The sequence below is a fragment of the Bubalus kerabau genome, chromosome 11 (genome assembly GCF_029407905.1).
Source record: "Bubalus kerabau isolate K-KA32 ecotype Philippines breed swamp buffalo chromosome 11, PCC_UOA_SB_1v2, whole genome shotgun sequence".
In the NCBI taxonomy this organism is placed as follows: Eukaryota; Metazoa; Chordata; class Mammalia; order Artiodactyla; family Bovidae; genus Bubalus; species Bubalus kerabau.
Window position 1 is genome coordinate 75,759,764 of NC_073634.1, and position 568,246 is coordinate 76,328,009.

The following is a 568,246-nucleotide window of genomic DNA, read 5'->3' on the forward strand; positions in this document are numbered from 1 at the left end:
CTGCATCCCCACTTTCATTGTAGCATTATTTACAACAGCCAAGATTTGGAAACAACCTAAGCATCCATCAGTGGATAAATGGATAAAGAAAATGTGGTATATATACAATATAAAAAAGATATAAAATAGAAGAAAATTCTGCCATTTACAGTAATGTAGATAGACCACGAGGGCATTATGCTAAGTGCAATAAGCCAGAGAGTGAAATGCAAATACCGTATGACCTCACTTTTATGTAGAATCGTACAAAAACTGAACTCATATAAGTACAGAGAGCAGATTGGTGTTTGTCCAAGGCAGAGGGTGGCATGTAGGCGCAATGGGTGAAGTGGTCAGAGGGTAGAAACTTCCAGTTGTAACATGAGTCCTGGGGGTATAATATACATCATGGTGACTATAGTTAACAACCCTCTAATGTAGATTTGGAAGTTGTTAAGCGAGGAGATCTTAAAAGTTCTCATAACAAGGAAAAAAATGATAAGTATGTGTGGTGGATGGATGTCAACTAAACCTACTGTGGCAATCATTTAATAATATATACATACATCAAATCATTAGAGGTAATACATATATGTCAATTATATCTCAATTTAAAAAAAGAAAAAAGATAAGAATGTTATTATTAACAACAGCTGGAATCCAGGTCTCCCTCTCTAATCCAGCCCCTCTCTCTGTTTTGATTTTCATGACTGTAGCTTGAGAGCAGGATGGCCTTGCTGGAGCAGACCGTGGGGACCACCTGACTTCCAGCTTTCCCTAGCCTTGGTGATCTCGGATGGCCAGCGCCCATGTAATCAGACCAAAGCCTTGGTCTGTCATTGAAAAGAAGTCCTGGCACTGATTGGCAACCAGTGGCCTTGCTGGGCCATGCATAGCCTTTGGGTGTTTGTTGCGGGGAGGAGAAACAGCCTTGATTCAGACGTGGCTTGAGGACAGCTGGTTTCCCTGGATCAGACTGGCAAGAAAGAGGAGGGAGGTGAGATATAGGGGGTGGGGGCACCAAGCTGTCCTGGACTGACCTGCTCATCAGCACCCCCATTAGTCACTTGTCAGGAGGGAGGCTACAAGGAAGAACCATGTTATTCCCCATATTATTCTGAGAATGGTGGAAAGGAAGGCTGGACTGGAAGGCTGTCGGAAAGCCTGGAATGGCAGCCTAAGAAATCTGCATGGCTGGATGGAGGCAGAGGGGGAATGTGACACGTGCTGGGGCAGGCTATTCCCTGAAGAGATCACAGCCCTCAGAGCCAAGCCTGCATCCCTTGGTGTGGGCTCCTGTCTTGTGTGATCTTCCCAGTCTGCCTCTCTGGTCTCATCCCCCTTGCTCTGCTTAGGGCTCTTTGCACCAGCCATTCTGTAATCTTCACAGTCCCTCCAAATGTTCCAGGCTCTTTCTTCCCTTTCTGCCAGAAATGCACATTGTGCCAGCTATAGATATGACCATACTTAGTGTTGCCCTTGGAATGGCAGCATTCCCACTTTACAGATGAGAAAACTGAGGCTCACAACAAAGCAAATGGGCTAAGCTCTTACAGGTAAATACACAACAGATTCAGTATTCAACCCAGATCAGTTTGACTCCAAATTCTGTGCTTTCCCTCTTTTGCCACACTCCCTCGCCAGAAAACGATTGAGGAAAGAGCTAGGCAGCAACAGGGCAATAGAACAAAAGGTGCTATCTACACAGAGACTGGCCCATGGCTGGAGCTTACAAATACTGGTTGAGTGAATGAATGAGCAGCTCAGAGAGGAAGGCTGTAGGTGGGGCCAGGACTCAGCACCTGGGCTTGTCTCTGGTGGGACAGATGCTTGACTTTGAGTAGGAAACAGGGCAGAACTGTGGATGAAGCCAAGTGGCACCAGCTTGCCAAGGAGCTGGGAGAAAAAAACAGCCATGAACGAGCTGGACTTGGTGACCGATCCCAGGTGGAGAGGAAAGAGGAGGCAAAGTTGTCCATGGCCCAACCTTAGCATGGTGCCCCAGCACCCAGTCCAGGCAGGGGCTCAGAAGGGTCTCTACAGCTATGCACATATTGAAGGATGCCTTTGAGGCTTTGATCTAGGTGTCCAGGAGAACAGCCACGTCTCCAGCGCATGGAACAATCTGAAGGGGAAGGGACCATCCCACCCCCTGGGTGGAGGTTGGTCCTGGTACAGGGTCACCGTGCACAGGCACAGGTGGGTTCCTGGGCTCTGTGCTGTGTGGATGTCAGGTGACACAGAGATGGCATCGTCCGGTGATCCATGGAAACCACAGCATGTCAGGGAGCTGCAGATCAGCGAGGAGGCAGCGCTTAGGCGGAAGGGCACCAAGACGTCGGGGAGATGGAAAAAGTGATGTCGTTAAGGAACAATGTGGCCAAAGGAATGAGCTGTAATTTGCTGGATCCAAAAGGACAAATGAGAAAACGGCTGCCAGAGGCCCAGGAGTGTCTGATGATGGCCTGACACAGTCTTGGGGGAGGGACTGAGCCCCAGCCCAAGGCCAGAAGGGAGTCACCCCGTAGGCTATGTGGACCCTAATACCTTGCCAAGCAAACCCTCCAGTCTATTAATAAAGGCTTGATGAATTGAGTCAGGACAAACCTCCTGGCCAGAGAACTCTACCCTCTTTGAATGGAGTGGATCTAAGGAGGCAGCTATGAGGAAGAGGAGAGACCATAGGTTCTTTTGGTTGTTGTCGTTAAATAATTTTTATTTAGTTTTGGCTGTGCTGGGTCTTCGTTGCTGCATGCAGGCTTTCTCTAGTTGCGGCCAGTGGGGCTGCTCTCTAGTTGTGAGGGCTTCTTGTTGCAGTGGCTTCTCTTGTTGTGGAGCAGGGGCTCGAGAGCACAGGTTCAGTAGTTGTGGTGCATGGGCTCAGTTGCCATGAAGCATGTGGGATCCTCCCAGACTAGGGATCGAACAAGTGTCTCCTGCAGTACCAGGCAGATTCTTAACTACTGGGCCACCAGGGAAGTCCAAGAGCATAGGTTCTGAGGTCAGCATGCCTGAGTGGGTTTCTACTTTTTCACTCTAGTCTAGTTGAGAACCTAATTCGCCTTGGGTGGGGCTCCAGCTCACCTGCTACCCTGTGGGGCCCAGTCTTCCACAGAAGGGTGTTCTCTCCTGCAAGTCTGGGGCCAGGGAACTTCAGGGTCTGATGGACTGGGATTCCAAGAGGTGACTGACCTCCAGGGACTTCACTGGGCCGTACGAATGGCCACACCAAGGCCTCTGTCCACCCATCAATGGTGAACCCAGACATATGCTCTCCTGTTTGCCCCCAAACTCAGTTTGAAGAGCATATCCAGAGCATGTGTGGTCCCATTGTCATCTCCATTTTTTCAAGGAGGCAGGAGAGCTCCAAGATCCACCTAGATGGTAAGTGGGGGAAGTGGGACTCCTGGGTGGCCCCCCACAACACAGTAGTATCTGTACATCTTCCTTCTCTCTCTGCACACACCTGTAAAGTCTCCCCCAGGGCCTGTGATTGTCCTCAGCTGCCAGGTCAGTTCTCCTGAACTCCTTCAACAGTAAGTCCCACTTCTTATCTCCTGTGTCTGAGCCCTTTCACTCCCAGGCTGGACCAATCTCCAAAAGATTGGGAGAGGGCTGCAGAAAGGGAAGCCTGACACCCCTGTATGGAGAAGGAAACACGGCACAGGGCTGGCCTGAGCCAAGGTCAGGCTCCAAGCTTTCTTGTCCTCAGGTCTGGCGAGAGCTGCAGAGAAAGGCAACAGGCAGAGAAACACTGTTCTGTTTTCTTAAGCTCCCAGCTGGGTCTGAGAACACCAAATCCTCTTTGAGAAAACAGAAAGGGGATTAAAAAAAATCAAGATATTAACCTTTTGAAATTGGACACCCCCCTCCATATAGAGATTAATTTCTCTCCTAAGCGGTTTTTTCATTTCTGTAAACATGTTGATTCATGCCGGCATCATGGCCAGCCTGGATTATGGATGGATGGAGAGACAGATGACCTCATCTCAGCCCCGTGCGCACCCAGGTGTCTGTGTGTGCACATGCACACACGCACACACACACCTGGAATAGCAGAGAGCCCTGGACAAGGAGTCGCAGATATTGGGCTTTATTTCCAGCTCTGCTGCTGAACCTCAGATTCTCATCTGTAAAAGGGATGCTTGGACCAGCCAGGTTTCTCAGATTCCTTACCAGCTCACTCTCTGGCTCCGCCTGGCAGTGTAGGTTGCCCCCTCCACCCTCACCCCTCCCTGCCCTCGGCTTCTCAAGGGCCCTGCATGTTTCTCCCAGGATTTCTCTGATAGCTTTCAGGCCTGAACAGCAAGCACAGGCAGGGCGGGGGAGGGGAAGCATGCACTTTGTTTCTGTGTGGGGCCAGAGCAGCTTTTATGGTTACTTCAGCTCTGCTATAAATGCAAAGTCACCTGTAAAACACCCAGCACGTGATCGGAGAACATGGTTGGTGCTTCTCCAAGTCGATTCTTTCCCCTTCCACTTCCTTTTTTTAGTTTACCTGGGTGCTCACACCCATCTGAGGCCTGGTTCCTTTCATCAGCCTCATCCGCTGGAGAAGCCACATTTTTTTCTAATTTCAGGTTCCCCTCGGCATGTGTCACGTGGCTCCAGGATGAACTAGTGAATGGTTCCCATTGCTTTTATGATGAAGAACTGGCTCCTCGGCGTGGCCTGCAGGGGGCTCTTGTGGATCCGCACTCCTAACTTCTCCAGGCTGGCCTGGCAGTCCTGCCGCTCTGGGCTTTGGGAGCCTCTTTCATATCCCATCCTGTCATGCTGCTTCCTCCTTGGCTCCACGTGAACTCTGTCTCCGCCCAGGTTGACCCCTGTGTCCACCTGGTGCACATACCCGCTCTTCTGATGGTCCTGTCTCCAGGAAGTCCTCCTTGACCCCAGGGAGGTTACATCCCTTCTGCTGTGGTCCTCTGTTCCCCTTTCCTTCCAATGACAAAACATCATCATAATGAAAAGACCAGTTGTACCTAAAGCATCAGATGTCTACCTTCCTCACTGGACCATAAATGCCAGGAGGGCAGGGACAGGCCAATGTGTCTGTTTGATTCAACACTGTCTCCCCAGCACCTGCTCAATGTCTGGGCTCCACAGTAAATGAATGAGTTCTAACTGAGTCTAAAATCACTCTCTTTAAACTCGGCTTAGAACCTTCCATGAGGTCCAGGCAGAACATTTCCTAAAATAGTTTCACTCTTCTCTTCTCTAACTCTGACCTCCACTAAAGGTTTTCTCTTTTCCCTACTGATGCCACAGATTCTCAAAACCTCAATTTCTTTTTAAACATACTTCCGACCTGCCTACACCAACAGCCCAACCAAGCAAGTTTTCGTATCCACATTTCAGTTCCTTCCACCTTCCGGCAAGCCCAATCATTTCCAAACCTTGGTTGTGTTCTGATTCTTGAGGCTGCAGCCAGCTGTGGTTATTCTCAACTCTTGCTGTCACGGGGGAGGACGATAGATGTGGGCTAGCCCTGACTCAGCGAGGACCGGGAGAGAGGCGCTGAGTGTCCTCAAGGGCCTTGGGTAGGGCTGGGCCACTGAAGTGGTCTGGTTCTGGCTGGAGCAGAGGTTATGTGAATCCCTATTAGACAGTCCTTTTGGCCAGTGTTCCTCAAAGGATGCTCATGAACAATGGTGCCTTGAGATGTTTTGCAAAAGAAAAATCCTGTGTTCCAACACATTTAGGAAATTCTGAGCATCATTCAGAGTTAGTTCTTGTTTGCAAGCTTCAGATGCTAACTCTGCTCATTTAAGCTTAAATGGGATTTCTTCTAAGAATCTTGGGTAGCTCACAGAATCTCCTGTGGGGTCAGAAAACCAAGGTCGGAGGCAGAGCGGCCAGGAACAATGCCCAAAGTCATATCGTAGCACTGGCCCCAGGAAGACCCCATGGTTGCTGATGCCAAGCTTGTGCTTTATACGGCAGCTTGTGCCACCGGCTCTGCCAACACCGGAAGCTGCTTCTAGAACTGCCACCAGCGTAGCCTCTGGGAACAGATTGTAACTGCTGCCACCACCCCCATCAGAGTGGCATCTGCACAGTCCCTGCTTCCTGGCATCACCGTCTAGGGCTGGAGTGAGGTCACGTGCCTGCGCCGTAGCTCGAGAGGCTGGGACGCTGTGAGTTCCATATTTCACTTTCTGCTTCTGTACTGGGAGGCAGCCTCTGCTTGAGCACACAGGGGGAATCCTCGAACATAGGAAGGGAGGGCAGATGCTGATTGGTCCAAAATGACCACTGTTCTCTACACTGTGGGCCCTGGCCACCTACCTCAGGAGTGTGCTGTGCTCTGCAGGGTCTGCCATTCTTAATACCATTGACATTTGGACTGGGCACTTCCTTGTGGTGGGCTTTCCTGGGCATCGCAGGATGTTGCGCAGCATCCAGGCCTCTACCCACTAGATGCCAGTAGCATCCCTCCAGTGGTGACAGCTAAAAGCATCTAAACACATTGTCATAGGTCCCCTGGGGAATGAATTTGCCCCCGGCTGAGAGCAACTGCTCTAGATGTGCAGGAAACTTGTAATATGTTTGAAGAAGCAGGATTGATTTAACCTGATTTCCCAAACTTATTTGACTATGGAAACTTTTTTTTTCTAACTCCCTTTGATTCTGTCTCATAGAACTTACTTCTTTGGGAAATGCTGAGTTGATAACTGGGGGCCTCATTCTACGTGTTTCATGGAGGTTGGAGGATTGCTTGTGGCCACTCCTGGTTGAGGTCCAGCTTCATGAGGACCCACTTTCTGGGGAGTTAGTTGTGACTCTCGGACACATCCCAGGGTCCAGCGAGGAGCCTGCAGAATGCCATTCACCACAGAGTCAGTCTTTTCCTCTTGGATGTGAACATGCCCTGCAGACACAATACTGCTCTGACCCCCAGGCACACTGCCCTAGGGACACACCTCCACCTGTGGCAGCCCCCTGGAACCCCTGCACTGTTCAACAAAGGGCTCTCCAGATTCAGGCTCAAACATGGCTGGTCTCCAACATGCTGGCCCAGCCTCCCTGCACGTCCACTGTATCCCCACATGTCCGCTAGGTCAAGGCCCACAGAATGCCCTGGATACACGGCCAAGTCTGCCCCAACCCAGGAAATACCCCACCACCATGTTGCAGGATGGGCTTCATAGGCCCTTGCAGAGAGAGGCCACCACTCACTGGCCTTACCTTTGGGGAAGAGATTTTGGAGCTGCTGCTGCCAGGCTGGGAAAGGACTGAAGGGAAGCATGTGTCCTTGGCAATTCAGGTGTCCGTTCTGGAGACTTCTGTGATCCACAGTTTCTGCATGTGGATGGCTCCGCTCCTGTGTGCAGCTTCACATTTGGAGCTCATTCACGTGGCTTAGAGTATCTCTCACTGACCTCGGTTCTTAACCTTGGAAACCTGGGGCTTTGGAAGTATAAGAGTGTCAGCGTTAGACAAATCTGTGTTTGATCTTGGTTACGGCTTAATGGTAGAATGATCTTGGCCAGGTCACCCTTCTTTTGGAGCCTTAATTTCATCATCCATGTAGATTTTTAAATAGCACTTTATCTGCTCCTACATTTGATCATTCTGGATTCTAGGCCCTAACAGGTGGCTCCTGGGTGAGTCTCACTGAAGCCTTCCTGAGGGTTTAGGGGCTCAGGTTCTGGACCCCAGGATGCATCTTCGTGGGGCAGGGGAGACAACGGGAATGAAAAACAAAGACTTGAAAATGCCTTGGATCCCAACCAGCCAGAGGATGCGCGAATGGAAAATTCCTGCTGTGTGTCAGAGGCCCACCTGGCCCGGGTGACAGCCAGCGAGCCAGACGCACAGGCCCCAGGGCGGCATGTTTAGACAGCAGTTTTCCTGCCCTGGTCGGAGTTCACCCTGCCCCCCACCAACGCTCATCCTGGGGAGTGGGGAGGGGTGGGGGTCCTCACCCAGGCCCAGGAAAGCTTCTTGTGTCTTCATATCTGAGCAGGGGCTGGGGAGCGGCCGTGGGAGCTGTAATAGGAAGAACGAGCAGCGGGAGGCCTGGGTTTGGCCACAGTCTGCTGTGAGCCCGTCTCTGTGACCCAGTCTAAGCCTCAGAGCCCTTGTCTGCGTGTGTGGGGCTGGACAGGGCAGTCTGCAGGGTCTCCAACAGCCCTGGCAGAGGCCTACCTTCTCTCGGAGATCCCACATCTGCCTTGGGAGAGGCCAAGTCCCCTATCAAGGGCAGGACCCGGGGGCAGCTCTCGGAAGCTGCCTCCACCCTTAAGATCACCATCCAAGGAAGTTGGCCAGGCCATGGTCTGGGGCTATGGGACCTCTCACTTTGCCAGCACTCTGAGCGCCCACCGAGGCTTAAGGGTGATCCCTGGGAGGCAGGCTCGGGCGAGTGTCATGAAATGGACCCACCCTACTCACAAACTGGGGGCAGAGGGGTGGGGATGGTAGACCAAGGAGAGGCTAAGAGGAGCCCCGAGGCATGGGGATGATGTTGGTCCAACACCATTTGGGGGAGAGTCCCTGAATCTGGAGACACTCCAGGGACAAGGCCTCATGCTCTAGTGTGGCCTGGGAAGTTCTCTGGGCAGCATCATGGCCAGGATGGAGTGGCCCTCTGACCTCACACACACACCACATACCCAGCCTCACGTGTCTAGGGGTCCAGGCCAGCTGAACACATTGGCCAAGGCTGACCTGCAGGTCCTGACTCTTGGGAGTTTGATTGGCAAGTTGGGCCCATGGTTTGGATCAGTTCTAAGAGCCTGACAAGTCCTGGACTGGAATAATGGTCAATTCAGTAGGGTCATGCCATTGGGAGGTCCCTTGATCAGTGCTGCTTGGCCTACTGGATCCCACCGTCCCATCCCCTTGAATTACCTCTTCTTAACTCAGATTCCTACAGAGAGAATCCCTCTCAGTGCCTTTTACCTCTCCCCTGGATGCCAAGAAAATGTGACAAATTTCCACCCAAAGACACCACTGCTTCTGAACTCTGCACATGCCCAACCTGTCTCGGCCCAGACCATCCCTTAGGCACTTAAAGGAAAGTGCTGGAATGACACTGCAGACAAGCTGGGGCAAGGACAACCCTGGCCCAGACGACAGCTCCCTCTGCCTGGCTGATTGTACCAGCTCACTGGAGAGGGCTTCCGGTCCTCGTCCTGGGCCATCCCTCCCTTCCTTTCCTCCATCCTTCTGTCTAAGGCCAGAGTTCTTTCTCTGAGCCCCCTGGTCACTCAGAAGGAGTGGTCTCTTTATCAGATCCCAAGTCAGCCCCTCAGCCCCAGGTCATACCTGCCTTCCCTGAGGTCCCAGCTGAAGGGGCTGCCAGGGACTCACTCCAGGGAAGCTGTCTGCACATACCACCCCCACCTCCCAACCCTAGGTCAGTTTCAGGACCCCTTCCACTCAGGAAATCCCTTCTCTTGTGTTTTGTTTCCTCACAGTTTCCAGCTTGTGTTTTTTCCTTCTGATTCTTTATAGGGGCTCCCAGGGATTTGGAAGAAAATCCTTGCTTGCTCCTTGAAAGAAAAGCTATGACCAACCTAGACAGCATATTGAAAAGCAGAGACATTACTCTGCCAGCAAATGTCCATCTGGTCAAAGCTATGATTTTCCCAGTAGTCATGTATGGATATGAGAATTGGACTATAAAGAAAGCTGAGCACCGAAGAATTGATGCTTTTGAACCGTGGTGTTGGAGAAGATTCTTGAGAGTCTCTTGGACTGCAAGGAGATCCAACCAGTCCATCCTAAAGGAAATCAGTCCTGAATATTCACTGGAAGGACTGATGCTGAAGCTGAAGTTCTAATACTTTGCCCGCCTGATGCAAAGAGCTGACTCATTGGAAAAGACCTTGATACTGGGAAAGATTGAAGGCAGGAGGAAAAGGGGACGACAGAGGATGAGATGGTTGGATGGCATCACCGACTTAATGGACACGAGTTTGAGTAAACTCCGGGAGTTGGTGATGGACAGGGAAGCCTGGCATGCTGCAGTCCACAGGGTCGCAAAGATTTGGACATGACTGAGCAACTGAACCAACTGAGGGATTTGGATCAGCCTTCCCAGGTGTCTCAGTGTGTAAAGAATCCACCTGCAATGCAGAAGATGCAGGAGACCTAGGTTTGATCTCTGGGTTGGGAAGATCTCCTAGAGAAGGGCATGGCAACCCACTCCAGTATTCTTGCCTGGAGAATCCCATGGACAGAGGAGCCTGGTGAGCTACAGTGTATAGGGTCGCAGAATCGGACATGACTGAAGTGACTTAGCAGGTATGCACCCAGGGATTTAGGTCACCTGGAAATCTCTTTCTTGCCTCTTGGGAGACCAGAGTCAATGTCACAATGTGCATCTCTGAAGTCCAAGGATGCTCCACGATGGAGATAGTCGGGAGTGCGTGCACATATATGTGTGTGTATGCGTGTGTGTGTGTGTAAATGCACATGATTTGGGCACAGACTGGGTCTGCACAGAGAGACAACGTCTGCCTCTTACAAAGGTGATCACAGACCTTCTGCTCCCTCTTTCCAGGTCAGCCAGGCCAGGTGAGGGCAGGTTCTGAGAGCTCAGCTGACTTCCCTTCTGAGTCACGCCACAGAGCAGGGCATGGTTTCCAGGAGTCTGAACCCTGCCTCAGGGCTCTTTCCATCCTGTGCTGCTTGGATATTAAGAGAGGGAGGTGTGAGCCCAAATATCTGTAGTGGGGGTGGTTTGGAAGGCAGCTTAACCCTGGGGAGGGGTCAGTCCTCAGTGGGGTGTGGGATGGTGTTTGGAAATGATCACCAGAGGATTCACTCACTTTTCCAGAGCACTCCTTTGGTCCCACAGCTCAGGGTGCATCCTGATTTATGAGGCGTGGGATTCCAGCAGCTCCGAACAGGGTTCTGGTTTCTGCTCGGCTTGAGCTCCCAGGAGTGGCAGGAGGGAGGGGCTGGCGCTGGAATGTTAGGAGTTAGGAGGTTGAGGGAGCCGAGCCTGTTAGAAGTTAAGCGGGCATCCGCCTAGGGTGGAGGGTGATTCCACCTGCCTTTGGCTATAGACCCTCTGGCTACAAAAGGAGGATGAGTGCCCCAAAGTCTTCGGGAAGCAGTGTCCTCAGAGCAGGTAGGCCCCCTGGACCAGCAGCAACTCCCCATCAGCCCCCCTGCGGGGGGCTGGTCACTTTTGCTTTGAGACTGAGTTATTTGTCACAAAGCATAAAAGTGTTGATTTGAGCCACCAAGAAAACTTGTGCACTGTGGGTTTTCTTCCATTTAACAGATGAGGAACTGAGGCCTTAGGTTAAAAGAAGCTGAGGGCTGCCAGGTCTCACAGCTAGAAAGTGGTCAAGCCAGTTTCCAAACGGACATCTTCTAAGTCCAGTCTCTCCACGAGCACAGATGCTGCCCCCTAGCCCACAGAAGGCGGGTGTTGCGTGGGGGAAGGGACCTGAGTGTTGAACAATCAGGTCTAGGTTCCCATCCCGCCCCCACTAGTACTGACTGTGTGAACGGGGCCATGCTGCCAAAGCTCAGTTTTCTCATAAATAAAGCAGAAGTAATCAGAGATGCACTGGAGCTGGCTCATTCTCCCTCTCAAAAGCCAACTGTGTGTATTTTTCAATTTCTCATTCAGTCATATGAAGCTGGTTAGCTTGAAATAGGCCACAGCAGAATATTTACACCAAAAAATCAGTTGCTCAGTCGTGTCTAACTCCTTGCAATCCCATGGACTGTAGCCCACCAGGCTCCTCTCTCCAGGGAATCCTCCAGGCAAGAATACTGGAGTGGGTAGCCATTCCCTTCTCCAGGGTATCTTTCCGACCCAGGGATCAAACCCACGTCCCCTGTATTACCAGCAGCTTCTTCACCATCTGAGTCATCAGGGAAGCCCAATTTACACCAAAGAAATGAGCAAACCTGCAAGTCAGGGCTTTGCTCCCCAGAGGGCTGGTGGTTAGCATGTCCCAGATTATCCCTGGGGACAATTCTTACCCTATAGGACTGAAGAGTGAATCAGATAAAGTCTGTCAAGTTCTTACCATGTCTGGATTGGAGCCAATACAAATGATCAGCAACAGTAAATGTCTTATCTTTTCTTCATCCTTATCATGTTTGATCCCTTTATTCACTCAGGAGAGTAATTTGGGCAAGAGGAATTTTCTTTCATCATATTGCTGAAGACACTGAGGCCCTTAGGGACTGAGCACAGAGATCCTAAGAGGTGAGTCTGGTTCTGAACCCAGATGTCTATGCTCCTCATCCTGGGCCCTGGCCACTACCCTTGGCTGCCTTACTGCATTGGGCAATTTAGAGTCTTAGAAATACTGGGATTCTAGAGCCAGAAGGAAAGTTAGAGATCATCTGTGGACAGTTCAGGTCCCTCATGTTACAGACAAGGAAACAGAGGCCCAGAGAAGGGAAGGACCCTCCCAGGGTCACTTTGCCAATTTTGGCCTAGATGGAATGGGGCTCCCAGATCTCTGGATTCCCCATCTACATCTCTCTCCACTGGACCCAACTGCCTGTAGACCCCTGAGCCTGGGTGGAATTGTCCTAGCCAGACAGCACGGCTGATGCCCAGTATGAAGGGGATGGGATGGCTGTTAGGGAGACGACCATGTATCCATTCTGGGGAGAGGGCATGTACAAATAATGTGATTTGTTCTGCCTTTAACATCAAGTTATGTGAAACTGTCCCATGCATGCTGAAGGACTGTCACTGACATTTTGCCAATCAGCAAACAGTGAAGAACCAGAGACTCCCAGAGGCAGGCAGACCTCTGGCCTCTGTGTGCAGCACAGTGCTGGCATTTAATGGACCAGGGCTGGACCTGGCTCTGTAATCCTCACTGCCCTGGTCATATCCTCCTTCCTCTTTCCATCTCTCCCTTCCTCCCTCCCTCTTGCTTCCTCCTTCCCTCCCTCCCTTACCTTCTTTTCATTTAACAAATATTCACTGATTGCTAGCCTTCTGCAAGGACCCCACTTGGTGCTAGGGAAGCAGAGATGAATGTGGCAAGGTCTTACCCTAAAGAACTGCACAGAAGAAAAAGCAGAAACAAACATGAGAACGAGCCACCTGATGGAAGCTGTCCAGAGGCCAAAGCGGCTCAAGGGGCACTGCGTAGATCAATTGTGTTTGTGGAGGAGGGGTGTGGAGGGGTGAGAAAGGACATTTCTTTGCAAAAAAAAAAAAAAAAAAAGCAGCTTCAGTAGCACTGAAGAGGTAGGAAATAGCCTGGAATGTCCTGGAGATTGTAAACACGAGCTTGGATTTACAGTGTAAGCTTTGGTCTGGAGTCGCACAGGCAGAGTTCAGAATCCTTGGCTATGCTGTGAACTGTGTCACTTAGGCAAGTCTCCTCATTTGTAAAACAGGATGATAATTTTTACCTCACAGGGTAATTGTGAGAATTCACTGAGATCATTTATTCAGCAAGGGATATTCTGGGTACCTACTATGTGCCAGGCACCCTTCCAGGCATGAGAAACCACAGGGAATCAGATGGGTCAGGTCCCTGCCCTCGTGGAGCCTATATTCTAGTGGAAGGGGATGGACTGTGAAAAATACATAGCATGGTGTCAGGTTCTTATAAGTGATTGAAAATAATAAAACAGGTGTTTGGGGTGGCTCCCTAGGTGCAATCCCCAGGAAAAGAGAATTTGTCAAAAGTGTGGTCTCAGAGTGCGTGGGGGTGGGGAAGGGAGGACACAAACAAAGTCCGACAGGGGTAGCCTCAGCCTGATCCCACGGGGCTCAGAGTGTGAACTCTGCCGGGAGGGGTCGCATTCTAGACCAGGGGACGATGCCGTGGGTTAGTATGTGCTTTGCTGGGGTAGTGTCTGGTGCACACGTTAGCCATGGAATGAATGCCCTGTCTCTAGACCCGCTCCACCGCCCCTTGCTGCCGTGTGATTCTGTGATCCACAGCAACCTGCGCTTTCCCTGTGCCTTCCCCGTCCTCTCATGCTGGGCATCTCTGCCCCTGCTGTTCCTTCCTAAAACACAACCTCTCCACTGTTCTCCCTGGAAAATTCTTAGTCATTCTTCAAGTCTCAGCTCAAATGCTGCCTCTATGTCTGTGAAGACTCTCGCAGGACTTCTTGGGGGCTTGCTTCTGTGTAACCTCTGTAATGGTCATGACCACCAGTGAGGCAATTGTTCAGTCGCTAAGTAGTGCCAGACTCTTTGCGACCCCATGGACTGCAGCACGCCAGGCCTCCCTGTCCTTCACTATCTCCTGGAGTTTGCTCAAACTCATAGCCACTGAGTCAGTGATGCCACCCAACCATCTCAACCTCTGTCGCCCCCTTCTACTCTTACCCTCAATCTTTCCCAGCATCAGGGAAATTTGCCTGTTCACAAGCCTGTCTGCCCACTAGGCTGGGACCTCCCTGACAACTCGGAAAGGTTTTTTTCAGTTCTGGGTCTCCAGAATGTTGGACATACAGTAGGGCCTCAGAAAATGTTTGCTGAATAAGTAAATGGCTCTGTCACTTAGTAGTTTTGTGCCCTCTGGTGAGTCAAATAATCTCTCTAAGGCTGAGTTTGCCAATCAGTAGTTATAACTACATCTAAATTATCGTGTCTTTAGGAGGCCAAATGAGATAATGAATATAAACTCTGAAGGATTATCCAGATGTGATTTTTTTTTTTAATAAAACGGTAGAAGAGGAAAGGTCCATTTTGGAGCTCAGCATCAGCTGCAGAGACCCAAATTGCTCCAGAAGCCTGTGGCTCAGTCTGGAAGACTTCTGGAGAACATTCCAGTAGAAGAGCTCTGAGCAGGTGTCAGATTAACACTTTGCCTTCTCTGACACTTTCTCTCCCATCAGCCAGGGCTTGAAACTCTGGTTCTGAGAAGAAGATATAACACCCATGAATCCTCTTTCTCTGCTTTCAGTAACTCAGCAATAATAATACACATGCAAGCCATTGAAATCAAGAAGAATAGGAGTTTCTACTCTTGCCAATTGGACACAGGACTCATCTGTGGTCACCACTGCAGATGAATCTTGCACAGGGATGTCTCAACTCTATAAACCTTGATCCAGCCCATATCCAGTCTCTTCCAAGGCTGTTCTTCTTTTCCTGACTCTCCGAGAAGACTGTCTTCCCTTACCAGGCCCACCTTGTTCTTCCATGTTATCTGCCTGATATGGAAGAACTATCCATTATCCTGGTCTCCAAGAAACCAGAAACAGGACCTTTCCTCCATTGTCCCCTGGCTTCAAGTTCTCCGGAATCCTCAGTGTTGTTTCCCCTTTGGTCCCATCTTGATGCCATCCAGGATTTGAAGGCCTTTATATCAGCACATGGAAGAATTTAATGTCTCCAGAGTCCCTCCCTCAGTCAAGTATATGGCCTAAAGTACTTCCCTTTACATATGAGATAGTTATTTATCCTTTAATATATCATCGTCAAACCACTCCTTAACTCCAGGTGGCCTGTCTTGCTTTCCCACCATTCTAAAATACTTTTCTTGCTCTTTCTAAGATACCTATGAGCTACACAGTTAATTATCTGGTACAGCCTGAGCCTTCAAGTTTTAGGCCCACTCCCAAGCCATTTAGCTAGTCCCCAATACAAATGAATCCTGGTGAAGATCCAATATTGTAGAGACATAAATTCTTTCCAAATTAATCTATAAATTCAGGGAAATCCCAATAAAAACTTAAGGTTTTAAAAATGGAAATTTACAAGCAAGTTCTAAAAGTCAACTAGAAGGAAAAATGAATAAGAATAGCCTGGTGAATTTTGACACAGTAAGAACAAGAAGGAAAAAGCTCTTCCACATATAAACATTTGTTATAAAGTGAGGCCCGGATTTGATCCCTGGGTCAGGAAGACCCCCTGGAGAAGGAAATGGCAACCGACTCCAGTATTCTTGCCTGGGAAATTCCATGGACAGAAGAGCTTGGTGGACTACAGTCCATGGGGTTACAAAGAGTCAGACACGACTGAGTGACTGACGTTGATAAAATGGTCAATTCAGAGTGATACTGATATATGAACAGATAATCCAATCCATGGAAGAGAGTAAAGAAATAGATGCATGGAAATCTAGTGTATGAGAAAAGAGCATTTTAAATCATCAGGAAAAGACTGAGTATTCAAGAATGGTTTTGAGACGATAGATCACCCACTTTGGAAGAAATTAAATTAGATAGTATATTGGGTTTTGGTTTTACTTTCTGAAAAGAGAATTCATTTTACTATTTTAAATCAGAAAGATATTTATGGAATCTATGTATAGCTGCCAGAAATATAAGGAGTGTTGGAGGAAAAGACTTTAGGATGAGCTTACCAGAATAACTTCCAAAGTCACAGTGCAGAAGTGAGCCACTGAAGAGATGTCATTGCTGCAGTCTGGAAGCTGTCAGATAGTAGTAAGTTTTTGCCATGGATGCTATTCTAAAACTACACCATCTCTGCCAGGATCTGTGCTAGTAAAACGGAGGCTGTGCTGCCTTTTTCTCTAGGTGTCTCAAAGTTTCATGTGAGCTGTATCTGCTTAGATCTTTTAGGAAGTAGACATCAAGATGGAGTTAGAAGGCCAGGGAATTTGTTGGGACAATGCATGTAAAAGATAAAGCCGAAAAGGAGCAGGAATGTAGGGAAAACCTTCAGAGTATAATTTAGATGTGACATCTGCGAAAGGAAAGGAAGAAGGAAAGAAGGTTGGGTAGAAAAAGCTTCAGACTTCTTCTAAAACTAAAATCCAAAACACTGACAACATCAAATGCTAGCGAGAATGTGGAGACATGGGAACTCCCATTCATTGCTGGTGGGAATGCAAGGTGGGGCAGTCATTTTGGAAAACAGTTTGGTGGTCTCTTACAAAGCTAAACATAGGTTATTGTACAATTCATCCATCCCAATCCTAGGTATTTACCCAAATGAGTTCAAAACCGCAAAAACCTGCACATAAATCTTTAGAGCAGCTTTGTTCATTAACTCAGTAACTGGAAACAAACCCTGATATTAATATCTTTCAATAAATGAGTGGATAAACAAACTATGGTACATCCTTACAATAGAATATTATCCAGTAATAGAAAGAAGCTATCAAGTCATGAAAGGACATGGAAGAATCTTAAATGCATATCGTTAACTGAAAGAAGCTACATACTATACGATTCCAACTGTATGATATTCTGAAAAGGGCAAAATTATAGAGACAGTAAAAAAAATCGGTGATTGTCAGAAGTTCTGAGGGAGGAAGGGAAGGATTAATAGATGGAGTGCAGAGCATTTTTAGGGCAGTGAAACTCTTCTGTATGATACTGTAATGTTGGATGCGTGACTTATGTATTTGTCAAAACCCACAGAACTATGCAACACAGAGAGCCAACCCTAATGTAAACTATTCATTTTAGTTATTAAATGTATTGATATTGGTTCATAAAGTGTCACAAATTACCATACTAATGCAAGATGTTAATAAATAGGGAGCCTTTCTGCTCAAATTTTCTGCAAACCTAAAACTGCTCTAAAAATAAAGTCTATTAAAAATTTAAAAATAATGAATATACTTGGAGAAATATACTTGGCAGTAAATATAACAGATCATATTATGGTGGCCAAACACTCTAGTTTTCTCAGGATGGCTTTTACAGTTAAAAACTTTGGCTCTGTTTATACCTGCTGTCATGGTGTCCCATCTGCTTTAGCATTTGTCAGTCTCAAGGTGTCTTCTTGGCTTGAGTGATACATTATGTGGTCACTCTAGACAAAAGGCTATTTTACATATATGTGTGTATGTATATATTTATATACATAATAAAATAAATATATAATGAACTCTTATAAAGCAATAAGAAGATACATTGCTCAAGAGAATAATGGGCAAGGTATATGAATATGTGTATATTCACATGTATTCATAGTCACACGATTATGTGTATATTGCTAACTCAGCCATAAGAAATGATCACATATGGGGTGGCTCAAACAGCAGAAATTTATTTTCTTGCAGTTCAAGAGGCTAGAAATCCAAGATCAAGATGTTGGCAAGTTTGATTTCTTCTGAAACCTCTTCCTTTTGCTTGCAGATGGCTGCCTTCTTTATGTGTCCTCACATGATCCTTCTGAGCACACACAAGTCTGTGTCCTAATCTCTTCCTATAATGACCTCATCTTACCTTATTTCTTTGAAGGCCCTGTCTCCAAATATAGTCACATCTGAGATGCTAGCGGTTTGGATTTCAACATATGAATTTGCAGGAGCAGGGGGTGGGGGGCGAAGGAACACAACTCTGCCGATAACAATACACAATTCACAAAAGAAGTATATATGTCCAATAAATAGATGTCAATATGTTTAATATTATAAAAAAACAGAGACATGGAAATTTAAAATAATAATAACTGACAACATCCTCCAATAGAATGACTAAAAATAATAAAATAAAATTCTATCTAGGGTTGCCAAGGAGGTAAGGAATTAGTCTTTGTTGGTGGAACAAATTGATACAGATTTTTTGGAGGGCAAATTGGCAGACTCCATCAAAATGAAAAAATACATATCCTTTGACGTATAAATTATACTTCTGAACTTGATTATACAGAGATACTCAAAGCACAAAGAGACATACATAAAAATGTTAATTAACAGAACTTTTTGTAGTATTTAAAAATTGAAAAAATATTTAAATTCCTATTAATAGTTAAATAAGCTATGATATATCCACATTATGGAATATTACACCGGAGTTAAAAAGAAGGAGGTAGACCTATGGTAAAATGAATAGCACATAATATCCTATGAATAACGTAGATCTATGATAAAATGGAATCATAAAACACAGTAAGTAGCTCAAAAAAGTGGAAATTGAGAACAAAGAACAGACAGGACACATAGAACTCAAGTAGCAAAATAGTAGATTTAAACTCAACAATATCAACAACATTTACATTAAGTGTAAATGGTCTAAATGTTCCAATTTAAAAATATAGATTATGAGATTTTGTTTAAAAAAAAGTATGACCCAATGGATATTGTTTAAGAAACTCACTTTAATTATATCCATAATAGGTTCAAAGTGTAAAGTTAGGGATTCCCTGGGGGTAGTGGTAAAGAATATGTCTGCCAATGCAGGAGACACCGGTTCAGTCTCTGGTCTGGGAAGATCCCACATGCGGCAGAGCAACTAAGCCCATGCATCACAACTACTGAGCCTGTGCTCTAGAGCCTGGGAGCCTCAGCTACTGAGCTTATGTGCTGTAACCACTGAAGCTTGCATGCCCTAGAGCCCGTGTGCTCTGCAGTAAGAGAAGCTACCACAATGAGAAATCTGTGCACCACAACTGGAGAGTGGCCCACTCGCCACAACTAGAGAAAAAGCCTGTGCAGCAACAAAGTCCCAGAACAACCCCTTAAAATAAATAAATGAATAAAAAGATTTTTTGGAAAAGTGAAAGGTTAGATAGATCAGATCAGATCAGATCAGTCGCTCAGTCGTGTCCTACTCTTTGCGACCCCATGAATCGCAGCACGCCAGGCCTCCCTGTCCATCACCAACTCCCGGAGTTCACTCAGACTCACGACCATCGAGTCAGTGATGCCATCCAGCCATCTCATCCTCTGTCGTCCCCTTCTCCTCCTGCCCCCAATCCCTCCCAGCATCAGAGTCTTTTCCAATGAGTCAGCTCTTCGCATGAGGTGGCCAAAGGTTAGATAAAGATATACCTAAATCTGTTAATACTAGTCAAAAGAAAGCTGGAGTGACTATATTAATATCATACAAAGTAGATTTCAGAACAAAGACTATTTCCAAGGATAAAAGGAGTTATTTCATAGTGATAAAGGGATTAATTCACCTAGAGAACATAGTAATTCTAAGTGTATATGCACTTCATAAAACTTCAAAATGCATGAAACGAAATGCAACTGCAAAGAGAAACATACAACTCACAGTTATAACCAAAATTGCAAATCCTCTTGACATTATTTCATAATTTCCTACTCTTATAATTTGGCCTTTCTTTATCACTCTAAACTCTTAAGTCACCATTCAGATCATTTTTTTTAGTCTGTAGTTCCTCTGGTGTTAATTAACCCATTTGTTGGGTCAGTGGAATATCCATCTTGGCACTGGATTTCCTCACATATAATTTTGTAGTTTTTGTCTGTGAGCTCATCTTTAACAGGGGTTATTTTCCACAAGAGTCCTGTAAGTGCTCCCTGCATTATTAAGGCTTCTCTTGGGGTGATTTCACTATTGCTTCCATCTACTCTTTTTGGGGTTTGTCCCTTCTGATGCTCTATGGCTTTAGGTTTGTGTTTCATTTCTAGTGTCTAGAAATTTTCTTTTTTTGCTTTTGAGTTTAGCTGTGCTTTAAAATAAAATTTAAAATAACTATGCAATGTTTCACTGTTTGGAGCAGGTCTGGGAAATTCCCACATCTGTTCATTTGTATGTTTTTATTGGATGTCTTGATATGGCTCCCTTGACAAAACTTTGAAATCAGTCTTCACCCAATCTCTTTCCTTGTTGTCCTTTGTCCTGGAATTATAAAATTACATTTTGTCCTGGAATTATAAAATTACATTTTATAATTTATAATGAGTTTATAATAAGTTGGATTTGCTTTTAAACTGGAAAAAAATGAAATTTTAGGATTGCAAACTACCTGTCTTTTAGGATGGAGATTAAAATTTGATTTATGGAAGATGTTCCTTTGTTTTCGAATGCCTAGTTGAGTAGGCCCTTTTAGCTATGCTAATACAAAGCAAAAACCTATCATTCTTGGTGAGAATGGGAACACACTTATGGGGCCCTAAAGGAGATTTCTTAATCTAAAATGTTAATACTCTTTAGTAATATACATTGAATGATTTGTAGAAGTCTGCCTCTGAGCATTGTTTTATTTAGAGCACCACCATCTCCTAATTTGGAATCAGACTACACTATGCTTGAAGCTGGTGTGTTCTTGCAAAGTGGTGTGTGTTACTCTGGGATCAGTTGTTTGTACAAGATAAGGAGCTGAGATGGAGAAGAATGTGGGAGAAAAGTGCTCACTTCTTCAACTTGGGCTGGAGAAAGCAACTGTACAAAGAAACGCGACCGGGCGGGCCTGGCGCAGCCCAACCTAGACCCGGGACTTGGCGTCCCTCTCAAAGCGCTGCATTAACCTGACCATTCTGACTTTTGGAAAGTGTTCTGGCAGATATTTTGTTTTGATATTCCTATTGCCAGTAATGTATAGAAGAGGCAAATTCTGGGGCAGGACAAGAGGTCTTGGGAGGCAGATCTTAGCTGGGAGTGAGAGGGAAAAACTACTTTCAAGAGCTGGGATGAGGATGGGGTCATTGCTTAGACCTGAATTCCAAGGAAGAGTGATACTTAGAAGGTGCCTGAGGGTGGGAGGAGAGTCAATTCTGAGGGCAGTGATAGGATGCTTTCTGGTATGTACTTCTCTTCCTCCCTAAGATTTCAGGCAATGCTGTTGACTTGTGTTTTGCTGTGATGTAGAGAATTAGGAACGGAGAAAGCAATGGCACCCCACTCCAGTACTCTTGCCTGGAAAATCCCATGGATGGAGGAGCCTGGTGGGCTGCAGTCCATGGGGTCGCTAAGAGTCGGACATGACTGAGCAACTTCACTTTCACTTTTCACTTTCCTGCATTGGAGAAGGAAATGGCAACCCACTCCAGTGTTCTTGCCTGGAGAATCCCAGGGACGGGGGAGCCTGGTAGGCTGTCGTCTATGGGGTCGCACAGAGTCAGACATGACTGGAGCAACTTAGCAGCAGCAGCAGCAACAGAGAATTAGAAAAGAGCTTAGCCCATGCATTAGGCAGAGGGACCAATATCTGCCTGGCTCTGGGTGTAATGGTAACTTGGGGAGAGATCTGGGCAGAGTGGTAGGAGGTGCAGCTGAGCAGGGAACCAGGGGCAGAGCATGAAGGGCTTTGTAAGTCATTTGAAGAAATTAGACTTTATCTTGTAGATGCTGGTGAGCCACTGAAGGATATTGAGCAAGATGGTGATGTGATCAAAGTTGCATTATATAGAAAAAAACCCAGATGCATATCTCATAAATTTGTAGTCAGCTGGGGTGGACTTGTGTTATTTTGTCTGGCCAGTACCTCTCCTATCCTCCTGTGGTAACAGACCCCTTCTTTCCTGTGGGGGAACCTATTCTGTTTGAGTAGGACAGAGCTGATTGCCATCTTCTAGAAAACAGAGAGTGTTCCACTCCTGAAGCCTACACAATCCTCTCTTTTACATGAACCAATATTTTTTTTTTCTTATTTAACCAAATATGCCACATTTCTCTTGCTCATAAGGGAGAATTCTCACTGATAGTTGTGTGTTTTCCCTGACTTTCTCTTCCTTAGACTCAATATCTTCATTTGACATTTGAGATGGTTTCTAGACCCCTCCCTGCAGGGTCTTCCTCCTCCAGAAGGAGGAAGTGTCCTCCCCACCAATGTCCCTGGGAATTCCCCCTCTCAGGGTTGTATTACAGTCTAGGACATGATGGAGTCTCCTCTGTAGAAATCAAGATAAAAGGTTGATACCCAAGGATCAGGTTCTGGGGGGAACTTTTAGGGGAGCCTGATCATGGCAATTCATGACTTGAGGCATCTACTTCTATAAAGAATGAAGCATCTTCCTGTCACTCCCCTGAATTCCCTGTCAATCACAGGGAATTCTCAGAAGCCAGCACCTTGAATGACTTCAGTTTCTAAGTGGAAGGGAAAATAGAAAGGAGGGTATCCTCCTGATTGCCAAAAGGATCCCAAGGCTTGCCTGAAATATAGATGGAACCACTCAGTCATCTTAACTGGCCATTAATGAGCCGATTCATAATTTAAAAGAGACTTCAAGAAACATCAAGGGGAAGAGTGCAGGGAGACACTCAGGCTAAATGTATCCATTTCATTATCTGAAGGGGTGTGCGTGTATGTGTGTGTGTGTGTAAAAGGAATAGTGAGCCCACTTCCTTCCAGATCTCACAAGGGTTTCCATAACCCTCTTGGTTACAGTGAGCCAAGGACCTTCCTTCAACAGAACAGGCTTGGATTCTAAACTCCTAGTTGACGGATCTTCTCAAGAGCCCTTTAGAGACTGCTTGAGCCCTCACCAGGCCCTGCTCAGTTTCTTCTTCCCCATCACTTAGTAAGTTACACACAAGATTAAAACTCTCTGTCTACCATGGTGGGTGTGCCCAAGTCCTATGGCCATATGGGGTCACCTGGCCTTCTTTTAAAAAAGTATTTACTCATTTATTTGGCAGCACTGGGTCTTAGTTGCAGGACATTCAATATTTGTTGTATCCTGCAGAAGCTTTTCGGAGAAGGCAATGGCACCCCACTCCAGTACTCTTGCCTGGAAAATCCCATGGACGGAGAAGGCTGGTAGGCTGCAGTCCATGGGGTCGCTAGAGTCGGACACGACTCAGCGACTTCACTTTCACTTTTCACTTTCATGTACTGGAGGGGGAAATGGCAACCCACTCCAGTGTTCTTGCCTGGAGAATCCCAGGGATGGGGGAGCCTGGTGGGCTGCCGTCTATGGGGTCGCACAGAGTCGGACACGACTGAAGTGACTTAGCAGCAGCAGCAGCAGCAGCAGCAGCAGCAGCAGGAGCTTTTAGTTGCAGTCTGAGAACACTGTTGTGGTATGTGGTATCTAGCTCCCTGACCAGGGATCCAATATAGGCCCCCTGCATTGAGAGTGTGGAGTCCCAGCCACTGGACCACCAGGAAGTCCTCACCTTGCCCTTTACTCTCCAAAGGAAAATGGATCAAACCCTCAACCCACAGTAGAGGGAAATTCAGGGTTTTCTGCAAGACTTTCAGGGGATTTGTTCCCAATCCCCTCTTATCAGTTTCTATTGAATTATTTATAATTCCCGTCCTTCCTTGCTTCTTCCCTCCTTTCCTTTCTCTCCCCCTCTTTCTCTTTTTTTTTTCTATTTTTGCCCCGTGAAGCTGTTTTCTTCTCTCTGCCCTGTGTCAAGACAAACCTGAAGCACAGGTACTTTCCCTTGATTTTCCTAAAGTAGCCCTAGTATAGGGTCTTTGCGACACATTTTCCTACAAGTGGTAAAGATCCAGCTGGCAAAGCAGGAGACTCGGGAGACGTGGGTTCGATCCCTGAGTCAGAAGATCTCCTGGAGGAGGAAATGGCAACCCACTCCAGTATTCTTGCCTGAAAAACCCCATGGACTGAGGAGCCTGTGGGGCTACCATCCAAAGGGTTGTAAAGAGTTCGATACGACTGAGCGACTGAGCACGCGCGCGCGCGCGCGCGCACACACACACACACACACACACACACACACACACACACACACACAATTGGGAGACCTGTGTTGCATCTTCTCACAGAAACCCCTTCAAGGTGAATATCAGATATTCCCTTGCTCTTCCCCACCCCCACAGCATCCATATGTTTCCAGCCTCACTCCCCCTCCGCCCCTCTGCCCTCCCACCCCGAGCCAGTCTCCCACAGCATCATTTCTCCTGGGAGCAGCTCACCCCCACCCTCTGCCCAGACCACCTCAGGGCCAATCTCTGCCTGCCCAGAAGACATTAAGGGCCAGTTTGGAAATTATTTTTTCCCTCAACACAATCAAATTATCAGTCTTAACTCCTTCCTCCGCTAGTCTCTGCAGGCAGGTAAAGATTCACCATCCCTTTGATATGAATTATGCCACCCCCTTGGAAGGCAGAAGGGCTGGAATAATTTCGTTGGTTGTTTAAATCACAGCTTTTGCCTTCCTGCTGCTCAAGTTTAAGTATAGCCCAGAGATGTTTTCATTGGCTCCACCTGCCTAGTTTGAAATATCTTCCCCCCTCTGGCTCCACCCCTCCCTCCTCAGCACCTCCTGAGCCCTATCCTATGACCCCGATACACGTGCTTTCTCAAAACAGCTCAGGCCTGTTTCCTTATTTCCCAGTGCTTGCTGTTTCCAAGTTGGAGAACCAGCCATGGGGACCATAGGAAGGCCCTATTCTCACTCCTCCTTAGAAGTCCTAGGATCCTTGCTGTATACTTGGGTCACTCTGTCTCTATGAGGCTGAGGGTTTCACAGTGTGCGATTCCAACCCAGGGCCCCTGCAACCTTACATGGCCAAAGAATCGTGAGCCCCAGCAAGTCTCACCACAGGGGCACCCAGCTGATGCGAAGTCTCAAGAAATGTTCACAGGTCTACATTAGAGCTCCAGAGCCTTCTGGATCCTGGAGGGAAGCAGTCTGAATGGAATTTGGTCCCCCAAATGTTACAGCCACATCCTGAGTGACTCTCCCTCCATCACGGTGGCCCAGCCACACCAGCCTTCCTCCAGCCCCTCAGAACCCCAGCATCCTAGACCACCAAGGCCAGGAGCCGGGACAGCCTCTGCCTCCACAGGTAGAGAAACGTGCATGGATTCAGGGTATGTTTGGAGGCAGAAATGGTCAGTTGTTGCAATAAATATGGCATTGGTGAGGGTGCTAAGCCGGCGGGAACCCTCTAGTCTAGTCTAGGGCCGTCCTCACCAGCACTCAGGCACTTCTTTCTGGCCCTATACATGTCATTGAGGCTCAGCCAGCCTCGGGGGAAGGATGGTCAGGGAGAATGAAGACTCGCCGAACTTTGCTACCAGTTTCAAAGACTCCCTCACAGTGATGTCAGAAGGGTAAGAACTGGCGGGAGCAGAGGGTGGGGGAGACCGTGGCAAGGGAGTGGCACTGGGCTTCCCCACTGGATCACTGTGGGGGTAGGACACACCAAATAGCAGTGATCTCCAGGCCCTGAGCCATCCTCATCAGCTGCCCCTTCTCTGCATCAGTGAGGAACAGCTCCCAGCTGGGCCCGCTGATCTAATTTCAGGAACCCCCTCTTCTAAGAGACCGTTCATACTCAGCTTGTTCTCCAACTCCCAGAGGCCTTCTGGCTGTTTTCCTGCTTCAGATCTCCACTGACCAGCCCCGGCAGGTGGGTGATTCAATTGACTGGGTCTTCCTGGCAGGAGATTGGGGGCACACTTTGGGACTGGAGAAGGAGGCAGGGTCAGGTGGGACAGTGGATGAGACAGAACACCGAGTGGGGGCTTGGTGTTAGAGGGATGGGCTATTTGCTAAATAAAATTTAAACCCTTGCCAGCTTTTCTGCCAAGAAGAGAGAAGTGGCTGATGAAAACCATATGTCTCTAAGTAAGTGGAAGTGAGGAGCCCTGCTTTGTTGTGCGAGTATGTTGATATGGCTCCTGGTCTCCCGTGCAATGGAAAATCTCTATTTTAAAGAATACAATGTTTAAGAGGCACTCTGAGACAAGCCACATTTCGCAATTAAGTAGTTTACAAGGTCAGCAAAGGAAGGACAAAATAAACCAGCTGAAAAAGGTCTTGCTCAATACCAAAATTTGTTTAAAAGTTCAATGCTACAGTCCGAAACTGTAATATAGGCTTGTTATAGAGTGTTACAAAAATAGCCCAAAAGATGAGGCTGTTTGTGGATGGAGAAACAATTAAAAATGTTTTAAGTATTGGTTCAGATACTGATTTCTTAATGTTTAAAAAAAGTAACTTAAAAATGCAAACTACATCATTTCTTTCCTTTTTTTTTTTTTACTTTTTCTAAACTGACCCTGGAGGCAAAGTAAACCCAGAGAATGAACTACTGTTCATTCTTTGCGGAACAAAATTCAAATTTCTTCATCCAGCATTCAAATTCCAGCATACTGTGGTTCCAACTGGCCTTCTCTGAATTTTTTGCACAGAATGCTGCCGCTGGCCCTGCCAGCCCCACACCCCGCCCTCCATCCTGTTTGCAGGCTGCCAACTGTGAGGTTTCACAGGGCACTTACCTGCCCCTGAGGTGCCCTTCCTTCTGGCTGAATGAAAAAATGTTAGCCGTTCTTCGAGGGTATTAGTTGCTGAATTCTATCCATGCCACTTTAATTTCCATTTGATTCTGGTGTATAGATTGCAGTTCTCTGGTGAAATTCTCCCTCTTGTAATCGATTTTCTTGACCATTTAAATCACAGTTATTTAAAAGTCTGTCAGATAACTCCACTATCTGGATCACCTGTGGGTCTGTTTCTATTATAGAGATACTCTTTTTTTGGACTGTGCTGGGTCTTTGTAGCTGCATGCAGGCTTTCTCTTAGTTGTGGCAAGTAGGGGCTGCTCTCTCGCTGTGCTGCACAGGCTTCTCACTGCAGTGGCTTCTCTTGTTGCCGAGCATAGGCTCTAGGAGCACAGGCTTCAGCAGTTGTGTTGCCCAGGTTTAGTTACCCCACAGCGTGTGGCATCTTCCCGGACCAAGGATCAAACCCCTGTTCCCTGCATTGGCAGGCAGATTCTTAACCACTGGACCACCAGGGAAGTCCAGAGATATGTTTTTGGCTCTGACCGATGTTGTTTCATCAGAAAGGATTTACTTCGGCTTTCTGGAAGGCAGTTCAAGCATTGGAAGGCCATCTTTATCCAGCCTGGGGATGAGCTGGCTTGAAGCTGGTGATCAGACTTTGAAGGCTGTCTGTTTCTGACTCACGTAGGCTCTTAGCGCTTCACTCTTCTGGGGTTCTCCCTGAGAATCTGGTTGTGTTTTAGAGTCCCTCCTCTTGGGTGGGCCTTTGAGTTCCAGTTTACTTCCCCAGCCCCATCTTACTGCCCCAACTCCATTCAGCTTTCTGGTCTCTCAGTCATGCCTCCCACTCAGCCTTCCCTGCTCCAGCTGATGCTGCTTCTGAATCGGCACATGCCTTCGGGGAAGAGGGACTGGGAACTGGGAACTAACCAACTGTACTTCTGTTCTCTTTCTCAGACATCTTGCTCCTCAAGTCCCACTTGCCTGGGTATTTTGAACTCCAAAATTTTCTCCTTACCCTATGAGATCTCCAAAACCTCTAATTCAAGTTCTCTAACTCAGTTCACCATCACTTACTGCTTGTTTTTAGTCTCTTGGCCCCATGCTGCTCATGAGCCAGGGAGACCTTAAGGGTAAATGTAGCACCGAATGTCACCTCCATATGCTCCCAAGTCTCTAGGATCCTGACCTTTCAAATCCCAACTGCCTGTAAGCAGATAGCTTTTGGATTTTGTCCAGCTTACTCTTGGTGAGAGAACCAGTCTCTAAAGAGCCACCCTGATGTTACAAGAAGTGCATCCTCTAATCGCTTCTTTATAATATAAGCTCCCTGAGGGCAGAGAATGTGTCTCCATCACAATTGTGGTCGCAGGAGGATCTCACTCACAAGATCTGAGTATCACCTACGCTGGAACATTTCCAAATGTCTGTCTCCAGCTCAGAGATCTGTTTTAAGCTCTTAGCCCCATGGACCAAACTGCCACTTGTCATCTCCAGGAAGCTGCTTCACAGAAACTCAAGACATCCTAAGTCACGTTCTTCCCCGACATCTGTTCTTCGCTGGGGCTCCCAGGCTCGGGAAGGGGGTGTGTCCTCCATCTACCCTGCTGCTTATGTCAGAATCCCAAAGGTCCCCACTGGCAATCCGCACCCACCTCCCGCCCACATCCAACCCCCCCAGTGCTGCTGATTCCACCTGAAAATGTCACACAAACTCATCCAGCTCTTTCTCGCCACTGCTGCCCTGTCCCAGCACTGTTCCCCCCTCCCTCGTTACTCAGGAGTCTCCTCACATTCCTCCACAGAGCCAGGCTGGCCTCCGTCCAGCATGTTCGCCAGCCACCCTAGGAGCAGAATGACCCCTTGAACACAAAAATCTGATTATGTCATTCCTCGGCATAACACCCTTCAATGACGTCCATTGCTCTGAGGAAAGCTTTGAAGATAAACCCTCATGGAGTCACCCACCCCGTGTGTTCAAACCCCAACCCCTCTCCCAGTCTTGCTTTGCCTGACTCTTGCCCTTGACACACATTCCACTCTTAAGCCCTTCTCAACTCTGCCAGCACCTTCTTGAGATCCTTTCTGCCTGGTGGCTCCCCTGCCAGAAGACACCCTTCTCGTCCCCTGTCTGATTCTCTTCTGTGCATCCTTCAGGTCTCTGCTAAATGTCCCCTTCTCAAAGGAGCCTCCCTGACCCCTAGAATTGGTTAGGCGTTGTCACTGTGTCCTGCACTCTTCGCAGCACCGGCACGGAAACAACTGCAGAGTTAACCAAGCGATTACCAATTACGCTCCTCCCCATCAGATGCCAATCTCCTTAAGGCCAGGGCTATATTTGTCTTGATCACCACCACACGCTCAGCACCAGCAAAGTGCCTGAGATATCTTAGAAGATTTGTAAATAATTTTTTGAATCAGGGAATAAAAGATAGAAGTCCGCCGGCACCCCGCCACCCCTACTCTGCCAGCCACCGAGCAGAACGCGGTGCAGGGAGAGAGAGGGAGGCTGGAATGGGGTTTCTAGTTAGCAAGTGTCTCTGAGAGCGTGACTCTAAAAATAAAGAATGCTAAATTGCTGTCTAATGCCTCTTCTTTTGCTGGGCTTAACGCACTGGCCTGGGAGCCAGTAGATTCGGGTTCCAATCCCAGGTCTGGCACAAATCATGACAAATAGCATTTTTATAATGCTTCACAGTTTACAAGACATTTCCACAGATAGGATCTCATTAAACCAGCTCGATGACCTCGGGCAAGCAGCTTTTAGAGGCCTGTTGGGAGGGAGGAGACCTGGGAAGGCGCTGGGTTCCAGAACCCACTCTGCCTCAACTCCCCAAGGGATCTCTCGAGAGTTCCCTGCCCAGCCCCAAGTCTACTGTAAAATGAAGGGGACCAGCGAGGTGATCTTTGAGGTTTGTCTATAGGAATTTAGAACTAAAATTTCAAGACGGCTCCCCAGTCAGAATGCAGAATCTTTGGAGTGTCCTTTTTTCTCATGTAGCAGGGCAGCGTCCCAAGAGGTTCCCAACAATGCCTTGAGTGTCCTGGCAAGGTGTCCTTAAAAGTGGGACTGAAACCAGCATTTTTGTGCAGTTGGTTTACTTGAGAGCTGATCCCAGGACACACGAGTGAGAGGCTGAGGAGATGGACAAAGAAGAAGAGCCCAGTTGGGAGTGTTTGTCCAGGTCACTCTGTTTCAAGGGCTGTGACCTCGACCTCATCAGGTCCTGCTGAGAAGCCACAGAACGCTTCCACAGCTGTCACCCAGCCATGCTGGCAGGGGACCTTTCTTTATCAGTTCCCACCTTGACTGGTGGATGGTCGTCCCCCGCCCCTTGGAGTGTCACCCTAAACTTCTGGGCTATGCTTACCCCAAGGCAGAGGAAGCTTCTCGTTAGAGCAATTCTTGGACAGAAAACAGAGAGTCCTTGAGGCAAGACTCTGAGATGGATCAAGCTCTTTTAGACCTGACCCCAGAGCAGCCCTGGAAGTCAGAGTGGGACCCAGATCACTAGGGCATCTGATACAAGTTGCAAAGGGGCAGGGGTGCCACTGTCCAGCCCCATGAAGGAACAGGAGCTGGGGCTTTCCTTACATAATCTTTCTCCCCAGTCCTCCACCCTCTTTTCTGCGAAGTTTTGTGGTGTCCTGGGACATTGAAAATAGGATTGGGAGTGTCTGTCGACCTGAGCAATTCAGAGGGGCTCAGCAGACCCTTGGGAAACAAAGTGTTGTTCTATTGGGCCCTCCTTGAGTGACAGCTAGGCTGGACCCATGGGTCTCTCGTGTGCCTCCTCCTTCTGGGCAGTGAGTGGTGCTCCCTCAATGGTGAGCAAACGCTTTGTCTGCAGGCTCGAGCTCCCCAGCCGTGGCAGTGGCAGTGGTCCCAGCCCTGCCAGATCTTTGCCCCACCTCCCTGGTGGCATAATACTTCTTCTCTGTCCTTTTATAAACTCTGGACTCTGCTTCCCTCAGCCTTCTTTTGGGATTCTCAAAAGCCTGATTTGTTAATAAGAAAAAGGGATATTAGCTGTTTCTAGCTCTTTTCCTCTACTGTAACAATTTTACTTTTCCCCCAGGCAATGTGAACGGGAGACTTAAAAAAAAAAGTCTCTCATGATAAGGTGGAAAAAGAACACAAAGATTTAAATTTCAAGATATTCTCTGTCCACATTCTTCCTCTGGATAAATCTGTTTAACCCCCAAATAAATGTCACTCTTTCTTTGGGGAGGAAGCAGTCTCTTTCTTTTCCAAAGACTGGGTCTAGTTCTTCATTTCTCTAACTGTACTCCAACCCACCCCAGATTTCCTAGTGTTGTGTAATAAAGAATTCAGATGGCTTATGTCCGTGGCTCAAGGGAGGGAACTACTATACTCTTCGGATTTCCCAAGTGATAGGAGTGTGTATCTTCGCTCTTCCTGAACAGGTGGGCTGTTCAGACCATGTCTGAGCTCATGCTAATGAGATGACTCAGGATGGGGGCTGGCTGTGCCAGAAAGACCAACCATGCAATTAGAGGGTTGGGTTTTGAGCCAGCTGATGTCAGCCCGACCTCTGCGGAGGAGTGGAGGGCTGGAGAGTAAGTTCAGTCACGTGCCTGATGATTCAATCAACCATGCCTACATGATGAAACCCCAATAAACATGCTGAACTCGGGCTCGTTGAGCACTTCCTGGTCAGTGTTACATATCAATGGTCCAGGAGGCGGGTGATGCGTCCTGAGGACACACAAGCTTCTTATTCGAGACTCTCTGAGACTTGACACTCACTCTGTGTCTCTTCCTTTGGCTGGTCCTGATTGGTATTCTTTATAATACTAGACATCAGTATACTGCTTTCCTGAGTTCGGTGAATTGTTGTAGCAAATCACCAAGCCTGAGGGGATAGTGGCCCCATAGTAGAAGTGCAGATGGCCTGGGAACCCCCAGAATTTGCACCTCATATCTGAAGTGAGGGGAGTCTTGGGGAGGACTGTGCCTTTCACCTGTGAAGTCGGCATGAACCCCAGGTAGTTAGAGTTTACCTGGGGCTTGTGCAGGCTTGCACTGTGCCCACACATACATACCTGCTTCCTCCCTCACCTGGGAAGCCTTGCTCATCTGTCATGGGGCTGCATCTTCTCCAAGCATAGGCCCATGTCCCAACATCATCCCAGAAGCCGGACCCAGAGGCAGGAGAACTGCCCTTGAGTTGAAGGTGACATGTGGTGTGGCAAACAGCCATCTTGCTTGAAGGCAGTGGGCAGTGTTGGGGAGTGCCTGTCCAGAATTCTACACTCTTCTCTCCTTTCTCCACTGCCAGCGTCCAGGCTCCTTCACTGGGCTGGTGAAGGTCACCAGGGCCCAAGGACCCCCCCTCAAGGCTGGAGCTCTCCCTGGCTTCCTAGGTCCCCTCCAGGCACTGTTACTTCAGTGTTCTTCTCCTGGCCTGGCCATAGAGCCTTTCCTGGGTGTGTGCAAGGTTGAGTTTATTCTCTGAAAAATCCCAGATCTTCCTCTTGGACTTCCATTCCCTAGACTTGCCATTAATCATATTTCAGTATCTTCCAAGTTCAATGATTTCTTTCCCATATAAATGTTCCATCTATTTGAAGACCTACTCTGTTTCAGGTCCCCCACTCTTCCATCCCTACATCAGCCCTACTGCCCCGCAGACAATGTAAATGGGAAACAAAGAACAGGTTTAAACAGTCTCTTTGGATGAGCCGGTCCCTCTGTGTAAATATTCAGTGTTTCAGTTGTGGTCACCCCTTTCCCTGGGTCCAGAAGATCTTCTAGAAGAGGGCAATAGCAACCCACTCAAGTATTCTTGCCTGGAGGAGCCTATGGACAGAAGAGACTGGTGAGCTACAGTCTATAGGGTAGAGAAGAGTCAGACACAACTGAGTGACTAGCACTTTCATTTTCTTCTTTCTTTACCCCGAGCTGTATCAGGGTGCTTGAGGCAGGCTCACTGGCCGTGGGGAAGAGTCCCTGTTTGTTCTGTGCATTTTTGCTGGGGCCCAATAAGGCACGACAGTCACCTCTAGCCTTCGGGGTAATGTGCTGACCCGCACTGTGGAGGTCCATGGTTTCCCATTGCTCCTGGGGAAAGTGCTTTCCTGGGCTCTGCATCCTGGCTAGGCCTTTGCCTGAACTCTCAGCCCTTCTGGTGGTCTCCTTAGGGCATGAGGGAGCTTCTGGGTCCCCTGCATGGCCAGGGACACCAAGAGCCCTGCTGTGGTCACACCTCCCCTGCCACTGGGGCACCTGTACTCTGCACTGTTCTGGGAATGGCCGAGACCATAGGCAGAACTCTAGAGACATGCAGCCCCACCACCCTCCCCTTCAGTGAGCTGGAGGAAGGGCGACTCGAACACCAAGATTATCAGCACCCAGGAGTCCTCACTACTTTCCTCATCCCTTCTGTCCCCAAGACGACAAGGGCAGGCCTTCCACCCTTTTTCTTCCTGCCTCCCAGGATGCCCCAAGGTCTGCACCCCCAGACCCACCTCTTGCCACACCAAAAGAATTGAGAAAGTCCTTTCTCCATGCAGAGGGTGACTGCAGTCTGCTCAGCTGTGGGGAATTCAAACAAAAACCTAGCTGATGTTCAGAACTCTGCAGCTTGCTCCAGCAAGATTTCCCCTCCTTGCTTCCAGTGCTGAATAACTACAGTGGGTGGAGCCCCCTGGGCCACAAAACTCTCAGCCTGAGGAAATGGATCCGAAACTATTCCAAAATCTTATGTCTCATGTATACATTCCTTTAATAACATTTATGGTGGGCCTACTATGTGCCAGGCACTGACACACTCCTTGAAATAGTTTTTAGTTAAAAACCTTATTAAGATCTAATTGACCTTCTATACAGGGAAGCCTGGCATGCTGCAGTCTATGGGATTGCAGAGTCAGACATGACTGAGTGACTGAACAACAGCTATACAATTCGGTCTACGTGTACAACTCGATATTTTCCAATGTATTTACAGAGTTGTACAACCATCAGCACCATCTAATTTTATTTTTAGGTATTTATTTTTAAGAGGAAACAAATGTAAACAATTTGTTTTCTCCTATAAAAGATGACTCTGATCTCTGGTCCTGCTTCACTTTGTCAACTTGGTGGTGCCAACTGGTTGTAAAATGAACTGTTCCAAACAGAAACAGAAAACAAGCGCAGACTGCATGATGTGCACACCTGTGGGGCCTGCATCCAGGCAGGTTCCAAGAGGAGGATGCTGGTGAGCCCCTGACATCTCATATCCTGGCATGGGTGAGCAGAGAGGGCGTCCCTGACTCTGGGGACTCACACAACTGTGTCCCTTTCCTTTATTGATTTATCTTTGTTTCTAACACTACATTTCTTAGCACCATCTAATTTTAGAATATTTTTATCATCCCCCAAAGAAATCCTATATCATTAGCAGTAAACCCTCTCTGCCATACTCCCCTCCCCCAAACTCCTGGCAACCACTAATCTACTTTCTGTCTCTATGGATTTGTCTATTCTGGACATTTTATATAAATGAAATCATACAATCTTTGGCCTTTTGCAAATAGCTTCCTTCATTTAATATAATATTTTCAAGCTTCATCCACATTGTACCATGTATCAATATGTCATTTACTTTTATTGTCGAATAACACTCCATAGTATGGATATGTCACATTTTATTTATATATTCATCAGTTGATGAACACTTGGGCTGTCTCTGCCTTTTGGCTGTTATGAATAATGCTACTATGAACACTCATGTGTAAGTTTTTTATGTGAACAAATGTTTTCATTTCTTTTAGGTATATACCCAGGAATGGAATTGGTGGGTTGTATGTGTTAAAAAACAAAATTCATCTGAGTAAGTTTTAAAGTTCTTATTGGCTTTACTTAAGGATTCATGTGGAAAAGGAAATGGCAACCTACTCCAGTATTCTTACCTGGAGAATCTCCATGGACCCTGGAGCCTGGGGTCGTAGGATCGGACATAACTGAAGCGACTTAGCAGCAGCAAAGATTCATGAGTCAAGTGGCATTCAATCTAGCAGGGAGAAAGGAGATCTGAGGAGCTCTACAAAAGGGAACATTTTTAAAAATATTTATTTTATTTATCTGGCTGCCCTGGTCTTAGTTGCAGCACACCAGATCTTTGGCTGTGGCATGTGGGATCTAGTTCCCCAACCAAGGATCGAACCTGTGAACCCTGTATTGGGAGTGCAGATTCCTAGCCACTGGACTACCAGGGAATTCCCAAAAGGAAAGACTTTTATAGGCAGAAGGGAAGGGGAATAAGACAGGTATAGTAGCAAAGTGTGGATTGCTGTGCTGCTGCTGCTAAGTCACTTCAATCGTGTCCGACTCTGTGCGAGCCATAGACCGCAGCCCACCAGGCTCCCCCGTCCCTGGGATTCTCCAGGCAAGAACACTGGAGTGGATTGCCATTTCCTTCTCCAATGCATGAAAGTGAAAAGTGAAAGTGAAGTCGCTCAGTTGTGTCCGACTCTTAGCGACCCCATGGACTGCAGCCTACCAGGCTCCTCCATCCATGAGATTTTCCAGGCAAGAGTACTGGAGTGGGGATTGCTGTGACAAGGTCACTTTTCTTTCAGGGATGCAGGGGTCTGTCAGCCTTCACTGGTGCTGATTCCTGATTGACAGGTTTAAGATTCCATTTCCGGGAGAGCTGAAACTGTAATTAAGTTTCAGTTTGGTGATGTGGGGCTTAGTATGAGCAACTCCATTTTGGGCATGTTGTCTTGCTTTTAACATATGGTAATTCTGCTTAATATTTTGAAGAACGGCCAAACTCTCTTCTAAAGTGGCTGCGTCATTTCACAGTCCCACTAGCAGTGTAGAGGACTCCAATTTCTCTACATCCTCACCATCCTAGTGGGTGTACAGGGGTACCTCACTGTGGTTTTGATTTGCATCTCCCTCGTGGCTGATGATGGTGAGCATCTTTTCATGTGCTCCTTGGCCATTCACATATTGCTTCTTTGGAGAAACATCTATACAAATCCTTTGTGCATTTTTTTAGTTGGGCTTTTTGTATTTTATCATTGAGCTGTTAGCTTTCTTTGTGTATTCTGGATACAAGTCCCTTCTCAGTCCTTTTTGAATTTGAAGAGACGTCTAAATCAAGGTTGGAGTAGGGGTGACCATTTTAACAGTTGGTGGAGTTCATTGGCAGGTGACAGAAACCTTGCGAAGAATTCAAGAATTCTTTTTATCCCACGCAGAGGATTCCTGCAGGGAGGGACCCTGGAGGGGAAGCATGCAGAACTGTCCGGGCAGGCCTGGGCCTGCTTTCTGTTCAGTTCAGTTGCTCAGTCATGTCTGACTCTTTGTGACCCAATGGACTGCAGCACACCAGCCCTCCCTGTCCATCACCAACTCCCGGAGTTGACTCAAACTCATGTCCAGTGAGTCGGTGATGCTATCCAACCATCTCATCTTCTGTTGTCCCCTTCTCCTCCTGCCTTCAATCTTTCCCAGCATCAGCATCTTTTCCAATGAGTCAGTTCTTTCCATCAGGTGACCAGACTATTGGAGTTTCAGCTTTAGCATCAGTCCTTCCAATGAATATTCAGGTCTGATTTCCTTTAGGATGGACTGGTTGGGTCTCTTTGCTGTCCAAGGGACTCTCAAGAGTCTTCTCCAACACCATAGTTCAAAAGCATCAATTCTTCGGTGCTCAGCTTTCTTTATAGTCCAACTCTCACATCCATACATGACTACTGGAAAAACCATAGCTTTGACTAGATGGACCTTTGCTGGCAAAGTAATGTGTCTGCTTTTTAATATGCCATCTAAGTTGGTCATGACTTTTCTTCCAAGGAGCAAGTGTCTTTTAATTTCATGGCTGCAGTCACCATCTGCAGTGGTTTTGGAGCCCCCAAAAATAAAGTCAGCCACTGTTTCCACTGTTTCCCCATCTATTTGCCATGAAGTGATGGGACTGGATGCCATAATCTTAGTTTTCTGAATGTTGAGCTTTAAGCCAACTTTTTCACTCTCCTCTTTCACCTTCATCAAGAGGCTCTTTGGTTCTTCTTCCCTTTCTGCCATAAGGGTGGTGTCATCTGCATATCTGAAGTTATTGATATTTCTCCTGGCAATCTTGATTCCAGCTTGTGCTTCATCCAGCCCAGAGTTTTTCATGAGGTACTCTGCATATAAGTTAAATAAGCAGGGTGACAAATATACAGCCTTGACATACTCCTTTCCCAATTTGGAACCAGTCTGTTGTTCCATGTCCAGTTCTAACTGTTGCTTCCTGACCTGCATACAGATTTCTCAAGAGGCAGGTCAGGTGGTCTGATTTTCCCATCTCTTTCAGAATTTTCCAGAGTTTGTTGTGGTCCACACAAAGGCTTTGGCATAGTCAATAAAGCAGAAGTAGATGTTTTTCTGGAACTCTCTTGCTTTTTTGATGATCCAATGGATATTGGCAATTTGATCTCTGGTTCCTCTGTCTTTTCTAAATCCAGTTTGAACATCTGGAAGTTCATGGTTCACATACTGTTGAAGCCTGGCTTGGAGAATTTTGAGCATTACTTTACTAGGGTGTGAGATGAGTGCAATTGTAGGGTAGTTTGAGCATTCTTTGGCATTACCTTTCTTTGGGATTGGAATGAAAACTGACCTTTTCCAGTCCTGGGTCCACTGCTGAGTCTTCCAAATTTGCTGGCATATTGAGTTCAACACTTTCACAGCACCATTTGTTCATTTGCACCCTTTTCAGAATCCCTGCCAAAGAGCAGTTTGAGAGATTTAACTGGCTGGAGGAAGGTAAGGATGCTGGTTGGTTAGTGTACTGAGGCAGAATTGCACGGGGATTTTTCTTTCTTTTTTAAGGAGCATGGGCTTTTATCTCTTGAGCAGATGAGATGGCATGTAGAAAAGCATTTTGGAATTACAAGCGATGCAATGCAAATGTGAGGTGACATTCTTATGGTTTCTATTGTTAATTGTAGGAACCAGTGAAAGCCCTTTCTAGGTTGAGAGCCTGTGTGTAGGGAGGGGCGGAGTGGGCAGGAGTTGGGAAAAGGGTCATGTGAGGGCGTGAAAACTAAAGGAGAGAGGAAGGTAGCAGAGTTTGCAAACCTTGGTTACCTGTGTGTGAAGTGAGGCAGAGACATTTTTGTGATTTCTGGCATATTTCTTCACCACCTGTCTAATTATTTACTTAATATTTTTCTTTAGATTGTCTCCTATTTCTTTTCACCAGGTAATATTTGTAAAGGGAACATATCACAGTTATATATGGCAAGTGAAAGTGTTAGTCGCTCAGTCGTGTCCGACTCTCTGGGACCCAATGGACTGTAGCCCACCAGGCTCCTCTGTCTATGGAATTCGCCAGGCAAGAACACTGGAGGGTTGCCATTCCCTTCTCCAAGGGATCTTCCGAACCCAGGGATTGAACCCAGGTCTCCTGCATTGCAGGCAGATTCTTTACTATCTGAGTCACTAGTGAAGCTTGCATCTTTTTCAAAGTGGAGGAAACAGTATAAATAAACGTAAGGAAAGCCAAACAGTGTCATTAAATTCTAGCTGGATGTCGTTGCTTTCTGGGTATGGAAAACTCCCCAGACTTAGCCTGGTTCCCTCTCCTTGTAGCTCAGGTCTCCACTCAGATGGCCCCTCCTCAGGAAACCTCTCCTGCCCACCCTTCATTCTTGCTTTATTTCTCTCATAGCCCTATCACAATCAAAGGGATTGTTAGTTTCCCTATGGGCCTCTGGTTCCACCAAGGTAGGGCCTTGTCTTCCTGGCTTAATCATTCTGTTTCATTGCCTGGCTCAACAAAGAGTTGAGTAAGTAAGCCACACCATGCAGCTTGTGGGATCTTAGTTTCCCAATCAGGGATGGAACCTGTACCCCCTGCAGTGAAAGTGCAGAGTCCTAACCACTGGACCACCAGGGAATTCCCTCCAGTGTGTTTTTGCTGTCCTTGTAGTGTGTACCAACCAGGTGTTAAGGGCACGTGCCAGTGCCTGCTGCCACTTGCACCTCCTAGGACAGGAGGGCTGAGAGAGACTTGAGAAGGAAGCAGCCTTCTGAGGCGCAGCCCGGCAGCTGCCCTGGCTCCCAGGCAGCACTGGGGAGACCCCCAGGCCTGCAACCTCAATCCAGGCTTCAGATCCTCCTTTGGCCCCTGGCCAGCCAAGTGACCCTACAGCATCACAGAACCTCACCAACTTCCATCTTCCCCAGGGCCTCTGTGAGGACGACAAGGGACAGTCACTATGGACACAGACTAATGAAAAAAGCTGCTCAATAAATGAGAACAGAAGCTCAGAAGGTTTACCAGAAGATGAGATGTAATTACTGACTGTGTCTGCTCACGTCCTACCCTTTCTTTCAGGCCCAACTTTAAAAAGTAATAATATTGTTTCCCCTTTAATAAGAATTTATTGTGCCAGGCACCTTTCTAAATTAGAGGTTTGTATATCTATCATTTAATTTTAGCCTTGCAATAATACTGTAAAGTAGAGATTTAGTATTCCCATTTTACAGAGGAGGGAACTGAGGCTCAGAGTAGCTTTATGACTTGCCCAAGGGGATGCAGCAAGAAGTGATGCAACCTGCCCACATTCTTAACTATGACATTGTAACAACCACCTAAATGCCACCACCTACATGAAGATTTCCTGCCTAGGGTTCTCCTCTTCTAAATACTCGTAATTCATATTACCTCTCTGATCACATCTACCCAATCTCCCATGGTGTGTGTGTGTGTCTGTGTATGTGGCAAATATTCATTTCTTGAAGGCTGAGACCACATTCACCCGTCTCTTCCAGAGTCAAGCTGAGCACCTGGCATCCTGTAGGTACTTCACTTGTGTCTGTCTAGTAAATAAGGATTGAAGGCTCCTGGGTTTCTTCTGCCAGTATCCATCTCCATGGAGGGCAGATGATGAAGAATGAGCAGCCACATTTCCAGAGATATAAACTAGCTCTATGAGAAAGTTTCTGAGCTGTTTACCTGGGAAAGTGTGTGGAATGAGGTGGGTACAAGGACCAGGAAGCTAACACTGGCACTGAGATCAGGAGGAGATGGCTTCGGAAAGATACTCCTGGATAGCAATACTGAGGTCTGTGCTAGACTTCATCTTTCTAGATTTACTTTCCACTCTGCTCTCCACCCCCATGGGAGATTGGAAGAAGTGGAGGGGATGGTGTAGGGGTACTGATTCCATGTGTGTTGGGCCAGGACTGGTAGCGGCTCTGTGGTTACTAGCCTGGATTCTGTGCTATCCTGAGTGGTTTCCATACACCCTGACCTTGTCTTTGGAGAGTCCCTTTAATAGACACTCTTTGTATCATCCTGATTTGATTGTGCCCTTGGCTTCTGCAGGGAGAGGATGGATGGGGTGGAATGCCCTTTACCGTGCTCTTTGGGCCACTTCTTGATGTCAGAGTATATGCTTACTCATCTCTGTGTTCCTGCACCTGGCATAGTCCTTGGGCCGTGGTTCTAACAGCTAACACTTATTGAAAGCTTATTATGTACAAGGCATTGTTATCTGTATTGACTCAAATAATCCTCATCACAATCCCATGACCATCATCCTCAGTTTACAGATGAAGAAACTGAGACACAGAGAGGCTGAGTGGCTTGTCCAGGGACACATGTCTTGTCAGCCTTTGGCAGATCTGGAAGGTTGGCTCATGACTCTTGAACCTGCTACTGGGCTGCCTTTCTGTTTGCTGTTTTGGGGATGATGTCCATTAGCCTCTGGAACCAAAAGAATCTATTTCTTTGCCCACTCAGGGACTCAGGTAGAATGGGCAGAAGGTGGAATGCAGGTTACCATGGCAACCAATTACTTGGTGCACAACTGGTGAGCTCTTGGGGCTGAGGTTCTGCTGCTGGCAGGAGAAGGGTGGGGTTGGCATGGGGCAATGTCTGAGGTACCAGATGCACTGGGAGGATTTGGAAGAATACCAGGTGGGTAGATCAGGCAGGAGATTCTGGGCAGTGGTGGGAGCTTCCTGAGGCAGGTGGGAGGGGTGGGAAAACTCTCACTGTGGTCCCTGCCTTCGCTAAATCTACATCCATGTGACCCAGACTGGCCCTCAGAGGGCCCCTCCCCATTTGTTTCCTGCTCCAGATCCCAGGGCTTTCTCCCTGTCTCCAGTCCTTTCTGCAGGCCTGTACCACTGTGCTCCCTCCCAAGGCCATCAGAGACGGGGCACTGTTTCCTCCTCTGCCACCACCTTGGGCATCTGCTGCTGAGGGCTGGGAGCCTCCATTCCCTGGTTGTTCAATGAGAGCATCAGCTTTTCCTCCCAACCCCTGAAGTTGCCCACTCCCCAGAGGGCCAGGGCAGGGCTGGATGGAGTGGGCAAGTCACCTGTCTGTGGTTTGTTTCAGGCCTTGACCTTCTTGACCAGGCATGAAATCCTGTGGTGAGTAGAGGGGGCCCCCTTTTCCTCCCCTTGGAACTGAAATCTTACCCTGGTACAGCCTCACTCTGGTCCCTGAATGTGGTCCCTGCTCAGAGCTACAAAGTCCTGGAGACGAGGCTGGCAGCAGACAGGCAGAGACAGACCGCAGTCCCGGAGGGTCCAAGGTCACGATTCCCAGGGCCCTACTACAGTGAAATGTCAGATTGTAGGTTGCTATGGGATCCACGGCAAGGTTTATTCATAGAACCGCAGAGGTGGACAGGGCCTTCCTGGGATGATGAGGACAAGGAGGAGAGGACTTAGGAAACAGGTCTGCAGCACATACAGCGAGGTGGTCCTCTATCTGGGTAAAGCTAATGCCCCACTGAATCTCTCTTAGTCCTCCCTTCCCTCCCAAGCTTCGCTTCACTGCCTCCAAGCATGGTGGGTGTAACAGTGCGCAGTCCACCCCCTGTTCTTATGCTGGTGATGGCCATAGAGGAAGGCTCCAGGCCAAGACAGCCAACACGAGGATCCCTCATGGGACCGCAGAGAGGGTAGACAGCATGAGAGATGTGAGAGCACTCAGCCTGGGCCAGGTGCTCATCAGAAACTCGTTAGAGGAGGAAAGGGGGTCTCTAGGGCATTGTTGGTGGGGTGAAGGGAGGTTGGAGTGAGGAGACTGCCCTGAGACCCACAGAACCCTCTCGCCTCTTTGTCTCTGCTGGACTCACCCTCCCCAGACAACACCCAGCCTGGAAGCTGCACTTCCCACTCAGGGTCCCAGGCAGGGCAATGATTCTGCCCCAAGCATGAGACTCTCCCGGTATGGGGGTGGGGGGCTGATGGATGTTCAGGGCACAGGAAGTGATGGAGATCATGGACAGTCACCGGGTTACATCTCTTTCCTTTTAAAATGAGTGTTTGCTCATTTTATTTTATTTTTTTTAAATTTTTTTAAAATTTTATTTTATTTTTAAACTTTACATAACTGTATTAGTTTTGCCAAATATCAAAATGAATCCGCCACAGGTATACATGTGTTCCCCATCCTGAACCCTCCTCCCTCCTCCCTCCCCATTCCATCCCTCTGGGTCGTCCCAGTGCACCAGCCCCAAGCATCCAGTATCATGCATCGATTTTAGAAATAAAGAAAAATATGACAAAACTCTACATCCTACTACTTACACATCTCATTGATATTTTCTAAAAAAGGAACACTTGCATAAAAATGAAATAAAAATTGAAAAGTAATATGTGAGCATGGCCAGAAAATTCAAATAGCATAAATATCCTAAAAGAAAAGTAAGTGTCCCTCTCCTTCCCAGGCCTTCTCCCTGATGATAACCCTGTTCACAGTTGGTTTCTCATCAAGGCTTCCAGAAAAAATTTTCATAGATAGATCTAAATAAATATCCTTCAAAAATTTTATCTCATTCACACTGCAGCATTTACCAATTTATAGTGTAGCATTATACTGTTCTGGACCTTTTTTCTTTTTAAGTTTTCATGTTGGCTATCTTTACATAAAGCACATAGAGATCTGTCTCATTCTATGATTATGGGACATTCTTTCCTATAGAGGAAATATCATTCATTTTACAACCTCCCCGCATAACATACACTTAAGTTGTTTATGACTTTTAGTTCTATCAATAACGTTATAGTAAACATTTATGTAAAAATAGCTTATTTAATTGATAAGCTTTTGAATTGTGGTGCTGCAGAAGACTCTTGAGTGTCCCTTGGACTGCAAGGAGATCAAACCAGTCAATCCTAAAGGAAATCAACCCTGAATATTCATTGGAAGGACTGATGCAGAAGCGCCAATATTTTGGCCACCTGAGGCAAAGAGCCAACTCATTGGAAAAGGCCCTGATGCTGGGAAAGATAGAAGGCAAAAGGAGAAGAGGGTGACAGAGGATAAGATGGTTAGATAGCATCACCAACTCGATGGACATGAACTTGAGCAAACTCTGGGAGATAGTAGAGGACTGGGAAGCCTGGCATGCTGCAGTCCCTAGGGTTGCATAGAGTTGGACATGACTTAGCAACTGAACAAAAACAAACCTTATTCAACAAGTGAAAGTAAATCCATAAGAGAGATTTCTAGCTGTAGAAATGGTGGGCAAAGGGTGGACATGTCTAAAATGTCAACAGGAAGGACAGGATTGTTCTGCACTAATTTATTCTCTCTCCACTTCAGCATGACCATGCCTGCTCCTCTTTCCATCTAGAAAGTTCAAACATTCTCAGATGGCCTTCTCTGGATCCCTAGGGCCCCTCACATGTACCCCATTCCCACCACCAATGCGGTGGTGGGAGTTGAGGGGGGGAAATCAGTCGAAAGAGAGGAGGATGGGAGGGAAGTCCTTCCATCTCGTGTGTTCTCTATTGGTCTTTGAGAAAGATGTTCTAGTAGGGAGCTGTCCGTAGGGACTCCTCTTTTCTGAACTGCCCACACAAGCCATGAGACAGCCCCTGCCTACCTCCTGTTTCACACTTTTATCCACCCCTATTGAAAGTGAGCCTCTCATGGGAGGGGCCTCACCTCATCTGTTTATACTGGGGAGGCAGGTCCCAGTGAGTGAGGCCAGCAAAGGCTCCACTTCAGCCCAACTTCTCTAACCAACTTCTCTCAAAGCCACCTCCCGCCAACCCTTTCTTTTGTCAATGCCATGCCTACGCATGAGGGCCTGGTGCCTGGCCCTTGGGTAGCCTCTGTGCATGAGACTTCCACCCTCTGGGCTCTAGAACAGGATGGGTCAGTGCTGGAGGAGGGATGGGGATGCCAATGCTCCAGGAAGGCAGAGAGGAGGTGCAGTGGCTGAGTGTCTACTCTCTTTGTGTTTCACCATCATGGAGACTTTCAACTGAGGCAGAGCAGGACTAGCATGAAGTGGGGACAAAAATGCTAAGATGTGTGGGGTGATACCAGGGAGAGCTCTTTGCTGCTTCAAACCAAGGTGAGCCTCCAGATTAGGAAGACCACACTCTGGGGAGCAGCTGAGGGTGTAGAACAGCTGCCAAGAGCTATGAAGAATAGAAGAGAACAGGGGAAGGACTGGAAGCCTGCTTCAGGACGGGAAAGGCACTTTGACCTGGCCATTGCACTTGAATCAAGAGGGCAGGGATGAAATAAACGTGGATGGACCCATCCATCCGTGGCACTGTCCTTAGAAGGAGAAGTTTAATGTTGGGTGTGGATTAGTATCTCCAAGGCATATTGTAAACTTAAAAAAGCAATGTGCCATAGTTTCCAGTGAATGTGGAGAACTGAGCATTTTCTTTTATTTATTTTCCCTACTAAAGGACAGCTAGGATTAGAAAAAGAGAAAGAAACCCATAAGGGAGAACTCAAGAGATGAAAGCAGATGAGAGAGAGAAAAAATTTCCAAATTGGAAAACAAAGAAATCCATGATACAGACTTAGAGCTGAAAGTTGAAAGCAGATTGCTTGAAAACAGGGATTGGGATGATGGAATCAAGGACCCAGAAAGGCTCCTTTCTGAATGCCAGGATGAAGGCTCAGGTGAAAACAAAAAGATGGCTTTATATGATTTCTCCTCTTGCCCTGCAATCCACTCAGCACCCCTTCCCCAGCCCAGCAGAGGACAGGAGCTCGCCATGTGGAGAGAGCTAGCCACGCAGGCTTCCAACTCAGGACCACCAGGAACAGAGATGAGCACAGATGAGCTGCCAGTCAGCTCATTACAGACTTGGCAATTGCACATGAATTGAAAGCTGAGAGACACTACGTATTTGAAGGAAAAAAAAAAATTGAAAGCCTACATTAATTTATTTCAGGACACCAGAGGTATTGAGAAGATCTTAAGAACGTTCACAGAGGAAGAAAACAGAATACATACAGAGGATCGGGAAGTAGAATTTTAGACTTGTGCTGGAAGACGGTGGCTAAACAGCTTCAAAATTCAAAGGAAAAAATTCCAATGTAAGATTAAGTCATAGCTAAACTATTAATCAAGAGCGAAGGTGAAACAATACTTTTTGACATGTGACTTCTAAAAACAATTACCTCATGCAGGCAGCTTCTGCAGTGTCCATTAAAATTATCAAGTAAACTAAGTTCTTCATTAAAATTAGTGAGTAAACTAAGAAAAAGAATTCCCTGATAGCTCAGCTGGTAAACAATCTGCCTGCAAAGCAGGAGACCCTGGTTTGATTCCTGGGTAGGGAAGATCCTCTGAAGAAGGGATAGGCTACCTATTCCAGTATTCTTGGTCTTCCCTGGTGGTTCAGATGGTAAAGAATCTGCCTGCAGTGCTGGATACCTGCATTCAATCCTTGGGTTGGGAAGATCCCCTGGAGAAGGGAACGGCTACCCACTGCAGTATTCTGGCCTGGAGAATTCCATGGACTGTGTAGTCCATGGCATCATAGTCCATAGCATAGCAAAGAGTTGGACACAACTGAGCAACTTTTACTTTCAAACTAAGGAAAAAAGAAGACGTAAGAACCAGAAAACAGAGGGCCGCAACACAATGGAATTTCAAAATGAGAGTGAAGAGAAACCCAAGGATGACAATGCAGCAGGCATGAAAAGCAATGCATCCAGATTAGAATTAAGGAGTTAGGAATTCCAGGAGTGATACCTCCAAGAAAACAAAATGAACCTATGGATGATATAAGGTATACGAACACACGAAGAGGAACTTCACAGTTCTGCAGAAAGTTTGAGAAAGAAATAATAATAGAAACACTGAAACCTAAGCAAAAGAAAAACAGTCTTGCAAGAAAGAAAATGTAATCATGTTGTACCAGGGAACTCAGCTGTGAGCAATGTTTGAATCATACATATATAATATGTAATAATACATACATATAACAATAATATAAATACTGAATTTTGATTCAGGAAAATCATTTTATTTTGGGATGTTAGGGGAAGAACTAGTATATATGTGCTGTGCTGAGTCTCTCAGTCGGGTCTGACTCTTTGCAACTCTATGGACTGTAGCCTACCAGGCTCCTCTGTCCATGAGGATTCTCCAGGCAAGAATACTAGAGTGGGTTGCTACACCTTCCTCAAGGGGATCTTCTCAACCCAGGGATTGAACCAAGGTCTCCCAATTTGCAGGCAGATTCTTTACTACCTGAGCCACCAAGGAAGCCTGAAGTAGGTTATGCTGCTGCTGCTGCTGCTAAGTCGTTTCAGTCGTGTCTGACTCTGTGTGACCCCAGAGATGGCAGCCCACCAGGCTCACCCGTCCCTGGGATTTTCCAGGCAAGAACACTGGAGTGGGTTGCCATTTCCTTCTCCAATGCACAAAAGTGAAAAGTGAAAGTGAAGTCACTCAGTCGTGTCCGACTCTTAGCAACCCCATGGACTGCAGCCCACCAGGCTCCTCTGTCCATGGGATTTTCCAGGCAAGAGTACTGGAGTGGGTTGGCAGTGCCTTCTCCATAAGTAGGTTATAGATAGAGATAAATACTCTCTTTTTTAGCAGTAAGAGGTCACAAAATAAAGTCTGCAATGAAAAAATACCAAGTGGCAGTATCAGCACCATCGCTAGAAACACTATGCAAATATTAAGTAAAAACCAAGAGAAATAGAAAAACATTAAAAAAAAAATTCAGCCTCTAGAGAGCAGGGGTAAAGAAGTGGTATAGAATACTGTGTATTAATAATATTAATTATAGTGCTGTTGGCTTTTAAAAACCTATTTCACTCTTTGGTAAACTAGTCTGGTACATATAGGGTGCTACTTTTAGTAAAATAAAGGGCTATACGTGCATGCATATGTACACACACACAGAATATCTTAGGAAGGATACACACACACATATAAGCTGATCCTAGGTTAACTCCTTGGAGGGACAGGAGCACGGATTACATTAGGGTTAGTGTCCATGCCTTGTCTGTAAAGGGAAGGGGCAGCTTTGATATGGGTTCCAAGCAACGCCGGCCGTGGCTCAGGAGGCAGATGGCAGTGATGCTCAGGGGAGAGAGCAGACACCCTGGGCTGCCAGGGCTAAATCGGGCCAGACTAAGCCCTGATCACTTCTGAACAAGTTTCCAACATCACCTCTGACACTGTGTTGTGATTTTCCTAAGAACGTGACAAAGAAATGTGGCTTGGATGATAGTACATCTGGATAGATTTAGCCAGTTGAAAAAAAAGTATCCAAGAGACTGATAAGCAGGGGAGCAGGATGGCTCTGCCCTTGTCTAACGCTTTCCCACCTCCTTATCTGTGACTTGCATGGGACAAAAAGGCCTGGCCACTGGATCCGCAGATGACACCTAATGGGAGGGGCAGACCACATGTGACAGCTTCTTCCCCATCCAGGGCTGCCCTGACTCAGCTCTCTAAGAAGGGGTCTGTCCACACTAAATGTCTAATCTGTGGGAGTCTTCTTTCACATCCCATTGGTCTCTGAAAGAGCAGGGTCCCCTTTGTCCTCAGCTTTCAGGTTAGTCCTCTCTGACTCTGGTTAAATTGCTGTTACATTGCCCCCGCCTTCCAGATGTCTCTATGGAATCAGTGCACAGGCCCTCTGGGGCCCTTATCTTCACCTGAGGCTCTGGACCCTGAGTCTGGGACTTGACTCAGGAAGGGCACATGTTGCTTCCTTTAGATCTCCATATCTGAGCCTGGGTCAGCCTGACTCAGTTTGAGAAATTTCAGGGTACATTATATTGCTCAGGGATGGCTCCTGACATGATCTTGGGCTGGATGTAGGTCTGGTAAATGGGATCCTGAAGCTTTGCCACAGTTCCTGCTCAGGCTAACTTGACCATGAGGCCCCTGGATCCTCTGAGCACCCTTGAGGTCCCCAAACCTGCCAGTCTCCATGCCCTGTCCTGGCTGTTAGCTCCTGGTCCACCTGGAGCGCCAGAAGGTCAGCAGACAGAGACTTGCTTCCTAGGAGTCAAAGGCCAGAGTCTGAGGCTCAACTTTTTCACTTACTTGCTGTGTGACCTTGAGTGAGTTTCTTACCCTCACTGAGCCCCAGTTTTCACACATACAAAAAGTATGTATTCAACCTAATTGTTATTAGGTCCGTTAGATGATCAGATCTGCACAGGAATTAAAGCAGTGCCTGGCACAGAGGTTGGTGCTGAGACTGTGGTAGCTGTCATTTTCATGGTATTTTCATCTCCTTTTTGTGAATGAGGAAACCAGCTCAAAGAAATGAAGCTATTTGCCCAAAGTCACACAGCTTGGAACCAGTAGATCATAGAACCAAAAGTTACCTTTCCAGGCTAGAGATGAGGCCATTCATAAAATACCTGCAGGCCACTCCGTGGTGAAAGGGACAATTGACCCCTTGGGATGGGGGTGAAGCCCAGGTCAGGGAGGCCAGACTGGGATAGAAGGGGTGTAACTGGATATTTTCACTGGAGCTGTGCTCTCAGTCTTACCTGTACAATTCAAACACAGAAGCATGTAGAACCTATAGGTGCCTGGGCCGACACTAGCCTTGAATGAGAATCTCTAGAGCTGATCCTTTCACAAGCTCCCTGTGTGCTTCTGATGTGGGACCCACCCAGTCAAAAAAGGCTAAACTGGAGTGTCTCAGAGGCAAGGGATGGACCGGATGCCAGAGAAGGGTACAGAATTCCTGAACTGGAGGATGGAGGGAGCTAACTGAGATTCACTGCACAGAGGGGACGCGGCAGACCCAAGGTCCTGCAGAGTCAGAGCAGTGGAGCTGGTCTCCCCCGCTGTCTCAACCTCCCCGCCCGCAGACAGCCTCTCCCCTCGTCTGGCTAGGTGTGGAAGGGAGACGCAGCTTGGGTTGCTTGCTTTCTGGCAGGCGAGATGTGTGAGCTTTTTAAATGGCTTTGACTTTTGAGTCCATTAGTGATTAATTCCGAGTTCCACTTAGAGCCAGCTGATCCATATTTGGAGGAGAACATTTTGTGGCAAGCCGAGAAGCAGCCACGATTCATCTGCGGGCAGCCCACCCACTCGGCGGCTTGGGAAGACACGAAGTCTGGGCAGGGCCCTCCCCACGGTACCCGCTCCCCGGAAGCCTCTCCAGGGCGGGGAGGAGGTGCTGAGAGTCTTTCACCTGGGACCCTTTAGAGGTGGGCAGCACAGCCTGAGGAGCCTGGCTTAGGGTTCAGACCCCCCTCGACTCCTTCCAAGCTGAATGACCTGGGGCAGACCCCTTCAACTCTTTGAGCCTTGGTCTCCACATCTATAGACATCATCACCCCTATATCTATCCCACAGGGTTGCTGGGAAGATTCATTGAGATAATATGGTTGAATGCACCAGGCACACAGAGCTTAAAAAACAAGAAGCGGGTGACCACGGCAGTGGGGGTTCCCTCTCTTCCCACCCCCCACCCCCCGCCCGCAGCCCTTCTGAGACCTTCCTCTCTGGGCTCTTGGGGAAAGAGCTTTGGCATCTGCAGCTCTGGCTTCACGCCCACCTCTGTGTGACCTTGGGCAAGGTGAGTATTTTACCTCCTCGAGTCTCAGTTTCCTTCTCTGTAAGGAAGAGATAATGGTCCCTTCCTTGCAAGATGGTTCTGTAGGTCCCACCAGAAATGTCCACACAAGTCGGCAGTGTGCAGCAGGCACTCCTAGTGAGGGGTCAGAGTGGGGGACACCCTGCGTGTCAACCATACAGGTGCCCAGCCTCAGAGAATTCTTTAAAATTAATAAAGATTACCCCACACTAGGAATTCTAACAATGACAGTGATCAAATGCTCCTTGGGGCTAGGGGCAGACCACTGCCAGCGCCCCCTCCCCTGGAGGGCACTGGACACACACCCCCCACCCCTGCCCTGGGTACGACGGCTTTCCTCTCCTCTTGCTGTCCTTCAGTGTCCCCACCCAATCTTTTCCTAGAGACTATCTGCCTTCGCCCATTCTACACCCCACTTTTCAGCTCCCTCCCCACTCCCTTACAAGGTTGATATGGTCCATGCTCCAGAATGTGGGCAGGGAGGGCTCCAGCATGAGGGCCCTGCTCTCCTGGCCTGGGGCAGAGCTCGCTCCTACCCTCTGCCTCGCAGCACCCGCACGGCCATTCATTTCCCCCTCTGCCTGCCTGTCCCTCATAAGCTAAATCCCCTGGAGCAGGGAGGAGGCCCGCAGACAGACATTGATTACTGGATCGATGAGGACAGTTGCTCAGCCCCACCGTCTGGGTCCAGCTCACTGGCCTCGGATGGCTGTGTGGGTTGTTGGCTGCTTGGCCACACCTATGGAGTGACCTCTTTTTCCTGGGATGAGGGTGGGGCTGGACAGATGGCTTGGGGTGGCATCCTGGCTTCCCCAAGGCCCTGCTGGTTCCTCCATCCGTAAAGGAGGGACTGAAGGAAGGGAGGGCAGAAGTCCTTTCCAGTGCACTTGTAGGTTATATTCAGGCTACAGAGCATATTGGCTTATCTTTGCATCCCCCACAGCGCATGCGCTGGGCACACTGGAGCCCCAGGCATGTTTCTGGAAGGGCAGGATGATTTATAACTACCAAATGTGTATCAATCAATCCTCCAAAGGGAGCCCGCAGGAGGCAGGGGGCCTGCTGGTCCCCACCTTCAGCCCACCCCTGCCTCTCTTCTCAGCATCCACGACTCCTTCTTGAAGCTCTGTCCCCCCGGGAAGTACTACAAGGAGGCCACGCTCACCGTGGACCAAGTGAGCTCCCTGCCAGCCCTGAGGGTGAGTCCAGGGGGTGGGGTGGAAGGGATGGGGCAGTGTCACTGGGATCTGCTGAGTCTCAGAAAGTGCTGGTCTCAGTGTGCTCACCTGTGAAATGGGTGGAGTGGCGGGGTGGCTGGGGTCCCGTGTGCTCCCTGAGGCCCGTGTACCCCCACAGGCTGTGCTTTGCTCCAGCCGTCAGTGCACCCCACTGCCAATCTCCTAGGGACCGTCCTTGAGCACTGGCTTCTGTTGTAAAAAGACCCTGCCCTTCCCCCAAGGCGCCTGGGAGAGCCCAGAGGTGCACAATAAAGGGCTCCTGAAATTTTAATTAAACTTGTGCAAAGAGGCAGCGTCATATGAACAAATCACAGCGGTGTCAGACTTGCTGATTTTTCATTTGGGTCTCGGCAGAATAATGGTTTGAAAGTGTCATTGTACAATGAAAGTCCATCTTCATTTCTGTCTGAAACAAAACTGGCTCTGAGCGCTGTGGGCACCTCTTTAAAGAGGGCCCCGGGAGGTGGGTGCAGGGATGGGAGTGGGAGGTGGTGGGATCCTGAGGAAGAGACCACAGAGGGGTTGGAAGGGAGGGGAAGGGGCGGCCCCTCCCCAGTGACAGACCTGTTCTAGGGCAGAAACAGAAGGAACACAGAGCCTGGGGCTTGCAATAGAGGCTGGAGCCTAGAAGACAAGGAAACCAAAAGCGAGGGAGAGGCAGGGGGAGGGGATGAGGTGAGCTGAGAGCAGAATCCTCAACAAGGTGACATCCCTGGAAAATGTCCCGGCTACATAGTAGGGAGCCTGTCCTCTTGGGACCCCTGACTCACACAGACACAGCCCTGCACATCCCCACACCCCCAAACACTCCTATTTGAGGTGGGGAACATCTCTCTAAGACCTAGACTATCCAAACAGGGAGCTGGGGTGAGGGGGCACCCAAAGGCCAGGCTGAATGGGGAGCTTCTGCCCTGTCATCCAGGATGGGGGACAGTGTCACGGGTCAGTCTCAGAGTACCCAAATGCTAGGCTTGGGGTAAAAAAAAGACTTGTAAATTGCCAGTCTAATCACTGTCAAATGCTCTCCACTGATTTTATCCTTTGGATAACTGAGTCCCCAACAGGGGAACAACTCACGCAGGGCCATGTGACACCGCAGAACCTGGAAAACAGACAGGACTTTGACCCCTGGGCCGGGCCTCCACTTTTAATCAGGGCTTGGCTCTGACATGTGCCTACGACTGCCAGGTGCCCTAGGGAGCAGCTGGCAAAGACCCGCCCTGGAGGGCTGGCACAGAGGGTGTTGGTGTGACCTGTGGCCTGAGCACTCTGCATGGACCCAGCACACCAGTCACGCCTAGGGGCTGTGATCTGAGCCCCGGAGGAGCAAGCACTGGACTGGATCAGAGGGCTGGGTCCAGGCCCAGCTCCATCACACTCCACGGATGACACATCTCTCCTCTAAGTTTAATCTCCTGTCTGTACAAACAATATGCACGCCCTGTGCGTGTAACAGACCTGGCAGGGATGAGCCATGGTCCTCTGCACCCTCCGTTTTGTTCCCCATCCTCTCCTTTCTTCCACCTGGGGGCTGGGCTGGGGCTCCAAGGCTGGAGAAAACGGACGAGAGGCAGATGGCAGGAGCACATTGGCCATGACCCCGGGTGGTCTGGGGTCTACTTGACCTCAGGCTCGTCATCTGTCAGTCAAGGGCTGGGCGCTGAGGCAGCAAGAACGTGAGACTGCTGTAAAGTGCTGCAGTGTGTGAGGGTCTGGGGACGGACCACCGCCCAGGGCCCAAGAGCCCCAGGAGCTTGTTCACCGAACAGTGGCTGGGAACTGAGTGGGCGGAGGGGGTGTGTCTTGGGATGTGATTACTTTAATTTGACATTTCTTATTTCATCCTTCTAAATGGTCATTATTTTATCCTATCCTACAAATAAAAACCACATCATTGCAGAAAAATTGGAAAGCACAGAGAGAAAAGCAAAGGTGTGATAAAAATCATCAGGTAGCCTACCTTAAAGAATGACCATCGTGACCATCTTGCCTTGTTTCCTTCCATACTTTCACTTTTAATGTGGATCTCTACGTGTTTATTGGGATCACATTGACTTTTTTTGTATATTGGTTCCCCCCTCCCATTTTGGATTCTTTGTTGCCTTTCCAACTGTTTCTGAACAGCCAGTACCATCTCCTGAATTGAGAACACTGAGCCTTTGCCACATGGAGAGAGCTAGGGCGCAGGGCGCAGGGCCAGGAGCAGAGGAGCTGGCTTTGAACTCGTTTGCCAGGCAAGTGATCCCAAGCAAGTCACTTCACAAGAGGAGTGACTGGTGGTGAGGGGGAGCAAATAGAAGTCAAAGAAGACTGGAAGGCAAAGGGTGCAGAAGGGAGCTGTTTTCCTGCAGGTGAAAGGGCTGCTTCTAGGGGCTCCCAAGTGTAGGCCTGGGTCCAAGGACGAAGGTTTCTCCACAATACAAAGTAAGCACTTTGTAATAATCAGAGCTGTACACAGAGGAAGTGAGCTCCCTGTCACAAAAGGACACCAAGTGGGAGCAGGCCAAGCCTTAGCTGGTGGTGTTTCGGCACATGCTTAGGTGTCAGTGGCCACTGGACTGCATGCATTGGTGCCCTTCTCACCCTCTGCGGTTCTGTTTCTGACCCGGAGCTTGGTCTTACTCTTCTTTGGGTCATCTATTACAATATATCTCAAACTCTGGATGTTCATAGTCCAGTGAAATCTGCTCCCCCTCCCAAAATTATTATTTTGTGGAAGGACTAGCTAGTGATGCTAACTTTCCAATTTTGTCAAGTAAGGACTTAAGAAAATATGTCATCCACAATCATTTCACTTTGTAAAGATATTAATTTTAGAACAAAAGTGTAAGAAGGATCTAATCCCAGAAGCAACAACTGTTGTTTCCATACACATCCCTTTTTCACTTTATTTCTCTCCCTCCATTCTTGGTTGTCAAGAACATTGTTGCTGATCATTTCTGGTTCTCAGACTAGCTTTGGGGGATTAAGATCCAGGACTCAAGTTTCTCTCTGTGCCTTTCTGATCTTGATTGAAGCAGAAAACTGAGTTTCCCAAAAGAAGCAAGGAGAGGTTTGATGGGAGGTAGGGACCTAAGTATCCCCGTGTCCTCTGTGGTCTGAAGGATGGGAGCTGGGTGACTCACCCTGTGCAGAACACTTCTCTGGAAAAGCTTGGAGAACAGGGCCCAAGGGAGCTCTGGGTACCGGTATTACTTGGCTCAGGGTCTTGAGTGATCTGGGAAGAAAGTTCTGTTTTCCTAACTTGGATACACTCGTGGAAAAAGGAGGTTGGCTAACATTGGGAAGGGTCTGCCCATCGTGGAGGGCAGGGCAGGAGCAGCCTGAGCAACAGAGTCCAGCAGGGACACAGGAAGGCCCTGCTAAGCCGGGGCTCACTGCCCCCTTTTATCCAGAAGTTTCTGGTTTTGTTTTTTGTTTTTTTTTGTCTGCTGCTCTGTTTGGTATATTTAAACATGAATTAGCTCAATGTTTCTGTTCTTGTAAATAACGATCTTCCTTTCTATAAACACTGATGAGTACTGGCATGGTGTGACCCACGCGGGTTTCTAGTTTCCAGGACTCGGACAGCCAGCAGCAGGACCTGGGGGAACATCTTGGGTTCTGGTAGAAGTACCAAGAGTCTGGTAGAAGCTCCCCTAATAACAGGGCTACCACATACCTCCGGCCTCTTTTCATCTCCCTTTCTGGGGTTCCTACAGGCAGGTGGTCTGGGCACAGCCTGATCCCTACTCGTTTTATCGCAGCATCAAATCTGAAAAAGCACCTTGAGGTTTGGGAACACGCCTGAGGTGTCAGGAGTTGCTCCAGGTGTGGCTTCTGAGGTTTCAGCCCCAGTGTTTCTGAGCCTTTCAGAGGCCTGCTATAGGCTGAGCCCATCTGCTTGAAATATGTATGTGTGTTAGTCTCTCAGTTGTGTCTGACATTTTGTGACCCAATGGCAACCCACTCCAGTACTCTTGCTTGGAAAATCCCATGGACGGAGGAGCCTGGTGGGCTGCAGTCCATGGGGTCGCTAAGAGTCAGACACAACTGAGCGACTTCACTTTCACTTTTCACTTTCATGCATTGGAGAAGGAAATGGCAACCCACTCCAGTGTTCTTGCCTGGAGAATCCCAGGGATGGGGAAGTCTGGTGGGCTGCCATCTATGGGGTCGCACAGAGTCAGACACGACTGAAGCGACTTAGCAGCAGCAGCAGCAGGACTGCCACCAGGCTCCTCTGTTCGTGGGATTTCCCAGGCAAGAGTACCAAAGCGTGTTGCCATTCCCTTCTCCAGGGGATCCTCCCCACGCAGGGATTGAACCCAGGTCTCCTGCATTGCAGGCAGATTCTTTACCGTCTGAGCCACCAGGGAAGCTTAGAATAGCTTGGAATGAACTCACTCCCAAGGCTATGGACAATGAAAAGCCCTCATGGTTATTCAGCCTCTCCAGAAACCACCAGAGTGGGAGGGGCAAGGATGGGATTGTGTTTTATTAATTAAAAATTATATATATACATACACGCACACATATTGAAGAAGGAAATGGCAACCATGCCAGTGTTCTTGCCTGGAGAATCCCATGGACAGAGGAGCCTGGCAGGCTACAGTCCATGGGGCTGCAAGAGTCGGACACAACTTAGCAACTAAACCACCACTATATAGTATTTAAATAAATTTTTTATGCAGGCTGAGAATCAAGTTGCCCTATGGGGACTGCCCTCCCCCGTTTCCCTTCTCTGGAGGCAACCATTTTCAGCCCCTTCTTGATAACTCAGCCTTTGATTTCTACCCCCGCACCCCCACCCCCAAGAGAAGAGGCTCTTTGTCACTCCCACACCCACCCTGCCTGTAACTCCCCCTTCCTCTGCCCTTCTAGTACAGTTACCTAATGATTTCAGTTCAGTCACTATACAGTGTTTCCATTATCATGGCTGAATGTGCTACTCAGAGCTGAATCATGAGACAGACTATGGTTAGTTTTCCCTTTTTGCACATTTTTTGTTGTCTTTCCTAGATTTAATCACTGCTTTTGCTTACTTTTCTATGTATTTATTAGTAAATATGACACCAACCCCCGGCCAATCATCTCAATCTCCTCTAAAGGCATTCAGAAGGGAGATCTTTTCTGAACATTCCCTTTTCGTGGCAAAATTTCTCTTGGAGTCCTCCAATCCACTCTAACAAGGGCTGGCCAGCCCTCTGGAGCCTGGTACTTGTTGTTGGTCTGGAATCTCCTTCCACAGTCGTCCGGCTTCTTTCACCTCTCGCTTGAATCTTCCATTTCCTATCTTTTCCTCTTTCTCTCTCTACTCCCTTGTTTTGGTGGAGCACATACTCTGGTAGCTTCCTTATGAAGGGTGCATGGGGGTAAGTGTTTTGACACCTTACATATCTGAAAATGTCTTTATTCTCTCTTTACACTTGATTGGGAGTTCAGATGGAGAATTATAGGTTCGATATCAACTTTGCTTCAGAGTTTAGAAAACATCAGTCTATTACATTTTCACTTTCACTGTTATTACTGAGAAGTCCAAAGCCCTTCTGTTTTCTAATCTCTTTTTTGTGATCTGTTTTTTTTTTTTTTTCTTTCTGAAAACTTGGAGGCTTCTCTTTGACACCAGTATTCTGAAATTTCCAGCAATGGGAGTTAGTGTGGGTCCTTTTCTCCCAGTACTGGGCATGCAGAGGGCCCATTCAGTACGGAAACTGTTCTTCCATTCAGGGACACGTCCATGAATTATTTCTTTGGTAATTTCTCCCTTCTGTCTTGTTCTCTCTGCAACATTCTTATGCTGTATATCCTGGGTCGGTCCTTTATGTTTCATCTCTTCTCTCATATGTTTCATCTTCATCCCTTTGCTTTTTCTCTGGGGAACTTTACTCAACTGTATCTTCACCTCCAGTTTAGTTGTTCACTTCTGCCATCATGCTTTTCATTCCCAAGAGCTCATTTTTATTCTCTGTTTATTTCTTTAAAAAAAAGTATCCTCATTTTTCCTGAATGTAATGTCTTCTCCAACCTGTAATCCAAGGTGCTGTTTCCCATTAGCTTTGGGTCACCTCTTTCACATCAGAGGCCTTCCTTGAATGCTTAGTAACTGTTTTCTCATAATTAAGAGTTGGGAGTGTTGCTGCTAAAAACCTGTTTCAGAGCTTGAGTCCCTGAGTGTGGTTTATTAACTCGGAGCTTCCCTGAAGGGGCCTTTTTTTTTTTTTTTTTGAATGTTCACAACCACTCTAATTGTAAGAACCAAAAACTAGAAACAACCCAAAGGGCCATTAGCTGGGTGGCTAGATAAACTGTGTACAAGGCAACAGTAGTCAGTAACATGTGATGAACTGCCGAAACGAGGGTCATGGCTGAATCTGACACGTGATGCAAAGTGGAAGGAGCCAACACAAAACACTAATCCCGCTTAATTCTGGGTACGTGGCCTTCTGGGAAAAAGAAGACTCTAGGGCTGAGAAAAGATCAGTGGCAACAAGGAGTTGGGGTTATGAGAACATTTACTGCAAAGGGAACTTCTGGCGGCGGCAGCAGTATTCTCTGTCTTGGTTGGAATGGTTGTGTCCAATGTCTAAACTCAGCGAACTGTAGTCTTTTTTTTTTTTTTAAATTTCAGCTATGCGGTCATAGTAGTTGTGGCACTCAGGCTTAGCTGTAACCTATAGGATCTTAGTTGCCCATAGGGATCAAACCCAGGCCCCTGGCTTTGGGAGCCTGCAATCTCATCCACTAAACCACAAGGGAAGTCTCCAAACTGTACTCTTAAAAAAAACAGTGAGTTTTACTTTATGTAAATTCCCTTAATAGGGGAGTTTCCCTGGCAATCCAGTGGCTGAGACTCTGCATTCCATTGCAGGGGGGGTATGGGTTCAATCCCTGGTCAGGGAACAAAGATCCCACAGGCCACACCATGCATAAAGGGGCCATTTCTTGAGGACACGCTGGAGAACAGAAGTAAGTTCTGGCTGCCAGGATTCTGGTGCTCAGTCAGGAAGAGAACTGCTGGAGGTTCAGACTCCAGCACATGTATATTGATTTAATTTCCAGTTCTCAGCCGTGGCTGACATCCCCAGAGCAGAGAGCCTCTGTTACACTCTCCTGGGAGAACAACCCTCTGTGGGGGGCTGGGGAGGGACAATCACCCCTCAGCGTCAAAAGCAAGGGAGGTCTAGAACTCCAACTGCTTCACAACACTGTCATCAGTCTCTTTTTAGCTAACATCTATTTCCAGAGCAACCTGACATTTCGAGGTCCAGAGCCTCTAGAAACTTCTGGGATGTAGAACTGGTTGGTAATGAGTTCCCTGCTGCAGTCTCAGGGTCCTGCCCTCTGGCATCTGCTGGGTCAGTTACCTCTCGTCCACCTGCCTCCTGAGTGTGTTGCTGAGGAATGGCTGCTATTTCCTTGTGTTCTCTCTGTTTTTGTGGGTCATGCCTCTAAAGACTCGTTTACTATAATTGTAGTGGGTGTCAGAAGGGAATGAAAACAGATGCGAGTGTTCAACCTGTCATCTTTATAAAGGATTGACACCTGCATTCCTGATATTCAGTAACACGTTTTGAAAACGTTTCAAAAACACCCTGTCCTCATTGATGCTGCCTCGGAATCTTCACACAGACAGCAGCTGTCCCCACACTTTTTCTCCTGCACTCTCCACAGCCAGCCTCCCAAATGCTCCGCTTGGCTGGTATCCTCTGAGCCTTACTCTCATGCTGTTCCCTCTCCCTTCCCACCCCCACACCACCCTCCATCCCAGGCAGGCTGCTCTAGGAGCCCCTTCCCTTTCCACAGACCCCTGGGAAATGTCATTCCTTGTCCTATCAATTACCAGAGAACAATTCCCATGGGTAAGGGACATTTTTTGGAGTCTGATGATAAGGGTTCTCACTCCTGGTCCTCAGTGATGCACCCTAGAAGTGCTTATGCATTTATCATATGTTGTACACTAAATGAGGTGTTGGGGGCTTAGAAGATCTTTTCTCAGCAAATTCAAGGTTAAGAACAAACAGGAGAATAACAAACCTTGGGGGGCTTTGCAGAGCTCTGATTCTCAACCCCAGTGCTAAATACTGGGACCGGGTGGTCCCAGCCTACCTGGTGGGCACAGTCCCTCTCAGAGATCCAGCCCCAGACCTCTTGGTCACGCTGATGGCATCCACTCCTAAATTCTGAGGATGCCAAGCGGCTTCTGGGGCAGCCAGGCAAGTCTGGGTGCAGCACCTCTCCCAAGGGTATGGTTGGGACCTCTCTAGTACCGTCCTGTGACTGGGCCAGGGTTAGTTAGTGTTCAGCCCTCAGGCACCTGCACTCAACTCTCCCGACAGCCTTCGGCTGGCTGAGTTATTATCTGCATTGACAGCTGGGGAAGCAGAGGGTCAAAGAGGGTAAGCAAGTCTTCCAGTGAAAACTCTATTATTATAAATGACCATCCTGCTTTGTCTGGCGGAGTCTCCAGCTGGAAGGGGTCCCAAAGGCCCTTAGGTTCTCTTTTTCCATGGGTGATGGCACACGGGGAGAATTTGAATCCACCTGTCCATCTGAGAAGAGATCAGGGTGCGAAGGACAGCAGTGACTAAGGGGTCTGGGAGTTTTCCTAGTGTACTTTTGGATCAACTTTGTCAAAGCCTGCCGGGAGCCGGCATATTGCATATTGAGTGCATATTGCATATTGAGTGCAGCACTTTCCACAGCATCATCTTTCAGGATCTGGAATAGCTCAACAGGAATTCTATCACTGCCGGAGCCAGCGTGAGGAACTCCGCCCATGACAAAGGTCATGAGGAAGGAGGCTCGGCATACGCAAAGGCGGGATCGAGCCTCAGGAGTCCCCCTGGAAATTCTCAAGCATCTACCCCCCAAAACCAGAGTCTGCCTACTTTCTGCTTTGTGCTTTCACCTACACCTCTGACTTTACGGGGGGCTGTCCCCCACTACCTCTCTCTGAAAAAAGAGTTAACTTACAGCTCCATGTTCTAAACTGTCTAAATACAGATTCCTTTGAGCAGTTAAAAGATTGATTAGAAATTGTATTGGTGAAGGGATTTTCACTTGTTGGGCCAATGTTTGCTGCTAAGTTTCCATATCCCTTACCTGCTGTATCCCTGGCAGTGTATTGATTAATATAATTGGTGTAAGTAGTAGCTTTAATGTTTGTAACCTGGACCCTTGAGTTAATTCTTTTTCTTGTTATAGCCCACCACACCTTTGCTCTGTAGGAATGCAACTTTATCTAATGCTTTTGGAGGTTGGCTCCTGACCAATCACCTTTAGAGAAAAATAAGTTTTCTGAAGAAAGGGTCTTAAAATGTTAACAGGCCTCTGGGCCGGAAGATGATGCAAATCACCTAAGCTTTTGCATATGATAAGTTTGCAGGAAGAAAGCCTGGCTTGCTGCATGACTCTACCCCTTCCCCCATTATCCTCTATGCATAACTTAAGGTATAAAAACTACTTTGGAAAATAAAGTGCGGGCCTTGTTCACCAAAACTTGGTCTCCCCGTGTCGTTCTTTCTCTCACCTTCTGGCTGAATTATTCAGCCTCTTTTCTCCACTGAATTTCCTCACTGAGCTATCCTTATTTCAGCCTCTTTTCTCCACTGAATTTCCTCACTGAGCTATCCTTATTCTATTACTCTTTATATCCTTACTTAAAGTTTAATTAAGCAGTTGTTTCCTGATCCTCGCCGACGCCGTCCCCGCTTCGAATTCCCTGGATCCACCGGGGCTGGACCCCGGCAAAAGCCTTCTCATGGCCACCACCTCCCTGCACCTCCCAAGGGCAGAGAGGCCTTGACAGATGAAAAAACTAAGGCCCACAGATGGGACATGACTGTCCAAGGTCAAGGGCCCATCGAAGCCCGAGCCAAGGTTGGAACACTCACCTCTGGCTTCAACAAAGCTTTCTCCACACTCCATGTTCTGAATTCCCACCATGTCCTCTGATGGGCTCTGTCTGAGGTTTGTTCCTTGATGAGGAACTAGTCTGCCTGCTCCTAACATTCACCACCTCTCGGCTCCCGTGAGCTTGGGGCTGTCCTCTGAGAGCACCAAATTCAGCCAGGGGACAGAGAAGTGGGCATGGAGGGAAGGTGGCAGGCTAGTGGTGGGTGGGGGTGTCTTGATAACCCCCGGCCTAGGCCATGACAGCTGTGCTCAGTGGTAATCTTCATGCCGTATTTAGGCCACTGCCCTGAACCCCTCCCTCACTCTCAAATAGTCTCCCTGGCTTGTTAAAAATAGCAGCAGATTGGATAGTTACAGCAATCCTACTTTCCAGCCCCAAATGTCCACTACCATTAGTCATGAACCTCACAGTTACAAGTCCTATTCACACTCTGCCTCATTGGCTCCTCACCAGGTCTGTGAAGCACAGACCTGCTCTACAGGTGAGGAAGAGGCATCTAGATTAAAAGCTCTACCCACAGTCCCACAATTGCAAAGATGCATTTGCACCCAAGACCTGTTTGTTCTTCATACTTCTCCATCTATTGGGGAGGACGAATTCAAGGCCTCCAAGCAGGCAACACATGTGGGTGTGTGCATGTATGTCTACCCGTGTGCACATGTGTGTAATAGGAGGAGAAAGGAGGATGGGAAGAAGCTGGTGGTCTGGACAGTCAGTGATTGAAGGGAGAATGACTTTCCCGTCTCTGGCTGGGATGCTCCCAGAACATGCCCTTAAGTGGCAGGTCACACACATGGGTCTCATGTGCAGGGAAGGCCTGCCCTTCACTCCAGCTCATTTCAGAAGGGCCCTTCCCAGAGTCCAGTCTCTCAGGCTCCAGTGGCAGGCCTGAGAATTGTCAGATTCCCTGGTCCCCAAGCCAGGCCCCACCCCTAGTGCCCAGGGTTCCCGCGTGAACAAATGTTCCACTGAGAAAGGAGAGAGAACAAAGGGACGGGACTGGCCTGCCAAGCGCCCCAGCCCAGCCTCCCAGGCTCCCACCCAAGGGCTCAATCTCGCAGGTCCTAAGGTCACTCTGAGCCTTTCATCTGTCCCTCCCAAGATAAATACTGGGGGTTGACTCGGGGCCTCCCCAAATGGAGCTGGCAGCTTCAGCTCTCTCTCGCCCAGGGCTGCAGTCAGGCCCACCCCTGTCTGTTCAGCAGAGTTCAGATCACTGGCCACTCTGCCCCACCCTCCCACCATCCCAGCCAGCCCTGAAATCTGTGCCCGACTGGGCTCTGTGCTGGGGCATTGCACACATAGCATCTCATTTAATCCTCAGAGTTATCTGCATTTACAGCTGGTGAGCAGAGGATCCAAAAGGGTCATACAGTTGATGAAAGTCAGCAGAGTCTCAGCCTCCAGGGCTCACACCCCCTCCAACAGTGGGAGGGTCCTGACTCCCTGATGTGCAGGCAGGGCTGGGAAGGCAATCTGGCAGCTGGCTCACTCCCCGCATTTTCAAGCATCATTAGATCTTTTTCTGACAGCTTCATCAGTTAGCAAGGCTCAGAATTGGCAAAAATCCTTATTTAGACATTCAGCCAAAGAATTAAGAAGTGGTTCATTTCAGAAAAAAGCTCAGTGATGTAGGATGCAGTCTCTGCTCTGGCCCAGCAGCAGAGAGACAGGATCTGGCCTCCAGCCTTGGCCACAGCGCAGACACGGCAGGCCTGGGCATGCCACGGCTCTTCCCGAGGCCTCAGTTTCCTTGTCTTCCCGGTGGATGTATAATGCCTCCCGCATAGGTAGTTAGGAGAGCCTGGACAGTGGGGAGAACTCTGGGTTCTGGTTCCAGCTTTTTCCTCCTCTGGTTGCCTGGCCTTGGGCCAGTTCCTTCCTTCTTGGTCTCAACTTTCTATGTAGACTCCAGGGCAAGGCACAAGACCTGTGGGTTTTAACTTGGGGCAGCAGGGCTGGAGGGAGCCTGTAGGATGGCCAAGGGCAGCCCGTCCCCCAGTGCATGCCAGTGGACTATGCTATACCTATAGCAGCCTCTGGTTGCTGCCCCTGAGTTCAGTTCAGTCACTCAGTCATGTCCGACTCTTTGCGACCCCATGGACTGCGGCATGCCAGGCTTCCCTGTCCATCACCAACTCCCAGAGCTTGCTCCATCTCATATCCATCAAGTCGGTGATGCCATCCAACCACCTCATCCTCTGTTGTTCCCTTCTCTTCCTGCCTTCAATCTTTCCCAGGATCAGGGTCTTTTCCAATGAGTCCGTTCTGTGGTGCCCCTAGTAGGGGAAATGTGGAGCCCTTCCATTGCTTCCCTGGGTGCAATCTGCTTAATCCATATTTCACATGGTAATGAGGGTGAGGTGTCGGGAACAGGACTGGAGAGACATTTGGCTTTCATTTGCACAGAGCTTGACCATTTCCCCACCATCTCACATGTCACATCTTGCTGGACCCAGCCAGTAAGTGGGAAGTGGCTGTGGTGGCTGTCTGCAGTTCAAAGCAAAATCAGAAACCAGGACCATTGACTGCAAGTCTTACTCACCTTGCTCCTTCTCCCATCGCTTACTTCTGAGAGGTGTTTCTCATCCAGCCACACCCACCCAGTCCTGTAATCACTTCTGTCAGTGACTTGTGTTTCTCTCAAATCTCCCAAGAGCACTTGTCAGGCAGTTGCCCCACCACCAGAGGGAAAGCAGACTTGGGAACCAGGTGGGCCTGAGTCTGAATGCTTCAGGGCGAGTCACTCAACTCCGCGGAGCCTTGGCTTCCTACGCTTTGAGACGGGAAAGACAAGCCAGTCCGCTTTTCAGAGCATTGGGATCCAGTGAGACGCGAGTCCAGCCCTCCCCAGGGGCACACACTGTCTCATTGCTTCTCCCCAAGAGGGTTACCTGGGAATCAAGGTGAGAATGACCAGCCCATTGCTAGATGAGGAAATGGAGGCTCTGGCAGGTGGAGGGCCTGTCCAGTGTGGAGCCAGGGATGGCCGGGCAGGGAGCAGGTGCCCTGCAGCACCAGCTCCCCTGGGCTCTGTCCACCGGGAAAGACATTCATGTGGCAGAGGTGGGAAGTGAACCCGGGCTTCCTTCCAGAGGTGGTGCCTCTTCCCTCCCTGCTGCAGATGACATTGATGGGACCGTTTAGAGTAGAGCTCGCACCCGAATTCCCCGGGGGCCCAGAGGGAACAGGCTGCAGAGGGCTTTGGGACATCCTTGTCCAGCACCCTGGTCCCAGTCCTGTGCTCTCAGAGCACAAGATAAACAAACCCCATCTCAGCTTTTCAAGAGTCCTGGTCCCCAGGGGCCTTCTCAGCTTTGCTGGCTTGGGGCTTTATTCTACTCATGTCTTTTCTGATAACTTCATTTGTGCCCCCAGAGACCTCAGGCTTGTTTAAAAATAGAATAAATAATGTTGTTCCTAAAGTGCCCCCTCCCCGCTTTGGGCCTCCTAATGAGGTGCTGGCTGGGCTGACTGGGGCTCTGTTCCCAGGATTTTCAACTCTCTGCAGGCCTCGGGCCCCTGCTGCCTCTTCTTCCCAGCCGCGTGGGTGTGGGGGAGGCCTTGTGCTGCTCGCCTGGAGCTCCAGGCCAGCACAGCTCTGCAGAGCTGGGGTGTGGGGACCCATTCACCCAGGTGGAAGGCCAGGCCAGGCCCGGGGCAGCCTCGACCACAGAAGACCCCGCGAGGGAACTTCCACTTTTCTCAGCTCTGGCCTCAGTCCCTGACAGAAAACAGGCCCCTTCTGTGTGCTGGGGCTGGATGATGCCTCCAGGTTGCAGGCCCTCAAGTCTCCCAGGCGCATCAGGCTTGTTGTTCCAAGTCCTGGACCAGAGTTTATATTTTGTATGTGGCCTCAGTTTTCCCTGCCTGAGAAATGGACCTATGGATAGCAGCCCCACCTACCACAGAGGGTCTGTGTGTAGCCTGCAGGAGAGGATGGCTATGAAAATGCTAAAATGCTCCAGGCGGCTGGATGTGATTTCAGGCAACATTCAGAGAAGAATAGCACCTGGAGGCAGGGAGTGGTTGTTGCCCTCTGAATGCTGGGACACTTCTGAGTTTGTTTTATTTTTTTAATTTTTATTTTAATTGATGTATAGCTAATTTACAATGTGGTGTTAGTTTCTGCTGTACAGCAAAGTAATTCAGTTATGCATATATATATTCTTTTTTATATTATTTTCCGTTATGGTTTATTATAGGCTAGTCAATACAGTTCCCGCTGCTGTATAGGAGGATCTTGTTGTTTATGCATTCTATATATAACAGTTTGCATCTGCTAATCCCAAACTCTGACATTCCTCCCCTCCCTGCCTTGGCAACCACGTCTGTTCTCCACGTCTGTGAGTCTGTTTCACAGATATGTTCACTTGTGTTGTGTTTTAGATTCCACGTGCAAGTGATATCAACATGGTACTTGTCTTTCTTTTTCTGACTTACCTTCACTTATTAATAGTATGATAATCTCTAGGCCCATCCATGAAATGCTGCAAAAGGCACTATTCCATTCTTATTTTATAGCTGAGAAATAGTGCTCTTGGGGCTTCCCTGGTGGCTCAGCAGTAGAGAATCTGCCTGCAATGCAGGAGACTCAAGTTCAGTCCCTGGGTTGGGAAGATCCCCTGGAGAAGGAAATGGCAACTCATTCAATATTCTTGCCTGGGATATCGTGTGGGCAGAAAAGCCTGGTGGGCTACAGTCCATGGGGTCACAAGGGAGTTGGACACGACCTAGCAACTAAATAATAACAACAATATTGCTCTTAAAATCTAGTAGAATTATCAGGAAAAATTAAAGTTGCTCACCACTTGTTAGTTACCAACCCACAGCTGCAGATTCATATTTTGGAATATATCCAGAAAGGTACAGGGAGAGACCATGAAATGACCTGGGGCCTTCTTCCGCTGAACCTCCATTCTCATGGAGCGTTTCCTGCCAGACCTTGTAGGAGAAGAGCAGCCCACAGCCTTTGGTCTGAGGGCCAGGAGCCCAGATCTTCCTGGAGTCCAGCCTTGGCCCGCAGGGAGCAAAGCAGAAAAGAGAAGCAAAGTCTTATATCTAATCGCTTTGGAAGAAAAGTTTGTTTGCTTTCTAGCAAATTTTCCCGGAACTTTCTTTTTTTGTTCTGATTTTTAAATTTATTGTTAAAACAGTATGTCTGCATTAAAATGCATTTCTTAAAAAGTAATTCCTTAGCACCCAACCATCCTAACAGAAGTTGTCATTTTCTGTTTTCTTTTGCCACCTTTTCCCCCAGGCACACTTCATTTTACATCGCTAGATAAACAGATACAATTTTATTTTGTGCTTTTTTCCATTAGGCATAAATGTTTTTTTCATGTTGCTATGTAGTCTGTGTTGGTATCATTTTAATGGCTGCATAATTGCATTGAGTTCTGATTTACTCAACCATCCTCTCATTGCAGGCCATTAACATTGTTTCCAGGTTTGGATATATATATTTTTGCTACTATAAATAATTTCTCAATAAACATCTTCATGTATTGCTTTCTTTGTTTTTAAAAATTATTTTCCTATTTAGATTCCCAGGTTCTCCTTGGAGGCATGAGCTAGGTAGGGCTGTCCACTCTGGAAATTTGAATTATGCAGCCATTAAAATGATAATTATATTGACTATGTAGCAACACACAAAAACATTTACCTCTTATGGGGGATGCATGCATGCATGCTAAGTCACTTCAGTCGTGTCCGACTCTGTGTGACCCCATAAACGGCAGCCCACCAGGCTCCGCCGTCCCTGGGATTCTCCAGGTAAGGATACTGGAGTGGGTTGCCATTTCCTTCTCCACTTATGGGAGAATAAAGGCACAAAATAAAAACTGGGCTCTTAAATATCCTTAAACCAAGTCAATGATAAAAGAGAGCCCTGGGACGTCTTTAGAGACCTCTCTCCAAGTTGACACAGACGCACAAAGATCACTTTCCTGTGCTTTTTCAGTAGGCACCTGTGCGTGTTGTCCAATCCAGTCTTCTGTCGTCCGTGAGGGTAGTGTGTGAGCGCTTCTCCAGGTGTGCCATGTGGCAGGGGCTGTAGAGCTCTCCGTGGCTCTTGTGACCCAGCATCAGCTCATCTTTTCCTACTCCCTCAACTGCCAGGATTCTCAGGACCCTTTTCAGCCCTCCTCTTGGTCCTTCTTGAGCTGCATCAGCACTAACCGTAAGCATGTTCTTCCCTCTCAGGCTCCACCCACATGCTGACCCAGGAACTTGACATCTCTGTGTGCATTTTTCCCCACATTGTGATGTAGCATCTTCCTGGAACACACTCCATGCCAGGAGCTCAGGTCTGAGGATCTTATTTGGTGAAGTTATTTAACCTTCCCACTCCTTGGTTTCCTTCATCTATACAATGAACTTGACAATATCTACTGTTTGGGTTGTAATGAGGCAACACATGTGCATGTGGTTGACATCACATCTGAGATACAGTTTAACAAGCACCAGTTTCTCTCCTTCCTGCCTGTCTCCTTGGGCCCAAGGGAAAGCGTGGATAACGTGTGATGCATAGAGGTCCGGCCAACAGTAGGTACTACTGGGAACCTACTAACAGTTTATATGGTTTTTCTGTGGAAAAAGTAAACAAAGTTCCAAATAGCCAATGTGAAAACACGCCAAAACACAATCTGTACCTGTACTTTAAAGGCAGTTTACACAAAGCAGGAAACAGTGACGGAGGCAATGAGGTCAGCCAAGGCAGACCAGGCAGCGGACAGTTTAGGGAAGAGCCCAGAACAGAAGCCACTCTGATGGCTAGGTGATGATGGATCATGGCTGGCTGGCTGGGTCCTTCAAAGTCAAGGGCAACTTGCTGGGGGATGGGGCAATATTCCCAGGATACGGGAGGAAGAGAAGAGTAGGACATTGGGGGTTTCAGTAAACCAAAATATCAGGAATTCAAATAATAAAGGACCTTTCAGTTGCTCCAGTTCAGACTAAGAGTCCCTGAGCATCACAGGAGAGAGAGAGTAGCAGCTGTGAGTGACACAGGGGCTGTGCTGTGAGCCCATTTCAGTTTCTATCAGTTGTTTCCAAGTGAGGGGTGAAATGGATCAACTGTTGTGGCTCAGAAGTATTAATAAAAGAAAAATTGTCATCTCAACGCAAAGACACACATCTTACAGAGTTCACAGGGGAACATGTTCCCAGGGCACCCAGGGTGAGTGTCCCCAAACAGCTGCAAAGCAGCCCCAACACCATCTGAGAAGCCCTCCTGCTTACAGACAGGAAGGCAGCTTATAAACTATGGGCCAGCACCAGGAGGGTGGGGGATAGGGCAGCGCTGCAGCTCCGCTCCCGTGAGAAGCAGAGTGGCTTCTGTTCTGGGCTCTTCCCTAAACTGTCCGCTGCCTGGTCTGCCTTGGCTGACCTCATTGCCTCCGTCACTGTTTCCTGCTTTGCGTAAACTGCCTTTAAAGTACAGGTACAGATTGTGTTTTGGCGTGTTTTCACATTGGCTATTTGGAACTTTGTTTACTTTTTCCACAGAAAAACCATATAAACTGTTAGTAGGTTCCCAGCCTGAGCCACAAGTGGACACTGCTCATGGTACAACAGCGTTGAAATTGAGAACACAATCCCACTGCAATACTCTCTGAGCCCTCATGCATCTGGGGGTCTCCCTGCCCCCTAAAATTGAGTTGAAGTAGTTGTGATCTACCCTTCCTCCAAGGAGTCTATGCCCTGTAATAGTACAGAGCTTCCTCCAGTCTTCTGTTCTTTTTCTGGGGGATGGAGCAGAGGGTACAGGGAAGAGGGACTCATGTCTTGCTTATGTCCCTTCTGCCTCCATCTCCTGCTCACCTGCTTCACTTCAAATTTACCCAGCCAAAGCCTCCAACCTCTTCACTGGTTTCCACAAAACCACTCAGGCCAAGTGCTATACAAATTTCAGTCTCACCACTGAAGGTTGGGGAGGAGAGGTCCTGGGGAGGGTCCCATCTTAGAGCATTTGCACCCCCCCCACCTCCTCTCTCTCCTCCCATCTGTCCTCCTCACTCTCTGTCTCCTGAGGATCCCCAGCTCCCTCTACCCCACACTAATCCCTCCTCTATTGGGCAGAAAGCTGCTCTCTCCCTCCAGGCTTCCAGGACCCAGGGCTGGGGGGTGGGGTCTTCCTACCTGCAGGACCCACCTCCCCAGATGCCAGCTGCTCTTGAGTGTCAAGAGCCATTTTTCCCTTGTTGTTCTAGTAATTCCACAAAATAGTAAAGCTGGGGGATTGAACCGGGGAGTCATTTTTTCAACAATAGCACTTTACTTGGTGCTCTGGGAGAAGTGGCTTCCATTAGACTGGTGAAGGCAGTAAATGGAAACAGTCCCTAAATAAATCTGGCAGAAATTGAAAGAGAGAAGTTAGACGGGAAACAGTTAAAGGACATGCTAATAGGAGAGACAGTTTGTCACAGGTGGAATTGCCTGTGAGCGATGAGAGAGCCGGAGAGGCAGCCCCACGTGGGCCCCGGTGATGTAACTTGCCACTCTCAGCGGAGCTGGGCCACAGCCTGTGGAGGGGAGGGTGATGGAGAGAAGTTCTAAGGAGAAGGAAGCTTTGTGAGGTTTCTCTGCAAGACGCATGTTTTGGGGCTGGGTGTTTGCCCTGGGGTGAGACTACAGGCTGTCTGCGCTGTACACCCCCATCCCAGTCTTTGCTGATGGGAGGCTGTGTCCCAGAAGGGACAGTCCAGGGCAGGGGAGGGGGGTGGACAGTGCCTGATGTCATGTCTCTGCCATTTCTTAGCACTGTGACTTTGACCAGGTCACTTAGTGTAGCACCTGGGCAGCTTACTAGGTCATAGATTCTTGGGTCCTGCCCCTAGAGGTAACTGACTCAAAGAGACTGGTGGGTTCAGGCAGGTAAATTTTGATTAAAGCTCCCTGTGAGACTCAGATGCACAGCTGGTGTGTTGCCTTCTCTGGGTTTTGCTATCGTCAACCACAAAATTAGGTTATGCCGAGGTTGGCACTCCACATGCTAGCCCTGTTCTTGCCTTTCTTCTCAGAGATCCTCTCTCCTTTGAGTTCCCTGAAGATTTCACACGGCAGTGATGCCTCTGGCTGCAGTTGACAGCTGTCCCTGCAGGCACCCATGGGGGCCCAGACCAACATTTCTGTGCCCATTGGCAGGCAGGGTCAGCTACTGGCAACATGTTGGCCCAAGTAGCAACTTTACTTGGGAGCTTTAAATAGACAGCCCTGCCAGTCCCTGGGGGTATTGGTGATGCACATGGAGGAGTACAATGAAGTTGGGTGGAGAGATTACTAATAGTAGTTAAAGTTTATTGGGGGACCTGCCAGTACTTGGTGTTTTGCAAATATGATCTCATTTGATCTCCATAAAACCCCATAAGCAAAGTTATGATTCTGCCCATTTTACAGATGGGGAAAAGGTGGGGGGGGTAGTTTTAATGATCTGCTCAAGTTCACACAGCTTGTCTTGTTATTCTTGTTACCCAGGAACTTGAATATTGTTTAATGTGCTGTAAGACACTGCAGAGCTGCTCTCAGCTTATTAAAATGCTAACATCCAAATGTGCGTAGAACCTTCTCTGTAATATGGGCAAGTCACACTATTGAAAAATTGAGATCATATAAACCTCAAAAGCTACAAGGAATCTTGTAGATGTCAAATAAAAAGTTGCAACTCTGTAGTCAGTCTGACTCCAGAGCCTCTGCTCCTTCCACTTCCCGCCTCAAGACTCACCCAGCACAATGCCAGGCCCCTGGGCCACCCCCACACCCAGGCCTGTAGTCCCCTGAGCATCTTGATGTTAGCAGGTGGCACTTCGAGGAGGATTTTTGGGGCAGTGGCAGGTACCCACGGGCCTAGAATCAGGGCAGAGACTGGTGGGTCTGAGCCAGGTCTGGGCCACGTGGTCTCATGGATGTTTAATAATATTTAACATTTTTACTGCCTTTCTCCCTGATTTGTTCCATTAGCGATGTGCCTCCCGCTGCCGGCGGGACGCATCCTCAGCCTGTCGCTGCCAACCCATCTGTCAGCAGGAGACAGCTCCCTCACGGGCCTCTCTGTTTTTAAACTTCAGGAAGGCTGAACATCTGAAACACAGAGACCGTGTCCGTTTCTTATAAACAACTCGTGGGAAGGACGCCTCCAGGGCTTGGCCAACAGAGGGAGTGCATTCACCTAAGCGAATTTCTCAGGTCCACACGCCCTGCCCCCAACTTCCCTGAAATGAAAATGCAAGGCTTCTCGCTACTTGCTGATGATTACGCAGGCCAGTCTGGGCCTCGAGGGTTCAGGGTCCAGGTTAAGCCCCACTGTTGCCCTCTCCTCCTCAGGAGAACCTGGAAGGGGAGGAGACAACTGGGGAGCCCGTGGAAAAGGAAGGAGCGGCCCTGTTTCCCCAGCTCACCTCCACCCACACTGTCTGCTCTGGCTCTGTCTCCTGGCTGGTTTCTCCTTCTCAGCCCTTGGTGGGTCTGTCTCCCAGCACTGTTCGCTTGTCCTCTCGCTTGTCCTTTCACTCAGCTTGTACTTGATTCAGACCTTCTTTTATCCTGCCTGAGAAAAAGCACTGTGGTGCTAGCAGTAAAGAATCCACCTGCCAATGCAGGAGACAGAAGAGACACAGGTTCAATCCCTGGATTGGGAAGATCCCCTGGAGAAGTAATTGGCAACCCACTCTAGTATTCTTGCCTGGAGAATCCCCAGGGACAGAGGAGCCTGGTGGGCTACAGTCCATGTGGTCACAAAGAGTTGGACACCCAACTGAGCATGCACCTACATGCCTGTGTCTGCAGATGCTTCTGAAGAGATCCGGCAAGTTCAGGGTAGTATGGCCGTAGACTCTGCAGGGACTTCTGTAAGCGCCTAGACTGAGTTCCGTAGAAGGCAGAAGTGATGACTCACTTGGGGGCCCCAGGACCCCGGTTCAGGGCCTGTTACCATGGTAACTCACATATGCCTTGCTCCTACGGCTTCAAGTTCAGGCCATGAGCCTGTGTCTCATCTCTAGCTGAGCAAGCCGCATCCTTCAGTTTGGCTGGTTTGTTCTCTGCGCAAACACCAACTGCCAGGTGCATGGGACTCAGGGTAATACCTCAAGCCCTGCCTGCTCTGTGTGTGCAGGAATGTGATTTTTGAGAACTTTTTTGGGGGAAAAAATGCATACCCAGTGAAGTCAAGAGTAGAACTGTAGACAAAGCATTGACTTAGGAGTTTGAGTCCTCCTTCTCTAGGCTTTAGTTTTCACTCTTTGCAAAACATAATATGTATCATACCACCTGCCTGTAACATAGTCACAACCTTACCTAACCACTTGTACCCAGTAGGTGCTCATTCATGTTAGGATTGAAAACTGACTGAATGACTCGACTCAACACTGCCACCTTCTGGTAGAGTTACTCTGGTGCTTGGGGGTGACTGTTTAGACCCAGAACTAGGAATTCCTCCTGGGCAGATGGGCCCAGAAGCTCCATCCAAGCCACTGTTTCTGGTGACAAGCTCATCCATTTCCTAAGGGGCAGCACAGGTGCTCCCCAGGTAGCACAGGGTTAGAATAGGCTCCATCATCCACTAGTTGTTAGACCTGGAATTCCTGATCCACTCTTCTTGTAATGACCAACTCCCGCCAAAGGGTGAGGGACTTTTTTTTTTCCATTTAAATACACATATAAGTCCTTTCTTTTTAAATAGAAGTACTTAATGTTGTTCATTTTTCTGTACACACTGCTTTCACTGTATACCACAAATATACAGTGTTGTGCTTTCGTTTTTATTTAGTTCAAATTATTTTCTAATTTCCCTTGTGATCTCTTTGATATTTCCAAGATATCTTTATGTTTATTGATTTCTAATTTAATTTTGTTGTGGTCAGAACATATTTTGTGTGATTTAAATCCTCTTAATTTTATTGAGACTTCCTTTAAAACTCAGAATATGGTCTATCTTGGTCTATCTAAATGTTCCAAGTGCACTTGAAGAAGTGTGTATACCACTTTGATAGAAGTGCTCTATGTCAAGTAAGTCAAATTGGTTTATAATCTTTTCAAGTCTTTTATATCCTTAATTATTTTTTTGTTGATTGTTCTGTCAATTACTGACAGAGAGATGTTGAAAATTCCAGCTACACATGTGGATTTGTCTCTTTGGAAAGGGCTTAAAATGAGAAAAAAAAAAAAAGATATTTTATGTCTTTTCAGATATTTACTACTTCCAGTGCTTTTCATTCTTTTGTGTAGATCCAAGTTTTCCTTCTAATATTTTTCTTCTCCTCAAAGAAGTTTTTTTAAAAAATATTTTTTGTGGCTCTGATCTGCTCGTATGAATTCTCTCAGCTTTTGTTTGGCAGAAGAAGAAAGTCATTTGCTTTAAGTTTGAAAGATATTTTTGCTGGGTATAGAATAATTGGATTAGAGTCTTTTTCCATTCTCTCTGAGAGTAATATTCCATGTCTTTTGGCTTGCTTAGTTTCTGATGACAAATCCAGAGTCATTTTTGTCTTTGTTTCTTTATGTGTATGTGTCCCCCCACAACACCTCCCTCCTCAAATATATTTCTCTTTATTGCTGGTTTTTAGCAGTTTGATTGTGCTGTGTTGTGCTGTTTTTCTTCAAGTTTCTTCTGCTTGGATTCTGTTGAACTTCTTGAATCTATGGATTTATCATTTTTCCTCATCATGCTTTCCTCTACCTTCTGGAATATATATGCTGCTGCTGCTGCTGCTAAGTCGCTTCAGTCATGTCCGACTCTGTGCGACACCATAGACGGCAGCCCACCAGGCTCCCCCATCCCTGGGATTCTCCAGGCAAGAACACTGGAGTGGGTTGCCATTTCCTCCTCCAATGCATGAAAGTGAAAACTGAAAGTGAAGTCGCTTAGTTGTGTCCAACTCTTCACGACCCCATGGATTGCAGCCTACCAAGCTCCTCTGTCCATGATAGCATATTTATAATTCTTGTTTTAATGTTTGCACCTGCTTATTCTATCATTGGTGTCATTTCTGGGTCTGTTTGTATTAATTGATTTTTCTACAGGTTGTAGATCTTATTTTTCTACTTTTTTTCATGACTGGTGACTTTTTTTATTGGAGTATTAACATTGTTAGTTTTACATTGTTAGGTGCTTAATGTTGTTGTATACCAGACCACTTGACCTGCCTCTTGATAAATCTGTATGCAGGTTAGGAAGCAACAGTTAGAACTGGACATGGAACAACAGACTGGTTCCAAATAGGAAAAGGAGTACGTCAAGGCTATATACTGTCACCCTGCTTATTTAACTTATATGCACAGTACATCAGGAGAAACGCTGGGCTGGATGAAGCACAAGCTGGAATCAAGATTGCCGGGAGAAATATCAATAACCTCAGATATGCAGATGACACCACCCTTATGGCAGAGAGTGAAGAAGAACCAAAGAGCCTCTTGATGAAAGTGAAAGAGGAGAGTGAAAAAGTTGGCTTAAAGCTCAACATTCAGAAAACTAAGATCATGGCATCCAGTCCCATAACTTCATGGCAAATAGATGGGGAAACAGTGGAAACAGTGTCAGACTTTATTTTGGGGGGCTCCAAAATCACTGCAGATGATGACTGCAGCCACGAAATTAAAAGACTCTTGCTCCTTGGAAGGAAAGTTATGACCAACCTAGGCAGCATATTAAAAAGCAGAGACATTACTTTGCCAACAAAGGTCCGTCTAGTCAAGGCTATGGTTTTTCCAGTAGTCATGTATGGATGTGAGAGTTGGACCATAAAGAAAGCTGCGTGCCGAAGAATGGATGCTTTTGAACTGTGGTGTTGGAGAAGACTCTTGAGAGTCCCTTGGACTGCAAGGAGATCCAACCATTCCATCCTAAAGGAGATCAGTCCTAGGTGTTCATTGGAAGGACTGATGTTGAAGCTGAAGCTCCAGTATTTTGGCCAGCTGATGAGAAGAGCTGACTCATTTGAAAAGACCAATTCTGGGAAAGATTGAGGGCAGGAGGAGAAGAGGATGACAGAGGATGTGATGGCTGGATGGCATCACCGACTCAATGGACATGGGTTTGGGTGGACTCCGGGAGTTGGTGATGGACAGGGAGGCCTGGCGAGCTGCAGTTCATGGGGTAGCAAAGTCGGACTGAGCAACTGAACTGAACTGAACTGAACTCCTGTGAGAAACAAATTTACCATCTAGAGTACAATGTTGGTTTATGGGGGTTTTGTCTTTAGACTTTCAGTACCCGATTGAAACATTATTTTCCAAAGTTGCTTGGTCAGTTCCTCTTTCCCAAATTCTTTCAGTGAGATTTTGTCACTTATTTGTACATAGTTACTTTTATTTGTCATGACCTACATTTCATCCTGAGTTCACTAACATCCTGCACTTAAAACATTTTTAATTTGTAGCCAGTAAACTTCATTCATTGTGGTATACAGTTCCATGGGTTTAAACAAACGTACTAAGGTGTGAAGCTGCTGTCACAGCTGCACCATACCGAGCAGTTTCACCGCCCTAAGCATTTCCGTGTGAGGCTTCTTTGTCATTAACTCCGTCCCCTTCCCCCACATGTTGGCAACCACCCAGCAGTTTTCCATCCTTATATCATAGTTTTGCATTTTCCAGAATGTCTTACAAATGGGCTCATACATTATATATTATTACACCTGACTTCTTTTACTTAGCAAAATACATTTAAGAATTGTCCATAGTGTTGCACGAATCTACCTACTGCTGAGAAGTATTACGTTGTATGGATGTGCCAGTGCCTGTTTATCCACTCACCTGTTGAAGTATATATTGATTGTTGTGGCTTGCCTTTTCACTCTTGTAATGATGTCTTTTGAACTACACACATTCTCAAGTTTAATATATTCCAATTTATGAAGATTTTCTCTCATAATCAGAGCTTTGTGTGTATTATTAAAGAATCTTTGCCTCACAGTTATGAAGGTGTTGTGCTACGCTTTTTTTAATTATCGGTTTTCCACATTGGATCTATGATCAATCTTGGAATTGATTTTTGTGTACAGTGTGAGGTAGGAGTCAAGATTCCTTCCTTCTGTGTATGGATATCCACTAAACCCAACATCTCTTATTGGAAAACCTCTTCTTTCCCCTACTCCATTGCAATGTGATCTTTGTTATACATGAGGCACCCATATATGTATGGGTCTGTTTCTGGAATTTCTATCGGGCCATTGATTTGTCTATCCTTGCATCAGTACCACCCTGAATTGATTACAAAAGTCTTAGCAAGGTCCTGATATCTAGCAGTATAAGTACTTCAGCCTTGTTTCTCTGCCTTAGGATTGTCTTGGCTATTCTTGACCCTTTGTATTTCCATATAAAGTTTAGAATCAGCTTGTCAATTTCTACAAACACATCAACTGGAAGACTTTAGAACCTTATTAATTCTGCAGGAAATTTGAGGAGAATCAACATCTTAATAATATTGAGCCTTCCAAGCAAAAAACATGTTACATCCAAGAGAAGTTTTTAAAGCCTCTAACATACAAAAGATTTTGCTACACACTTCTCCCAGGACACAGGGTCTGCTCACCTAGTCTTGCACAATGATGAGTCATCTTTCAGGCAGTGCTTCTCTCAGTGAGAGTCTGCTCCAGTAACCTAAGGGCTCCACTCAAGGTCTAGGAGGGGCTGGCTTCTTGTACAGACACCTCCATCCATGCTTCTCCTTGCCAGATGCTTTACATCTGTTTAAAATTTTAAAAATATGAACATTTGATTTACGAACATAGGAACATTTCAGATGAACATATCACTTGAAAATGATATGATTTATCATTTTTAAAAGAGTTGGCAGCAGACAAATGAGCAAAAAATAAAGCATTATTTAAAAAAAAAACCACAGTAAAAATTAAGAAAGATTAATTAGTAATGAAAATATCAAACGAAATAATGCTGTTTGATCTTTTTTAAAAAAAAAATGAGATCTGAAGAATCAAACTGTGTCAATGATGTCAATATTGAGTCACTAGTGTATTTTTGTGTGAATTTTTTTCCAGCAACTGCAAAAAGCTCTTCTTGACTATGTGCTAGCTGGAGGAATGGTGAGGAGATATTTTTAAGCTAAGTCCAAATATTTTCCCTCTGACTTTCATCTTCAAATCAAATCTCTTGTTCAATAGCTTTGAGAAGAGCTTTTATTAAAAACAAAACAAACAAAAAAAAAAACCTTAGTTTTTTGGCAGGGACTGAAATCTTTTTATTTACAAACTGTAGTTTCTGTTTCCAAAAAAATCCTCAGCGTTTGGAGTTTATTTTCACCTTCTTTAGTTTTGTCATGCCTGGATAGAGACTGTACTACCATTACCTGTATAAATTTCTACATTGACATGTTTATATTCCCTTGTTCAGAACACCTTCACACTAGGGTATATGTTATTCTTGAAATGGAAGCATTACTTTGTCAATTGTCATCTTCTTCCCTTGGAGGATTGAAGACTGCTAAATGAGTGTGAAATTTTATGCAGATAATAACTCTCTGGATGGGTCCCAAATTTTATTAGTTCAGATTTTAGATTGTTAAAGTAAGAGCAACAAAAATCTAGAATACAGTAAACTGGAACTGAGCTCATTAATGAGCCATGCTCCCTCTCCTGTGTTTTTCCAGCTGTTCTTCTGTCTGCTACTGGCTGGGCTGGGCCAGACCTGAGGACTCTGGCTGAGTTGGCTCTTGGCTCAGGGTGGAGAGATGAGAGAGGCATGGAGGCAGCTTCCCCTGGGCCTTTAGAACTCTCCCTGCAGCACCATCAGCAACCCTCTGCAGGGAGCTGCATGTGTGCCAAGGACACTTTGTCATGGGCAGTCTGTGTCGTGGGAACTCCCTTTGGAGAGTGTTGTGGAAGGGAACCTGGGGGGAGGGAAGCTGCCCTTCTGGACCATAGACAGGCTTGGGACACTCTCCTGGAAGGTGGCCCTGGACCTCACAGAGAACTATACCAGTTTAGAGCTATACCAGTGCCTGGCTTCCAGGGCCCAGACACAGCTCTGGTGACCTAGGTCTAGCCCTGAGACTAGCACCTGCTCTGCTCCTTGCTCTGTTTCTTTCACCATTCCCCAGCCTGATGGCCCATTGCTGCCTCCTTCCAACCCCCAGGGGTTCTCTTTTCTGTAGCGTTTGCTCCTATTGCTTTAGAGCTCTCAGAGACTGGGGGCCACTTTTTTGACTCCAATCTCATCTCCATTTTTGCACTTCTTGTAAAAAAAAAAAAACTTTTTCAGGTCATGCTTGGCCTCATTGCCACCATTCTGTTTGATAGTTATGTGGCACAGGCCACCGTGGCAGGAACAGTACCAGGCAGACTCAGAAGATCCTAGGCTGGGCTTGTTGGCTGAATGACCTTGGGAAAGTTGCTCTCCCCATTCCCCGCTTCCCCTTCAGGGCCTCATTTCCACATTTGTGATTATGAGGGGGTTAATCTAGATCAGAGATCTCCAGACATTTTTGATCATGCACCCTCAGCAATAAAATAAAATGGAGTACGTACCCATAATAGGCATATATTCACTTATAAACCTTATGCCTTTACTACAGTACTAAATGTTATGAAATAAACGTGCAAAATTAAAAGTTAAATATGTGAAATATATATATATATATATATATATATTTTTTTTTTTTGTCTGTACCACACTGCTTGTGGGCGTTCCAACCAGGGACTGAACCCAAACCCTGGGCATTGGACGTAGAATCTTAACCTCTGGACCACCAGGGAATTCCCTACATAAAAATTTTTAAAATAAATTCTCCTTTACTTTACATAACAAAATTTCCTCCTTTCACAATTTTATTGTTTGCTTCTAATTAATAACAGTGTCAGAGAAGCAATTGAATATGTTTCATTTCTCTTTGGAATCTTGCTTTAACACTTTGAGACAGAGAGCCATTTAGGAGTCTGGTTTAGCTGGGTTTGTTTTTAATGGCTAAAGTAGTTGATCCAAAGAAAAGGATGTATCACTAGCTACATTAAATTATGGTACTCATTTTCAACCCCAACCACCAATTAAAGACTTTTGATTGAAATTAAGCTGGTTGATGCCCATCTTCCGTTACATGAGTCAGCGGCTCTTATAAGCTAATTGGCAAGCATTGCATATTGTATATACACTTGTTAGATTTTTAACAAATGGACTGAATATCCACTCTTTACCTGGACTACTTTCAAACAGATTAGAAAAATAAGTTTCTAATATTTTCAGATATGCAGATAGAAGCATCTTTATAGGTGATCACAGGAGATGACAGGTTGTCAACAACAAAAATCTCATTTTCAAAAATCTCAGGCATTCTCTTCAAAGCATGGGTTTGAAGTGTTTGGAAAATCAAACACTTTCTCACTCAATATTATAAAAAGTCATCCTTTACCTTGAAGAGTGAGAAGAATTTGAGTTCATATTTTGGTGGATATCTCTGAGGCAGCAAACTGCAACAGCCACTTGTCCTCAGAAAAGGCTCACCGAATTTCCAACTCTTGTCTTTTTGTACAAGAATACATCCTCTTTAACTCTGATGACTCTTTTAAGTGCACTGCCAGAAGATAACCAACAAGCCTCTGGGTGGTTCAAAAGATTTTCATAGTCATTTTCCTTCTGATTATAAATCATTTTATAAGTTTTACTATATTAAAAAAAAAACTGATCACACCAATGCATCCCACAGCACTTGTATATATCTGGATTTGAGCTCTTGACTACAGTAGCCTGAAGGAAATTCTGCGGGGAGTAGTTTCACATGTATCAACATCCTTGCACCCCTACCCAGAATCCATTTTCATCAGGAAGCAGCCACTCTATCAGTGATTACACTCAGACAAATTTTCTCATAAATGATGTCTTTATTAAGGAAGTAATGTACTGTTCAGTACACATTGCCTCTTCCCTTTAGTGGCTCACAGAAATGTGGTTCCTCATGTGTTTCATTATTGAAACAGAATCTAGGAACACCATGTTAGAAACAGCCGCATTTTCTTCAACTATTTAATACATTTTGTGAAATTTGTTCTAATGCATATTTCTGTGCACCTTCAGCAAAATTTTCTCTGCATCTTCCAATAGAATCTGTGGTCATCATATTGTGTTCAAGTACTATTCTTGCTACCAGCAGGTACCACACCAACAGCCAGCTTCCCAATCTCTACGAGACAAGGTGTGTGTGTGTCGGGGGTGGGTGTGTGTGTGTAGGTGGATAATAGTCATGTGATACGGGTCTAAGGGGGAATGAATTGACTTCCTGGCAATTATTCTTCCTCCCCCATCACGCCCAGTAATTCCAGAAAAAACATCTACTTCTGCTCCATTGACTATGCTAAACAAGCTGTGGAAAATTCTTAAAGAGATGGGAATACCAGACCACCTTACTTGCCTCCTGAGAAACCTGTAAGCAGGTCAAGAAGCAACAGAACCAGACATGGAACAATGAACTGGTTCACTGGTCACCCTGTTTATTTAACTTATATGCAGAGCACATAACGCGAAATGCTGGGCTGGATGAAGCACATGTGAAATCAGGATTGCCAGGAGAAATATCAATAATGTCAGATATGCAGATGACATCACCCTTAGAGCAGAAAGCAAAGAGAAACTAAAGAGCCTCTTGATGAAGGTGAAAGAGGAGGGTGAAAAAGCTGGCTTAAAACTCAACATTCAAAAAACTAAGATCATGGCATCCAGTCCCATCACTTCATGGCAAATAGATGGGGAAACAATGGAAACAGTAACAGACTTTATTTTCTTGGATTCCAAAATCACTGCAGATGGTGATTGCAACTATGAAATTAGAAGACGCTTGTTCCTTGGAAGAAAAGCTATGACAAACCTAGACAGCATATTGAAAAGCTAAAACATTACTTTGTCAACAAAGGTCCATCTAGTCAAAGCTATGCTTTTCCCAGAAGTCACATATGGGTGTGAGAGTTGGACCATAAAGAAGGCTGAGTGTCGAAGAACTGATGCTTTTGAACTGTGGTGTTAGAGAAGACTCTTGAGAGTCCCTTGGACTGCAAGGAGATCCAACCAGTCCATCCTAAAGGAAATCAACCCTGAATATTCATTGGAAAGACTGATGCTGAAGCTGAAGCTCCAATACTTTGGCCACCTCATGTGAAGAGCTGACTCATTAGAAAAGATCCTGATGCTGGAAAAGATTGGGGGCAGGAGGAGAAGAGGACACCAGAGATGGTTGGATGGCATCACTGACTCATTGGACTTGTGTCTGAGCAAGCTCCAGGAGATGGTGAAGGACAGGGAAGCCTGGCGTACTGTAGCTCACGGGGTCTCAAAGAGTTGGACACAACTGAGTGACTGAACAACAACAATCCCCATCACTCCCAGTAAGGCCAAGTAGTAGGGGCAACCCCCAGGGAAGGGTTGGTATCTCATTCCACGTTGGATAGATGCTTAGGCAGTGAGCTTATTGATCTGAGTGCAGGAGAACAGAACGGGAGATGGGACTTCCCATTACATCTGATTGTATTCTCATTGTTTCTACCTCATAGAGAAGAACTCGCATTTTAAGTATAAGAGGTATCTGCCCTGACATTTTCTTGTTCACTTGCATTTGCATTGTAAGCATTATCTTCAATTGTGGTTTCCTTGCAGGAATCTTGTTAAGCCACCTATCCATTTGTGAGAGTAAATTTAGTTACAATTTGGCAAAGTAATCTGTAAAGCCACTTAGCTACATGCATGCGACCTGGAATACATCACACTAGATAGCTCTTATCAGGATCCATTTGAGGCAGGCAAACCAAGCTTTCTAGGGAGCATGGAAGTGAATGGACAGAGCAAACAGGAGCTAGTTTGGAAGACCTAGCAGCACAGTCCAGATTCACCTGGACTCTGGCCACTCCTGAAACAAATTTATGTATATATATATGAGATTAATTCTGTCGATTGAAAATCTTATTTACAATGCAGATTTCTCAATGTATTGGTTTACTAAGGCTGCCATCACAAAGTATCACAGCTATGTAGATTAGACAGAAATGTGTTGTCTCACTTTCTGGAGGCTGGAAGCCTGAGGATCAAGGTGTCTGCAAGCTTGGTTGCTTTTGAGAGCTGGGAGGAAGAATCTTTTCCAACCCTCTCTCCTAGCTTGCAGAAGTTTTCTGGCAATATTTGGCATTCCTTGTCTTGTGCCTGTGTCACCCAGATCTCGGCCTTCATCTTTATGTGATGTTCTCCCTGACTAAGTGTCTCTGTGTCCAGATTTCCCATTTTATAAAAACACCATTCATGTTAGGTCTGGGGCCCACCCTAGACCTAATATGCCCTTAACTAACCACGTCTGCAATGGCCATATTTCCAAATGAGGTCACATTCTGAGCTATTCAGGGTCATATAAAATTTGGAGGAGATGCAATTCAATCCATTATGCTGGGCTGTGCCTCAGATCTTCTAAAACAGGATCTCTGAGGGCAGGAGTTACAATTCATGTATTCAAGAAAGACCTCAGATAACCAGTATGCTCATTAAGGCTAGAGATCTACACAGTCATGGGAAATGACTCAGAATGTCATCTCTCCCATCTCAAGTGTATACACCAAATAGAATTAAACCATAGACTTTCATATTGTAGCTGAGTTCAAAAGAAACAAAACAGAAATATTCATGATGAATGTCTCCAAAGTGGAGACATTAAAACTAGAGAGCAAAGCGCTGGCTGAAGCTAGGGCAGCTCTGAGGAGTGATAGACAAGGTCATGGGCCCAGAGAGGCTGGGGCTGGGGTCCAGTGAGGGAGCCGATAGGGTGTGTGTGCTGTGGAACTACTCCTTTTGCAAGAGGCCTAGAGCCTTGCAGAGATACCTTATCAGACAAAGGGGACTAGAAAAATCAACTAAAGGTTTGTTTCCACTAATCAGAACTTTGGAAGATGGAGAAACTGCTGTGTGAAATTGCAGAATCAAATAGCTTTCTTAGTTGAGATGCATCTAAGGAAATGGAATTTTGGTTGATGAGAAGGGAGTGATCAGGGGTCAGTCTGGGACACCAGAAGCAAAGCTGGGATCTGATAAGGTCTACCAGCAATAGGGTGAGATTAGAGTAGACAGAGGCTGGATTTCTGAGCAATTGTGGGCCAAGGAGTCCCACTAGGTGGGGATAGATAAGAGACACAGAGAGCAGGAGGAGGAGAGTGCCAAAGATGAATATGTTGCTTTTAAATATTCCCAAGATTGTTCTGTGCCTTTAACTCTCCTTAAATCTGCCCATTCCCAAAGCCCATCCCACCAGCCCATTCCTGGGGGCTGGAGAGAGAACAGCAAGGTGGCCTTCATGAGCTGCCACTGAGCTGGTTGAGAAATGGCTTAGAATCTTGTGGTGCTGGCTCAGAAGAACCCTCCATGAATGACCCTGGCCAGGCCCACTTTAGAGAAATCAGGGTTTCTAAAATCACATGACACTTCCTTATTTGGGACTCAAATTTGAGAATTAATTGGTTTAAAAATGAAAACTGCTGTACAAATTATAATATCTTGTAGCAGTTGTATACCAACTTGTAATAATATCTTGTAGTAGTTGTATACCAACTTATAATAATATCTTGTAGTAGTTGTATACCAACTTAGAGCTACCATCTGTTGAGTGTTATTTATTATGCAACTTTAGGGTTTTCCAGGTGGGGGTAGTGGTAGAGAACCTAATGCCAATGCAGGAATGTAAGAGACATGAGTTCAATCCATGGGTCAGGAAGATCTCCTGGAGGAGGGCCTGGCAACCCACTCCAGTATTCTTGCCTGAAGAATCCCATGGACAGAGGAGCCTGGAAGGCTACAGTCCATAAAGCTGCAAAGAACTGGCCATGACTGAAGCAACTGAGCACACACACACATAAACTTTAAACCTATCCTGTTTAATCCTCACAACAGACCTATTAAGTAGGTATAGTATTATCCCACCCCATCTTGTGGATGAGAAATCTTAGGCTCTGAAGATTATGTAAAATGATCACTAGTAAACGGTGAAGCCAGGTCTGAAACCTGGGTCGGTCTGACTTCTACATCAATATGTTAATAGTAGTTAAACATGGAGAGTGAATCAGGAACAACATTTATCCCATTTTTAATATTATGGGGGGGGGTGTTTCCCAAATTTTACATATAAATTAATAAACATAAAAAAAGAATAACAACCAAAAAATGAGCCTTTGGGAAGTACCTGCAGGAGAAGGCAACAGTGGGGAGAGTGATGTTAAGTGTGGTCCTTCATCCTGGGTACGCTCCATCATGTCCATGATCCTGGCTCATTGACCTAGCATCTACTCCAGTATTTAGGTTGTTGCTCTTGCTTTCTTCCCAAACCCAGGACACTGTGCTTCTAATAGATTAATGAGGCCCTGGGAGGCGTGAACCTGACACTGACAAGCCTCCTGCCTCTTTCTCCTCCTCCACCTACAGGTCAACCCTTTCAGAGACCGAATCTGCAAGGTGTTCTCCCACAACAATGTGTTCTCCTTTGAGGATGTGCTGGGCATGGCGTCTGTGTTCAGCGAGCAGGCCTGCCCCAGCCTGAAGATAGAGTACGCCTTCCGCATCTATGGTGGGTGCTGTGGGGAGTGAGTGGTGGGACAAGGGCCATAGAGTAAATACCACATCTGGAATCCATCAGCATCAATGCATTGGTCTGATGCTGTTCGTTGGGGATTACTTGAGTATGAGGGGTATTATACTTCTCAAGTGCTGTAGATCTTTGTTTTTTTAAATGGTTGAGAAGTCCAGCTCTAATGGATTGATGACTTCCCTCCCATGTCACCAGAGAGAGGCAAATGGAGTCACTGGTGCTGATTTTCCATATAGCAGCATGGGCAGGCCAGAAAGAGAAAGAGAGGACTATATATGGGCATGAAGGGGTTATGCTTGTTCTGTAAAAGTTAAGAGATTTAAAACACTGAAACTAGCTCAGACACTAAATAGCTGAGAAATCTTGGGCAAATCGGTTTACTTTTTAGAGCCTCGGTTTCCTCATCTTTAAGGGACATCTTTAAGGGACATCTCTGAGGTCCCATGACACTTTATGCCTCTGATCTTGTCAGGGAGCCACAAAGCTCTGCTGAAGTTCTGCTCTTCAACGTCATGAACCCCTAGCACATCTGGGGTCCCGGAAATTCCCAAAAGGAACCAAAAGGAAAGAAACAAAGCCTTCAAACAGATCACGTGCAAGGCTTCAAGCTCATCTTGACAACCCCTTGGGCCAAAGGACTCGTACATTTAGGCTTGTGTAGTTTGTCATCTCGCCTGTCTTCCTTTTCTGCCAGCTCCTCCCACCCAGTCCCCACATGGTGGACGCCATCTTATTCCTGCCTCAGCCAAGCGGACTTGGATAGAATGGAGTGAAGGGGATTTAAGCCAGAGGGACCTATGAAGTCTCAGTGTCTCATCTCTCATGTAAAAGGGGCTTAATGATATTTTTGTATTTGATATGTCTTCAGGCTTAGTATCCAGTAAACGCATAGGAAATCATAAGTTGCCCTACAGAGACAAGCTGAGTAAGCTCCTATCATACTGTCTCTTCTGCAGAAAGCAACTATAAACTCTAAACAAAATGTAAAAATCAACTACCTCAAGGCACTGCATAGCCACGGAAAGCATAGATTTAACACTTGAAAAAAGGAAATGGTACTGAACGGCTTTCCACCCCCCTCCCCCAACTTTTAGTTTTGTACTTTTCCAGCCTGAAGGTGAGCTTCAGTAAGTGGCCTCATACAGGACTAATAGAAACCCTGATCTCTTTCTGACTTGAAAAATCAGAGAGTTTGGGACACCTTTCCCCTCAAAAGTGAAAAGAAGGGAGAGTCCATGAAAGAAAGCCAGAAGGAGCCAAATCTCATTCTGACCTCTAAACCACAGATACCAGGGTGAACTCAAAGCAACTCAGGTAAGGATGAAAGAACTGAACGGAGAATTGAGCTGCCATTGCATTTTACAAGGTCCCTGAGTGAGAGGGATTGTCCACTAGAATAGAAAATTCATCACTGTTTGGAAGAATATAACAGAATCCACAGTTTCTACATAAAACATTTATAATGTCTAAGATACAATAAAATTATTCAGTATTTTATTATTTTTTAAACAAAAAATGATGCATTCCCAAGAATGAGGACTGACTCTGATATGACCCAGATGTTGGAATTAGCTGATAAGTATCTTCAAACAATTATTAGAATTATGCCCAATGATATAAAAGAAAATGGGCTCCTAATGAATGAAAAGATAGAAATTCTCAGTAGAAAAATAGAAACTATAAGGATCAAATGGAAAACACAGAACTCAAAAATAAAATATCTGAAATAAAAATCTACCATTTGAGCTTAGCAGGAGAATCAAGCCCACTCCAATATTATTGCCTAGAGAATCCCAGGGATGGGGGAGCCTGTTGGGCTGCCGTCAATGGGGTCGCACAGAGTCAGACACAACTGAAGTGACTTAGCAACAGCAGCAGCAGCAGCAGGAGACTCAAGATGAGAGAGTCAGTAAACCTGGAGACTGATCAATAGAATATAATCTAATCTGAAGAACAGAGAGGAAAAATATGATGAGAATAAAGAGAAAGATCCTGAAGGACATGTAGGACAATAGGAAGGTCTAACAAATATCCAACTGACATCTCAGAAGGAGAGGAGAGAATAAACAGGGCAGAAAAGATATCTGAAGAAATAATGGCCTCAAATGTTCTAAATTTGATGAGACACAAATTTACAGTGAACTTTAAGCAGGGTAAGTACAAATGAAATCATAGACCCAAATTCAGTTGGCTTAATAGTCCATTCAGTATTATTCCTCCTTCCTCACCCCAAGTACTGCTGGGAGTCCCCAGGGATTTCCAGGCTATCCACAGCATTCTAGTTCATGAGCTGTGATAGTTTCGTCGGGCCTTCCACCACAGAGCACTTGCTGTGCTGTCTCTAGCCTCTTCCATCTCCTGTTAGTACTCTTCTGGATGGGCCAGCTCTTCCGGGTGGAAAATGCTGACCCAGACTAGGGGCTCTCGTCTTACCTGTGCAAGTAACATGAAGTTACCTGTGTAAAAGGCAACCGAGGAAGAGCAGCAGTGTATCAGTTTTCCACTGCTGTGTAATAAGTTACCATAAACTTAATGGCTTTAGATGAAACATACTTATAATCTCACATACTTATAATCTCACAAGTCTGGGCACAGCTTGGTTGGGTCCTCAACTTAGGGTTTCACAAGATTGCAATCAAGGTTTTGGCTGGGCTGCAATCTCACCTGAAGAATGAGAGGGGAGGAACCCACTTACAAGTTCACTCCAGTTGTTGGCAGAATTCATGGGCATGACTGAGTGACTGAACAACAACAACAATAGAATTTAGAGCCCTGGCCTTTTGTTGGCTACCGCCTGCATACTACCTTCAGTTTCCAGAGGGTGATCTATGCTCCTAGTCACATGGGCCTCCCAACATGGCCAGCTGCTTCTTCCAGGACAGCTAGGGAGTCTCTTGGGCCAGACTGCTGGCAATACAACATATTATATTATCGACATCTCATCTGTTGCCAAATCCTGCTGCTTAGATGTAAGTCCCCACACACACTAGATGGGTGTGTCGATTAGACAAAAGCATGAACACCAAGAAGAGCAGATCATGAGGGAAGGAAGGCACTAGAGTTTGTCCACCTTAAGCAGTGTGGAATCCATGTCAGAAGTGAAGCAGGCTTCCCGAGGGCCTCAAATGCAGCTGGACAGTGCTCAGGAAGCCAGGCAGCTCCTTTCTCCTTTTTTCTCTCTGCCTGCCTAGTCTCTTATCTCTGCTTCTCTCTGTGCACCTTCTCCTTCTGCAGATCCAATTTTTATGCCTCTGTGCCTATGGACCAAAGATGATTACCCCAGCCTTCACGTGACCTATGGGCTTCACTCTGACTGATGGGCCACAAGCATCTCTGTCTCTCATTTCCATTTTCTCAGGAGATGCTTATTGGCTCCTCGAAACCAGAGATCCAGCTGCCCTTGGGTTAGGTGACCAAGCTTGTCCAGTCATCCACAACCAAGAAGAAGCAGAGTCACATAAACAAAGGCGGCTTCTGAGGCCAATCACTGGGAGTTGAGATGCTGCTCAGAGATGGTAGGGTAGGCTGGGCAGATGTTCCAAAAGATATCTGTCTCAGCTGTCTTTCCATTGTTTCTAGAGCTAAACAAACAAAACCACCAAACCTGCAGGGAACTAGATGAGTAACCTCTAGACATGGGAGCTCAAACATCTTCAGCTCAAGAATGGGGGGAAGGTCCTCCTTCCTGAGAGGTCACGCAGTGTCCTCAGGTCACATCGAGAAGCAGACACTCCAGGCCCCTACACTGTCCTTGTATCTTCTCCCCTCTACCCTCCTCGAACAGTTTCCTTCCTTTTTGAGCTCCAGTGCGAAAGCAAAAAGCACAGAGCCTTCATGCAAATCAGTGGTGCAAATGGATGCCTCGGGACTCGTAAACTCCAAGGCTTCATCAGCTAGACTCAGGCAAATCTGAATTCTCTTCGGGCTCAGAAGATTTGCTACCTTACAGAGCTGTCAGCAGGATTGAAGATAGGACGTGTGAATCTCTGAGCCTGGTGCCTGGCCCGTGACGGCTGCTCTATAAATTGAGGTGGTAGTGGTAGGAATGAAGGAAGAAGAGGAGGACTAAAAAGAAGGGAAAGAAAAGAGAAGAGAGGATGATGATGTGATGGCCTCAGCAATCATCCTTAGCCAGTCTGAAGACCTAACTCAATGTTCTAACCCCTCATTATACCAGTTGTGGCCTAGATACCAGCAGCAGCATCAGTGCCAGAGAACTTGCTCGAAATGTAGAATCTCAAGCCTCAGTCTCCACTTACTGAATCAGAATCTACCTTTGAACAAGACTCCCAGATGATTCCACTGCGCCTGAAAGTTTCAGAAGCATGGCTCTAACCCACTGATTTTCCATCGCTGCCAATACTGGAATTGCTGTTGTTCAGTCGCTGAGTCATGTCCAACTTTGTGATCTCATGACTATAGCATGGACGACATTGGAATTACCCAAGGAGTTTTCAAGACCTACCCTTGGGCCCCAGGTGCAGAGACTTGATGTGATGGTGTTGGGTATGCCCTGGTTGGCACGCTTTTTGAAAGCGCCCTGCAGGATTCTAAAGTGCAGCAGGAAAAAAAAAAAAAGTGCTGAAGAGTTACTACTGCTCTGACCTACTATATTAGTTAGGACTGCATTCAGTTACTTGTAAGAGCATCCTTGTTTGGAAAAAAAAGAAATCCTGGATTCAGGCAGTCCAGAGCTGAGGTAATGGCTCCAGGAGGCAATCAAGGGCCCGGGCTCCTTCAAGCCTCCTAATCTCCCATCTTTAATGGGAGTGCCGTCCTCAGAGTCAATGTATTCTGTGCCTACAGGTATCTCGTCATCCCAGTCAGGGAGAAAAAGAGATGGGAGAGGGGATAAGGACAAAAGGGACATTGAAACACACCGACGACATCTACTCTTCTTTAACAAACTTTCTTGGAAGCTCCACCCAGCAAACTTTAGCTATAACTTCATTGGCCAGAACTGTTACATGGTCACACATAGCCCCAAGGGGGACTAGAAGGCTGTGTATTTTAAGCTGGACATAAACATGAATTGAATTCTGTTAGGAAGAAGGAAAGGGCAAATGGCTGTCAGTCAAGTCCAGCCGGCCAGCCACACTTACCCAGGACATACCTCCTGGCCTCCAGTCTCTGCTCTGAGGGACTGTCCTGGCCTCCACCTGATCCATCCTCTTCTCTCAGCGTCTCTGGGGAGACTTTCTACCTGTCAGAGACCAGCATCCCAGCACTGCTTTTCTGCTCGGGTCAGCACAGCTCCCACCAGCTGTGAATTACCCTTAGACAGGTGCCATAGCACCAGTGTCTGATCTTCCCAGCATCTGACATGGGGATGCTAGTGGCTGGGAGCGGTGAGGGAGGCAACCTCAGTTCCCGTGGGAATGGTGGTGAGGGCCTGCCTTACCTCACTCACTCAAATGAGCTAATCTTGTGAAAGTACTTTGTAAATTGCGAGGAGTAACATGACAGATCGGGATGATGACGGTCAGAGAGTTTGGGGGACACCTGAAAGCTGAGCCCATCAACTCGCTCATCTCCCTCTTTGCTGGGAAACAGCAAGAAGAGCCTTCCTCTCTCCCCAAAGTGGCCAAGAACATGGGTCATGAGGCTTCTGAGGCCACATGGGCTGCCAGGTAGCCCAGAGCTACCAGCCCTCAACCCTTACCCAGGCTGTTCTGCCCTGGCACCCCCAAAGGAGGAGAACTTTCCAGGACTACACTTTACTCCAGCAAATTATTCTCTTTTCAGATGGCTTGGGATCAAAGCCATGTTGCTTTGCTGCAGTCTCTGCATATGGGAACTAGGCCAGCAGGACCCCTGGAAACACTGCGGGGGGTGGGAGGAAGGCTCTCAGGAGAGGCTGCAGGGCTTCTCGCCCGCAGCGCAAGGTCACTGCGGGGCCCCACTCCCTCCAGTCCTGACGCTGGCCCCTCCCAAGCCCCTCTGCCTCTCCCCCACTGGCTCTGATCCATCGCCCATGGTGTGTCACAGCGGAGCCATGTAGGGAGCGCTTAGATGAACATCATGGGTTTTAGTGTCCAGTCCCCGTGGCTGATTACCATTCAGCAGGGGAGAGCCACCTGCCTAAAGAGTGAGGTGCTCAACTGGACCTTTATGTCCACACCCTTCTTTGGAGAACAGAGACCAAGGTCTTGGCTCTACCCCCAAAGGGTCCCCGTGGCACCAGCAAACTCATTCCTCCACTCTGGGCCCAAGTTAGCTCTAGCTGTCATTCTTCAATGTGGGATATTACACAGTTCCTAAGGTTGGTGTGTTTCATATTCAACGGTCATCATGTTGAATTGAACCTGCCTTCTGCTGCTGCAACTCCCCACACTTAGGCCTACTCCAGGTCCCCCTGAGTCTCAGGTTCTAGGCCCACCTGGCAGAGTTGGGCTCCTCGGGGCCTCCCAGAGGCTGGTGGGAGCCTGCAGGTTCCAGTCAGTGCCCAGGCCCCAGGACTCCCTTCCTCTGAGGCCCCGCCTCCTCTTGACAGATTTTAATGAGAATGGCTTCATTGACGAGGAGGACTTGCAGAGAATCATCCTCCGGCTGCTCAACAGTGACGACATGTCAGAAGACCTGCTGACCGACCTCACCAGCCATGTGTGTGCCCAGGGCTGCGGGGCGGGGCGGTGGGTCTGGCCATCACCGGAAGCCTCTTGATGGCAGACGAATGAGGGGCTCTGGTGGATGCACACTTGCTAGAAAAAACTACCCCCAGTTTCTGTCCTTTCTCCAGGATCATGCCTCCCTTCCTGGGTCCCCAGAGCAGTAGCCCAAGCCCCCCATCCAAGGGGCCCTCCCACCAACATTGTAGCCACTGCAGGCAGGTGGGCCAACAGCAGCACAGCCTCAGATGGACACGTCACAATGTCCCCTTCCCCACACTATAAGAGCACCACACAATGCCCAGATGGCCTCAAGTGACCGTCCAAAGGACACGAAGACAGCCCTGGGCCCATCTGTCCTAAGAGCACGAGAACTCTGGTCTGGATGGGAACTAGGAGCAAAAATAAAACCACGAGGGCTCCTGGCTGCATCCCACCCTGGCTGTGCACCTCGCAGGGCAGTGCCCCTGCCTGTGACTGGGTGACAGGAGCGGGTGGGGGATGTCACCCTGTCCATCACCCCCACATCCGTTCTCACTGCCAAGTTTGTGCTGGAGACACCAAGAGGACTCTTGCCCAAGATGAGCTCAGCCCACAAGGTCCCAGACAGCACTGCACATAACCTCATCTCTCTGCACCTCTGTGTCCTTGTCTGGGGAAGGACTGGGGGTGGGAGTGGGGGCAGGGAGCGGAGAACCTGCCCCCAGGGGACTCTAGGGATGCTAAGCACCGGGCAGAGAGCCTGGCTTGTGGTAACACTCAGCATGTGGTCCCTGCGCCCCAGCCCTGCACCCCCATCTCACTTTCTGATACTCTGCATTCTGGCTCCTTTTGCGCCCCTGTCCAGGTCCTGAATGAGTCCGATCTGGACAACGACAATATGCTGTCTTTCTCAGAGTTTGAACACGCGATGGCCAAATCTCCAGATTTCATGAAGTAAGGTGTTCTGGAGTGGGGGGGGTGCCCAGCCTAGTCGGGGGGACAGGAAGCTCCCTGCCCCCAGTCTCCCTGAGACAGCAGAGCACCTCAGTCTTCCCAATGAGGTCATGAGTTTCCAGGGCACTTTGCAGATTCTTTCAGAATCAGCAATACTGGAACTTCTGAGAAATGAGGTAACCTGGAAAGAGACAGGGCATGGGGTTTCAAAAGGCAAAGCGGAGATTGCAGTTCAGGCATTGCAAGCGATGCGGGTGGTCCAGACTTCAGGTGCTGTCCATCTCCAGCCAACGCAAAGCCCACTGGGCTGCAGGACTGACCTGGGAGTCCCCTTTGCCACTGTTAGTCCTGCTCCCCTCCCACTACAATCTCCAGTGGCCACTAGGAGCTGGGGACTGGCACCAAACCTGGGTGGGGGTGGGGCAGACAGTGACTATGCCAGTGATGGAGGTCAGAAGAACTCAGGTGGAAAGGGCCCATAAGGGTCATATCTGCTCCAGACACTTCTGGACAATTGGCCATCTCCATATTGGCTGTGTTTAACAGTTTCATTTGGGTCCCTCCAGCTGTGGGAAGTACACCACCACTGAAGGCAGCCCATGTCGGGAGGACCAGCCTGGTTAGGGCAGTCTTCTCGCACTGAACTACATGTTTGCCTGTGTCTGCTGTTCCTGCACCCTGTTCCGCCCTTGGTCATCAGCCGAGGTGACAGCAAGGACAAATGCCCCTTCAAAATGGTTTAACCAATCAAAAATGAACAAAACCAGCTAGGCCTCATGGAGCACCCGGTTAGGAGCCCGGAGTCTCTGCCTCTGTCCTCAGAAGCTCTGGTCTTTGCTTTACATGCAACCAGAAATCTCTGCTTTGCCAGGCATGAGACCAAATGTGGCCTCCCCACAGCGGTCAAGTTTATAGCTCTTTGGTTCCCAATGACTCTCAGTGAATGTCCCTCGGCTCTGACTGAATTCCCAGACAATCTGATTGGCCAGTCCAGGCAGGTGTCTGGCCCTCTTCCAATCACCTGGCTGGAGGAGATGGCCCTTCCTTCCAACATGGCTGCTCAGGGGCTCTTTTAGAGAAAGACGGTCCACACTTGGACCACCCTACTTGATCCTCTTCTTCTATAACAGCCCAGCACGCAACTGAGGCTGGAATCCTGTCTGCCTTGAGCTTTCCACTGGCTCCAGCATCACAAGGTTGTGACAGCCTTAGCATTCTGGAGCTGCTCAAAGGAGCTTTAAAGAAGGCTTTGGGGTGGCTTGGATTGCTGCAAGCTGACCATCGCTCAGACAAAGGGACACAGAGGTGTGAACCCAGGAAGTAGAGGGGATTTTCAACCTCAGGCTTGAGGTGGCTAATGGAATTCCTTCTTTCAGCTCCTTTCGGATTCATTTCTGGGGATGTTGACGTGAACACCAATACCTGCTCTGATGGCCTTGAAGGGGACCCCTGGAACTTGGAATTCAACCCTCTGCAGGCACTAAAGGAAATCTGACTAGAAGAATGACTTTGTCCCCATCCCTCCCTCACTTCTAGAATTTTGTTTATTCAATAAAGCAAAATTAAAGCTTTTCCCTTTTCCCATCAGTTCATCATATTTTGAATTGAGCTGAACATTATATTTTGAGTGCAAGGTCATATAGAAGTAACTTTTTATTAAGAACTGCTCATTCCAGGGCTTAAGTTTGCCAGTGTCTGAGATGTGCCAAGACTGAGATTGGCCAGTCTTTTTGAGGCCAACCCATGTCACAGCGGGGACCAAGCCAAACCAGATGAAATTCACCAGCAGAATATACATCTTTCCCTTACTTCCACTGGCCTCCCTTCAGCCTCTCTCCTTGCATCTCGGGTGCAGGCTGTACAGAGCTATGCGCTGAGCAGTCTTTCCAATTGGTGCCTGGCTTCCCAAGACATCTTGGCCCCACTTGACACCCCTGCACCCTTGGGACGTGACAGTATGTGACCAGCAATCAGGATTTATTTGCTTTGCCACTCAGCCAAACCCTTGAATTAATGTGGCCACCACAGGGACTCTCTGGAGCCCAGTTGGTTTGGGACACAGGAGAAGCCCCTTAGGGGGTCCATAAAAGCTGTCAGATGCCTACCTGATGGGCTTTTTTCTTGTTTTTTTTCTTGTTTACACTCTCTTCAGGGAGGAGGTGTCTAAAGACTGGCTTACAGGGGAAGGGCTGTGCTCACCTTCCCATGAACCTGAACCTGCTGTGGTCGCATTGTCTTTTGGGGAAATAAGAACCCATTTCACTCATGCAGGGGAACTAAGAGCCCTTTCTTAATGGAGTCCCTTGATCAGATCCAGGGGGTGCTGGGATGTTGGCATGCACCTGAGGCATGGGTACACACCTGGCCTGAGGTTGCTATCCTAGATCCTGTCTCTAAAGGAGTTCTTGTGACCTCTCCTGCAGACAGGAGGCCACCTAGGAGGTGGAGGTGGGGAGCAGCACCCTCCACAACCTGAGCCTCCACAGCCATCTCAGAATGTGAACCAGGAGCCCAGTGTCCACTCTGGGCTAGGGGCTCCTGACACACAGCGATACCTTAAAGATTGACTTGGCCTCAGGTCCTTCCCCTCCGTCACTTCTAGAAACAGTCCCGGGGCGATGCCAAAGCAGCCTGTTCCTGCCAGTCAGGGCAGGATGGAGAAAGTGGTTTCTTCTTTCAGACACCACAGGGCCCTCCGGGATCTGTGTCACCCCTGCCCCTCAACCCCCACTTGGACCACAAGTGAAGAGTGTAGGGGGAATACCAGCAATTGGGAGTCCGAAAGGTCTGGGTTCACATCCTGGCTGTGCCACTTCCCAGCTGCGTGAATTTGGACAGCTCTCTCCACCTCTGAGCCCCAGGGTCTTTATCAGTGAAGTAGGGACAACACCCCCTCTCTCCCAGGCTGTCATGTGAGTGAAAGGATGCTGAGCCAGGGCTCAAGTGGGATTTCCTTAGCATGTGACACCGGTGTGAGTGGTCCAGGACCACTACAACCTCATTCTCAGTCATGGCCTAACGGCCCTTGATTATCCCAGTGGAAGCAGACAGGAGGGCTCACTCTGCCTGAGTGCCTCAGGACCCCTGCAGTCCTCCAGGGAGAGGTGGGTGGGCCCAGCAGGGGGCTGACATTGCTTTTTGTTGGTGCTGACACCTGGGGGGAGCATCCCACAGGTCCCTCAGACCCCAAGCTGTGTGACCCTCAGGCACTGTCCAGCTGAGGCCAAGTGCTCCTGGGGCTCAGAAGAGAAGAACATGGGATGGTCATGGCTAAAGATTTTATTCCAGAAAGCCAACCTTGTCAGGGCCTTGGCTCTCAGGTGTCACGCTCTGAATTCAAAGTAGCAGTCCCGCCTCTGCCGCTCCTGTGGGGAGACCCTCTTCCCCGATGGGAATGTCTGGTAGGTCCTTGGGTTCTCAGGGGCCACTCTTAATAGATGCCACTTCTCCTTTGGGCTCAGAGGAGGCCTGGGGGGTGAGGGTGGAGCCAGTGTCATGCAGTGAGCCAGGCCACCAGGGTGGAAAAGGCCCATTTTCCAGCCCATGATGCTGGCTCTGCCGGCTGCTGGTCAGCTTAGCATCTGGTAAGCCACTCTGCACTCAAGATCAGAAGGACTTGTGTTTGCACAGAAGCTCAGTGGTTAAGAGCAAGGGCATCGGTGTCAGGAAGCTGGGATGGATTCCAACCCAGTTTCTGCTAGAAGTGTACACATGTAAGATGGACTGATGTTGGTACCTCCCTCCTAACTTTGCTTTGAGGAGTAAATGAAATAATGCATGCAAAGCACTAATAGAATGCTGAACAAGGAGCAAACACTCAACACATGTTCTAAGAATGTGCTGCAGCTACTGATGATGATGGTGATGGTTACGATGGCGATGGTAGTGGTGATGGTAATGGTGGAGAAGATGATGCAGATGGTGATGGTGGTGGCGATGGTGGTCATGGTGATGGTGATAACGGTGATGAAGATGATAGTGATAAACAGAGATGATGATGGTGGTGATAGTGATGAAAAGGACAATAGCAATGAACCTCAGGGAAGGACAGGGACGTTCCCCAGGCCACAGAGATGATCGGAGTAAAGGCTGAGTGCAAGCAATGACCCTCTTACTCCCAAACACCTCTTTGGTGCTCTGTGTTAGACATGAAGCCGTCAGCAGCAGCACGGGCTGTCAGGCAGTTGGAGAAGGGACAGAGCTAGGGCATCCTGGGGTGCCTCAGCTGTAGGAGATATAGATACTGTTCGGTGAGGTCTCAAGAGGAGACTTGTCCCCAGGCGAGGCCCCACAATGTCTCCAGGGATGGACTGACTCAGAGCCACCCCAAGGTGGTGAGATGGCCAATCTAGAATCTTAGCATTGGTGTTGGGAGATCTGGGTTCCCTCCGGTTCTACCTCCTACTAGACTTGCCATCTGTACAAGTCCCCGAAGCCATTACTAAGTCAGTTTCCCTCTTTAGAAAATGGGTCCATCTGTCCCACAGAGAAGAATCTGTGCATGCTAAGCTGCTTCACTCATGTCTGACTCTGTGCGACCTCAAGGACTGTAGCCCAGCAGGCCCCTCTGTCCATGAGATTCTCCAGGCAAGATTATGGAAGTGGGTTGTCATCTCCTCCTCCAAGGGCTCTTCCCAATCCAAGGGTCAAACTGGTGTCTCACGTCTCCTACATTGGCAGGTGGGTTCTTTACCACTAGCGCCATCTGGGAAAAATCTATAGGTGATGTTAAATTGTATCTTCAAAAACCATTAAACTCTATGGAAAGGGTTGCTGCTTTATCAGTAAACAACAATGGCAAGACTCGGGGCTCCTGAGGCAAGCAAAGGTCAGCATGGAGTTGGAAACCCAAAATCTGTCCACTAACCTTCCGATGCCCCCTACTCCACAGGACACCTCACATCACAGACTTCAGACCTCCCTGCCTGGGGGTCAGGAGGGAGATCAAGGAAACCACATGCCTGGGTTATCTCACAGGGCAGAGCTGGCCTTCCCTGGGAAAAGAAGCTCTCCCAATTAAAAACCGTGAGATACTTTCATATTTCTTAGATAGACTGTTGAGCTTTGAAAAAATATGGTCGAGTCCCTAGGAGTACCTTTCCTCTGAGTCTACACCAGGGCTGGAGATACAGTCCCTGTTTTGTGTAGTACTCTGTAAGTCCACCAGAGGGCAGCAGCTCCTTGCTGCACGGAGTGGCTGCGCCCGCGTTTGGACCAGTGTAGCTCCAAGGCTACCATGGCAGAGAAACGGTCCTGCAGATTCAGGCCAGCAAAGATGATGCGGTTTGCCGCCAAATTCCCAGTGCATCTGACCAGGCAGATGATCTTCCTGATTCCGCCCATTCAGGTTCCTGGCCTCCCCTCCTGAGGCTCACCCCCTAGCTCTGTTTAACTGTCACCCTGTGTGCTGCAGGAGTTAAAAGGTCTTAACTCGTTTCTCAGTCTGGGGGCCTGCAGTCCTGGCAAGAGCCGGTGCCCTGTGGACACGAGCTGGTGAATGCGCGGAGGAGGGGAGGGAAGGCACTCACAGGTCGGTGGGGATGGGATACCGATCCCACTCCTTCACGGGCAGCACGAAGTAGGGCACCCGGTGCACCAAGCCTGTCTTGTCTTGATAGTGCTCCCGATGCCGCTGCGCCATCTACAGTCCAACCAAGGAAGAGAGGACCGGTCGTTAGTGCGCGGGAGTGACCGCGGGCGCCTGCTCCCTCCCCGGCTGTACCTAGGCAGGGGCTGGGGTCGTCTCCCCTCATGCCCCCAGAGAAGAGTCCCCAGCTGGGTGCCTTCCTGAGCCCCAGTTCCTTGTCTGGCTCCTGGCGATAATGATACACCCCACACCAGCTGTGCCGGTCGAGTCAATGAGGCAGGGGACAGCAGAGGTGAGGTATGTGAGGCCCCACTCAATAGGCGGCCCAGGTAAGCTACATGTGCGCGCGCACGCGCGCGTGTGTGTGTGTGTGGGGGGGGGGGTCCGGCTCTTTGTGACCCCATGGACTGTAGCCTGCCAGGCTCCTCTGTCCATGGGCTTTTCCAGGCAAGTGTACTGGAGTGGGTTGCCAGAGTGGAGTGTCTCCCTTTCCCTCCCTCCTGGAGAGGCTGTGCTTTGTGAGCCAAGACAGTGGAAAAGGCCTTCCCTGGGCCCCACAGCACGGTTCCACAGCTCCTCAGCGTCTGACCCCATCAACCTGGCCATCTGTCCTGGGGAAGCAGCCTTCTCATGCCGTTCTCCACCCTGGGGACCAGGAGGCATCCGGGTCCCTGAAATCAGGCTAGGAGGGATGTTTGCAAAGATGCTGAGGGGCCATGAGGTTTCCAAGACCACAGCAGAGAGGGAGCCCTGGCCTCCCCGAGGTGAGAGAGCATCTGTGAGCCTGTGGCCCTCTGGAACCAGGTCTGGGGGAGCAGGATAAGGACAAAATGGGGGCATGGGCAGACACCCCTCCATCTGCCTCTCTTTCCCCAAGGGCAGGGGGGTCTGAAGTCAACTTGATGCGTTCGTATGTCCTAAGTCGCTTCAGTCAGTGTCTGACTCTTTGCAACCCTATGGACAATAGCCCGCCAGGCTCCTCTGTCCATGGGATTCTTCAGGCAAGAATACTGGAGTGGGTTGTCATGCCCTTCTCCAGGGCATCTTCCCCACCCAGGGATCAAACCTGCATCTCTTCTGTCTCCTGCATTGGCAGGCGGCTTCTTTACCGCTAGCACTGCCTGGCTCGGGCTCATCCTTAAAGAGCCCGTGAAGCAGGAGTTGGTGTTGGGTGGGCACTGGGATCTGGTGTACTGTGAAGAGTAGACTTGGGGCTGGAGCCTGGCTGGGGCTCTGCAGTCCTCAGTGTACGAGATTCATACTGTGGGTGAACCTTAGGGCTTTTGCTCAGAAAGGAGGTAAGTGAGGGCCCAGGAGGAGAGGTGACGACTGGGGGGAAGTGATGGTGGGAACACCCCAAAGGCTCCCAGCTCTCACAGCAGCAGGGGAGCAGGGGATGAGCCACTGGAGCCCCCAGAGTGGGGAGGTCAGATCTGGTGGGGGGGCGCAGTCAAAGAAACAGAGCACTGAGCCCCTCCACACTCTGGCTCTGCAAAAGCTAACAGAGGCATTCTGGAGGCTGAGAGTATCCCCAGGCCACCAGCCATCACTCCCTCCCCATGGCAGGGGAGAGGGGATGTGGGGGGAGTGGGGAGGGGGTGGCCGGAGCCCAGCCAGGACCACCCACCTGGTAGAAGTGCGAGAGCTCGGCCCAGCGGCTGCTATCCAGGTTGAAGCGGGTGTAGCTGGGGGTGTGCATCCAGCGGTCCCGGGTGAGGGCACGGTCCCTCAGCACTTGGGTGGGGTTCGGGGAGTAGATGGTCAGGAAGTGGCCGCCTCTGCTGAAGGCAGTGGAGCTCCTCCCCAGGGCTGCGTTGCGCTGGTCCTGGAAGTACTTGAGGGTGGCGGTGCCATAGGGGGAGCCGAAAGAGAAGGCCACGCCAGGAACGTGGCCTTTGTACCTGAGAGAGCAGGGCAGGGGGCGGTGGAGGGCTCCAGGCTAGTTCCTTAAAGACTGGGGGCAGTGGGCCCCGCTGGTCACCTCCTGGTCTCGAGAGGCTTCCTAAGGTGCCCACCCAGGTCAGGCCTCAGGGGAAGGACACATGAGAGAGATGCTGGGCCCCTACCTCCCCACAGAGATCTCTCCAGACCAGAGGCTCACAAGGGGTCCAGGACACCTGGGTCCAGTCCTGACCCCCTCAATGAGGCTGTAGACAAATCGCTTCTCCTTGACGGGCCTCCATTAATGGAGGGGTTGACTTGAAGGTGCGGAGGCCGCCTGCACCTCTGAAAAGATAGCGCTAAGCCGTGTCTGACTCTTGCGATCCCATGAACTGTAGCCTGCCAGGCTCCTCTGTCCATGGGATTCTCCAGGCAAGAATACTGGAGTGGGTTGCCATTTCCTTCTCCGCGGTTCCGAGGTTATGGCTGAAGGGGCAGGAGTCAGTGTGGTGAGGGCTCCAGCCTTCCAGCTTGCCTCCCAGCACCTCGGTCTCACGCAGCACCATCCACTCGGCCTGGAGAGCTCACCCAGCTTCTGGAGCTCTATCACCCTCTGTGACCAAGGGGGCCAGGGGAAGGGACAGGAAAGGGTGAACAGAGCCCCTTGGGGACACAGAGCAGAGCAGAACAGACCCAGCATGCTCAAGAGCCCTGGTTAAGGGAGACACACAGACAGAGAGCACAGAGACTCATTGGGGAGAGGGTGAGGAGAGTCAGTGACATCAGAGCGTGGGAATCAGATTTGGGGCAACAATACTAAGAGGTCAAAGCCTCCTCCCCGTGAGCACAGCTCCCCCAAATGCCCCCCCACCCTGGGCCCTCACCCTCAGAAACCTGGCCCTGTCCCCCTCCCACCCGGTTCTGTTGTTGGAGTCACTCTTGCGGAGCCGCTGATGGCCTTTCTGCAGCGCTGGACGCTGTGGGCCACTCTCGTCTTGAAACATCACTTGTGGTTTTTATTACACTGCTCTCTTGTTTGCTGTTGGTTTTCATCAACCTCTCTGTCCTTCTCATCATGTCCCTCCTCTGTCCACTTCCTCTGGGGTCTTCCTGGCCGCCTCCCCCCTACCCCGCCAAGTCCTCCTGGCGATGGCCCCCATGCCCTGGCCTTAACCCTCACTGGTGTGTGGAGGACCCCGGTCTACTCTCCAGCCCAGAAGCTCCCCCCAGGCTTCAGACTCCTGTGTATAGTTGCACACTCCACATCTCCCTGGGATGTCTCCCAGGCCTTACCTTCTTACCATCTTCACCTTCCCCAACACTCTAGTCCCACCTCAGTGAACAGCACCCTGCAGATGTCCAAGACCGAACAAGCATCCATCTCCCCCTGCTTCATCCCTCACATCCAATCAGCCGCTGAGCCCTGCAGCTCCAATACCTCCACCTGAGCTCAGGCTACCTTGCCTTTCACCTGGACTTCAGCAGGAACAGCCTCCCTGCTCTCCTGTCCGCTCTCATACCTCCAGCCCATTTCCCACACTTCAGCCAGACTTAGCTTCCTGAAGTCAAGTCCTTAGCGTGGCGTTCCAGGCTGTCAGTGACCTGACCCTTGCCTTCCTCTCCCTCTCATCAGCCACCCTACACCCTGGTTGTAGACAGCACTGCAGTTCCGAAGTGGAACTAGTCTCCCAGCTCCCTTTCCCCCTTTTCCTCTCACTCTCCCCACCGCCAGGGTCTTGCCCTGTGCCTCCTGCCATCAGGAATGACCAGCCTGCCCCTCATCCCCCTACCCCCCTCCCCCCACCGCTCTTTGCCTCCAGTACTGAAAGGTCCTTTAAGTCTTGTTGAAATGTCAGTTCTTTGAAGAAGCCTTTTCCTTGTCGCCTCTCCCAGGTGGGTCTGGGTGGCCGAGGTGGGTCCTGCTCCCTGTTCCCTCTGTGACCTAAACCCCCTCACCCTGTCCTGCTGCTGTCTGCTTACTTCCCATCCTCCTGCTAGACCGGGAGCTTCTCGAGGGTGGAGTCTGATCCCATCTTACTCATGTTTTATCCCCAGTTTTCAGAACCAGGTGAGGCACATGGTCTGGGCAGGAGATGTCTATTGAACTAACAGGTGAGTGGCTGACAGCCCGACAGAACCCATGACATTGGACCTACAGACACCAAAGGCCAGGGGCCACATTCCAAGGCCCTCTGGCGTGTCTCCTGGGGTCATTTCACTGCGATGCACCAAGTCTTACTTCCTCTCAGTTGAGCTCACTCCCCACGATGAAAACATTCACAGGGACGCCCTGGAAGCATGGGGAGGCTGCCAGGCCACTGCTACATCGAGGGCTTCTCCATTTCAGAAGCTCATCCTGCACCGGAGGCCAAAGCACAGTGAGACCTTTGAAGTTGTGCTTCAGTATGACCTCTGAGAGCTGCCCTGGGCCTCAGTCTCCTCACCAGGAGGATAGGTGTTAGCCTAGAGTTAGGCAGAAATGCATGATTGCATCTTTGGGTGAAGGGAGAGAAAGTTAAGCACGGTGATTACTGACACACCTTCCGATTGGCTTTCCAATCGGAAAGGTTTCCAGGTTCCTGGTCCTATCCATCCTCCGTGGCTCTACCTTCTTAGGGTCCTGCAGCATCTGAGGATGTCCCTGCCAGAGCAGGGAGCAATGAAGCCGCTGAACTGGAAGCAGAGGGGAGACACCCCCACTGGACTTGGGCCTTTCTCCAGCCTCGTCTCTCTTGTCCCTTGGTTTCTCTCTGCCCTGGGGTCCTAACCCTCTCCCTCCTGCTGCAGCGCCCTTCCTGCTGGCCCCACCTGAGTTCCCTGCTGGCAGCCATGTCTCTGGCCCTGGGAAGATGGTGGGGTGGCTGAGTGCTTGTGAGCCTGTGGGGCCACCTTGGCCACTTCCAGAATGGAGTCCTCCTCTTGACCCATGGCCTTCCCACTCCTGGGTCTGGAGCACCCCCTCCTGCCTCACCAAGGCCTCCTTCTTCCAATCCATCCCTCCCTGTCTCTCTCGGCCTCTGTCCATCCTCCCAGTCACCTGAGATCTCTCCTTCCTGAGCGTCTTCCCTTCTGCCTACAAACATGCAAAGCTTTGCCTAGGTTGCAAAACCCTACACTTGGCCTTGGTCTCTCTAGAGCTCTTTCTCTTCCTTCATTTCCAAATTTCTCCTGGGAATGCTCTGTACTTTCTGCCTTCATTTCTTCTGCTTTCATGCTTTTGTTGACCTCCCTCAGTCTGACTTCTGACCCCATCACTCACATATGAGCTTATACTTCTTCATTAAGGTCATAGAAGATCATCCGCTGGGAAGATGCATAATCTGAGGTACACAGTCCCTGAGAGTTCTTTGTTTTGTGTATGAAATGTAATAAAAATATCAGTTCAATCATCAAGAAGCCAAAAACAAGCAGTGGGGAGATGCTTCTTCCTTCATCCCGAGGAGTCCTTTGTGTAGAGGGAGCTCTTCCATGTTAGAAATGGAGGGGCATCTCCCTGGTGGGTGAAGCCCACTCTCCTTCCCCACTTTGCTTGGAAGCAAGGAAGCCCACCCTGCTCCTCCATGCCCTGTTTTGGGGGATGCACTCTGCCCCAGCCCTGCCATCTCATTTGAGGGTTCAATGTCAGCCCCATTCCCTAATGCCAGCTTCCCTCTTTTATCTTCTTTCCCAGGTGGTTCAGAATGCAGCAGATGAGAGGTGCTGTCCCCCACCAGTTGTTGCCAAACCCCAACACAGAGAAAATAAAGCAACAGAATGAAAATGAACACCCGTCTACAGCGTTCTGCAGAGAAGAGAGCACGACCCGAGAATATGGAACTGGCCAGCCCTCCAGGTGGAAAGGCAGCTGCGTGAAAGAACTCCGGAAATAGAGCTCCCAGCGCTCTTCCCAAGACAGTGTTCAGTGATGAAATCCTGCCAATCAGCGATGATTCAAAAGGGAAAAAAAAAAACACTCAGGAATGTAGAACCTCTGTTAGAATGACTGGTGGTTACTTCGCATCTGTTTAAGTGCAGAACTAGGAATAGCTACTAGGTGAAGGCTGGTTGCATAAAAGAATGTAAATGTTATAAAACCTGTCAAAGGAAAAAATAATTTAAGTAAGAAAAATTGAGGGGTGGGTGGGAGCAAGATGGGAATGCACTTAGGATTTTTAAAGCACAGCCAACCCATGGCATCCAAAATTGAAACACGTTGGTAAAAATAACATAATTACTCTAACCCCGTAATGGGTTTTATTCTCTCTCCCTCTCCTGTTCTCTCTGTTAGAAGAAACTTTTAGAAACAAATATCTCTTGTGATGAATTAGCATTTATCTAAAGTCTGTTCTTCCGTTTTACTTCAGTATCTTTCTCTTCAGTTGAGTTTGAGTTAGGTTGCATTTCATGCTTTTCATTTTAAAATAGTAGATATGTATGATCATCTTTTTATAAAATTGTTGTCTATCTTTCTATCCATTGTCCACACACCCATGCATTTAGCCTTCTTTCTGAATATATACGTAAAAAGAAACCTAAAATGAAGGTCAGGTTAATCCTAGGTGTTTGGGTTTGGGGTGATTTGTTGAGTTCCTCTTTACTTGAACAAGTAATATTTTTTAAGTGAGTCAGATGGCATTAAGAGTTACTCATGCAGCTCAATATCGAAACAACAAGCAACTCAATCAAAAAATGAGAAGACCTAAATGGCCATTTCTCCAAAGAAGACAATCAGGTGGCCAACAAACACATGAAGAGATGTTTAACATCACTATCAGAGAAGTGCAAATCAAAAGTAAAACGAGGTACCACCTCACACCAGCCAGAATGGGCACCATTAAGAAATCTGCAGATAGCAAACACTTAGAGGGTGTGGAGAAAAGGGAACCCTCTCACCCTGTTGGTGGCCATGTAAATTGGTACAGCCACTGTGGAGAATGGCATGGAGGTTTCCTTTAAAAACTAAAAATGGAACTACAATATGACCCAGCAATTCCACTACTGGGCATATGCCTTGAGAAAACCATAATGCAAAAAGACACATGCACCCCAATGTCCGTTGCAGTACTGTTGATAACAGCCAGGACATGGAAGCATGCTAGACGATGCATCGATGGTGAATGGATAAAGATATGGTACATATATACAATGGCATACTACGCAGTCATAGAAAGGAATGAAAGTGGGTCATTTTGTAGAGATGTGGATGGACTTAGAGTCTGTTGTACAGAATGAAGTCAGGAAGACAAAAACAAATATATATTCACACATATATGTGGAATCTAATAAAAAGTGGTACAGATGAACCTGTTTGCAGGGCAGGAATAGAGATGCAGATGTAGCGAATAGACTTATGAACACGGTGAGGGGAGAAGGGATGGGTGGGATGAATTGAGAGACTGGGACTGGCATATATACACGTGTGAAATAGACAGCTGGTGGGAAGGTGCTGTATAGCACAGGGAGCTCAGCTCAGCGATCTGTGATGACCTAGAGAGAAGGGATGGGGCGTGGGGTAGGAGGTTGGTTCAAGAGGGAGGGGATATATGTATACTTATAGCTGATTCACTTTGTTGTACAGCAGAAACTAACACAACGTTATAAAGTAATTATACTCCAATTTGGGCTTCCCTCATAGCTCAGTCAGTTAAGAAACTGCCTGTAATGCAGGAGACCTGGGTTCGATTCCTGGGTTGGGAAGATCCCCTGAAGAAGGGAATGGCAACCCACTCTAGTATTCTTGCCTGGAGAATCCCATGGACGGAGGAGCCTGGTGGGCTACAGTCCATGGGGTCACAAGAGTTGGACACGACTTAGCGATACTCCAATTTAAAAAAAAGAGTTACTTTATCAGGAAGCCACTGTGTGCTGGTGAGATGCTAGGTGTCGACAATGCGAAGGCTGCATCCCTCAGCCCACCTTCATCACTCCTACCCCTCACTCGGTGTTTATTGATTCCTGGAGTGGACGTGTGCGCATAGAGGTGGTCAAGGATCCAGCGCTATTAAACATGAGGAGGGAAGGCCCGTTCCCATGGGCAGGGGTGGGGGGGGGGGCGGGTGTTGTATGGGAGGAGAGCTGGTGGAGCTCCATGAAGGGGTCTCCATTGGCGGAAGCTTTGCAGGAAACCTCAGCGGAGGGGAGGACAGACCCAGATCTGCCGCTCTTCCCCTGCTCTTCTACTAGGCGCTGGTGTTGCCCCAGAGTCCTTTTCTCTCTTCGGGGACCCACTCCCTCTGGGAGAGCTCATTCTCATTAGACGTCCAACACCAGGGACACCCAGATCCATGTCTCCAGCTCCGATCTTTCTTCTGGCCACAGATCCACACATCCAGGTGTCCACCGAGGGCTTGCCCGGGGCATCAGACTCAGCACAACCAAAACTAGCCTGCTGTTCCTCCTGGCTCTCCTTGTCCTGGTTAACACCACCTCCATCTACAGAATCCCCCGGAAACCAGGCCTCACCCTACTAACTGCCACATTGGCCTCTCTGCCAGTCCTGCTTCTGCCCCCTCCTTAGGGATTTCCCACAGCCCTCCACCCTCCCAGGGCTACAAGCCCTCCTCTTTGCTTAACTGGGCAGCCTCGGATCTTGTAGTAAGTCCCCTTGACCAGCGGTCCCCAAACTTTCTAGGACCAGGTACTAGTTTCATGGAAGACAATTTTTCCACAGACAGTTGCGATGGTGGGAAGGGGGGGTTCGGACTGATTCCAGTGCATTTCATTTACTGTGCACTTTATTTCTATTATTATTGTATCACCTCCACCTCAGATCATCAAGCATTAGATCCCGGAGGTTGGAGACCCCTGCCCTAGACCCAGGCTCACCCCCTGCAGCCTGTCATCCACACTGATGACAGAGGGATGCTTCATCATGAGATCCCCGTGGTGCACCCCCTCTTCTCACTTTCCTAGAGGTGCCCTATGCCCTGGACACGTCACTTACATCCCTGGGCACCTGCATGCTCTTCAAGCTTTCACACACATTTCCCCACCTGGAAGGCTGAATCCCTGCCCAACCAGGTGGCTCTCACCCTCACTCTCAGAGCCAGGCTCCCTGTTGCCTTCCCTGACCACCTGCCTACCCAGCATCTCTGCCCCACAGAAGGATTATGACCCTTCATCCAGCTGGAGGTCCACATTAGCTCATCTCCTCTGCTAATGTGAGTTCTCCTTTACCCCAAAAACCTACAGTGCCCCTGACCCATGACAAGTGCTCAATAAATGTTCACTGGGAGAAGCATAAGTCCAGAAGCTGGGGGGAACCATGTCCTGGAACATCGGGCTTCCATATGCCAAAGGCACACAGGCACAGAGCATCCCGCCGGAGGCGGGTGTGCATCTCAAAGAAAGGAGCTTTAGAAAGGTGACGTGTCTTCGTGATTCTTCTCTCTGCCACTCTCCTCCTCTGCTCCCTGCTCTCCCACCTTCTCTGAATGCCAAGATATTTGCATCCCAATAGAAGAGAAGCCCTCTCCTCTGCAGAACCTCCTAAGGTTCTGCCTGGATTCTGGATTTGATTCAGCTCCTGCTGCTCTGGATGGGGTGTATGAGGTGTGCCCGTGCATGTGTGTGTGTGTGTGTGTGTGTGTGTGTGTGTACGCACACATGTGCAGGCATATGCACACGGTCATATTTATTTAGCTCTCAGGGGGTACACCTTGACCAGGTCTATGTGCCCATTCTCTTGCATTTGTGACCCATGAGCATGATCGCCCAGTTCCATGGTAGAGCCGCATTTTTGTGGAGTGTATGGTGGGCCAAGGTGGAAAGAACAGACAGGAATGGTATGTTTCACAACTGGGCATCAGATGGTTCCTACAGCACCGTCGCACCTCCTCCTCCTCCTCCATCCCTGCCCCTCACCTGCCTGCACACCACATAAGCTTGGAGACGGTGCTCAGCCTGGTCCACAGCACAGGCCTACTGTGGTTACTATGTGCACAGAGAGCCATCCCTCCCTCCCTCTTGAGACCACTGCTTGGCCCCACAGCTAACATTCAAATTAATTACCGTGCACCATCGGGGATCCCATGAGCAGTTTATTAACTAATTAACTTGTAACTGTTCAGCGTGTCCTCATTCCATGAGCACCCTCTTCCCCACATACTTCCTGCTGAGTATGGTTTTGATCAGATCCCTCCCCTGGGCAACAACCCTCACGGTTCCCCATCACCTGGGAAATGAAGTACAGACTGGGCCAGGTGCACAAGGCCCTGCTTGACATGGGCCCTGTGAGAGGTCTTTCCAGTCCAATCATCCACTTCCTTGTCCCAGTGTGACCAAGCAGGACCCTATGGGGCTTTCCTAGGACACAATCCCCCCACCTCGATCCCCCAATCAGGTCCTCTGCCTGCTATTGTCTGTAGAAAAACTGTAGCTTCCTAGGCTTTCCCCGAATTAAAAAGAAGAAATTTCATCAGAGATGTGAGAAAATGCAGAAAGAAAGGGAAACGGTCAGGCAAGACAAAAATAATACTAGTTCGGCCCTTAAACAAAGTCAAGCACCTCTAGTTCCTCCTCAAGGACTATAGATAATATTCTAAGCCATGTCCTGTGAGCCGTGGTACAGATACTGAAACACCCACCAGACGGAAAAAGTTAGTTGCATGCTGCCCACAAGTGTGTAGACCCCAGACTGGTTGGAACCAGAAGGTTGATGATGCTGACTCCTGATTACCTCACTACCAACCAATCAGAAGGATGCCCACAAGCTAATCAGGCACCCCACAATCCTCCTCCCTCACCCTGTCCTTAAAAGCCTTTCCCTGAAAACCGTCAGTGAGTTGGGAGCTTTTGAGCACTAGCTACCTGGACTCCTTGCTTGGTGCCCTGAAATAAACTTGGCACTTGCCTTCACCACAACCCAGGTCAGTAGGTTACCTTTACTGGGCACAGGCGAGCAGACATAAGTTAGGTTCAGTAACAGCTTTGCCACTCCAGGCAAATAGGCCATTTTTTGCTTTCAAAGCATATCCTGCTGGTACCTCCAGTTCCTGCCTTTCCCCAGGGCATCCCCTCCATCCAGAAGATGCTTTCTCCTCTCCCCAGATTCTGATCTTATCCATCCTTCAAGGTACTTTCATGTATCCCCCTTCCCATCAAGCCTCTTCTGACCCACCCATAGCCCATGCCCATCCCCACTATTGAACTGTCTCTCTTCTTCATGCCTCTCTTATGTCTCAGCCCACATTCTGCTGTGTTGTAAACATCTGTGCCCTGGTAAATTCTTCCTTTCTGAATTGCAAACTCCACGGGGAGAGAGGGCTGCACTACTCATACTTGCGTCCCTATATTCCTGGTACTCAGTAGGTGCTCCGGAAATATTTGCTGAATTGATTACCAGCTACCAGAGGCTCAAAAAAAGACTTCGATAGGGTCACAACTTCTGCGGCTGAGGCAGTCCTTGTCCTCACACACTTGATGCCACCAGGGTCCCCACAACCCAAGCAGCTGTGCCACATTCACGCTCAACCCTCACTGGGGCTAAGCTGCCACAGGCAAAAAAAAGCCTTGCGTCTATGTGCGCAGGGTTGCTTCGGTTGTGTTCAACTCTTTGTGACCCTGTAGACTGTGGCCTGCCAAGCTTCTCCATCAGTGGGCTTCTCCAGGCAAGAATACTGGAGTAGGTTGGCATACCCTTCTAGAGCACTGTAGTTCCTGCTGCCCTAGCTGCGAACTCCCCTGTGTAAGCTGCCAGAGCCCCTGCGATCTAAGGGGCTGCACCATCTCCACACCTGGTCCTCACTGGGGCAGACCCAAGTCCTCCAGGGCAGCCTCAGGAGCAAACCCCAGTGGACGACCCACATGCAGAGGTGGAAATAAAACCATAATTGAAACCCAGGGGCAGTGTGGCTAAGGAAGAAGACCCAAAACCTTCCCACCGGCTCTACAAGCTGCAGATTAAATCCACATGATCAACTAGGCAGATTCCGTGCCTATGGAATATATAAAAGGACATTGAGAGCTCCTACAAAAGAAAACACACTTGTTCTGATAGCTGTGGACATTAGAGGCAAGAACACACAGGAGCAGGACCAGATTCGAGTCTGAGCTTTCCCGACAGCAGGTCCAGAGACCAGCTCAGTGTTGGAGGGCATCCTAGGGAGATAAGGTGGACTATGACTCCCAGGGAGGGAAAGGATGCTGACAGCAGAGACTCAAGAAAAACATTTATTATTCTTGTGTTTTGATTTGTTCTGTAGTTTATTTTGGATTTTTTTTCTTTTTTTTTCCCTTTTTTTTCACTTTTATGTATTTATCAATTTATTAGCACTATGAAATCTAATTAAGCTTTTGAGCTTTTCTTTTAAATCACTTTTTATTGGTGTTATAAACTTCTGCCTCTACGTTGGCCTTTTGCAGTTCTGTGGAGTTTTCCTTTTCCTTCTTCTTTTTTTTTCTCTTTTTTTAATTTTTAATTTTTAAAATTTATTTATTCATGCTTGAAGCCTTATTTATGATTCACTTGTTATCACAATTTCTAGATCAATCACAGGACAGGGCACTCAAGGGAACTGCAGATAAGTGGTATGGATAGAGAAGCGTCCTAGGATTGCTTCTGAAACATGCAGCTTTCCTCCCTGCAATCCCAGACTAGGGGAGCTGTGGGGGAGGGTTAGGTTCCAACGAAGACCGTGGTGGGCTTAAGAAAAAAAACATATCAATGTATAAAATCAAATTTCATGCTAAACACCCAGAATATGTTGTAAATACCACTATCCAAGGCTGCAAAGACGGTTTTGAACTAAACCTGTATTCACACCAGACTGAAACCCATCCAGGGCAACCTCCCTCCCCTCATTTGTTTGTCTTAACCCAACATCTGGCCCATCCCAAGCACTCAACATGTCTTTATCAAGGGAATGCCCAAATGATTGTAAGGATTAATAGGAAAATTCTTATTCACCTTTTCTTAAGACACCAGGCTTGACTTCAGAAAACAACTGTGACCTCGTAAATCAGCTTTGCCAGATGGGAGCCAAAGCAGCTTTTGAGTTCCCCAAGAGCCAGGAAAGGCTCTGTCCACAAAGGGGCTGGCTTAAAGCTACAGCGCCTGCCCCTAGTCACTGTACCACCTCTGTGTGCAGAAATGACTTGAACATCACAGCTCCTCCATGTCCTGCTTATTCTGCTTCAAGACAATCCAAATGTCATCTAAAATAAACAGTGGGACCTCTTCTTGATTTTGTGGTTATTTAGTTTGCAGAAGAAAGCCTGTGTTTTTTCACCCACACGGAGTTGGTGACTGCAAAACTCTCAAGACATTAATTTCATTCATCCATTCGGTTGGGATGTGCAGACACAGTGCAGGTGGATTCTCAGAACCCAGCCCCCATCCTCAATGCTCATGTCGACTGGTAGGAGAGAGAAGACCGTCTCACACCTTGGAAAAGAAGGTCGGAAGTGGAAATCTCACTTTGGACCAGACAATGGAAGGGAACAGTCAGACTTGCACCTTAGAGGTTTGGAGTGTGAAAACATCGTGAGCAAGGAAAGGTAGGCTCGGCCCTGCATCCGACAATTCTAAAGGCCGGGAAGCTTTCAAAGGCAGCATTCTTCGAGGATTAAGTGAGATCAGTGGGAGAACCCACGATGTGTCCGGATTCTTTCATCTCTGCTTCCGGGTGCGCACCCGCAGGCATCCTGGATGCCCGCACGGTGCTGAGGGACAAAGAGCTCATTTCCTTCCCCAGGACACATCATCCTCTTGTTTCTGCCCAGCGTCTCCAAACACCAGCCCCACAGGCTGTCTTCCCCTCCTCTCCCGGATCCGGACCCCATTCGCTGTTATCCCGGGCAGACGGCATGGAGCCCGCTAGGTACGGACTTCCCACTGAAGGGTAACTGGAGAGCCCCTGCCGCACCCAGACACTGCATGGTCTGAGAGTGCAAGGCCCTGGGGAGACCACCCCACCAAGTGAAAACTTGGCCCAACCTGGTTCCTTCAACTTCAAACTCCGCGGGGGTGGAGTTTCGAGGCGGGAGGAGAGTTTTGTGAAGGGAGGAGAGGAGGAATGCCCCCAGGGACTCAGACCCCCAGCCCCACCCCAGGTTCAGGCGGGGCTGACGCGCGGCGGTCTTACCCGGGCATGAGGCCGGGGGGCACGTAGGCGGCATTGAACTCTGTCAGTAGGGTGCCCGCGCTGCGAGAGGCCATGATGGGGGCGGCGAGCGCGCAGCGAGCCCGGGCGCTTCGGCCCCACGGTCAACAGCACGGGTCACCCGGCAACCGTGCGCCTAGCAACGCCAGAGTGGGGCGTGCGTGTCCGGGGGCCCCGCAACCCTCTCGCTGTCCCCTTCTTGGAATAGCCACGCCCACAAGATGTCCCCCTATCTCCACGAGCTCTCTTGTGTGACCCCAGCAAATCGTCGCTCCCACCCAAGCCTCCGTTTTCTCATCCTTGAATGGGTGCATCTTGCGGCTTCACTGCCGGCCCAGATGCGTCATGCTACGATGCCAGTCCCAGACGCAGGTGGAAATGGCGCACAAAGCCGCAGCCGCAGCCGCATCGCTGCTCTGCCCAGCGCCCCAGTGGCCATGGGGACCCCAAGAGCCGTCGCATCCCAAGGTTGCAGGCTGCGCCTCAGTTCCATGGGGCCTCCAGAGGGGGCTTCAGGAGTGTGTTCTGCTTGACATGTTTGCCGAGGACTCTCTGTAGTGTAATGTGTGTGTGTGTGTGTACACGTGCGCGCGCACATACACACACAAACGTGCCTCAGAGTGAGGGACATTTTTCTCCTTAATCTCTTCTTTCTCCCTGGGAAGCTTCATCTCCTCTCTTTCCTCTCAAACTACCCCACAAGCGTGGTTTACAGGGGCAAAGCCAATAGTGAAAAGGTCTAGAGTGCGATTCATATTTGCCCCATCTCTACAGTTCAGTCCCTCCTGTGAATCCAGGGTTGGGCCTTGCCCCAGAGAGCAAAGCTTCAGAAGGCTGGGGTGAGGTTTCTCTGTTATAGTATCAGCCCCCACCACCCCGTGACTTTGGTGCCCCCACATCTGGATTTCTCCAGTGACCCTCACACAGCCCTGGGCCACATGTAGGGCAAGGCGGGGGGCCTTAGGTCTTTAGTTGGGGGTGGTGCTGCTGAGTGTGATGACAGACAGCCTTGAAGGCGCCAGGCTCTTTGCATCTCACCCCCAACCTGCTCCCCAGCTCCCCCTGCAGCAGGCCGGGAGTCAACAGAGAGTCTGTGGTTCTGCAGTTTAGCTCGTCCAGCACAATCTCACTTCATCTGTCAGATGAGAGGTGTTCCCTTCATAGTTCTACTCTGTCCATGGCAGCTAATGAAAATGTCAGCTTCCAGAATCCTCAGAAGGCCCTCTGGGACCAATGACAATGGAACTGGGGGCCCCAGGCTTCCAAGAGGTCCAAGAGCAGGAAACCTGGGGCCCAGGGAGAAAAAGGAGCTGAAAGGAATGAATGGTTGCAAAGGAGGTGGAAGAGTCTCCACCCATCCTCCAAAATGCAATCACATCTGTTGATTTCTAAATTCTCCATGCAGAATGTGGGCTATGATAAGAACAACATTCGTGAACGTTGTAAAAGAACAGCAATTGGTGTAAGGTGTCACACTCCAGGAAGGTGGTCCTAATGACCCCCACCCCCAGACAAGGTCCAGTGCCCACTCCCCACCTCGATTCACAGCTTCTGAGCTGATTCCGCCCGTGGACCCTTTGCCTGGGTTTTATGTGCCTATGTTCTCTTCCATTTATCACTTTTGCTTGAGGGCCAGTACCATATCATATGCACGTCTGAAACCCCCGCACCTGGTATTAGGAGTTCAGAACATGTTCACTGAACAACTTTTTACTAGAAAGTGAAAGTGCAAGTCACTCAGTCATGTCCAACTCTTTGCCACCCCATGGACTATACAGTCCCTGGAATTCTCCAGGCCAGAATACTGGAGTGGGTAGCCTTTCCCTTCTCCAGGGGATCTTGCCAACCCAGGGATCGAACCCAGGTTTCCCACATTGCAGGTGGATTCTTTACCAGCTGAACCACAAGGGAAGCCCAGGAATACTGGAGTGGGTAGCCTATCCCTTCTCCAGCAGATCTTCCCAACCCAGGAATTGAACTGGGGTCTCCTGCATTGCAGGCAGATTCTTTATCAACTGAGCTATCAGGGAACTAACAGTCAGCCCAATGGGTAATAGTCAGGAGAGTAGAAATTAAAAAGTGGGCTCTGGCTTAGGTATCAGAAGGGTCAGTGGCTCAGCTGACAAGTACTCTGTTCTGACCAGGTGGAATTGCTACAGCTTTATAGATATGGAAACTGGAATTCAACAAGGCTCCAGGCCTTGCTTAGGGCAAGTTCAAGGACTTTTTCCTAAAGATGCACAGGTCTATAGGAGGCCTCATGAAACTCAGCCCCTTCTTGAGAACCTCCAGAGGGCCTAGGGAGGGGATGGACATTTTTCCCCTGTAATGCACCTGCAAACCTTACAAAGATCACCTGTTAGCCTTCGGGCTGGAACATGCTAATGAATTTACTTTTTTTTCAAAAAGAGACATTCAACATCTATTTAATTAGACATTCACTTTTATTGCATAAATACAATATTCTAAAATATTTTTTAACTCAATATGACTGGATAAAAGTGAGAAAGGAGAAGAATTTGAGGAAGGGAAGAGAGAGAAGGAATTAGAACACAAAGAAATAGAAAAAATAAGATAGAGCAGGAAGGAAACACCTAGAAGGAAGGAAGCTCTTGCGACATCCTACAGGTCACTTGGACTGTAGAATTCGAAGGGAGTAACCTCTTGTCACATGCTGTAAGAATTTAATATTTCTTTGTTTTTAACTTTTTGACTGTTCAGTTAGGTCACCACGCTCACTCTTTTATCCTGTCAACAGTCACTGAATAGCCTACCATCCTCAGAAGACTGTGCAAGCCTCTGAGGCTGCACAGGGGCAGCGGTCCAGGGTCTCCCAGCTAGGGGGTCGGGGGAGGTAAGTGGAGCAGCTCAATGAAGCAGTGGATGAGAGGGGGTAGGGGCATCACAGACAAGGACCGAGCCAGCTCTGGTGCCGTGCGGCTGCAGAGGCACTTTCAGCTGAGTCTAGCCGAGAAGCTAAGGGTACAGCAGGGCATTCCATGCACAGCAAATGTAAGAGCAAGGGTGCAGCTGGCCTTGCAAAGGCTCCAGGCTCAGGGATTCCAGCCTCCAGGGTCCCTGTCCCCCTGAGCCCCTCCTGGGTGTGCTGCTACAAGAAAGGAGGGCCAGTTCTCCTTTGGTCCTTAGAAATTCTGCTGCAGACACCCCTTCCCCCACCCCTGGGAGCTGACAGTTCTTTCCCAGCACATCTTGCCACCCCTGACCGTAGGACAGCGTGGGATTAGTGCCTGGGACCTAAAGCACTGCCCTTAGTAAAACATAAGCCCTGGAGGCCTTCACAGTCAGGCATCTCCAATCACGCTGAGCCTAGCTCCTAGGCTCCCCAGAAGTACCACTTCCACCCTCCCGGATTCCAAGGAGTCAGGACTGGCCTCTTGGGGTCATAACCTCCATGAAAGCAGAAGGAGGAGAGCATTCGTCTCTTAGGGCTTCCCTGATGGCTCAGATGGTAATGCAGGAGACCTGGGTTCGATCCCTGGGTCAGGACGATCCCCTGGAGAAGGAAATGACAACTCACTCAGTATTCTTGCCTGGAGAATTCCATGATAGAGGTGTCTGGTGGCATACCGACCATGGGGTCACAAAGAGTGAGACATGACTGAATGACTAACACTTCTCTGAGGGTCCGGCCAGCAGGCACAGCCTGGATGTTGCCTGGTAGATGCTGGTTTTCCAGAGGCAGGGCCCTGGGCTGGGATTTCTACCTAGCACAGTGTGACTGCCCCCTCCCCCCGCCCCAAACAACCAGGCCTGCCCCATCCAGGCCCCCTGAGCCTGGTGGGCAACAGCAGCCTTGCTGGCCAACTTGACTGGTGGAGGGACAGCAAGGATCACCCTGAAACTGTGCAACAGCCTAGCTTCCGGTGCACAAAGGTCATCAAGTTCCCTCTCCTCCACGGGAGGGGGTGTTGCCCCACCCCAGTCTACCCCCTCATGCCCACTCCCTTCTGCCCACTCCTGGTGGCAGGAGAGCTGGCCTGGCAGGCCCTGCGGAGGGGTGGGCTGACATCCCCACTCCAGGAGCTGTGAGAAGACACCTGAAGCTGAGCAGAGCTTTATCTGGGAGCAGGCAGCTGCTGAATAATGAATTCAGACTGTCTGCACTGCTAGGCTGTGCTCAGGCGCACACAAGACACACACACACACACACACACACACACACACAGATACACACACGCTGGGCTGACAACTTGGAGGGGCGGGAGCTGGCAGGGCTATGAGTCTCTGTGAGTCGCTGGAGGGAGCCGCTGGGCTTGGTTGCCTTGGTCTCTGTGGGCAGCATCGGAGGGAGAGGAGGCGGCAGAGAGGAGGGAGGCGTGAGTGTGCTGAGTGCTCCATCCACAGAGCTCGCTCCTTCCCCGGCTGCTACCTCCTGGCGGTGCCGGGGCTCCCCGCACCAGCATGGCCCTGCTCGTCCACCTCAAGACAGTCTCCGAGCTGCGGGGCAAGGGTGACCGGATCGCCAAAGTGACTTTCCGAGGTAGGGAAGGCCCCATCTTATGGGGCCCCCCAGCTCTGGGCAGATGGGATAGAGCAGAGAGGGAAGGAGGGATTGGAAAACTTCTAGCATGCTTGGGGCAACAAAGCTTCTCATGGGCAGCCATCTGCCCCTTGCCAGGCTAGCCATTATGATTTCTCGAAAATCATAGTCCCCCTGTTTCAGTATCTGCGTGTATGTCTCTCCCTGCACTGGCCAGTGTGCCAGCCAGAGGATTTTAGAGTCCTTGGCCTACAGGAGGTCCTGGGGAGGCAAAAGCAAGAACCCCAACCCCAGGCTCAGGGGACCCTGGGCCCCCTCCTCCTCTCTCTCTCCCTCCTGCAGACTGGTTTCCTTGGGCACAGAGTGGAGGTGGGGTCCCAGCCTGGAAGACCCAGGCTCCTAGAAACCAGCATGATGGAGATACTGTTGGCTTCTTTTAGGTCTGTCTGTGGTCAGGGATCCTTTGAGCCCCACGAGCCTCTCTCACTGTCAGTTCTCTTCCTAGCCCCCTAGCATCCAGTCACCATTTACTATGACCTCTGTGCCACAGCTGGGGGCTGGGCATGACCCAGGCCTGGCCCTCAACGAGCCCACATCCAGTGAGACAGGAGGACCAGGGGACAGATAATAGGAGAGGTGCGTGGTACGATGAGGATGGGGACAAAAGTAGCATGCAAGCTACAGAAGCAGCACCCTGATGCAGGCTGGGGGCAGGGTAGTCAGGGAAGGCTTCCAGGAGGAGGTGACACCACAGCTGAAACCCAAGGGAACAGCAGGAAGGAGTAAGGTGAAGAGGTAAGGACACAGCAGACAGAAGTGACAGGATGCCCAAGGTCAGGAGAGGAGCTGGAACATGGGAACAGACCGAGGCTCCGTGAGCCTGAATCCAGAGTAGGTATGAGCAGAGCAGATGCGGCAAAACGGCCTTCACTCGGGGGACAGTGGGCAGTCCCTGAAGACCAGGAGTCCCGGTCTTGGCCCTTGGGCCACAGCCCAGCCCCCTGGGCCAGGAGCATCTCTGGCAGCCTTTGACCGAAAGCCAGGTGCTCCTCCCTAGACATGGCCCTTCCTACCCTGGAGAGGGGCCTGAGGGTGGGGACAGGGTGGGTGAGCAGAGGAGGAGCTAAACAAAGCCACCAGACTAAAGAGCAGAATGAGCATCAGGGCCCAGGCTGGACACACGTCTGCACCTGTGTCAGGAGGGAGAGGGTAGACCATGGGGCAGCCTTCCCAGGAGGTCTCCAGCAGCCCCCGGGATATCCATATCACCCCCTTGGTTAGGCCAGCTCTGGGCACCAGGCCCTGGGTTGTCCTGAGGCCTGCTCTCGTAGGGACAGGCAGAGGTAGAGAGGCTGTGGTGTCCCTGCTGACAGGAGGGAGAGAAACGGGGCCTGGCTGCCTGTTGCTCCCCACACTCCCCCAGACTGCTTTCTCTGCAGCTCCCTAGATCTCCATGTGCCACCTGCCGCTGGTGCTGCCTTTAGAAAAAGCAAGCATGTCCTCTCAAGGGTCCCTGTGTTGGACAGAGCACAGTATTTCGGCCTTAAGCTACAGGTTGCAATGTTGCTGCTATGGCAGGATAGTCCAGGCTGCACACACCAGTCCCATTTGCAGGCAGAGAAACCAAGGCATAGAGAGATCCATGTATCCTTGGTGGAGGCACCGAGGCATGGTGGGCCCAATCCACAAGTCCTCACCCCCAGCCCTAGTTCTCTACCCTCAAGGCCTCTTTATCCCTTCTGGTGAGCTGGGGGCGAGCACCTTGTCTGTCTGATGTTCACCTTTTTCTTTGGGCGGTGGGGCCAGTCCTTGCCTCAGAAACTAGCCTATTTGCAACCTGTACCTTCTGGACTGAGTGGAGGGTCCACTTCTGAGCTCTGCCTCTGGAGTGGGCTGTGGTAGGTAGAGCTCCCGAGGAGGGGGGTTAGGGCATCAGGAACAGACAGATGGCAGGTTTCCAGAATAAATCCACTGCAACAGAGATGCCCCAGTCATTCACCTGCTGCTGCCAGCAGTTGACTATAAATGCCCCCATAGACCAACACTAACTATAATTCAGAGGAAACTGACTCACTCTAGAATGTTCCACAGCACCCCCTGCACACAACCACTGGTGTCCAGGCAAGTGCCCGACAGGGAGAAATGAGAAGACAGTGAACAGTCAGAGGGAGGTGCTGGCCCTGAGCTCCCCAGATCCCTTGAGTAAAGCTCAAGGCCAAGTGGTATAAGGGAGCACCAGGTGAGTTATATATGGCCCTGGTACACAAATTGGTTGAAATACAGCTTGACTTTCTGTGCTGTGCCCTCTAGGACACCAAGGAAAGAGCTCTATGGGACTCTGGTAGAGAAATCTCTAGATATAGGGTCAAAAGCCCCCTGGGTCCCACCTGGGTCCTGCTCCGGACTTAACCTCTCTGAACCTCAGTTTCCTCATCAGTAAAATGGGCATGATAATAAAACTCATCTCATCAGGTTGCTGGAGAAGACAGTGGCACCCCACTCCAGTACTCTTGCCTGGAAAATCCCATGGATGGAGGAGCCTGGTAGGCTTCAGTCCATGGGGTTGCTAAGAGTTGGACATGACTGAGCAACTTCAATTTCACTTTTCACTTTCATGCATTGGAGAAGGAAATGGCAACACACTCCAGTGTTCTTGCCTGGAGAATCCCAGGGACGGGGGAGCCTGGTGGGCTGCCATCTACGGGGTTACACAGAGTCGGACATGACTGAAGCAACTTAGCAGCAGCAGCAGAGCACAGCTGGCTGTGGACATGGCTCCATGCCTCTGCGGGTCCCCTGAGGGATGTGTGCCTGCCTCCTCCACTCTTCACAGCACTCACAGGTGGGGGGCAGGATCTTCTCTGCCAAAAGCCCTTGGTGATAAATGCCCCCCTATGCCAACCCAGCCAGACCAAACCAGTGCAGACCTCGGAGAACAGCAGAGCATACTGGATATTGCCCAGGCCTCTCCTGCTCTGATGAGGAGGAGATCATTTTATGATGTTGAAACGACCATAAAATTGGCCTCTACTATAAATGGCCCTCAGCAAAAATGCTGCTGGAAGGAAATGTGCTCAAGATCAGACTTGCAAATAATTTCCCTGAACTGCAAAGTCTTGGTTATCTTACCCACGTTTACTGATAACAAAAAAGCTATATCCCTTCCACCTACTCCCATCTGGGTCCAATCTTTTTTTTCATTATTAACTTTTTAGAATGGAAAATCTCAAATAAATACAACAGTAGGAAAATAGTACAATTGCCCTCAGGTTCTCCCCATGCAGTCTTAACAGCTATCAACTCATGGACAACCTTGTTTCATCTGTACCCCTTCCTGCTCTCACCCTCCAAATTATTTGAAAGTAAATCCCAACACCACACTATTTCCTCTGTAAATAGTCAGTATATAGATATAAAAATTAAGGGCTAAAAACCCCACATATCATTCATAAAAATAACAATAATTCTTTAGTATTATCAAGTATTCAGTCAGTGATCAAGTTTCTAATTGTCTCATTGATGTCATAAACTCTTTCCCAGTTCATTAAAAGCTATATTTTAATGTGTTTTGTAAGTCAAGTATTTAGTCATTAGTTCACTCCTTTCATTCATCCAGGTAATAATATTCATTGAGAACCAATTATGAGCTAAGTGCTATTCCAGGCAATGGGGTGACAGCAGTCAATGAGACAGACATGGTCCTTGCCCTCAAGGGAAGACAGCCATTGTACAGGTCACTGTGAGTGTGATGAGTGTTCTGGAAAGGGAGGGACAGGTGCCAGGCAGCATGGGGCGAGGGAAGCCCACTCAGACCAGGAGCTCCCGAAGCCTCCCTAAGAGGGTGAGTCAATGAGATGAAGCTGGAAAAGCACACAGGCCCAGGGAGGAGATTTGCTGAGCAGGGGTTGGGCTGATATCTAAACACCCTTGAGCAAGGATAGTATGTTGGCAGAAATAACACTCACAAAAGGCCCCAGTGCAGGCAGAGGGGATACTGTCAGTACAGATATAATGGTGTGGAACTATGTCAAGGGCTTGGGGAACAAGGCATGCTGGCAGGGCCTGGGCTGGGAGTTGGTGGAGGGGAGGCTGGGCTCAAACACAGAGGGTGTTCAGCGTTACACCCTGGAGTTTGAACTTAGCCTTGTGAGTGGGAGTCACCGAGGCTCTTGGCAGGAGAATGGGGTGGGGAGATCTGATTTAGGGAAGCACACTCTGGAGGTCAGAAGCCCAGGGAGGGGCAGTGGCACAGGCAGAGGGTTGCACCTCAACAGGGGGCTGTGGGTTTGGAGAGAAGGGATGGCATTGGTTCAGAGAGGGGGCAGCTCTGGGGCTGTCAGTAAGCAAGAAGGCAGGGCCAGTGTGCCTCTGGATTCCATACTGAGTACCTGGGTGGACAGTGAGGCCATCAATGGAGCATGCAAGGAAGAGCAGGTTTGGGACACACAAAGAGGATGGGCTTGCCTGCAAGTCATTCTAGTGAGTATGTCCCCTGGGAAGTCAGAAATTTCACTCGGTACCCTGTATACCCAGGAAAGGGGTTGGAATCCAGTGGTTGGGAATCCAGATGGTAAGGTCTAGGAGAAGGTGAGATATGCTTGGTTCTTACGGGACTGCTGTGGGATCAAATGAGAAAGTTGATATACATGAAAGGCTCTACAAACTGTAAATTGCTGTGCAGCATAAGGATTATGCTAATTATTCCAGGGCCCCTCATGCTACAACCTTCTACAGAGAGAGAAAGAGAGTAGACTGTGACCCTGGGGACCCCATGCACCCAAGGATTGGTGGGGCAGGAGTTGTCCTTTGGACTCCTGCCCATTGTTGACACCCCAAATTCTGCCAGACATGAAGATGATGGGGTGAAAACACCTGGAGCCATGACCATCCTGGTGGGCTCCTCCAGTGCAGGTACCTCACCAGGTTCCCTGGGGCCAGCACAATGCACAGAACAGACCCCAAACAGGAGAGACAGGGAAGCAGTACAACTTATAGGTGCAGCAGGAGAAGCCAGGCAGTTAGCAGCGGGGGATACTGAGGCCCCGAGCCAAGCAGCACCCGTCAGTGATCTGTTTCCTCCACTGACGGTTCCAGAAAGGGCTCCTGAGACAGAGAATACCACGTGATCATCTCTACCTTTGACCTCTTACCTCTTCCCTGCCTGGACTGATCTACCCCCAAGAGGTTGGCTCCACCGTCATTGCTTCTATTTTTTTTTCTTTCTTTTTTTTTTAATTTCTAATTTTTTTAATTTTATTTTATTTCTAAACTTTACAACATTGCTTCTATTTTATTTTATATTTCTAAGCAAACAGGCTCATCAACTTAACTGGAGGTCAGTTTTCACTCAATGGCTTTTTTAAAAAGCCAAGGTTTAAGAAAAAGTCAGGACTGAAGTTTTAACAGTTTTACCCCATTTAAGGATGTAAAAAGAGTCACCTTTCCATTATGCTTCATTATCTTCCCAGTGCCTGACACAGGGAAGGTACTCTGCACAGCTTGTGGGTCACTGAGACCTCAGCCTCTTCCATCTGTAACAGAATGGGAGAACCTAAGAGGCACCAGTTGCTAAGTGTGTAGCTGGTTCTGTCCTAGGCGCAAGGGGAAACACCACACTCTCTCTACCTTAGTGCCTGGGTCTGAAAAAAATGGGAACCAGAGCCATCAGTCACACAGAAGAATCAGTGTGAGGCAGCACCTGCAAGGAAGTACAGGTACATCCCTCTGAGCCAGAGGGATGGGGTTTACAATCCCTGCCCTGCCCCTGCCTCTCAGGTGGATCCCTGACCTAAGCCTGAGTTACCACTGAGTCCCTGGGTGTTAATAGGGTGAGGGAAGGGGAAATAAATAAGTGGAGGTAAGAAATTATATTTGAGTAAGATTTGCGGAAAACAAAGGGTAAGGGGTAGATTAGGCCTCCATCTAACTGAGAAATGGGGCAAAGGAAGGGACAACCTTCCCTGCAGGAACCCCAGGGACTCTACAGAACCCAAACCTGGCTCTCTGAGTTGCTGGCGATCTTTGGAGAGCACACACTATTTAAGGAACTGAAGGAATAGCTGCTTTCCTGGAAATTTTTTTTTCAATAGAATTTCTTCATTCTACTGTACCATCAGTTGTCATTATAAAGTTCAATAGAATGTGTTCCTCATAGGTGAAGAAGTGTTATTACAGGAGAGAATCAGAAATGACTGAACAATAAAGTCCTTAGAGACATGGAAGTTTTGACAGCATCATCAAGCACTTCTAGAAACTGGCATTTCTAGAACCTTTCACTCCCAAGCTGAAAAAATACACATTCTTCTCATATGTACACTGAGTACTTATCAAGACAGGCCATATACTAGGTAATTAAAGTCACAATACATTTCAAAAGACCAACATCTTACAGAGTATATTTTCTGACTCCACTGGCATTCAATTAGAAATAAAACACATAAGAGATCTTTAAAAGTTCCAAATATTCAGAAATTAAATAATACCCTTCTAAATAACCTGTGGCCAAAGAGAAAACAAAAGCAAAGTTATGACATCTCTAACTGGATGTTAATGAAAATACAACACATCAACATTTATAGCTTTAAATACTTACAGTAGAAAAGAAAAATATATACAATCAATGATTTAGGTTCCTGCCTTAAGAAACTACTAAAAGAAAAGCAAATTAAACCCAAGAATAAAAACATTATGCTAAGTGTAGTAAGCCAGGCTCAAAAGACCATATATCATAGGATTCCATTTGTATGAAAAGGTCAGAATAGAAAAAATATATAAAGACAGAAAATGGATTAGTTGTTGCCAGGGGCTGGAAAGAGGATGAAGGGAAGTGATTGCTAATGAGTATGGGGTTCCTTTTGGGGTGATGAAAATATTCTAGAATTAGTGATGAAGGTTGCCCAACTTTGGAAGTATACAAAACTCACTGATTTGTACACTTTCAGTGAGTGAACTCTATGGTTTGTGAATTATGTTTCAATAAATAAAAATGCAATCTAAATTATTAAATCCACGGATAATAAAAAGAAGAAATAGAAGACAAACAACACAGAAAAATAACAGAGTTTTTTTTAAAAAAATAATAAAATAGGACCGAGGAGCCTGGTAGGCTGCAGTCCATGGGGTCGCAAAGAGTCAGACACGACTGAGTGACTTCACTTTCACTTTCATGCATTGGAGAAGGAAATGGCAACCTACCCCAGTGTTCTTGCCTGGAGAATCCCAGGGACTGGGGAGCCTGGAGGGCTGCCGTCTCTGGGGTCGCACAGAGTCGGACACAACTGAAGTGACTTAGCAGCAGCAGCATAGCAAGATTGAGCAAGAAAAAAAAACAAGAAAACACAAACTACCAATATTAAAAAGGAAAGAGGGGATATAATTACATTAAAAGGAAAATGAGGGAATATTATGAATAATGTTATCTCAATAAATTTCTACAACTCTCAGATGAAAGAGACAAATCCCTTGGAAAATAACTGACGAACACTGACACAAAAAAGTCCAGTACCTATTAAAGACATCAACTTTGTATAACAAGGATAATAATGATGTTGATGGTGGTGGTGTAAACTGCTTTTCCATAAAGAAGACTTCAGGTCTGGATAGCTTCACTGGTAAATTCTAAAAAATACTTAAAGAAAAAATAATGCTAATCTTACACAAACTCTCAGAAAATAGAGAAGAACAAACACTTTGTAACTCATTTTTGATACCAAAATCTGATAAAGATTTTGTACAAATAGAAAATTAGAGCCTAATATCCCTCATGAACAAAGATGTAAAAATACTTAACAAAATATTAGTCAGTTGAGTAGCACTATACAAAAGAGATAGCACATCGTGACAAGTGAGCTACATCCCAGGAATGCAAGGTTGGTTTAAAATTGTAAAAATAATGACTGGCTAGAACTCTAGTACCAATGTTGAATAAAAGTGGACAACCTTGCCTTGCTTATGATATGGATATAGAAATGGCCAATAAACACAGTAAAATGTGATCATCATTAGTCACTGGAAAAATTAAACTCAAAAACCAAAATCAATTACAACTTCACATGCACTAAAATGTAAAAGTCTGACAATAACCAAATGTTGGTGAGGATATAGAACAATTACATTTTTTTACATTGTGGATGGGATTATAAAATAGTATAATCACTTTGCAAATCTGTTTGGCAATTTCTTCCAAAGTTAAACATAAACATATGCTATAACCCAATGATTCTGCTATTAGATATTTCCCCAAGAGAAATGAAATGATAGTTGCACAAAAATACTTTTGCAAGAATGTTAAGCATCTTTACTCACAACATTTCATGACATTGAAAGCATTCCCAAAAGTATGAACAAGAAAATGGATAAACAAATTATAATCTATTCATGCTACAGAAATTGCTCAACAATAAAATTGAATGAATTAAGATATATGCAACCACAAAACTGCATTTTGGGTGAATCACAAAAGTATTACATTGACTGCAAGAAGTCAGACACACAAAAGTACATTTTGTATGATACCATTTATAAAAGTTTAAAATCAAAAGTTAGAAATCAGAGCAGTGGTTTACCTATAAGGGGTAGAGATTGATGGAGTTGGGGCAGGGGGCGGTGCAGTGAGGGAATGTCTTGAGAATTGGAAATGTTCTTGATCAATGTGTCTTGATTATATGGTGAGCACAAAAGTATATGTATTTATCAAAACTTATTGAGTTGTGCACTTAAGATCTGTGAATGCAATACTGTAAAGCAATTATCCTTCAATTAAAAATAAATAATTTTTTTCAAAATCTGTGAATGTAAATTTTACCTTGTTTAAAAAAAGAGCTAATCATACCTAAAATACCTAGACTTTGAAAAATATTACATAAGATAAGGTAGAAAATTGCTCCTGATTATATACTACTAAAAATAAGCTACAAAATGTGATTCATAATAGAGGAAACCATTTTTATATTTAAGACACAACTTAAACGTCAAAAGAAAAAGCAGGACTCTTTAGCAGAAATAGCCATCTTTTAATTGGGTAATGAGCTATGTACTAGGCGTATAAGCACTGTCATGCTCTCCATTTTATGGATGAAGAAACTAAGACAAAGAGTGTTTAACTTATTCAAGAGCATACGGCCAGCAAGTGTTAGAGCTGGGCTTCGAACTCAGGGAGCCTGGCCCACGAGCCTACCATCCCATGGCCCCTTGTGCTTGTAAGGGACTTGATGCTTTACTCAGACTTTCACAGAAACAATCTCTTGCTGACCCTCACAGTGGTTCCAGGATGTAGGGTTGTCCAGGTTAATTGCCCCCAGTTTAGAGATGATGGGCTTCCCAGGTGGCACAGTGGTAAAGAATCCACCTGCCAATTCAGGAGGCACAAGAGAGGTGGGTTCAATCCCTGGGTCAGGAAGATCCCCTAGAGGAGGAAATGGCAACCTGTTCCAGTATTCTTGCCTGGGAAGTACTATGGACAGAGGAACGCAGCAGTCTACAGTCCATGGGGTCACAAAGAGTCAGGCACATTAGAGATGATGATTCTGAGACCCCAGGGGTTGAGTAGCCAGCTCCAGGCCTCCAGCCTGAGCCTCAGTACATGGCCCAAAACCTGGGCTAGACTTGGCTCTTTTTCTGCACACAGGGCCCTGCCTCCCCACAGTCATAGAAGTAGCTAGCCTTTGAAAAGGAGCAGGCTGACTGGAACTGGGGGGAATGAAAAGAGCAGTGCCACCCCTCCTGAGCTGCTGTGGGGGAACAGGGGGAGAGAAGATTCTGGGGCCATCACAGCACTGTGATAGGGAATGGGGCCAGGCCACCCTCCATACAGTCCATACCAGGCAGTGCAGACGGTGATCAGATCAGATCAGATCAGATCAGTCGTTCAGTCGTGTCCGACTCTTTGTGACCCCATGAATCGCAGCACGCCAGGCCTCCCTGTCTATCACCAACTCCCGGAGTTCACTGAGACTCACGTCCATCGAGTCAGCGATGCCATCCAGCCATCTCATCCTCTGTCGGCCCCTTCTCCTCCTGCCCCCAATCCCTCCCAGCATCAGAGTCTTTTCCAATGAGTCAACTCTTCGCATGAGGTGGCCAAAGTACTGGAGTTTCAGCTTTAGCATCATTCCTTCCAAAGAAACCCCAGGGCTGATCTCCTTCAGAATGGACTGGTTGGATCACCTTGCAGTCCAAGGGACTCTCAAGAGTCTTCTCCAACACCACAGTTCAAAAGCATCAATTCTTCGGTGCTCAGCCTTCTTCACAGTCCAACTCTCACATACATACATGACCACAGGAAAAACCATAACCTTGACTAGACGGACCTTTGTTGGAAAAGTAATGTCTCTGCTTTTGAACATGCTATCTAGGTTGGTCATAACTTTCCTTCTAAGGAGTAAGCGTCTTTTAATTTCATGGCTGCAGTCACCATCTGCAGTGATTTTGGAGCCCAGAAAAATAAAGTCTGACACTGTTTCCACTGTTTCCCCATCTATTTCCCATGAAGTGGTGGGACCGGATGCCATGATCTTAGTTTTCTGAATGTTGAGCTTTAAGCCAACTTTTTCACTCTCTTCTTTCACTTTCATCAAGAGGCTTTTGAGTTCCTCTTCACTTTCTGCCATAAGAGTGGTGTCATCTGCATATCTGAGGTTATTGATATTTCTCCCGGCAATCTTGATTCCAGCTTGTGTTTCTTCCAGTCCAGTGTTTCTCATGATGTACTCTGCATATAAGTTAAATAAACAGGGTGACAATATACAGCCTTGACGAACTCCTTTTCCTATTTGGAACCAGTCTGTTGTTCCATGTCCAGTTCTAACTGTTGCTTCCTGACCTGCATATAGGTTTCTCAAGAGGCAGATCAGGTGGTCTGGTATTCCCATCTCTTTCAGAATTTTACACAGTTGATTGTGATCCACACAGTTAAAGGCTTTGGCATAGTCAATAAAGCAGAAATAGATGTTTTTCTGGAACTCTCTTGCTTTTTCTATGATCCAGAGGATGTTGGCAATTTGATCTCTGGTTCCTCTGCCTTTTCTAAAACCAGCTTGAACATCAGGAAGTTCACGGTTCACATATTGCTGAAGCCTGGCTTGGAGAATTTTGAGCATGGTCTGGCTAATTTGAAACAATGCAAAGAAATAGGAATGGCAGGTCTCAGTCACAAGCAGAGTGCTTTGCCCTTCTTCTCAGCTCACACAGGGAAAAGAATAATGTCAGGTGCTGACACGGCCCAGAGGGCTAGGTCCTGGGCAAAACTGCCATGTCCCTGAAGCTTGTCCTCAGCACATTCTCTTTCCCCTTAACGGTCCACTCCTCCCAACCCCAGGCCCTCTCAGGATCCCAGGACACCCCCCTTCACTCCAGGTCTTCCTTTAGGGGGCTGCTCCCTGAGGGAAGAGCCTTTTCATTCTTCCCTTCACCATCACTATCTCTTGTCCTGCATCCCGCTCCTTCCAGCTCCGTTGTCTGCTTCAACCATTCAAACCTTTGCTCACTCTGTTCTCTGCCTGAGTCCATTCTCTCTCCCTTTCCCTCAATCTCTCTGAATTTCTACATTCCATCTGACCTTCCAGTGTTAACTGCCCATACTTCTACAATGTCTCCCTTGACCTGCTAAGTTGAAGTCATTTTTCTTTCTCCTGTGTTCTCAATTTATTTTCACTTTTTTGCATGCCAGCAACCAAATTTTGCCTTATATAGTAGCCTTTTACATGCCCGACCTATCCTCACCTTTGGATAGTAATAAGGTTCTTCAGATCACATCCTGATTCTAATTATCATTGTGAAACACCTGGCCCACCCTCCTCCATGGCCAAATGACTGTGCTTTCAGCAGAACTAGAAGACCCTTTTGCATGCGAGAATGAGTGAACATACACCAGCTCACAGCCCAGTTGCTACACGCCTGCCTATTCTCAAGGTCTGCTCTAGCAAGGTAAACTGGAAGAGAGGGCTGTTTGGTACAGATGGGATGTTTCGCACCCTTAAGTCACATTGCATGAAAGCTAGTGCTCCATCCCGCATGACGAGACAAGAATCTCATTTAGGATAGTAGTGGCAGCGTGGATATTTCCAAATGTCAAATGATATACAACTTACTTCGATTAAGCTTTGGACTCCTGGTCCGCTCTATTTGGATATATCTGATGTCATGACACTCATTACAGTGTGATCACAGAGTCTGCTATTCAAACTTCATTTATTGACTCAAGGAGGATTTTATTTCAAACCAAAGAGCTCAGCTCTATCCCATAAGCCTCCAAAGGAATGAAGGATGCTGTTCAATTTTCCTCATCTAATCTCCTGCTCATTCTGTCCACAAAAGCTCTCGCCTGTAGGGAACAGCCATATCCTTTCTCTCAAGCCTTATTCTTGATCTCGGTGGCAACAATGGTGATTGCATATTGGGATTTTCAATGGTTTTGTCTGAAAGTCATTTAAAATGGAGCTGAAATGTCAATAAGACTGGTATTGAATAGACGTGAAGTGGAAATGAACTTGAAATGAGTGAGTAATCCCCACTGATAACTTGGAAAGGGGCTCTGCTCTAGTGAATAGAAAAGGACCACTGGCATGATCGCTGCCCCTGTACAAATCCTCCTAAAAAGTGAGTTTCCAAAACTGCTTAATGACATTCTCTTTTCTTAATAAGTTGTCCTTTACACTGTTCTGTACCATTGATTTGATTTTTTTTCCGGAAACTTTTTTTTTTAATATCTAGAGGCAAAATTTAGCTCATCCTGTTTGACAATATTCAACCACATTTAAATCCCCGGAGCCTAAGGCAATGAGGTTTTACTGCTTTTCGAAACAGAGTCCTGATGTTTAAATTCTGCAGTGGCTGATTTCATGGTATTTTATGTCTTTTCCAATGAGGCTGTAGGAAATAGACAAGCAGAGGAAGGTTTGAACCCTGGTGGCTTCAGGCATGTTTGAACCCTGATGGCATCTTGCACTGTCCCTCCCACCCGCCCTCACCTCTGGCTGGGTTGCTCAGTTTCACTCCAGGAATCCCTTGAACACAGCCATATCCAGGCTTCATTACCATCTTCCAGGATGAAAAGGCCTTTGATTATTCCGAGCAGCAGGTCCTTGGGGGAGCCCCAATGCACAGATATGCTCGCCTGATTCTCAATTTGTGTTGCGTATTGCCTACGGGAAAAATTAAAAGAGGCTCAGGTATCATCCTTCATGCTTCCCTTTCCTCTCCCGGCTGCCTTGGGGTTTGTCGTTGAAATTTTTCTTTTCAGTTTTTTGTTTTGCTTTGTTTTTGTCCCTGGTTAGTGCTAAAGAGTCTTTCTCTCCCATCTGCCTACTCCATATCTCTTTTTTTGTCTCTAGCTTTTTCTTTATAGCTTTGTCCCCATTATGAGATGCCCCACATGCCTCCCCACATGCACCCATCCTCCAAGTGCACACACACACACACACATACGCACGCGTGCACACACACATACACACACATAAACACACACACACACACACACACACACACACCCTTCCTCAGACCATCCACCTAGACACAAACACCCTGGCTGCCTCCTTGTCAGCTCCATTCTGAACTAAGACTTGCTTCTAAATTCTAAAAACCAGGCAAGCCCTGGAGATCTCTGTACCAAGCCTCATTACACAGATGAGGCCACCAAGGCCAGAGAAGAGAAGTGGGTCCCAGGGGACTAGGGCCCCCTCACTGTGGAGGATCAGAGGGCACTCACTCCAGCGCCTCTCTGGCTGGGTGCTGATCCTGCCAGGTCTCCAGGTATTTCCAGGGAGAGGAGCATGGCGTGCTCCCCCACCACCAAGTCTCATTTGAGTCCCCAGCCTGCCCACCAGAGACAACCCACACTAACCTTCAGAATGGGGCAGATTTCAACCTGGAAGTAGCGCTTCAGTGAAATGGTCCACTGGTTTAGGTTTGTTGTTGTTGTTCATTCGCTCAGTTGTGTCCAGCTCTTTGCGACCCCATGGACTGCAGCACGCCAGGCCTCCCTGTCCATCACCAACTCCCGGAGTTGACTCAAACTCATGTCCATTGAGTCGGTGATGCCATCCAACCATCTCATCTTCTGTCGTCCCCTTCTCCTCCTGCTTTCAATCTTTCCCAGCATCAGGGTCTTTTCCAGTGATTCAGCTTTTCGCATCAGGTGGCCAAAGGATTGGAGCTTCAGCTTCAGCATCAGTCCTTCCAATGAATATTCAGGGTTGATTTCCTTTAGGACGGACTGGTTTGATCACTTTGCAGTCCAAGGGAGTCTCAAGAGTCTTCTCCAGCACCACAGTTCAAAAGCACTGATTCTTCGGCACTCAGCCTTTTTTATGAGCCAACTCTCACATCTGTACATGACTGCTGGAAAACTGTGCCACCTGGGCAGCCCTGGTTTAGGTTGGTGGGGACTTGAAAGCATTCTTTAAGTTACAAAAGTGAAGCACAGTCACTGAAAATGTCAAACTCAAGTGGTAACAGTTAAAAAAAAAAAATCAAAGCATGATGCTTTCAGTATCTTCTCACTTCCCCTGCCCACTGATGACCACTTTTAATGGTTTGAGATCTTTGTCCATTCACAAATAAAAGAACAGTGTTTGGGGATTTTTAAATAAGCAATTTGCTGTCCAGGGAGGGCTGACTATAATTTCCTCTTTTCCCCACCAGGGCAGTCCTTCTACTCCCGGGTCCTGGAGAGCTGTGAGGATGTGGCTGACTTCGATGAGGTAGGAAGCCCTTGGGGCAGGACAAGTCCCTGCCCAGAGGGGAGCCAGCATCTCCCTGCTTCCTGGGTATGCACTGGGCCACACAATGGGGGTGGGGTGGGGGGGGGTGCTTAGGTGGAGGGGCTCCTTGCTTCCTGGGAGGAGGCAATGATGGGAGTAGTGGAGGCATCTTCCTCTCTCCTCCACCCAGACCCCTCTCAGGGACCTCTGTACAGGAGAGCCCCATGTGGAGTGACTGGCTCAGACAAGGGCCAACGGGCCCATTCAACAGGCCTAGAGCAGCTTCCCTTCCCATGTTCCCTGGGCATAGGAAGCCCTCGATAACTGACCTGGCTTCCCACAAGTACAGTCTCACCCAGACCTCACCCCTTCCTCTCCAAGAATCAGTAGACTATTTCTCCCACTGTGTCTTCCCAGGAAGTTTTTTGTATTCTTTGGAACCTGGGTCGGGAAGATCCCTTGGAGAAGGGAAAGGCTACCCACTCCAGTATTCTTGAGCTTCCCTGGTGGCTCAGATAGTAGAGAATCCACCTATAATGCGGGAGACCTGGGTTTGATCCCTGGGGTGGGAAGATCCCCTGGAGGAGGGCATGGCAACCCACTCCAGTGTTCTTGCCTGGAGAATCCCTATGGACAGAGGAGCCTGGTGGGCTACAGTCCATTGGGTCATGAAGAGTCAGACACGACTGAGTGATTAAGCACAGCACACAGTTATTTCCCTCTTTTTATTCCATATTTCATATATTCTTGTCTTCTCTCTGTTTTTCTTGGTCAGAAAGAAAGAAAATCTTTTGCTAAAGATTTGTTTATCTCATTAATCTTTATAAGGAACCAGCTTTTGGCTTCATTAATCTTCCCTGTTGTTGTTCTCCATTTCATTGATTTCTGCCCTTTTCTTAATTATTTCCCTTCTGTCTATTTATTTTATTCTACTCTGTAGCTCTTTTCCTAACTTCTTGAGTGTTAAGCCTTTATTTTTCACTTTTCTTGTTCCTTAATAAATGTATTTAAATCCTGCTCTATGTACAGTTTTAACTGTATTCTATAAACATTTACATATAATATCTTCACTATTACTCAGTTTTAAATATTTCTTACATTCCCTTATGATTTTCTTTTTAAACCCAAGAGTTATACAATAATATGTTGTTAGTTTCCAAATATATTTATGAAATTATAGCTCCTTATTTTATTCACTTCTAATTTTATTGCATTATGATCAAAGAACAGAGTCTGTATGATATAGATCCTTTGGAATTTACTGAGACTTTTATTATGGCCTTAACTTGTGGTCATAAATGCTCCTTTTGTTTAAAAGGAATTTGTTCAGTGTGGGGTTCTATCTGTAACTCAGGATAAACTTGAGTGTATATTATATAAGGTCAAGCTTATTATTAATATTATTCAAATTTTCAGAGGTCCTGGTTATTTTTCTCTGCTTGATCTATCAATTTCAATAATGATGTAATAAAATCTACTGCTACAATTATTGATTTATGTATTTCTCCCTGCAGTTCTATCAGTTGTTGCTTGATGTGTTTTGAAACTTAACCAGTTGCATGTTACATTCATTATGGCTGTATCATCTTGCTTACTTTTCCTTCTACCAGTATTTAATGGCTTTCTATGTCTTTTATGTTGTTTTTGCATTAATTTCCATTTTATCAGATATTCAAGTTGTTATCTCAGCCATTTTGTTTCGTTTGCCTGGTATATCTTTTTCAATCATTTTAATTTCTTAGTATGTATTATTTCATGCTCTTATTTTCAATCATACTATGTTTTTAATGGAGAAGGCGATGGCACTCCACTCCAGTACTCTTGCCTGGAAAATCCCATGGACGAAGGAGCCTGGTAGGCTGTAGTTCATGGGGTCGTGAAGAGTCAGATATGACTGAGCGACTTCACTTTCACTTTTCACTTTCCTGCATTGGAGAAGGAAATGGCAACCCACTCCAGTGTTCTTGCCTGGAGAATCCCAGGGACGGGGGAGCCTGGTGGGCTGACGTCTATGGGATCGCACAGAGTCAGACATGACTGAAGTGACTTAGCAGTTAGCATGTTTTTAAAGTCAAATGTGTCTTCTTAAGGCATATATTATTAGATCTTATTTTTTTCCTCCAATATGAGAATCTCTATGATTTAATTGATTAGTTTAACCCATTTACCTCTGAAATTGCTATTACTATAAGGCTTATTTCTACCACCATCTTATTTTATATTTTCCATTAACTATACTTTCTGTTTCTTGTTTTCCCCTACTTTCTAGCTTTCAATTCGGTAAATGGAATTTTTCTTGTTAATTGAAAAGCTATGCATTCTATTTTTGTTTTCAAGGTAGTCACCCTTCCATACTCATATTTATGTAATTCTACTGAGTGCTCAAACAAATAACTAATTATAATTTTTCTTAATGTGACAAGTATCTTAATACTCCCTCATGCTTCTTTGATTTTCCCACTTCAGCCCACATCCTCATGCTGATATTGTCTAGGTTAGAATTTTAATTCTAGTTTCTTAGGATTGTGTGTTCTCTTTTTCCTTTATTTGTCCTAGCCATCTTTGTTCTTTTGGAAGACAATAGTCTTCACCACGATACTTGATCACCTTTACTTCTCATATCTCTTGAAGTATCTCTTGGAATTGTTTTTCTTCTTATTTGAGTACCTCCTCCAAAAGCATTTTTAATTTGAACCTTTATGTAGCAAACTTTCTAAAGCTGTATAAATCTGAGAACGTATTTCTTATTTTTTCAAATTGGAATGAGAATTTCACTAGATATGAAATTCTAAGCTTGAAGTTCTTTCCTTCACAACAAAATATCATTCCCTATTACTGGTGGGAAATCCAATGGTCACTGATTCTTGTCTGTTGGTGGGTGATCTTTTATTTCTCTCTGGAAAATAAAATACATTTATCTTTGAAGTTCTTACGTTTTATTATAATGTGTCCAGTTGTGGGTTTCCTGATATTTCCTGTTGTGCACTATTTTGTGAGCTCTTTCAAATCTAAGGCCTTTCAGCTTTCACTTACCATGGAAAATTCCATCTCCATTATTTTTTTTCAAATATTCAGTTTTTATATCCTTGCCTCTTCAGTTCCTATGATCAGATGTCAGTACTACTTCTAGCTCCATTTCTTAGCTTTTCTGTTTTGCTGTTGTTCGGTCATCCTTTCCTGTTGTCTTCTGAGGGAGTTCTTCAGATGGATCTTCCAGGTTACTAATGCTCTTTTTTCTTATGACTCCTTAAACTTGTTTCATATTGCTGATACTTATTTTTATGGACCATTCATTCTAATGATTCTGCTCCAGCTGTACAGTTCAATGTGTTGTCTTTCTTTTATAGACGAGGTACTCGCCCCATCTCTTTACTTTGCTCTGTTTGAGCTCCCTCGGTATCAGCTACCCTGGCTGGTAATGAGTACTGAGCAGCCATCAGAGGCTGCTGTGTCAGTCTCTAGGGGCTGAAGGGCAGGCGAGAGCACCAGGGGGCCCAGTTACCACAGAAAAAGTCAGGGTCTCGTCTCTAAGACTTAAAGGAGAGACATGGTTGACAGAAGGCAGGCAAGACTTTTTAGCAAACTAGCTCTGGGGGTTCAATGAAAGGAGGTATGAGGCAGCTGGTCTATCAACAGCTATTTGTTTTAAACCTCATCCTAGTAGGGTTTATGTCACAATTTTATCAGTCAAGGAGCTATCAGCCGTTGCCCCAGAGTAATGCCAAGGAGCGATAAGAACAGAACTTGGGAAGACTTCCTCCAACCTGCTCTCCCACGGCTACTTCCCCTCTCTCTCCCTTCCCCCCAACTCATGTGTCAGCTCCACAGCCTTTGATCTCCCTGGGCTTCCCCCATCTGCCTGTCTGTCTGTCACTTCCTAGAATCCATATTTCCCTCTTGGCTCTCCAGTTCCTACAGGGTTGACTTTGGGGTGAGAAGCAGCCATCCTAAGTCACCATCTAGGCTCAAAGCAGAAGCTCCACTTGACCCCAGAACTTACCCCGTCTTTCCTGGTCTTGCCGCTCACATCTGGCTCTGTTTGGACTGGGCAAGGCCTTGTGGCAGCCTGTTCCGTTTGAGATTAGCGTTTAGCTAAGCAAACTCCAGGTGTGCTAGGAGAGCTGTTGTCTCAGCCTCACTCGGGGCCCATCCCACATGGCAAGCTGCTTCCGCAGTCCCAGAGCTGTTGGCACAGGGAGCACGGACTCAACCTCCCCACCAGGCTCAGGCCACCAAGGACCATCACAGCCCCCAAGCTGTACCCTCCCCAGTGAGAGCTCTGTCCTTCCCTTCTCTGCCTCCTGGCTGCGTGACTTTCAGCCTCACTTTCTAAGCCTCAGTGACCATATTTGTCAAACGGAGCTGATAATGAGTATGAAGTCTCTCTGTAAAGCCATGATCAAAATGAGGCATTATTCCCTGGTGGCTCAGATGGTAAAGAATCTGCTTGTAGTATGGGAGACCCAGGTTCAATCCCTGGGTCAGGAAGATCTGGAGAAGGGAATAGCAACCCACTCCAGTATTCTTGCCTGGAAAATCCCATAGACAGAGGAGCCTGGCGGGCTACCGTCCAGGGGGGTCACAAAGAGTCAGACACAACTGAGCAACTAACACACACACACACAAGCCTGGTGTCTCGGCCTCAGACAAGCCCCACCGTATAACCCCCTGTTCCTTCCCCTCACCCCCTCCTCAGGCAGAGCCCCAAGGTGCAGGGCCTGGTTGGGTTAGGATGCAGGCAGCCTGGCTCCATCTCTCAGCTCTGCTTCCCTAGGCCTCTGCCCCCCCACCCCACCCCCGTCAGCTGGGCAGAGCCTGTGACTCCCTCCTCACCAAATCTCCCAAGGGACATGTCCACCCAGGTCTCTAGCCTGTGAGCAACCTGATGCCCCGTCTAAAGACACTGTCACTCTTTTCCATTAACTGTACCCTAGGACACCTGAGCCCTGGGTATACCTGACATTCCAAGTTAATCACCATATCCTTCCTCCTCCTAATGCTGCCCAGCACGGGGTGGGGGCGGGGGAGTCAGTCCTGCTGCCCTGAGCCCAGGACCACATTCTGGGCACCTGGTGTGTGTGGGTCCAAAGAGATGCCCCCAAAAGAGAGAAGCAGATGCAAGAGCACACACAGATCCCTGCAGAAACCTGGGCACTGGGAGCCTCCAGGCCAGTGTAGAGACACCAGGAAGGGGTGGAAGCCAGGGAGTTATGAGTGAAAGTATGTGCCTGGATCAGATAGCAGCCTCGAGGTGGGGAGAAGTGGTTCTCACCTGGGGAAATTTACACCCACCCATGGGTCAACAGGGAAGTTGCCAGTTACTACAGTGGGGGCAACTGGGGGGCGCACTGGCACTTGGTGGAATGGGGCATGGATGCTAAGTGACCTGCAGGGCCCAGGCCCCCCCACACGAGAGGGACTTGCCCATCACTTCCCTGGTGGGCAGCCCCGTGGGAAGATCACAGCAGCAGTTTCCCACAGCAGCCCCGCACTGCGTCCTTAGCAAAGCCTCATCCATCCAGTCTCCACAGCAACCCACAGGTGAGGAAACTTGGGCTCAGAGAATATGTCTCCTTCCCAAGGTGACAGCTGTAAGTGGCAAAGACAGGGCTCTAAATCCTGGCTTAGATGAGTTTCTAAGCCCCCTCTGAAGGCAGAGTAGAAAGCTGCTTGGCCAGCCCCCCATCGCCCCTGCAAGGCCTTGCTGGCATCTCTCCACAGCCCTGCCTCCGTTTCTCCTTCTAAGAAACAGTTCGCAGCTTGGCTACCACTGGTCAGCAGAGCACACACAGAGCAGGGGAGGCTACCCTCCCACCTCCTGCTCAGGCAGAGCCCAGAGATCTCTCCAAATAGCCTGGACTGCACCCACACTTGGACCTGTCTCCCCATCCTGGAGTAGACAAGTCCTAGACTCTCCTGGCTGATTCCTGAAAGAACCGGCCTGTCAGTGGTTCCAGAAAAAGCTTGAGAAAGGAAACCTCAGCTGCCCCTTGCAAAACCTCCAAAGGCCTCTTGGCTTCCCAGGAACTCCTTTTTCTCACTCTGATTGTGCCCAGGGCCTTTGGGAACTGGCTCGGTGAGGTATAAACACATTGGCCTGGGAGTCATGAGCCCTGGACTTGATTAACACTGAGATCTTGGGCTGGCCACTCAACCTCTCCAAGCCTCAGATTCCCCTTCAGAAAAATAGGAACAGACTCCTTGCTCTCTCTGCCTTACAGAAATGTGGCATGGCTGAAAATGAAATGAAAGATGTGAAAACAGATGTCCCTCCCTCCCCTACTCAGAAAAGGATGAGAGGGCCCGTAGCAGGCAGGGCTGACGAGCCTGAGTTGGGGGACTGGGGGTTGACAGAAAGACAATGCCCTGTTCAACAATGGTGGAAATAGAGCCTGGACTTGGTGTCTTCTTTCCCAAAGGCTGGAACCTGAGATCCTACATTTAACCTACAACCATGGAGAAGCTAGAGAGAGAGGGATTATTCCCTGGTGGACCAGACACACCTGTCTTGTCCATTACTGGCCTGGCACAGGGCTCAGGGAAATGTTGCTGAGTCAAAGAATGAACAAAAGAATGAACCCAACCTGAGACTTGGGTTTAACTTTCCAAGTTAAAGACAGAGAGACAGCCTTTGTGCCAGGCCAGCAGCCAGCGGAGGCCCCTGGGAGGAGGGTGGGAGGGGAAGGGGCATGGCCACCCCTAGCCTATTTCTAGCCATCTTGTTTTGGCCTTAACCATGCTCTCTGAGGGCCAGACTCCCTAAGAGAGGCCAGAATAACAATAGTACTTGTAGGAATAAGAGCCCCTGTGATGTACTGAGCCAGGCTGAGAGCTCACCTGAGCCTTATATATCACTGCAATGCACTGAGTGGGCATTTCCCTAGGCAATGAGTAGCACATGAGGATTCGAACTGAAGTCTAATTCCAGAGCCGATGGCCACTTACAAAGTGGACAAGGCTCAGCCCTGCCCTCAAAGGGCTCAGTCCAGTGGGGAGATGGACCTAGAACAAAAGAGATACAGTATGAGCCTTCTGAGCCCAGAGAAGGAGAGGTCATCAGCCTGGGGGGCGTGGACGGTCAGATCTCATTTTCCCATTTTGCTTGTACCTGGAAGACATGGGCTGTGAGAAACATGGGTGAGGAACACACCTGTCTGTTCCATTACTGGCCTGGCACAGGGTTCAGGGAAATGTTGCTGAGTCAAAGAATGAACAAAAGAATGAACCCAACTTGAGACTTGGGTCTTTAACTTCCCAAGTTAGAGGTCTCTTTCCATTGCACCCTACAGCTTTGCAACGCATCCTAATATCCTCCCCCTAAAACTAGAGGACTGTCCCTTTAAGGACACTACCTTGCTGATTTAAGATGGTTTCAAACTTACTTGATGAAGCCCAGGATAACCCAGATCATTCTCCAGCCCACATCAGGAAAACCTTTCCGTGGAGTCCTAGATCGCTGGGGCTGATAGGATGCAGAACTCCGCCGCCCTGGCCATCACCTGCCAGGTCACGGCCAAGCCTAGAGCAGGTGAACTGGGTCACAGTTCCACACTCCAGACAGAGGTCCTCTTTCCTCGTGCGTGCATGCGTGCTAAGTCACTTCAGTCGTGTCCAACTCTTTGTGACCCTATGGACTGCAGCCCACCAGGCTCCTCGGTCCATGGAATTTTCCAGGCAAGAATACTGGAGTGGGTTGCCTTCCTCTGGGGGATCTTCCCGACCCAGGGATCAAACCTATGTCTCTTTTGTCTCCTGCATTGTCAGGCAGGTTCTTCACCACTAGTGCTCTTCCCTCTTCCCCACCCATCCCTAATGCTTGCCACCTTACTTCTGTCGATGTTCCCATCACAGGCTGCAATTTCAGGTCTGTGTCTATCTTCAGAACTACTCAGGAGCTCCCAAGAGACACCCCTGCTTCCCCACACACAGCCCAGCACAGAGGAGGTGTTTAGCAAACATAGAAGGTACTCAGCAAACATTGCCCCTGCGTGGGGCTTGCTGGCTCATGACAACTGGAGTGGCAGTATTTGGCTCAGCAACTACCTGGAGAGTTTGGAGGCTGAAATGAGGTGGGACCTTAGATGATACATGGGCTCCCTTGGCTGAGTCGCTAGGCCACTGATGTCAAGGCATCTCCCGAGTTAGCAGGTACAACCCTCCACGGCTGTGGCTACAGGAAGAGAAGCATGTTGGTGCTACCTCAGGCTGGAGAGAGGCTCTGTCCCCAGCAGGCCCATGCAGTCCCTGCAGTGTCCATCCCCAGGATGCCAGGCCTTATCCCGGCTCCTGGAAGGAAGAGTAGCACAGTAAAAGTCACTATAATGAGGCACCATGTTGATTAGGGTTCTGTGCCAATGCCTCACCAGCCTCACGGGAACCCCCAGAAGCAGTCCTGGGACGTCACCCCCACTCTCCAGAGGAAGAGGAGGAGATGTGGAGAGGGGAACTAGCCCAGCCATACCCTCAGGCCAGCAAGGACAGCCCTGCAGTCAAGGCAGCCGTGTGAGGCCTGTTTGTTGAGCACCCTCCATGTGGCAGGCTGAGTGCAGAGAGACCCCCCAGGGAGCCCTGTGGCCTCTGCTCAGGCCCTGAACAGCTGAGCGGGACAGTCACGCTATCCTAGGAATTCTGGGGACCGTGGGAAGGGAGGGGGCTGGCGTGTGGAGGAGAAGGCCCAGGCAGGAGCCACTGATGACAGACCTCCCCGACGTGAAGCCGCCTCCTGGAGAGAGCCACAGATAGCACGGAGGTTGTCACAGTCAGCGGGGGCCGTGCAACAAACCACCCCAACGCTCCGTGACTCGAATCACCCACATTTTCATGTTTCTCAGGCTTCTGTGGGTTGTCTGGGCTCAGTAGAGACTCCTTGGAAATGCTAAATGTGTTCCCTCAGCTGAAGAATTCCTGAAAGGGCATCCTGGTGGGCCTCCTCTGGAGTCTCACCTCCCATCAGGGCTCCCCAAGGCACCCCTCCGACCCTCACTGACTGCCCTCCTCTTTGCTCAGCAAACGGGTCCATGACGGTGGCCTGCTTTTCTCTGTCAGCCCTGGTGACCCAGTAAACTGCACCCTGACCACGAGGCAAGCCAGTGCCTGGAATGGGCAAGTGGAAGCCACAAGCTGTGTCCCCCTCTGGCTCCATTTTGTTTGAAATGACTTCCTGTTTCCCAGTTCCTCTGTGTGTGTGTTGTGTATGCTTAGTTGCTCAGTCGAGTCCAACTCTTTGGACCCAATGGACTGCAGCCCTCGAGGTTCCTCTGTTCATGGGATTCTTCAGGCAAAAATCCTGGAGCTGGTAGCCATTCCTGTCTCTTTGTATTCACCACGTCACTCTTCAACACCCCCTTTCACAGTTCCTTTTTCTCCCACCCCTTCCCTCCTTCAGGTGCCAAAATCCAACGCACAGACCCTCAGGTGGCTCAAACACCCATTCCCCTTTGTTCTAAGAAAACCAAAACCTTGGTGCCACCCCCCAGGCCCTCTCCTCCCTGCACCGTGGCTAATGATTAGGGCTTTGCCATGCTGGGTTATTTTTCTGCAGCCCAACAACAGCAACTTCATTAAGAAAACCACACCCTTGACTGAGTTGGAAGCCTCCAGATGCAGGAGCAAAGCAGCATAATGGGCTTGCTGACAGCCAGGTTGCCTCCCAGCCTCCCCTCCCCACTCCTCTTCCTTCTGTGTCCAAGACCTCCAAAGTCCTCTCCATACCCCTCTCAGAGCCCTCTCCCGGCCCACCCCCTGTCCCTTCCCTTCTCTGCTTCTTCCTCCCTCATCTGCCCGCTCCAACTGACCATGGGGGTGTCAGGGGGTCTCCCTGGGCCTTGGCCAGCCCTGGAGAGAGGGGACATGAAAGCTGTGACAGGCCCTGCCCACACTGGGCGGTGACCGGCCAGGCTGGCCTGGTCCCCTCCACCAGCCCCTGAATCCCCAGTGGAGAATGAAGAGCAGCTCTGGAGCTGTAAGCTTATGGGGTGGGCCCTCAGGAGCCTCCCCCAGCACTTGCTGGGCCACTAACAACAGCGTCCTGTTACTTCTCTGAGACCTCGTTCCTCTGGCTGTAGAATGGAGAACACGTGACCAGCCTCTTGGGTGGTTGTGATTACTCATGAATTAACACATGTAAAGCATTCAGACCCACATAATGAAAAGTTCTCTACAAATTATTATTACTATTGTTATTCTTTTTTACTAGCCTTTTGTGCATTCTGAATTTCGTGGGCTATAAAAATGAAACTTAAGTCACTGCTTTCCACCAGCTCTTGCCAAATCCCCCAAGATACCATCCGTCAGTGACACCTTGAGCAGACCTCAGAGCTTTCTGGTCGTTTTGTTATTCAAATCCAGTCCAGAAGCATTTACTGCTCCACCCCGGCTCCCTCTTTTCTCTGGTCGTCTTTCTCTCAGGCTTACAGCTCAAGACGCAGAGTGAGCCAGGAAGGCCTGCTCTGGCCTCCACTTCCTCCTCCTCCCACTCCAGCAGGGGACGGGGAGTGTGGCCTGATCTGATTCTTGGTCTCTGCTGTGAATGTGGCCCCTCCTGGTGGTGTGTCAACTTCTCTGCGTGCCGTGTGCTCAGTCGCTTCAGTCGTGTCCGACTCTGTGCAACCCCCTGGACTGTATGCAGCCTGCCAGGTTCCTCTGTCTATGGGATTCTCCAGGCAAGAATCCTAGAGTGGGTTGTCATGCCCTCCTCCAGGGGACCTTCCCGACCCAGGGATCAAACCAGCACCTCCAGTGTCTCCTGGATTGCAGGCGGATTCTTTACTGTTGAGCCACCGGGAAAGTCTGGCAGCTTCTCTAGTGAGCTCCAATCATCTCTGGAAGCCTCTGGACACATGGTAGGCCTGCTGTCTTACAGAACACCGGGTGAACAGGTGCTAGGGCTGGATTTCCAACCTACGACACCTGGCTCCACCCCACCCGCAGCTCCTGGCCCAGCCTCGTGGGAGTTGAGGACCCCTCCCCAAAGCAGGCCGCCATGGGTGGAGGGTCCACGGGCCAACTTGACCCTGACTTCTCTTCGCAGAACCCACTTGACCCAAAGAGCATAAGCCACATAGTCAACACACCCAGCAGTGGCATACCAGGCTCCTGCATGGCCACTGTCCTTGCCCCCAGGTGCTGCATGGGTCTCCTGAGAGGCTGAGGGGACAGGCCAGCCAGTCCACTGCCGGGGGCAGAGGTCACTGGGAACCCGCATGCCAGGCTCCCCTTCCCGCGCTACCTCCCTCTCTGAGTTGTTCTCCCAGGGATATGCCACAAAACACTGTGCCTGGGATGAGACACTCCAGCTTTCCCTTCCCGCATCTTGTTTTACATGCCAAGAAGAAGAAAACTGGAATGATGGCTGGGGTAGCCCACCTTTGGGGCAGCCCTAGGGAGGTGCCTGGCTTTGCCTATTAGTAGGAGAAGGCAATGGCAACCCACTCCAGTACTCTTGCCTGGAAAATCCCATGGATGGAGGAACCTGGTAGGCTGCAGTCCATGGGGTCACTAAGAGTCGTACACGACTGAGCAACTTCACTTTCACTTTTCATTTTCATGCATTGGAGAAGGAAATGGCAACCCACTCCAGTGTTCTTGCTTTGAGAATCCCAGGGATGGGGGAGCCTGGTGGGCTGCCGTCTATGGGGTCGCACAGGGTCGGACAGACTGAAGTGACTTAGCAGCAGCAGCAGCTCTCTTTAGTGAGTGGAGTACTTTATAACTTTTGGCCTCTGTTTTGGGCTCTCCTTGCCATTTCTAGGGCATCAGGGAAAAAAAATCTCACTGAACTTCTTGTTCATCATTGTGATTCAATAATTTAGTCAAGACACAAGTAGTGAGGGCAAATTTAGAAATGATGAATGGAGACCAGCTGTCCCCTCTTTGTAGGCCTGACCCTAATCATACCAACGTGCTAAAATCTGTCCCTGAAGTTAACATTGCCAGGGGGAGAGGGGGTGTGACCTGAATGGGGGAGCTTGGGACCTCCCATTCAAGGCAGGATCAGAACCATCTTGACAGGAGAGAGCCAAAGACTTACAACTTCCCTTGGCACACAGCAGAACCCAAACTCACAGCCCACCCTGGTTGCCTCATCCATGCACAAGTGCACCCAGGAGCTGGGAGGCAGCTGGGAGACAGTGGAAGGAGCTCTGGGCTGAGTCAGAAGCCCTGGTTGGCTCTGGGTTCTCTCACTAACCATAGGACCTTGAGAAGATTGTTGGACTTTACGAGCACCATCTTTGACAAAGGACTGGGCAGTACCCATGTGGCAAGGTGGTGCTGGAATTAAATGAGATTCCAGGTGTGAGCTTGGTCCCTGTGAAGCACGGGCTGATGCGAGGGGCTGTCTTAGCAGGGGCCCCCTCCCACTCCCCTCACCCCTCCCTGTCATTTCCACCCAAGGCCACAGCTGCCCCTCTCTCCCCAGACCTTCCGGTGGCCAGTGGCCAGCAGCATCGACAGCAATGAGATGCTCGAGATTCAGATCTTCAACTACAGCAAAGTCTTTAGCAACAAGTAAGTGTGGGCCGGGGTGAGAGAGGTGGGGCACTGGGGGGTGGGTCGGGGGAGAGGGCCCTTCCCTGCTCCTTGCACTGCCCTCTCCTTTGAGTTTAAAGGAGGACCCACATCCTGGCCTGGATTAACCTTCAAAGACCCCCCTCTCTGCTCCCTCATGTTGTCCTCAGAGTCCCCCAGCCCTCTCACAGCTTCCTGTCCCCTTTCTCAAGTCTTCCTCCTTCCACCATGCTGGGCAACAGTTACCTGCCTGAGAAAGTAATGATATCCTCCAACAGACCATCTACCTGTAGCCCTGAGAGTGAACTTGTCACACCTGCAGAGAACTAGAAGCTCAACGACAGTTTGGTTCAATGGTTTAGTAGTCAGGCAAGGCTGCTCTCAGATCCCAGCTCAGTTACCTACTGTGTGACCCTGGGCTGGTTGCATAACCTCTCTGAGTTCGATGTATGCATGTGTAAAGAGGCTAAGTACTTACTTCAAAGGGAAGCTGTGAGAATCAAGTGAGATAGATGTTCATTCATTCATCCAATCCCTATGTTTACTAAGTGCCTACTGTGTGTCAGGCACAGACTAAGTGCTGAGCATGGAAGGTTCTTTACCACTACCACCACTTGGGAAGCTTAAGAATACTGAAATACTGTAATGAGTTGCCATGCTCTCCTCCAGGGGATCTTCCTGACCCAGGGATCAAACCCACATCTCATGTCTCCTGCATTTGGCTAAATTTAGTACATGTTAGTACTCTTGCCTGGAAAACCCCATGGATGGAGGAGCCTGGTGGGCTGCAGTCCATGGGGTCGCGAAGAGTCAGACACGACTGAGCGACTTCACTTTCACTTTTCATTTTCATGCATTGGAGAAGAAAATGGCAACCCGCTCCAGTGTTCTTGCCTGGAGAATCCCAGGGACAGGGGAGCCTGGTGGGCTGCCATCTATGGGGTCGCACAGAGTCGGACATGACTGAAGCGACTTAGCAGCAGCAGCAGTTCCTGTCTTGAATTCAAAAGCCAAATCCTCTTATACAAGCTAGAGAGAGTCATGATTGAACCACTAAACATGTCAAAAAATGCAAGGGAGGATTACTCACTGAGAACTCACTGTGACTCAACAGTGAGAGAAGACTACAAATGAAAGAAAAGCTGACTTAATCCTGCTGCTGCTGCTAAATCACTTCAGTCGTGTCCAACTCTGTGCGACCCCATAGACGGCAGCCCACCAGGCTCCCCCGTCCCTGGGATTCTCCAGGCAGGAACACTGGAGCGGGTTGCCATTTCCTTCTCCAGACCTAATCCTAGGTCATATTAATAGAAGCAGAGCCATCAGAGCAGGAGAGATGAGGGGCGAGGGTTCCACTATTCCTCATGCTGATTGCAGAGAACATGAAGAGGCACTGCTTTGTGCCCGGGGGAAAGGACTTTAAATCTTGCCTCCTGACAAGAGGCTGAGAGCCTGGAGGAGAAAATCGCAAAAGACTTGTTCATCCATCCATCCTTTGTCCATCCTTTCAGTCACTCATCAAACATTCACTGAGAAACACTCTGTACCAGCCAGACACTGTGCTAGTCATTGGAGGTGCTAAGATGAGGGGTTAAGACATGCCTGCCCCTCAAGAAGGATTCCTGCCACGTGAAAGAGGAAAGATGTGTGCCAAGAAGCAGGACGAGGACCAGGCTGCACTGCCAGATGACAGCCGACTGCTGGGAGATCTGAGAGCTCTCCAACCAGTGAGCTCTCTTGGGAAGAGGGCTAGCAGAGAGTGGACCATGATGCTGTAGAGGGGTTTCTGAGTCAGGAAGGGCGGAACCACATGGATCCAAGGATTCTGTGGTTTTTATCTCAGGCCCTAGAGATCTCAGCTGAGTACTTGGAGTGGGCATTCCAGGATGGCTGGCTCAGGGCATCCCATCATTCAGGCAGCTGCCTCTGACACCCACAAGAAAGTTCATAAGACACTCTACCGGGGCCCCTAATGTAAAGCAGGATCTTCTTCCCTGGGATGAGCGACTGGGTGACCTGTGAGGACAAGAGAAACAGGAACACGCACAATAAGGTGGGTGTGGGGCAGGAAGCAGAAGCTGAGGACCGGCAGGGGCGCTGGGCCCCCCAGCAGGACCCACAGTAGATGGTAGAGCACCGGGGAGCTTTAGAGCTCAGTCGGAGAAACCCTCACTGTGCAGATGGGGAAACTGAGCCTCGGAGAGGAGACCGAGGCCACAGGGATAGACAGCAGTGGAGGGGGTGCTAGGATGCTGGTCTTCCCCCTCCTCTCCTGATCCTCAGACTCCCAGAAACCAGGCTATGTGAGCAGTGATGGTGGTCTTCCCCCTCCTCTCCTGATCCTCAGACTCCCAGAAACCAAGGACGTGGAAGAGACTGCTAAATCATCTAAACAAGTGCTGCTAGATCAACCACTGAAATGCTAGAAGCCCTTGAAAACATGAAAACTCCTGCTATAAACAAATCAGAAGTATTTGATAGATTGTTTAGGAAATTGACTACCCTCACAAAGAATATGCTGGAATACAAGGCCTCGATGAGTTGTTCTAAAAAGCCAGCAAGAGGGGAGACAGCAAGGGGAGTGCCTACTCTGATTCTCCTTCTTTCTTTCTCTCTGCCTTCCTTGCCCTCACCTAAGAAAAGGCAGGAAACCCCCACAAGGGGAGACATGGGCCTGGTAGAAGAGAGTCTTGCCATTCCTTAGAAAGCCTGGAGAAGGTCCAGGGAGCTGTCAGCGGCAGAGCTGCGGTGGGGAGGAGTGGCGGTCTTGTGGACAACATAGAACCCACCCTGAGACAGGCCAGCTCTGGGAGTCAGAGAGGTAGGGCGGGTACTTGGAGTCAGGTGGGACTCAGTCTCCCACCCTGGAGTCTGGGCTCTATTTCCTGAGCCAAAGAAATGGTCCCTCTGGTGTGTGCCCTCTGTCCCCACTGTGGTCCAGATCAGTCACCAGGCTCCCTCTGATGAGGGAGCCAAGCCTCTGGGGAGCCTCTGGGCAGAGCAACCAGCAAAGCCACACCCACAGCTTGGGACAGTGGCCCACACCCAGCAGACCCCCATTACTCTATGGAATGATTGAATGAATGAATGTCCCCTTTGGTCAGGAGGAGATAACGTACAGGGTGGGAGCATCTGGGAGCCCAAATCCAAGTGGCCCTTCTTCTCTGAAGAACTTAGGGTGCTCCAGGAACCCAGTCACCTGACTGGTGCATTTGGGAAAACTGAGGTAAAGGAGGCTGATGTGAGATTTAGAACCTTGGGTCTGATCCCATCACCCATCACAAAGAAGGGGACTTGCCCTAGAAGCAGAGGGCAGTTTAGGAGCTGGCCCCTCACCCAGCAGTTGTAGGGGCTGTGATTGAAGAAAGAAAGTGTCCTTGTCAGGGGCCAGGAGATCCTGGGTCTGCTCCATCCACCTAGAATGAGGTCCTGTTTTGAGAGTCTTGGGCTTCCCTATGAGGACTTAGTGAGTGTTGGATCCAGAAGATCTTGTACGACCCCCTCTGCCTGTCCAGGGCCCTGTGAGAGGAGGTTGGCCTGACCCAGGCACCAGTCTCCTGGGACTCCTGAATAATTCAGGAGCCAGGAGAGCAGTGGAGGCCCTGCCAGGCCTCGGGCACTTGACACCAGCTCCCAGGGGAAAGCAATGAATTATTGACAGGTCCTGGAGCCTGGTTGCAGCTCTGTTGTGGTCAGTCTGCGGGCCCAGCTGTGTGAAGGCCTCCTCCCTGCTGGCTGAGTACCCGGGGATCCTGCCTCCACTCAGCCTGCCCAACTGTGGGCCCTGTCGGTAGGATGGGTGGGAGGGGTACTCTCTTTGTGGTGGGTAACCCAGATGAGCTGCATAAGGGAGGCTGTCCAAAGATGGATGATTCCAGCTCCTTCACCAACAGCTCAGGGATAACTGAGGCCCAGAGACTGTCCTTGCCCAGGGTTACACAGCAGAGTCAAGGCAGAACCTAGTCTTCAACTCAGACCTCCTGACCCAGGGTTGGCACTCCTTCCTGAAGAATGGATGGCCTCATGCCTGCACCTTCCAGGGAAAGGTCCCAGCTCTCCAGGGACATGGGAGCCCACCTGGGCCCTCTCCCAGGCAACCCCTCCATGCAGACCTACCCAGAGGAGGAGAAGCAATAGGCACACCCTGCTGAGCTTCCAGCCAGTCCAGACAGAGGGCAGCAGGGGTCGGGGTTGGATGTGGTCTCTGGGGTCACCAGACAGACCAGACCCAAGGCTTCTTTCCTACACCAGCTCCTTCCCCAGAGAACGTCTATGGAAGGGGTTGAGGGCAGTGTTCTGCTAGAAGCAGCATAAGGGCATGTGTTTTGAAATTGTGTTTTCATAGCAAGCACCCTGGTTTTGCTTAAACAGTATGTTCCAGACGTGTGAAAGGAGGAAAGTTTTATAAAAATGTTTTTCTTTATTCTTTACATAAGACTAAGATCACATCAACTATCCATTTAAAAGAATGCTATTGCAGGACAAACTCTCCTCTGATGTCCCTTGCAAGACTAAACTCCGAAACCTTGGTTAAGCTGGAAGGCCAGAGCCTTTTCTGAGCACTGGTGGGGCAGTAGCCCATCCTGCCCCCTGCGGGTGTCTTGTCACACTGCAGCAGCTCTACAGCTCTCTGGGCTTCTTCTAGGGAAAAGTTGTGCTCAACTGGCCCTGCTGCTGCTGCTGCTGCTAAGTCGCTTCAGTCATGTCCGATTCTGTGCGACCCCATAGACGGCAGCCCACCGGGTTCCCCGTTCCCTGGGATTCTCCAGGGAGTGGGTTACTGGAGTGGGTTGCCATTTCCTTCTCCAACGCATGAAAATGAAAAGTGAAAGTGAAGTCGCTCAGTCATGTCCAACTCTTAGCAACCCCATGGACTGCAGCCTACCAGGCTCCTCCATCCATGGGATTTTCCAGGCAAGAGTCCTGGAGTGGGGTGCCATCGCCTTCTCCGCAACTGGCCCTAGTAGGGCCAAAAGGGCCTGAAGTTCCAGTCGGCTGTGGTAGAACAGGGATTCTCAAAGTAAGCTCCCCAACCTCCATCATCAGCATCACCTGGACACAGGTCAGAAATAGTCATTCTGCTAAGTCAGAGCCCCTGGCGTGGGGCCCACTCCCAAGGGCTGATGGTACACATCTCTCCCGACTCTGTGTTCAGTGAACTTCACAGGGGAAGATTGAAACTGACCTTGGTGGGGGTATTTACACCACGAAAATGGGCAAAAGCTGCAAGTCAGGACTGCCCTTCCCCTCCCTATTTGATATTTCTGTTGTTAAACAATGGCCAGCAAAACCACGGGTGGGTGGGTGGGTTCCAGCTGTCCGAATTTCAACAAGCCCTCCTGATGATTCTGTTCATGCTAAAGTTTTAGTCAGTTCAGTCACTCAGTCGTGTCCGACTCTTTGCAACCCCACTGTTTTAGAGCCTGAAGAGATGAGGCTGCAAAAGCCCAGTATATATGTTCATGCCTAGAGTCTACTCTTAGAAGGGCTACACAGGACAGAAAGCTAAGAGCCCACCTAAAGTTGAGACTCAGGGGCAGCGACGCCTGGTCTCCTGAACCCGGCCTGGCACTTCGGTCTGCACTGCCCAAGCTGAGGAGGGGCCAGGGTGCCGTGGGGGAGGCAGCTGCCAACGGGCTGGTCTGAGAAGAGTCTAGAAGCCTTGGTGGGCTCTAGAGTGGAGGAATAGTGTGAACATTTTCACCCTGAGGGAGGGTGGGACGAGCTGGCAGATGGAGCTCTGAACTTCAGAGGAAAGCATGCATTCTGACTGCTCCTGCCACTTCTTGCTCTCACACAGACAGGAGGCTTTTCTAAACAGTGTCTGCCCTCCAGAGCCCATCAGGAGGATACAAACATCAAACACATTAAAGTCAGATTCCACCTGATACCTCATCTCACCCAGAGTGGCCATTAAATTAATTGCATCCCTTCCTGCTTTCTCAGCCTCATTTTCCTCCCCTATAAGCCAAGAGCAGCACCGGAGGGCCCCAAGAGCCCCTCCTGTCTCACACCCTGTGGATGCCCGCCCCCCCCCGAGCTTTTGTCCCTTCAGTCAGAAGTGGTGTGTATGTTTTCATCTACCCAACATGGAATCACCATGCAAGAACATCTCTCTGAGTACCCTCTTCTCCCAGAGCAATAACCTTCAAATTGTGGGGCAAAGTGTGGGACAACTCGACTCAGTCAGCATTTATGGGGCCCCCACTGTTGTTCATTAATTCTAGCCAGTAGATTTTGAGATTTCCTGTGAGCCAGAAATATCAACTAGAGGCTGAAATAGGAAACAGACACTTCCTTGGAAAGGCTCACAGACTAATGTCAGCCCCTTGACAATGACCAGACAGCTTCCTGGAGTGCTGGCTTTGCACTAGGTGTGCTGACGAGAACTTGGTACAGAGCATTTCTGTTGGTCCTCTAAGCCGTAAAGTAGAGGTATTAGCTCATCTTAGGAGAAATCTGAGACTGAGTGAGCCCAAGTTCGATGCCCAGGTAGCAGATAACTCTCTAGTAAGTGTACAAGCTGGGCTTCCAATCCTCTCTCTCTGACTCCAGAACTGTGCCCTTTACATCACTGCCCTGCATCACCCCTCTAGGTACCTAGGGGGATGGGGAGCCCACAGTCAAATGGGTCCTTGCCCCAAGGAGCTTGCAGAATGCAGGTGTGTGGGGGCATCACTAATGATTCAATAGAGGATGAATGAGCCAGTGGTGCCAGTGAGAAGCAGAGATCTTGGTCGTCATTAGGGAAGTGGAAGGGGGTGGAGCCTCCAGTCCTTCCCCACAGCCTCCATACTGGGCATCTGGAAGCCGCTCTGCAGGGGCTGAGCTGAACCCCAAGACAGCACAAACCTGAGGAACACAAGCCCCACCAGGGTATCACGATCCCAGTCTGTGACCATCCCCCCTGGTGCTCACTGTCCTCAAGCTCTCCCAGGAAAATGGCTCTCATACATACAAATACACACAGTTGTTGGGAGTCACAGACCCTCCTGGACATGCCGCTCTGGCCAGCCCCAGCTCCTAGGCCACCTTCTCCAACCCCAGCTTGGAGCCCAAGCCAGCCCTCTCCTTCTCCAGCCCACCGGTGTCTTTCACAGCCAGTCACAGCCTCTTGGGATGTCAGCCTTGCTCTCTTGACCTCTCGATGTGAAACCATGAAGACCATGCCCCTCTGCCGTTCACAGGCTGATCGGGACCTTCCGCATGGTGCTGCAGAAGGTGGTGGAGGAGAACCACGTGGAGGTGACCGACACGCTGATGGACGACAACAATGCGATCATCAAGGTTGGGGTGCCCAGAGAGTCCCTGGACATGCCCATTATTGGGTCACCTGGGGGCCTGTTCACCCCTGCCCCCACCTGCACATAGCGTGGTCTAGGCTGGGTCTCCTCGTGGGTAGAAAGGTGCTGTGGGAGGAGGAGACTCAGGTCAGACTGCTGGAGGCCGTGGGGGGCTGTGGGGAAGCCCTTGAGGGTGGCAGACACTGGAGCCCTTTCTGCAGTGCGAGTACAAGTGATGGTGACTAGGGGGCTCCCTCCCTCCTCCATCAGGGAGCCTTCCATCTGGACCCAGCTCAGGGGTCACTAAAGAGGCATCCTCGTCATCTGAAAGCCAGCCCGAGCCCTGCTGGCCTCTACAGGGCATGGCCTTCAGGCCTGCCTTGGCATCTAAGACTAGCCATTCTATGAGGGCAGGGACCTCTTTCTATCTGTCACAACCCATCCCTGGACTTCCAGCAAACACACATGCACCAGTGATGTACAGCCTGCAGGGACTTAATACACAAGCAAACAAAGGAAGGAAATAAACCAGTCGAGATGCCCAGTCCCCAGGCTCTGCTCTGATGCATCTGTCCCCTTGAGCTCATTCATGCCCACCCCTGGGCAGCTGAGCCTAGTGGTGAGGAACATGGCTCCTGGATACAGACCTTCGCTAGACCACTCAGTAACCGTGTGACTTGGGCCGGTTACACATCATCTGCAAAGTGATGCAAAAATTAAGTGAACAAAATTATAGTATCAACTTCACAGGACTCTTCTGAGGATTAAATGGAAATGCACAGAAGGGGCCTGGGACAGTTAAGTATATAGTAAGTGCTCAGTAAATATTAGGTTGGTCAAAAAGTTCATTCAGGTTTTTCCATAATATCTTACAAACTTTTTGGCCAACCCAATAAGATCAGTAGCTATTATTTCCTGACCTCAGTTTATCCAGATGTAAAATGGGGCTGCACCAACCCTGGTCCCACATATGACCCTACATAGTGGTCAGCAGAGTAACCTCAGAAGTAAGACTGCAGCCACAGGGAGCCAGAATGGAAGGAACCCTCTCCGAAGAACCCCAAGGGTGAGGCAGAAATTCCCACAGTGCCATGGTGGCTCGAGAGACTTCCCTGCTGAGAACAAGGGGCTTCTCCACTTGGCCCCAAAGAGGTCGTTCTTCCACATGTAGGCATGGGCAGGTGTGGGGGGACCTCTTGAAATCAGGTGAGTTGGGGTCTCAGCAACCACAGCAAAGGGAGAGAGGGTGAAAAACAAGCTCCAGACACTGGTGGTGTGGAGGACTTGGAGAGGAACATGGATGTCCAGAGGAAGAGCATAGAATGTGAGAAGTAAAACATGAGAGAGAACTGAGGGAATGGGCAGGAACAGACAGACAGCACAGCCCGGGCCTTGTATTTCTAGAATCAGATGTAGGAATTCAGTTGAGGAAAGGACTTACAAATTATCTAACTCACCCACCACCTACCTCTGCCACCCATTCTATGGATGGGAACTCTGAAGTCCTAGATGAAGAATGGATTTAGCCAAGGTCAAACAGCTAGTCAACAGCAAAATCAACTCTAGGACCCCGGACCTCTGATTCCAAGGCCACCATTTTCCCACCATAACAGGCTTGGTCTCACCAAACGGACCACATTTGCTCAGTGGGAAGGATGTGAGGCTTGAAGTCAGCCAGGCTGGGCTCACATCCCAGCTCCGTCTCTTGTTAGCTGTGTGACTTGAGCAAGTAACTTAACCTCCCTGATGTGTTAGGTAGGGCAGGTTGACGTGTTGGGAAGATCAAATGAGTTTACATCAAGCATCTTACCATGATGACTAGCGCAATGAGGTTTCAGAAAATGTGTGTATCTTTCCCTTCCCAGGGGAAATGGAAGGCTGGCATCCCGAGGCCCACTCACTGAGTGAAGGCTGCCTGTGGGGGTCCCCGGAGCAAGCCAACTCTGACTTGGAGAGGGGGCAAGCATGTCTAGAAGATGTCCTAGCACCCATGTGGGTTGAGGAAGGGATTAGAATGAGTCCTCCCTGTGTACCAGGGAGAAACCAGAGCTGAGAGGAGGGCAGTGGCCCAAGGATACAGAACAAGACGCCTAATCAGGGTTCTCAAGTGCACAGCATGGGTCCAGGTTTGGGGCTCCACGCTCCCCTAGAGAAAAGTCCAGGGTTACCTGATGGTACCTCCTTTCCAGAGTAGGAGGGTAGGTGTCAGACGGGCAGGAAGAATTGCTGAGACCACGCCTTTGGAGGGTGCCCAGGGTCTGGGCTCCTCTGCTGAAGGGTTCATGTCATCACATCCCAACGATCATCAGGAGTGAGGGGACATCAGCTAACTTCAGGCAGACCACCCCTTGTCCCTGCAGGCAACCCTCGTTCTGAGGACGAGGGGGTGACCTGTGCCCTGGGGACACTGGAGGATGCCCTTGATTCTGTGCACAGTGGACTCAGAGAGCCCACCCCCAGCCCGGGCCCAGCTGTCCAAGTGGGGCCCCCACCCCCTACCTTGGGCACCAGGGCGGGAAGAGAGCCATGCGCAACGGGATCTGGAGCCAGAGCCCGTTCTGTCAACTGAGTCTGCACTTGTCAGTCTTTCTGAGCTTCTGTTTGCTCATCTGCAAAATGGGAACATAATGGGAGGACTGTCCCCAGCTCGCCCTCCTTCCATGAGTTAAGGGTGTGGAATGACCTTGTAAAATCATGGAGCAGCAGAGTCCACGGGATTACGATTGTTCCTGCCATCCCAGCCGCTCAGCACCCCTCTCTCCTCCAGACCAGCCTGTGCGTGGAGGTCCGGTATCAGGCCACAGATGGCACAGTGGGCTCCTGGGATGACGCGGACTTCCTGGGAGAGGAGTCCCTTCACGAGGAAGAGAAGGACAGCCAGGAGACGGATGGGCTGCTACCCGGCTCCCGCCCCAGCTCCCGGCCATCAGGCGAGAAGAGTTTCCGGAGGTAACAGGTTGGGCCCTCTCTCCCCAAAGACACAGGGAGTGTGCCTGGGCCCTAGTGCCCCTGGAAGGCCCCTCTAGGCCTGGCTGGGCTCGGAGCACAGAGCCGAGTTGCTGGAGAGTCAATACAAGAGGAGGGAAGGGGTTTCTGCAGCGCCCCCTCACCCACAACTCCAGAACTCACTGTGGAGGCAGCAGAGTATCTGCAATCAGGGCCAGAGGCCAGGCTTCCCCCTGTGCTGAGGGAAGCGACACTCTGGGAGGGCAGCGTCTAACATGAGTAGAAGAGGCTAGACCTCTGGCCTCCTCAAAGGAAGGGAAAAGTGGACAGAAGGAGGCCCTGATCTCTCTGGCCCAAGACCCAGCAGCGCCAGACTAGCCCCAGGCAGCCTGGCTCGGTGAAGACACAAGGGAAGAGCGGGGGTCCCTTCCAGCCGGGGTGAAGCCAGCAGTCCTGGTGGGGACCTAGCCTCTCTTCCATTGAGAGGATGGCATCCGGCACCCTCGGTGTCCAGGAGTCACATCTGCAAAGTCCAGCCACACACAGAGGACAGGATGCTGGGTCCAAATGCATTATGTTTCCAAAAAGGGAAGTGCAATTGTACCACTCTTAGGGCCCAGAGAGGCAGACGCTAGGCTGGTAAAACATTCTCCGCAGGTAACTGGAAATCATGTGTGAAACACAGGTAAGTCAGCGGTGCCTCAGAAGGATGGGGATGGGTTTGGAGAGAGGGGTTGTTCCCCTCCCACTGGAAACATCTCCCTCCCATTTCCTTCCACCCTGTCCTTTCCAAGTGAAATTTATTCAGTGCTTGTCCTGAAAAAGACACAGATTCTAAATTAGGGTAATGTGACTTTATATTTTAATTACATGAATACATTTTCCTTTTTTGCCCTTGGACCACTCACCCCCACCTGCACACAGACAGACAGACAGACACACTCACATATAAGCTTAAGACCCTGGGAGCCAAGTGAGGAGTAACAGTAATAAGATCAAAGGAACATGCCTGCGGCAAATGTCACTGGACCTTCGCCTCCAGGCCAGCCATGGGGTGGGCGGTATCACCCAGGCCACTTTGCAGCCAGTCCTCCTTAGACTCCAGGCTGGGTGGCATGGAGAGGACATACAATCTGGCCTTAGGAGACACAGGCCCGAGTCCCAGCTCTGCCATTTTCCAGCCTGTGACCCTTGGCCCATCACTGCTACCTCTACAAGGGGGCCCAGGACAAGAGGAACCCCTACCCTAGTGCTGGGAGAGCCAAGGGGTTGACGGAGGGTCAGGCTATAACTGGGGTGCCAAGTGCTACCCCACATGAGGGCTGGTGACAAACAGGTTGTTGGCTGGACAGTGCAGAGGGTTAGGAATTGGTCTGAAAATGGTGAAAAGAGAAGGGACCCAGTGGGGAGCGAGCATGGGGACAAGGACACTAAGGGTGCCATCAGGTCCCCATCTTCTGTCCCCTTAGAGAAAAGAGCTTGTCTGAGACTACCAGTGGGCTTTAAGAAAACTCTTTAAGAAAGGGCTTTCTGGGGACAGACTGGATGCCTCTCGAGGGCCATCAACTTCAGGGAAAGGAACGCTGGCTCTGAATCAGGGGAGCTGAGCCCCAGTGAGTTGCGTCCTGCTGCCACTAACTGAGTGACTTTGGGAAAATCACTAGCCTTCTGGGTCAATAACAACAGTGGGTTGAGCATCCTGGCCCCCCGCCCCCAGCTCCGACGTCCAGAGGGAGGCAGAGGTTCTCTGGGTCCTGTGGGGCGCACACATGGGGAGCCATTCTCCAGAGTTCTGGGCAGCCAAGATGGCAGCAGGGTTGCTGCAGCTCAGGCAGTGTTGAACGAGGCCCTCTCTCCGCCCACGAGTAGGCCAGGGTGCTGCTGGAAGGAGCAGTGAGACGATGCGGGCAAGCCTGCTGGGCTTTGGTCCTGGACCTGCAGACGGTCCTGGGCCCCAGGAATTCGGAGACAGAGGGTGTCCCATCCTTCCTCAGGCCATGGCCTGGCTTTCCCACCTCTCCTGACCCTCACACAGCCTCTCCCAGGGCAGTGGCAGGAAGCAGGAGTGAGAGGAGGGGTTTACCCTGGGGATTGGGAATGGGAAGAGGTTGATGACTGCAGACCTGGCCGGAGAACGCATGGCAGCGACACCACCCCGGGCGTTCTCAGGGTCTGTGCTGGCAGCCCCCCCGCGGCCGGAAATCCATGCTCACACTCACCCAGCCCCTCCAGTGCAGGCCGGTGGCCCCAGGAAGACCAGGAGCTCTGTCTGCAGTCGTCAACCTCTTCCCTTTCCCAGTCCCCAGGGGTGGGTATAGAGAACCTGGGCTTTGCTGCAGTTTCCTGTAGCTGCCTACGGGGGCCACTGGGGCTTCAGTCAAGAAGTGTGGGGTTCTGAGGAGAACCTGATTTTGGTCTCGCAAGCCTCAATGTGTCTCATCCTCCTTATGTAGGTGCCGGCCAGCCAGGCCTGTCAGCTGTGGGGTCTGGGAGGAAGCCACTGGCCAGAGAGCCCTTCTGAGAGAATGTGGCCAACAAAGGGACAGGGAAAAGGAAAGGATGCATGTGTCTCAGCTCTGCCCCCAAGCCCGCCCTCGCCTGCATCTGCCTCCAGCCCTCAGCCCCTCCAGGGAAGGCCCATCCCCTTGTAGGTCAAGGTGCCCAAACTACAGGGCGCCCCTCTGTTGTTTTCCCAACGACTCATTGCCGGCACTCAGCAGTGTCTCGCCTGGTCGTCTGGACCCACAAGGGTCTGGTGTGGGAATCCACTCCTCCCTGTTGGTCGTGGCTGGGTGGGGTGCAGGCTGGAGAGGCCGGGGTGGGGGGCTGTGGAGTGAGTGGCAGGAAACAGCCTCAGGCTCAGGACTGGTGGCAAGAGATATTTATTCCTTGGAGGGCAGAGACGATGATGTGGGGTCTTCTTCAAGGGCCTGGCTCCCCCTGCTGGGCTCCTGCCATCTCACCCTCCCTCCTGGAAGGGACCTCTGCAGTCACTCCTCTACACTGCCAAGGCCATAGGGATCTTCCTGGAAGTTCCTCCCATTGGACCTCAGGGAAGCAGCCGGCAGCTCTGCCCCCAGCCCCCAACCTATCACCACACGCACCCCTTGCCTCCTATCAACCCTCTCCTCCTACAGTCCATCAGTCCCAGGCCCTGGCCAGTCACACGCCCTCTGAGTCACTCCGTCTGCTTGTCTAGTCCCTGTTGGCTGACAGTGCCGGCCCATGGCCGGTGCTCAGCCAGGGTCCCCTTCCTTCCTCCTCCCTTCCCACAGTCTCCACGTCACCCCACCACAACTTGTTCTACCCCGAGCAGCATCTGACTTTTTGGCCCAAGATCCTTCTCAGATATTATCAACCCATCCCACTCCAAGGGCCCTACCAACAAAGCTGCCCACAGCCAGAGCTTCACCGCCGCCTGGGCCCCGGGCCGGGCCTCACCCACTCGCAGGGCTCCGTCGCCCCCTACCCTCACCTCCCTTGCCATCAGTGCTGCAGAGAGAGGGAATGAATTACTAACTCCAGGGGCACTTTGTTCTCAGAAGCAAAAAGTCGGGGTTCTGGGCCCCATATGTCAGTGTACACCTGCCCCGGTGTCTGAGGAGAGAGGAGACTTCAGCCCTGAACACACACATGTGCACACACACTCAAGTGCCTGAGTGTTTTCACACGCTTACCTGCATGTACGTTCTATCTCTGGGTGACACCAAGGTGCTGCATACGCCACCGGGTTCTGGTAAGGATCCCCTGTTAGAAAGGACAAACAAGGGAACCCAGCTTTAATCTCGAAGCTGCACTGCAGAGGCATATTCCAAGACTCTCCTTATTTTGTCCGCCTGCCTGGCCCTACGGCCCTCCTCCTGCCTACCGCCCTTCCTGGTGTCCCTGGAGATGTAGGGGTGCCTCTGCTGGGTCTCATCCTAGGGAAGGGGAGGGAGGGGGTCACTTTTCTTGTTCTCCTTCTGGGTCATTCTTCTACTCCAGTGGAGACCCATGGAGACCTCCCTCCTATGTCTGGGGCCAGGGGGCAGCAGGCATGTGTGCATGGCTGGGGGCTCTGACAGAGATGCGCATGAGACATGTGCCCCAGAGTGTGCATAGACGTGTGTGTGTGGGGGGAATCAGCACACTCAGCCTCACCCCCAGAGTGCAAGGTTCCCACGGCCCCTCCCCCCACCTCCCTCCACCAGACTGAGCTCCAGAGCTGCAGCCACTCCCAAGCAGCCCAGAGGAGCTAGGGTCAAGGCCAAGGTGAGATCTGTGGTAAAGCGGTGCTCAAGTAGACTCCTCCCAAACTCAGTCACTTCACCTGAGGTGGGGGTCCTCTTCAGCCCAAAGGCCACCGTTTTGATTCCCTACCCCCATCCCATGGTTGCTTCTAACTATGCAGACAGAGCGCTGGGGGTGGGAGCCTGAGGAAGAGGTGACTGAAACTGAGACAGAAAGAGAAAGAGCTTGTGTGTGTGTGTGTGTGTGTGTGTGTGTGTGTTGACTGAAGAACAAAACTTACCTGGCCACTCTGGAACACTAAAAACACAGTGTGGACTCTAGGAGGAAAGTCAGGCCTGTCCAGGGATTCAGGGAGGGGTCCCCTAGCAACAAGGATGACCATCCCCACCCTTGTGGGCTGAGTGATTGAGGGCAGGCCACACAGGGCTGTACAGTTACTAATATTAATGCTAGCTGTAGTCCCTAAAGTGGTTGTAGTAAAATCAGGAGAGTATTATTTTTCACAAAAAGAGGGGCTTTTCCCTTCTCCATTTCTACACTGAGAGTGTGGAACTGTGCAGGCCCCTTTGCCAGCCCAGAGGCCTGGAGTGTGTGCAGAGGGGTAGGGCGGGAATGTGTCAGCATCAGGGAAGCAGTGAAAGAACATTCCAGAAGGGCTTTCTGGAAGTCTCCCTAAGGAGGAGGCGGAGCCCTGCTCTGAACCCTGGACCCACAGCTGGCTTATTGCTGCAGACCCAGAATGTCCTGGGCCCCCCTTTCTTCTCTGAGTTCCTCAGAGCCTAGGAGCCCCTTACTCCATTGGAGGGGATCAAGCCTGAGGAAGACAGCCTGGTGGCCCGGGCATGGGGCATGGCCTGGCTCATCTAACCTTGTGTTCCCTCTGGTACCTGTGACCCACATCCTGAATTCACCAGACCCTGACCTGGGGCGGGGGGAGTTCCAAGGACCCTGAAGCCTCCTCTGTCACCAAGGCTCCAGGTTCTCCTGGGTTTGGAGGCCCACTCCTGGGAGCTCCTCTCTCAGAATTAGGATTACAGCCCCCCACCCCCAAGGTAGAGCCCAGGGACGTGGGACCCTTGCCCAGCAGGCTCAGGCTTGCTGACATGAGATGCTATGGGGTGCAGGGTCTCTGGGACAAGGAGGCCCCCCGGGATCGTGGGGGTCAGCAGGGTCAGGGACTAAGCCTGCAAGTGACTCTGGTTCACAGCCTCTCACACACATCCCCTTGTCTCCTCGTTTCTTCCTTCTACTCAGCAAAGGCAGAGAGAAGACCAAGGGAGGCAGAGATGGCGAGCACAAGTAGGTGTCCCAGGCCAGGTGGAGCCCGTGGGGCTCGTCAGAGGGAAGGGTCCCCAGCACAGGGTGCAGGTGGCGGGGGGCCCAGATCCGAGTGGAGACAGCACTGGGCAAAGGCAAGGTGAGGGAGGTCTCTCCATCTGGCCACGGGGGCGAGGAACACAGAGGTGTCAGGGTGGGGGCGGGCCTTCTGGTTTCCACTCCCTCCTCCCTCCTTTCCGTGTCTCGATTCCTCCTCCACTTCCCTGCATCATCCCCCGTCCCTGTGGGCAGGCTTTCCTGTGAGGGAGGGAGTAAGGACAGCCCATGAGGCCAAAAGCCGCCGCCTCCTGGTACCAAGGCAGGGGCAGATGGACATGTGGCACTGGGGCCCAAGGAGGACAAATTCTGGGTGCTGAGTGGCCACAGGGGGCAGCTGGAACATTAAGCCCAGAAAGCTAAGGAGGGACGACCCCTCTCCTGTGGTCTTCACTGTCTCCATTCCCCAGAGGGAAAGAAGGAGGTGCTTCCAGATGGGGAGGGGCCACCACAAGGTACTGGGAAGTCTCAAGGCCTGATGGCAGGGGGAGTGACAAGTGGGTCCCCCAGGCTCCCCCAGAGCTCGTGTCACCTCAAGGACCTTCTAGCATCACAGGGAATTCACAAGGGGAGTGGCAGTCAGGGTTGAGCACACTGGAGGGGGCCTCTGCTCCAACACCCATTCTTGCAGATGACAGATCTGAGCCCCAGAAGAGCAGCAGAGCTGAGACTAAATAAAACCCAGGGCATTTAACTCCTGACCCAGAGTTTACAGTAGGCCCAGGAAGTTTAGAGCCCTTGATTACACTCTCAGTTCTCCAAACACACCAACAAAAGCCAAAAAGCCAAGAGTGTGGTCTTTATTTTCCAGATAGGGAAACTGAGCCCCAGAGATGTTAAGAGATTTGCTCAGAACGGTGATCCAAAATAAGTTAAAAATCAATCGACCTGAAGTTAGCATGGCGACAGCAGAATTGTGTGTACAGGAGTCTGAAGTGATGAGCACTGATGGGGGCTTGTGTACTGCTTGCATTAAGATCCCAGGGACTCGCAGCCTCGTTTAATGAAAGCATGAACTCCAATTCCCACTTGTTATACATGAGCAAAAAAACATGATGACAAGGCAGCAGCACTGAGAGGGGAAACTCAGGCTCAGAGACCCGAAGGGTCAGAGAGTTTGCCAGGTTACAAACAAGGGAAGAAGCTGCAGGCTGAGCATGTATCAGGCTTGGAGAGGGAGCCAGGGAACCAGATCTTGGGGGCTGTGGGAGATGATGGCAGATGCTGAGCTCAGGGTCCCACCTAGGGAAAGGGCTCGGGCTCAGGTTTCTACATGGACAATTGGACATAAAAGGTTTGTATGAGACACACACAAGCTGCCAGCCCCCTAGCCTCTCTGTCTGAGATCAGCGATGCTCTAAGACCCTTCTTGATTTCTAGCTCTGCAGTCTGTCCTGGGCTGGACCCCAAGGGATTCAGACTGACCTGACCCCTTTGGCCACAACTGGACGAAGGGGTGCCTCAGTGAGAGCATGTAGTAGGCCCATAGTAAATGCTGGTTCCCTAGCACGACCCCATCCTAATGTTCTGCCATTTCCAATTCACATAACTGGCATTTATTATTCTTATCTTAATGTGTAGAGCCTTAGGGATTTCTAAAAAGAGATTAAATAAGTCAAAATTCTTTAGCTTGAAGAAGAAAAACTGTGGGAACTGTTTTAAATCTCTGAAAGGTTATTGTGTGGCAAGACTTGTTAGTTTCTGTCTCTACTGAGGAGAAATAAAAGGAAACCTCTATTTCCACAAATCCTGTGTCTCTTAGGTAAAGTTAGTCACTCAGTCATGTCCAACTCTTTGTGACCCTATGGACTTAGCCTGTCAGGCTCCTCTCTGTCCAGGGGATCCTCCAGGCAAGAATACTGGAGTGGGTTACCATTCCCTTCTCCGGGGGATCTTCCTGACCCAGGGATCAAACCTGGGTCTCCTGCATTGCAGACAGATTCCTTACTTTCTGAGCCACCAGGGAAGCCATCTCTTAGGTAGGAATTTGTTTCTCCCAATTTCCTGAGGCCTGAGCTAATGAGCTCAGCTCTGAGAGTTGGTGATGAACAGGGAGGCCTGGCATGCTGCAGTCCATGGGGTCACAAAGAGTCGGACACGACTGAGTAACTGAACTGAGCTGAACTGAGCTAATGAGCCCTGACAGTTCCCGCTGCAGGTGGTTGGAGGGCAGAAGCCCTGAAGAAGCCACGGCCTCAGTTGGTTCAATTCCAGTCCCACCCCTCTAAGTCACAACCTCCAGGATAACACAGACACCTGACTGAGTGGGACTCAGCTCACACAGTCTAGTTTGTCGAATGTCTCCAAGTCATCATTGAAGAGTTCCAGTCTCTCCCCAAGGAGCTTTACCCAACCACAAAGACATTCTTCTAGTTCTGAGCCATGGAACAAGCAAAGAGATCATTAGGTCCATAAATGAAAAAAAAAAAGTTTAAAATGAGTGAACTAACTTTAAAGACTTCTCTCTAGAGAGAACTAGCAGTCTAAATTGCGGGTGCATATCATTATGACTGCCATGAATCCAGTGATGGGAAAGCTCAGCTGTGACCACAAACCCTCAGAGGGTCCTGAGAAGCCCACCTCCCTGGCCTCCTGCTTTTCCTGTTTTCATGCAGCTACGAATAAGGAGCCACTTGGTTGCAAAGTGGTTGTACACCAAGTTGATTATTGGCTTGTTGTATTCGTCTGTTTCTGACCATACTACATCTTTAGCAATTGGAGAACCTTCTAGACAAAATGCAGAATTTGGAACAAACAAACATCAGTAGGTCAGTAACCTAACCAACAATTTACCTTTTTTGAAATCCAAATCTTTAATACAAAGTGGGTAATCTTTAAAATTCCCTGATTAAGTTAACATTTATTTGAAAAATAACCTTTACCCTTTGCCAAGAGAAACATGCATGCTGATTTCTGGGAACTGATAAGCAGAAAAAGCTTTTTCTTTTTTCAAAGCTTTTTTTTTTTTTTTTTAATTACTTCTTTGGCCTTGCTGGGTCCTCATTGCTGTGAGGACTTTTCTCTGGCTGTGGCCGGTGGGGGCTACTCTCTGGTTGTGGCGCACGGCTTCTCATTGCAGGGGCTTCTCTCGTTGCAGAGCATGGGCCCTAGGGCACACGGGTTTCAGTAGTTTCAGCACATGGGCTCAGTAGTTTCAGCTCCTGGGCTCTAGAGCACAGGCTCAATAGTTGAGGCACACCAGCTTAGTTGCTCTGCAGCATGTGGGATCTTCCTGGAACCAGGGATCGAACCCATGTATCCTGCATCGGCAGATGGATTCTTTACCACTGAGCCACCAGGGAAGCCCAAAAGCTTTTTCTATAGTGAATTATGATGTGTCATCAATCAGAGGATTACAAAGGGCAGTGATAGCCAATGGCATCCTGCTCTACTTCTCACAGTTCACAGGAATGAAAAGCAGGTCTAAGAGAAACAAATAGGTCCAGAGCCTACAGTAAGAATCTGGGAATTACACTTATCCTACACATTATGCATTTTTTTAAAGGATGTCTCCATTCTGAGATACTCCCAGACACATAGGAGTCCCATCAATGAGCTTATCCACTTGAGATAGTTAAAATTATGCAAGGTCTAGGGAGAGGAGTTTCTTCTTTGAATTGCTTCAGGGTCTAGTAGACAATAGTCAGGCTTCCCTGGTGGCTCAGATGGTTAAGAATCTGCCTGCAATGCAGGAGACCCCGGTTCGATCCCTAGGTTAGGAAGATCCCCTGGAGAAAGAAATGGCAACCCACTCCAGTATTCTTGCCTGGAGAATCCCAGGAATAGAAGAGCCTGGAGGGCCCTAATCCACAGGGTCGCAAAGAGTCAGGCACTGAGCAACTAACACTTTCACTTTCTGGTAGACAATGGTTGAATAAGTATAGTGTGTTTTTTTTTAAGTCTCAATGTTTGCTTCCAAATATGTTTGTTTTAAGAAATAAAATGACTTTCAAATTCAAGGGCCATAACTGCCTAAGGGAAGCCCAGGCCCTTTTCCACTTGGGTGGGTCCTTGGGATCAGCATCAGAAATCCACAATTCCCTGCCACCCAAACCTCCTCTGGGCCTCAGGCAGCAGGGCTAGATCCCACCCATCCCAGGATGCAGAGTAGCTGGCTTCTCCAGGCAGGGTCTACTCTGACCTGACACCTGGCTTTGACCTACCATCTCAGAGCACTTTCCTGGGGGACATTAAGGTGGGAGTGGGGTGGGGGATGGGGACTGTGTGGCTAGAGCAGACTGCGTGTGATGGCAGCGTGTAGGTCATACATGGACTGGGGCTGGGGACTCTGAGGATGACACAGCCCAGGAATGGCCAAGTAGTGATTGTACACGGTCAGCACAGGGCCCTCCAGGACACTCCTCAGTTATCCAGGAGAGCAGCAAGGCTGGGAGGAAAGGAAACCCAAACACTGATACAGGAAGCAGAGACAGGGCCCCACTAGGCTCATTTCCTGTTGCAGTCAGAGTACAGCTGGCACCCCTGCCCTGTAGGCCACCAAGGCCACCAAGCAGGGAGAAATCTCACAGGATGATGCGTTGTAAGCCAGGCAAGATGGTTCCTTTCTCACCACTCTATGACTGTTTTTAACAGGCTCATTGATCTGTTCAGTGTTAGGTCACTGGTGATTTAATATTTATAGCCTTCTCTCCCCAAAATGTATTGATGCTTAGATTATTTTTCCATGAGTCCCCTCTTTGTAAACATGGTCCCTGGGACTCTTCAAGATGACATCTTTCCTCATCAGCAAGCTATGCTGGTTCTTGGAGACTTTCAACCACCATTCCCAATGGTCAAAATGTGGGATTCGCACCCCCAGAGAAGTGCGACCCTACAGCATCAAGGATGCAGTTGGAAGTACTGCCGCCCTGGGAGACGGGAGCTTCCATCCCAACTCTCTGAGCCTCAGGTTTTTCATGGGTTGAAAGAGGAGAAGCATATGGCCCTCCCCGGACACATGGGACTGTAGTCCCTCCCAGGACTGCCATGAAGATGAAATCAGCAAACATCTGGAAAAGTCTTTGGCCCAGATTAGTTGCTCAAGGAAAGTTATATTGTCTCTTACTGGGGAGAAACTTTTAAAGATAATTCCAAAGGCTTTGGGTTTCTTTTTTTAAAGTGACTTCTCTCCCTCTCCTCCTGTTGATATGCCCCAGATAACATGATGCTGTAGAGTGCAAAGAGATCAGTGTTTCCCCAACCTTCCTTCACCTGCCTCATGCCTTTTTAGGAAACCATCAAGATGCCAGTGTTTCCTAAACTGTGAACTGGTGCCACATGAAGAAGTGGTTCTTAGTTGCTCTCCTAACACACTTCTCCATGTCTGGCTGAGCATATAAAGAGTAAAGAAAAGGCCTGTAGCTAGATTAGGGCCAGGTTTGGAGGATGAGATTGGCTCCCCAACCCTAAGTAGAGGGGCTTGAAGTTTCTAGGCCATCTCTACAAGGACAGAAGGTTTTCCAGAATCTCACATGACCCAACATAAAGAACAGGAGTTCTTGGGGAACCATAGCTCCACTGGGAGATGCCTGAGCCAAAGATGGGTGGGCTCTGCTATACGTGAGCTCAGGGTTAGAGTCTGCACCCTGCCCCACCTAGGGATGGGGCCCAGGTTGATAGGGGCAGAGCCAGGAGGAGGGAGAATGGGAAGTGCAGGGAGTCAGGTGTCCAGCTCATGCAATATTGACAGGGTAATGGAATACTGCACTTTACCCCCTGCTGGTCCTACTCCTGGTCCCTCCTGGAGCTAGGATCGCAAGCTCGGCTGCAGGGACATCACTGGAGGGACAGTAAGGACCCCCTGCCCCCTTTCGTCAGCTCTCCTGACTGCAAGGCCCTTCACCCGGGGTCACAAGGCCAGACCAACAGAGGAAGAGGTAGGAACTATGGAGCCTGCCATACATTCCTGGAGGTTGGCAGAAGGCGGTGGGGGACGGTGGGGGAGGGGGGGTTGCCTGGAGTGAGAAGGGACAGGCAAAAAGGGTAAAACCAAAGATAGAGACAGGAAAGGGCCCATCTCCTTTTCACTGGGGATCAAGGAGAATCCAAGGACACAAAGGCAGGCTTTGAGTACCAGGGCTGTCTGAGAACTAAGCAGCTAGTTTCAACCACACCTCCTACCTGCTCATCAGCTCTGCCCCTCTGAGTCCTGTTTCTGCCATTCTGTTCTGATGCTTTGTCTCTCGTTGTCTGACTTTCTTTGCATCCAGCCGAAGTACGGCCACGGTGGGAAAGGATGAGCCTTGCCCACTGGTGGAGCTCAGAGCTCTAACACTGAACTGAGGGGTCTGGGATTAGGACCCTGACAGGCTTCAGTTGAAACGGTTTTTTCCACCTGAAACCCACCTTCTTGTGGTCGCTGTCCCCAACCTGCTCCTTAATGGTGTGAAGGCATGGGGAAGGAGGATATGACGGAGGTTCCTCTGCCCTAGTTCTTCTTCAGGGCTCCCAATTTGGGAAGTATGGCCCCCAGGATATCTCAGGACCAGTAGATAAGGGGCTGGGGCTTGGATCTTCCTTTCCCTTACGAGTTCTCTCGGGTTTTACTCTTCTATCGTCTGTGTGTCTTCCTCCTGACGTCCATCTCCCTCCACCTCATTCTGGCTGCCCCCTCACAGAGCCGGGAGGAGCGTGTTCTCCGCCATGAAGCTCGGCAAGAACCGGCCTCACAAAGAGGAACCCCAAAGACAAGGTACGGATGCGTGCCCCTGACCAAGGTCTAGTTCACCCCGCTCTCCGCGCCTACCAGGGACGAGACCCCTCCGCTCCGCGAGCGGCCTCCCAGTGGGCTCTCCTGCTATTGGCCAGAGGAGCCACCTGGGAGAGGCCTGGCCTCCCATTAGTTGTCAGAGAAACCCTGTCCTGAGAGTGGTCCTCCAGAAGGGGGCGCTCCGAGGGCTGGAGGTGGGTACCACATTTCCTCCGCTCTAAAACAGCAGCAGCAGAGACCTCTGTCTAGTGGGCTCCTCCTGCCCTCTTGGCTTCCATCCTTCACACAGAAGCCTAGGAATTTTTAATCAGAGGAGGGAATAACAAAAAAAAAAAAAAAGAAGAAGAAGAAGAAAATTATTTGGCCAATTCCCTGTTTCTATGGGAAAATCAGACTCCTGAGAATGCCTGCTCCATGGCAGGACTCTCTGCCCAACATTAACCCAGTTCCCTCTGAGGGGGCTGCAGGGACCGTCTTGGGGGAGAGAAGCAGGGTGGGTATGGAAGACTGGAGTGGCCTGTGGCACAAGTGAGGGGACACGACAGCTGTTTAAGGGGAGAAATGGAAGTACAGCGGAGCTGTGTGTAGCTTTCTAAGCCAGGTCTGTGGATTACACGTCCACCATCCTCAGGGCTCCTGACTTCTCTCCCAGCATCCCCCATGTGGCCCACTGGTCCCAGAATCTCTCTCCTTATATTTTGCTCCCACGTATATTCCAGCTGTGCCTTTCTCCTTCCTAGATTGGAGAGGGTAGACCTGCTGGCTGAGACTCAAACCCATCATCCTTGGGTAGCCTCTCAGAATCATCATTCCTTCATCTCATTGGATTAATACACATCAGTACAGGGTTAGGTTCTGAAGTCCATCAGCTATTTTACAAAGATAAGTTCCTTCCTGAGTCTCAATTTCTTTGTCTGTGATGTGAGAATAGTACCTATATTGGCAAGATATGACTATGAAGATTATGAGAGCTAGAGATACGTGTATAAAGTGCCTAGCATTATGCCTGACATGTAGTAGCCACTCAGTAAATGGTAGCCATTGATAGAAGATACATAAGTATGGATTCTTTATTCCTAACCTTCTTCCACAAAGGATATTCAGTAATTGCATAGTGAATTGTGGTGGTGGTTTAGTCACTAGTCATGTCTGACTCTTGCAACCCCGTGGACTGTAGCCTTACAGGCTCCTCGGTCTATGGGATTTCCCAGGCAAGAATACTGGAGTGGGTTGCCATTTCCTTCTCCAGGAATGAGTTATATTCAATTAAAATTAAAAGGCAAGGCCAGATACAATATCTGTTAAAGATCAAAATTAGGTCAGAAACACTGCAGATAAGCAGACTATAACATTCTAAGTAGATGCCACCAAGTAAACCTGGAAATTGACTATTAGCTTCCTGGATGCCGAAGCCAAAGAGGAAACACCATCACTAGCCCACTATCCGGTCCACCTAACTAGTCCTCCCTTTTCCCCAGATGAACCAGCTGTTCTGGAGATGGAGGACCTTGACCGCCTGGCCATTCGGCTGGGGGATGGGCTGGACTCTGACTCTGTGTCGCTAGCATCCGTCACAGCCCTCACCACCAATGTCTCCAACAAGCGGTAAGTGGGCAGGAGCCTCGCAGCCCTGGTTGGCTTCACCAGGTCAGGCAGGCCTAGCTTGCTATATTTGGAATTGGGGTGGAGAAGAATCAGAGCCCATGGACAGCTCCTTCCTAACTTTGCCCCTTTCTTCTTTTCCTGGATATCTCCCTCACCTCCCTCCCTGCAAAGGCAGGGGGCTGTTCCCAGGTCATTGAATACCTCCGGGCAAAGGGAAATCACAGGGCTGCCCAACACTTGAATCTGTTGACCTAATGACCTGCCTCCTTTTACTTCTGCCATTGGTTAGTCCTCTCTATTAGAGCCTCTGAGAACCACTAATCCCCTTCCTGTTTGGCAGTCCTGGAGTGTTTGACAATCATGACTCTGTCCTCTTCCCTTCTCCAAGGTCTAACCACTGCCAGTGCCCTCCTCCCCTGCAAGCAGTGCCCTTACACCCAGCCTGACAGTACATTCTCCTTCTCAGGTCTAAGCCAGACATCAAGATGGAGCCAAGTGCCGGGCGGCCCATGGACTACCAGGTACGTGGCAAGAGTCCTCATGTCTTTCTGACTCTCTCGCAGGTGGTTCTTGCCAGATGAGTGTTTTAGACTCTGGAGGCATGGATATGGGGGGTGGGGGGTCATAAAGAACCACAAGCTGAATATAAATTACCAAGTTAAGCTTGTTCCTGGGAAGCACTGATTGTTGTTGTTCAGTCTCTAAGTCGTGTCGGACTCTTTTCGACCCTATGAACTGCAGCACACCAGGCTTCCCTGTCCTCCACTGTCTCCTGGAGTTTGCTCAAACTCATGTCCACTGAGTCAATGATGCTATCTAACCATCTCATCCTCTGTCCTGCTCTTCTCCTTTTGCCTTCGATCTTCCCCAGCATCAGGGTCTTTTCCAATGAGTCCACTCTTCACATAAGGTGGCCAAAGTATTGGAGCTTCAGCTTCAGCATCAGCCCTTCCAATGAATATTCAAGGTTGATTTCCTTTAGGATTTACTGGTCTGATCTCCTTACTGTTCAAGCACTGTGGTCACAGTGTCATAAGTAGAGAGATAGAGACCCAAAAAGGACACAGTGTCATAAGTAGAAGGGTACAGACCCAAAAAGGAGGGTGTGGACTCTGCTTATGCTGGTCAAAGGTCTCTTAGGCTTTTGTAATGGACTTTATAAAGTGAGAGGGACTTAGAAAAAACTTAAACAGACCAAATAACTTCACAAAAACATTTAAAATGAAGGCCTCTAAAGAAATATATAGATTATTTGGTGTGATTTTTTCCTAAATTATTGCTTTGTATTATTTTAATACCAGAAGTAATGTCAATCCTGGCTATCTATAGAAGCTGAGAATGGGGGGGGGGGGGTGGTTCTTCTTTTTACGTCTCTGTATTTTCTGAAATTAACACTTAATTTTTTTATTTGTATGTTTCTAAAACTGGAGACCAAATGGCTGAGATCTGGAGAGATTTGCAGCTGTGAGATTGCTAATGTGGCCACCAGTGCAAGTGGGATGGAGCATGGCTGGGAGCTATGGGGAGAGTGCCCCATGGGCAGAGGGCCCCCGTGCAGCCCTCCCAGCTCCAGGCCTCATCTGCAGCTTTGCAGGGCCAGACCCTCAATTTTGTCTCTTCTCCCAGAGTTGATTGGAACCTGAGAGACTGAGTTATACTAACATAACTCACAAAAGGCTAATGTAGAAAGCGAATCACCTAGTACTTATTTATAAACTGCAAACGAGAAGGGTCCAAGGACCATGCATTCCTCTGGACCCTCCCTTAGGGGCTAACAAGGCCCAGCTGCTGTGGAAGGCTGCTGGGCATTCCTAGAATTGAGTGAGAATGCTGGCTGGTCAGGGGAGTTAGAGCCTTCAGCAGACCCCACCTGAATGCCTTTGTCCATCCTGCCTAGGTCCAGTGCCAGGCCCCAGAATCAGAATACCTCTTCCTGTGTCAGGGTTTGATCTTTGACTTCCCAGGCCTTATGCACCTTCTTTAAGGGCAGCTGACCTCACCTCACTCAGGAGAGGATATTTAGGACTAGACACCACCTTTCTCTGTAGCAGGTACCTCTAGTCAAAGATCCTCAAGGACACACCTTGTCTCCCTGAATCCTTGCTTGGGTTTGTTTTCATCCAGTTGGCTTGAAAATTCCATCTTCCCAGGGGATTGAAAATTCACCCTGGGCCATGTCAAGCAGACCTGCCCCTGTGGTTTCAGACAGCATCACACCACTGAGCTCCTAGGACATTTGGGAATGTCACCTCCTCACCTCTGCCAAAACCCAGGCACAGAACATTCTAGCACTTCTGAGGGCTTTTCCAGGACACTGGGCTCAGGGTTATGCTCCGAGCTGAGAAGAGAAAAAATTCCAAAGAACAAAGACCCTCATAGTCAGATACCGTTCGCTCCACAGTGTCACCAGTCTGCCACATAAGGGCACATAGAAAATGGTGCCATTGTTATTGTTGTGACTAGTGTAACTGTTTAAGTTAATAAAATCTTAACAACCACCCAAACATCGGTATTGCTGCATTTCATTGGTGAGAACCTGAGGCGCAGGGTAGATAAGGAGCTTGCCCCAGGTTATGCAGTTATTCAAAGCTAGAAACAAGGGTCAGTCCTGCGGGTGTCCTATCCCATCGTCAGAACAAATAATTGAGGACCATCTCTGCCTCTGTTCTCTGTTCATCTTTACTGCTTACTGCATGCTTTCAAAAGCTCTCTCAAACTGCTTCTTGCCAGAGACTTTAAGTGGACCGGACAGTCTGCCTCCGAAGACTTTGTAAACATTCCAAACTGAACAAAGCAGTTGTATTCATGTTTAGCCTGGTAACACAGCATTCCCTGACAGATTGGTTCACATCTCAACTGTAAGTGTTAACATACTTGGAGAGAGAGCTGTGAGGGTGAAAATGTGGGATTATTCTTGTTTTCAATGAGTGCAATGCATAAAGCAAGAAAACCTATCGGAAAGACTTTACTCTCTCGGAGAGCTTGGCTTTGACGAGTTAAAAAGACCTCAGCCAGAGGAACTTAGCTGAACTCAGATCCAGAAAGGATCCTCAGGGCCGAGAACCATCCTAAAGATTGGGTAACTCTGAAACGAGGTCCCAAGGCCCTTTGTTTCTTCTGTTTCAGTTCAGTTCAGTTCATTCGCTCGGTCGTGTCCGACTCTTTGCAATCCCATGGACTGCAGCATGTCAGGCCTCCCTGTCCATCACCAACTCCCGGAGTTTACCCAAACTCATGTCCATTGAGTCAGTGATGCCATCCAACCATCTCATCCTCTATCATGCCCTTCTCCTCCCGCCTTCAATCTTTCCCAGCATCAAGGTCTTTTCCAATGAGTCAGCTCTTTGCATTAGGTGGCCAAAGTACTGAAGTTTCAGCTTCAACATCAGTTCTTCCAATGAACACCCAGGGCTGATCTCCTTCAGAATGGACTGGTTGGATCTCCTTGCAGTCCAAGGGACTCTCAAGAGTCTTCTCCAACACCACAGTTCAAAAGCATCAATTCTTCGGCGCTCAGCTTTCTTCACAGTCCAACTCTCACATCCATACGTGACTACTGGAAAAATCATAGCCTTGACTAGATGGACCTTTGTTGGCAAAGTAATGTCTCTGCTTTTTAGAATGCATGTTATATGTAAACCCTTTCCTGATTATCGATATCTCAAAAGCAAGAAGCCACAGCTTCCTCCCTGGGAATATGCAGTTTGCCCATCAGAATGGGCAAAGCGTGGCACTTGGCAGACATGTTCTTGGTGGGTCATGGAGTCTTGAGCTGTACCCTCTCTTCCTGGCACCAAGATCATATACAGTGTTACCTCCAAACATCTCTCCAGTTCTCATCCCCATGTCATCTCCCCAGCTCAAGCACAATGTGGCACCCACTTCCTATCTGGTCTCCCTGTCCTCATATTGCCTCCCCCACACCATCCTCTACACCACCACTGGAATGGTCTTCTCAAAATGCACAACTGAACATATCACATCCCTGTCACCTGGAGACAAGAGAAGGTAAAGGATGTTTCAGCAGAGCAGCACTAATCTCATCTCAAGCTCCCACCCATGTTCTTGCAGCCCTATCTGATCCCTCAGGGGCAGGTCAGAGAGCACCATGACTCATGGGTTCTCCCAAGACAGAGGTACAGGTTCACACTCAGCATTGTTCCTGGTGATGACTTTCATGAAGCCACCTGGGGATCGTGTTCTTTATCTTGGGATAAGAAGATGTAATAGCCAGTCACCAATAGTTTCCCTGGTTAGCTGGTCTGTTGGTCCCTTTGTGGCTGTAATTGCCTTCTCTTCCATCATGGAAAGACAGGAGTCCTCTGCTCCTGAAGAGGACGAGGGGGCAAAAAGGCCATCATTATGGCTGGGTCTCTGGACGAAAAACAGAGAAGCCAATCAACTTCTCACATTGCAGGGACGAATCTCCTGATGGCATCTCTTTAGTACCTTATTATGCCAACAATGTGTTTGTCTACTTCCTAGTCTTGAGTTACTAGTCTTGAAAATGTTTTCATTTTTTTATGGAGGAGAGGGGATTGGTTAGTTGTGGGGGGAAATGAAATTAAAAAAAAAAAACTCTTTGGTAAAAAGAGTTTCACAGAGTTTAAAATTTTATAAACTACTATGCAAAGAATGTTCTGGAAGGACTTCTAGTGTCTGTTTACTTTCTTCTCTGAGAAGTAAACTTCTCAGGGGGCTCTCTATTTTGCTTTTAGCTCCCTGAAGAAATGGTAAACTCCTTCAGAGCTCCATATTCTCAGCTCCATTCCCTTTAGAACCTCAAGTTCACATGCTTGCTTTCATAGTTCAAGTGTTACTTCAATTAGTAAATATTCAGTTTCTAGTTCTGTATACTTGCTTGGCAACGTTCTCGTTGTCATCAGGGTTTCTATTTTTTTAACATCATTAGTTTTAATGTGTGGATTTTTCTTGGCCTTCAGATATTTATAAGACTTTGATGGACGCAGTGGAAGATAATTTTCAAGGCTATTCTTTTTCATGAAAAGGGAAAATAATTCTCTTGAGTAAAAATCGTATTTAGCAGTTGCATCAAAGCACAGCAATTAAAATACCAACTTTTCAAGATGAGAAGCATAAAAAGCAACTCATACGGTTTCATTAGAAGAGTGCTGAGGGAAATGCTAATACTAGGTCAGCATAGGCTATTTTGTTAAAGTGCAAGTTCCAGAGACTTAAGCGTCACACACGACCCTACCTGCCTGGGACTCAACCAATTAACTGAAGGTAAGTTCTATTGAGAAGCCATTTATAACAAGAGCTCACAGCTTCCAGACTTTCTACAATTTACAAAGCACTTCAATGCACATTATCTCATTCAAACCTCAGGCAAATTTATGGATAGGAGGTGTCTCCACTTAAAGCCGAGAAAACTGAGGCTCATAGTCATTTCAGGAACCCCCAAGTCTTCCTATTTATCATGGCTACCCTAGTGGGGCTTGACACCTCCAGATTCAGCAACAACTGATGGCTTAAAATGAGAGTTCACAAAAACTATGCACACATGCATACATACTCACACGTCTCTCTCTCTGTTCAGTTCAGTTCCGTCCAGTCGTTCAGTCGTGTCCGACTCTTTGCAACCCCATGAACCGCAGCACACCAGGCCTCCCTGTCCATCACCAACTCTCGGAGTCCACCCAAACCCATGTCCATTGTGTCAGTGATGCCATCCAACCATCTCATCCTCTGTCATGCCCTTCTCCTCCTGCCTTCAATCTTTCCCAGCATCAAGGTCTTTTCAAATGAATCAGCTCTTCGCATCAGGTGGCCAAAGTATTGGAGTTTCAGCTTCAACATCAGTCCCTCCAATGAACACCCAGGACTGATCTCCTTCAGAACGGACTGGTTGGATCTCCTTGCAGTCCAAGGGACTCTCAAGAGTCTTCTCCAACACCACAGTATATGTAAATATTTGTCAAATGGATGAACAACTGAAAAATGAGTTGCTAGTATAGAAAAGTATGATTCCAGAGAGGTGGACACCACTGAAAAAATACAGACTGCACACAACATACAAGTATCAAGACAAAAAAAAAAAAAAAAAAATTGTGCTCCAGCTGGGCACCAAAGCCTTACTGGCACTCAAAGAAATTAAAAGAAGGGAAACCAGGAATATGGAAAGGGGCCAAATTCCAGAAATTAAAAAAAAAGAGATATCCGAGGCTTGCAGGACTCAAATGAAAAGTGCTGGAGTAGAAAACTAAATGCATGTTAATGGAGACTTAGAAAGCTTAATTCTTGAGTGCACAGAATCTTGGGGGGTGGGAGTGGGTTTGCAGCCCTCTGTGCGGCAGGGCCACTGATGCCAGTGAAAACGCTTAGAATCATCTGGGAGCTTTAAAAATACAGATGCTGGACAGCACTCCTCCATCCCCTCCCAAGATTGGGTTGGGTTGGTCTGGAGTGTGGTGTGGGGGCCTCAGGGTCTTTAACCACCAACCCCCGCCTCCTTCCCCTCCCCCTCCCCCTGGTAATTCTGGTGCACACCTGCTTGGAGGTGATCCAGTTCACTCCCTTCTTTATAAATGAGGGCACTGAGGCTTGGTGGGGAACGACCCAGGATCACCAGCAGATTCAGCAATGCTCAGACTGGTACCAGCCAGGCTCTGACTCCTGCAAAACCCGAGTTCACAGGCTTTCCTTCTCATTTCCCCTTTTTCCTGCCCGCAGGTCAGCGTCACAGTCATCGAGGCTCGGCAGCTGGTGGGCTTGAACATGGACCCCGTGGTGTGTGTGGAGGTGGGCGATGACAAGAAGTACACCTCCATGAAGGAGTCCACTAACTGCCCCTACTATAATGAGGTCAGCCCTGGGGCCCGGGGTGGGGAAGAGTCCTCCAAACTGTGGCAGAGCCTGGGCCCTGGCCCCATAGGGCCAATAGGAGAAGCTGGGACTCAAGAGTCACAAAGGGCTACCAGCCGGGTGACCTTGGTCCACCTGTTACAACCCCTAGCATGGTGAGTGCCACGGCCTCTGACCCTCCAGTCCAGACCCAGCCTGACCCTGGTCTGGCCAGGGTCACCCTGTGAAAGGAACCCGGCCGCTGTCCTCCCTAGTGCTGCTCCCACCAGTGCCAGTGAGTGAACCTCACACCTGTGAGGCCTGGTCCCAGCTCTTTCCCCAGCCAGAGCCCTGGGGCAGGGCAGCCTCCTTCCAGCCCTGGCCCATGGGGGGACTAGAACCATTAATGAGTGCTTGCTGTGTGCGGGGCCCTCTTCTAAATGCTTTAGGTGCATCATCTCTTCTGACTCTCACACTATCAGAAGTTGTCACCATCAATCCCGTTTTATACAAGGGACATTGAGGCTCCTGGAGAAAGACCTGGCCCAGGTGCCAAGTGCCAGAGTCAAGTTCTGTGTGTGCATGCTTTCTGCTCAGCTGCCATCCTGGGTGCCTGAATCTCTGCGAGGTCCTTCCAGACCACTGGCCATGACGCTTGGGGAGTGGGAGGGGAAAGGCCTGGTCCCCACTGCTGTTCATTGCAGCTGCCTGAGGCCACAATGAGGTTACAGAATCTCAGAGACCTTCTAGTTCAGTCTCTCCACCTTACAGAGGAGACTGAGGCCACACTATGAAAAGGGCTGAGATCACAGAGAGTATTATAGACAGAGCAGGGTCCAGACTGTTCTGCCTCCACGCACTGTGCTCTGTCATCTCGGATGGCCACCCCACCCCGCCGGACACAGCCTCTGAGCCTGGGCTCCAGGGAGGGGCCCATCTTAATCAGCTATGGTGAAGCATGGCCCTCAGATACATGAGCACACACCAGCCTAACCCAAAAGTCACTGACCTGGCCACTGTGGCCCTCCCTTTCCGAGAGGGGCCTCCAGGCTGCTTGTCAGTGGCTCCAGGCAGTGAGCTGTGCCAGGCTGGCCCTAGTGAGGCATGGGCATCCCGCATCTCAGTGTCCATCCTGGGTGTGGTGAGGGTCTGCTTCTCAGAGGTGGGGGCATCTCTCTGGAAACTGTGGGAGGCCCCAGCAGGGCACCTGCAGGAGTAAAACCCAGGCCTGTCTCTGCCCTTCACAGGGACCCAGCCTGAGGCCAGGCCTGACTGAAATCTCCTAAACAATCAGAGAGAGGCCCCACTCTCATAGCTGGTTTCCCGCAGGTCCCAGGCTGGGGACACTGCTGTTCAGGACCCCCTCGGCCCCATGTGACATCCTTCCCAGGAGTCAGGAAACTCAGGCTCGACATCTCTGACCTTAGGTCAGGACACATCCCTGACTGGAAAAGCCTCCGGCCTAGATAAGGTCTATTTTTCCCTAACAGATATGGAGACAGGGCCCCCACAGTCTTCCACGGTTATATGATAGTGGTGGAGGCCTGTCTGGCTGACTGGAGAGCTCACCTTGTACCAGGTCCGTGCACCTCATGTTTCATTCAAGTGGCTTCCCCCTTCCGAGGAAACAGAACTGATCTCCCCACTTGGTGGCTCCTCAGAAAACTCCTACTCACTCTGCAGAGCCCAGCTCAAATGTCCTTCCCTGTACTCTCTAGGTTAGAGGTCAGGGCATTCCCCTCTCTTTGACAATAACATCCCTGAATTCCATTCGGTCCTTCATATCCAACCCAGGAGGCTCCTGATCTCCTGCATCACTATAGCCCACTCCAGGGCCTGCCTTGTACTTGAAGGGCTTTGGTAACACTTTTCTGAATGGATATTTATCCAAAAGATGAAACAGAGATACACTGGGCCTCTGCTCTGCACCAGGCTCATGACTGGCAACATGGGAGCTGCAAACAGGACACCTCCTAGTTCCAGCCTAGAAACCATTTTCCAAGCTCTGTATTTATATCTGGGGCTTCCCAGGTGGCGCAGTGGTAAAGAATCCACCTGCCTATGCAGGAGATGCAGGAGACATGGGTTCGATACCTGGATCAGGAAGATTCCCTGGAGAAGGAAATGGCAACCCACTCCAGTATTCTTGCCTGGAGAATCCAGTGGACAGAGGAGCTTGGCGGACTACAGTCCATAGGGTCGCAAAAGAGTCGGACACCACTTAGCAACTAAACAGCAAGTCTTAGTTGCAGCACTCAGGATCTCTAGTTGTGGCATGTGGGATCTAGTTCCCTGACCAGTGATCAAACCCAGGCCCCTTGCATTGGGAGCATAGAGTCTTAGCCACTGGATCCCCAGGGAAGTTCCTTGACCCAGGTCATCATATTTAGATTCACAATCACGCCTCCCAGCAATGACAAGACCGCTGTCCCAGAGTAGTTCCACTTGGAGGCCCTGGTTTATTATCCCCCATCACAGAGGTGAAAACTGAGATTCTGAAAAGGAAGCGATTGGCCCAACAGTGAAAGCTCAGGCTTTGTGGCTCTAAAACTGCACTTTTACCCACAGTGATCTAGTGTGAGCCCCCAGCAACAAGAACAGATTCTCCTCATTTACTCCAAACACTTCAACATTTCTTCTGTCTCCCTGCCCATGAGTTCACCAAAGCAGCAGGCTTTCTGCTCACTGCCCACACTCTCATCCCCAGGGCCTGCACCCCGAGGCCAGGAGACGTGGGCAGGCACAGCACCATGAGTGGCAGCTCCCAGCTGGAGAGGACCGATCGTGCCCACAGCATTTGTGTTTATAGCAGATTAAGTTCATCAGCTCTCAGTTCTAAGTCTCAGCTTACTTTACATTTTAACACCTCCAAACTTGGGGGGCATTTTCTAGGCAGCCTTGTGGTTTAATGGTGATGTCTATGGGACCTACACAATTACAGTGTATCTTACAGTATCTTATATGTATCTCATCAAACCTCATAATAAGACTCTACGTGGGGGGTGTCATTACGTCCATTTGACAGCTCAGGATGCTAAGGTTCAGAACAATGAGTTGCTCAGGGCCACATGACTCCTCACTGCCCCTGAGAGCTGTGGTCAGGGGGACTAGTGGTTGCCCCTTCTACTTATCCAAACTTCGGGGCTCAGGGGGCATGGACCAGTGCAGACCAGCAATGCCAGGACAGAGGGGCCTGGCACTGAGCCTCAGCCTGCCGAGTGACAGCAGGCCTGGGTCTTTCCCCATCTAGTACTTCGTCTTTGACTTCCACGTCTCTCCTGATGTCATGTTCGACAAGATCATCAAGATCTCGGTGAGTGGGGAGCAGTGCCCAGCAGGTGGGGCTCTTAGCTCAAACTGTACTTTAGTGCAGCCTTGAAAAGGGCACCCTCTCTGGGCAGGCCAGCCATAGGACGGCACAGCCATAAAAAGATGCACAGCCAGCCAAGCAGGGCACAGGCTGGAGTTGGGCCCCTCTCACTCCCTTAGCCACATCATTCTGTGCAGTGTACAATCTGCTCACATGTACCTGGAAGCCAGCAAAACACTGGCGAGGCAGAAGGGGCTGATGCTAAGCCTCAGAGAGATACCCCTGCCCTGCCAGACACCCTCCTGCTTGACCTGAAACTCACTTCCCCACAAAGAGTTGGGGAGGGGTGCCCTCTATCAGTCAGCCCTTCCCTGCCCCATGGCCTCAGCCCCATCCCACCTGATTGACGGCTGGTGGTTCTGCCCGGAAGGTGATTCACTCCAAGAACCTGCTGCGCAGCGGCACTCTGGTGGGGTCCTTCAAAATGGACGTGGGAACCGTGTACTCCCAGCCAGGTGAGTAGCTGCGTGGCTGGGTCAGTATTGGTGCCCACGGCTCCAGGAGCACGGGTCATGCATGCAGCCCCTAACACATCTCACAGAAGCAAATGGGGACAGAGCCTTGCTGGGAACAGGTGTGAACTGTAGTTGAAATTGAAAGAGGAGTGGAGGGAAGAGGAAAGTTCTGAGTCCGGGAGATTCCAGGGCCCACACAAAATCAGAGGACAACATGCCCTTTGTATAGGCTGTGCTCGCAGTCAACCTGAAGGGGCAGACCCATCCTAGATTAGCCTCCTCCTCTGACATCTGGTCTTTCCTCCACCCTGTCCTGGGTCCTAGGAGCTTTGGGGGGACACTACTTGTCCCTGTCTCTAGGAGGCTTTCGGTCTGCAATTGGAGACAGACAGTAAGTAGATAGTCGCAGGAAACAGGAGATGTACATATGGAAAGGGGCCAGGATCAGCTCTTCTGAGGAAGTCAGGGAAGGCTGCATGGAAGAGGAGACACACCAACAAAAGGATTAGAAGTTTGAATAGGGAGCCAGAGGGTTGGGGCGTGGAACAGAAGGGATGGGTGCATCCAAGATAAAAGTACAGCAGCCACAGAGCCTTGGGGGTATGAAACAGCAATCTGAACTATTCAGAGAGGGGTCAACAGCTATACCTGGCAGGAGCACAGGGGAAGGGTAGGATGAACACTGGGGGCTAAGGAGAGCTGCATCAGGAGGCCCCACAGGGGATGCTAAGGTCGGCAGTCTTTCCCCCAAGCGCTGGGGAGCCTCAGGTGGGTTTGAAATGGGGAGTGAGAGAGGGAGGGTCTCTTTAAGGGCTTTGTCTGGCAGCCGTGTGGAGATTGGCTGAAGGGATTGGGGACAGGAGGGCTGCAGGCCAAGAAACCAGTCAGGACATTCCTCCATCTGAAGCCATACCACACATCTGGGGGCATGGCCAGAGCTGGGACCTTGCCTCGGCCACCCTTACTCAGGGACCTCTGCCTCCCGGGTCCTGAGGCAGGCAGCACTGTGGCCCCAGGGCCCCAGGACCTGATGACCTGGCCTCCACGGCCTGTCCCAAGGGTGGCTGCAGCCCTGAGTAAGGCCAGCCGGACAGCCCCCGCTTCTTGCCACCACAGAGCACCAGTTCCACCACAAGTGGGCCGTCTTGTCCGACCCTGACGACATCTCCGCGGGGCTGAAGGGCTACGTGAAGTGCGATGTCGCTGTGGTGGGCAAGGGAGACAACATTAAGACTCCCCACAAGGCCAACGAGACGGATGAGGATGACATTGAGGGGTGAGCTCCCATCCCTGCCCCGCCCCTGGAGATCTGGCCCAACTCTTCCTGGGGTGCAAAGGGAGCCCCTCAGGGTGGACTTGGCCCAGAGACCTCACCTTCCATCTCCCTTATCCGCCCACCCAGATGGCCCTGCTCTCCCTGGAAGGACTGAGGCCAGGGCCAGCCTTGGTGTCTGGGGACTCTCCTCATGGGGCAGAAAGGACTGGGGGAGAGTCGAGAGTGACAGTCATTTGACATGCACGCTGCCGACTATGAGAAACTTGGGGGAAAAGTGTGGATTCCCAGAGCTGCGAGGCCTTGAGTCTACACCCAGGAGAGCAAAGGGATTTTGTTTTCTGAAGCAATTCCAGGGAGTTGCCAGGGGCTTTTCAGAAATATTCTGGAACCTTGTCTGGATTCAGTGGGAAAAATCCAGGATCCAGTGGATCACGCCTTGCTTGAGCCAGGGAGAGAGAAAGGGACCACTGGTGAGGTTTTTGCATAGAAGACAAAAGATGTGACACAAAGTACTCATATATTTTCATCTGTTTGAGCCTTATCGTATCCATGGGAGGTGCATGTTATTATTCCCATCTTAAAGCTGGGGAAACTGAGGCTTAGAGAGATGGGGAGATTTGCCCAGGATCCCACAAGAAGCAGGTGCCCTGCACTCCAGTGTCTTCAGTTCTGCTATGGACCTTCTCAGCCATCCTTCACTTGTGGTCCTGGGCCCCAGAGGCATGGGGATGTCGGGGCAGGAGTCGGCCAGGTGTGGCCACCACAGCCCTAGCTGTTCATGCCGGCAGGAACTTGTTGCTCCCTGAAGGGGTGCCCCCTGAACGCCAGTGGGCCCGGTTCTACGTGAAGATCTACCGAGCAGAGGGGCTGCCCCGCATGAACACAAGCCTCATGGCCAATGTGAAGAAGGCTTTCACTGGTGAGAACAAGGATCTGGTTGACCCCTATGTGCAAGTCTTCTTCGCCGGCCAGAAGGTATCGGGGTGCAGGAGGCTGGGAGTGGGGTGAGGTGCAAGGGACTGGGCGTGGGGTCCTGGGGATGAACATGAGGCAAAATCAGAAGCCACGAGGCTGGCCTTTGATCACCTTGGCGCATCACCTCGAGAAGTAGGGAGAGAGAGATGAGGGAGTACAGCTCAGAGGGGCCGGGCTGGGGCCAGGCTGGGCCTTAGGGATTATCCCCCGCCCCCAGGTCACCAAGCACTGAGGGTGGGGGGCACTGGGAGGGAGAAGGGCTAGAGAGACTGGGGTGGAGAAGAGGATGGAGATAAGTACACACACGTACACACACACACACCCCACATGCACACTCGTAACACATACACACACACAGACATAGATGCACATGTGCACACTCAGGCAGGTACACGAATCCTGACTCTCTCTCCCTCCCACCAGGGCAAGACTTCAGTGCAGAAAAGCAGCTACGAGCCACTGTGGAATGAGCAGGTGGTCTTCACAGACCTGTTCCCCCCACTCTGCAAGCGCATGAAGGTGCAGATCCGGGACTCGGATAAGGTCAATGACGTGGCCATTGGCACCCACTTCATTGACCTGCGCAAGATTTCCAACGATGGAGACAAAGGTCAGCAGCTGGGGACTGGAGGTGGGACTTGGGGCTAAAGGGAGTGGGTAAAGGAGACCCCTCCACACACATGCGCGTGCACACACACACACACACACCACCACCACCACACCACCAGCTCTGTCCCACACCTCGGACTTAAAGGTGCCACCGGCCTTCATCAGTAGCCCTTGCCTCCAGGGAAGGGTCAGGTCTGCACAGAGTTGCCTGGGTCCACTGAGCCAGGCTGCCTGAATTTGAACTCCAACTCTGACAGCTAGAAGTTTCATGAGCTTTATACCTGTTTTGTCATCTGTAAAATAAAAATAATACTAATTATATACATATTATGCGGGAGGGGGGTGTGGGCGGGAGGTGTGCACGTGCGCACACATTCAGTCACTCCAGTCGTGTCTGACTCTTTGCAACCCCATGGACTGTAGCCCATTTGTGCCTGTGGAATTTTCCAGGCACGAATACTGGAGTGGGTTGCCATTTCCTACTCCAGGGGATACTCCTGACCCAGGGATGGAACCCACATCCCTTGCGTCTCCTGTATTGGCAGGCAGATTCTTTACCACTGCACCACCTGGGGAGCCCATATATGTGTGTCCTACCGCCATAGCACCTATCTATTGACTTGTAGGACCAGAGCATTGAGCTGGGGACCAGGGATACAGAGCAAGGGAGGAATCCATCCTGTTCTCATGATGCTCCCTGGGGATGAGGCAGACGGGTGTGCTACCAAATGCTCGAAACCTGAGACAGAAGGCACAAAAGCCACAGATTGTATGGTTCCGTTTGTATGAAAAGTCTAGAGGAAGTAAATACATAGAGGCAGAAAGCAGATGAGCGGTTGCCAGGAGGTGGGAAGAGGAGGGAATTGGGACAGACTACTGAGAGGTACGGGGTTTCCTGAGGGGGTGAAATGTCCTGGGTGGTTGCACAATGCAGTGAATGCCCTGAAGACCACTGAAATGTGTCCTATAAAGTGGTGAATTTTATGTTATGTGAAGTATGTCTCAGTTTTTTAAATGCTATATTTTTTATAAACTGTGGGCTTTCCTGGTAGCTCAGACGGTAAACAATGAGCTCCTGCAATTCAGGAGACCCGGGTTCAATCCCAGGGTCAGAAAGATTCCCTGGAGAAGGGAATGCTACCCACTCCAGTATTCTTGCCTGGAGGATTCTATGGACAGAGGAGCCTGTCAGGCTACAGTCCATGGGGTCACAGAGTCAGATACAACTCTGACTAGTTTTTTTATAAACTAAGCAAAACAAAAACAAAACACATAAGGCAGAATTGGATCCATGCTACACATGAGACACAACAAATCCTAACGGGAGAAAAAACAGTTGGGACTAGGAATTGGGGCAGAAAGCAAAGAACTAAAGAGCCTCTTGATGAAAGTGAAAGAGGAGAGTGAAAAAGCTGGCTTAAAACTCAGCATTCAAAAAACCAAGATCATGGCATCTGGTCCCATCACCTCATGGCAAATAGATGGGGAAACAATGGAAACAGTGACAGACTTTATTTTGGGGGTTCCAAAATCACGTCAGATGGTGACTACAGTCATGAAATTAAAAGATGCTTGCTCCTTGGAAGAAAAGCTAAGACAAACCTAGACAGCATGTTAAAAAGCAGAGAAATTACTTTGCCAACAAAGGTCCGTCTAGTCAAAGCTATGGTTTCTCCAGTAGTCATGTATGGATGTGAGAGTTGGACTATAAAGAAAGCTGAGCACCGAAAAATTGATGCTTTTGAACTGTGATGTTGGAGAAGACTCTTTTTTTTTTTTTTGAGGATGCAAAAAAAGATATATTCATACACTTGAACAATTGCTAAAAGTGGAAGTGGGGCTGTGGATTACATTATAATGTAGAAACCATATGATTTCCTGATGTTGGAGGCTATATGCTGGTTCTGCAGGAGAAGGCACCCCTTTTGGATAAAATACATAGACTATTTTAGATGATATGGCAAATGTGAGTACTTTTTCCCATTGCTAGGAGTTTTCCATACATTTTACATTACTGGAAAGTAAATTACGTTTCAAAACAACCATGTCAATACCACAAAAGAAATTCAGAGTAGACAGGCATGAAACTTTCTTGGGTAAGGCCAAGACTTACCCAGACGAAGTTCAAGGGAAGCTGTGATGCTCACTGCCCTTGAAGGAGTCCACATGGAATGAAGAAGTACTGTGGGAAGTCCACTAGTAACCACCATGTCTTGGGTCCTCTGGATGACCCGGCTCTTCTTGTTCCATCCAAGCAAAGCTGCTTCCATCAGTGTACCAGATTTCCTCAGGATTGGTCAGGGAATCTTCTGACAATTCCTCTCGGGGTTTTGTCCAGTGGTCCAAGGTTTCTGCCACATCCAGTTGCACCCTTGGCTCCAGCCCTGTGGTGGTTATCTGTGACAGGCGGGCTGCCCGGAGTGGGCCGTTTCAGTCCTCTTGAACAATCGTGAGGGTAGGCTTGGCGCTTGACCTTGAGGCTCTTGGGTCCTGAGGGCAGAGTGCCGCCCAGTGTCCCAGTTGACAGCATTTGTGGCAAGCCGTTCTAGGAGACTTGTCACGGTTTGGACACTTTTTGGCCCAATGCCCTGCCTGTCTACAGATCAGGCATGTCTCGTGCCTTGTCCTTCAAGGACTCGGGGTTTGCCATAGGGCTTCTCTGGAGGGCGGCCAGCATCTGGGCATGCCTTGTCTCTTTCTTTCTCTCCTTCTCCTGGGCCTTGGCCTCCTTCTCCTATTCTCTGTTATAAAAGGTATTGGTGGCTATCTGGACCATCTCATCTAAAGAGGCAGCAGGGTCCTGCTGTTGTAGATGTTGTAACTTAATTCTGATATCTGATGCACATTGGGACAGAAATTTGTCTTTTAAAATCACCTATCCTTCGTAAGAGTCTAAGTCCAGATTGGTAAACTTTTGGAGTGCCTCTTTTAGCCTTTCCAGAAAGGCAATGGGGTTTTCATTGGGCTACTGAGTTATTGCTGAGATTGGGCACAGTCCCACAAGTTATAGGCTTTTTTGTTTTCATGAGTGGACTTCCTTAGGGGTGAGTCTTTCTGGAGCTTATCCTACCCAGAACTGTTGCAACCTGAGAGCCAGGCGTGCCCGGGTCAGGGTGCAGATCCCCAGGCAGGCTGAGGAGTGACAGCCTCCTAGAGATCGAATCCCCGGGCAGGTGGAGGACTGATGGCCTCCCAAGAATTGGGTCCCTGGGCAGGTCGAGGCGTGACGACCTCCTGGGGCCCCTGGGACTAGTGGATCCCCAAGCAGGTTGAGGAGTGACAACCTTTCGAGGACCAGATCCCTAGGCAGGTCAAGGCGTGATGACCTCCTGGGACCCCCGGACTGGAGTTGGGAGTCCCCAAGATCTCCAGTGTGACCAGTACTGGGTAGGATTAGGGGGTCGGGTATTTATAGAGTATTTCCCTCCCAAAGCCAGCTATTTTCTGGTTGTCTCTCCAGAAGATTGTAGAGGCAACCTTGTGGGTCTGGATGGGGCTCAGGAAAAGAGCATGAAACAGGAGGGAAGGGGGCAGAGCACAACCTTAACTGGAGGTCTTCTGGAATCTGAGACTGGGCCACATGAGCTTTCTGCTGAGTTCGTTTATCGCTGTCCCGGTTTCCAGCATGATGGGCCTTCCCCTGCACTGGGTTTCGTCGCCTTCCGCTTCTAGCGTGGGAGCTTCCCTGAGTTGGGCTCCTGCTGTGCTTGGCCTCTTCCGCGCGGAGATTGTTTCAGCCAGGTTAAACCCGAGTCCGGCACCATAGATGTCACGCGAGTCTATGTTCCTCAGTTCTCTGTCTCGTGACAACAAAGATTTGGAGTGACGGACATTAAAGCCCTCGGCACATCACAGCTCTCAGGTCTTGGACAAATCGTGTTATAGCTCTTAGGCAAATCAGTGTTACAGCTCTATTTTATTTAGAAGATAGCAGGAGAATCCATCCTCGAAGCGTGAGGGCATGCCAACCCAAAGACTCGAAGAGAAGAGAGTGGGGGAGCATGCGGTGGGGGGCAGGGGAGAGAGAGAGAGAAAGAGCACCCACACGCAGGAGAGAGAGAGCTGGAGAAGACTCTTGAGAGTCCCTTGAACTGCAAGGAGATCCAACCAGTCCATCCTAAAGGAAATCAGTCCTGAATATTCATTGGAAGGACTGATGCTGAAGCTGAAACTCCAATACTTTGGCCACCTGATGTGAAGAACTGACTCGTTGGAAAAGACCCTGATGCTGGGAAAGATTGAAGGCAGGAGGAGAAGGGGATGACAGAGGATGAGATGGTTAGATGGCATCATCGACTCGATGGACATGAGTTTGAGCAAGCTCCAGCAGTTGGTGATGGACAGGGAAGCCTGGTGTGCTGCAGTCCATGGGGTTGCAAAGAGTAGGACATGACTGAGTGACAGAACTGAACTGAGGAATTGGGGGGAGGGGCACTTCATGGAGGAAGAGAGTTTAACAGGTAGAGACAGAGACACAGAGACAGAGAACCTCTCCTTTGGAGAGGAAAGGAGGGGTGTGCAAAAGCAAGTGACACCCCGGTGGAACGCAGGTCTGCACAGACAGCAAAGGGCTGGAAGGCCTTGCTGGGGAGCTAAGAAGGTGAGTTTGTCCTCTAGGAAGATCGTAGGCCACCCTGCAACAGGTACTAGAAAGCAGGGACCATGACTTTGCTCCACAGAAATGGATATGTGTGTATGTGGAGCCCCACCGCCAGCTCAAGCTCCTGCAGAGAATAAACAAACACAGGGAAGTGCCCCAGAAGTGAGACGGCCACCCCACAGCCGCCCACAAACAGCAGACACAGCTCGCCCCGCAGCCCCCTGTGAGCCCCGCAGCTGCAGGCCCTCTGCTGCCTCAGACACTTCCCTCAGCTCAGCAGCCAGGAGGTGTGGGCCGGGAGCCCCAAAACAGGTCTCTCCACCTGAGCGAGCCCTTGACCCCCTGCACCCCTGCCCACAGGCTTCCTGCCCACGCTGGGCCCCGCCTGGGTGAACATGTACGGCTCCACACGCAATTACACGCTGCTAGATGAGCATCAGGACCTGAACGAGGGCCTGGGGGAGGGCGTGTCCTTCCGCGCCCGCCTCATGCTGGGCCTGGCGGTGGAGATCCTGGACACCTCCAACCCTGAGATCACCAGCTCCACTGAGGTGCAGGTGGAGCAGGCCACGCCCATCTCCGAGGTGAGGCCCCGGGGGGCTGCGCTCCCCTCCAGAGCCCCCCAACCCTGCTCAGCGCCCCTTAACTCAATGCAGCCTGGGCCTGGGCTCTGCCAGTGTCCACCCTGCCTGCCTCAGGGGCCCAGACCCCAGGGTGAGGCCTCCCTCCCCAGGAAGCAGCAAGACTTCCATCCCCTCCCACTGCCTGTGCCTGTGCTCTGCCCATCTCTGCTCCTTTCCTAGCCACGGTTGTCCTTGTGCTGGACAGAGCAGCCTTTCCTGAAGGGACAGGCTGGAGGGCCAAAGGAATTGGGCCTTCAGTATCTGGCCTCCTAGTTCCACAGTTGGATGGGATGTCCCCCACCACTAGCCCCAAGGGCCTGTCCAGAGACAGAAAGAGGCCTGGCCCCAGCCTCAACATGCTGGTAAGCTTTCAGGGTGGCTTGAACCACCTTCCCCACAGAGCTGCACGGGGAAAATAGAAGAATTCTTTCTATTTGGAGCCTTCCTGGAGGCCTCAATGATTGACCGGAAAAATGGAGACAAGCCCATCACCTTTGAGGTCACCATAGGTGAGAGCTGGGCTCACAGAGGGGTCTTTGGGCCCGGGGACTACAGAGTGGTAACTGCTGGGCCTGCTGCACAGCTCTGGGGGGAGGGGGACTTTGACCACTTCCCTCGAGTGTCCTCAGGCGCCCACACAGCACACAGTGACTGCACATCATGAGTGCACACACGCCCCACAGGGTGAACCTTAGGGCTCAGCGAATAGGGACGTGAGAAGGAAACACATCCTCTCTGCAGAAGGGAGCAAGGCCCCCATAGGACTAGAGAGAAGAGTCCTGCAGGGTCCATGTCTGGGGCTGGACCTTGAGGACATGGCCCCATCCTCTGGCTAGTGTCCTATGGTATCTGAGCTCACACAGAGCCCAGCAGAGACCCCATTCCCTGACTCTTGCTTTTCCCAGCCACAGACCCCCTGGATTGGAGGGCAGGGTGGGGCCAGGTGGGAAAAAGCCTCTAGGCCCTCAGGTGCCCCCTTCTGCCTCCAGGCAACTACGGGAACGAAGTCGATGGGCTGTCACGACCCCAGCGGCCTCGGCCTCGGAAGGAGCCTGGGGATGAGGAGGAAGTCGATCTGATCCAGAACTTGAGTGATGAAGAGACTGACGAGGGTGGGGGCTTGGCCTCGGTCTCCTCCACCCCACCCATGCGGCCCCAGATCACCGACAGGTGAGCCAGGCGGGACAGGGGCCTTGAGAGGCCCTGCCCACTGCCTGCCATCCTCTGGTGGCCTGTCCCTTGCCCGCCTGCCTGGGCACCCAGTCCTCAGTCTCCCACCTGCTCCCACCCCAGGAACTACTTCCATCTGCCCTACCTGGAGCACAAACCCTGCATCTACATCAAGAGCTGGTGGCCTGACCAACGCCGTCGCCTGTACAATGCCAACATCATGGACCACATCGCAGACAAGCTGGTCAGGGCCAGGCCCGGGGTGGGAGGGGAACGGCAGAGGGGGCGTGCTGCTGAGGGCCTCGCCCAGCCTGGACACCGCCCCTGCCTCACACAAGGCCTGTCTGCCCAGCAGATTACCATGGGCATCGAGAAGGGACTGCAGAATGGCCCCAGCAGGTCCTGTGCTCCTGTCCCTGCCCCATTCCCAGGAGCAGTCCAGGGTCTGAGGGCTTCCCAGAGTGGAGTCTGGGAATTGTGGCCCGTCTAGTATTGGGTTTCCCTGGAGGCGTCTGGCCAATCCCTCTCTCTCTACCCCCTGCCCCCTTGCATCTGATCCTGGGCTCTGTCCGACCCCTGTGGGTCCACCAGGACCACAGACTCATGACCCAGAGATGGCTTCTTCCTCAGGAACCAAAGAGTCACGAGCATGACAGCTTCCGGGTTCTGAAAACAGAACCTGGAAATTGGTGTTTCTGGGCTTCCCTGGTGGCCCAGAAGGTAAAACATCTGTTTGCAATGCGGGAGACCAGAGTTCAACCCCTGGGTTGGGAAGATCCCCTGGAGAAGGAAATGGCAACCCACTCCACTACTCTTGCCTGGAAAATCCCATGGACAGAGGGGCCTGGTAGGCTACATTCCACGGGGTCGCAAAGAGTCAGACACGACCGAGCGACTTCACTTTCACTTTTCTTTATAATGGCGGAGCACTCCAGGGATGGTGCTCACGGGAGGTCTTAGGATACTAGCCCCTCATCCTCTTGATGAAGGAGGGAGATGTTTGGAGAGGCTGACGGGGGCTGTGGCTCACACTCCTGGTTCACAGGAAGAAGGCCTGAATGATGTGCAGGAGATGATCAAAACGGAGAAGTCATACCCTGAGCGTCGACTTCGGGGCGTCCTAGAGGAGCTGAGCTCTGGCTGCTAGTGAGCGGAGGGGCTGCCAGTGTGGGGTGGCAATGGGAGGCTGGCAGAGAAGGAGTCATCTCTGCTAAGCCCTGCTCCCACCCCCAACCCCAGCCGCTTCCTCTCCCTCGCGGACAAGGACCAGGGCCACTCATCCCGCACCAGGCTGGACCGGGAGCGTCTCAAGTCCTGCATGCGGGAGCTGGTGAGGACACGGCTGGACCACTCAGGGACAGAGGGAGGGTCTGGAGGTGAAAAGGGAAGCCGAGGTGGGGGGACATCCGTTTCTGAGGTCACGGCCCCCAGGGCCAGCCCCTCCATCACATGTCACAACCTGAGCCCTGCTTACACCACCCCCTCTCCCCACCTCGCAGGAGAGCATGGGGCAGCAGGCCAAGACCCTGAGGGCACAAGTGAAGCGGCACACGGTGCGCGACAAGCTGAGGTTCTGTCAGAACTTCCTGCAGAAGCTGCGCTTCCTGGCAGACGAGGTGTGCCCTGTGCCGGAGCACGGTGCCAAATTGACGCAAGGCGGGAGAGGGCCCTCCTGCTCTGACAAGTGTTGAGGGACAGGGCTGACCAAGCCTTTCATCCTGTCCCGGGCTCTTCCCATTCCATTGGCGGGAGGAGAAGGAAGACCCAGTATCCGGTCCCCTCCCTTACGGGGCATACTGGCCTCCCCCACCCCACCCTGTCCCAGCCCCAGCACAGCATCCCTGATGTCTTCATCTGGATGATGAGCAACAACAAGCGCATCGCCTACACCCGGGTGCCCTCCAAGGACCTGCTCTTCTCCATCGTGGAGGAGGAACTGGGCAAGGACTGCGCCAAGGTCAAGACACTCTTCCTCAAGGTGCCGGAAGGGGAGTGGATTAGCGGCGGGTGGAGGGGCTGGGGGCTGGGCTACTCTCAAGAGGTCATCTTCCTCTTGGAGGGAGCAGCGTCCACACCCCTGGGTCTGCCAGGCCTGAGTGGACAAGATGCTCAGGGAAGAGCTAAAGAGAATAGGAAGGGGGATCCCGCCCTGCCCATCCCCTTCTGTGCTGTGTTTCCCACTGCACAGCCCAGTGGGATGGCTGTGGTGGCGATGGGCCCCCTCTGACCACAGCTTCTTCAGCTTCCTGCCCCTTCCTCATCCTGCGGGCTCTGGCAGCTGACCCTGCACCCACCCCCCAGCTGCCGGGGAAGCGGGGCTTCGGCTCGGCGGGCTGGACAGTGCAGGCCAAGCTGGAGCTCTACCTGTGGCTGGGTCTCAGCAAGCAGCGCAAGGACTTCCTGTGTGGCCTGCCCTGCGGCTTCGAGGAGGTCAAGGCAGCCCAGGGCCTGGGCCTACTCTCCTTCCCGCCCATCAGCCTGGTCTACACTAGTGAGTGAGGACTCCCAGGTCTGGGTGGCCCCGGCTCTGAGCCCTCACCCGGAGAGGGCACGCTGGCTGGTGGCCTATTCCCCGAGCCTCATCCTGCTCTTCCCACAGAGAAGCAGGCCTTCCAGCTCCGCGCCCACATGTACCAGGCTCGCAGCCTCTTTGCTGCCGACAGCACCGGCCTCTCGGACCCCTTTGCCCGTGTCTTCTTCATCAACCAGAGTCAGTGCACAGAGGTGAGGGTCCCGGGGAGGAGCGGATGGCTGACTTTGAGAGCACTGGGGGGCCTGTGAGTTTCTGGGACCTGGAGAAACAGAGCAGCCAGTACCCAGATCCTTAGAGGGAAGGCTTGCAGATAGCTGCAGGACCACACTGGTGAAGGCTTTAATCGTAGTTACGTTCAACATAGAAGACAGGGAAGACGTTGGCGGGGGGTGAGGGGGGACGGTCATGAGCAGACCTCATAGCAGCCTTCATTTAAGATTCCCCGAAGAGTCAGAGAACATGGCACTCCTGCCCCCGAGTCCCCCAGAAACCACAGGAGTGACTGGGGGTGACTCCTGCTCCGGTATCTGCCCACCCACCATCACCCCTACCTGTTACCTGTCTACCCCACCCTGCTGCAGGTACTGAATGAGACCCTGTGCCCCACCTGGGACCAGATGCTGGTGTTTGACAACCTGGAGCTCTATGGTGAAGCTCATGAGCTGCGGGACGATCCCCCTATCATTGTTATCGAAATCTACGACCAGGACACTATGGTACGGGTGGGCTCTGGCACTTGAATTGCCACCTCCCCAGCCCACCCCCAGAGCCCCTTGGCCAGGGTTCTTGCCAGGAAGCCAGGGGTCTGGGCTGCTGACCAGGCCTTCTGCGAGACCCCAGGTGTCTTCTGCCCTCTCACTGCAGCCTGACCCCTCCTGATGCTGTGGGCCTCTGGGGTTTCAGGAAGGAGACAGGCCAGGGAGTCCCTGCCTGCTGCACAAACAGACCAAGCCCAGGCCCAGCCGTGCCAAGAAGGCATGCTGTCCCCAGCCTTCCCCCATCCTAGACCTCCCAACTCCCCCCATCCCTGTGTACACAGTCATCTGCAGCCTCATAGCTCTCCATAGGTGCTCTGGAGTGAGGGAGTAGAGGATTGGGGTGACCCCTCCAGAGCTGGGGAGCCACTTACTACAAGCCACCCCAGCTACTGGGAAGCCCTGAGTGAGTTCTGGACGAGCACTAGCACTATTTCTAGATCTGCATCTGCCATTCACTGCCAGCCTGGCCTGGAGCTAGCCTAAGACTTGGTTTCCCCATCTGTAAAATGGGGTGATCACACCTGCAACTACATGGAGCTATGGTGAAGACTGAAAGAGATCCTGGGTATGAAGGTGCCCGGTCAGTTCAGGCATCAAGAGGCCACCTTGGCTGTTTGTTGCGTCAGGGCAAAGCTGACTTCATGGGCCGGACCTTTGCCAAGCCGCTGGTGAAGATGGCCGACGAGGCGTACTGCCCACCCCGCTTCCCGCCCCAGCTGGAGTACTATCAGATCTACCGGGGCAACGCCATGGCAGGGGACCTGCTGGCCGCCTTCGAGCTGCTGCAGGTGGGGCTGCTGGAAAGAGGGGGCTGGGCCAGGGGCCTCTCTCCTCCCCATCCTGCTGTGAGGCTATTGGGACTGAACTGGGGGTGTGGTTCCTGTAGACCTGTGTTGTTTGGCCTTTTCTGTCTCCCTAGATCATGTGGCACCCAACTGGTGGGGGGAGAGAGCCCTCTCCCTGGGCTCACCAGGATATGACACTGTGTCCCCCATGCCCCAGATTGGACCAGCAGGGAAGGCCGACCTGCCGCCGATCAACGGCCCAGTGGACATGGACCGAGGTCCCATCATGCCTGTGCCTGTGGGCATCCGACCCGTGCTCAGCAAGTACCGGGTGGAGGTGCGTGACGGCTCCACCGGCCCTCCCGGCCCTGCCTTGAACAGGCCCTGCCATACTCCGCTTCCTGGTCCCCCTCACCCTTTCCCAGTCAAGGATTGTATGCACACCTCACACTGGTGGCATCAAACGCCAGGGTTCTTCAGCAACCTCAGGCCATGCCTCGTTTTTCAGAAAAAGACACTGAAGTCCCAGGAGGGGAGGTGACTGGCCCAAGGTCACACCCGGGAGCCAGCGGCAGACCCCAGCTCCCGCCCATCCCCTGCCCTTTCTGCACTGATTCACACTGTCCAGGACCTTTCCCAGCCTCCGTCCGCCCCCACACCCACCCTCACCCCCCACCCACAGCCCCTTCAGGACACCCTCCCTCATCAGCTCTCCCAGCCCTGCCCCTCCTGGTGAGTGGCCCCCCCACAGCCAGCGCCCCTGATGGAAGGGCTGTCCTCTCCCCCCATACCCCCACCCCACACACACAGGTGCTGTTCTGGGGCCTGCGAGACCTGAAGCGGGTAAACCTGGCCCAGGTGGACCGGCCACGGGTGGACATCGAGTGTGCAGGGAAGGGGGTGCAGTCATCCCTGATCCACAATTACAAGAAGAACCCCAACTTCAGCACCCTGGTCAAGTGGTTTGAAGTGGTGGGTGCGGGCCCAGGCGTGGTGGGGCAGGGCTGGGCGCAGTGGGTGCGGCCAGGGACGGCCAGTGCCTCTGCCCCTTCTCTGAGCTCAGGCTTCCTGGCCCCACCCCCAGGACCTCCCGGAGAATGAGCTCCTGCACCCGCCCTTGAACATCCGCGTGGTGGACTGCCGGGCCTTCGGCCGTTACACCCTGGTCGGCTCCCATGCTGTCAGCTCCCTGCGGCGCTTCATCTACCGACCCCCAGACCGCTCAGCTCCCAGCTGGAACACCTCGGGTATGGCCGCTGCCGAGGCCCAGGGCGGGGGCTCCAGCTCGCAGTCCAGACCACATGGTTCTCTCCTGGGGGCGTCCCCAGATGGGGTAGGGGAGGCCAGGAAGGAGGGTCCACCCTGGAGGGTCTCCAGGGTGGAGGGGCTGTCCAGGCAGCCCCAAACTAGTGCCAGAAAGGCCAGAGCCGAGGCGTCCTTAGAGGGCCCAAGGGCAGATGGCCTTCTCTGACTGACCCCAGCGAAGACTCTGCCCCCCGCCACCCGCCACATGGCCTCCACTGTGTCACTGAGCACAGCTCACACTCCTCTCTGGCTCACCTCCTCCCTCTCCTTATGCCCATCTTTTCTCCTCAACTGTCGAATCCCTCTCCCTTCCCCTCGGAAAGCTCCAGAATCAGGCCTCTGGGCCTTCCAGCCACTCCCACTCTCACTCTTCCTCCTGCTCCTCCCTGTCTGTCTGTCTGTCGATCCGTCTCTCTGTCCAGGCAGGCTCCTCCAGGGCCGCCGTGGGCTGTACAGTGGGGGCCCCTCATCTCGCCTCACAGGGGAGGTCGTGGTGAGCATGGAGCCGGAGGTGCCCGTCAAGAAGCTGGAGACCATGGTGAAGCTGGACGCGGTAAGGTGCCTGGAGACGTGCAATTGCGGGTGACACTTTCCCAAAGCCGGACCACCCCCATCCCACCCACCAGACAACACGTTAAGTCACTCCTCCTTCAGTGTGGGGTGGGCCAGGGCTAGCTCTGACTGCGTGTGCACACAGCCCTATCCTAGAGTGTCCAGGAAGGCAAGAATCTCAATTCTGCATGTGTGTATGTGCCATGAACATGCGGTGCACATGTTTGAGAGACAGAGCAGTAACGTGTGAAGCGATAGCCTGCCATTATTTTTATTCCAACAAATGACACCACAGGCAAGGACTCCTTGTGTGAACATCAGTGTTCTCTCCAGAGGGTCCGAGTTTTCTTTCTCAGCCTTTTACAAATGACCCTCCCCAGGCCGGGGTTGGGGCAGGAGTTCCAGGTGGGAGTGCCTTTACTCCTCCTGGCTTAGGACTGGGACTGTTGGTCTGCCAAAAGGGGCCCTGTCACCTGGGTGTTCAGATACGGACTTGGAGCCATCAGGAGAGGGTGGGATGGAGGCCGGCCTGGAACAGGTCATCCTGAGTCCAGGCAGGACTGAGAGGGCAGGAGGCAGGCTTACCTCCCCACTGCCTTCTCCAAATCCCTTTCCTGACATTGTGTGCTTCTCGCAGCCTGTGGCGTCTCCTAGCTTCTGAGATCTGGGCCGGGGTCTGAGAGGATCCTTCCTCACCCCATGACTCTGGTCCCCAGAGTCTGGGGCAGTGGCTGAGTTAGCAGAGGGCATATGGCTCATGGAAGAGGCAAGCAGTCAAGGCCTGGTACCTGGCCTGCAGGGCTGGGATTGGCACCACCAGGGGCTGTGGGGCTAAATCTTGAGATGCCACGTCCCCCCCTCGGCTCCCAGCCTCTGAAGCTCCTCCTGGGGGCAGGCAGCTAGCTTCAGGCCATTAGTGAACAAAGAGGACAGCACAGACCTGAGCTTCACCATCATCCCCATGGGCTCTGGTGGGGCCTTTTTCATCGGGGTCCCCTTCAGCTGTGTAAATGTGTCCACTTACTCATTAAGGCACTTGCCTTTCACCCAGCCAACATTACCAACCTCCAGCCTCATGCCATGTCAGCCTCCCCTCTTGACTCTGACTCCCCACTGCAATCATCTGTGAAGTTGACAACTCTCCTGATGCCCAGTACCCCACCTTGGACTCAGGGGAGCCCTGCGACGAATCATTTTTAAAAGCCCCCAGTAATTCTCATGTGCAGTCAGGTTGGCAAACCACCACCCTGGAAGTTCTGAGGAAACATCTCTGAGGCAGACCTTCCAGGACCACGGTCCTGGAATTGGCCTTGTGAGCACAGCACTCATGACCCAGGGACCAACCCTGTGTGAGCCCCTCCCTGCCCCCTCCCTGGCTGGACCACTGCCGCCACTTTCGGCCTGGTGGCTAAGTCTGTCCTTGTCTCCTTGGTTCCCCTCTGCAGAGTTCTGATGCCGTCATCAAGGTGGATGTGGTGAGTGGGGATACCGTTGGGGAGCTCTGGGAAGAGAAGACCCTACACTACATAGGGTATCAGGCCAAGGGTAGCAGCATCAGGGACCAAGCCACCCCACAGCTCCTGATGCTCCAGCCAGCGTAACCCCTCCTAAGAGGCAGAGGGAGAGAGCTGCTTGGGCTGCAAGCCCCTGAGCACCAATCCCACCTTGGCCAGGCTCATGCTGGTGGGTCATGACACTCTCTGGGCCGTGGCATCCACTGACATAAAACAAGGTCCTGCCCCTTTCATACTGGTGGCTTCACAGAGCTCCCTGGAACCCAGGGCTTCCCGGGAGCAGATGGTCATAATGGATGGGGGACCCCCATATTGTCCAGGGTTCTGGGAATGGCCAGGGTGCAGGGATGTATGCAGGACTCTGGACCTGGCCAACCCTGTAGGCTGATGAAGAGAAGGAGAGGAAGAAGAAGAAGAAGAAGGGCAGCTCAGATGAGCCGGAGGAGGAGGAGCCAGATGAGAGTATGTTGGACTGGTGGTCCAAGTACTTTGCCTCCATTGACACCATGAAAGAGGTGAGGCCTCCGTCCTAGGCAGGGGGCCGAGGAGGGACTGGGCTGGGAGAGGTGATGCCAACTCCACATCAGACCCTCCTATTCAGCTTCTTTCCTATACCCACCAGAATGGTCTCCCCACTCCATCAATATGAGCTTGGAACATTCTATCTCACAGCCTTGAAGTTCTAGCTCATCCTTTTCCAGTCTGCCTTCCCAGGCTTGGTTTTCTCAAGTCCTCATTCATTTATTCCACAAATATTCCTTGAGTATATAGGATGATGTACCACCAATGTAGGTGCTACAGGGGTCGAAAAATAAGATGCCAAACCTGCCCTGAGTGTTTACTGGACATGCAAAATGCACATGTAAATAGATACAGTACAATGTGATAACAAAGGCAATTTAGTGCCTAGGAGGCAGGGAAAGCCTCACAGAGGAGGTGACCTTTGAGGAAGAGGAGAAACGTGCACTCAGAGGCCAAAAGGAAACAACAACTTCTCGGTAGTACTTGCACATCTATTATCATTTTACATATTATGTTATTTTATTTTACATGTCTTGGTCACTGTTGCTGTGTGAAATGTTCTTCCCTTGTTGTGCACACACAGGTCTACTGAGTCAGACTGCAAATTCCAGAAAGCTCATTTCTCCCCTTCCTCATTTGTCTCTTGTCCACACTGCCAACCTAGCTCAGGGCAAGCACCCAAGACTGACCAACTGACCAGAAGGGACACGTGCCTCTGGTTGTGTTTCCTTGACCAAGCTGATCCAGCCACATCCTCTCCCCAGGCCCTTTCTATGACCTGAGTTGTGTGTGATGCTTACCATTCAGATTACAGCCCAGGCTAAGCTGCTGTAGCAGGTCAGATTGCTATGAACAAGAACGCTGATATGGTGATTCACTGGGGTCGGAGACTGATACACTGCCATCTTGTTACTGGCATCTATATGGTTAGAGATGGCTTACCATCACGTCCTAATACCAGTGCACAGGAAGGGTAAAGAGAAGAGGAGGCAGCACACTCCTTTCCTCTTGAGGGCCCAGCCTAGAAGCAGCACATAAGCACATCTACTCACATTGGCTAGAATCTAATCCCATAGCCACACTTAGCTGCAAGGGAGGCTGGGAAATGTGATCTTTAGCTAGGTGACTCTGTGCTAAAAACTTTTAGAGAGCAGAAGTGCAGATACTTGAGGGACATCTAGTAGTATCTTCTACCACCTTCAGGAGGTTGCCCGTTGTCTCAAATCTGTTCCTATAATTTGCACAGGCTGCCACCAGGCGGCAGTGGCACCTTGGATGAATCCAGTGTGTACTGACTGAAGAAAATAAACCATGTTTTCTTATCCAGTTATACTTTTAAAACAATAAAACATTAAAACTAAGAACAATGTTAAAGAACACATATTTTTCAATCGTACATAACTGAAAGAATCATAAAACTCCTAAGTACACTTAAGTCATATTTTACACTATAAACTTTTTTAACCCACTTAAGCAGAGCACATGATAAGTTTGAAACCCAGTGGGAAAGAGTTTCTGCTTCTAAAAATTTAAGACTGGTCTGAGACCACAGGGTGGGGTCAACAAACCCCGCCCTAGGAAACCTACCTTCCCTTCTCACCTCATTTTTTGGCAGCAAATTCGACAACAAGAAATCTCAGGAATTGACTTGGAGGAGAAGGAGGAGGTGGACAGCACTGAAGGTGAGCCTGGAGCCCTGGAACTCTGCTTTCATCTCCCAGCCCATCATACGAGTGGCTCCTCCACTCATCACAGCAGATGCTTCTCTTTCCCCTTCCCGTGGGTCCTCACAGCTGCAGCAGCGCACGGCAGATCCTCAGGCATCCCTGAGGCCCTTACGTACAGTGGCTTTTACTCTGACCAGTTGAGCAACCACAGTGATGGACAGACATTTAGAGCCTTTGAACATCAGAGCTGGAAGGGACCTCAGAACTCATCCCATTCTGTGTCTTCCAGACCTTTTCCATGGAACACTACGAATGGATTTTCTAAAGGGAAAAGAAGGTTCTGAGGCCAAATTGGTTAAACAGGTCCCTTGGTGCAGGATTCTCAGTGCCTTTAATATACAAATGCTATTATAATAAATCTCTAAAAGAAAGACAGAATAAAATATTTCCCCAATTTATTATATATATATAATTATTATATCATGCATATACATTTTATATATACATATATATATCCTTTCTCTTAAAGCATTCCAAGAACACCTACACTTAGTGTTTCACTGAATGCTGTTTGGAAAATGCTAATATAGAACAGTCCTCTTATTAGAGACCAGCAAAGTTAAATTAGTGAAGAGATGAGGTAGGTCTCCAGCCCTGGCTTTCCTACTCAGATCATTTCTGCCTCCTTGTCTATTTCCGGCTAGGCCTGAAGGGGCCGATGAAGGGCAAGGAGAAGGCAAGGGCTGCAAAGGAGGAGAAGAAGAAAAGAACCCAGAGCCTAGGCCCTGGCCAGGGGTCGGAGGCCCCCGAGAAGAGGAAACCCAAGATTGATGAGCTCAAGGTGAAGGTCTGGGAGCAGACCCCACCAGGGTGTGGGGGCGTCATGCCCAGGTCAAGACAGAGGCCTGTAGGCCTGCCTTACCTCCCCTGATGGCCTGGCTTGGCTCAGGTGTACCCCAAGGAGCTGGAGTCAGAGTTCGACAACTTCGAGGACTGGCTGCACACGTTCAACCTGCTTCGGGGCAAGACAGGGGACGACGAGGATGGCGGGACCGAGGAGGAGCGCATCGTGGGCCGGTTCAAGGTCAGGCGGCGAGTGTGAGCGGGGCCCAGCCCCTAAGACCTAGGCCCTGAGTCCTGAGCTCCCCCACCAGCTCTCCTCCCCACCCCAAGCCTGGGGCTGACAGCCAAGGGAAACTGTCAGCTGCCCCAGTGGGAAAACTATCAGAATACTTGCACGCTGAGTGATAAGGGGGATCTGCCCTGAACCCACTCCCCTACTTCAACCCCCACAGAATTGCCCCCACTCTGGCCACTTCCTCAAAAACCCCTGACTCTCTGTGACCCAGCAACTAAAAGATTAAGGCCCCAAACCCCCGCAGCAGGGTGCAGACCCTCAGTGCTCTGGGCTATTTTAAATGCCACCCCTGCCTATGCCCATGGGAACCTGCACCCTGATCCACACTTGCTGCACCCCAGGGCTCCCTCTGCGTGTACAAAGTGCCACTCCCAGAGGACGTGTCCCGGGAAGCCGGCTACGACCCCACCTACGGCATGTTCCAGGGCATCCCCAGCAATGATCCCATCAACGTGCTGGTCCGGGTCTACGTGGTCCGGGTGAGAGCCCCCTTGCAGCCTCTCTCCCCAGGCTCCCAGTTCTCCTGCCCAAGAGGGGCTAAAGCAGCCTCAAACTGATAGCCCCCAACTGGGAGACACCAGGGAGGGCAGCTGGCCTTGTGCCGTCCTTTATACAGGCGGAAGCCAAGGCCCAGAGTTGGTCAGGAACTCAGCCGGGGTCACACAGCAACTCTCTGGTCCAGTGCTCCTGCCCTGCATTATCATGGGACCATCGTGGGGTGGGGGAAGATGAGGGTGCAGGCACTCTGCTCAGGAGCGCCCCTCCCATCCCAGGCCACGGACCTGCACCCCGCAGACATCAACGGCAAAGCTGACCCGTACATCGCCATCCGGCTAGGCAAGACTGACATCCGTGACAAGGAGAACTACATCTCCAAGCAGCTCAACCCCGTCTTTGGGAAGTAAGGCCTCCTGGTGCCCCACCTCCACCCTGCCCGGACTTCCCAGCCCAGACCCCCTCCTGCCCCACCCTCCCCCACCCCTACCCTCAACCCTTCTCCCAACCCCACCGCACCAGGTCCTTTGACATCGAAGCCTGCTTCCCCATGGAATCCATGCTGACGGTGGCCGTGTACGACTGGGATCTGGTAGGCACGGATGATCTCATTGGGGAAACCAAGATCGACCTGGAAAACCGCTTCTACAGCAAGCACCGCGCCACCTGCGGCATCGCCCAGACCTACTCCATGTGCGTGGGGCAGGGTGGGGCAGGGGGGCTGCCTACTGCACCTTGACTTCAAAATCAGGATGCAAACCATGGGATTTGGGAAGGTGGACATATGGTTTCTGTCCCAGCCAGGCCTCTACCCCCACAGGCTCTGGGCTCAGCCTTCAGGGGCCAGGACTGAAGGTTCCAAGACAAGGAGAGAGCCAGAGAATTCCAGGACAGAGGAAACAGAGGGAGAGAAAAGCGGGCTGGGAGGAGGCAGAAGTGTGCTAGTAAGAGTCCACTGGAGATCTGGCCAGCCGGTGCCACTTCCAGGCTGTGTGACCCTGGGCCAGCCCCTTAACCTCTCTGGTTGTCAGTTTCCTCAGGGAGTCTTTGAAGTTCCAGAGGAGTGGACATAATAGGGGGGATGGTGCGGCTGCACTCGGGGAGACTGGATGCTCGTCCTTGAGGAGCATGGAGCATGTGGGGCCCGAGCCCAGGGCAGGAGGGATCAGCCTCCAGCAGCCCTCGTGTCTCAGCTGATCCTGGAGCATGGGGCAGAGCTCACTTGCTCACATGGGGCAACAGCCAACCTAAGGAATCTGGCCGGGGCCACTTACTACCTGGGGATGCCCCAGCCACACCCCAAGCCCCACCCAGGCCATGCGTCTCCTCTCACAGACACGGCTACAATATCTGGCGGGACCCTATGAAGCCCAGCCAGATCCTGACCCGCCTCTGCAAGGAGGGCAAAGTGGATGGCCCCCACTTCGGGCCCCCCGGGAGAGTGAAGGTGTCCAACCGCGTCTTCACAGGGCCCTCTGAGATTGAGGACGAGAATGGTAAGGGATGCTGCATGCAGCTATGGGGGTGTCAAGAGGCCATGGAAGGACCCACACATCCTTGTGGTAGGACCACCCCTCTGCTCATCACCGCAGCGTCCCCCTTCTGTCCGCTCAGCCTCTGCCCTTCCTCCCCATCCCACACCGCACTTGCCCACTTGTCCCCTTTCTCTTCCTCTCAGCCTCCCTGTGGGGTAGGAAGGTTCTTCCCCATTCTACAGATGAGGAAAACAAGACCCAAAGGGTTTCAGTGACTTGCCCAAGGTCACTCAGCTTTTACAAGGCAGAGTGAGGGCAGTGTATACCCAGCTTGTTCTGGCCCTCCCCACCCTTTTGCCCTTGTGGCCCTTCATGGAGAACCAGCAAATGTCTCTGCTGGAAGCTTGTGCCACCCACCTTCAAGGTGCTGGACAGGATGTAGGTTCTTCTCTTCCCTGACCTCGCAGCCCAGCGGGATTCTCGGGTCAGTTTCCCCCCAAGCAGGGAAAACCCAAGGACACAGACCCCTCCGGGGCCCATGAGGCACCTGAGAGCTTGGGCTGTTGTTGCATCTCCCTCTGAGCCTCAGTTTCCCCATCAGTAGACCGGACAAGGGGCCTCTGTATGCCCTTGAGCCCCTGGCCCAGCATAGGTCTCTTGTTCTGCTGAGCCCACATATGAGCTGACCTCTGGCACCCACAGGGCAGAGGAAGCCCACAGAAGAGCATGTGGCACTGCTGGCCCTGAGACACTGGGAGGACATCCCCCGCGTGGGCTGCCACCTGGTGCCCGAACACGTGGAGACGCGGCCGCTGCTCAACCCTGACAAGCCGGGCATCGAACAGGTGACTGGCCTGAGTCCGACATTTTTCGGTATTTGGGATCAGTCCCAACCTGAGTCCATAAAAAGAGATCTCCATGCTATTTGCTGCTTCCCCCAAAGTATTGGGCGCCCCATACACACACACACATCACGCCCTTCACTGTAACTACCAGGGCTCGTGTCTTGGCTTTGAGTGAGAATCACATCACCTCTGGTGGAAACCTAGGGTAATCTCCCTCAGAAGCTGCAATTGGCTGTTGGTGACATCATAGGGATTGCTGGCATCCAAGAATGAAAACTGATGAGTCCTGCCAGAACAAAGGTTGGGAGGGAGAGGAGAGCTGGCCTTGCTGGGTAGAGGAAGGAGTCACGAGACGTGCCACACCCCCTTCCTCAGGGCCGCCTGGAGCTGTGGGTGGACATGTTTCCCATGGACATGCCGTCCCCCGGGACGCCTCTGGACATCTCCCCTCGGAAGCCCAAGAAGTGAGCTGCTCGGGGCCAGCGCCCTTCCCTCCCTGCTCCCCAACGCATCCTTTCTGTAGGAGCCTCCAGGCCCAGGTCACCTTAGTCAGTCCCACATGGCCTTGTTGGGGGAACAGAGCACCCCACGAAGAGGGCTGTGGGGCCTGTCCTGGGGAGGTCCCCTTGCTGAAGCAAGGGGTCACACCCCCACTGTGTGGCCAGCAAGGACCATGAGTTCACACTGACACCCTCCCCGAAGCCTCTGTCCTCACAGACCCACTCCTCCACGGGCACGCGCTCGCAGGCAGCATCCTCCCTGGGTTCCCCCACACACATCCACAAGACGCAGAACTGCTGAGAGCTGCTCTGCCCCCCTGATAAAAGTGGTTCCCACTTGAGGCTGTCATTCAGCTCTGCCAAGTTTGATTAAAACTGATGAGATGTGCAGGGGTGAGTGCCCAGAACGGGCGGGAGGGTGGGAGAGTAGCCAGAACGCTGGATCATGAGCCAAGCCATCTGTCTCTGTTAGTTGACACTGGCCAGGTCACTTTTTCCTCCATGGTCCTCAGTTTTCCCATCTGTAAAGTGGCTGGACCAAGCCACTGCCAGCACTGGACTCGGTGCCTGCAATCAGGGCCCCACATTTCCATTTCACACTGGACCCCACCAATCATATAGCCCATTCTGCCTGGTGGGCTTTCTCAGGTGGCACAGTGATAAAGAATCTGCCTGCCAACGCAGAAGATGTGGGTTCGATCCCTGCGTCGGGAAGATCCCCTGGAGAAGGAAATAGCTACCCACCCCAGTATTCTTGCCTGGGAAATCCCATGGATAGAGGAGCCTGGCGGGCTACAGTTCACGAGGTTCCAAAAGAGTCTGATATGACTTAGCGACTAAACAAAACCAACTAATTCTGCCTGGCACAGGCTCCAGGTAGAACCCTGAGTGTGCTGTTCCATGGCTCGCCACCAGGGGACACCCCAACCCGCTGTGTCTCCAGGACTTGCAGTCCAGGGGCGTTTAGTCCAGCACAAGCCTTTGCAGTCGATTTTTAGAGGTTGACTACCTCATTTATCATGACAATTACACTTCAAGAGAAAAATCCCCTTTGGGGGCAAGGATGTAAAGGAAATCAGATTCCAGGGTGAGCCACTGCCAGCTGCTGGGCTTAAATGTACATTTCTATTAGAGCTGGAATGGAGCTTCAGGCCTCTGGGAAGGAGGGAATTCCTGACTCTGCAAGCCTCGATTCAGCCACGCCCTGAGCAGCCGGCCCCTGCCCCTCCCTGGGCAGCCTCCCTGAGACCTGAGTCAGCTCCCCACCCGCCTGCCTCATCCAGGAGGACTGTGCTCTGGGTCCTGGCCTTCTAGCCCAGCTGGCTCTCCCCGCCACCCCGCCCGGTCTGGCTTTTCTCTCAGTAGCCATGATGGCTGGGTGACCTCCTCTGATCCTGGGCCCACATCTCCCCAAGCCCTCAGCTTCTCCCCACATCGACTCTCAGCGCCAGCCTGGCCCAGGCCCCATGCCCATCCCAAGTCCCCAGAACTTGTCCCAGTCACCTCATCTCCAACCCCAGCCTGGTAACCCCCATCCCCACACCTCTAATCAGCCCCTAACCCACCCAGGTACGAGCTGAGGGTCATCGTGTGGAACACGGATGAGGTGGTCTTGGAAGATGACGACTTCTTCACTGGGGAGAAGTCCAGCGACATTTTCGTGCGGGGGTGGGTGAGAGGTCCCCTGGATGGGAAGGGGGCCGAGCTGGGTAAGCCCACCTTCCCAGAAGGCAGGAGAGGAGGGAGAGGACGGCGAGGGGGAGGGGGGTGCTGTGGGTGGAGAGAGGCCTCTGGGGAGGTGGCTGAAGGGCCACAGGTGATGACCCACAGGTGGCTGAAGGGCCAGCAGGAGGACAAGCAGGACACAGACGTCCACTACCACTCCCTCACGGGCGAGGGCAACTTCAACTGGCGCTACCTGTTCCCCTTCGACTACCTGGCTGCCGAGGAGAAAATTGTCATCTCCAAGAAGGAGTCCATGTTCTCCTGGGACGAGACCGAATACAAGATCCCCGCACGGCTCACCCTGCAGATCTGGGACGCCGACCACTTCTCTGCCGACGACTTCCTGGGTGTGGGGCTGGGACCAGAGCAGTGAGAGGTCCCCTGGGTGGGAGGGGGGCTGAGCTGGGTAAGCCCACCTTCCTGGGGAGAGGATGGGGGGGGCGGGGAGAGGGGGGAGCGGTGCTGTGGGTGGAGACAGTCCCCACCCCGGGTGTGGTCGCGGGTCTGGAGCAGGTGATGCTCCAGTGGGGGCGGGGGAGGGGGAGGCAGGGGCAGGGTGAGCCCAGCCCAGGGAACCCAGTGTCAACTGGACCCAGTGTAGGAGCTGACTCTCAGGTTGTCACAGGGGCCATCGAGCTGGACCTGAATCGCTTCCCTCGGGGCGCGAAAACAGCCAAGCAGTGCACCATGGAGATGGCCACGGGGGAGGTGGATGTGCCCCTGGTTTCCATCTTCAAGCAGAAGCGCGTCAAAGGCTGGTGGCCCCTCCTAGCCCGCAACGAGAATGACGAGTTTGAGCTCACGGTGGGCCTCACCACTGCTGGGCAGGGGGCAGGGGAGGGCCTGGCCTCTTTCCTGGGCGCCGGCACCATTCTGTTCCTCTCTGCAGGGCAAAGTGGAAGCAGAGTTGCATCTACTCACTGCCGAGGAGGCGGAAAAGAATCCCGTGGGCCTGGCCCGCAATGAACCTGATCCCCTAGAGAAACCCAAGTGAGTGCCCTGCATGCCAGTCCCCTGCCACATTGGTCCCTGGGGGCACAGGAACAGGAAGGAGGTGCCAGAACCTCTGGTCTTCTTGCCCCCACTCTGTGGGCACCTCTGCCCTCTCTGACCCTTCCTGGGCCACAGCCTCATTGCAGGAGAGCCTCCTCCCTCCTCCCCTTCCCCTCCAGGATCCACCTCCCCACTCTGAGGCCAGAACATGGGCTATAGTACAGGGAAGGCCCTGTTAAGCTGAGTTGAATGCTCTTCCTACTTTTTGACAGGGGCTTCCCGGGTAGCTCAACTGGTAAAGAATCCGCCTGCAATACAGAAGACTCTGGTTCAATTCCTGGGTTGGGAAGTTCCCCTAGACAAGGGATAGGCTACCCACTCCAGTATTCTTGGGCTTCCCTGGTGGCTCAGATGGTAAAGAATCTGCCCACAATGTGGGAGACGTAGGTTCAATCCCTGGGTTCGGAAGATCCCCGGAGGAGGGAGTGGCAATCCACTCCAGTATTCTTGCCTGGAGAATCCCCATGGACAAAGGGGCCTGGCGGGCTACAGTCCTTAGGGTCACAGAGTGGGACACGACTGAGTGATTAAGCACACAGTTTTTGACAAAGGCAAACAGCTGCAGTGGTGGGCTTTGGGGCCCCAGGCAGCCTTGATGGCTGGGGACGGGGCGCACCTGGAACCGTGTGCGCAGCTGAGAGCCACTTTCATTTTGGCCAGGGGCCCTCGCCACACCCCTGCCCTCATCCTCCATGTCCTTCCTCAGTGCTCCCTCTGCTCCTGTCGCTGCTCTAACCAGCCCGATACAAGCTTCATCTGGTTCTTGAACCCTCTCAAGTCTGCCCACCACTTCGTGTGATACATGCATCACTGGCTGCTTCTCCTCCTCGCCCTTTTCCTCTACTCCGTGCCTGGCTGCCTGGTCAAGAAGATCCCTGGGGTCTGAGCCCAACGCCTCCTGGGTCTCATACCCTCCCTTCCTCCTGGACCTAGGGCTATGAGCTGGCCAGCATGTGGCACACCCTCACACACACACACACGAGTGCACACATAAGGACAGCGCAGACAGCAACTTTGAAGCTTTCAAGTGGTATCCTAGACACAGAACTGCAAATGACTGTCTTGCATGTTTACATATGAGGCCAGAGAGGAAAAGGAACTTATCCAAGGCCACCGCCTAGCAAATCAGGGTAGAGCTAGGACTCAGCCTTGGTTTTCAAATGGCCCATCCAGTGTCCTTTGCACAATACCACCTGTTCTCCCAGCGACATCCTGGTCAGAATCGAACCCAGTTCCATTGGCAGAAAGCAGCTGAGTTATGGACAGGAAAGGGGAAAGGCTTTGACTGAGATCAGCCATCCAGCCCTGAAGAGATTCTACCAGCATCCTCCTCCCAACCCGAGCCCTTTCCTGCCCTGCATGGCAGTGAGTAGCTCCACAGCATTCAGTCATCTTGGTAACCAGCCTATGGGGAGCTCGGCTCAGTGCCAAAACCTCTCACGCATTTTCACATCACCCTTTCACCAAACCTGGAGGTGGGGTCTGCTATTAACCCCATGGTACAAGTGAGGAATCCGAGGCTCTAAGACATGCCTCACTTGCCTGTCACCACTGGGACTGGAAACCCGGTGCCCTTGCCCACAACCCCCGGCCTGCAGCCTTGCCTGCACTGATTGGCTCTGGAGGGTAAGGTCTACGTCCCCCAGGAGCAGGAAGAGTTTGAAGAAGCATGTTCAGTACTTTTGACTTTCTATCTGGACATTTTATAGAATCTATTGTTCTTGTCACACAGTCAACAGAATGTAAGCTCAACAAGCCCTTTTTTGGCTGGGTGGCCCTAAAGAAGGTAGAGTAGTGATCCAGCCCTGACGCTGGGCAGGTCAGGGGTGAGGGTGGCATGTACCCCGCCCTGGGGATCCTCAGACCCCTGGCAGGGCTTGGTGGGGACAGAAGCCTAAAGGGGGAACAGGTTGGAAACACAAACCTCACTGTGAACACTCAGCAAGTGCTAGACCATCCACAATGAACAGCTCAGTAGGGGAGCTTCCTATTGTAATAACCAGAACTGCCTGCAGCCCTGCAACAGCCTCCTTCAGCACTGACCTGCCCTCACTGCAAGTGTTAGGTCGAGGGGTAGCTGCCCAGCTGCCAAAATTGCCATCTAGGCCTCGGGAGGAGCTGGGACAACTGCGGTTCTCTGCAAAGACAAGGGGAATGCAGGCAGCTGGAGCTAAGTTCAGTTCAGTTCGGTCGCTCAGTGGTGTCTGACTCTTTGTTATCCCACGGACGGCAGCACGCCAGGCCTCCCTGTCCATCACCAACTCCCAGAGTTTACTCAAACTTATATCCATTGAGTCAGTGATGCCATCCAACCATCTCATCCTCTGTCATCCCCTTCTCCTCCCTCCTTCAATCTTTCCCAGCATCAGGGTCTTTTCCAATGAGTCAGTTCTTCATATCAGGTGGCCAAAGTATGGAGTTTCAGCTTCAGCATCAGTCCTTCCAATGAATATGCAGGACTGATTTTCTTTAGGATGGACTGGTTGGATCTCCTAGCTGTTCAAGGGACTCACAAGAGTCTTCTCCAAGAGCACAGCTGGAGCTGAGATGGGCTCAAACCCTGCCTCCAGCACTCAGTACTCTGGGGACTGGGACCGTGAAGGGGGCCCTCTTGGGGTCTAGAAGGGCTGTGGGGACGGGGTGTCTTGGAGGTGCCACCCTCCTGACCGAGGCTCTCCCTCCCCAGCCGGCCCGACACCGCCTTCGTCTGGTTCCTCAACCCCCTCAAGTCCATCAAGTACCTCATCTGCACGCGGTACAAGTGGCTCATCATCAAGATCGTGTTGGCGCTGCTGGGACTGCTCATGCTGGCGCTCTTCCTCTACAGCCTCCCCGGTTACATGGTCAAGAAGCTCTTGGGGGCGTGAAGGCCCTGGGGGCCCTCCCTACGGCTCCCCTCCTGGGCCTGCACATTTGCCCCGCCTCTGGCACAGAGGCCTCCAGTCCCAGGGGCCTTCCTCCTGCTGGCTGGGCCGGTGATGCAACAGCCCCCCCATCCCCCCTGCCTGTCCACCCCACCCCAAGCCTACTGCTGACTCGGTCCTGCCTGTCATGGCCCTACCTGCAGGGTGGGGAGTGTGGGAAACGGCGAGAGCCTGCCCCACCTGCCAGAGGAAGCCACCCGAAATCCTCCCCAGGCCTTCCAGCAGAGCACTAAAGCTTTAATGAAATTAACTGAGAATCGAATCATGTCGTGGGCTGTGCCCAGGGCTTTAAAAAGAATCAATGAGCAAGCAGCATCACCCTCCCCATCCCTAGACATAATCTTGTGAGGGCAGCTGCCATCTTGACCTTGCAGAAGTGATCCCAGATCCCTTCCACGAATCCTGCCAGGCGGCTGCTTCCCCGGGCCACTCCACTCTATCCAGGCAGCCGCAGTCTGGATGCACAAGCCCAGTCCCCGTCCAGCCTGCGGGTTCTGGTGGCCTCCCAGTGCTTCCTTTGCCCGGACTAGCCCTTGCAAGCCAGCACGCCTGCAGTGAACCCTGTACCCCACCCACCTGCCTGGCCCCTGATGGGCTCACACTTTCAGTCCTCCGGGGGCTGCCTGGAGTTTGCACTTGAAGGGCTGCCCACCTCCCGCCCCCACCGCCTGTGTGAGCTGAGTTTCTCTTGGCTGTTTCTCCTCTCTTGAGTGGTGATTTTTCTCTTAATAAAAGAAATCAAACCCTGAGCTGACAAGTCTGCAGTGGGTCAGGTGAGGGGACTGTGGGGAGGGGTGCACAGGGTTAGCTGGCAAGCTCAGCACAGGCTGGGCCCCTTTGGAGTGGGAGGCTTTGTGACCCAGGGTTCAAGGTGGGCCTGAGGTACAGGGCTGCCTGCCCAGGCTGCCCCAGGAGGAATGTCACACCACACCCCAGGGTCACAGCCTGGTGGACCCAGGGGCCCCAAAAGCTCACTAAAGCACTCTTAGTGACAGTCTGAAGGCATAGACCCTGAAATGGCCCAAAGCTCCCAGGTACCGCCTGTACCCGGAAACAAGAAGGGAGCCCTGAGCCACAGTCTCGGCCTGCAGCTGCGCGCCTGTTCTCAAACCAGTCTGAAGCCAGGGACAAAGTCCCCTCATGACACAGAGATGTCAGGTGGGGATTGCTCTTTAAAGTGATTCAGACACAACTTTTTAAGACTTTAATCAGGACTGTGGAATCCAGGTAACACCTCTCAGCGCCTTATTTCAACAGGCCTGACAACAACAGTTCTGGAAAATGCAGGGAGTGGGCCCGGGGAAGCCCCCGGGGGGTGCTGCCTCCCACACCAACAGCGATACCAGTGTTGGCCCTGCCGAGACAGGCTTTTCGAGGTCTGGCTCTATTTTGTGGGGACCCGGAACACCTGAGTCGGAGGAACTTGCAGTTCAGAGTTTATCTGGAAAAGAAAGAGTAATGGTCATTACCCTTCCCCCAGGGTCCACCTCCCAAGAGGCCTCCAAATCTCTAGGAGTACTTCTTCCCCAAAGACTTCCTTCCATCTCCTGGGCCAGCCTGCATGCACCCTGCCTTCCTCAGAAGCTGAGTCCTGGGCTCCCTGCCTGACTTCTGCTCCAGCGCACCAGCCTCTGGTAATGCTCTTAACCTTCCCCTCTGATCCACTTTCTAAAACCCTAACTTCCCTGCTTCACCTGCCCATCTGGCCTCGTTCTTCCATGCTCTTCCCCAGCCTTTTGTCCACTGTAGCGTCAAAGGAAGGGTGGCCCCTTATGGTTCCCAAATGACTGAGTCCTGTCTCGGGCCAAGAGGCCATTGTGACCCCCGGGCTCATTGCATGCGCTGCTCAGGTGTGGCCGGGAGCCTGAGACCCCCACAGGCCACACATCCCCAGGGCCTGGCATGTGGCTGGCCTCAGTTGATGACTCAGGAGGTATGCCCAGCCCAGTGTTACACCCTTAAGTGCCACATGAAGGATCCCACAGGAGCAGAGCAGAGCCAGCAGCTGCGCTGCCAATGGGCTCTTCCCAGTGGAGCAGACTGTGAGATCCCGCCTCCTGCTAAGACACGGGGAAGTCACCCCCGCTGTCCCTGGAGCAGGTCTGGGTAGGGGGCCGGGGGAAACATCTGCCTCGGTTGGAGTCCCCTTTCCAGGTGTCACATCCCAGGCCAGACCCCAGGGGCTGGCAGAGCAGGAAGTACCCGAGCTCTGGGCAAGTGACAGAGGCTCTGTGGTTTGATCCTCCTTTTTGTGAAAGGGGGAGAATCACTCCCGCCCTGTCCACTTCACAGACTAGCTGTTAGGACCAAAGAAGGAAATTCCTGTGGAAGGGCTCTGTAAGCTGTGAGGCCAGCACCGGGTGGATCACTGCCTCACAGAGCCATCCAACAACATCTGGTGCCAAAAAGTATATGGGCGTCAAAGTGACACTATGATAGCCCGCATCTCAAAGTTGCCTAGCCTCTGGAGGTGGTGGGGAGGGGACGTCCCTTCCCCACCACCTCCAGCGTCTCCGCCAGTCTCACTGCTGCCCCTCCCACCCCCGGCGCCCCAGTGTCCTGCCTCCCCTCCCGGGACCCACCTTGGTGTCAAGATACTGCTGCAGCAGCTGCTGCAGCTCTGTGTTCTGCCTCTCCAGAGAACTGTTTTCTATCAGCAGCTCAGCCCTCTGGGTCAGGACGAGGCTTTGGGCAGAAAAATTGGTTAGAGGCCCGTTGAATCCTCCTCCATTCTCAATCAAGTCGGAGCCAGGATCTCTGCCCTTCTACTCTAGTTGGAGGTGAATGAGGACCCCAGAAGCCTCACCCACCAGGGCAGCCCTCCAGCCCTGAAGGAGCCAGGCTACCCAGAACAAAACAGAGAGGGCGAAGCCGGAGGGATCGATCCCCCAACACTACACGGCCCCCCACCTCAGTTGCCAAAAGCAGCTTGACTCTCCAAGAGTTGCTGGGACGGGGAGGCAGCAAAGGTGGCCACTCCAAGCAGGGCGCTTCTCCTACCTGCCTGCCCTGGGCCTGCCCTACCTGCCCTCCTCCTCCTGAGCCATGGCATACACACTCACTGGTATTTCTCCAAGGCTGTATACAGAGCATCCCAGAGGTTCAGGGTGGTGGCAGGGATAACCGTGGTCAGGGCCTCCCAGTACTCGGAGTCCTTTGAGTCGTCTCGCACAGCCTTCAGCAACTTCACTGGCACCCAGAAGTCCCTGAAGGTCAAAAGCACTGGTATCATTCCCCTCAGCCTGGGTGTCCCCAGGGCCCCCAAGCAGTGCCCCTCACAGACTTACTGTCGCCTTCATCCAATCGCCTCAGAAACAACACCTGCTTATCCATCAAGGTTCCTGATTCTCTCTGCTGTTGTCACCGTTATGAAGGAGTGTCATCCACTCCCTTCCTCTCGGTCAGTTTACATCACTGGCTCTATAGCTCACTATTATGTCTATTTCTTCCATGGATGCTGCCAAGGCAGCTCTTAAAATCTGTTATCTCCTCTCCACATTGCCCACCCCCCTCCCAGGATAGTCTTCATCCAAGCTATCCCCTCCCACCTGGACAAACCTTCCCACTATGGTCCCTGAATCAGGCATCAGTCGGCCACCAAAGTCATCTTTCTAAAATGCAAATCTGCTCCTGGTTCCCTCATGGCTTAAGATCATTTTCTGGCTCCGATCCACCAAAGGGTAAAGACCAAGACCTTGGGGAATTTTGATAAGGCTCTCAAGATCCAGCCTGGCTCCTCTACCCAAGCTGGTCCCACTCCCCAGACCCTTGACACTCCAGTCATACCGCTCTGACATGATTCTTAAAGCAGGTCTTTCCCTGCACTGTGACATCCTGAAATGTCCTCCCCCCAACTCTGTCCACCAAGGAAAACCCAGTTCTGCTGCAATCTCCTCTTAAAACCCTCTCTGATGTCTCAGATGAAGGTGACCACTTCCCCTCTGAGCAGCCTGACACCTCCATGTGCTTTGACCACTGTTCTGATCACAAAGTATTCTCCCCACAAGGCCTATACACAGTAGCCCCCAACAGATGTTTGTTAAATAAACGAATGATGAATGAAAACATGCAAATCTCTTCTGTATCTATTTCTTTCATTGCAATGTCCATGGATTCCTCTCACCCCTCTTCTGGACATCCTTCTACTCACTTCCCCAAGTTCTGGCTCAGCAGCCTCTTGTCCCCTCCCTTGTATCTGCTGGGCCCCCATCCCATCCAGCTCCCCTCTCCACCCATTTCTCAGGTAAGCCCTCCAGCACCACAGCCCACCTGGGCTTCCTCAGACTCATGACAAAGGCCTCCAGAATCTTGAGAACGTCATTGGGATGGATGAGCTTGGGAGAAGGAGGGGGCTCCTTCTCCTGTGACTTCCCGTCCACAAGGCTCCCCTCCTTCTCTGCTCCGAGATCCAGTGGCTCCTGTAGTGGGTACACAGATGCCAGGAACTGGTGTGGACAAAGATGCAAGGGGAACTATGGTTGGAGGCATGCAAGCATGAATGTATGAAGACAGCTAGAAAGAGGAAAAATGGAGAAAATGTTTACAGAAAGTTACAGAAGTTTTGGAAAAGAAAGATGCAGACATTCACAAAAAGAAAGAGATAATGAAGGAAAAGAGTGGAGAAGAAGGAAGATGGGACCAGAAAGAGGCAAACAGGGAGTTTCATTACAGTGATAATGGGGGAATTCCCTGGTGGTCTAGTGGTTAGGACTCAGCACTCTCACTACAGGGGCCTGAGTTCAATCCCTAGTTGGGGAACTAAGATCATGCATGCTGGGCAGTGCAACCAAATGAAACACACACACATACACACACACACCAGTGATAATGTTCTAGTTTGGTATCCAGTTCACAGGTGTTCATTTTATTGATGTGTATAAAGCTTACATGATATAAATATCCTCTTGATTCATAGCACAAATTAAATTTCAATCTTTTAATTTTAAAAAGTCCTTCTACTCCTGCTGTACAGTTCATTCAGTTTACTTCCCACCAGTAAACCAACATTATCAGTTTCTTATATATCCTTCCAAAGAAATATATATCCATATAAGCACACACTTTGGAGAAGGCAATGGCAACCCACTCCAGTAGTCTTGCCTGGAAAATCCCATGGATGGAGGAGCCTGGTAGGCTGCAGTCCTTGGGATTGCTAAGAGTCGGACACGACTGAGCAACTTCACTTTCACTTTTCACTTTCATGCATTGGAGGAGGAAATGGAAACCCACTCCAGTGTTCTTGCCTGGAGAATCCCAGGGACGGCAGGGCCTGGTGGGCTGCCGTCTATGGGGTCGCACAGAGTCGGACACGACTGAAGTGACTTAGCAGCAGCAGCAGCAAGCACACACTTTCACTATTCCTTCCCATTTTTACATGAATGATATTCTACTATGTACATAGTAGAGTTTCACGTAACAACAAACCTTAGAGAGCTTTTCACATAAATACCTAAAGAACTTCATTGTTCTTTTTCACAGCTGCATAGTATTCCATTGTATAGATGCAGCATATATTAATCAATTCGTTAATGATGGAAATCTGGATCGTTTCCAATCTTCTGTCATTTCAAACGATGCTGTGATGAATAAGCTATGATAAACACATCATTTCAACTGTATTGAGTACATCAATAGGATAAAATCTTAGAAGAGGAGCACAGGCTAAAGTATACTATATGGTTTTACAGTTGATCCTGCCAAGCTGTCCGCCACAGAGGCTGCAATGGTTAACTATGAGCATGTGTGTTTCTCAAACCTCAGCCACCACTATCTGCTGTCCAACTTATGGATTTTTGCCAACCTGACAAGTGAAAATTGCATTTGAGCACATTTAATTTGCATTTCTCTAAATATAAGAAAGTCTGATTATATTTTCATATGCTTTAAAGTTATTTGTATGTCTCTTTTAAAAGGTGTTTGTTCATATCCCTTGTCTGTTCCACTGAGTGGATGTTTTTCTTATTGGTTTGAGAGTTCTTTATATATTGCAATTAGCCCTTATCTGTGATATGAATTAAAAATATTTCCCCCTCCTGTCATCTATATCTTACCTTTGCTTATATCGATTTTTGATCTACAGAACTTTCTTTTTGATGCAGCCAGTTTGCCCTTATTTTTTCTTATGGCTTCACAGTTTTGTCCCCTCAGCCAACTCTTTCTGGAAGCATATCAGGATACTCATACTCACTGTGACACTAAAAATACTAAAAACCTTTTTTAATTCATGTTTTTAATTTTTATATTAATATTAAAATTTTACAAATTTGTAACATGATGACTTCCTCAAAATAGTCAATTATGATCAAGGTAGTTATTAAAAATGGGACTTGCTTTGCAAGAAAGTATTATGAATCAAAATATTTAGAACTTGGTAAGCTCAGGTCTCACGTGGCTGAGGCCTGGCTTTGAAGGAAGGTCCTGGAAAAGACCCCTTGGGCCTCAGTGTAAGAACAGGATCTGATGGCTAGCTAGCCTTCCCTTTACAAATACAAAAAGTAACAACGCCAAGGGAAGTGCTAAAATCAGCTTTGATACAAAATCCCCACTACTTTTCCCTAGTGTGAAGGTGCTAGTCACTCAGTCATGTTCAACTCTTCGCAACCCCATGCTCTGTAGCCCACTAGGCTCCTCCGTCCACAGGATTCTGGGTCAGGATGGGGAACACATGTATACCTGTGGCGGATTCATTTTGATATTTGGCAAAACTAATACAGTTATGTAAAGTTTAAAAAAAAAAAAAAAAGAATACTGGAGTAGGCTGCCATTTCCTTCTCCAGGGGATCTTTCCAAATCACAAGTATTATTCAAAGGTGGCAGTGCCCTCTGGGGGATTCCAGGAGAATTTTGAATGCTTTTTTTTTTTTTTTTTTTTTTTATTACACTTCACCTTACCTGGCTGGAAGGTGAATGATGAGTTTGGTATTTGAGGAAGAAGTTAACCAGTTTATACAAGTCATCCTCATTTTCAATTCCAAGGGCCTGAGGAAAAAATAGAATGACTGCGTCAAATACCATATTAAGAAGTCCCTCGGCTCCCAAGAGCAGGGGCTGGCTCCCCTCAGCCTCCCTGGCCCCTACCATGACCCAGAGAACAGGCCTTTCAACACCAGAAAGCACAGTGAGTGTGGACACGCACCTCAGAACAGAGAAACAACACTCAGAACAGCCCCATACAGGCCTGGTGGGCAGGAGCATGCTAAAGGGGGCTGAACGCACCTCTGAGTTTAGGGGTGAAGGGGAGAACCTGTGGCTGAGAGTTGGGCCATGAGAGAGGGGCTGGCAGAGGAAGGGGTGGGATGGGAGTCACCAACGCAACTCTGAGGCCAATTCTTGGCATGGAGAGTAGGTAAAGGGAAGGATATGACAGTGAGCTGGGGAAGCCCCAGGAGCCCAGCAGCTACTCCAGGGCTGAGGCAGTGCTGGAAAACCCAGAGGGCTGTGTTACACTGGAACCCCCAACCCACTCAGCCTGGGGGGCACTCACCGAGAAGACAGCGTCCAGTCTCAGCAGGTAACACTCGCTCTTCTCCAGGGGCAGGAGTAGGCTCAGCAACTTGCTCTCTATGAGGAAACCCTGAGAAGAAGGGAGACGACATCTCCAGTAGGAGACGGGGTTCAGGACGAGTCCTGCAGCCCGTCCCCCTCCGGGCCACGAGCCAGGGACGACTCCTCAGAGCAGAAAGAACCCCAGGGCCGAAACATCAGGCAGCTGCCAGGCACCCCAGAGGAAGGCCTTCCCGGGATGCCTACAAGTCCTTCTCAGGGACGAAGCTGGTCCTCATGATGGACTGAGGTGTCCTCAGAAGGCGCTGACTCACCTGGCCTACAGACCACAGGGGCAAACACCTGAGCTCCCCACCACAGTCCAGATCTGATCCAGTCCCATTCCCTCCTGCCCATGTCACTTCACCCAAATGCTAGTCCCCAGATTCAATGGACATGAGTTTGAGCAAGCTCCGGGTGATGGTGAAGGACAGGGAAGCCTGGCATGCTGTGGTCCGTGGGGTTGCAAAGAGTTGGACACAACTGAGAGACTGAACAAGAGTCCCCAGACATCTCCAGGACACAGCAGTGGGTGCTGATCTGGAGGGGAGGAAGGCTGGAGAGAGATGGAGACACCGGAACAGAACCCAGTATCCATCAATTGGGACAGAGAGGGGAGAAGACTGGGTGCACCCCTGGAGTGGGAGCAACGCCTAGGGGAGGGCTCCTTGGACAGGAGGCTGCAGGCAGCAAGCTGGCGGACGGAGCAGAGTGTTGGTCAACTTCCTCCTTCAGTGGGAGCTGCCCTCAGTGGCAGGAGACCCCCCTCGTGCCCAAGAACTGTCCCAAGTGGACTGGCGCCTGCCAATCTTCATACCACTTCTTTCCCATCTCAGAAACGAAGATCTAAGTAAACAGCAATTCTGTTTGGGTACCATCAGACTTCTCGCTGAACCAGCTCCAACAAGATCGTTACACCAATTCCAGTGGGTTTTTTAACGTGAGTGAAGACATCTAAGGCCTAATACCCTCAAAGTAATTGCAAACTCAGCTCCCAGAGAAAGGCCACCATAGGTTGTGGCCACCCTACTGTCAGATGGATGCAAGGGGGCAAGACTGGGACCCTTTCTCTTGCAGATGAGCATATTTTAGCATTTAAAAAAAAAACGAATTAGCAGGGGTCCCTTGCTGGCATGGACCCACCTTGCTGACCCACGAAGGGAGGACCCCTTGGCCAGCCAGGCCAGCTCTGGAGCATGACAGCTTCTCTACAACCCCGTGAAGCCCGGGGGCGGGGGGGGGGGTGGTCCCCCCACAACAGCACTATCTTGTGGGCAGGTCCACTGCTGCCTCCAGACCACCTCTGGCCCGTCCAGTGTCGTCCAAGGCGGCATTCGAGAAGCAAGGGCAGAAAGTCGCAAAGCCTCCCGCCAGGTGCCAAGCCTCACCGACTCGTCACACAGGAGCATCAAGATCTTGCGGGTCGTTCTTGCTGAAACTTGCTTAGGCAGGTCCAGGTAAGTCTCTGATTCCGAGCTGTCCTCATCTGCCCCCTCCTTTTCTGCGAAGGGACATAAAAGAGACAGAAAGAGAAGGTGATTCCTCTGCCTGGTTCACTGTGAGGGACAGTCAAACCGCTTTCCTTGTGAAAATGTATACCTTCAAAGGCCTCTTCAAGGCACTAAAGTCACTTTAGCTGATGAAAACATATTATGTTGGGGGGAAAAAAATGGGAGGGTTGGGGTTGAAATAAGAGACTATCTGGAGAATTCTGGTGCTCCTGGCCAGCCAGTAATGCCTCACTTTTCCCAATTGTATCTACCTGGAAATGTCACACTCAAAATCCAGCCTTGACCAGGAAGTGGGAGAGAAACCGTGAACCTGTTTATTCTTAGAGATCGATCTAACACATCCACCCTATGGTTTCCAACCCTGCGTCAGTTTAGAAACAGTCAATGAAAATGTAGGGAAAGCAGCTGCTTCACAGAAGAATAATGTCAGCAAGAGCAGCTGAGCCAAAATTTTTCTTCACTAAAATTTACAAATGTTAAGTTTAAAGCATACATTCCTTGTCTGAAAACAGTACTAAAAATCATGGTACTACCCAGATTTTACCACTTGCTCAAAAGGTAAAATGAGATATACACATTGAAAGATTTTGAAAAGTGCAAGACAGCAGATTGCTGGTGGGAATACATGTTCTCAGAGGCCCCTCCACTCCAGCCTGCAGATGCTCTGACTCTGTTCCGGTCACCTGCTTCCAACAGGACTTCCTCTAAGATCTGTGTGGCGGACTTCTGCTGCTGCTGAGAAATTGGCCCCACGTTCTTTAGGAACCAGAAGTTGGGTGCCATCCAGGGGAGTCCTAGATGATGAGTATTGATGATTCTGTCTACATCGAAGGCTCTGTTTATCAGGTCCTTCGCCTCTTCTTCATTCATCAGCCAAATCTCCCGAAACCGCTTGTCATCAATGAGAGCAAAATGCCTGGGAAGGAGAGTTACCAATGGTGGTCAGCTGACACCAGGGCTGGACCAGTCTCCCACATGCACCCCCAGCTAGCGGTAGGGCAAGAACTGAGGCAGAGCTGGGGGAAACTCTGGACCCAGCCCCATCTCTGAGCCCGTAATTCTCACCTACGAGAACAGGCAGGTGACATGCAAGTAAAGGGACAGGAGAGACAGCAGAAAAGATTCTCTAGTGCCCTGGCCCAGTTCCCCAAAGTGGGCAATGCCACACGCGAATGGAATCACCGTCACTACCAGCTCAGCTCCCGCAGTCCCCCTCCCAGGACACATGCCTTGGGACCCACGTCCCTGAAATACCTCATGGCTTTCTGAAGCTCCTTGAATTGCAACACCAGGCGTTTGTAGTCTGAGGTTAGGGACTGGTTCTCCTCCTGAAATTGCTTGACCTGCTTGTTATATTTTGATCTCAGATTGTTAAGTACATCATGCAGGCTGAGTTGAAGAAGGGGGAAAAAAAGTTAGTCTACCGCTGAACTAAGGCTGCAATGTATGTTCCGTCCACCTGCTATCTACTCCACTCAGTTCTATAAAACCTAGGCTCAGACTTGTGGAAGGTGCAGGAAACCCTCCCAAATATTTTCCCAAACACAGCTACAACTGTGGTTGAGGAAAGGAAAGCAATAGGCGGTGATAGAATCATCCAGAACTAAATGCATTTGAAACTATCCAGAACCTCAAACCCACCAAGAGGTAGCCTCTTATTCAAGAGTGTGACTGAATCGTCCTCAACACAGCACTTGTCGGGGGCCACATCTAGTGCTGACCCACAGATTGAAATAGCCTCCCTCAACTTCTGAAACAAGGAAAACAGAAAGGAAAAACGTATACTGCACCACAAGCCTGTGATATACAAGTGCCCCATCCTGAAAGAGCTGATACTATTAACTAGTCCACTAACTCATTCATTCATTCACTCATTCATTCATCAAACATGAAAGGTCTCTTTTGTGCCAAGGATATGTTGAAATACCAAGATGAATACAAGGATATGTCTGAGTACACAGCTCTACCAGTGCAGCCAGAGACAGACAAACGCTAATTACAGAACTGTGTGAAGAGTGCTATAGAAGAGCTTCACACAGGGCACCAGGGGAAGGAGAGGGGGTTGGTCAAAGGTTCCAGCACTAGGAGAGACATGGCCACAGCATGACGAACACAGGCAGGCCACCGATGCCCAGCTCACTGCTAACAGGAGTTCTGTAACTGGAAATCTGTCACATGAAATAACACAGGCATGGCTTTCAGAACCCAGACCAGACTTCAGACTTCATGCTACTGAACAGTAGCCCCAGTAACACAGGAACAGGAAGGTTTGAGGACTGACATAGTTTCAGTTTAAAAATTCTAAAAATAAAACTTTCCCTTTCAAGCATTATTCTGAAGTTGTCAGAAGATCCCTGGGGACTTCCCTGGCAGTCTAGTGGTTAAGACTTGACCTTCAGTGCAGGGAAGCTGGGTTCAATCCCTGGTCAGGAAGGGAAGATCCCACATGCCTCGAGGCCAAAAAAGAAACAAAAAACCTAAAATGCAAGCAATATTGTAACAAACTCAATAAAGACTTTAAAAATGGTTCACATTTAAAAAATCTTTAATAACAAATCAGAAGTCCCCCATACACAAACACTGATCATTCCTATTTTCACATTCAAAAAATTAGACATTCTATAAGATAACTGACCTAAACTTTTGGTTTCACCCCCACCACACTCTCACACACATATATCAAGAGAAGAGGATACAATAAGTATATAAGCATCATGTAAAAAGGAGGTTGGCAGGTGGAAGGGTGGGGGGAATCTCATAGATCAGAGAGACTTAAGGAACTTAATTTAACAACGTGATGCAAATGCCTGGATCTAGATGAGGTACTAGTTTAGATAAACTCCTCAGTGGTAAAGAATCTGCCTGCAATGCAGGAGAACTGAATTCAATCCATGGGTCAGGAAGATCCCCTAGAGAAGGGAACAGCAATGCTCTCTAGTAGTCTTGTCTCGGAAATCCCATGGACAAAGGAGCCTGGCAGGCTACAGCCTACGGGACCGCAAAGAGTCGGACACAACTGAGCGACTAACAGTTTTCACCGCAAAAGATGTTACGTGCTAAGTCGCTCAGTCCTGTCTGACCCTTTGCGATCCCATAGACTGTAGCCTGCCAGGCTTCTCTGTCCATGAAATTTTCCAGGCAAGAAAACTGGACTGGTTGCCATTTCCTTCTCCAGGGGATCTTCTGGATCCAAGGATCAAACCTACAGTCTCTTAGGGTCTCCTCCATTGGCAGGCGGGTTCTTTACCACTGTCTTTGGACAACTGGGGGAATACGAATGTGATCCAGATATTTAGATGAGATGGAATTTGCTTAAATTAAAAGGTGGAGGTTATTGACTTTTTAAGAAGAGATTACAAAAGAGTTGTAGTATAATATCAAATCTGTATATTAATAGAGAGAGGGAAAGAAATATACTTAATCTCTGATAGTAAGAATATGGTATTTTTCTGTCTTTATCTTGGCTTCCCTAGTGGCTCAGTGGTAAAGAATTTGCCTGCCAATGCAGGAGCCACAGTGGATGTGAGTTTGATCCCTGGGTTGGGAAGATACCCCGGAGAAGGAAACGGAAACCCACTCCAGCCTTCTTGCTGGGATAATTCCATGGACAGAGGAGCTTGGTGGGCTACAGGCGGTAAGGTTGAAAACAGTTAGACACAACTGAGCACATATGTTTTTATCTTCCTTTCACTTGAGGTATTTTCCAATTTTGTATAATGCACATGTACTGCTTCTGTAATTACAAGTTGAGATTTATTCTCCAGATAGCCCTGCGCACACGCAAAGTCACACACTGACATAAGTACTGGGTTGGCAAAAAAAAATCCATTTGGGTTTTTCTGTAAGATATCACGGAAAAACCCAAAGGTCGGGGCGGAGGCCGGGAGGAGCTACCCCATGCCCCCACACCCAAGGCCAGGGGTGGTGGCCGGGAGGAGCAACCCCATGCCTGAGGCCAGGGGCGGTGGCTGGGAGGACCAACCCCATGTCCAAGGAGCAGTGGCTGCGCGGGCGCAGGAGGGCCTAGAGGAGCTATCCCATGTTGAACATCAGGAAGGGCAGCGGTGAGGAGATACACCTCGTCCAAGGTAAGGAGCAGCGGCTGCGCTTTCCTGGAGCAGCCATGAAGAGATACCCCACGCCCAAGGTAAGAGAAACCCAAGTAAGATGGTAGGTGTTGCAAGAGGACATCAGAGGGCAGACACACTGAAACCATACTCACAGAAAACTAGTCAATCTAATCACACTAGGATCACAGCCTTGTCTAACTCAATGAAATTAAGCCATGCCCATGGGGCAACCCAAGACGGGCGGGTCATGGTGGAGAGATCTGACAGAATGTGGTCCACTGGAGAAGGGAGTGGCAAACCACTTCAGTATTCTTGCCTTGAGAACCCCATGAACTGTATGAAAAGGCAAAATGATAGGATACTGAAAGAGAAACTCCGCAGATCAGTAGGTGCCCAATATGCTGCTGGAGATCAGTGGAGAAATAACTCCAGAAAGAATGAAGGGATGGAGCCAGAGCAAAAACAATACCCAGCTGTGGATGTGACTGGTGATAGAAGCAAGGTCCGATGCTGTAAAGAGCAATATTGCATAGGAACCTGGAATGTCAGGTCCATGAATCAAGGCAAATTGGAAGTGGTCAAACAAGAGATGGCAAGAGTGAATGTTGACATTCTAGGAATCGGCGAACTAAAATGGACTGGAATGGGTGAATTTAACTCAGATGACCATTATATCTACTACTGCGGGCAGGAATCCCTCACAAGAAATGGAGTAGCCATCATAGTCAATAAAAGAGTCTGAAATGCAGTACTTGGATGCAATCTCAAAAATGACAGAATGAGCTCTGTTTGTTTCCAAGGCAAACCATTCAATATCATAGTAATCCAAGTCTATGCCCCAACCAGTAATGCTGAAGAAGCTAAAGTTGAATGGTTCTATGAAGACCTACAAGACCTTTTAGAACTAACACCCAAAAAAGATGTCCTTTTCATTAGAGGGGACTGGAATGCAAAAGTAGGAAGTCAAGAAACACCTGGAGTAACAGGCAAATTTGGCCTTGGAATACGGAATGAAGCAGGGCAAAAACTAATAGAGTTTTGCCAAGAAAATGCACTGGTCAGAGCAAACACCCTCTTCCAACAACACAAGAGAAGACTCTACACATGGACATCACCAGATGGTCAACACCGAAATCAGATTGATTATATTCTTTGCAGCCAAAGATGGAGAAGCTCTATACAGTCAGCAAAAATAAGACCAGGAGCTGACTGTGGCTCAGATCATGAACTCCTTATTACCAAATTCAGACTTAAATTGAAGAAAGTAGGGAAAACCACTTGACCATTCAGGTATGACCTAAATCAAATCCCTTATGATTATACAGTGGAAGTGAGAAATAGATTTAAGGGCCTAGATCTGATAGATAGAGTGTCTGATGAACTATGGACTGAGGTTCGTGACACTGTACAGGAGACAAGGATCAAGACCATCCCCAAGGAAAAGAAATACAAAAAAGCAAAATGGCTGTCTGGGGAGGCCTTACAAATAGCTGTGAAAAGAAGAGAAGCGAAAAGCAAAGGAGAAAAGGAAAGATATAAACATCTGAATACAGAGTTCCAAAGAATAGCAAGAAGAGATAAGAAAGCCTTCCTCAGCAATCAATGCAAAGAAATAGAGGAAAACAACAGAATGGGAAAGACTAGAGATCTCTTCAAGAAAATTAGAGATTTTCTACCAAGGGAACATTTCACGCAAAGATGGGCTCGATAAAGGACAGAAATGGTAGGGACCTAACAGAAGTAGAAGATATTAAGAAGAGGTGGCAAGAATACACAGAAGAACTGTACAAAAAAGATCTTCACAATCCAGATAATCATGATGGTGTGATCACTCACCTAGAGCCAGACATCCTGGAATGTGAAGTCAAGTGGGCCTTAGAAAGCATCACTACGAACAAAGCTAGTGGAGGTGATGGAATTCCAGTAGAGCTATTTCAAATCCTGAAAGATGATGCTGTGAAAGTGCTGCACTCAATATGCCAGCAAATTTGGAAAACTCAGCAGTGGCCACAGGACTGGAAAAGGTCAGTTTTCATTCCAATCCCAAAGAAAGGCAATGCCAAAGAATATTCAAACTACCGCACAATTGCACTCATCTCACATGCTAGTAAAGTAATGCTCAAAATTCTCCAAGCCAGTCTTCAGCAATATGTGAACCGTGAACTTCCAGATGTTCAAGCTGGTTTTAGAAAAGGCAGAGGAACCAGAGATCAAATTGCCAACATCCGCTGGATCATGGAAAAAGCAAGAGAGTTCCAGAAACATCTATTTCTGCTTTATTGACTATGCCAAAGCCTTTGACTGTGTGGATCACAATCAACTGTGAGAAATTCTGAAAGAGATGGGAATACCAGACCACCTGACCTGCCTCTTGAGAAATCTGTATGCAGGTCAGGAAGCAACAGTTAGAACTGGACATGGAACAACAGACTGGTTCCAAATAGGAAAAGGAGTCCGTCAAGGCTGTATATTGTCACCCTGCTTATTTAACTTATATGCAGAGTACATCATGAGAAACGCTGGACTGGAAGAAACACAAGCTGGAATCAAGACTGCCAGGAGAAATATCAATAACCTCAGATATGCAGATGATACCACCCTGATGGCAGAAAGTGAAGAGGAACTAAAAAGCCTCTTGATGAAAGTGAAAGTGGAGAGTGAAAAAGTTGGCTTCAAGCTCAACATTCAGAAAACAAAGATCATGGCATCCGGTCCCATCACTTCATGGTAAATAGTTGGGGAAACAGTGGAAACAGTGTCAGACTTTATTTTTTGGGGCTCCAAAATCACTGCAGATGGCGATTGCGGCCATGAAATTAAAAGACGCTTACTCCTTGGAAGGAAAGTTATGACCAACCTAGATAGCATATTCAAAAGCAGAGACATTACTTTGTCAACAAAGGTCCTTCTAGTCAAGGCTATGGTTTTTCCTGTGGTCATGTATGGATGAGAGAGTTGGACTGTGAAGGAGGCTGAGCGCCAAAGAATTGATGCTTTTGAACTGTGGTGTTGGAGAAGACTCTTGAGAGTCCCTTGGACTGCAAGGAGATCCAACCAGTCCGTTCTGAAGGAGATCAGCCCTGGGATTTCTTTGGAAGGAATGATGCTAAAGCTGAAACTCCAGTACTTTGGCCACTTCATGCGAAGAGTTGACTCATTGGAAAAGACTCTGATGGTGGGAGGGATTGGGGGCAGGAGGAGAAGGTGATGACCAGGGATGAGATGGCTGGATGGCATCACTGACTCTATGGACGTGAGTCTGAGTGAACTCTGGGAGTTGGTGATGGACAGGGAGGCCTGGTGTGCTGCGATTCATGGGGTTGTAAAGAGTCGGACACGACTGAGTGACTGAACTGAACTAAAGACTTATGTTGGCATTATTTGCAACAGCAAAGTCAACAAAATGCACAGCAGTGTGGGCCTGGTTGAGTAAATCCTAGCATATCTATGCAGTGTTATACAAGACAGCGTAAGAAATAATGTGAACATTCTCTATGAACTGGTATGGAAACATTGTGAAGATACAGAACAATGTGTACAGGATGCTATTGGTTGTGTAAAAGCAGATGGGCATAAGACTTTGTGTTTGCTTGTATGTGCATAAGGAAATTTTGGAAAAAGGAAAAGAAACGAATCCAGAGGTGGGACAGAGGACCCAGACAAAAGACGGATGGGAGACAGACTTTTTGCTGTAAATTCTTTTCTTTTTGCTGTAAACTGCCTGTGGGGTCAGGAGGACAGAACCGGTTGAATGTATCCTGTTTTCAAAAGAAAAAAAAAAAAAAACCACCTCTTTTAATAAGAATTAGTTATGCGTGCATGCTAAGTCGCTTCCGTCATACCTGACTCTTGTGACCCCATGGACTGTAGCCTACCAGGCTCCTCTGTCCATGGGGCTACTCCAGGCAAGAATACTGGAGTGGGTTGCCATGCCCTCTTCCAGGGGATCTTTCAGACCCCAGGATCGAACCCGTGTCTCTTATCTCTTGCTTTGACAGGCAGGTTCTTTACCACTAGCACCACCTGGGAAGCCCTAAGAATTAGTTGCACTTCTAACAATTTCTACTCCTACAAAAGAGTACATACCCATCCCTCTTTTCAGTAGAGAAAGGCCCAGAAGAAAGACACTCTGCATGTGAGCTTACCGGTTGATCTTCCTCTTCTGCTGGGACTTAATCACTGTGCTTTCTTCGTCTCTCTTCTTCAGCACCTGGAAGTTGTACTCCAGCTTCTCTTGGTTTAGCTGATAAGTTGCTTTCATTTGCTGAAGCTGTTGCTCAAGAATCTAAAGTTTAAAAAAAATAATAATTCTAATTGGTCCTGGTACAATTTATTACACCCGAGGGTCCCTAGTCATTTGTTCTGAAGTCATATCGGAGGAACCTTAGGAACAAGTGTCTCTACCTGAATTCTTAGAAAATTTATCATTAGAGGCAAATTAAAGGTCTGGACAATGGCTCAGATGGTAAAGAATCTGCCTGCAATGCAGGAGATCTGGGTTCGATCCCTGGGTTGAGAAGATTCCCTGGAGAGCATGGCAACCCACTCCAGTATTCTTACCTAGAGAATCCCCACGGACAGAGGAGCCTGGCAGGCTACAGTCCATAGGGTCATCAAAGGACAAAACTGATCAACTAAGCACACAATGGCACATAATATTTTTATATTATAATTTACCATATGTGAAATATTTATCATATACCATGATGTTTTATTTCCTTATAGTATAAACATTTATACATGTACAAATACATTTATGTTGCTTTGATAATCTTCAATATTATAAAATAATGGTGGGAAGTACTGCATGTAAAATATTGGGAGTATTTTACTTTCTTACAGTAGATTCTCAGAAGTCAGGTTCAAAGGTTCTCAGTAAATTGATTCCCACAATTTATGGTTCACATTCCACTGACTGTGGGCAAGTACCCACCTCCCCACCTGTCAGCGCTCAGCACCATGCAGGGCAGGCCTGGCCCTTGGGGCAGGGGGCCTGGGACGGAGCAGGGAGCTGCCTGGAGCTGCACCCCACTCTTGCTGAGTATGCTTAAAGTTTCATTTAGAAATTTCTGACTTGACAGTATCCCAACGAGCCTATAGAGGATGCTGAAGGCACAGCTTCCTCTCAAGTGCAATTACCCAGGGTGGTTCCAGCCTGAGCCACTGCTCTGGGCCCTGCAACCTTCTAGGGATGGCTGTGTGCTATGTCCACTGGGGGAAGAGATTCTCAGCAGTTCTTCCAGCAAAGTCATGATGATTTATGCCTCTGTGCTCCAATCATAACCATTTCTGCTGCTTCAAATGGGACCAGCCCTGAACATTGGGGAGGCCACTGTTCAGCATAGCTGGCACAGAAGTCCAATAGAAAAGTTTTTTGTTGGATGGTGACAATCTGAGAGAGTGTGAACACTCAGAGAAGGAGGGTCTCCAGAGCTGCTCTGGATTTCGGACGATCATGAGCAAGCTCCAGGCTTTGCTGGGATCGAGGCATTGGGGAGCCCCATGACCCTTAGCATCTGGGTGTCTGCTCTAACCGTGTCCATGGACCTCCTTTGCAATGAGCCCCTGTCACTAAGACAGCATTTGCCAAACTTAGTTGGCCATAGAACAATTTTCATATTTATAACACAGGAAGAGCACGTAAGTTATAAATGCGAGCCCTACCATATGAATTCTGTGAATTTCATTCTGAAAGGCAGATTATTACATAATAATCATTATGTAAATATTTTTCCTACATAATACATCTTCAAAGGAAAAAAATACCACTGGCACCATTTTTTTGTTGTTGGTTTTGTGAAACCATCATCAATATTTCACCTAGTTGAACACAGCTTACAAAACTCTGAACAAAAGTAATTAGGCCAAGTCTTTTTCTTTGTGACCTGAAAGAACTTAGCACCACACACTAACCAACTGAGCTAACCGGCCAGTGGATGTGACCTAAAAACAGACCTTAAATCTAAGTCAGTTTTATGGGCAAAAATATATATAATAATAATAGTCTGTCACTGGATCGTTTTAATTTACAGTCTTTTGCTTGTGCGTGCAGTTGAATATTTATTAGCCAATTTTATTTCCTCTTGTTGAAAATATCTACTCCTGCTTTTTGTTAATATTCTTAGGGAACTGGGGCTTTCCTAGTGGCTCAGATAGTAAAGAATCTGCCTGTAATATGGGAGACCCAGATTGGATCCCTAGGTCAGGGAAGATACCCTGGAGAAGGGAATGGCTACCCACTCCAATATTCTTGCCTGGAGAAATGTCTGTGCTTATTATTCAATTATCCAAAGACATTTTTGCAAAGCTGTATCCTGTGTTCCTATATAGACTAATGGCAAAACATCATGTTTAGTTTGGAAGAATCATTTATAAAGATTATAATTTAACCTGTCACCAAAATCCTTCAGTGTTCCAAGGACTGTGGGTGTGGATCACCCTCCTCTTCTCTTTCTCCTGGGGCAGGAGGAGGAGCAAGGGAGCTCCTTTCTGAAGCCAACTCCTGCCCCAGGCTGATACTGGTAGCCAACATCGCCCCAGCAGAACAGAAATTTAGTACAGCCTTTCCCTCTGGCCTTCTCAGCTGGGCACCTTTATCACTGATGAAGAGACACCACTGGGCCTCTTTATCACTGATCTCAACCTGTGGGGGTGGAGGGGGCCCCAGGGATTCCGTTAGGCATTACAGACTCCACATTCCAATCTCTTGCTTACCCTTTTCTTCCCTGTCACCCACTCTTAAAAAAAAAAAAAATTGGCCTTTGTGGCCATTAACAACGAATATGAACTTATCGTTTTTTAGAATTTTTATTTATCTGTTTATTTTTGACCCGGCTGGGTCTTTGCTGCTGTGTGGGGTTTTCTCTAGTTCCGGAGAGTGGGGGCTGCTCTCTACTGGTGTGGGCTTCTCCTGTTGCTGAGCGAGGGCTCTAGGGCACTCGGGCTTCAGTAGTTGTGGCTCTCGGGCTCGAGAGCACAGGCTCAATAATTGTGGCACATGGGCTTAGTTGCTCCTTGGCACGTGGGATCTTCCCGGACCACGGACTGAACTCATGTCTCCTGCAGTGGCATTCTTATCCACTGAGCCACTGGGGAAGCCCTCATTCACTCTCTTAAACTACTTATACTATTCACGACCTTGCTTTCTAACTCAAAGGATTGTAAAGTCCTAGAGGACAGAAACTGTATCTTATTTGTTTTTATGCTTTGCACCAGGTAAGTTCACAATACTTGTTAAGTAAATAACTTGTATTTAATTTTTGTGATTAATATTCTGGCATTAAAGTTGTACTAAACCATTTTCCAATTTTAAATGAGCACGTAAGGCCTAAAAATAAAAGTTGCTTCCTACATCAAGGACTAAGTGTTCCTAGCACTTTTATTTTGGAGTGGTGGGTATCAGTGGTTAAATTGTTGAGTATATAATGTTTATAGGTTTCTCTTTGTTCATTGTTAATATGACCTTTCTAGTAGTAAGAACTGAAAAGTATACCTTCTTATTTTTACTTCTTGTACCTATCAAGCCAAACCTATAGGTACTGGATCTTCTATATTTTGGGGGTTTGCAAAAAAAATTGGTTCTATATTTTAGAAATGATACAGTGCAAAGAATTAGTGTTAGGAAGTGAGCTGCATGCCATATCTTTCTGACAAAAATTGATGCTATCTGACTTTATTATCATGACTACAGCTGAGAGGCACTATGATAAAATTCAATCTACTAAAATATTCCACATATTGCAATATGGGTAATCCATGATTCAACTACCTTTTCTCAGTTCAAGGGTAAAATGTGGTAAAGTATAGTCATTCTGACACAGGGAAGAACTGTTACACTGATGAACTGCACGCAGGTTCCCACTCTGAGAGTCTCCATCTGTCTCCCAAATACCCACACCTCACCACTAGTCCATCCAGACAGCGTGAGTCAGGACAGCCAGGTCTCCTGGGCTACCTGCCTCTCTGCCCCTCACCTCCCTAGTCTTATCTCTTAACCTCTATAATCTCCTCATGTCCCATGTCCTTCTTGGCTTCATTCATGTCCTTCAATAACTTCTTGACTTCATTCAAGCATTTGAACATTGAATTAAGAACATGAGGTTCCAAGCCTACAACTGAACAGCAGTAAGTTACTCAGTTAGGAAATGGGGAAAGAACCTGAATAGACATATCTCCAAAGAAGGCATGAGATGAATACTGGGCACATGAAAAGATGCTCAACATCACTAATCATCGGGGAACGGCAGATCAGAACCACAGAGAGATAGCACTTCACACCTATTAGGATGGTTGTTATCCAAAGACAAAGGACAGCAAGCATTGGCAAGGATCTGGAGAATAGAGAACCCTTCTACACTTAGCAGGAATGCAACCTGGTACAGCCACTATGGAAACAATATGGCAGTTTCTCAAAAAATTAAAAACAGGGTTACTATTTGATCAGGTAATATTAATATGTAACCTGAAAATTTGAAATCTGGAACTCGAAGAGGTATCTGCACTCCCACGTTCATTGCAGCATTATTCACTTCAGTCAAGATATAGAAACAATCTAAATATCTGATGATGGACTAATGGATTTTTAAAAGGTTCCCTGGTGGCTCAGGCAGTAAAGAATTCACCTGCAATGTAGGAGACTGACGTTCAAAGCTGAGCTGGGAAGATTTCCCCAGAGAAGGGAATGTCTACCCATTCCAGTATTCTTGCCTGGAAAATCTCCATGGAAAGAGGAGCCTGGCAGGCTACAGTCCATGGGGTCACAAAGCGTTGGACACGACTGAGCAACTAACACTATATACATACAATGGCATATTATTTAGCTTTTAAAAAAAGGAAATCCTGCCATTTGCAACAATAGAAATGGACATGCAGGACATTATGCTAAGTGAAATAAGCCAGATACAGAAAGACAAATACTGCATGATCTCACTTACATGTGAGATCTAAAATAATTAAAAAGAAGCAGAGAGGAGAATTTGCAATGAGGGGCGGTCAAGGGCTGGAGGCAGAGAAGGCAATGGCACCCTACTCCAGTACTCTTGCCTGGAAAATCCCATGGACGGAGGAGCCTGGTAGGCTGCAGTCCATGGGGTCGCGAAGAGTCAGACACGACTAAGCGACTTCACTTTCACTTTTCACTTTCATGCACTGGAGGAGGAAATGGCAACCCACTCCAGTGTTCTTGCCTGGAGAATCCCAGGGACAGGGGAGCCTGGTGGGCTGCCGTCTATGGGGTCGCACAGAGTTGGACACGACTGAAGTAACTTAGCAGTAGCAGTAGCAAGGGCTGGAGGAGGGGAAGGTGAGGAGGTACTAGTCAAAGTGTTACAAAGTTTCATCTGTGCAAGATGAATAAGTCCTGGAAATATAATGTACAACCAAGAGCTCATGATTAACAATACTGTATACTTAAAAATTTGCTAAGAGGGTAGATCTTTATTAAAGGTCTTTACTGCAAAAAGAAAAACAAAACAACAACAAAAAAGAATGTGAGGTTCCATTATTTCACTGTTAGAGACCAGTATGTACTTCTATCATGTAAATAGTCATAGAACCAAGATAACTTCAGAAAACTTAACTATAGCTATTTTCATCAACAGTGTAATGTGTACAGCCCACAGAAGCCACACTGCTTTTTCACAAAAGTCTACTGTTCCTTGTCAGTAACTCTCAGCTCCCTGACATTAATATTAAGAAAGGCTCAAGAAAATTGTCAAGACTGGAAAAATATTTTTAGTCTAATAGGATTTTTTTTTTTTTTAATGTTTAGGTCCACGGCAGTGAAAGTGCTGAGTCCTAACCACTAGACCGCCAGGGAGTTCCCTAATAGGGTTTTTTAATTTAATCTCATTTTAGAAAGCTACAAGAGGAGTTAAGAACTGAAATCCTACCAAAGGCTATGTGGAAAAACTGTAACATGGTTTTCTAGATGAAGACTGAAATGAACAGAACATGCTTGAATGTTAAGATGCAACCATGTTACATCTAAATATAATTAGGGATAATTTTTTTTAACCGATGTTGAAACACAGAATCCTAGGTTTGTACAGAACTTTAGAAACCAGAAAATCTAACCCCCTTCCCACTGCAGGAATCCTTCTTCTACACTGAAGACAGACACAGTCATTCAGCCTCTGAATACTGTATGACATAAAAGGACTCTTTGTTCTGTGGGATGACCCTTTTCTGTGTTAGACAGTTCCAACTATGAGGCAGTTCTTTCTGATGGTGAGTCAGAATCTGCCTTACTGCTATGTTCAACCAATATCAGGAGGCTGTTTGGAATACTGGGAAAGACAGAGGTTACCAAGGCACACAGAACTGGGTTTGAATCCAGGGCTTACCATTTACCAGATAAATAAACAGCCTTGTCTCTGAGCCTCAATTTCATGGCATATAAAATGACGCTAGTGATTTCTCCCCTTCGAGTTATTATAAGGATTACAGTTACTATAAGGAAACTGTGTGTTAAGTGCCTGGAGTATGGTAGGCACCCATCGCATGGTGGCCACCCTACCATTACCTGGCTCTAGAAATATTTTCCTTCCACCCAGCAAAAATGCACAATTCTCTCAATGATCCCTCACATGCCATGGTTTCCAGACCCCTTCAGCATCTTGGCAGTTTTCCACTGGTTTTTACCAGAAAGAATTCCTCCACATGTTTATTGTAAATAAGCTCCTTCAGATATGATCACTGAGAGCACATAATGAGTAAGTATTGGTTGGATGGACTAGCTCTAGAATATTATGGGCAGTTGCTAAGGTTGAGACATTCACAGGTGCTCCGTCTGCCAAGCCACCCAGACACCCTGGCAGAGAAACAAGTCACACCTGCACGTCCTGCTCCAGCTTGATCTTGATTGTGTTGTACTCTTCACAGTCCCAGATCCTCTGCTTGTTGAGCTGTTTCTCATAGTCCTCCACTTTCTTGATGCGGTTCATCAGATATTCCAGCTAAAGGCACAGGGAGAAAAGGGGAAGGACGGGCCCCATCCCTGTTCTAACTCTGAGGGGAGTCTCTCTGCTCTCAGAACCCCTGTGCCCCAAGGCTTTGAACTCAAAGGAAATGGCTTGCATTGCTTAACAGGGTCCTGACTCTATAGACTCTAAGAGGAGTGCAGACCCTGCCATCAAACATTTGTATTTCTAAGAAAAAAAAAAAATCTAATGGATTTTGGTCATATTATTTCTTTATGTCTCTGAAATAAATTGATAATCTCACATCCTTTAGAATGTGTCTTAAAACAGTTTCTTGAGCCACAAATACCCATGGCTAGGGGAGATACCCAGGAAACAAAGGAGAGAGTGGCAGGACCAGTGAAACCAGAGGGCTACACACGTGGTACCAACCACCACCACCACAAGAAGGGGCCATCCACGGGCCCTGCTGCTGCCCCGGCAGTCGCAGTCAGGATGTGGGGCTACAGCAGTCTTCCCCAAGGGAAAAAAGCTGGCAAATTCAGCCTCAGCAGGAGTCACTCCAGACTCTACGAATCACCACTGACACCCTCTCCGCCTCCCCCACAGGCCACTCCCTGACCTCTTTGGCGTTGTGAGCCTGTAAGGCCCGCTCCCATTTCTTCTTATTGCTGGTCAGCAGCTCCTGTCTCTCCATCTCAAATGCTTTCTGAGACCAGAAAGAAAAAGGGCTCTTGTGTCTGCTTTAATCAGGCAGATCCCACAGCATCAAAGAGCGCTCAGACAGCAGCAGCAGCATCGCATCTCCACCCACACAAAGTTGAACCCAAATGCAGACTTGTCAGGTTTCATTCACCCAAAGCACCGTGGAAGGAGCTGCATGGGGATTATTACAAAGCCTACGCTTCACAAGGATTGTGAAAGGAAGTATGCCAGCCGTCCTATGTCCAGTGGGGGACAGCCAGGGCCTAGAGGTCACAGGAGCAACCCTGGCTTGTATTCCAATGGGACTCAAGTGGGAGCATCGCAGTGGCTGGGGTTTCCATGAAGCAAAGGCAGCATGGAGCTTACAGAAAGGGGGTGGAGGGGGTGGATGGGAATGCAGAGAAAAGTCTGTGCTAATCCAAACAGACAGGCCCCCGCCTCTTGGCTCTTTTCCATATTTGGAAAGGTCTGTCTGGATGTCAGTCCTTAACATTTCAGGCCAGTCCAGAGTACAGGCTCCTGGATTCTGCTTGGCACGCCCCTTTCCCCTCCCCACGACTGTCATAAATACATCGGATAAGTGGCCTGATGTTCTGGAACACTGATCTCCCTCCTCTACTCCTCTTACTTTACCCTGTTTTATCTTCTTTCCAAGTGCTTATCACCGCCTGTCAAATTATGTACATAGTAATCTATCTGTCTATTGTGTAGCTGCCTCTGCTAGAATATAGGTCCCATCCAGGACTTTGTCCCTGGTTGTTGCCCCAGCCCCTGGCACAGTGCTTGCCATTTAGTAGACACTTGCATATTTGTTGGAGGAGGGAACGTATGAACAAGCAAATGAATGAAACCCTAGAGCAGAGACCTCAGTGAGAGCAGTGAGACAGAGCAATGACAGCAGCCTAGGGCCCTCCCTGGGTGGTTAGGACAAGCCAGCCTGCCCCCCAGGGGCCTCCTCCCAGGCCAGGGGGCAGTTGTCTCACACACCATTACCTCGATATTTTGGAGCTCCTGGCGAAAGGTTTTCATCACATTCTTCACCTGCTCTTCCATCCTCTCCAGAAGCAGGCAGATGTCATCTGACTGTTTCTTCAAATCCTTCACGTACTGGTCATCTTTCATTTTTAACTCCTAGAGAAGAGCACATCAAAGGTTGGTCACCAACTGAGACAGAAGCCAGAGGCTGCCAGCCCCCCACCCCCAGATCACCCTCGGACCCCTCCCATGAGCTCATGCACTAGAAAATACAGCTGCACAGAGGCAAGGTGCTGGATAGGCTTCTTCCTCGCCTATCCAGGGAGAAGCATGGGTCTTTGGAGCCCATGGGCTCAGCTCAGGGCAAAGCCTCAACGAGAAGCCCAGGATCAAACCCCGAGAGGACTACTTGCTGCAAATCTCCCTGCAGGCTCCCAGAAAACCCGGGTGGCTCCTGCCGAGCAACGAATGTCCATGTTCTAACACGGGCACACATTTACTGCAGACTGTTCCATTCCTTAACTAAGCACAGAAAGCCTGAAACGGCATTTACTACAACAGGACATCTTTCTCTTAGGCAGCCAATGATTCTAAAATGACTACAGAACTTTTTCTTCCATTCCTTAACTAAGCACAGAAAGCCTGAAATGGCATTTACTACAACAGGACATCTTTCTCTTAGGCAGCCAATGATTCTAAAATGACTACAGAACTTTTTCTTCCGGATATTGCCTGAGGGACTTCCCTGGTGGTCCAATGGCCAAGAATTCACCTTGCAAGGTAGGAGACACTGGTTCGATTCCACATGCTACCAAGCAACTAAGCTTGCACACCACAACTAAAGAGCCTGTGTGCCCCAACTGACACAGCCAAACAATAAATATATACTTTTTTTTTTAACACAATAATCTTTTAAAAAAAAAGTGTATAGCCTGAAACAACAAGGTCCTACTGTAGAGCACAGGAACTATATTTAATATATCCTGTGATAAACCATAATGGAAAAGAATATGAAAAAGAATGTATATCTATGTATAACTGAGTCACTTTGCTATATAGCCGTAATTAACACAACATAGTAATTCAACCATACTTTGATTAAAAATATTTTTACATACATACAATACATACATACATACAATACAGCTTGTATTGCCCAAGCTGTACCACGTTCTTGGTAATGAAGTAAGGCCTCTGCCTTTCTCCATTCAGGAAAAGCATGCATTCCCCCAGCTCCATCCCCTGTGGCGGGACCCAGGGCCAGGCTCTTGCCTGCTGTAACTCGCTGATCAGCTTGTTCTTATCTTCGATCAGCCCTGCGCAGTGCACCTGCTGGGCATTGAGCATTTCCCACAGCTCCTGAGGGATTGTCCGCTGCTTGCCCTCCTCCCACTTGACGGTGATCTCATCAAATTTGTCCTGGCTGGTCTTGACCTCGTTCTCCAGCTTTTCAAGTCTGCAAATATATAAACAAACCAGTTCTGGAGGCTGCTTTCCAAGAGTATGGGCTGATTCTCTAGGATCTGGAAAACAGGCCAGGGAACCAAGCCCTTAGAACCACTGCAAACCAAACCAGACTCTAAGAAATCTTCTTTTAGTTTAAAGCTTGACTGTAAACAACAGGCCAAATAAACAAAGTGACCCAGGACAAAAATGGATCAGCATTAAAGCTGTACAAACACACACACAGTTCGAGAGTCAACTGGTCATATCCTCTGAGTAAGACGGTGACTCTTGATCACAAGCACTTGGTCACAAGTCCTATAGCTTGTGTTCAAATCCTGATTTTGCTACTGGCTCTCAACTTTAGGCAAATTGCTTAACCTCTGTAGGCCCCATTTTTCTCAGCTATAGAATAGAGAGGGCGGAAGTATCTACCTTCTTGTGACCGTTGTCAGGATTAAACATGATGATTCCCAGCACAGTAGTCACTTAACAAATGGCACTCCTATTACTATCTTTTAATAATAGAACATACAAAAAGGAAATACCACCATTAGCAATGAAAAATAGGAGTGGTCTCCCAGAATTTCAAAAATGCCAAAGAAACCATGTGATGGAGCACACCAAGGAAGGGACTGGATAGAAGAAGGCATTAGGGCTGAGATGTGAGGCCCCTTCTGACCAGGACATGTGCCTGCAACACTCTCCCAACTTCAGTAACTGGTTCTTCTATGAGATCGTCCCCAAACAAGAATGCAAACTCCCTTAATGAAAAGAATTACAACATAAATATCTCATGATCCCTTCTCTCCTTCCCACCTTCCAAGCTAGGGCATGGAGGACATCTTATCATTCCATTAACTTTTTTTTTTTTTTCCCAAAACATGAGTAACAGCTGTCGGGTTACATTTCCAAAACCCACATTTATCTTACAGCCGCTACCCACGACCTTCCATTTCTTCTCAGGGGCTTCAGGAGAAGCCCGAGTACTCAATGGGGCCCTCAGGGCCTTTCCACAGTCACCCTGCTGGAGATCAGTCAGTTCAGTCCCCAGGCCTTGACAGGCAGTGGGAAATTTCAAGAATAAATTATATCAGGCTTCCCTGGTGGCTCAGGGAAGTGGTAAAGAATCTGCCTGCCAACACAGGGGACACACGTTTGACCTCTGGTCTGAGAAGATCCCACATGACGTGGGACAACTAAGCCCGTGAGTTGCAACTGCTGGAGCCTGCGTGCCTAGAGCCCATGCTCCACAACAAGAGAAACCACCGCAAGGAGAAGGCAGTGCACCGCAATAAAGAGCAGCTCCTGCTCCCCACAACTAGCAACAAAGACCCAACACAACCAAAAATAAATAAATGAATAAACAAATCCGGAAAAAAAAAAGAATAAATGATATCTTAGTGACAGTGGTAAAGCTGCTAATGGAGAGAACTACTCCAATACTTTGGCCACCTGATGCAAAGAGCTGACTCATTGGAAAAGACCCTGATGCTGGGAAAGATTGAGGGCAGGAGGAGAAGGGGACGACAGAGGATGAGATGGTTGGATGGCATCAACAACTCAATGGAGATGAGTTTGGGTAAACTCCGGGAGTTGGTGATGGACCGGGAGGCCTGGCGTGCTGCAGTCCATGGGGCTGCAAAGAGTCGGACACGACTGAGTGACTGAACTGAACTGAACTGAACTTATGTAGAACCAATGAAAATACTGTTGTGAAAATCGCACTGTGTATGTACCTGCTGAGAGAAGCAAGATGGCCCTGTGGGCTGCTTTTGTAATTGGACTATAGGTAAGGAATTCATTGAAGAACAAGCCAAAGAGGACCTCTGATCCTGATGTTATCAGTCCTCTGTGTGCAAACCAAGGAAGCGGAATCCTGCTAAGCAGCTTCTGTCTCCCTGTCAAGGAAGCTGAACCCTGGGAGGTAGGTGTGCCAACCACCCACCTGCTGAGGCCTGGAGCTGAGAGTTGGCCACTGAAGAGTTTCCATCATCCCCCGACCCTCTATACTTCCAGTCGTGGACTCCTTAACATGCTGCTTAACATTCTTTAACATGCTGCTACATTTGTACACAGCCTTCATGGGTCTGGTTTTTATGATTAAATGTCCAACTCTTTGTGGCCCCATGGACTGTAGCCTACAGGCTCCTCTGTCCATGGGATTTTCCAGGCAAGAATACTGGAGTGGGTTGCCATTTCCTTCTCCAGGGAAATCTTCCTGACCCAGGGATCAAACCTGGGTCTCCTGCATTGCAGGCAGATGCTTTATCCTCTAAGCCACCAGGGAAGTCCTAGTTTAAACCCAGAACAACTTAATCTACCTTCTCAACCCCATCCTTTTCTTCCACCACCCCTATACATCCCTCACTTTTATGCCATTCCCAAGCATCATACAATCTCATGCCTCTGTACAAGTTGTTCCTGATATGCCCACTCCTTGGTTCCTCCAACTCCTATTCATCCCTTATGGCCCACCTCAAATATCACTTTGCCTGAAAAGTTTTCTCTAATCTCTCCAGGGAAAATTAAAGGTCACCTTATACATGTTTCCATAACTCTTATACACAACTTTGTTATGTAATGTACTGTGTGTGCTCAGTCGTGTCTGATTCTTTGTGACCCCAAAGATTGTAGCCTGCTAGGCTCCTCCGTCCATGGGATTCTCCAGGCAAGAATACCAGAGTGGGGTGTCATATCCTACTCCAGGGGATCTTCCTGACCCAGGGATCAAACCCACGTCTCTCACGTCTCCTGTACTGGGAGGTGGATTCTTTGCCACTGCACCACACGGGAAGCCCATACATACCTTTGTAACGTGTGCTAGTCGCTCCGTCATGTCTGACTCTTTGTGATCTCATGAACTGTAGCCCACCAGGCTCCTCTGTCCATGGAATTCTCCAGGCAAGAATACTGGAGTGGGTAACCATTCCCTTTATTTTAACGCAAATCATGGTGGGGTGGAGGTTGCACATCTATCTCAACCAGACTATGAACATCAAGAGCAGAGGCCATGTCCACTCCTCTTTGTATCCACCAGGCTTGGAACACATTAGAAAGGTAACACTTGAGGAAGGAGGAGGGAAGCAATGAAGGAGGGGGAGAGGGAGGGAGGAGCAGAGGGAAGGGGGACTCAAAAAGGCCATGAAGTGGATCCTTCTAGACCAGGTTTGATAAAGAACTGGGAGAATTTGGGGACCCAGAGAAGAGACATTTCACATCCCCCAGGCTGCAAAGCCCAGGAGGTTCCTCACCTCTGACGCTTGATCTCCTCTTCCTCGACTCGCCTGTGGATCTCTCTGATATCTGCAGCTACCTGGATATTTGTCACCAACTCAGTGCCACAGAGCAGCAGTTTAGCCAGTTTCTGAAACCAAATAAGAATTTATAAAGCTAGAAACACTTGCACAACTGTCTGTAGCTGTGCGATCCAACCAAGCAGGAATTAAAAGCTGCCTGATGACTTATGACCAACCTAGATAGCATATTCAAAAGCAGAGACATTACTTTGCCAACAAAGGTTTGTCTAGTCAAGGCTATGGTTTTTCCTGTGGTCATGTATGGATGTGAGAGTTGGACTGTGAAGGAGGCTGAGCGCCAAAGAATTGATGCTTTTGAACTATGGTGTTGGAGAAGACTCTTGAGAGTCCCTTGGACTGCAAGGAGATCCAACCAGTCCATTCTGAAGGAGATCAGCCCTGGGATTTCTTTGGAAGGAATGATGCTAAAGCTGAAACTCCAGTACTTTGGCCACCTCACGCGAAGAGTTGACTCATTGGAAAAGACTCTGATGCTGGAAGGGATTGGGGGCAGGAGGAGAAGGGGACGACAGAGGATGAGATGGCTGGATGGCATCACTGACTCGATGGACATGAGTCTGAGTGAACTTCGGGAGTTGGTGATGGACAGGGAGGCCTGGCGTGCTGCGATTCATGGGGTTGCGAAGAGTCGGACACGACTGAGCGACTGATCTGATCTGATCTGATGACTTTTAAGAGTAGAAGCTACTTAGCAACCCGTTTCCATCAGGACACTCATGAAGCGACGTTACAGCTTTTGATCTACAAGCATTCTGCACTTCTGGATGTACTTCAGTTTTAGTGTCACTAGAGAAGGGACCAGCCCACCAGGACGAGGGCATGTGCTCTGGGCACATCTCGGCACTTTCTCCAACAGGCCTCTGAGTGATTGACACTGCCAGGGTCCTTTCTAAGAATCTCAGTTGGGGAGGTGAGACATATAATAATAATAGTTGTCCTGCAATGTCCATTTCCCCCCTCTCCTTTTAATAACAGAACACCCATTTTAGCTGGGCATTTGACCTCTCCAAAAAGATACACCTCCCAATATCCCTTGCAGCTAGAATGCACATGAGCAGCAGTGCCTGTGCCACTTCTGAATGATGCCTTGAAGGGGAAGCTGTGCCCTCTCCTGCCCTCTTTTTCTCTATCTCCCAGGCTGGCACGTGATGCTAAGTATGTCATGGTCAGCAGACAGAGGCAACCTAAGGAAGGGCGGAAGGAGCTGAGGTTCCCAACCTCGAGGAACCCCCATATCAGCCCTGGACTATGTCCACTCTGAGCTATTAAATGAACCAGAGAAATAAGCTTCTATCTTGTTTAAGCTAATGTTATGTGGGACCTTTGGCTAGAGGTGTTCTAACACAGGCGACTCCTGTAATTGACTGCACGACCCCTCCCTCAAAGGCTACTGGAACCCCTCTTCTATATTCCTCTTTGTAAAGTTCACACTCAGCATCTTCACTCCTGACTTTTTGGTGATGTCTTGATTTCAAGATAATACATCCTCTCAACAAAAAGTTCAGGTATCCTCAGGTTATGTCTGAGTTTTTCCAAGTCTGTTCTAGAACTTAAAAATTTTCCAACTCTCAGATCATTTCTGAATGAGGAACCTATAAATTTCTCTCCTCTGAGAAGTCACTGAAATGGTCAGAGACTCTATTTCCTCTCTCTCTTCTATGGAAATTTTGAAATGTGGCTTTAATGAATACATAACTGAACTTTAACCCAGATCTCCAGGGTGCTTCAGACTTTTTTAAACAGCTCCAGCCTTATCACTTGTGCCAAATGGTTTTAAATGCATAAGGAAGTATCGACTTCCCTGTAGTTTTGAGCAATTTTATATTTTCTACTCAGATAATGTGAACATCAGAAATATCTGAATCAAGTATTTAAGATCCAAAGTAAAACTGCAAACGTTGCTGTCACCAACAGATTAATAGACACATCCTAACATTTTTGAGACCCCGGGTAAGAGTTTAAATGAAGGTCCACATATCACATACATAAATATTTAAAAATTATAATTCAGTGTAATAAGCCATTAAACACATTGTGTCTTCCTACCTTGGTACCTTCATAACAGAAGTCCTGGTTTGAATTCATACTATGACTCGGAGCTCAACTCAGAACTTGGTGGCTAAGGGGGAGACAGTATCAGCCCCCAGCCTAGAGCCCAGCCCCTGGCCACCAGCCTGGAGCCCAGGCCATTCTCTTCATACTCCTAGCTCCGCATCCTGCACCATGAAGGGCTTCAGATGCCGGCATGTGAACGTCTCAGACCACACATGGGAGCTCTATTAAACCCTTTGGCCATCCCTAAGCAGAACAAAACCTAGGAAGCGGCTGATGCAGGCCTTGAAAGTGGGCTCAGAACCATTTGGACAGGGAATTTGGAGTTCTGTTCTCTTATGGGAGCACTTGGGCTCTGAATAAACTTGAGGCAAGTCTACTTGAGGGGACGCATCTGGAGGAGGGCCAGAACAGGACACAGGACTCTCCTCATTACCACTTTTATTCAATGGGCTAGAAGCATATCTAGTGCAGCAAAGCAAGAAAAACAAGTTTTTAAGTATCAAAATTGAACAGGAAAAGATAAAACTGTCATTTTCAGATGATACGATTATATGTTAAAAAAAGAACCCACAGGTTAACTCTGAAAATTAACAAGTGAATTTGACCACGCTGCTGGCTATCAGGTCAATATGTCAAAACCAATTATACTTTTACATATCAACAACAAACAATTAAACCTCGACAAAAAGTGTAAAACATTGCTAAGTGATATTAAAGAATACTTATATGCAAAATAAGGGATATTTTATACTCATGGGTTGCAAATCTATATTGGTAAGATATTAATTCTTTCCCAAATTGATCTGTACTTTCAACCTGATCTCAATTAAAATCCCAGCAGGTTTTCTGGTGGAAATTGAGAAAATAATTATAAAATTTATGTGGAAATACAAAGGGTCAAGAACAGCCAAGACAACTCTGAAGAATCACAAAGCTGGAGGACTTACTCTAGGGTATCAAGGGCTGCCATTTGGCTACAGTAATTAAAATAATGTGGAAGTGGCACAAAGATGGACAAATGACCAACAGAACAGAAAATCTAGAAAACAAACACACATGTATGATTATCTCGTTTGCAACAAAGGTGCATTGCAATGCAGAGGGGAAAGAATGATCTTCTCTTTAAATGGTGCTGGGTTAATTAAAGATCTATTTAGAAAACAATGAACCTGGGGCCCTACTTTTACACCACACACAAAAAATGGATTCCAGACAGATTATAGACCGAATGTAAATAAACAGTTGAACAATGAACTGTCTAAAAACAAAGCATGGAAGAATATCTTTATAAACTTGGAGTTGACCAAGGCAATGGCACCCCACTTCAGTACTCTTGCCTGGAGAATCCCATGGATGGAGGAGCCTGGTAGGCTGCAGTCCATGGGGTCACTAAGAGTCGGACACAACTGAGCGACTTTACTTTCACTTTTCACTTTCATGCATTGGAGAAGGAAATGGCAACTCACTCCAGTGTTCTTGCCTGGAGAATCCCAGGGACGGTGGAGCCTGATGGGCTGCCGTCTATGGGGTTGCACAGAGTTGGACACGACTGAAGCGACTTAGCAGCAGCAGCAGCAAACAGGAAACAAAAAGAATTACCATTTTTAAAAAAATTATTGATAAGGTACAGGGTCAAGGGCAGTGGCCCCTCCTGCCCAGGTCTTGGAGAAGAACTAGTTGTTAATGCCTTGATATTGAAAAAGGTAGTATTTTCTTTATAAACTGAAATGTATAAATGTTCTTTATACTCCTCAATGCCAACATGCATGTGTGCTCTGTCATACCCAACTCTTTTGCAATCCCATGGTCAGGGCCCTGCCAGGCTCCTCTCATCATGGAATTTTCCAGGCAAGAATACTGGAGTGGGTTACCATTTCCTACTCAATGCTAACACTCTTCACGATTTAAGTCCTAAGTGAAAGCAACATAGAAAAGCTGCTAATAAAAACAATATTCTCTCTCTGGTTTTACACTCAACTTTTGAGTGCTCAGGATGAAAAGTATTTTCAAGATTATATCAGTATCAACTAAAAGAGTATTTTCAAGATTATATACAATATTCCTTTTGTCCTACAGAGAAATGCTCAGAGATCATCCAGCTTTAGATAAAGTACCCTAAGTCCAAAGGGATGATGTGACATCTACTTCACAGTTATCAACAGATCTGGAACAAATACCCATTAACAGTTCAATATTCTTTCCACTACAACAAAACATCTTATCCTTGACCCAGGACGGTCCAGGTAATTCAGTTGTTTCTAGATATCTCTAGGCTCTATAATCAGACACAACTGAGTGACTGAACTGAAATGAGGCTCCATAATACTATTTCAGTAATTTGAATACTTTCTCTCAGTAACTGCATTTCAATTCCAGAAATGATCTCTTCTCCTCCCCACTTTTAGAAATCCCATCTATCTTTCTAAGACCCAGCTCCAATCCTACTTTCTCCTTAGAACCTTCCCTGACCAGGCCGGCTGGGTGAGCTCTTTTCCATGCAATTAATTAATTAAATGTGGCACTGTGCCAGTTGACGCTCCCTGCTTTGAACTACTGTTTATCCCTCCTGCACCTCTTGCTTCAAGTCCTTTATTACCTGTTTCAGGAGCCCTGTCATCACCATGGGACAGCGATTAAAGACTTTCTTTTAGTGTTCACTGGGTACAAGTTTGGCCCTACTCCACAGCCACAAAGAGGCCTTCGCTCATCTAGAACCTAACAGTTCCACTGGGGACCCCGCATGCACACACATTTGGAAAGTCCAGCAAGGCAGAAAATTGTCTATAGTGAAATAAATGAACGGTACAGACAAGAACGGTTCCATGTGTGACTTCAAAGAGTTTGACCTGTTTCGCGGAAGACATCGTGAAGAAGTTGGGCCGTGAGACAGTTTTAAAGTCTGGGAACCGAGATTGAGGAGAGGGGAAGAGGGAAGGGAGAGGACAGGAGGGAAGAAGAAGGGAGAGGCGGGGCATGGCATTGCCGCATCAAAGGCCCAGCACAGAAAGAGTGAAGCCTACTGGACTGGTGGGACCCATTTATACCCCATTTCCTACCAGTCTGCTTTCTTCTTTCTGTTTGTAGCTCTTGCTTTGATCTTCCTCACTCTCCTTCTTCCCATCTAAATATTCTCCAAGAGCTTCCCTGGGATGGAAAAAACATAGAGAAAATGAAGTTTAAATTCTAGGAAGTAAAATCTTTCACTCTTTTTTTCCTAACTTTGATTTTTGTTTTGTTTTGTTTTTTTAAAATCTTTCTGCCAGCAGTGCATGGCCTGGGGGATTTAAATTTAAATTTAAAATTTTCATAGTATATTTCACCATATACAAAAATATATTCCATAGGGATAAAAATTCAAATACTAAAAAGAACACAATCCAGGATTTCCTTGGTGGTCCAGTGGTTAAGACTCTGAGTTTCCAATGCTGGGGGTGCCTGTAGGATCTTAGCTCGCTCCCCATGGAACCTGCCTCCCCTGCATTGGAAGGGCAGAGAATTTTTTACCCCTACCCCCACCACCCGAGGGGCATGTGGGATCTTTGTTCCTCCAAACCATTCCCTAAAGAGCAACAAGGGTGATCTTAACATGCTTAGAAAGTTGAGAAATTCTCACACTAGGTTGTTGGCCTGTGGGTAAGAGCTATAGCCATATGGAAGGTCAAATGGACACTCCAAAACTGCACCCAAGTGCATAAAAAACAATACTGTAGACCAGGGCTATGGCAGGGATTAGCATCACCCTTACGGATCTCAAGGACTTCTCAGGTGGCTCAGTGGTAAAGAACCTGCCTGCCAATGCAGGAGACGTGGATTCAATCCCTGGGTTGAGAAGATCCCCTGGAGAAGGAAATGGCAATCCATTTCAGTATTCTTGCCTGGAAAATTCCACGGACAGAGATGTCTGGTGGGCTACAGTCTACAGGGTCACAAAGAGTTGGACATGAGTGAGCGATTGAGCACACAATACAATTAGGGATCTCACAGATGTGGGAGTGGTGGTGCCTATCAAATCTCCATTTAATTCACTGGTCAGGTCCCTGCAAAAACTGGATGGATGGAGCCAAGAAAATGATTGTCAATTACTGCAAGTTCAAGCAAGCAGCAGTTCTAATCGCAGCTGCCTTGCAGGTCCTTGCTTGAGCATATGAGTGTGGCGTTAGGTACCTGGAATGTGGCCACTGATTGAGCCAGATACGCTATTTCTACCTCAGTCAGGAAAAAGGATTAGAAAGTTTATATCGAGGAGGAACAGATAATACACACTCATACAGCCCTCGTACTTGCAGGGCCATGTCAATGCTCCTGAGCTGACAAACTAGAGTCTGGATAGATCAGGACCACTTGGATATCCCACAGAGAATCACATTGATCTGTTATCTCAGGGCTGACAAACTTTGGCTGATGCACCAAATCTGATTCACTTGCTTTTGTACGGCTCAGGAGTGAAGAATGATTTTTTTACATTTTCAAATGGTTTTTTTTTTGAGATCAAGATGAATAGGCAGAGCACAGGGGATTTTTAGGGCAGTGAAACTCTTCAGTACAATACTGTGATGGTAGATACATGTCATTATATATTTATCAAGATCTAACTGTTGTAACCAATGTACCATTCTGGTGAAGAATATTGATAGTGGAGGAGGTTATACATGTGTAGAGTGTGTGTTAGTCACTCAGTCGGGTGTGACTCTTTGTGACCCCATGGACTGTAGCCCACCAGGTCCTCTGTCCATGGGATTCTCCAGGCAAGAATCCTGGAGTGGGTTGCCATTTCCTTCTCTAGGGGATCTTTCCAACCCAGGGATCAAATCCAGGTCTCCCACATTGCAGTCAGATTCACCATTTGAGCCACCAGGGAAGCTTCATACATGTGTGGAAGTAGGGGGTAAATGGGAAACCTCTGTAGTTTCCACTCAATTCTTCTGTGAAACTAAAACTGCTATAAAATATGAAGTGTATCAATTTAGAAAAAAAGATCTAAAGATGAAGAATATTCTGTGACACATTAACATTATATGAAATGCAAATTTCAGTGTCCTTAAGTAAAGTTTTTGTTGGAACACAGCCACATCACTTTAGGGCCCTTGTGTCCAAAGGCTGGCAGACAACAAGAGAAGCACCGTCTTGGCAAGGCAGCTGACCCTGACCAGCAGGACGAGATATAAGTGCTGTTACACAGGGCGGGTGTTCAAGCGGTCACGGGTTCACGCAAATTCCCATCGGTCCCCCTTCTTAAGACAGGCCACAAAGTCTGTGAGTGGACGGGGGTGGCAACCCCAGCCTGAGAATGGTATGGTTATCAGCCTCAGACCCTGCAGGAAAAGGTATTTGTGTCACACAACCAGTTAAGCCACTGAGACCAACAGAAGTGATAGCCGAGGTCTGCTCTGTAACCCCTTGTGGAAGGAAGGCAGGCTGGGAGTCAAGGAGGAAAGACAGACCTCGGACGACAGGTCATGAAGCCCCAACATCTTCAGGTACGGCCCACAGTGCCTGGCGCAGCAGGCTCTCCGTGAACGTGCTGGAGGGATTCCTTTTCCATCTTTCACTTTACTAAGTGTATTCAGTGCTTTAATATCACATACTTTGTTTGAACCTTCTGGTAGAAAAGTTTTCTATCTCATCAAGAAGCAAGACCAGCTCACACGTAGGGCACGCGAGCCCCTCACTGCAGGGGCTCCGGCCTGGAGAAGCCACCACCTCATTTCAGCATCTGGGTCACCCGCACCCTGGGCGCTCCTCGGAAGAACGCGCCCAAACCCTGACTCACCGCCTCCGAGCTTCCAGGCGCGCCGCGATGCGCAGGCGCCGGGCCTGGATCCGCTCCTGAGGATTATCAGAATGTATGGAGGGTCCGAGAATTGGGGGGGCTAAATGTTCCTCCTCCTTCTCCTCCAGGACCCCCAAGGATCCCGGCGGATTCATGGCAGGTGCCTTCCGCCCCCCGGGCAGCCCTGCCTGGACCACCGTGGGACTGCAGCTTGGTTGCTAACAACAAAGCTGTTGCCAGGGAAATGCAGTCACCTGACCCGCACCTGGCGTGGTTGCGCGCGCAGCCCCTAAGGCCGGGCGCACTGGTGTTCATAGCGCTGTTGTCTCAGTTTGGGGCTTTATTCCTCTTTGCCGCAATTACGGTGAGGACTGTATTGAATCCCCCACTAAGGCTCAGGTGGTATTAACAGAGGCTGGAAGACTTAAGAGCTGAACCAAGTTGTGATTCATCACTTACCGACCTTCATCCATCAAATAAATAATCCTCAAAATCACCATATTCATCTAATGTAATTCAGTGTCTATTCTATGCCAATCACTGTGCTAGCTCCGAGGATCCAAGGGTTGTCCTTTCCTCGATGGAGGGGGTAGAATAATAGGTTCACTCAGAAATTCTAAACTAAAGTACATTGCACCCACCTGCCTGTCATCCATTCTTTTTTAAAATTAATGTATATAACTTTATTTTTGGCTGTGCTGGGTCTTCTTTGCAGCAGGGGTTTTTCTCTAGTTGCCACGAGTGGGAGCTACTCCTTGTTGCAGCGCATGGGCTTCTCATTGCGGAGCAAGGGCTCTGAGGCACAAGGGCTTTGGTGGTTGCTGCTCCTGGGTGCAGTAGTTACAGTCTCCAGGCTCCAGAGCACAGGCTCAATAGTTGCAGCACACAGGCTTAGTTCTTCCGTGGCATGTGAGATCCTCCCAGATCAGAGATCCAACTTTTGTCTCCTGCACTGGCAGGCAGATTCTTTACCACTGAGCCACCGAGGAAGCCTCGTCATCCATTCCTGTTTGAGCTCCTACTCTTGTGTACTCAGCCTCTATCGACTCTAGAATGTGAAAAACCCCTGCCATCAATAAATTTATATCCAACAAGAAACTGTTATCTTCTGTAGCGGTTTTCAGTAGGGTTACACTCCATCACTACCCGCAATCACATACAGAAAAAGGAGGAGAGCAGAGAAAAAAAGGTAGGAAAGGGAATGAGGCGGGGAGGAATGAAAGTTAAGAGCACAGAAGCACATTTAAACTTTTGAGGGAGCACTGTCCCTTGAAAAGCACTATTTCCTGGGTGTTTTGTACATGTCAAATGTCACATTGCGACAAAAAACGCACAGTGCTTATGTAGCATTAAGACCCATTCGAAAACAAGCAGGATAACATTTGATTGAACCTTGTCCCACTGGCCTGAGAGAAACTCGGAAAAGGGCACTAGGGTAGTAAGAAATTGCAGACAGGCCCTGCCACCTTGGGTATGGCGCAACTTACTGTTTTCTCACCTGTACTGCCTGCCTACTCAAATCACAAGCAACAGTGAAGCCAAAGAAAATAAGCCCCTTGTGAATAAGCCCTACCCAGCGGCAAATGGAGTTTTCTTTTTTAAATTATTTTTTCCAAGCGTGCAAGGGGTAGGCAGATTTAAGAGCACCAAAATCTTGGAGCAGCTAAGTCCAACAGCTGCCTGGATCCTTGTCCCATATGTAGCCAGGGTGAGGAGTCTGGAGGGTGCGGGAGGAGTAGGTATTTGCTTCTGGGCCTCAGCCCTCTGCCAGACCTCTCTCCCCTTTAGTTGTAACCTCAAGCATTACAATAAACTTCCTTGGGGCCAAGGAACCAGAGGGGCAATGCATAGTTCTGACCGCTAACTCCTCCAGGTCCTGGGCCAAGACTCCACCATCTGGGAGAAGAGAAACAAGTACCACTGCGTGTGCATGTCAACGGCTGGGAGTAGGATACCTAAGAAAGTCTGTGGGAATCGGCTGTCATACAAGAGATGGCAGAGAGCGCAAAGGTATCATAAAAAGTCATAAAGAGCAATCAATAGGATGCTTGGCTAAGAGCCAGCCATTTTTTGTGATAAGGATGCTGAATCTCTTTTTTGCTGTTTGAGCTTTTAATAAAAGGCTTGTGCCTTTTTTTCCCTTTGCTCCGTATCTGGGCAGCTGATTTAAACAAACAAACAAAAAACCATGGGAATTCCCTAGTAGTTTAGTGGCTCAGCGGTAAAGAATAAGCCGGCAGTGTGCAGGAGACACTGGAGATGTGGGTTCAATCCCTGGGTCAGGAAGATCCTCTGGAGAAGAAAATGGCAACCCACTCCAGTATTCTTGCCTGGAAAATCCCACAGAGGAGCCTGGCGGGCTCCAGTCCACGGGGTCGCAAAGAGTTAAACTGAGTGACTAAGCACTGACTGCCCTTAGTGGTTAAGACTCCACGCTGCTAAAGCAGGGGCACAGGTTTGATACCTGGTTGGGGAACTAAGATCCCACATGCCATGTGGCACAGCCAAAAGATAAACAAAAAACCCTGGGTGCTCCCTTCTCTGGTGGAAGGTTCCACCTGTGTGTGCTGGCTCTACCTTCTAACCATAGTAACACCCCAAGCCAGTGTCTTCTGGCTCTTTTTGACCATTTTCCAACCAGCTGGAAGGTCTTCACTGCTGTTACAGTCTCAATTATACAAATAACAAACCTTTTTCATAGGTGTGGAGGAAAACAATACTCTCATTCATTACTGAAAAGACATTTTAGGACAGTTTGCCAGTATCAATAGTTTAGAAGAGCATATGTATTGAGTAGGCAATTCTACTTAAAAGAATTATCCTTGAGAGATAATAGATCTAGGATACAACCCCACAGGGTCAAAATTACATGAGTAACTTTTTGAAGTTTAGATAGACCCAAGCTGGTTAGCCCTGCTGCCAGGCCCATTCTAGGTGTTTGAGGTTTGCATTCAGAAGGAAAGGGGTAACTGCTAAGGCAACCAAGACGCTGGGAGGGCAGGGGATTAAGAAAACATAAGCCAGAGAATTAGCCTGGGTTAAAATAAGGGCCTTTTCCTCCCTCACCTTCTTTAAACCTGCTACAGAAAATTTTGAATGCCCACTGTCAGAACTGGGAGATCCAATTCTGATGGTTTTAAAAAAGGAATATTTTCCTCAGAAGCAATGTTAGAAAATATGAGTTTTTATGAGATATATATATATATATATATATATAGAAGCAACAGTTAGAACTGGACATGGAACAAGAGACTGGTTCCAAATAGGAAAAGGAGTACGTCAAGGCTGTATATTGTCACCCTGCTTATTTAACTTATATGCAGAGTACATCATGAGAAACACTGGACTGGAAGAAGCACAAGCTGGAATCAAGATTGCCAGGAGAAATATCAATAACCTCAGATATGCAGATGACACCACCCTTATGGCAGAAAGTGAAGAGGAACTAAAAAGCCTCTTGATGAAAGTGAAAAGAGGAGAGAGAAAAAGTTGGCTTAAAGCTCAACATTCAGAAAACGAAGATCATGGCATCCGGTCCCATCACTTCATGGGAAATAGATGGGGAAACAGTGGGAACAGTGGCAAACTTTATTTTTTGGGGCTCCAAAATCACTGCAGATGGTGACTGCAGCCATGAAATTAAAAGACGCTTAGTCCTTGGAAGGAAAGTTATGACCAACCTAGATAGCATATTCAAAAGCAGAGATGTTACTTTGCCAACAAAGTTTCGTCTAGTCAAGGCTATGGTTTTTCCTGTGGTCATGTATGGATGTGAGAGTTGGACTGTGAAGAAGGCTGAGTGCCGAAGACTTGATGCTTTTGAACTGTGGTGTTGGAGAAGACTCTTGAGAGTCCCTTGGACTGCAAGGAGATCCCACCAGTCCATTCTGAAGATGAGCCCTGGGATTTCTTTGGAAGGACTCATGCTAAAGCTGAAACTCCAGTACTTTGGCCACCTCATACGAAGAGTTGACTCATTGGAAAAGACTCTGATGCTGGGAGGGATTGGGGGCAGGAGGAGAAGGGGACGACAGAGGATGAGATGGCTGGATGGCATCACTGACTCAATGGATGTGAGTCTGAGTGAACTCCGGGAGTTGGTGATGGACAGGGAGGCCTGGCATGCTGTGATTCATGGGGTCACAAAGAGTCGGACACGACTGAGAGACTGAACTGAACTGAAAGTTTAGGTGCACTAAATGTGGGTTATTAAGTTCTTGAGCAATTAGCCTGGAAAATTAACACCATACATTAGTACTGTTTATATGGGAAGATGGTTTCTGTTTTTAAACTTTATTTTGTATTGGGGTACAGCTGATTAACTGTGTTGTGAAAGTTCAGGCAAACAGCAGGGGGACTCAGCCATACATATACATGTATCCATTCTCCCCCAAACTCCCTTCCCATCCAGGCTGCCACGTAACATTGAGCAGAATTCCCTGTGCTATACAGTAGGTCCTTATTGGTTATCCATTTTGAATGTAGCAGTGTATAAATGACCTTCCCAAACTCCCTGACTATCCCTTCCTCCAGGCAACCATAAGCTTGTTCTCTAAGTCTGTGAACCTCTGTATTTTAAGTTCATTTGTATAATTTCTTTTCAGATTCCACATAAAAGGGGTGTCATATGATATTTCTCTCTCCCTTTCTTACTTCACTCAGTATGACATTCTCTAGGTCCACATTATGTTGCTGCAAATGGCATTATTCCATTCTTTTTAATGGCTTAGTAATATTCCATTGTATGTATGTAACACATCTTCTTTATCCATTCCTCTGTTGAGGGACATTTAAGTTGTTTTCATGTCTTGGCTATTGTAAACACTGCTGCAATGAACATTGGGGTGCATGGATCCTTTCAGATGGTATTTTTCTCTTGATGTATGTCCAGGAGTGGGATTGCAAGGTCATATGGTAGCTTTATTTTTAGTTTAAGGAACCTCCACACTGTTCTCCACAGTGGCTGTACCAATTTACATTCCCACCAATAGTGTAGGAGGGTTATGTGAAGATGTTTTTCAGTATGAAACAATCACCTTACAAGCTAATATAAGTGTGATTCAGTTATTATGAGAACAATAAATACTGCCTAGTATCCAGTTCTGGGAGGATCATAGCAGTATATTATGAAAAGCTGTTCCTGCCACCTTCTTAGTACTTTGCTCTCTGAAACAAGTCACAGGATTATAGAACACCCAGGAGCAAGCAGGCTGATCAAACAAAACAAAACCTTTTAAAATTCTGCTCAAAATTAACCAGTGATTCTCTGAGACAAGTGACTGGACACTTTTTCTTCCCCAGAACTCCCCTCCCCTTTTGCACCTACCAAGGAAAAACAAAGACAACAATGTGAAAATAATTAAAAGGATTTAAAAACCATTTACTCTTTACTTTTATTACAATAAATATTTATCCATAATAGAGTTAAAACAATTTTAAATTAAAACCTACTGCATTATTTTTGGGTTTCACAGCAGCAGAAATAAAACATAAATTCAGTTGAGAGCGCAAGGCTTCCAGAATCCAGTGGCAAGAAACACAGGTCTTGATTATGTGGGCGAGCAATGGGGACCAGGAATACCGATGACACAAAACGAATGGTGAAATGCACATCTGTACCCTGTTTGCACATCAAATTACCTAAGACCTCACAACATTCCAGCTAAGGAATTTAAGCAAGTTGTGACATCCCATTTCCCACAAAAGCTAGAGTTTTCCCCCATCAAGCCCAAGAGCACAACTGCTCCAAGCACTGCCTTCTGGCCAGGAATGGGCCCCACCATCATTCAAACCCTGGAAGCCTCAACTCTGGTGGAAGCAACCATCTTCTCACAAGATTTCTGACTCACACAATCCCCGGTGAAAGGGAAGCGGAAAGTGACATATGTCAAGGCCTTTCTTGGGGACTAAGATGAAAGGCAAGAAGGAAAGACTGGAGATGCAGATAAGGAACAGTCTTCTCAGAGTTACAGGGTACATGCAGATTAAGTCAACATGAAGAAACAGTCAGTCTGGTGAGGGCTTATCATCTTGCTGATAATCAAAAGTAGACTGCACATACATACGAATACATTATACATATATATGTACAAAGAATATATGTATACATATTAAAATATGTAGGCATCCACACACCACACATAACCAGATAAAATAAATGCTATGTTATCTGCTACAAACAAGGGCAAGTCCTAAGTAGACAAATTATAAACATGTTCAATTAAACTACTTGAAAGGGAAAATAACTTTATGTTCCTTTCAACTTCTCTCACATATTCCATTTGTAGCAGACACATTCCAGTTACTTAAGTGGTATTGTTTCTAGGTACCTGAGGGGATGGAAATCATCCTTCTGTTTCAGAATACTACAGAAAGCAAACTGCAATAGGACCAGGCTATACAAATCAATAATTGATTTGGCCGTGATTCCCGCCACCTATTCTTAGTCACAGGACATGAAACCTTACTCCGAAAAGCGTCAATTTCTTTTCCTACCATTGGCTACAAATTTAATCTATTCTTTTAGATGGGAGGGGAAAGGGAGAATGCAGGTCAAAAGGAGTTTACACCTCAGCAAGTGTTCACTGCCTTCCACTTTACCCAGAGGAAATACTACTTTAAAAAAAACAAACTCTGAAATTTAGAGTTTAATACTGAATTCTGCTTTCTTGGAACATTCCAGAAAAAGCAAACGATTACCTGTAGCTGGGTCTTTGTCTCCTGAATAGCTGCTCTAATGGGATAAGTTATTTAAACAAAATAACCCACCCAAAAATGTTCATACTGTGGGCAGTCTTAATTAGTACTTACTAAACTAAGTCTGATACAGAATGATACCAGTAATTCAAACAGATTCATAATGCAGCATTCATGGACCTCATAAAATTAAAACGGGCCCCTCCTATAATCTGATTAGTAACATGAAGTACTGAACATGGTTCTAGTCAAGAACTTACTCCGTGTATGTTTCAATAAAAACCAAAATCAATTCACCAAAATCAATTCCAATTCTGTTATCCATAGAAACTGCTTAAGAAAAGACTTTAGCCTAAGAGTCACAAGGCATCCACAGCATTTAGCCACTCTGTGGGTCTCCAAAAGTGTCTCTGGTTACAACGTAGCATTAGGTACTCCATGATGATGAACCAATTCATATGCTTTCAAAATAACACTACCCTGATTGAATCTGGTTTTCTAAGAATCATTCTATGAAAAGACAGACAATGTGAATGGCCTGTAGGAGACCAGACAATACTTCTGTGTCCAAACGGACTCTCCCTAAGACAAGCCCTTGTTAAAATATTCTAAAATCAGTCCATGTGCCATTTTGCAATTTTGGGAATCTGGTCTTTCTCTCCAAATGCAATATAACCCACTCACTCAGGCCACCTGTGAAAAAGGCCGCAAATGCCAAAACTTCTTATGCTACCCGAAATATTAGTTCATTTAAGATATGTCTGAAAAAAGAGCAAGTATCTGCTTAAAAACAATCGGCTAGTTTACTGTCTCTCGCATATTTATTAAAAAGGAAAGCATTACTAGCATGCAGTTTTAAAAGGTTGTTTATTGTGCACCACAGAAACAATGGAAATGAATTAGCCAATAAGTCCAATTCCCATGGCTCCACACAAAGGAAAAAGTAAACACACTGCCACTTTCTCTGGAAAAGCTAGACAACCATGATTTACCATATATCCTAAAGCAACTGTCTGCCAACATGTCAGGTATCTGTACCACTGTCAAACATGGAAAGTAAAATACACAAATCACATGGGTTACACAATAAAGGAAAATCTGAAAATTACTCAAGCTTCCTAAAATGTACAGGACATGATACTTTCAAGTTTCACAGTGATTAATTTAACACCATTTTACTGTTAAAACTGTCACTTAAAGGGTACATGTCACAGTGCTTCAAATGCAGCATGCTAAAAAATCTCCCTGGAAGTTTCTAGTGCTGGCAGCTCAATGAAGACTATCCACCCACAGGGTGTTCAAGAATGGACATGTGGCCTTACAAGCACACCGCATGGGGCAAAGAAAATTTCAATCTGATTTCACAAATTTCCTATAGCGTGCTCCAGCAAGTCCAGAACTGAAGTCAACATAAAGGCCACTCTAAACACAGGAATCAGCACCATCAAAGATTTCTGTATCTGTTTTTGACTTACTGGCGGACCCAAAGTCAAAAGATCTAGTCCTTCAGATTTACTTTGTTATCTCTGGCACATTCCCACTCCTTGCCTAGGTGAGAGATCTAAGGCCATCAAGGAAATCTGAATGTGGCAGGGTACAGGGGGCGACAAAGCAAGTGGAGTCTCTGTCCCAGGTGGTGGCTGGTTAAAGGGAAACCCAGGGGAAGAAGGAAGAGGAAGAGTTGCAAACAGGTTTCCTGTTAAAATATTAAGGGGAGAAGTAGTCTCTGATTCAAACACTTTCAGATTACTTTTTCATTCTCCACAGATTACAGAATCAAAGCCTGCTTTGGAAAGTAAGGTGAAAAGTGAAAGTGAAAAAGGCTCAGTTGTGTCCAACTTCGTAACCCCATGGACTATGTCCATGGAATTCTTCAGGCCAGAATATTGGAGTGGGTAGCCTTTCCCTTCTCCAGGGGATCTTCCCAACCCAGGGATCGAACCGGTGTCTCCTGCATTGTAGGCAGATTCTTTACCAATTGAGCTATCAGGGAAAGCAAGATGTGTTCCAAATGCCTTTGGACTGACTACAACATGAATTAACTCTTTGAAAACTGAACACTTAGGAAACTTTCAAATTCACATTTGAACTTGAAATTAATGGAGGAAGGACGACTTAAATTGTGAGTTTTGAACTGTGCACTGCAGTAGCATCACTGGGCACTGAAGTGATCTCTTCTTCCCCTTCAAGTGGACACCACCTATGCTTGCTTTCTCCTCTGCATGTTCCCCCAATGCCCAGGCTCCAGGTCATGATCAGTATTCTTTCAGAAACTATTCAGAACTGTGGCAACCCTAGACATGCACTCCTCTTCCCAAGAGCTCTATATTAAAATAGATAACATGTTGGTAATAGTACTGTAACATTCTAGGCCATAATCAGCATCAAATCTTCTTTTTAAAATTTAACCACGACATTATTAAAATGCCAGGGAAGACTATTTTACTTCTTGATTTGGAAGTTATTCACTCTATTAGCCTTAAGACCAAAACCCATGAATTACATCTGTTACACATTAAGGGAGGAATGTTGGTTAAATTGTGGCAATTTTAACCTGTATGTAGATTACACTAAGACCATGAATGTTATTAAAGGATCATAAAAGGCAACATGAATATACTCAGATATTTTTTAGATTTTTCTATCCTATGCCCCTCCTCAAACATAGGGGGATTTTCTGACAAGCATGAAAGGACATTTTTCATACCATAACCTGAAAAGAAACTTCCTACAGGTCTAGGTAAGTTTGGTCAGAAGAAACACAAAGCAAACCTCTGGCCTGGCTAAGGCACTCTGTTCTGAAATGGACAGAAAACACGCATGCATGACCAATTATGCCACTTGCTCCCCAAAAGGCAGCTCAGCATATGCTAGGAGAAAGGCTGGGGTGTGAACGCACCCCAAAATATCATGCATAAGCCTGAAATACCTTTTATACTTTGGGAATGTTATGATCACTGGCGATTATGTCAGTTCACAGAGCTCTTTGTAACCAAGTCCTGCTTCAGTTGCTAAACCATACATGACAAATAGGGGCTTTCACAATACACTTCAAGACAGCAGACTAAACCAAAAAAAGGAGTCAACAGTACACTAAAGAGTCGCAAGTCCACGTATTCTGAAACAGTTACTCACTTTTCATCTTTTATCTTCCTAACATCCATCTTTCTTTCATCTCATGATGCCAATGAAACTGACTACAGCATAATTCTTAACTACCACGGGGAAATACGTTATCAAGTATAGGCACAAAACAATTTTCAAATAAACCTGACTGCAACAGAAAAAGAGCAGAAACACACTTTGAGGTAAAAGAGACCCAAAATTACAGGACATGACCCTATGCCAGAAATAAAGGGTATTTTTCTTTTTTTTTTTACTATACTGTACAAAGTGACAAAAGCCTGTGGTCCAAATTTGCCATTTTATAAATATTTTTCAGCTCTTACATAATACAGATGAATCTCATTTTTGTATACAAAGTCAACAAAACAATAAAATGATTAGCTTAAAATCTTAAAGCAAAGCTTTGTTCCCGGCCCAAATTAACACTTTATCCAGTTCGATTTTACAGATGACACAGAACAAGGTATACAAAAAATAAAAGAGTTACTTTTACTTAATTAGTTCATTCTCTGACCTCCATGATGGCAATTTAAATAAACATGGAATCACTATCCATATTCTCCTGTGTTAATTTCCCAACTATTTTCGGTGTTCATTTTTGTCTTAGAGAAAGTCACGGAATATACCTCAACCTTTACAATTTTTTAAAAGTTGAGTACAGTCAGCTCCGTGATGCTTCATTTCTAATAACTTGATGACAGTGATTACAGTTCACAAATTTAAAAACTGAAATAATAATTACATGGTTATTTTTACAAAGTGGCAGATTAAAATCTAACAAAAGAATACACTATAATTAAATTTAATGATGGGCACATTTATAGATAAATAATGATTATGGTTTTAATTACATTATCAACACAGTGGTGCCTATTTTATCCAAGTGCAATCCGTCCAAAAAAAAGGGTTTAAGATACACTCTTCATTCAAGCACAAACTTCATTCAGTGGAAAATAAAAGAAAATCAGCCGGTAAATTTCACCACCACCAAATTAAGGAGACAAAATCAGAAAGAAATAGAATATCCACATTCATGAAAAGCTGTGATCATAAAACAATCATATGAAAGTCAAAAGAGATTTTTAAGTTTGTCAGTAAACCTCAAAAATTATTCCAAGTCATATTAAAGGGTGTAAATACTCAGTAAGGCATATATATCAAAATTTTTCTTCAGGTGGAGAAGTGAACGAGTTGGGGAAGAGAGAAGTTCTCTCTATGTCTTTATCTTGTATGAAATTAAAAAACAGCACTATTTCCTCCACAGAAATCTAGTTTCAGAGCAACGTTCACAGTAGTAATTTCACAGTGAGGTTCATGAGATTCCTAACTCCTAAGAAACTTTTTTTCTTATAAGGAAGTTAATCTATGTTCCTCACAAGTAATTATTCTAAGAATGGGGCTATCACATGCATTCATATGATCATAGTTCACAGGCACCAAATCTCAGCAACTTGTAGCTGAGGGGAAAAAATGCCACGTTTAAACACTGAACCATGCCAATGAGTGAGCCATAATTACAATCCATTCTCTCTTAAGTCTCAATAAAATATTTTTCTTTAAAAGAAAATCAAACCACTTATCAAGATCTGTTCCATAACAAAGAGAAACAGAATACTAGAGAATTTATATATATGTATATATATAAGCTCTCTTAGCACATGAGGACAAAAGGCATTTCCATGGGAAAGTGAAACCAGTATTTGGCAACTGTATATTGTTCTCTAATCATTTGGCATTCTTGCTGAAAGTGACTTGCTCTTATCTTTTCCCTATATTAGATTTGGGGTACTGATAGTTTCCACAGCTAAAGACTTACTACTAAGTACCAAATATGAAAACACATTGGGTCCTCTGAATGTTATCAGTGTTCCTAAACAAATATGAGGGTTTGAAAAATAAAATCCAAGCATCTTTAACTCTCTATGAACCAAAACATTATGGACTCCTAAACTACAAGGAACATTTTGCTGGGCTATTACGTTTAACCAAAACAACACATGGTTTTATAAAAAAGTAAGCTGGGAGTTAATAGGTCCAATATTCCACAAGTTCAGATATGTATCATTCCTGCTGTCCAAGTACCACACACACACTGAGTTCCCATGTCTGTTAAGCAGATCAGTTTAGTTCAACGGTGATGGATGAATATTTACAAGCATCTTATTTACAGTACTTCTTTCTGTAGATTACAGGCCAATATTCTTTTCTTCTACTCCTAGTCAATCCGAGTTTGGTTTTCTCAATGAGAAGGGGTAAATGTGAAAATGGTTGCTCAGCTGCTTTACCTATAGAAAACCAGAACATGAGGCAATGACAAATACATACATAATTTCTTTAAAGTGCATACAGAATTCATCCTCTGGAAACAATTTACTACAGCAAAAATCATTAGAAATGAAGAGGTCTCCCTAGACTAGGACAGCAGTAGAACTAGCTGGCTAAATGAGTACTAGAACTATCCTGGGAGAGTTAGGACTTACACCTGGGTCTGTCCAACTTCAAAATCTAGTCTTTACAGAGCCTCCCAGACCACAGAGCCTTACATTCAAATCTACTGCAAAACTATAGGGTTAGTTGATTTATACTATCTAGCAGATCAAATATTTACATATATGGTTAGAGTCAATGTTTACCTTCTTACAATGCTTCTAGGTAGTCAGATGTGTAAATTTTTGATGGTTTAAGCCATGTTAGTTAGGGTATCCCTACTAGAGGGTACGCAAGAGCAAGGTAATGTGCCAGCTAGCAAGTATTGTTTACTTAATACTTCTTAGTTTCATTTTTATTTTTAATATTTACATTTCAATAGAAGTAATGAATGTTTTTGTGTGGTTCATCAAGTTTTACCTTCTGGTCAAAAGTTGTAGAAGTGTTAAGAGAGTAGAAAGACAGTCAAAAAAAAAAAGATGTTCCTGGAATTTTTTTCAGTTAGCGTGTGATTTTACTTATTTTCCAGATTTTTAACAACAAAAATGTACTGCCTTTGTAATTTAAAGATAAACATGTTTTGGTTTGGTTTGGCGTGTGTATATGGAGTGTGTGTTTTCTGAAGATATACTTCTGAAGGATCATAGATAAAACAATTATGAAAGACACTGGCAACTGTATTCTACTTCATGCACATGACTGATTAATAACAGAATAAAAGCCTAAAAATGTTGATATAAAGCATGTAACACTAAATCTGCATGAGCAAAATCCTAAATGACTATGTCTTTGTGTCACAATTCATAGACTTATCATGGTTTTTTTTTTATCTACTTTGTTTCAACAAATATAGGCTACTTTGGGGAGAAACACTAAGGGAAGAAATATACACCAGGTATAAAAAATTATCAAACATGACAGGTGTCCTGTTTAAAACATATATAGAAATAAAGGCATTTTGTTTCTCAAACTGATCCACAGCAAGGTTCTTTTCAAAACAAACATATCAAATAGAAGTATTTTTAAAGCCATAAAAATATGAATATCCTCCACATGACCTAACTGCTATGAAATTATCCTCAAAAAACAAAGCAAATGAAGGAAAAAACATTATTACAGGTTGTTCACTCCAACTTTATTTGTAATAGTGAAAATCTGCAAAGAATCTAAATGATTAAAATAACTGGGTCATGGTTAAGCAAACTGACATTAAGTAATTTCCTTGACGGAACACTGTACAGCAATTAAAAATCATAAATACAAGACCATGCTAAGATATGTAAAATAATTACAAAAGAATGCTAAAGTGTAAGGAAAGAAGAAACAAACTGCATGGTTCTGACTTTCATTGTATTATATGGATCTTGGCCCATTTGTCCTGAAAGCAGTTTATTTTAGAAGAGAATATTAAGGTTTGCAGAAGATTTCTTAAATCTACTTTCTTCTATATTTCCTCTCATGAAAATGCGCCTAAAGCTAAAGAAGCGAGTTTAGAAATAGATAATCAACAAATGGGATTACTTTGTCCAATATAATTAAAAGTGCCAAAAAATAAATAAATAAAAGCACAGAAGAGCTTATAATTCTATTACTAAGGAAATGGTTTACAATTCTTCTCATTTAGAAACAAGAACTAATCCCTCACAATAATTACCCAGCTTTTAAATTATTTGTAGTTTAAAACACTACAACAATATCTGGAATCATACACCTGGATATTATCCAAAATTTAGAGAATATCCCAAAATTCTTCCAGTTACTCTAATAAGCAAGCTTCTGAAATTTTCTCTCACCTGCATTCCACTATTTAAGAACCAAATGAACCAATCCTGCCCTAGCTTACTCACCACTCGTACTCCATAATGGACGTGGGCCAAAGTGAAAGCAGCCGTTAGCGTAAACAGGAGAATGCTCTCAATGTAAGGGGTTACTCCTACATTCACCACCATGACAATCACAAAAAGAGGAAGCAGCAACCAGTTCAAAGTCGGGCACCGGGTACTGCTCATTTGACAAACAATCAGCTGACACTGGAAGTTATTTAAAAGAAAGAATAATAATTTAATTAAAGCTCTAGTCACTCCAACACTTAAAAAGCATTCAAATAGTTGAGCCAAGATATGTATTAAAACATTACATTATTGTCAAGTTCCATAATTTTCAAACGCTCAGGAGTTCAACTGGACAGCTAGCTACCCCAGCCTCCAAACCTGCAGACCCTCAGACTGGAAGATAATTCAGTAAGGATGCCATAGAAGGCATTCTCCTACTCGATTAACAATTTGGATAAAATAAAGTGCTCCCAATTTTAAGATTCTATGATATATATGAAAATAATTTTTTCAGAGCAGCCTCCCCAGCACCACACAACTCAATTTCTTCTAGTGATGAGGAGATGCTACCTCCAATTTAGTCATACTATCACAGAAAACACCTCAAAACCTCTTTGGCTCTCTCTACTTCAACACCTTACTCAAATATAGTTTTATTCCTTCAGAGATACTTTTTGTACAATATGTTTATGTTTTTAGATCTTTAGATGAAATCAGTGTGACCTGAGATAGTAAACACACAGTACAGACATAGAAACATAAACTTGGGGGCTAAGTTAAAAAATAAAACCTTATTAAGGACCTAGCCTGAGCTAGAGCACAGGCTTCCTGGCAGTTAGGACTACCAGGGTCTTTTCTCAACCCCTCCTGATCATCCCTCCCTGTCTGCACTCTTGCTGGGCTATAGCAGAGAAAGGGATTTTTTTTTTTTAACATATGCAGTATTTATTGCAAAGTTTTTATTCTATTTTCTTAATTTAAAAACCAGTTGATTAAAAAATATGTGGGGTATACGTGTGTTTTTTTCTCTGTCAAAACCCCCTTCCAAGCTCCCTAAATTAATCATTAGATCTCTGCCATTTCAACCACACTATTAATAATATTTAGAGTCTGAAAGGAATTATTCCATTAATTCTTCAGCAGGCAACCAAATCAAAAAATTTAAATGATGCCATGGTTCCAAAATACTACCGCGGTTTCCAAATCCTATTGGTTTTAAACAAATAAAATAACTTTCTGCATGTTCTGTATACTAACATGTTCTGCATGTTAGTAATTATCCTTTCAAATTTCTGACTATAAGATCTTTAAACTCTGCTTATTCTAATACTATATAAGATTTCTCAAACTATCAAATTCTGTCTAATATTTCTTTTTATGTGTTATGATTTTTAAAAGAAAAATCTTACTGTGCTGTTGGCAAAGGCTGTTCCAACCATTAAGTAGAACACTCTAGGGTGTAACTCTAAAATATCTGAAGGTGACAGGAGGATCCACGCTGTAGACAAAATGAATAGCAAACATGGAGAAAAGAAGGGAACCACAGCTTCATAGACTGAATTGTGTTTCAACGTGTTATTTTTATAGCTTCTGGAAAAAAAAATCAAGTAATACAAGAACATTATTACATATAAAACTCAATACTATACTTGTATCTTTATAGTTTTCAAAGTACTTACACACTTACTCTCTTATATTTATTCACAGTAACCTCACAGGATAGGTAGAACCAACATTATTAATCCCATTTTAGAGGCAGGTTAAGTGAGGATGTAAGAAGTTAAATTTACATAAGTGAAAGTGTTAGTTGTTCAGTCGTTTCTGACTCTTGCAACCCCATGGACTATATAGCCTTCCAGGCTCCTCTGTCCATGGAATTCTCCAGACAAGAATACTGGAGTGGGTTGCCATTTCCTTCTCCAGAGGATCTTCCCGACCCAGGGACTGAACCAGGGTCTCCTGTATTGTGGGCGGAGTCTTTACCATCTAAGCCACCAAGTTAATCCCATTTTAGAGACAGGTTAATCCATTTTAGGGCTTCCCTCATAGCTCAGTTGGGAAATAACCCACCGGCAATGCAGGAGACCCCAGTTCGATTACTGGGTCAGGCAGATCCACCGGAAAAGCGATAGGCTACCCACTCCAGTACTCTTGGGCTTCCCTTGTGGCTAGCTGGTAAAGAATCTGCCTGCAATGTGGGAGACCTCTGGGTTAGGAAGATTTCCCTGGAGAAGGGAAAGGCTATCTACTTCAGTATTCTGGTCTGGAGAATTCGGTGGACTGTATAGTCCATGGGGTTGCAAAGAGTCAGACACGACTGAGCAACTTTCACTCAATCCCATTTTAGAGGCAGATTAAGTGAGGATGTGAGAATTTAAATTTACATAATTTGGTACCAAGTGGCAGGGCCAGGACTAGAATGGAAGTCTTCTGATTCCCTAGTCTCATTTATCCACCTAGAAAAGTTTTATTATCTGGTCTGGATCCTATGAGATTACATTCTAATAGGAAAAACTAAAACGAACACAAAACCATACTACAAGAGTACCTCACAGGGCTGCTATGATACACAACTTAACAGTGAAAGACTCTGAACCGAGAGGGGCCACTGCATGTCTTGATGGCTCTGGGCACACAGGTGGTAGCACGCTCATACATGTCTGCTCATCTGAACTGAGCCCTCAGTCCTCATCCCAGCTCAGCCAATAATTACATAACCTTGGGCAAAACACTGCCCAATCAGGACCTCAACTTTAGAAGAATTATCTCAAATTATCTCTTAGGCTTTTAGAGCGTTACATTTTATGACTTCTATGAATGACTGCCAGTGGTCATAAAAAGGGAAGATTCAGAGAGACAGGATCATGCAAGACAAATCTGAGCACTGAAAAATGAAGTGGAAAGTATAAGAAAATGTTCCAAGCAGAGGAAACAGGGAGTGGAGGAAAGAGTGGGAGCAAAAGTACTGAAGAAAGAAAGAACAAAATACATTCAGGTCACAGAAGGAAACTGAGTGTGCTGAGCCCAAGTGGAAATGTGCATAAATCAGAGAGATGGAACTCCACCAGGGCAAGTCCCCTCCCAACCCCCACCCGACTCCTCAGGCACGCCCCACTCTTCAGGAAGTTTGATATGGTGCTCTTTAAGAAGAGTCAGCATAGCTCCAGGGTTTGGTCTTCAACTATACAAGTTCAGAAATATCATTTTATGATCATGCTAACTAAACTTACCTATAATCAATTTATTAAAACTTATAATCAATTCATAAAAAGAATGTAAACCTATGAATATTCCAATAGGACCATACTCTCTTCCAATTCACTCACCCCAAAAAATGACAAATTAGACTGATGAGCCTAAAACTGTTACCAAAACACTAGTTCTGAGCTAGTTGTGTAGTTGAATTGACTACACAAGCCACTACAGGCAGATGATCCCAATCTCATTCTAGATTCAAAATACAGCTTCATAACCTTTTCAAAATGCCCAGATTTCAAAAGAAAGATCCTAAAATTCACCTAAATAACAATTTCTAAAGATTTTCATATTTCTTGTCCAATTAAAAAATAAAATACTTACCTGAAAAAATTTAACAAACTCATTGGAAGAGTCACGCACAGTGCACAACCTGAAGGAAAGAACAATTAAATTATTATGAATTAATATTCAAGAGAGATTTTTATAATAATTAAATACATACAAAATACGTAATATTTTTAGATGCAACAATTTTCAAGTTCAGATTTACTTCAGTAATGAAACTCAATACATTTTTGAACAATATTTGCAACTGGAAGAGTGGCAGTAGTTTGGTGATTCATAGCAGAGACTCACGGAGCCAGAGTGGGTTGAATCTCAGTTGTGCCACCAATTGGCTATGGGACTTCAGGCAAATTAATTTTTCAGCGCCTCAGTTTCCTTTTTTATAAAATATAGATAATAATAGTAACAATACCATAGGGTTTTGAGAATTAAATGAGTTATTACATGCAAAGACTCCTGGAACAGTACCTGATTTATAGTAAATTGCACCGTGTATGTTATTTATTGGAAGAGGGAACCATTAATATTAACCGATCCTGCTGCTTCCTTTACACTTCTTTTTACCTCCCTGGCGTTCTTAATTTCTCCCCCTACTCTATACATTAATTCTTTCTCCTCAAAGCTAAAAAGACAGCCTTCCCAAGAAACATTACCATTGTTCCTGCTGTTCTCACTATCTGCTATCTTACTCTGCTATCTCCTACAACCCAACAAACTTAACTTGTCTTCAACTCCTCAGCTGCTGCTGCTGCTGCTGCTACTAAGTCGCTTCAGTCGTGTCCGACTCTGTGCGACCACAAAGACGGCAGCCCACCAGCTCCCCTGTCCCTGGGATTCTCCAGACAAGAACACTGGAGTGAGTTGCCATTTCCTTCTCCAGTGCATGTAAGTGAAAAGTGAAAGTGAAGTCGCTCAGTCATGTCTGACTCTTAGTAACCCCATGGACTGCAGCCCACCAGGCTCCTCTGCCCATGGGACTTTCCAGGCAAGAGTACTGGAGTGGGGTGCCACTCCAGTACTTCTCTGAAACTCCGCAGCACTCAACATAATTCTGCCTCCCTTCTGCAGAAACTGTACTCTTAGAAATTTATCAAGCTCTCCTACTCAGTTCAGTAGCTCAGTCATGTCCAACTCTTTGCAACCCCATGCACTACAGCACTCCAGGTTTCCCTGTCCATCACCAATTCCTGGAGCCTGCTCAAACTCATGTCCATTGAGTCAGTGATGCCATCCAACCATCTCATCCTCTGTTGCCCCTCTTCTCCTCCTGCCCTCAATCTTTCCCACCATCAGGGTCTTTTCCAATGAGTCAGTTCTTCCCACTAGGTGGCCGAAGTATTGGAGCTTTTTCAGATTTAGCATCAGTCCTTCCAATGAATATTCAGGACTGATTTCCTTTAGGATTGACTGGTTTGATCTTGTAGTCCAAGAGACTCTCAGTATCCTTTCTTCATTCCTGACTTCTAAGTAAGAAGACTCTGCTGACCACCCACTAACTGCAATTCTTTCCTCTCGGTCTTGGTGATCCCATTTGTCCGGTGTTCTGTCAGCCATCCAACCATTCAATGATGTCCTTTAATGGCAATCTACCTCCTGCATATTCCTAACTGACTGACTGAAAGTACATCTACTCTCCCTCAGAGAATCTTCTCTTACAGCTTTAACCATAAGCTCCCTGCAGTTGACCCCCAAAATCTTAATACTTTTGGGCAAATTAGACAATCTCTCTGAGCTTCAGAGAAAACAACTATACCATGAGGATGGGCTAAATGATTTTCTAGGGACCCCTGAATCTTAAATTCTCTGATTCTGTGATCTGTAGTGATATAAAGTCCTAATCTTTCTCTGTTTCAAACTCCAAACCAATACATGTGGTAACTTTTGCATGTTTCATTTGGATATTTCCTTGTCACTCAATGTATTAGCCCATTCAGGATTTCCAGTGACTAAACTTCATTTAGGGGTGGGGAGGTGTGTTGTCAATGCAGCTATGACATTAAGGAGCAAAGAGAGAAGAACATTCCTTCAAATAATTCCTAACACAACTTGCTAAAAACACATAGAAAAAAACTGTAATTCACCAATCAGAAATCTCACGTCAAAAGAGGAATTACTCTGCTACTTCCAAGCCCAACTGGAACAATGTTCCCAGATTAGAAAATCTTAGAGGGAATGGAAGGAGAAGACAAGATGTCTTCAATGTCCTCAGAAACTTTCAGTAGCTTATTTCATGTTAAGCTGAGGAGCACTGCTAGGGAGCAAGGCTAAATGTATTAACCCAGAATCACTTGTAGCTTTCAAGCACTTAACTAAGATAAAATCTTAAGCACAGTAAGCATGTAGGAAGCCTGAGCTCTATATAGGTTGCCAAAGAAAAACACTGTATTTACTATTTCTTCTCTAAATAGTAAATAGCATTATGTGAACCAAGAACTTTCAGATGTCCAAGCTGGCTTTAGAAAAGGAAGAGGAACCAGAGATCATATTGCCAACATTTGCTGGAATCAAACGGAATCAAGCTGGAATAAAGACAGATGGGAGAAACATCAACAACCTCATATATGCAGATGATACCGCTCTAATGGCAGAAAGCGAAGAGGAACTAAAGAGCCTCTTGATGAGGGTGAAGGAGGAGAGTGAAAGAGCTGGCTTAAAACTAAATATTAAAAAAACTAAGATCATGGCATCCAGCCCCATTCAGTTCAGTTCAGTTCAGTCACTCAGTCGTGTCCGACTCTTTGCGACCCCATGAATTGCCAACACGCCAGGCCTCCCTGTCCATCACCAACTCCCAGAGTTCACTCAAACTCACGTCCATCGAGTTGGTGATGCCATCCAACCATCTCATCCTCTGTCGTCCCCTTCTCCTCCTGCCCCCAATCCCTCCCAGCATCAGAGTCTTTTCCAATGAGTCAACTCTTCACATGAAGTGGCCAAAGTACTGGAGTTTCAGCTTTAGCATCATTCCTTCCAAAGAACACCCAGGGCTGATCTCCTTTAGAATGGACTGGTTGGATCTCCTTGCAGTCCAAGGGACTCTCAAGAGTCTTCTCCACCACCACAGTTCAAAAGCATCAATTCTTTGGCACTCAGCTTTCTTCACAGTCCAACTCTCACATCCATACATGACCACTGGAAAAACCACCCATTACTGTGTGGCAAATAGAAGGGGAAAAAGTAGAAATAGTGAAAGATTTCCTTTTCTTGGGCTCTAAAATCACGGCTGATGGTGACTGCAGCCATGAAATCAGAAGACGACTTCTTCCTGGCAGGAAAGCAATGACAAACCCAGACCATGTGTTGAAAAGCAGAGTCATTACTCTGCCAACAAAGGTCCACACAGTCAAGGCTATAGTCTTCCCAGTGGTCATGTACAGTTGTGAGAGCTGGACTGTAATGAAGGCAGAATGCCAAAGAATCGATGCTTTCGAACTGTGGTGCTGGAGGAGCCTCCTGAAAGTCCCTTAGAGAGCAAGGAAATCAAACAAGTCAGTCTTAAGGGAAATCAACCCTGAATACTCATTGGAAGGACTGATGCTAAAGCTGAAGCTCCAGTATTTTGGTCATCTGATGAGAAGAGCCGACATATTGGACAAATCCCTGATGCTGGGAAAGATTAAGGGCAGAAGGAGAAGAGGGTATCAGAGGATGGAATGGCTGGATGGCATCACCAATGCAATGGACAAGAACTTCAGGAGATGGTGAGGGACAAAGAGGCCTGGTCTTCTCTGTGTGCTGCAGTCCATGTGGTTGCAAAGAAACACAACTGGGCAACTGAACAACAACTCTAAGTAGTACTTGATGTACTTTCTATAAAGAGTATTTAATTGTTAAATACTTATCTAGTAAACTCTATATATGAGAATGATAGAACCCACACATATGCAGACCTGCTTTTATTATTACCATAGGAAGGTCTAGACTTCATAATATAGGAAGCATGGGCTATCGAAAAGTTAGAATTCATAAAAAAGGATTGAGTAGAATGAGATGAACACCAAGGATAGCATGATCACAACAAATATTCTGGTTCCTCATCAATGGTTCCTCATTTCTAGGCTTATTTATTAAATAAAAATTTCAATAAAAAACACCAAGACAAAAAATGCTTTAAGTAAAAAAAGACATAACAACAAATAAGAGGGAAAAGGTCATTTATATCAAAACAAAAGATTACTATCCCTAATAAAGTGCTTCTAAAAATAAAGGAAGTCATTAACAATCCTATAGCAAAAATTGATTAGAAAAAGATATAAATGACTCTCAAACACTAGGAAAGTTCATCCATAAGAGAAATGCAAATTAAAACTAGACAGATATATCATTTCTTATCCCAAACTGGCATAAATCCAAAAGTGTGACAACATACTACATTGGGAAAACTAAGTAACAGGTACTTTTATTTATGGGTGGTGGGAATTCAGTATCAGACAACCCATATGGAAGGGAACAGAGCATTTAGTGAAACTGCACACCTCTGCCCTTTACTAACAAGTCTACTTCTAGTGATCCCTTCCAAAATACCCTGGCAAAAATATGAAAAAGACGTGTACATGGACAAGATGATTTACTTCAGCAATTTGTATATCAGCAAAAAACTGGAAATAACCCAAATATCCATTATTGTTTGAATAAACAATTGCACAATCACGCAACGAAGTACCAGGCATTTGTAAGAACAACTGAGGAAGATGGCTACACATCACTATGCAGTGATCTCTAAGATACACTATGATGTGGAGGGAAAACAAGAGCACAGGTAATAAAATATGTATAGTAGGCTACCATTTATCCACAAAAGAGGGTGATAAAACTACACACGCACACTTACTTATAGTAACAAAAAAACAATGAAAGATTAAGTAAAAAATTAAAAACTAAGAATATGACAGAGACTAGACTTCTTTGAATATACCTTGCTTTATATATAGTACTGACTTTGTAATTATGTGAAAGGAAAAAGTAATCCCTAAAAATCAAAAGTAAAATGAAACGAACTTAAATGTACATATCCACAGAATAGGAACTTTAGACTATAATAACCCAACTGGGCATCTCCAGTGGAATAAACCATGAGGACAAATGGAACTGCAAAAAAATCAAAATCTTAAATGATTTTCGGTAATGATATCGTTGCTGATTTGGGTACTACATTCTGAGACTGTTATTGTTTTACGAAATAAAGCAAATGAATTTTTTGTGTCACTGAAAGCAAAGACTTTTGTCAGAGTTTAAAAGAAAAGCAAATATAAAATCAACAAAGTAAGATATCTATATTATCAAATTTGATTTGTATTTATTAGTATGAATTTTATGAGGTAGTTTATCAAAAAAACAAACTTTATTCCCTCACCTATCCACTGAAAGAATGGATTCCTAAGCAATGATCATCAGTATCTGTTATACCATTAGCTGAAGAGTTGAGGCAGAACTTTGGAACACAAGTACAAAACCTCAACCCTCTGGTCACTGTTGATACCATAAAAAGAGAGACAATTAGATACTATGTGCCTTCTAATGATACAATAGGTAGTACCATTACCTAACAAGTACTGTTGCCAAAAATGTATATACAAAGAGAATTGTAGCCTATTAAAGTATCTACTTAACATTCCAGAACTTACATATCAAAGATACCATTTTATCTCTAAATTAACATTTAAATGTAAAATGCAGAAATCTGCCTTAGGACAAGCTGCATAAATCAAAGATTCACTCATGGTAGCAGATGAAAAATAGCTAGCCTTTTCAAGGTAAAGAAATCACAGTTATACAGCCACCCAAAAATGAACATTTGGTAGATTACAGCAGGGTTCCTAAAATATCTGCAGTCCAGAGCGACAGAAAATCCCTAAACTAAGCCTTTTCTGAAAGCCAGTGCCTAATGCACCATCTTCTCGGCTGTTTCTAAGCCTTCAATCCCCACTCTGCAACCAAGGTTCACTGAGAGAAGGGGAAGGATTATTTTTTAGATAAGAGAACAGAGGAACAGCCAGTAAGTGTTTTTGTTGTTTTAACCCTACAAAGTTCTCAGTGCCACTCCTGGTGTCCCAAATAACAACCCAGATTCCTCTTCCTCTTTGCCCCTTTCCATAAAAATTTTCTCCCTGACTCAATTATCCTGTAGATATCCACTCTGTCTAAAATCAAAAAAGAAGCATTACCATGATCAAAACCTTTACTATGCATTCAGAGGCTTAAGAAAGAGTGTACCTGAGAGGAAAGAGGCTAAATTTTTGGAGTGGATGCATTATAAACACTGTGCTTTGTCATTCTATTTCCTCAAACTAATTATCTTTGATTTCGAGATATGCAGTGGGAATCAATACTGAATGTCCACCTAAATGAAGATCCTCCAATATCTAAATTAATTTGCATAGTTATTTTACAAGGTTTGTGTGATGTATTTTGGTATTTCCTTCTGATTAAATGCAGCTTGGTGCTGAACAAAAGCAAAACAAAGAAACCTTATTTTCCTTAATGGTTTGGTTGAAACCCTATAGGTTATAGGGTTGTTCTACTTGCTGGAGGGGAAAGAGTATTGTTGCTTGTTACAACCAAACACTGGCTTTGAAAACAAAGTGATGTTAAAACAGGCTTCAACATGGAGCTTCTTACCAAAGATCATTGCAGTGAATAGGTCTCTATATAAGAAATTAAACAGGAAAGGTTCATACCAGGCCTCAACTCCCACAACCGCAGTCACTATGTAGACAAAAGAAATAGTCTGGAAGGAAAATGCAGACAAAAGAATACAAAGCATTAACAGCTGGAAAGATCAGGCAATCAACAACGCTTTATGCAGCATAAGTCTAGGAAACAGTTTTAGTAACAGCAAAACATATGCCTAAATTTGATACTGTGGCAAGTCTTCTTGCCTTTAAATTTGGTTGTTTTTTCTTTAATAACTAACTTCTAGACAATGCAAGTGACTAGCCTCCTAAGGCACCTCATAAATTGGTTTAGCCACAGGATGATCCAATCTGCCCACCCAATCACCCTCTTCAAACACACTCCAACTTCTGATTCTTTACTGGAGCTTCAGATCAGATGGGCAAAATGGCGACACAAAAAGCTGGGATTTTAAGGCAGGGAGAGTTAATAGCAAGCCTTGGTAGTAAGAGAAAACTCTTAACTCACTGAAAAGCCGGCCATGAAGACAAAAAGCCAACAATTATATGTGCATAACTTTCTTCATAAAATCAACAGTTTAAATGAAGGTTTGTTAAGAAACTGTTCATTTTTTAGTGTAATAATGGCACTGTGTTTATATTTTTTTAAAAGAAATCTTACTACTTAAGAGATATACAGTAGCCTATTTATCATATGTCAAGATTGTCCTTTAAAATAATTGGGAGGTGGTAAGGTAAGGAAGAATATATATGAAATGAGACTGGTCATGTGTTAACTGCTGAAGCTAAGTAACAGGTACACAAGGGTTTCATATACATAAACTTTTGTACATATTTGAAATTTTCCATAAATAAGTAAAAATATATATAAAATAAAAAGGGGAAAAAATTTAAAGCACTCAGCAGCTCTAACCAAAAAAGCATAAGGTCAATAAAGAAGCAATGACAAACTCTCCCAAAAATGTATGGCAATGTTGAAAATTTAAGAACACATACTTACCACCTGGCTAATGTCATATCCCCATGGCAGGAAAAGAATCCCTGTGTTATACTTTTCCCAGTGAGACAGGATGAAAGAAAACAAAACTACCCATAGCAGGAGATAAAGAACAAAAACACTGACACCAGATGATCCTCGTCCAAAAATGGAATACACAGTGACAACAAAGTAAACACATGACCAACTATCCAGGCCATGGTCAAAAAGCTCCCCCAGCGGGGTGCTGGAATTGGTTCTGCGGGCTTGCTTTCCGTCCACACCATCTGCAACCGAAACACATTACACGGGGAAAGGTCAACGTCTGCACCAGAATGGAGAAAGTCATCTTTAATAAAATGGAGAGAAATGCAACAAAACATATCAGCATACCATAGAAATGTTAATTAACTAAAGTATAAACATAAGACAATACTATAAAAATCCAACCTTTAATTCCTACAATGCAAAGATTTCAGAAATAAAATCTGTAATCTCTCAAAGTTTAATCCAAAAATCAAAATGTTAAGTCACACTGAATGGTGTTTCCATCCGAAGAAACATTCTACTCTGAACTCTGAGCACTGAACTCTGAATTCCTCCAAATCTGCCTAGTAACTGAGTTGTTCCACTAGCCACAAATTCTGAACCCTCCAGAGAATACTCAGTAGTTGTTTATTATAATTTATACTCCTTGCTCTAGGATCCAAAAACACTCAGTACTTCAGTCATAACATCTGTTTCATTCTGTTACATATCACAGTCACTTCTTTACAGATGGACCACTTCCATAATTTTAAGTGTTTTCAGAAAAGGCTTTGCACATGGTGTTGAGTAATTAGAAGAATTAAATTTACTAAAACTGTACAACACACTATGGAGGGGGGGGGGGGCCGCGGTGCTGCACTGTGCAACTTGTGGGGTTTTAGTTCCCCAACCAGGAATCGAACACCAACCCTCGGTAGTGAAAGTGAAGAGTCCTAAACACTAGACCGCCAGGGAATTTCCACAATGTAGTATTCTTGTAGTATGGTGGCTCAGCGGTAAAGAATCCACCTGCCAATGCAGAAGACACAGGTTTGGTCCCTGGGTCAGGAAGATCCCCTGGAGTAGGAAACAGCTACCCACTCCAGTATTCTTACCTGGAAAAATTCCATAGACAGAGAAGCCTGGTGAGATACAGTTCATGGAATTGCAAAAAAGGCGGACATGACTTAGTGACTAAACAACAACTATTCTTGATGCTGTGAAGATTATAAAAATCTTAGCATAAACTAAGTTTGTACCCTCAAAGAGTTTACAGTTGAGAAAGGAGACAAAAAATGACAGATATGCTGATATGATGAATCACAAACCACAGAAGAGTATAGAAAAGAGACAAGTTCTCTTCAGGCTAAGATAAACTAAACTGGCTTTCCAGACAAGATGAAATCTGAGTGGGTACATAAAGAATGAGTTGGACTTCAGTAGATAAGAGATAAAGAAGTGTGTCATTTCAAGAGGAGGGAGTGTTCTCAGCAAAAACACTAAGATGGAAAAGCACATGTGTGTGCAGAGAATGCCAAGTAGTTTAATTCAACCAGAAATGATACATGAAGAGTGCAGTATCAAGAGGCTAGAAGGGAGATTTGAGCCCATTTAAAAGTATCAGGGAGTCTGAGGAGCTACTAAAATTATCTGAGTGGAGTAAGAAGAGTGAAAGCCATGCAGTGTTTCAGGAAGAGAGACCTGACATCAGCGTGAAGGACAGGATGGGTTGAGACGGAATGTGGTAGGAATGAAAACCTGGAGGCGAGCAAGATACTAAGAAAATAAAAATGACAATGCAGTAAAACAGAGTGAGACAGAAGGACAAGAAGATCTGGGTAACTAAGAAAGTGGTAGTGTTACCAGAAAAAAGAACATCTGAAGAAGGAGCAAGACTGATAGAAAAGATGCCGAGTACAATTTTATATGCTGAAATTGAAGTGCTGACAGGCTATCTACAGTAATGTCAAGCAACTCAACCTAAGGGTAATTTACTAGCAACTTAGAAGATAAATAAAGGCTAGATACTAACATGTGAGTCAACTCAATAGTGTTAACAATCAGGATTACCAGGGAATAACGAAGGAGAAAGAGAAAGCATGTTGGAACACCTTCATTTAGAGGCAGAAACAGAGAAGCCTGGGGGTATGGGGGAACGAACAGTAGAGGAAGAGAAAGGGATAAAGGAAGAGGGGAAGAGAGAGAGAGAACATACAACCCAGCCAAAAAGGAAGGCAAGAGACTGAATTATAAAAATTCTTCCTCCAAAGAAACAGTTTTGTTAATTAAATGCATCAGAATTAGACTAATTGTGGGGACTTTCCGGGTGGTCCAGCGGCTAAGACCCCACACTCCCAACACAGGTGGCCCAGGTTCATTCCCAGGAACTAGATCCCACATGCCGCAACTAAGGTTCTGCACGCCTCAACAAAGATCAAAGATCCTGCATGCCGCAGCTAAGACCCAAATTTACATACTGCAGTCAAATAAATAAATAAATACTCAAAATTAAAAGAAGTAAAGAATTAGACTAATTGCAAAGATTCAGAGTAAAGGAATTTAAAATTCCTTATCATTACTGTGTTTATCTAGCTCATCACAGTATTATCCCCAGTGACTAGCTCAGATTGTGGCAAAGACAGCCTTTAAAAATATTGTTGAGGGCCTATATGAAAGGATGAATCTCAAACTCCTGCCTGCACACTGATCTCTCTGTTATATAGGTTTGGGAGCTTTTTTGCCCCCAAGTAGCTAAAATATTTCCTAAAAGTCTTTTCTCATTATTTGCTGCCTTAATTTCCTATTCTCAGTGCCATTTCTGTGCAGTTACAAGTACTGAATCCATGAACTACGTAATGATTAGGTTTTTCTATGTCTTCTCATTGAACCCATTCTGGTTCCATACATCTGGGGTCTCATAATGTGTCATTTGTCTCATAATGTGTTTCATAATGTGTTTTCATAAAAAAGGCAATTCAGCTCCCATCCCATGTATTATGAAAAACCCACGAGAAAAATCTGGAGCAGTGCCCTGTGACCCAACACATTAATATTTCTGCAGCAAAACATAAGAACAGCCACATTGGTGGAATAAATGAAGATTATAAACTGTTAGTTCAAGGTAAGCTTTGCAACCAACAGCTTATGTTAGGTCAGGATTTTTGCCAGAATTGTGGCAACCTAAAACAGGTAGAGAACACAGTACTTCAAAAGACTCTTGAGACATGCTATGAAAAGCCAGAGCCTTCAGGCCACCCTCTCCTTGTCCCTATTCCTCCCGTGCAGTCCTTAGTAACCAAATTCTATAGCAAGAAAAAAAAATTTTTTTTGACTGTGCCACGCAGCCTGTGGGACCTCAGTTCCCTGACTAGAGATCAAACCTGGGCCCTCAGCCATGAAAGCGTGGAGTCCTACCCACTGGACAGCCTGAGAATTCCCTAGAGCAAAATTCAAAAACCAGCTTATCTTTAATAATGAATGCACAAAGCCTCTGTCTATAGAGTTTTAAAAAGAAAAAAACTAGTCTTTTGTCTAATTCTTAATTTCATTTTCTTCCTTCCCCACTCTTAACAGCTCTGGCCACTCACCACGCCAGGATTTAATCCCTGTACCAAATTATCCTGGTGTTACGAATACAAGTCATCTTTATCTGAAGAGACCTAAGCAACTTTAAGTCAGGGTCTGCTACTTCACGTTCATTTAAAAACCATATACTAGTGAGGAAGACCCTAGCGGTTGTGGCGCCCGGCTAGCGGAGCCGCTTCTGGCGCTCCTTGCCGTCCCGGGGCGGGGGCGGGCGCGGGAGGGCGCCGCTCCGGGGATGTAGTTGGTTCCCGCGCCAGGCAGGACCGAGCTGCAGCCCGGGTTCCCGCTCTTGAGCGCGAATGGTCACTTCCCCCGGGGAGGGCGATCGGGTCAGCTTTTCTGAGGATCGGGGGCCCGGAGAAGGGGCTCACCTGTCGCACCCGCACTTAGCGGGTTGGACTCGCCGGCGTCACCGCCGCGGACCTCGCTCTGGGCCATGATCAGATATGATTGGTGATTACAAGATCCCTGTATAAGTTAATTCCTGTCAACTGCTTGGAATTTGAGGAGAAAATGCCTGGTGTTATACCTAGTGAAAGTAATGGGCTTTCAAGAGGTAGTCCATCAAAAAAAAACAGACTTTCCTTGAAGTTTTTTCAAAAAAAGGAAACCAAGACAGCCTTGGATTTCACAGATTCTCAAGAAAATGAAGAAAAGACTTCTGAATATAAAGGGTCTGAAATTGATCAAGTTGTTCCTGCGGCACAGTCCTCGCCTATAAACTGTGAGAAGAGAGAAAACTTGCTACCATTTGTGGGACTGAATAATCTCGGCAATACTTGTTATCTTAATAGTATACTTCAGGTATTATATTTTTGTCCTGGTTTTAAATCTGGAGTGAAGCACTTATTTAATATTATTTCAAGGAAGAAAGAAGCCCTAAAAGATGAAGCCAATCAAAAAGATAAGGGAAACTGCAAAGAAGATTCTTTGGCAAGTTATGAACTAATATGCAGCTTACAGTCCTTGATCATTTCAGTTGAACAGCTTCAGGCTAGTTTTCTATTAAATCCAGAAAAGTACACTGATGAACTTGCTACTCAGCCAAGGCGACTACTTAACACACTCAGGGAACTCAACCCTATGTATGAAGGATATCTACAGCATGATGCACAGGAAGTATTACAGTGTATTTTGGGAAACATTCAAGAAACATGCCAACTCCTAAAAAAAGAAGAAGTAAAAAACGTGGAAGACTTATCTACTAAGGTAGAAGAATATCAGAAAGAGGAAATGAGTGATAATAACAGCATGGAGATGGACAATATGAGGCATTCTGAAGACTATAAAGAAAAACTCCCAAAAGGAAATGGGAAAAGAAAAAGTGATGCTGAATTTGGTAACATGAAAAAAAAAGTTAAAATCTCCAAGGAACACCAGTCTTCGGAAGAAAACCAGAGACAAACCAGATCAAAAAGAAAAGCTGCAGGAGATACATTAGAGATTTCTCCTAAAATAATCCCCAAGCACATTTCTGAAAATGAGAGTACAAGACCCTCCCAAAGGAAATCAAAAGTTAAAATAAATTGGTTAAAGTCTGCAGCTAAGCAACCCAGCATTCTTTCCAAGTTCTGTAGTATGGGTAAAATAGCAACAAACCAAGGATCCAAAGGACACTGTAAAGAAAATGAATATGATCTTGAAGAGGACTTGGGGAAGTATGAAAATGATAATACGACTAATGATTGTGAACTTGAGTCTCCAGGGAATAATGATATGCCCATTAATGTTAATGAAGTTAAGCCCATAAACAAAGGTGCAGAGCAAATTGGTTTTGAGCTAGTGGAGAAATTATTTCAAGGTCAGCTGGTATTATGGACTCGTTGCTTAGAATGTGAAAGTTTAACAGAAAGAAGAGAAGATTTTCAAGACATCAGTGTACCAGTGCAAGAAGATGAGCTTTCCAAAGTAGAGGAGAATTCTGAAATTTCTCCAGAGCCAAAAGCAGAAATGAAGACCCTGAGATGGGCAATTTCACAGTTTGCTTCAGTGGAAAGGATTGTAGGAGAAGATAAATATTTCTGTGAAAACTGCCATCATTATACTGAAGGAGAACGAAGTCTTTTGTTTGACAAAATGCCTGAAGTTATAACTATTCATTTGAAGTGCTTTGCTGCTAGTGGCTTGGAGTGAGTATTCTAAAGTTTTATTCAAAATACTATGATATTTACTATAAAGGAAAAAAAAGATCATTTTAACTCTTGCTAATATTTCTTAGACTATCAAAATCATTTTATTCAATAAATAACATAAAATATGTCTTAAAAAAAAAAAAAAAACCATATACTGAGTGCCTCCCATGTAGCAGGTACTGTTCTTAACACTGGGCACCCAATGAACTAAATAAAGCACTCACCCTCAAGGAACTTATATTATACACACACACACACACACAAAAGGAGGAGGGGGTACACCACACAACTTGTAGAATCTTAGTTCCCCAACCAGGAGTGCAATTCCCACCCTGTAAAAAGCGCAGAGTCCTAACCACTGGACCACCAGGCAATTCCCAAGGAACTTACATTTTAGAGTAGACAGACAACATACAAGTGGGTCATATGGTTTTAGGCACAATGGAGAAAAATAAAGCAGGGAAGGAGACCTGAAGAATGCAGGACAAGCCACGCCGATGATCCCAACTAAACGTACTCTTGGCAGACTAGATGCTGTGGCCTGACCCAGTGGACTTCCCTGACCACTGCTTCCACCAAACAAAAACTGATCACTTCTGCGTTTGTTCCCCTGCTGTACTCTATTATAGCACCTTTCTCAGTATTCTGCAACTATTTGACATGTCAGTACTGCTTCCCAAACTCATGGCAAAAATGATGTCTTATTCCAGAGTTGGGAAATATTTTTTGTAAAGGGTCAAAGAGTACATAGTTTAGACACTGTGGGCCAAATGGTCTCTGTTGCAACTACTCAACTATGCCTCTGCCATAGGAAAGCAACCACAGACATGCAGAGGAATGAGCAGTAAACCACCACTTACAGAAACAGACAATGGGCCAGATTTGGCCCACAAGTGGCTGTCTACCAACGCCTATCCTATTCTCCAAATTCCTAGCAAATGACAATATTCTTCACAGAGAAACTCAAGAATATATTTATCAAGTTAAACAGGATATTAATAAACCCTAGTTAAAATGAATTAAACATAGGAGAAAACGTTAATTTACTGGGTAGCTAACCTTGTTGACAGTTTTGCCAGCCATTGACTAAAATGAATATTTGCCAATTTCTTACCTAGAGTGTAGGCCATGAAGTTGAGGATGCCCACTACAATCCAGACCCAGTCGGGGACATGCTTGTGACCCGGTGCTGAAAGGAAAGCAACACCAGTTTTAATGCAGTCTAAGTACAATTGTTGGAACCATAGCCTATACTGTCAAAAAAGAAATGTTTCTCTTTATTAAATAGAAGCTGAAATACTTTATAGTGTATCTTAAATGCATAACTAGGTAAATATTAGACTATATCAGCAAACTCTGACAAAACCCAAGAAGTAACTGCCCAACCCTCATAAACAATAAGCATTTATTTTGAGCTTTAATCGTAACTGAAGACTGAATGTTCTTCTTTACTTGAAAATTACTTATGTGCCTAGAATGAAAAATGTTTTTGGAATTTAAAAAATGCTTGTGTTTAATCCGATCCTTGTTGTTTATGATTATACTACAAACATGTAAAAAGCCTCAACCTATACTCTCTCACTAAATTATTAGCTGAACAAAAGACCTTCGGATTTGGGTATAGATAAATCACCTCAACTGGATGATTTAGTCATCAGGATCATTCTGAAATGTCTGGACCTCACTTTTTCCCCCTAAGATAGAACAAGTGAGCTTCAGGAGGTCTGGGTTCTAGTCCTGGCTCTATAATCAACCAACAGTGTAGCCTTGAATATATTATCTAACCTTTCCTGATTTCCACTTCCTAAAAATACTGGGACTAGATAGTTCATCTGGTCCTTCAAGTTGTATGACTTGGGGAAATATATATATATAGTTACATATTTTAGAGCTAAGTAAATAATTTTATTTAGTCAAAGGAAATACTATTTCTAGTCACAAAGATTTTGAGGCTGTTCTGAGGATTGAAATACAATTTTTTTTTTAAAAACCCACTTAATATCAAAATCGTGCTTCATGAAATTTAATCTTTCACATGGTACTTTATGATATTCAATTACCATTTTATTGCACATAGAGGAGCAATGGTTAAAATTTTCAGTTTATCAAGTCAGGCATAGGTAGAGTTTCAATATTCAGAATTCTTATAATATCAAAAGTCATTAAATGTTTAAAACTCTAAATTCTCCTACAAACACAAAGTTTTGAGAGATTGTTAGTTTCTCTAGGTCAGTGCACAAAAGTCTGCTGAACCCATAACACAGATGAAATACAGTATTAAACTCCTAACTATATCATTTGTAAGTATTCTTATTGGAAAATATATCCTCTAACTTAGAATGCAAAAAACACTCATCTACCTCCATCTTTCTATTCTTCTCAACTTCATCCACCTGTTGAGCAATTAAAAAAAACACTGTCTCCCACATATGCCCTCCCCCTGCCCCAACCCCAAATACACTCCAGATTCTCTCTGGCCAGGGCAGAAGCTGGGTGTGGAAGGAAGAAAAGACCAACAGGTCTGAAAGAAGACACTGGGAAAAGGCTGAAACTGCCTCCAAAGGAACATTTTTCCTCTCCTCAGTAAGGGCCCAGACTTCTGTCAATAAATATTTAAGGTCTAACAACCATTTTCAGGGGGCTTCCCAGGTGGCTCAGTGGTAAAGAATCTGCCTGTAATGCAGGAGACCAGGGTTTGATCCCTGGGTTGGGAAGATTCCCTGGAGAAGGGAATGGCTACCCACTCCAGTATTCTTGCCTGGAAAATTCCATGGACAGAGGAACCCAGCAGGCTAAAGTCCATGGGGTCACAGTCAGACATGACTGAGAGATGAACATTTTCACTTCACTTTTCAACCATTTTCAGAGGAAACTGGGAGTTATTAAAGGCAAGTACAAATGCTGTGCAGAGGGCAAGAGAGATTATGTTCCCTCTATAAAAGGGGGACTTTTATTCGATAACTAGAAAGAGGGAAGGGATATTTCTGGTAGGTTTGTTGGGCCATGCTTATATTCTTTTGAGGCAAAACGTCACAGTCCTAATTTTCCATCTTTTTATAAATCCAATTACTCTTTATATACAAAAACCTCACTGCTTTTTAGATAGCATATCCAAATTCTAGAAGTCAAGTTGGTTTCTAGAACTTCTTAGAAGCATACATAACAGATTGTGAAAGCACAACTTAGCTTTTACACCCAATTCTAACATTTTATATACCCTCACTGACTTGATGAACAAATGCGTTTGAACAAGCTCTGGGAGTTGGTAATGGACAGGGAAGCATGGCGTGCTGCAGTCCATGGGGTTGCAAAGAGTTAGACATGACTGAGCAACTGAACTGAACCGGTAATATTCAAAACTTTTCAGAATTGCAAGCATCTTAACAGAATCAGAAAATAGCCATATCTTATTTTCTATTTAAGATTTTATATTAAAGCAATAATCATACCTGAAGCATAAAAGTCAGGATCAAAGTATGCCAAAAGTAGAAAATTGAACACAACCAGCAGAAAGCCAGAGAAGGTTATCAGATTTGGAGCCAGCCAAGTAGGAAATACCTATTTTTTTCAAGATAATTACAAAATAATTAAAGTAGTGAAATTTCTGTCCATTACATACCACAACATACAAATCTGTCATAATAAAAGCCATAAATTTGGATTATATGTAGGAGTTATATACATTAAATTGCAAATCATAATCTCCAGTTAATAGAAATAAGCATTTTTATTTTCTATGTTTTAAATAATTCTATAATCAACAAACTTTTATAATCATAACATTATATTTTAGAAGCATTTTATAAATATAATAGATCTAGAGTATAAACTTATACTTCAGTGATAAGATAAATCAAAAGGTATGTGACTAAGGGAAGGGAGGATGGGAGAGGCAGTTTCTCTAAGTGTCTTATTGTTACATCTGCAATACTCCATAAAACAGTTTAAAATATTTAAACTTTACTAAAACCCAAATGCTTATTAATCATCTTACCTTTACTACAGTGTTCCAAAATGGGTGCATGACATACAGAGAGAGTGGATTGGTATCCACAGCACTGTACTGTTAAGAAATGAAAGAAAATATTCAGTTAATCCTTGCATAACAGCACGCGGAGCAATATTTCTCAAATGAAAATAATAGTACAAAAATAACCTAAAGAATATATCTACTTATATGATGTCCTTATCTAAATAACAGAACTAGAAAAGCATGAATGGGGTAAAGATGGCCAAGTACAGCCAGATTTCTTTTTACTCAAATCAGCTTTTATAATATTACAATGTGGCAGCAGAAACTTTTATATTGCTTTCAAGTGCTCACCTACTATGCAGGATAATAAGCATCCTGTGCACTCACAAACAGGCCACTCAGGCAACCTCCTTCATCACTCTCAACTAATGACAATCTTGCTGCTTCACCCTTTACACCATTACTAATGCACTAACTAGTGGTACAATCTTGGGCAAGTTACTTAAATCCTCTTAGTTTTTTCACCTATAAAATTAGGATCAAAGTTTTACCTCAAATGATTGCCATAAGGATTAGATAAACTAATACCATACATGAAGCACTAAGAAGAGTACCTAGCCCACAGGAAGTGCTGTATGTATAAGCATTATGTGTCGTTAAGAGTGTTTTGAGCACCAAAAGAATGACAGATCCCTTCACAGCAGGAAAATGGATTCCTTAAATAAACAAAGGAAGAAAAGAACAGGTTACATTATATTCAAAGGTATGCCCCAACTGTTAAGCTATTTAGTAAAACTTTGAAAAATTCTAACAAAATATCTGTATCAGTTCAGTTCAGTCGCTCAGTTGTGTCCAACTCTTTGCGACCCCATGAATCGCAGCACGCCAGGCCTCCCTGTCCATCACCAACTCCCGGAGTTCACTCAGACTCACGTCCATTGAGTCAGTGATGCCATCCAGCCATCTCATCCTCTGTCGTCCCCTTCTCCTCCTGCCCCCAATCCCTCCCACCATCAGAGTCTTTTCCAATGAGTCAACTCTTCACATCAGGTGGCCAAAGTACTGGAGTTTCAGCTTTAGCATCATTCCTTCCAAAGAACACCCAGGGCTGATCTCCTTTGGAATAGACTGGTTGGATCTCCTTGCAGTCCAAGGGACTCAAGAGTCTTCTCCAACACCACAGTTCAAAAGCATCAAGTCTTCGGCACTCAGCCTTCTTCACAGTCCAACTCTCACATCCATACATGACCACGGGAAAAACCATAGCCTTGACTAGACGGACCTTTGTTGGCAAAGTAATGTCTCTGCTTTTCAATATGCTATCTAGGTTGGTCATAACTCCTTCCAAGAAGTAAGCGTCTTTTAATTTCATGGATGCAATCACCATCTGCAGTGATTTTGGAGCACCCCCCAAAAAAAGTCTGACACTGTTTCCACTGTTTCCCTATTTAATTACGTAATACTTAAAGAGTCATGTTTGAAAAAAAAAAAAAAAAAAAAGAGTCATGTTGATGACTTATTCATCAGAGATAGACATACTGGAGTGCCTGGCATGTAGGAAGCACTCACTACATTCAAAGAAGAAGGGATACAAAATTGGTAAGGAACAATTCTCATCCTCAGGAACTGGGAATATTACCTAATTTAACAAGCTGACATATAAAAGATGGCATACTAGTCAAATGCTTGAAAAAAGTTTCAACTGTGTTTTATACTTATGTTCAGTATGACTATAAAATAAGTAGTAAGCACTTCATCTGATTTAAAAAAAAAGATCATTAAAGATCAAAATTTCTTCCTGAATTTTTTTTTTGCCCCACTCCGGATCTTCCTTCCCGCCCTGCCCCTGCAACTTTAGCGCCCCCGAATCCCGCTCCCCTCCTGAACGTTTTATAGATATGCAGGAAATGTTTCCCATCAGTGTTTCAAGATTCAAAAGTGAGATGGAGCAAAAAGTAAATAAATAGAAATCATTTAAAATACTGCTCACAAAGAGTCAGCTAGGAAGTCAAATGTTTATTCAACAGAACCCATGTCTGAGTGCCTCCACTTCTCCAACTCATTTGGACAAAATGGGATAACTTAGAAGAAAATGATGAAGAAGAACTCTGTTCAGAGCGAGAAGCTCTGCAGCTGCACCCAGACTCTCAGAAGAAGCCCCCCTTACATGAATATTACGGTTTGTGCTAAAATCAACTTCTACTTGCACAGTTCTCTACAGTCTACAAAGCTTTTCCACATAACAGATACCATGACATCTGAACCTCTGCAAAATGAACATGACTGTAACTGAGAGGACCACCTGAATTTAAGTTTTCAGACTGAGGACATAAAACCAACATGAACCCCGAAAGCTGCCGAAGACAAAGCGGGAGGGCCCTGGCCTCCTCCGTTTCACCAAGGTCCAAACCCAGACCCACATGATGTAGTCAGCAGGTCACATAAGCGGGAAAACCAGACATTTCAAGTCTACCACCTGCTGCAAAGTACAAAAGTTGAATAAAGTCCAAATTAGAAGAACACAGTTCAAGACATCACACAAATAGTTAATACAATGTACAGAGTACAATGCTTAATTCAAATGTTTGCTGAATGCATCTCATTCAGCAGCTTTCCATAATTCGAACTTGGATCTAAAAGGTCATTTACTCATGGTATTTTGATTAGAAAAGCTCCTCTATAAATTTGGAGTTTTACCTCTAAATCTCTATTTCAGGAGAACAGTAGAAGTATGAAAAGATTACAAAACTCAATACAAAACGGTGTCTGCCTAACTGGATTTTTTACATTTAATAACAGCTGGTAAGCTCAAGTATAGCGAGAAAATTTAATATGAGATTACAAAAGGTAGCCAACAATAAACCTAAAGAGTGCTCTGCGGTTTAGCCTTACACATTTGAGTATTTTTTCAAGGTCACATATCACCTGGTATAAACAAAGAAACTCAAAACTGTCTTGTGAATCAATAGGAGGAAAGAAGAATGAGTCAAACCTTTCATATGCCTGAAACAACACGCAAAATGTAAACTTTTAAAGGTGCCAAACTAGATTCAGTTAATGCCTGTCAAATATATTTTTATTTTCTATTGGAATGATGTTTTGGTAGACACCAGAATATCTGAATCAGGTAATAACCCCTGTTAAGGCCTGCAGAACTTGCTTGATCTATTGGGTTGGCCAAAAAGTTCGTTCGGGTTTTTCCTTGGTCCCAAAGTTTTTGGCCAACCCAGTACAATCTGTTGGGCTTCCCTGGTGGCTCAGACAGTGAATAATCCACCTGCAGTGTGGGAGACCTGGGTTTAATCCCTAGCTTGGAAGATCCCCTGGAAGAGGGCATGGCAACCCACTCCAATATTCTTACCTGGAGAATCCCCATGGACAGAGGAGCCTGGTGGACTACAGTCCATGGGGTCAAGAGTTGGACACAACTGATCAACTAAGCACAGCACAGCACAAAACAATGTTAGGCCAGACGAAGCCAGTGCCCTGGAGAAATGCTTGCAAACCACAGCCTGAGTTTGAGAATCATTCCAAGGCAAAATCTCAGAAATCCAACAGTTCAGGAGGCGTGTAGTTCTCATGTGCCTGACTCTCACCTACGTGAGAGGTGAAAGTCATCGGGCCTCTTTACATTTTTTAATTTCTGGCCATGCCTCATAGCATGTGTGATCTTAGTTCCCCCACCAGGGACAGAACTCATACCCCCTTGCTGCGGAGTGCCAACCACTGGACTACTAGGGAAGTTCCAGGCCTCTTTTTAAATGCTTCTGGTTACCAAAACACTCATTACTTCTAAAAAGACCCCAATCCAATGTTAAAACAATTTTTCTACACGATAACAAAATCCTCCCCTCGCTCCATACTTCCTATCATGTTTTCAATTTCCCTTACACAGCTAAACAGATAAGGTTCTGATTTTTCTTCCAAACAATAATGCTTTCCATATTTGAAGATGGTTCTCCTTGTCGCACTAAATCTTCTCTTCACCTGGTTAAAAAATCTCACATTCATTGTGCTGCTCCTCTCTGGTCACAGTTTCATTCCCCTTCATCATCATAGTCAAGCTCTCTAGACAGAAGTTGGAAAACTTATTCTGGAAAATGCCAGAAAGTCTAAATATTTTAGGCTTTGCAGGCCATATGGTCTCTGTAATAAATACCCAACACTGCCACTGAAGCAGAAGGAAATCACAGAAAATAAGAAAACAAATGGGCATGTTGTGCTAAAACTTTATCCCCAAAACAGGGTGTCTGGGGGCTTTAGTCTGACAACCAGTGCTCCATTCAATCCATTTTGTTGTTAAACCAACACAAAAGTGTGATTCAGAGCAAAAGGAACATTTCAAGTGGTGCATGAGTACAAAGAACAAGAACTATTAGCCCTTCTTCCTCAATAACTTATTTCTCAAACAGGTGCTCAACACTGTATTAATTTCCCATGGAAACAAAGTCATTCTAAAGACTTAGACACAATTTCAGTCACCTGAACTCCTCTGACCTTTCTTATACAGACTGCAAAGCCACCTTTCTCTATATTCATATGAAGCTAATTATTGGATTCTAAGTGTAAGACCCTACATTCACCATTTAAACACTTCATCCTGCTAGAGATCACTCATCTTTCTGATCTCCTTGGGGGTAAGACTCAGTAATCCACATACTAACTATGCACCCCCAAATTCTTAGCATGTAAAGCTGGGCTTCCCAGGTGGCTCAGTAGTAAAGAATCTGCCTACCAAGCAGGAGACACGGGTTCAATTCCTGGGTGGGTTCAACCCCTGGAGAAGGAAATGGCAACCCACTCCAGTGTTCTTGCCTAGAAAATCCCAGGGACAGAGGGCCAGGCTAGTCCATGGGGTCAGAAAAGAGTCAGATGTGACCTAGCAACCAAACAACAAACAAAACTGTCATATTAGCAATGACTTCATCTAAGTCTCTATAAAAATGTGGATCAAGGTTGAATTTCTAAACAGTCTCCTCAAGATTGCTATTCACACATTTAGTCATTTTTATTGGGTATAGAATTCTGTACCGTCACCAATGGCAATTAGTCAACCTTGCCCACAAAGAAGTCTTAATGAAATCCAGAATTACCTTAGATAATATTTTGTCAAATATTAGAAAGTTGCAAGGCTTTTTTTCTTTTTACTTCAGTACAAGTCTGGAAATAAAGCAGGGTTCATTCTTCATTCATTTATTAAGTCAACAAATATGTGTGACTGAGTACCTGTGACTGTGCCAGGCACTGTGCTAGGCCGCCAGAAAGAGTGTGGTGAACAAGCCCAAAATGTGTCCTGTGTTCACCAAGCCCACAGTCTAGTGTGAGAAAGACGCTAAGCAGGAAAACAAGTCATAATCACAGCTGTGATCAATACCATGAAAAGCAATAAATGGGGTGCTGTCCCAGAGGACCAGGAATGTGTCTAAGGTGCTCAGAAAAAGCTTCTCTGAGGAGGGGACACTAAAGCTGAGTCCTAGAAGATAAGACAGGTAAAGAATGTACAAGATAGGACAGTGAGTCAAACAAAAGTGAGACTACTAAAGAGAAGATAGTGTTGAAGATTCCATTTATATGAATTTCAAAATCAGACAAAATTAATTTATGGCAAAAAGAGATAATAACAGTCTGATGAGAGGGACTAAATGGGGGCCCTCTGAGGTGCTAGAAATAATTCTGTTTCATGACCTGGGTGACGGTTACATGGGTATGCATAAATGCAAAAATTCATTAAATTATATACTTAAGATCTGTGCATTTGTATACAATTTATACCTTAAAAATAAGAGAGAAAATAAAGAATATATGTGTCACAGTATGCACGTGTGTATGTGTGTATGTGCATGCAGTTTTTAGGTAAAAATTGGGAAAGAGGGAGGGTACATGCCAAGACACCTTCTAAAGCAGAGAACAAAATGTGGGAAGACCACAAAGTGGAGGAAAGCCACTCCACAGCTCAGTGAATGAACAAGGAAGAGTGGTATGAAATAACACTGGAGACGTGGGCAGACAACACCCAAAAGGTCCACAGTGAGATTTATTTTATCATAAACCCGATGCATGTCCTGATTATATTTTTAAAGGAACACAAAGGCAAAAGTGCAAAACAGTTACAAGAGTGCTACCGTATACCAGGCCAGTGGCAATTATTGGTTAGGCTAGAAGCAGGACAAGACTCTAAACTACTTCTAAAATATGCTATTAAGTGCCCATTTTTGAGAAGGACACTAGAAATGTGAGTCTCCTCTTAATTTCAAAAGGAAATTGGCTCCAGCAAAAGGAAAACTATGGAACCACTTCCTTGTACAGGTACTGTATTTTAAATCTCTTCTGTAAACTGATAAGAAAACTGATAAATTGACACATCTCTTTGCACTAAATGCAGAGCTCTGACCAACTTATTAACCAGACTGAGGCTAGCGTCCCATCTAGTATACTTGCTTTGTCTTCTGATCAATATAAGGAAGAAGTCTCTAACTATCAAATGATTGCCTGTCTTTACCCACTTGAAAAATAAACTTTACACTTATAAAACATATTTTAGTTAACCACGGAACTCCATGAAGTATGGACTGAGTACAAGCTAATAATAGTTCATAAACCGCACTGATTGTTAATCATTTCAGATGTAAGCAAGCTCAAACTGATGTTTCTGACTTTTTAAAATTACTCTCCAAATTCCTGACTTCTACATCATCCATGATTTTAGGAATAAAAAGCAGGACAGTCACAAAGAACCAATTTTGATTCCCAACTGGGTTCACTATATTAAACTGTTTACTGCTCATACCAACTTTCCAGATATCTCTTAAATGAAAGAAACACATTATCATCCTTTCTTAAGAACTCAGGGGAGAGAAAAGAAATGTCAAGTTTCTTCTCTCAAGTGTCTGTGTGGTATTAATATGGTATGGAGGTCAGTCCCCTGCTGAGGGGTCTCAGGACTCAACCATGTTTAGCTGTAAGTCTCTATGAGGACAGGATCCGTTGTGGTCAACATGTGCTCTACCAATCCCGCAGCAGATTTCTTTAGCAATGGCATTCCAAGCCTCTGGGCAGTCACTTAAGCACAAAACATAAAACAAAAGATCCCAATTATTAAAAACTGTTAGTCACTCAACAAATATGAAGGCAATCAAAAGAACTACCTTCACATACAAATGTGGGACTCACCAGACAGTTGGCATTTTACAGTAACAGTTAAGAGAAGGGAGACGGCTTTCCAGCCTGATCCTGTCTGCATCTGTCACACAGTAGGAGCTCAATAAACAAGGCGAAGGAGAAAAGGAAAGATATATACATTTGAATGCAGAGTTCGAAGAATAGCGAGGAGAGACAAGAAAGCTTTCCTCAGTGATCAACGCAAAGAAATAGAGGAAAACAATAGAATGGGAAAGACTAGAGACCTCTTCAAGAAAATTAGATGCCAAGGGAACATTTCATGCAAAGATGGGCACAATAAAGGACAGAAATGGTATGGACCTAACAGAAGCAGAAGATACTAAGAAGAGGTGGCAACAATACACAGAAGAACTACATAAAAAAGATCTTCATGACCCAGATAACCACGATGGTGTGATCACTCACCTAGGACCAGACATCCTGGAGTGCGAAGTCAAGTGGAACAAAGCTAGTGGAGGTGATGGAATTCCAGCTGAGCTATTGCAAATCCTGAAAGATGATGCTGTGAAAGTGCTGCACTCAATTTGCTAGCAAATTTGGAAAACTCAGCAGTGGCCACAGGACTGGAAAAGGTCAGTTTTCATTCCAATCCAAAAGAAAGGCAATGCCAAAGAATGCTCAAACTATCGCACCACTGCACTCATCCCACACGGTATTAAAGTAATGCTGAAAATTCTCCAAGCCAGGCTTCAGCAATACGTGATCTGTGAACTTCCAGATGTTCAAGCTGGTTTTAGAAAAGGCAGAGGAACCAGAGATCAAATTGCCAACAACCGCTGCATCATCGAAAAAGCAAGAGAGTTCCAGAAAAACATCTACTTCTGCTTTATTGACTATGCCAAAGCCTTTGACTGTGTGGATCACAACAAACTGTGGAAAATTCTCAAAGAGATGGGAATACCAGACCGCCTGATCTGCCTCCAGAGAAATCTGTGTGCAGGTCAAGAAGCAACAGTTAGAACTGGACATGGAACAGACTGGTTCCAAATCGGGAAAGGAATACGTCAAGGCTGTATATTGTCACCCTGCTTATTTAACTCATATGCAGAGTACATCATGAGAAATGCTGGGCTGAATGAAGCACAAGCTGGAATCAAGATTGCCGGGAGAAATATCAATAACCTCAGATATGCAGATAATACCATCCTTAATGGCAGAAAGCAAAGGAGAACTAAAGAGCCTTTTGATGAAAGTGAAAGAGTTTAAGTTGGCTTAAAATTCAACATTTAGAAAACTAAGATCATCGCATCTGGTCCCATCACTTCATGGCAAATAGATAGGAAAACAATGGAAACAGTGAGAGACTTTATTTTGGCGGTGCTCCAAAATCACTGCTGATGGTGACTGCAGCCACGAAATTAAGACGCTTGCTCCATGGAAGAAAAGCTATGATCAACTCAGATAGTACATTAAAAAGCAGAGCTATTACTTCGCCAACAAAGGTCTGTCTATTCAAAGCTATGGTTTTTCCAGTAGTAATGTATGGATGTGAAAGTTGGAATGTAAAGAAAGCTGAGCACCAAAGAATTGATGCTTTTGAACTGCAGTGTTGGAGAAGACTCTTGAGAGTCCCTTGGACTGCAAGGAGATCCAACCAGTCAATTCTAAAGGAAATCAGTCCTGAATAGTCATTGGAAGGACTGATGTTGAAGCTGAAACTCCAGTACTTTGGCCACCTGATGCAAAGAACTGACTCACTGGAAAAGACCCTGGTGCTGGGAAAGATTGAAGGCGGGAGAAGGGGATGACAGAGGATGAGATGGTTGGATGGCATCACCAACTTGATGGACATGAATTTGAGTAAGCTCCAGGAGTTGGTGATGGACAGGGAAGCCTGGTGTGCTGCAATCTATGGCGTTTCAAAGAGTTGGACACATCTGAACGACTGAACTGAACTGAAACATCTTTGAATGTTTGCACATATGGATGAATAAATACAAACTACTCTGCATGTTTACTTAAGTGGCAATATACAATGACTCCATCAGTGATGAGAGAAACAATTTACCTCTGGAAACTAGTTCACAGCAACTTGTCACTTCACAAGGGAAGTTGCTCTTACTCTCCCCCTATTAATAATACCATGTCTCCATTTGTATGTATACAGTCTCCAAAGTACAATTATACCTGTTCTCTTATTTGATATTATAAGATAAATAAGGTAGATTATTCCACCCTATTTTACAGATGAAGAAACTATAAAATTCAGGGATTAACAGCTAATAAGCAGGAAGGCCTAAACTATAAATCCTTTATGAGTCATCTTGGAACATTTTTGTGAAATGGATCACTTTGTTTTAAACCAGACTATCATCTCCTGGCCCAAACACAATCATGGGCTACTTATTGATAGATCCAATATACTGAAATTGTTATTAACATAATGTCCACCCTCCAATACACCTTTTTCTGTCTTCCAGTTGGTGGCAGACATATTCTAAGGTAATTAATCCCCAATGAGTCAAACTCTTTATACAAATTAATACAAAAAATCAATCCCTTCCCCTTCATTGTTAATTCACTCTCTTGATGGTGGAACCTGTGACCTGCTTCTCATTGACAGAATACAGTGAAGGTGACTGATGTCACTGCTTTGATTGTGAGAATATTATAATTTCTTTTTTTTTTGGCCACGCTGAGAGGCATTTGGGATCTTAGTTCCCTGACCAGGGATGGAATCCAGACCCTCTGCGTTGGGAGTGCAGTGTCTTAACCACTGGACCACCAAGGAAGTCCCAAGAAAACATTATACGCGATGGTGATGAGATGCCATTTTCATAATATAATTCATTACCTAGGACTCCATTTTAACAGTTTGAAGAAGAGTTTCCTGTTGACCTTACAGAAGCAAACAGCAATGACATGAAGTGCCTATGGTGACGGCCATGTGGCCAGAAAAGTGGGAACTTCTAGGAGCCAAGAGCCTTGGCCCAACAATTAGAAAGAACTAAATTCAGCCAACAACCACATGAGCCTGGACGAGGATCCCGAACTCCAGATGAGAACACAGCGCCAATGATGCTTGCATGGCAGGCTGGTGACACATAAGCAAAGAAGCCAAGTCACTGGTGCCCTGACTCACAGAAAAGCGGGAGCCAATAAATGTGTGTTGTTTTATACCACCAAATCGGTGATAATTTGTTACCCAGCAATAGAAAACTCATACCCAATACTGAAAGCACTACACCATCCTCTTTTCTAGTATAAGAGATACCCTGAGGCCCCTATCCACAAAATCAAGACTACCTGATGCTTGAGAGCTAACTTATGAACATTACAGTAATACAGCTTCTTACTTCTTTACATTCATTTCTTGGTTTATTAACTGCTCTTCAATACAATGGAATATTCCTTTGATGAGGTGCTTCTCAAAATGTAGCTGCCAAACTGAGTGCAAAATCTTGCACCCTTCCCTTAATACACAGAATCTGACAGCCTGGAGGTGGAGCCAGCAATCTGTCTTTTAACAAACACTCCAGGTGATTCTGAAACACTCTCAAGTCTGAGGACCACTGCTCTGGTGAAAACAAACATGAATGCCACTTCTGCCAATTCCTCAGCTGAAGGACAAGCCACATCATCAGCTTAGTGCTCAGAATACTGGAGTGGGTAGCCGTTCCCTTCTCCAGTGGATCTTTCCAACCCAGGGATAGAACCCAAGTCTCCCACATTGCAGGCAAATTCTTTATCAGCTGAGCCATCAGAGAAGCCCCAGAATACTGGAGTGGGGTAGCCTATGCCTTCTCCAGGGGATCTTCCCAACCCAGGAATTGAACCCGGATCTTCTGCACTGCAGGCAGATTCTTTACCAGCTGAGCTACCAGGGAAGCCCTAACCTCCTGATAGCGACTTCAAATACTGCACTGTAAGCAAAGACAAGGTATAATGAAATTCAGCAGGTATTCACTAAATGCAAGGCACTGTCCTAGTAATAATCTACTAAGAAAGAAAAACACCAAATCTAACTGAAAATGAAAAAAGGGGAGGCATTATATTAACCCTAGGACAGAAATTTAAAGTTTCTAAAAGTACTTTTCATGGATCACAACCTTGTTGTGGCGAAGGGGCTTGTGTACCTCAATGAAGGTATGAGCCACGCCGTCCAAGGCCACCCAAGACAGACAGGCCATAGAGGAGGCTCTGACAAAATGTGTCATGCAAGGATGGTCACAATGACAGATAGAAATGGCAAGGACCTAACAGAAGCAGAAGAGACTAGGAAGATGTGAAAAGATCACACAGAAAAACTGTACAAAAAAGGTATTAATGACTCGGATAACCACAATGGTATGGTCACTCACCTAGCACCAGACATCCTAGACTGTGAAGTCAAGTGGCTCTTAGGAAGAATTACAAAGCTAGTGGAGGTGACAGAATTCCAGCCAAGCTATTTCAAATCCTAAAAGATAAAGATGTTAAAGTGCTGCACTCAATATCTCAGCAAATTTAGAAAACTCAGCAGTGGCCACAGACTGGAAAAGGTCAGTTTTCACTCCAATTCCAAAGAAGTGTAATACCAAAAAATGTTCAAACTACTGAACAACTGTACTCATTTCACATGCTAGCAAAGTAATGCTCAAAATCCTTCAAGCTAGGCTTCAGCAGTACGTGAACCGAGAACTTCCAGATGTATGAGCTATATTTAGAAAAGGCAGAGGAACCAGAGGTCAAACTACCAATAATTGCTGGATCATAGAGAAAGCAAGAAAATTCCAGATAAAACATCTAGTTCTGCTTCACTGACTACATTAAAGCCTTTGACTGGGTAGATTACAACAAACTGTGGAAAATTCTTAAAGAGCTGGGAATACCAGACCGCCTTACCTGCCTCCAGAGAAACCTGTATGCAGGTCAAGAGGCAACAGTTAGAACCGGACATGGAACAACGGACTGGTTCCAAATTGGGAAAGGAATATGTCAGGGCTGTATATTGTCACTCTGCTTATTTAACTTCTATGCAGAGTACATCATCTCTGCATCCTGTCCGAAATCACAAGCTGGAATCAAGATTGCTGGAAGAAATATCAACAACCTCAGATACGCAGATGACACCACCGTAATGGCAGAAAGTGAAGAAGAACTAAAGAGCCTCTTGCTGAAGGTGAAACAGGAAAGTGAAAAAGCTGGCTTAAAATTCAACATTCCAAAAACTAAGATCATGGCATCCAGTCCCTTCATTTCATGGCAAACAGCTGGGGAAAAAGTGAAAACAGTGATAGACTTCTTGGGCTCCAAAATCACTGCAGACGGTGACTGTAGCCAGGAATTTAAAAGACGCTTGCTCCTCAGAAGGAAAGCTGTGACAAATCTAGACAATGTATTAAAAAGCAGACATTACTTTGTTGACAAAGGACCATACAGTCAAAGCTATGGTTTTTCAAGTAGTCGTGTACAGATGTGAGAATTGGACCATAAAAAAGGCTGATCATCGAAGAACTGATGCTTTCCAATTGTGCTGGAGAAGACTGTTGAGAGTTCCTTGGACTGCAAGATCAAACCAGTCGATCCTAAAAGAAATCAACCCTGAATATTCATTGGAAAGACTGATGCTGAAGCTGAAGCTCCAGTACTTTGGTCATCTGATGTGAAGATCCGACTCAATAGAAAAGATCCTGTTGCTGGGAAATATTGAAGGCAAAAGAAGAGGGCGACAGAGGCTGAGATGGTTGGATGGCATCACTGACTCAATGGACATGCTGCTGCTGCAGCTTCAGTCATGTCCAACTCTGTGCGACCCCAGAGACAGCAGCCCACCAGGCTCCCCCACAATGGACGAGTTTGAGCAAACTTGGGGAGATAGTGGAGGACAGGGAAGTCTGGAGTGCTGCAGTCCATGGGGTTACAAGAGTCGCAAGACAATTAAGACAATTAAAACGACTTAATAACTGAACAACAAAAGTACTTTTTATCAATACAAGACTTTAAGAACTGCACCCACAAAGAACATGACTCATTGGGCAAAGAGATGCCATTTCCATGAATATTGTCATTTACATCTGCTGACGAGTCAGACAGGTGGTGAGAGAAGACTGGAGAAGAATTAGAGCAGTGAGACAAGAACAAGCAGGTCGCAATGACCTTGCTTGATGACCACGTTTCCTTGCTAGACTTTATCCATAATAAACAAGAGATGAGGAGATAAGACAGAAGGAGGGACTGTCTAGTGAAGGAAGCTGAAATCCTTGCTGAGGACTCTGGATATCAAACACATGAAAAACATGTGGGAGGCACTACGGATGCTCAAGGAGGAGACTGGTGTTTGAAAAAATTTACTTACTCTTCCTTAGCTAAAACATCTTTCCTCTTGGTATAATCTTCTGGCACGGGAGTACATGTATATATGCTATATGCCAATTAGTGTTTACAAGCAGAGAAGTACAAATGCCAAGGGCAAGGAAGTAAACTTACCTAACTGCATTTATTAACTGTATCTGTTTGCTTCTTTGCCCATATGCCACCTAACTGAGTTCCCTGAAGGCAGGAATTCTAGCCTAGCTTAATTTTCCAGTTGCAATGCCGTGTCTGAGCCAGAGCAGGCCCTCAATAAATGTTTACTGGACAAACAAAACTAAACTGCATGCACCAGTAAGGGTGCAGGCCAGATTCCAGTTCTTTAGCACAACCATCAAGATGTAGGAAGCCTTTCTTTTTCACCTGAATTCACAATTATCAAAGTTCCTTCAAATGGGCTATTGTTTACAGCCAAGTTAATTAATTACAATGATAGCAGAAACCAATTCATAAAATTATAGTCTTGATACCAAACAAGATATTTCACAGAACACTTTTTCTCTGAAGCAAAATGATACAATTTGAAACTAGCTGCTACACTATCAATTAAAACTAAGCTTCCTTAGGTCAGATTAGGTAAACCACAATAGAAGTTTCACCCTTAGATAAGTGGAAACATTCTTCAACTCAAGATAGGGTAGGAAGAGAGCAGGAAAGATAAGCCTGCCTCTGCTGCTGCTGCTAAGTCGCTTCAGTCGTGTCCGACTCTGTGCGACCCCATAGACGGCAGCCCACAAGGCTCCCCCGTCCCTGGGATTCTCCAGGCAAGGACACTGGAGTGGGTTGCCATTTCCTCCAATTCATGAAAGTGAAAAGTAAAAGTGAAGTCGCTCAGTCGTATCCGACTCTTAGCGACCCCATGGACTGCAGCCCACCAGGCTCCTCCGTCCATGCAATTTTCCAGGCAAGAGTACTGGAGTGGGGTGCCATTGCCTTCTCCAAGATAAGCCTGGTGACAGTGAAATCCCTCAACATAACTGCTTAAAGGTACATTAATAAGCAACCGAGAACAATGGGGATTTATTTTCACATTCAAAATATGAAAGTATCCTTCCAGTTTCCTGGAAATGCACAGCTCCATTTTACCATACTTCCAAATGGTTTTTATTCTTGTACATTTTCATTCCTTCAATAAATATCTGTCAAATGCCTACACTGTTCATGTGCTAGACCTTGGTCATGTGCAACAAGAGAGCTGTAGGATTTGCCCTCCCAGAGCTCATATCCCAACAAAGAGGGTGGACACTCAACAAATTATGCAACTGTTTAATAAGGCTGGGGAGACATAACAAGGAACACAAGTGTTAAAAGAGCATGTAACACTGAATTCATCCCATGCTTCCTTCTGCCCTCAAAATCAACTGCCTTAACACTTTCTTACTACTGAAACCTAATTACTACTCTACGTGTGCACCCCTTTCAGGAATTATTCTGAATAACTGCCAGGTTTTCAACTGTAGCTCTCAGATGTACCTCTGGGGAAGATAAATTAAACTGGTTCAAAAGTAATTCTTCCACCAGCTGCTTTGATAATATAAATTTTTCTCTACATCTCTTTGCTTTAATATACAGAGTCACGTCAAGGAATAAAAATCTCTCTTTTGAGTGTTTTGAGTCTTCACCCATTTATGGGATGATCTTCTTCAAAAGCTGTTTTAATTCAATAAGCATTTACAAAAAGCCCACATAATGGAATATGTGATCTTCAGGAAGAAAAGGTCTCCAGGTATAATTTACATTCCAGGAAAACAGACCACACAGATTTTTTTGCCCTCTGGAGTCGTATTTTTTAATATGAACACAGTACTGAGTAAAGAACCTTCTGCTAGAAGAAGTTTATAAATTTGTGCCATGCACTCCTCACACCCACTTTTTTAAAGTAAGTCTCATTATAACTAAAAGAAGATCAACAAACTATGTTTTAGTGAACATTAGATGTTTGCTAAATTGACCTTTGCTTTCCAGAATGATAGGAAATCTGCTATCGGGGACAGGAAGTGAGTCAGATAACGGAAGGGGGAAAAATAGGAACGGAAAAATCACACTAAAATTTCCTATAAACTAGGAAATATAAATCTAGGAAAGACTGCTTATTTAAAAGAAAAAAAAATTAGATTCCCTATCACAGACACTGTTGCAAATAAAACAGTTATTCGGTTGGCACTTACCAGAAAGCCAGATCCTAGAATGGAAGAAAAAAATTTTTATGTCAATATTTACAGTGCAAAAGAGATAACAGAAAGGGGAAAACAAGAGGTATCTGGGCTAATAACCTTCTTCAGTGAAAGCCTTGCACTGGGTTAAATTTCGACTTAAAATTTTCAGACTAGTCAGCATCTCAGTTCAAAACAGTATGGCATAATATTGCTCAAAAGCAGAGGAATGCACTATGTCCCTTACAGTTATTCCAGTTTGACAAGATCCACTGTGATTTTTCTGTTACTCATTCCACAAATGTTTACTGGATGCCTATGCACAGAAGTAATGGGGAGACACCTAAAGAACTAATCTCATAGAGGAGCAGAGGGTGCTATAAGAGCATACTTGAGAGGTATGAGATATTTAAGGAATGCTTCTCTGAGGAAGTAACATTCAAATTAAGTAGTGAAGATGAGAGACCTCCCTGGTGGTCCAGTGGTTAGGACTGCAATGCAGTGGTTAGGCTGCAATGCAGGGGATGAGGGATCAGGGACCTCAGTTCCCACATGCTGAGGAGCAACTAAGCCCTGAAACTGGAGATCCTACATACCACAACTAAGACCCAATGCAGCCAAATAAATGAATAAATAAATGTTTTTTAAAAAGATGTGAAGATAAACATAAATGGCGAACTACATTCCTGGCAGACATAACATTACTTGGAAGATCTGAAAAAAAGGAAATGGGAGAGATGGCAACTGATGCTGGCAAGAATAGAGAGACAGAGCCATGACATGAAGCTGATGACACAGACAAGGGCCAGGTCATAGAGCCATGCAGATCATGTTCTAGATTTGAGGACTTCATTCCAAGAGCAAAGGGAAGACAGTGTACGATTATAAGCAAAGGAGTGATGTGACCAGATACACACTTTTAAAAAAAGATCATTATGAAGCAGAGAAAAAGGACTGAAAGGGCAAAAGTGGATGTTAGTAAGCAATCAAATCAAGCAGTATTTAACTGTAAACCAAAGTATTAAATAAATATTCATGAACTCATATGCATGTAAGTAAATCACTGAATAAATATACATTGGGGAGAAACGTAACTCTTCCATGCAGAAGTCCAAATAAAATTACGTCAATATTCTGCCCTCAAGGAGGTGAAGTATAACTCTCCACCCCTTAAATTAGGTCTGGATAGCGACTTTCTTCCAAAGAGATTAACTTTACAAGGAGAAACCTGACAAACACTACCTCAGCAAGGGAATCAAAGTCATCAACAGTGATTAAGTCGCGATGATGACATGTACTCTTAGGACAATGAGAAAGGCACTTCAACCCCATAATCCTGTCTAATCATGAGAAAAACATCAGACAAATCCCAGTTGAGGGGCATTCTACAAAATGCCTGACTGGAACACCTCAAAACTATCAAGGTTATCAAAAACAAGACTGAGAAACCATCATAGCCAAGAGGAGGCAACTAAATGACAACTAAATGTTATTATGGATGACAGCCCAGAACAGAAAAAGAACATTGGGTGAAAACTAAGTATGAACTTCAGTTAATAACACTGTGTAAGTATCAGTTCATTTTAATTGTGACAAATGTACCATAAGATGTTAATAACTGGGAAAATCGGATGTGGGGTATATGGGAACTCTGTACTACCGTCACAATTTTTCTGCAAATCTGTTCTAAAAACCATTCTAAAATTAAAAGATTAAAGTATATGTGGGGAGAGTGGTAGTGGAGCCATCTTTCTCGTTTAGGCTAAAATGATGGAACTACAGGACCTGGTGATTCACCGGGCTCGTGGGTGGGGTAAAGTAATCAGTAGTGAAAGCGGCACAGGTAGCAAGGATGAAAGGTTACTGCCCAGATTTCGGGCTTGGACGACTGACTGAAGTCATTCGCTCATTAAGGGAGCAGTGGAGAAGAACGTTACCTGAAGTAAAGATAACGACCAGAAGGTCCTGGAGGCCCATAATGTACCAGGCGCTTTCCAATGCTCATTTTGCAAGGTAAAAACTAGTATTTAGCCCAACGCCAAATAAATTAGATTTGGGTATCAGATCTGCTATCAGGTTTACATGAGCTCCAAAGCCCGCGCGCTCTTTTCACTACACAGTTCCAGGTTCTGCCCGTGCACATGTACCGGCACTGGCCGCCCAGGCGCCTCTTTTCTGGGCGTGGAAGCGGGTGCATCTGCAGTACGGCCCCAGTAAGTCACTCCCCTTCCCCGGGCCTCATCTGCCAAGAGATTCTCTCCATCGCCGAAATTGAATGCAAGAGAGGCGGGTAAAACCTTCATTAAAATAAAGACAAGACACCACAGAAGAGAACTGCATCACCTCTCTCAAGGAACTAAAAATAATAATAACGAAGTAAAGAAGCCAAGGGAATTCTCCGGCTCCACTCTCGTGGAGCGGTCCCCTAAGGAAAAAGCAATCCCCCGGGAGGGGGCCCAGTCGGAGCGGCGGGCCTAGGATGCTCCCACGCTCCCCGACCCCAAATCCCACTCGGCAGGACCCCTGGAGAAAGTGCCGCCAGTCTGCCCGGAGCCACGCGGCACAAGGTGACACAAACCACGCCGGCCTCTCAGGCGCCTAGGAGAGGCCGGGACCAGCAGGGCAAGGGGCGTCCGCGGGGCCCGCGCTACCTTGTACTTATCAAAGCCAGCCAGCTGCTCCGGGCTCACGTATTCGTAACTTGCCATGACGACCCGAACACGAGCGCCCAGTCGGCAGCGACTCTCCACGACGAGATAGGAAACCAGGAGCACTACACCGGCTGGGCAGGACTGGGAGGACCCGGGAGGGCAAAGAAGATACAAGAGCCACGCTCCGCCCACCGCGCACGCGTACCCGCCCCCGCCACTTCCACCGCCTCTCAGCGCGCAAGCGCAATCCTCACTTCTCCCCGCCCACCGAGGGAGGGGTGCTAGCAGGCTCACGCGGGGGGCCCCCCCGTCACCGTCTCAACCAATCAACATGGACCTGGGACCACTAAGTCCCACCTTCTATGCCTCCTCGTCGCTTTATTCGCTAACGTCAAAATTGGTGAGTTGAGGTAAGGCAAGAGGGGAGGTGAAAGGTAATTTCCCAGGAGGCCTTGCTCTTCGTCCCTGGGGAATGCCGGTGGTACGGTGGCGTCTGTGCGTGGGTAGAGATTTGCGGGTACAGTTTTAGTCTCGGGGGACAAGGTAGAATGGTTGTGTGCTAATCAGTTCAGGAGTTCCTCAGAAAAGAGGACTTAGTCCTCCTAAGTCGTAAAGTAAAAGCAGAAAAAGCATCTGTGCCCAGCCCGCTTCCAGCTCGTAGCGCGGTATGCTGCACGCAGTGACTTAATGACTGTGACTTGCTGTAGAGAAGCCGGTGAGAGGCTGTTTGCAGTAGGTAAAGGGGCGTGAAAGGGCGTTGGAGACAAGCCCCTTGGGTCAGCGTTGTTTGTGAATTTTGAGCACAAACTCCGCTCTATTCCAAATGATGGTTGCTAGCGTCTTCCAAGCAGAGGCGTTGGCTTCTGAGTCTCTTGTTGTTTAGCCGCTAAGTCGCGTCCCACAATTTTTGCAACCCCGTGGACTGTAGCTCGCCAGGACCCTCTGTGCATGGGATTTCCCAGGCAAGGATACCGGAGCAGGTTACTATTTCCTTCTCCAGGGGATCTTCCAGACCAGGGACTGACCCCGAGTCTCCTGCATTGCGGGCTTCCCAGGTGGCGCTAGTGGTAAAGAACTAGCCTGCCAATGCTGATGGACATAAGAGACGATTTCAATCCCTGGGTCGGAAAGATTCCCTGAAGGAGGGTACGTCAACCCACTCCAGTATTCTTGCCTGGAGAATCCCAGGGACAGAGTAGCCAAGAGTCGGACACGACTGAAGCGACTTGGCAGGCATGCCCGCATTGCAGCCAGATTCTTTACCACTGAGCCACTTGGGGATCCTTAAATGCGTTTGCAAGAAGTTAGTTTATGTAACTGAAACCAATTGTAGAAAAAAATGAGATCAATAGCTAGTGTGTGTCAGTCTAGTAAATAATAGTAGTAGTTGATTGTGCTATTACTAATATTAATTATTAATTATCCTTCCATGTGGGGAATTTTACATAGCTTATCACCAACCTCTGTCACAACACTGAGACGGAAGACACTTTCCCCACTTTGCAGGCTAGGAAACCAAAATTCAGATGACCTAACCTGCGCAGGATCACTTAATTACACAGCTTGGAAATGGTCGACTCAACAAGGAATGTGGTCTTTGGTATGGAAAACCTTCACCTAAGGGAATCTCTCAATCTCTCTGGGACTCTGAAGCAAGGACAATTATTTTGAGATCTCATGTTCTTTACATTCATTCATTCAACAAATACTCATTGAGGACTCATATATATCAAGCATTTTATTGTTTCTGCATATGTCTTACCTTCTAGACTTTAAGATTCTTATGAAGTAATAGGTGTAAAACTATCATCATACTTGGTGCATGGTACATGATCAATAAAATTGGTTGTTCTTCTTCCTCACTTGCCCTAAGGGGAGGAATTATATCTTAATAAAACCTAGTTTTCCACATGTTCCATAGACTGTTGTCATTGAGTCACTAAGTCGTGTCTGACTGCGACCTGGTGGGCTCTAACTCACCAGGCTCCGCTGTCCATGGCATTTTCCAGGCAAGAATGCTGGAATGGGTTGCCGTTTCCTTCTCTAGGGGATCTTTCGAGACCAGAGATCGAACCCATGTCTCCTGGCATTGGCAGGCAGATCCTTTATCACTGAGCTACCAGGGAAGTCCCATAGCCTAGCAGCCTGCAAATAATACATGATCAATACATTTTGTTCCATGAATGAGCAAAGATCTCTGATATGCTGTGAAGTGCCCAGCTTTGAAAAGTACATTGGAAATGTGAATCTTCCTTTAAGAAGGAAATCGGCATAATTTTCATAATGAAAATTATGAAACCACCTCCTTGGATGTAAAAGTATTTTCCTTCTGCCAGTAGGGTATTTAAATTCCCTCTGTGTACTGATAAGAAAACTGAATCAGGGTTTTAGACAATCAGACTGAAGCTATTCTCCCAAGTAATACACTACAGATTTCTCCTGTTCTGTGTTTCTTTTAATCCATATGAAGAGGAAAAAAACCTTATTTAAACTTCATACTTTGAAAGATATTTAATTGTGAAAAACCATAAAATGTGACTTGAGTACATGAACCTAATAGTTAATAAACTGTACTTATTGTGAACCACTTCAGATGTAAGCAAACTCAAAGTAACATTTCTAATTTTGTAAAATTTTTCCTAACTCTGATATTTTTTTCAAAAGCGATGTTTTAAAAAGAGCAGATTTTAATTTTGGAAAGCAGCTTCAATTTGCGGCCTCTCTTCTGCAGAAGGAGGGGCTTCCCTGGTAGTTAAGTGGTAAAGAATCCACCTGCAGTGCAGGAGTCTCGGGTTTGATCCCTTGGTCCAGAAGATCCCTGGAGAAGGAAACAGGAACTCATTCCAGTATTCTTGCCTGGGAAATCCCATGGACAGAGGAGCCTGGCATAGCCTACAGTCCATGGTGTCGCAAAGAGTCAGACATGACTTAGCAAATAAACAACAACAACAAACAACTTCTGCAGAATGCTATAACAAATTTGAATCCGTTATGAATCAGTCTGAGAATTTCTAAACTGAAACACAACACAGAACTTTGTTTATACTTTGACATCTGTTGCATACTGGCTTTGTGATCCTAGACAACTTATTTACCTAACCATGTTCTCTTTTTTTAAAGAGTGGGCATTAGATGAAATCTTTAAGATACTGTTCATCTCTGAAATCTGATTAAATTATCTCATTTAACTTCTCTAAGATGAAATCAACTGATCTGTAAAGTGATCATCATTCTTGTCCTATCTTTTACACTTATTACATAAAAGCATGTCATAAGCCTGTTAAATTAAGCCCATACACATTTAGAAAGAAAGTAACAATGACCCTATATGCAAGACAGCAAAAGAATCATAGATGTAAAGAACAGACTTTTGGACTATGTAGGAGAAGGTGAGGGTGAGACAATATGAGAGAATAGCACTGAAACGTACATTCAATTCAGTTCAGTTCAGTCACTCAGTCGTGTCCGACTCTTTGAGACCCCATGAATCATCACGCCAGGCCTCCCTGTCCATCACCAACTCCCGGAGTTCACCCAGACTCACGTCCATCGAGTCAGTGATGCCATCCAGCCATCTCATCCTCTGTCGTCCCCTTCTCCTCCTGCCCCCAATCCTTCCCAGCATCAGAGTCTTTTCCAATTGAGTCAACTCTTCGCATGAGGTGGCCAAAGTACTGGAGTTTCAGCTTTAGCAAAACGTACATTACCATATGTAAAATAGATGACCGGTGCAAGTTCAATGCGTGAAGCAGGGCACTCAAAGCTGGTGCTCTGGGACAACCCGGAGGGACTGGGTGGGGAGGTAGGTGGGAGGGGGGTTTGGGATGGGGGGGACACCTGTACACCCGTGGCTGATTCATGTTGATGTATGACGAAAACCACCACAATATTGTAATTAGCCTACAATTAAAAATATATATGTTGAGTTATATCTGAGTGGGAAAAGAAATTAAACCCATACAAATGTAAGGTATATATGGTAAGTATAAGCCTATATAAATATAAGGTCTTATTTTGAAAACCCCATGAATCCTAGGACTGGGTGAGTTTTACCAGGCACTCTCACCTGAGAAGAAAACATCGTCAGGTAAACAAATTTGCCTTTGCAAGTAAATCACCTTCCTGTCTCCTCTTTTTTGAATTCCAGATCAGGGTGCATTTATCCCTAAGCCTGCCCAGGGCTGGCAGGGACCACTTCACATTGGCCTGGCTATTTACTCCTTTGTATACCCCCATGCTGTCTCTTCCTTCTGCATCATAGTATGGAGCATAATTTGGCACTGCCTGCTTCTCTTGTCTGCTTCCTCATCTGTTGAAGTTTAACTGTGCTATATCTCAAGAGCAGGCTTTTTGCCTTTCAGTATGATAATCATAAAAGAGACCTGTGCTAGAAACAGCGTCATCACCTTTGTAATATAACCTCGGGATAAAAAGTAGTATACTTCCTACAATTCCTGTTTTACTTAGTTTGAAGTAAGATGGTGTCAAATATATGGAGATATCTAGAAAACTGGAATAAGTTAAGGACTAATATAGGGCTTCTCGTGGCTCAGCTGGTAAAGAGTTCGCCTGCAGTGCGGGAGACCTGGATTCAGTCCCTGGTTTGGGAAGATCCTCTGGAGAAGAAAAAAGCTACCCACTCCAGTATTCTGGCCTGGAGAATTCCATGGACTGTATAGTCCATGGGGTCGCAAAGAGTCAAGACGCGGCTTAGTAACTTTCACTTTCAAGGACCAATATAGTTAATAACTCTGATATAAGTTATTCAAGCCATAAAAATGGGGACGTTTTCCCAAGGAAGCTTATATAAAGATACTGATTCGGTTTTAATTTTTAAAACAATAATAAAGCCTTATACTAAAGCAGTTTGACCTCTCACTCGATCATCCTAACAACCCTGCCCCATAGCCAGATAGCTGATCTAATTGTACAAAATGGAACAACAGAAGAATTACATATCTAGTCCAAAAGTTTATGGTAAAGCTGACACAAGAACACAGGTCATCAAATTTCTAATTGAATAACTTTCTACTACACCCTGCTTCTACAAGTTACCATGGTAAGATGTTAAAAAAAATCATAAGTTGACTTTTAATCAAGTCTAGAGGGGGAAAAAACTAGGACAGAACTGAACAGAGTCATTAAGTTGCTTGTTGTTTGTTCAAGATTAAATTCCCTACCTAGGGTAAACCTTCTCAGGTTAGGTTTTGGCTGCTGGGTTTTGGCTGTTTTTTATATTTTTAAAGCATAATCTAGGTAAGAATATATTGAGAACTCTATTTGAGTGAGTCATCAAATAACTTTATTACAGAAAAGGGCAGTGTGATATACTGAGTTTCAGCAGAAACAAATGCTGCCTTGTACCTTCTACTGCCCATGTCACTGGAGGAGGGTGGTTTCTCCATGATTCTGTGACTTGTCCCACTGGTTTTCTGGCCATTTTTCATGCTCTTAACCTTTGAACGCCAACTCAGTGGTGTCAATAGTCATTCAAAACCAAAAGAAGCAGTGTAAAGATTCAGAGGAACTTAGAGGCCCAAGTTTTGAAGATGAACAAATGAACACGACTGTTAAATAAAAAGAATAATTTTTAAAAACTGACCTCAGCTAAGTTTTACACTGGGCAAAGTCTTATTGTCAGCATTCTTTGAAGTGTTGGTAGTGACCCAACATCTGTATTTTCTGAGCAGAGAGAGAATTGATACCTGTCCTACACACCCATCCTCCTCCCCGTTGTTATTATACCAAAATGGAAGCAGAACTCTAGGTGTATCAAGTACACGTCATTCAGATGGCTAGCCTAGTGGCATCACCCCGTCATGCCTCTCTCCTTATTCCTTTTCGTCTCATCTAATGTCAGGTCAGCAAATATAACCAAACATAACCACTATTCTTCTTTTTTTTCTTTCTCAAATTTGAACATACAGCCATGCAAGGGCCTTCATTGGCTGTATGTTCGGTAGGGATCAATTTTGTCTTCATGAAACTTTGAAATCTTCGGAGTTCAGGTGGATAGTTATTTAGTTTGCATGGAAGAGAAAGGTGCTAGGGCGAAGAAAAAGACACTAATTGGAGAAAGTGAGTAGGCAAGTTTGCTATAATCCATTTTCCTGTAAGAATTCTCAAAAACCTGGGGCAGGGGTTGAGGTAATAGTTGCCAACATAGATACCTACTACAGTAAGGCTTTGAGGTTGTTGCTGAAATACCCATGGCGTGTAGCCTGCTTGACCAGAAGTCTAGCAAAAGTTAGGAAGCAAGACATACAGATATGAGACAATGTATAAAAGTAGCAACTTCATTATCTCTTCATGTATCCTAGTTGAACATTCAGTTCAGTTCAGTCGCTCAGTCGTGTCCAACTCTGCGACCCCATGAACCGCAGCACACCAGGCCTTCCCATCCATTACCAACTCCTGGAGTCCACCCAAACCCATGTCCACTGAGTTGGTGATGCCATTCAACCATCTCATCCTCTGTCATCCCCTTCTCCTCCTGCCCTCAATCTTTCCTAGCATCAGGGTCTTTTCAAATGAGTCAGTTCTTCACATCAGGTGGCCAAAGTATTGGAGTTTCAGCTTCAACATCAGTCCTTCCAATGAACACCCAGGACTCATCTCCTTTAGGATGGACTGGTTGGATCTCCTTGCAGTCCAAGGGACTCTCAAGAGTCTTCTCCAACACCACAGTTCAAAAGCATCAATTCTTCTGCACTCAGCCTTCTTCACAGTCCAACTCTCACATCCATACATGACCAATGGAAAAACCACAGCCTTGACTAGACGGACCTTTATTGGCAAAGTAATGTCTCTGCTTTTCAATATGCTGTCTAGGTTGGTCATAACTTTCCTTCCAAGGAGTAAGTGTCTTTTAATTTCATGGCTGCAATCACCATCTGCAGTGATTTTGGAGCCCAAAAAAGTAAAGTCAGCCACTGTTTCCCCACCTATTTGCCATGAAGTAATGGGACCGGATGCCATGATCTTAGTTTTCTGAATGTTGAGCTTTAAGCCAACTTTTTGACTCTCCTCTTTCACTTTCATCAAGAGGCTATTTAGTTCTTCTTCTCTTTCTGCCATAAGGGTGGTGTCATCTGCATATCTGAGGTTATTGATATTTCTCCTGGCAATCTTGATTCCAGCTTGTGCTTCCTCCAGCCCAGCATTTCTCATGATGTACTCTGCATATAAGTTAAATAAGCAGGGTGACAATGTACAGTCTTGATGTACTCCTTTTCCTATTTGGAACCAGCCTGTAGTTCCATGTCCAGTTCTAACTGTTGCTTCCTGACCTACATACAGGTTTCTCAAGAGGCTGGTCAGGTGGTCTGGTATGCCCATCTCTTTCAGAATTTTCCGCAGTTTCTTGTGATCCGTACAGTCAAAGGCTTTGACATAGTCAATAAAGCAGAAATAGATGTTTTTCTGGAACTCTCTTCCTTTTTCCATATCCAGTGGATGTTGGCAATTTGATCCCTGGTTCCTCTGCCTTTTCTAAAACCAGATTGAACATCTGGAAGTTCACGGTTCACGTATTGCTAAAGACTGGCTTGGAGAACTTTAAGCATTACTTTACTAGCGTGTGAGATTAGTGCAATTGTGCGGTAGTTTGAGCATTCTTTGGCATTGCCTTTCTTTTGGATTGGAATGAAAACTGACCTTTTCCAGTCCTGTGGCCACTGCTGAGTTTTCCAAATTTGCTGGCATATTGAGTGCAGCACTTTCATAGCATCATCTTTCAAGATTTGAAATAGCTCAACTGGAATTCCATCACCTCCACTAGCTTTGTTCATAGTGATGCTTTCTAAGGCCCATTTGACTTCACATTCCAGGATGTCTGGCTCTAGATGAGTGATCACACCGTTGTGATTATCTGGGTTGTGAAGATCTTTTTTGTACAGTTCTTCTGTGTATTCTTGCCACCTCTGCTTAATATCTTCTGCTTCTGTTAGGTCCCTACCATTTCTGTCCTTTACTGAGCCCATCTTTGCATGAAATGTTCCCTTGGTATCTCTGATTTTCTTGAATAGATCTCTAGTCTTTCCTGTACACCAAATCTAGATACCATGTCATACCTTGGAGATACAAAATTGGATAAAACATGGACCCCAGTCAAGGAGTATGTTATTTCTACATTCTGTGAATGGCTGGTTTTATCATATGTCCTGACTCTTCACAGATGCTGTCTTTTTTCCTTTCTCCTTATTCTTCTCTTTCTGACCCAGCCCCCTCCTCCCAACACACACACATGCATAGACACACACGCAACACAAACTCTCAGTCTCCCAGGAATACAGGATTTTTCATAAATGCTCAACCACTTCAGACTGTACTTTTTCAATTTTCTATTCCTTTTCTCATGCCTGACAAAATCCATCTTGGTCCTCAAGATTCACCTGAAATTTCATTTCTTCCTTCCAGCCTACTTCCACTGCCCCTAATTGAAAACAGTTCTGTTCCTCTTGTACAGCTACAGTGTCCTGTGCATACATCTCCCTTCATACTTACATGTTATGAAATTATCTATTTTCTCCTTATCTGTCTTAACTGGACTATAATGCCTGGCAGGTAAGGACCACATCTGTAAACACCTGAACCTAGCATAAATGCCAAGTACTGAATAAGCCCTCAGCAAGCTTTGTTTGGGGCTTACTAGGTGGCTCTAGTAATACAGAACCCACCTGCCCATGTAGGAGACATAAGAGACAGGATCCCTGGGTCGGGAAGAGCCTCTGGAGGAGGGCATGGCAATCCATTCCATATTCTTGCCTGGAGAATCCCATGGACAGAGGAGCCTGGTGGGCTAGGGTGGCAAAGAGTCAGACACTGAAGTGACTTAGCATGCATGTGTCAACTACTGAAGCCCACTCACCCTAGAGTCTGTGCTCTGTAACAGGAGAAGCCTCCACAATAAGAAGCCTGCAACCACAACTAGCGAGCAGCCCCCATTTGCTGCGACTAGGAAAGCCCAAAGGCAACAATGAAGACCCAGCACAGCCAAAAAGAAATTTTTAAAGGCAAAGTAGATTATTGGTGTTATACTAAAAAGAAAAGCACAAAGTAACACAGATAATTCTTACAACCATAGGAAAGACAAAGGAATATCCTGAACTGGTGCTTTTAATTAATGGGCTTTTTATCATCTTAGGTAAAGTTGTTTCAAATTTTGTACTGATAAAGGCATAGCTGCCAGGACATTATAGCAAATTGTACAAAGATAAACCTGTATAACTATAAAGTTCTAAAATATAACATAAAACTATAAAGTCCTTCTATTTTATAAAGTAGCAGGCAACAGATCATTGTGTTAATAGGGTGGTTATTAAGGATAACCTGTGTTTTGTTGGGGGACTTCCCTGTAGCTCAAGTGGTAAAGAATCTGCCTGCAATGCAGAAGACCCGGGTTTGATCCCTGGGTCAAGAAGATCCTCTGAAGAAGGGACTGGCAATCCACTCCAGTGTTCTTGCCTGGAGAACCCCATGGACTGAGGAGCCTGGTGAGCTACACGCCTTGGGGTCCCAAAGAGTCAGACAAGACTGTGTTTCATTGGTTGGGGGATGATCATAAGGATTTGATGTCAGTTCAGTTTAGTTCAGTCACTCAGTCATGTCCAACTCTTTGAGACCCCATGAACCGCAACACACCAGGCCTCCCTGTCCATCACCAACTCCCGGAGTCTACCCAAACCCATCCATGTCCATTGAGTTGGTGATGCCATCCAACCTTCTCATCCTCTGTTGTCCCCTTCTCCTCCTGCCCTCAGTCATTCCCAGCATCAGGGTCTTTTCCAATGAGTCAGCTCTTTGCATCAGGTGGCCAAAGTATTGGAGTTTCAGCTTCAACATCGGTCCTTCCAATGAACACCCAGGACTCATCTCCTTTGGGATGGACTGGTTGGATCTCCTTGAAGTCCAAGGGACTCTCAAGAGTCTTCTCCAACACCACTGTTCAAAAGCATCAATTCTTCAGTGCTCAGCTTTCTTTATAGTCGAATTCTCACATCCATACATGACCACGGGAAAACCATAGCCTTCACAAAGTACTGTCTCTGCTTTACAATATGCTGTCTAGGTTGGTCATAACTTTCCTTCCAAGGAGTAAGCGTCTTTTAATTTCATGGCTGCAATCACCATCTGCAGGGATTTTGGAGCCCCCAAAAATAAAGTCTGACACTGTTTCCACTGTTTCCCCAACTATTTCCCATGAAGTGATGGGACCGGATGCCATGATCTTAGTTTTCTGAATGTTGAGCTTTAAGCCAACTTTTTCACTCTCCTCTTTCACTTTCATCAAGAGGCTGTTTAGTTCCTCTTCACTTTCTGCCATAAGGGTGGTATCATCTGTGTATCTGAGGTTATTGATATTTCTCCTGGAAATCTTGATTCCAGCTTGTGCTTCCTCCAGCCCAGCGTTTCTCATGATGTACTCAGCATATGAGTTAAATAAGCAGGGTGACGATGTACAGCCTTGATGTACTCCTTTTCCTATTTGGAACCAGTCTGTTGTTCCATGTCCAGTTCTAACTGTTGCTTTCTGACCTGATATAGGTTTCCTAAGAGGCAGGTCTGAATTTGGCAATAAGGAGTTCATGATCTGAGCCACAGTCAGCTCCTAGTCTTGTTTTTGTTGACTCTATAGAGCTTCTCCATCTTTGGCTGCAAAGAATATAATCAATCTGATTTAGGTGTTGACCATCTGGTGATGTCCATGTGTAGAGTCTTCTCTTGTGTTGTTGGAAGAGGGTGTTTGCTATGACCAGTGCATTTTCTTGGCAAAACTCTATTAGCCTTTGCCCTGCTTCATTCTGTACTCCAAGGCCAAATTTGCCTGTTACTCCAGGTGTTTCTTGACTTCGTACTTTTGAATTCCAGTCCCCTATAATGAAAAGGACATCTTTTTTGGGTGTTAGTTCTAAAAGGTCTTGTAGGTCTTCATAGAACCGTTCAACTTTAGCTTCTTCAGCATTACTGGTTGGGGCATAGACTTGGATTACTATGATATTGAATGGCTTGCCTTGGAAACGAACAGAGATCATTCTGTCGTTTTTGAGATTGCATCCAAGTACTCCATTTCAGACTCTTTTGTTGACCATGATGGCTACTCCATTTCTTCTGAGGGATTCCCGCCCACAGTAGTAGATGTAATGGTCATCTGAGTTAAATTCACCCATTCCAGTCCATTTTAGTTCGCTGATTCCTAGAATGCCGACATTCACTCTTGCCATCTCTTGTTTGACCACTTCCAATTTGCCTTGATTCATGGACCTGACATTCCAGGTTCCTATGCAATATTGCTCTTTACAGCATCGGACCTTGCTTCTATCACCAGTCACATCCACAGCTGGGTCTTGTTTTTGCTCTGGCTCCATCCCTTCATTCTTTCTGGAGTTATTTCTCCACCGATCTCCAGTAGCATATTGGGCACCTACTGACCTGGGGAGTTCCTCTTTCAGTATCCTATCATTTTGCCTTTTCATACAGTTCATGGGGTTCTCAAGGCAAGAATACTGAAGTGGTTTGCCATTCCCTTCTCCAGTGGACCACATTCTGTCAGATCTCTCCACCATGACCCGCCTGTCTTGGGTTGCCCCACGAGCATGGCTTAGTTTCATTGAGTTAGACAAGGCTGTGGTCCTAGTGTGATTAGATTGACTAGTTTTCTGTGAGTATGGTTTCAGTGTGTCTGCCCTCTGATGCCCTCTTGCAACACCTATCGTCTTACTTGGGTTTCTCTTGGGGTATCTCTTCATGGCTGCTCCAGCAAAGCCCAGCTGCTGCTCCTTACCTTGGACGAGGGGTATCTCCTCACCACCGCCCTTCCTGACCTTCAACGTGGCATAGCTCCTCCAGGCCCTCCTGCACCCGCGCAGTCACCGCTCCTTGGACGTGGGGTTGGTCCTCCCGGCCGCTGCCCTGACCTCGGACTTGGGCAGCTCCTCTCCGCCACACTTAGTGCGCCGGTCACAGCAGCCCACGCTTATTGCCAAATTCAGACTTAAATTGAAGAAAGTAGGGAAAACCACTAGACCATTCAGGTATGACCTAAATCAAATCCCTTATGATTATACAGTGGAAGTGAGAAATAGATTTAAGGGCCTAGATCTGATAGAGTGCCTGATGAACTATGGACTGAGATTCATGACATTGTACAGGAGACAGGGATCAAGACCATCCCCAAGGAAAAGAAATGCAAAAAAGCAAATGGCTGTCTGGGGAGGCCTTACAAATAGCTGTGAAAAGAAGAGAAGCAAAAAGCAAAGGAGAAAAGGTAAGATATAAATATCTGAATGCAGAGTTCCAAAGAATAGCAAGAAGAGATAAGAAAGCCTTCCTCAGCGATCAGTGCAAAAAAATAGAAGAAAACAACAGAATGGAAAAGACTAGAGATCTCTTTAAGAAAATTAGAGATACCAAGGGAACATTTCACGCAAAGATGGGCTCAATAAAGGACAGAAATGGTAGAGACCTAACAGAAGCAGAAGATATTAAGAAGAGGTGGCAAGAATACCCAGAAGACCTGTACAGAAAACATCTTCACGACCCAGATAATCACGATGGTGTGATCACTCATCTGGAGCCAGACATCCTGGAATGTGAAGTCAAGTGGGCCTTAGAAAGCATCACTATGAACAAAGCTAGTGGAGGTGATGGAATTCCAGTTGAGCTATTTCAAATCCTGAAAGATGATGCTATGAAAGTGCTGCACTCAATATGCCAGCAAATTTGGAAAACCCAGCAGTGGCCACAGGACTGGAAAAGGTCAGTTTTCATTCCAATCCCAAAGAAAGGCAATGCCAAAGAATATGTTCAAACTACCACACAATTGCACTCATCTCACACACTAGTAAAGTAATGCTCAACATTCTCCAAGCCAGTCTTCAGCAATACGTGAACCGTGAACTTCCTGATGTTCAAGCTGGTTTTAGAAAAGGCAGAGGAGCCAGAGATCAAATTGCCAACATCCGCTGGATCATGGAAAAAGCAAGAGAGTTCCAGAAAAACATCTATTTCTGCTTTATTGACTATGCCAAAGCCTTTGACTGTGTGGATCACAAGAAACTGTGGGAAATTCTCAAAGAAATGGGCATACCAGACCACCTGACCTGCCTCTTGAGAAATCTGTATGCAGGTCAGGAAGCAAGTTAGAACTGGACATGGAACAACAGACTGGTTCCAAATAGGAAAAGGAGTATGTCAAGGCAGTATATTGTCACCCTGCTTATTTAACTTATATGCAGAGTACATCATGAGAAACACTGGGCTGGAAGAAGCACAAGCTGGAATCAAGATTGCCGGGAGAAATATCAATAACCTCAGATATGCAGATGACACCACCCTTATGGCAGAAAGTGAAGAGGAACTAAAAAGCCTCTTGATGAAAGTGAAAAAGGAGAATGAAAGAGTTGGCTTAAAGCTCAACATTCAGAAAACAAAGATCATGGCATCCGGTCCCATCACTTCATGGGAAATAGATGGGGAAACAGTGGAAACAGTGTCAGACTTTATTTTTCTGGGCTCCAAAATCACTGCAGATGGTGACTGCAGCCATGAAATTAAAAGACGCTTACTCCTTGGAAGGAAAGTTATGACCAACCTAGATAGCATATTCAAAAGCAGAGACATTGCTTTGCCAACAAAGATCCATCTAGTCAAGGCTATGGTTTTTCCTGTGGTCATGTATGGATGTGAGAGTTGGACTGTGAAGAAGGCTGAGTGCAGAAGAATTGATGCTTTTGAACTGTGGTGTTGGAGAAGACTCTTGAGAGTTCCTTGGACTGCAAGGAGATCCAATCAGTCCGTTCTGAAAGAGATCAGCCCTGGGATTTCTTTGGACGGACTCATGCTAAAGCTGAAACTCCAATACTTTGGCCACCTCATGTGAAGAGTTGACTCATTGGAAAAGACTCTGATGGTGGGAGGGATTGGGGGCAGGAGGAGAAGGGGACGACAGAGGATGAGATGGCTGGATGGCGTCACTGACTCGATGGACATGAGTCTGAGTGAACTCCGGGAGTTGGTGATGGACAAGGAAGCCTGGCGAGCTGCGATTCATGGGGTCGCAAAGAGTCAGACACGACTGAGCAACTGAACTGAACTGAACTGAACTGAAGAGGCAGGTCAGGTGGTCTGGTATTCCCAACTCTTTGAGAATTTTCCACAGTTTCTTGTGATCCACACAATCAAAGGCTTTGGCATAGTCAATAAAGCAGAAGTAGATGTTTTTCTGGAACTCTCTTGCTTTTTCCATGATCCAGCGGATGTTGGCAATTTGATCTCTGGCTCCTCTGCCTTTTCTAAAACCAGCTTGAACATCAGGAAGTTCACGGTTCACGTATTGCTGAAGACTGGCTTGGAGAATGTTGAGCATTACTTTACTAGTGTGTGAGATGAGTGCAATTGTGTGGTAGTTTGAACATATTCTTTGGCATTGCCTTTCTTTGGGATTGGAATGAAAACTGACCTTTTCCAGTCCTGTGGCCACTGCTGGGTTTTCCAAATTTGCTGGCATATTGAGTGCAGCACTTTCATAGCATCATCTTTCAGGATTTGAAATAGCTCAACTGGAATTCCATCACCTCCACTAGCTTTGTTCATAGTGATGCTTTCTAAGGCCCACTTGACTTCACATTCCAGGATGTCTGGCTCTAGGTGAGTGATCACACCATCGTGATTATCTGGGTCATGAAGATCTTTTCTGTACAGTCTTCTGGGTATTCTTGCCACCTCTTCTTAATATCTTCTGCTTCTGTTAGGTCTCTACCATTTTTGTCCTTTATTGAGCCCATCTTTTCGTGAAATGTTCCCTTGGTATCTCTAATTTTCTTGAAGAGATCTCTAGTCTTTCTCATTCTGTTGTTTTCCTCTATTTCTTTGCATTAATTGCTGTGGAAGGCTTTCTTATCTCTCCTTACTATTCTTTGGAACTCTGCATTCAGATATTTATATCTTTCCTTTTCTCCTTTGCTTTTTGCTTCTCTTCTTTTCACAGCTATTTGTAAGACCTCCTCAGACAGCCATTTTGCTTTTTTGCATTTCTTTCCTTGGGGATGTTCTTGATCCCTGTCTCCTGTACAATGTCACAAACCTTAGTCCATAGTTCATCAGGCACTCTATCAGATCTAGGCCCTTAAATCTATTTCTCACTTCCACTGTATAATCATAAGGGATTTGATTTAGGTCATACCTGAATGGTCTACTGGTTTTCCCTACTTTCTTCAATTTAAATCTGAATTTGGCAATAAGGAGTTCATGATCTGAGCCACAGTCAGCTCCCAGTCTTGTTTTTGCTGACTATATAGAGCTTCTCCGTCTTTGGCTGCAAAATATATAATTAATCTGATTTCAGTGTTGACCATCTGGTGATGTCCATGTGTAGAGTCTTCTCTTGCATTGATATAAGCATCAGCAAAATACTCATATTGGATTTCTCTTCCTAGTTTGGCATGAGACTAGGAACAGGAAAGATTAAAGGAATAATTTGAGAAGCTAGTGCTTGAGGTAACTGCCAGCAAGTTCCCTCTTGAAAGCAGAAAGTAGGTAATCAGGAAAAAGTGATTTAACAGCTTCTCTAGAGAAACTGATATAAAGAATGGAAGCATTAACATGGACCTTAGAGCTAAGATTTCTACAAAGAAATAAGCCCGCAAGTAGGAAAATAGATAAAAACCAAAGAGAGAACTAAGGAGGATAAAATGCTTTTCCTAGGTAATTTTTTTTTAAACCCCATCTTTGTACAGGAATAGCCCTTCAAATTTTATAAAGTGCTAGAAGTAAAGGCTTTTCTTTCAGAAATGAAAACCTAGGTGTGTATTAGAAGAAACACTTTTCTCATAAAAAAATGCATCTATGGCTAGGGTCCCTGAGGCGGCCATCGCCACTGTCCCCTCTTTGAGGAGGAAATGCTCTGGAAAGATGTGTGAAAAGATGAGGAGGAGCTGGATGGGGATGAGCCAGGAGCCAGGTAATGCCATGTCAGGGAGACCATGGAGTCTGACAGAGATGATCCCCCAAGAGGCTCCAGCCCAAGGCAGGAGCCAATTTTCATCACTCTCTCTCTCTCTCTCTCTCTCTCTCTCTGTGGCTCCAATAAAGTACAGGTTCTGCAGAACAGCCTTGTGAGTTGAGGCCACCTCCTTCCTGATCTGGGCTCTTCCTGTTGTTTTCCACACTGAAGAGATGCTTCTAACCTCATCATAGGGCTGTCAGGAGGAATGCCTGTAGCTCTACCTTCACTTCCTGGAAAGGTCTAGATGGTTCCTGCGATAGCTGAGGTGTCTTGGTGGGAAAATATTTGAAATTCAGTACTGTTTGGATTGCTGATTCCTGAGATAAAATAAAATACTTTCATTTTAAATGATGACACCTTGATCTCTCTAAACCTGGTGAGGAGAATTCTCTCAGCTTTATCTCACGCAGGGACTCCCAAGCTCATCTGTGCACATCATGTTGTTTTGACTTATACCTCCTGTCCTCACTCCGATGACAGAGTGCGGAGTGCAGACCCGTCCTCCCGCTCTGGCCATCCACTCCTTCCCCAGCATTGTTTCAAGCCAGAAGATGTAGGGTAGGAGCCGGTACCAGTGGGAGAGATGTCCCCTGCCCCGATGACTCTTTGGTTTTTATTTTAGAATGGAGATGCTGGGGAGAGACATGCACACATTAAGAAAGAGACCAGATACATTACAGTTGTAGCATAAATCAGCCGCTGTGAATGGAGAGGGCGAGGGCCCACAGCAGTCAAACACCAGCTGGGATTATGGGTGACAGAGCAGGTGCTCATTTCCTGTGTGCAAGTTGGCAGTTAGACCTTTGTGCCTGTGTTAAAAAAAAAAAAAAAAAGCACTCACTTTTTGTCTTTAAATATTAAAATGATTCAAACTGGAAGAAAAAAAAGAATATATCTGTATGTTTAACAGTCAAGGTCAAGACCAGGAAAGGTTCCCCATCCCTCTGTCCAGCATCACCAGCATCATTACCCAGCTTAACTATCACACATAGAAAGGAATATAATTGATATCCAAGTAGCCACCACCAGGAATTAACAGGGGTTAGTATTTTGCCATGTGTTCTTCGGAGCTCTTTTTTTCTTAATAATTTTATTTGTTTATTTTGGCTCATTGAGCCTTCGTTGCTTCATGCAGACTTTCTGTAGTTGTGGCGGGCTTCTCATTGTGCTGGCTTCTCTTGTTGCGGAGCACAGACTCTAGTCACCCAGGCCTCAGTATTTGCTGCACAGGCTCAGTCACGGCTCATTGGCTCTAGAGCATGGACTCAGGAGTTGTGGGGCACAGGGTTAGTTGCTCTGTGGCACGTGGAATCTTCCTGAACCCAGGGATCGAACCCATGTCTCCAGTCTCAGCAGACGGATTCTTTATCACTGCACCACCAGGGAAGTCTGAGTTGTTCTTTTTTTATGTTTCAGCTAAAGCTCCAGCTCTATACCATCTCTTTCCCACTTGGTCCCAGAATTAGCCACTATCTTGCAGCTGTTGTTTATTATTCCTATTCCTATTTTATACTTTTATTACATAGGTTTCTGTCTAGATTCAGTACAGTATTATTTGGGGCTTGTGTGTGTGTACTTAAATAGGATCCCACTTTTTGGACTTCCCTGGTGACTCAGATGGTAAAGAATCCACCTGCAATGCAGGAGACCTGGGTTTGATCCCTGGGTTAGGAAGATCCCCTGAAGGAGGGCATGGCAACCCACTCCAGTATTCTTGCCTGGAGAATCCCCATGGACAGAGGAGCCTGGCGGGTCGCAGAGTCAGACACGACTGAGAGACTCGCCATAGCACAGTATACAGTTCCTAATCTCTTACAATATTTTTTACACTCAATATTGTTTTGAGGTTGATCTGTGTCTATATATATATAAGTCTAGTTCACTCATTTTAATTTCTGTGTGGTTTTGAAGAATGGAAGTAAAGCTGTCTGCAGTTTGTTTATCCGTTCTACTGGTGATGGATGTTAGGTTGTTTTCACATCTTAGACCACTCTTTAATAAACTTCCTGTCTAAAATTTTGTTTGAATTCACAGACTCTCAAGAAAAAAAATACAATCACATTCAAGTAAAAAACAACTTCTTTGCATATTTTTTTGTGTATGTGTGTGAAACAGCAATATGAAAAGTTGAGGTCTTTTCATTTAAAAAAATTACTGGAATTTTTTTTTCCAGTAAAACTAACACTTTTCCAGTAAACAAATCAAAAGCAAGATATATATTGTGGTTTATTTTATGACCAGAAAGAGAGTCATAAGTACTTTCAGTTTCTAAATTACACATTTCTCAATTGTTTTAGGTTTTTTTCAACAAGCTGACATTGCTCTGATAATCCAAAGTCAAAACCACTTTAATTTTCTTATGTTCATTTGTTTACTTTCATATATATACAGGTGGAAGTGCAGAGCCCTAACCATTCTACTGCCGGGGAATTCTCTATCATATTTGTAATGTAGATATTGTGTTGTTCAAACACAGTAGGCTCTTAATTGAACACCATCTCCTATTTGGTAGGATTTATTCTTGAGCTTTGAGATAAAGGCCCAAACTAATTCTACCCAAGATATGAGGAGAGGGAGTGGTACCCAGCCTCACTTTTATTAGACTTGTGTATTGTATGGTCATTACACTTCCTGTTGGCGATTGTGACCCATGAAATGGCCTCCACCTATCTCATTAAACCAATTAGACTTGAGGAAGTGGGATTTTATCGTGTTAACTTCACAGTGTAAAGAATATTTTCTTAATAAAAGGGAATAACTTGAGTGTTCTAAGAAAACTTGAATGTTCTAAGAAGTTTTTCTTAGAATACTTGAATATTTTAAAGAATACTTGAGAATATTCTTAAACTTTTCTGTAATGCACTTAAAGTGCTTTTTAAAACTAATAATAATGTTTATATGTGCTAAGCTCAGGCTATAAAGAGAACAGTGTTTTGAAGGAATGGATGTGGTTGCCATTCTCTAATTCATTTAAAGAAGTATTTAAAAACGCATGTAATAACGGTAGATATAAGTGTGCTATGTTCATGCTACTTTGACAAGAGTATTATTTCAAGGGAACTGGAGTAACTTGAGAGAAAAGAAACTCAGGAAGATGACTCCTAGAGTTTTATGAAGTCCTGGGAGTTTCTCCCAGCTGTACATCCATATACTTGACCCTAAAGAGCATACCACAGACTTTGAGAATTGCGCTAAGACATAGACCTTCACCCAGGTCCCAGACGGGTTGCTGGGTGGCACATATATGCAGTGGATCTGAATAGTATCACAAAGACTGAAAAGGGAACCGATGTTGAAAATGCAATTCATAGTAGATGGGTCAGAACTTGTGACCTGAACTGAACTAGGTCAGTTGCTTGCTAAAATCAAAATATCAGTATTTTCCATAGGATTTAAATAAGATCCAGAGTCTTATAATATTCAAATGTCGAGGCTACAATCCAAACTTACATGGCATATGAAGAGTAAGGAAATCTCAGTTCGCATGGGAAGAGGCAATCAATAGACATCAGTGATGACACAGATGTTGGAATTATTTTTAAAAAGCCACTATTATAAAAATGTCTTGAGGGGACCTTCCCTGGTAGTCCAGTGGTTAAGACTCCCACTTCCAATGCAGGTTGGAACCTCAGGCTCCCCCTAAGGTCCCACATCCAGTTACACTGGAAAAGAGAAGTTGTTGGCATTAGATGTGTAACAAGGACTCTACTGTTGGCAGGGGGGCAGCATGACCTTGTATAAAATGACCGCTTCTGTAGCAAACCTGTGAATAAGGGTGGAGGACACTTTCTACAAATTGGTTCAGAAAACATGTAGAATAAAGCAGAAATAAGGGTTTTCACTCAAAGTACCTGCTAATTTTTGTTCTTGGCACACATTTCTCTAGGGCTTCTAACAAAGTATTCAAAAATATTCTCTAGGTTTGTTGACTTTACAAAATCCTCTTATGTGTATATTTTGACATGAGTTAAATGAAGTTTTTCAGTTTTCTCTGACTAAAATATTGAAATCAATCCTGTTATAATCAGTACTGCATGGTATTGGTGCAGAATACTATTCCTTTCTTCTCCCATTTCCACAGAACGGAGGGAACTTCCATTCCCCATAAAGATATAGTCTCTCTTTCCTCTCACATTTCCCCAAGCGAACAGTGACCTGTCTGATGGCTAAGAAGTGGAGAATAAGCTCTGAGACCTCCCTCTTCTGAAGTGGCCAGTCCTCCAGACCCACTCTCAGCTCCCCCATCTCCACAAGGGAGACCTGTAGATGCCCAGCTATGCCAGTGACAGGGTAAGTAGATTCAGTTCAAGGAGGATGTCTGGGAAGTGCTTCTGGCTCACATCCAAACCACCATCTTTCTCTCATTCAGCTTTTCCAGTAATGAAGCTAATTTTGATCTCCAGCTATCTGACTCCTATGTCTGCTTTTCCATTCATTACCTCTTTGCAAACCTTAGCATGTAGTTGTTCCCTCAGAGAAAATTGTTCTTCTTCATGGAGTAATATTACCATCTTGTAGCCTTCTGTGATTTGTATAAACCATCTCATATTTTTCATATTCAAATTGGTCATCCTGTCCTATGTGGTTTTAGGATTTCATTTCATGCTTAGGGAGGTCATCTATATCTCCATGTTATAAAATGATTTTCATAGATGAATCTAAATAGATAGGGTGTGTGCTTAATAGATACTTAAACTTATTAACATTTTGATAGCCTGAATTGTACATTAAAATCAACAGGCTCCAGTATTTCCCTGGTGGTCCAGTGGTTAAGAATCCACCTGCCAATGCAGGGGCAGGTTCGACCCCTGGTCTGGGAACTAAGATCCCACATGTTGCCAGGCAACTAAGCCTGTGAGCCACAACTGCTGAGTCCACATGCTCTAGATAGAGCCCGTGCTCTGCAACAAGAGAAGCCACCTCAATAAGAAGCCTGCTCACTGCAACTAGAGAAAGCCCACGTGCAGCGACAAGAGCCCGTGCACCACAACAAAGACCCAGAGAAGCCAAAAATAATAAATAAATTAAATATTTTTTTTAAATCCATAGGCTCCTGCCTTAGAGGATTTGAAATTTTTTTGCCTTTAAAAGAAAAAATTTTGCTTCATTCCAATGTCCTAGTCCTCCCCGTATGTTTATTCACACACACACACACACCCCTTAAATTTTTTTGATGTCAGAAATATCCTTGGTTTTTATGAAGACATATACAGCACCTGCCTTTTTGTTAAAATACTTTTTATTGTCATATATTTCATAGATCATACAAATATGGTGTCAAGCAATTTTAAACATGTTCTTTCTGTATTGGACCTTCCTGTCTCAGTCAAGAATTAGCTAATTAGCTATTACTAAAACTGTACTGCATCAAGGTTTCCAACTGGGTAAACAGCTGTGCATTTTCCCCTCCTCTCTGCACACCGTCCTCTGACATGCCCTGATACTGGCCAAGCCTTGGTAGCAACCAAAAAAAAAAAAAAATACTGTATTCCATAATAACTGTCACAGTCTTTGTGCCCAACCTTATTTTGGTAAATGCACCAAGATGCATTTAGTCCACAATACCACTGAATGTCTAGGACCTAGCATAGCATCGGACACCAGTGCTTAATAAGTATTCATTTAATGGATATATGAATGAATGAATTCACAACAGAGTTCTTTTAAATTTTATGTACTCCTATGACACTGAAAATATAGCTTATTTCATTAAATGGGAGTTATACCATTTGTACGAAACACATTCATAGACCCATAATTATGGCAATATTCTCACTTCTTTAGTTCTATTCGTAGTTTTATACACTTTGGACACCTCAACTTTTATGGACCCAGGAATATGTTATTCCCCTTGTTATACTCATTTCTCATCATGAACTCAAAGGGATTAAGATGAATTGAGTACCAATTAGGAAAAATTCTGTTTTGGGGGTTGAATCCTTAGGGGTCTCTCCAGCTCCACCTCTACTGACTTTCTTTTAAAAAAATCATTACTAATGTTATCATTTACTTTGGCAAGTGCTGGGTCTTTTTGCTGCACACAGGCTTCTTTAGTTACAGTTCTCGGGCTTAGCTGTAGTTTGTGGGATCGTAATTCCCTGACCAGCAATGGAACCCAGGCCCCCTGCATTGGGTGCCTGGAGTCTTAGCCACTAGACCATCAGGAAAGTCCCCTCTATTGACTTCCTAATGTTCTCTGAGTCACTTGTTCCTTTGGTGTTTCTGCTTCTAGATAGAGCATCTTCTCTCCAAGTGGTCTGTCCTTGCCTCTCCTAACTGGAAACTTCTGCTGCTCAGTGCCCACCCAGCATGGAAGCAGCTCACCTCCACGTGTCTCAAGTCCACCTCTCTCTTCTGTCATTCCTGTCCTCCAGAGCCCCTGGTGAGCACTGTGCAGGTGCACTTAGTTCTCTGACTGACCCCCACCCGCCAGCAGTAGTTGGTGCTGTTGGTGCCCGTCTGAGACCACCTGCAGCTGCAGTAGACACTTGCCAACGTGCTAACAGTGTCCCACCCCAGGTACCTGTGTCTTGTCTCTGGGAAGTCTCAGCTCTTTCTTTTTCTGTAATTAAAAAAGAACATGCCTAAAGTTAGAAAATATGTATATCAAACAGCACAGAGAACAATTCAGACTCCTAATCTCATTTTCAAGAGGCAACAATTATTGCTAACTTTCTAATGTATTCTTCCAGAAATATTCCAAGTATAAAATGCACAAGTATCTAATATGGATTCCTTTTTTTTACCTAAAGGAAAGCATAACATACAGTTTAAATTTCACCATATATATCATGGTTCACTCCAAATAGAGCTACTTTACTTTTTTCCCCATAACAATGTTCTATTTGGAAATGCCATAACTTACCTAACCTATCCTTTTGGGGCATTTGGGTTGTTTAACTCATTTGCTATCACAAGCTCTGCCTTGAACATCCCTGTTGTTCAGTTGCTAAGTCGTGTTGGACTCTTTCCAACCCCATGGACTGCAGCACGCCAGGCCTCCCTGTCCATCACCAACTCCTGGAGCTTGCTCAAACTCATGTCCATTGAGTTGGTGATGCCATCCAACCATCTCATCCTCTGTTGTCCCCTTCTCCTCCTGCCCTCAATCTTTCCCATCATCAGGGTCTTTTCTAATGAGTCAGCTCTTTGTATCAGGTGTCCAAAATATTGGAGCTTCAGCTTCAGCATCAGTCCTTCCAAGAATATTCAGGATTAATTTCCTTTAGGGTTGACTAGTTTGATTACCATCCTTATACACATATTTTTGTACAAGTACACTTTTGTTAACACTTAAGATAACCAATATCTCACCTTTTGATAATTAGTGGGTGAAAAAGAATATTCTATTTCAATTTGCATGTCTTATATCTTAAGTTGGGTGTTTTTATATGTTCATCAAACTATTGATATTTCTTTGATTTTTTTTTTGCCCATTTTCTTACTGATGTGTAAGATAAAAAATTTTTATGTTAAGATTAGCTCTTGATCTTCGCTAGTGGTCCAGTGGTTAAGAATCCTCCTGCCAACACAGGGGACATGGGTTTGATCCCTGGTCTGAAAAGATTCCGCGTGCTGTGGGGGAGGGGGCAACTAAGCCAGTGCACACAATGAAGAGTAGTCCCTACTTGCTGCAGCTACTCGAAAGCCTGCTCGCAACAGTGAAGACCTAGTACAGCCGAAAATAAATAAGTAAATAGATAACATTTTTAAAAGATTAGCCTTACAATCATAGTCTTATAAATATGTTGTCTTTTGCCTTTTTATCCCAACAGTCTTTTCACCCTAAATTTAAAACTTTGTATACTTTCTAATTCATTATTTCCTCTCTGGCTTCTGGGTTTTGTGTCATACTTAGAAAAGCCTTCCTCACTATGAAATTATTTTATGAAACTCCTTGATAATTTCTCCAGGTTTTTTCCCAGATTCTTTGTTACATTTAAGAGTCCAGTCTATCTAGAAATTATTTCAGCCTAGCCATCAGCTCTGATGTTTGTCTTTTCTAATCTTGCCTTTTTGATCAATGACCCAGCTTCCTGGGAGCTTCAGAAAAATCCATATTTTCCAGACCCTTGGAGATGTGATGGAACCTGGCTAATGGACACATGGCTGGTGTTGTGACCTAGAGCCCCCAGCTCCTCTCCTGCTCACTGAGTCCTGGGCCCAGACTCCAGCAGGGAACCTGGGCAGACCACTCTCACTGGAGCCTATGAGCTCCAGGGGGCCCCACAGTGACCTGGCTGCCCATTTGACTGTAGCATGGGCTGTAACACTTCCTCTGTAAACTCAGCCTGGCTCCCTTCCTCTCTTCTCTCCCATTCCATCTGTGCACAGCCCTGCCAGCTCTCCTCTGAGGACATTTGCATCATGCGGCAGCAGGTGGGCTCTTGAGGGCAGCTTCAGTGAGCCATGGTCTGCTCAGCTGCCCCTGTGCTGCTCCTGGCCATGATTCTCCCTCTGGTGGAGCCACCAGCTGTCCGAGCATTCCAGCCTGTGAGTAAGCCTGGGTGAGGACCATGAGAAGGTCTGCAGAGATGACAGTAGGGGCCTCTGGGTGTGAGAGGCAGCACGGTGTAGGATGAATGGATGGGTGGATGGGAGAGGGCTTCAGGGTGAGGAAGTCATGCTTTTTTTTAAAATATGTATTTATTTGCCTGAGCCAGGTCTTAGTTGCGGCATGTGGGATCCAGTTCCCTGACCAAGGATAGAACCCAGGTTCCCAGAACTGGGAGCACAGAGTCTTAACTACTGGACCACCAGGGAAGCCCTGGTAACATATTTTTTTAAAGAGGATGGTTTTTTATGAGAGTTCAGCCTAATTTTTCAGAGTGTGAGGATAGCTTTTGTTTCTTTATTTGAATTCCTGTGAACACCAGTGATGCCTGCTGCACTTTAGGTAAAGGCTCTTCCAGTCAAGCTTGTCCCTTAAAAATGAAAATAAAAACTTGCCAAATTTGGGAACCATTGGCATAGAGGAGGAGAGAATCTGAGGAAAGTCAGCAGTGTCTAGTTTGGCACTTTATGATTTGTGTGTTCTCTCAGGTGGATATCTATCTATCTCTAGCCACATACTCATCTAATGCATATCTGTTTTTAGACTGACCTCCTCACACACATGCAATTTTGAGAGAGGGAGGTGTGGGTGAGGAAATATTTACACACACCAGAGACCTAGGTATTGTTTCTGCTCACCCTCATGGCAATTGCTATGGAGGGAATAATCCCCAAGCTTCCCCGATAGCTCAGTTGGTAAAGAATCCGCCTGCAATGCAGGAGACCCTGGTTCGATTCCTGGGTACGGAAGATCCTCTGGAGAAGGAATAGGCTACCCACTCCACTCCAATATTCTTGGGCTTCCCTGGTGGCTCAGCTGATAAAGAATCTGCCTGCAATGTGGGAGACCTGGGTTCAATCCCTGGATTGGAAAGATCCCCTGGAGAAGGGAAAGGCTACCCACTTTCTGGCCTGAAGAATTCCATGGACTGTATAGTCCTTGGGGCTGCAAAGTCAGACACGACTGAGCGACTTTCATTTTCTTTCTGGGTGCCAGGCAGCTCCACCCAGCCCTCCTCACTGGAGCTCCAGACCCAGTCATTTCAATCAGCCTAGAGGCCCAGGGATGGGCTTCCCAGGTGGCACTAGTGGTAAAGAACTCTCTTGCCAAAGCAGGAGACATAAGAGACATGGGTTCAATCCCTGAGTTAGGAAGATCCTCTGGAGGAAGGCACAGCAACCCACTCCAGTATTCTTGCCTGGAGAATCCCCATGGACAGAGGAGCCTATAGAGATACAGTCCATGGGGTCGCAAAAAATCGTGGAGGGACTTAGCGCACACTCACACACTCACAGACCCAGGGATGGGTGCATTCGCGAAGGAATTAAGCAAAGCTTGTTGACTCTCAAGGGTGTGCCTGGTTCCTGGGTTCGGGTGGGCCTTGCCGGCCTGGGAGGGATCCCTGGGGCTGCAGTCAGGCACCTCCTACCAGAAGCTGGCTTTCCCCTCCTGCTCTGCCCTCTTGATTCCAGTCAATAAGAGGAGCTTCCAAGAGAGACCACGTCACAGCCAGGCTGCCCCCGCAGCGGCTTAGAGAAGAAGGTGTCCCTGGAGAAAGGCAGGGTTCAGCTCTCCCCAGAGTCTCCCTGTGCTCTGTTCCAGGGACAGAAGCAGGCTCGAGGGGTATCGGGGCCACAGCTGGACCCCGAAAGTGGAACAGGTGGTGAGTGGACAAATGGGAGGGTGGGGAGCAGGGAACGAGGCAGAAAGAAAGGTCTGAAAGAGGCACCGCTGAGGGGGAGGGCAGTGCGGGTCAGAGAGAGACCGGGTCTGGCACTGGTCACAGGCGTCAAGGCAGCTCTCTAGCTGTGAGGTCTTGACAAAACCTTTTCCTCCCGGATAGTCTCACCTGTGTAAGGGGGTTGTTGGGAGGGCAACATGAAGCGGCATGTGTGATGGGTGAGTGGAGACCACCTTCCTGGGTCCTGTCTGTGTGGACCTGTCTGCATGGGCTGTGGGAGGAGGAGGGTGGGACGTCTTCAGGTTCCTGGAGGGGACAGCTAGTGTCGGGTCCACAGCAGCTGCTCCTTTCCCTCCAGCTCTCCCCTCTCCTGCAGAACTGGTCCTGGTCTCCATCTACATACAGCTGGACTTCTCCGATGAGCCCTGGCCGGAGGCACTCTCCCAGCCCCTGACTGTCCCGGCTGCCTCGGCTTCCTCGGCCCCAGTGACTCTCACTGGCCTCAACCTCACAACAGGTGGGGAAGAACCTCTCCTGACCCCCGGCCTTTCAATGGCTCTTAGCTGCTCAGGTGGGAGGGGGAGCTCAGGGTGCGAGAGCTGCCCAGCCCTCCCACAGTGTCCTGGTCTGAGATACTGCGGGGAGCCCCTCCCTATTTCTTGGATGGTCTTGGGATGATTCTTCCCTACCTCCCATCGGACAGACCTTCCCTTCCTGCTCCATGTCCCCATCTTCTAAACTTTGGCAGAGGCCCAAGGGGCAGATGATGCTGAGCCAGGGCTTCTCTGCTCCCACCTCGCATGCCTTTGCCCAGCATGCTCTGCTGCTTTGAACCCTGGCTGGGAAGGCAGTGAGTTTGGGATTGTTTCAGAAAGCTAGCCCTAGGGCCTCGCAGACAGTAGGCATCGGGCTTTCCTGGACACCCTGCTCACTTCTCATTTCCCTTCCTTCTGTAACAGAGTGCAATGTCACCCACGACGGGCGCAGCCACTGTGCTTGCCTCTCTGGGTACCAGTGGAACGCCAGCGTCTGCAGCCATCGCCAGCCCTGTCAAACCCCCATCAAGCACCGGCCGTGCAGCTGTCTTGTCCTGAGCCCTACTGAAGCAGGGTACTGCCAGCTGCTGCCACCTGGTAAGGAGGGCTGGGAACTTGGAAACCAATAGCCCCGAGTGAACAAAACCCTCTCTGTTTTTTCCTCTCTGATGGCTGTATCTCTGCCAGCTGGTCCAAGCCCAGCGGCTCCTCTGGGTGAGAGAAAATGCCAGGTATCACAGCAGATCACAGGCCCCGCGCTTGGGACAGGAATAGTGAGACTAACCAACAACAGGGCTCTGGAGACAGGTGGACAAGGAAAGTTTCCTTTCTGGTGGAAGGGGAAGTCTTAGATCAAAAAGCTTCCCTGTGTGGTTCCTACTGACAGATAGGGTCTTCCGGGCTGGACTGCAGCAGACACACTCCTCCAGGGACAAAACAGGACAATTAGTGTTGGGTGGGGAAGGAGTGAGGAGAGATGGGCTTCGGAAAATGGGGGAGGAGGGCAAGGCTCCAGGGCCACAAGTTTCTGTTCTGGGGGTCCTGTCTCCTGCCTCCTGCAGTCCCCGCGACCCTGAGCCTTGACTCCTGGCTGCAAATGCCTGGCAACATGCTGAACCTGACCCTCCTCATGAACCAGGAGACCACCAACCTGAACTGGTTCCCGTGGCCCACAGGAAGCCCCAGCCCCGTCCTCCTGCAGGCAGGGACCTGTGTGTCCTTGACCTCCAGCCGGGGCCGGACTGTCCTCAGCATCATCAACATCTCCCATAGATGGGCAGGTAGCCCACCTGTCACTCCCTCCTCCTCTCCTGCCTTCTCGCTCCTCCCCTTCTTACTTCCCTCCTCTTCCTCTGCTCCCCTCCATCTCCTCCTCCTCCTCCCTCTCTTCTCCTTCCTTCTTATCTTTCCTCCTCTTCGTTTTCCTTCTGTCCATTTATTCATTCTGGGGAAATGAAGGCTAAGAGGCCCATGGATGTGAAGAATTTTGATGAGAAAATGCCAAAAGCGTGGTCTCAATTTCAACTGAGGACAGATGCGGGCTTTTCTTCATGATGCCAAGATGGCAGTGGGTGGTGCGGGAAGAGCATCTCCTGGAGACAGGGAGGTTCATCTTAGGATGCACGGCAACAGGCTCGTGACAAAGCGTCAGGATCTCCTCTTCCTCCTAGCAGTCCTTGAGGGCACAGGGATCTTTCCTGCTGGGGTTTAGCTCAGACTGGATGGAGAGGGCAGACCTAGGGAGTGGCTGGGGAGGCAGGAGGGACCCTGCAGTACAGGTGGGGGCTGAGCAGCTGGGAGATGCAGCAGGCGTGTGTCTGCAGGTGAGTACATATGCCGCTTCGAGGCCCAGGGATTCAGGTGGGAGCTGCACCAGGTGGTGAGGGTGCCTCTGCAGGCAACAGATGTGACTGGGCTCCCAGACCAGCTCTCCGTCTCCTATGCTACCTCCCCTGGCTTCCAGCTAAGCTGCTGCATCCCCAGTGCACATCTGGGCTACACGGCTTCCTGGAGCCCCAGAGAGGGCGGCCAAGGTATGGAAAGGGGCTCACTGTCTCAAGGGTCCAGGGGGAAAGGGCAGCTAGTCCCCTCCAGGCAGCTGGGGCTCCAGCTCCCAGGAAGCAGGCTGCAGTTCAACCTGGGAGTTCCAGGTCCAAGTCCAATACTGTTTTGACCCCAGTTCTATTCAACAATAACCACATGTGTGTAGACAACTTTCACATCATGCTGTCATCCACACGATCTCCTGGAACCCACCCAATGCTACTGTGCAAGCTTCCTCTGATGATGGTCCCATTTTACAAATAAGTCCACTGCGGCTTCAGGGCCTGGAGCTTGTAAGACACCCCCGACACACCACCAGGGTCTCCCGGCCCCACATCTCAGCTCAGCCTGCAGTAGTCTGCTGCCCACATACCACTCAGCTTTTCTCCACTGTTTCTTCTGCTTCTGAAATTGCTAGAAAGACCCCGAGGGGTCTAGGCATGTCCCTGGTCCGGAGACCATTCCCTTCTCGTGTCCCCCTCAGCCTCTGTATTCAACAAGCCGGACTCCCAGTGCTTCATGCTGGCTGTTCAGCACTGCCCTACAGCCAACACCACATATATTTGTGAGCTGCAGAGCCCGGGTCTGAGCCCTCTCAGGGTCACCGTCTCTGTCACCATCATCCAGGGTATGTGGGGCCTGGGATCCGGCCGGCCGTCCTCTCACTGCCACCCTGGGAGCTCCTCCTGGGTGTCTCCCTGAGCTGGGCAACACAACCAGACTCCAAAGCCTGCAGGGGTTTCTGCGCAAGGAAAAGCTCGGGCTTGAATGCGCTGCTAAGCCCTCCCTGATGTCATTTTTAGATGGAGACACCACCTGTCCTGAGGACTCTTCAACTGTTGCCTGGAACGTCACCAAGGCTGGCCATGTGGCACAGGCCTCATGTTCTGGGGACAGGACGGGCATGGTAAAGAGGCCCTGTGGGCCTGATGGGGTCTGGGGACCCATCCACAGCAACTGCACAGATGCGGGGCTCCTGGCTCTGCTCCTCAGAGCCCAGGTAAAGCTTCTGACCCTGCTGCTCACATGCCCCATCCTCCATGATCTATCCCTTCCTCACTCAGGACCCAGCTTTAGAGTCCTTTCCCCCCGAGGCCCAGCAGGAAAGTTATTCAGCTTCTCTGAACTGGAGCCCTAGCAGAGCCAGGAAGTAGGTGTTGAGACCCTACTACCCAGTGTTGGTGTAGTCCCAAACCTTCATGCCCTCAGGTATCTGCTCCACAAACCTTGGTGTGAATTCCTCCCATGTGGCTTGTTCCCCTCTCTGCTTCCTGCTCCCCTGGGATGGGATGTGGGGAGAAAGAAAGGAGGTGCTGGGCCGGGAAGGAGGTGGCCCTTCCTTCTTGACAGCTCACCCACTCCCCTCCTGCTGTCTGATCTGTCTCAAGCTGCTACAGGCAGGCCAGGGCTGGCCTGAGGAAGAGGTGTCACAGATCCTGGCTCAGCTGCAGGAGCAGGTAGAGGCAGTGACCTCCCCCTCCGACTTACTGGCCCTGGTGGCCACCATGACAGTCCTGGCCAAGGTGGTGGCAGACACCGGAACACTGCTCAACTGCAGCGCCCTGGAGGTGAGATCTCTGAATCACAGCAGGGGCCAGCTGGGTAGTATGGGCAGGAAGCTCTTCCCCCAGGCATTTCTGTCCCTCTGACATCACCATGGGCTGTCAGATGGCAGACCTTTCTAGAGTCCAAGTGGCTGCTCTCCTGGTCCCTTTCTCCTCCTGCCTACACCAAGGCCATGGAGCATGAAGGCCTGATGCTGGGAACACATGGGAGGCTGGGGAAAACAGGAAGGGGTGTGGAGACAGGAGTTCAGAGGCGTTCATGTGTGTGCAGACATATATGTGGACTTGATCTGAATCCCCCCAGGCCCACACACAAGGTACCTGCACGAGGATACTCAAACGCACTTGGCTTTGTGGGACTCACCTAAACCAGCTCTCAGTATAGGCACCAGGTGGTGACCCCTAAGCTGCAGCCAAAGGAATAATCAGGGACAATGACCCGGCACATCCTTCATGTCTGGAACACACATCACTTGTGGCTACAGACATGCAGGTGGTCCTCTACTTCAGAGCGTGTACCCTCTACCACTGGGCACCACTACTAGCTTTACAGATCTGGAGGGGCCCCCCTAGGACATTAGAGGCCCCAAGGGATGGAAGGGGGAGGAGGGTTGTCATACAGAGGGGTGGGGTGTTCCTCAGGAGCCACATATTGAAGGCACCCCAGCAGTTGGCTGAACAACCCCCCACCCTTCCCGTTTAGAAAGGCTCTCTTCACAGGCCTGTCTTCCTCTCCCTCTTTCTCCCCATCCTTGGGTCCTGAGCTAGACTTGGAAGGATGGGTTTGGGGTCTGTGGTTCCCAGCGCCCCAGCTCAATGCTGTGGGCTCTGGCAGCCAGGCCTCATCTCTCTATTGGGTGCTGCAGGCTGTCCTGAAAACCACAGACAAGGTCCTTGGCATGAACTCCAGCTCTCTGTGGACCCTAGCCCAGAGGCAGATGCCCTCGGTGGGCTCCAGTCTCCTGCTGGCGGTGGAGACCCTGGCACACAGCCTGTGCCCACAGGACCAGCCTTTCTCCTTCGTCTTGCCCAACGTGCAGCTGCAGAGCCAGCTCCTCGAGCCCACATTTCCAGCTAACTACAGAGTCTCCTTCCCTACTCAGCCCCCGCTGCAGGCATGGATTCCCAGGCACTCATTGGCGCCCCTGCACCATAATGGAACCAATGTCAGTATTACTAGCCTGGTGCTGCAGGAACTGGACCACCTTCTGCCCTCAAACTATGGGCAAGGGCTGGGGGACTCCCTCTATGCCACTCCTGGTCTGGTCCTCGCCATCTCCATCATGGCAGGTGGCCAGGTCTTCAAGCAGGGAGAGGTCATCATGGACTTTGGGGACACAGATGGCAGTCCCCACTGTGTCTTCTGGGACCACAATCTCTTCCAGGGCAAGGGAGGCTGGTCTGATGCAGGGTGCCAGGTGCAGGCAGCCAGTGCCAGCCCCACCACTCAGTGTATCTGCCGGCACCTCACTGCCTTCTCCATCCTCATGTCTGGACACACGGTTCCAAACAACCCCACCCTGGAGCTGCTGAGTCAGATGGGCTTGGGAGCCTCCATTCTAGCACTGCTCCTGTGCCTGGGCGTGTATAGGCTGGTGTGGAGGTTTGTGGTGCGGAACAAGGTCGCCTGCCTACGCCACTCGGCCCTGCTCAACATGGTCCTCTGCCTGTTGGCCGCAAATGCCTGCTTCCTAGGAGCTCCGCTCCTCCCTGCGGGTCCCCGCAGCCCACTCTGCCTGGCTGCCGCCTTCCTCTGTCACTTCCTCTACCTGGCCACCTTCTTCTGGATGTTGGCTCAGGCCCTGATGTTGGCCCACCAGCTTCTCTTTGTCTTCCATAAGCTGTCCAAGCTCCGAGTACTCTCCCTGATGGTGCTCCTTGGCTACCTGTGCCCCATGGGTTTAGCAGGTATCACCCTAGGCCTCTACTTACCCCGAGGGCAATACCTGAGTGAGGGGGCATGCTGGCTGGACAAGAAGGGAGGAGCGCTCTACACCTTCGTGGGTCCAGTGCTGGCCATCGTGGGCGTGAATGGGCTGGTACTCACCATGGCTGTGCTGAAGCTGCTGAGACCCTCGCTGTCAGAGGGACCCCAGGTGGAGAAGCGCCAAGCCCTCCTGGGGGTGATCAAAGCTCTGCTCATTCTTACACCTATCTTCGGCCTCACCTGGGGGCTGGGGCTGGCCACTCTGCTAGAGGAAGTCTCCATAGTCCCTCACTACCTCTTCACAGTTCTCAACGCCTCCCAGGTGGGTGACACGGTGGCAGGCATGCTCTTTACCCTGTTAGACAGCCTAGGTCACTGCCAGTCCCTTCTCAAGGAGGTATCACGGTGGAGCAGGAAAACACAGGCACAGGAATTTTAAAAGGCTTAATTAAGTCTGTATCCCAGTTCCTCCACGGACTGCTAGGTAACTTTGGACAGACTTCTTTGAGCTTTGGTTCTCTTATCTGTAAAATATCTGAAATTGCTATTGAAGTCAGGGAATTGCCAGTACCCTATCTTTTGATAATTCATCTTCCTCGTAATAGTAAGAAAAGCATCTGAAATGGATCCTATGCATCAAGTGATGTTAATGCTCAGAACTGAGATGGGAAGCCTCAGGATGGGAATTAGGCGAAAGGACAGAGGTTGAAGGAAGAAGAAAGGCAATGAGTTGATTTCAGTTGATTCCTTCCTCCTTGACTAACGGATCCCCATCTCTCTCTTTTCAGGGTGTCTTCATCTTACTGTTTGGTTGCCTCATGGACAAGAAGGTGAGTCTGCTCGTCTCCCCATGCCTGACTTGCACTGGAAGGCCGTGCATAACAGCATTCACCTCTCTTGCAGGTCCAAGAGGCTTTACGCAAACGCTTCTGCTGCAGCCAACCCCCCAGATCCACCATCTCCTTGGTGAGTTGCTGGCTTCAAGTTTTACTTTGACCCCTGAGAGCAGGTCAGAAGTAGATGTTCCACAGCCTGTGAAGGAGACAGGCACAGCTAGAATCCAAGAGAAGGCTGGGGATTTAGGGCCAGCTCTCCAACAGCAGAGAAAGCAGCCCAGGCAGAGGACAGATTCAGGTTCCCGGGCTCCTGATTGTATCCTGGACTCTTGGTAACTCTGGATTGTCCCTTGTTCCCCCTCTCTGAAAATCTGCCTCCAGTTGGCATTTGAAAAGTAGGATAGGTATGCATGGGAGTCACTGCAGCTGGGAGCAAAGTTTCTAGGATTTCTGCTGCCCAGGCAGGAAGGCAAGTGAAAATATAGAAATGGATACAATCCATCAAAGGAGAGATGGCAATAATAATCGCTCTGCAATTGGGCCTTTCCACCCCCTTCAGGCTTCCCTGGTGGCTCATATGGTAAAGCATCTGCCTGCAATGTGGGAGACCTGGGTTTGACCCCTGGGTTGGGAAGATCCCCTGGAGAAGGAAATGGCAACCCACTCCAGTACATTTGCCTGGAAAATCCCATGGACAGAGGAGGCTAGTAGGCTATAGTCCATGGGGCTGCAAAGAGTTGGACATGACTGAGTGACTTCACTTCACCCCTTCCTAGGCCACAAATGAAACCTACATCTCAGAACACAGCAAAGGAAGAAGTAAAGATGCCAGGTGAAAATGAAGTGTTCTTAAGGGCAGCATGCATAGCATGTGGTGAGGCTGAGTGCACAAAGGGCTTTCCAGCAAAGCTCTAAAAGGAAAACTCCTCTTCGTATACCTGTCCCAACCCAATGGCGGAAAACAGGTTTCTTCAAGTGGACGTTTCTAGATGGGCTGAAGAAGGTGGAGGCCTCAGATGTGGACAGCATCTCCTATTGCTTTCCCAGAAAGGTGGGGGAGGTGTCACCACCACCGACCCTTGACTCAGTTCACTCTGAAAATTCCTTTTCACACTATCAAAATTTTAATCATCCTGAAAAACCATTGTTTTGAAGGAACTGCTGTTGGTGGGCCTGGAGTGCAGAGGGGAGAGGGGCCTGCAGAGGCTTCAGGGAGAGCTCCTTGGTGGGGAAGACAGAAACTCTGAGTGACCCACAGGCAGAGCTGGTGTTCCTTCAAGGAGGCCAAGGGTATGTCCTTGAATCCAGGGATGGGTCCTGGCCAACGATCTGAACACTTTCCCCCTCCCAGAGCTCAGCCTGTGGGAAAGGTAGCCCTCTGTTTCCCATGAGTCACACTCATTTCTTTTGTAGTCATCTGTCTCCACCCCTAAACTATCCAAGCAAGAAAAGCATGAAAAACTAGCTGAAGCTACCTAAAGAATAAGCCTGCCTTTGCTGTAAAAATGATCACCAAAGTTCAAAGTAATTACAAGCAAAACTATCTCAACCACATTTTTAACTAATCAACAGTTTATGTTACAGAGATATTTGATAAAAATGGTTTTATTTGAACTATTCAGTGATTTCTTGTCTAATGATTTCTTCCCTATAGTTACAAAGAAAGGATGGCTTTAAAAAAAAAAAAAGAAAGGATGGCTTAATTGAAAGGATCGCTGATCTTCCAAACACTGGAGGCAAAGGACAGAATTTGGTTTGTTTCTTTTCAAAATATAGGAAAAAGTGAAGTTAATAGGTCTCTCTTTAAGCTTTATAAAACATATTACTATATGTAAGTTTCATACATATGTATGTATATAAAAAGTCGTTGATAGAAGACATTCATAAGCAGGAGGCAGCAGTACTGGAATCAGAATCAGCAGGGGCTTTGCCTTGCCGGTTTCCCTGACAACAGAATCATGTCTCAATTCCACTTTTACATGATTAACATTTACAGTCTTAATTTTTTTAATTATAATTTTTTTAAATTCAAGTAATATAGAAGCAGCAGATTCCTTTTCTGAGCATGCTTCTGAAGATACATGTGTGTTCTCATCTTCCTTCTCAAATGATTACACATACTCAAGACACGCTCTGCTGCTAACAGCACACTTTAGAATGGATAAATGAAATGACATTAAGCCTTTGTTTACTTGGCTTTCATCATTTAAAAAAAAAAAAGTGGAATAAAAAGAATGCTCTGGAGGTAAATCCAAGAAGGCGAGATTTAGCAGCAATTGTATTTCTAATAAGAAGGCTTAAAGAAATAAGTAAACAAGTGGACAGATAAATGTGCAAAGGATGTGTACTCTATGTGTGCACCCTTAAAAAAGAGGCACTTGGTGAAACCAATTAGGATATATCCATCCCAAGGAATGCTATGTGGTCACTAAAAATGATGACACTCAGCTACACCTACCAAAATGAAACAATATTTAGGCTACATATCTAAGCAATAAATAAGGGTTCCAGAACACTGTACTAGGCAATTACGTTCCATATGTCCATATAAATATGTATGCATTAAAAAGAGATACCAAAATATAAAGAGTGGGTATCTATACTTGATTCTTCATTTTCTTCTTCACCTCTATATTGTTTGAATTATTTTTTTATAATGAGCATGTATTTTTATGTTAGAAAAAAAGATTTTCAATAAGTTTTCCTGACCATTTTGCATATTTAAAAATAGAATCTTCACAAGCAAAGAAACACAAAAAAATACATCCTGGAATTTAAGTTTGTGCAGAAGGATAGACTACATTAGGTGTTCCTGGGAAAGCTCTCAACTTTCTCTCTGGAGTTCTGCTTTGGGAATCAACTGATCACTGATATTCCTTTAAGGGGGAAAGGGGAAAGGGCTTCTAGTTGAGTATGACATTGAGTACAAACGCTGCCAACATGTCTGAATGTTTCCTCTCTTTCACAATAATCTATTTTCAGAATAGTACTGTCTACTATTTTTGTCCTCCAGTCCCCCCATTCTCCCATTTCCTCTCAATGATCGCTCTTCTCTGAAGCACAATATACCGGTTCAGAGTCCCCAGAAAACCACAGTGATACAGGCAGAGAGCCTCTGAGTCACCCATTAAAATCTGAGAAAGCCCAGGAGACCCTGATACCACCTTTTACTCCTCAAGAGAGACCAAAACTTGAGAGGCCTGAAGAAATATACAAAACTGAGAAAGGACACGGGGAGGAGCCAGGCAGAAAATTAAAATTCTTCTCTCAGGAAAGATGGAAGCAGAGACTGTTGGAAGCAAACAGCTGAGGGCAGGGGAGAGCCGTGGGGAAAGGGTAGGGGAGCCAAACTTCCAAAGTCTGAATGAAAGAAAATAAGGGCAAATAAAGACTCCACTCACACTTGGTTATCAGGTAGAACAGAGAGTGTAAAGTTTTACATGAAAAGACACTTTAAGTTGGGATCTTTACTAAGATTATAACCAGTTTCAGCTATTTAAGAACAAACTTCAAGGAGACAACTGTAATCACCACAGCCAAGGATGGGCTTTTGTAGCAGTCATGCAAATGAAAATAACGCGGGTGTCTCTTGTATGTATAAAATGTTTTGAAATGGTACATAGCTTTAACCTATGTGCTCCTTTCCAATCCAGTTCCACTGCCCCCCACCTAGAGGTAACCTCTGTTCTGAATGTTTTCCCTTACCTTAAAAAAATTGTTTTTAACTGTGATAAAATACACATAAAATTTATCACTTTAACCATTTTAAAATATACAGTTCAGTAATATTAAGTACATTCACATTGCTGTGCAACCAACCTTAAGAATTCTTTTCATTTTTCAAAACAGAAACTCTGTACCCACTAAACAACTCCTCATCATCCATCCAAGCCCTGGCAACCACCATTCTACTGTCTTTAAGAATTTGTTCTGCATATCTAAATACCTGGTACAAGTGGAATCATACAGTATTTGTCTTTTGTAACTGGCTTGTTTCACTTAGCATATCCTCAAGATTTATCCATGTTGTAACATGTGACAGGATTGCCTTCCTTTTACTCATCCATTGGTCCTTCAACGAACACAAGTTGTTTCCGAGTTTTAGTAATTGTGCATAATGCTGTTATGAACATGGGTGTATAAATATTTCTGAGACCCTGCTTTCAATTCTTTTGGATATATACTAGAAACTGCTAGGTCATATGGTAATTCTATCTTTAACTTTTTGAGGAATTGCTATACTATTTTCCATTCCATCTGCACAATTTAAAATTCCCATCAGTAGTACACAAAGGTTTCAATTTCTCCATATCCTCATCAACACTTGTTATTTTCAGGGTTGGTTTGTTTTTAAGCAGCCTTTCTATTGGCTGTGAAGTCGTTTGATTTTCATTCTCCAATGACTAGTAATGCAAAGTATCTTCTCATGCGCTCACTGTTCATTGTAAATCTTCTCTAGAGAAACGTCTATTCAATCATTTGCCAATTTTTAAATTGTGTTGTTTTTCTAGATGTTGAGTTGTAGTTCTTTATATACTCTGAATTAATAACCCTTATCAGATATGATTTATATTTTCCCCCATTTCATGGGTTGTGTTTTCAACATGTCCTCTGATGTACCGACGTTTTTTTATGAACTCCAATTTTTTTTTTCTTTCCTGTGCTTTTGGTGTCATATCCAAGAATCACTGTCAGACCCAGTATCATGTAGCTTTCCCTCTGTTTCTTTCTAAGAGTTTTATCATTTTAGCTCTTATGTTTGTGTCTTTGATCAGTTTTGAGTTCATTTGGTATAGTGTAAGGCAGGGGTCCAACTTCATTATTTTGCATGTGTATTTACAATTTTCCCAACACCATTTGTTGAAAATACTGTCCCTACCCCACTAAATAGTCTTGGCACTCTTCTCAAAAATAATATTTTACCATATATGTATTACCATTTTACCATATATGTGTTCCTTTATCTGGGCTCCTTTTTAAACTACTAACTCCAGATTTCATTCAAATTTCATCAGTTTATTAGTGTTCACCCAGGATACTAGCATTACCTTTAGTTGTCAGATCTCCTTAGCCTCCTCTGGTCTGTGACAGTTATTCACGACCTTGATAGTTTTAAGTATTGGCAAGAATTTTGTAGAATGTCCCTCAATTTAGCCTGATGTTGTCTAAAGATTCAACTAGGTTATGGGTACTCGGAAAGAATACCACTAAGGAGAAGGGCCCTTTTGATTACATGACACCATCAAGTCTGTGATATCCACATGCCAGCACTATGATGATAACCCTGGGCTCTTAGTTAAGCTAGCGTCTGCCAGGTTTCTCCACTGTAAGATTGCCTGGTTTTCTATCTTCATACTTTTATTTTTTGGAGTTGAGTCACTAAGTCCAGCCCACACTCACCAGGGGAAGGGCATGCTCCACCTGCTGGAGTATGGGGTCTACACATATTATTTGGAATTCTTCAATAAGACTTTTTTTTGTTTTGGAAAATATTTTCATCTCATATGTAGGCATCCTAGGAGTATACTTAGTTTTGCTTGTTTTTGAAATTTTGCTGTGGATGAACATTTTTTATTTATAATATTTTGCTATTAAAGAGCAATGCTGCTATCAACACTCTTGTACATGTCTCCTAATAACTCGTGTGCAAGTTTCTTCAGGAAATATACCTAAGAGCAGACATGCTGGACTATAAGCCATGTGTCATGTTCAAATGTACAAGATAATGCCAGACTGTTTTCCACAATGGTTGTAGCAATTTGCATTCTTACCAGCAGGTATAAAAAGTCCCTATTGTCCACATTCTCACTAACGCTTAGTGTTCTCAGTCCTGTGGTTTTTCTTGACGACTAATGAACATATGAGCATCTTTTTATGTTTATTCTCCATTTGTGTATAATTTTCTAAAAAAAAAATCTGTTAATATCTTTTGCCAGTTTTTACCATGCTATCTCTCTTCTTACTCATTTACAGGAATTCTGTATACATCCCAGATCCTTTGGAAAATATATCTATATCATACATATTTTGTAAGATATCTATCCTATGTATATGACAAAGATATAAAAGAGATATCTCTATCACATGTATAATATACCTTTGTAAAATATATATATATAGATATATATATGCACATTCTTTGTTAAGTTGTATCTGTATCTTCACCACATTTGTGGCTTGTCTTGCTACTCTATCATATAAAAGAACAAACGTTCTTATTTCAACTTAAGCCAACTTATACATCTTCTCTTTTATGGTAACACTTTTACTGTCTTGTTTAAAAAAAAGTACCCATCCCAATAGCAGTATTTTCCCTAAATTGAAAAAAGTTTTTTACCTTTTATATTTCACTTATCTAGAGTAAATACTTGTGATTTGTAAATACACTGATTTACAGCATTAAAAATTCAAGTTATGTAGAATTTACCAATGAAATCATGGGGAAATAATGCTGGGATCCTCAAATAACCTTTTAAGAGGTTAGCACTTGCTCCCTTGCCTAAACTGTCCCTGAACTAGAGAATGATTCTGATTGCCAGTAGCTTTCATACATCTAAACAACATTCACATAAATGGTTGCAGCTGAGACTTTGCTTCAAAGCACAAGTACACATGTTATTCAATGCAGTTTGGTTGTCAAAAAACTGAGGATTTTTAGTATGTGGACCAAATCTTTAAAATTTCTTTACACCTGGCAAACAGAAACATCTCCAAACAGTAATAAAATAAATTTACTTCAAATGGACAATGGGGAAAAAATGGTGTTATTCTAAAGCAGGACTTTATGTTCCTAGCGGCCTCATGGCGGACCAAAATGGTTAGAAGTTACAAATGAGCAGTCCAAGGCAAAATCTGTCTCTAAAACAAGAGAACCACCTCTTACCTCTAATAAAACAAGGCAAATGATTCTCAAACTTTTCTACTTTATTAAGGTTAACCAACATGGGCTTCCCTGTTGGCTCGGATGGTAAAGAATCTGCATGCAATGTAGGAGATGTGGGTTAGATCCCTGCATCAGGAAGATCCTCTGGAGAAGGGAATGGCAACCTACTCCAGTATTCTTGCCTGGAGAATTCCATGGACAGAGGAGCCTGGCAGGCTACAGTCCATGGGGACACAGAGTTGGACATGACTGAGCAACTAACACTTTTAACAAGGTATTTATACATCTAAACATTTACTGTAAATTTTCAGTGATGCTTAGATTCTGAATTATTTTCCCATAATTAAGTTAATTTAGGCACACCGGTTTTGTGTTTTATAGAAAACGTTTATCATTAGGTCACAAATAGGAATGAGTTATAATTTGCAAATGTTACAAAGGTGATCCCAAATCTCACCTAGTTTATTTCCAAAACTGCAGCCACTCATTCAGTCCTTAATGAAAATAGAGACCAAAAACAATTGCTTGAACTTATCACTGTGAGAAGATTCTGGTAACTAAGGAATCCCTGAAAGAGGAGTAAGCTGTGATTCTTGGAAAGCTCAGAACACCGGAAAGGCTTAATTGCAAAGTATTGAACAAAAGGCTACAAATTTTGCTTTCCTAAGAGGAGCTGGGAACTAGAGATGTCATTGAATAGTGCATTGAAATGGCATTGCCTAGGCCGAGTGCTGCACAGAAACTCCAGGTCACCTCTTCTGGATCTATTATTTTGGATAAGCTTCCACTATCATAGCATGGCCCTGTAAAAGAAAAAAGAAGTCCAATTAGAGCAATGAAAGGCAATGAATCCAGCCAGTATGCAGGCAGCAGAGAACCATGGGAAAAGTACAGGCTTTGGAACTCAATCCTGACTCTGCCATTCAAACACTGTGTGATCTTGGGAAAGTTATTAGCCACTCTGAACCTCAACTTCCTCTATAAAATGGGGCTCATGGTGCCCACATCAAAGTATTTTTGTGAGCATTAAATTAAGTGATAGCATACAATGTGTGTGTGTACATACACCACACACACACATACATGCATACACATGTGTATCAAAGTCTGCCTAGTAGAATCTGACTTCTAGTAGATGCTCCATAAGCGGTTGCTATTAAAATAAGCCACAGTGGCTTTTTTTAGCTATATAAAAATAAACACAACACAGTGAATTTGACAACAGTTTTCTTTCTTGTGAGAAAGATAAGAAAAATGGGGGCCTTTTATTTAAAAATGTAAAAAGATTACATTACTCACCAAATCCAGAAAGCTATCAAATAACAGGGTCAGGACTTGAAACCAGATGATTCCAAAGCCTGGTCTCTTCTTTACTACTCTATGCATGTGGAGATGATGAGCTGCGGTCCCACAACAGTCAAAAAGTAGAAAACCCCTTCCCACGTACTAGACACAGTACAATTACCTCCCTAGTTTAACCCTAGTATAGGAATGTATGATGTCACGAGTCTAAATCCTATCTGATAATCATAATCATTCTTTCTTCTGGACTGTTATCAATCCAGTTAACAGTTTAACTAATCTCCCTACTTCTAGATTCAATTCAATCCCCACAATATTTATTCAGTTCAGTTGCTCAGTCGTGTCTGACTCTTTGTGACCCCATGAATCACAGCACGCCAGGCCTCCCTGTCCATCACCAACTCCCGGAGTTCACTCAGACTCACATCCATCGAGTCAGTGATGCCATCCAGCCATCTCATCCTCTGTCGTCCCCTTCTCCTCCTGCCCCCAATCCCTCCCAGCATCAGAGTCTTTTCCAATGAGTCAACTCTTCACATGAGGTGGCCAAAGTACTGGAGTATTTATTAAGGAACTATTATTTATAAGGCACTGAGTTAAACACTGTGTGGGTACAAAGTTTTGCTACATGGTTTCTATCCTCAATCTAGTATACACTGTAGTTCAAAACAAACTGTTAAATACCCTTGATACAGGCACAAGCAAACAAAAGAACAGGGGTGGGAAGGTCTGACTGACTTGGGGCTGTCCTAGAAGGATACATAATAAGTTAGAATATTCCTTCTCCTGTTTTATTTAAGCTGTGTTATTTTCATGTTCCAAATCTATTATACTGTTCTACATCAGTGATTCCCAACTGCAGTGATTTTGCTCCCCACCCTCCCCAGAGGACATTTAGCAATGTCTGGAGATATTTTTGGTTGTCCCAACTGTGTGTATATGGTGAGACAGGGAGAGGGGATAATGAGGGGGGTTGTTTGCTACTGTTATCTAGTGGACAGAGACCATGCTAAACACACTACAACACACAGCACAATCCTGCCAGCCAAACAAAAAATTACCTAGCCCAAAGTGTTACTAGTGCCAAAGCTGAGAAATCCTGCTCTAGATCCAATGACGGATTCCTCCTCTGATCTAATCATGTCTATACAGCACTCACTTGGCTCTTGATGAAACAATGCCAAGTTGAATCTAGTGTCTAGAATGCATCATCTCCTTCCTCACTATACTTAAACTTTTAGAGGAAAGTAATAACATTGGATATTATTCTTTGTGCATTTGCAAACCATCTAGTATTAGGTTACTTGCCGGGAGCCGGTATATTGCATATTGAGTGCATACTGCATATTGCATATTGAGTGCAGCACTTTCCACAGCATCATCTTTCAGGATCTGGAATAGTTCAACTAGAATTCTGTCACTGCCGGGAGTCAGCGTGAGGCACTCCGCCCGTGGCAAAGGTCATGAGGAAGGAGGCTCGGCATACGCAAAGGCGGGATCGAGCCTCAGGAGTCCCCCTGGAAATTCTTGAGCGTCTACCCCCAAAACCAGAGTCTGCCTACTTTCTGCTTTGTGCTTTCACCTACACCTCTGACTTTACGGGGGGCTGTCCCCCACTACCTCTCTCTGAAAAAAGAGTTAGCTTACAGCTCCAGTTAATAATTCCTGGATGTGACAGTGTTTCAACCTACAAACTCCTTTGGAAATCCTCTAGCCTGCCTGAATAGGTTTTTCCGGCCACATGTGATTGTTCAGAGCCTCCCAACTGTGAGAGGCAGGAGATGTTCTAAACTGCCTAAACACAGATTCCTTTGAGTAGTTAAAAGATTGATTAGAAATTGTATTGGTGAAGGGTTTTTCACTTGTTGGGCCAATGTTTGCTGCTAAGTCTCCATACTCCTTACCTACTGTGTCCTTGGCAGTGTATTGATTGATATAATGGGTGTATAGAAATGTAAAATGCAGCTTTGTCCAATGCTTTTTTGGAGGCTGGTGCCTGACTTTGGAATAATCACCTTTAGAGAAAAATAAGTTTCTTAAAATGTTAACAGGCCTCTGGGCCAGAAGATGATGTCAATCACCTGAACTTTTGCATATGATAAGTTTGAAAGCCTGGCTTAGATTAGAACCAGGAACTGCTGTCCTTGCATGACTCCACCCCTTCCCCCATTATCCTCTACGCATAACTTAAGGTATAAAAACTACTTTGGAAAATAAAGTGCGGGCCTTGTTCACTGAAACTTGGTCTCCCCATGTCACTCTCTCTCCCAAATTCTGGCTGAGTCTCCATCTGGAGCGTGGAACCCGCCATGCTTGCTAATTATGCCTGGGCTTCTAAGATCCGACCGGGGAGGCCTCAGTGTCTCCTCTCCTTCGGGAGAACGGAAGGACGCCTGCGGCCTACATAAGTGGTGCAAACTTCTTGTCTTGAAGTTTTATTGGTTCCCGCGTAAACCAAGCTACTCAGCCCCTTTTCTCCACTGAATTTTCCTACTGAGCTATCCTCATTCTATTACTCTTTGTATCCTTAATTAAAGTGTAATTAAGCAGTTGTTTCCTGACCCTCGCCTACGCCGTCTCTCCTTCGAATACCCTGGATCAGCTGGGGCTAGTCCCCGGCAGTTACTAATCCTCTATGTGCTAGATTAAAAAATTAGGAAACAAACACTCAAAACCAAAGGACACTGACGTGTGGACTACGCACTATGCACAGCGTTGTGCACCAGGGATCTCCCCCGGTGAATCTTGGCATAGAAAGATAAGAAGGAGGGCTCCAGTCCTGACCAACCGTGGTTTTCCGTAAACGAAGGTACCCAGATTAGAAAATACTTCCAATCATGAAGTCTAGAAGATTCTAACCTAAAAATAACGGACCCCTTGCTTTTTCAAAGTCTCTGAGGAAAAGCTATAAATAAAGGCTTTTAAATGCAAGATGTTTATACTTTTACATATCTTATTCATCTTGGTCAGCAACAGACAGATTCTATTATCTGGTGAAAAATCAAATCTGTTTCCAGCAGGGTTAAAAAAAAAAACCCAGATTACAGCCAGCCTTCCTTTGGATTGTAGTCCCACAGTGAAACGCTACAGGTAGGAAGTTTTGTGGGTAACACAAGTAAAACAGATAGAAAAAATCTGTAGAAAACAAAATTTTCCCTAGCAATAAGTTATCCAGAGGTAAATTAATTCTCCATTGTATAGTTTACTTCTCAAGAAAGACAGTTTTCCTCTTGGAGAGATTTTATAGATAAGGTCTCAAGGTGACTAAATAAATGAATAAAATTTTATTATTAAAGAAGAAAATATATGAAAGTATGATTAATGATAGTGTCTAATGAGGAGATTATAAGTGATTCTAGTCTTATTTTCTACATACTTCTTGTATTTTCCATAATTTCCATAATGAGCACCTGTAACTTTTATAAACAAAACCTGTAAACATTATTTTAGGGGGAAAAAAATTTGGATTTAAATAGCTTTTTTCGTTCAAAGTACTCTCAGGATTGAAGTTGTACTCCCCGGCCCTCAAAAATGGGCTTTTTTTTCCAGTTGTGTGTCATCAGAAAAATCACTCTAAGACTGTTTCGAATTAAGATAAATCAAACATTCTTGAATGAGTTTGTTTCTAAGAAAATAACTTTCTGGAAGCTCCTATTAAGCTTCTGTGACCTACCTGCCCTCCAGCTGCACAGGCAGCTACTAGACCATACTGGCCTCCTTCCTTCCGTAACCTGTTGGCAGCTGCCATGACCAACCGACAGCCAGTGGCTCCAAACGGGTGCCCCAGAGACAGTGATCCACCCCAGTTGTTAAACTTCTCCAAAGGAGGCAATCCAACCTGGCTCCCACAAAAATAAACACAAATAAGAAGGTGAATTTACTTAAAAATCAGGCCAGGCTCTGAGTAACAGGAAGTAATAGCAATAGAAGGAAATAACTTTCTTAAAGACCCACCATATGCTATTTGACTACAAAAGAAATTCCAAATCAATTCTGAAAGCCAAGAGCCCTGTTTATTTTTCATCTGACATCAGAGTGGATAAACAAAAGACAATTTGAATTTTTGCTTTTATTTTTTCCAAAGACTTTCCAGGAGCTATTTTCCAACTAAGAAATAAATACATGAAATAACACACAAAAATTTTCCTAAGAAGCAGCAGCCTTCCTCTTCATATTTTTATTAGCAGGTATTAAAGCTCCAAATATTATAGTGCTTTGGAAATTCAAAGGTTTTTTTTGGTGGGGGGGGCCACACTGTGTGGCATACAGGATCTTAATTCCCTCACCAGGGATAGAACCCACATCCCATGCAGTGGAAGCATGGAGCCTTAACCACTGGACTACCAGGAAAATCCCTCAAGCATATCTTTTTTTTCCTCAAGCATATTTTTAACCAGAAACTTACCTTGGCTTTTCTACCCATGTAGTTTTGTGCAAACCAATCAGAATCCATGGCCTTCAAATTAGCCAAAATCTGACCCTAGAAAGGAAAATAACTCAATAAGGACCTTCTTGTAGTAAAATCCCTCAAGGCTTTCTTTTATGCATGAGTTTGTCTAACTTTAGAGCTAAGGAGATCTTTATATCAGTTTTCCGTGAATATTTTCTAAAGAAACAACCTGATACTTCTGAAGGGCCTTGAAGAAATAGCTTCAAAAGATATGTTTTTCAACACTGTGGGTGTAGCCCTGGATTTCCGCCCAGTAGTGTTAAGTCAGTACTTCAAACATAAAGCTCTACTTGTTTCACACATGTTAAATGATTATAGTCCTTTGATATGTGTCTTTAAAGTGACTTACTGAGAAAGCTTCATGAAATTCAAAAACATCAATATCATTCATTGTTAATCCTGCCTTTTCCAGAACTTTTGGAGTAGCATACGTTGGTCTGAGAAGAAAAAATTTAGTGATACAATATTAAAACTTTCATTTTTAACTAAAGAACTCTTTCATATTCCCCAAACTGCATTTTACAGTTATTAGAAGGTCCTCTACTCATTCACTGATTCTACTGTACAAAGTGTTGTTGATACAACAGTAAACTGAACAGACATGGCCTCTGCCCTCTGCAGTTGATATTCTAGACTCAGAGAAAGAGATAATAAGCAAGTAGACAATAAAAGAGAAGGGCAAGTTAATAATGTGAAGAGCCAGAAGAACACAGAGGTCAAACGGCAGAGCATAAGGGGCATGGCTAGTTAAACGACATGATGGAGGCTAGTGAGGGTACAGCCTTGTGAGGAAGGGAGAGGAGTCTATCTAAACATTAGGAGGGTTTTATAAAAAGTTATTCTGATTGTGTTGCAGAGTAAGTAGCAGTATAAAAAAATGCTTATGACATCTTAATGTAAAAAAGGATATAAAGTTGTATATATATGATAACTGTAGTAGAAAAGCATAGGAAAAAGTAGAAAAGTAGTAAAACTATAAAACGATCACACAACATAAAGGATTATTATTTTAAAAACCCAACTTACAAAATAATTATGAACTCAGTGCTTTATATACTTTTAAAATCTATGTAATAAACATGGGTAACCAATATTTTCTAGACTAATCCAAGAATATACATTGCTACCTACCCAAGTAAAAGCTGATCTTTTGGATCCTGGGACACGTACATGAAATCCCTAGGTAAAAAACAGAAGGGTGAGCTCTGTACTAAAGTAAAGAAACCAGAGGAAACTTACTTGAATACTTACTTTACCTCAGATATGCCTTCGGCTTATAACCCATGGCCAGAGCTTTTTCCTCTGCCATAATCAGCACTGCAGACGCACCATCGGTCTGAAATGTTAATTGGAACAAAAATGTTAAATAACTGCAGCCTACCTGGTGCTCTTTCTTCAGCCATCTTCTATGCTCTGTGCCTAAATTTACCAACACATCACACTTACAGAGTGACTCTCTATAACAAAATCTTTCCATTTTATCCATCATTAAGTCACAATTTGACACACACACACTGACCCATTTTGGGCAGATGAGGGTAGAAAAGTCTATTCAAAAAGTATCATAATTATCAAAATGAATGATGAGAATTGGTAACTCAATATGTATTCATAATAAACTAGAAGTTTTTTGCTTTTGGCACAGAATACGAGGGATTTTGTGAATTAATCCTCCCCCAAATCTCTTCTTTACTGATTTATTTTTATATTTTCTGGATTGCTTCTCAGCTGTTTCTTGCCTGTGTCTTGTACATGATTTTCTTCAATTTAAAGACTCTATAACAAGCAAACCAAGAAGAAGAAGTGGAGGACAAATTAGTACTACTCACAAAAGGCCTTTACTACTGTTTCAAAAGAAAAAGCTCAAAAAAAAAAAAAAAAAAAAAAAACCACAAAAACCCACAAAAATTCCAAAGAAAAAGAAACTACTCTCTAGAATTGACAAAATTAAAATAATCTCTACCGTAATTTCAGACCATATTTTTTTAACTCAGTAACTCTGAAGAGGCTATGCAGCCACTACTAATAAGGTGGCCATAAAGTCTGGAAACACAGGTGACTATACATAATAACATCATATTACTATATTCAACGTGCAATTGTGAAAAACTGCAATGAATACGGTGCATTAACAGCATCTCTGAAAACCCATGTATCTGTGATGTATTACCTCTAATGACTTGTGTTTCTGATTTTGATGAATAAACCTGAACCTTTTGCACACCTCACAAGTATTCAAGGGGGTTCAGATCTGCCAAGAGTGTAACCGATGCCATATGAACCTATCATCCAATTTGGTTTTAGAAATAACCACCTAACCAGTCCTTCACTGCTCAGGCTTTACCAGGTGGTACAACATCCTGTTAAAATCACCTCAGGTATCCTTTCCTAAGCTCAAGAGCAGGCATTAAATTGTCATTTATCAAGGTCAAATATGTCAAACATTTGCCTGTGTTTCTTTCTAGACTGTATGTCTGGGTAGGAGAATGATACTGTAAAAAGAAACACTGACCAGATGAACTATATCCTGAAGACTGCACCCAAGGTAGTAGGAGGGAAATCACATCTCACAAGCAGAAGCAGAATCAAGAGGGACATTTAATAGAGGAGGAAAGAAAAAAAAACCCAAGCAAGGACATGAAGCTACCTGCATACAAGTAAAATAACAACCAAAAATGAGAGTAGATTTACTCCATGATGCTTATAGGAAAGTAATTTGGGGGTCAACATAAAACATAATTTTCTAACAATCAGAACTAGAAAAAGTATCTTGTCATTCTCTCTGCCTACTTTTCAAGTCTTATGTTGCTCAGTTGCTAAGTTGTATCTGACTCTCTGTGACCCCATGGACTGCAGCATGCCAGGTTTCCCTGTCCTCCAAGTCGTAGAAGACTCCCTAAATTCATATCCTGTGTTCCAACCAGGCTTTTCTCCAAAGAGGCCCTTTGCTCTCCTACCTCCCAAAGTTGCATTTGCCATTCCCTTTGCCTAGAAAGCCTTTAATATACTTCTTGAATTGGCTTGTACCCTTCCTTCAAGATTCACTGATCAAGTATTACCTCCTCTAAGAAGACTCTCTTACTCACCCAACTGTGTATCTTCTCCAAGAGTCAATGCTTACAGTCATCACAGAACTTTCTCACTACAATTAACTATTCTTTTTACCTCCAGTGCCCAGCACAGGCAGGCAAAATTTTTTGACTGCTGAAGTGACTGAAGAGAACAGCTTTTTTTTTTTTTTGAGAACAGTGTTTTTGTATTAGAATGGTGACTGGATCAGGTGACTTTTATGGTTTTAAAAACGGATTCTGTTTTAATAGTGTTTGTAATAGGTAAGTATACTCTATTCATTTTTGGCTGTGTTGGGTCTTTGTTGCTGCGTGAGGGCTTTCTCTAGTTGTGGCAAGTGGGGGCTACTCCCTAGCTGTGGTGGGCAGGCTTCTCATTGTGGTGGCTCTCTTTGTTGTGGAGCACAAGCTCTAGGCATGTGGGCTGTGGCCAACAGTAGCTGTGGCAGGTGGGCTCATGAAAAGTTGTTGCTGAACCACAAAAAGATGCCGGGATTCTTGGCCTCCAGAGGAGAAGAATTCAATCCGGGGCCAGAGACGAGGCTTGATCGCTCAGAGCTTTTGTGTACTAAAGTTTTATTAAAATATAAAGGAGATAGAGAAAGCTAGAAGGGGGCAGAAAGTGTTAGTGTTAGCAATGTAGTTATATACTCTCCAATTAGTCGTTACAAGGAATCAAAAGAATGTCTGGAGGTTGTAAAGACCTCAGCAGACCTACTCCCATAATTTACATTTTAAGATAACAGGATTAGCTAGAAGGTTTAATCCAGAGACTGTCCTCAGGCAGGATACATTATTGTTATATAATCCTAAGGAATGTAGAGGAAAAAAAAGAAAGTTTGTCTTTTCTTCCTCCTTGAGAATTCCAGACCCCTCTCTCCTTGGGGACCCCTAGACTTATCAACCTGCCTAGGAAATGACTCTCTCACTCAGTAGTTGCGGCTGGTGGGCTCTAGAGCTCTGGCTCAATAGTTGTGGTGCATAAGTTTAGTTACTCCACAGCCTATGGAATCTTCCCAGACCACAGATTGAACCTGTGTCCCCTGCATTGGCAGGTGGATTCTTATCCACATCGCCACCAGGGAAGTCTGAGTAAGTATGTTTTTAAGTCTCTATTCGTAATACACACAAGTACATATATTTTAGGCTTTCCTATTGAGAATACACAAATATAAAAGATCAAGTAAACACATATAGCACACATAGTTACCAGGAAAGAAGAATTTGCAGCTGTCACTGTGCCATAGGGCTTGATGAATGCAGGTTTTAGTTTGGCCATCTGATCCAGAGAGGAAGGACGAATCCCATTATCTTGTATAACTGTATCTCTTCCTATAAAAATATGGAATTTTTAACTCTAAGCTCAATAAGCATTATATATCTTCTACAGAGAAATATGCTTTAAAATTACAAGAACAAATAAAATGTAAACCATAACTATTCACTAAAAAGAAGGCTCTTTATAGTTATCAAGATGTTACCAAATATGAAAGCAAACTCTTAAGACATTTGGGAAATAATCTAAATGATTTAACATTAAAAAGGATAACTTATTTTCTTAAGATATTCATTTACTTTTGGCTCTTCTTTACAGAAGACTTATAAATACAGAACTTTAAAAACAGGCATGCACATAAGAACTAAAATATATCTGCCAGACCTAAAGGAGACTTATAAAACATCTCTTTAAAATGCTTACGTATGTTACAACAAAAATTGAAACCTGAGTCAATATTTAAGAATAAAAGCTGAGTATTTTGGAAATATTCATTGAAAATCACTTAGGGTTTTTGGAGTTTTAGAAGAAATTCAGAACTCTCTAACAATATCAAGAGGCATTTCCCTTTACAAAGCTGAGCGAGCTGTTTTACCTGGTACTTTGAAGGGCACAACATCAGAAAGGAGTCCTTCATCCTGTGCCTTTTTGGCCAGGCTGTGAGAGCGCAGTGCGTATTCATCCTGCTCCTCCCGAGAAATAGCAAAGGCAGCAGCCAGTCGGTCTGCAGAGTGGCCCATGGTCTCACTGGTGGAGAACTCAGTCACTGCAGGAAGCTGGGAAAGGAGATGTTCGGGACCAGGTACACTGTTAACAGGTGCTATACCACACCTAGGGCTATCTGGGAAAGTTAAAGTCTACGATCAATCAGGATTAGGACAAGGGAAGTTCTTTGTCCGCAAGGCATCTCTAAAAAAGGGGCTTCCAAATTCAAATCTTCTGCTATTTTTTTCTCTGTCTTGACCTAATAATTAACCTTTCCTTGTAACTAACAGAATTCACAGCTATAGAACATAACTGAACCCATGCCATCTTATCTAACTAAATCTCTGCAGTGGGATGCTTTGGCAACATAAGTCTTTATGTTAGCATTCACAAGTCTTACCTCTGGCGATAGGAAATTCAATCTGAATTTAGAGATTACAGAGAGTCGCTGAGCCAGAGTCTTGGCCTTATTGAGATCCAGCATCATTTTCCTCATTTTCCTTGAATGGCGAATAGGGATGTCAGACATCAACTCTACACCACCTGCCACGACCACATCACATTGGCCGGAAGCGATCAGGCCGACAGCTACAGGGCACAGGCACAGGTCATATGCACATGAGCATCTTTTGCATAAACTAACAGACCTCTGGTAATTTAAGCTTCTTTTTTTTTCTTAAATTTAGGCTTGACTTAAAAATTGTACAATAGTTATTAGCACTGTACAACATGTGTAATTCAGGTTTTTATCTTTTCAGAGGGATTAGGATAATTTTTTTGACTGACTCAAAATATATTCAGTGCACTAGAGAAAAACAAGTTTCATTCAGGCTACAGGGACATCAACTTTTGGAAGTATCCACTGGACCAATTCTCAAACAAATCATATTCTAAAGCAGAACATGTGGCATATTTCACATGTTTCCAGCTTCAGTTTTGGTAACAACTCTTCTTCCTATAATTTCAGTTTCTACTACAAGCTAGATAAAGTATGGCTTTTAGATGTAAGGCAGCCCCCTGCCCTCTGCCCTTTGGCCACTGGCAAGTACTATGTTGCTCTAACTGGAAGCAGTCACATGCTGTGCAGAGTGGAGAATGCCCCCATTTCTGCCTCCAGCTTATTCCCTGCCACCTTTATGGTGGACTGGCCAGTTGGCCTTGATGTCACTAAGAGAGCACATGATCACTGTATCTTTCAGGTTTCCTGTCTTTTCACAGTAAGGGCTGGTGTTACAAAATGTTCCACAGATTTGCTAAGTTTGTTGTGAGAATTTGTAAATAATTATAAAAAGGCCAAGATGTGGGGGAAAAGTAGAGCAAAGAGCTGTACCATCCAAGCCAGTGATTTATCGCTATGATGATGGTGGAGGGAGGGCCACCATCTTCATGGGGGAGTATCATGCTAGAATCACCTAATCTTAAAACCTAGCAGGTGATAAACTCCTCCTGCCTCGAATCCAGAAGCACCCCCTGCAGTTAATAATACCTGTGACAGCCAGCCACACTACTGATGGAGACACGACACAAATGGTTGTGGTCCTCAGGTATGGAGGGCAAGAAAAAGGTGGAGAACTACTGTCAAAAATAAAAAATGTAAATGCTACCCTATTTTCTGAAACACACAAATTCAGAGATCATTTATTTCTGTTAAGAATAACGTTTAATGATCATAGAAAACACAAAGGAGAACCAACATGTACCTTCTGCTGTCAAAAACAAACATACCTGTGGTCATGGCTTGGTTGGAAGAGATGCAAGCCATGGTGACAGTGTGAGCAGGAGTCTTGTCAGAGAAGCCGGCTCCGAGGGCAGCCTTCAGGAAATACAGTGAATGCAATGATCACTTATAAAGGAAGTGCAATATGTGAGTGAGTACTTCACTGTGAGCAATGCTGTGAGCAGTACTTCACTGTATGGTAAATCAGGAAAGGAGCTAACATCTCACAGAGGAATATTTAAAATACAACTAAGCCCATCATAGAAATGGTTTACAAATTTTTTATCTATCCATTAATCAATAAGCACTGCCAAATTCCTTGCAGTGATTTTCTAGTGTGGTATACAAACCTACAGTCCTCTGGCAGTTCACCTCCTCTCTTAGCAATGCTTTCCCCAGCACTTCTAAGAACATTAATATATAATTTGATTTTAACTCGTTTAAATTTTCAAATAGACCTAAAGTAAACCTGCTACATATGGTTGGTGGAATGATGAAATATATCATGGGGTGAGATTCTCATGACCTGTGTTCCTGCAGTTATAAGGCTTAGAAGTAAAGCAAAGTTTTCAGACATGAAAATAATTTCTAAAGAACTGACCATTCATCAACAGATTCCCACACAGGTCCCTGGCTTGCTCTACGTTCGTCTCTGCTTTCACTGACTGCCTGATATTTCAGACAGTGCACTGTCAATCCAAAGCAAAGCCGAGTTGGAAAACATGCCAAGTATCCAAGAGTTCAAGTGAATGAAAAAATTTTGGAAAACTGCTTTGGCTACAAGTGAGTCTCTGAAAAATAAGGACTGGACAAGTTAACAACTGGAAAAAAGGAAACTGGTCAGGAAGATGACATAAGAGGTGTTTCAAAAGAGAATTAATTTGAAGGACCTTGAGAAAAACTGAGGCCCTCCATTAATCTTGCAAAAATGGAAAAAGGATGTCTATTATTTTATTATGCTATTTATTGAGTTAATTACACTGCCAAAAAAAACAATGAACACCTGATTCTATTTTTGTTCATGTAAAGAACTGATGCATAGATACAAAAATAAAATATTCAATATTTATTTTTATAATATTAAAGTTTCACTTTAAAAACAAAGCTCTCAACACCTCGTGTCCCCGACCACCACCACTTACTATGAAATTCTGGTTCCTATTGAGGGAATTAATTTTTTCTGAAACTATTTAACAATCCTCAGAATACAAGATTTCCCATCATTTGGTAAAATTAACATGCTTCCAAAGCCGAAATTAGAGGGTTCAGTTTCTTAACTGATTTTCAGCTTTATACTTCACTTTGCTGAAAAGTACCTATTGGCAACTGCACATCAGCCTCTTGATGTAAACCAACCCAAAAGGAAGAGAAAGGCAAGTCTCCACTGGGAAGGGGAGAAGAGTTCCCCAGTGAGGCAAGGGTAAAGGGCACTCAGGTCATAATGGCCTGATCCTCATGCAATCCGTTCTAGCAAGTGTCACACCCTTGGCCCCAAGTGACTCTCAGGACTGAAGGAACTTTAAATAGAAGTGGTTGCTGGTGAACCTTGTCTCCGTGCTTCTATTTAAAGTCTGAATAGATCTCAAGGCAAGCTTAGGCTCTAGATGGTACAATGAAGGGAAAGGAGGAACATGTCTCTTAGGTAAATTGGAGAACAGGGAAATAAGCTGAGGCTTTCATTAAAGTCAGGTTCATGGGAACTCAGCATCAGAAGCCTTTCAGGATTTTATTATTACACTTGCTGGAAGTCACAGCAGCCTTCAGGTTGCAAAACAACTTTAAAAAGACATTCTTATATTCCCTGAATTCAGCCTTCAGTATTATTAGTACAGGGCCAGGAGAGGGATCTACCACATGTCAATCAATAGCTGAGATTTGCACATGGATATAAAATTTCCAGAAAAAAAATTTAGAAAAAAATAAGGCTAGATATATATGTCTAGATATATCAAGAATAGATATATAGAGAAAATTGAAACAGATTCAACATTTACTTTTAAGTGCTCTTTTAAGAGTCACTTTGGTTTTTTTCCTAGTATATAAGAATTGAAAATGTATTATGAATAATTTGATATATTCATGAAATTGTCATGTTTGATACATTCAGAAGTGTGAAGATCAAGAAAACTCCAAAAAATTAGGAGCTGGGGGAAAAAACCTCTTCCTATTCTTAATTCTTTCCTGCCTCCCTTACAATATACAACAGTTGATTATTGTAGACTTGAGTAACACCAGGCCTTCAACAGTTTGAACATTTACTTTTGCACATTTACTGATGAGTAAAAAGGTGGGACAAAACACATATTTCCAGTCCTACTCCTTTTCCTTTCTCTTGGCTGACAGTGGTGAAAGTTACGGCCCTTCCAACTATACTGAACACAATAGTATGGCAAGCACAAACTAGAAATACAGAAAATGCTCAGCACACTGAAATATGCTTTGGAGCCAACTTTATCCAAATAGCCACTTGCGAATGGAAACAAAGCTCAGAAAACATTTTTGGAGTCTTCATTACAAAATGACTGTGGGACATGCCGCAGAAGTGCCAAGGCCTCTCATTATTTCAGTTGCTCAATAAACAGTACATGGAGCTCTGCCAACTGGGGTAAAGGTAAACAAACTTCTATGAACTAGTTAAGAAAAAAAAAATGCCCTATGTGTCCACTAGTCAAAGGGAACAAATGAATAAGCACAACTCCCTCCAACAAAAACCATGGGTATGAAATAAGTTCTCTGTAAAATGGAAATTTTAAGTTGATTGGAGGTCACTATATCTCACATTACAAAAAGTCACATCAGCCATGCTTTGCCCAAATCTCTGTTTTCCTAAAAGAAACACAAACATATCCAAAACCAGCTCAAATAATTGATTTGATTTATAATATAGCATAAATATATACTAGTAAAGTGTACATCATCTGATTTATAATTTTTTAAAATATAAAATAATTCAAATAGTAAAATCACATTTTAAATTAAATATAACTTTAGTGAATTTTAATAGCTTTTAAAGAGTAAATTCCATTAACTAAAATTCAAATTGATTCTCCTATCAATCTCTTCAAACAACATAAAGTTTGACTCACCTCTCTAGCCACGTTGCTTGTTTTCACTTCCTGTATAACTGTGCCAAAGATGATATAATCAACAACATCCTTTGGGACACTGGTCCGATGCAACAAACCCCTGCAAGCAGAAGTTAAAAGCAAAGAAACATTTCATACATTCAAGACAGTGCAACAGATCATCACATAAAACATTACACTTAACTCTGGTTAAAAGGTTAACTTTGAATTAAAAAAAGTAGAGACTATCTTTTCCTTAATTTGACAAGCATGTGGCACAGTATCAAATAAAGACTTATTTAAAAAGTCAACTTTTGCTGTGGCGGATTCGTTTTGATGTTTGGCAAAACTAATACAGTGTTTCAGGTTTAAAAATAAAATAAAATTTAAAAAAAAATTAAAAAAAAACATTAGAATACATAATAAAAGTAGAAATGACAAAAATCCTAAGTATCACCAAGAATAACACAAATATCTATTAACTTCATTAAACAATGTTATGTTTAAACTAACTTGTAAAAAAAAATAAAAAATAAAAAAAAATAATAAAAAGTCAACTTTTGATGCTCAATTGGCAGTAAGAAGTTAAATAGAATCATCAATAATTTAGAATATAATCTATAAAAATTTTGAATCACTCTGTTGTACCTGAAACTAATACTGTAAATCAACAATATTCCAATAAAAAGTGAAAGAAAAAAATAATTTGGAATAGGATAAAACAGATACATAAACCAAAATTTTCAGTCAAAAAGAAAAGAGAAACTAGAAAATTAAAGAGATGAAGTAAAATCCCAAATATGTTAAATTTAAATTTGAAATATCAATATAAACACATCATTTTTTTGAAAAGGAAAGCTGCTCTTTATATAAAAATACCAACCAATAAATATAGGAGGAATAAAAGAATAAGTAAAGTCGAAATTGTATAATCTCTAACGTAATAACTAATCCAGGCAAAAATTATCAATGAATGCTAAAGTCACTTGGTCAAAGGTTGCTGGGGAATATGGTGTTAAGATATCACCTTACAGATGACTTACTAATTGCAAAAGAAAAAAAATGCAAGTTTATCACCAAAAGATCTGGTGGTTTGACCACTCTGACCGAAGGGTTCGATTTAACATTACACATCATGTGCCTCTTGACATGATGCAATAGCCATGTGCTTTACCTATGAAGCATTCTTACCAAAAAATGTTTAACCTGAATCTAATCAAGCTTAGAGATTAACTTTCAGTTTACAGGAAATTCACCGAGGAAAGTTAAATATTACTACAAAGATACATCCAGAATGTGGGACATTCTACAAACAGCTGGCCTGGACCTTTCAAAAAGCCACTATCATGGGGGGTGGAGTGGGGGGATGTCCTAAATTAAAAGAGACTAAAGATATACATTCATTTGCATAATAATACGAATTCTGACCAGATCCTGGTCTGGGGAAAAAAAAAATTAGAGCAGGAGACCTGGATTCAATCCCTGGGTCGAGAAGATCCCCTGGAGGAGGGCATGGCAACCCACTCGAGTATTCTTGCCTGGAGAACCCCCATGGACAGAGGGTCCTGATGGGCTACAGTCCATGGGGTCTCAAAGAGTTGGACATGACTGAGCGACTAAGCACAGCACCATTGGCAAAATGATAACAATTACTAAAGCTAAAATGAGGAATCTTCAAGTCTCATTCTAGGCTTCTTTCTAGATAAATACACACCTCCACCCCCACCCCACCAGGGATACAAAATTCTGAGGATGCTCATGTCCATTAGGTAAAAATGGCATAGTACAGTTGGTCTTCTGTATACACAGGTTCTGCATCTGTATTTGCATAATCTGTTCAGTTATCCTCATATAGTAATGAAGTTTCTGAGGTAACCATCAAATATACGTATTGGTTTTTAGCCTGATCAATCTAGTCCTACACTATAATCTGCAGCTAGCTACAGTACATTAAGGAATACTATCATGCCAAGAGATCGTCAAGCCTGCAAAATAAAGATCAATGACATTCACCACCTGCTTGAATTTGTGCAGCACACATGGCTAAAATGAAGACTATGTGAATCTTATTAAATCTACTAAGTGTTTTTTCTCACCACATAAAGTTAACATATCTTAGCTATAGGAATTCTATTAGACATGCTATTTCAAATGTAAATAAGATCTAAAATGCAACTGCATTTACTTACGAAAGTGCTGCTCTAGCCAAATCATGTGGCATCAGGTCTTTATATCTGGAGGAAGAAAATAAATAATTTAACCAAAAGCCTAGAGCTTTAATAAAAAATGTTTTTCATTCTATTTGAAATATCTAAAGAAATAAGCTAACCATAAGCTGCTATTAATATAAAAGCACTTAACATAATTCCAAAGTAACAGTGTGACTTTGCTATTTGTCATCCTTAAAACTCTGACAAGTCTTGACTCCTTTTAAGCTAAAAACTGAACAAAAATCCTGCCCACTGTCTTACTGTTCAGCATGACATTGGCAAATATTCTTTAAAACTAAACCCCACTGTTTTAAGTTCCCTTTTATTTTTAAAAAATTCTTTAGTTATTTTGTGATGTCTAAAGGGACATGAGGGATATATTAGGACTTTTAAAGAAAACTTTGTTTTGAAGTTATCTGAGGTTTTACAAAGAATTGGAAAGACAGAACAGAGTTCCTCCATACCCTTCACCCGGCTTCCTCTAATGCTAATCTTATGTAAACATGATGCACTTGTCAAAACTAAGAAATTAACACCAGCACAATAACACCAGCACAATACTACTTGCTAAGCTTGATCTGACCGCATCAGTTTTACCACTAATTCCCTATTACTGGTCTGTTCCAGGTTCCAATCCATGCATTTACTTGTCATGCTTCCTTAATCTCCTCCAGTGTGTGACAGTTTCTCAGTCTTTCCTTATCCTCCTTGACCCTGACACTCGGAAGACTGGGGTTATGGACACCAGGGAAGAGTATCACAGAGGTAAAATACCCTCAGCTTCTTATCAGAGTGAACTTGATAGCAACATGACTTCTTTCTAGTGATATTAACTTGATCACTTAGTTGAAGCAGTGTCTGCCAGTTTTCTTCATTATTTTTCCCTTTCTGAACTCAATTTATTAGAAGAAAGTCACTTCTGGCCCTTACTCAAGGGAAGAATTAAGTTCCACTTCCTAGTGGAAAAAGTAACAAAGAATTTGTGGACACATGTTAAAATCCTCACAGTAGTTAATAAATATTTCGAGGGAGAGAATTGAGGCTATGCCAATATCTTGTTCCTTCTTAACCTTTCTCACCCACGAATTTTAGCATTCATTCCTAGATCCTGGTTGCAGCAGCTATTCCTGTAATGATTTATCTATTTTCCTCATTCCTTCTTTATTTATTAATTGAAACTCAAGAAAGACTTGTCTTTTCTCTTTTATTTCTTTATTCAATCATTTATTTATATCAGATTGGATTCATAGATATCTCATGTTTTGAGTTATAGTATAATATTATACTATTATAATTTATTTTATTAATCAAATTTTCCTAATTTTTGTCATTGGAAGTTATTTTAGGTTGGCCCTGTGTTTTTTTGGCATGCCCCTTTTTCTAAGCATTTCTTTACTTCCTGGAACTATGAAATGTTCCAGATGCATCTGGATTAAATAAGAATATTTATTCTTTAAATTCCTGAAAATTAAAACCTGAAAATTCAGAAATGTTTTTGTTTTTACTGTGAACAACTAGAAGAACCATCAGTGATTTTAAAAATCTTTTATAAGGAAAACCAGTTCCCTACAATTTAGAGCAGAGTAACTTGGGCAAAAGTGTATCAATTTTAAAATGCCTAAACCACAATTATCTATCATTTTACACTTTTTCTTCTCATGCTCCTATAACTCCCTCTCGGCCAGGATGCTGAAAGATTCCCACATGCCATGGCTGGAGTATATTCCTAACAGTGCTTCCAAAATACTTCCAAAAGACCTATAGGTCTTTCAAGTGACACAAGTTGAAAGCAAAGCTTCTTCAAATTAAACAGAAAAAGATCTTTTTCCATCTAGAAAATTATTTTCTATTTTAGAAGACTTATTTGTTACCTCGATCATAAGATTAATAATATGATTTAACTATTTGTCTTCTTTATAAATTCTCTTTGTATTATTTTTAGTCATTTTTGTTTTGCACATGAATAGTACCTTAAAATTTTTATTCCTTCTTCTCTATTAACTATATTTGCCTACCATTACTCAACATTCTTCTCTGTTCTACTCATGAACTTTATCTTCTTCCTCAATTAGGATTCTAAATTAAACTAAAACATACTAATAAAAAATAACAAAAGGAATACAGCCTATACCAATGTGCTGAATATCTCAAATTTCACCTTTGGTAGTTTGATACCAACTATCAAAGGAAATGTGTAAATGATATCTTTGAGCATGTTCATGTTTTTTTTTAACAGTTAGTGAAACAGTTGGAATCAAACTTCTACACAGTATACAAACAGCCTTTACCAAAAATGGCCTTTCTAGTCAAGAATTTTCTTCTCTTGATGGAAGTTTCTTTTCCTACCCTGCTGCTGCTAAGTACAACAAGGATCCACTCTGCTGCTAAAGCTTTAGGTTCTTATTCTTACTACTGTTGTGTCCATACAAGAAAGTTATTATATTGAGAAAAGAGGGTGAAGAATCTTCACCATTTACTTACCTAAGAAGATATTCTCTAGGTCCTAAACCACTATTTAAAAATGAATGTTTCTTGTTTCTGTATGTACATGCATGCATGCGTGCACATACATATACATACACACACATGCACACACACATCTGTATCTTCCATAAATGGTGGCATTATACACAATGCTCTGAACTTTGCTTTTTATACCTAACATATCTTCAAGATTTTTTCATATTAGTATAGAAAGGTCTCATTAATTTTAACAGATACTCAACTTTCCTTAGCTTATTTTTAAGTTAGTGACTGCTAGTTCAAAACATGAACATCAAAACAATCTTAACAGAATACAACTAAATGTTTCATTTAATTTTCACTTAGTTCCCAAAGTTCATCATCAATTTTTAGAAAGACTGGGCCTCAGTGGGGAACAGAAAAGGAGAAAGGAAGTCTAGGGGGAACAGTAGTTAGGTTCTGGGGGCCTTGAAGGTTGGTCTAGGACCATTGTTATTCCATATATTTGGGGTTGTGCTATACCAGGATTTGGACCAGTCCATCAACTCCAATTCTGATAACTTCCAGAAAGCCAAAGCAGCAGATTAAAGTCCCTTCAAGATGCCCATGGGCCCACGGCCTCAGTATTTAAACTTCTGAAGAGGCACAGAAAAAACGTACTTCTCTCCAGATGAGGAAAGGGCACCTGTTGGAAGCAAGCTACTTAGTTCCACACTAGGTTTTCAAAATACAGCTAGTTCAGTCTAACACTACACTAGACTAGCTCATGAGAAAAGAAGAAAAATAGATTCTGCCACTCTATTTCACTACTGACTTGCCTTATTCTGTATTAATTTCATGAAAATATTGTTTATATATTAGTTGACCAGCAATATTATTAGGGGCTTCCTTGGTGGTTCAGATGGTAAAGTATCTGCCTACAATCCAGGAGACCTGGGTTCAATGCCTGGGTTGGGAAAATCCCAGGAGAAGGGAATAGCAACCCACTCCAGTATTCTTGCCTGGAGAATTCCATGGACAGAGGAGCCTGGCGGGCTACAGTCCACATGGTCACAAAGCATGGGACACAACTAAGTGACTAACACTTTCAGCAATAGTATTACCTACTGGGTTAATTCACAAAGGTTCCTTTTGAAAACACCTTAAAAGAAGGAATAAATAAACTATATGGGGTGATGGATGTGTTAATTAACTTGATTGTGGTAATCATTTCATAATGTAGATACACATTAAATGTAGGTCAAGAAGCAACAGAACCAGACGTGGAACAACAGATTGGTTCAAAATTGCAAAAGGAGTACATCAAGGCTGTATATTGTCACTCTCTTTATTTAACTTACATGCAGAGTACATCATGTGAAGTACTGGGCTGGATGAATCACAGGCTGGCATCAAGATTGCCTTGAGAAACATTAACAACCTCAGATGTGCAGAGGACACCACCCTAATGGCAGAAAGCAAAGAGGAACTAAATAGCCTCTTGATGAAGGTGCAAGAGTGAAAAAGCTGGCTTAAACGTAAGCATTCAAAAAGTTAAGATCATGGCATTCAGTCCCATTACTTCATGCAAATAGATGGGGAAAAAAGGGAAACAGTGACAGACTTTACTTTCTTGAGCTCCAAAACCAGTTGGATGGTGACTGCAGCCATGAAATTAAAAGAAGCTTGCTCTTTGGAAGAAAAGCTATGACAAACCTCGACAGTGTATTAAAAAGCAGAGACATCATTTTGCCCACAAAGGTCCATATAGTCAAAGGTATGGTTTTTCAAGTAGTCATGTACGGGTATGAGAGTTGAATCATAAAGAAGGCTGAGCGCCAAAGAATTGATGTTTTCAAACTGTGGTGCTGGAGAAGACTCTTTGACAGTTCCTTGGACAGCAAGATCAAACCAGTCAATCCTAAATGAAATCAACCTCGACAATTCATTGGAATAACTGAGTTGAAGCTGAACCTCCAAAACTTTGGCCACCTGATGCGAAGAGCCAACTCACTGGAAAAGACCCTGATGCTGAGAAAGACTGAGGGCAGGAGAAGGGGGCAACAGAAAAATAAGATGGTTGGATGGTATCACTGACTCAAGGACGTGAGCATGAGCAAACTCCAGGAGATAGTGAAGGACAGGGAAGCCCAGCGTGCTGCAGTCCATGGTGTTGCAGAGAGTCGGACACAACTTAGTGACTGAACAACAATATACATTGAATCATCACATTGTATTCCTTAAAAAACAATCACATTGTATAACCTAAATATATGCAGTTTTTATTTGTTAATCATACCTCAATACAGCTGGAGAGAAAAAAGAAAAAAAGGAATAACAAGTAACAGAATCATTTCATACTTACGAAGTGCCTGATAGCAAAAATGGAGTGCGAACACCATCCACCACCACAATATTCCTTATGTTGGGTTTGGCTAGGGTTTTTTTCGATTTCGTCTGGGAAGCTTTAAAATAAAATTCAGAGAAAAAATTAATTAAAATACAAGAAGTCAGGTAAGTTTTTACATTTTTAAAGATAGACATTCTAAGAGGAATTTTATCACTCCATGCCAAATTGCATTAGTCATTTACCAAACCACTACAACTGAAAAAAAAAGGATTAAGAAATTAGTGAGCATTTTCAAGTTTCCAAATAAAATTTAAGGCAAATATAGAGATTATACCTAGTGATAATATCGCTTATGCCATTAACAAATTGTTTTTATCAAGTGCTTGACAATCCATTTCACTGAAAGCAACCAATTAAGTCTGCCCTTAATACCTTAATACTCTTGCTTTTCTATGTAGAAATAAAGGCATCTGGTTGGTGACTACTGCAATTTGACAAAAACCTAGCATGCTTCCTGACTCTGTCTGACTCAATTTGTGTAGCTGTTTTGTAACATCTAAAAAGCAACTTTTCTCTAATGTTTTAATTAAAAAAAACAAAACATGAGTGGTGGTTAAAAAAGAAAAAAATAAATAATACTAAAATATGGAAAGTAAAACCCAAGTTCCCTCTTTATGCCCTCTGCTGCCCTATTGCAAACTAAAGCCTGTTCAGCACGAGTACATTCCCTTTTCCTCCCATCAAATCAGCTGATCACATTCCTTTGTCTTAACATGTGCCCTCTTGTACCACTATCAACATCAATGTTAAAACAAACCACTTGTAGGACAGTGTTAAACACCAGTAACATGACAAGGCTTAAGTCTCACAAAGGTTTACAATGTAGTTGGGGAGAGAGAAACACAAAAACTGTTTAAGAGCAATATAAAGAAGAATATTCTCAATGCCAGAAAAATGGTATTTAACGTGGTATTCAATGTGACTTTCTCCCAGCTGGCAAGAAACAGATCTATCTGTGTTACTGCAGTAAGAATTTCTGAGTGAACATTAGAATTAGGTGAAAGGTAAAATGAGATGGAAAGGAATTATTATTATTCTTTGTGAGGTTAATACATATCTATATTCTAGTTAGAGTTTAGAAGCCAAAGAAAATATATTTTTTATATGACAACATGAAACTTTTCTGGGTGGGATTAAATAACAGACCCCTGGGAATATACTATATATAAAACAATATAAAATATCATCTTGTACTTCCACTGAATTTACAGATTTCAAAGTGTTTGAGATATCTTAATAACTACTTGAGGTTAACATGGCTAAAATTATTATTCTTTGTTAGATAAAAAACTATAAAGCAGGGAAATGACATGATCAGTTGAAGGTCAAACTGCCCAGAAAGAAGTAGAACTGAATCAAAGCAGAGTTCTTCTGAATCTTGGTAAGGTATTTTTTTTATTAAGTGATTATCCAGGTAGAAATACCACAACAAGACCAAAATCAGAAGTCATAGATCAATATAGGACCCAGGCAAGTGAATATACAAAACTACAGTAGGTTCTACAAAAGTATGTATTCAACAGTGAAGAAGCCTAATCCGCTGGGTTTACCAAGGGTCTAAAAGACCATATAGTATCAACAAATTTCTTTCTTTTTTCATTTCATATTGACTAAACAACCTTCTTTTATTAACTAGTCACAGCTATTTCAGGTATGCATCCTCTTGCACATGGACTAAAAGATACTCAGTAACAGAAGCCTGTCACTGAAAGTGTAAAAAGTTAACTTTTGGCTCCACAATCATCTTTAGGACTGGGGCTTCCCTGGTGGCTTAGCGGGAAAGAATCCACCTGCCAATGCAGGAGACAGGGGTTAGATCCCTGGGTCAGGAAGAGCCCCTGTAGGAGGAAATGGCAACCCACTCCAGTATTCTTGCCTGGGACAATCCCATGAACAAAGGAGCCTCGTGAGCTACAACCTGTGAGGTCACAAAGAGTTGGACATGAGTGACTCAGCACACATGCATCTTTAGGACTGACAGCCAGTAGCTGAGTAAACTAACCAGAACCTGAGTAAACTAACACAGAACAAATTAACAAACACAGAACCTCAGTGACTCCATAGGCTCCAGATCCCAGAAAGAAGCCTCCAGCCAACATCCTCAAGCCACCTTACACCATGTACTATCATTACTGATTGGTCCTGTATTGTTTTAATTTGAAGGCAACAGTGATGTTCTTATCGATCATAAAAAGGGGAGAGTTAGAAAATTAGTTTTTGTTTTTATTAAAAATTCACAAATCTAGATCCTATTATCTAACTTTTAAATCAGAAATATTTTTATTTTTTACAAATTACTGTACCTGCGGCAGCTTGTAGCTGGGAGGAACTGCTCAGAGGTCTCATACCTGGAAGACACAATCAAGTGTTTACAAAAAGCAGTACAATTCCATGTTTGCACAAGATACTTACACATTCAAATCTAATCTTAAAAAGAAAGAACAAATGAAACTTACAAAATCTGAGGGCCCATTTTGATGTATTGGGAAGATTTTTAAAAGTGTAAGTCAAGAGGGAAGTCATTCTGAAATCTGAAAAAGAAAACAAAAAGACTTTCTGGGTTATTTGAACAACCTGCAGTTTAAACTGTAGGCTATGATCTCTGATATCTCACCCATGGGTTACTATAAAATATTTAAAAATTTACTCTATTACCAACTACCTTTCCCCTAATATTATAGCTATGTTGACATAGCTTTCATAGTATGCAAACCACTAATCTAATCATTAATTCTCACAAGGACCTGTGAAGTAAGCAGGATTATTGTACTTTTTGTGAGATGAGAAACTGAAGTATACAGGAATTGAGTAACTAGTAAGAGGCAGAGCTATGATTTGAAGCCAGACAGTCTAGCTCCAGCAGTATTCTTGGCTGGAGAATCCCATGACAGAGGAATCTGGTGGGCTATAGTCCACAGGATCACGAAGACTTGGACATGACTGAAGCGACTGAGCACACACGCATGCTAGCTCCAGAGGTTATGTTCTTCTCTAGGGTCAAAGGGGTACAGACTGTTGGATAGGATCAGGAAGCCACCAGTGTGACTTTCCTGATTTTGATGCTTGTATTGTGATGATGTAGAATGCCTTGTGTAATATTTGTATTTGAAGGGGATACACACTAAAGAATTCAAAGTATCACTTCTTACCTGATATAAGAAAAAAAGTTCATATACTACACTTGCTACTTTTTTATAAGCTTGATATTATTTCAAAATAATAAAAATACAAAACTCCTACATATTAAAACATATTTAAAATATATTAAAACATTTTCCTAAATTCCCCATAATGAGTTCCTATGAAACAGTAAGAAAAAAATGGGCAAAGGATATGAACAAAGTGTTCATGGAAATGGAAACACAAATGGCTCTTAGATACATGTTCAATCTCACTCATAAAAGAAATACAAATTACAGCCACAGAGAGGTATACCATTTGACTTAGAGGTCTGACATTCACTGTGTGGTAGAGGCTGCACAAACAGGCTCTCTCATATATTGCTGCTGAGAGTATAAACTGCTGCACCTCCACAGGTACATTCCTATGGAGGCCAATTTGGCAATTAACTGTCAAAAAATTACAACTACACCTAACTTCTGACCAGTAACTCCACTTCTCTGAATTTTTATTTACATGGTTGGTCGGTGTAAACAAAGAATACATCAGAAGTGATGCTGCTGCTAAGTCACTTTAGTCGTGTCCGACTCTGCGTGACCCCATAGACGGGAGCCCACCAGGCTGCCCCATCCCTGGGATTCTCCTGGCAAGAACACTGGAGTGGGTTGCCATTTTCTTCTCCAATGCAGGAAAGTGAAAAGTGAAAGTGAAGTCGCTCAGTCGTGTCCGACTCTTAGCGACCCCATGGACTGCAGCCTACCAGGCTTCTCCGTCCATGGGATTTTCCATGCAAGAGTACTGGAGTGGGTTGCCATTGCCTTCTCTGAGATGTCACTTTTTAGATTTGGCTGTAAGAGATCCTGCAGTTCCCATCTTGGTCTGTCTCTCAGATAACTCGCTCCAGGAGAAGGCAGCTGGCACGTCAGGAACAGCCCCACAAAGAGGCTCTCATGATAAGGTAGGAGGATGACACCTCCTGTCAACAGTCATGTGAGTGAGCTTGGAAGTGGATCCTCTAGCACAGACAAGTTTCCAGATGACTACAAGCCTGGACAACATTCTGACTGCAACCTCATGAGAAACTCTAAGCCAGAACAACCCAGCCAGGTCACTCCAGATTCCTGGCCCTCAGAAACTGTATGAGATAACAAATTTTTATTGTTTTAAGCTACTAAATTTTGGAGTAATTTGTTACACAACAATTGTTTGTTGTTCAGTCACTAAGTCATGTCTGACTCTTTGAGATCCCATGAACTGCAGCATGCCATTCTTCCCCATCCTTCACAACGTCTCAGAGTTTGCTCAAATTCATGTCTGTTGAGTCGAGGATGTTATCTAATCTCATCTCATCCTCTGCCACCCTCTTCTTCTTTTGCCTTCAATCTTTCCCAGCATCAGGCTCTTTTTCAATGAATGGGCTCTTCCCACTACATGGCCAAAGTATTAGAGCTTCAGCATCCAATGAAAATTCCTTCCGATGAATATTCAGGGTTGATTTCCTTTAGGATTGACTGGTTTGATCTCCCCGCAGTCCAAGGAACTCTCAGGAGTCTTCTCTAGCACTGCAATTCGAAAGCATTAATTCTTTGGTGCTCAGCCTTCTTTGTGGTCCAACTCTATACAGCAATAGCTAATATAAAAGCCTTATTTAATTTCTCTTAGGTCTTCATAGGCTAAAAAGAGATGTCCTGTGGCTTCCAAAAAGAAAAAAAAAATCACATTTATCAAATATATGGATTGAAAAGAGGAGTCCAACCTCTCACCAGCTCACCAGCTTATGTATGTTCAACGACTCTGGCCAGGAAGACACAAACTGGCCCATGAGATAAGGACCACTTTATCCAGAAGCAACAGTTGATGCCACTTGAGTCTGGAATACAAGTCTCCTTCAGTTCAGTTCAGTTCAGTCACTCAGTCGTGTCCGACTCTTTTCGACCCCCTGAATCGCAGCTCGCCAGGCCTCCCTGTACATCACCAACTCCTGGAGTTCACTCAGACTCATGTCCATCGAGTCAGTGATACCATCCAGCCATCTCATCCTCTGTCGTCCCCTTCTCCTCCTGCCCCCAATCCCTCCCTGCATCAGAGTCTTTTCCAATGAGTCAACTATTCACATCAGGTGGCCAAAGTACTGGAGTTTCAGCTTTAGCATCATTCCTTCCAAAGAAATCCCAGGGCTCATCTCCTTCAGAATGGACTGGTTGGATCTCCTTGCAGTCCAAGGGACTCTCAAGAGTCTTCTCCAACACCACAGTTCAAAAGCATCAATTCTTTGGTGCTCAGCCTTCTTCACAGTCCAACTCTCACATCCGTACATGACCACAGGAAAAACCACAGCCTTGACTAGACGGACCTTTGTTGGCAAAGTAATGTCTCTGCTTTTGAATATGCTATCTAGGTTGGTCATAACTTTCCTTCCAAGGAGTAAGCATCTTTTAATTTCATGGCTGCAGTCACCATCTGCAGTGATTTTGGAAACTAGTCAATCTAATCACACTAGGACCACAGCCTTGTCTAACTCAATGAAACTAAGCCATGCTCGTGGGGCAACCCAAGACAGGCGGGTCATGGTGGAGAGATCTGACAGAATGTGGTCCACTGGAGAAGGGAATGGCAAACCACTTCAGTATTCTTGCCTTGAGAACCCCATGAACTGTATGAAAAGGCAAAATGATAGGATACTGAAAGAGGAACTCCCCAGGTCAGTAGGTGCCCAATATGCTACTGGAGATCGGTGGAGAAATAACTCCAGAAAGAATGAAGGGATGGAGCCAGAGCAAAAACAAGACCCAGCTGTGGATGTGACTGGTGATAGAAGCAAGGTCCGATGCTGTAAAGAGCAATATTGCATAGGAACCTGGAATGTCAGGTCCATGAATTAAGGCAAATTGGAAGTGGTCAAACAAGAGATGGCAAGAGTGAATGTCGACAATCTAGGAATCAGCGAACTAAAATGGACTGGAATGGGTGAATTTAACTCAGATGACCATTACATCTACTACTGTGGGCGGGAATCCCTCAGAAGAAATGGAGTAGCCATCATGGTCAACAAAAGAGTCCAAAATGCAGTACTTATATGCAATCTCAAAAATGACAGAATGATCTATGTTCGTTTCCAAGGCAAACCATTCAATATCACAGTAATCCAAGTCTATGCCCCAACCAGTAACACTGAAGAAGCTGAACGGTTCTATGAAGACCTACAAGACCTTTTAGAACTAACACCCAAAAAAGATGTCCTTTTCATTATAGGGGACTGGAATGCAAAAGTAGGAAGTCAAGAAACACCTGGAGTAACAGGCAAATTCGGCCTTGGAATACGGAATGAAGCAGGGCAAAGACTGATAGAGTTTTGCCAAGAAAATGCACTGGTCATAGCAAACAAGTCTCCTTAAGTAAAGCTTATTTTGAAATAAAATTCATGAAAACAGTCAAGAAAATAAAAAAAGGGACACCTTGCTCTAACAGATATCAAAACTTTCTACAAAGCACCAGGAATTAAACAGTGCTGAACCTAAAGGAAATCAGTCCTGAATACTCATTTGAAGGACTGATCCTGAAACTCCAATACTTTGGCCACCTGATGCCAAGAACTGATTCACTGGAAAAGACCCTGATGCTGGGAAAGATTGAAGGCAGGAGGAGAAGGGGATGACAGAGGATGAGATTGTTGGATGGCATCACCAATTCAATGGACATGAGTTTGAGTAAGCTCCAGGAATTGGTGATGGACAGGGAAGCGTGCTGCAGTCCAGGTTGCAAAGAGTCAGACACGACTCAGTGACTGAACTGAACTGAATCAACAGAACAGGATGTAGTAAGTTCAGAAGCATACTCATATGTATGAGAACTTAGTATATAATAAAGAAAACATTTCAAATAAGTGGGAGAAAGATGACTTACTCAATAGATTTTCTGGGGAAATGTCTAACCACTTGGAAAAAAATTAGATCCATAGCTCACACTGTATGTACAAATTACAGATGGATTAATCTAAATATATACTTTTTAACCTGCTATAAGAAAATATCAGAGAATATTTTTATAATCTTAGATGGGGAAAGGTTTCCAACATATGGGATAACACCCAGAGGCCATAATGGAAAGTAACTAAAAAATCTGATTAAATAAGCATTTAAAATATCTACACAGTAAAAGATACTAAAATAAAGTTAAAAGGCTAACAATAGATTCAGAGAAAACATTTGTAACATGGAAAACAAAGGGTTAAAACTCATATTCCATAAAGAGTTATACCTGTGCTTGCTATTAGTATCAGTAGGTGATGGTATAAAGGTCTTTAGTTCCCCTTTATGAAAGCCACAGTGAGAAAAATAACATTTCTGTCCTTGATGGAGCTTATGATTTTGCTCAGAGTACAAGAAACAAAGAAGTCAGAGAGTCAAACAGTAACCTAAATCAGGGGCTGACAAACTACAACCCATGGGCCTCTAGCTATATAGATTTCACATTTTTAAAGAGTTGTAGAGCAAAATAAAACAAAGAATATACGGCAGAGATCAATGTGGGTTATAAAGCCTAAACTATTTACTACCTGGCCCTTTACAGAAAAAGTTTGCCATTCCTGATCTAAACAATAAGTACTACACTGAATTAAATGAAAAAGCATTGCATGGGCAGGACAAGCTTTGAACTGTAAAAACCTTATAAGTTGGAGGGCCTTTGGTGATCATCAAGAATCCTTTCTTGTAAATTAAGAGGTCACTGCTCATCCAGATTCTGCTTAACGTGCTCAGTGATGGAAGACTCACCATTTGACTTGAGCTTTAAACAGAAACCTCTCTTCTTCCCATACTCCTCAATTCAGTCTCAACTTCCCTGCCATTTCCCCCTGCCTCTTCCTTCTCCCTCTCCTGAGGAACAATCTGGTGAAAAGTGGCACAAATGTATGCCCGAATCTGGCTCTGCCACCTAGCAAGTAATTTATATAAATCACCATGCCCCCCAAGCTTTACCTACAAAACGTTAAGTAACAATTTGGGGATCGTGAGGATTAAATGAGATGGCGGTGAAACGACCTAGAGGGTCCTCAACATCACTTTTTGGAATCAATTAATTTATTCCAGGGCTCAAGCGTCTCTCTCCAGCACAAAAACAGCTATCATGTAGTGCAGAGCTCTTGCCTAGAAGTTAGTAGACACAGGCTACCACCTGTGGCCATGGGTAAACTGACTCACTCTGATTCATGGGCTTCACCGATGCAGTGAAGGAGATGAAAGACCAGATGATCTTCGGTTCCCTTCTGAATGAGAAAATGATCTTGAGCCTTGGCTGTCGGAGCCGGACACAGGAATGCCTCAGTTCCTCCGACAATCGAGTTCCAAAAAAGCCACACAACCGAGATTCACCCTCGAAAGCTTTATAAAAGGGGTAATACTCCTGACCCTGTTCCGATTCTCAATAGCCGCCGACCTGCCTACAGGCAAAATAAGGGTTACAACACCACTGGAACACAGACCAGCGCTTTAAACCGACACACACACAAGTTAGTTAACTTGCGGTGATAAATTAAAAGGCATAGGCGACATCGTTGCTCGGAGCTACAGACAGAACGCTAGGCCAAATTACTGCCCAAACTGCGCTAGTACTGGAGACCCGGATTGAGAAACTTCTTTCCGCTCCCTCGAAATCCAGGGAGAGGAGGCCAGGCGGCCGCGGGCACAGGCGTAGCAGGCGGGAAACTGCGGACCCAGCCGGAGAAAGGGCTCGCGGTAGCCCAGCGCACGCCCCTTCTCACCTTAGGTTGTCGTAGGCTGAGTCTCCAGCCGCAGGCAAGGCTCCCGCCGGTACGACAGGACCCGACGGGTACCAAGAGGCGGGGCCTCCCTGGAAAGGACCCTTCGCGGGCCTCACAGGCCTCCCTGCCTGCCCGCCGGCTGCCTGACTGGAAAATCCGGAAAGCTGTCCTCTCTGAGCTTTTTTCCTTCCCTGCGGAGAAAGTGTCCTTTTTTTTCGGCTAACGGAGCGTTAGCCGGAAGCGAAGGGCAAGGTTAAGGAGCCGGCGGCAACTCGCCATCGGGGTTTCAGTCGCGGGTTTTCAGTCAGGCAGTACGTCGGGCGCCTGGAGAGTGTCAGGCTGAGGGAAGAAAAGTCCTCTACTCGGCTGCCCGCACTTGAAGGGCTTTCCACTTTCGTCAGTTCCCTCTCAAGATGGTGGCCTCTCGAGCAATTGGCAGCCTCAGCCGCTTTACTGCCTGCCGGACGCTCCGCTGCTCAGGTGAGGCCTGGTTGAAGGCACCCCACGGCCCCGGGGCAGAACTCCTGCGGAGACCCGGGAGCCGCGTCTCCCCATGGCTGCCACCTCCCTGCCGCGGTCCTGGATGAGGGGGAGTGATGCTGCTCTGAGACCCGGTCTCATTCCCTGGCGCAGCGACTGACATTTTCTCTCTCGTTTTGAGTCCTGCAGTGGTTTCAGGCTTCGTAGCCCCTAACGTCTCTGAGTCTTGTCCACCCGGTCTGGCATTTTCCGCAGGTCTCCTCTTACTTTCTTTAATGATGGCCTTGAACTTGTCCCTACTGGATTGGGAGGACTAAGAGGACAAGGACAGTCCAATCTGTCACATCTTTGTGCTTCACTGCACCTTGCCTGTAACGGGGAGCATCTTATTTACTTCTTGTATGAAATAAACCAGTCTTGCAAATGACTGCCATTCCCTGCGCCTTTCCCTCACAACCTTTTACCTATTACCACACTGGGTGGAGGAGCCTGGTAGGCTGCAGTCCATTGGGTTGCTAAGAGTCGGACACGACTGAGCGACTTCACTTTCACGCATTGGAGAAGAAAATGGCAACCCACTCCAGTATTCTTGCCTGGAGAATCCCAGGGATGGGGGAGCCTGGTGGGCTGCCGTCTATGGGGTCGCACAGAGTCGGACACGACTGAAGTGACTTAGCAGTAGCACACTTCAACAGGAAGCTGAACTCTTGCAGCTCCAGTAATTCCCGTGTGAATGTATAATATGTAGAATCTCAAGAGGCAGATTCTGCAACTTTCCAGAAGAAGCACTTAAAAAAAAAAATGCAGATACCTTGTATCTTAAAGAACAAGATATTAGATAATTTTACCAACTATTTCTACCCTTGTTTCTGACTATATCCAGTTAGCTTGCATTAGCTGTATTGTCTTTTTCTCTTCAAACTGGCAGTGAAAGAGTTAAAGTGGGTGCTTGTGGAAAATTAAGCATTTTCCTTCTGTCTCAAATCTGTAAGGTGAAATGTGACTTTTTATTGCATGTTGTACTTAATATCGGTTACTTAATTAGAAATATAATTTATAAAATGCCTTCCTGCTTCTGAATCACTGTATGCTGTTTTTAGAGGAGTGCCTTTACTGTAAGGGACTAATTTTGAATGTTTGAACCTTTTCTGCTTTGTTATTTTGACCAATGTTTTTAGTCTCCACGGGACTGCTCTGTATGTGTGTGCATACCTGTCATAACACTACAGAAAATTGAAATGTTGCAAAGATTGGGGGAAAGGGTTAAGCAAAAAATAATCACCCTTTCTCTTACTACTCACATACCTACTGTTAGTATTTGGTCATGTTACCTAACAGTTTGATTGTGTTCCATATTTTTGTGGAATTACAAAAATGTAAACCACATTTTTGGTTTAACACTTTAAAATTATCAGATGTATATTTTTGAACTTCCCTTTCATTGATTTTAAGGTAATGCAATTAAAAACATTAGATTTGGAGTGTGACTTCTCAGTTTCAATCTGGCTCTGCCTTTTACCCACTGGTGACCTTACCCTTTGGTGACCTTGGGCAAGTCATTTCTATGTCTGTTTTCTCATTTGTGAAATGGGGAATAATACCACCTTGTGAGCTTTAAAGGGCGTATTTTAGGTGTAAAGCAATTTTTCATGGAGTATAGTGCTATTATTATTAATAAATATTAGCTATTATTAACTCTTCCCTGCCCTGAAGAATTATGATTTTATATATCTGAGACTTTTTTAAAGTAATTTTTACATTGTACATGTGTGATAAAGTTACAAGCTTACTTTTTCTATGTTTTTTGTATAGAAGTATAGATACATACATGTGTATCTATATTTTGCATTCTGTTTTAACCTATAAGAAAATATGGCTGAGGGGAAAGATAAATTGGGGGATTGGTACTGACATACACACGCTACTATATGTAAAACAGATAACTAATAAGAACCTGCTATAAAGCTCAGGGAACTCAGTACTCTGTAGTGACCTATATGGGAATAGAATCTAAAAAAGAGTGGATACATGTATGTGTATAACTGATTTACTTTGTTGTACAGCAGAAACTAAGACAATATTGTGTTGATAAATCAACTGTACTCTAATAAAAATTAATTTAAAATTTCTTAAAGAAAATATGACTTATTAGTTATTGCCCCTTTTAGTAACAATGTATAAATTTTGAAAAAAAAAGGCCTAGAAAGTGAATTTAAAATTACTTGCATACCTGGATTGCCATTTAGACTGAAAAGACTAACACTAATTAAAAGTCTGTGCCTAGGTAGTGCCAGACTTTTAATGAGACTATGATATTTAATGATGGATGATTAAAATTCTTCACACTGATTTGTACTTCTTGAAGTTTTAACCCATTCCTGCATGAGTGCTATAATTCTGAGTATGACTATCAAATGAAGATCACATCTTGATCAAAATATCTTAATTCCCACTCTTATTCTCTACCCCCCACTCCTATTCTAATCCAAATTCCTAATTACATAAGTAGTAGAACAATTTCTCAGGTAATGAATTGAAGGCAGATATCTTAGCATATGGTGTATATTTAAATTTGACTCTTACTTACATAATCCTGTCCCTTCACCAGGACTAGATATTGAGAAAAACTGTTGATTGTTAACAACAATAGTAACACGTTCATATTTGAAATATGTATCAGCATAATCCAGCTCTCTCCACTGCTATAGTCTTAGGTCTTATAGGTATCTTCTTGAGTTAAAATGATTAAAAAGTAGAGTAAAGGGTTCTCTCTCTTTTGCTGGTGTGGGAAATATGGGTGAGAGTTCACCCAGCTGCTCTGAAGTAAGCTTTCCTAGTTAGGTTAGTGAGTAAGGCTGTATTCTAAAAGCAAAGCTACCCTTTATTTCAACTTAATTTAGTTTATTGTGATTTGAAATTATTTTCCAGTTCAGATATGGTTGTATATTTGGTGATTTTTCTCTTTTTTTTATCTCTTGATTTAGTGTATGTCTCTATGGGTGTGGGGCAGGGGGGGTGGCGCAAAGGCAAGTTGTCTCCGATATTTAGTCTTCAGAATTACAACCCGTGTCCCTCCACCTGCTCTATTTTGTTTTTTTTCTTAGGTGCGTATCTTCTAACATATTTACGTTTCTTGTCTTTTGTCTATCTTTCCACCTCACCTCTCCCACCCTGCATCCCTAATCAATTCACACTCACTAATTCAGTTTACCCTGTTCTAGTCATAATTGCTTATTACCTGGTTTCCCTCCCACAGAATGTTTAGTTTATTGGCAAACTCTCTTTTCATGCCAAACCTATTTTCACCTCCTCCACAGAGACAGGGATTTTTATCTTGCTGCTCACTCTGGGTGCCTGGAGCAGTTCTGTTAGACTGCACTAGACTTTAGTTGTACAATGAATGACTCCGAGATGATGTTGGAGGAGACTGCAGTTTACTTGGGGGAAACAGCTGCTACAGATGCAGTGATTAGAGAACCAAACAGTGAGTAATAAAGATAAAAATTGGGGCAGGGAAGGGAAAGATTGTTGTAGACAGAATCTCAAAATAAGGCTTTGTGAAACTGCAATACTGTGGTGCTGGAGAAGACTCTTGACAGTCCCTTGACTGCAAGGAGATCCAACCAGTCCATCCTAAAGGAGACTGGTCCTGGGTGTTCATTGGAAGGACTGATGTTGAAGCTGAAACTCCAATCCTTTGGCCACCTGATGAGAAGAGCTGACTCATTTGAAAAGACCCTGATGCTGGGAAAGATTGAGGGCAGGAGGAGAAGGGGACGACAGAAGATGAGATGGTTGGATGTCATTACCGACTCAATGGACATGGGTTTGGGTGAACTCCGGGAGTTGGTGATGGACAGGGAGGCCTGGTGTGCTGCGGTTCATGGGGTTGCAAAGAGTCAGACACGACTGAGCGACTGAACTGAACTGATACAGATATAAAAAAGGAAGAGTGATAAATACAGATGATACAGCTTGCAAATAATGGAAAAGCAAAAGGAAGTTTATCATTAGTGAAATAGAGGCACTGGAGATTGAGGAGATGGCTGGCTTCTCCTATCTTAATTTACTTTAGTGTAGCACTTTGATTTACAGGTACTGTTATAATCATTACATCACTTATACTTCTATCTTTGTAAGAACACTGAAATATTCTAAGAGACTTATACATGGCCATACAGCTAGTGAATGGTAAACTTGATGGTTGAACCCAAGGCTTGGGACTCTCAGGTCCTTTGTCTTTGCCCTGTGAGTACTGATTTAGATTGCTTAAAGAAAAAAATGCAGACAGAACCGGTGATCACCCCGCTGTGGTTCTGGCACCATCTACAGTTTTCTTTCTTTAATAGCACGTCGTTTGGCCTTTAAGGCAGTACAAAGCTGCTGCTTTTCTGTGCCTTCTCTTCCCCTCCTTTAAAGAACTGCAGGATGGAGAGACTCACGGAGTCTCTGATGCACCTTGATTTTACTTTTCATGACACTGGGAAGTCCATCTCTCCATAAAAATGCAAGAGGACCCGGCTGGAGAATGTGCTTGAGATACCTTTGGAATGCATTTGGAACTGACGTTACAGATTGCTTTGTATCAGTAGATTACTTATTGCTTTAGTGTATTTGTTTCCTATTGTGGCCCTAAATTTCCACAAACAGCATCTGAAACAATACAAATTTATGATCTTACAGTTATGGACATCAGAAATGAGTCTTACTGGGCTGAAATCAAGAGGTATTGGCAGGACTGAGTTCATTCTGGACACTCTAAGGGAGAATCTGTTTCCTTGCTTTTTCTAGCTTCCAGAGGCTGCCTGCATTTTTTGACTTCTTCATAGCCAGCAGAGTGGGTTCTCATGCTGCCATCTTCTGGTTCTTTTGCCTTTTTCTGCTCCTTTATAATTACACTGTATAGCTGAATACTCCAGGCTAATCTCCCTGTATTAAGGTCAGCAAATTAGCCACCTTCATTCCATTTGCATCCTTTATCTCCGTTTGCCATATAACCTAACATACTCAATTTCTGGGGACATGGACATCCTTGAGAGGCCATTCCAACCACCACATTTAGTATCCAGATAATCATATGTCCTGATAATTGAAACAAAAAAGATACAGTAATAGTCACAATAATGATCTGGAACACTTTGTTCTAATTTTGGTTTTCTTGTTGTTGTAAACTCCAGCGTTGTTATATGTAGCAGGTATTATAGAAATTCATGAATTTCATGAATTTGAACAAACTCCAGGGGATAGTGGAGGACATAGGAGCCTGGCATGCTGTAGTCCATGGGTGTCGCAAAGAGTTGGACACGACTTAGCACCTGAACAACAAGCAACAAATAGAAATTCTGTTTTGAAAATAATTAATTGTGAAATATGTTTCCTTACAGGTTATATTTGCCGCAGTTTTACAAGGTCCTCTGCTTTGCTGAGTAAGTTTGATTTCTCACTGACATGCTTTCATTGCTTTTTATACTTATTTAGCCATAAACATGTTTACAAATAAGTTTTCCTTCTCTTTTTAGCCAGAACCCATATTAACTATGGAGTCAAAGGGGATGTGGCAGTTATTCGAATTAACTCACCCAATTCAAAGGTAACTAATTTAATTTACTGCAGTTTATTTCTACTCACTGCATTCATTAATGCATTCCTGAATGGCAGAGAAATAAATCCACTAATTTGATGCTAATCTTGTCACATGAGTTTACAGTTTTGATAGAGCTTGAGAACTTGCCCACAGGATGCAGTTTTCTGCAGCAGACATCCTTGTTTAAGAATTCTTTCTAGTTCACTGTGAAGGTATCAGATTAACATCAAGGATTAATACATGCCTTCTGTTACACTGTAGAATTATAAGATAGTTTATTAGATAAGAAGCCAAGTGCAAGCTTTGTTTATAAGAATTAAAATTGACCTACTTGTCTTAACTATGAGGTTCTTATGTCAGCTTTCTTAACCTGCCTGACATGAGTCATTACTCATAGTAAGTTGACTGAGTTAAATGTCATTAAGGTTCCTGAGGGCCTTGAATGACTTGGTGCAATTCATGTTATCAGAAATCAAATTCCACTCAAAATGGGGCTTCATTTGTTTTTGGCAACTTCAACAAAATGTGCAGCATTAATCCAATCTTTTGCCAAGAAAAGCTATATTTGAGGAGCTCATGCTTTCCCCCCACCTAAAGTTGCTGTAAAGATTTCCTGTTTCAGAAATCTTGTTACCAGAGACCTAAATGAAGTAGGAGGACCTAGATGCAAGCAATTAACATCTAACACAAATTAAGGAAAGTAAGAGCCAGTCCCCTTCCCTAGAGTGAGGTTGGCATTTACTGAGCAGTGATTCAGACTTATGGTATTTTTTCAGTATTTTCTAAGTTAAGCATTTTTCCTGAACACAAATATAACAAATGCCTATGGTTGGACGTTTGAAAGCAATTAAGAGGAAAATAACAATCATTCATACTCCAAACCCCAAGATAACCACTTATAACATTTAATCTAGTTTCAGCAAACAGTATTCTAAAAATTAAGATCATACTATTTGTCTAATTTTTATTCTTTTTCTCCCTTAACATTATACAAATTTTTTTCCATGCTGGTAAATGTAGACTTACTTTATAGCCTGCATATGATTCAAACTCTTAGGACTATGAGTTCCTCCTTTAAGGAGAACTATTTTTTAGAGGGAGGCATTGGCCAAAGCACCTGAATAAATAGCTGCTGGCATGTTGGTTTGTTTATTTCCCTATTTCTTTTAACAGTATATTTCTCCTGGGTAAATATATTTCCTGTAATCAAAATAGCCTTGGGTGGTGATTTGTATGTCTACTATGTAAAATTTAAACCATTAGATATATGTGTATTTCCCTTTGACAGGTGAATACTCTAAGTCAAGAACTGCATTCAGAGTTCATGGAAGTAATGAATGAAGTCTGGTCTAGCAGTCAGATCAGAAGTGCCGTCCTTATCTCAACAAAGCCAGGCTGCTTCATTGCAGGTGCTGATCTGAAGTAAGTTTCAGAAAATTTGAAATCACATTTTATCTTGGCTAAAGGTATGTTTTTTAGGCCTTATCATTTCTCATTTGAAAAGAAAGTAGAAGTAAATTTTCTCTGAAAGTTACTTTTTGTGTTATTTTCATGAATATAAATAAAGTTGATAAAGAGAGACTTGTTGCTTAAACCTTATAAGACTGAATCCAGCCTCTCTTTAAAGAAGTTGAAAGTAGTTCAAGGAGCAGTATTTGAGTAGAATAATTACTATAAAACCAAACTAACAATGAGATGCCCTTTTTTTCCTATCTGTCAGACCAGCAAACATTTAAAAGTTTGAAAATATTATGTTAGCAAAGACTTGGAAAAATGAGAAAGTTGAGTGTTACTAGTAGGACTGAAAATTGGTATAGCCACCTTGGAGAACAATTTGATAAAATTTAGTAAAACTGAAAATACACGTATCATATAATCTCTTCTAGGTATGTATGCTGGAGAAATCCCATCCTTTGTTTTTTAGGACCCATACATGCATAAGGATGTTCAGTTCTGTGTAATTTACAATAGTGAAGAATTTGAAACAAACTAAATATCAGTCATGAGGGTAATAGATAAGTAAATGTGGAATATTCTTAAGATAAAATGCTATAAAAACAATTCAAAGGATCTAACTAGATCTACAGCATAATGTTAGAACTCAAAAATATGTTAAATTAAAAAAACAAAGCAACTTGCAGAATATTTGGTACAGTATATAGTTTATGTAAACATTTTAAAACAACACATAAAATACTTCTCTGTATTATTTATGGATACAAATACATAGTTGGTCTGAAGATTGTACTGCAAGTATGATAATGGATGTTTCAGGGTAAATGAAGTAGCTGATAGAACTTGAGGAGGTCAGAGAGTACTTTACCAATACAGCTAATATTTTCTTTCTTTTTTTTCATGATATAATATATGTATATATAACTATTTTACACTTTAAAGCAAAAATAAGGAGAGATGGTAACTTCGTGTTCGTTTAACGGGTTAAAATGTTGACAGTTGTTAATTCTGTAAAAAATAGGTATTTGTTTTATGATTCTTTGAAGTTTAGGCAATGATAGCCAGCATTAGTGGCTTAATAATTTGTATTTAAGGTGCTTGTATATTTTTAAACATTGTTCAGTATGGCTGTGAGGAGATATCCCACATCCAAGATAAGGAGCGGCAGCTGCACTTTGCTGGAGCAGCTGTGAAGATACCCCACGTCCAAGGTAAGAGAAACCCAAGGAAGACAGTAGGCACTAAGGGAGGGCATCAGAGGGCAGACAGACTGAAACTACAATCACAGACAACAAGCCAATCTGATCGCATGGACCACAGCCTTGTCTAACTCAGTGAAACTAAGCCATGCTGTGTGGGGCCACCTAAGATGAACGGGTCATGGCGGAGAGGTCTGACAGAATGTGATCTGCTAGAGAAGGGAATGGCAAACCACTTCAGTATTCTTGCCTTGAGAACCCCATGAACAGTATGAAAAGGCAAAAAGATAGGACAGAGAAAGATGAACTCCCCAGGTTGGTAGGTGCCCAATATGATAGTGGAGATCAGTGGAGAAATAACCCCAGAAAGAATGAAGGGATGGAGCCAAAGCAAAAACAGCATGCAGCTGTGGATGGGACTGCTGATAGAAGCAAGGTCCGATGCTGTAAAGAGCAGTATTGCATAGGAACCTGGAGTGTTAGGTCCATGAATCACGAAAATTGAAAGTGGTCAAACAGGAGATGGCAAGAGTGAACGTCGACATTCTAGGAATCAGTGAACTAAAATGGACAGGAATGGGTGAATTTAACTCAGATGACCATTGTATCTACTACTGTGGGCAGGAATCCCTTAGAAGAAATGGAGTAGCCATTATTGTCAACAAAAGAATCTGAAATGCAGTACTTGGATCCAATCTCAAAAACAACAGAATGATCTCTGTTCGTTTCCAAGGCAAACCATTCAATATCACGGTAATCCAAGTCTGTGCCCCGACCAGTAACGCTGAAGAAGCTGAAGTTGAACGGTTCTATGAAGACCTGCAAGACCTTTTAGAACTAACACCCAAAAAAGATGTCCTTTTCATTATAGGGGACTGGAATGCAAAAGTAGGAAGTCAGGAAACACCTGGACTAACAGGCAAATTTGGCCTTGAAGTACAGAATGAAGCAGGGCAAAGGCTAATAGAGTTTTGCCAAGAGAACGCACTGGTCATAGCAAACACCCTCTTTCAACAACACAAGACTCTACACATGGACATCACCAGATGGCCAACACCGAAATCAAATTGAGTATATTTGCAGCCAAAGATGGACAAGCTCTATACAGTCAGCAAAAACAAGACCGGGAGCTGACTGTGGCTCAGATCATGAACTCCTTATTGCCAAATTCAGACTTAAATTAAAGAAAGTAGGGAAAACCACTAGACCATTCAGGTATGACCTAAATCAAATCCCTTATGATTATACAGTGGAAGTGAGAAATAGATTTAAGGGACTAGATCTGATAGACAGAGTGCCTGATGAACTATGGACAGAGGTTTGTGACATTGTACAGGAGACAGGGATCAAGACCATCCCCAAGAAAAAGAAATGCAAAAAAAGCAAAATGGCTGTCTGGGGAGGCCTTACAAATAGCTGTGAAAACAAGAGAAGCGAAAGCAAAGGAGAAAAGGAAAGATATACCCATTTGAATGCACAGTTCCAAAGAATAGCAAGGAGAGATAAGAAAGCCCTACTCAGTGATCAGTGCAAAGAAATAGAGGAAAACAATAGAATGGGAAAGACTAGAGATCTCTTCAAGAAAATTAGAAATACCAAGGGAACATTTCATGCAAAGATGGGCTCAGTAAAGGACAGAAATGGTATGGACCTAACAGAAGCAGAAGATATTAAGAAGAGGTGTCAAGAATACACAGAAGAACTGTGCAAAAAAGATCTTCACGACCCAGATAATCACGATAGTGTGATCACTCACCTAGAGCCAGACATCCTGGAATGTGAAGTCAAGTGGGCCTTAGGAAGCATCACTACAAACAAAGCTAGTGGAGGTGATGGAATTCCAGTTGAGCTATTCCAAATCCTGAAAGCTGATGCTGTGAAAGTGCTGCACTCAATATGCCAGCAAATTTGGAAAACTCAGCAGTGGCCACAGGACTGGAAAAGGTCAGTTTTCATTCCAATCCCAAAGAAAGGCAATGCCAAAGAATGCTCAAACTACCACACAATTGCACTCATCTCACATGCTAGTAAAGTAATGCTCAAAATTCCCCAAGCCAGGCTTCAGCAATACGTGAACCATGAACTTCCAGATGTTCAAGCTGGTTTTAGAAAAGGCAGAGGAACCAGAGATCAAATTATTGACATCCGCTGGATCATTGAAAAAGCAAGAGGGTTCCAGAAAAACATCTATTTCTGCTTTATTGACTATGCCAAAGCCTTTGACTGTGTGAATCACAATAATCTGTGGAAAATTCTGAAGGAGATGGGAATACCAGACCACCTGACCTGCCTCTTGAGAAACCTGTATGTTGATCAGGAAGCAACAGTTAGAACTGGACATGGAACAACAGACTGGTTCCAAATAGGAAAAGGAGTATGTCAAGGCTGTATATTGTCACCCTGCTTATTTAACTGATATGAAGAGTACATCATGAGAAATGCTGGGCTGGAGGAAGCACAAGCTGGAATCAAGATTGCCGGAAGAAAGATCGATAACCTCAGATATGCAGATGACACCACCCTTATGGCAGAAAGTGAAGAAGATCTAAAGAGCCTCTTGGTGAAAGTGAAAGAGGGGAGTGAAAAAGTTGGCTTAACGCTCAACATTCAGAAAACTAAGATCATGGCAAATAGATGGGGAAACAGTGGCTGACTACTTTTTTGGGCTACAAAATCACTGCAGATGGTGATTGCAGCCATGAAATTAAGACGCTTACTCCTTGGAAGGAAAGTTATGACCAACCTAGACAGCATATTAAAAAGCAGAGACATTACTTTGCCAACAAAGGTCCATCTAGTCAAGGCTGTGGTTTTTCCAGTGGTCATGTATGGATGTGAGAATTCGACTATAAAGAAAGCTGAGCACTGAAGAATTGATGCTTTTGAACTGTGGTGTTGGAGAACTCTTGAGAGTCCCTTGGACTGCAAGGAGATCCAACCAATCCATCCTAAAGGAGATTGGTCCTGTGTGATCATTGGAAGGACTGATGCTGAAGCTGAAACTCCAGTACTTTGGCCACCTGATGCGAAGAGCTGACTCATTGGAAAAGACCCTGATGCTGGGAAAGATTGAGGGCAGGAGGAGAAGGGGACGACAGGAAGGGAATGGCAGAGACAGTTGGATGGCATCCCCAACTCAGTGGACATGAGTTTGGGTAGACTCCGGGAGTTGGTGATGGACAGGGAGGCCTGGTGTGCTGCAGTTTATGGGGTTGCAAAGAGTCGGACACAACTGAACTGAATATTGTGTACTCTTCTTTGTTTATGTACAGTAATTAGAAATTTATAAATATTTTGTTTATTTTTTGAAAAAAGCAGAGTTATCTACATCAAGGACTTTTTCTTTTGGCTTGGTTATTCCAGCCTAGCAAGACATTGATGTACCTAATAGTAGCCACCTAAATCCTTAGGAAAGTACTTGCAGCTTCTGTGAGGCTAGCTGAGCCACTCCCAGCACACAGGAAATGTGACAGGAAATCAGTTATCTTTGATCAAAAATGAAAAACCCACAGCTTAAATGTGTTCAGAAACAGTTAAGTAGCAAATGAAGGAAACTTAATTAAAGGATGTTGAGGAAACATTGTTGTAAGAGAAGCTTTTTTCTCTATCATTTCCACTGATGTTCAATCTGAAAGCTACTGATAATTAAAATGTTTAATCTGATCATGAAAAATATTTACCAGAAGATGATTTGTAATCTAATGATTTGCTATCAAAGCAGATATAAATTATTCACCATGTTTTGTTCATGTTCCCTGAATTTTATAGAGAGATGATGTCACTGATATTAGTGCTGAGACAAAATCATTCTTCTTAAACTTCTGAGTATTTGAAGACTCACTACCAAATATTGATACATGGTACAATAAGGTTATGGTGGATGAAGTACTGAACAAAGTGAGTTATAGTTTTATCTTTGTTTTTTTTTTTCTGTTCTCTGTTTTCATGTTTACTGCAGCATGTTAAATTCTTGTACGACCTCTCAAGAAGTAACGCAAATATCACAAGAAGCACAGAAAATGTTTGAGAAACTTGAGAAGTCCACAAAGCCTGTTGTGGCTGCCATCAATGGATCCTGCTTAGGAGGAGGACTTGAGGTACAGATTTCTTCCAGAGTCATTGAAACGCAGGCCAGCTCATTGTTGGGATCCACCAGCTGCAAACCTTTAGGCCACTGTTTTGCCTTAAGAAAAGCTCTTGAGGGCGAGTCAGCTTTTTCTGAGTCATTAAACTTCTGGATAGGTTTTTAGTCTTAGTCTCATGGCACTGAGCAAGCAAATCAGAGTGGCACGTTTTCATTTATAAATTGAGAAGAGTTGAACTGGATCCCTAAGTTCCCTCTCAGTTCTAAAAATCCTTGTTCAAGTTTGCAAGGCAAAAATTCATAAGTGCAGTTCGTGCTCTTGAGCTACTTTAGTTAAGACAGCATATAGTGTATGTCGTGTGTTCTGTGTGTAGTAAAGATGATAAATAACACAAGGTCTGAGAGAAGAGATATTTACCAGACTGGAACACATAGAAAAGAAGGAGGGGGGGATAAAAGAACATTTTTTGGACATTTATCATGTGCTGGGTTCTATACTAGCCACTTTCACACATTAATGAAGGAAAGCTGTATCTGGTTCTAAAAGATAAGCAGAATTTGATTAACGAGAACACAGTGGCAAAACATTCCACATGTGGCGTGATGTGAACAAAGACAAGGATAACAAAGCCTAATTAGGATACCATAAGTAGGCCTGCTTGACTGAAGAGTCTTTATAGGGTATAGGGCTTCTAAACCTGAGATAATTGTATGTGCATTTCTCTATTGAAAATTTCCATAGTTTTTAGATAATCAAGGGAATCTGTAGCCCTAAAAGAGTTTAATAACTTAGGAAAGATAAATGAAGGAAAGCCAGAAAGGTAAATTTTAGAAAGCATCAAATGCCAGCCTAAGAAATTCTGTGGGCACATTCCTGCCTTATAAGTAATTTTTAGACCCTCACATATCCTAAGATGCTATAAAACTAAGTTTTTTAACATTCTAATTTTCCTTCATTTGTTTGAAGCTTGCCATTTCATGCCAATACAGAATAGCAACAAAAGATAAGAAAACAGTATTGGGTTCCCCTGAGGTCTTGCTGGGAATCTTACCAGGAGCAGGAGCCACACAAAGGCTGCCCAAGATGGTGAGTTTAAGATCTCAATGTGAACTTGAGATCTTCAGTCCTATATATCCATTTGATCTATTTCCTCTTGTACAGAAGGTATTGTATGTGTACTCATGGTAAAATTTAGAAACCAAATAAAATATGAATATATGAGATTAATGTCTGTTTATTTTTCTAATTCCTTAATCAAGATGATTGATCACGGGCCTTTGTTAGTCCCTAAAGAAGGGAAGAGATAAATAACATACATGTCTTGCTTTCTGAAACCTAACAGTTTAATTTGTTCCTTCTCTGCACGGTACAATCTTATCAGCTTTTCAGATCCTTGGATCTTATCTCATGATAACTATAAGACACAGACCTTTTTTTTTTGGCTGCACAGCATGTGGAATCTTAGTTCAGTGACCAGGGATCAAACCCTCGACAGTGGAAATGCAGAGTCTTAACACTGGACCACCAGGGAAGTCCCTGGACGATCTCATTGTATTCTGTAAAACCCAAAGGGGCCCATCTGGCTTTTGAATTACTAAGAAGGGGAAGGACAGTGAGACCTGGAGGCTGCAGAGCAATCTTAACATCAAACATGAGGACCACCTGAACCTCATAGCCTCTGGCACTATAGATTCTTCAGGAAAACAGCAATCACTCCACAGAAATGCTCTTTGGAGAGAAGTTGATATGAGTTGGACACAGAAAAATGGGAAAGCTTATGGTATTCATTCTGATATTAAATAGTGTGTATTTCTTCATAGAAATTGTCAAGAGGATTTATTGAAAGAATGAATATGCCTATATGTGTGTAAAAAATATAGCTGAGTTTCTTTGTTATTGTTGAAAGCGGGGGGCATTCCATCCCCTACCAGGGATCGAACCTGGGCCCCCTGCACAGGTTGAGAGTACAGAGTCTTAACCACTGGACCACCAGGGAAATCCCAAGTCCGAGATCCTTTCTAAAGACATTTTCAAAACAATGAAGTTTCTCAAAGTCTCTATTAATTCCAGTGTAGGAATTTTAAATATTATACAAATGATAGAGAAGGAACTCAAAATGATGTAATTGTACAATTTTAGAAAACATGAAATTTTTTTCTCCACTTTATCAATCCATAAGACAAAAATCCTACATACTGAATTAAAACAAAATATATAAAGACGTTTTCACTTCAAGTGGAGGTTTCTAAAACTATAAGTTACCTGAATGTGTATCTGTATAAAATTTCATTATTTGATATATAGCATGAAAATCTGGTTTGACTTTTCTTATTTTAATAATTATTTTGCTCAGTTTTATGATTTTTAAATTGTAATTGTCACTTTGATGTTTTTCCCCTTCTACTCAAATCCTTGCTTGCCTGTTAGGTGGGTATACCTGCTGCTTTTGACATGATGCTGACTGGTAGAGGCATTCGTGCAGACAGAGCAAAGAAAATGGGACTGGTTGACCAACTGCTGGAACCACTGGGTAAGTGTTAACATGACTCAGAATTGAGCCTTATGAAGTTATATATTTTCTTAAAAGTGTTAATATCTTGAATATTGGTTAAAGTGAAATTCATATACTTAAGAAATGAGTCATTGCATTTCTCTACTGATGAACAATATTGAGCATCTTTTCCTGTGTTTATTGGTCATCTGCTATATGTCTTCTTTGGAGAAATGCTCGTTTAGATCGTCCACCCACTTTTTGACTGGGTTGTTTGCTTTCCTGATATTGAGTTGCATGAAGGTGAAAGTGAAAGCCGCTCAGTCGTGTCCAACTCTTTGCAACCTCATGGAATTCTCCAGGTCAGAATACTGGAGTGGGTAGCTATTCCCTTCCCCAGAGGATCCTCCCAACCCAGGGATCGAACCCAGGTCTCCCACATTGTGGGTGGATTCTTTACCAGTTGAGCCACCAGGGAAGCCCAAGAATACTGAAGTGGGTAGCCTATCCCTTCTCCAGTGGATCTTCCTGACCTAGGAATCAAACCAGGGTCTCCTTTTTTGCAGGCAGATTCTTCACTGAGCTATCAGGGAAGCCCCTACATGAGCTGCTTGTACGTTTTAGAGATTAATTCTTTGTCAGTTGCTTTGTATTCAGTTATTTTCTCCCATTCTGAAGGTTGTCATTTCATCTTGTTTATATTAATCATTTCCTTCACTGTGCAAAAGCTTTTAAGTTTTATTAGCTCCCATTCATTTACTTTTGTTTTTTATTTCCATTACCCGAGGAGGTGAGTCAAAGAGGATCTTCCTGCAGTTTATGTCAGAGAGTTCTGTTTTTCTCTAAGAGTTTTATAGTTCCTGGCCTTACATTTAGGTCTTTAATCCATTTTGAGTTTATTTTTGTGTGTGGTATTAGAAAGTGTTCTAATTTCATACTTTTACATGCAGCTCTCCAGTTTTTCTAGCACCACTTATTGAAGAGGCTCTCTATCTCTTTCCTCCATTGTAGTTTTGCCTTCTTTGTCATAGATTTCTTGACCATAAGTGTGCAGATTTACTTGTCGGCCCTCTGTCCTGTTCCATTGATCTATATTTCTGTTTCTGTGCCACTACCATACTGTTTTGATGACTGTAGTTTGTAGTATAGTCTGAAGTCAGGGGCCTGATTCCTCCAGCTCTGTTTTTCTTTCTCAAGATTGCTTTGACTATTGGGGTCTTTTGTGTCTCCATGCAAATTTTAAGATTTCTTTCTTCTAGTTCTCTGGAAAAAGCCATTGGTAATTTGATAGGGATTGCATTGAATCTGTAGATTGCCTTGGGTAATATAGTCTTTTTGACAATACTGATTCATCCAATCCAAGAAAATGGTATATCTTCCCATCAGTTTGTGTCATCTTCAGTTTCTTTCATTAGCATCTTATAGTTTTTAGAGTACAGATCTTTTGTCTCCTCAGTTCCCTACCTTTTTTCTGAGACCTCAACCTCACATATGTTAGAAGCTCTGTTTTTCTTTTTCAGTCTGTTTATATTTCTTTGCCATATATTCAAGTTTCCTGATTTTTTCTTCTTCACTGTATAATTTGCTACTAATCCAATCACCTGTATTTTATGTTTCAGCATTGTTGTTTTCTCATATTTAGAAGTAACATTTGATTCAATGTTAAATCTTCCATTTTTCCTTATAATGTTTCTGTTTTCCTCTATCTTCTTGAACATACAGCATGAATTTACAGTAACCTTTCTAACCTTTGTATCTGCTTATTCTATCTTTCCATTTCTGCATCTGTTTCTATCAGTCAGTTTGTCTCCTAGCTATAGGTCATTTTTTCTTACTTTTTTTCATGCCTTTATGATGGCTCTCTCCCTGACCTCAGATAGTTTCCTCTCATGCATGTGCAGAATGATAACTTGGCCAGAGTTTCAAGGGGCCCCTCTGTAGATCTCTGAAGTGCTTCTTTTCTATAGCAACTGATCTCCCATATTCTTCCATAATCCCAGCATTATGACTTCCATGGACCCTGTGCACTTTTGTTATTCGGAAGTTAGTGAGTTAGTTCATTTTTTGTCTCCTCCACAGAGGCTGAAAATAGGGCAGAGTTTTTAAGTGTGGCTCTTACAAGCTTTTGATTGAGAGCCTGATGAGTGTGTGTTTTCAAAGGCTGTACAAACAGCCTTTGGGGTTTTTGAGCCTATCTTTTTATTTTCCTCCATTCAGTAAGTTTGGTGTCAGGCAAAGGCCTCAAGTGAAAAATCAGTTGATGTTTTTGGCAAGTTCCTCTCTCTCTAGAAGTACTGCTATGCTAAACATTATGACAGTATGAGAGATTACACTCTAGCTTCCAGTCTCTTGCACCACCTTAGAACTTCACAGATGTTCCATGCAGGAAAACTAGCTTTGTGTTTGATTTTTTCTAGTTCTCACCTATTGTATGTGACCACCAAAAGCTCTGATCATTTCATGTTCTCTCAGTAGCATCCTTCTGCCTGAGCCACATCCAGTCCTCAGCCCATGCCCAAAAGCAGCACGTGCCTGCAGAAAAGAAAATGTCTGCAGTTCACCTCTGACAGGCTCTTCCCTCTCTGGAATTCTATTTATATAACCTTTGTTGCATCCACAGCTCTCCAGTATCTTTACAGATGTGATTTTGCAATTAACTTTTTTCCAGTTTTGCAGCAAGAATACAGGTCTCATGAAACATAATACATCCTACTCAGAAGTGGAAGCCAGATTTATGGGGCTTAAGATTTGTTTTCTCCCTGGAGTAGGTTGTTGCACCTTTGCTCAGTGTGACTTCTCTTTTTGAGTCCATGGTTCATGACACTGCAACCCACCAGTTCCTAGTTTGACTTAGAAAACTGTGCTGAAAATGGGTACAAGTCTTTGGCTTTGGTTTTCCTGGGGTTTTGCCCACCTGGGACTGAGCCAAGCCTGACTGACATTCCAGTCTGTTGTGTTCATCTTTACAGGACCAGGAGTAAAACCTCCAGAGGAACGGACAATTGAATACTTAGAAGAAGTTGCAGTTACTTTTGCCAAAGGACTAGCTGATAAAAAGATCACTCCAAAGAGAGACAAGGGATTGGTAGAAAGTGAGTGTCATTATTAAAGAACAAAGTCACAGCTTCTTTCCAGGGAATTTAATTTGATTTGCTATGAATTTGAATAAGGAAAAGATAAGTGCATTGTTTACTCTTAAGTGTAAACTCAGCCTTAGAGGGTGCGATAACTCTGCTCAAAGCTCTAGTCCTGGACCTTACATTGGTTAAAGACATTTTCAGAAAAAACTTTTTATTTTGAAAAATTTAAAGTAATACCAAAATGGAATAATTGTGTAATAAATACTACCATGTACCCAACACTCAGCATTAATACTTATCAACTTAAGTTTAAAGAAGTGCTTAGGTTGCAATTTAGATTGTGTATGTCAGAGTAAAGATCAGTTCTTTCAGAGAGCTAGAATCACTGCATTTTTGTGGAGTTTACAGAACAAACTAATAAGGGAGGCTGGGCTCTTACCAGTAAGAAGCTAATAAATAGCATTTTACCTTACAGAATTGACGTCATACGCCTTGAGTATTCCATTTGTCAGGCAACAGATTTACAAAAAGGTGGAAGAAAAAGTACGAAAGCAGACCAAAGGCCTTTATCCTGCACCCCTGAAAATAATTGATGTGAGTCTTTACCCCATCCTCCAACGTGTCTCATGTTTCTTCCCTCTGTCGAGAGCAGTACTCTTTATTGCCATTCTGCACCATGCATGCCAGCACTGAAGTTCTTCATGCTGCTGTCAAAATACTTAACTAAAAATAACACATGAGCATAGCAAGCTATGAGGATTTACAGAAATGGGTATTTGGGGGAAATTAGTGCCAGGCATGCTTTTTAGTTGATGAGCTTAAAACTACCAGTTATAAACCAGGAAAGGAACCTATGTCTTATCAGTATAAGGCGGCCAGTAAAATATCAGGCATTAATTAAGAGATAGTCGAAACAAAATTAATGGCTATATTTTGTCCTTAGTCAAAACCATGGTCATTACCTAAAATATCTCATCGACTCTCCAATGCCACAATTATGAAAAAGATGTAATGATATAGAGAAGCTCTGGAAAAGATAAGGGAGGATACTTAAAATCATCACAGAGTTGAAGAAACTTCTGTCTAAAGGTAGACTTTAAAACTTATAAAATCTTCAATCTGGAAAGTCTAAGCTTTAAAGAGCATAGGATCAAAGACTTCAGAATTAGAGACTGAATTGGTCAGCAAATATATTTGAGCCAAAGACACCAAAATACATTACTTATGAAACATGGTCCCCTACCCTCATTCACCTGATAGTCTGGGTTGGGGAGATTGAACACATGTATGTAATAAGGCAGATGTCAGGATAAAGGTTGGTATGCAGCTACAGGGGGTTAATGCAGGTAATCAGGATAAAGGAAAATTGCTAAATTCACTGAGAAGGGAACAATCCCTATGAGCCAGAGAAATTAGGTAGAGTTTCATGGAATTTGACTTGAGCCCTGAAAAACAGGCAGAGAATAGATGAAAAGAAAATAGTGCCAGGTAGGGATGGGCATTTTGAATAAAGTTACAGAAGTTGGAAAGCATGAGGCTCTTCAAGAAACATTAAACGAGATCAGTTTTTGTGGAAGGATTATGAAATGTCTTCAGGCAGGCAGACTGAGGCTATATTTTAGAAGATAATGATTAAGTAAGAAATTTGACCTTTGTCCTATATAGGGCATAGAGAACCATCTTCATGGTGGTGAGTAAAAATGAATTAGAAATAGACAAAGTAGAACGATGAACTAGGAAACTATGCTGGTAATTCAGACTTGAAGTTTGAATAAGATCCTGAGATAGAATAGTAAAAACGAAAATACGGGGGTAGTAAGAGACTTGCCAAAGAGAAGAGTTCAGTTTTAGAAGTGTTGAGATTAAATATTTCAGGAAGTTCAAGCAACAGTAGTTTGGACAGAGAAGTCAGTTCAGGATATAGATTTATTTATTATTTTTTTAATCATCAATAAATTATGGTGCTTGAGTACACAGTTATTTCTTTTATACTTGCCTTTGTACTTAGGATAGTACTTAACCCCAAATGTTAAATTGGATTTTACAGAGATCATGATTAACATGGTAAACTAAATGATGGTACTGAGGATGGATGAATAGAGAGGGAGAAAGGGCTGAAAGTGGAACTTAGGGGACCTGCTCATATTTGAAAAACAGGAGAGGAGCTGGATGAATAATTTGAGGAGGAGGGAAAGGATTGAAGAGGAAACGGTAAACTTACTATTGAACTCAGAAAGGGATGACAACAACTCTCTCTCTGACAAAATAACAGGATTCAAAGGATAAGGAGGTAGGATTTGAGCTGTGGAACCTCTGTATGCTTTTCATGTTCTGACTTTAATTCTCTTTCCTTCTATTTTATTTCCTCCCATTTTATGCTAGGTTTAGCAGTAGCCTTAGAGATGGAGAATTAACTGTCTTAAGTAATAAGGCACTCAATCCTCTTCTCTTTCTCACTTCAGTTTAGACTTCTGACTTACTTTTTGAAGACTAACAACACTAGCCATCTTTTTTCAGCATTACTGTACATCTCAACAGTCCATTCCAACACGGAACAAGTGCTCTCTGTGTTTTTTAGGTAGTGAAGACTGGAATCGAGCAAGGGAGTAATGCTGGCTATCTCTCTGAATCTCAGGTAAAATTATTTCCTTTCAGTGTTTTATTATTAGAGACAGGAAAACCAAGATCTAAAATGCTGTGTGTAAAATGAAAAAAGAAAAACTATTCAAAGTCTAGTAAAAAATATATATATATTTTCTTCTGGTGGTTGTCATTTCTTCTGATTAATCTCACTGAGCCAGTAGATGCTGAGAAAACCATAGTAGTCCCCAGATGTTGGGTTGGACAAAAAATTCATTTCAGTTTTTCCGTTAAGATGTTATGGAAGGACTTCCCTGGTGGTCCAGTGGTTAGGAGTCCACCTGCCAATGCAGAGGACACAAGTTCAGTCCCTGGTCAGAAGGATTCCACAAGCCGTGGGGCAGCTGAGCCCATGCATTATAGAACCCATGCACTGTAGAACCCATGAGCCGCAACTGCTGAAACCCACATACCCTAGAGTCTGTGCTCCACAACAAGAGAAGCCCCACAGTGAGGGGCCCAAGCACTCCCAACAAGAGAGTACCCCCACTCACCGCAACTAGAGAGTGCCCATGCGCTGCAACAAAGACCTAGAACAGCCAAAAATAAATTTTATATATATATATAAATTAAAGCCATTTAAAAAAGATGAGAAAACCCCAACAAACTTTTTGGCCAATCCAATATTTGAACTTGCTTTCAGTAACGGCTTCCCTTAATTCCCTTGTGGCTTAGCTGGTAAAGAATCTGCCTGCAGTGCGGGAGACCTGAGTTCAATCTCTGGGTTGGGCAGATCCCCTGGATAAGAGAAAGGCTACCCACTCCAGTATTCTGGCCTGGAGAATTCCATGGACTATACAGTCCATGGCGTTGCCAAGAGTTGAACATGACTGAGCGACTTTCACTTTTCACTTTTGCTCAGTAACGAGGGTATAACTAGGAAAAGCAGAGACAGAGTTATAATCCTTTCAAAAGGAATCGTTTGGACTTTTTGTTCTGTAGATGGGCTGGTTTCATTGTGACATAATGAATACACTGGTAGGGAAATATGATTCTTACTTGTTAGGCCTAGAGATAAAACTGAATCCCAGCCTCCCTTTGGTAAACTAGAAGGGAAATTTTTTGCACCCACTAAAACAAGAAAACAGAGTGACTCAGAAACCAACCTCACCCCTTCACTTCCTAACAAGTTGGTGGATCATAAATTTTAGTGGATTCGATTGTTTTGAAGTTTTAAGCAATCACTGAAGGATGATTCAGTTCAGTTCAGTTCAGTCGCTCAGTCATGTCCGACTCTTTGTAACCCCATGAACCATAGCACACCAGGCCTCTCTGTCCATCACCAACTGCCAGAGTCTACCCAAACCCATGTCCATTGAGTCGGTGATGCCATTCAACCATCTCATGCTGTGTCCTCCCCTTCTCCTCCTGCCCTCAATCTTTCCTAGCATCAGGGTCTTTTCAAATGAGTCAGCTCTTCGCATCAGGTGGACAAAGTATTGGGGTTTCAGCTTCAACATCAGTCCTTCCAATGAACACCCAGGACTCATCTCCTTTAGGGTGGACTGGTTGGATCTCCTTGCAGTCCAAGGGACTCTCAAGAGTCTTCTCCAAAAAAAAAAAACTCTTCTCCAACACCACAGTTCAGAAGCATCAATTCTTCGGTACTCAGCTTTCTTTATAGTCCAAGTCTCACATCCATACATGACTACTGGAAAAACCATAGCATTGACTAGACGGACCTTTGTTGACAAAGGAATGTCTCTGCTTTTCAATATGCTGTCTAGGTTGGTCATAACTTTCCTTCCAAGGAGTAATCATCTTTTAATTTCATGGCTGCAGTCACCATCTGCAGTGATTTTGGAGCCCAGAAAAGTAAAGTCAGCCACTGTTTCCACTGTTTCCCCATCTATTTGCCATGAAGTGATGGGACCGGATGCCATGATCTTAGTTTTCTGAATGTTGAGCTTTAAGCCAACTTTTTCACTCTCCTCTTTCACTTTCATCAAGAGGCTCTTTAGATCTTCTTCACTTTCTGCCATAAGGGTGGTGTCATCTGCATATCTGAGGTTATTGCTATTTCCCCCGGCAATCTTGATTCCAGCTTGTGCTTCCTCCAGCCCAGCGTTTGTCATGATATACTCTGCATATAAGTTAAGTAAGCAGGGTGACAATATACAGCGTTGACGTCCTCCTTTTCCTATTTGGAACCAGTCTGTTGTTCCATGTCCAGTTCTAACTGTTGCTTCCTGACCTGCATACAGGTTTCTCAAGAGGCAGGTCAGGTGCTCTGGTATTCCCATCTCCTTCAGAATTTTCCAGACGGTAACGCGTCTGCCTGCAATGTGGGATGTCTGGGTTTGATCCCTGGGTTGGGAAGATCCCATGGAGAAGGAGATGGCAACCCACTCCAGTACTCTTGCCTGGAAAATTCCATGGACTGAGGAGCCTGATAGTTTACAGTCCTCTGGGTCGCAGAGAGTCAGACACAATTGAGCGACTTCACGTTCACTTTCAGAATTTTTCACAGTTTATTGTGATCCACACAGTCAAAGGCTTTGGCATAGTTGATAAAGAAGAAATAGATGTTTTTCTGGAACCCTCTTGCCTTTGTGATGATCCAGCAGATGTTGGCAATTTGATCTCTGGTTCCTCTGCCTTTTCTAAAGCCAGCTTGAACATCTGGAGGTTCACGGTTCATGTACTGCTGAAGCCTGGCTTGGTGAATTTTGAGCATTACTTTACTAGTGTGTGAGATGAGTGCAATTGTGCAGTAGTTTGAATATTCTTTGGCATTGCCTTTCTTTGGGATTGGAATGAAAACTGACCTTTTCCAGTCCTGTGGCCACTGCTGAGTTTTCCAAATTTGCTGGCATATTGAGTGCAGCACTTTCACAGCATCATCTTTCAGGATTTGAAATAGCTCAACTGGAATTCCATCACCTCCACTAGCTTTGTTCATAGTGATGCTTCTAAGGCCCACTTGACTTCACATTCCAGGATGTCTGGCTCTAGGTGAATGTGTAATCACACCATCGTGATTATCTGGGTCATGAAGATCTTTTTTGTACAGTTCTTCTGTGTATTCTTGCCACCTGTTCTTAATATCTTCTGCTGCTGTTAGGTCCATACCATTTCTGTCCTTTATTTAGCCCATCTTTGCGTGAAATGTTCCTTTGGTGTTTCTAATTTTTTTGAAGAGGTCTCTAGTCTTTCCCATTCTATTGTTTTCCTCTATTTCTTTGCATTGATTGCTGAGTAGGGCTTTCTTATCTCTCCTTGCTATTCTTTGGATGATTGCTCTTCAGTAACACAAAAGGTATCTGAGGAACTCAGGACAAATTCCAGAGAAAACTTTCTTTATCCTGGGTTGCTTACCACAGTGCACTCTGATGAATTCCTTTACATTATCACCAAGTGCAACAACACATACACATATGTACACTAAGATTGAAGCATGTTTCACAAAATAATTAGCCTGTACACTGTGCTCAGTATTTTCTGTCGGTTTTACTTACTACAACGCACTAAATTGATGTCCATTGATGGATTTCTGCCTGTAGTTTGAAAAATTACTGACTTACTGAATAGAACCTACTTTACCAAGATTAGCAGAACATTGTTTCATGTTCTATTCAGACATGAAGGTAGCATTATTAGCAGGGGTTCCTTCTTTGAAATGCTATTTGTAACCATGTAATTGAACCAGTAAATTCTAGTAATGTTGATGATGGTAATAGCTAAAACCCAGTCATTTTACGAGTGCTCTTATTGACTCCCTACAACAATACTGTAAAATAGGTATTGTTTTTCCCATTTTAATGATGAAGAAAGCTTCACAACTGGGAAATGGCAGGGCGAGGCTTTAAACCCAGTTCTTTCAAATACAGATTCTAAATCTCATGGTCTTATCCGCTAACTTGAGACTTGTTCTCTGTAAATGTTAAGATACATTTAAAGTGGTAGATATCACATGGAGCAGCCTACTACCTTGGAAAGAGAACTGAAGTTGGGAGTCATACTGCCCGGGTTCAAGTTCGCTTTATGCCCCTTTGAGGCAAGGTAGTTTTGAGCAAGGTCACTTAATTTCTCTGAGCCTCCTCTTCCCAATCTTTAAAATGAGAGTGGTGGTTGAGATAATTGGTCCACTCTAGTTCTGTGAAAAAAGTTGCCACAACCTCTGATGTAGAGAATCTTGAGAGCTCGTTATATCCAAAACCTTGCAAAGCAGTCATCAGAAGTACAGATGAGGAGAGTGAGAGAAAGACCCTCAGCAGGAGATGACCGACTTCTGCAGCTCAGGACCTGAGGCTTTGCACATGTTGCCCCTGCTCTGCAGAGGAACTGACCCGAAGGAATCCATATCTCCAAGACTGGGAAGCTCTACCTTTTCTTCTTCCCCTTTACTTTCCAGACATTTGGAGAGCTCACAATGACCAAAGAATCAAAAGCCTTGATGGGACTTTACCGTGGTCAAACCCAATGCAAGAAGAATAAATTTGGAGCTCCGCAGAAGGAGGTTAAGTAAGTTCAGCTCTGCCTAGGAAGTCCCTGTGGATTTCAGCACATGCTAAGCTCACTGATGCCTCAGTCTTGCCCTAAACCGCTTTTGCCCTCATCGGTATATACCCCTATCCTAGCATGGACTTTGTGGCTTTCAGAGCTGTGCTTGTGCTGAGTTTTCTGCAGACCTCTCTGTTGTTGTTTAGTCCCTCAGTCTTGCCTGACCCTTTTGTGACCCCATGAACTGTAGCCCGCCACGCTCTTCTGTCCATGGGATTCCCTAGGCAAGAATACTGGAGTGGGTTGCCATTGCCTTCTCCAGGGGATCTTCCCAACCCAGGGATCGAACCCATGTCTTCTGCAGTAGCAGGTGGATTCTTTACCACAGAGCCACCTGGGAGGCTCTCCAGACTTCTCTAATGGCTCCTATAGAGGCATTCTTGTGTCACCATTGATGTCCCCTAGAAATCTGGTTTAGGTTCCCCCTTCCTAAACCAAATACACACATTATGTCCTGATTGATGACCTCGTCTATCCCTGTGACTTGAGATACCATCTCTGGGAATTCATACATTTCCCTCATTAAAAAACAGAAAGCCTTAGAAATTCCCTGGTGGTCCAGTGGTTAGGACTCCAAGCTTCCACTGCCAGGTGCCTGGGTTCAGTCCTTGGTTGGGGAACTAAGATTCCGCAGGCCTCAGCACAGCAAAAAACAAAACAAAACCATAAAGCCTTATTCTAGCCACTAAAGACTTGTCCTTTGTTTTGCTTGTAGCCTAAATATTTGAATCCCCTTACCTGTTTCCTATCTATTCTCTTTAGCGAGGCTTTCAATGTTATGCTGCCTAAATAGCTCTTCAGCATCTGAAGTTTAATAATGTCCCTAAACTCACCCTCTTGCTCAGTGGTTCTTAACCTGGGCACTGTTGCCACCAGGGGACACTTGACAATGTCAGGAGACATTTTTAGGTGTCACAACTGGGGAGGGAGGGATGAGACAGGCGTCTGGTGGGCAGTGGCCAGGAATGTTGCTCAACATCCTGCAGTACATAGGAGAGCCACAGAACAAAGTAACCAGTCCAAAATGCTGGTAGTGCCAAGGTTGAGAAACACTGTCTAGCTGAATTACACAGAGGGGCTTGTGAAAGCAGCTAATGTTACTTCCTTCTCCTTTACAACCTCTCTCACCTTTAATGAGATTCAAATCTAAAGCAGAAGAGGAAATCAGTAAGAAGTCCAGGTGAGACAGATAAGATTCTTGCCAAGAGGACTGATTTCCAAATTAGAATATGAAATACAATCTTCACTGCTTGTCCAGCACACATGGTGATCAGTATCAATCTGTTATCAGTCTGTATCAATTGGTTTCAATCTGCCTGTGAACCACCAACGTTGGCAAGTATCTCACATTCAGTGGCTGAGCGCATTTACTTCCATGTTGCAGTGGCATGATGATAGCACTTTAATCTGTACTTCTTCACACATCCTATAAAAATTTACCATTAAATTTTAAATTATAAGTATTTACTTTTAAGAAACCTAGTTAGACACTCCAACTCTTATTCTAGTCTGTGTGTAACTCTTACTGTTATAATATATATGATACCCACCCGGAGAAGCTGTTACTGTGTACCAGTACACAGAAAAGACAGGCAGCATGGGTATGAAACCCATGGAAGAAGAAACAAATGAGAATCAAAATACTTAAGCTTATGAAAACTCTGCCCCCACAACCTCCACAGTGCAAAAGAAAACTGTAACAGAATGCTCCCAGACTTGAATTCTGTGACCTTAAGTAAATATTTGCAGATAAGAAAAAGAATTACTTTGAATCAAAAATTCAAAAACTCAGAACTAAACAGACAGAAAAACAGGATGATGTAAGAGTTGACCTAACTTGGGGAAATAAATTGAAGGAAAAGATAACATCATGTTAGAAATGAAGAATAAATTATAAGGTATGCAGGACAGACTAGGTTGAACTGAAAATTTAATAAATTGAAGAAAGGGCATCCCCCTTCCTGCTTCTCTAGTTATCAGTAATAGTTCCACTTCTGTTTCTCTAGGCCTCTTCCCTTTCACTTTGGGGGGTAATTTGAATTCCTTACCTATTTTCTCTTTTCATAAAATAATTTTTTATATGAAGAATGCATTCTTATTATCCTTTTTTTAAAAACTTTTTAAATACTAGATGAATCTGTTTTGTATTTATGATTTAAATGTTTTATTAATATAAAAGGGGTCTATCAGTATGGATCCTATAACTTGCTCTTTTTAGTCGGTGGTACAACTTGGGAGAGAGACTGTGTATGATGGTTACATACCAGTTAACTTGTTCCTTTTCATCGCCTACTGATGGACTGGTGGTTGTTCCCAATTTTTTCATTATTGTAAACATTACATGACTCTTCATCCTAGCATATCATCTTATGCATAAGTCCATTTCCTTGGAGTAGATAGTAGAATTACTGGGTCATAGAGAATACAATTTTTGGTTTTAATACATTTGACCTCCTAGAATGGGAAAAACTAGAGATCTCTTCAAGAAAATTAGAGATACCAAGGGAACATTTCATGCAAAGATGGGCACAATAAAGGACAGAAATGGTATGGACCTAACAGAAGCAGAAGATATCAAGCAGAGGTGGCAAGAATACACAGAAGAACTGTACAAAAATCTTCACAACCAAGATAATCACAAAGGTGTGATCACTCACCTAGAGCCAGACATCCTGGACTGTGAAGTCAAGTGGGCCTTAGAAAGCATCACTACAAACAAAGCTAGTGGAGGTGATGGAATTCCAGTTGAGCTATTTCAAATCCTGAAAGATGATGCTGTGAAAGTGCTGCACTCAATATGCCAGCAAATTTGGAAAACTCGGCAGTGGCCACAGGTCTGGAAAAAGCTAGTTTTCATTCCAATCCCAAAGAAAGGCAACGCCAAAGAATATTCAAACTACTGCACAATTGCACTCATCTCACACACTAGTAAAATAATGCTCAAAATTCTCCAAGCCAGGCTTCATTAATACGTGAATGGTGAACTTCCAGATGTTCAAGCTGGCTTTAGAAAAGGCAGAGGAACCAAAGATCAAATTGCTGACATCCGCTGGATCATCGAAAAAGCAAGAGAGTTCCAGAAGAACATCTATTTCTGCTTTATCAACTATGCCAAAGCCTTTGACTGTATGGATCACAATAAACTGGAAAATTCTGAGAGGGGAATACCAGACCACCTGACTTGCCTCTTGAGAAACCTATATGCAGGTCAGGAAGCAACAGTTAGAACTGGACATGGAACAACAGACTGGTTCCAAATAGGAAAAGGAGGACGTCAACGCTGTATATTGTCACCCTGCTTATTTAACTTATATGCAGAATACATCATGAGAAATGCTAGGCTGGAAGAAGCACAGGCTGGAATCAAGATTGCCAAGAGAAATATCAATAACCTCAGATATGCAGATGACACCACCCTTATGGCAGAAAGTGAAGAAGAACTAAACAGCCTCTTGATGAAAGTGAAAGAGGAGAGTGAAAAAGTTGGCTTAAAGCTCAACATTCAGAAAACGAAGATCATGGCATTCAGTCCCATCACTTCATGGCAAATAGATGGGGAAACAGTGGAAACAGTGTCAGACTTTACTTTTTTGGGCTCCAAAATACCTGCAGATGGTGATTGCAGCCATGAAATTAAAAGACGCTCACTCCTTGGAAAGAAAGTTATGACCGACCTAGATAGCATATTCAAAAGCAGAGACATTCCTTTGTCAACAAAGGTCCGTCTAGTCAAGGCTATGGTTTTTCCTGTGGTCATGTATGGATGTGAGAGTTGGACTGTGAAGAAAGCTGAGCACTGAAGAATTGATGCTTTTGAAGTGTGGTGTTGGAGAAGACTCTTGAGAGTCCCTTGGACTACAAGGAGATCCAACCAGTCCGTTCTAAAGGAGATCAGTCCTGGGTGTTCTTTGGAAGGAATGATGCTAAAGCTGAAACTCCAGTACTTTGGCCACCTCATGCAAAAAGTTGACTCATTGGAAAAGACCCTGATGCTGGGAGGGATTGGGGGCAGGAGGAGAAGGGGACGACAGAGGATGAGATGGCTGGATGGTATCACCGACTCGATGGACGTGAGTTTGAGTGAACTCCGGGAGATGGTAATGGACAGGGAGGCCTGGCATGCTGCAATTCATGGGGTCTCAAAGAGTCGGACACGACTGAGCGACTGAACTGAACTGATAGGGCAAAGTATACTTAGTGTCTAAACCACCACCACCACCACCACCACCATACTTCTATCAGCCACACATGAAAGAACCAATTTTTTTACATCCTCACCTTCATATTTACTTTTTAAACTTTTGCCAACCTAATGGGGAGAGTGTCTTATTTTAGTTTGTATTTCCCAGATTATTAGGGAGATTGGGCATTTTATTGGCAATCTGTCTTTTGTGAGTTGCTTTGTATAAACCCCAGCCCATTTTATTGGGTTGTTGTTGATCTTGATATGTGTGTTCTTTATAATTCCCTCATAGCAATCTTTTGTCTGCTATGCATGTTGCAAATTTCTTCCTCTTCTGTGGTTGTCTTAATTTTTGTGGGGTCGTTTCTCAAGAAAATTTTATAATTTCAATGCAGTAAATATATGAACAAGTTTTTCAGCTCCTATTCTTTATATTTTTCTACCCTATTTTTCTCATGTTCTCCAGTTACTTAACACTCAACATGTAAAATATGTGTATTATCACAAAACTGCATTTGAAAGATGCTCCCTGGAGTTGAAATTAGGTTTTTTTTTTCAGGTCTTGAATAAGATTTTTGAATATCAGAATTGTTAGGAATGAAGCAGCTCTAATTTAGATCTGCAGTGCTGTAAACTTGGGCTTCTTTTATGAAGGAAGTTGTTCTGAAAAATTTTTTTAGTTACTAATGGGAAAATGGCATATTGTTCCAGAACTATGGAAAACTAAAGAGTCATCAGACATGAACTCTGTCCTTCAGAAAGGTTAGAATTTAGTTGAGGAGACAAAAATAATGTACATGAAAGCCATTCCAGAATACTGCGGTATAAGCCAAATGGTTCTGATAAGTTCAAGAGGAATTCAGGGCTGGAAAAGGCAGTCAGACGCATGTATGGAGGTGTTTGAGGGAAGGCTTTTGAACCAATCCAAGTAAAGCGTGATAAAGGCGCAGATTTCAGGAGAAATGAAAGATGACTGGAAAATGGCAAAATCACTAACAAGTAAGTAGTTGAAAAGAGAATTAGTCTTTGTGCCCATCACTGCAAGTTGGCCTTTGTTTGAAGAAAAGTACTCGTGAATTTAAGCATAATCTGGGTTGTTTTGTTTTGTTTTCAGTCATCTCGGGAATGATTGAAAATCAGTATAATTCTTTTTAGGTAAACCAATTCTTTAGACCTAATGGATTTTTGCATGTAACTTTAAAAATCTGTCATTTATGAAAGGTGTCTTTGTAGATAAAAATGATTTTAAATACTTTATTGTTGTCCCTGCTTTAGTTGGTTTATTGGATGATAACCTGGGCAATCCCACTTTTTACTGAATTAAGAGCTTTTATCAAAAGTCGTTTCATCCTTTGCTTTTCAGGCAGCTTGCTGTTCTTGGTGCAGGGCTGATGGGAGCCGGCATTGCTCAAGTCTCCGTGGATAAGGGCCTACAGACCATACTTAAGGACACTACACTGCCCGCGCTGGGTCGAGGACAGCAGCAGGTGTTCAAAGGGTGAGCCTGCTCTCTCTGCCTTTGCTGGGAGAGTAGAATGTGTTTTGATTTTCACCATCACAGTTTCCTTTTTCCTGAACATGATCTGTACTGGATACTCCATATTTAAGTCTTATTTCTTTGATTTTGAGAAACACTAATTCCTTCTTTCACTTTTTTTTTTTTTTTTTTTGCTGTTGTTGTAGACAATGTTATTATAAATCATTAACATCATTGGGGTCTATAGTCTTTGAGTGCAGAAGAGAAAACCTTACGTATTAGATGTTTTTAGATATCATGTACGTTATGCTTTGGTATCAGAATTTTAATTGCTGTATTGTTTTAGAATATTGAAACAGCATGACTGGGTGTGTCTATGGAGAGAACTGAGATTTGGGATATGAGGAAACGTGTAATTGCATCCAGAAGATAGGGCTAGGATCTGTACTCGTGAGCCTCGTATTTCTTGACTGGCATGACCATGGAGAAGCAGTTAACTGATTTGGCTCCATAGTGTCTGGATCTTATAGACTGTGTCTCCATCTTCCCTCTGAATTAATAAAAGGGGAATATTCTCCCTCTTGCCCATCCCCCTTCTCATACCCCACCCCCAGCCCATAATGCAGAAGGGAAAAGTGGAACAACAAACTTGGCAAAACTGGGAATCGGTTTCAGCTTATTTCTCTGCTCCATTGTAATGGACTGTCTGAGGCTGGCTGCACTTTGATTGTCTTACATGTGACTTTTAGCTGAGTGAGCTTTTTGTTTCTTAAATGAATTATGTAGCTTACACATGTTTTTACCCCTTTTCTGCAGAGAGGCTCATATATTGCTGCCATAATACCACGCACCACCTCGAAGGTTTAATCATGTTGGCAGATAGCCACTATCTTAATGTCAAGATAGTAAGGTGCTATAGTAAAAGAGATTCAGAGCCCAAAAATGGCACATGCTTGGTAACCATTGCCCTGAGGCCAGCATGCAAGTGTTCCCAAACAGCATTTCATTCTGTCACCCAAATGAGAAATTGCTGCTCTAGAGTAACCTTTTCTCCTCGATCTCTTTTGGATCCAGCTGTCCTGGGTTTCCCTTTTGGCCTTAGAAACATCAGGCTCTGGCAAGTGCCCCTCACCACACTGTTGACTCGGGACATACACATCTCTAGTCCTCCCTTAGGAATAGTTCCATTAGGCATCAGAATTAGAGCAACTAATAATACTTTGAACATTCAGAGGCATCTTATTTGCTGACTGCCAACATAGCTGCCAGAAACCAGGATATTTGAATCCATACTTTAAGACTTTGACTACTAGTTTGAACTCACCACGTGGCTTCTTCTTTTGGTTAAGGAAACTAATGAATGGATTGCAGCTCATTCTTAATTCAGAGGAAAACTCTAGGTCATTTATTCTGCAAGTGTGGTCAGAGTGAAACCTAAGAGAGCCTGTTTTCCTTGGCAATAAAAACAATCAGTTCAGTGTCTGAGTAGCAGGAATCTTGTTTAGCTCTCTGGGGAAGAAGAAATGTTGAGTTAATGTTTTATGTAATCAATATACTGTGCTACTAGGTACTGACCAGGAAATGGATTAAGAATATAAGACATAATGCAGGGTCTCTGTCCTCCAGTAGATCACAGTTACAGAATAACACAATGATATGGAAGCGAGTATAAACTCATGTGGTCTCAGACCCATGTTGGCTGTCTCCCCTGTCATAGGTAGAGAATGACTCAAGCTGCTTTTTTGTTTGCCATTCTGGTGTTCATGTTTACTCCTCTTGGCAGATTTAGCTGTTGTATGCAGGTTGGGCATTAGAGGCATCTTGTAGTAGGAGGACTGTGGATGTGAGGGTCAACCTGTCTGAATCCTAGTACCCTCCCTTAACAAGTCCGTCTGAGCTTCTTTGAGCAGCTCAGTTCCCTCAAAATGGGGGGGCATAGCTAACCTCGCTGAATTGGTAGAAAATACACGGTACATTTTCTGGCCCACGGACACTCAGTAAATATTAGTTTCCTGTTCTCCCACTCCGACTAGAGATGTGTTTTGTTTTGTTTCCAGATTGAATGATAAAGTGAAGAAGAAAACACTAACATCATTTGAAAGGGATGCCATGTTCAGCAACTTGATTGGGCAGCTTGATTACCGGGGTTTTGAAAAGGCCGACATGGTGATTGAAGCCGTTTTTGAGGACCTCAACCTTAAGCACAGAGTGCTGAAGGAGGCAGAAGCGGTAAGCACGGGGCCTGCAGTGCTGACTCCTCGTGCAGTGAGTGGCGAACACGGACATGGGGTTCTTTAAAAGAACGACAAGAAACTCGTGGTTCTGTTCTTAGGGCCCAAATGTAAGGGGTTTTGTTTGTTTCTTTGTGGGGGGTGGATGGGAGAAGGTAAAGTAGCTTTATTTTCTTTGCCAGGTAAAAGGGAGTACAGCAGGCTCCACAGCAGTTTTGAGGTACCCCTCAAAGCTGTGTCCCCCCAGACATAAGTTTTTACATGAACCTGTACACTGTGTGTAAAGATCAAATCAAAGTCCTCAGGGAAGACACACAAGTACCTTATTAACTGAAGCAGAGAGTTCATTAGCCTGACATGGGAGTTTAGTCACCCAGACATACACAGATAACCTCATGGACTATAGCCCGACATCTTGGCATTTCAGGTTGGCTGCAAGCTACAGCTCAATTCAGGTCTAGGCAGTAGAGGAAATAGGAAGAAACACTCTCCAGGCAGAATTCAGATGCTCATTTTGTGGAAAATGCTACTTTGGTCTTGAGTCCACATGCTGTGCACAGTCACCTCTTGAGATGGGATGACATGAACAAAACAAGTACTTAAACCAGGTGGTATGAAGGAGGAGGAAAGAAGATGTGGCAATACTCCAGGTGAGAGGTGGAACCAGGGCCTGGACTAGCCTGCAGTGAAGTAAGCAGAGTGGAGGTCCGTGAGCGGTGTACATAAAGTGGCACTGACTTGGCAACATTCCAGGCGTCTCAAGTAGTGGGCTGTGTTCCTAGGACTCCTGCCACTTGAGGACAGTCTCTGCTCTACTCAAGACCGCGGGTTTAGAAACTAAAGAGCAGCAGCTCGGGTTGGGGACAGATTCCACTTGTGAAACACACATTCCAAAGTCTTCTCTTTAGACAGAGTGCAATGGAGAGTCAGCTGCAGGAGAATATTCAGAAGAGCAGGGTAGGTGTGTGACCCTCTGTCCTGAGGTGGCCCTGCCCCAGAGATGTATGCCCAGTGTTTCTGGGGCTTCAGGGGGCACTCCAGCAGGCACCAGAGGGAAGGCTGAGGGGCGGCAAAAGTAGACACAGCCATTCACCACTGAAAGAGCATTTGTCACCTGACGGGATGATGGTGTTTGCTTCCGGAAAATCAGGCTTTGGGAGGATCTGTGTGTAGAGAAGTTTGTTAGGGTTAGCAGTTGGAAAGCCAGTGATCACGGAAAAGAAGAAAGAGGGATAAGATCAGGAGATGTACAGGCTGTAAACAAATCAATACAGTACTTCAAGCCAAAGGGAGAAGAGAAAGGAAAGAGAAAGAAAAGCAAAGAGGTTTCCTGTGTCCATGCAGGCCACAGAGGGAAGGCACCAGGGAAGAGGCAGCAGACGGAGATAAGAAGGGGAGGGTGTTCAGGGAGTCATGAACTTTTAGCTGATAGTAAGAAAAGAGTAGGAAGATGATTGCCAAACGTAAAGTCCAAGATATCATGTATGTTGTGGATATTTATGTAATAAATCACTGGCCTTTACCTCTTCAGTGAAGCTAGTGAAATCATCTAAGGTAGGAGATACTCAAAGAAGTTCTTCAGAAAGAGTAGAAAAGAGCGAGGTCCAGAACAGAGCTGTCTTTAGAGCATCAAAAAATTTCAGGTGCAAGACCTTTAGTAGAGCCTCAGATCCTGGGCTCTGCTTTCTTTAAAGGCAAATGGTAAAGCTGAGTCCACCGAGTGTTCCTCAGGGATTCAAAATTTCACTTCTTTCCTCTCCACAAAGCTAAAGAAACTCCCTCCTTTGATATCTTCATAATCCGTATCTCCAGACTCCTCACTGTCTCGGTCATTTCTTCTGTTGTCTTCACCATGTCTCAGAGTTCTCTTGACGTATGAGAAACCACCACAGACCACCACAAATCACCGTGACCTTTTCACAGTTCTGCAGTTAGGGCAGGGCTCCAAGAGGCAGCTTGCCCTTAACTCCAGGTGGCTTCCCAGTAGGGGCGCTCGCGAGACTGCATTCAGCAGAAAGCTTATTGGGGCCCCTCCCTCTCCCCGTGGCCTGTCCTCACTTAGTGGCTGAACCAGAACTTCTCTGCAGCATGGCTGCCGGCGTCCAAGAGAACAGAGCAGAAGCCATCGGGCTTCACTAGGCGAGGCCTGCAACTGGCAGAGTCACTTCTGCTGCTTTCCATTGGTAAAAGCACATCACAGGCCAGGCCAGGTTTAAGGGGAGGGGAAGGAGACTCCCCCTCTGGATGCACAGAGACACACATGTACCAGGAGGGACATTCTGTTGCCAGCCATCTTTGGAGACATTGGTTTGCTCTTCATAGAGAATTTTACCACCAACATTAGACACTATACCACTAATGACACAGCTTGAGACTGTTAGCTTTCTGCCCATCGGGCTCTACTTTTGACTTACATTATACTTTTGATTAAGTTAGATCATGGGGAACTTCCCTGGTGGTCCAGTGGCTAAGACTCCACACTCCTAATGCAAGCGGCCCAGGTTCAGTCCCTGGTCAGGGAACTAGATCCCACATTCCGCAACTAAGACCCAGTGCAACCAAATAAAAATAATAAAAAATAAGATCATGGGCTCTGTACACAAGTTTACTGCCAAGCCAGGTTTTGCCCATTAGATGCCTACTTTTTTCCTCTTTCTTCTTTTTCATAAAATCTTAATACAGTCCTTTATTTTTATCCTCATTATAATTGGTCTTGTTTTATACCCATTGTTTCAGTGAATCAAATGTATCTTAAACCTTGATTCTCAGCTCTGATGTTAGGATTCTGCTTGCCCAGATTTGCACAAGCTTGACAGGTGTGCATTCCATGTTTTTCATCTAATCATCTGAATAAAAGTGTGAATAAGTCAAGATTGTGGGCAGAATGCTGAGACAGTCTACATTAGAGACTATTCTCCAGTTCAATAAAGCTAAGTTAATAGTATTCTTGTACTGTAGATATAATTATAGTGGTGTGCCATTTCTGAGTATCACATGTGTAACATGAAATAGGCATGCACGTTATGGTTTATTCTTACAAAGATGAGGATGGCAGAGACCCAGTCGTCGCTCATTGACTGCTTTGGGCTGTCGTCACCTCCCGGGCCTACCTGACACATTCTTAAATGCTTTTCTCCTGCAGGTGATTCCAGATCACTGTGTCTTTGCCAGCAACACGTCTGCTCTTCCGATCGGTGAGATTGCTACTGTCAGTAAAAGACCTGAGAAGGTAAATTCTGAGCAGAGGAAAATTCTGAAATGTTTTGCTGCTTCAGGCTCACTGATGAAGGCTTAGAACTTGAGAAGGGAGAGGTATGGATTATAAAGTGGGTGAGGGTGATGATGTAGTCCCAGAAACTGGTCACAGAAAAGCTAGTAACATGACCAGTGTGAGATGAAGAAACAAGTGAAGTACAACTAAAATATACCTTATAGATGATTTGCATTCTTAATGGGAATTATTATTCAGGCTCAGACTATAAAAGCTACCTTTTTTTTACAGTTGGGTATTGAAAGCCAGGCTCTAAAACAAGAGATGCTCCAAAAATAACACTTGAGCTACAGAGCATTCTCTGGTGACTGTCTGGAATGGGTTTGGTTCCCACTGCGGACCCAGAGATGGAAGATCTTGGGGTGCAGTGGGATGTGTCCACACATGGGTTTGCTTAGAGCTTCTCCCCAGGACAGGAGAGGGGTAGGTGTAGAAGCACTTCACTGTGAATGTTTGAAACAGTACCTGAAAATTTATCTTTGAGCTTCTGCTGTCTACCAGAGAAATCAAGTGCAATCATTCAAGGAGAAAAAAAACAGTTCACCTCTCTGGAGGATAGCAGTTAGCCTCAGCTAACCAGAACCAGCCAGAAGTCAGCAGGAAATATAAAAGACCTTTAAACAGCCATAACTGTTAATACAAAGTCCATGTGCTCAAAACCTAAAAGTCTATTGATTGCTGTTCTAATAGCTTGCTGACACAGGGTCATCTTGTTTCCCAGCATGCAGCAGATTAGAGGTCACGTGGGCCTGATAGAGGCAGGCTCAGTAATGGCAGGAGGAGGTTGCAGGGAGAAGTAGCAGCTGTGAGTGTGGCCCTGCGGGAAGACACCAGACACAGGGTCAAGGCAGATCTGGCCACGTCATAACCACTCGCAGCAGCTCCTCAGCACTGAGGCAGCAGAAGAGACCCTGCTGCTGTGTCTGTGATGCTAACCTCTCTTTCTCCCCCGTGGAGTGGAACAAGCAGCACACTTTGCGTTCCTCACCCCCCAGAGACCTTGAGCTTTTGTCTTTTGCTTGCCTATGTCATTCATGTAAGAGTAAGGCCACGGCAGCCCAAGCAGGGCGACCAGCCATCTCGATGTGCCCAGGACACAGGCCCTCCAGTACTCCACCTGAGAAGTATTCCACCTGGGCATGTCCCAGAAATCTAGGACAGAGGTGGTCACCTTTTGGCACAACTTTTTTGAGCAATGTAAACAGGTTTTGCCTAGGGTCGTGATTACATGGGTAGATACACAGTTATCAGAACTTAGCAAACTGAGCGCTGTTAAGCTCTGTGCATTTTATTGTATATAAATTACACATAGTGCAAACTCCTTTTGCTCAGGAGTATATTCTGAATCAGGTCCTATCTTTTAAGTATTTTAGACATAAGTAGAAGAATAATTTAGAGGTTAAAAGCAACTTTGGGATTGATAAGTTGGTGTAACATTTCAGTGACCTGTGTGTCACACAATGGGACGTGGGCAAGCTGTGGAGACAGGCCCACCTTGATGGAGTCCCACCCTGCTGTTTACTAAATGACCCTGAGCTACTAATACTAACCTCCTGATTAAGCTTTCTTCCTCATCTAGATAATTAGACTGACTAGTTCACAGAGTTGTAATGGATTACATGTAAAGAGTAAATGATAAATGTGCTAATGAACAGTGGATAGTAAGCAGTCAGTCAATGGTAGATATTAGTTATAGGTGAAGTAGGGGACAGGGGGCAAAACTATGAATTAATGGATAGACTTCTGTCACAATTTAGTTGTGAAGACTCCCTAATTGTTAGCTTATTGAGCCTGTTGTCAAATTTTAGCATGCACCAGAATCACCTGGAGGGATTCTTAAACACAGATCTGGGCCCTGCCCCTAGAGTACCTCATTCAGTAGGTCTGGGGAGGGCCTGAGAATTCGCAGTTCTAACATTGCCAGGCGATGCTAGTGCTGCTGGTCCGGGTACTTGACTTTGAGAATCACTGGTTTAATGACACTTGAGGGAATTTGAGTGTTGAGAAATGTTATTTAAACCCAGTGCAGTCATCCCTCTGTGTCCTTAGGGGATTAGTTCTGGAACCCCAAGTCCCTTATAGAAATAGTGTAGCACAGGGAATTCAGTTGGCCCTCTGTATCCTCAGGTTTCACATCCAAGGATTCAGACCAATTGGTTGAATCAAATTCAGCCAGTTGGATCCTGTTTTAGCTGAACCTGTATGTGCAAAATCTGTGAATGGGAAAGGCAGACAGTATCCTGGTGGTGAGACCCATCTGTGTAAAATCTAGATGCATCTCTGACAGTCCAGCATATTAAGTAATTCTTCTGCCTGTCTCCCCCCACCCATTAAAAAGTGGACCCTCTCACCCAAACCATCGTCATCATTAATATAATTGGAACCCTCACTCATTCTTTCCCAATAAATCTAATTTGGCCTTTAGCTGTGGGTTTGGCATTAATTGTGGATAAGATCCATTGCCCTCAGTGAAAAGCCGTAGAAGCAAATGGAAGAGAATTTTGGGTAGCTCTCCCATGAACATACTGGACTCTTAATCAAAGAACCATGAAACCAAACCATTTGACCATATCAAGCCAGTATTCCCTTACTACAACAGCCTTTCTCTGCAGTGCTTTCCTAGCAAAAAAAAAAGAACCCTATCAAGTTTCCCCTCTCAAGAGTTCTTAAGTCTGGCAGTGTTTTGTCCCCCTTGCCAGGTGATCGGCATGCACTACTTCTCTCCCGTGGACAAGATGCAGCTGCTGGAGATTATCACAACTGAGAAGACTTCGAAGGACACAACTGCCTCTGCTGTAGATGTTGGCCTCAGACAAGGGAAGGTCATCATTGTGGTTAAGGTGAGGAGCTGTGGATCAGAGCAGCAGATTCAGAAAAGTGCCATGAAAACTCCTTATATGTCCAGGCTTCTTGGTGACTCTTCAGGTCAAATAGATCAGGCTTTGATATGATTGGGCTTCCCTGGTGGCCCAGATGGTAAAGCTGCTGCTGCTGCTGCTGCTAAGTCGCTTCAGTCGTGTCCAACTCTGCGCGACCCCATAGACGGCAGCCCACCAGGCTCCCCCGTCCCTGGGATTCTCCAGGCAAGAACACTGGAGTGGGTTGCCATATCCTTCTCCAGTGCATGAAAGTGAAAAGTGAAAGTGAAGTCGCTCAGTCATGTCCAACTCCTAGCGACCCCATGGACTGCAGCCCACCAGGCCCCTCCATCCATGGGATTTTTCCAGGCAAGAGTACTGCATCTGCCTGCAATGCAGAAGACCCAGGTTCTGATCCCCGGGTCAGGAAGATTCCCTGGAAAAGGAAATGGCAACCCACTCCAGTACTCTTGCCTGGAAAATTCCATGGACAGAGGAGCCTGGTAGGCTACAGTCCTTGGTGTTGCAGAGTCAGAAACGACTGAGCGACTTCACTTTCTTTCTTTCTTTGATATGATTTCCCCTTAGTCATCTACAGTATGGACAGTGGTGTGACTACTGCTGAGTCAGGGTCTGGGACACAGCAGGTTCTCCCAACTATTCCAGACCTTGCAGGTGATGTGAGACTATCTCCTGTCCTCTTGGAATTGAACTAGGCTGCCCCCGGCTCTGGCTTCTGCAGTTCAATATTAAGGATTCTGACTGAGATTATAAATCACCTTAAATTTTGAAATGGCTCCTGGGGAAGGGAGACCGCTTTCAGACTCAGGCAGTGCCCTCAACCGAGGGGCCCATGAGCTTGTGTTCTCTCCCTTTGCAGGATGGACCTGGCTTCTATACCACCAGGTGCCTCGCACCCATGATGTCTGAAGTCATCAGAATTCTCCAGGTTGGTATCACTCTCAGAATGTTAGAGGCATCTTCCACTCCTGAAACTAGTTTTCCAGACTGGTAATGTCAAGATGAAGAGCAGACTTCCTTCTAATACACTGACTCCTGGCTCTTCTCCCGGAAGGCCTTTTGCTGCCCTTCCATTCCACCCACTGTTGGGACGTCATGGGAGAAAATGGGCAGAATTTTAGCTCTGCTCCCCAAGCGTCCTCCCTGCTCCAGTCACCCCGAGGCCTCCCGACATGCTCTATGTGCTATTTCTGCATCCTCATCCAGAACAGGACCCGTTTGGTCTGATTGGTGCTGTACCTGCTTCTGCCACACACAGACCCCTCTGGTAGCCATCCAGGTTGATCAGTGGCAGAAAGAGCTGGACACACTCGCCAGGCTTCCATTAGACTCAGGGATCACGGGCTGCTGCAGCCCTGGTCCCTGGTGATGTCTCCTCTCTCAGGGTAGGGAACCTTACCACATCTGGCATGGAATCTCAGTATTTTTGCAATTCAGGATTGCAAACAAGAAAGATATGAATAACTTGTTCATGTCTAGACCTCCTTTGAATGCCATAGGTTAGGAAAGGTTCACACTTTCTCCTGGGGCTCTCCAGCCCCTTTGTGCTTCCCTGTGTGTATCAGTCCCAGTCCTGGGTCTGACCTGGCGGCGCTCAGAAGAGAAGTGGGCGCTACACCAGGCTGATTCTGAGAGCAGCACGGGGTGCCCTTAGGGGAGTCTGGGACAGCCTTCCCCTGAGGTCCTGGGTTTGCTGCCCATCCAGGAAGGAGTCGGCCCTAAGAAGCTGGACTCCCTGACCACCAGCTTCGGCTTCCCTGTGGGCGCCGCTACGCTGGTGGATGAAGTTGGTGTGGATGTCGCAAAACACGTGGCAGAAAATCTCGGCAAAGAGTTTGGGGAGCGGTTTGCAGGCGGAAGCCTGGAAATGCTGCAGCAGATGATATCCAAGGGCTTCCTGGGTGAGTAGCCTCAGAGAAATGGAACTAGCACCATGAGTAACGGTCCCTGCGACCCAAGAGCTACAGAGGCCCAGGTGAAAGAGTGTATTTTCTCAACAGAGCCCCCTGTCATAGGGAATTTAAAAATGATTTCATGACAGCCTCTTCTTAGGTTGGGCCTGTAGATTATGGACAAAAGGCGGAACTCTGGCCTCCTGAGGCTCTGCCATTGCCCACGCAATGCAAGATTGACAGGCATTTCATCCCACCCACAGCCTCTACTACACCCATGGTACTGCAGGAGCCCTGCACCCAGGCTTTCCATGTTCTCTGACCACCTGTGTGGAGAAAGTAAACCTCTGAGTATGTAATTGAGGCCCACCAGAGAGGTGGCTTTCTCTCTCGGTAAAGTAGCAACAAAATCAACACTAGGACCTGACGTCCAAGGGCCTGGTACTGCGGGCGTGGACATTAACACTCGCCACACAGCCTTTCCCACCCAGGTACCTGGATTTCCAAGCTCCAAGAAACATAAGCTCTTTTTTCCTTCTCTGCGAACTCTTCTGACAAATACTAATTTCTGGGGTAAGCTAGATCTACAAATTCAGGAGTATGGAAGAGAGGCTAGGGCTTTCTAGTAGACTAGCAGAGAAGAGAATTCTCGGTGCTGAGCTCTGAGAAATCATAACTCTCCCTTTTCTTGCTTCTTTTAGGTCGCAAGTCTGGGAAGGGCTTTTACATCTACCAGGAGGGTGTGAAGAACAAGAATTTGAATTCTGATATGGACAGTATTTTGGCAAGTCTGAAGATGCCTTCTCAGCCTGACGTGTAAGTTCAGTTGAGGGGCTATCAATGTGGAAGTGTGTTCCTCACCAGCCCAAAGCTTCTTGGACCCTCCACAGTCCTTTTTTTTTTTTTTATGATCACCATATGTGATCAGAGAAAACATTTCCTGATTCTTTACACTTTCTGCCTTTCCACATTCCACCTCATTCTCTACTAGACATCAGGGTAAGGACTGCAGCCAAGCCTTGGGAAGGCCTCTGGATAAGCCGTCCCTCTGAGGGTACCAGAAAGCAACTAGGAAGTTCTCCTGGGCTTGCTGAACCTGCACACCGTTCACTGTCATCTGTAGTCAGTACCTGCTGATATCAGGACATACTGTCTACCCTGCAGGGCCTGTGCTCTCTGCTCGTTTCCAGTTAATCAGGGCAGGCAGCTCTCTACTGTCCTTTTCCAAGGGCAGCTCCTTCTCTAGAGGCAGAAGTTCATTAGGGCTGGCCCCAAGCACCAGCGGAGAAGGAAATGGCAACCTGCTCCAGTATTCTTGCCTGGAGAATCCCATGGACAGAGGAGCCCGGCAGTCCATGGGGTCGCAAAGAATTAGACATGACTGAGCAACTAACACCCGAGCTCCAGCAGCACCAGCCCTCACTCCCCTTCTGTGCTGGGGCCCCTACATCCTCCCCTTTGACTCTTCCTCTCCCTGAATGTCTCTCCCTGTTGGCAGCTCCTCAGACGAAGACATCCAGTACCGCCTAGTGACCAGGTTTGTGAACGAAGCCATCCTGTGCCTGCAGGAAGGGGTTTTGGCCACGCCCACAGAGGGAGACATCGGTGCAGTCTTTGGGCTTGGCTTCCCCCCGTATCTTGGAGGTCAGTCTTGCAAGTCAAAAAGGTAGCTTACTTCACCCCAGAGCTTGTTTCGCTTCTCCTTCAACAAAATCCTCTTTCTGCATTCAGGGCCCTTCCACTTTGTGGATCTGTATGGGGCACAGAAAATAGTGGACCGGCTCCGGAAGTACGAGGCTGCCTATGGAAAACAGTTCACCCCGTGTCAGCTGCTTGTGGACCATGCCAACAACCCTAACAAGAAGTTCTACTAATGAGCAGGCCCTGTCCCCTGCCCACTCGCCCACTAACGCCAACCATGGCAGCACTGTTTCTCAACAGAGTGGCGTCTAGATTTATCAGAGTGACCAGAAGGAAGACAAACTCTGGCATTGGTTATGTGCCTTGATTAAAGTGCCTTTAGCTAGGACATCTCTCCCTCCCAGCTAAGTCTGGCTGCGATGTAGTTTGTACTTCCTGTTGGAAGGTGGAACCCTCTGTGTGCACCAATTTATAAGCCTCTAGGCCTAGGGTGGCAGTGTTTCTGGAGCCATCCTTGTTGCCTGCTCCTCCCGAGATGCCAGTGGTGGTCACTGGTGGCCAGTGGTGGTGAGGACAAGTTTGCACTCAGCCAGATACTTAACAATAAAAATCAAACTGTTCATTAGTCTGACTGCCCATTGCCTTCTTTTCTGTCATTGCCCTTTTGGTGTAACCCCCTTTCCTTCAAAAGAGTAAGCTGAAATAAAGCCCTGTGCTCTGGGGTAGGAATGTGTTGGGAGCTTGGAGCAGCACCTTAAGAGAGAAGTTGCAGTGATGGAGAATGGCCTTTGATCCCTGGGTCTGGAAGATCTCCTGGAGGGAGGGCACAGCAACCCACTCCAGTATTCTTGCCTGGAGAATCCTCAGGAACAGAGGAGCCTGGTGGGCTACAATCCATGGACACAACTGAAGTGACTTAGCATGCATGCACGCACATGTAAGGGCTTTGGCTGGGCTTCTGCTTACAGCGGGGAAGAGTCCCGGCTAAACCAAACAGTAGGAGAGGTATGGAGGGCCAGCGTGTGAGAGAGACTCCTTTTCCCAAACTGCATATCCTAGGTGGACAGTTTTACCCAGTTCCTTTCTTGGTATAACTCATTCATGTGCGTGCTCGGAATGTTTATGGAACGTTGGTATTAGGCAGTTGTTCAGTTGCTAAGTCGTGTTCAACTCTTTGTAACCCCACCAACTGCAGCATGCCAGGCCTCCCTGTCCCTGTCTCCCGGAGTTTGCCCAAGTTCATGTCCTTTGAATCGGTGATGCTATCCAATCCTCTCATCCTCTGCACTAGGCAGAGGAGGTAACACGTTCCTGGTCAGTGCATCCTGCACATCTCAGCTGCCGCAGAGCACAGAAGGTAGACAATGCCCAAATACCTACCACTGCCTGCACTCGACTGACACCTCCACTCTGCCCCGCCCCCTGCCCTCAGGTGGAGTAAGTTCCTGCACTTGTATTCTGGCAGAAACAGAGCCCAGTCCAGGTAAACAGCTCTGGGGCTCCTCTCGGGTCTGGCAGAAGGATCCACTGAATGTATAGAATTGTAATTCAGGTCCTGTCACGCTGCACCATCCTGACTTGGAGATGTCACCGATCCCTCCTACCTCTGGTCCAGCTGTGAGCACTTCAGTATCCCCCCCGGTCCCAGTTCTGCTGTGGGGACCAGCAAGTGGGGAGCTCAGCCCCAGCTCAACACTCAACAGTTGGCTGCTAGGAAGCCAGACTCTGAACACCAAGGCATCTCTGAGTTGGAGTTTTCAGGTGACCCACAGAAGGTAGAGAACTGATCCTCTACACCAAGGCCAGTAACAGGCTTCCGGGGGTGGGGGCGGCACTGTCAGAGCAGGGGTCTGAGCAGCCTCAAGGCAGGCGTTTGGACAAGACAGGAAATTAAACCTGGGTAGGAGCATGGGGCTCTGAAGTATGATCTTTCCACCCAGCAGCCCTAACTGCTATGCTTAGTCGCTCAGTCGTGTCCGACTCTGTGACCCCATGGACTAGCCCGCCAGGCTCCTCTGTTGATGCGATTTCCTAGGCAAGAATACTGGAGTGGACCCATTTCCTGCTCCAGGGGATCTTCCAAACCCAGGTCTCCTGCATCGTAGGCAGATTCTTTACCATCTGAGCCACCAGGGAAGCCCAAGACCGGAGTATGGGTAGCCTATCCTTTCTCCAGGGGATCTTCCAGACCCAGGAATTGAACCAGGGTCTCCTGCATTGCGGGCAGATTTTTTACCAGCTGGCTACCAGGGAAGCCCCAGCAGCCCTAGGGAGGTGTGTTACATTATGCTGAAACATTAATGGGAATTGAAGGTTCTTACAGTTTTGGGACAGGTGAGGGGTTTTCAAAAAGGAACAAGGGCCGCTCTATCAGCTGCCTCTGAGGAACAAGTGGGCCATGTGCATAACCATTTCCAAGCTCCTCCCCTGCCCCAAGGGCACAGGCATCATGCCAGTTGGTCCCCACGGCCCTCTGAAAGAACACAGTTCCACGCACACTACTCTTCAGTGGTCTAGCATTTATTTCACTAGCCCTCGAGGCCTCACTAAGTGGTCGGCAAGGAAACCCAACGTCTCAGCATCCCAGTCTCTGTGCTCTACTTTGACTCCCCTCCGTGCTGAGACAGCCTGCTCAGGGCATGAGCGCTGGCACAGCTTCTCTACTCTTAAGATAGAAAAACAGAGGAAATAAATATCTAGATAAGGCAGACGAGAAGGCTGACACCCCTGGGCCTGACACTAGGAGAATTAGTGTGCTTCTGGTAAGTGAGACAGAGAAGAGCTCAGGGGATGGGTGGTTGGACATGACAGCCAACCTGCTCTGAGTGCCGGCAGATGGCCATGCTCGGGATTCAGGGCACAAAGACCTGCTCAGATGCAGGTGAACAAGCACAGGAGGCCTCAGCTCCAGGAGGATAAAAGTAGGTTCTCCCAAGCCACCTGCACCAGCGACAGAAAGCCAGGGAAGGACACCAGGTGTTTGCAGGAGTCATGGGATGGGGCGGGAGACCAGTGGGAGTGCTTGAAGGCCACCCACCTTGGAATGAGGGTGCAGCTGCCCTTAGAATCACTGCCCTTCCACAGAAACAGAGTCGTCACATACTGGACCCAACAGGCAGGACAGAGGGCTAGATGCAATGAGATTGGGGCAGAGGCCAGAGCGCTGGAAACATGGGGAGCAAATGCCTCCCTCACCAGGTAAGTGGGTCAAGGGCAGGGCTGTGGCCTTCCAAAGGCATCACCCAAGAACCAGAGCCCACAGGTGGAGCTCTGCACGTGTCGGCTCAGGCTTGTACGCGATACACCTGTGTTTGGGGCCAGGGACCCAGCACATGGTAAAGCGGGGGGACAGGGGGTAAAGAGGGCATCCCAGAGATACAGAAATTCGCCCTCCAACTCTGAGGCAGCTTGGAGCAGAGTCCACAGAGGACAACGGGCACTTGGGGAATCTGTGCTTCAGTGGTGGGCCGTCGTCTTCCCTCGTCTCCGGCCTGCACCTACAAGCTGTGGACTGAGTGCAAGCTGTCAGGGGAGCTCCACAGCAGGACGGAGGGAGCTGTTAGGTCACCACAAAAGCCAGCTTCTGGCTGCCCCGTGGGAATCACAGCCCTGGGCACCCTGTTCACTGGTGCCTTCAGCCCCTCCCCCACGTACTCTGCACACTCAGAGGCAAGAGGCATGCAGGCGTCTGGCCGAGAGGACGCCGTTTCCCAGCACGCCTCTCCTGGATTCACTCTCTCTGACTGCTGAGCAGCTGCAGTCCTGGCAGAGATTCTCCCGGCGGCAGGCCCCGCCTCGGGGAGGGCTGTCCCCCTGCAGAGCCAGGGCTGGCCCCCCGGGGGGCTTCCGGGCCAAAATTCCAGTCAGGTGGCCCCAAGCCGGAAAGTCAGATCTTGGGCCGCCAGCCTTTGATGAACTGCATGATCTTCTTGACCTGCAGCTTGGTCAGGCGGAAGTCATCTGCCAGGATGTCCTCACTGAGCTGCACGAAGATGCTGCCGTCTATGCGCTCTCGGGCAAAGAAGCTGACCACGTCCTCTGAGAGCCCGATAAAACGCAGACTTCGGGAGACCTCCTCCAGGGAGAGTGCAGAGAGGTCAGCAGGGGGCTGCCAGGAGGTGGCTTCTCGGCCTCCCCAGGCCGTGGCCCCATCCCGGGGACTGGCAGGAGGCCCTTCAAGGCGCCCCTGGGTGAGGAGTCGCGCTCCACCAGCCTCGGGGCCCTGTGGGGCCACCGGTGACAGTGGGGTGGGGCCCTGCCGCAACACCAAGCCTTCGGGCTCAAAGGCCTTGGGGGGTCCAAGTGGCGAGAGGCCAGGCCCAGGGGCCCCCACGGCTCTGGGCTCCTGACAGCGCAGCAGCTCAGGCTCTGGAGAACTGCCCCGGCCCAGCTCAAAGGGGTCAAAGGGCTCCAGGGAGGGTTCCTGCCACTCAGAGGAGGAGGAGGAGGAGGTGGGACAGGAGGAGGCGGAAGCTGCCAAGTAGGCCTGGCCTGGAGAGCCCAGGCCTGGGGAGTAAGCGGGGCTGGAGGTAGCCAGGGGACCTGAGGGAGCTGCTGGCCCGGAAGAGGAGGCCGCCGAAGGGCCCGTGGGGTAGGCAGGCCCGGAAAAGGGGTTAAGAGCTCCAAATGGAGCAAAGCGTTTCTGGGGGTGGGAGGGCTTGAATGGAGGTGGGCAGCCGTGGTAGGTCTTGGTGGGGGTGTCGGCCCCCAGGAGAGAGGCAGCTCGACTACTCAGGGGCTCCACAAGGGCCCGGGAGGCCTGGCTGGGCTGCGTGGTCGAGGGCAGGGGGCCCGGGGGTGGACGGCTGGAGGACTCGCCCACCTTGCAGTCTCCCCAGGTGCAGGGGTAGCAATAGAGGGAGTAGGCATCGGGTGACGGCGAGCCACTGCCACTTCGGGACCCCCCCCTGCAGACAGAAAGACAGACACAGACAGACGGGTAAGCAGAGCAAGAGGGAAACGTGACAGGCACACACATGTGCCACCACAAACCACCATCCCGCTAGGTCACAGAGATCCCAGCCATGCTGGCCCGTCCATCTCCCAGCCCCCAAGGCCTGAGGCCCTCTGAGATTGCTCTATTCTTCCCTCCGGCAACCTGCACTCCAGGAAAAACTAAACTGAACTACACAGAAAATTTTCAATGGCATGGAGTACTCCATCCTGCAGCAGATCTCAGTCTGGAAGGAAAGAGAGCCACACTCCCATGCAGTCATCATCATTTAGGTAAGCAGCCAACTGAGGCAGGAAGCCCCAGACCCCAAGGGCCCCTCCTTCAGGTTCGGCTCAGCAATATGCACCCTCCAAACCCCAGGGTCTGCAGTCTTCCTCTTCCTCACACTGGCTCCCTTCCCCGCCCTCTCCCTGGCCCCCTCGCCTGCTTCCATCCACCTGAGGTGGCCCAGGACCCAGAGAAGGAAGGGAGGGGCTCACCCATCCTGGAGGCCAGAGGAGTAGTAGGAGAGGCTGGAGCTGGGGGAGTGGATGGGCTGCAGCTTAGGGAAGCGTGGGGGTACTGGGGGGCTACCCAAGAGCCGGCCACTGCCACCCCGCGGGGGCACAGGAGGGGCGTTGAGCAGGCGGCACTCCTCCTTCACCTGCAAGCACAGGGCCATGATGCCACCCCCGTCTCCAGGCAGCTGGGCAAGGGGGGGTGCCTGCGACTGACCCACTTTGCCAAAAGCTGGCCTTGCTACTCAGCCACCCACCCCACCCCTTCTCGTCATCTCCAGCCTGTCAGACTCATTGAGAGTCCACAACACGCGCAACTGTCTCGTGCGGCCTTCAAAATCCATCGTGAATGTAAGAAGAAACAGAGAAGTAGACAAAACAAACATCAACAAGTAGACATATTCCTTCCTCAAGGAAAAGGAGAGAAAGAAGACAAAGGTGTAATGAGAAGAAGGGAAGGAAAAGTATCTGCCATCTGGATCCCTTTCTTATCGGTCAAACACTCAAAGTGGACTCCATGGGATATTAATAGGTGCTGTATATAGTCTGTGGACAAGTTCTGTTGGAAACTTCTGTGTTAAACCCAGATGAATGGGTTTCTGACCTGCAGGACTTCTCGAAGCCTTTATTATAATGGATACTCTGTGGCTCCAAAGTGAGGATGGGGAGAGCTGGGAATCAGACTGTATTTTCTAAACTTTCCTCACCCTAGACCCTTCTTTTCACCAGACAACTTAAAGGAGCCTTTGTTCTGTGAAACCTTCTGGGTAACGCTGTTCTAGGCTCATCCCATACTTTATGCGGCTAGGGACCTGCTGGTATCTTTGTCCCACAACTCCCAAGGCCACCGTCCATGGTACCCCTTCCTACAAAAGCGTCTGCGTCTCTTTCCTCTTTTTTTTCTCCCCCCTCCCCACCTCTGGCCACCCTCTGTCGCACACCTCGGGGGCTGGAGACCGAGATGCCAAGGCAGGGGCCCAGGAGAACGAGCTTTCCAAATTCAAACCCTGCCCCGTGGCTGGCCACCTCCCCGGAAGGCCGGGCCCACAGAGCTCAGCGACCGGCCTCCCACCCTCTTCGCCTCCACCGCATCCACTCACCGCCTCGGATTTGGGAGGCACGGGAGGCGGCGCCGCCTCGGGCTCCAGGCGGGGCGGCCCGGCGGCTCCGAAGGAGATGAGGTCGGGCCCCGGGAGCGGCCGGGTCCTGCCCTCGACTAGGCTCTCGGCTGCCTGGTGCGTCCACAGCTCCTCGTAGGGGATCTCGGCGGGCGGCGCGGCGGGCTCCGGCCCGCCGGCCCAGTCGGGGATCACGTACTCCTGGTCGCCGTCGCCTGGTGGGCCGGGGCCGGGAGCGCGGGCGGGCACGAGGGCGCGCGGGGGCGCGGGCAAGCAGAGGCGCGCGCGGCGCGGGCTGGCGCACTCGTCGGCCAGCTCGGCGGGCGCCTCGCGCACTGCGGTTGAGTACTCGTCGGGGTCGAAGCGCTCGCGACAGTAGGAGGCGCTGTCGCGCACCAGGCGCTCGACGCGCGGGTCCCCGGCCAGGAGGCCCTGCGGCAACGCGAAGCGCGGCGTGTTGGTGAGCAGCAGGAAGTGCAGCGGCGCCGGTCCCTCGCGGCGCAGCGCCAGCCCCAGCACCACTGTCTTGGAGATGATGCTGACCAGCTTGTAGCAGTGGCCCTCCCGCACCGGGTGCAGGTCGTAGGGGTTGCGGGGTGGGCGGCTGGGCACCAGCACGTTCACCGGAAGCCGCACGCGCTCGATAATGGCGCGCACCGTGTGCTCGCCCTCCTGCATCTGCAGCTCCAGCGGGCTGCGCGTGCTGAAGCGGCCCTGGCACTGGAAGGGAAGGCTCAGGCTCTCGTTGGTGCGGTGGTTCATGCAGATGAGGCAGGGCATCTTGCCTTTGATGGGCCTGGGGCCTCCGCCGCCACCCGCGGCCCCCGCGCCCCCCGGGCCGCCGCCGCCACCGCCGCCGCCCACCCCGGCCAGCGCTCCGGCCCGGCCCAACTTGCGCAGCAGGGTCGTGAAGCGCGAGCGCTCCTTGGTGGTCTTGGCGCACAGGATCTCCGCCTGCCCCATGAGAGTGAGCTCGTCACCCGCGTGCAGCGTGAAGTTGTACACCTCGCTATCCTCGCTGAACTCCCCTGACACCACCTGGGGAACCCAGAAACAGAGGGAGGCCTTAGCCCCAGGCGGGGGAAAGCCAGTCTGGGGACCCAGGAGGGCAACCCTTCTTTTGGGGCTTTCCCAAGATCAAGAGCACTGGACTGAGGGCCTGCATTCTGTAGAGGCCACGTGGTCACGGTGGTGCAGCCTCAGAGTTACCTCTTGGAAAGGTAATTATTTTATTTGCTGTAAGAATTGCTGTAAGGATTAAATAGACTATAAAGTAAGTGTTAATCGCTCAGCCATGTCTGACTCTGTGACTCTATGGACTGTAGCCTGCCAGGCTCCTCTGTCCATGGGATTTCCCAGGCAAGAATACTGGAGTGGGTTGTCATTTCCTTCTCCAGGGATAGGACTGGGTCTCCCACATTGCAGACAGATTCATTACCATCTGAGCCACCAGGTAGACTTTACGTATACTGAAATACTTTGAAAATATTCAATATACAGCAATGCTTGTATCATTTTTTTACAATTGGGCAATAATAATCCTCCACCTATTCAACAAGACTACTCTGAAGAGGAATGAATTGATGGATAAGAAAGGGGTTTGTAAATAGTAAAGAGCTATCTGTACATTAAGTGGGGGACTGTTTGCACTCTATGTCTTCACAGCCACCACCTCCACCAGTAGATGCTAGGATGGCTGCCCTGAAAGATCTCCAAGTCAAGGCATGAACCTCCACACACATACCTCCACACACACTTCCTGCTTCCCCACCTTTTGCAGGAAGTTCTTGGGCCCAGTTCCAGAAAGTTCATACACCTAGCCAAAGACTTTCAGGGGGCTGCCGGAAGCCACACTGTGACACTTCTACCTCTCAGAACCTAGCGGGAGCCCTCCATCCAGGGTCAGGCTTGCCCCTGAGGATAATGAAACCTGGGGGCACCATGCCCGGTGCAGAAAGGACTGACCTTGACACTGAAAGTGATGGCTTCCATCACAAAGATGCGATCAGGAAAGACGCTGGCCACCTCCTCCACGCTGCTGAAGTACCTCACTGGCTCCCGAACATCCCGGGCTTGCTCCAGGAGCTTGAACTTCCCTGCAAAGGACAGAACGCAGGCTGTTAGGGTGGGCCTGCTTGCTGGGAAGCCTAGCCTGCATCCTGAGAGGCCTCATGGTCCCCACATCTTTCGCCCCTCATCTCAGCCAGTCCCTCTGGAACTCAGGTGGGCAGAAGGGCAGGTTTGCACTAGTGGAAGCTGGTCAGCTGGTTCAAGACTCAGCAGGGAGGTGAGCACATATTCCTAGCAAATAGAGCACAGCCCTTACCCAGTGGAGAGTTTGTGGGTGTGTGACAGGGCCAGCAGCTGTCTGCCTAGAGAAACTCAAGGGCAAACTGGTACCCAAACACTTGAACACCAACATTAGTGTGGCAATGGGGATGCTGATGCCTAGCTTGGTCCCAGCCCAACTCTGATTTGCTATGACCCAGACAAATCCCTTCCCCTCTCAGGGATTTTGAATCCTCATCTAAAGAAGCTGGAGCAGAGGTTTGCAGGCCCTGTCTGAATCTGGCCTCCTGTGTTAGCTTTAGATTGCTAACCCACATTGATGCAATGGGCAAACCAGGGCCCAGCCCCAGGCTTTGGAGACCCAAGGAGAGCCACTCTGACTCCTGATCTGTTCCCAAACCCTGCTGTGGTCCAACATCCAGCGCCACTCTCCCAGAGGCCTCAGATCTGAGCCCAGCAAGCTGCCTCCCTCAGATGAGGTCTTCCTGATCTGCAGTCCAAGGCTGTGTTTCCACTGGCTCAGCAGAAGCCCCCAGAAGACACGGGCTTTAAAGAATGATGCTAATCTGTAACGCTGACACCCCTCTGTGTTAACTGACCTCACTGGCCACATACCTTTTATGTGCCCACCTTGTTGTTGTTTAGTTGCTAAGTCGTCCCCATCTCTTTTGCAACCCCAGGGACTGTAGCCCACCAGGTGCCTCTGTCCATGGGATTTCCCAGGCAAGAACGCTGGAGCGGGTGGCCACGCCCTCCTCCAGGGGATCTGCCTGACCCAGGGATGGAATCCGTGTCTCCGTATTAGCAAGCAGATTTTTTACTACTGAGTCACCTGGGAAGCCCCATGTGCCCACTTACATGAGCACAAAGACAGGCTGTGAACCAGGCTGGCATCTGGCCTCTTTTTAGGCCTTACACAGGAGGAAGAGAGTCTTGTATAGGCTGAGAGAAGACAAGGTGACTCTAACTTCTGCAGTGTTTCTGGTGGTTGCTGCCTATTACATTCATTTATTCATTCCACAAGCATTTATAGAGCACCTACTGTGTGCCAGACACTAGCCTAGGCTCAATGAGGGGGGCAGATCTGGGTAAGATATGATCTGCCATCAAGATATCAAATCCAGATCTAGTATGTGACAGCAGGGTGTGACGGGATGGCAGGATGACCACAACAGACTCGACAAAAGACGAGGAGACCACCAAGTTGAGGGAAATCTGCCTGTCCGTGTTGGGGGATCATAAGAATGAATTTTACAGAGTGAACATTCCACACAAAAGAAACGGCATGAGTCAAGACACATGGTCACAGAAGCAAACTGCCTGCCAACATGGTGAGTGCCTGGAGAGTAGGATTTGACGGGGGTGATGACGGGTGGAGCAGACAGCGACTGGGCTATGAAAAGCTCTGAATGCCATATGGTAGGACTTTATTCCATAAGAATGAAACCCACTGGAGTGTTCTGAGCAAAGAAAGACCAAGATCAAAGGTGAACTCTATAAAGATAACAGGGACACTTAGGTAAATAACCCAGTAACAAGTTCTGGAAAAGAGCAGGGGCATCAGCTGAGGGGAAAGCAAAAAACAAACAGAACAAGGGGTACAGGTTCCAGCAGGGAGCCTCATCAGACTGTGGTGACTGCCAAGTGTCGAGGGAGGAAGGGGTTGCAGCTACCAGCCTGGTCAGAAATGGAGACAGCAGAGCTGTTAACCAAAACTGGGACCCTGGAAGGAACCAGTGGGGAGTGAGAGAGTCAATTCCTACGCAGGTTGATAAGAAATCTGGGGGTCCCCAAGGAGAGAGGGGTCTGGGGATCTCAAGGAGGAGAAAAGGACAAACTTTTTTTTTTTCCTCTACGTTCCTTAGTCTTAGTCACATAAAACGTTCTTTCCTTTAAGAACTGATGATTACACAACAAACAACTCAGTTTAAACTCTGTGCTACTGCTAAGTCACTTCAGTCGTGTCTGACTCTTAGCGACCCCATGGACTGGAGCCTACCAGGCTCCTCCATCCATGGGATTTTCCAGGCAAGAGTACTGGAGTGGGGTGCCAGCGCCTTACTACGGAGCAAATTTGGAAAACTCAGCAGTGGCCACAGGACTGGAAAAGGTCAGTTTTCATTCCAATCCCAAAGAAAGACAATGCCAAAGAATGCTCGAACTACCGCACAATTGCACTCATCTCACATGCTAGTAAAGTAATGCTCAAAATTCTCCAAGCCAGGCTTCAGCAATACGTGAACCATGAACTTCCTGATGTTCAAGCTCGTTTTAGAAAAGGCAGAGGAACCAGAGATCAAAGTGCCAACATCCGCTGGATCATCGAAAAAGCAAGAGGGTTCCAGAAAAACATCTATTTCTGCTTGACTATGCCAAAGCCTTTGACTGTGTGGATCACAATAATCTGTGGAAAATTCTGAAAGAGAGACCACCTAACCTGCCTCTTGAGAAACCTATATACAGGTCAGGAAGCAACAGTTAGAACTGGACATGGAACAACAGACTGGTTCCAAATAGGAAAAGGAGGACGTCCAGGCTGTATATTGTCACCCTGCTTATTTAACTTATATGCAGAATACATCATGAGAAATGCTGGGCTGGAAGAAGCACAAGCTTCTTCCCGGAATCAAGATTGCCGGGAGAAATATCAACAACCTCAGATATGCAGATGACACCACCCTTATGGCAGAAAGTGAAGAGGAACTCAAAAGCCTCTTGCTGAAGGTGAAAGAGAGAGTGAAAAAGTTGGCTTAAAGCTCAACATTCAGAAAATGAAGATCATGGCATCTGGTCCCATCACTTCATGGGAAATAGATGGGGAAACAGTGGAAACAGTGTCAGACTTTATTTTTGGGGGCTCCAAAATTCCTGCAGATGGTGACTGCAGCCATGAAATTAAAAGACTCCTTGAAAGAAAAGTTATGACCAACCTAGATAGCATATTGAAAAGCAGAGACATTACTTTGCCAACAAAGGTTTGTCTAGTCAAGGCTATGGTTTTTCCTGTGGTCATGTATGGATGTGAGAGTTGGACTGTGAAGAAGGCTGAGTGCCGAAGAATTGATGCTTTTGAAGTGTGGTGTTGGAGAAGACTCTTGCGAGTCCCTTGGACTGCAAGGAGATCCAACCAGTCCATTCTGAAGGAGATCAGCCCTGGGATTTCTTTGGAAGGAATGATGCTAAAGCTGAAACTCCAGTACTTTGGCCACCTCACGCGAAGAGTTGACTCATTGGAAATGACTCTGATGCTGGGAGGGATTGGGGGCAGGAGGAGAAGGGGACGACAGAGGATGAGATGGCTGGATGGCATCACTGACTCGATGGACGTGAGTCTGAGTGAACTCCGGGAGATGGTGATGGACAGGGAGGCCTGGCGTGCTGCGATTCATGGGGTCGCAAAGAGTCGGACATGACTGAGCGACTGAACTGACTGAACTGAAGGATTATATGACAACAATGTATCCTGCTTGAGGACAGTTTCTCCTTCCTGAAAACCTTCTGGCTAATCCTGTTATCTTAAAATGTAAATTCTGGGAGTGGGTCTAGTAAGAGCTTTACAACCTTGAGACATGCTTTTGATTTATTATAATAACTACATAACTCCTGATGTCTATGTCAGAAGCTTTCTCTGTCCCTTGTCATACTTTAATAAAATTCTGCTACACAAAAGCTCTTGAGTGATCAAGCCTGGTCCCTAGTCCCAAAGCTAAATCTTCTTCAGAGATCATGAATCCAACACCGTGCACCGTAAGCTATCAGAAACATGGGCCAAACTGGGGAGGCCAAATGAGGCCCTGCAGGTGGTGCTCCTAGGGCAGGCAGGTGAGCGTGTGGGTGCAGGGCTTGGGGAAGTGTAGTCAGAAGTAATAGAAGATCACCGGCCCACAGGAGGCAGTGTCAGCTGTGGGGCAGGCCAGATAGCTCAGGGAAAAGGAAGAAAAAAGGATCCCAACCCATCGGGGACCCCCTTCCCAGAGAAATCCCACAGTGTACTCCTAGCAAGAACACACAGCGTTGTATATACAGCATGGGGGTTGTGGTGGGTTCAAAGCCCAACCAGAACCCAGACAGAGACACTTGTCCTAATGCAGAGAGCTCAGGGCAGCGCCTGCAGCGTCAACATCTAAAAGCAGGAAAAGGGAGAATCAAGAGAGGGGGATATGCCCAGAGAAAGCCAGAGGGAATGCACCCCATCCCTACCCCGCACCCTGCTCCAACTAATCTGAGACCCTGGTGGAAAGAGGCCTCAGATGAGCCACAGCCCTAGAGGGCAGAGGGATACCCTGGGGAGGGGACAGAGCAGGTCAGGAATCACAGGTCTGCCACCATCCAAGAGTGGCCCCCTTCTCTCATCCAGTCGCCGCCCCCATATCCACACACAACCACCCCCACCCCCACCCCCACCACCAATTCCAAGCAGCTAGGCAGGGAGAAATGCCCACTGCCCGCTGTGGGGAGAGCTGGAGCCAAGTCAGGGCTAGAGCCGGGGGAGGATGTGGCAGGGAAGATCGATGTAACCATGGTAGCCAGCACCACCCCCTCCGCCGCAGCCTGAGCCCAGCACCGGTCATCACTGCCGGGAGGAAGGAAAGAAGACCTCTGGGGAGTGATGCTTTGGCCCCTGGAAGCCTTCTCCTCCCTCTGCGGCCCCACTGGAGGCAGCTTCCTCTCCTGCCTTCCCCTTACAAGAGACAAGAGGTCTTCCCCCTCGACCCCCGCGGCTCTAGGGACCTGCCCCACCCTAGCCTGCCCCTCCTCCCTGCCCGAGACTCCCAAACCACATAATCGCGGTCCTGACCGTTCCTTCCAGCCTGAAGCTGGGTCTTGTTTGTCACCGCTCCCTGCCAGCACCTGACCCAGAGCAGATGCTCCTTAAAGAATGGTGGGTAAATGCACAGACTTGACAGTCGGACAGACCTGGTGCCACCTGCCACCTGTATGGTCTTGAGCAAATTCTTTAATCGCTATAGGCTTCAGTTTTCCTATCGGTAAAATGGAAGCATACAACTTGGCTCACGCGGTGCTCCGCGGAGTCCCGGAGAAGGCCGGTCTCCCTGCCTCCCCCGGGGGTGAACCTTGGCCTGGAGACCCGGGTCCCCAGCAGCGCCCCCTACCCGACTCGGGACCAGGCACCGCCCTGAGCTCTCCTCCCCTCTCCTTACCGCCCCCCACCCGGCCCACCGCGGCGTCTCTCTCCGAGGTCCGCAGCCTCCGCCCCAGCCCGCCCGCCCGCCAGCCCGCGCTATTACTAATTCACTAGGAGGAACCAGCGTCGGGCTGTGCACTCAGAGCTTCCTCGTTAACCTGCCGGCGGCCCCTCCCCCTCCTAGGGGGGCTTCGGCCTCCCTACCCCCGCCCCCCAACCAGGCGGGGCGCGAGCAGCCCACTGGAAAGATGGGTCAGGGATGCGAAACCTCGGCTAGCCAGCTTTCACCCCATGATCACCACCATACACAGTCAAGAGGCCACCCAAAGCGATGGAGGGAAAGAGCCAGAAGACCCGTGGACCCACAGTTCCCTAGGAGACTCTGGATCTCGGTTTCCCCGATTTGTTTTGGTTTTTATTGGCAGCGGGATCTTATTCCCCGACCAGGGATGGAACCCGCGCCCACTGCAGTGGAAGGGCAGAGTCTTAACCAATGGAGCACCAGGGAAGTCCCCCAGTCTTTGCTTTTTTGTCCCAATGAGATGACCTGGGACTTTTCCCTGGACCAATGCCAAATACCCAGGCTGGGAAGTTTCTAGTTTGGGCAGGCCTTCCCAGGGGCCCCAGGACAGAACCCTAGGTCAGAAAGATACTTGAGTTTCCTCATCTTCAAAATGGGGTGTAGGGACTACAGGGGTGTGGGAACTACAACAAGTTCACGGGGTGTTGTAAAAAGCGGAAGCCCTCTAAAGGGTTTGGTCCTGTCCCACTGACTCAGGGGAGAACCAGGCAGGGCCAGAGGGGGAACAGCAGACCTGTGAGGAAGCGGCTGGGAGCCTTCCCAGCTCCAAGGATTCCAACCTTTGTTGCAGGGTGAAAGTAAAAATCGCTCTGTCATGTTTGACTCTTTGCGACCCCATGGACTGTAGCCGCCAGGCTCTTCTGTCCATGGAATTCTCCAGGCAACGATACTGGAGTAGGTTGCCATTCCCTTCTCCAGGGGATCTTCCCAACCCAGGGATCGAAACGAGGTCTCCCACATTGCAGGCGGATTCTCCACTATCTGAGCCACCAAGGAAGCCCTGTTTCGGGGTGGGTAGCAGTTAAACACAGAACTGATTTAACTCCTGACTCCTGGAGCTCTGTAAGACTTCCTCACAGGTGCTGTGAGGCTGGGATGGTGGCAAAGCTCTGCCCAGTGTCTGGAAAGCAGCTCATGTTGATACACAGGAGCTGTGGGCTCCTGGGCTTGCATAGGGGCATCTCTGGGCTGACGGCGACCAGTCTTGCACCCTTCTCATTCAGGGAACAACAACCCTGCATCCCTGATGTGGCAGCCAGCACCAGCCCAAAGATCAAGATGCCTGGGTGCTAGCCCTTGCTCTTCTGTGCGACCCTGGGCAAGTCATTTCCCTTCCTAGGCCTCTGTTCCATCCTGTGTAAAATGAAAGGGCTTCTTTTTTTAGAAGCAGAATCCTTTCTTCAAACAAAATCTTTAGGACATCAGCATCACATATAAAATAGATAAAAGTAAATATTCATTGTTGTTGTTTAATTGCTAAGTTGTGTCCAACTCTTTGCACCCCCAAGCTCCTCTGTCCATGGGGTTTTCCCAGGCAAGAGTACTGGAGTGGGTTGCCATTTCCTTCTCCAGGGGATCTTCCTGACCCAGGGACCGAACTCAAGTCTCCTAGGTCTCCTACACTGGCAGTTGGGTTCTTTACCACTGAGCCACCAGGGAAGCCCTGGTCTCAAGCATAATTTTATTAAAAGTTTTTAAATTTTAGCATTCACTTAAGAGTCAATCAATGGGGACCTCCCTGGTGGCACAGTGGTTAAGACTTCGCCTTCCAATGCAGGGGGTGTGGGTTTGATCCCTGATGGGGAACTTAGATCTCACATGCCTTGGTGCCAAAAAATCAAAACATGAAACATAAGCAATATTGTAACAAATTCAATGAAGACTTTAAAGAAAAAAGTCAATCAACGAAAACAATAAATTTAACACAAGCATCGGAAAAACAGGATTAACGCTAGCAGATGCAGCCATATAATCAGCCTGGGCATCCCTTTATTTCTATGTCTTTGGGTTGTGCAATACTGAGAGAATCCTGGCAGGAGATATTTTCTTTGAGGGGCTGTACAAAAAGGGTTAATGAGGCAGACTGTGGTACACACCAAATGTCTCTAGTCGGGGTTTAAGGTTTGACTTGTAGTGGTATGAAGGTGTGGATTTTTTTAATCATTAGTTTCAAATCTACTTTAAAATGGGAATCAAAGGTTTGCAACCAGAAACCCAGGGCTTCACAGTCCAGTACAAAAACCACTGGACCCTAACTCTAATCCTGACTTTAGTCAGCACCACCCCCGCCCCCGCTCATCAGTCATGACCTCGCTCATCCCTGCAGCTCTAAAGAAAAGCCAGTCACCAACATCCAGTGCCCAAGACTTCCTGCACCCATCCCCCTGCCTACAGCCCCCACTGGCTCTGTGCCATCTGTCCCTGGGCACACCTGGGTACTGCAGGGGGATGTCAATCTTGGGCCCGATGACGTAGTGGCCCTCCTCCAGGGTGTGGGCTGTCACCGTGGTCCACTGGCGGCAGGAATGAATGAGCAGGATGTCTCGCTCACTGACGCCCTCAGCATACTCCCCTGGGAGGGGGCAGGCGGACAGAGGAGGGAGGAGAGAAAAGAGAACATTAGGAGGGGCAGAGAGGCAGGGTGACCTCCTCACCGAGACACCGCCCGAGGACAGCTCTCCACGATCCCCGTCCGGGCCAGCAATGCTCCAGGGACGGGGGCTGCCAGCTGTGAGCTTGGGGCTGAATCAGGCCCCGTCTCTCAGGGCTCAGGCTTCCGATGGGGCCCCCGCAACCAACCCTGCCTCCATCCTGCATTTATCCTTCGACTGGACTGCCTGCTGTCCCAGTCCATGTGCTGGAGCCAGGGGCTCCTCCCTCCAGGAGCCCTCAGGCCCAGGGGGCGGGAGGTGGGGAGAGATGTGAACAGAGGATGCGGGCCCAGTTTGAGGCACTGAATGGAGGCAGTCTGAGCTCTCACAGAAGGGGCAGCAAACTAGTTGGGGTGGGGGGGCAGGGGCAGCAGGGAGGATGGGAGACAGTGCTGAGCAGCAGACACTTGGGCTGGACCTCAGAACCACAACTCACACCAGCAGAATTCTCAGCCCCGAATCAGCTCCTGGGCCAGTCAGCTCCTGGCCCCCGCCTTGTTGGGGCCCCAGAGAGGGCTGAGAAGGGGTCGTCCATTGTGGAGTCCAGAGCTGTGGGTCACTCGGGCCAGGAGAATAGCAGGGCTTAGAGGAGCTGATTCACTGCTCCCTTGGGCAGCCCCTTCCTTCTCTCCCACTGCCACAGACAGGCTCCTTCATCCAAGGGACCCCAAAGGAGAGGGAACCTTTGGGGTCTCAGATACCCCCTGGCCCCACCTCAGAGAAGCTGCTTCTTGGCATTCCCTCCCAGAGCCCTTCACCTCCCAGTTTGTGGGACACAGTGATGAAGGCCAGAGCAGGGCGGGGGTGGGGGTGGATTTAGAAGCGGAGGAGGATAGTCCTGGGGGAAGCTGCACTGGGGCAAAGGTGTTAGGAGGGGCCCGGGCCCCAGAGGCTCCAACCCCAGCAACAGTTTCCAGGAGAGCAGGAGGCCGGCCCAGCTTCCAGGAGGCCTTGGAGCCGTTTCCTGGATGCAGCTGGTGGGGAGGGTGGGGGTGGGGGATACTCCCTCCAACACAACTTAATAAATTTCTGCCACCCAACCAAATGGGAAATGGTTTACTCTGATGGCTGGGGACTCCCTGAAGTGTGTGCATTTGATGGCGGGAGGGGAGTGGGGGGGCGGAGATGTGTTCAGGACCTTCAGGGAGGGCCTGGCTCTCACCGCATATATGTGTATATCTGGTTGGGAGTGTGGGGCTTTCTCCTCAACTCCTCTCCTGGAGCAGAGAAAGCTCTCCTACTCCGTAACCTCCTCTTAGAGCTCTCTAAAGCCCCCGCCTGCCCTTCCAAGGGATGCAGGCCACAGCCACACAGGACACACTCCAACCATGGATCAAGGTCACCAACAGTGGAGTCAGCCCAGCCACCTGGATCACAGCGATAGGGGCTTGTCACCCCTATGACGCAACTCAGTCTCACAGTCACACTAATGCACGGGCCAAGACATACTTTTGATCACATATTCACAACTCACAATTTTGATAACAAAAGGTGACCACAGCCGTAGCCACCACTGTCACAGACAGATGGCTGGGCCATTACACCAGTTGCTCATGCTCTCATTCATTCATTCAGTCCTTCCATAATCTTCATTAGGCAGGATGCCCTACCCCAAGGAGCCCGTAGCCCAGTAGGAGGACAATAAACTGACCATTGTAACGGGTGCACAGCAGGAAACAAGACAACAGGCCAGAGGTCAGGGGAGCCCAAAGGAGGCTTGCCTGTCCTCAAAAAAGACCCCCAGGAGGGGAAGATGCCAACTAGGATGCATGGGAAAGTGGCCAGGCACGACCTAGGACCAGCATATTCCATTTACACGCAGACACACACACAGCTTTGCTATTGACATCGGCATCACACGCTGATGATGGGCGAGAACAAGACACTGGACCACCAGGCACCCCTGCCCGACGGCCCAGGCACAGAGGCTTCACGGAGCCCGCTCCTGGACACGCTGACACTCGCTGTACCCACTCCGGGCCGCCGCGGGTCGGCGGAGAGGCTGCTGGCCCCAGCGGAGAGGAGACGAGCCTGAAGCCGCGGGCCGCATTAGCATTCAGGGAAGCGAGTGTGCCAACGCGGGCCAAACCCCTATTCTTCTCACACACAAAACCCCCGGCCTGGCTGCCAGCCCCGGCTCCCGCCCCTCCCCCAGCCAAGCGGCCCCCTTTTCCTGAAACGGTCCTCTTGCTCTGGGCAGCCTCCGGGCACCCCTCTCGGCCCCCCAAGCATCAGCAGAGCAACCTGGGCCCCCGGGGCCCCAAGGAGAAGTGGAGCAAGACGTGGGAAGGGCCAGGGGTGGGGGGCTTGGGGGCGCGCCCGGAGGGATGACTCGCTCCTTCAGGCCCAGAGGTGGCCTGCCAGTCCGCGGGGGCGGAGGCTGCCCACCACCCCCGGGCCGCGAAAGGAGGGTGCGAGAAGAGTCCCAAGAGGGCTGGGGTGGGGGTGGGGGGCGGCGGCAGTGTGAAGACAAGAGTCCGAGGCCCAGGGATGCGGGAGGATCGAGGTGAGAGGCCAGAGACAAAGAGATGGAGGGGGGCGCGGCCTGGACGGGGGTCCGAGGGCGGCGAGAGAAGGGGGTGCACCGACGGGGCGGGCTGGGTGGCTCCGCCAGGCTCCGGGGTCCAGCGGGGCCGGAGAGCTCTCTCCGGGGCCCGGCTCCAGTCCCTGTCCCAGGTTTCTGTCCCTGTGCCCGTCCGCGGGGCCCGGGAGGAGGCATACCCTCGGTTTCTGGACCCCGGGTCTCCGGAGAGGCGCGCCGGGAACAGAGCGAGGTCCGCGCGGAGGAGCGGGAGGGCAGGGGCCGCATCCTCACGGCCCCGCTGGCACCTGCCGGGAGAGCCCCCCGCGGCCCCTCTCCCCAGCACCCCCGGTACCTGGCCCGAGGCAGGCGAGCGTGGGCAAGCGGCAGCGGCTGACGATGAGATCCAGCGGGAAGGCGCCCATGCTCCAGCGCAGGCCGGCCAGCCCGGCCGCCAGCTTCTCCATGGCATGGGAGCCCCGGGGTCGCCGTCCCGGGACCCCGACGACAGGTCCCGTGCGGCCCGGGCTCCCGCGCCCGCCGCTACCTCCTGGGGCCGCCGCGGCGCTCCCCGCCTAGCCGCCCGGCCCGGGGCTGCGGGCGTCACGTGGCCGGCCTCCCCGCGGGGCGCGGGCCCCCGCCACCCGCCCCTCGCCCCACCCCCCGGCCTCCAAGTCCCGCCTCCCCGCCCGCCGGGTTCCCTCGCCCCCTCCCCGAGCGTCCAGGTGACAGCCGGGGACCGGCGACCCCAGGCGGGCGCCCGGAGGGTAATCGAGGACGCGAAGCGGCATCTGCGGGGTCCGGCTCTCCTTCCTCGGCCAGCGTGTTGGGATCCCCGCTTTCCTGCCACGAGCAGAGCCAGTCCGAGCCCGCTGGTGACCCCCGGCCTCCGGGAATCGCCTCCCGTCTTGCTCCGGGTCCTGGCTTCGCTTCCTAAAGCTTCTGCCCATAGTTCAGCCGCTGCGATCCCAGACTCGTATCACCTCCAAGGTGGTTGCTGCCTCCAACACTCGTATCACCTCCAGATTCACACATCCTGGTAAGACCGCCTTATTAACCCCATTTTACTGATAAGCAAACTGAGACTCAGAGAGGTCAAGTGGCAGCTCGATTTGAAGCCAGATTTGACTACAAGTGGCTTCCCTGATAACTCAGTTGGTAAAGAATCCACCTGCAATGCAGGGGACCCCGGTTCGATTCCTGGGTGGGAAAGATCCACTGGAGAAGGGATAGGATACCCACTCCAGTATTCTTGGGCTTCCCTTATGACTCAGCTGGTAAAGAATCCACCTGCAATGGGGGAGACCTGGGTTCAATCCCTGGGTTGGGAAGATCCTTTGGAGAAGGGAAAGGCTACCCACTCCAGTATTCTGGCTTGGAGAATTCCATGGACTGTATAGTCTATGGGGTCACAAAGAGTCATACAAGACTGAGCAACTTTCACTTGCACTTGACTACAAGTCCCACTGCCTTCCCAGGTAGTCACCTAAGCCTAATACCACCCCTCTGCCCTCACCAAAGAGCACTTTCCAAGTTCCCAGCCCTTTCTCACCGATTGTCACCAGTCCTGTGAGCCAGATGACTCCAGCATAGACACAGGCTGGTGCTGAAAGGGCTCCATGGACGCTAGTCCTCAGCCTGGGTACCCCGCCCCCCAACACATACACACAAACCTTCTCTTTAGAGATGACTGACATCCCACATATGGTGACCTGAACCCCAAGAGAGATGGCACCAGATAAAATGGACACAACTTCTCAGCCGGAAGGGACATTTCGCATCACTGTTCAATCTCCATCTTTTGCAGAGGAAAGAAACGGGAGATGCCAAGAGCAGAAATGCTTTGTTTCTAAGGTCACAGAGCTGGAAAGAAACAGCTCTGACTGGAAGATAGTTTTCATCCAGACTGGGACACTTTTGAGAGTGAAGGAAGTGCTAACAGGGACAATAGGCATAAACCAGGATTGCAAGTGTAAAGCAGGGTCGGACCATAGGGCCACCCTATCCCTGAGAGAGGCCTCTGAGCCCTGATGTAGATGCCACATCACACCATTGCTGGTTCACTTCAGCTCTAGACCTCGGTCTCCAGCTAAGCCCTGCTACCTGCCAGAGTGATTCACAGGCATTCCATTTCAACAATCACACTTGAATTTGGTCCTTTTTTATTTTCTGTCCTAACTAAGGCCATCATCACCTTTCACCTGGTTCCCCTCACCTGGAACTCTTCTTAATCCTTATAACCAACTGGTCATCAAGTCCTGGCGATTCTGCTTCTGCCACTCGTCGTCTGGCCCTTCCTCCTCTCTGACTCTGCTGTTGCAGCCCATCTTCAGTTCCTCCTCTGATGTCTTTCCTCCCTTTGTATTTCATACCGAAGTCAGTCTGGATTTGGGCTGAATCAGAGACTGCACAGGTGTGAGACATCAAGCAGAGCTACCTAACTGGTTGCTACCTAGTTGCCCACCCTCTAATTGTTGTAGAATGTTCCAGAACCTTTCTAGTGCTTTTTAACCATTGGCAGATCTCCAGGGACCTGAATGTGCCCAAACATATACATCCCTTCATTTGTTTAGGGCTCAGGAGTCATGTGGGAAGGAACTCAGCTTCTCGCAGATCTGTCCCTGGGCTGAGATTGCTGGAAGGCAGCTGGCAGCACGGAGTGCAGGGAAGCACCTGGAGGGAGGAGGATACTCACAGAGAGGCCAAAGTGGGCAGTGGGGTCTGGAAGCGAGAGCCAGGGGCCTGGATGGTGTGTTAGGCTGCGCCTGAGTTTCACCCTCTGGGAGAGTCTGTGGGAGACAGAGAGGTCTGAGGGGAGAAGGCAAGAGCTGGTTCACTGGGGTCCCAGCTGCTCTGCTATGGGTTCCCCCTCTGACAAGGTGAGTGGTGACAAGTAGAAAGGACATACCAGAGGTCAGGGATTTGGAGGAGGAGGCTGGGAAGGGGGGCTGGCCCTGGCAGAGGCCCACTGTTGGCCCAGAGGCCAGGCTGTGGCAGAGGCTGGCCAAGCTGCCCGTGAGTGGGCAGAGTGGTCAGTGGAGTAGAAAGATGGTGAAAGTGGGCAGCAGCAGCTTGGGTTATGTATAAAACAACTCTACTCCACCCCATCTAAAAGGACTGATGAACTTCTCTGAGCTCATGAACTCCGAAAGGACAGAGAACGTCTGGCTAAGCACCTCTGAGAAGTCTAGGAAATGGTGTATCCAATTTTGCTTTCAGAAAACTTTATTTTTTTTAAAGATTTTTTTGATGGGCACCATTTTTAAATCCTTTATTGAATTTGTTACAATAGTGCTTCTGTTTTAGGTTTTGGTTTTTTGGTTGCACAGCATGTAGAATCTCAGTTCCCCCGGCCAGGGATCAAAATTGCACCCCCTGCGTTGGAAGGCGACGTCTTAACCGCCAGGAAAGTCCCCAGAAAATTTTAACTGTAAACTAGAGATAAGAGTATTATGAATCCCCCTGTACTACTCTGCCAGACGCCCGGCGGGGCCCAGCGGGACCCTCCCCCAACTCGGAGGGAGGAGGATCAGTCCATGGCTGATCATATTTATTTCTCCTCCTTATCAAATTTCTAAAAAATAGCTTTATTGAGACATAATTCACATACTATACAATTCATCCATTTAAAGTGTACAATTCCAGTGTTTTTAGTATAGTCGCCATACTGTGCCACCAGCACCATGATCTAATTTTCAAACAAACCACCCTTCCCTAAAAGACATTGCTAACCATTAGCAGTCTGTCCCTTTCCCCAGCCCTCCCCCATCTGTAAACAATTGCCAGTCTACTTCCTGGCTCTATAAATTTGTTGTTTCTCTACATTTTCATACAAATGGAATAATAAAATGTGTGGTCTAATATGACTGGCTTCTTTCACTTGGCATTAAGTTTCAAGGTTCCCCCACGTTGCAGGATGTTTCAGTACTTCATTACTTTTATTGCTGAATAATATTCCAATGTATGGATAACTACATTTTGTTTATTCATGGATAAGTTGATGGATATTTGGGTTGTTTCCACTTTTTTGGCATCACGAATAACACCACTATGAACATTTGTGTACACGTTTCTGTGTGGATATATGTGTTCACTTCTCTACCTTGCGGTGGAATTACTGAGTCGTATGGCATCCTGGGTGTTCATTGGAAGGACTGATGCTGAAGCTGAAGCTCCAATACTTTGGCCACCTCATGTGAAGAGTTGACTCATTGGAAAAGACCCTGATGCTGGGAGGGATTGGGGGCAGGAGGAGAAGGGATGACAGAGGATGAAATGGCTGGATGGCATCACCGACTCAATGGACATGAGTTTGAGTGAACTCCAGGAGCTGGTGATGGACAGGGAGGGCTGGTGTGCTGCATTTCATGGGGTTGCAAAGAGTTGGACACGACTGAGCGACTGAACTGAACTGAACTGATGGCAACTGTATGTTTATTTTTATTTTTTTGGCCATGTCGAGTAAAACGTGGGATCTTAGTTCCGTGACCAGGAATCAAACTTGTGCCTCCTGCATGGGAGCACAGGGTCTTGACCACTGGATTGCCAGGGAAGTCCACTCTGTGTTTAACATTTTGAGGAATTGCCAAGCCGTTTTCCAGAGTGACTACTGTTTAACATTCCCACCAGCAATATATGACAGTTTCAATTTCTCTGCATTCTTGCCGATGTGTATTGTTTTTTTAATAGCCATTCTAGTGGATTTGAAGTGGTATTTCATTGTGGTTTTGATTTATTAATATATTTTCCTTAATGACTAATAGTACTGGGTATTTTTCCATGTGCTTATTGGATATTTGTATATTTTCTTTGGAGAAATGAAGATTCAAATTCTTTGCCTATATTTAAATGTCTTTTTATTGTTGAGTTGCAAACATTCTTTATATGTTCTAGATATAAGTCCTTTATCAGAGATATGATTTGTAAATCTTTTCTCCCATTTGGTGGGTTGTCTTTTCACCTGATAGTTTTTGGCAGCACAGAAATTTTTGCTTTTGATGGAGTCCAGTTTATCCATTTTGTTCTTTTGTTGCTTGTGCTTTTGGCATCATATCTAAGAAAACATTGTCTAACTTAAGGCTACAGAGATTTACTCCATGTATTCTTTTACAGATTTTATAGTTTTAGCTCTTACATTTAGGAATTAGGTTCGTGGTCTCTTTTGGGTAAATTCTTGTGTATGGTATGAGGTAGGAGTCCAGCTTCATTCTTTTGCATGTGGATATCCAGTTGTCCCCACACTGTTGAAAAGGCTATTTTTTCTCCCATTTAATTGCGTTGGTGATCAAGGATCAGTTGAACATAAATATCCTGATAGAAGTTTGAAAAGATCTTGGATATCTTATCACTTCATCTATGTAAATATTTCAATATGTATCTCTAAAGAAAGGACATGGACAACAGACTGGTTCCAAATAGGAAAAGGAGGACATCAAGGCTGTGTATTGTCACCCTGCTTATTTAACTTATATGCAGAATACATCATGAGGACCGCTGGACTGGAAGAAACACAAGCTGGAATCAAGATTGCTGGGAGAAATATCAGTAACCTCAGATATGCAGATGACACCACCCTTATGGCAGAAAGTGAAGAGGAACTCAAAAGCCTCTTGATGAAAGTGAAAAGAGGAGAGTGAAAAAGTTGGCTTAAAGCTCAACATTCAGAAAACTAAGATCATGGCATCTGGTCCCATCACTTCATGGGAAATAGATGGGGAAAAGGTGGAAACAGTGTCAGACTTTATTTTTGGGGGCTTCAAAATCCCTGCAGATGGTGATTGCAGCCATGAAATTAAAAGACGCTTACTCCTTGGAAGGAAAGTTATAGCATATTGAAAAGCAGAGACACTACTTTGCCAACAAAGGTCCATCTAGTCAAGGCTATGGTTTTTCCTGTGGTCATGTATGGATGTGAGAGTTGGACTGTGAATAAAGCTGAGCGCCCAAGAATTGATGCTTTTGAACTGTGGTGTTGGAGAAGACTCTAAACTAACAGTTTACTAATAAACTAACAAAATTTAACTGCAACTAGTAAACTAACAATATTTTCCTAGTATCATAAAATATTTAGTTGGTGTTCATATTTTTCCAACTGTCTAGTTGGAGAATTTATTTACAATTTATTTAAATCAAGTTCCCAATAAGATCTATGCATATTTTTCTTGCAATTTATTTATGGGAGAAACAGGACTATTTGTCCTGTGGTTTTCTTATAGTCTAGATTTTGTTGATTCAGTCCCATAGGATAGTTTTATATGTTGCTTTATCGTCTAATTTTCTCTAAATTGGTAGTAGATTGTTGGTAGTAAATCAAATACAGATTATTTGAGTTTTGCTTTTTTGGCATAACTATAAGAGAGTGGTCCTTCCATCAGGAAACACACAATGTCACATTGTCTATATTTCATGTCAGCAGCCATTGCTGATCCTTGCTTAAGTGTTACCTTCCCTTTAAAACACCTAATTTCCCAAGATAGAACTGACTCATCTTTTCTCAGTGTGCACACCACACCACTGCCATAGAATGTATTGTGTTGTATTATTAAACACACCGCCCCCATTTAATCTCTTGCTATGTGATTCTCCACATGGACTAATAATTATGTGACTTACAACGGGCATCAACAGATAAGGCAAAATGGTCCTTGAACTGAGAGGATGACATTTGAAGTCCAGTGGCTGTGCAAGTGACTTAATCTCATTCCAGTGGTGACAGCCAATTGTCAAAATTACAGAAATTTCACAAGTGGGTTATTAAACACAGCTATTATCAAAATTTAAATTATAAAAAGTTACAAATAAACAACTTACATTAGACAACCATAGTAAAAAATGAAAGTGTTAGTCGAGTCTGACTCGTTGCAACCACATGAACTGTAGCCCACCAGGCTCCTCTGTCCATTGACTTCTCTAGGCAAGAATACTAGAGTGGGTAGCCATTCAGTTCTCCAGGGGATATTCCTAACCCAGAGATAGAACCTGGTCTCCTGCATTGCAGGCAGATTGCTCAGATTACCATCTGAGCCACCAGGGAAGCCCTGCTGCTGCTGCTAAGTAACTTCAGTCGTGTCTGACTTTGTGCGACCCCATAGATGGCAGCCCACCAGGCTCCTCTGTCCCTGGGATTCTCCAGGCAAGAACACTGGAATGGGTTGCCATTTCCTTCTCCAATGCATGAAAGTGAAAAGTGAAAGTGAAGTCGCTCAGTCATGTCCGACTCTTCGCGACCCCATGGACTGCAGCCTACCAGGCTCCTCTATCCATGGGATTTTCCAGGCAAGAATGCTGGGTTGGGGTGCCATTGCCTTCTCCTGGGGAAGCTCTAGACAACCATAATAAATACTTAAACTCATGACTTCATTATTTTATTACATTTTACTATTTTCTATTCTGTTACAGTTATTTTTGTCTATTGTTTCTGTACAGTGGAAAAACTATATAATGGTGTGCCACTATTCATCTCTTCCCAACTCTGTGCTCAGTGATACCTTGCTGATAGCTTGAAACTGGCCATCGTGGGAATATTTATACCACGGAAGTTGGAAAATGCCATTAATCAGGACCTTTTTCTTAGAGAGTGGTTATAAAACATTTACCAGTACACTGTTGACTCTCATTGTTAAATGGGGATAAAAATAGTACCACTTCATGTAGGATGTACATAAAGCACTTGGCATGGTTTCAGATACACATTTTAATAAGTGGTAGTCATAAATTTTGTTACTTGTATCTCATCTCATCTCTGAACTGTGGCTGAGGGCAGCTGTGCTTTCATTAGGCATTTCTAAGGCAAATGTACCATGGAGAACTACACATCCATTAGAAATCATGCTGTGAAAGTTAATAAACAGAACCCTCATTTAAAATGGAGTTGGGAGGCCAGAGGGGTAAACTCTCACGTCCTACCATTCCACTGTCAACTGCAGACCCAACAGAAAGACACTGTACCTTTGCATCTCCAATATAGGAATAAGGTTACTACCTCACTACCTGGCAAAAGGCAGGCAGAATTTCTCCCTGCCAGGCAATAGCCTAGTCAATCAGAGATTGTCACAACTCAGCCAATGAAAAGTCATTATATTTTGAATTCCCAGTTTCCTCCAATGGATTCTGTTTAAAATAGCTTCTCCCAACTCCCCCTTCTCTATAGAAGAGTTTTCTCTCCTTTTTCCTCCATACTTGCCTGTGGTTCTACAGACTGCCTAGCCCAAATTGTTAATTCTTCTTTTTTTAAAAATTAACCAATCTATTTATTGTTTTGGCCGCACTGGGTCTTCATTGCTGCACGTGGGCTTTCTCTGGTTGCGGCGCATGGGCTTCTCGTTGCAGTGGCTTTGCTTGTTGTAGAGCACGGGCTCCAGGGCACAGGCTCAGTAGTTGTGGTGTATGGGCTTAGTTGCCCCGTGGCATGTGGAATCTTTGCAGACCAGGGATCAAACCCATGTCCCCTGCACTGGCAAGCAGATTCTTAACCACTGGACCACCAGGGAAGTCCCCCAAATTGTAATTCTCGCCAATTCCTGAATAAACCCATCTTGAAATGAAATAGATGAATTTAAGAAGGTTGAAGGTCAATATATAAGAATCAACTGCATACTCTATTCTGCTTTTAAATTCATCTGTTAGCAGGCTATATAGACCAAAGAACAGACTGGAAGTCTTCCTACTGATATTTGGAACATCATATGGATATTGTCATCATGTGTTCTTATAAAGGGCTGGGACATTCCTAAGGCCATTTTTTTAATGAGCTCAATGTGTTGACTTTCAGCACTCAGTCAAGGTATAACACTGTGTTTATTTCCTTTTCTTAAGCTCTCTATAATTAAGAAGAATTCATTGAAGATTTTCTTTTTTATTTCTGTGATGTAAATTATAAAATGTCTTAGAAACCTGTGAAGTAGGAAAGAACCACAATTTGGTTGGCTTTTGTAATTTACCTACTGTAGTTCATTAGGCAAGGAAACCAAGAAAGGAGCTTATTCAAGGGGATTTTCATTGCATATTTATATTTTATCATAAAAGAAGAGAACATTATAGGGATAAAGAGAAATTGAAACCCAGTCCTTATCTATAGGTTGTTCCTGAAGTGCTCCTTCCTAAGAATAAATAACTCATGAAATATTTATTTCAGGAAGCTAGAATTTTAAATTTTGGTCAATAGTAAACACAGTAAACCAAGCTACACCTCTTATAATTTGGACTTTTAATTTTTTTAGTGGATACACTTAGTTTTCAAGTGAATAATGATGCATGTTTATCCAAAACAAAACATTTTGACTCGCAAATAGTATTTTTTTCATAATTTTATTTATTTTATTTTTGGCTGTGCTGGGTCTTTGTTGCTGTGCAGGCTTTCTCTAGTTGCAGTGGGCAGGAGCTGCTCTTCGTTGCAATGTTCGGGCTTCTCATTGCAGTGGCTTATCTTGTTCCTGTGTATGGGCTCTAGAGTGCACGGGCTTAGTGGCTCACTCTACTGTGGAGAGTACTGAGTGAATAGTTGAACACTACTGCTTCAGTGGTTGCAGCACTCGGGCTCAGTATTTGTGGTACCCAGGCTTAACTGCTCCGCGCATGTGCCATCTTCCCAGATCAGGGATCGAACTGGTATCTCCTGCATTGGCAGACAGATTCTTTATCACTGAGTCACCAAGAAAGCCCTATAAATGGTATTTTAAATAGTATTTTAAGCTTAAGAAAAAAGTAACAAATAATATGTTTCGTTATTTTCAATATTCCATATTTTTTAAAGATTTTTTAAATGTGGACCATTTTTAAAGTCTTTATTGAATTTTCTACAACATTGCCTCTGTTTTTTGATTTCTTGGCTGAGAGGCTTGTGAGATAGTCATTTCCTGAACAGGGATTGAACCCACACCCCCTGTATTGGAAGCTCAAATCTTAACCATTGGACCTCTAGGGAAGTCCCATCATTCCATAATTTAAATTTTGTTAATTTCTTTTAATTAAGCTTCACAGTCACGAAGATGTTTTTAAACTGAAGTTTCATTAGCCTTTTCATTTCTTGCTTTTAAATGGTGATGTTTATGTTTGCAACATGAAAAGCTTCAGAATCCTTTAAAAATTACTTTATTAAATAGAGAGATTTTGTATTACTTGTCTTTCATACCATTCAGAACCACACTAGCCTGAATAAACATTTCAGATGGCCTTGGTATCATCTGGGCCCAAGCGACAGCAAATAATGAAGCAAAACTGTAGAAACTGTCCAACCTCTTTTGTGTGAATCAAGTCAACGAATTAGCTGAGGCTCCAACAGCTTTGCCTTTGTCTGCTGAGACGGATTGTCCAATAACTCCACTGAAATTGCAGTCCCAGCAATAAGACACATAGATCAGTGAAAGAGAATAGAAAGCCCAGAAATAGACATAGGCAAATATGGTCAGCTGATATTTGACAAATGAGCAAAGGCAATTACATGGCAAAAGAAAGAACAGTCTTTTCAACAAAGAACAACAGGACATCCACATGCAAGAGGAGAGAACCTAGACCCAGACCTCACACCCTTCACAAAAACTAACTCAAAATAGCCTCATAGACCTAAATGTAAAACACACAACTATAGAACTTGTAGAAGAGGAAAGCCAGTAGAGCTTGGCAGAGCAGTAGAGCCTGGACAATGTTTATGGTTCTGAAAGACCTGAGTTTCCTCCTCCAGACTTAAGATCTGACATTTTGAAGAAGGCAGCACAACATGGTTGATATTTTATAGTCAGGCAAGTTATCCTATCATGAACTACAAATTTACCCTTACCACCTGCTTTGCTGGCATTTTCGCCAGTTTTCTCACCACCAACTGGGCAGCAGGGATGGAAGACAGCAACTGAGAGCCCTGGGCTTATGGTCAAGCCAAGAAGTTTCCAGAACTTGTGGGAGAGCTCCCGCCCAGTTACTCACATTGTGAATGAACAGCTGATAGCAATGCCTTCTTGGTAAGTTGAACTCTTGATCACGTATGTGAGAGTTTATTTCTGGGCTCTCTGTTCCATTAGTCTATACATCTATCTTTATGCTAAGACCATATTGTTTTATGTTTGTTTTTTTTTTTTTAATTTTCTATTGAGGTATAATTGGCACGTAAGGCTTCACTGGTAGCTCAGTTGGTAAAGAATCCGCCTGCAATACGGGAGACCTGGATTTGATACCTGGCTGGGAAGATCCCCTGGAGAAGCACATGGCAACCCACTCCAGTATCCCTGCCTGGAGAATACCCATGGACAGAGGAGCCTGGGGGGCTACAGTCCATGGGGTCACAAAGAGTACAGCCCATGAGGTCGAAAAGTTGAATTCTTGGTCACGTATGTGAGAGTTTATTTCTGGACTCTCTACTCTGTTCCATTAGTCTATACATCTATCTTTATGCTAAGACCATATTGTTTTATGGTTTTGTTTTTGTTTTTTATTGAGGTATAATTGACACATAACACTATTAGTTTCAGGTATATAACATGATGATTCAATATTTGTATACATTATGTGATCACCACAATAAATCTAGTTAACATCCATCACCATACATAGTTATGGATATTTTTTTTCTTGTGATGAAGACTTTAAAGGTCTAGTCTCTTAGCAACTTTCAAATATATAATACAGTATTATTAACCATAGTCACTATGCTGTACATCAACAAAAATGAAGATTCAACCTACCAAATGGGAAAAAATATTGGCAAATCACATATCTGATAAAGGGTTACCATCCAAAATATACAAAGAACTCATGTAACTCAATAGCAAAAAACCCCAAATAACCCAATTTAAAAATTGGCAGAGGATCTCAAAATACATTTTTCTAAAGAACACATATCAGTGGCCAATGGGTACATGAAAAAGTGTTCAACATCACTAATTAGAGAAATACAAATAAAAATCACAGTGAGATATCACCTCACACTTATTAGAATTACTGTTATCAAAAAGAAAAAATAACAAATGTTAGCAGGGTATGGAGAAAAGAGAAGCCCCAAGCAGTGTTGGTGCAAATATGAATTGGTGTAACCACTGTGGAAAACAGTATGAAGTTTCCTCAAAATATTTTAAATAGAACTATCAAATGATCTGGCAATTCCACCATGAGTATTTATCTGAAAGAAACAATAACACTAACTGGAAAGGGTATCTACACCCCCGTCTTCCTTACAATATTATTTACAATAGCCAAGACGTGGAAATAACCCCAATGTCTGTCAGTGGACAAAGAGAATGATAGACATATACACACATGCAATACAATGGAATATTCAGTTCAGTTCAGTCACTCAGTCGTGTCCGACTCTTTGCGACCCCATGAATCACAGCACGCCAGGCCTCCCTGTCCTTCACCAACTCCCGGAGTTCACTCAAACTCACGTCCATCGAGTCAGTGATGTCATCCAGCCATCTCATCCTCTATCGTCTCTTTCTCCTCCTGCCCCCAATCCCTCCCAGCATCAGGGTCTTTTACAATGAGTCAATTCTTCGCATGAGGTGGCCAAAGTACTGGAGTTTCAGCTTCAGCATCAGTCTTCCAATGAACACCCAGGACTGATCTCCTTTAGGATGGACTGGTTGGACCTCCTTGCAGTCCAAGGGACTCTCAAGAGTCTTCTCCAACACCACAGTTCAAAAGCATCAATTCTTTGGCACTCAGCTTTCTTCACAGTCTGACTCTCACACCCATACATGACCACAGGAAAAACCATAGCCTTGACTAGACGGACCTTTGTTGGCAAAGTAATGTCTCTGCTTTTCAATATACTATCTAGGTTGGTCATAACTTTCCTTCCAAGGAGTAAGCGTCTTTTAATTTCATGGCTGCAGTCACCATCTGCAGGGATTTTGGAGCCCCAAAAAATAAAGTCTGACACTGTTTCCACCTTTTCCCCATCTATTTCCCATGAAGTGATGGGACCAGATGCCATGATCTTCGTTTTCTGAATGTTGAGCTTTAAGCCAACTTTTTCACTCTCCTCTCTCACCCTCATCAAGAGGCTCTTCAGTTCCTCTTCACTTTCTGCCATAAGGGTGGTGTCATCTGCATATCTGAGGTTATTGATATTTCTCCCGGCAATCTTGATTCCAGCTTGTGCTTCTTCCAGCCCAATGTTTCTCATGATGTACTCTGCATATAAGTTAAATAAACAGGGTGACAATATACAGCCTGGATGTCCTCCTTTTCCTATTTGGAATCAGTCTGTTGTTCCATGTCCAGTTCTAACTTGCTTCCTGATCTGCATATAGCTTTCTCAAGGGGCAGGTCAGGTGGTCTGGTATTCCCATCTCTTTCAGAATTTTCCACAGTTTATTGTGATCCACACAGTCAAAGACTTTGGCATAGTCCATAAAGCAGAAATAGATGTTTTTCTGGAACCCTCTTGCTTTTTCGATGATCCAGCGGATGTTGGCCATTTGATCTCTGGTTCCTCTGCCTTTTCTAAAACGAGCTTGAACATCTGGAAGTTCACAGTTCATGTACTGCTGAAGCCTGGCTTGGAGAACTTTTAGCATTACTTCACTAGCATGTGAGATGAGTGCAATTATGCGGTAGTTTGAGCATCCTTCGGCATTGTCTTTCTTTGGGATTGGAATGAAAACTGACATTTTCCAGACCTGTGGCCACTGCCGAGTTTTCCAAATTTGCTGGCATATTGAATGTAAGGTCCATGAATCAAGGCAAATTGGAAGTGGTCAAACAGGAGATGGCAAGGGTGAATGTCGACATTCTAGGAATCAGCGAACTAAAATGGACTGGAATGGGTGAATTTAACTCAGATGACCATTATATCTACTACTGTGGGCAGGAATCCCTTAGAAGAAATGGATAGCCATCATGGTCAACAAGAGAGTCTGAAATTCAGTACTTGGATGCAATCTCAAAAACGACAGAATGATCTCTGTTCGTTTCCAAGGCAATGGAATATTATTCAACCATAAAAAGAAGAAAATCCTGCAATTCTCGACAACATGAAAGGCATTATGCTGAGTGACAAATACTGTATGATCTCACTTAATAGTGGAATTTAAGACAAATGAAAAAGGAGCTCATAGATACAGAGAACAGATTGGTGGTTACCAGAAACAGAGGGTTGAGAGGTAGGGTGAAATGAGTGAAGGTGGTCAAAAGGTACAGACTTCTAGTTATAAAATAAGTCCAGGGGTGTAATGTACATGATCATTACAGTGGCTAATAATACTGTATAGTATATTTAACAGTTGCTTAGAGAGTAGATCTTAAAAATTCTCATCACAAGGAAAAACAATCTTGCAGCTATGTCTGGTACAGGATGTTAACTAGATTTATTGTAGTAATAGTCTTGCAGTGTATACATACATCAAATCATTATGTTGTGCACTTGAATATTATGTTATATATCAGTTATACCTTAATTTAAAAAACAGAATACATTGTTTAATTTTCATATATTTGTAAAATTTCCAGTTCCCCTTCTATTGCTGATTTCTAGTTTCATTCCATTGTGGTCAGAGAAGATGCTTTTAATATTTCAATCTTACTGAGACTTGTTTCATATAATGCTATTTCATAAATGACCAGAGTCTATTCTATTTGCTACTTATGTGAGCACTTTTCATTACATTCATTACAATATTATGGGAATTCAAATTTTAATAAAGACACTTAATCAGTTCTAAAAAAAGGAATTGTAAACTCTAATCAGTTGTATATAATATACCTCTATGAGGTACAAGGTACTCATATTCAGTGGTAATATTATAGTATATACACATCTCATATTATTTTCTAAAGTACTGCTCTATTTTTACAACAGATATCAAGGAGCAAAAGTGCTCTCCATTAGGACATGGACTTCTAGGGAAGGTAAGCACCCAGACATGGGAATCAGACCCACCTCGGATAGGGCTTGAGTTTTTCTCTCTGCTGTGATTCTGACAAGTTGCATAATTTGCTGAGTTTGTATTGGGTTGGTCAAAAGTTCGTACTGAGTTAATCCCTAGGTTGGGAAGATCCCCTAGAGAAGGAAGTGGCAACCCACTCCAGTATTCTTCCCTGGAGAATTCCATGGACAGAGGAGCCTGGTGGGCTACAGTCCATGGGATCACAAAGAGTTGGACTCAACTGAGTGACTAACACTTTCACTGGGTCTTCCCTGTTGGCTCAGTCGGTAAAGAGTCTGCCTGCAATGTAGGAGACCCCAGTTCAATCCCTGGGTTGGGAAGATCCCCTGGAGAAGGAAGTGGCAACCCACTCCAGTATTCTTGCCTGGAGAATTCCATGGACAGAGGAGCGTGGTGGGCTACAGTCCATGGGGTCACAGAGAGCCAGGCACACCTGAGTGACTAGCACTTTCACTTAGGCGTAAGACGTGATGGTATGGAAAACCCTGAATGAACTTTTTGGCCAACTTGATATTTATTCACTTGCCAAATGGGGACAATAACACATACCTCATGGAGGCTGTATCTAAAGTCAGAATTAACTGAAATCAGATTATAAAAAGTGGATGGCATAGCAGGGAATTACAGTGCATTGTGTCCAGCCCTTTCCCTTTTGAGGGCTGAAACTAGCATCTTTGGGGACCCTAGGAATCCCTCCATGATCCTAAGAAAATGCCACAAGAATGTCTGCTTTGCAGTCCCCTTTTCTCACTGAGAACTTCCCAGCAGGAAATAGGGGCACGAGAGATCAGGTTCATTCATTCAGCAAATACTTACTGAGTGTCTTCCACGTGCCAAGTCCACAAGGTACAGTACGTTCCCTACATATGAACCTTCAAGTTGTGAACTTTCAAAGATGTGGACATGCATTCGCATGTCCAATATTGTAAGTTCACATTTCTGGCATACATTGTCACATGCGTGCGTCCTCTACAAGTGGTTGAGCTTCTGTGTACCGTACAGTACCAGATAGAACACAGTAGTGCAGTATCTTTATTTCAAACCCAGGATGTCCAGAAGCAAGCATAAAGGCAGGGGTGCGTTAGCTGGAACTATTGTACTTTTCAAGGCACTGTGCTGTAAGATTAAAACTACTTTCTTAATTTCTTGTCTTTGTTTTTTACATATTATTTGTGTGAAAACCTGTAACAGTATTATAAACCTATAACAGTACAGTACGATATAACTGATTGTACTAGCTGGGTACCCTTATTAATCTTGTTGGACTTACGAACAAATTGGACTTAAAAACACACACTTGGAATGGAACTCATTCGTGTCGGGGGGACTTACTGTACTACAGACACAGCAGGGAGTAAGAGGAGTCCCTGCCTATACAGAGCTTCTAGCCCAGTGGGGAGAGAGGCTATAAACTACTGAACAAGTAAATTCTAACATGTCAGGTGCTGGGAAGAACTATGGAAGAAAGCAGAAAGCAAGGAGAAAAGGGTAGGGAATTCAGGGCTGGGGTGGTTGTTCCTGTTCTGTGCAGAGTGGCCCGGGAAGGCATGAGTGATAAGGGGATATTCAGGCAGGGACCAGAAAGAAATGATGGTGTGAGCTGTTTTGACTTATGGAAGATGAGTTTCTCAAACAGAAGAAACAGCAAATGCAAAGGTCCTGAGGCAGAGCATGGTCAAAATGGGAGGAGGGGCCATGGGGGAGATTTTAAGGATTTGCGTTTTTATTTTGGTGAGATACGAAGCCTTTGAAGTATTTTGCAAAGAAGCATGATGTAATCTAAATGTCTTCAGAGGTCACCATTCACAGCATTGAGAAGAGCCCATGGGCAGGCGAGAAGCAGACCCAGCAGGGCTCTTTCTGTTGGAGCTGATGGGTGCTGGCCTCGGTAGAACTGTGGTGATGGGGGAGGCAGGGGGGTTCTAGGTGTATTTTGAAGGTTCAACCAGTGGGATTTGATGATGGATTGGGTTTGAGGTGTGAGAGAAGGAGAATTCGAGGATGGTTGGAGCAACTGGAGGTTATGACTTGGTTGTTTTCTGAAATGGGGAAGGCCATGGAAGAGTTGGGCAGGGGAATCCAGAGATTCCTTTAGGACAGTTACAGCAGCGGGTATTTGAACAGGCAGTGGATGAGTTTGGAGTTGTGGAGCTATTGGAGTCATCAAGACATCAGGGTGTCTAAAGCCATGAACTTGGATGAAGTTCATTGGGGCATCAGTGTAGGTAAAGAGGAGAGAAGTGGTCTGAGAACTGAGTTCTGAGACACTCCAAGACTTAGAGGTCAAGAAGATGAAGAGGACACAGCAAGTCTGAGGAGGACAAGGGAGGGAGGGAGAAAGTGGTGTCCTGGGAGCCAAGTGAGGATGTTTCAGGAAGGAGTGAGACAGGAATGAATCAACATCTCAGGTTTGGCACTGCTGTGACCCCAGCAAGAACTATCCTGACAGGGGATGGGGATGCAGCGTTGACTTAATTGATTCAAAGAGAAGGAGCAGAGACGAGTAGAGACAGCCCTTCAGGGAGTTTTGCTATGAAAGGGAATAGAGAAATGGATGGGAGCTGGAGAGGGATGTGGAGACTGGAATCAAGGGAGGGTGCTTTACTTTTGGGTAACTATTAGAGACCTTCCAGCATGTTTCAAGCTGTTGTTTGCCCTACTCTGGTGTGAAACATGAAAAGAGATTTCCCCTCTTCTAGTTTTCCACTTCTCTAGAAAGCATTGTCTTTCAGACTTCTCCAGTCAGTGTTATTCTCTTTAATTACTGTCACCGGTTTAAAAGGGGAAACTCAAGGGACTGTTTCAGCCCTGCCTTGTGCATCTCACTGGATTCATCACAGCCTAGCTGTGGAGGTTTTAATACCATCACAGCCCTGTACTTGGTTCTTCTAGTCCTCAAGGAAGTGGAGAGGCACCAGGATCAAGTGGACACACCCTGGATTGGGAGGAGGGCTACCCAGGCTCCCTGCAACCCCACTCAGTTATTATCAGCTGTATGATCATGAGCTGTCATGTTGCCTCTTTCGGTATGTGTAAATTAAAGCCCTGCAATATGATTTCTAAGTGACCTATTTGTCCCTTAGCTGCCCTTGCTTTTTTGAGAATTTGACTGTGCGTTTATTTATTTTTAATATTGATTTGGCTGCACCAGGTCTTAGTTGAGACACTTGAACTCCCAGTTGCAGCGTGTGGGACCTAGTTCCCTGACCAGCAATTGAACCTGGGCCTCCTGCATTGGGTGCTTGGAATCTTAGCCACTGGATCACCAGGGAAGTCCCAGGCTATGCATTTAATATTATCCTGCATTTCTAGGTGTCTGCTGTATTGCCTGGCTCAAAGCACATATGTGAAGCTTGATCAATTCTCATTTATGTGTTCATTCATTCAGCCCTTTAGCATGATTGACTGGGCAGCTACTATGGTCCAGGAAGTGTCAGGCACTGGAGATCCAGTGGTAAACCAGGCAGATTTTATCCCTGCTCTCAGAGGTGCTCCCTAACTAGAAGGGCTCTCCTTAGTCTTCACATGGACCATCAGCTCTGTAGTGTCCATCACCTGTCAATATTATTTCTCCCATTGCGTTTCTGGAAACCACATCCTTGGGGTCAACTCGAGATCCATTGTTTCCTAGGCCAGTGGCACAGCCCCACAGGATCTCCCTCTTTCCCGGTGCACTTGTTCCTTTGGCTAGAGTATGTCCTCCAATAGATTCCTGAGAAGTCAAACAAGGGAAGGAAACATTTAGCTGTTTGCCTATTTGGGTACATCACTTTACATTTGACAGGTAATTAGAATGAGTGTAGAATTCTACATAGAATATCCTTTCACTCAGAGTTGTTTTCTAGGTCTCCATATTACTTGAGGAACATTTATATACATTCAGGTTCTTGATTCTTTTATATGTGACCTATTTTTTTCCTCTGGATTTTTAAAAAATTTTTCTTTTATCCTTGGAGTTTCAAAATGTCGTGATCAGTGCAGATAATTTTTTTGTTTTTTGTGCTAGGCCAATCTGGAGACTAAAATCCCTCAATTCTGGGAAGTTCTTGTATATCTTTTCTCTGATAATCACTTTCCTTCTGTTTTCCTATTTTCTTTTTCTAGAGTTCCAGCTAATCAGATTTTGGCCTTTAGATTGGCCCTCTAAATTTCTTACCATTTCCTCCTGTGTTCCATTTCTCACTCTTTTTTGTGTGTGTATTTTAATTTGGGGAGATTTCCTTGACTTACCTAATTCTTCTCCTGAATCTTTTATTTCAGTTGACAGTTTTTATTTTAGAGAATCCTATCTCATTTTCTTTTTTATGAACCCTCATCTTGTGGTTTTTGGATTCAATGTCATCTCTTATCCAAGAATATTAATTAAAGTGAGTTTAGCTTTTTCTTTGATATTCTGCTTTGCTTTCCCTTTATTACCTTTTTTGGTTTTGTTGTTGTTGTTTTATTCTCTCATTTATGTTAACATGAAGAACTGAATCTTCTGATTGAATGCAAATATCTGTTAGGTCTGAGTGTCAGGCATGCGGATTTTTATTGATTTGTCTATACATTTCTGTTTGAATGATCTCATATATACTAGGTAGATGAGAAACTTTACCTATGTCCATCTATCTTGATGACTGGAGACCTTCAACATAGAATATCTGCAATGAGCCTACCTTTTAGTTGGCAAACCTCCACGGACAGCATTTGTGAGTCTTTTCTCTTGGGCCAGGTTTCCAGAGAGGACATTCCTAATTTTCGGCCTGGCTGCCAAAATTCTGGGAGAGGGAAGGGATAAGGAAGGAAAGAATCTGAGAGGAGCTCATTGTTCAAGATGCAGATGTTCACGAAAGTCCTGGTATTTGACCCTATGACTCATCCCCACTTTTCCCTGTACTGTGTCCTCAGGTCTGGAGGCTCTGTCACTGCATTTCCGCGCACACGAAGCCCCTAGGAAGGGTGGTAGCAACTCCTGGCTGTGAGGGGTGAGCATGGACACCTCAGGATCCCATTACTTCATATACAGACTTTCTACGCATCCCCATTTTTAACCCATTGCCACATGTTTATCTTCTCTGCAGTCCCCAGTACCTCTCAATTCTGCAACTTGTGGGATTCAGAAAAAAATCTGCTCACTTTTTATTGACATCCAACACTTAAGATTGTAATTTCTTCCCTAGTTAGCTGTTTTCTATCTCCCACCTAAAACATAGGTCAATTTTTGTGTAAATAAATTTTTTAAATTCTCACAGATCTCTTGCCTTTTTTCCCCCCCGGTCTTTGTAGAATTATACTTTGTAAACTCCTTTATTCCCATCTTTTTGGGGGTTGAGAGAGGGAATTTAATTTAGTGTGGCTGCGTTTCCCATAAATTCTTGAAAATGGATCTCCGACTGATGGGCTTGCGGGAAAGTTTCTGGTGTCACAATGAAGAAATGCAGTTCCCAGGAAGGGTCGCAAGGTGGCTCCAGCGACTCTTAATTTACAGTTTCTTCATAGCCGTAATTAGGCAGAAGGGAACCACAGAATCAGAGGATATTTCAACTGGACTGCGTCTCTGAGGGCTTCCTAGCTCACTTCCTTTTACAGACAACAGAGATCCATGGGAATCAACCAGCTTATCCTGTATCTGGACGTAGTTGCAGGAATAGACTGGGCTTGAATTTTAAAGTTCTTTTAAAGTTATATTTGAAGTTGCCTTTAAAATGGAATGCAGATATGAATGCCTGAAAATGGGGATGGGAACAAGGAGGCTAGTGCAGCAGGAGAAAGACGCAGAAGGAAATCACTGCTTCACTGACCACACGTCCTGAGCGCCTGCCTCATGGGCAGCCATGCGCTAAGTACTGTGAAGACACGAAGGAGAGGAGGGTCCCTGCCTACCAGAGCTTAAAGTCGGGGAAGGAGATGAGCCAACAGGAAACAATTAACCACAAGCCAGGAAGTCTGCAGTACATGTCCAGGGGAAATGTAACTCAAAAGTTCTACAGAAAGAAGTGGGTGGTCACTTCCCTGCTCCAGTCTAGGGAATATCTTACTGGTGTGACTTGAGCTGGCCTTGGAAGAACAGCCCTTCTCAAACTGGTATGTGCATGAGTTATCACCCAGGGCTATTTCAAAGCAGATTCTAATTCAGTATAGCCAGTGTGTGAGGTGTGTGTTTGTGCACACCTGGAACTGAGATTCTGCATTTCTAACAAGCTCCCAGGTGATGTGGCTGACCTGAAGACCATACTTTGTAAGGGTGTAGGCACCGGTTGGTTCATGAGCTTGGCCGCACATGCAATCACACAGGAAGTCAAACAAAAAAAAACCAGAGATCTTGTGTTAATTGGCCTGGGGTAAAACTTTGGCATTGGTGTTTTTAAAAGCACTCCCCGCATATTCTAATCTGTAGTAAAGTTTGAATGGCACTGAAACGGGGCATTTATCATTCTTTTCGTCTATCCAGCACCCAAATTTCCCACCTCTGAGTTAGAGCCCACCCTTGTAGCTCAGTTGGTAGGTAAAGAATATGCCTGCAATTTGGGAGACCTGGACGGGTTTGATTCCTGGGTAGGAAAGATCCTGTTAGAGAAGGAAACAGCAACCCACTCCAGTATCCTTGCCTCAAGAATCCCATGGACAGAGGAGCCTGGCAGGCTACAGCCCACGGGGTCGCAAGAGTTGGACAGACTGAGCGACTACATCACACCCACTCTGGAAGCTGAAGACAAGATACTCCCTTTCCCCCACTTGCCTGGAATTCAGGTTCCATCAACCAACCCAGGCTTTGCAGCAAAAGCTGCGGAAACCAAGAAACAGAGGCTGAAATGAGCCAAGATTTTGCACTGGTGGCAGCTGTAGTTTCAGTGAGAATTCTTGGAGTACGATACTCAGCAGCAGGCACTGTAGCACCTTGGTAGACCAACTCTGCTAAGCCTGATTGTGTGTGTTGGTCTTGGCTGCACAGCATCTCAGACTGGTTCTTGTTCCTGCAGACTGTGTAGCATTTTAAACACACACAGTACCCTTTATAGGTAAATACAAATTTTAAAACCCACGTTGACAATCATGCAGATATGTAATAAGGCAAACACCCTTGTGAACAACATTCATGACCAAGATACGATTTTACTGTCCCCCAAACCCTGTTGTGTGCCCCCATGATTTTTAACTCCATGACTTAATGAGTAAACCAACCCTAAGAATACCCCTGCCTTTTAGTCATTTCCTTAACATTCCTTATAGTATGTCTGTACTTCCCTAAACACATTATGGTTTAGTTCTGCTTGTTCTTCCTTTCCATCTTTTGTTAATTTGCCATCTCTCTCCCCTACTCAGTGAAACTAACTGAAGAGACTGGGATCAGTTGTCCTGTAAAATTTACTAGTCTGGATTTTATTGATTGATGTAATTTAATATATTCCTGTCAGAGTTCCTATAAAATTGGTAGTTGGATCTAGGTAAGTTTGATCAGACTGAGATTTGATTTTTGGTGGTGGGGTGAGGCGGGTACAGGATATGGCCTCAGCATAGAAAGTATTGTGTTCTTGGTCAGAAGATACATCAATATCTGGGTTTCTCTTAACTTGCATTAGAGCCTTTATCACTTTGTAGTTCAATGACATTTAATGTTAGAAGTTCCTGAGTTCTGTGCTCCAGATTTTCTTTCCTTTGTAACTGTTATTCTCTAAGTGCAGCAGGAACACATCACCTTTTTGTCTTGGTGCTGGAAGTTTAGGACTTCAATGTCCCAGCAAAACTTTCACTTGGGGCACTCATATCCCCTGTGTGGCTCTTAATCTTAGGGAGTCATACTGATCTCGTATCAACCTAGGAGACTGGCATAAACTATACCCAGCTGCCTTTTCCTTCCTCCTCTATATTTTGACTTACTTCATTACTACTATTCACTGCTGCAGACATTAATAAGTAACAGAAGTCCCCTTCAAAGTACATCGCCCCAGAAAGCCAATTAAGATAACTGAAAAGCAACTGCATTATCATTTACTTCCAGCCAAGAGGTGGTATGAAGTAGGAGGAAACAAAAAGGACAAGCTGGTAATAAGGAGTGATACAGGTTTTAAAGAAGCGAATCAGTAAACTGAGCTAAGCACTTTTCAAGGGCATTGTTCTTTGTGAGAGGTACCAAGGTCGGGCTAAATGGCTACATTAACTCCATAAGATTAAGGCTCCACTGGCATTCTTTCTGCTGGCTCTAGCATATATTTATTACCCCCATTATAAACAGTGTAACAACCAAAGCTTAGGACCTTATCCTGAGAAACTGTGATATGGTGAAGATGAAAGTAGACTGGGCTGTAGCTTGGTTTCAAAACTCGATTCCAGCACCAAGTGGCTGTGCAACCTTAAGTAAATCACTTAACCTGAAACAGTTTCTTTTGTAAAGTGGGTACTACTTCACCAGGCTGTCAATGACAACCCGAAGAACCTAGAACAGTGCCACGAATACCTAGTCCATTTCCTAGTAGGCAAGAAATACTCCTTCACATAATCCCCTGTACATAAAGCCTGCCCTCTGCCATCATTTTAGTCGGATCTTAACTCAAATTCGAATTAAAATAGCAACCTTGTATCTGACCTTTAGAATCCTTGTTCCTCTGCTTCCAGCCCAACTATGTACTTGTTTTCCTCAAACACACTGCAGGGCTCACAGGGACTCCCCATCACACTGCAGTTGGATTTCTGGTTTTTCACACAAGCAAAGCATGTTTCTAATTTGCTTGTGATCCCCTCTTACCCTCCCCTTAGCCCATTCATTCAATCCACATATCTAAGAACCCAACTCCAGTGCCTCCTCCTTCAAAAACCATCCCAACTATTCTCACCGATTCAATCTATTAACACAGCACTTAAAACCACAACTATTTGGCTCTTGTATACGTCTGCCTGATTACTAATTCCTTCTGCTTTCTAAACTACAAGGTAAACCTAACAGCAGAGGCTATTGTGTCCTTTCCCTATACCAATCTCAAAGGCACAATCATAGGCTCCACCTTAAGACATAAAATTCTGTGCTGATGAGAGGTAAACAGGGAAGCATTTAAAATCACTCTAGGTGATCCTTCCAAAAACTAGTTATAAGAAAACCTCTGCTATGTCTGTCTAGCAGAGGTAATCTTGTCAACAAACGTGTACCTTTATTTATTGACTAATAAGGCCTCAACACAGGATCAAACCTTTCTTTCACCAATACTACATATAAAGAAAGCCAAAGTTGCTTCTTATGGTTCACAAAATAAGTGGGAAACACTTTACATGTTTCAGGTAAGAGGATAGTCACTGCTAAAACAAGAATTTCTCCCCAGCGTGGTAGCCTTACCTTGGTGCCCCCGAGTAACCAGCTGAGTTCAGTTGTGGCTGGCACATTCTAGTAGTGTGGGCTGGCAAGTGACTACAGTCGTGTGTGCTCTCTCGACGCCAGCATGATGCTGCTTTTAAAATGCAGTTTCTTCCAACAACAGCTCTTGAGATTGCCTTCCCAGCTTTCCCTAGTTGAAAAGTTACTCCCCTCTATTTCTGTTCCCCTAATATCCAGTTTGCTATTGCACTATTTTCAGAAGGAATCTTCCATCTTAGACTCCATAAATAAATGAAAACCAAGTCACGCAGTTGGAAATCAAGTTTTGTTTTTATATGAACATAAGTAGACCATCTAGAAATATTTCAGTTTATTTAAATTGTTAAGTAGAATATGAAACCGAATTTGTAGCTAGTACCAGAGAATGGACTTAACTGTTTGGTGTTTAATGAGAACAGCTTCTACACAGGATCCCAAGAGACTTACAGAAAAAGGGGCAAAGCCCTATTATTAAGCAAATAAAACTCAGGTTTCAAACAGGTTATACAAAAATTGATTTATACTCCATTTCCCTTTTTTTTTTTTTTGATATTTAGAAAGTGCAGATTTAACAAAAGGTAGCCATATCCTTTCTATGTACAATGCCGATTATAATTTATTGCAAACAACAAAACTGTCAGTCTGTTACCCAAAAATCCCAGTGTTTAGCTCTCAAACCTTAAGTCACTGAATTGAGTAAGGATTAAAGAGGGTTAAAAGTAAAAAAGCTACTGCCACATTCCAGATTAAAAAAACAAACACATTAAAAATTAATCTAACAATGGGTTTAACCTAAAACTTTTGAGAAGCTTAACATCGTTTCATTATTACTTTTAGTGGAAAATTAGGATTATTTGGCAATGCTGCTTTTACTAGTAGTAAACAATGATAAAGTCAAGTGAGGGGGAAACCTAACAACAACCACCAGTGAGGCATATAAAATCACTTTTAGGGCACTATCTGAAAATTCATGTTCACAGCAGATATGTCCCTGTGTTGTTTACGTGAGCCAAGAGGTCATTAAAATGCTATCCACGACACAGAAAGACTTTTCAATGGAAGCTGCTGTCCTAAACTCAGCCTCTGCTAGAAATGAATCATGCTATTCACAATTATTTCAACAAAGGTATCATCTTAGGATGCTAGCAGCATAGCAAACTTAACTTACCCTACCCTAATGATAAGCAGTAAAGCAAAACTAGAAAAATGAAGGGGAAAAAATGGCAGGGCAAGAGAGAGCCTAGAGTTTCTTATCTTTACATGAAAAGCCTTTGTTGTTCTTTTTTTTCAAACCCAGGGTAATACAAGTTTCCCAAAGGGATGTGAAGACAGGACTTAATATCAGTAACAGCCTAAAGTACTTCTAAATCTTAAGGTAAAGACAACTTAACACTGAAAAAGTGTTCTTCATAGGCCAAATCTCAATATATTTGGCAAACGTGTTAATAAATTTCACTCCTCCTTCCCACCTTTTTAAAACAATTTTGGGCTACCAAACTGCTAGAGGAGTTGTCAAAATGGAGACTATTCAAATTTAGGTTAAGATATTTATTCTAGGAAAGTGAATAGGCTATACACTTAGTTAGAAAGACAAACCACAACACCCTCCAAACACTAGTGCATGCAATTAACTCTTCCATTTCATAAACTCAATGGAGAGAGACAGGAAGGGAACAAAGCGGGAGAAGAGAAGAGCAACGTGAAGTCAAGAGCAAATGAAGGAATCCGGGACAGAAGCTTTAGGGGACTGAGAAAATGAAGGCGAGGACGCGGTTAACTGACATTGGATAGTAGGCAGTCAGGATTTATCTTTCAGTTTACTTAGCAAGTTAAATCAGTGCTTTATGTTAAACTCCACAAACCCACTAGTTTACCCCTTTCATTTTTAAATAACTCATACCACAGGGTGGTGGGGAAGAAGCAAATAAAGCAGCATGCAGGAAGAGACACGAGGAAAAAGTGGCCAAGGAAAAGAATTGGTGGCAGGAATAGTTTTAAATATCGAGGCCACTTAAAATGAGACTCAGCAAACCAAAGCGATCATTTCTGTATTATCCTTTGTCCTCAATTAACTACTTTGAAAAGTACAGCCAAGCAAACCACAAACATTTTAATGCTTTATGTTTCGATGATATGTCTCCTGCACATGCTTCCACCAAAACAAAACAAAAAAAAAAAGGAAAAACCAAAGAAGTTCCTTTCCACATAAGGCACAGGACAAAATTAATCCCATTTACATATTCAAGGCGAAAATGAATGTTTTCCTGGCTTTTTTCTTTTGCTATCACATGTCTATAGATTATAGGGACTCAAGCACATTTATCCATGACAGAAAATTCCACTGTTGTACAAAATAAAATTGTTAATTCTAACTTTTATTCTTATACAATTTGCAGAATAGAGTTGAAATGATTGCTATAGGTTTTAATGTTGATAAGAATTGGACTATAATACAACTGAAATGCAGTGGTGAGCTGAGCAAGTACATTTAAAAATGAACTCACAGACATGATTCTTCTATACATTTTTTGTTTGAGGAAAATTATAAAGTCAGCAAGCAGTCACAGATGAAACAACAAATAAAACAGGTGGACTAGAGAGTTAAGATGAGGAACGAAAATATCTGTTTAAGAGTTAAAAATGGGACAGAGTGGTTTATTTTGCAGCAAGAAGAGAAAACAGGGTGGTGGATGGCAACTGATGGAACAGCAGAGCGCTCAGCAACATTTGCTCTTCCAGCCTGTCACACCTCCTCCACTGCTGATATCTACGTTTTCACTGTTGGGCTCTTTTACAGGGGTCTGCAACAAACACACAAGGAGAGCAACCCGTGAAAAACACTGCCATGGATACACCAAGATTCAACAGAAGTATTCCCATAAATGTTAATTTATGTAACAAAATGCAATTACAGTCACATGAGATACGTTTTCTCCTCCACACAAAGTAAAGAAATGGAAGCTTTGTTTTTGACCTTCATTTTGTCTTCTTCCAACTGTGAAATGTCCACAGGCCTCCTGGCTTCCCTTTGTTGAGCTTCTGAAATCTGCTCCACCCTACCTCTTGTGATGAGTGGTATGTTATCTCTTAGATCTGAGCCCTGAGTACTTAGTACTTAAAAAAAAACAAACCCGTGCATATGCATATTTCATGCATATGATGAAACTAACGCTGTATCATGTCTAACTTCAGAGAGGTGAAATAGCCCTTTTCTGTTTCATTTTACTTGCCTTTTGAGACTGGAGCTTGTATTACCATAGCGTTGTTTTAAAAAGGCAATTTTATGATGATATACTAACATTAAATGAAGGAAATACAGTGGGGCAGAATGCAAAGTTGAATAATTCATGTTAAAGGCCAATATAGGAAAAGATCAAAATAAGAGATGCCAAAATTTTAACAGTAGCAACCCTTAGGTGGTGGATTTATGAATGATTTTATCTGGGGTGGGGGCAGATATTGGTATTTCAAGTATAAAAACAGAAAGGTTACCAGAAGCAATTAAATTTTCTCCTTTTCTCCTATATAATGTTTGCTTCTCCTTCAGGACTGTATCAGATTTTCTCTATTTTACGTACATTTAAATATACCGGAAGACTAACAGAGAATTCAGGACTCATATCAAACCTGTGTATTTTACCTAGTCATTTGAGGGAAAATATGACTATCTCCTTGGAAGGAAAGTTAAGACCAACCTAGATAGCATATTGAAAAGCAGAGACATTACTTTGCCAACAAAGGTCCGTCTAGTCAAGGCTATGGTTTTTCCTGTGGTCATGTATGGATGTGAGAGTTGGACTGTGAAGAAGGCTGAGCGCCGAAGAATTGATGCTTTTGAACTGTGGTGTTGGAGAAGACTCTTGAGAGTCCCTTGGACTGCAAGGAGATCCAACCAGTCCATTCTGAAGGAGATCAGCCCTGGGATTTCTTTGGAAGGAATGATGCTAAAGCTGAAACTGCAGTACTTTGGCCACCTCATGCGAAGAGTTGACTCATTGGAAAAGACCTTGATGCTGGGAGGGATTGGGGGCAGGAGGAGAAGGGGACGAGAGAGGATGAGATGGCTGGATGGCGTCACTGACTCAATGGACATGAGTCTGAGTGAACTCTGGGAGTTGGCGATGGACAGGGAGGCCTGGCGTGCTGCGATTCATGGGGTCACAAAGAGTAGGACACGACTGAGCAACTGAACTGAACTGATGAATATCTGATTTCCCAATTTTGCTACAAGTCATTTGTACTGGCAACCTATGCAATTCACAAATTAAACCCAGAAACTAACCGTGAGGTAAAATGAATTCCTTGAGATCAATTTTCAGCATTTTCTTTTTAAACTCACAGGTTGAAATGATTGGGTAAATGAAATTTGGTTATCAGTTCAGTTCAGTTACTCAGTCGTGTCTGACTCTTTGCAACCCCATGAATTGCAGTACGCCAGGCTTCCCTGTTCATCACCAAGTCCCAGAGCTTGCTCAAACTCATGTCCATCAAGTCAGTTATGCCATCCAAAAACCTCATCCTCTGTTGTCCCCTTCTCCTCCTGCTTTCAATTTGGGTATAGACTTACTCTATTCATTATATAGTATATACATCCCCCTCACTGCCACATCTGAGAAATGACTATATAAAAGAATAGGGATTCTGTAGCAATTAAGTACAGAATAGATTCACCTCTTGAATTTTAAAAAACTATAAGAAGGCAAAGGTTATATAAGAGAAATTAATCAAAAAGAGCCACAAGACCATGGACCAAACAAAAAGCTGGAAAAAGGAATATGAAATTGGGAATTAGAGACTGAGATTTCTATACTGCTCTCTGCTCCTTTCTTCTCTCTGGAGGATTAGATACTGGTGATGGGTAAATGTACCCATCCAAATGTACTCAAATCCAATTTTTGTATGTAAATCTAGTACTTTAGAAAACAGGAAAATGTTCAACTGTTGACACCTGACACCTTAGCAGTAAAAAAACAGAAAAGAAAGAAATTTACCTTTCGAAGGATATCTTCAGCTAATGTGAGAAATGCCTTTTCGATGTTTATATTTGCTTTTGCACTAGTCTCAAAAAATCTAATACCATGCTCTCTTGCAATCTAAAAAAGAAACAAAATACCACAAAATTATCAAGTATAGGTTATCACCTGATGACTTCAGCTTCCTAAAGGAAACAGTAATATTATTCTGAAGGTAGCAGTCTCAACTAGGTTATCTAAAATGAACAGATTATTTTAATGGGTTCAAACTCCTTAAAAAACAAATAAAAAATCCACTCCAATGATAAGCTATCATTTTCAACAGCGTTTTTTTAAAGGATATGAATAGCATTCCATTACCTCATTGTAAAAACAAATGCAACATCATCTTCACAAAGCTGTCTCACTCAGAGCTTTTTACCTGTTCTCCTTTTCCTTTAGGTACAACTCTTTTATCATCCATATCACACTTGTTTCCTAGTAACATCCTTTCCACATCTTCATTGGCATGCTAAAATGAAATAAAAGTTTAGTTCACACACTATCATGAAACTGTGGCTTAACAAAAATGACTTTATTTTTCTCACTTTATGGTGCCATTTCTATAGTCTGAAAGTTTTAAAGCAGTGATCTCATCGCTCAGTCATGTGACTCTTTGCGACCCCATGGACTGTAGCTTGCAGGGCTTCTCTGTCCATGGAGTTCTCCAGGCAAGAATACTGGAATGGGCAGCCATTCCCTTCTCCAGGAGATCTTCCTGACCCAGGGACTGAACCCAGGTCTCCCATATTTCAGGCAGATTCTTTACCAATCTGAACCACCAGGAAAGCCCAGTGATCTCAAAACCACATGCTAAAAGACAACACAAACTCTAGGTAATTTAACCTAGAAAGATACATATAATTTCTAAGACATATTCTTGGTCAAATTATTACTTTCCCCATAGGAGGCTGTCTACTTTCTAGAAACATTCTCAACAACAGAGGACGTATATAAATACGCAGAAGAGAACATATAGAACTTCCTATACATAATGTAAATCTGAGCTGGATCATGACTTAGATAACGTATATATGGCCCTACAAGAAGCCTTAATTAAGAATTCTATACAGCTCATAAAGTTTCAAAAAGTCACAATGCTAGGGGAGCCCATGCACAGAAATCAGACAAAAACAAATGCTGCTCCATTGAAATCCTAATGACACCTTTTGCACAAATAAAAAATCCATCCTAAAATTCAAGTGGAATTTCAAGGGATCCTGAACAGCCAAAACAATCCTGAAAAGTAGTATAAAGTTGCAAGATTCATACTTATTTCCTTATTTCAAACCTTACTACAAAGCTGCAGTAATCACAACAGTATGCTTCTGGTATAACAGACATGGGCAAAGGAACACAACAGAGAGACCAGAAATGAACTCTTGTGTACACCATCAAATGATTTTTGACAAGAGTGCCAAGATCATTCAATGGGGGAAAAGACAGTCTTCTCAAGAAACAGTGTTAGAAATAACACATATCAATATGTACAAGAATGAAGCTGGATCTTTAATTTATACCCAAAAATGAACTAAAAAATGGATCCAAGATCTAAAACTATTGAACTCTTAGAAGAAAATATAGGGGAGAAGTTTTATGACCTTGGATTTGGCAGTGATTTCTCAGATATGACACCAAAAGCATAGGCAACAAAAGAGAAAAAAATAACTGCACTTCATCAAAATTAAAAACTGTTTGTGTTCAGAGCACATGATAATGTGGCTACAGGGATATTCAGGGAAGGGTACATTAGGCCAGAGATGGATGATGTGAGGTATTTTTCACATCCCATGGGTTGCCTTGTCATTTGGCTGACAGTGACATTGAGACTGGGTAGTTAAAGTGTCAAAATAGGATTAAATTGTAGGATATCTACGTGATGTCACAGAATTAGAAAATCAGTTGTTGTTGGAACAACAATGCATAATCTCTCTATATAAATTGCTCTTACTACACATACTTCTTGGCTCAACTATGAAATAAAGGCTTTTGTTGTTGTTGAGCAGTCACGCAGTTGTATCTGACTCTGCAACCCATGGACGGCAGCATGCCAGGCCTCCTTGTCCCTCACCATCTTCCAGAGTTTGCCCAAGTTCATGCTCATTGCATTAGTGATGCCGTCCAGCCATCTCATCCTCTGATGCCCTCTTCTCCTTCTGCCCTTGATCTTTCCCAGCATCAGGGACTTTTCCAATGAGTTGTCTGTTCACATCAGATGACCAAAATAGTGGAGCTTCAGCTTCAGCATCAGTCCTTCCAGTGAATATTCAGGGTTGATCTCCCTTAAGACTGAATGGTTTGATCTCCTTGCTCTCCAAGGGACTTTCAGGAGTCTTCTCCAGCACCACAGTTGGAAGGCATCAATTCTTTGGCATTCTGCCTTCTTTAAGGTCCAGCTCTCACAATCGTAGTGACCACTGGGAAGACCATAGCCTTTACTATATGGACCTTTGTTGGTAGAGTAATGTCTCTGCTTTTCAACACACTGTCTAGGTTACTCACTGCTTTTTTGCCAAGAAGCAACTGTCTTCTGATTTCATGGCTGCAGTCACCGTCCACAAAAGAAACTTAAAAATGAAGCCTTTTTTTAAATTTCAAAATCTATGTCATTATGCTATGCTATGCTAAGTCACTTCAGTCGTGTCTAACTCTGTGTGACCCCAGAGATGGCAGCACACCAGGCTCCCCCGTCCCTGGGATTCTTCAGGCAAGAACACTGGAGTGGGTTGCCATTTCCTTCTCCAATGCATGAAAGTGAAAAGAGAAAGTGAAGTCGCTCAGTCGTGTCCGACTCTTAGCGACTCCATGGACTGCAGCCCACCAGGCTCCTCCATCCATGGGATTTTCCAGGCAAGTCATTAATGGATTACTAAATACCAACCGACTTCTTATAGCAATGAAAAAGGTGACTGAAATTGGGAAACTGAAATCAGGAAAGGAGTACATCAAGGCTGTATATTGTCACCCTACTTATTTAACTTATATGCAGAGTACATCATGAGAAATGTTGGGCTGGATGAAGTACAAGCTGGAATCAAGATCACTGGGAGAAACATCAATAACCTCAGATATGCAGATGATACCACCCTTATGGCAGAAAGTGTAGAAGAATTAAAGAGCCTCTTGATGAAAGTGCAAGAGGAGAGTGAAAAAGATGGCTTAAAACTCAACATTCAGAAAACTAAGATCATGACATCCGGTCCCACCATTTCATGGCAAATAAACAGGGAAACAGTGGCTGACTTTATTTTGGGGGGCTCCAAAATCGCTGCAGATGGTGACAGCAGCCATGAAATTAAAAGACGCTTGCTCCTTGGAAGAAAAGTTATGACCAACCTAGACAGCATATTAAAAAGCAGAGACATGACTTTGCTGACAAAGGTCCGTCTAATCAAGGCTATGGTTTTCCCAGTAGTCATGTATGGATGGAGTTGGACTATAAAGAAAGCTGAGCGCCCAAGAATTGATGATGCTTTTGAACTGTGGTGTTGGAGAAGACTCTTGAGAGTCCCTTGGACTATAAGGAGATCCAGTCAGTCTATCCTAAAAGAAATCAGTCCTGAATATTCATTGGAAGGACTGATGCTAAAGCTGAAACGCCAATATTTTGGCCACCTGATGTGAAGAACTGACTCACTGGAAAAGACCCTGATGGTGGGCAAGACTTAAGGTGGGAGGGGAAGGGGACGAAAAAAGATGAGATGGTTGGATGGCATCACGGATTCTATGGACATGAGTCTGAGTAAGCTCCAGGAACTGGTGATGGACAGGGAAGCCTGGCGTGCTGTAGTCCATGGGGTCGCAAAGAGCAGGACATGACTGAGTGACAAACTGAACCACTGAAGTATTATCACCTTGGGTCCAATATTGGATTAAAGACTTTGTTTTTATGTTTCCAGCCAAAACTTGCTTTACAGAGGTAGTCTTTTTTTTTTTTTTTCCCTTTTGCCGTGATGGGATCTTAGCTCCCCAACCAGGGATGGAACCTGAGCCCCTGCAGTGGAAATGAGAAGTCCTAACCACTGGACTGCCAGGGATTTCCCAAGAGTCAGTCTTGATAGAATTCAAAGCACAGAAGACAGCAACAAGACATGAAAATAATTCCAACAAAAAGCTACCCACGCTGTAGCACAGAAAACAAACATGCTTCAACATACAACTTCACTGTGTAAAAACTGACATCTTCCCTGGAGACGGAAATGGCAATCCACTCCAGTACTCTTTGCCTGTAAAATCTCATGGACAGAGGAGCCTGGAGGGTTACTGTCTATGGATTCCAAGTTGGACACAACTTAGTGACTAAACCGCCACTACCACTGTTGTTACTAGGGAAGAGATTTGTGTCATATACGGAATAGTCTCATTAGCAATCTGCTGGGATGATAACTGCATGGTTAAAAATTTTATTACCCCTCCATACGTGTGTGTGTGTGTGTGTGTGTGTGTGTGTGTGCATGCAGACACACAATATATCATTTATATTACAAAAATAAATATAGATTAACATAAAAAAAACTGACATCTTCACATGAAATGATACAGCTTGGTTAGGTTTTTATCTTATTAGTAATCTATATCTTTCAAAACATCTAAAAGGGATATGGTACTTCCATAACTTAAAAATACTTACTGACTTATTTTTGGCTGTACCGCACATTTGTGGGATCTTCATTCCCTGACAAGGGATTAAATCTGGACCGTGACAGTGAACGTGCCAAGTCCTAACCCTGGATCACCAAGCAATTTCCAAAAATATGTTTTAAAAATTACTACTGAAAATGTAATTCATTCATTCAAAAAAAAAATTCACCAAGAAAGAATTCACTTAGATAAGTCTGTAAAACCACTGGTAGCTTCCATCTGGGGCCATCTTATAATATGGCTGTATAGAGTTTTTGGGTAATTTGTTAACCCCTTGATGGGGTTCAAAACAGATCTGCCCAAAATTTTAAGAAAAGGGTAGGCAAAAAATAACATTACCATATAACAAATAAAAATACTCAACAATAATGATAGCAAACACTATATCCTAAAGATCAACAGGGATATTTATTCTTCTTAACCAAGAACACAAATGTGTGTTTATGTAAAGTTTATACAATTTCTAGGTCTTACCTCATCTATGTTTCTAAGCCACTTGCTGATGTTTTCAAAGCTTTTACCATTGGTGATGTCATATACTAGCATGATACCCATTGCTCCTCTGTAGTAGGAGGTTGTGATGGTGTGAAATCGCTCCTGGCCTGCTGTATCCCTGAAATAAACAGCCAATAATTTGTACTGAGCATTTTGATATTACCATGTTCTAGCTGAAGGGCAAAACAGTAACTAGTTTAGTAAAAATAGAGATTAAAATCCACTATGTGACACAAAACACAAGCGAACCACCACTTAACTCTTAAATAGTAAACAAGGTTATTCCTAAACATATATACGTATAAATACTGACTAGTCTAAGGAAATTAAAAACCTACCAATACTGGATGAAAATCTGAAAGGGAAAACAGTATAAAGTGACACATAAAATTCTTAAAGTTACTTAAAAATGAATACCAGCCAAGTGTAAAATCTGTAGGAATTCCATTTATTTAGTGATCTAGTTCTAAAATGTAATACCAAAGAATGTAGAATTTTTAGAACATTAAAGGAATACCCGTATTAGAGCCATATTTATCTTTGGAATCATTTACAAAAGTTGTATAGATAACCTCATTTATAAATAACAAGACAAAAATATGTAAATAGTGGTATTTTTCAATGCCTTCAAATCAAAGATTTAAGAAATTCTGTTCCTGTAATTTTTCCCTCATTTGCATCACCAATTTATTCTTTTTATGGATTATAATTAACATATATACATGTTAAGGTCTCCCCTTATCCTTTCTTAAAAAAGCAAACTTCAAACAAACAAAAAAGCCTCACTTCCAATTCCACACCCCTCCAACTAACACTGCATTTCGGTTTCCCTTCTCAGCAAACTTTTTTTTAAGTTTTGTTTTAATATAACTATAGCCTCACAGGATATTTCAGAAAACAGTACAAACAGGTCCTGTATAGTCTTCATCCAGCTTTCCCAAATGGTAACATCTTACATCATAGTACAAATTGACACTTGTACAATCTATAGACCTTAGAGTTTACTTTTTTATATGCACTTGTGTATGCACATACATGCACTGTTCTCTGCAATTTCACGGCATATAGATTTTGTAGTTACTACCACAAAGAAAGCAGAAACTGTTCTATCATTCACTCTTCCACTTCCTACAGCCCCTATACCCTGGCCAATAATTTGTTTTCTATTTTCTATAATTCTGCCATTTCTAGAATGTCATATAAAACAATCTTCTTGGTATGTTTTTTTAAATCAGAAGAAAATTACAATGTTGTGTTGGTTTGAATGCAACTTTTTCAAATGGTTATTTACTTTTTCCAGCATAATGCCCTTGAGATTTATCCAAGTTGCTGCATGTAATACTAGTCTGTTTCATTTTATTACTGGGTAGTATTCCATTGTACGGAAGTATCACAATTTGTTTAATCACTTGCCCATGGAAGGACATTTGGGTTGTTCTAGTTTTGGGCTATTACAAATAAAGTTGATACAAATATTGATTTGTAAGTTCATAAGTTCATTTCTCTGGGATGAACATCCAGGAATATTACTGCTGAGTCAAATGATAAGGATAGGTTTAACTTTATAAGAAACTGCCAAACTTTTCTAAAGTGGCTGTGCTACTTTACATTCCCACTAACAATGCAGGAGACCTATTTCTTTGCATCTTCTTCAGCATTTGGTGATCTCACTATATTTTATTTTAGTTGTTCTAATAGGGCATGCAGTGATATCATCAATTTAATTTGTATTTCTTTATCCAACCAGTCAATCCTAAAGGAAATGAATCCTGAATACTCATTGGAAGGACTGAGGCTGAAGCTGAAACTCCAATACTTTGGCCACCTGATGCAAAAAACTGACTCATTCGAAAAGACCCTGATGCTAGGAATGGTTGAAGGCGGGAGGAGAAGGGGACGACAGAGGATGAGATGGTTGAATGGCATCACCGACTCGATGGACATAAGACTGAGTAAGCTCTGGGAGTTGGTGATGGACAGGGAAGCCTGGTGTGCTGCAGTCCATGGGGTTGCGAAGAGTAGGACATGACTGAGCAGCTGAACTGAACTGATGACTAATCGATGTTATACATTTTTTCATGTTATTAACTGTCATCCATATATCCTTTCCAGTAAAATGTCTGTTTGTGTCTTTTCTGTGTCTTCTAATTGGATGGTTTGCCTATTTCTTTCTTCTTTTTAAACTACTGAGTGTTGAAAGTTCTTTTTACATAAAAGTTCTTTGTCAGGTATTTGATTTAGAATTATTTTTTCCAGGTCTATAACTAGTTTTTTCATTCTTTTGACAGGGTCTTTGGTAGACCAAAAATTTTTAATTTTGTTGAAGTCCAATTTATTAATTTTTAAATCTTTATGGATTGCGGTTTATAGTGTTGTATCTACTCTTCACCTAATCTTAGTTCCCAAAGATTTTCTTCTATGTTTTCTTCTCAAAGTCTCATAGTTTTGCATTTAAACATATGATATAGTTTCGATTAATTAATCTCATTTAAATGAAACATGCAGAATAGGAAAGTCTACAGAGATTAGTGATTGCCCCAACTGAAGATGGTTTGGACAGGATGGGAAGAGGCTGCTAAAAGGTATGGGTTTCTTTCTAGAAGTATAAAAACGTTCTAAAATTGTGATGATGGTGAATATACCTTGGAAAATTACTAAAAAACTAACTTTACATTTTAAATGGGTGAACTGTATGTGAATTATGCTTCAAAGTCATTACAAAACAAGTGGAAAACATGACAGTTTAAAATACAAACTAAACATACCAATGACAATTCATTATAACCACAACCAATTCCAAAACCCTTGCCCTGAAGTTTACAAAGTGTTAACAGAATTTGCACTTTTCACCAGCCCCTCAAATTCTGAGGCACTCTTTTTCCCTGAGAGCTTGAGCCACGTTTTTTCATGTCCCCAAATTCACAAGCTTGGTCTCACCTGACAGCTTCTGTACTGGCTATGCTCACAAGGGCAAACATACATGGCTGACACCTCATCTTTGCATTTTAACCATCACCTTATCAGAAGTCTTCTCTGTCCTCCAATTTAAATAGTCTTCCAATATCTCTCCATTCCATCTCCTTACTTTACTTCACTTCTCTGCAAAGCACTTATTATAGATTTATTTACTGCCTCCCATGACCTCTAAAAGGTAGGTCCCATCAGAGATTTGTCTTGTTCACTGTAGAATACACAGTATTTATCAAAAAAACTGCCCCCAAAATGTAATGTAATCAAAACAAATAAATTATATATCATTTAAGAAAACCATCGAATAGACATGCAATCAGTTCTTCTATGTTGTATCCTAGAATTAGGTTAGACTACTAAGGGACTATACACATAAGAATCTGTATTTATGTATTTATATACATTCTTATGCCACAATTTTTTATCTCCATTACCTCCATATTATGTCAAAACTACTGAGCTAAATCTAAATCAGTGGCACCTAGAGAGGAAATTTTATGTTATAATCCTGCTTAGTTATGAAATACTAATATAAAAGATACTGAAATATTAATGTCCCCTCCAAAAAGATACTCATTATTCAGGTTCAGAGTTTTTGTTTTGATTAATGGCATACTATTTCATCTGTTCTCTGATTTTTGTCTCTTCCATTTTCCAAAACTTCTTCCATCCTATCTTCCTTCTTTTTTATATGCTCTCCTTGCCAAGTCTTTTAAAATTATCCTTTTCCTGGATCCTAATATCAGGCCTAACAACTGTTAAGGCAATCAACAACTTATTTCAAACTAGATAGTCCCTGTCTCACTACCTCTAGGCTAATTGTGACCCTTTGCCCAGAGGAACCGGAGAAAGCAATGGCACCCCACTCCAGGACTCTTGCCTGGAGAATCCCAGTGACAGGGGAGCCTGCTGGGCTGCCGTCTATGGGGTCGCACAGAGCCGGACACGACTGAAGCGACTTAGCAGCAGCAGCAGCCTAGAGGAACAAATAGCCACAGCTGCTAATTCACAGTCAAATTATTTTTAGGTTTACATATACACATACACCCAGGTCTAAAGACTGGTTGACTCCAATCACCAAAAGCAGGTGTTTCTTATCTGAAGAGCAATCACACATTGTGCATGTTCACATTATCTTTTTATGTCCCATATGACAGGTTTTTTTTAAGCCTGTTTTCAAAAACCACTCAGTTTTCCTCTATTAAAATTTTTTTCTTCTCTGCCTATGTAGTATAATTAGGCTTCTGAACTTATTAATCAATGGCAATAGAATTTCCCTTACATAAAATAACAGGTGCACAGCTAAGAGACTGTTATAAATCCCTATTTTTTCCCACTGACACATAATGAATGGAGTGATACTTTCCTAGAACGAAAATAGCGTATTTCCTTAATAGTTTAGACCCACACGTAGGGTCAAGGAAGCTGTGTACTCTGGATGCTATTATGACAGTTATTTTCAGTATGGCACTAACAGCACTAGAACAGCCCAGAGACAAAATCAACCTGCTCTGCAAAGCAGAGACTTCAAATTTCATGACTTTATGTTTTTGGTAACATAATGAAGCTATTCTTTACTTTAAAAATTAAGATGCTAAATTTCTCACATTGAGGTTTTTTTCAAAAAATTTTTTATCTATTTACAACTGTGCTGGGTCTTTATTGCTGTGCATCAGCTTTCTTTAGTTGTGGCGAGCGGGGACTACTCTCTAATTGTGCACACGCTTCTCACTGCAGTGGTTTCTCTTGTTGGGGTTCCCAGGCTCTAGACCACAGGCTCAATAGTTGTGGTGCATGGGCTTAGTTGCCCAAAGCATGTGAGATCTTCCCAGACCATGGATTCTTTACCACTGGTCCACCAGCAAAGTCCACACTGAGTTTTATTTTAACAAGATTTGGATTTCCTCACTGATACGCAACTTCTCTACACCGAAAATACCATGAGTTGAAATTATGCTCATCTTCATCTTCCAAAAAGGGTCAAAAGTCAAACAAAGCCTGATAACTGCCCTTGCAGAGATTACATTCCAGTGGGGGAAAGGAACAAGTAATACATATGATCCCAAATTGTGACAAATGCTAACAAGGTAAACGGTGGAACGATCAAGAATGACATAAACGGGAGGGAGGAAGAAATCTAGATAGTATAATCAGGGCAATCCTCTCTCTAGAGGTGATGCTGAAGGTTGAGTGAAAAGTATGAACAGAAATCAATCAGTTACTCAGTCAACAAATACATATTCAGCATCTGTATCTGCTAGGCTCTGTTGTAGGGAGTGGTTATATAGCCACAAATCAGACAGACGGGATCCCTACCTTCAAAAAGCTGATATTCTAGTGGGGGGAATAAGAATGAACACATTTTTTAAATGTGGTAAATTTAGATACTAAAAAATACCATGATAAAGATAAACTAAGATAAGCGTGATCATGCCTAAAGCAGCGGCCACCAACCTTTTTCGGAATCAGGGACAGGTTTCCTGGAAGACAATTTTTCCATGGACTGGGGGTGAGGTGGAGTGGGATTGGTTTGGGGATGATTCTCGTAAGGAGCAGGGAACCTATATCCCTCACATGTGCCTTTCACAGTAGGATCTGTGCTCCTATGAGAACCTAATGCCGTCACTGATCTGACAGGAGACAGAGCTCAGGATGCAAGTGATGGGGAGCAGCTGTAAATACAGATGAAATTTCCCTTCCTCAACCACCCACTGATCCCTTCTTGCTGGGCAGCCCAGTTCCTAACAGGCCACAGATCGATGTCAGGGGGATTGGGGACCCCTAGCCTAAAGGACTGGGGTGGCTTTAGCTAGTTATCAAGCAGGACCTCTCTCAGAGGGTAACAATGAACTGAGATTGAACAAGCGACAGCAGCATCACAAAGATCTGATGAAAAGCATTCCAAGCAGAAGGAACAGGTGAATTACAAGGGCCTGAAGACGGGAACACGTTTCCTGCAGACAGGAAAAAAATGGCCACAGTGGCTGGAGCAGAACTGGTAAGAGATGAAGTCAGAAGGGGCTGTAGCCAGAACCTGGAATTTTAAAATTTATTTATGTTGAAATGAGAAGCCTCTGGAATGGAGTGGTACTTCAGAATGCTTAGTCTAGCTACAGTTGGGTGGGTTAAGGTATGTACAAAGGCCAGAAAAAAGCTTGCTGTGTCCATGGAACTGAAAGGAGATCACCTGAGGGTAGAGACTATATACACAGGTAGCAAAAAATGAGGTCAGAACAACGGGCAGGGGCCTCCTCTGTAAACTGTGGAAAGGAACTTGGATTTGGAACTTCGGTTTTCATTTGAAATACAATGGAAAGTCAAAATGGCTATAAATCGAGGAAGGAATGACAACCATGATCATATTTATATTTCAAAAAGGTTACCAAGGCCATTACTTGGGAAAAGTACTGGAAGAAGGCAAAGGCGAAGTAAGGACTAGTTAGAATATTAAAAGCCTACTGCAATGGTCCAAAGAGGTAATGGAGGACCAGGGATAGCAATGGAGACAGCAAACTGCATTGGGATTCCAGACATATTTTAGAGATAGGATCAGTAAGACTTGCTAACTTGAAAGCTGGGGTTAAGGGAATGGGAAGACTCAAAGATGACTTCCATGTATCTGACACTTCATGTAGGTAAATGGTCAATTCCTCTACAATATGATCCTACTGGTTTCTGGTAACTGTGTTGATGCTAAAATGTGTTGCTGGTACAAGATATAGATGTTGACAGTGGCAAACATTTCTGACACCTCCCCTCCCTCAACAATTAACAAAAAGGGGAAAAAAAGAAAAAGAGAGAGAAAAAAGGCAGACTTGAAGTAACTCACTAACTGTTTTCCTCACTACTCTGGAAAATTTAGTGAGTCAAAGATACTTTAGTAGAAACTTTCTAGAGATCCAGGATTTAAAAAGCCCCAGCTGCTTCTCTATGGGCCAAACAAGCTAATTTTAGGCCCACACACTTGTGCAGGACAGGTGAGACCCTTATGCAACAGTTAAACTGAAAGATTCCTGGAAAGAAAGCAAGAAGTGAAGATCACTCAAGTAAGAAAAAAAGACACAGCTTTAGTAGCACAGTCTAAAGACAGTTTCCAAAACAAATATTCAATCATAGAACAATTTTTCATACCGAAACAAGAACCTGAATATATCCATTCAAACTAAAGAGAGATAAAAATCACTGTGCCTTTTTTGTAGCACAGCATTTTGAAGCAAAGCATTTAAGTTGAGAATAGCCTTTTGAATTTTTAGAACAATCATTATAAATTATGAGTAATGGGGTTTTTCACACTAAAAGCCTTCCTGAAACACTGTGCATATCCCAGATCTTTTAACCTAGAGCTACAAGACTTTTTTTTCTTCCCTGGAATATTAACAAGCACATCAACTCAAGCAAAGAAATAAAATCAGCTGGCATAATGCTAACCTCTTATATTAAGCACAGATTTTAACCAGTCAACTCATTTCTGGTCTTTATAAGCAAATGATAGTTCAAATTAAAAGCAGTCATCTGTATACATGAAAATCTAAACTACAGCAAATTTTCCTTCCAAAGTGTTTGGAAGGAAACGGTTTCTATTAAAATTTTGTAAAAAATTAAACAACTCTAAATTATAAATGTTATCACTTCTGTGCTATACTTGAGTCTTATAGAAACAGTAGTAATCTTTTCTATATTAATCTTGAAAGCTATACTGGAAGATTTACTATTTCAAAAAAGCATCTTCTGAGGAAGGCTCTTTTTAAAACCAAGTATTAGTTAATATGTTACACTTCTAAAAGCTAGAGACTAAAATGATGAGGGGAGGGGAAAATGTTTAAAGTCACGAGTCAAGACACAGAAGGGAAAGTCTGTGGAGGACACAGTGTAGAGGAGAAACTGCACACTTAGCAGGGCAAAGGTCTGATGCACTGCATGAGGAAACACACACACAGGCTCTGCTTCTGCTACATACACACTCACATACACGCACGCATACTGAGTCACAGTGTAATATGTATCTTAACTATTGTCAACAAGTTCGAAAATTATTAGCATAAACACTAACTGTATCCCCTGTATAGTTAAGAAGAGAGCCAATCAGTGTGGCAGAGCTTCAGAGAGGGCTTGAAAGACACATGTTTTGTAGGGACATGGTCTGAATAAGACCTGAGGCTAAGAATAAATAAAGGAGGATGGGAGGGGCTGGTTGAAATTCAGAATACTAAACAACTGACATCTTTTCCCTTGAGATCATTTTAATTATAATGAAATTATATATGAGACATTTCATTTGCTGAGTTATTTCCTAGCTAAAGAGAAGAAAAGAAAAAAAAAAAACAAAAAAACAATGATCAAGTGGACTGGGCTTCAGAGAACTATTAAATTTAGGAAATGCTTTCTAATCTTTAAAAACATTTTTATTAAATTTGAAAGATATTACAAAGACTGGACTTCTAATTACATGGTCAGGTAATGAAGACATCCTGATTAGACATATACCGCTTCTAATTATGCCTAACTTTTGAAACTATCTTTTGGATTCTGAGACAATGTCCTCTCCTAATTCTCCTTCTAACTCTCCAACTACGACTTTGCAATTTCCTTTGTTAGCTTGTTCCTCTAAATACGTTACTATTTTTAGGGTTTTAAACTCATCATGGGAGATCCCCAAATAATAACACCTGATTTCTTGAATTATGCACTGAAGATTGCTCCAAGTGCTTTACATGGACCACTAATCCTCATAACCATTCCATGATAGATCCAATTACAGTAACTGCCAAAGATAGTGAACAAGTGAAGTTGTTCAGTCATGTCCGACTGTTTGTGACCCCATGGACCCCACCCCATGTGACCCCATGGAGCCCACCAGGCTCCTCCATCCATGGAATTTTCTAGGCAAGAGTACTGGAGTGGGTTGTCATTTCCTTCTCCAGGGGATCTTCCCGACCCAGGTATGGAACCTGGGTCTCCCACATTGAGGGCAGATGCTTTACCCTCTGAGCCACTAGGGAATCCCAACTACCAAAGATAACATGAGTTCAAATTTAACACAACTGTTGACTGGCAATGAAGAAAGAAGAATGACAGTTACTGGAAAGAGTGACAAAATCAATCGACAAACTACTGTTTACAAGAGGCAGTACTGCGATTAAGAATGTCACTCCCAACCTTACGTTCAGAGCATGTAATGCCTCCCAGCTCTGCTATTAACATCCTGTAAGACCTTTGTTTAAACTATTTTGAAATAGTTTTTCATAAAAAAAGAACTCATAAAAAAAAAACCACACACACACAAAACTATTTTCTGAAACTATTTCAAAATGCCTCCATCTCCTTATCTATAAAATAGGAGTAATTCAAGAGAAAAGGAAGCATTTGTAGCAGCTTTATGGTGAATAAAGTTGTTGTATGTCTTAACAATGGAATACAACTTAGTAATAAAAAGCAATGAACTTACTGCTACACATAAAATCATTGATAGCTTTCAAAATAATTATGCTAAGTAAAGAAGCCAGACTCCTCCTTCTCAAAAAAGACAAAGAAAGGTAACACATTATATGACTGCATTTGTATACAGTACTAGAAAACGGAAACTGGTCTATAGTGACAGAAAGCAGAGAGTGGTTGCCTGGGAGCCAGGGATAGGCAGGAGGGAGAGATTACTAAGAAGTTTGAGGCAACTCCTGAGGTGATGGATATGTTGGTTATCTTGATTGTGGTGATGGTTTCACAGATTTATACATATGTCAAAGCTTATCAAACTGTAATGTGGGTGGTTTACTGTATACTAGTTATACCTCAGTAAACCGTTGGGGAGGGGGGGAGAAGGAATAATATACATCTCACAAGTCATTGTGAACACCTAATAGTCACTGAAAATACAGATATTATAATTTTAAAGTCTATGATACATACTTGAATGCAAATTTAAAGAATTTTTTTTATACTTCAATGGGTCAAACCCTTTACAAACTAATGAAAATAATGCTAAAGCTTATAAAGATTTATACACACTAAGGAAAACAAATATTTTAGCTTAAGACCCTCTAAACAAAAAAAAAAAAAAAAAAAAAAATTATATTAATTTTTATATGGTGCTGCAGAGCCAAGTATTGTGCTAATGGCATTATACAGATTACTTCATGTAATCCTTTTTTTTTAATTTTTTTTTTCATGTAATCCTTGTAACAATCTTTTAAGATAAATGATATTATCTCCACTTTACATGTGAAGATATAAGGGCCTCACAGTGGTATGTAACTTACCCAAGTTCATACTATAAATGGAAAAGGTAAAACACTCAAGTCAGCTCTCATGGACTCCAAAGTCCATGATAATTTTTTTTTAAAACATCACTGAGGTGGGAGGGGGGTTCAGGATGGGGAACACATGTATACCTGTGGCGGGTTCATGTTGATGTATGGCAAAACCAATACAATATTGTAAAGTAATTAGCCTCCAATTAAAATAAATAAATTTATATTAAAAATAAATAAAATTAATTAATTAAATAAATAAATAAACATCACTGAAAGGTCACCTGACTACTGGCTTGGAAAGGGAAGTCTCCTAGAATTAAACAGTTGACAAGGAAGGATTTCACTAATGTTCAGGAAACTTGGCATTCTACTACATAAAGTAAGTAAATTAGAATCACTTACCATATCTGTAGCTTGATCTTCTTTCCTTGTAATTCAACTGTTTTGATCTTAAAGTCTATTCCTACAACACAGGGAAAAAAAAAAGGTAAGTTGTATCTATGGCTCTGAATGTGGCTATACTAAATTTAATTGGCATAAAAACACGCTTTCAAAATGTCTGGTTCTGGAAATTTACTATGTATGCAATTTTGAGCGAAGTGCCCAATTTAAAACATATGTAAGATCCAAGATAGAAAAGAATTATATAGCTTTTTTACAATTAGGAAATTGAAAGAAAATTTTAATATCTAATATTTTAATGCAAAAGAATAAAAAGATGTTTCCTTATTAGCAAAAAACCATTGCCTTCAATAACTTGCAGAAAAGAGTACTACCAGGGATAAACAGGGTCATTTCATAATGATTAACATGTCAATGAATTAGAAGGCATAAAAATATTATATGTTTATGCATCTAGTAACACAAGAGTTTCAAAGTACATGATGCAAAAGTATTATAGATCCCCAAGGACCTGTCTCGCTCTTTTTACCAACTAAATCTTCATCTAAGCCCTTTCAATTTGTTTGCTGTTGCTGCTGCTAAGTCACTTCAGTCGTGTCCAACTCTGTGCAACCCCATAGACAGCAGCCCATCAGGCTCCCCGTCCCTGGGATTCTCCAGGCAAGAATACTGGAGTGGGCTGCCATGTCCTTCTCCAATGCATGAAAGTGAAAAATGAAAGTGAAATCACTCAGTTGTGTCTGACTCTTCGCGACCCCTTGGACTGAAGCCTACCAGGCTCCTCTGTCCATGGGATTTTCCAGGCAAGAGTACTGGAGTGGGGTGCCATTGCCTTCTCCGTTCAATTTGTTTCCTACACCCAATCAAAAGGAAAAAGGGCCATTTGTCTGACATTTATAAACCTCAAACTATGTCTACAGCCTGTATTTTTGTTTCTCTGGGAATTACTGAAAGAAAAAAAAAAACAACATCCTAAAACGACCTGGTTGTCAAGACCAACTCTGAACAGGACTGAACAATCCAACTAACCCAATGAAATATAACAAGCAAACAAAAAAGGAAACCTAGAGGAAATGGGGGCAATGCAGAGGAAAAGATATAGTTTCTTTTATCTTCTCAGAACAAGACAGAAGGGAAGGAAGTGGGGAGGAAGGAACAGAAATTCGAACTAGAAAACTCCCGAAAATTAAAAAGGCAGAAATAATACATTCAACAGAAAGGTTGTAAGGGAAAAATGAGATCTCCCAGAAAATACAACAAAATGACAAAGAATGGAATATATGTGAGACATGCATGTCAAGGCAGAAGATCAAACCAGAGGCTGACATCTAACTCAAGAAGTTCAAGAAAGGACTTCCCTGGTGGCTCAATGGTAAGAATCTGCCTGCCGACTCAGGAGACACAGGTTCGATCCCTGATCCTGGAAGACCCCACATGCCTCAGAGCAACTAAGCCAGTGCAGTATGATTACTGAGTCTGTGCCCTAGAGCTCAACAGCCACAACTACTGAAGCCCAAGCCCCCTAGAGCCCATGCTCTGCAACAAGAGAAGCTACCACATAGAGAAGCCTGCACACCACAACTAGAGAGTAGCCCTCACTCACCGTAACTAGAGAAAAGCCCGCACAGCAACAAAGACCCTATGCAATGACAGAATCAAAGAAACAGAATCAAAGGAATCTGAGACTGAAAGACTCACCAAGCGCCTAGCATAATGAATAAAATAATATCTATACCAAGTTATACCATCTTGAAATTTCAGGGCTAAAGATAAATTTCAGGAATAATATACACAAAAGCTTGTAGAGAAACAAACTAGGCCATATTAAATAATCAAAAACAACAACTCTGAACAACTCAACAACACTAGAATCCAGAATACAAAAAGGTAAATAAAAAGTATTTTCAATCTATATCCAGCCAAAATCAAATGAGAGAGTAAAATAAAGGTATCTCCAGACATGAAAGATCCCAAAATATTTAGTTCCCATGTATTTTCTAAAACAGTTATGAGGAAAGGTTGCTTTACCAAGAACAGGAAGAAAAGAAATCCAGCAAAGAGAGTGATGGAGGGAATTCCCTGACAGTCCAATGGTTTAACTACTGTGGCCCAGGTTCAATCCCTGGTCTGGGAACTAAGTTCCTGAAAGCTGCATAGCATGGCCAGAGGAAAAAAAAAAGACTGATGTAAAGGGCAGTTCAAACTGGCCAAGAGAAGCCACCAGTTCAAAAGAGAATGACGACAGAAAACAACATGACAAAATGCAGAGAAAGGGTCCAAGAGGTATGCCTCCTAAGATGGAAGGGAATGAAATGGTATGACTGAAATTTAAATGAAAAGAAGAATTCAGAGTGTCTGGTAATTCCATTGCAGAGTTTGGGATAAAGTATGAATGGTCTCTTGAAATCTAAGCAAATGTAACAATGAAGGGACTGCAAGATACAGTGAAAACAGAAAGCTGTCCAAGAAAGGAAACACAATTATAGTACACTACTTGGCTTAGCAGTTAACATGTGCTAGAACTAACTTTAAGGAGAAGGCAATGGCACCCCACTCAAGCACTCTTGCCTGGAAAATCCCATGGACGGAGGAGCCTGGAAGGCTGCAGTCCATGGGGTCACTGAGGGTCGGACATGACTGAGCGACTTCACTTTTCACTTTCACGCACTGGAGAAGGAAATGGCAACCCACTCCAGTGTTCTTGCCTGGAGAATCCCAGGGATGGGGGAACCTGGTAGGCTGCCATCTACGGGGTCACGCAGAGTCAGACACGACTGAAGCGACTTAGCAGTAGCAGAACTATTTGAGAAGATAAAGGGAGAGGTGCCAACAATGTCTCATATTATCAGAGAATTTACTTCTCACATTTCATAACAAGAGAAAATTTCTCAAATTAGCTTTAAAAAAAAAAAAGTGGAATATGGGGTTGAATATTGGGAAAGGTTAACACACAAGTGAGCATGGGGCAAGGATTTATTGCTGCTGCTGTTGTCCTGAACTACTATGTAACTTCTAAAACTCTGCAAGTATTTATTACATTAATAGAAATAAAGATTAGGTTAACAGAGGAGGAAGTATGTTTACAAATGTTCTCTCTACTGTGCAAGCACTCCAACTTGATCACCGAATTTCTAGCACGGCCCCAAGCCACCCCTACTGTCTTATTCCCTCCAGTCTCTTCTAACAGTCACTCTCAAACACAACTTTTACAACTGTGCACTTTTCTAATACCTTTGTCACGCACTTTCCACACCCCCATAGGTTGGAAAAACCTACACTTGAAGACAAAACAGAAAACTTTTTGATACAATTTGATCAGAGCAGAATTGATAGCTCAGCTGCCAAGGGAAGCTAGGAAAACCTATCATCCTTTAAGATTTTGCCAGGAGGAATCAGATTCTCCTGCAACACTATCATTTCTTAAATTACCACAGACTAGAACAGAATCATAGGGTTTAACTCAACCAGAGATTTATCTCCAGGTTTTGCTTACGTAAAAACATACTAGAGGAAATCCTCGCTTTTTACAGACTCCTGGGATCCAGTTCAAACGGTATTTCAATTTACCACAGTCTAGCCCATTTATCAATTTTCAGTTGCTCAGGAAAGTGAGAAAGTATCAGCCAAAACATTTGCTTTAATGATGCTACAGAAGCACCATCCAATGGCAAGAAAAATAACTGCAACTTCTAGTCACTATAAAGAGTAGTTCTCCAAAGCCTGGCTTCTGATGACACATCAATGGTAATTAATGCAAGTAGAAATAACCTATATAATAAACTCCAGACAACAAAAGTTTAACAACTTATAGCTAAATAATCAGTATCTGCGGTTTTTACAAGTGAAAATCACGAGTTTTCACCACACCAGGAGAGGAAATAAGAATTGCACACCTGTAATTCTTTGAAAGTAGCTTAGTCTGATATATTTATAAGGCCAAGTCTAGTCATAACCCACTCCAGTACTCTTGCCTGGAAAATCGCATGGACAGAGAAGCCTGGTAGACTACAGTCCATGGGATCGCAAAGAGTTGGACATGACTGAGCGATTCACTTCACTAGTCATAACAGCACAAATTTTGAAAAGGCTATTTTCCAATATGCACATTAGCTTCCTTCAGATCAGATCAGTCACTCAGTCGTGTCCGACTCTTTGCGACCCCATGAATCGCAGCACCCCAGGCCTCCCTGTCCATCACCAACTTCTGGAGTTCACTCAGACTCACGTCCATCAAGTCAGTGATGCCATCCAGCCATCTCTCATCCTCTGTCGTCCCCTTCTCCTCTTGCCCCCAATCCCTCCCAGCATCAGAGTCTTTTCCAATGAGTCAACTCTTCGCATGAGGTGGCCAAAGTACTGGAGTTTCAGCTTTGGCATCATTCCTTCCAAAGAAATCCCAGGGCTGATCTCCTTCAGAATGGACTGGTTGGATCTCCAAACGCAGAATGCAGAAAAGTTCCAAGATCCTTTCATTTAATAGTAATAGCTTAGTAAACACTTTGAAAATTTACAACACACTAGGTACTGGTACTGTTTTAAGCCCTTTGCATGGATATCTCATTAAACCATCAGAACAATTCTAGTTCATACTATTATTTCCATTCTACCAATGGAGAATAAAATCAAAACCAACAACAGCAGCAAAGGAAAAATCAATTAACACTAATGTTTACTGGATAATTATTAAGTATTTTAAGCATTTCATGTGTAATACTTCATTTAATAGTAACAAAAATCCTGATAAAGTACTAACATGCCTATTTTTTAAAAATTTCATTTTGGCCATGTGACACAGGTTTTAGGATCTTAAGTTCCCCAACCAGGCATTGCACTGGTCCCTGGCAGTAGACTACTAGACTACCACTAGACTACCAAGGAATGTCCCTAATATGCCTATTTTACAGAGAAGAAAACTTAACAGTAATTTACTAAAGGTCACAGAATTAACAGATGGTAAAAACCAGGACTCAATTCCATGTCTGTTTGACTCTAGGCCATAAGGCCATACACATTCAACCATTTTTCTATCGAGGTAAAATTCACGTAACATAAAATTTACCATTTTAAAGTGAATGATCCAGTATATTCACAATATTGTGTGGCAAAACCTCTATCCAGTTCTAAAACACTTTTATCATCTCAGAAAGAACTCCATACCCATTAAGCACTGGCTTTCCATTACCCAACCCCCACTCCCCCGGAAACCACCAGTCTGCATTCTGTCTCTATAGATTTACCTCTTTTGGGTATTTCATATAAAAGAAAGCATGCAACGTGACCTTTTGTGTCTGGCTTCTTTCAGTTAGCATATTTCCAAGGTCCATCCACTTGTCACATGTATCAATATCCCATTACTTTTTATGACTGAATAATATTCCACCACATGCATATAGATCATAAATTGCTTATCCACTCATCTGATGATGGACATTTGACCACATCCTCCTTTTTGGCCTTGGTAAAGAATACCCAGGAATATGCATGTACATTTGTATATATCAGTACCTGTTTTGAATTCTTTGGGTTATACATAAGGAGTGGAAGTTCTAGGTCATGTGGTCATTTTAGATTTAACTTTCTAAGGAACCACTGTTTTCCACAGCAGCTGAACCATTTTACATTTCCACCAGCAATGTTTGAGCATTCAATTTTTCTACATCCTAAAACTCAACATTCAAAAAACTAAGATCATGGCATCTGGTCTCATCACTTCATGGCAAACAGATGGTAGAAAAATGGAATCAGTGGCAATTTTATTTTCTTGGGCTCCAAAATCACTGCAGATGGTGACTGCAGCCATGAAATTAAAAGACACTTGCTCCTTGGAAGCAAAGTTATGACAAACCTAGACAGCATTTTAAAATGCAGAGAGATCACTTTGCTGACAAATGTCCATACAGTCAAAGCTATGGTTCTTAAAGTAATCATGTATGGATGTGAGAGCTGAATTATAAAGGCTGAGCACCAAAAAATTAATGTTTTTGAACTATGTGCTAGAGAAGACCCTTCAGAGTTTCTTGGACAGCAAGGAGATCAAAACCAGTCAATCCTAAAGAAAATCAACCCTGAATATTCATTGGAAGGACCGATGATGAAGCTGAAGATCCAATCCTTTGGTCACTTCATGTGAAGGGCCAACTCACTAGAAAAGACTCTGATGCTGGGAAAGATTGAGGCAGGAGAAGGGGGCAACAGATAAAGAGACGGTTGGATGGCATCACTGACTCAAGGGACATGAATCTGAGCAAACTCAGGGAAATAGTGAAGGACAGGGAAGCCTGGTGTGCTGCATGGAGTTCATGGGGTTGCAGAGTCAGATACAACTTAGTGAATGAACAACAATTTTTTAAAATGGTTATGCTAGCAATTTATAATACACATTTTTAACTTAGGACAGTCTACCTTCAAACAGTATTATACCACTTCTAGTATTAATACAGAAGTACACTTGCCCTTTCTCCTATTGTTGTTTAGTTGCTAAGTCATGTCCGACTCTTTTGCAACCCCACGAACTACAGTCCACCAGGCTCCAGTCCATGGGATTTCCCAGGCAATAATACTAGAGTGGGTTGCCATTTTTCTCCATATCTTCCTGACCCAGGGACTGAACACACATCTCCTGCATTGCAGGCAGATTCTTTACCACTGAGCCACCAGGGAAGCACCTTTCTCCTATGACTGGACTATTTAAAAAATGTTTCTCTTCTATGTGTTACACTTCCACATTTCCCTAAATATGAATCCTACAAAACATAAAAACTTTTTGCTTTAAATAGCCAACTGTCTTTGAAAGAAATTAAAATTTAAGAAAAAGGTATTGTATATTTCCCACATATTTATCATTTCTTAATCTCATTCCTTTGTGTAGACGAATGATTTTCTTCAGCCTGAAAAACTTCCTTTAACATTTTTAATAGTTCAAGATTGCTGAAAAGAAATTCTCTCAGCTTTGACTGCAAAGTGTCTTTATTTTGGCTTCATTTTTTAAATATTATTTTTGTTAGGACTGAATTCTAACTTGAAAGGAAAAAACTATGTAATTTTATTGTCTTCTGGCTTACTCTGTTTCTACAACTCTTGCCCCCCATTTTGGGAAAACTGTAGATTTAAGAAACATTTTATTTTGAAATTATTTTACAAAAAAGTTACAATAGCTCAGAGTTTACCTATATGTTTGATGCAGCTTCTTCTAATGTTGACACTTACATAACCATAGTATATGCATCAAAAATAAGGAACACTGGTACAAAGCAATTAATATATAACTACAGTTATAATCCACCAGTCTTTTTTCTTTTTTTTTAACTGATGTCATTGTATTCCAGGATCCAATCCAGGTTCCCACTCTAAATTTAGCTGTCATGTGTCCCTAGCCTCCTCCAATCTGTGAGTTACTCAATCTTTTCTTGTCTTTCATGACCTTGACACTTTTGAAGAATACTGGTCAGATTTTAGTAGCAGTCTCCCTCAATTTGGGTTTGTCTGCTGTCTCCTCATAATTGAGTCAAGTTTTACATTGTTTTTGATAAGAATACCACAAGAACACGACAGATGTAATGTTCTGCCTTTCTTGGTTCATTATATCAAGAGGTATATATTATGGATATCTTCTTTCTGTGACATTAACCTTAATAACTTGGTGCAAGTGGTATCCACAGTCTCTCTCACTCTCAATTTACTGTTTTTCCCTTTGTAATCAATAATTTCTTAGAGAAATTCTAATTAATAGTATCTCTGAGACTATGTAAATGTTTCTCATCATATCTCACCCACTGACTTTACCTTCTATCACTGGATTGCCTGTAACAATAATCACTGCAGTATTCGCTTACGAGTGATTTTGCTTCAGTCATTGTTTCATACTTACTAACTGGGATTCTTCACTTACAGTCTGTCCCTTCTACTTACCTATCATTTGTTTGTTGGTACACATACCAATATGGACTAAAGGATGTTTTTATTCTATTAATAATAATGCAACACTAAAATTATTTAATTCCAACTTCAGACATCAGAAGCTCTTTCAAGTTGATTCTTACATCCTTTTGACGTTCCCATCCTTTTTTGAGCACATCTTTGTTTTCTGGCAGCTCTAGGATCATCTTGGATTTCCTATAATCCAGTTCTGAAATCAGTCAGTTCTTTTATGAGCCCTGGTTCCTTTTGTTGAAAAACTGAATGAAAAGGCCAAGATCTGGGCACTAGATATGCTCACTGCTACTGGCACATCACTGCTTCTTCTAGGCATTTCCACAGGACAGAGAAAACATATTCATGTATGCTAATCCATCTGCATTTCCACAACCATCATAATGCATCTACATTAAAACCATCAGTTTATACTGATATTTCTGATTCCAATTCAACATCAGAGTTCCTTCTAGTCTTCTTCCTTCCTTACCTGTGACCTCTTTAACAATTAGAAACCTGGCTCTCATTATCTAAAATATATTTACTGATACGTTCAATCTTAGTATATAGTTTCTGACTTGCTAACCCATACCCTTATTAGAAATCAGATATACTAAAATACACACTTACAGTCCTTTTTATATTTAGTCTTACAATATCAAATCAGAATAGATACTTTGATTATCTTTTTCTTCCTTCTGTGTGGTTATGTTGCTCATTTGCTGGCTTACATTGTTTAATAACAAATCAACATTTGCTGTAATCTTTGTTCTTTTCCAAGTATAATATGGTCTTTTTCTCCCCTCTGGCTTCTCTTGAGGTTTTTCTTTGTAACTGGTTTTTAGCCACTGATGTGTTTCAGTGTGCCTTTGTACTCATCCTTCCTAGTTTTATAAGATCTTCGGGATTAAAGTTTTCGTAGGTATTTGGGAAATTTCTAGCCACTATTTCTTCAAATACTTTTTCGGCAACCACAGCATCCCTACCTCCCATCCTGGACTCCAAATGCACATATATGAGACGACCTGATGATAATGTCCCACATGTCACTGAGGCTCTTTTTGCCCCGAGACGTTTCCCCCTGTGCTTCATTTTGGACAGTTCCTATTACCTTACACTGATTTTTTTCTTCTGCAGTGTCTTTTCTTCTTTTAATCTGCTGTTAAGCCCATCAGCTGAATTTTTCTCTTCCGATACTATGTTTTTCTGTTCTAGGAGTTTTTTACTTGTGACATTTCTCTCATGTTCACGCTTCCTTTCAATTCCTTAACTTAGCTCCATCTTAAAAATGATGTCATCATCTCTGTCACTTCTGGGTCTGTTTCCATCAACTGATTTTTCTCCTAGTTAAGGGTTACATTCTCCTATTTCTTCATAGGTCTAGTAATTCTGGATGAGATGCTGAATGTTTTGTATTTATTAATAGATGGATTCCTTAAATGTTGAGATTTGTTCAGCTAAATTAGTTGAGAATCAGCTGAATCCTTCTGAGGCCTGTTTTTCAGCACAGTTTTAAGGTGGAGCTTGAGTAGCCTCTTCTCAAGTTATTTTGACTCTATCCTTAAAGAGTGCCATTGCTGGGGACTCTCTCAAATGGTTCTGATATTCAACAAAGTCTCTCCATTCTGGCTGGTCAAAACTAGAAATGTCTCCCAACCAAACGTGAAGTCCCAATATTCTAGCAAGTCTCTGGTAATTGTCCTTCCTCTAATAGTTGTTTTTTGCCCAGCCTACAGAGATCCCCTGGAGAAGGGAAATGCTGCCCACTCCAGTAATCTTGCCTGGAGAATTACACGGACGGTATAGTCCATGGGGTCGCAAAGAGTCCAACATGACTGGAAATTAGTGCAAGAAACTAGAGCAATGGTCCTCCCTTCGCTATAGGGCCAATCATACACTGTTACCAAAGGTGATAGATGACAAAGAAAAGGTGGAAAGACTGAGTCCTCAGGATCCAATCAATATAAACACTACCACTGCTACTACAGCCTTTCACTTTACCATTCCTTTTTTTTTTTTTTGGCTGTGCTGAGTCTTTGTTGCTGCATGCGCTTTTCTTAGTTGTGGTGAGCAGGGACTACTCTCTGTTGCAGTGCGTGGGCTTCTCATTGCAGTAGCTTCTCTTGCTGCAGAGCATGGACTCTAGGGCACATGGGATTCAGTAGTTGTGACACATCAGCTTAGTTGCTCCGCAGCATGTAAGATCTTCCTGGATCACAGATCGAACCTGTGTCTCCTGTGCTGGCAGGTAGATTCTTTACCACTGAGCCACCAGTAAAGTCCTTACTGTCCCCTTTTAAAGCCCCAAAGTAGTATGCATGTTTTTTGGCCTTTAAGTCACTTTCCTTCAAATCTCTTGAAGAAATGTTGCTTTGCTCTCTCACAGAGGCATTACTTCTGGGACACTGCTATTTCTCTATAGGTTTGTAGGACTCCACAAACCATCTCTCGAACAATGCTAACATAAGAACCGAAAAGACAACCCACATAAACCCCTTAGTACAGTTTCAAGCATGTTAGCTAGCCTAAGTGTTAGATCGTATTACTTTTATTACAGACAAGAAATGAAGGCCAAGAGATGAAGTCATTTGCCTATTTTAAAAAATTCATTGTTAACCAAGCTATTTTTCTGTCTCCAGTATAAAGTTCTGTCTACTATTATACTGGGCTTCCCTGGTGGCTCTGACAGTAAAAAATCCGCCTGCAATGCTGGAGACCTGGGTTCGACCCCCGAGTTGGGAAGATCCCCTGGAGGAGGGCATGGCAACCCACTCCAGTATTCTTGCCTGGAGAATCCCCAGGCACAGAGGAGCCTGGCAGGCTATAGTCCACGGGGTCGAAAAGAGTCATACAGGACTGAGCAACTAGGCACAGCACAGCACTTCTATACTACCAAAAGATTACTACAGAGCAGAACAAAGGAAGTATTTCAGTTTATAGTCTCTGGAATTAGTTTAAAAATCCAAGGATTTATTCAGTCACTCAACTCAATCTCTCCATTCCATAACTTTTATCAATTGCTCTTTCTTCTTCTCTTTGTGCTATGCTACAGAATGATGATGACAGGCACAAATCTAAGAAGTTCAAGCCCACTTCTAACTCATACTGGTTTATATCAACCTCCCATTAATTGGTTATCTTGGTTATCTTTCACTGCAAGCATAGAACAAACAAGGAATTGTTTTTCTATTTAGAGGGCTCCCAAGACTGCTAAAAACAAAGCACTCTACTTCTAAACTGTTAAAATTAACCATTTCTAAATCAAATAGAGAGTAACAATTATAATAACAATATAGAAAGCATTAATTCCAAATTGCCTGAAAGGAGCACCCTCTTATTTGCCCTTTACATTTCCTAAAACATCCCACATGCTGCACAGTGATTCCATGCACGCCCACAGAAGTCTTCCTTACCTAGATTTCAAGTCACAAGGTTGTAAAAAGCTAGATATAACATGAAAATACTAATAAATAGAGAACTTACTATCATCTACGTCTCAGCCATCACATGGACATCCTTATTATGTCTCTTACTATATGTTCCAATAATACAGTGTAAATTTAGTTATAAACAGAGACTGGAAATCCAGTAAAAGATGCACTGTGACGACAGGGAAGGAGTTCCCTGGTGGCACAGTAGACAGGAATCTGCCTGCCAATACAGAGGACAAGGTTTCAATCTCTGGACCGGGAAGATTACAGATGCCATGGAGCAACTAAGCCCGCACACCACAGCTAATGAGCCCAGGCACTCTGGGGCCCACGAGCCGCAACTGAGCCTGTGGTGCTGCAACAACTGAACTCCATGTGCCCTCGAGCTGCACACAGCAACCACTAGGCCTGCGTACCTAGAGCCCGGGCCACACAACAAGAGAAGCCATGGTGAGAAGCCCACACTTCACAACGAAGACCCAGCACAAAAAAAAATAATAAAATTTTAAAAATGATAGGGAAGAACTGCTAAGTCACTGACAAAGGAATGGATAGTTAACTGATAAACAGATAAGCAGAAGTGGGCCTAAAATTAAAATTATATGAACAAAGGGTTAAGAGAGTCTCTTGAAGAAACAAGTAAGACTATTAAACATGTTTTTAATGACTTTCAATGTTCATACTATAAAAGTCAAAAGATTCAAGGATTTTATTTACATAATTTTATCAGAAAAAGTATGCCAAGCTTTCCAACATTAGATTCCTTCTCTCAATGCCAAAAAGTAACCAAGAATTAAAGTTATCTAAATTTTGTCAAATACAAGACAAAACAAACTAGGTTTCATTAAGTTTTAATTCCATTTCTCAACAATTTCCCAATTTTTGGGTTTTCCATTATTTGCTAGGAAATTTCTTTTACTGTTTTGAATGGATTCCCTTTAAGTGACTTTCCCCAGTATCATTATTTCATACATTATCCTACCATTTGACTTTTCATTTTGTGTCAGTCTGTCCTACTAGATTATAAATTGAGCTAGGATGGACCACAGAGGCAATGAAGAGGTACACACCACTAGTACTCAAACTTTTTGTTCTGAGGACCCCTTGTAACTTCTAAATTACTCAAAAAGCCCAATGAGCTTTTATGTGGATTATATAAATTTATAGTTACCATATCAGAAATTAAAACTAAGAGAATTTTTAATTATTAATGCAAGAAATTGAGCTTCCCTGATAGCTCAGTTGGTAAAGAATCCACCTGCAATGCAGAAGACCCCAGTTTGATTCCTGGGTGGGGAAGATCCGCTGGAGAAGGGATAGGCTACCCACTCCAGTACTGGGCCTCCCTGGTGGCTCAGGTGGTCAAGAATCCGCCTGCAACACCCATGACCTGGGTTCAGTCCCTGGGTTGGGAAGATCCCCTGGAGAAGGGGACAACTACCCACCCACTCCAGTAATCTTGCCTGGAGAATTCCATGGACTGTATAGTCCATGAGGTTGCAAAGAGTCAGACACAACTGAGTGACTTTCACTTTCAACGTATTTTAAAATATATAAACCCATAAATATATTTACGAAAAATAATTATATTCTCCAAAACAAAAACAGCGAGAAGAGTGGCATGATTTTATAGTTGTGTAACTTTAATGTCCAGCTTAATAGTCCACAATTTTCATACCTACTTCAGCATTCAGTCTGTTGCAATTCACCGCTTTGACTGAAGCATATGAGGAATATGAAGTATAGAAGAAAGCCTAGATGGATGAAGATATGCAGTTGGAAAAGGAGGACTATTTTAAGAGCTTATTCAGATGATCCTAAATATTCTTGACATAAGAAAACTCACCAAGCTGTACTTTTTAAAGATTAGTTGCAATGTGGAACCTAAAATCATAATGAATTTTTCATATTCTATTACATTAAATTCATCAGTTACTTTACACTCTTAGTGGATCTTTTTATCCTTGCATGATTTTATAACATCATTTGGAAAACATTAGTTCACTAAGCTACACAATCCTTCCAAATGCTGACACATCTCATTACACAATATGAAAAAAATTATTTGCTAATATTAACATGGACCTCATCAAGAGAATCTCGAAGAATTGGAAAGCTGTCAAGTTCATGGAAGCAGACCCAAGTTTTCCAAAATTCTAATTTTCATTTAAAAGCATAAATTTTTCGTTGGCAACAAATACTGTCATTTCATTCATTTGAGAAAGTGTCTGCCAAATACTCAAGTCTGAATAACCACAGGATGCCAGTTGTTCTTTCAAGGATAAATGGAGTTTCTAAAAAAAAAAAAAAAAAAGTGGCCAATTTAAACAATTTCACAAGTGCTTTTCCTTGAAACAGCCATCACGGTTACAGAATGAGGCAGAAGTATTTTATATTTACTTCCCATTTTGCGCTCATGGGTCAAAATACCTAAAATTTCTTTTGGCTTCATCAAGGACATTCTTAGTGAAATTAAGCTTTGTTTTCTCCTGTGAGTCCATGGTGGTGAAGAACACAAGACTAACAAGTCCAGCTTGGTGCCACTGTCCTGATTCACACAAAGACCAGCGATTTTATATAAAATGATAAACTTTACAATTTACCACAATGAAAAATGGCAAATAACATCTTGGAATTAATATGAAAATAGTTTTGACTTTCTGGTCAAAAAAGATCCACAGGTGGGGTCTGAGAAGATCCAAATTTTGAGAACCACAGAGGTATACAAACATATGTCGATAGTCTACATGCTATAAGATGTTAGATAGCTTTCATTATGTATTTTATTTGCTCCTTCCAATATTCTTGCAAGATTTTTTTTTTCTAACAGATGAGGAAATTTAGGTGGAGTCAAAAAAACAAATCCAAATGTTTCTAATTGCAAAGCTTTCCATCCCCATGTTTAAGACCTGGCTCTGATATAGTTGACGTATTATCAAGGTCATTTAACTTTGCTTCACACACGTGAAATGTAATAGTAACCTACCTTGCCCTCTTCAGAACTGCACAAGGCTCATAAGAAGGAAAGTAGGAGTACTCCAAAAATTTTGCTGAACTATATTAAGTATTATGAAATAAAAATCAATTCCAAAAAGGAAAAAAAAAAATCCAGGAAGTTCAAAAAGAGGTACAGTCACTCCATTAAGTGACTGTGAAAATGTAATGATTTTTAAAATGGTTTAAAACACACACACACAGATAAAACTGGACTTAATAAGTGTTTTGCTCAGATCACAAGTTCATGATTTAATCTATTCCCCTCCATGTCTACTGCACTCTAGCCTACAAACAAGCTCAAATTTCTGAACTTTCGAGAAGAGCCAAAAGCATTTTGTGAAAAGGCCAGAAGTCAAACAGAAAAAAAGAAACTTAAAGCTGAGAAATACAAACTTCCATGGTAAAGCTGGCATAAAAAGTTTCAAATCCAAGGAGCCCAATCATTAAAATCAAGAAGCTCTCAGAGTATTTATAGCTGCCCATCCTTCACGGCTCAATATAACAGGCAATCAAAAATAAGGAGAAATCAAAGACTAACGCACATGGAAATATAATGCTCCAAAACCAAGACTGTTACCGATTTTTAAACATCTTGCTATCTAAGACATTAATATCTTCAACATATGCCTCAAAAGTTTAAATTATAGGAAAACATAAATCTGAAATGCCAGAACACTGTAATCCAACAGTTCCCAAGACAGTTAGGATTATCTTTTTTAAATACAAAGGCCAACATGCAGTTTACTGACATCAACTAGACAGGTGCTTGCTACTGGTGACAGGACCATTAGCTTTAATCACAGTTTAAAGCCAATTTGGGGGCCATAAAAATTTCAAAGCATCTCGATGTCTAGAGAGGAAAAAGAGGCTGCCATTAGACACTAAGAACGCATTAACAGCTCTAATTTAAATATATATATATATATATGAGATTATAGATGTAACAGGCATAAGGCAAATCAGAAATTCTTAAATTTAAAATACAAAGAGGTGCCTCAGTAGTCCCGTCCCCTAGCTACAGTGTACTGGATTCTCTCTCAACAATGAATCATCTGTGTGGAATGAATGATACACTAACTGCTCTGCAAAAAACCTTTTTATTAAAAGACAATAAATAAAACATACAACAACTCTTTCTTTTCTCTAACTTCTACCAAAGAGGTATGAGATATCTTTAAGTTTGTTTAACTGGCTTTAATTAAGCCTTGCCCACAGAGTCTGAGAAAATGACTCAGCAAGACTCAGCCCATATGTTAACTAGAGTTAAGTGATTAACACAATTAAGTTAAACACACATTTCTCTAACATGCCCAATTTACAGATAAAGAGGCTCAAAGGTTAAATTACTTGCTTAAGCTCACAAAGCAAATTAACCATGATGAGAATTCTGTCCCCTGGCCCAGTATCTTTCCCGTGTATTTGGGCCTAAAAGATCACTTCTCAAAAACTAAAGGCTCAGTGTCACAGTCACCAACAGGCACTTTCATAAATACCTTCTTACGATCCTTGAACATTACTCAGTATACACGTAAGAATTTAAATACACCTTTGATAAGTCTTCACTAGAAAAGTTCAATTCTAATCCATTCTGCATAGTCTGGACCAACCACCATTTAAAAATTTTAATCTTAACCATGTCACATACCTGCTTAGACTTTCAGTGTAATTCAAATTGTTAGTATGGACTACCCGACTCTGGATGATCAGGCCAGCACCTTCGCTTCAACAGCTACTGCTTCTGCTCGCCTTACCTGACTCACCCCTGCAGCACACGCCTTTCAGTTCTTTGAACTAGATAAGCTGTTTTACTCACCAAGGACCTTTCCCTGACTATATCCTCTGTTGAAAAATTTCTTCCTTCTCTCCTCATTCTCCTAACTTCAAATAGTATCTCAGATAGCATCATAAATTCCAGTTCCTCAGGACAGAATTCCATGAGCCACCTCCCCATTCCCTGATTTATTCTGATTTCACAATATATTTTCTATTCATAGTAACTATCTAATTAGAGAAATATTCTGGTTGATGTTTCTGTTTGATGCATATGTATCACCCTCACCAACCTACTACAAGTATGGTGATCACTAAGTCTGTTTGACCAGAAGAGTCTTCATTTGTGATGTTTCCCAAAATGTTGTGTTCCAATTTACTGTCTCAGACTCCACATTTTAAACAAAGATGCATTAAAGTAAGTGGAGAGTTTGGCAGACTGGTAACTAATTTCTGCCAAGGTTCTACCATGTGAGGCACATGTTCAGTGCAAACAGTTACCACTTTTTAACACATGGTTACATCTAAAAAGATGACCAGAGATAACCTGTTGCTCTTTTCCAACCCTTTACAAATGTAAAATAACTGACATTTCTCTTTCTAGTATAGCAAGCTGATATCAAGCGTAATAAAAGGCAGCCAGCCAGTTCCCTCTGATTTTTGGGGGTTTTTTGACTTCCTATGCAGCTTGTGACGGAGAAGGCAATGGCATCCCACTCCAGTACTCTTGCCTGGAAAATCCCATGGATGGAGGAGCCTGGTAGGCTGCAGTCTATGGGGTCGCTAAGAGTCGGAACGACTTCACTTTCACTTTTCACTTTCATGCACTGGAGAAGGAAATGGCAACCCACTCCAGTGTTCTTGCCTGGAGAGTCCCAGGGACAGGGGAGCCTGGTGGGCTGCCGTCTCTGGGGTCGCACAGAGTTGGACACGACTGAAGTGACTTAGCATAGCAGCTTGTGAGATCTTAGTTCCCAGACCAAGGACTGAACCCTGGGCCACTGCAGTTACCAATGGATCGCCAGGGAAGTCCCCAGTTCCCTCTGGTTTTAACAGATGCTGGAAAGAGATTGTTTGAAGCTGCTGCCTCAAAATGCAATAAGTTATCAGGTCACCAGTCAGTGGAATAAATGGGGAAATTACTGGGTTGGTCAAGAAGTTCCTTTGGCTTTTAAGTAAAAATAAAAGACATTTTTCATATTCACCAAGAACGTTATTGAATAACATTTTCACCGTTTTGTTCCAGCACCTGCCATTTTCCAAGCAACTTTATAATTCCATCTTCCCCAAACTTTTTATCTTTTTGAGCAAAGAACTCTTTCAGGTACGTTTTACAATCTTCAGGGAATTGAAATTTGTTCCACTAAGAGAACTCTGTAAAGACCGAAGTAAATGGAAATCCAAAAGTGCAATGTCTGGAGAATATGGCAGATGAATCAACTTTCCAGCCAAGCTATAACAGTTTTTGCCTGGTCATCAAAGAAACCTGCAGCCTTGCATTATCTGATGGAAGAGTACGTGTTTTCTGTTGAATATTTCCCGAAGTTTTTAGTTCAGTGCTGCTTTCAGGTGGTGTAGATGGGAGGAGTACCTGTTGGAACAAATCTGATGGTCTTCCAGAAGGAGATATAATAGAAGACTCCCTTCCAATCATACCAAGTACACAACATCACTACTTTGGATGAAGACCAGCCTTGATGTGATCCGTTTATGTCACTTGCCCTACTGGTCTCTTCTGTTCCACATTATTACATAGAATCCACTTGTCATGGACCATCACAATATGTTTTAAAAATGGAACAGTTTCATTACATTTAAGTAGAGAATCACACGTAGAAATATAGTCAAAAAAGGTTTTTTTCGCGTAACTTACGTGGAACCCAAACATCAAAATGACTAACGTAATCAAGATGATGCAAATGATCTTCAACACTTGATTTGGCTATTCTGAGTATGTTGGTCTACCTCCCCGTATGGCTTAATATAAATTGTTCTCAATTAATGTCTTGATTTGCTCACTATCAACTTCACTTGGTCTACCCAACCGTGGAGCATTGTCCAGCAACAAATCTCCAGCACTATACTTTGCAAACCACCTTTGACAGGTTGTCACAGCACCTTCTCCACACACTGCACAAATCTTTTTTGCCTTTCAGTTCCATTGTTACCTTTCTTGAAATAATAAAGTATAATACACTGAAAATGCTGCTTTTTCTTCCATCCTCAGTATTGGTTACACAAAAATTCACCAATTTTGTAAGTTGGTTTTTTTAATGCACACTGATGTGACAGCTATCACAACAGAATCTATCAAAATTGTTTCAAATAAAGTTAAAGACAACTAAGTGCTACTAGAGCCATCTTATGGAAAAAAAACTGAAGAAACTTTTTGGCCAACCTAATATATATGTATGTGAAATTATTTTAAAAAGTATTCAGAATTAAAAATGCTTTCACTATGATAATTTTATCATTATACAGTTTATATCTACAACCAAACTATATTCTACAGTAAGCCCTTTAAGCAGCAACTCAGAAAAAGTTCATGTTTAAAGTGTTAATACTGACAAAAAGTAACAAGTCTGAAGCATCATCAGCATTTAATTCAAAAGATACTAGTTACTTAAGACTGTGTCCAAAGAGGACAAGAACACATGAAGCTACAAAAGATTTTTGTGAAGCATAGTTTAGGTCAAATGAGAGTTCCTCTAAATTTTCGTTTTTTTCAATTTCTTTTCACTCAAAAACTTTTAATGAGTCAATAATCATTAATCTGTTGGCTTCATTAGCAGAATAACTTGACAAAAAGATAGTCATGTTTCAAATAGGAAAATCATCACCCCATTAATGGCATGTTTTCCTTCATCCAATTTATGGAATCAAAATTAAGCTTTCAGCACTTAAAATAGTATCACGATTTGAAAATTACATGTAAGAGGACAGTTACACAAACACCATGGCAAAATGGTTATTTATACTTCTATAAATTTTAAAAATATTTTCAAAGTCCCAGGGTCATTACAAGTGCTATCTAAAAACACCAAGTAAGCCTTTCTGTGGGCAACAAACAGGAACAGAAAACACTTGAAGGCACATGATAAAAGACTGGGGACTTTCTAAGGAGGTTTTGTTTCACAACTGGACTCAACATGAAGCCATGAGAATAAGAACTTGAGGGACTACTGGTTGTACCATACTTCCATTTATCAGGTACACCTCTCCCTATAAAGTTTTGTGGGTAAGTATTAAGAATAAAGCTTTGGGGAACTTCCCTGATGGTCCAGTGGTTAAGAATCCACCTTCCAATGCAGGGGACACAGGTTTGGTCCCTGGTTGGGGAATGAAGATCCCACAAGCCACATGGTACAGTCATAATAATAATATAAAAAGGAATGAGAAAAAGATGAACATTTTCGTCAACCCAAAATGTTAACAACTGACTCATTCATGGATCAAACCAACAAGTAAAATGCTATTAAAATAAGACAGTCCCCCAGTCTCATAGCACAGTCCTTACCCATGATGTGTTAATTACGAAGAGGGAAAATACCTTTAGTGGAGAAACCCGGCAGATTTCATCTTACCCAAGGGCTCACACTTAAGCATCTCCAATAACAGGACAAAATAACATTATGCACTGAGATGTAATGCAATGAGAAAGACACATCACCTCAGCAGCATTTTTGCCAAAATGTTTAATTCTAATCATGAGGAAAAAATAAAAAGATTTTCACTCAGTCATGTCTGACTCTGTATGACCCCATGGACTATAGCCTGCAAGGCTCCTGTCCATGGAATTCTCCAGGCAAGAATTACTGGAGTGGGTTGCCATTTCCTTCTTCAGGGGATATTCCCAATCCAAGGGTCTCCTGCATTGCAAGCGGACTCTTTACCATCTGAGCCACCAGGGAAGCAAACCCAAAATGTGAGCCATTTTCTTAATAAAATATTTAAGACATATTCATACAAAAAGGTCAATGTCAGGATCTGATTTGTTCTAGATTAAAAAAAGCAGAGACAGGACAACTAAATTCATAATCCTGAATTGGACTCTGGACACCTCCACCACCAACCACCCCCCAAAGAGGCAAAAACCTTGAGGAAATATGAATAAGAGCAAAAAAGAGTCGGACCCAGCTGACAACTAAACAACAACAAATATTAAATTTCTTGAGTGTAATTATGATATTATAGTTATATAAGAGAACATTCTTGTTTTGAGGGGATACATACTGGAGTATTTAGGGATGAAGTAACATGATATCTGCAGCTTCCTTTCAAATTCTCAAATGGTCTAGCAAAAAAATAAAAAATACAAATAGTATGAGTGCACAAATGCAGCAAAATGTTAATAATCAGAAAATCTACATGAAGGATATATATGTGAATAGTTACATTACCTTTTCAAATTTTCAACGCATTTGAAAATTTTCAAAGTAAAAAGCTGGAAGGGGAAAAAGACATAAGGAAGAAACTGTCCCTTTTCCTCTGGATGATGTTATGACTCAGTATGTCTGGAGCCTAAACTGCTGCAGTTACCTCCACGCCAAGAGAGCTGGCTGGAGGACAAACTGAGTGGCAGGATGGAAGAGAACGTGGGTTCTTGGTGAGGTTTCGTTGTGCTGTTGTGCAGTCACTAAGTCTTGTCTGACTTTGCAACCTCATTGACTGCAGCATGCCAGGCTTCCCTGTCCTTCACTATCCCCTAGAGCTTGCTCAAATTCATGCCCATTGAATCGGTGATGCAAGCTAACCATCTCATCCTCCGCTGCCCCTTCTCCTCCTGCCCTCAATCTTTCCCAGCATCAGTCTTTTCCAGTGAGTCAGCTCTCCACATCAGGTGGCCAAAGGATTGGTGCTTCAGCATCAGTCCTTCCAATGAATATTCAGGGTTGATTTCCTTTAGGATTGACTGGTTTGATCTCCTTGCAGTAGGACTCCTCAAGAGGCTTCTCCAACACCACAGTTTGAAAGCATCAAATTCTTCAGCACTCAGCCTTCTTCAGGGTCCAACTCTCACATCTGTACAGGACTACTGGAAAAACCACAGCTTTAACTATACAGGCCTTTGTCAGCAAAGTGATGTCTCTGCTTTTTAATATGTTGTCTAGGTTTGTCATAGCTTTCCTTCCAAGAAGCAAGCATCTTTTGATAATCATGGCTACGGTCACTGTCCACAGTGATTTTGGAGCCCAAGAAAATAAAATCTGTCACTGTTTTCCACTTTTTTCCTTTCTGCTTGCCATGAAGTGATGAGACCGGATGCCATGATCTTAAGTTTTTTTTGAATGTTGAGTTTTAAAGCCAGCTTTTTCACCCTCTTCTTTTACCCTCATCAAAAGGCTGTTCAATTCCTCTTCACCTTCTGCCATTAGAGCGGTACAGACCTTTGTCAGCAAAGTGATGCCTCTGCTTTTTAAATATGTTGTCTAGGTTTGTCCTAGCTTTCCTTCCAAGGAGCAAGCGTCTCTTAGTATCATGGCTGCAGTCACAGTCCACAGTGATTTTTGAGCCCAAGAAAATAAAACCTGTCACTGCTTCCACTTTTGCCCCATCTATTTGCCATGAAGTGATGGGACTGGATGCCATGATCTTAATTTCTTGAATGCTGAGTTTTAAAGCAGCTGTTTCCCCCTCCTCTTTCACCTTCATCAAGAGGTTCTGGTTGCTGAGCATTTAATAAACTAACCCTAGAAGTGACACATCCTCAAACATTTTGCTCTTGTTTAAAGTCAGATGGGTTTGGGGGGTGGTGGCAGGGGAAAGCAAGAAGCTGTCACTTCCTAATACATAAATGTATTGAAAAACAGTATTGCCATCAAAATTACATTGAGGGTGAGGAGCAAAGAATGGACTCCAAAGAAGAGGGACATCACAGTACTTATCCTTTCTATGTTATACTTTCTTATGTGCTTAGTGGCTCAGTCACGTCTGACTCTTTGTGACCCTATGGGCTATGGCCTGCCAGGCTCCTCTGTCCATGGAATCTTCCAGGCAAGAACATGAGCAGGTTGCCATTTCCTACTCCAGGCAATGTTCCAGACCCAGGGACTTGGGTTTGACCCCTGGTTTGGGAACTACGACTCCACATGCCACAAGGCAACTAAGCCCGAACCCTGAACCTAGTGAGCCCGCACGCTCCACAAGGAGAGAAAACCCTCACACACACAGCAACTAGAGAAAGTCCACAACAAAGACCTTTCACAGTCAAAAATTTTTTTTAATTTTACAAATAAAGGGGTATGATGTTTGATGTTGGGAAGATCAATGGATACTTACAATTATCAACAGAAGGGATACATGCAGGAAAAAAGTGCAGCTGAGTGAGCAAATCAAATTCTTTATCTATAAAATTGTATCTAGTCTGTAAGTGAATGAAAGCTCTGAAAGTGAAGTGTTAAGTTGCTCAGTCGTGTTGGACTCTTTTCAACTCCACGGGACTATAATTCTCCAGCAAGAATACTGAAATGGGCAGCCATTCCCTTCTACAGGAGACTTTCCAGACCCAGAGAACCTGGGTCTTCTGCACTGCAGGCAGATTCTTTACCATCTGAGCCATCAAGGAAGCCCAGTCTGTTTATAACTACCACAAAATTATGTATTCAAAGAAATTACTCTTGAAAAAGAGATTTTACATGATTTTACTCTTTTAAAAGTCTGTATTTCCAGCTTCTCCAATATATTGTACTGGAAAGAATATGGGCTTGAATCTGAGGGCCCTGGATTAATAATTCTGGTTTCACCACTTACTAGCTAGCTGTATGACCTTCTTGGCTCAATTACCTAATGTTTCTAATCCTCAATTTTCTGATTAGCAAAATGGGGATATACAAATTTCCTCAGAGGATTACTGTGAGAATGAACTGAAATAACATACAGGCATACCTCGTTTTATTGCAATTCACTTTACTGTGCTTCAAAGACATGGTTCATTTTTACAGATTGAAGAGTTTGTGGCAACCCTGCAGCAAGCAAGTCTACTACTGGCATTTTTCCAACATGCTGTGTGCATGCATGGCCTTTTAAAAATCATCCACTGAAAACAGATCATGGCAGTTATGTGAGAAAACGTAATCGACAAATAGCAAGGAGGATAAGCCATGCTGTAATAGTACTCCATGGTGCATTTCAAAATTTACAAAACAACACATGCACAACTCTACTGCATATATCATGCAATACCAGGGAGACATATTGACACCCCTGCTTTCAGGAAGATGTGTAAAACACATCTTCCTGAAAGAAGAAAAAATTAACAAAAATTTTAAATCATTTACTCTTGAAATTAAGTCAGTTGTAATGTTTTCCTTAAAATTAATGTTTCAAGACTTCCACTTGTTTCTAGCCACTCATTTCCATCCACCAACAAATTTCACCTTATAGCACATGCAAACTGTATTTGAAAACACAGTTCCCTAAAAAATTCTCACTCGACTGAAACAATTTTGAACTCAGTAAATTTGCTAAAATTCAATAGAAGATCAGGAAAAAGGCAAAATGTTCAAAGAAACAGTCCATTCAGCAGAAATAGTTTTATGGAGCTAAAGTTTCCAAGGGAGACTGAATGCCAAAGATGAGAATATTACCTGAGACTGAGGAAAGTTTTGAAACGGTAAACTGTGCTTAACTAAATCACTGCTGGAGTTGGAAATCATCATTTAATAGGAAGACCACAACTTACAGCAAAGAGTAAGAGCATTCTTCACCAATGACTTAAACAGTGCCTGCTAAAAAGCATAACGTAGAAAAAAGTGAAAGTCAGCTCAAAAAAATATGTATTGCAGTCTAAAGAAATTTCAAATTACTTGTGTTTAAAAAAAAAGTCCTATAATTTGTGGCACCTACATATAGACATCTTAATAAAGAAAATTTTTCAGAAAAGAAATTGAAGAAAAATTAAGAGGTGGAAGTCATGTTATTATAGTATAGAAATTGTTATACTGAATTTATAGTTTATGAATTATAAATACATATTTATAGTTATATTGAACTATCAGGTTAACACTGAAATTATTTTTATCCCCTTAAGCACACATTAACCATTAGTCACATATAGAAGGAAACAGTCCACATGTTGCTTATACCTGTTATATAATATTTTAACTATAATATCTTACTGTACAGACAAACTGCTAAACCCTGTCTGAGTTATCCAGAAAGCCCACTATTATCAAGGGAGTCATATTTAGAGCATGGCTGACTTCCTGAAAGTCCATCATAGATGTTAGCTATAAGCTAGTTTCATTAAGATGCTCTTTATGGTCCTGACATTCACACATCTGTGCAGACCCTTCTTGAATCCATGTAAAACAGAGAAATTATTTCTGTAAATGTTTCATTCAATATGAAAAAAAAAATCCTTATATTTATCCCCCCAACTAGTTCACTCACATTTTAAAAGATAACCCTTCAACAATCCTAATACTTGAGAGTTAGTGAATAAATCTCAAATTTACCTCATCCACTCATAATTTTGTTTGGATTATGTTCGCCCTCAGGCTTCACTTTTCCATCAATGTATCCCATTTTTTTTTTAATTTAATACAAGAAAGAATTTCATGATATAATAAATCATTCATCTATTATCTTGTACAAAAACTATTTCACAAAAGTTAAACTTTGATTAGGCATACATAAGGCACAAAAGCTCATTTTTTTAAATGTCTCCAAAATATATCAAAGTTTCTTCCTTGACAAAGACTACCGGAAATAAAAGAACTTCTTGGGAATTCCCTAGCAGTTCAATGGTGGGTAGGACTTGGAGTTTTCACTGCTGAGGCCCAGGTTCAATCCCTGGTCAGGCAACTAAGATCCAGAAGATCCAGCAAGCCTTGTGGGTTGCCCAAAAAATAAAAAAGAACATCTTCTCATTGGCCATAATCATCAATTCACAAATCTGAAACTGTAGGGACTTCTCTGGCTGTCCAACGGCTAAGACTCCTCAATTCCAAGGCAGGGGGCCCGTGTTGGATCCTTGGTCAGGGAAAGTGAAGTCGCTCAGTCGCTCAGTCATGTCAGATTCTTTGCCACCCCGTGGACTGTAGCCTACCAGGCTTCTCTGTCCATGGGATTCTCCAGGCAAGAATACTGGAGTGGGTTACCATTTCCTTCTCCAGGGGATCTTCCAGGGAACTAGATCCCAAAAGCTACAACTAAGAATTCACATGCCACAACTAAAGATCCCAGGTGCTGCAACTAAGACCTGGAGCAGCCAAATAAAGAAATACATAAAATTTAAAAAATCTGTAACTACTGTACAGTAATACAATCTTTAATCTTTGTTAGTTTTCAGGTTTCCTGCCTAAAATGTCTAGATGATCTCATTACTGCTGGCTGGGCATGTTACCTACGTAACAGCAAAAGTCTGCTGCTGCTTCTGAGTCTAAAATAGAGTTAAAAATCAAAGTCAGTAAGGCGCTAAGAAAACACCAAGTACTGTGTGTGGCTTTAATTTAGGGGATTTCTAAGTATACTATATGTTTTGGGTCTGGATTATATTCAGAGTTGATGAAAGCTTAGTCTCTAGATACATGTTAAGTGTTACTAGCTGACTGTTTAAAATTCTACATCTTAGGAAAAAATTCTTTCTTTCTTGAGGTATAGCAAACATAACTTTGTAAGATAAGACAACAAAACAAAAAAATGAGATGTCTTAAAGGGCATAAAGATTGTATTTCCCACAAATATAAAATGTCTTAGAAGAGCAGCAAGTAGTGTTATATTGAGGCACTTTTCACAACTCCCCACTATAGCTGAAACTCCACAAGGACAGGCACCAAGTCTGTGCTCCTCACCACTGAATCCATGGTGACTGACACACTGTAAAACCTCAACAGCAATTGCGAAGGCTTGTAATTTAATTTTCTACTTTATTTTTGAAAAGTGACTATGTTCCCCTTGACATACAGATCTGCAATCTACTTTGAATCAGACACCACATCATATACAAAATAAACTCTCTAAAGAGACATAAAAGCAAATGCTGTAAAATATTGGCAATTGGTGAATGTAAAGGAAAGACAAAAGGGGATTCATTATAGTAAATATCTTTTCTGTAGGTCTGACATTTTCCAAAAGAATAAAGTTTTTGAAACTCGTACTTAAGTAAAGAGCTGACATTTGAACAATCATTTTGATTTACATTTACCTTTCATAGCACTCTTGGAGAAGGAAATGGCAACCCCCTCCAGTATTCTTGCCTGGAAAATCCCATCAACACAGGAGCCTGGCAGGTTACAGTCCATGGGGTCGCAAAGAGTCAGACACAACTGAATGACTTCACTTCTTCCATAGCACACTAGTCCATTTATTATCCTGAGTATATACCCCACATACAAATATATGCAGAGACACACTACTGGATGTTTTAAAATTCACACATATCCATTAATGTCTAATTTAAGGAAGTCAAAGGCATTTTAGTAAGACTAAGAATATATAAAGAGGTAAAATACTCACACTTTACCAGTAGGTTTCAAACCAGCTAAAAATCAAGAGGGAGATAACTTATCATTCAAAGCCAAGTACTACAGTATATAAGACACACTGCAATCCTCTGGCAGATTATGAGTTTGCTGAATCATTTGTTAGTATTTTATAAAACAGTATATACGTCAAGAGAAAAAGACTGAAATTGAAGACTACAGTAATATTCTGTTCAAAAAGCAAAAAATACTCCTTCCCCTCAAGTAAATCAACCAAGATTATATATCTAAAAAAAAGAATATATTATACATCTAAATCAAACTTCTTTCCTTTTCTTTTCAATTTATTTAGCTGCACTGGGTCTCAGCTGAGGCATGTGAACTCTAAGTTGTGGCACACGGGATCTAGTTCCCTGACCAGGAATTGAACCTGGGCCTCCCGCAGTAGGAGTGCGGAATCTCAGCCACTGGACCACCAGAGAAGTCCCAAAAGCTCTTTCAGCTATTGCGAATGCTGATTCCCTACTACATTTATCTAACTATTTTAAATAACAAAAATATCTGTATTTTGGCAACAGACTGGATATTTATAAAAACAGTACCAAAGTTATCATTCATCCCTAATTTTACTGGATGTTATTCATTAAAAAGTGGAGTTGAAAATCATTTGGAGTCAAAAATTACTTCAAATTCCAGTTAAACTAGAGGAGAAAGATTTTTCTCATCCCTTCTCTCCAAAGTCACACCAAAACATTAAGGGAAAAAAATATAAATAGATTACCTTGATTTCAATAATAGACATTGTAACTAACCACAACAGATGAAGAAGTTTACGACCTTAGAACTCACTGAAGAAGATACCAATGAGGAGCAAGCCAGTTCATGTCTCAAAATAGGAGGTATCAGGTACCAGACAGAAAGTGAAAGTGAAAGTCACTCAGTTGTGTCTGACTCTTTGCGACCCCATGGACTATACAATGCACGGAATTCTCCAGGCCAGAATACTGCAGTGGGTAGCTGTTCCCTTCTCCAGGGGATTTTCCCAACCCAGGAATCAAACCCAGGTATCCCACAGTGCAGGCGGATTCTTTATCAGCTGAGCCACCAGGAAAACCCAACAGAAAGTGAGGGCTTGATTAAAGGTTTATAAAGACAGCCTCCATTTCACATAACCAGATATTACCACTCCACTTACAGCACGAGTCTAAAGGTTTATTCTCTAGAAAATCTGAAACTGACATACTCTGAATTTAAAAACAAGAAGCCCACTGGAGTGTGGAGATGAAACTAAAACCAGGGAGATTAAAAAGCCCCACCCATGTTCACAAAGCTCACAAACATCTTTCAACCACTCCGTTTTTTGCATTAAAAAAAAAACAACTGTATTGAAGCATAGCTGATTCAATGACCCATTCTCAATTATGAATGTATACCCTGAAACCACCAATCATTAGCAAAAGGCCTATAAAATAAAATATAGAATAAAACAAACATCGGGGGAGGGGGCAGAGGGTAGGCATGGAAAACTTGAAAGAAAAAGAGTCAAAAAATAAAATGTAGAATAAGCTATCTTCCAAAAAAGTTACTGTATTTATAAAACAAAAACAGAATACTTAAAAAAAAATTTTTTAAGGAATAAACAACAAGAAGCAGCACTAGAAATTTAAATATATTACAGCTGAAATAAAGTCTTCAAATAGAGAAGTTAAAAGATAAACTCAAAGAAATCTCCCAGAAGAATGAATTAGCAAGCTAGAAAACAGAAAATTATATGATCATCCAGGGAGTCCAACATCCAAAAACAGAAAATAAAAAGGAACAAAATCAGAGCAGGGAAAAAAGCAAGAAAACTTGAAGTTAAGGACCTGGAAGGACCCACCAAATATTAAGGATGGATTTATCTGAAAAAACAAAAGACCTACCCACTGAGATACATCATCTGTTACCAAGAATTCAAAACACTGAAAAACCTAAAAATCTGCAGAGATAAACCAGGCCAGAAATAATGGGTAAAAAATCAGAATGGTATTGGACTTGCCAGCAACATCAGAAAGGAACTAAAAGACAGATTTTCAGTATTCTAAGGGAAAATTATTTTCAAATCAGAATCCTAGGCCCTGTCAAACTTTTAATTGAGTCAAAGAATTTAGACATTGTTAAACATGGGTGGTTGTCTTAGGAGGCTTTACAAACAGCTAGCAGAAGAACTGATGCTTTTGAACTGTGGTGTTGGAGAAGACTTTTTTTTTTTTTTTTTTGAGAAGACTCTTGAGAGTCCCTTGGACTGCAAGGAGATCCAGCCAGTCCATTCTAAAGGAGATCAGTCCTAGGTGTTCTTTGGAAGGAATGATGTTGAAGCTGAAACTCCAGTACTTTGGCCACCTCATGTGAAGAATTGATTCACTGGAAAAGACTCTGATGCTGGGAGGGATTGGGGGCAGGAGGAGAAGGGGACAACAGAGGATGAGATGGCTGGATGGCGTCACCGACTCGATGGACATGAGTTTGAGTGAACTCCAGGAGTTGGTGATGGACAGGGAGGCCTGGCGTGCTGCGATTCATGGGGTCACAAAGAGTCAGACACAACTGAGTGACTGAACTGAACTGAAAAGAGAAGAGAAGCGAAAGGCAAGGGAGAAAGGTAAAGACAAATCCAAGTTGAATGGAGAGTTCCAGACAATAGCAAGGAGAGACAAGAAAGCCATCTTAAGAGAACACTGCAAAGAGAAAAACAACAGAATGCAAAAGACTAGCAATCTCTTCAAGAAAATTAGAAATACCAAAGGAACATTTCATGCAAGGATGGGCATGATAAAGAACAGAAACAGTAAGGACCTAACAGAGGCAGAAGAGATTAAGAAAAGGTGGGAAGAATACACAGAAGAACTATACAAAAAAGGTCATAAGTGACCTGGATAACCACGATGGTATGGAAACTTACCTAGAGTCAGACATCCTGGAGTGTGAAGTCAAGTGGGCCTTAGGAAGCATTACTATAAACAAAGCTAGTGAAGGTGATGGAACTCCAGCTGAACTATTCCAAATCCTAAAAGATGATGCTGTGTAAGTGCTGCATTCAATACGTCCGAAAATTTGGAAAATTCGCAGTGGCCACCGGACTGAAAAAGGCCAGTTTTCATTCCAATCCCAAAGAAGGACAGTGCCAAAGAATGTTCAATCTACCACACGACTGCAGTCATTTCATACACTAGTAAGGTAATGCTCAAAATCCTTCAAGCTAGACTTCAGCAGTACATGAACCTCTGAGAACTTCCAGATGTACAAACTGGGATTAGAAAAGGCAGAAGTATCTGAGATCAAATTGTCAACATTCTTTGGATCATAGAGAAAGCAAGGGAATTCCAGAAAAACATCTATTTCTGCTTCATTGACTTCATTAAAGCCGTTGATTTTGTGGATAATAACAAACAGTGGAAAATTCTTCAAGAGACAGGAATACCAGCACCTGTCTCCTGAGAAACCTATATACAGGTCAAGAAGCAACAGTCAGAACCAGACATGGAACAGACTGGTTCAAAATCGGGAAAGGAGTATGTCAAGGCTGTTTATTTAACTTATGTGCAGAATACATCATGCCAAATGCCAGGCTGGATGAATCACAAGCTGGCATCAATATTGCTGGGAAAAATATCAACAACCTCAGACATGTAGATGATACCACTCTAATGGCAGAAAGTGAAGAGGAACTAAACAGCCTTTTGATGAAGGTGAAAGAAGAGAGTGAAAAAGCTGGCTTTAAAACTCAACATTCAAAAAGAACCTAAGATCATGGCATCCGGTCTCATCACTTCATGGCAAGCAGAAAGGAAAAAAGTGGAAAACAGTGACAGATTTTATTTTCTTGGGCTCCAAAATCACTGTGGACAGTGACTGTAGCCATGATTATCAAAAGACCCTTGCTCCTTGGAAGGAAAGCTATGACAAACTTAGACATCATATTAAAAAAGCATAGACATCACTTTGCTGACAAAGGTTTGTATAGTCAAAGCTATGGTTTTTCCAGTAGTCATGTACAAATATGAGAGTTGGACCATGAATAAGGCTGAGTGCCAAAGAATTGATGCTTTTGAATTGTGGTGCTGGAGAAGACTTTTGAGAGTCTCTTGGACTGCAAGAAGATCAAGCCAGTCAATTCTAAAGGAAATCAACCCTGAACATTCATTGGAATAACTTATGCTGAAGCTTCAATCCTTTGGCCACCTGATGCAAAGAGCCAACTCATAGGAAAAGACCCTGATGCTGGGAAAGATTGAGGGCAGGAAGGAAAGAGGGCGGCAGAAAATGAGATGGTTGGACAGGAACACTGATTCAATGGACGTGACTGTGAGCAAACTCCTGGCATGCTGCAGTCCATGGGGTTTGAAAAGAATCAGACACGACTTAGCGACTAAACAGGGACTTCCCTGGTGGCTCAGACGGTAAAGCATCTGCCTACAATGCAGGAAACCCGGGTTCAATCCCCGGGTCAGGAAGATCTCCTGGAGAAGGAAATGGCAACCCACTCCAGTATTCTTGCCTGGAAAATCCCACGGACGGAGGAGCCTGCTAAGCTACAGTCCATGGGGTCGCAAAGAGTCAGACGCAACTGAGCGACTTCACCCACTCACTAGCGACTAAACAACAAATAGAGGAATTCTCAAGACTTCCCTTGTGGTCCATTGGTTAAGAATCTGCATTGCAATGCAAGGGACACAGGTTCAATCTCTGGTCAGGGAAGTAAGATCCCATATGCTGTGGAGCAACTAGGCCTGTGCACCACAACTACTGAGTCCCGAAGCCACAACTGGAGAGTCCATGCACCACAAAGAAAGATCCTGCATGACAAAACAAGATCCCTCGTGTTGTTAAGACCCAACACAGTTAAGTAAATACAAACAAACATGGGAAGTCTCAAAAAATTTCCTTTGCCATACACCCTTTTTGTAAGAAGCTGCTGCTGCTGCTAAGTCACTTCAGTCGTGTCCAACTCTGTGCAACCCCATAGACGGCAGCCCACCAGGCTCCCCCGTCCCTGGGATTCTCCAGGCAAGAACACTGGAGTGGGTTGCCATTTCCTTCTCCAATGCATGAAAGTGAAAAGTGAAAGCGAAGTCGCTCTGTCGTATCCGACTCTTAGGGATCTGCTGCTGCTGCTAAGTCACTTCAGTCATGTCCGACTCTGTGCGACCCCATAGACAGCAGCCCACCAGGCTCCTCTGTCCCTGGGATTCTCCAGGCAAGAACACTGGAGTGGGTTGCCATTTCCTTCTCCAATGCATGAAAGTGAAAAATGAAAGGGAAGTCGCTCAGTCGCGTCTGACTCTTTGTGACCCCGTGGACTGCAGCCTACTAGGCTCCTCCGTCCATGGGATTTTCCAGGCAAGAGTACTGGAGTGGGGTGCCATTGCCTTCTCCGCTTAGTGACCTACTATGACCCAAAGCAATAAAACAGCAGTCTCTCACATGAGTGATGCTAAGGGAACTGAAGCAGGAAGGAGAAAGATGTAGAAGAAAGAGAGGTATCCAGGAAAAAAACATGTATCAATAATCTCTAATGGTCTGTCTGTGCAAAAATTCATTTTGATAGGTTGTTGGAAGATGTATGAAGACTTGATAATGGGTAAAGGAAATTAATCAAATAAAGAGAATTTTTAACGTCAGAGAAAAGGAAACAGAGTTGTAACAGACTATTTGGTTTTAAAGGAAATCTTCCCATGGGCATATTAATGTACCCACAGGGTATCAATTTAACAAAAAAAATTGGGATAAAGAGTGGGATAAGATTATAAAAGGTTAAATGTTCCGTTTAATATTAAATTAGTAACTCAAAAGATGTTGATATAGCATATCTTTTGAAAAACAGTAATATATCTTTTGAGAAACAGCAATATTTAACGGAAAAGGTAGACGATGCCTCTAAAGAATAGGACTAGAGAGGGGATGAGAAAGAAGACTGTTTAATTTTGTTACTACTATAAATCTTTTAGCAGTTTAACTTCAAATATGTGTACATATACTGATAAAAATTAATTTTAATTTTTAAACCTTTCAGAAAGCAAAGAATAAATTATTGCAAATAAGAGTCAATCACTAAATCAACTCTCAATCCCACAGCATCATCCAGAGTATCTCTGAAGCCTTCAGAACACCTGCATCAACTGACTGACTACTTTAAAAAAAGCCTGCACACTCAATAATGGTACTGGAGCAACTAGATACCATCTTAAGCAAGATAAAAGAATCTCAACCTAAACTTCATACCATAATACAAAAACTAACTCAAAATATATTACAGGCTCACATGTAAAACAAAACTTTTACCAAACAAAAATGGGAAAAGATCTTCAGTGTCTAGAACTAGACAGAGTTCTTAGACACCAAAACATGACCTGTGAAAAGAAAAATTAATAAATTCAACTTCATCTAAATTTAAAATTTTTGCTGTGTGAAAGCCCATGTGGGGACTTCCCTGGTGGTCCACTGGTTAAGAATCTGCCTTCCAACACAGGGGACATGGGTTTGATCCATGGTGAGGGAACTAAGACCCCACATGTCACAGGGCATTTAACCCTTAACCCCATGTGCCACAACTACCAACCATGTATTAGTAGTTGAGAAGTAGCGAGAAGCCCATATATCACAACTAAGGCCTGATGCAGCAAAATAAGTGAATAAATATAATCCACCCCCCCCCCCCTCAAAAAAAAGCCACATGAAGAAGAAAACAAACTACAGAGACTGGAAGAAAATATTTGCAAACCACATGTTCAACAATGGACTAGTACTTAAAATGTATAAAGAACTTTCAAAACAGGAAAAAACAAACAAACAAAAAAAAGGAACCAATCCAATCAAGAGAATGGGCAACTGACATAATCAGATACCTCAGCAGAGAATATACAGATGGCAGATGAGAACACAGAACAGTTTTTAACAGCTCTGGCCATCAGGGAAATGCAAATTAAAACCACAATGAGATTACTACTACACACTTACCAGAATAGCTAAAATACAAAAGAGCACCACCACCAAATACTTGTGAAGATACAGAGAAACTAAATCACTCACAAACTACTGTGAGAATATAAAGTAGTACGGTCACTCTAGAAAGAGTCTGGTATCCTTATGAAACTAAACATGCAGTTACCATCCTGACCCAGTAACTGCACACTTGGGCATCTATCCCTGAGAAATGAACATTTATAATCATACAAAAACATCTACACAAAAATTCATATCAGTTTTATTTACAACAGGCAAAAATCAGAATCAACTCATGTATTTCTCAATGAGTGAGTGGTTAAACAAACTGTAGGGAATGCATGCCATGAAATACTATCAACAGTAAAAGGAACTACTGGTGCACACAACTTGAATAAATCACCAAGGAATTAAGCCAACTGAATAAAAGCAAATTCCAAAAAGTTACAACCTCTTGATACCATTTATTTTATATTTGTGAATGACAAAATTTTATAAATGGAGAACAAATTTTGGGGGGGGGGGGACAGGGTATAGTTAAAAAAGAACACAAAGGATCCTTGTTCCTTGGAACTATTCAGTATCTTGACTGTGGTGGTGGCAAAATGAACCTACAAAAGTCACAAAATTGCAGAGAATTTAATATACACAAACAAATGAGTACAAGTAAAACTAGAGAAATCTGAATAAGACTGGTGTGCTGTGCCAGACAACAATATCCTGGTTGTGATACTATAGTTTCACAAAATGTTACCATTAGGAGAAACTGGGCAAAGTGCACAAGGGATCCTTCTGTATTATTTTTCACAACTGCATGTAAATCTACAATTGCCTTAATAAAAACATCAATTTTAAAAAGTCCTGCATAAGCATTGCCATTGATATGAAAGAAACAAATCAACACTGCTTTCTGTTCTGATTTTGATACGTTGTACTTTTTGGGTCTCCAGAATAATGGGTTTTTTTTCCATTTTCTAACGTTTTACAACCTTGGATGCTCTGTTTCTGGGTCATGCTGGAAACTTAAGTGTTCCATCAGCAGTTGCTGTTTTCCTCAAAAATATGATTTTTCATCTCTGGAATGAAGGATAAATATCAAGCAATCACTTTTGCTAAAGTATATGGTACTATCTTCAAACAAAAATTTATTTCTCATTTGAAATTTCCCTTCAGATGAGTTTTCTTCACCAAAATTTTATTCTAGTCATCATTTTAAATTCCTCTTCTTATAATCCAAATTTAAGAATTTACCCCACTAACCTCCAATATTCACCTCTTTGAAGGCAGCAAAACCTTTGTAAGACTTTTAGTCTCAGGGCTCACACAATGTTCTCAACACTCTCTGTAGCTTTTATACTCTTCCTTCATGACTGGACCATCTCCATAAGCAGTGTTCCCATGAAGATTCTCCTAGATACACACAAACTTCTATTTTTTGCTAAATAACAGTCTTATTTGTAAATCAACACTCAAAAGGCCCCTATTTCTCTGTTAAACTGCTACCAGAGAACTAACCGGGCAATTCTCTACTGCTAATTGAAACAGACTGCCAGTATTTCTATCATTCTTTACTTTTTACAAACCAAACAGGAATATCAATCAGTATTTCCTTTGCCAATTCGTGTCTACCATTATACACCACAATGCAAAGAGCCAACTCACTGGAAAAGATTCTAAGATCTTTTGGAAAGATTGAGGGCAAGAGGAGAAGGGGGCGAAAGAGGATGAGATGATTGGATGGCATCCCCAACTCAAAGGACACAAATGTGAGCAAACTCTGGGAGACAGTGAAGCACACGTTAGCCTAGCAGGCTGCAGTCCATGGGGTCGTAAAGAGTTGGACACAACTTAGTAACTGAACAACAACAACATTATTAGCTCAGGTTATGCTAAAGGAGTACGTCAAGGCTGTATATTGTCACCCTGCTTATTTAACTTATATGCAGAGTACATCATGAGAAACGCTGGACTGGATTCAGAAGCACAAGCTGGAATCAAGATTGCCAGGAGAAATATCAATAACCTTAGATATGCAGATGACACCACCCTTATGGCAGAAAGTGAAGAGGAACTCAAAAGCCTCTTGATGAAAGTGAAAGAGGAGAGTGAAAAAGTTGGCTTAAAGCTCAACATTCACAAAACTAAGATCATGGCATCTGGTCCCATCACTTCATGGGAAATAGAAGGGGAAACAGTGTCACACTTTATCTTTTTGGGTTCCAAAATCCCTGCAGATGGTGATTGCAGCCATGAAATTAAAAGACGCTTACTCCTTGGAAGGAAAGTTATGACCAACCTAGATAGCATATTCAAAAGCAGAGACATTACTTTGCCAACAAAAGTCCGTCTAGTCAAGGCTATGGTTTTTCCAGTAGTCATGTATGGATGTTGAGAGTTGGACTATGAAGCTGAGCACCAAAGAATTGATGCTTTTGAACTGTGGTGTTAGAGAAGACTCTTTGAGAGTCCCCTGGACTGCAAGGAGATCCAACCAGTCCAATCTAAAGGAGATCAGTCCTGGGTGTTCTTTGGAAGGAATGATGCTAAAGCTGAAACTCCAATACTTTGGCCACCTCATGTGAAGAGTTGACCCATTGGAAAAGATTCTGATGCTGGGAGGGATTGGGGGCAGGAGGAGAAGGGGACGACAGAGGATGAGATGGCTGGATGGCATCACTGACTCGATGGACATGGGTTTGGGTGGACCGTGGGAGTTGGTGATGGACAGGGAGGCCTCACGTGCTGCGATTCATGGGGTCACAAAGAGTAGGACACGACTGAGCGACTGAACTGGACTGAACTGATGCTTTGTTTGCCAAGGACAAGTGCCCTGAACAGACCCCTTGATATTTGGTGCTGATACTTGTTACTTTCCCACTTCTGTCAAAACTACTGCAACTCCACTTTTCAAATACAAATTGATGAGTAGGAGAATGACCTTATCCTTAATTTTTTCAAACAAAACAATGAAATTCTCAGGATGAGAAACACAGTGACAAACAGGATTGTATCTCGATTTTAGTCAAAACTCTTTCCACTAATTAGTCATATAATCTTTTGGCTTCTCTGGTGGCTCAGATGGTAAAGAATCTACCTGCAATGCAGGAGACTATGGTTGGATCTCTGAGTTGGGAAGATCCCCTAGAGAGGGGAATAGCTACCCACTCCAGTATCCTTTTTGGAGAATTCCATGGACAGAGGAGCCCAGTGGGTTACAGTCCATGGGGTCGCAAAGAGTCAGATACGACTGGGTGACTGACACTTTCACTTTCTCACCTTATCAGTCTCAGTTTTCTGACTCTTAAAATTCACTGCAGAGTTCTTTCCTATATTAATATTCTAAGGGGTTCTATAGGGAGACACAAAACAAAAAGACAAACCTGCCTTTAGTATCTGAAATTACAGCCAGTAATACTAAGCATGGGAAAGTACCTTAAAGGATCCTCTTGACTCAGTGACCCCCAGTTAACAGTAGCCATCACATGAAACAGTGAAGGGGCTGTATGAGAGCAAATGCTCTTTTAGAGAGCTGCATCAACTGTCCAAGGGTGTTTTGGGTTTGTTTTTCTTTTTTGGTAATAAAATATACTGAACATAAAATTGACATTTAACCACTTTTTAAATTGCAGTTTAAAAAAAAAAAAACCACACATAAAATAAAAATTTACCAACCTAACTAGTTTTAAGTGCATAGTGCAGTAGTGTTAAGTGTATCCTCAATGACTTGCAACAGAATTCCAAAGCTACTTCATCTCACAAAACTAAAATTATATCCCCATTTCCCCCTCCTCCCAGTCCCTGGGAGACTATCAATCAACCTACCTTCTACAATTCTACTTTGTTTCTAGGAATTAGACAACTTTAAATATCTCATGTACTTGGAATCATGCAGTATTTGTCTTTTTGTACATATTAACCATTTCTAAGTATACAATTCAGTGTCATTAAATATATTCCCATTGCTGTACAAACATCACTATTCATCTCCACAACTTTTTCATCCTTCTAAACTGAAACTCTGTACCCTTCAAGCAGTAATTCCCCATTAACTGAAATGCTGTACCCATTAGGAAGTAACTTCCCATTACCCAATCCCTGTAACCACTATTCTACTTTCTCTATGAACTGACCTATTCCAGGTACCTGTAATACTTGTCCTTTTGTTCTGGCTTGTTTCACTTAGCACAGTATTTTCAAAGTTTATCCATGTTGTAAAATCTATCAGAATTTCATTCCTTTTTAAGGCTGAATAATACTCCATTGTATGTTATGCTACATTTTGTGTATCAATTCATTTGTCTATGGACATTTGAGTTGTTTCTATCCTTTGGCTATTGTGAATAATGCTGCTAAACAGACAGTAACAAGTGTTGGAGGATGTGGAGAAATGGAATCCTGGTGCCGTGCTAGTGGGAATGTAAAAACAGTGCAGCCACTGTTGAAAACAATATGGTGGTTTCTCAAACAATTTATTACCATAGGATTGATTCACTTCTAGATATATACACAAACGAACTGAAAGCAGGGACAGATAACTGCATGACAAAAGTTCATTTATGTCAGTCATCCTAATGGGTGTGAAGTAACATCGCATAATGGTTTTGATTTGCATTTCCCTTATTATTAAAAGATGTTGAACATTTTTTCATGTGTTCACTGGCCATTTACGTACCTTCCTTGGGAAAATGTCTGGATAGTTTTAATCAATCCTAAAAATACATCTTGAAATGAAAGACATTTCTTATGTACTCTGGCATTTCTGCAGCCATGAGCCACTGTCTGGGTGTCACAGCAAAGTCCAGACACATTTAAATGCAAAAGGTTTTGCTCAATTTTCTAAAAAGCGGCCTCTCCATATAAAATGGGCTCAGTTCAATAAACCAATTTTTAAATTCATGTTAGTGGAAGTTACTCCTCCAACATTTGGTAAAAACATGCAGAAAGCAACAAAAAGGACACATCCATTGCCTCTCCCAGAGGCAAGAGCCTTTACCAATTTAGTTTTTTACCTAGAACCCAGAGGTAATGCTTTCGTGACTTTGGCCAAATCAACCAATGAAATATGCTCATCCAAAAACCAGCAACTCTCTCTAGATCATATATTTAATGTTTAGAAAGTAGGTAAAGAAGAAATGTTAAAATGTAACTAGCTAATTCTAAAGGACCCTGGTTACACTGTACTTACCACCTGTCTGCCTGCCTTCATTATTTATCAAGCACCCATTAAATGCAGGGATTTTTCTAGGTGCTTAGCATCTATCAGCAAAAAAACAAAAAAAAAAGACAAAGCCTTCTGCCCTTGTGCAGCTTATATTCTAGTGCCCTTGAATTTGCTTTGAGATTGGTGAGTATGGAACATACCATCATAATTTGTTTTTAAAACTGTCTGCAATAAATCTGACCATAAATATGACACACAACTTCTGATATAGATGTGTGGAAAAGTACATAGAAAAATTTAAATAGCCTTTGTGAGCTTTGTAAATAAGGACCATAAGCCTATAAAAATTATTTCCTCCAAGAATCAATAACCAATGAGTAACTAAGATGACTGTGTCTAAAATAATGAGAGGCTACATTATACTCGCAGTTTGGCCCTTCTGAACCCCTGCAAGGTAACCACTTCCTTTCAAACCTCAAGACGTTTTAACAATCAAATGCCAACTCAAATTTCAGTATCATTCATAGAGAATGCTCTTTATTTTTTAAAAAGCAAAGCAAAACAAACAAACAAAAAATCTTAGCCAACTGATGAAATTTAAAATGCCCTAAAAGTAGTACATATTTCAAGTATCTCTAATCATCTGCATATTTGCCAACTGGCCAATTTATACTGTTTAGACATGCACTGTCCAAATGTGCCTAATCTGAGATGAACCGTAAAGATAACATACACACTGGAGAAGAGTATAAAATGTCTCAACTATTTTAAAGTTTTGATTATATAATAAAATGAGAAGACTTCGGATAAAATGAGCTAAAAGACAGTATTAAATATTTCTTTTCCTTTTTAAATGTGGCTACTAAAAAATATTATGTGACTCACATGTTTCTTTTGGATAGCACTGATGTAAGACACCAGGAGACTTCTAAACATGCACAGAGAGCTAATATATGCCACATGTTGGAGCTGAACTCTGAATTTTACATCCATATATTCTGTTCAACATGTCTTAGATATCAAAATATCACACACATCAAATATTTTTGTATCAAAATATGAACATTCCAGAGTGTAAAGTGAATTGTTTAGCACAGCACTAACCAATATTTGCATGACCACTGCATACAGGGCATTCAATCCATAAAGTAACTTGTTCTGCCCCACTATAGCATATGGGGCATGTGTTCCATATATAAACTGATATGCATGCACTATGCTCCTACAGTGCACCTGGCACCATGCCAGGCACTTTGCTCTCATAAAATTCTCACAACTACCTTCTGTGATGGGTACTATTATTAACAATACTTAAAGAAATTGAAGTAGGAGAAAAGGTTAATTAACTTGTCAAAGTCCCATAACTAGTAACCTGTGGAACTAGGATTCCAACCCAGCAGGTGAGATCCAAAATCACCACACATTTTTACTAGTAAAAAGACTACACAAGGGAATTCCCTGGAGCTCCATGCTTTCACTGCTGAGGGCAAGGGTTCACACCCTGATCTGGGAACTAAGGTCCCAAAAGACTACATAAGAAGATTGTGTCATTATCTTACAGGACTGGGTTTTAGTTGTGAGTACAATAAACAACACTGCACCCATTACAAAAGGCCAAGAGTAGATGTTTTGCTCCTACTTTCCACTCTACCTTTCTCAACCACACGTTAAAGCTGACCAACGTGGATTAAATCTCTGATCTTACTACAGGTTTATTCTACGCTCCCTTTTCCAGGAAGGCTCCATCCCACCCCTCTAGTTCAATTTCTACTTGTCCTTCAGACTTCATTTTAGACATCATCTCCATGCAAGCCTAGTTTAGACTAAGCGCCCCTCTCCCTATGCTTAGCCCCACTGTAGCACTGTCCACACTCTATTGTGCTTCCTCCCTAGACTGCTCCTATCATGTTCACCACTTATCTATCCCGAAAACAGTGCCTAGCGTTAGGTGCTCAATAAATATTTGCTGAAGGATCTAACCACCTGATCCACCCAGCTACAGCTCAAAGTGGAATATTAAAAGTAAAGTTACTGGTAGGAAGTGCTAACCCACACGCAGAGGACAAGTTCTTAGTCTCATGAAATTTACAACAGATCTAGAGAGCAATACAACATTCAGGAAACAAGAATTACAAAGACGCCCTCCCCACAAAACAAGTTAAATCAAAATCTAGTCAAAACGATCTAATGCCAAATTTCAGTATAATCTGTTTTATAAGAATGAATTAAGTAGCTGACACTTATCACAAGAAATCCAAAACAAAGATTCCAAATGCTATAAATTGAGATCAGCTTAATTTTGACACTTCCCAGAGTTCAAAGAAAACTATGCTTGCTTTTTATAATCATTTCAATATAAACTTAATTACACTTAAAATGGGTTTTATTGCACTTGCCCCAATGCTGTGTACTGGTCCCCAAGTGACAGAGACAACCTCGTGTTAAGATATTTATCGTGAGAGGGAAAATAAAGGATCTCACATCCAACCCAATTTAACACAATTCGTGTAAACGACAATTTTCTCAGTAAAGTTGAAAGGGACTTTCCTAAAGCCTTCCCTTTTCTTTTCCTAAACAAGAAACCGATTTAAAAGGTCAATCTTTAGCTTACTTTCATACTAAATAATTCTGAAACATGGGGTGAAAAGTACATTAGAAGTCCCAAGGCTATGACTTGCAAGACACTTCCCTATAAGACGCTAGTGTAAAACAGGAGGGGAGAACTTCATTCTTTCAGGTTCGAGGACAGAAACTGACCATCTCCATCAGATTACTGCTTCTGCTGATGTCTCGAAAAGCACCGTGTGCAAACATGCCAGAGAGTCCCACCCCAAGCACTAAGAGCCTCCGATTGTTTGACACATCAATGGATTAGTCAACGCGGGGCAACTCACTTTTCCCTTCTAATTTGCTTTAATTATTCCTTACACAAACCCTCAAGTTTACTCTAAGTTACGACCATATGGAATCTCTTTGCCCTGAAGTATAAATTCAGGTCTTTACCAAATGACCCCTACTGCTTCAACCGCAACCATCAAAATAATCCCTTACAAGTATCGTACATCTAGTAACGCCATACAAACATGGAAAAAGCCAACCCTGACGCTTAAAGAAACAGGATTCTGGAACGCTGTTAATGCTGCATATTTTGTAACAGCAGGCACTGAGCAGAGTGGGAGACTTGAGAGCAAAAGACCGGATGGAAAGCATGGGAAGACCCCGCCCCAGAAAGCTCAATGCCGATTCAAACAGTAACTTGGGTCTGTCGCTTGGAATCGGGATCACTGAAACAAAGGCGTATATTACGGGAAGCAAGATGTCTGGAGTAAAAGGAACGGTTTGCAGCTGCAGAGATCGCACACCATCCTCCCACAGGTCTTACCTATGGTGGAAATAAAGGTGGTGTTGAAGGCATCATCCGAAAAACGAAAAAGGACGCAGGTCTTCCCCACTCCCGAGTCCCCGATCAGGAGCAGCTTGAAAAGCAGGTCGTACGTCTTCTTCGCCATTGGGAGGAGCGGCTCAGGCTCTCGCCGCCGGCGGCCCCAAGGGATCGGTCCCTCTCACTACGGGCCAACTCCTCCTCACTCGGGCGTTCTCAGGCCGGAGGACCGGGGGGAAGCGTGGGAAAAAGGACGGCTCGAGAGGGCGCGGGTGACCTAGGAACTGCCTCGTCGAGGAAGCCCCGACGGTGGCGGCGTCCGGTGCCTCCGAGGGCGGCGACCGCTGCTCCGCAGCCTCTCCCAGCCGCTCCGCCCGGTTCCGGGGAGTCGGTCGGGACAAAATGGCCTCCCCTCCCCCCTCAGGGTTGCTCGGCCGGGACGCTCCGACGGGCGAGCGAGCAGGCTCGGCCGTCGAGGGAGCGCGGTGGGCGTGAGGACAGCCTCTCTCTCCCAAGCAGCAGCTCAGCAATAGGACGCAGCGAAGTCAGCGAAGGAAGACCCGGAGCTGACGAGCTCAGCTACATAGCCACAGGAAACCGAGCCGCCCCGGCCAGAGCCACCTTTTCCCCGTGCCCTCTCACGCCGGCGTGCGCGCTGCCTGAGACGCACGCAAGGACGTACGCCCGCCCTCCTCTCGCGCCCTCGTCCTGCGGTCAGCCCCTGCGCACGCGCGCCAGGGGGAGTGCGGGACCGCTGGGGGCGGAGAGTGGAGCTCGCTCTGGGTCTCCCAGCCTCAGTCTAAGGCCCGGCGGAGATGAGAGAGGGGTGGGGCGAGAGAGGGCGAGGCCGCGGGCGCGCTCCCTGCGGCCGCCTGATAGGGTGCGGCGGCCTGACGAGCACGCCCCGCGGGGAGGTGCTGTTTAGTGACTGCGCAGGCGCGGGACGCCGGCGTTACCCCGCCCCCCCCCTTGACACCCTCTATTTTCTTCTTCCGGTTGCTCTCCGACTTCGCTGAGGATGTTTCGGGTCGCGTTTGACAAGCTTATCGAGCCTGAGGGTCTTGGCGCAGCCACGGCCTTGGGTGGCCGTGTGTTTCCTGTGCAGCTGTAAATACGAGGAAAAGTAGTGCCCTGGGCCATTTAACAGCCTCTTCGCTAAAATGAGGTTCATCCTGGAGTGTCCTCCCCCTTCTTGGGGGAAACATACCAGCTCCAACCTGGTTTGTTTAAGGAACAAGAATTGGCATTCAAGAGAGCGGGAGTTTGAAATGGGAAAAATCTGGCCACGCTGCTCAGGTTGGGATGATGTAATCTGAGTTCAGGGAGGGGAAGAAAGAATACCAAGGAACACCTGGGCGCTGGGGAAACCTCCCCGCCAAATGGCAGCGCCGGTGTGTTCTCAACACGGAGAACCCGCTCCAGAACTGATCCGCCTTTTCGGAGCTGGGAGAATCCAGGAACGCTATACAGAGGAAGCCGGGCCCGCCCCCCTGCCGCCAAAATCGAACCCCCAGTGTCCCAAATAGGGGAATAGTGAAGCAAACCCCAACTCCGCTGCTTCTTACTTGCACTTTCTTTTCATACTTCCCATCAGTCAGTTTATACCTTCCCTTTCTTCTTCCTTTCTGTAGTTTAAATATGTATACTCCTGCCCTACCATTCTCAGTGTGCTTCATGGCTCCAAAGCACACCGAGGGTGTGATGGCAGAGTAGTTGAACCTGGTAGGCTGGTTCAACTTGACACTGGAGTAAACGCCGGGACATCCGTAAAACAAGAAACAGGGCTTGCCAGAGACGTAGAAACTGTATTACACCCCACTACCACCACCAAAGTGTTTATGTATTTGAATCAGTTCAGTTCAGTGCACATTTACATATTAAATATGTAATTAAAATTAGTCTTTCAAGCAGTTAGTGTAATCGTATTTCAGTCTCATTCTTTGAAGAGTTGTCTTACATTCTTCCTGTATAACTACCCCTAAGGCTTCATTTCTGAAAATGCCTGTCTTCTCTAATCTCACTCTCTAGTTTGTTTCTGTGATTGCTCTTGTCTCTTAAACCTTGTTCTCTGTGACTCATTCTTTCTCCCATTGGGAATGCCTTATTCAGATAATACCAACAATTCTAAAATAGTCTAGGCATGCAAATCACAAAATGAGCTATGATGAGTACTTCACAGTTTTGTCACCAATTCGGAGTCATAACATTCAGGAAAATCTCCACTGTTAGTCTTCCTTTCAAAATAAGTTTGATTAACTAAAACCCCAATGTTGTGAAGCACTTTAGAAATGCTATGATTTTTAAGTGTAGAAAGACTAATTCCACTACATAAATGTTAGGGATCATTTCAGTTCAGTCGTTCAGTCATGTCCAACTCTTTGCAACCCCATGAACCTCAGCACGCTAGGCCTCCCTGTCCATCACCAACTCCCAGGGTCCACCCAAACCCACGTCCATTGAGTTGGTGATGCCATCCAACCATCTCATCTTCTGTCGTCCCCTTTTCCTCCTGCCCTCAATCTTTCCCAGCATCAGGGTCTTTTCAAATGAGTCAGCTCTTCACTTCAGGTGGCCAAAGTATTGAAGTTTCAGCTTCAACATCAGTCCTTCCAATGAACACCCAGGACTGATCTCCTTTAGGATGGACTGGTTGGATCTCCTTGCAGTCCAAGGGACTCTCAAGAGTTTTCTCCAACACCACAGTTCAAAAGCATCAATTCTTCAGCACTCAGGTTTCTTTATAATGTTAGGGATAGTGGGCAGCTGAAAATGAAACTTCTTCAAGAGATGGGAATACCAGACCACCTGACCTGCCTCCTGAGAAATCTGTATACAGGTCAAGAAGCAACGGTTAGAATTGGACACAGAGAAACAGACTGGTTCCAAACAGAGAAAGGAGTACGTCAAGGCTGTATATTGTCACCCTGCTTATTTAACTTGTATGCGGAGTACATCATGAGAAATGCTGGGCTGGATGAAGCACAAGCTGGAATCAAGATTGCCGGGAAAAATATCAATAACCTCAGATATGCAGATGGCACCACCCTTATGGCAGAAAGCATAGAAGAACTAAGGAGCTTCTTGATGAAAGTGAAAGAGAGTGAAAAAGTTGACTTAAAGCTCAACATTCAGAAAACTAAGATCATGGCATCTGGTCCCATCACTTCATGGCAAATAGATGGGGAAACAATGAGAGACTTTATTTTTGGGGGCTCCAAAATCACTGCAGATGGTGACTGCAGCCCACGCTTACTCCTTGGAAGAAAAGTTACAACCCACCTCAACAGTATATTAAAAAGCAGAGACATTACTTTGCCAACAAAGGTCCGTCTAGTCAAAGCTATGGTTTTTGCAGGAGTCATGTGTGGATGTGAGAGTTGGACTATAAAGAAAGCTGAGCACCAAAGAATTAATGCTTTTGAACTGTGGTGTTGGAGAAGACTCTTGAGAGTCCCTTGGACTGCAAGGAGACCCAACCAGTCCATCCTAAAGGAAATCAGTCCTGAATATTCTTTGGAAGGACTGATGCGGAAGCTGAAACTCCAATACTTTGGCAACCTGATGTGAAGAACTGACTCATTGGAAAAGACACTGATTCTGGGAAAGATTGAAGGCGTGAGCAGAAGGAGATGACAGAGGATGAGATGGTTGGATGGCATCACTGAATCTATGGACATGAGTTTGAGTTAGCTCTAGGAGTTGGTGATGGACAGGGAGTCTTGGTGTGCTGCAGTCCATGGGGTCACAAAGAGTCGGACAGGACTGAGTGACTGAACTGAACTGAACTGAAACGTGAAAAATAATGTAAAAAATGTAAAAAGTTTTCACAAAAATTTATTCTTTATCCCAATCATTTCCAATAGTTTTATCGGTTAGAACCTTTTCTCCATGGACCCAATATTCTGGAACTTTAGGAATTAATTATACTCTTAAAAAAATTTACTTATGTATTTATTTGGTTGTGCCAAGTCTTAGTTGCAGCATGCAGGATCTAGTTTCCTAACCAGGCATCCAATCTGGGCCCCCTGAATTGAGAGTGCAGAGTCTTAATCACTGGACCACCAGGGAAGTCCCAACAAATTTTATTTACTATTGAATCGGGATCCTAGAAGTTTAGAGCTGTTTTATCTTTTAAGTCATAGTTCAACTCCTACACATAATTTTAAGGTGAGTCTAAGGCTCAGGTTAGGGAGTTACGAGAGGTCACACTGGCAGTGGCAGAGCCAGCCCTGCATGCTAAAGGGAAAAAGAACAAGCACCTCTACAGGACATCATATTGCATGAAGGCAAGAACTGGGAGGCTCAGCCAGTAATGTCTGGCTTCTCTAAAATTAAAAGTTTTGCTGGAGTGAAGCCTAAGCCTCAAACCCTACTTACCACTGAAGACCACTAGAATGATCAGGCATGATCTCTGATTCTGGCGGGGGTGGGGGGTGGGGAGAATAAAATGAGAGTCTATGTAGGCCTAAAAGGTAAATGTAGAGTTGTGAAGTAATGTTTGCTAATAGTTGAAATAGTGAAAGAAATTACTGATTTAGTACTAGCTTGGGTTTTATACCTTTAAAAAAAAATTGATCTGTATAGAATCTAGTCCAAATAATTTGAAAAACCAAGAAAGAAAATAGGTGTATTTATATGTTCATAGCAGTAATTATTGGGCTTCCCTGGTGTCTCAGTGGTAAAGAATCCTCCTCCCAAGGTAGGAGACGTGGGTTCAATCCCTGGGTTGGGAAGATGCACTGGAGAAAGAGATAGCAACCCACTCCAGTATTCTTGCCTAGAAACTCCCATGGACACAGAAGCCTGGAAGGCTGCAGTCCGTGGGGTTGCAAAAGAGTTGGACACAACTTAGCGACTAAACAACAAACCAGTAATTATTAGGTATTATTTCTATATTTTTCTAGAAAGTGCACAGCTAGCCAGCACATGGTTCCACTCTTCAGCTTCAGCTTTCAGGCCCTGCCTCTATAGCATGTAAGAAATCCCTGCCTGAAAATATATTGACTCAGGATCATCTTTATCATTCTTCCCACTTATATTTTCCAGTCTCTCTCCTTGATTTCTTCCCCTTTAATCCTTCTACCCCTTGCTTGCTCTGAAGAATGAAGTCTTGCGCCTTTCCTTATGGTCTGGTGGTTAAGAATCCACCTTTCACTTCAGGGAACGCAGGTTCGAACCCTGGCTGGAAAACTGAGATCCCATATGCTGCAGAGCAACTATGCCCGAGTGCTGCAACTAGAGTCTAGAGAGTCCAAGCACAGCAATGAATGCTCCCATGTGATGCATCGAAGATCCTACGTGTGGCAAGTAAGGCCCAAGGCAGCCAAACAAATAAATTTTCTTTTACCAATTAAAAAAAAAAAAAGAATTACATCTTCCCTCCAGTGGCAGCGCCACTGCTAAGTCATCACCTTGCTGTAACACCTACCCCTCCAGTCTCTGGGACTTTGCCTGACTTCTACTACCTGGTTCCTTTGCTCCCCCTCCCATTCTGCCTAGGGCCATCTTAGAGGAAGGCCTTTGACCTTCCTGATGCTAGGTACTGATTGCACAGAGGTGACCAGTGTTCTTATCACCATAGCCTGTCAATATTCTGCTCTGCCTGCGTATCTTGATTTAGTCCAACCTCCTGTTAGAGAATGATTGCCCCATGAGCTTTGCCCAGCACACTGGATGTGTTTGTCCTAGTCTCCTCCAGGGATACCTCAGTTCTGAAATGCTGGCCTCCTCACCTGGCACTTAAGGAACTCCAGAACACTATTTCCTACCCTATCTTCTGCATACTAGCCTCTAGACAGTCTGAACTAGTCACCTTCCTCATAGTTATTAGGTATCCTCTTGATTTCATGCTCAATTTACTGTGGTTTTTCTCCATGCAAAATACACCCTCAGGACTTTGCTGTCAGTTCAGTGGTTACCACTCCGAGCTTCCAATGCAGGAGGTAGTGGGTTCAATTCTTGGTCAGGGACTAAGATCCCATATGCCTTTCAGCGCAACCAAAAACATTAAAAATACACTTTCTCCTCACCCCAATTACATCCCTTCGGCTTAAATGTTCTCACCATAGCTTGTCTTGCCCAGCACATTCTCCTGTGAAGGAACTTGTTTCCCTTTGAACTTCCATAGCACTTTAAAAAATCTAGTATGTTTCCTCCTTTTCATTTCCACAAATAACACACATTTACTTTTAGAAACGTAAAAACCACATATAGGGGACTTCCCTGATGGTCCAATGGTTGAGGATCTGCCTTCCAATGCTGGGGACATGGGTTCAATTTCTGGTGGGGGAACTAAGATCCCACATGCAGCAGGGCAGCTAAGCCCATGTGCCACAACTACTGAGCCCACACCCCTTGAGGAGAGAGAAGCCCATGCACCACAACTGCTGAGCCTGTGCCCCTCAAGAGAAGCCCGTGTGCCATAACAAAGACCCTATGCAGCCAAAAATAAATAAATAATTTTTAAAAAAACCTACAGGTAAGCAAAACAATACTAATTTGGAGAAATAATTTGGAGACATTTTCAGAATGGGGAAAATTTTGAAAATTCAAGAGAAGTGAATGGGAAGATAATACATTTAGAGTAATGTTTTATTAATTTTAGAAAATACGTGAAGAGCTCACTTAACTCCATTATAGAGTTTATTTCTATGAACATGAAATACCAGTAGGACAAATGGTACATCTGTGATATAGTGGAATGAACACTAAATTTGGAGTCAGATAACATAGACTCAAGAAACAACTCTGTTACTGACTGGCTCTATGATTCATTTAACCTCACTAAGCCTATTTTCCTCAGATGTCAAAAGGATATAATACTTCATGAGACTGATTTAGAAAGTAAATAAGAGAGTGCAAGTAAATGTACTTTATATAGCATAAAACACAATGCAAATATAAATGACTACTATTATTACTAAGAGGTAAGAGCTTTGGACCATAAGGAAAAAGAAAGCAGAAATTACAAGTAAAGTTAGAATAGTTATAAATTATCAAAGCAACAAGCCATGCTGGAAGAAAAATGATGCCATAGGAAGTTGAACAAGAACAAGAATAGGTCATAACAAGGAATGAAAGAGTAAAACTGAGAGAAACAAGAATTGGAACTGACAAGTTGTGAAGCTTTCATGCAATTATCAAAAGGAGACAAAAAGAAAAAATTCAATGGCTGAAAGTAGCAGACAACTGCCCCCAATATAAAAAACTTCCTACCATCAAATCCAGCCATGAATCTCTATTCACCTCCACTGGAACAATTGATCGGGTCCCATGGTTATAAACATGGGTCTTGAGTTGGCTTCCCTGATAGCAGGCAGTAAAGAATCTGCCTGCAATACAGGAGACCCTGGTTAAATTACTGGGTCAGGAAGATCCTCTGGAGGAGGGATAGGCTACCCACTCCAGTATTCTGGCCTGGAGAATTCCATGGACTATATAGTACATGGGGTTGGAAAGAATCGGACACAACTGAGTGACTTTCACTTTCACACTTCACTTGAATTGGCTAGACCTAAGATTCTATATTTGTCACATTGTTAGAGATCTTGGGTGAATTACCTAACCTCTTTCAACCTGTTTCCTCATCTGTAAAGTGAGAACTAGATAAAAACTACCATAGGGTTGAATGAGGATTAAATAAGACACAGTGTTTAGCCTTCAGTTAATGTTCAGAAATGTTATTACCACCACAAAAACAGAGAAAACTTTTTCCATTTGCAGGTCATTGACTTGTTGAAAAAAACAAATCTAGACGAACATAGATTTTTAAAAATCACATATTTTTGAGGCATGTAACATATTCTGTTAATCCATGGGGATCTCAAAAGGGAAGGGAAAAGATTCCTCTAAATCCATCTTTTGCAACTTTATGCCTACTCTAAAAGTGATTATCAATTAAGCAGGAACCCTACCCAGGCTAGGGACTGTTTATTTACATTTGCATGCTGCTGCTGCTGCTAAGCGGAGAAGGCAATGGCACCCCACTCCAGTACTCTTGCCTGGAAAATCCCATGGATGGAGGAGCCTGGTAGGCTGCAGTCCATGGGGTTGCTAAGAGTCGGACACGACTGAGCGACTTCACTTTCACTTTTCACTTTCACGCATTGGAGAAGGAAATGGCAACCCACTCCAGTGTTCTTGCCTGGAAAATCCCAGGGACAGAGGAGCCTAGTGGGCTGCTGTCTATGGGGTCGCACAGAGTCGGACACTACTGAAGCGACGCCATAGACGGCAGCCCACCAGGTATACTAGACCCCTGAATGAAGCAATACAGAACAGGGCTATCAGGCACACTTGTGCTATCAGAGGAAAATTGGGATGTTTATGGCAGGAGGGGTCAGAGCTCTGAAGAGCAAAGCTAAAGAGGCTTTTGGTAAACTGAGAGAAAAGGTCAGAGAGCAAAAATTATGGCAACTTGACCTGCATGAGACAACTGGAAAAAAATCCTAGTAGCCACGAAAAGTTGGGACAGTATAGAGTTGGAGAAAAAAGGCACTTTCTAAAGGCAGAACCCAGGGCTTCCCAGATAGCGCAGTGGTAAAGAATCTGCCTGCCAAGAAGAGGCGCAGGTTCGATCTCTGGATTGAGTAGATCTCCTGGAGAAGGAAATGGCAACCCACTCCAGTATTCTTGGCTGGGAAATCCCACAGACAAAGGAGCCTGGCAGGCTATAGTCCATGAGGTCACAAAAGAGTCAAACACAACTCAGCGACTAAACGGCCACCACCAAAGGCAGAACCCAGAGGAGCGTTGTCAAAGTGAGGATAGAGGTCTGCTTAAGGAAAGATTTGAAACCCAAATGGAACGGAAACTCCAGAAAACTTTATCTCAAGAATCAAGACCTAGAGAAGGATTCATCATACTTAAAAATACAATGATAAGAAGAGAATGCTTTAACTCTCTGCCAGGTCAAGTAATGTGAAGCTACACTTAAGACATAATTCATAGACTCATGGCATGGTATAATGAAGTCATGGGGATCTGATCTTGAATATTTGTTCCATCTCATTTTAGCTGATTCATCTGGACCATTGTTTAGCATTTTGAACCTCAGTTTCCTCATCTGGAAATTGAGGTTATCTGTAGCTACCAAATTCAATTTATTGTTAAGATTAAAATACTCTATGCAAAGAACCTGGCAGGTGGACAAGTGATTCACTAAATATTGATTCTCTTCCCTCTGTACGATGTAAACCATCTAAGGAACTATTGTTGCATCTCTTATCTCTAGCCTAGTATCTTGCATGTAATAGGGACTCAATAAATATTAATTAGGTTGAATTCCATCTGCATTAGAAGAAAGCTTGGATGTCATCTAACCTAATTTCTGTTCCGTGAGCAACCTATGTCCGCCTCTGCGTGAACATAGCCACTGAGCTTGCTGATGTCAAGAGGACTGATTTCAGGGATGAGAGAAACGTCTAAATGTGCTCCCATGTAATATCATCCATTTATTTTAATTCTGTCCTCTGGAGCAACACAGAATAAACCTTTCCCTACATTCACATGACAACTCTTCAACTATTTAAAGATAGCATTGACATTTTCCTCTAAGCTGCTCTGAGCTAACCCTCTTCAAATAAGATGACCCTTAGATAAAATAGCGCCACCATTCTGATTTGCCTATCTCCCTTTCCAAATGTGGTATCTATCATTGAACGCAGTGCTGAGTTGAGAACATAACACCTGTGAAAATGCCCAAATCAAGCTACCACCAGCAGATTATATTGATAATATTAATGGTAAGGTCTTGTTGGGATACTCTTTAAAACTGAGATAGTTTGGTAACTGATTGAGAAGAAACTACCTTCCAGATCAATTTTGTGTTGAAACCATTAAGTACATTACTTTGCCAACAAAGGTCCGTCTAGTCAAAGCTATGGTTTTTCCAGTGGTCATGTATGGATGTGAGAGTTGGACTATAAAGAAAGCTGAGTGCTGAAGAATTGATGCTTTTGAACTGTGGTGTTGGAGAAGACTCTTGAGAGTCCCCTGGACTGCAAGGAGATCCAACCAGTCCATCCTAAAGGAGATCAGTCCTGAGTGTTCATTGGAATGACTGATGTTGAAGTTGAAACTCTAGTACTTTGGACATCTGATGTGAAGAGCTGACTCATTTGAAAAGACCCTGATGCTGGGAAAGATTGAAGGCAGGAGGAGAAAGGGATGACAGAGGATGAAATGATTGGATGGCATCACCGACTCTATAGACATGAGTTTGGGTAAATTCTTGGGGTTGGTGATGGACAGGGAGGCCTGGTGTACTGCGGTCCGTGGGGTCGCAAAGAGTCAGAAATGACTGAGCGACTGAACTGAACTGAACCATTAAGTTACTAAAGTCATTCAATAAATTAGCATATAAATTACATTTTACGTATACAAATCTAAAATAGACAAAGGAGAGCAACAGCCAATTCACTGTCATAAGAGAAGAATATGTGAAAAAAATGTTAAAATTTTCTGTAATCAGAGAAATTCAAATTAAAACAATAATAAGGTAAAATTTTCTACCCATGAAAATGGCGAAAATTAAAAAGATGAATAATACCAAGTGTTGGTGAGGATGCAGAGAGATAAGAACCCTCATGTACAGCTGGTGTGAATACATTCGATCCAGCCATTTTGGAAAGCAATCAGGGAGTATTTAATAAATGATGTACATGCCTGTGACCCAACAATACCAGTGTTGGGTGTGTCCAAGGGAAATTATCACATAGATTCATCATCGACGTTCTTTGTGGCAGTGAGATGTTGGAATCAATCTCAGTGTATACTGCTAGGAGAATGAGTAAATAAAATGTGGTGAATGCAAGTTGAGTTAGCCCAGATCATAAAGACTTGGCTTAGGCTTAAAAATTGGGTAATATGACAACTCAGACCGGGTCAGGATTGTTATCATTTCGGTTTACTAATAAATCAGCAAACATACCAAGAAAAATGTCTTCTTAGTTCCTGACAGAAACATGCCCAAATTCTGGTGATCAATGTAGGCCATTCAGAGGGAGAGAACTGGGCCTATGAGTTCGTTCAGTGAGCACTTTTGTTAGATTAGGCTTGGGAAGAAGCTAGGTCAGCATTCAAGGGTCTACCCTCTACCATGAAAGAAGATTCCTGTGGCACTATTGGGCCTATTGCAGGCCTGACCATGGCCTACCCCACATACTATTGAATACTTTATTGCAAGATTAAACTACTGACTAGCTACACATTCAGCAACATAGAACACTGAAACAATAGAAACAGAAACTGACTTATAGTACAATGCCATTTATGTAAGTTAAAAACATACAAAACTATATATTATGAGGTTTCATACATATTTAATAAATCTAGTCCATGGGGTCGTGAAGAGTCGGACACAACGGAGCGACTTCCTTTTCACTTTTCATTTTCATGCATTGGAGAAGGAAATGGCAGCCCACTCCATTGTTCTTGCCTGGAGAGTCCCAGGGACGGGGGAGCCTGGTGGGCTGCCGTCTATGGGGTCACACAGAGTCGGACACGACTGAAGTGACTTGGCAGCAGCAGCAGCAGCATCCAAAAAACCTGTAGAGGGAGAGGGCATTGAGAAGGGAGGAAGGGAAAAACATTAAATGAAATAAAATGAGAGGGGGAAATTCCCTGGTGGTCTAGTGGTTAGGACTCAGAGCTTTCACTGCCATGGCCCAGGTTCAATCCCTGGTCGGGGAACAGAGATACTGCAAGCCACACAGCATGGCCAAGTAAATAAAACAAAGACTTTTTAAAAAGCGAAAGAAGGGATTAACATTGTATATGGAGACAGAGGAAACATTGGTACTCCTTATAGATATTAGAATACTAGCAAAGTAGGGACTTCCCTGGTGGTCCAGTGGTTAGAAATCAGCCTTGCAATGCAAGGGACAAGGGTTCTATCCCTGGTCCGGGAACTAAGATCCCATGTGCCTCAGAGAATTGGCTGTTAGTTCCCAAAGCTTGAACTCAGCTGTCACCTGTCAGCCCTTGTCCAGCGCTGACTGGTTCCAGGTTTTCGGACTAAGCACCCAGTTATTTGCAGGCTGCCCAACCTCTTTCCTGGAGCCAGAGAGAGGGAAGAAGCACAGGGTATTAAAAGTCCTCATGCTACATACCAATTGAGTTAGATGCTGCCAAGATAATATCTGAGCTCAGCCAACTCTTTTGTCCAAAATACCCCCAAGAGGAAGCCAGGCTGTCTCCTATGTAGCATGAATATCCAGCATTCCGCTACCTTTCGCCCTAACTCAGGGGTCTGGTGTCCCTGACAATTGTACAGAGATCCTGTTTCTTTGCCTTGTTCTTACCAGCGCCAGTCCCCACCCTTCACGCATAGTCACACTCACTTCTCTGTGTAAAAAGCATTTGTCAGGTCTTTGGCTGCCCAGCCTTGAACCCCCTTCCTTTGACTAAGAAACTCCCCACCATGAGTTTTCAGTATGCAGAGCCCTCTTCCCACTATATTCCTGGCCATAGCACCCACCCCCACTGCACCTCCAAACACACACCTACACTGGGGGACATGAGCAGGCCTCTTCTAGTCTGAAGCACCAGCTCAAAACCTTGACAAAGGGGCTAAGGACACAAAGAAGCAGGTACAGTGGGGTGTGTACTGAGAAGGCAGTAGGGTACAGCAGCGGCACCTGGCTTCCAGGGCACCCGTGGACCCCAAAACCAGGTGGTTTTGCCCAGTGCTGGCTGCTGGCTACAGAATCTCTTTAGTGCCTGTGCTCGCTCAGTCGCTCAGTTGTGTCCAACTCTTTTCTATCCTGTGGACTTTGGCCCACCAGGCTCCTCTGTCCATTGAGTTTTCCAGGTAAGAATACTGGAGTGTGTTGCCATTTCCTGAGCCAGGGGATGTTCTGGACCCAGGTATCGAAACTGTGTCTCTTGCGTCTCCTGCATTGGCAGGTGGATTCTTCACTGCACCACCTAGAAAGCCCCTTTAGTGCCTAGAGAGGGCAATGATGGCCTCATTGGCCTCAGCAGACTGCATGTGTGCCCTCTTTCTGTACCTCAACTCTTTAGCCTGGTTCTCCAGACTCCACAGTAATTCTGAGAGCTCCCCAATAGCCCTTCAGTAAATTAATTTTCTGCTTCTATTTGCCAAAGTTAATCTGTGTTTGCAACCAAAATTTCTGATGAACACACTTTTTTTCTGGTAGTCCCTGGGGTAACTCTAACTTTGCCTGACATTCCCATCATATCCACTTCTATTTCCTGTCTTCTGCTGTCCTTGCCACTTGGACCTGTCTCAAACTTGACCCCTGTCTGCCAGTCTCTCTCCCAAGGTGGCTATATTTATTTATTTATTGAATGCACCTTATGGGATCTTAGTTCCCTGAGCAGGAATTGAACCTGGACCCTTGGCAGTGAGAGTGTGGAGTCCTAACCACTGGACGACCAGAGAATTTCCAGGCTGCTATACAAAGGAGTACGTCAAGGCTGTATATTGTCACCCTGCTTATTTAATTTATGTGCAGAGTACATCATGAGAAACGCTGGGCTGGAGGAAGCACAAGCTAGAATCAAGATTGCCAGAAGAAATATCAATAACCTCAGATATGCAGATGACACCACCTTTATGGCGGAAAGTGAAGAAGATCTAAAGAGTCTCTTGATGAAAGTGAAAGAGGAGAGTGAAAAAGTTGGCTTAAAAATCAACATTCAGAAAACGAAGATCATGGCATCTAGTCCCATCATTTCATGGGAAATAGATGGGGAAACATTGGAAAAAGTGAGTGACTTTATTTTTGAGGGCTCCAAAATCACTGCAGATGGTGACTGCAGCCATGAAATTAAAAGACGCTTACTCCTTGGAAGGAAAGTTATGACCAACCTAGATAGCATATTAAAAAGCAGAGACATTACTTTGCCAACAAAGGTCCGTCTAGTCAAGGCCATGGTTTTTCCAGTAGTCATGTATGGATGTGAGAGTTGGACTATAAAGAAACCTGAGCACCGAAGAATTGATGTTTTTGAACTGTGGTGTTGGAGAAGACTCTTGAGAGTCCCCTGGACTGCAAGGAGATCCAACCAGTCCATCCTAAAGGAGATCAGTCCTGGGTATTCATTTTAAGGACTGGTGTTAAAGCTGAAACTCCAGTACTTTGGCCACCTCATGTGAAGAGTTGACTCATTTGAAAAGACCCTGATGCTGGGAAAGATTGGGGGCAGGAGGTAAAGGGGACGACAGAGGATGAGATGGCTGGATGGCATCACCGACTCAATGGACATAAGTTTGGGTTGGCTCTGGAAGTTGGTGATGGATAAGGAGGCCTGGTGTGCTGTGGTTCATGGGGTTGCAAAGAGTCGGACGCAACTGAACTAAGCTGAACTGTTACTTTTTATCCCTCTTTCCTGTGTCTCCACTGTCTGTCTCCTTCCAACTCCCTCCCTAGGGCTAATGCACCCTGTCCTGAAGCCTGGACAGCTGGGCCGTCATCCTAACTCTTTTGTGCATCAGCACTGGACCTACTACTGACCAGGGAGAGAGGCCTCAGATAGAAGGAGGAAAGAAGCACAGAGGCAGAGAGATGGGAGGGTAGCAGATAGTTTCCTATTTTTATCTTTTAATCTAAATAATACAAGTTATCCTTTACTGAGTTCCCATAGGCTGGCCCTTTATATGCCTGACCTCACATTAATACTTTGAGGCTGGGACTACAATATTTTCAAATGAGCAGACAAGAGTTTAAAGAAATAAAAAGGGATGGAATGAGATGTTGTCTGGGATCTCCTTTAAAATAACTGGAGGGATGGGAAATAGGCAGGATGTGGATGAGACAAGAAGCCCATGGGTTGATAAGTGTTTAAGCTGGATAACAGGCATATGGAAATTCACGATACTATTATGTTTCATTGGTATACATTTAAATTTTTCCATATTTAAAAGTATGTTTTTTTTAAGTTAAGAAATTTTCTCAAAGTCATACAAATAATAAATAAATGATAAAGTTAGATTTTGATCCCAGACCTTCCTGACCTCAGCACCTGCTCTCTTAACCTCTACCCTGGATTCCTGGCAAGGTACCTAAAAAGATCTAGGAGGGCAAATTTGTGATTTTCAAAGGATGCAAGGGGAATTCATAAGACTCTTAACTAATTTCTGCTCCTATTTTCTAGGTACGTTAAGGCAGGAATCAACAGGGTATGGTTAGGTTATTAATTCCCCACTCCTACAGCTTATTATAAAGAAGATGCCCTCTTTTTCTCTGTGCTTCTGAGTAGGTGCAGAATCAGCCCATGAGAGAGGCTTTGGCAGCCAAAGTTTTCTAAAAACACCCAGGCAACAGCTGTCCTTGGCGGTCACCTGACTCGCCAGGCCCTGAGTCAGCACCAGTCACCCACCCAGCCCCCTCCTGCTGAGCCAGATCTGACTTGCCTTTTCCTGGCTGGGCTGAACCAGTTGGACCAGCCCAGCCCAGCTGGTCCCAGCCTCCTCCTCAGTGGGTGGCTTCTTGCTCCCTTACTCTCACTGAGGATTCCCATCGTTGTCTTCCCACCTTCATGTCTGAAACTTTAGCTCCAAAGGGAGCTGAAAGACCACCCCTGAGCTGCTGGAAATGTGGACAGGACTCTGGAACCCATCTCTCAGTAGAAAGGATGAGCTGGACCCCAGCATCTCCCACCACCTACCAAAATAGTCTTCCTTTTCTTGGCAACACTGGGGTTTGCTTTAGGAGAAAAGCAGAAGAAAATACAAAGTCACCTCCCATCTCCTACAGAGGATTCCAGGCTTAGGCTAAAACCCAGAAGAGACCAGGCCTAGGGCAATATGGAGACCAAAGTCTTGGTCTATGTTTTGTGGAGAATGCTCATTGTCCTCTTTATTTTTTTTAATTTTTTTATTGAAGTGTAGTTGATTTACAATGTTGTGTCAATTTCTGCTTTACAGCAAAGTGTCTCGGTTATATCCATACATACGTTCTCTTTTAAAAAAAAAAAATTGTATTTGTTTATCTTTGGCTGTGCTGGGTCCTTGTTGCTGTGCGTGGGCTTTCTCTAGTTGCGGTGAATGGGGACTACTCTTTGTTTTGATGTGTGGTGGCTCACTGCAGTGGTTTCTCTTGTCTCAGAGCACAGGCTTTAGGCGCCCGGGCTTCAGTAGTTGTGTACATGGGCTCAGTAGTTATGACACATGGGCTTAATTGTTCTGCGGCATGTTGGATCTTCCTGGACCAGAGATTGAACCTGTGTCCCCTGCATTGGCAAGTGGATTCTTATTCTGGTTCACTGTACCACCAAGGAAGTCCTACATATATGCATTCTTTTTCATATTCTTTTCCATATGGATCAAGGATATTGAATATTGTTCCCTGTGCTGTACGGTAGGACTTTGTCATTTATCCATTCTACATAACATCTGGGGTCTGCATCTGTAATCTCAGCCTCCCAATCCATCCCTCCCCATTGTCCTCATATCATACCCTTTTCTTGGTCTAGATTTGAAGCTACTGTAAGTACTGACATGATATATTCCCCAGGTGTTGGTGCCCTGGCACCATGACTGGGAATACAGAGACTGATCCCAATGCTAAGTCACTAAGGTTAGCTTCTTCTGATGCCAGCTCCATCCTTCAGGACTCCAGGCCAGCCTGCTCTGAATCCTGGCCCTGTCACTTAGATGCATGTGACCTTGGGCTAATAACTGACTTCTATGAGCTTCGGTTTTTATAAAATAGGAATAAAATACCTACCAGGTAGGTTCATTGTGAGGGTCAAAGTTGTGTATGTATAGCACTTAGTAGGTGTACAATACACATCACTTTCCCTCACTCTACCTGGGGACTGGCTCCTGCTCAAATTGGACTGACAGCAAAGTTTTCAGGCCTGAGACCCAGTGCTACCCCAGCTCTTGTGTCTCCAGTCTGGGGATTCAGACCTACTTTCCCACATGGGCCAGTGGTTTTCTGATCATCTGCCAGCCCAGACCACACTACCCCACTGTCCTGACTTCATGATTCTATACACTTTTAACTTGTCACCACCATATAGTTGCACCTGATACTTTCTTTTTTTAAAACCACATGCTTCTAGGCACACTGAGCATGCTTTTCTGAGGCTCACTCCCACCTTTTAAATATTTATTTATTTACTGGGCTGTTCCAGGGCTTAGTCACAGTATGTAGGATCTTTAGTGGCCATATGGGGGTTCTTGTTGGACCAGGGCTCCCTACATTGGGAACACCAAGTCTTAGCCACTGGACCACCAGCCAAGTCCCTTGAATCTGATTATTTCTGTGTCTCCCACTAACTATGAGCTTCTTCTTCCCTTTCTTTAACTTCAGAACTCCTAAATGTAATGTTCCAGGGTCACTTCTCCCAGCATCATCACCTTGTGAATGCCCAGTTTCTAAGAACCCTCTGCCTTGAGTCACACACACAGATAAACAGCTAGCTTCCCACTCCCTTCTCTACTTGCCACTCTCTGGCCAAAGGAAGTGTGTTTCAAGTTTCCTACCAGGATCAGGGCTTTGTCTACGCTCACGAGTTTTCAGTTCCTCTGAAAAACTGGATTGGGAGCCACAATCAGGACAATATTCCAGGCAGGGTTTGAGCTGGTGTGGTAGAAAAGACCCACCACGTCTCATGGTATGCGTAGGTACTGGGGTTAATGTAACCTAGGCGTATGTATTTGGACTTTGGCAACTGTATCATAGTGTTGAGTATTTTAGGTTTGTGGCCAACTGAAAATCCTAGACTACAAGTGTCTCTTACATTTTGTACTGTTACAGCTGACTTTATAAGATCTAATTTTAGTATTACATCTATTTATCTCTACTGTCATTTTGTTATCAAGATTATTTTGGTTCATTAACAAACAAATTGCAAGATAAAAAGTGGCAGAGGGAGCAACTTGTAGAATAAAAGAGACCTCACATCAACCGATTACAGGGTATGGACTTTGTTTGGATCCTGATTTGAACAAATAAACTGCAAAAAAAAATTTAATATTTGTGAGACAATTGGAAGTTTAAAAAATGGATGTTTTATGATGTTTAGAAATTATTGAGTTTTCTTTTTAATGTAATGATAGTGTTTGAGTTTTGTTTTTAACAAATAGACTGGGATTTGCTTCAAGATAAAATGAGGGAAGGAAAGGTGGGGTGGGGGAATAGGAGAAAGAAGATTGGCCATGAGTTGAAAATTATCCAAGCTGGACAATTGGTTCAGTTCAGTTCAGTTCAGTTACTCAGTCATGTCCCACTCTTTGTGACCCCATGAATTGCAGCATGCCAGGCCTCCCTGTCCATTACCAACTCCCGGAGTTCACTCAAACTCACGTCCATCTAGTTGATGATGCCATCCAGCCATCTCATCCTCTGTTGTCCCCTTCTCCTCCTGCCCCCAATCCCTCCCAGCATCAGGGTCTTTTCCAATGAGTCAGATCTTTGCATCACGTGGCCAAAGTATTGGAGTTTCAGCTTCAGCATCAGTCCTTCCAATGAATACCCAGGACTGATCTCCTTCAGAATGGACTGGTTGGATCTCCTTGCAGTCCAAGGGACTCTCAAAAGTCTTTTCCAACACCACAGTTCAAAAGCATCAATTCTTCAGTGCTCATCTTTCTTCACAGTCCAACTCTCACATCCATACATGACCACTGGGAAAACCGTAGCCTTGACTAGACAGACCTTTGTTGGCAAAGTAATGTCTCTGCTAGATGGGGTTTATTGTACTATAATAAAATGTCTACGTTTGTGAATGTTTGAAATTATCCAGAAGAAAAAGAAAATTATTTTGAACCTTGCCTCTGTCATCCAACATATTAACTGCTCTTAGTCCTGTAATCTCCCTCCATCCAATAAGTATGACTTCTGTATCAGTATCTAAGTAGTTGGTAAACAGGTCAACCAGATCACGACTAACAGCAGATCTCTGGGATCCACCAAGATCTGCTAGGTTCACTTATTCATCAGTCCTTTTTGGAAATGGCTATCAATGAACCATGACTCCAGTTAACTCAGTTATCCAGTCTTTGTTTACAAAGATATCATGAAAAATTTGTCTGGCACCTTGCAAAAATCAAACTGCAAAATGCCAAGCATTTATCTGCCTCTTTTGCAATCTATTTTTTAAATTAATAGTTTGATCCATTTGTTTAAGTGAATTAAAGGTGACTTGTTTTAAATAATTCAATTTTGAAATTTATAACATCAACAATAACACACTATATTTTGCACCCTATCATAATGCTGGGCCAATATGCACCCCCTTTGCCACACATATGACCCAGGCCACAAAAGTCACACCTAATCCTGGATTTTTGTTGAGAAACATATTTTCTTTCCCTGCTAAATTAGGTTGTAATCCCATAGACACCGGTGGCCAACTTGCCATCATTTGGAGAGAGTCTGCCTGAGAATGAAACCAACATAGAGGAGCAGAGCTGAAGGGTGGAGAGAAGGGGATTCTTGGATTACAGCATTTGAGCCTCTGGATTTGACTATGCCTAAAAGTCAACAACCCCTGTAATTTTCAGCTACGTGAGCCAGTACATTCTATCCTTTTCTTAAACCAGTTTAAACTGGATTTCTGTCACTTGCAGAAGAAGACTTGACTAATACAGTGTGTGTTGTTGGTTGAGCAATGGAATACATAATCTAAAATGTTCCATTTTGTGGGGCTTCCCTGGTGGCTCAGTGGTAAAGAATCCATGTGCCAATGCAGAAAACATGGGTTCAATATCTGGTCTAGGAAGATTCCACATGTTGCGAGGCAACTAAGCCCGTGGGCCACAACTATTGAGCCTGTGCTCTAGAGCTCGGAACTGCAACCCGCTGCAACTACTGAAGCCTGAGAGCCCGAGAGCCCATGATCCACAATGAGGGAAACCTCTGTAACGAGACATCCACGTACCACACCTAGAGAGTGGTCCTTGTTTGCTGCAACTAGAGAAGGGCCTGCGCAGCAACAAAGACCCAGCACAGCCAAAAATAAAATAAATAAGATAAAATATTCCATTTCGTATACAAGTTTTTTGTTTTTGCATTTTATTTTACTTTTATTATTTTAAAATATTTCTTTATTTGGCGGCACCGGGTGTTAGCTGTGGCACACGGGGTCTTTAGCTGCAGCCTGCGAACTCTTAGTTACAACACGTGGGATCCAGTTGCCTGACCAGGACTGAAACTGGGCCTCCTGCATCGGAAGGGCAGCGTCTTAACCACCAGACCCCAGGGAAGTCCCTAAGAATTTTTTGTATGGTCACATGAATAGGCAACATTTTGAAAAAACAACTTTATTGAAATATCATTCATACACCACAAAATTCACCCTTTATTCAAGTCAGTGGTTTTCAGTATAGTCAGAATGGTGTGCAACTATTACCACCATCTTATTTTAGAACATTTTCATCACTCCCCCAAAGAAACTGTTATCTATTAGCCACCACTTCCCAACTCCAGTCCATGACCTCCCCCCACAACCTTCCTTTACCCCCTGCTGCTGTTGCTGCTCAGTCACTCAGTCTTGTCTGACTCTTTTGCGACCCCATGGACAGTAGCCCACCAGGCTTCTCTGTCCTTCAGATTTTCCTGGCAAGAATAGCAAACACTAATCTGCTTTCCATCGCTATGAATTTGCCTATTCTGGACATTTCATATAAATGGAATCATACAGTAAGTAGACTTTCATGACTGGCTTCTCTAAATTAACATAATATCTTTAAGGTTTTTGCATGTTGCAGCAAATGAATAATATTTCATCCTGTGGAAATACCACATTTTGTTTATATATTCCTCATTGATGCACTTCTGTGTTTTTTCTACTTTTGATTATTATAAGCTATGCTGCTGTGAGCATTTATGTACAAGTGTTTGTGTGGACATGTGTTTCAGTTATCTTGGGTACCTACCTGGGAATGGAATTACTGAGCCGTATGGTAAATTCTTGTTTAACTTTTCGAGGAATTGCCAAACTATTTTCCAAAGTATGTTTCCACCTCCTCAGCAACACAAGTTATTTTGTCTTTCTTATTTTAGGTGTCCTAATGGGTGAAGTGAAGTGAAGTGTTAGTTGCTTCAATTGTGTCCGACTCTGCGACTCCATGGACTTAGCCCGTCAGGATCCTCAGTCCATGGAATTCTCCAGGCAAGAATACTGGAGTGGGTTTCCATTCCCTTCTCCAGGGGATCTTCCCAACCCAGGGATCAAACCTGGATCTCCTGCTTTGCAGGATTCCTTATTGTCGGAACCACCAGGGAAGCTAATGGTTTTGGTTGGTGTTCCCCAAATTAATGATGTCGAGCATCTTTTCGTGTGCTTATTGTCATTTGGAGAAATGTATATTCAAAGCCTTTGCCTAGTTTTAATATTTAATAAATATTTATTTATTTTATTTAATTATTTATTTGGCTGTGCCAAGTCTTAGTTTTGGCACATGGAATCTTTAGTTGCGGCATGAGATCTAGTTCCCAGACCAGGGATGGAACCTGGGCCCCCTGCATTGGGACTTTAGAGTCTTAGCCATTGGACCACCAGGGAAGTCCCCTGTGCTGTCTTTAAAAAAAAAACCACATTTTTTTCTTTTCTTTGTTTATGGCTGCACTGGGTCTTTGCCATCGGGAGCTACTTTTTGTTTCAGTGTGAGGGTTTCTCATTGTGGTGGCCTCTTTTGTTGCTCATGTGGAATCTTCCTAGACCAAGGATCGAACATGTGTCCCCTGCTCTGGCAGGTGGATTCCTAACCATTGGGCCACTAGAGAAGTCTGTGTTTTCTTTTTAATTTGTAAGTTATTCATACAACCTCTTATCAGATATGTGATTTGAAATATTTTCTCCTAGTCTGTGGGTTTTCTTTTCACTTTATTGATGGTATTTACTGAAGCATAAACATTTTACATTTTAATAGAGTCTAATTTCCCTTATTTTTTCTCTCACTTATGCTTTTGGTATCATGTCTTAAAAAACCATTGCCTAATACAAGGTCAAGAAGATTTACTCCTCTTTTGTGCTTGAAGCACTTATAGTTTTGGCTCCTACCTCTCGGTCTATGATCCATTTTAAGTTTATTTTTAAACGCTATAGTGTGGGGTAGGGATTCAACATCATTCTTTTGGGTGTGGCTATCCAATATCCCAGCACCATTTATTGTATTCTTTCCCCCCACTAATACAACATTGCTTTTGTAAACACATTTTATTTAGGACAACATTAATGTGAATTTATAATCTCTGATCACACCCTACTTGCTTCTGGCAGCAATGTGGCCTCTGGAGATTGGGAAGGAGAGTGATTTTTCTGTGGGCGATAAAACATTGGACTAGAATATGCTGAGTATGTGTACGATGTTACATGCGATGCCTGATGTTAGGGTGCATCATAATCACCTAGGTAAATTTTTTAATAGGAATTCCCAAGCCCCACCCCAAACCACTGTATCAGAATTTCCTGGTAACATTCTGTCTCTTACATATATAGAATCACAGAACGTTAAAACTGAAAGAGCCCTTAGGGTCATAAATATACCTCCTCATTTTTAAGCTGATGGTCAGCTTTTGCTTCTCACTCTCTCTAAACATCAAGGCCAGACTGAGCAATTGGTTTGTATCCTCCCCAATACATTCAAATTCAAGAATATTTATGACTCATGAAGTTTTACTGAAGGCTTCATGGGAGCATGGAGAAGAAGATTACATCACACCCCACAATGCAAAACAATTAGATCCTCCATGTGACTAGCTAGACCTGTTCTTCCTCCCAAAGTTTTCTCCCTTGCTACCCTACTGTCAAGTCTCTTCTCTTCATCTCTTTTACCATACATCCTCTGAAATTCCTCCTTTTTTCCCAAACTAGTCGACGATGATCTCAAGTTTATACACACTCAACAAAAGTATGCTAGCTATCTGAAAAACAATCAACTACTTTCCCCCAAGCATGCTCCTTGGGAAATTGGGAAGTTTCCCAGTTCATTCCACAGTCATAGAGCCATATCATATGACTTCTCATATCCTAACATTTCCTGAAGGGGCTTCTATGGTGGTTCAGTGGTAAAGAATCCTCCCACCAAAGTAGGAGACCTGGGTTCGATCCCTGGATCTGGAAGATACCCTAGAAAAGGAATTGACAACCCACTCCAGTATTCTTGCCTGGGAAGTCCCATGGACAGAGGAGTCTGGTGGGCTACAGTCCATGGGGTTGCAAAAGAATCAGACACAACTTAGTGACTAAACAACAACAGTGTTTCCTGAAGGCTTACTGAGAACAAGATACAGGGCTAAGCATCTCACAAAATGACTTAATGTCACATAGCTCCTTAATGGCAAATCTGGTATAGAACTTTAACTGTAAGGGTCAAAGCACAACTTCCAAGGCGCTCATATTCATAGCCTTCAATTTTTTTTTGCTTCACAGTTCTATAGGATACATGAAAAAGGGTCTATTATTTCATCTTTCAAAGGTAGGGCAACTGAGGTCCAGTGACAATGAGTAACTTTGCAATTCATTTAGTGGAAGGTCTTAATTTGGGGTCTAGGATTGTTTATCTTGAGCAGGATATGTGAAATTGTGGCTGAAATTGCCCCAGGAAGCCGCAATGGGAAATGTAACCAATAGGGACACTGTGTAATCCTGGACACTATGACATGAAGTTAGGCCTAAAGGACTGAGGCATTATGACTGATAAGAAGTATGGAGCAAGGGGAATGGGGCAGGACAGACTGTCAGTATTTCTCCCTCAGTGACAGGAAAGGGATGGTGGCATTGGGCAAGGCAGGATCCTGTTTGGCAAGGGATGTCCGTCCCCCTGTGGGAAAGCGTGCCTCATTGGGGTGCCACAGCTCAGTGACACAATCTCTTAAGATCTTTCAAGTGCCCTTAGTCCAACTCGGTATTTACCAAGCAACCCTCAGATCTACTTTTGGCTTCTAAAATCTGCCTTCCCACAGAGTAAAGAATGTGCTGACTGGGGTTTCTTCAGGCCTATTGTCAATTATATTTTACAGGATGAATGAATAATGCTATATCTGGTCTCTCCCTCATGAGTTTGGTTTAGAGTGAATTTGTTCATTCAATATTAATTCAACAAATATTTATTGAGTGCCATCCAGGCATCAGGCAAGTCCTGGTGATACCAGTCAGATAAGATCCATATTCTCAAGGAGTGCACACTCTAATGAGGGGTGCCACGTAGCAGAAAAGCAAACAAATGGATAGATCATTTCATACCTTGACACTCCTCACCTAGTATTACTGAATTCCTTCCCACAGGTTCAGCTATCCCCCGGGTTCTGCAAACCTTCCCCTCTCATACTCACCTGGGAAATTTAAAAGAGGCTTTAGCCTAATCTCAGAGGCTGCTGCATCAGATTTCCTTTCTGGTCTGACCTGGACCTGGGTGTGTTTCAATGAGACTCATTGCCTCCCTCTCTGCTGGAGGTCTAGCCCCTGGACCTCAGTCAAGTTTCCTAGGCCATAACTTGATAACCTTATCCATTTGTTTATGGAATAGATACTTTCTGAACTCTTGTATGCGTGTGTGCGTGCCTGCTAAGTCGCTCAGTCCTATCTGACTCTGCAGCCCAGTGGGCTGTACCCTGGCAGGCTCTGTCCATGGAATTTTCCAGGCAAGAATAATGGAGTGGGTTGCCATGCCCTCCTCCAGGGGATCTTCCCGACCCAGGGACAGAACCCAGGTCTCTTATGTTTCCTGCATTGGCAGGCGGATTCTTTACTACTAGCACCACCTGGGAAGCTCTTCTGTACCCTTGCTGCTGCTAAGTCGCTTCAGTCGTGTCCGACTCTGTGCGACCCCAGAGACGGCAGCCCACCAGGCTCCCGCGTCCCTGGGATTCTCCAGGCAAGAACACTGAAGTGGGTTGCCATTTCCTTCTCCAATGTATGAAAGTGAAAAGTGAAAGTGAAGTCGCTCAGTCGTGTCTGACTCTTAGTCACACGACTAAGAGTCACTAAGAGCCCCCCAGGCTCCTCCGCCCATGGGATTTTCCAGGCAAGAGTACTGGAGTGGGGTGCCATTACTCTTACGGGGCACCAATAATTTGGGGCTGGGGACTCAGAAGTGAATACATCGTGGTCATGCTTTTCAGTTCAGAGTCCAAGGCAGGAGGCACATAAGAATGATTCCTGTGCTGCTTCTGTGGGTGAGGAGCAGGGCGCTGTGTGCTCAGAAGAGGGGTCCCTAAATCCTACTGGAGAAATGCGTGATCAGGGAAAGTGTCTCTGAGGAAGGAATATTTAAACTGAGGTTTTGTTTGTTTTAAAGTAACTTCTCTTTTATTTCTTTACAAAAATAAGTAATGTTGAAACTTCACAAAATACAGAAAGGACGGGTGTTTAAAGCCAACCATAAAGGCACCATTGGTAACAATTTGGTGGTATGTACCTTCCAGTCTCTTTGCTATTTGAACTTAGTTTTTAAAAGTTAATTAATCGTTTATTTATTTTTACTCTTTTTTTTTGGTTCTGCTGGGTCTTCATTGCTGTGCTCGGGCTTTCTCTAATTGTGGCGAGCAGGGGCTACTCCTCTTTGTGGTACACAGGCTTCTCATTGCAGAGGGCTCACCTTGAGGTGCACAGGCTCTAGAGCACAGGGGCTTCAGTAGTTGTGGCGCAAGGGCTTAGTTGCCCCAAGGCATGTGGAATCTTCCTGGACCAGGAATCAAACCAGTGTTCCCTGTGCTGGCAGGTGGATTTTTATCTGCTGCACCACAGGGAAGTCCTGGACTTGATTTTGAAGGGCAAAGATTTACCTTGACAGTGAACACAGGGAGCAGGAAATATTTGGTAAAAGCAATTGTCCTTAGGTTGCTTTAAAAGACCTGATGTAATAAATAAAGGCATGAAAGTATATAATTATATATATATATATATATATATATATATAAAATGTCTTTTGTTCACTGAAATATCTCTGGCACCTAGCCAGCACATGACAGACAGTAATTGCTCAACACAGATTTGTTCATTAAAAAAAAGAGGAACAAGATGTAATGGAAAGATGAACCTCTGACTATTAAAGCATAAAACACAATTCCCTCTTTGAGGCCCAGCATCGGCCCAACGGAAAAGATGTCCCATGCTAGGCTGAGGTCCTCTGTCACTTGTTAGGAACAGTGTGAACTACAAAGACAGTTTTCCATGCTGTTCCGGAAGAGAACGTGTCAGAAGGAAGGAGGAGGCTCCTGAGTCGTCAGGTATGAGGAACAGAGGAGTCTCTGTATGCTGTGGCCTGGCCCCAAAGATGGAGGTAGTCAATAGGGGATGCTCATTTACCCCGCAGCTTTCCTCCTGGTACTGTGTGGAAAAGCTGGCATGGAGACTTTGAGTCATGTATAATATAACTAGCATTCAGGAAGATGTGGAAAGAAAATGTTCAATAGATTTGATACCTCTACCTATTGTTTCTCAGATGACTGGGAGGGGTTTTTCCTTCCGGAAGAAGGAGAGGTTTTAGGGATCTTTATCCAGGGATACCAGGTACGATGGTTCAGGTAGTGCACTGCACAAAGGCACCACATTGACGGAGGCAACATTCATGGCCAGATCGACATATACCAAGCTGAATGAGAATGGGCAAGCTGTGCGGATAGTCTAGGCCTCCTGCTCCTGGGAGCAGCCCCACCTATGCAAACCCCACTTGCAGACACAGCCATGCAAAGACTTGACAGCAAATGCTTGCTCACACTCACAGCCATTGCACAGCCATGTCTGCCTTAAGCGCACTGTGGGTGGACCTGAGGTCTCTTTTCTCACCACCCATGCTCTCAGAACCCCAACTTCTAACACTCACTCCTCCCCCCAACTCTACACTTGACATAGTTCACCTAGGAAATTGGGGGAGGGTGGAGTTGTGGCGGGCTCGCAACTTGACAAGGTGAAAGAAGTGGCATTACGCTATGTGGGAAAGAGCAGGGGTGTGAGCAGGCCTGAAACCAGCCCCGGATGCTCCCCGCTAAGACCCTGACAGGCTCCCTGGGCCAAGCCCAGGAGTGGAGCCAGCACACACTACTGCACAGCTTGAGCTGGTTTTAAATGTTTTTCACTTGAAGAAGGGAACACTTTTCTTAACTTGCAGAACCTAGTGGCAGTCATGGCCTTGCCCTATATGTTTCCTCCCTACTTTTCACAGCCTAACAAGTTGTATAACTTTTGTTTCCTCTTGGGTTCCAAGGGGACAAAGTTCTGAAAGGATCTCAGCCAGAGTAACACATTAAATAAAGTATGTGAAAGAGCTTCAGAAACAAAGAACTAGTCAGAGACTGCAAACTCGAGTGGGTGCTGGAGGCAGAGAGGAAGTAGCAAGAACTTAACCTACATGTGTAATGCCTGCGTGCTCAGTCCTGTCCAACTCTTTGCGACCCCAAGGACTATAGCCCCCCAGGCTCCTCTGTCCACGGAATTTCCCAGGCAAGAATACTGAAGTGTGTTGCCATTTCCTTTTCCAGGGGATCTTCCTGATCCAGGGATCAAAACTCACGTCTCCTCTATTGACAGGCAGATTCTTTACCACTGAGTCACCTGGGAAGCCCTATGTGTGTCAAGTGAACCTTTATTTATTTAATTTTGGGGGATAAGCTTCATTGAAGTGTAATTTACATACAATAAAATTTACCAATTCAATGACTTGACAAGTGTATATAGGTATGCAACCGCTACCACTGTCATGATATTGTTGTTCAGTTGCTAAGTTGTGTCTGACTCTTTGTGAACCCATGGACTGCAGCATGCCAGGATTCCCTGTCCTTCACTATCTCCCAGAGTCTGCTCAAACTCATGTCCATTGAGTTAGTGATGCCATCCAACCATCTCATCCTCTGTCGCCCCCTTCTCCTCCAACCCTCAATCTTGCCCAGCAGCAGGGTCTTTTTCAATGAGTCAGTTCTTCACATCAGGTGGTCAAAGTATTGGAGCTTCAGCTTCAGCATCAGTCCTTCCAATGAGTGTACAAGGGTTGATTATCACAATCATGATATAGAATATTTCTGTTACATCAGAAAGTTGCCTCATGGTCATTAGCAATCAATTTTTTCCCTCTAACTTCTGGCCCTTGGCAACTACTTACCTACTATCTATCACTGTCATTTTGCCTTTTCCAGAATTTCGTGGAAATAGAAGCATGCATTCGGTAGTCTTTTGTGTCTGGCTTCTCTATCTTGGCATAATGCTTGTAAGATTCATTCATATTGCACATATTTCAGCTGTATTTTATTTATGTATTTTTGACTGCCGTGGGTTTTCACTCCTAGTTTCCCAGGCCATGGGATTGTGTGTCTTGTGAACTTATCTGCCCTTTGTGTGCAACCTGAGACATGCTTGGCTCTGGGCTCAGTCTGTCTGCTTACGCTCGCTCTCCACTACTTGCATAGCGCCAGCTTCAGTTTTAGTTCAGTTTGCCTTTGGCTGGTCTGCTTTGTGTGCTCCATTCATGAGTCAGCAAGGGTTCAGAGAGGTAGATAGTCTGATTCTGTTCTTTCTCTAGTATCTTCAAGTAGTTGCTTTTTGTACCGAGCCAAGATTTTACCATGTTTTCTTCAGGGAAGAGTCATGTGGTAGGGTCTTAATCTATCACACCCATAAGCAAAGTCACAGCTTACTTGTTTCTATTTCACCTTCATTTAAAAAAAAAAAATGTATTTGGCTGCATCAGGTCGTAACTGTGGCCTGTGGGATCTCTGATCCTCATTGCGGCAGACAGACTCTTTTAATTGTGGCATGCCGGATATAGTTCCCTTACCAGGGATCGAACCTGGTCCCCCTGCATTTGGAAGTTAGGTATCTTAGCCACTGGACCACCAGAAAAGTCCCGCATTTTTCTCTTTATCATTGGTTTTTTTAGCCATTTGGTTGTGATGTGCCTTGATGTGGTTTTCTTCATGTTTTCTCTGCTAGGAGTTTGTCGCGCTTCTTTGATTTGTTAGTTTGTAGTTTTCATCAAATTTGGCAATGTTTCAGTCATTATTTTTTCATATAACTTTTCTGTCCTCTCATCTACGCCCCCTCTCTCTTTCTGGGACTCTAGTTGCATGTATATAAGGCTGCTTAAAGCTGTAACAACTCATTCATTTTCTGTTCATTTTTTTTTAATCAGTCTTTTCTTTCCCCCCTGTGTTTTATTTTGAATTGTTTCTATTGCTACGTTTTCACAGTCAATAATCTTTTCTTATTTAATGTTTAATCTGCTATCAATTCCATTCAGTATATTTTTCATCTCCAGGATTTTGATTTGGGTCTCTTTTATATCTTCTATTTACTCTCATGATGCTTGTGCTCGCCTCTCCTTTCTTGAACATCTGGTTTCCCTGGCCATATCTGGTTTCCCATAGCTATTTTAATGTCCTTGTATACTATCAGCAGCATAATTTCTGGATCTGCTTCTATTGGTTGATTTTTCTTCTGCTTTGAGTGACAGGTAATTTTTAAATTGGATGCCAGGTATTTTGAAATTTATGTTGTTGGATACTAGGATTCTTTTTAGAATTTTTTTCCTTTAGATACTTGGGGAGTTTGGAATGGGATGCAATTCAGTTACTTGGGAACAGTTTAACCCTTTTACTGTGCACTTTTAAGCTTTGTTAGGTGGGGCCAGAACACCTCTCAGATGGGGGCTAATTTGGCTTGGTACTGAGGCAGTCTCTTTCTAAGTACTCATTGCCCAGAGTGTTGTGAAGTCTTTAGCTGGTGGGAACACCAACTCTTCAGGACTTCCATCTCTCTGTGTGCGGTAGCCTGGGAACTCTCTCCAGACGGTGAGCTGGGACATTGGTAGGACTCATCTCGTTTGTTTTCTTTCTCTCAGGGATCACTGTCCTGCCTATTATCCAATGCCTTAAAACCATTGTTTCATATATTTTGTTCAATATTATAATTGACTAAGAGAGAGGATGATATTTGGGCTTCCCTGATAGTTCAGTTGGTAAAGAATCCACCTGCAATGCAGAAGACCTGGTTTGATTTGTGGGTTGGGAAGATCCGCTGGAGAAAGTATAGGCTACCCACTCCAATATTCCTGGGCTTCCCTTGTGGCTCAGGTGGTAAAGAATCTGCCTGCAATGTGGGAGACCTGGGTTCAATCCCTGGGCTGGGAAGATCCCCTGGAGAAGAGAAAGGCTACCCACTCCAGTATTCTGGCCTGGAGAATTCCATGGTCTGTATAGTCATGGAGTCGCAAAGAGCTGGACACGACTGAGCGACTTTCACTTTCACTTTCACTTTCAAGGGTGAGTCTAATTATAGATCCTGCCACTTCTTCATGGTTGAAAGTAGACATTGCTCTTATTCTTTTTTAAAAAATTATTTTTTAATTGAAGGATAATTGCTTTATAGAATTTTGTTTTCTATCAAACATCAACATGAATCAGCCATCAGTTCAGTTCAGTCACTAAGTCATGTCCAACTCTTTGTGACCCCATGAATCGCAGCACGCCAGGGCTCCCTGTCCATCACCAACTCCCAGAGTTAACCCAAACTCATATGCATCAAATTGGTAATGCCATCCAGCCATCGCATCCTCTGTTGTCCCCTTCTCCTCCTGCCCCCAATCCCTCCCAGCATCAGGGTCTTTTCCAATGAGTCAGCATTTCGTATGAGGTGGCCAAAGTATTGGAGTTTCAGCCTCAGCATTAATCCTTCCAGTGAACACCCAGGACTGGTCTCCTTTAGGATGGACTGGTTGGATCTCCTTGCAGTCCAAGGGACTCTCAAGAGTCTTCTCCAGCACCACAGTTCAAAAGTATCAATTCTTCGACACTCAGCTTTCTTCACAGTCCAACTCCCACATCCATACATGACCACTGGAAAAACCATAGCCTTGACTAGACAGACCTTTGTTGGCAAAGTAATGTCTCTACTTTTTATTTTATTTTATTTTATTGTCTCTGCTTTTCAATATGCTGTCTAGGTTGGTCATAACTTTCCTTCCAAGGAGTAATCGTCTTTTAATTTCATGGCTGCAGTCACCATCTGTAGTGATTTTGGAGCCCCTCAAAATAAAGTCACTGTTTCCACTGTTTCCCCATCTATTTTCCATGCCATAGGTAGCTTTTATTCTTTTAAGTCCTCTTTTTTATTGAAGCGTAGCAAACACACATAAAAATGTACAAATTCTAAGTGAATGGCTCAATAACCTTCCACAAAATAAACACACCTGTGTAACCACCTCCCATATTAATAAATGGAACGTCAGATTAGTTGCTCAGTCGTGTCCGACTCTTTGTGACCCCATGAATCGCAGCACGCCAGGCCTCCCTGTCCATCACCAACTCCCGGAGTTCACTCAGACTCACATCCATCGAGTCAGTGATGCCATCCAGCCATCTCATCCTCTGTCGTCCCCTTCTCCTCCTGCCCCCAATCCCTCCCAGCATCAGAGTCTTTTCCAATGAGTCAACTCTTCGCATGAGGTGGCCAAAGTACTGGAGTTTCAGCTTTAGCATCATTCCTTCCAAAGAAATCCCAGGGCTCATCTCCTTCAGAATGGACTGGTTGGATGTCCTTGCAGTCCAAGGGACTCTCAAGAGTCTTCTCCAACACCACAGTTCAAAAGCATCAATTCTTCGGCACTCAGCCTTCTTCACAGTCCAACTCTCACATCCATACATGACCATTGGAAAAACCATAGCCTTGACTAGACGGACCTTTGTTGGCATAGTAATGTCTCTGCTTTTGAACATGCTATCTAGGTTGGTCATAACTTTCTTTCCAAGGAGTAAGTGTCTTTTAATTTCATGGCTGCAGTCACCATCTGTAGTGATTTTGGAGCCCAGAAAAATAAAGTCTGACACTCTTTCCACTGTTTCCCCATCTATTTCCCATAAAGTGATGGGACCGGATGCCATGATCTTCGTTTTCTGAATGTTGAGCTTGAAGCCAACTTTTTCACTCTCCTCTTTCACCCTCATCAAGAGGCTTTTGAGTTCCTCTTCACTTTCTGCCATAAGGGTGGTGTCATCTGCATATCTGAGGTTATTGATATTTCTCCCGGCAATCTTGATTCCAGCTTGTGTTTCTTCCAGTCCAGCGTTTCTCATGATGTACTCTGCATATAAGTTAAATAAGCAGGGTGATAATATACAGCCTTGACGTACTCCTTTTCCTATTTGGAACCAGTCTGTTGTTCCATGTCCAGTTCTAACTGTTGCTTCCTGACCTGCATACACATTTCTCAAGAGGCAGATCAGGTGGTCTGGTATTCCCATCTCTTTCAGAATTTTCCACAGTTCATTGTGATCCACACAGTCAAAGGCTTTGGCATAGTCAATAAAGCAGAAATAGATGTTTTTCTGGAACTCTCTTGCTTTTTCCATGATCCAGTGGATGTTGGCCATTTGATCTCTGGTTCCTCTGCCTTTTCTAAAACCAGCTTGAACATCAGGAAGTTCACGGTTCACATATTGCTGAAGCCTGGCTTGGAGAATTTTGAGCATTACTTTACTAGCGTGTGAGATGAGTGCAATTGTGCGGTAGTTTGAGCATTCTTTAGCATTGCCTTTCTTTGGAATTGGAATGAAAACTGACTTTTTCCAGTCCTGTGGCCACTGTTGAGTTTTCCAAACATCACTAGTACCCAAAAACCTCATGTTCCTTTCCAGGCCTTTACCTCTCCTCCCAGAGTAACCACTATTCTAATTTCTAGCATCACAGAACATGTTTTTGGACTTTATATAAATGGAATCATGTAGTATGCAGTCTTTTGTGTATGGCTTCTTTCACTCAAACTCACTATGTTTGTCAGATTCATCATGTTGTTATGTGAAGCAATAATTAATTCATTTCCACTGCTGTGTAGCATTCCATTTTATGAATATAGTGTAGAAATAGTGTTAGTTGCTCAGTCGTGTCCGACTCTTTGCAACCCCATGGACTGTAGCCCAAAGGGCTCCTCTGTCCATAGAATTCTCCAGGCAACAATACTGGAGTGGGTTGACATGCCCTCCTCCAGGGGATCTTCCTGACCCAGGGATCGAACCCAGGTCTCCTCCATGGCAGACAGATTATTTACCATCTGAGCCACTAGGGAAGCCCATGCTGCTGCTGCTGCTGCTAAGTCGCTTCAGTCATGTCCGACTCTGTGTGACCCCACAGACAGCAGCTCACCAGGCTCCGCCGTCCCTGGGATTCTTCAGGCAAGAACACTGGAGTGCGTTGCCATTGACTTCTCTGGGGAAGCCCATATACCACATTATTTATCCTACTGTTGATGGGCATTTGAGTTATTTCCAGTTTGGGGGCTATTATTAATAGTGCCGCTATGATCATATTTGCACATATTTTTGTGTGTACATATGTATGTATTTTTAGCAATAGAACTGCTTAGTCATAAAGCTAGGCATCTTTTCTACTTTAGTGGATAACACCAAATAGTTTCCAAAGTAGTTATCCCAATTTACATTCCTACCAGGATTGTATGAGAGTTCTAGTTGCTCCATACCCTCACCAATACTCACTATTTTGCCTTTTGCATTTTAGCTATTCTGATGGATTTTACTTACATTGCCTTTCAGAACACCATACAGACATAATAAAACTACTGAGTGGAATGAATTAACAGTGTGCCAGTTTGAGATTCCTGTATATAAGCTGTTTCTTTCCAATGGCTTTGAGTATTTCTAAAAGCATCCTGTCACTACATTTGTGTTCATCAACATTATTTGAGCAGAATTTGAAAGCTAAGTGTTTGATGATTCACTAGGTGAAGATATGGTGGGAGGGAAGGCAAACAAAGGGCATTCTTGGCAAAGGAAGCAACATATGGAGAGAAAGTCATAAAAGGACTTGGCTCAGTTACACTTCTTTGTCTGTGCAAATGGCACCTCCAGGAATTGTGCAGTGCACAACCCATCAGGCTGTACACAGAAGCCATACCTGTAATGGTCAGAGATGATAAGAAGTTTGCTGTGACCAGAGGGTAGGGTGGGTAGGATAGAGAAGCAGAAGTCAGATCCAGAATTGGGGCAATATAACTGACTCAGATTTTGACAGAAGCTTACTTTAAAACTCCACCCTGCCCCCACCTTTACTAGATGAGGGATTATACAAGCTTCCTCCTCTTAGATCCCTCAGCCTCTGAGGCAACAGGGCTGCCACTGAACTGAGGCTGAGGTGAAACTCATGCGAGGAAGGAGAAATGCTGAGCATGCTCCAGCTTGTCTTGCTACATGACTCTGATCTCAGCAAGTTGAGGAACCAACACCCTGTCCTTCCTCACTCTTGGGCTTCCTCTATTGCCCGCAGCCTCAGCACACTCCTATGCCTGGGAAAATTGAGTAACCCTGGATGGGAAGCCATGCCCACCCACCTACACCTAGGTTTGTGTTACTGAGTCACTGGAGGTGGTTTCTGAAAGCACAAGAAAGTGAAAGGAAAACTCCAGGTCCCCCACATATCTTGGGGCTTCCCAGGTGACTTAGAGGTAAAGAATCCACCTGCAGGAGACCCAAGAGTCACCAATTGGATCCCTGGGTCAGGAAGATCCCCTGGAGGAGGAAATGACAACCCATTCCAGTATTCTTGCTTGGAAAATCCCACGGACAGAGGAATCTAGAGGGCTACAGTCCATGGGGTTGCAAAGAGTCGGACGTGACTGAGCACAGAGCACAGTACCACATATCTCCCCATGACCTGCCAGGGTGAAGGATATCCCTCTGAAACACTGTCTGTAACCCCTCACTGCACTTTGTGTATGTGTGTGTTGCATGATTAAGGGCATTAAATAGTTGAAGTAGGGTCCCTCTGTTGGGATAGAAGGAACTACTCACTGTCAGAGAGGGCAGACTCTCTTCTGAAAGGTGAGGTTCATGTTCAAGTTCTGCCTTTCTTCCAGTTACTTGGACAAAAAGTATATTCCTTAAAGTAGAAACTGGGACTGATGGAAGGGCTCCAGGGAATGGCAGAGTGAGACTCAGTCTTGGGTTTGGCAAAAAAGGGAGTAGCTCTAAAGAAATAAGTGGTAAGATGGCACCTTCCCAGGTGGGCACAAAAGCCAGCACAAGGAGCACAGGAAAGGTTCCACGGTTGCACCGCTCTGGGACTAGAGTGTACATGATGAAACCAGATATCAGCTGGAGATTCGGATCTGGGACTAAGTGAACAATAATATGAGTAGATAGATACCTTTCCAACCTAGCTTTTTAGTTTATTTTTCTGCTTCTTCACAAGATTAACTTTTTTTTTTCCTTGAGTGCTCCATGTGGCATGCAGGATCTTAGTTCCCCCGACCACGAATAGAACGTGTGCCCCCCGCAGTGGAAGCACAGGGTGCTAACCACTGGACTAGCCAGGGAAATCCCACAAAGTCAGCTTTTAAGTCAACCAGCAGGGATATACAGCACACTCAATGTGTGTTCCCTGTGACTTGAGACTTATGAGGAGCTGAGAACGAGAGACACAGGGTCTTCCCTCAGACAGAGTACTAAGTAACCAGAGAGAGGAGAATAAGGCATGTGAACTGCCTAAGGGATAGTATAACTGATGCAACATTTTGTTTCTATTTTGAGCCAAAATGAAAATTAGTATGAACTCCCTGATCACCAGCTGGGCCACAGTGAGAGTGTAAAGCATCCCAGGAGGAAGGGAGGAGCTATCCTGATCCTGAGATCAAAATTGTTTCCAGTTCATCTGTAAGTGTTGACTATCCCTGTGTGAACTATCAAAGAAACTGTAATAGCCTAAAAAACAAATCAACAAGATAGTGAAAGACCATAGCTAATTAAATACTAAACTGTGTGGGCTGAGGGGATCCACGGGTATCCAAGAGGCTCCAGGTGCTAGGAAAGGTCCAGTTCTCTAGGGCTGAAGGACAGGTATGTCTGTGCAGCCACTCAATCATATCTAACTCTGCAACCCCATGGACTGTAGCCCACCAGGCTCCTCTGGGGATAAGCAAACAAAGGGCATTCTGGACAGGTGAACAGTATGGGGAAAAGGCAAAGAAATAATCACCTTCAAAATCACTCCCATTTCCACTGAATTTTAAAATTTTCAAAGAACCTTCATAGCCTCGATCTTTTTTTTTTTAATCTTTTCAGCAGCCTCAAACATTTGGCAGAAGAGAGATTCCCACTCACAAATTAAGTGAGAACTGGAGAGTATCTATTGATTTTGTTGTACAGCCTCCCTCTCTCCCATCTTCTACATCTAGCATCCTGGTTTTCCTTGGAAAAATATCTCTCGCCAACCAGGGTTCTGACTACATCCCTGAATTCAGGGAGGGCCTAATCAGATCTAGTCTACTACTGAACTACCACAATAGTTAAGGAATGGGTATATGACCCAAGTAGGCCAAGGAGACTCATATCTACAACCTTTGCTGAAATAATCAAGGAAGAGAATAAAGCCAATGCAGAGGAAAGCAGAGCCCAGAGACCATTTTCTGTTGACATTGGGTGCTTATATCCAGCTGTGCCTGAAGCCAGTTTATCCTGGATTTTTCTGAGAGGTAAGCCATCACATTCTCTTCTTGATTTAAGCCAGTTTGAATTTGATTTCTGTTACTTGCTACTAACAGAGTCCTGGATGATTCAGAAAGCTTAGACAATATATTTAAATTCTGATCCTGTGTTCTTAAAACTATTAATAAGTCTAATAATTAGAGTGACAGTATTATAAGAAAGGATTATTAAGCATGGTGGAGTCTGCCTGGTTCAGATCAGTTCAGTTCAGTCGCTCAGTCGTGTCCGACTCTTTGTGACCCCATGAATCGCAGCACGCCAGGCCTCCCTGTCCATCACCAACTCCTGGAGTTCACTCAGACTCACGTCTATCGAGTCAGTGATGCCATCCAGCCATCTCATCCTCTGTTGTCCCCTTCTCCTCTTGCCCCCAATCCCTCCCAGCATCAGAGTCTTTTCCAGTGAGTCAACTCTTCATATGAGGTGGCCAAAGTACTGGAGTTTCAGCTTTAGCATCATTCCTTCCAAAGAAATCCCAGGGCTGATCTCCTTTAGAATGGACTGGTTGGATCTCCTTGCAGTCCAAGGGACTCTCAAGAGTCTTCTCCAAAACCACAGTTCAAAAGCATCAATTCTTCAGCACTCAGCCTTCTTCACAGTCCCACTCTCACATCCATACATGACCACTGGAAAAACCATAGTCTTGGCTAGACGGACCTTTGTTGGCAAAGTAATGTCTCTGCTTTTCAATATACTATCTAGGTTGGTCATACCTTTCCTTCCAAAGAGTAAGCATCTTTTAATTTCATGGCTGCAGTCACCATCTGCAGTGATTTTGGAGCCCTCAAAAATAAACAGGGGAATAGTTATGGCCCATATATGTTCACTCAATTTTACACACATGTTTTTTACTCTCTTCTGAATAAAACCATGATACAATGTATACTTTTGGAAAATGAAAAAGAAAATAATGTGGAGGTAGTGAGTGGAGAAGCAAATGGAAACCCACTCCAGTGTTCTTGCCTGGAGAATCCCAGGGACGGGGGAGCCTGGTGGGCTGCCGTCTCTGGGGTCGCACAGAGCCGGACACGAATGAAGCGACTTAGCAGCAGCAGCAGTGATTACAGAATGCAATGGAGAAGAGAGACCTTGAAATCAGAGATGCAGGAAGGAAGCTGTCTGAGATGGAGGCTTGGGGTAAAGAAGGATAAAGTAGAGCAGTGGAGATATGGATGGAAGCAGGTAGAGAGGTAAGAGATGATTCCTGCATGAATGAGGGCATGAGAAAAATACAGCTCCAAATACTGGTAATGATGACAGATAAGGTAGCTGAGAGGGAAGGACCTGGCTGGGGATGTTAAGGGGGTGTATGCAGTTATATTTTGAACTTATTCAGGTGGGAACATCCCAACAGTGGGTCTGTAATATCAATATCATTTGGTGGGAAGGAACAGAACCCTTGTTGAGTTAACTCATGTGGGGATCTGGGAAGTCAGAAATGGAGGCTCTTCTCTTTCTATCTCTGGGGCGCACGTGGTCTTTCCTTGGCTCTCTTCTGCATCTGCCAACCAGGTCCTTCTGCCTCTTCAGAGGGAGGGCCCCCCTGGAAGAAGCTGGAGTGCCCTGGGAACCTCACAGGTAGGCAAACCCATCGTTACAGCAGCTGAGTGAAGGCACCCCGTGGAAACTCAGTCCGAAATGTCTAGAAATGACCAGCTGGGTGACGAACAAGTCCTGGTGTAGACAAGGTGTAAGGTCTGTGTTCAAGGAAAACCACAGGAAAAAGAACTTGGTTTGAGCCTGGGAAAGAGAAACAGCAAGGTTGAGAACAGAGGCCAAGCGTTGCTGATGCAGACAACGGTGCAAGAAAGGCCTTGTGGCCAGTGACGTTCTCTATAGGACTCTTGCTTCCAGCTCACACAGGCGCTCCCACCCCCAGCCTGCCTCCAGTTCCCCTTTGCCTCCCTTCCTTCACTTCAAACTCCTTCAAAGCTGCCTGTGCTCCCTGCTCCCCTCCTCTGCACTCCTCTACCCTCAGTCCAGGCCTACCCTGCTGGTGCTCCTAGAAGCATGCCAGCAAGGTCTCCAAGGACTTACTGGTCGCCATATCCAGGCAACAGATAATCCTCAACTCTAATCTTATTTCACTCATTCGTTGGTCATTCATTCATTTATTCAAAGAATATTTGTTAGGAGCCAACTGCTTGCCTGGTGCTGGGGATATGATATTGAGCAAGATCCATTAGGTACAATTTCCTGACAGAGTGTCTACTTCTTCCTAAGATGCCATACACTCATGCACACACACTCAGGCATAACTCAGACAGGCACACACACTTGCTTTTTCTGTTTACACCTTCCCTGGAGCCTCTACTAGGGATCTAGCTGCTAGGCATGCAATCGACACAGGACACAGACAAATGGGAAGGAAGTTGGGCCAGTAGCCTAAGGAAACTGGGAGGAAGAGGGCCAGACGGCCTGGAGGGGCACCCCAGGATGTTCAAATCATCACTTGGCCATTTGGTAGGGCCTGGGGAGTGTGTAACTCTGAGTGGCAGGCACCCAGTGGAGAAGGGCACACAGCCAGGATCTCAGGTTCTGGCCACTTCAGGCAGTTGTCCAGGCAAGGCACTTCCCAGAGGGCCAGGGAGGAACCCGGGGGACTGATTGCAGCCTTTGGGGAGGCAAGCCATCTGGGCGCATGCCTGCTACATCATACTCCTTCACTGAACCCTGGCTTTGCTCCTGGAGCGTGAAACTCCTAGAACTGTCCCCATGAGGAAGGGAGTCTCTGGGAGGGACCCTGGATTCTGGGCTGGACACTGACACCCTATAAATTTGAGGAGCCAGCCTGTCAGGGGCCTGGCTGGTTGAACACTCAAGGATTTGGGTGATGGAAGGTCCCAGAATTTTCCGCTCTTTCTCTTCCTAGGGAATTATATAAAGTAAATGAAGAATAAAAAGGAGAAAGAAGATGGGGGAAGGAGAAAAGGAGCAGGAAAGAAAGGAGGAGATGGAGAAGAAAAGCATTTTTTAAAACACCGCCCAAACCATAGTACTAATATTTCTCTGCTTAAAACCTTTAAGTAACTTCCCATTGCTCTTTGAATAACTACACCCCTCCCCTCACCCCTCTCCCCCTCCCTCCTCACCCCTTCCAGTCATAGGAGGCCTGCTAGGATGTGTGCACACAGGTCTTGTGGGAAATTCCCACATGTGGTTGCAAGTGAAACAGAAGGAGCAGCTTAACAGGCTCATCATAAGGAGCTACAAGAAGGGGTTTTAGGGGAACACCATGGCAGTTCAGTGGTTAGGACTCAGTTTTCACTGCCAAGGATACAGGTTCAATCCCTGGTCAGGGAACTAAGATCCCAAAAACTGTGCAGGCAAATGGGTCAGTAGCTTAGTTATGTCTGATTCTGCAGACATGGACTATAACCCACCAGGCTCCTCTGCCCATGGGATTCTCCAAGCAAGAATACTGGTGTGGGTTGCCATTTCCTTCTCCAGGGGATCTTCCCAATCCAGGGATCAAACCTGGGTCTCATGCATTGCAGGCAGATTTTTTTTACCATTTGAGCCACCAGGGAAGCCGGCAAATAAATAAATAAATATATTTTTTTTTTTAAAAAAAGAAGGGGGCTTTAGTCCTAGATGTGTGACTAGAGGACTATGGGAAAATCATGGCCTAAGCCTCCTTTTCTTTACCTGGTCAGTGATCAGGGAGGGTAAAACCTGCCCTGCCGGCCTTGCTGGGTTATTGGGAGGCTCAGGTGAGATAAAGAGCCTAGAAACCTTTGTGAACTATCAAATACTAAACAAATAAAGGATTGTTCCTGCTACTGAGGAAACTACCTTGAGAAGTGTCAGAGGCCCACACCTCTTTTAGCTCTCAGTGCTTTCTTTCTAATAATCCTTTATCACATTATAACACCTTAGGCCTTTCAAAGTACTTCAGTATATACATTGTGTCATTTGTTCTGAGCCATTCCTGCACAGTGGCCAGGCAGGGCTGCCCCTTGCTGGGCATATAAGGGCACAGGCTCAGAGGAGGTGAAGTCACCAGAAGGGCCAGTGTCACTGGGAGTGTTGTGGCCGAGCCAGGCCTGAGCTCGGGTTTCCTGATCACAGTGCAGGGCCTGCAGGTCCTGGAGCCGCTCTGCTCCCAGCACATACTGATGTTATTCTTTTAAATTCTAAACCTTCACAGAGGGTGCTTCACAGAAGAGGTCTTCTTAGAGGATGAACTTCCCCGTGGTGGTTAGCATGGCCTTTGAAAAGTAAAGTCAAAGTGTTAAGTCGCTCAGTCTTGTCTGCCTCTTTGTGACCCCGTGGACTGTAGCCTGCCGGGCTCCTCTGTCCATAGAATTCTCCAGGCAAGAATACTGGAGTGGGTTGCCATGCCCTCCTCCAAGGGATCTTCCTGACCCAAGGATCAAACCTGGGTTTCTTGCATTGTAGGCAGATTCTTTACTGTCTGAGCCACCAGGGAAGCCCAGCATGGTGGGGCTATTTCAGGGGACACTTGAGCTTTTGCAATGAGACAGGCTGGGTTTTGAGGATCTATTTAAGTGGGGCCCCTAGGAGTTTGCCCAGGCTGCTCTGTCATTACTCTGCGACAGTGGTCAGCCAGCTGTCAGGCCAGAGGTGTGCCTTTTGGACCATATTAGGATCCTCCTTCAGGTGTGATTCTAACCACAAAGAGTGCTGTTGCCTAGTGCTGCACAAACACCACTCGATGGCTCATCTGCACAACAAGGGCGTGTCAGCCCCGTGTCGCCTCTGGGGTAGGGCGAGCCCGCTCCCTGTCCCCAAGTTCTCACAGTTGGAGACACAGCAGCGCACGGGAAAATAACAGCAGAGGGTGGCGCGAGCATCCTCTCAAGCCAGGGACACTGTGATCCTCCAGGATAAGACAGAATGAGCTCAGAAAGACCGAGACCTCTGGGGACTGGGAGGCTGGGAGGAAGCTTCCTGGCTCAGGACACCCGGTCCCCCTCCCCTAAGTCGGTCTCCGGGTCTGACTGAAACATTCTTGCTGTTTGTGAATCACACCAGGAAACCGCCTCTGCAACATTCCAGGATGCGAGAGCCACGCCCTCGGTCTGACTGCTGATTGGCGGTGGCGTGAGTCAGGGGAAAGGGCACGGGACGGGCAGTCTGGAGATGCGGGACTCTGCGCCTTGATCTACAGCAGAGCCAGATCAGCCAAAGAGATTGGGGCGCGTTTCCTGTCAAGGTCAAATGGCTGGGTGGCCCCGGTCTGGCCTCAACCCAGGTCTCCTGAGTTTCTATTGTAGGAGCCTCCCCGCAAGTCTGTGGTGATGATGACGAGCATTCCAGAGGGGAGGGGCAGGCAGGGAGACGCGATCTGAAAGGAGGGCGAGGCTGGAATGATAGCCTGCCGGGTGGGCCATTTCTCCCACCCCACCGCAACTCCACTTCCTTTCCCCGAGTCCCCCGAGGGGCTGAATGAGACTGAGAAGAGTGATGGGAGTTGTTCCCACGACATTTATAAGCGTTAAAAAAAAAAAAAAAATCAGGCAATCTAACTGTGCAATATGGAGAGTGATCTGAAATATATCCTAAAGTAACCATTCAAAGCAAAACTTTTAGAAAATAGAATGTGTTTGTGACCTTGGGGTCAGTTCAGTTCAGTTGCTCAGTCGTGTCGGACTCTTTGCAACTTCATGGACTGCAGCACGCCAGAGGAAGAGTTTTTAAGCATAAGGCAAAAAGTGCTAATCATGGAAAAAGATTGATAAATGTTGTCTACATGAAAATGAAGAAATCCTGGTTTTAAAAAGGTACCACTGCACCAAAAGCATGAAATGTCAAGCCACGGTGCCCTCCTGCAGAGGATCTTCCCGACCCAGGGTTGAAGCCACCGCGTCTCTTGGGTTTCCTGCATTGGCAGCAAGATCTTTATCACTAGAGTCACCTGGGAAGCCCATGTAAGCAACAAAAGGCTCAAAGCCAAAATATTAAAGAAAAGTGACGGAGAGACTTGAAGGGAAGATTCACAGAAGAAGACACAATAGTGCCATATTAAGCATGTGAAAAGGTGCTGAACTTTATTTGGTGTCAGAGAAGACCAAACTAAAACCACTTTGAGATACCACATATCTAAAACTAAGAATACCAATATTAAGTGTTCTGGTTCTGGTGTGAAACCCCTGGAACCCTTGTACACTGCTGGTAATGAATATTGCTATTCCCGTGTTGGAAAACGGTTTGACATTATTAACTGAAGTTGAAGAGATGGCCTCCCTGTAACCCAGCAGTCACACCCCTGGGTATATGTGCAATAGAAATGTGTTGAGTGTGCATAGAACGCATGAACAAGTATGCTCGAAGCGGCACACTTTGTAACAATACCAAACGAAACAACCCACATGTCAGTCAAGAGACAATGATAGGTGATATATTCACACAACAAAATATTATGTAGTAGTAATGGATGAACGACAGCCAGACATAACATATGGATGAATGACAGCAGACACAAGAACACGGATGAATCTCTCAAATAAAAGAAGCCGGAAGAAAGCCAGACACAAAAGGATACACACTTATGAGTTTATGTAAAGCTCAAAAAAGAGCAAAAGAAAACCATAAGCTTTAGATGGTAAAAGAACAAAAAGAAGCAAGCAAGTGATTACCATGAAAGTCAGGAGAGGGGTTACCTTAGCGAGGAAGAAGGGATTGTGAGTGCAGACGGTCCTAAAGGAGATTCCTGGGATGCTGGCAATGTTCTGGTCTTGGCCTTGGTAGTGGGTACCCGAATGTTTAATGATAATTCTTTAAGTGGTATATTCATGTAATGTAATGTTCTGAGTGTGTGTTTTATAGTGCTGAGTGAACTATGTGAAAGTGACAATATTCAACCATTCTAACCTAGTGGTTGGCTTCTCCGATGGCTCAGCAGTAAAGAATCTGCCTGCAATGCAGGAGACTCAGGGGACACAGGTTCCATCCCTGGGTCAGAAAGATCCCCTGAAGGAGGAAATGACAGCCCACTCCAGTATTCTTGCTGGGATAATTCCATGGACAGAGGAGCCTAGTGGGCTGCAGTTCATGGGGGTCACAGAGTTGGATATGACTGAGCAGGCAGCTAACTTAATCTAATGATTAAACCTAACAGTGATTTCATACGGTTCAACCTAATGTTTCATAATTAAAAATAACACCTTAAGTGAAGCAATCTTTCAAAATGATGATCATGAAAGCTATTAATAACTTCATTCACTCATTTACCCATCAAACAAACATTTCCTGGGGGCTTGTTGTGAACAAGCCATATTTGTAAGCACCAGGATACAGAATAAAGTTCTGCCCTGGTGCTCACATTCTAATGGGAAGATAATGCATAAGCAGATACTGAAACATCTAGAATGTCATATTGTGATACGTGCTATGAAGAGAAATAAAACAGAGCAAGGAGATAGAGAGTGATGAAGGGAGATTTCAGAAAGCATGGTCAGAAAGGCTTCTCTGAGAAGATGACATTTGAAAATGCAGCTGAATGAAGTGAGAGAGAGAAACCACGTGCAGCCACAGGAGAAAAAGCCTGTGGCAGAGGAAAGAGCAAGTGCACAGGCCCTGTGGCTGGAATGTGCATGGTAGGACTGAAGAACAAGGAGGCCAGTGTTACTGGATTGGAGGGAGGGCAGGGGAGAGCATGAAGACACGAAATGGGAGAAGCAACCAGGGACCTGTCACAGAAGGCGGACTCAGCTTGGCAAGGGAATCGGGATTTGACTCCAAGAGTGATGAGAGGCTGCTGAAAGTTGAGAGCAGGAAGTGGTATGATTTGATTTGCAGTTTAGAAGGAAGACCTTAGCTGTGCTGTGGAGGAGGGAGTCTAAGGCATGGATTCCTCTTAAAGGCTACCGCAGTGTCCAGGCAAGAGATGAAGGTGGCATGGACTAGAATGACCGTGGTGGTGGCACGCAGTACTTTGGAGTCAGGATCAATAGATTTTTGTAGAAAGAACCCAGACAGGATTTTTTTGTTTGTTTGCTTTTAATGGATGGCATATAAGGGAAGAGGAAAAGGAGTCAATAATAAATATAATATTTTTCTTAAAAGGACATGTAGTTCTATAGAGGATCCAAACTCTTCAAAACATGTTCTTAAATCATTTCTGTAATGAGAAACTTAAATACAACAGAGTCTAAGAAAGATGGCTGGGGGACAAGATATTTTCATAGATGGATGGATAATACCATTTAGAAAAAGCAGAAGCTAGGGACTTCCCTGGAGGTCCAGTGGTTAGGACTCCAAACTCCCCGGCATGGGATTCAGGTTCAACCCTAGGTCAGAGAACTAAGACCCACATTCCACACAGTGTGCCCCCCAAATTTGAAAAGTTAAAAAAAAAGCAGAAGGTAACTGCCATAGGAGGTAAGGAAAAAAGAGACCCTCTGAGGCCTGGAGTGGGTAGGAAAGTCTTTACTGAGGAGGCTGAAGGTTAAAGGGGTATTGAAAGAAGAAAGTAAAGTTAGTCCAGGTGGGGCGCAGACTGAGAGCTAAACCTGGGGGTCTAGTACAGGGTGGTGGAGTTAGAGAAATTAGGCTTATGACCCAATATTGCCATTTACCGATTGGGTTAGTGTGAAGGTTAAATAAGACAAATGTAATCCACCTATTAGGTGCTCAATAGATGGTAGCTACTAAGGACAGCTCTTTTTAGTATTCAGATTTTTTAATTTTCAGATTTTTCTTTATTTTGGGGGTTAGCAGTTGGCTCAAATTCCATTTACTAGAACTTACCCATGGTAGTGTATATATGTCAGTGAGGCTCTCATAAAGCAGAGGGAGCTCAGCTCAGTGCTCTGTGATGACCTAGAGGGGTGAGATGGGGGTGGGAGGGAGGCTCAAGCAGGAGGTGATACATACATGTAGCTGATTCACACTGTTATACAGCAGAAACAAAAGTAATATTGTAGAGCAATTCTACTCCAGTTTAAAAAAAAAAGAAAGAAAAATATTACAGCAGAGACAGGACAAAATAAGCTTCTGGGAGAAGAGGAGCTACGAGTAATATAGACTTGGATACAATTGGAAACCCTGGAGTTAGATAATCTCACAGTGATTGAGAGCCCAGAAACTTGCAGCCCATCTAGTGACTTTGTCACATAGTCATATCTCCCTCTGCTGGTAGAATTTGTTTTTGCAAGGTAAACAAATACTGATCTACTTAACACATGAAAATTTGCAGGCCCCAACCCCACCCCACCCCCAACCCCCGTGGGTTACTGAAAGGCCAACTCTGCCTTCTTAACACAGTCTCACTCTGACTGTTACTGAGACCATACCAGAAGAAGATGCTGGTTTGGGAATCCCTTGGGAAAAAAGAACTTTCATTGTCAAAGGAAATGTAGCAAAGGGAGCTTCTTCCTCCCTCTAAAGAGATGATGAGTCTGGACTCCTAGGAAACTGTCGTTCAAACCAGAACTAAGAAGCAACTGTTCTGCCATCTTCACAGTAAGCTCTCCCCATGAGAAAGAGGAAAGACCCAGGGTTTCAGTTTGGGAGTCTGAAGACTGACTGTGCCACTTGGTGACTGGGTTTCCTTCCTTAGTTACTTGATTAGCCTGAAGCTTAGAGTCCTCACAATATGGGGATATTAATATTTTCTCTTTTCCTAGGGGGTTGATGTGAGGGTAAAGTGAGTAATGTATATGATCATACTCTATTAACTGAAAATCACTCTACAAATATGAGTTTATTACTATCACTTCTTTGTCTTGCCTCCCCATTTTCTTGTCCTGAACTCTCATTCATTTGCTTAGCAACTGATACTGATTACTTTTAAAAAAAAATTTGTCAGCACCGGATCTTAGTTGCAGCACACAGGATCTTCAATCTTAGTTGTGGCATGTGGGATGTAGTTCCCTGAACAGGGATTGGACCTAGATCTCCTGCATTGGGAGCACGGAGTCTTAGACACTGGACCACCCAGGAAATCCCAGACAAGGGTTTTTAAAAGAATATTTTATAGAGAATGAATGGGTAGAAGTAAGAATAGACCTAAGGAGACCAGACTGGACACTCCCGTGGAAAGCCAGGCCAGTGAAAATGAGGGCTTGGGTCATGATATTGGCTGTGAAAAGGGAGAAGAAGTTGATAGATCTGAGAAATATTTAGGAAGTTGAGTCGATAGAATTTGGCATTTTAACAGATGTGTTGAGGGTAGGGAAAGAGCTGTTTAGAGGCCTAGGGACATTCTTGGAGGAGCAAGTGTGGAGGGGAGAATGATGAGTTTGGTGTTCACAAGTACAACTTCAGGTACTTGGACCATCCAAGTGGCTGCATGTATTAGAGAATTGGGTATATAAAAGTGGAGAATAGAGAAGTTTGGACTGGTAGAAATTTAGGAATCATTTAAACACAGTGAAGCCATAAGCTATAGTGATCACTAGAGGGTAGCATTGGAAGGAAAAGAAGACAGGACCAAGCTTTAGGAAACTCCAACATTGAATGTCGGAGAAGGCAATGGCAACCAACTCCAGTACTCTTGCCTGGAAAATCCCATGGACGGAGGATCCTAGTAGGCTGCAGTCCATGGGGTTGCTAAGAGTCGGGCACGACTGAGCGACTTCACTTTCACTTTTCACTTTTATGCATTGGAGAAGGAAATGGCAACCCACTCCAGTGTTCCTGCCTGGAGAATCCCAGGGACGGCGGAGCCTGGTGGGCTGCCGTCTGTGGGATCGCACAGAGTCAGACATGACTGAAGCAACTTAACAGCAGCAACAGCAACAGCAACATTGAATGTTGGGGTTGAAAGAGGTCAGTTGGTTAAGGACTGCCAAAAAAGGGAGACACAGAATGTGAACAACCTTACATGCAAAGCAGAAAAGGAAGGAAAACTACTGTTTCATGAATATCTTCTATGTCCTAGGAGTTTTCACATACATTATCTGACTTTATTCTCATGTAAACCCCGTGAGTCAGTAAGTGTTCCTATCTTCACTTTTCCCACTGAGAAAATAGATGTTCAGAGAAGTTGAATAATTTACTTAGGGCCACACAACTTATAAGCAATAGTCTCCCTCCCTGTGGGAGAATCTGGGCAAATGCCTTGTCAGGTGGTGAGATTTGGTGGAGAGAACAGGGCTGGAATCCCCTTTATTCAGCACTCTAGTGCCAAGGTTGTAAGCCAAAACAGAGAAAGGGTAGTCCAAAAACCAAAGCCAAGTGCAACAAGAAAACAGTTCAAGAGCCAAATGGTCCATTCAGAAGTCAGGTCGCCAAAACCAAAACCTCACCTAGTAATTGGTTCAAAACCAAGTTAATCACAAGCAGTAGAACTTGGTCAAAGAGAGGGCTGAGGAAAGTCAGGAAACTTCAGAAGGGGGGAAGCCACCAGCTAAGCCACCAGCTAAGCTGAGCTAACATTTGGGTACTGGGGATTTGAAGATGGGGAGGAGGTGAGGAGACAGGTTTTGTAGAATTGAAGAACTGAGCAAATAGAAAATAACATGACTGGAAATGTTTTGTGGAAAGATTCTTCTGGTGACTCTGTGAAGAAGGGCCTCAAGATGGGAGAATAAGGACAAGTCAGACCCAATGCATAGATTCAACTCCCCTCTGCAGAATGGAAGAGAGGTAGGACACTGACTTGGTCCCTGGACCTGAGAAATTATACTTGATTTGTATCCTAGAGGAAAAAAAATATGATGATCCAAAAGTGGAATGCCAAATGTAGACCTGGTCTGTCCAGGATACTTAAGGAAGCAGAGCTGTTGGGCAAGCCACGCCAGGACACATGTATGTCTTAAGGGCTTTCTTAAAAACGAGTCTTCTCATTGGTACAGTAGTAGCATTTGAACTTCACAACCATTTTAAAACCAATGGCTTTAAATAGATGAGGAAACTAAGGCTAGGGCAGGGTAAACTGTGTGCCAAAATTCACACAGTTGGGTGGAGACCGGAACTGTAGCTCAAGCCCAGGTTTTGTCCTATGCAAATTCTGTGTCTCTGTAAAAGAAAAGAGATTGGTCAGGGAAGCTTCACAGAGGAGGCAAGGGCAGGGCACCAAGTACAGAAGAGTAACAGGCAAAGGCACAAAGATGCAACAAGGAACAGCCAGAAGACAACAAAACCTGGTTTCTAGTATTGTAAGCGCCTTGAGGACAAGAAGGTCTAGTTCCTAGAATGAGGCCTGGGGTTTACCAGGCGCTTGTTGTTGGTTGTTGTTCAGTCACCCAGTTATGTTTGACTCTTTGCAACCCCATGAACTGCAGCACACCAGGCTTCCCTGTGCCTCACCATCTCTCAGAGTTTGCCCAAGTTCCTGTCCATTGCATCAGGGATGCCATACAGCCATCTCATCCTCTGATGCCCTCTTTTCCTTCTGCCCTCGATCTCTTCCAGCATCAGGGACTTTTCCAATGAGTCAGCTGTTAGTATCAGGTGACCAAACTATTGGAGCTTCAGCATCAGTCCTTCCAATGAGGGAAGTACTCATTCCTTCCAATGAGGGAAGGAAGAAATCAATTCAGGATTGATTTCCTTGAAGACTGACTGGTTTGAACTCCTTTTTGTCCAAAGGGACTCTTAGGAGT

The 568,246-nt window shown here is 45.2% G+C and overlaps 10 protein-coding genes, 2 long non-coding RNA genes and 1 other non-coding gene across 23 annotated transcripts; 8 read left to right on the forward strand and 5 right to left on the reverse strand.

Moving 5' to 3' along the window:
* The first annotated feature begins 24,821 nt into the window (after window positions 1–24,821).
* Window positions 24,822–93,333, forward strand: CIB4 (calcium and integrin binding family member 4). 7 transcript variants are annotated; one of them, XM_055539145.1, is made up of 10 exons: window positions 24,822–25,580; window positions 25,734–25,879; window positions 38,950–39,056; window positions 40,511–40,580; window positions 41,114–41,148; window positions 50,675–50,771; window positions 84,094–84,235; window positions 90,750–90,859; window positions 91,712–91,800; window positions 93,177–93,333. In XM_055539145.1, coding segments are annotated over exons 3-10 (576 nt in total). In that variant the 5' UTR covers window positions 24,822–25,580; window positions 25,734–25,879; window positions 38,950–39,054; the 3' UTR covers window positions 93,208–93,333. The 7 variants fall into 7 exon arrangements, 1 of the variants encoding a protein (XP_055395120.1); XR_008700019.1 differs by lacking the exons at window positions 38,950–39,056; window positions 40,511–40,580; window positions 84,094–84,235; ... (1 more) ...; window positions 91,712–91,800; window positions 93,177–93,333 and adding an exon at window positions 59,495–60,437; XR_008700020.1 differs by lacking the exons at window positions 38,950–39,056; window positions 40,511–40,580; window positions 50,675–50,771; ... (2 more) ...; window positions 91,712–91,800; window positions 93,177–93,333 and adding an exon at window positions 44,935–45,810.
* Window positions 93,334–95,123: 1,790 nt separating this feature from the next.
* Window positions 95,124–111,404, reverse strand: CIMIP2C (ciliary microtubule inner protein 2C). Its single transcript, XM_055539146.1, has 4 exons — window positions 111,331–111,404; window positions 99,015–99,288; window positions 97,329–97,441; window positions 95,124–95,268 (listed from the first exon to the last, which is right to left on the reverse strand). Exons 1-4 carry the CDS (start codon window positions 111,402–111,404, stop codon window positions 95,124–95,126), a joined length of 606 nt encoding a protein of 201 aa, XP_055395121.1.
* A 4,366-nt stretch (window positions 111,405–115,770) lies between these two features.
* On the forward strand, window positions 115,771–206,815 carry OTOF (otoferlin). Of its 3 annotated transcripts, XM_055539148.1 has the most exons (47): window positions 115,771–115,849; window positions 130,487–130,545; window positions 142,964–143,052; window positions 150,240–150,339; window positions 153,103–153,284; window positions 158,766–158,810; window positions 165,503–165,576; window positions 167,073–167,199; window positions 167,666–167,720; window positions 173,893–174,024; window positions 177,254–177,316; window positions 177,744–177,828; window positions 178,945–179,104; window positions 179,893–180,079; window positions 180,503–180,689; window positions 185,649–185,872; window positions 186,312–186,420; window positions 186,901–187,081; window positions 187,205–187,325; window positions 188,127–188,227; window positions 188,321–188,411; window positions 188,581–188,697; window positions 188,907–189,059; window positions 189,383–189,572; window positions 189,681–189,805; window positions 190,196–190,330; window positions 190,999–191,160; window positions 191,375–191,494; window positions 191,968–192,129; window positions 192,242–192,404; window positions 192,945–193,015; window positions 194,460–194,489; window positions 194,912–195,043; window positions 196,666–196,732; window positions 197,422–197,558; window positions 197,667–197,801; window positions 198,197–198,334; window positions 198,629–198,756; window positions 198,873–199,043; window positions 199,686–199,846; window positions 200,528–200,670; window positions 201,046–201,134; window positions 202,740–202,838; window positions 203,001–203,242; window positions 203,521–203,699; window positions 203,785–203,885; window positions 206,635–206,815. In XM_055539148.1, the coding sequence occupies exons 1-47, from the start codon at window positions 115,771–115,773 to the stop codon at window positions 206,813–206,815; spliced, it is 5,982 nt and encodes a 1,993-aa protein (XP_055395123.1). The 3 variants fall into 3 exon arrangements, with proteins under 3 accessions (XP_055395123.1, XP_055395122.1, XP_055395124.1); XM_055539147.1 differs by lacking the exon at window positions 158,766–158,810 and having other exon boundaries at window positions 192,885–193,015; XM_055539149.1 differs by lacking the exon at window positions 158,766–158,810.
* Window positions 206,816–208,063: 1,248 nt separating this feature from the next.
* Window positions 208,064–298,662, reverse strand: SELENOI (selenoprotein I). Of its 2 annotated transcripts, XM_055540731.1 has the most exons (18): window positions 298,406–298,662; window positions 245,183–246,230; window positions 242,469–242,556; window positions 237,292–237,404; window positions 233,726–234,050; window positions 232,613–232,750; window positions 231,537–231,623; window positions 230,828–230,950; window positions 224,141–224,280; window positions 217,180–217,314; window positions 216,609–216,841; window positions 215,803–215,915; window positions 214,356–214,445; window positions 213,764–213,850; window positions 211,142–211,290; window positions 209,935–210,078; window positions 209,455–209,557; window positions 208,064–208,313 (listed from the first exon to the last, which is right to left on the reverse strand). In XM_055540731.1, the coding sequence occupies exons 2-18, from the start codon at window positions 245,335–245,337 to the stop codon at window positions 208,257–208,259; spliced, it is 2,280 nt and encodes a 759-aa protein (XP_055396706.1). In that variant the 5' UTR covers window positions 245,338–246,230; window positions 298,406–298,662; the 3' UTR covers window positions 208,064–208,256. The 2 variants fall into 2 exon arrangements, with proteins under 2 accessions (XP_055396706.1, XP_055396705.1); XM_055540730.1 differs by lacking the exons at window positions 208,064–208,313; window positions 209,455–209,557; window positions 209,935–210,078; ... (12 more) ...; window positions 242,469–242,556; window positions 245,183–246,230 and adding exons at window positions 252,729–257,289; window positions 259,279–259,461; window positions 260,673–260,853; ... (4 more) ...; window positions 279,608–279,716; window positions 280,153–280,221 and having other exon boundaries at window positions 298,406–298,596.
* On the forward strand, window positions 274,163–276,263 carry LOC129623375 (ubiquitin carboxyl-terminal hydrolase 1-like). The gene has a single exon (XM_055540729.1). The coding sequence runs from the start codon at window positions 274,540–274,542 to the stop codon at window positions 276,157–276,159; it is 1,620 nt and encodes a 539-aa protein (XP_055396704.1). The 5' UTR covers window positions 274,163–274,539; the 3' UTR covers window positions 276,160–276,263.
* Window positions 298,663–322,817: 24,155 nt separating the features above from the next.
* ADGRF3 (adhesion G protein-coupled receptor F3) lies at window positions 322,818–332,809 on the forward strand. The gene is made up of 13 exons (XM_055540727.1): window positions 322,818–322,901; window positions 324,565–324,625; window positions 325,020–325,160; window positions 325,603–325,783; window positions 326,215–326,459; window positions 327,003–327,212; window positions 327,707–327,850; window positions 328,026–328,222; window positions 328,611–328,790; window positions 329,654–331,036; window positions 331,503–331,544; window positions 331,618–331,680; window positions 332,327–332,809. The coding sequence occupies exons 1-13, from the start codon at window positions 322,818–322,820 to the stop codon at window positions 332,384–332,386; spliced, it is 2,991 nt and encodes a 996-aa protein (XP_055396702.1). The 3' UTR covers window positions 332,387–332,809.
* A 5,990-nt stretch (window positions 332,810–338,799) lies between these two features.
* On the reverse strand, window positions 338,800–370,088 carry HADHB (hydroxyacyl-CoA dehydrogenase trifunctional multienzyme complex subunit beta). 2 transcript variants are annotated; one of them, XM_055540735.1, is made up of 16 exons: window positions 369,957–370,088; window positions 363,535–363,609; window positions 363,382–363,426; window positions 361,034–361,133; window positions 356,206–356,250; window positions 354,038–354,137; window positions 350,960–351,047; window positions 349,635–349,822; window positions 349,125–349,305; window positions 348,464–348,585; window positions 345,442–345,521; window positions 345,317–345,364; window positions 344,535–344,622; window positions 344,141–344,215; window positions 343,409–343,573; window positions 338,800–339,236 (listed from the first exon to the last, which is right to left on the reverse strand). In XM_055540735.1, the coding sequence occupies exons 2-16, from the start codon at window positions 363,599–363,601 to the stop codon at window positions 339,201–339,203; spliced, it is 1,428 nt and encodes a 475-aa protein (XP_055396710.1). In that variant the 5' UTR covers window positions 363,602–363,609; window positions 369,957–370,088; the 3' UTR covers window positions 338,800–339,200. The 2 variants fall into 2 exon arrangements, with proteins under 2 accessions (XP_055396710.1, XP_055396709.1); XM_055540734.1 differs by lacking the exon at window positions 369,957–370,088 and adding an exon at window positions 369,397–369,891.
* Window positions 370,089–370,231: 143 nt separating this feature from the next.
* On the forward strand, window positions 370,232–413,675 carry HADHA (hydroxyacyl-CoA dehydrogenase trifunctional multienzyme complex subunit alpha). The gene is made up of 20 exons (XM_055540733.1): window positions 370,232–370,436; window positions 375,821–375,862; window positions 375,956–376,026; window positions 377,309–377,442; window positions 382,633–382,771; window positions 383,726–383,845; window positions 385,187–385,289; window positions 388,220–388,342; window positions 388,806–388,924; window positions 390,909–390,965; window positions 395,325–395,434; window positions 401,020–401,154; window positions 403,191–403,362; window positions 406,507–406,593; window positions 409,335–409,475; window positions 410,374–410,442; window positions 411,220–411,415; window positions 412,108–412,222; window positions 412,905–413,050; window positions 413,138–413,675. Exons 1-20 carry the CDS (start codon window positions 370,370–370,372, stop codon window positions 413,278–413,280), a joined length of 2,289 nt encoding a protein of 762 aa, XP_055396708.1. The 5' UTR covers window positions 370,232–370,369; the 3' UTR covers window positions 413,281–413,675.
* A 2,109-nt stretch (window positions 413,676–415,784) lies between these two features.
* GAREM2 (GRB2 associated regulator of MAPK1 subtype 2) lies at window positions 415,785–432,772 on the reverse strand. The gene is made up of 6 exons (XM_055539151.1): window positions 432,661–432,772; window positions 429,565–429,705; window positions 421,582–421,712; window positions 419,599–420,654; window positions 418,481–418,644; window positions 415,785–417,954 (listed from the first exon to the last, which is right to left on the reverse strand). Exons 1-6 carry the CDS (start codon window positions 432,770–432,772, stop codon window positions 416,934–416,936), a joined length of 2,625 nt encoding a protein of 874 aa, XP_055395126.1. The 3' UTR covers window positions 415,785–416,933.
* Window positions 417,536–418,926, forward strand: LOC129622507 (uncharacterized). Its single transcript, XR_008700024.1, has 3 exons — window positions 417,536–417,638; window positions 418,157–418,273; window positions 418,780–418,926. It is a non-coding gene; the product is annotated as an uncharacterized LOC129622507 (long non-coding RNA).
* Window positions 432,773–435,046: 2,274 nt separating the features above from the next.
* LOC129623380 (uncharacterized) lies at window positions 435,047–452,195 on the forward strand. The gene is made up of 3 exons (XR_008700500.1): window positions 435,047–435,184; window positions 447,094–447,143; window positions 452,072–452,195. It is a non-coding gene; the product is annotated as an uncharacterized LOC129623380 (long non-coding RNA).
* Window positions 452,196–456,778: 4,583 nt separating this feature from the next.
* On the reverse strand, window positions 456,779–520,091 carry RAB10 (RAB10, member RAS oncogene family). Its single transcript, XM_055540736.1, has 6 exons — window positions 519,331–520,091; window positions 477,274–477,334; window positions 466,634–466,772; window positions 461,901–461,990; window positions 461,498–461,599; window positions 456,779–459,307 (listed from the first exon to the last, which is right to left on the reverse strand). The coding sequence occupies exons 1-6, from the start codon at window positions 519,455–519,457 to the stop codon at window positions 459,224–459,226; spliced, it is 603 nt and encodes a 200-aa protein (XP_055396711.1). The 5' UTR covers window positions 519,458–520,091; the 3' UTR covers window positions 456,779–459,223.
* Window positions 508,228–508,300, forward strand: TRNAC-ACA (transfer RNA cysteine (anticodon ACA)). The gene has a single exon. It is a non-coding gene; the product is annotated as a tRNA-Cys (tRNA).
* Window positions 520,092–568,246: the final 48,155 nt, after the last annotated feature.

Excerpts from the sequence above, each read along its gene's own strand:
- CIB4 (XM_055539145.1), top strand. Across the intron at positions 84,236-90,749 it reads GTACGCCTTCCGCATCTATG|ATTTTAATGAGAATGGCTTC; the intron begins GTGGGTGCTGTG and ends TCCTCTTGACAG. Across the intron at positions 91,801-93,176 it reads AAATCTCCAGATTTCATGAA|CTCCTTTCGGATTCATTTCT; the intron begins GTAAGGTGTTCT and ends TCCTTCTTTCAG.
- CIMIP2C (XM_055539146.1), bottom strand. The coding sequence starts at position 111,404 with ATGGCCTCTCGCAGCGCGGGCACCCTACTGACAGAGTTCAATGCCGCC. Across the intron at positions 97,442-99,014 it reads AGCTCTCGCACTTCTACCAG|ATGGCGCAGCGGCATCGGGA; the intron begins GTGGGTGGTCCT and ends GTTGGACTGTAG. Across the intron at positions 95,269-97,328 it reads TATCCCATCCCCACCGACCT|GCCTCCTCTGAGCCCAAAGG; the intron begins GTGAGTGCCTTC and ends CTCACCCCCCAG.
- OTOF (XM_055539147.1), top strand. The coding sequence starts at position 115,771 with ATGGCCCTGCTCGTCCACCTCAAGACAGTCTCCGAGCTGCGGGGCAAG. Across the intron at positions 189,573-189,680 it reads CATCAGCCTGGTCTACACTA|AGAAGCAGGCCTTCCAGCTC; the intron begins GTGAGTGAGGAC and ends CTCTTCCCACAG. Across the intron at positions 203,700-203,784 it reads ATGACGAGTTTGAGCTCACG|GGCAAAGTGGAAGCAGAGTT; the intron begins GTGGGCCTCACC and ends TCCTCTCTGCAG.
- SELENOI (XM_055540731.1), bottom strand. The coding sequence starts at position 245,337 with ATGAATCCGCCGGGATCCTTGGGGGTCCTGGAGGAGAAGGAGGAGGAA. Across the intron at positions 216,842-217,179 it reads GAGCTTCAGAAAGCCATGAG|GCATTTTGCTCTCATTGATG; the intron begins GTATTTCAGGGA and ends TCTCCTTCCCAG. Across the intron at positions 215,916-216,608 it reads GGAAGTCCTGTTGGAAGCAG|AAAAGGAGGGGGCAGATGAG; the intron begins GTGACCGGAACA and ends GTCCCTTCGCAG.
- LOC129623375 (XM_055540729.1), top strand. The coding sequence starts at position 274,540 with ATGCCTGGTGTTATACCTAGTGAAAGTAATGGGCTTTCAAGAGGTAGT.
- ADGRF3 (XM_055540727.1), top strand. The coding sequence starts at position 322,818 with ATGGTCTGCTCAGCTGCCCCTGTGCTGCTCCTGGCCATGATTCTCCCT. Across the intron at positions 326,460-327,002 it reads CATCTCCCATAGATGGGCAG|GTGAGTACATATGCCGCTTC; the intron begins GTAGCCCACCTG and ends GTGTGTCTGCAG. Across the intron at positions 327,851-328,025 it reads CTCTGTCACCATCATCCAGG|ATGGAGACACCACCTGTCCT; the intron begins GTATGTGGGGCC and ends TGTCATTTTTAG.
- HADHB (XM_055540734.1), bottom strand. Across the intron at positions 351,048-354,037 it reads CAAGCAACGTGGCTAGAGAG|GCTGCCCTCGGAGCCGGCTT; the intron begins GTGAGTCAAACT and ends TATTTCCTGAAG. Across the intron at positions 344,216-344,534 it reads AATTTCATGAAGCTTTCTCA|GGTCAGATTTTGGCTAATTT; the intron begins GTAAGTCACTTT and ends TTTCCTTTCTAG.
- HADHA (XM_055540733.1), top strand. The coding sequence starts at position 370,370 with ATGGTGGCCTCTCGAGCAATTGGCAGCCTCAGCCGCTTTACTGCCTGC. Across the intron at positions 370,437-375,820 it reads CCGGACGCTCCGCTGCTCAG|GTTATATTTGCCGCAGTTTT; the intron begins GTGAGGCCTGGT and ends GTTTCCTTACAG. Across the intron at positions 409,476-410,373 it reads AGGTCATCATTGTGGTTAAG|GATGGACCTGGCTTCTATAC; the intron begins GTGAGGAGCTGT and ends CTCCCTTTGCAG.
- GAREM2 (XM_055539151.1), bottom strand. The coding sequence starts at position 432,772 with ATGGAGAAGCTGGCGGCCGGGCTGGCCGGCCTGCGCTGGAGCATGGGC. Across the intron at positions 421,713-429,564 it reads CATCCCCCTGCAGTACCCAG|GGAAGTTCAAGCTCCTGGAG; the intron begins GTGTGCCCAGGG and ends TGTCCTTTGCAG. Across the intron at positions 417,955-418,480 it reads TCCTCTGGCCTCCAGGATGG|GGGGGGGTCCCGAAGTGGCA; the intron begins GTGAGCCCCTCC and ends TTCTGTCTGCAG.
- RAB10 (XM_055540736.1), bottom strand. The coding sequence starts at position 519,457 with ATGGCGAAGAAGACGTACGACCTGCTTTTCAAGCTGCTCCTGATCGGG. Across the intron at positions 477,335-519,330 it reads CACCTTTATTTCCACCATAG|GAATAGACTTTAAGATCAAA; the intron begins GTAAGACCTGTG and ends CCTGTGTTGTAG. Across the intron at positions 461,991-466,633 it reads GGCTTAGAAACATAGATGAG|CATGCCAATGAAGATGTGGA; the intron begins GTAAGACCTAGA and ends ATTTCATTTTAG.